General features: G+C 40.3%; 2 protein-coding genes and 3 pseudogenes across 2 annotated transcripts; 2 read left to right on the forward strand and 3 right to left on the reverse strand.

Moving 5' to 3' along the window:
- Positions 1 to 2,966: 2,966 nt before the first annotated feature.
- LOC124613549 lies at positions 2,967 to 79,333 on the reverse strand. The gene is made up of 9 exons (XM_047142260.1): positions 79,097 to 79,333; positions 20,767 to 20,970; positions 16,420 to 16,629; positions 12,662 to 12,954; positions 11,346 to 11,533; positions 9,260 to 9,624; positions 7,184 to 7,249; positions 6,786 to 7,063; positions 2,967 to 4,452 (listed from the first exon to the last, which is right to left on the reverse strand). The coding sequence occupies exons 1-9, from the start codon at positions 79,244 to 79,246 to the stop codon at positions 4,152 to 4,154; spliced, it is 2,055 nt and encodes a 684-aa protein (XP_046998216.1). The 5' UTR covers positions 79,247 to 79,333; the 3' UTR covers positions 2,967 to 4,151.
- A 3,659-nt stretch (positions 79,334 to 82,992) lies between these two features.
- LOC124614551 lies at positions 82,993 to 83,111 on the reverse strand (annotated as a pseudogene).
- A 19,787-nt stretch (positions 83,112 to 102,898) lies between these two features.
- On the forward strand, positions 102,899 to 436,756 carry LOC124613550 (E3 ubiquitin-protein ligase MYCBP2-like; the record flags this gene model as incomplete). The annotated part of the gene is made up of 38 exons (XM_047142262.1): positions 102,899 to 103,144; positions 104,707 to 104,892; positions 105,000 to 105,176; positions 112,832 to 113,038; positions 122,589 to 122,800; positions 124,311 to 124,458; positions 133,241 to 133,385; positions 140,939 to 141,166; positions 141,584 to 141,836; positions 157,652 to 157,848; positions 192,316 to 192,402; positions 219,474 to 219,718; positions 225,052 to 225,294; positions 232,257 to 233,126; positions 237,116 to 237,387; positions 252,671 to 252,879; positions 273,671 to 273,885; positions 282,174 to 282,345; positions 282,627 to 282,859; positions 291,822 to 291,971; positions 292,082 to 292,287; positions 296,703 to 296,808; positions 300,021 to 300,154; positions 315,279 to 315,369; positions 325,581 to 325,695; positions 329,259 to 329,449; positions 345,128 to 345,256; positions 356,829 to 357,221; positions 360,954 to 361,108; positions 362,092 to 362,314; positions 362,543 to 362,770; positions 376,825 to 376,953; positions 394,315 to 394,554; positions 414,361 to 414,546; positions 421,316 to 421,423; positions 433,242 to 433,451; positions 433,605 to 433,872; positions 434,979 to 436,756. Coding segments are annotated over 38 exons (7,923 nt in total), but the record flags the coding sequence as incomplete, so codon positions are not given.
- Positions 387,296 to 387,413, forward strand: LOC124614241 (annotated as a pseudogene).
- Positions 436,757 to 501,279: 64,523 nt separating the features above from the next.
- On the reverse strand, positions 501,280 to 501,452 carry LOC124614501 (annotated as a pseudogene).
- Between the last annotated feature and the right edge of the window lie 48,948 nt (positions 501,453 to 550,400).

Raw genomic sequence — 550,400 nt, forward strand, 5'->3', positions numbered from 1 at the left:
CTATGTTTAAATTTTGACATATAATAGTTTCGTAATCTTTGTATATGTAGTGCCATACGATAAACAAATCAAGTAAATAGTAAGCGCGAAAGCGGCGAGGAAACCTCCAGCCAAACGCAATGGCAGACGCTACTAGAAGCGTTGTACACCACACGGAAGTTTACTGTTAAAATTTATAGGAGAGCGAAGCAACCCTACAAACGTCTCGCGATTTAGTGCACCATTAGTGAATGGACGGTAAAGAACTGGCTTACGAAACACACGTATAGCTGTAACGGTAGAGTAAGGCAGCCATGAAAACAGTGGGTAGTGAACAGTGCAGCATTTTAGTAATCTGTTGGAGATAGTGTGTCATTGCTTTCCCCACCATCTGTGAACCAGGTCACCCAGCTTGTTATACGACCCCATAAATTTCAAATAATGAAGCTTATGACATGTTTTTGCAATCAACTTTGTCGCCTGTTCATGTTGAAGGCCTGCATGCTCTGCAAAACTTTGGTCTACAAGTACTTCAGTCAAAATTGTCCCTGCCGTAAGGTTTCAGCCATATTCGGCCGACACCTTTTCGCCAAAGAGAGGCATGGCTCGTGCGGCTCTTTTCTTCTGGACACAGCGCTCCTTCTAAGGAGCATCCTGGATAAGGTTGTAGTCACGGGGTTTCACAGCGTTCGCTGCCCGAAAAAGACACGGCAGCATTCGAGAACAAAGCACAGGCGGAAGCTGTCTTCTTTTTTTGTGTCCTAATCGGATTCAAAGACTTTTCACTGTATGTTATTCCCTGATGCAATTCCTTTTTATTTCGTGAATTTCACTCACTGCATTTACGAAAATTCTAATTATGCTTTTGTGTGGAGCCACAGCCTCTAAAAATTTTGTAAATGAAAACGTGGTCGATAGTAAGCCGCACAGTTAAAAAGAATGTTACAGCCAACTAGAGACCATGGTTTCCTTTACAAAACAAAAATTCTGTTTAGGGCTTGTTACTGATATTCTTCAGCTTCAGATGCTCCTCCATGACCCCCGGTGAAAACGGAAGATCCTATCAAAAGATACTATACCAAATTATTCAGTAGATTTACGCCAACGAGAAAGTCAGGTGTTATATTCACGCTTGGACAAGAGGGCCTAAGTATCAGGAGCGAGTTATTTTATGAACGACCGCGTGTCAAGACGCTAGTGTTCCTGGATAAGCTTCTATAGTTTAATCTTTCTGCTCCCTGCAAACCCATCTACAGTGCCAACTAGAGGGGGAGGCTGCAACTTCACTAAGAATCCGAATCAGAGAGCAGCTTGGAATTTTAAGCTTGTGCAAAGCATTGCTACAGGCGAAAATATCTTAGGATCGGGAGAAATCTACCAACAAATTGTTTGTGGTTGGGTAAATTGCCACTGATCGACTAATACACTACATTCCTTTAATATTGGCTAAATGAGTGTCATAGCGACCATTAATACTGATAACACTGTTAGAAAGCAGTTTTATGATTGCCTACTTATTCCATGTTGACTTCGTCATACTGTTAAGTATAGCATTGACTCATTGTCACTGTGGTGTCGTACAGTATCAGTGCCACACTAGACAGACCCCAATATGTGTTCATTTATGACGACTAGTCTGTTCAAGGGACTCTCTCGGACCTGATGAATCAAGTTAAGTAAACACCTAGTGTCAGTCAGATCACGTGTGCTTCTAACAATTTCAGCTTTCCGTCTAAGCACCCAACTATTCATCTCCACTCATCTCTGGCCAATCCAACAGTTACTGTTAGCACGCGATAGCCAGTGTCGCGCCATTACTTGTTTTAAACTTCTTCCTGCATGTAGTGAATATGATTGTGTACACTTGTGTCCAGCAACGCAAGGGCGCAGGCAATTAAGCGAGCAGAACAGAAAAAAGCATACATTGCGATAAACCTTAGCTCCCGGTAAGTTCAGATTAGCGATGTAGAGAAAGTACGAAATGGTTGACATCTAAAATGTTGCTTGTGTAGACATGTGTTTCAGCGTAAGAGGCCGTAACAATGAAGTTAAGTAATGGAGCGTGCGAATAGTAAACTGATTAGTTACACTGAGTCTGATTATCTAAAAATCTATTCGGTAGATCATAATGAGGCAAAGATTTATCGTTAAAGAGTTTTTCAAAAAAATTTGATTGTAACAATATACTATGAAATAAGTCTTTTCAAGTTAGAGATCTGTTTCGTGTGCACCTTTCAACTTGTTCAATGTTACACGACTGCTTGTAGCAAGCCACTGGTGGAAACTGAAGCAGGACACTCACAAAGTAGTTGAGTGTAAACATTTTAATAATATCGTAATTATTTCAGAATCGGAAACAATGAAATAAATAAACCGCATATGTCTGTAAAATAGTTTTCTTTTTAGATACACGGCAAAATATGGCGGAGAGTAAGGTATTTTCATATCACATTTATTTGGGGCAGATAATACGTGGATCAACACGGGAAGGAGAGTTAAGTTTTTAATGCCAAGAAGAGCAATTTAATTGGAGACAGGCCTGATTATATGTTTCGTCTTTGGTGAAAAGAAGTGTAGACTAGGCTGCTTCCGTTCCTTCCACCGCAAATGTCATTTTGTGGCGGCTAGGATGAGGCCACCAAATAGCACTCGCTCTTCTTGCAATTACGTTCTCCTTACGTAATTAAAGCTCGTTAAGGTCGCTAGTCGACCGAGTTAAGGAGTTGCTTCATTAAAGCAATAGGCGTCTCATCACCTCGTGCCTCACGACTCGTATAGCGGTGTGCCAAGTGCGTAGCCAGATGACTCGAGTGAAAGATGCAACGGGCAAGTCTTTCCTTCGGCTACAGGAGACACTGATATACCAAAGATACAGGAAGCAGAATAGCGTGTGCCGCTGTTATACTTGACAACGACGAAACAACCAGATGGAAAGGTGCTACCTGAATATAACCCAGTTTAGTGACGTTTCAGAGAAAGTGAACATGTAATTTTTACACATAAAAATGTTTTATTGCTGCAAGAATGGCATGTTATATTTATATATATATATATATATGAATTTATTTATATACAAACGGAAATGCAAGACATTATGCAATGCATTGTTCGTTGTTTGCTGCACATCAGTCAGAACCACACCTACGCATCAGAGGACAGGACGCTCGGTAATTTACTTTGATACACACGTGACACTGCGAACTGAAATAACCTCGTTATTCGTGAAAGACATTGATAACTCTGAATAAGAAAACTCTTACAACCTCCGACATACAACACACATTCCCCAACAGAAAATGGCTAGGTTGCGACGGACAACAAAATTTCGAAGTAAACACTTTCTGTGCTATAGTGAGAAAATAATTTACACCGATATTTCTTTTAAACATTTTAAACAAAACGAAGGAAATGTTGACGAGAATAACTTCACATAGAGCAACTTCTGTACCACTTCGGACGATTTCGTTCTCCGCCAGTTGTAGCCGCACGATTATCTTCTTTCGCTTTTAGAATCACAATGGAAAGAAACGATCGTACGTGCTCCTCGACATAGGAAGCACAGCTCTGAAAACACAGGCACTGCATTAGGCGGTACACGAGCGATAACAGATGTCCGCGAACACGGGTAGTGGTGACACTTAAAAACATATCACAGTCAGCTAAAGGACGGCGGCGCTTCGTGCGCCGCCTCACAGTCTTAATGCAAAGGACGTGCGGCGCAACAGGCTGCCACAAAAAGAAGTCTTCGTACACATAGGAACACTACGCGACACTCCCAGCGTCACTCCACTGGACGACGGACGATCACAGTAAACGGTGCACGCAGTCCCGCTGCCCTGCTGTGGAAGACGAGTGTCGGATAGAGGTACTGGAAAGACGGCAACAACAAGTGGTCGCTCCACTCTCGGACACTTCCGCAATCGCAGCGCCGTTCCGGGCGTCGACGAACGGCGCTGAGGGATGCGCCGAGTACGACGGTGACGTCACCGCCGAGGGCGCGGTTCTGGCTCCGCCCGTGTGTGAAATTATTGCCCCCAGTGAAGGATGTGGTCGCGCTCTACTGGAGCGACGATTGCGGACGCTATTGTAGTGTCCGGGCAGTCGCGGTGGTCGAGGACGACCGGACGACGAATTGTCTCGGCGAGGCGGAGTGGTTACAGCGCCGGACGGTGTCAGCGGGTGGAGGGCGTGGAGGGCAGCGGTCGGTCTGCCATGTTGGCGGGCAGCTCGCAGTAGACGTGGTGGGCGGCGTGGCGGTGGCTGTCGCGCGGCTCGGCGTACTCGCAGAGCGCGGCGGCGGCGGGCGCGCCCGCGGCGGGCGGCAGCTCGGCGTACAGGTGCTGGTCCGGGGAGCGGTCGCGCGGCTCCAGGTACTCGCCGCACACGCGCACCGCCGCGCCCACCGGCGGCGACGGCGCCCGCGTGCCCGTGCTGCGCGTCGCGCCGCGCGCCGACCGCCGGATCACCTCGCCCCTGCAACACCGCGCCGGCACAGCCTCACTCCACGCTTCCAAACACGAGACAACACCAACAACAGTTCCCCCCCCCCCCCCCTCTCCATAATTAACTACGTCACAAGGGTTGGGTTGTTTGGGGAAGAAGACCAGACAGCGAGGTCATCGGTCTCATCGGATTACGGAAGGATGGGGAAGGAAGTAGGCCGTGCCCTTTCAGAGGAACCATCCCGGCATTTGCCCGGAGTCATTTAGGGAAATCACGGAAAACCTAAATCAGGATGGCCGGACGCGGGATTGAACCGTCTTCCTCCCGAATGCGACGTCACGAGGAACCTAATGACACAATATAAAGGCAAACTCAAAAAACTCATGAAACTGCCAATACGCAAACGGAAGAAACTTGAAAGAAAAAAAAGCAAACCACGCAAACAGATGAAACTGAAAAACCATACAGTCGGAGAACGTGAAAAAACTGATAAAATCGCCAACTAAGCAAACGGAAGAAACATGAACGAAAAAACCGCAAACTACGCAAACGGATGATACTGAAAAGCATACAATCGGCGAACATGAAAAAACTGACAAAACTGCAGACTAGGCAAACGGATAAAATTGGAAAAAAAACGGAAACTAGGCAAAAGAGGAAAAAAACTGCGAAAACGCAGACGAGGCGAAAGAAAAAAACTAAAAAAAAAGGCAAGCTAAGCGAATGCAAGAAAATGAAAAACGCTAAGTACGCAACCGTAAATATCGGAAACTAGGCAAAGGGAAAAAAACTGAAAAAATTGCAACCTAGGCAAACGGGAAAAAACGCAAACGAGGGAAAACAAAAAAACTGAAAAGAAAAAATCGCAAAACTGTGGAGACAGAGTAAAGTGAAAGAACCGGCAAACTGAAAAAAAGACAGTGGGCAAACGCGAAAACCTGAAATCAAACCGCAAACAGACAAAAGAAATCGAAAAAAAACAGAAACTAGACAAACGGAAAAAACCTAGGGAATTGGAAGAAACGCAAACTAGGGAAAAAACCTAGGGAATTGGAAGAAACGCAAACTAGGCAAACTGGGGAAAACTAAAACTAGGCGAAGGCTCACTTAAAGTAAAGCAACGAAAACCGTATTAAAAAACATAATTAAGGCAGCAAAGGACTTGGGAGAGCAGTTGAACGGCATGGAAAGTGTCTTGAAAAGAGGATATAAGATGAACATCAACAAAAGCAAAACGAGGATAATGGAATGTAGTCGAATTAAATCAGCTGATGCTGTGGAAATTAGATTATGAAATGAGACACAGAAAGCAGTTGATGAGTTTTGCTATTTGGGGAGCAAAATAACTGATGATGGTCGAAGTAGAGAGGATATAAAATGTAGAGTGGCAATGGCAAGGAAAGCGTTTTTGAAGAAGAGACATTTGTTTACATCAAATACCGACTTAAGTGTTAAGGGATCAGTTGAATGGGCACATTCTGAAACATCAAGGGATCATATGGTTCAGATGGCTCTAAGCACTATGGGTCTTAACATCTGAGGTCATGAGTCCCCTAGACTTAGAACTACTTAAACCTAACTAACCTAAGGACACCACACGCATCTATGCCTGAGGCAAGACTCGAAACTGCGACCGTAGCAGCAGTGCGGTTCAGGACTGAAGCGCCTAGAACCGCTGCATCAACGAGCTTATCACTGAAGGGAAGTGAGTGTCTCTGGGGAAGGGGGGGGGGTGGGGGGCTAAAAATCGTAGAGGGAGACAGAGATGAATACAGTAAGCACATTCAGAAGGACATAAGTTGAAAGTAGTTACTTGGAGATGAAGAGACTTGAGAAGAAAGAGAAGCAGGGAGAGCTGCATCAAACCAGTCTTCGCAGTGAGATAACGACAACAACGAGAGCGACAATTGCACGGCTAAGAGTTGAAATGAATTAGAGCCGACCAGAGTGAAAAGCGACGAATAATTTTTGAGTTACGTCCTTTGTCTGTTATACCCAGCTTCACTAAAAATGTGCAATGTCTTCAAGTGCACAGTAGTAACCGAGAGGAGTTATTCATTGGCAGGCATGTGGTCTGTTCATAACCTATTTATAGTTCAATCTCATCTACAGAATACGTCACATAAGCTAATTTTATTACTGGTTAACTAGGTAAAATGCCATTTAAAAACAGTAACGTCGTTTTCTTTTCAGCGTATACTAACAAGGTCCTTATCGAAGCATACTGTTTGTTGTATTCCCTGACACTGTGCATAACGTGAACACGGACGTACACTAAAATCCAGTTAAGTGCGTGGGGGCGAAAATCGGGCAGATGGCGTAATACCGTAGTGGTAAGGAATGATAGTAGTGTGTGAACTCACGTCTCGCGCTCTTCGGCGCCGCTCTCCTCCACCTTGATGAGGTCGTAGAGGTGCTCGATCATGTCGCGCGCCTCGCTGTAGTTGTCGGGGTCGTCGAGCTTGTCGCGCAGCGTCTGCAGCAGCTCCTGCGTCAGCTCCTCGGGCAGCGTCTGCGTCCACTTGTCCTCGGCCGGCAGCAACGCGTCGTCGTCCGCCCCCGCCCCCGGCGGCCCCGGGCCCGTGCCGGCCGCCTGCGGCTGCAGCTCGGCGTACTCGTGGCCCGGCGAGCCGTCGCCAGCCTGGCGCGCGCCCGCCCCCGCCGCCCCCGCGCCGGAGTCGAGGCGGCGAGACAGCAGCGCGGCCAGGCAGGCGGGCAGCCGCCGCCGCTTGCGCCGCAGCCACGCGCCACCGCACACCGCCGCCGCCCCCGCCGCCGCCGCCCCCAGCACCAGCGCCAGCACCAGCGTGCTGCGCCGACCCGACTCCTGCGGGCACCCCACAACCACTCACTCACTCACTCACTGTCGGCAAAAGCTCAGCTGACATAACGACCAGAACTCCACAACAAAAACGTGCTGCTTACATGAACAGATTTATTAAGAGCCTTCTCTACAGTATCCTCGTGTATGGCTGGAAAATGTGGACTATTGTTCCATGAGACAAGAGTCGTCTAGATCCTCCAGGAGATCTCTTATTGTATTGCTAAACGGCTAATCAGTTTCATGATCCGAGACGTGAGTTACAGTTTACCAATCTACGGCTTCAACCGGCAACAAAAGATTGACTTTCAGTATTTCGTATAATTACTGATCGAATCTAAAAATTTAAAATCCTGTCATAATCTACTCGGTAACAGGTGTAACCCTATGTCAAAGATTTATCACAGTAACACAAGTATTAAAGTTACAAATTGTGTATATATCTTGAGGTAGCCTAAGTCATGGTGCCAAAATGCAGTATTTAAGAACGACAGCACTTGGCAACTTCCAAGAAACTTTGTACATAGTTACATGCTTAACGTCAAATATTCAGCACATTAACTCATTTAAAAAGAAATCAGAAGGTTGAAGCTCTTGTATACATGGGAGTTGGATTCTTTAAACAATCAGGGAGTTACTGATCCATTAGTAAACCACAAACCTGTAGAAACCGAAAATCATGTTTTCCACACCTTTTCTTCTTATACTCGTACGAAAAATGAACTCTCTGCCTGCGCTTGCACAACCTCTTCCAATATGCGAGGGTGACAAATCTCGCAACGCACCTAAATGAGGAAAATTTCGGGAGGTGCAGGGGAGAACGATACCTACACTCCAATTCGTTTCCAGAATTGTAAATTGATATAAGATATTGGAAGATGTAAAGTGAAAGGATTAGATCATGTACCAGTTCTGAATTTACAATCTTTTCCTTTCCATCCTTCCAGAATTATCGGCATTACCACGCCGCACAAAGATTCATCACAGTCATACACGTAGTACGTGTAAGCACTTGATAGTATTACACAGAAATGTGCTCACACTGCATTGTACCCCACAGAGCGGTAAAATGTTTGGATATGTTGAGCGTTCACATAAAATGGTTTTGAGTGCGCAAATAATGAAATTCCGTAAGCTCAAAATATTGAACCATATGATATCACGTGTCTGCATTGACCTTTGACGTCATCGAAAAACCGGACATAATACTTCCATTGAGATACAATGTCCATAAAATAAGCGCCACAACAGGAATTATAGCTGCCATAACGTGACATTCGTTGCTATCGCTAAAACATATCTCAGTTACCTTTGAACCTAACCTAATCCCTAGGCGACGCTACAGGTCAGTACCTCGCAACAATTAAGATTTTTTATTAACACTGGTTAGGTATTCGAAAAAATAACTTGAAGGCGAAATGAATATCGTCAGTGTTCTGCTTTATTTCTCTTTGAGAGCGTATGACGTCACACGCCACATTACGTCATCACGGACCGAACGTGGTGTCAGGTGTCACCAGTTCCCACCCACCTAGTTCCAGGGACAAGCGTGATTCTGATAACCGAGGAAGTGGTTAGATCACATAAAATAAATGTAAATGTCTTGTGACCAGGGCCTCCCGTCGGGCAGACCGTTCGCCGGGTGCAAATCTTTCGATTTGACGCCACTTCGGCTCCGCGACTTGCGCGTGGATGGGGAAGAAATGATTAAGATTAGGACAACACAACAGTCAGTCCCTGAGCGGAGAAAATATCCAACCCAGCCTGGAATGGAACCCGTGCCCTTAGGATTGACATTCTGTCGCGCTGACCACTCAGCTACCGGAGGAGGACGTAAGGTTAAATGACAAGTGGGCAGAAGCAAATCTCTTTAGTGAGATAATGAAAGAAAGAAATCTATAGGTGTTGATTATTCTTACGAATGTTTCGCGCACATAATGTAGGCAAAGTAGGTGATACCGGATAATTTCGACTGAGACCGTGCCTCGGCTTCGGAAATGAAAGGGCGGTACTGACCTCGCCGTCGGCGTTGGCGAGCACGGCGGGCGCGTCCTGGCAGACGAGCACGTCGCCGCCCCCGCAGACGGCGGCCGTGAAGTTGGCGAGCGAGAGCGCGGGCTGCGGCGCCGCCCCCGGCAGCGCACTGGGGCGCAGGCAGCGCGCCAGCAGCGGCGCCGCCGGCCGGCACAGCAGCGCGTCCGCCGCCCACGCCGCCGCCTCCTCGCCCAGCAGGTCGCAGCGGCACGGCGTGCCCTCCAGCACGTTGCCCGCCGCCGTCTTGGAGCCCACGCCGGCCGCCGCCGCCCCCAGCCACCGCAGGCCGCCCGCCGACACCACGCCCAGCCGGTTCTCCGAGAAACGCAGCTCCGACACTGGTGCACCTGCCGTACACACATAAAGCCACATGCACGGCACGCCCACAGTTTGCTATCGTGGCATCCCCCCACCTAAATCTACGAGTATAGTCTGCGAGCCACTGCATAGTTTGTACTGGATACTGCTTCGTATCAGCATTAGCGACTTTCTGTCCTATTCCGTGAGCACACTAACTAAGGTAAAGTAACGGTTTATATTCTCTCTCTTATTATACCTCGGTCTATTTACTGCAAAATCCTCTGTACCATGCATGGTAGAGGATACAGTGGCCCTATACACACAGTCGCCTCCTTTGCTCTGTCGCCTCATTCACTCTGTCGCCCTGTTCGCACTGCCACCCCATTCGCTCCGTTGCCCCATTCACTCTTTTGCTCCATTCACTCATCGTCCCAGTCGCCCTGTTCATTGTGTCGCCCAGTTCACTCCGTCGCCCCGTTCACTCCGTCGCCCCGTTCACTCCGCCGCCCCGTTCACTGTTTCACTCTGTCACTCTGCTCACTCCATCACCTCACTGTCGCCCCATCCACACTGTCGCCCTATTCACTGCGTCAACCCGTTCACTGCATCGCCCTCTTCACTCCGTAGCCCTGTTCGCTCCGTCGCCCCTTTCACTCCATTGCCCCGTTCACTATTTCACTGTTCACTTTGTCGTCCCATGCACGCCGTTGTATCGTCCACACTGTTCACTCTGTCGCCCTGTTCACAATGTTGCTCTGTTCACTGTGTTGCCCTGTTCACTCCATCACTCCGTTCACTCTGTCGCCCTGTTCACTCCATTCAGTCTGTCGCCCCATTGACTCTGAGTATGGAGTGTTTGTTTCTAAACCTCGATATGTGTCCCACCCCAAAGTTATTCTCATCATTCCTACATGTCATATATGATTGTGGCATCGGAACTGTTACAGAGTTTCCTTCGAATTTTCCAAACTTACTCAAACAAAATTCATCGAGCACACCTGGTGCACTTTCGTAAGGGCCCTACTAACCTGTTGCAATACCTAACATTGTGTCTCTGAGTTCCTATGCTGTCTATAGTCATACCTACATCAGGAAGACTCTAGAAAGCTGATCGGTACTGCAGAATTGATCTTACTAGCGTCTTTCGAGCGGTTTCCTTTACAGATGCATTGTAAACTCCCAGAAACCTCTAGCCCAGGACGTTCCTTTCACCTTCTCATATACTGAGTTTGATGACCATCCAATTTGCGACTCATCGCAGATCTTGTAATCGGTTACAGCCGAGATCTCTCCCTTTGTTATGGTTCTTGTCCTGCATTTATTTATATCAGAAGAGAGGTTCTATTCCATACATCGAGCGAAATACCATCTATGTAGTTTCGGATTTCCACATGACCAGCCAGTGGCAGTACTTTCCTGCAGACAACAACATCATAATTCACTACCTGGGAATGGTGATGTTGTTATGTGATAAATTTTTTATTCGTCCTCAGAACATTGGCTGTCGGGGGTGGTACAATCCACGTTACCGGTAGTTTAATTTCTGGAAATGGTAAACATTGTATAACTACTGTCGGTTGCTGTGCAGTACTGCTAAAGCTTGAAATCAATGGATATGCACCAAATGAATAACTTTAACGGCGTCTTCTCCAGTAAAAAACAAAAATAAATCCGGCTCGCTGTAACGCTGCCTACACACAATTTTCGCTGAAAGTGAAAGAAAACATGGCGCTTACGGGAGGGATAATGCGTAATGTTGGCTGCTTACCGGCGACTGTCTGGTAGGGAGCCCAGATGGAGTCTTCTTCGAGCTGCTCGAAGGTGTTATTGACGACCCTGAGGCGGTTCCACTTGCGCAGCACGAAGCCCTGCTGCCGCACCAGAGCTACGTGGTTGTGCTGCAGCGTCACCACAGCCACCGTGTTGTTCACCGCGCCGCTCTCCACTTCATCTATCCTGCGAGCAAACAGCACAGTACTCACTGACTCACAACATACACATAGTGTTTGGTCATATTAATTGAACTCTATAGGCATTGCTCATCAAAACTGTAATTGATCGCGAACATCAGCATGGATGAATAGGGATTAGTGTGATCGACCGAGATTCCCAAAAACAAAGCAAAAAGGAGATAACAGTCATTTAAGGTTTGGCATGTCACTATGAGAAGGCGCGTCAAAACGACCAATGGAACAAACTTTGACAGATGAAAGACCTCTCCCATGGAAACAGCAAGAAAGCATTTGCATAAGGGGAAAGCGAAAAATTAGCTCCCCCCCCCCCCCCCCAAGAAAAAGAAATTCAGTGAGATGTGATAACTAGTTTTTTTGTGGCATTCGGAGGGAGAGCATTCTGTGGCATCATGCTGTGCTCCTCTACCTGTGTAACAAATTCTTGAGAGGTGAAAATTATAAAGTAACAGAGGGGTTGAATAAAAAGTACAATGAATAAATAAGAGATTACGAAAGTGGTATCACTAAATTCAATTTTCTGACGAGGAAAGTGGATCTTGTCGTACTAGCTAATCTTTTGTGGTTAATTTAATGATTTAGTTGCGGAAATAGGATCACCCCCGTAGATCTTTTGAGTCTGTGCACTCGACAATATGATGTTCAACAGTCATAACTGATCTACAGTGACTCCTGTGCTGGTGTTCTCAGAAATTCATGTGTGAGCTTGACATGCCTCATGCGAAAGAAGGATAGGACAACAGTTTCTTTGGGAAGTGCGATGACATCATTTCCAGTATTTAGTAGTAATTTTTAATCACATACATGTAAAATACAGCGGCGTAGATATATACTTAAATCAGCGTAAGGGGTTGTGTCAACCATTGCATCTCGAGGGCTGGTCATATCCTAGAATACCAACCTGAGTCAGTATGCTTCTATTCAGTACAGAGTGATAACAGCCCTCGGGTGTAATGTAAGAGGGAAATATTTGGAAAGCACGCTGTTGCTGCTTGGAGACTGCTGAAGGAGCCACTGCGTGCAAGAACTTGCCACACAGAGTTATTTTGATAGGGATGAACGCTCGAAGTTGAGCTACAGGTTGCCGAGGGTCAGTGTGAGTGTCGGGTTGTACCTGGAGCGCTCGATGGTGAGGTTGGTGACGCCGGCGAGCAGGGCGCCGCGGCGCAGCCGGTGGATGCGGGAGCCGCTGAACAGCAGCTGGTCGATGAGCGTGCGGTCCGAGAAGGCGGAGGCGGCCACGTCGTGCAGCGACGAGTTCACCACCGAGAGCTTGCCCAGCGACAGCGCGCTGAACGCCTCCTCGCGCACCGACACCACCTCGCAGTCCTGCAGCCGCACCTCCACCGCCGGCGACGGGAACGTGTGCTTCGCCAGCTCCGGCATCAGCACGTGCGTCAGGTTCACCTGCAGGAGGGCGAGCACAGGGTACAGCAGGGGACACCGATTATCTGCCGAGTGGTAGAGTGGCCCTTAGCTGCGCCGTCGGCACGGCAGGGAAGGGCAGGGGACCACTGTAGTGGTCGGAGCGCAGATGTGCACTGCCACCGTGCCATAGGCGTGGTGCAGCTCGAAACAATACGCATATCTAGCATGGCTTGTAAGATGCAGCTAGAGAGTCTCCAGATGACTATATTAACGAGATGTCAGTGCCAGCATTAATTCGACAAATGTAGACGTTCGAAGTCGACAGTTTCTCACTAGAGCGCCGGAGAAGTTAGGCTCATAAAGGATCAATCGAAGCAAAACAGGTCTGACCAGAGCACACACTGGCAGAAGGAAATCTCATAAAAAAAGTGGGTAAAAATTTATCGTAGCAGAAGTATCACGATAATGATGATGTACAATATTGAACACGTGCCACGTGGAAACTGTCAGACACCCTGACAGCCTTTTTGGCAATATTATCTAAAAATAAATTTTCTTCCTCGTCTTTCCGAAATAGTGCTTATAGCACTCTTTGTTGAGTGATTAAAATAGCTAGCCGTTCCTGCAGCCTTCTCAAACACAATTTTAATGAGATTTTTGCTTACTTGTTTGCCTTTTTCGAAAAAAATTAATGTTACTGTGTACAATCCCCATATAATTACAATGCGTGATTATCAAGAACTTTCTGTGCGACTATGGTGCGCGAAATCTTCGAACCAAGGAGGCTCATTTTTGTCTGCGGAAGATGCAAGTAACCGGTTACAGACGGAGCACTAACTGGTGACACTATATTTTTCATTCCACAGGTCGGAATATTTTAGAGCCGCTTCACTGTGGTTGGCGTAATGTCCGCATTAACTTTGAAGTGAGGTTTCCGACTCTTATTAAGACTGTTTTACGAATGCAATACTGCCGTGAATTAATCTCGATTTCCCGATAAACGATTCTTTTCCAAATATCAGTCTAACACGGCTCGCGCGCCACGTGAATTCCGGCCCGCGGGGGCCGTGAGAAATGACGCAAAGAAACGTCACGGAGGACGACGGAACCGACGTTTCACTTTAATTCGGGAAGCTTAAGATGCATCTTCATAAATACAGCCAGTACTGCGTTGTGTATAATATGTCTCTAGAAGCAAAATTCTGCACTAATGAGAAGTGACCAGTGGCCGCCCTCCGCAACACTGGACAGCAGACCTGACGTTTCTGCCTGCTTCGCCCTTCCTTCGCCCTGCTCCCAGCCGCCCCACTGGCACTTGAGGCGTGAGCCGCGTGCACTGTGCTCCGCAGCCAGAACATTCCACCTAATCTGGGCTGAGTGGTGACGGACTTTTCTGAACAACAGAACCGCCTTTGTTCTCTCCCCTGCTTCCTCTCTCGCGTTTCTAGTCAGAAGTTCGAAAGAGAGAGTCAGGCAGACAGCGGCGGCATGAGCACGACCCACCCGTCCCCCTCATAAACCTCCCTTCCGAGACGTCTGACTAATCGCAGTTGGACAACCAACTACGACGCTAGCTGTATTACAAACACTTCGAAATGCTGCAAAAAGAGAAAGGCGTGCAGGTTCATATCTCCGCAGAGAAACATGATAAAGCAGTAATTGGAGATGTATGCCGAGAGTAGTATCAGGAAACCTTGGAGAACTGAAATCCAGGTTTTAAACGAGTTTTAGAAAATAGGCGACTATTACTCGAAGTATTATTGATAAGTATTAGGAAATCGACGACAGGTGAAGTGCAGCTCGAAGGCAACGTCGGGAATAACGGTAGTCAGCTGCGTCATTTAATGTGATGTTATTTTGACCGATTGAAACTTTATCAGACGATGACGGAGAGACGTTGTCTGCAGCGGAAAATGTTTATGTTAGTGAAATTGCCCAATAGCTCACCTTAATTCACATTGTCAATTTCTGAATTACAAGTTACACTTTAAATGTTATGTTATGGATCAGTAAACATCCACATCTATTACTGTCTCCGTTTAAGTTTCTACGGCTGACTAGTTTGAGTGACTCGGCGCCAGCAGAATGTTTAAGCTTATTGAAAGCAATAGCAGGAAATATAGAACATCATGTTCTGCCGTATTTACCATTCAATGTCGATGAAGGCTTTCATGGCCTATACAGTCACCATTTCCGCTAATGGTGTTTTAGAAATGAAGAGTGCACGCCCATGTATGAAAGAACTCGGTTAGAGAAACTGCTCCAGAACGATATGTAGTTTGAACAATGTCTCTTTGATTATTTATTCATTCCAGTATGCACTGACCCACCGTCTAGAGGCTACAAATGATCGTAAGTGGCAATTACAATTGAGAAGCAACGTAAGTGACAATTACAATGGAGAAGTAGCGTGATACAAAAATAGTACCGAAGTGCTCAAGAAGGTAAATATAATTACAAAATAAAATCTCTCTCTCTCCGTCCGGACAGGCATCAGAAGGCCCTACGGTACCGACCGATCGCCGTGTCATTCTCAGCCTATAGGTGTCACTGGATGAGGATATGGGGAGGAGGGGCATAATAATAATAATGTCGTGTGACGAGGGCCTCCCGTCGAGGAGACCGCTCGCCTGGCGCAAGTCTTTCGATTTGACGCCACTTCGGCGACTTGCGCGACGATGGGGATGAAATGATGATGATTAGGACAACACAACACCCAGTCCCTGAGCGGAGAGAATCTCCGACGCAGTCGGGAATCGAACCCGGGCCCTTAGGATTGACAGTCTGTCGCGCTGACCACGCAGCTATCGGGGGCGGACAGGAGGGGAGGGGGGGGGCATGTGATCAGCACACCATTCTTCCGCCCGTTGCCAGTCGGATCCGCTGCTTCTCAGTCGAGTAGGACTTCAGTTGCGTCACAAGTACTGAGTGCACCCCACTTGTCAACAGCGCTCCACAGACTCGGACGGTCGCCCTTCTAAGTGCTAGCCAAGCCCGACAGCGCTTAACTTCGTTGATCCGACGGGAGCCAGTGTCACCACTGCGGCAAGGCAGTTGGCACAAACTAAAAACCGTGTGCAATTATAACAATTATAATCCCCCCCCTCCAAAAAAAATTAATGTGTTACAAAATTAACTTATTACAAGAGTTGAGTGGGAACATTTCCACTGGTAAAGAGAGACGGTTGCAGGTAACCAGAGCAGCAGCCCACGCTCAAGTTACTGAGCACACTTGGCATAGCTACTTGCGTCTGTCACATTAGACGACACGTTAGTGATCAAGCAATTTTCTCAAAATTGGAACGTGCGACTGAATTCAAGTGACTGGCACGACGGCGGAACATTAGGTTCCATGACTTTCAGGTAACTGGAACCGTACAAACTTCATACCGCACAGTGATAGTCAACGAGACATGGACTTCAGTACCCATAAAATATCAGAGATGACGAAAATCAAAAAGTTAGTTCCTGGTTGTACGTAGACGTAGTGATGGTGCGACTTACCACGGTGGCCTGTCCGGCGCTGATGTCGAGCGCGAGCGCGTTGGACTGCATCTGCAGGTGCGGGACGTGCGCGACGGCGAGGGCGAGCAGGCGCGCGAACACACCGGCCTGCAGCAGCACGTGGCCGCAGCGCGCCACCAGCGCGATGAGCGCGCCGCGCAGGCCCTGGCACGCCTTCGACTCCACCACCAGCACCCCGCAGTCGCTCACCTGCGCACCCACACACACTGTCATTACAAACAACCAACATACGTCGAGCAGCGGCAGTCACCCAGTGGCCAGTTCAAAATGGTTCAAATGGCTCTGAGCACTATGGGACTCAACTGCTCAGGTCATTTAGTCCCCTAGAGCTTAGAACAAGTTAAACCTAACTAACCTAAGGACATCACAAACATCCATGCCCGAGGCAGGATTCGAACCTGCGACCGTAGCGGTCTCGCGGTTCCAGACTGCAGCGTCTTTAACCGCACGGCCACTTCGGCCGGCAGTGGCCAGTTCGTTCCGCTTTCTACTGGCTGATTCTTATTATCGTTTACAAACCCCCGAATCGACGCAGATGACGCCGAGGCACGTGATTTATTACGACACATGGGGTCGCAAATGTCGGAAAATATCCAAAAGGTGGATGACATGTCTGACGTCACTACATGACGTACCCCGTCGCACATGCAGCGGATGAGGCCTTCGCTCTGTCGCAGCTGATCATCCCACCCAACCCAGTATTCACGTCGGTGAGGCTCCGGGACTTTAGCGCGTGGGGCTCAGGGATCGAGTCTTGCCTCTCGCAAACAGTATTTTGTTTTTCATTGCGTGTACAATTATGTGATTACAGTGGCATAAGATTTATTATTTACCGGTCTCTCGGTCTCTGCTGGTTTATTGCACAGTACAGTACAACAAAAACCTACGTTATTGCGTCACAAGTAAATGAATGTGAGCTTCCGAATTGCGTCCCTACCGGTAAATGAACACTAAATCACGTCTGTACACAAAAAAAGGACAATAAGAAAGAAACACAAAATAAGAACAGGGTTGTCTTGGTTACAGTGAGGACAATAATTATGTAACTTCTACGAATACAGCAGATCAGATTTACGAAAGATGATCGAAATTTGCACAGTTTGCTCGAATGCAAGTATTATTGCATCGCTCAATCACGTCCCAGCCCATCCGCTGCCCGTGCGGCGACGTTCGTCACCTGGCGACGACACATCTTCAACATTTGTCATCTATTTTTGGGGTGTTTCCTGGCATTTGAGACCTGATGTGTCTTGTATCAAATTACTCGTCTGAGCATCATCTATGTTACTTCGAGAGTGTTTAAACGTTACTAAGAATTACCAGTTGCCAGAAGCATTGTCTGCAGGCAGGTGCTGCAGCTCTACCCGGCGATAGAAAATCAGTTTAATGTCTATCCCCCACACAAATCACGTAAAAAATAAATTCAAGTGTAGTCTAGATCTTTATGCTCCTCTTAATTTTAATTCAAGCCATTTTCTTTTTAAAAGGGTTAAATGTCCTCGGCCCGAAAACAGTTCATACTTATTACTTCATATCTCCAAAACTACTTAAGTCATTGAAATACTTTTTATTTTTCGTCGATTACCAAAGTATCTCGCTCGGTAACAGATGTTTTCAGACTGTTGTATCGTATTGTGATTGATATGTATAAGGTTCGGACAACGGTAGTTTTTGCATTTTTTTTCGTTATTTGACTCGTCATAAATGTGAAGTTCAAAAAGTCTCTACCTCTTACAAAAATCACATTCGGTACGATTTCTGTAGTGTGTCGCCAGTGCCACTCTTTCGACTACTTTCACTGCGCATCGTAAGGCACGTCAAACCAAACGATACACCAATCTCGTTCCTTCTGGAGCGCCTCTCGCGAAGCTTAGCGCAGCAGAAGCGTCGAGACAGTGGGAGCCACGACGGCCACGACGCTAGGCTGCCGTTTGTGTATTGGTGTTGGCAGCGGTCCAGCAAGCTAGCTGTAAAATGCCAGCTACTGTAAATCCGACTATAGCTACGTGGAATTACGGCAGCAGCTTTATTTACTGATACGACCACAACTTCCCTTCCCGTCATAATATGCAACAACGCTTTAAGATTCGTTTGCAGTGCGAAATCAACTATTAGTGGCACGAAGGCGTGGCGTGTCGATTATCAGCTGGCAACACAGACGCCGACCACTGCCAATTGTCAATCGCCGAGTTATTTATTATTCGAGATACAACGCCCCAGAAGGAGCAGAATCGGAACGTTATGTGGTGTTCCAGAAGTATAGTGGATTGATAAATGAGGTGGTCGTACACAGAATCCACGAGGAACGGAATATGTGAGAAACGTTATCTAGTAGACGAGACTGGATAATAGGCGATCTGTTAAGACATCAGTGTAATACTCGCACGGTACTAGAGGGAGCCGTGGAAGGCAAAATTGTAGGGCGAAAGAGAAAACGGAGTATAACCAATACTGGAGGGTAGTCCGAGTTTACAACATAAACTCGAAAACAAGGGTACAAAATTACGCAATTAATTTTTTGTTTCTTTAGCCGTCTGAATTGGCCTGGCACCGCTGCGCCACTTCCTCTGTTGCGGATTACTGCACGATACTCCACTGTATCAATCAGTTGTATTGGCATCTTTAGCGGTGTGTGGAGTTCAGCGTACACCACGACTGCATACATTTACCTGCAAATACAGATGTTATAAATGAAACTTCCGACTACCTCTGATAATTGGGAATTTTGGTCTGAAGTGCTTCTCTGAGGCTCTAGAGGTTGGCACAGCAGAGGAAATCGTGACGGAGCGCCTACATCTACATCTACATGATTACTCTGCAATTCACATTTAAGTGCTTGGCAGAGGGTTCATCGAACCACAATCATACTATCTACCATTCCACTCCCGAACAGCGAGCGGGAGAAACCAACACCTAAACCTTTCAGGTCGAGCTCTGATTTCTCTTATTTTATTTTGATGATCATTGCTACCTATGTGGGTTGGGCTCAACAAAATATTTTCGCATTCGGAAGAGAAAGTTGGTGACTGACATTTCGTAAATAGATCTCGCGGCGACGAAAAACGTCTTTCTTTTAATGACTTCCATTCCAACTCGCGTATCATATCTGCCACACTCTCTCCCCTATTACGTGATAATACAAAACGAGTTGCCCTTTTTTGCACCCTTTCGATGTCCTCCGTCAATCCACCTGGTAAGGATCCCACACCGTGCAGCAATATTCTAACAGAGGACGAACGAGTGTAGTGTAAGCTGTCTCTTTAGAGGACTTGTTGCATCTTCTAAGTGTCCTGCCAATGAAACGCAACCTTTGGCTCGCCTTACGCACAATATTATCTATGTGGTCTTTCCAACTGAAGCTGTTCGTAATTTTAACACCCAGGTACTTAGTTGAATTGACAGCCTTAAGAATTGTACTATTTATCGAGTAATCGAATTCCAACTGATCTCTTTTGGAACTCATGTGGCCCCACCTCACACTTTTCGTTATTTAGCGTCAACTGCCACCTGCCACACCGTATAGAAATCTTTTCTAAATCGCTTTGCAACTGATACTGGTCTTCGGATGACCTTACTAGATGGTTAATTACAGCATCATCTGCGAACAACCTAAGAGAACTGCTCAGATTGTCACCCAGGTCATTTATATAGATCATGAAACTTCATTTATGTTAACATTTCTTCCAACAGCAACACACTACACCACACAATAGCGTTATTGCGAGCTACACACGTCATCCAGTGAAACTTGCTGGCAGATTAAAATCGTGTGCCGGACCGAAAGTCGAACTCGGGATCGGTGGCTTTAACGGGCAAGCGCTCTTCCAAATCAGCTACCCAAACACGACTCACGACCCAGCTTTACTCCCGCGAGTGCCTCGTCTCGTACCTACCAAATTTCACAGAAGCTCTCCTATGAAACTTGCAAGACCAGCATTCATGGAAGAGGAATCTCGTCTAGCACTCCTGGAAGATGACTGTAGTCTTGAAAGTTTCGCAGGAGAGCTTCTGTGAGGATTGGTAGGTGGGAGATGAGGTACTGGCGGAAATAAAGCTCTGTGTCGTGCTCCGGTTCCTCAGTTGTAGAGCACTTGTCCGACAAAGGCAGAGGTCCGGAGGTCGAGTCTCGTCCAGCACACAGTTTTAATCTGCCAGGGAGTTTCCAATTCAGTGCACACTTCTTTACAGAGCGAAAATTTCATTTTGAAATCATCCAGTGTCTGCCAAGAAGATGGTAGGGGAGATGGTTTCGCGGATAAAGATAGTTAGTATTCTGAGCTACGTTGAGAATTTGGTAGGAGCAGTGTGAGGCTGGTGAGTGCTCACCTCGAGGATGGCGTGCGGCTCGGCGTACGCGTGCAGGGCGGCCTTGCGCAGCACGACCTTGCCGATGCTGCGCAGGCGCAGGCGCTGCAGCAGCCGCACGCCGGACAGCGCCCCCGCCAGCACGTGCAGCTCGCGCGGCCCCGACACCGACACCACCGACACCGAGGAGCCCGCCGGCAGCGCGCCCGCGCCCAGCTGCACCACCTGCCGCACCCACACACATTCACTTCTACTCACAGCCTGTGCACCAACAGTCAACTAGCGTCCAGGACAGTGCTTCTCAACCTGGCCCTAATTACCTCCCTAATGCAGGGATAACAACCGTCTTACCTACGGTACATTTTTGATCTCTTTTAGCAGTAAAATTTTGTAACCGTCCACCAGTTCCACTCTAATGCTGATTTGTGAAGTAGGGAAGTGAGTTTACCTCCTAAAATTTATAAAGCAGAATTACAGCATTTTAATGCATACATGTGTAATAATAATTACGTACCAAATACTGTACATCAGAATTTTATGAAGATGTAATGAAAATATCCTCGAGACCCCTGCCGCCTACGCCCTCCATGAAAGCTGGATCGCTCACTAGCAAGCCTCAACAACATCTTTCTCACATAATCCACCCACTACAGAGGGAGACCAAGAGATGAATACACTAAACAGATTCAGAAGGATGTAGGTTGCAGTAAGTACTGGGAGATGAAGAAGCTTGCACAGGATAGAGTAGCATGGAGAGCTGCAGCAAACCAGTCTCTGGACTGAATACCAAAACAACAACAACAACAACACACTTTCCACTTTGTATCACGCATCTGTGACAGTAAAACTGATACATGTACGCCACATATGCATAAATATCTCATGAAAATGCCTTCTCAGTGTTGTAGAAATTCTCACAATACACCAGAAATTGCTTCGTTATTCACATCGCAACAATAAACTAAATGGCAGCATTAGACAACAGTAACTATGTAATGGCTACTTCACTTCTGTAGGGCCAACACATTATTAGTGGCAGTGGTCGACACAACCATTCACAGCCTCATGTCTTGCAATTTCTGCTAATTCAGAAGCAACGACTCCACCAATAAAGTGATTTACCCACAGTAAGCCTCAAGTATAATACACACATTTCAATTTGGTTTATTTTATATGGGGATGCACGATACAATTGAAGCAAGTCATCTAGAGAGAGGAGTGGAGCACAGCAGGCACGTTTTGTAACTGGTGTCTACCTCAAGGTGGATGGCTAACTTTCTTCTCTGAGTAACACTCGACACGTTCTGTGAATTCCTTTATCATTGTATAAAAAGGTTGCTAGAAACAAGTCTCTCACTGACTCATTAAAACACCTACACAAACTAATATCATTTATCTTTCGTCATTTTAAAACTGAAACTGATCAAAAAAAATTTTTTCATTCTAAAGTTTAGTCAGGCGCTAACGTTCATGATGGTGGTGGGAAGAGGGACACTAGCTAATATTTGATTGTAGTCACGGGTAATGGTTTCGGAAAGGTTGGGAACCAATGGTAGAGGACATGAGTCGGGGACCTTTTAGCAGCCGCAGGCCGAATTACGAAAACTGAACATTTGTAGGCCACATGTGTTTACAACTTGGTATTTTTAAGCTTCTGCACTATGTCCTAGCAGCGTGTGACGTTCCATGCGGCGTCAGGCAAAGCAGGTCATCAGACAATTGAAAGTCGGCTGCGCCCATTTCATACGAACCACACGTTTAAGACGAACCAAGGACGACGCACGGTGATTTCAACTGCACGGTGATTTCAACTGCGGCCATCCCGAATACGAGTCAAGAGCACTAAGCATCCTCATCTAGCTCGGTGGACTGGACTGAGAAGACCGTCGTTCCATTAATTTCTGCGTAGTTCAAGTCTACAAAGTGCATCTGGCATAAAATAACTGTATTAGCGAAAACAACGAAAAAAATAGGCTGGGCTTACCGAAGAGCTACGGTAGTAAAGGCACTGTAGTAAAGGCACTGAATGGTGCCAAGTTGATTTATTTGCGAACGAAGGTAAATTCATTGTATTAAATCAAATGGTGTGGCGCGTCGGAGACGCAAGAACGACAATGACGAATTGCAGGAGGGAAACCTCTAGTATATCAGTGTAAAGCACGGACGTGGGCGGAGCTAGGTGTGGGATGGGGGCAGGGGGATAAAGGGGCAACCTTGGCTCCCATATCATTTTAAAAGTGAGTGTGCACAAAACGGTTGGAAAAAGCGTTTAAGATTTATGACAGCGACCAGCAAAATAAGGCGCACGAACTTTACCTGTCGGTGTTTTTTTAATTGCGTATATTTCCATACTCTCACAATCCTACTTACAACGTTACTGCGGATTTATGCCAAATCCTGAGCAGAAGCTAGGAACCAAAGAGGAGGCCTAAAGAAGAATGGGTTAGTGCCCAACTCGAAGTCGCCAAGATAATTACGAGTAACTCGAAAAACTGACTACAAGAAAAAAAAAAAGATATTAACAAGCATTTTTATTTCTACGAATCGAGATGTTGGTTTGTTCATTGCGAGATGGCCGAATATTAAAGTTGCGCCGATTTGTGGTATCTTATGTTTGTATTTGCACATATGTTTATTTTAAAATTATTATTTGTGATTGTCATGGGTAGAGCATACAGAAGTTGTTATAAAACCATGCAAGCTGTGTTTAATTCGTACACGTGCGAGAAATATAAAGATATCTCGATGTGTGGGTGACCGATTATCAAAATGAGACGCGGAGTTCAGCGTGTTAATTGTATATATTTTCAAACAACTAACATACGTTTTGCGTACTTCAGTAATATACATCTATGATATTTGTTTCAGTCTTATATAAAATAATCTTCAACAGCAGTGAGTTAATTATTGTTCTAAATATTCTGAAGATTGTCGCTGTGTAGTGCAGACACACGATCTTATTTTCACAGCTGTTGATCCTGTTCATGTCCAAAATATAACATTATTTTACTTCTTGTGTACTGTATCAAATAACAGTCAACAATGGTTGAACTTCTACTTCATTCGTTTGTGACAAAACTGTTTAAATTTTGTTAGACGTCCTGTTTCGTTATTGGTTGAGAGCGGTCGACCGCAGCACGTACGAGGAAGCCAGTGGCCCTATTGTTTCCGTTTCATCGCAGTGTACATGTTAACGTCGTAGGTAGCTAAAGAAAGTAATTGGGATAAATCGTGGTCTTTGCTGGAAACGATTGGTGGACATTTCTTCCGCGTCGCTGCTACGGGCAGCAAGAAGTAGTGCAACGTAGCGGTTCTACGACGACTGCTGCTGATGCCGCCGCCGCAGCAGCAACGAGGAACCTGCTGCAGTAACGGTTAGCGGCTGGCGCAGTTCTCAGAACTCCTACCTCGCTAGCTGTGGTGAAAGCTTTTGTAACTGACTCCCTTTCAATCAGATTAGATTGTTTTCGGCCGCTGCTAGTAATAAAATATGTTACACATCGAAAGTAGTTGGGGAGACTGGGTCATCCTGCGGTAGCCTCGACGTTCTTCGAGATCAGTGACACTCCTCATGCCCAAAAATCTTTGAAATAAAACCATACCTATATTACTAGCTATACTGGGAGTTAACTTAAATTCCACGGTAGACCAGTCACCGAGTATTGGAGACTTGTGCACTATGCTTCGAGTGCCACATGTCTCAAGATTACAGAGGACAACAAGAGATGATGTGAGCTACTGCTGCAATGGAAACACGCGTTTCATGGTGCAGTAACACTGATCAATGTAACAGTTCATTTCCTCAATGATTGGTTAGTCACAGTCCGAAATAAATTGCGAAAATTACGCTCGTAAGTGTAATTTACCTGTTACAGAGTACTGAGAGAGCTCAGCTACTGGTTAATAAAGCACAAATAAAACTAAATTCTGCGATACTGTGACGATTAACTATCCATCCACTACACGTTTCTATCGTCACCTCTTCAGAACCTGACTGAGTACTTTGTACTTTCCATCTTGGATTGTGTTAGCAGCACACACATGCGGTGTTTTACAGCATTCGCCTGCGTTCAATAAAGTTGTCTTGCGTGCCATTCAGTTCATAAGCATTATGCGATTTTTACGCAGGTCAGTGTGTAACAGAGTGAGTCTTCCACTATTGTCTTATTAGGTTATTTTCCCGGGAAATTTCGTTAGACCCTTTTGTTTACATAGTGCTTACAATACAGGGAGTAATATGAAAATTTATAATTCAACACGCTTCAGTTTTCTGAAGTGCTATCATTGGAAGTTGTGTTTCCGGAAAATAAATACGTTTATTTAATGGAAATCCCTGGAATAACCTAGTTTCTTCTCTTTAAAACTAATGGTAGCACTACATCTACATCTACATCTACATGGATACTCTGCAAACCACATTTAAGTGCCTGGCAGAGGGTTCATCGAACCACCTTCATAATTCTCTATTATTGCAATCGCGTATGGCGCGCGGAAAGAATGAACACCTATATCTTTCCGTACGAGCTCTGATTTCCTTTATTTTATCTTTGCGATCGTTCCTCCGTATGTAAGTCGGTGCCAACAAAATATTTTCGCATTCGGAGGAGGAAGTTGGTGATTGGAATTTCGTGAGAAGATTCCGTCGCAACGGAAAACGCCTTCCTCTTAATGATGTCCATCCCAAATCCTGTATCATTTCTGTGACACTCTCTCCCATATTTCGCGATAATACAAAACGTGCTGCCTTTCTTTGAACTTTTTCGATGCACTCAGTCAGTCCTATCTGGTAATGATCTCACACCGCGCAACAGTATTCTAAAAGAGGACGGACAAGCATAGTGTAGGCAGTCTCCTTAGTAGGCCTGTTGTATTTTCTAAGTGTCCTGCCAATGAAATGCAGTCTTTGGTTAGCCTTCCCCACAACATTTTCTATGTGTTCCTTCCAATTTAAATTGTTCGTAATTGTAATTCCTAGGTATTTAGTTGAATTTACGGACTTTAGATTAGACTGATTTATCGTGTAACCGAAGTTTAACGCGTTCTTTTTAGCACTCATGTGGATGACCTCACACTTTTCGTTATTTAAGATCATGGGTACGGTAAATGTTGGTGACCCGAGAAGTTTCGTGATTTTTTTAGAGTGGGAGTTTTCCAATTAGGATAATGTTACATCAGTAGCCCCAAAAAATTAAAACACTTTCTACTTTAAGTATGTTGTCGTACTGTACGACATATCTTACAATTATAGAGTCAGTACTCTAGTATTTCTTTTTTTTTTTAATTTTTCAATATTTGTGCTAATGGTTTGCTACGGTTGTAACTCAGAATTTTAAACATATTTTAAATGAACGGATATGGGAGAAACCATTATGTTTGCTCTGATTCGTACTTCGATACGATACGTAGCTTATAGCAATATTACCGATAAACTACTACAGTGTTAATATGTACCGTGTTTAGCAAGCAAGTGGGAAGCTGGTGGAGCTATGACTGCGATAGGTTTGCCTCCCACCCCGCTGTGGCCTGTGCCGTAGGAACACACAGAGGACTGGCTGGATGGAAGCTGCGAGAGGTTTCCACAGGAGCCGCAACCTGCGGCCTGCGACACAAAGGCCCGCACACCTGCGACCGGTTTCTGCCGCTGGGGTAGCCGGCGCCGTGGCTCCGACCGCCTCTCCACCCCAGCCACGTCATACGCGAGTAGTCAAGCGCAGCTGCAGACGCCAGCAGTGACCATAGATATAACGAACGCTTCCAAGTCATTCGGTGCACCGGGTGTGTCAAACCGAAATTATACAGACGGTGGCAGAGGTAATGAACTAATGGTCGATAATACATATTTAAATCAGCACGGTGTCTTGAATCAGCAGCAAGTGTGAGGCACGTGTCTGTGAGTGCCTTACGTTTCATAACAAATGCCTGCCACACTGACTCTGGTGATGGTATACACAATCGCCCCCGAAGTTTCTACGGTGGAGTTTAATACTGTTTACAGCTCAAGACGGTTTTTTGTAGATGGATACCAACCAGAGTACTCAAAAACATCGGTTCAATGTGTGATACAAGCAGCATGTTGACACGATCCTAAATTACAGAAATGGCCGTGTTGGAAACTTACAAGTTTGGACATATATTTGTAGGCACAGTAGAATTTGAGACAGATTTTACCGGATCGTGCAGGGAAACATTAATTAATGAACACCCGCAACTTGACTGTGAAAGGAACACTACAAAGTGAACATTAAATACAGCATTGGTGGGGCACCAAATTTAATAAACAATGTATTCAAGCACTGGGTACAAGTGAGTTTGAATTCAGACCTCAGTTCTGTCAATGGGGTGTATTGTAGCAGATCCTGTGTGAATGGCAGTCGTTACTTTTCACTTCTGTTAATGAGCTTCCGTTGTTGTTTATTCAGCGCTCGGCGTTTTGATACCTCGTGCTGCGATCTTCTTCAGGATTAAACTTGTGCCATGCCTGATGTTCAGCCATCCAGGGACACCAGTGGAATCCCGAAGAAGATCCTTGCAAAAGGATCGAAATGTCAAGCACTGAAGAAGCTTGAACAGAGATGTGACGTGGCCTAAGGATTCGGAAGATACTACCATTAATGACAATGGTTCAGATGGCTCTGAACACTATGAGACTTAACATCTCAGGTCATCAGTCCCCTAGAACTTAGAACTACTTAAACCTAACTGAAGGACATCACACACATCCATGCCCGAGGCAGGATTCGAACCTGCGACCATAGCGGTCGCGCGGTTCCAGACTGAAGCGCCTAGAACCGCTCGGTCACCGGCGGCCGGCAATGACAATGGTCACGAAAGCCTTCAGATTTACACGAAACTCATTTTAGCATCTTCTATCATGTGACATTTAAGCCTCCACAATTGGCTAAGTGGATAAGTGTCACATTACGGATCCTAAAGATCGGGGTTGAATCCCCATCCTGTACTAGAATTTTTTGTATATCTAGTACAGTTCCTCCCAAGTCTGGCAACCACTAACATGTGTAAAAAATGTCGAGTTGTTCCGTGACTCGAACTTAAACTGCAGGTCATGGCTAAATGCTTTCAAAAGAACACAAAACGGCATTCTAGTTACAATAAGATGGAATCTATGGTGTTCAACCGAGTCTGCGCACTAAGGCCAGTTTGCCGGCCGGAGTGTCTGTGCGGTTCTAGGCGCTACAGTCTGGAACCGAGCGACCGCTACGGTCGCAGGTTCGAATCCTGCCTCGGGCATGGATGTGTGTGATGTCCTTAGGTTAGTTAGGTTTATTTAGTTCTAAGTTCTAGGCGACTGATGACCTCAGAAGTGAAGTCGCATAGTGCTCAGAGGCATTTTGAACTAAGTCCAGTTTTATTTTTTCTATAGATAAATCGTCGTTACTACGAGTGTATACACCGTCTGCCTACTTACGAGCCCCATACAAAGCAGGATGCGCTGAAATATTTAGCTGAGCTGGCACTGCGAGTACTTGGATGGTCTGGTGTTTCACTGTAGCATGAATTATCCACCAGACATCACCGCGTTGGGCATTCACCTCAGAAGCGTGTGCAGTTGGCAATAACTGCGTCAATAGACCATTCGCCTTATGCAAGTAGCACACAAACGTCTTCAGTTTGTAGCCTCTGGCTCTCGTTTCTGTCCTGAATAGAGTCACTGATCCTGATTTAGGATAATTTTGAAATATGTTTTATATTAGTACCTGTTGCTGGTTCTATCCACGCACACACAAATCGCGTGAAAGTAACAGATTCGGTCAGCCTTTGAATGGGTGCCTTTACGTGGCTACAATGTTTTCTGCTACTGATCAGACTGGAAGCCCAATTATGTGGATTAGTCCAGAGGCAACTAACTGGTATTACAGATAGTAGTAATTTCTTTCCATTACGAGACCGTGAGTTTTCATGCTAATTTACCCTCCAAACGTTAGCTGAAAACAGTGTAATTGTACATGCAAAAATCTAAATGGTTTCACACACCCAAACACACATATTTCCCGTTGTATTCCTAATATGTTATCTCTTCGTGGTTTCGTAGCTAAATTTGTAGGGAGCAAGCGGAATAAATTTGGGTCAGTGGCAGCACGCAACAGGGAGAATGGAGTGAAACGCGAGACGGGCGGTGGGGCAGCGGCGGAAGCGCGCTGAGGTCACGGCAGGCACAGCGCGGCTCCCACGCGCACGCGACGGTCTTTTTACGCCGCCTCCAGGCCGCACGCCGCCCGCGCTGATTACAGCTGCCGCTCCGACAACCACCAAAATCTACACACGGCTGCTCCAGCTGGCCGGCCGATTGCACACTTCCCTGTTAATTCGTGGACGGCGACAACCCGTGGGCTTTAGCTAACGCACTTGGATTAGCGTTCACAGCGTGCTCACCAGTTATTCTTGTTTACACTGCGCTTATCAATAAAAATCGTCAATGAAATCATCGGTCGGTCATGTCAAGACGATATACCCTTCTGAAGACGCACATGATACGTGCATTGCATCAGTTATTTAGGTTTTTTTGTTTGTTTGTAACTTGACTTCGTCCCTAATGAACGATATTTTTCGAACGCCTACCAGCGTGTTAAAGGATCAAGTAATAAAGTACTGCGGCCAAGATTTGCATGTGTACCAGGACCCGTTTTAGCTATATATTCCCATCTTCAACAGATATGGAAGATTACGTTATTACTGGATGTAACGCCATCTTTATTGTTTTAAGGTTTTGTACCTCCATTGCACAGAAATTCATACTCACGCAATACAGCATTCATATTATTTACGTTAAATTATAACATTTCACGATGTAACGTGCATCTTGTACTAGTACAAAGATGTCCTATGTTATGATTTAACGTAAAAAGTGTGACTAGTGTTTGTGGCGTGTGTATGAGTTTCTGCGTAACAGAGGTACTAAACATTAAAACCACAAATATACGACTGCAGGGAAAGAAGGAGAACATCATACACAGCACTAATGTAAACTCGAAGAGCACATAAAAATGGAAGGACATACTTGACAATATACATGAAAAAACTTATTACTTAAATCGAATAATTATTTGTTTAGTCAGTGTGGGGGCACACCTGAGATGCTCAGCCGACTGCAGTGGCAGACATTTGAGAAGGCGTTGTCAATCACTGACAGGCCTGTAGTAATTCCCGGAGATACAACATTTTTATCTCATGCGATTGCCTCAACGGAAAATGAAAAATTCCAACGTATACGGATGATTGCAGTTTTTATTCCCAAGATTCAAATCCGAATGGAACATAAGTCCGAGGATAGGTCAAGAACTATACCGGTACTGGTGCACCCTTCCCCTATACACTTCACATTCACTTGCAGAATAGAAACCAATAACACCCCCACGCCCGATTCTTTAAATAAACGAATTCTCATGTGTAACACAGCTTCAAATGCCCGATTAAAATGAGTTAATGTCTTAAATGTTTGATGTCAAGCATGTGAAACCTTTACTGGTTGAAGTAGTAAAAGCCTAATTATGTTGGCCGGCCGCAGTGGCCAAGCGGCTGTAGGCGCTTCAGTCTGGAACCGCGCGACCACTACAGTCGCAGGTTCGAATCCTGCCTCGGGCAGGGATGTGTGTGATGTCCTTAGGTTAGTTAGGTTTAAGTAGTTCTAAGTTCTAGGGGACTGATGACCTCAGATGTTAAGTCCCATAGTGCTCAGAGCCATTTGAACCATTTTGAACCTAATTACGTTTCTTTTATAATGTCGGATTATTCACCCAGAGAGCAATGAAAAAGTTTCGAAAAGGTTTGAAATTATGTATAAAGTTTGTTGTAGGTCTAAAAGTGCTGTAATTCTCAGATACTGGATGAATGTAGCCTGTGTAATTTGCACGCTGTGCGTTAGGCCGCCTCAAGACATACACACGGTTTCTAACATTAATACTTGTCTTATTTTGTCAAACCGTTAACGTAAGATTATACCTCTGAATAAGGAGATTATGATAACATTTTCAATTTTTAAATTCGGTCAGTAACTAATGAAATACCTTAAAATCAAATTTTTATTGCCCGTAGAGACTGGTAGATAAGCAACATGGAACTGGGACCGAGCATCGGATTGGTCAGTTAGTAATACAGATAGTTGGAAGAACACAAAAAACGTGTAGGTTCATTGCATGCGGCTAGGAAACTAAGGTTGTTGGGTACAGTAATGCGTATGGGGAAGGTGAATCGCTCGGCTTCATTAATGACTTACGTCAGGTCGATGACAACGAATTGTTTTATGGGTTATTATACTGCGATTCCAAACAAAATCAGTATTTAGTTTTCTGCGGCAGTGAGAAGATCTTAGGTGTACTATGGAGGAAACTCTCTCATTGATACAGCTGTCCCTACTTCTGGAGGATTATTCTGGCTGCTTCATCATGCCTTTACAAATATTCGGTGAATATCAAAATTTTACGTCCAACAGGCGAGCGCGTTAATCCGCCGCTTCCAGGATTCAGGGTTTGGAGCCCATCCGTGATCAAGTCCGTCTCGCGGATTAACGACGTGGGCTGGTGAGCCGGCCATCCTGGATATGGTTTTTAGGCTGTTTTTCGCACCCATCTAGGTAAATACCGGGCTGGTACTCCCATTCCGCCACAGTTACATACTACGCAAACATTTAGAAAACTTTCTCTCGCTGTAACGTAGATTTTACTTTGGACACAGTCAGATGGAGTATTGTATGCGAATTCCGCCCCGGGGGAGAGTTGGCGTCAGGAAGGGCATCCGGTCACCAACTTTGCCATAGCCCAGTAACATGTCGAACCCGTAGAGAAACGATAGAAAAAAGAAATCTGGGTTTTACGTCCAGACGTAATGTGTTATATGGCCTCTTCCTAATACCCACGCTGGGTGCAGATGCCATCTGTTCCTCCCTCCTTTAGGACCTGCTTCTAGTGATTCCTCACCCCTATGATCTGATCTTGTATCGCTGTCAGAAGTACCTCAGTTCCTGCATGCCATTCTGCGTGCATCAACCAGTTGCTCACTGCTTGCAAATCAACATGATCCTGGCTGAGGTCATTCGTTTGTTTCGCGTGCACTCTTTTATATCGTCTTAACGATTATTGCTGTCTAGATCATGAGACTTATCTGGGTGTTTCTGGTAGAGTAAGTAATTAATGTCTGCAGCTACTATTGCTTTGTCGGGCGATGAGTTCCTGTTGCAAAATTACTGTTTCGGATTCCAAAGTCGCTTTTCGTGGAAACTGTTCGATATCCGTTGGGATTCCAAAGTCGCTTTTCGTGGAAACTGCTCGATATCCGTTCAGTCCCCTGCCTCCTTTCTCACGTTGGATAATAACTCTTTCAACATCTCATTTAGGATGATGGATGCCATACTTGGTGAAAATTACCCCTGTTTTCCGCTGTGTTTCTACTAGTCTCTTTTGTTCAGCTAATGAAGCCAAAAGTCTAAATTGGCACTGGAACTGCAGATATATTAATGGCGCTGAAGGTTTTTTTGGCATTTAGTTTATTTTCGAGAATTTAGGAAATTCTGGCAACTTATATAATAATAATAATTAATTACTATTATTACTTTTACGAGAAGGTGGTGCGCTGTCTGTGACGGTGAGTATTTGGGGGGTGGATTCAGTGTTGCCCAACGTTGCGGGAACGAGAGTGGGAAGAAGTGCTAGAGACGGGCGCAGTAGTCGGCGCGGTCCCCGGTAGTTAGGCCGTCTGTCACCTGTGTTTACGCCGCTTCAAACAAGTGGGCGCAGAGCAGCAGGGGGCGACGACAGGCCGGCGCAGTTTGCCCGCCTTCACTCGTCCCTCTCCTTAGCTTTCCCGTCTGGGAGCCCAGGCATGTGCCTCTGCGATCCGGGAATCAGAGAGCAACTAGCTTAATGGAACAGCCTCATCCGCAGCGCAAAATTAAGCTGTTGTCAGTGTACAGCCAAGTGGATTCTATAGTGACAGGTGTGTCCCTCGCATGTCATGCTATTTACAACCGCCGCGGATGTTTTATTTGCTCTATAGTCGCAATGAAATCGCGATAACTTTGAAAATAAGCAGACAAAGTAAAATAATGTCATAAATTTCACACTTCACTTACGTAAAACTGACACTCTGCAATTTCAAACATTACTTTTCCGCTGGTATTCCAACTGTTTACGCCCCAGAGTGCCCCGCCGACACTGTTTTGTGAGGGCAACACGAAGAAAAACTGTGAATATCTTGGCACATGATATACTAAGATTCTGAAGAGATCCAAGGAGTTGCATCAGCTGATTCATCTACAGTCGATAACGGATTATGTTGGATTGGGGCATATAAGGTGCAGCACCTGCTTCCCAGAGAATTACCCGTACCTTACAGTGAGTGACTTTCACACCGCACTCGCCAAAAAAGCAAAAACGGAGTGGACAACGTTAGTGGACTTAGGCCGTGACATCAAAGACACAGCGGGACCTGCAACAACCTCAAGAGAGAAAAGTGTGCTTATTTTGTCCTTAGAGCAGACGAAGAATGACACATTTTTTAAACACTGCTCTATAGCGTAATTTCTGCAGAACATGGAGCTAGGTCTTGCTTAGACTGTAATAACAGTCACTAAAGCAGAACTCATTTTGCTTGTAAAATATTCTTGAAGTTGCAATAATTTGTAGCTAGTGGATGACATAAATTATGACTTCTTTCCCAATAACATTTTGAGCAGTAAAATTGTCGTTATGGGACATAAAACAGCACATTTTGTATTTATTTTTAACATATAACTGAAATAATGTATGTAAGTAACTAGCGCTTAACCTATAAACTATAGTTTCCTTGCCGGCCTCGGTAGCCGAGCAGTTCTAGGCGCTTCATTCCGGAACCGCACGACTGCTACAGTCGCGGGTTCGAGTCCTGCCTCGGACATGGATGTGTGTGACGTCCTTAGGTTAGTTAGGTTTAAGTAGTTCTAAGTTCTAGGGAACTGGTGACAGATGTTAAGTCCAATAGTGCTCAGAGGCATTTGAACCATTTTTATAGTTTCCTTTGAATAATATTTGTAGTAATAAATTTTCCAAGGCTTAGTTGCTACGTAACGTTTGGCCCCCTTTAAGTGCTCTAGCGTTAAACACGCATAAATACAAGGTCGTGTAAGCGAAAGCTATCGCAATAGTGTTTTTGGTGAGTGAGCAGTTGAATGTACGCTGCGAGCATGCACAGAACGGAGACCGCAAAGCTCCAACAGTCGTATTGAAATGGAACGACCTTCCCATTACTATGTGCAGATCTTAGTGTCTAATTTTGTTTTTATGCAAATTATGTGCAGATCTTAATTACGCATTTTACTATGTGCAGATCTTAATGTCTACTTTAGTTGTTAATCAAATCTTATTATGCATTTTCCAGTGTGGCAGAATTATCGATATTAATTTTAGTGGTTAGATCATTAATCTCCCATTTCCAAAGATGGTAATGTTTTGTCAATTGTTTGTTCTTTGGAGGAAAATGGTTCAAATGGCTCTGAGCACTATGGGACTTAACTTCTGAGGTCATCAGTCCCCTAGAACTTAGAACTATTTAAACCTAATTAACCTAAGGACATCACACACATCCAGGCCCGAGGCAGAATTTGAACCTGCGACCGCAGCGGTCGCGCGGCACCCGACTATAGCGCCTAGAACCGCTCGGCCGCTTCGGCCGGCGTTCTTTGTAGGAGATTGGTTTTGGAGGGCAGTTAGAATGGCAGTTGAATGCACGTCGCTGGTGTTGTGGAACGATTGGACTTCGAAAATGTTTTGTATGTTTCGTGAATAAACGACGATGACTCAAAATTCTGCAGATTATTATTGCAACATTTACATATAGGAAGACCAGCTGCAGCAACGTACATTCAAAGAAATTTAGTTTAAGCATTCCTTAACCAGCAACAAAGAAACATGTGCTTAATTCTGTAAGTGCCGATGTTACTATTCGATGCAATCTTTAACATCGATAGTAACTGGAATGCTTCCCAAGGTAGCGGAAACATTTCAGTATTTCAAAACAGTATTTAATTTAAAAATGCGCCACGTAGTAGGAAGTAGCGCCGCCAAGCTAACAAGACAGCGACCTTAGAATACAGGGGCATACGTGGTTGCCCGGAACCCTTTCACCCGTCCACTGTGTGGTGGCGGCCGGCGCGCGACCTCGCTCGCTGCGCTGCCTCGCCGGTTATTGTCGGCGCCGGCGGCTGGCTGGGCTGTGTGTGGCACGTCTGCCGACCGCGCCGTCAGCAGCGTGCGTGCTCGGCTTTCTCAGGAGGCGTCGCCGGCCGACCGGAAAAGGCCGCGCGCACAAAAAGCAGCGGTCAGGCCGGCCCCGGTGCAGGCTCGCACCAGCCCGGCGCCTCAGCACTGTGCACCTCACTGCACGGCACGCCCGAGCCTCGCGACGCCCCGAGATTCAAGAGATGTCAGAAGGCTAACAGCGCGGGGACAGCACTTCTCAGTCGTTGCTGGTCTACTGCTTATTCTTCGGGTTTTACTCTCCCTGTTAATAAGTATCGCTAAAACGAACCAGAATGTGGGAATGAAATACAGTAGAAGAAGAATGGGTAGCTTTGAGAGATGAAATAGTGAAGGTAGCAGAGGATCAAGTAGGTTAAAAAAACGAGGGCTAATAGAAATCCTTGGACAACAGAAGAGATATTGAATTTAATTGATGAAATGAGAAAATATAAAAATGCAGTAAATGCAGCAGGCAAAAAGGAATACAAACGTCTCAAAAATGAGATCGACAGGAAGTGCAAAATGGCTAAGCAGGGATGGCTAGAGGACAAATGTAAGGATGTAGAGGCTTATCTCATGAGGGGTAAGATAGATACTGCCTACAGGAAAATTAAAGAGACCTTTGGAGAAAAGAGCCCCACTTGCATGAATATCAAGAGCTCAAATGGAAACCCAGTTCTAAGCAAAGAAGGGAAAGCAGAAAGGAGGAAGTAGTATATAGAACGTCTATACAAGGGCGATGTTCCTGACGACGATAACATAGAAATGGAAGAGAATGTAGATGAAGATGAAATAAGAGATGTGATACTGCGTGAAGAGTTTGACAGAGCACTAAAAGAGCTAAGTCGAAACAAAGCCCCGGGAGTACACAACATTCCATTAGAACTACTGACAGCCTTGGGAGAGCCAGTCCTGACAAAACTCTACCATCTGGTGAGCAAGATGTATGAGACAGGCGAAATACCCTCAGACTTCAAGAAGAATATAATAATTCCAATTCCAAAGAAAGCAGGTGTCGACAGATGTGAAACTTACCGAACTATCAGTTTAATAAGTCACTGCTGCAAAACACTAACGCCAATTCTTTACAGGCGAATGGAAAAACTGGTAGAAGCCGACCTGGCGGAAGATTAGCTTGGATTCCGTAGAAATATTGGAACACGTGAGGCAATACTGAACCTACGACTTGTCTTAGAAGAAAGATTAAGGAAAGGCAAACCTACGTTTCTCGCATTTGTAGACTTAGAGAAAGCTTTTGACAATGTTGACTGGAACACTCTCTTTCAAATTCTGAACGTGGCAGGGGTAAAATACAGGGAACGAAAGGCTATTTACAATTTGTACAGAAACCAGATGAGAGTTATAAGAGTCGAGGGACATCAAAGGGAAGCAGTGGTTGGGAAGGGAGTGAGACAGGGTTGTAGCCTGTCCCCGATGTTATTCAATCTGTATATTGAGCAAGTAGTGAAGGAAACAAAAGAAAAATTCGGAGTAGGTATTAAAATCCACGGAGAAGAAATAAAAGCTTTGAGGTTCGCCGATGACATTGTAATTCTGTCAGAGACAGCAAAGGACTTGCAAGAGCAGTTGAACGGAATGGACAGTGTCTTGAAAAGAGGATATAAGATGAGCATCAACAAAAGAAAAACGAGGATAATGGAATGTAGTCGAATTAAGTCGGGTGATGCTGAGGTAATTAGATTAGGAAATGAGACACTTAAAGCAGTAAATGAATTTTGCTATTTGGGGAGCAAAATAACTTATGATGGTCGAAGTAGAGAGCATATAAAATGTAGACTGGCAATGGCAAGGAAAGCGTTTTTGAAGAAGAGAAATTTGTTGACATCGAGTGTAGATTTAAGTGCCAGGAAGTCGTTTCTGAAAGTATTTGTATGGAGAGTGCAGCCATGTATGGAAGTGAAACATGGACAATAAATAGTTTAGACAAGAAGAGAATAGAAGCTTTCTAAATGTGGTGCTACAGAAGAATGCTGAAGATTAGATGGGTAGATCACTTAACTAATGAGGAGGTATTGAATAGAATTGGGGAGGAGTTTGTGGCACAACTTGACAACAAGAAGGGATCGGTTGGTAGGACATGATCTGAGGCATCAAGGGATAACCAATTTAGTATTGGAGGACAGCGTGGAGGGTAAAAATCGTAGAGGGAGACCAAGGGATGAATACACTAAGCAGATTCAGAAGGATGTAGGTTGCAGTAGGTACTGGGAGATGAGAAGCTTGCACAGTAAAGAGTAGCATGGAGAGTTTCATCAAACCAGTCTCTGGACTGAAGACCACTTCAACAACAACAAAAGGAACATCACACTAGACTAATATGGGGCCACTTTATCGAATCGGCACGTAAAATTCCACTTTAAAGATAACTGAGAAACAAACCAACACTTTACGATGCCACAGGGCGTCGCAAGAAAGACGTGATAAGCGGTGTTTTTTGAGCTGACTTCAGCTGCACATTGCTAAAACAAAATTGCAAATATTAGATTCGTGCATAAGTTTGTAGCGTTTTTGTTTGCCTGTTGGTACTCCTTTTGCTTTGGCGTTATTTGTTGATTCTCATTTTTCATTTGTAGTTCACTGTTGCTGTTTTGAGTTTACATATTGTCATTTGGAGATAACAAGTGGAGCTGTGGGTGCTAGAAAATGGAGTGCCAGGTGGATAAATCGGAACATTTCCGACATATTTTTCGGTTTAAGTTCAGTATAGGTATGACAACAGTGGAGGCTGCCAGAAATGTTTGCGCCGAGTGTTGGGATAAAGTCACTGGTGATAGCACGGCAAAAAAATGGTTTCCTCGTTTTAAGGAGCATCGTTTTCACTTCAGTGACCCTCCACGTTCAGGAAGACCTTTGGGATTTGATGAAGACCCCGTGAACAACACTGACCACTCCTATCTTGTATCTGTTGACGAGAAATCGTGTCTTTATGCTAACATAAGGAAAAGAACCTCCCCCCATGAATCATGGACCTTGGCGTTGGTGGGGAGGCTGGCGTGCCTCAGCGATACAGATAGCCGTACCGTAGGTGCAACCACAACGGAGGGGTATCTGTTGGGAGGCCAGACAAACGTGTGGTTCCTGAAGAGGGGCAGCAGCCTTTTCAGTAGTTGCAGGGGCAACAGTCTGGATGATTGACTGATCTGGCCTTGTAACACTAACCAAAACGGTCTTGCTGTTTGTGGTACTGCGAATGGCTGAAAGCAAGGGGAAACTACAGCCGTAATTTTTTCCCGAGGGCATGCAGCTTTACTGTATGGTTAAATGATGATGGCGTCCTCTTGGGTAAAATATTCCGGAGGTAAAATAGTCCCCCATTCGGATCTCCGGGCGGGGACTACTCAAGAGGACGTCGTTATCAGGAGAAAGAAAACTGGCATTCTACGGATCGGAGCGTGGAATGTCAGATCCCTTAATCGGGCAGGTAGGTTAGAAAATTTAAAAAGGGAAATGGATAGGTTAAAGTTAGATATAGTGGGAATTAGTGAAGTTCAGTGGCAGGAGGAACAAGACTTCTGGTCAGGTGAATACAGGGTTATAAATACAAAATCAAATAGGGGTAATGCAGGAGTAGGTTTAATAATGAATAAAAAAATAGGAGTGCGGGTAAGCTGCTACAAACAGCATAGTGAACGTATTATTGTGGCCAAGATTGACACGAAGCCAATGCCTACTACAGTAGTACAAGTTTATATGCCAACTAGCTCTGCAGATGACGAAGAAATTGAAGAAATGTATGATGAGATAAAAGAAATTATTTAGGTAGTGAAGGGAGACGAAAATTTAATAGTCATGGGTGACTGGAATTCGACAGTAGGAAAAGGGAGAGAAGGAAACATAGTAGGTGAATATGGATTGGGGCTAAGAAATGAAAGAGGAAGCCGTCTGTTAGAATTTTGCACAGAGCATAACTTAATCATAGCTAACACTTGGTTCAGGAATCATAAAAGAAGGTTGTATACATGGAAGAATCCTGGAGATACTAAAATGTATCAGATAGATTATATAATGGTAAGACAGAGATTTAAGAACCAGCTTTTAAATTGTAGGACATTTCTAGGCCCAGATGTGGACTCTGACCACAATCTATTGGTTATGAACTGTAGATTAAAACTGAAGAACTTGCTAAAAGGTGGGAATTTAGGGAGGTGGGACCTGGATAAACTGACTAAACTAGAGGTTGTACAGAGTTTCAGGGAGAGCATAAGGGAACAATTGACAGGAATGGGGGAGAGAAATACAATAGAAGAAGAGTGGGTAGCTCTGAGGGATGAAGTAGTGAAGGCAGCAGAGAATCAAGTAGGTAAAAAGACGAGGGCTAGTAGAAATCCTTGGGTAACAGTAGAAATATTGAATTTAATTGATGAAAGGAGAAAATATAAAAATGCAGTAAATGAAGCAGGCAAAAAGGAATACAAATGTCTCAAAAATGAGATCGACAGGAAGTGCAAAATGGCTAAGCAGGGATGGCTAGAGGATAAATGTAAGGATGTAGAGGCTTATCTCACTAGGGGTAAGATAGATACTGCCTACAGGAAAATTAAAGAGACCTTTGGAGATAAGAGAACCACGTGTATGAACATCAAGAGCTCAGATGGAAACCCAGTTCTAAGCGAAGAAGGGAAAGCAGAAAGGTGGAAGGAGTATATAGAGGGTCTATACAAGGGCGATGTACTTGAGGACAATATTATGGAAATGGAAGAGGATGTAGATGAAGATGAAATGGGAGATACGATACTGCGTGAAGAGTTTTATAGAGCACTGAAAGACTTGAGTCGAAACAAGGCCCTGGGGGTAGACAACATTCCATTGGAACTACTGATGGCCTTGGGAGAGCCAGTCCTCACAAAACTCTACCATCTGGTGAGCACGATGTACGAGACAGGCGAAATACCCTCAGACTTCAAGAAGAATATAATAATTCCAATCCCAAAGTAAGCAGGTGTTGACAGATGTGAAAATTACCGAACTATCAGTTTAATAAGTCACAGCTGCAAAATACTAACGCGAATTCCAGAATGAGATGTACACTCTGCAGCGGAGTGTGCGCTGATATGAAACTTCCTGGCAGATTAAAACTGTGTGCCCCACCGAGACTCGAACTCGGGACCTTTGCCTTTCGCGGGCAAGTGCTCTACCATCTGAGCTACCGAAGCACAACTCACGCCCGGTACTCACAGCACTTCTGCCAGTATCTCGTCTCCTACCTTCCAAACTTTACAGAAGTTTCATATCAGCGCACACTCCGCTGCAGAGTGAAAATCTCATTCTGGAAACATCCCCCAGGCTGTGGCTAAGCCATGTCTCCGCTATATCCTTTCTTTCAGGAGTGCTAGTTCTGCAAGGTTCGCAGGAGAGCTTCTGTAAAGTATGGAAGGTAGGAGACGAGATACTGGCAGAAGTAAAGCTGTGAGTACCGGGCGTGAGTCGTGCTTCGGTAGCTCAGATGGTAGAGCACTTGCCCGCGAAAGCCAAAGGTCCCGAGTTCGAGTCTCGGTCGGGCACACAGTTTTCATCTGCCAGGAAGTTTCACTAACGCGAATTATTTACAGACGAATGGAAAAACTGGTAGAAGCCGACCTCGGGGAAGATCAGTTTGGATTCCGTAGAAATGTTGGAACACGTGAGGCAATACTGACCTTACGACTTATCTTAGAAGAAAGATTAAGGAAAGGCAAATCTACGTTTGTAGCATTTGTAGACTTAGAGAAAGCTTTTGACAATGTTGACTGGAATACTCTCTTTCACATTCTGAAGGTGGCAGGGGTAAAATACAGGGAGCGAAAGGCTATTTATAATTTGTACAGAAACCAGATGGCAGTTATAAGAGTCGAGGGGCACGGAAGGGAAGCAGTGGTTGGGAAGGGAGTGAGACAGGGTTGTAGTCTCTCCCCGATGTTATTCAATCTGTATATTGAGCAAGCAGTAAAGGAAACAAAAGAAAAAATTGGAGCAGGTATTAACATCCAGGGAGAAGAAATAAAAACTTTTAGGTTCGCCCATGACATTGTAATTCTGTCAGAGACAGCAAAGGACTTGGAAGAGCAGTTGAACGGAATGGACAGTGTCTTGAAAGGAGGGCATAAGATGAACATCAACAAAAGCAAAACGAGGATAATGGAACGTAGTCGAATTAAGTCGGGTGATGCTGAGGGAATTAGATTAGGAAATGAGACACTTAAAGTAGTAAAGGAGTTTTGCTATTTGGGGAGCAAAATAACTGATGATGGCCGAAGTAGAGAGGATATAAAATGTAGACTGGCAATGGCAAGGAAAGCGTTTCTGAAGAAGAGATATTTGTTAACATCGAGTATAGATTTAAATGTCAGGAAGTCGTTCCTGAAAGTATTTGTATGGAGTGTAGCCATGTATGGAAGTGAAACATGGACAATAAATAGTTTGGCCAAGAATAGAATAGAAGCTTTTGAAATGTGGTGCTACAGAAGAATGTTGAAGATTAGGTGGGTAGATCACGTAACTAATGAGGAGGTATTGAATAGGATTGGGGAGAAGAGAAGTTTGTGGCACAACTTGACCAGAAGAAGGGATCGGTTGGTAGGACATGTCCTGAGGCATCAAGGGATCACAAATTTAGCATTGGAGGGTAGTGTGGAAGATAAAAATCGTAGAGGGAGACTAAGAGATGAATACACTAAGCAGATTCAGAAGGATGTAGGTTGCAGTAGGTACTGGGAGATGAAGGAGCTTGCACAGAATAGAGTAGCATGGAGAGCTGCGTCAAACCAGTCTCAGGGCTGAAGACCACAACAACAACAACAACAACAACAAGGAAAAGAAAGGAATGCAGCAGCTCCCCATACATGGACCTTCACAAAATATCTGGTTGAACAGCGACGGCCATCACTGCTGACATTTATTGTCAACAACTGATCCTGCGCCGTGAGATTTTCGCCTTCTGCGCTCTACATCGAACAACCTTCAAGGAGCATCCTTCCCATATGAAAATGCGCTGCGAACACGGCTCCACGAGTTCTTCGCCTCAAAACCACGTGATTTCTACAGTCGCAGAATCGAAAACCTACCCCAGCATTGGCATACTGTTCTAAATAATGAAGGAGAATATATTATTTATGACTAAAGTCAGTGTTACGTGTATCAAATTACGGAAAAACGCTACAAACTGATACACCAATACGTTATTTGTCGAAACACCCGAGAAAATGGGCTTGACGTGTCTTTTGCGAGCCAGCCTGTTACACAGAGTATCACACAGACGTTGCGTGGTCTGGCAACGCTTTCCCCACAGCTGTAGTCTGGTTCAAACGCCACACCACTCTCGTGTTTACAGCTGTACAGGGGAGAACGTCTGCCCAGAGTGCGTTACGTAAGGATCCACAGGCTCAGCAGCCTATACTGTGGCGCACGCCTCCGGTGTTAGTGGAAGCATCGATTCTGCCGACACGATCATGCCACGAAAGCATTATTTGCTGTTACTACTGACTATTACTTTCTTAGTCATCAGTCAATTTAACTAATATTCTCTTAAAGAGAATATAGTAGCACATATACTATAATTATGAACTCATCTCTCTGACACACATGTGATTAGTTTCTCAACAACGATGAGCAACCTTCTGTTTCACATTTTCCCTCGGTGTCACTGCAAATATTGTAGCAATTAGAACAGTTACAAATCACTGCAAATACAGTATGAAAGTTCGTTTATGCGGCGTTCAGTTTGAATAATGACAAACTACAAAGACAAATGACTAATTAGTAACATGATTTACATACACTCTTTCAGTTGGTTGAATTAATCTGCATTCATTTCCTAGGTGGGCTTTGTAGTAACAGTGTTGTGATCACATAAAGGACTGATTTCACTAGGATCTTACTATGATCATTATAACATGTGTCCAGCTCAGACTAGTCCTCGGTGAAACAGTCATGCGTTCTGTTCTTTTTGTGTGCTCTTTGCTCCACATATCAACTCTGTATTTATGTACATCTGCTTTATCGGTCCAATCATACAATCTTCTCATTCATAGGTCCCGATAATTCATTTGACAGTAAACGACGCGTGGATAATAAATCAACGGCTAAATCATGTTCTTGTATGCCAAGTAAAGTTTAGCAATTACTGTTTCTATCGGTGACGATGGAAGCAAGGCGAACGAAGTGATGTAAAATGCCAGCCATGTATTGCTTTAGACCATTCAGACTGTAAAAGGACACAGCAGAAGTGTGAAATTTCAGAACAGATGCTATTTCAAATATTCGCAATCCGTCCACTGTCTTCCGAGCTCTCCGAAGTACAGTAATCTCTCTTGTTGCACAAATACTTACAAATTGCACAGATGAGACAATGCACACTTAGGTAACATTGCAAATCGCAGAGGACGTGCAATGAAAAGGACCGAATGTGCCCCCTGAAAGGTGTTTGCTGTTAATGTAGAAAAACTGCAGATAAAAACATGTGAAACGTGCACAAAGAAACACCGCTGAGACGGACTCACGAACAAAAACCAAATTAAGTTCATGCTCACATTGCAATTTTTAATGCAATTCATAATTGTAAAAGTTTTCAATGAAAGATCACTGAATGCTCTGACATAAGAAAATGGAAATGCATCTTACGGAAATAAAAGAACAACCGAATATTGCTTGTGTGCGATTTCCATGATCGTATTACCACATAATTATAGTTTTAAGTCACAGGAAACAATTTTTCTAAAGTGGTCGAATTAATTTTGAAATGCGTTAGTCTACAACAGTTTAAAATGCGGACACTGATGGGATGCTTTAACAAAACATTACTCTCGAAAGAACTATTTTGTATTGATTGGAAGGAGCAAAGCAGTTTGTGAAAACAAGGACTACAGAAAGACGGACAAATTCTAAGCCTTATTTTGTGTGGCAAATATAGTTCCGTGTTGCGAAGATCTGCACGAAAGCGTAAGTTAACAGAAACGGCAACAGCAGCACAATATCGTGATAATATTACTACGAAGTTTGCAAATTTTAAATTGTAAATGAGATTATTTGCAGTTCACATTTACAACATTGCGCATGTAGTTTACAGGAAAGAAGCTAACAAATTAATACCATTTATCTATCGCTGTCTGTGTCAACGTTTTCAATTCAGCACCTTAGAAAAGAGAAAGTTACTTATATAGCTTGTAGTAAAGAGATTCGTGTTATTGATTTCTCCTTGGTAGCTCCGAGGTGAACCAATTTCTCGTCCTGGAAGGCTCGTGAGATGGAATTTCCTGCAGCCTTTTGTTAGGAACACGCGAGAAAAACAAGAATGCTGATGACTCTGCGGGGCGTTTGTTTTTTCTCTGGTCATCCGAAGTCCTTAGCGAACTTTTCGTGTCTCCAACGAAACTAAATCACAGTGTTTATGCAAATCAGTAAGAAACAGTTCTGTTTGTAAAGTATTTGGATGCGGAGCGACTCATGTCGAAAAACGTAGTGGACTGGCAAAAACTCAATTTATTCCTCGTGTTAGCAGAGCGGCAAAATAGCGAAAGAGATTAAAAAGCGGCGCTCCGCGCATGAAGTGTTACTTAGTACTCGACAAGTCGGCTCTGCCTGCCTTATGGCTCCCGTTTCTTCATTCCTGCTGCCTCTCCATCCTTGCCAACTTGCCTGGTATCCTCGGAGTTGTCTTCACCACTAGCAAGGGCAGAGTTTGGCGGGTCTGTCTGTCGTGACGAAGGGTCTGCGGAGGTTATCCAGAGGGACCTTGGGAACGGGTTATCAACGCATGGCCACTGACCGCACTTTAGTAACGTACAAGTTCACCTCTAGAACCCATAATTCTGTCCCAGTTCGTTCCTCTTGTTCACCGTGTTGGTAAAATTCTGCTGTTACCTGCATGTAAATTATTAAAATTTTTAGCGTTTCTTCCAAACATTCACGGAACAAAGCTCTCTATGTGTGTTTCCTCTTCTAAGCCTATGCAGTGAAGCGAAAAAGTCATTGTGTCGGTCCAAATACTTTAGTCTCTACAACAATTGTTACAGTATTGGTGCTAAACGTCGCCACTGCAACTTCATATGGCCAAGAATACTGCCACTGTTAGCGGCCAAGAATACTGCCACTGTTAGCAGCAATGCACTCTATTGCAGTGTACGTCCATTTGAGCGTATCTAAGAACTATCTACACGGAAAAACAGCATGCACTCGTCTCAACGGAATTATCGAGCTACGCGATGCGTTGGTTGAGACACTGGACTCAGGAGGGAAAAGGTTCTTCTATGCAACTGTTCTTTGACATTCAGTGGATTCCTTAAGTCACCGCATGCAAGTCGCTGAATCTTTACGCAAAAAGATCATGATTGGTACCGCTCTATCCAGGTGCAAGAGCGCCCCGTACCTTGTGACCAAGGAGTCAAAAAGATGTCCTTCCTTCGACGGAGACGAGATACACTATCTGATCAAAAGTTTCTAATGTAATGAGGAACTGACCACCATCTCTCGCGAGCGGCGGACCCGCCAGTGTAATAGGAGGTGCAGAGTATTGTGTTGTCTGTGGAGATGTAGTAACAACAAATGGATTGATCACGAGAGCTCAGTGATATCGACTACGTCCTATTATTAGTGTCCAGCTTGACACAATAAAGTTCTTTAAATATCTGGGCGTAACGTTGCAAAGCGATATGAAGTGGAACGAGCATGTGAAAACTGTGATAGGGAAGGCAAATGGTCGACTTAGGTTTATTGGGAGAATTTTAGGAAACAGTGATCCATCTGTAAAGGAGACAGCATATAGGACGTTGGTTCGATCTATTCCTGAGTACTGCTCGAATGTTTGGGATTCGTTCCCGGTCGGTTTGAAGAAGATCTCAGCAATTCAGAGGAGGGCTGCTAGATTTGTTACCGGGTAGATTCGAACAATACATAAGTGTTACGAAGAAGCTTCGGGAACTCGAATGGCAAAGCGTGGAGGGAAGTCGGCGTTCTTGTGGGGAAACACTAATGAGAAAATTTAGAGACCCGGCATTTGAAGCTGACTGTCGAACGATTCTGCTCCCGCCAACATACGTCGTGCGCAAGGACCACAATGATAAGATTCGAGAAATTCGCTCTATTTACGAGTAGTGGTACAGGGTACCAACCGCCACGCACCATCCGATAGCTTGCCGATTATATATGTAGATGTAAATGTTTATTAAGCTGCAGGATACTGCGCATCGGTTATACGAGTGATTGTCATTTATCACCTCGAAAACAAAGTTACGAAATTTTGTTTGTTTTGCAGGTTCACGTAGCCTGTTCTGGTACTCACTGAAATCACCGCGGCACATTACTGTAGCACACGTACGTGTACCTCCAAACAAAGAAAACAAGTAAATGCAACAATGGAAAATCTAGGATGGAATAATGACAATATTATGAAAACGATAGATTGGTGCTCGTCATGTAGCAAAGATGTTGAGTCGGAGATAGGCACAACAAAGAGACGGTTAAACAAGTAAGCTTTCGGCGAGAAAGACCTTCATCCGAATTAGACAACCCCCCCCCCCCCCACACACACACACATTCAAACGCAACTCACGCACACATAACCACACTCTCCGGCAGCCGCCTTTTCATTATATTTTCAAAACAAATAAATGATTATATTTTGCGGTATTAATTAAAACTCTGACTACCGCTAGTAATGGGAAACGATTTTGCATAGTTGGTGTGTTCTTCGCGAGTTCAGTGCTTTGGAAGGTGGGGAGTTTAGTTCGACGCCCTGCGCCCCCGCTGGGAGCCGGCTGGAATGTGACGCCGCTGAAACGCGAAACGGCTCGGGCCCGTTCCCGGCCGGTGTTCTCAGGTGGCGTCGGCGGCCGCCGGCTTTCGCGGCCATTACCCGCCGCTCCCAGCTTCAAGGTCTCCGCACGCCTGGACGGCGAACCTGCTCTGTTTACAGTATTCTGCCCTCTCTCATTCCGCGACCCTCTGAGCAGTGCCGACCTGATCCCATGTCTGTTGTACGTCTCAGCACAAGTCTCGTTGACGATATATATGTCAATAATAAAAAAGTTCATTTCAGCACCACAGTACCTGCAGCATCACTTACCAAGCCAGTTGGAGAGAAAGGAGGAGAGATGCGAACCTCGGCGCAACTTGGCACTTCACATACACAGAGGTGAAAGCGGTAGTAAGCATTGACTACCACTGGGACACAATTGCATTCAGCAGACTCGTACAAATATGTACTTGAATAGTTGGTGAATGACCCAGTCAGCCACAAATACTTTTTAAAAGGTTTTATTTTAGTGCCATAACCGGTTTCGGGGCTACCTTGGCCATCTTTAGATGGCTAATATTTTCGGTTACATAGATGTTTTGATCAACAGCATACCGTCTACTCCGACACTGCACAAGATTATTTGAACATATACTGCCACTTTATAACTCATTCCTTAATAAAAAGACGCTAAAAAGTTTGCATTTATTTAGCTATATTACACGAGTATATTGCGGTTGCAACTCAGCAACATATACATCGATCTGGAAAACTACGTGGTCTACAACAGAACGAACCGCCTTGTTCTGGAACTAAAGTGAGTGAATAGTACTATTTTACGTTATATGTAAATAAATCCAAGCACTGTAGCATGTTTTTATTAATGAAATAAATTGTAAAGTAGTTCTATATGATCAAATATTCTTGTTTAATGTAGGAGCAGATGACATGGTGTTGAGCAAAACATGTATGTAACTGAAAATATCAGCCATCTGAAGATTGGCATGGAAGCCCCGAAACCGCTTATGGCTCAAAAATAAAACATTTTAAAAGTGCATGTGGCTGGTTGAGTCATTCACCAACTATCATTAACAGCCGCGAAGTTCACGAGGTCCAACACGGATAAAATAACATTGAAATGCTAAATGTAATAATTTCTATGGATATGAAGTGGGATGATTACGTAGGCTCAGTCGCAGATAAAACAGCTGACAGACTTCAGTTAATTAGTAGGATACTGGGAAACGAGATTGCATAAAAACTACACATAACACTTATCCTACGAGTAGATTATTGCTGTAGTGTGTCGGACCCGTACCAAACAGGACTAACAGGAGGTGCTGAACGTACACAAAGAATGGCAGCGCGAATGGTCACAGCTTTCTTCGATCCAGAGGGGAGACGTTAATGAAAAAAAATCGTATGTTTTAGCCAAGATATTCAGTGGAATGTTTTACAAATGTGCTTCAGCGATAAATGGATGTTTCATTATCATGTCAAATTCAGTGCCTCAAGCAGAAGTGGATGAGATAGGCATCTGAACTGAAACCGTCGTAGAACGCAAACTGTACGTTTCTGGTCATGGATTCGTATTCAAAATATTATGTGGCCACTCCCTCTACAAGTGTTAGAAGTTTGTAACGGGAATTTCCGAACACCGTGTGTGTTATGGGACAACTCAGTGGACTTGCCTGTTTGTCAATATTTTTTCTATAATAACTACGGTATTTTCTGTTTCTAAAAAACAACAATGAAGGGAAAGTCTTAGCCAAAATAATATCGATATCTGTACTTCAGCCTTGCTAATGACTTGTCGCCACTTCGCAAAGAGTGGATACTAATATAAAAAAAAGTAGAATATTAGCAACAGATAGCGCATTGGAGCGACATTTCTCCAGATTTCTATTGCTCGCTGTGAAATGTTCATTTACGGCACCGACCGTACCGTCTAACAGCGTAACATATTTCGTTCACGTGTTGGCCGTCGCGGGCAGACCCTTCGTTCATATCTTACTGCAAAACACGAAAACAACGCCAGAACTGTCTAGTCTACGTAAATTTTAGGCCGTGTTTTATTTCTCACTCTGGCTTCGCCCTCACGACACTCACTGACAGATCTACCTCGCTGTGTCTAACAAAACAAGCTAGGCAATTGTGGTTGTGTTTATTTCAGAAGTGTTATAACTCAGTGCAGATGAAAGCATAGTTCGTGAGCATGAAGCACCAGCCCGGGCACAGGTAGCTGCTGCTTCCTCTGTAAATCTCTGCCGCGACTCCGGACGTGCTGAGCCAGTGAGCAGTTTCGCTATTTTGAGCTGAGGCCTCCGCGAAGAGAGATCGCGCGATTCCTTGTCTTTACGTCCCACCTGGGACGCACAGTCCCCCTCCACCCCCACCTTCCACCTCCACCCCACCTCCCTCTACTATTTTTAAGCGAATCGGTGAGTTTCCTACACAGTCGTTTCCCCTTCTTGTCTGCCACTTAAATACGCTGAAACGGTCCAACAGCAAAAAAAGAAAGTGTATCTTCCATGACCGGCTTGGTTGCCGTGTAATTAATGGCGTAGACTTTAGAGACTGTATGAACAAGAGAACTACATTTATATAGCTTCTAACAGCAGTGATCCCCTTTTAATTTACATAAAAAGGGAACTGTTTAAAAGCGACAGAAGAAGTGTCTTCACACAAGCATGTTATTTAAAATAGGCACTTACAGAGCCCAGTTGCAAGAACGTATCACGAAACACAAAACGAGTTTAGTTATGTGTTTGGAACAAATGCAGCCACCTCTCTTTTACCCTTTTACAATGTATGCTCAATTTTAATGAACACGTCTTAAAATACGTACAATAGTAATTGTACTTTAGAATATTTTAACCAGTGCACAATGTAGATTTGCGTATTGCCATTTCATATTTTTACTCACTATGTAGTTTAATCTGCTTTATTAGTTTCCAGTTTAGCTAACTGAAATTTAATAGCGGGCGACGTGTTCACCGACCACTGCGTCATCTAATACGTCATTGGAGTTCCTTATCAGTAGGTCGCTCTGCCCGCTATTGACGTTTGCTTGAACAGTCGCTACTCATCTAAGTAGCTGATTTAACCTCACGAAGAGGTGTGAGCCGCATTCTACTCCCCGTGCTAGTAAATTCTTTGGTGATACCAACGATGAAGCTAGGATTCGGTGTGTAATAGTCAAACTTTATTTTGAATATTGGAAACGAAAAAAGAAAAGTGGGACAGTTTTTGTTGTGTCAGAACTATTATGTCCACTTCGCGACACTTTCTGCAGCTGATATTATAAGCAGTAATTTTGTTTAGTAAGCATTATATGAACTGTAATACTAAAATTAGAGAGAAGATAATAGGCAAAAAATTTGAAAAAGGGCAGGAATTTTTCCTCTCCTTCGCGAGTTACTAAGGAAAAACGTATATATGCGACGAGTTACACCGTCCATCCAAAAAGTTCCGAGGCTGATTTTATCCCTGGCATGTAAAGCGTCTTCAGCACAGGAACTACGGTGACTGAATTAACGACTGTAAACAACAGAGGTGCATTCCACCAGTCAGTTGTGAGCAGGAAGGAGTGGATGTGCGGCCGTTGTGTGTCGAAGTTGTGTCAAAAATCGTGATGGAGCAACATCTCTAAACCAAGTGTTTAAGACATTCTCCAGAATATTTTGAATAAGAGAAAGGTATGTGCAAAGTTTGTCCCGCACACCTTGACTCCTGAACAAAAATAGCCGATGCGTGGCCTCCCGTCGCAACTTCATTTAAAACACGGGCAATTATTTTCTGGAAAAAGTCATCACGGGTAACGAGATTGGGTCTTCGATAATTTGCCAAGACCGAAGAAGTATTTGGCGCGCGAGTTGAACAACATCCCAGTGGAGGTCGTTTTAATGTTCAGTGCATTGAACTTTTTTAGAGTGATGAGATATGTCATGAAAAAGACGAAACTGATGGTATCATTTATGGGTGGAATGTAGAGGCTGTTGGAGACGCTAATGCAAGGCGACTGTTTTCGGCTGACCATGAATGTAAATAACATTCCTGCACTCCGAAACACTGGTACGCACAACGTTTCCAGCGCTCAGAACGAAGCGACGTATCGCAGTGTTGAGTATGGTGTGCTGAGATGCCACACAAGAAGAGTTTGCGACAGTCGGTAGCAGAAGTTCCGTGGATGCCCGTCCACAGATGGAACATCGCTGCGCGTAAACCAATCACGCTGTCCGCTAGAATCACGCCCCCTGGAGCAGCAGTACCACCAGGAAGAGAGACGAGCGCTTTAATACCACGCCCGAGAAACTGTCAGTTGCAAGTTGTAAGTCAGTCCGAGTCGTGCTAGGGCGTTCCTGCAGTCGATAGATGGACAGTGGTCAGTCTTCAGTAGAAACAGAACAGTGAATACAACAGAGACCGCCTGCCTAGAGATTAGTTTTCTTCTGTCTTTAGTTCAGAGAACATGATTTAGTTTGTCCTAATGGCACTTACTCAGTGCAGGACAGATGGGCTAAACTTGCATTCTACAACTGATGTAATCAGCGTTACCAAATTTGAGTAATATATTTTATTATTCCCTGTTGTGTATTACTTTCATTGTGTGTGTGTGTGTGTGTGTGTGTGTGTGTGTGTGTGTGTGTGTACACCTACACATACGTCCTACCAGGACACCTGTCTTTTTCAACGGCAGCGAGATTTTCGTCAAAGTTGACGCCCCCACTTCACAACAGTCAGACACTATACTCATCCCGGAGGAACGGAATACAGATAGCCAACACACCATCCAGATTTATGCTTTCAGTAGTTTCCCTAAATTGGTTAGGACAAATGCTGGGATGGTTTCTTTGGAAAGCCAAGGCCAATTTGGTCCGTTCACTTGTTCCAAGCCGAGCGTTTGCTCAGTCTCGAATGACTTCGCTATCGACGGCGCCTTTAAATACTAATATTCCTTGCAAATTAAGCTATTATGATGTTTCCTGGACGAAATTTTACTCTTATGAGGAGTATGTCCTGATTTGAAGCTTGCTGGCAGATTAAAACTGTATGGTGGACCGGGTCTGGAACGTGTGAGCTTTGTCTTTCGCGGGTAAGTGTAGCGCCCAGTGAGCTAACCAAGTGCTAATAACGACCCGACTTCACAGCTTTCATCCGCCAGTACCTCATGCTCTATGTTCCAGACTTCGATGTAGTCCTGCTGCCTACCTTTCGGGACTTTCTGGAAAGTAGAAGATGAGATAGTGACGGAGTAAAGCTGTGAAAGCTTGGATAGCGCAGTCGCCGGCACCGTAGATCAGAGTGTTTGGTCAGGGGACTGACCACCCACTGTGATTAAATTAAAAAAAAAACGATGAAATGCGAAAGATGTCATATGACACCAGCTCAGAACCATCGACGAAGAAACAGATCCAAAAGAAAGAAGAAAAACAAAAGTAGAAAGGCAATCCGGCACATAGCTTTAATCTAAGAAAGGATAGGAATACAGCCATCAGTCGCAGTCCCATTGGTTTTTTTATTGTTCTTGCCTATCCAGATGTAGACTATAAATAGTCATCTTCATTGCATTCGAATAATAAAGTCATATGATGACATGTACCGCTGCTAGTTTGTTGAATGGTAACTCACTCAAATGCACTTTAGTCACTCAAATACTCTGAAGATGATAATAAAAAACAGTGGGATTACGACTGATTGCTATGATCCTCTCCTCCCTTAAATTAATTTACGGTCGCTGTGCATAACGGTTCCCTATCGAACAAAAGTTGGTTATAGTTATAATCTGCCAAGAAGTTTCAAATGTGCTATTCTACTTATTTAACAACCCGTGACTGTGTATTACATTAAAAATCATATCAGAGGGCTGAACCAGTCACTTACGAAATATTTCTCTATTTCGATAAAATAATGACCTACAGTATTTCGCTAAATGGCTGCACGCAGCCGCCTTTAGCTACGTTGCATGCACTTATCTATCGCCCTTCCAACATAATGAAAAAATGTGTTTACCCAAGTATGTATCTTTTGGTCGACTATCGTCCTGTGTGAGTAAAATAAGCCTTGGGCAAAATACGCCACGTTTTGTGTTGCTGTTTGCGGCGGCGGCGGGCTGAGTAAGCCGCTTCGTCGCAGTATTAAGGCGGGCGCGCATACCCGCTTGCCTTACAAGGAAAGCTACGGCCGGGAACCTTGGACGGTAAAAAAAGGCGAAGCAGAGAAACACAGCGACAGCCCCCTCCAGCTACATGTGGCAGCGCCGAGCCCTGCCGTACTCAATATTATGGACTGCAGTGAGGAAGCAAGCACCCTGCACGCCTCAGGCACGGATGACATGAGGAGCAAGTCGTGACAGGGAAGACATTTCCCTTCTGAGAAGTGCTCTGCCGCTCACCTGCAGTCTCCCATAGCAGTTCCACCCGTAACATCAAGGCCCTACGTCGAATTCTATTTATTTTGTGACTTCTAATGTCTTGCAAGGAGTGTGTGGTGAAGACAGAACGTAACACAGAGAGAAATGCTAACCCCTTCACCACCTAAGATAGGAATTACCAGTTGACACCAAAATTAGAAGACAACTTTCGAAAGTAGACCGAAACAGAGAAATAACACACGCACTTCAGAATAAGTTATTCAACATCGACAAAATCTGCATGATGTAAATTATTTTTCTTTATTAGTTTGGAGCAATTTCTATTGAAATGTAACTGACTCGAGACAGCCGATAAAAAGAAAATTCAACAGACCAACAGAAAAATTCCACAGACTATTCTAAACTTAATGTTTAATGTCCTAACAAGGAACTCCCGAACACAAATGAATGGCGGTGCACTTTAAATATAAGTCAGATGTTAACATGCGCCTTTAAAAACATGTTAGCTAAAGAAACTATTATTTTTCAGGATAAGTGCAGCATCAAAATAGCAATCGGCATACAGAGTAATATTCAACTGTCTTACGAGGTTTGAAGCTGAGCGAAAGCCCGGAACACATCTTGCTGTCAAGTTAAAAATAGCTGGCTGGTTGCTGTACTTCATATTAATAATGTCATTCATAGCCACAGTGCTCTAATACCATTAAAATGGATTAATAATTTTGACGCCGTCTGTGATGAAATCAACATTATCACCAATCTGTTATTCGTTTACCAAAAACGTGATGTAGGCCTACAACAATAATAATGGGAATGACGAGGTAGTTCTTCTTGCTATTACCTGTTTTTAAAATGAATTTGTTTTGAATTTCGAGAGCGTCGTTAGATCCATTTGGAGGATACTGGCACAATGCAAATAAAACATTTTCTACGTCAGTCACTTGTTTATTTTCTCACTACGCGCTTCGGTGGTTCACGTCATCGTGTTCAGGTGGAGAATTGCTTATTTACATAACTGGTGTTGGCAAAGAGTTGTACAGACGTCACAGCAGCAGACGAAGGGCACTGTAGGTTATGTTGCGTCTTTTGCTGATGATAAAAATTGCTTATTTAGAAAAGGCATTTTTGAGATTAAGAAAATATGAATTTCTGGCAGTGAACGCTATTACGAGAAGGATACAGTATTCGCCTTTATAGATACTTGGATGAAAAGTGAGGATAGACATTCGTCTGAAGAGGAACTATGGCCTCGATTTCATCGTATCCATTCTGAGCGTCGTTGAGCACCACTGCTGTGGTATAAACATACGATTGTTGCATAACAAAGAGTCACTATTCATTCTTTTGAAATATTTATTTTCCCTTAAGTGAGCTTCCAAGCTACACTAAGCCTGCCCTTACATGGCGACATTTACACAGTTTTTTATTTCGTAATCACGTGTGCAGATTATAATAAGAATTCTCTGATAAACAGATAGTCTGACAACATTCATTACAACCCGGCGTGGCTAAACTGCGCTCGATACACACCTGATGTACTCATGCCGTTTACTCTGGAATTATCCTGCATTTACTATCGCCCTTATTATTGCTAAGAGGGCCGACGAAGAACGGTAGCAGTGGAAGTGTTTTACACATTATCCTTTTCTCCACAGAGACAAACCAGTACACCTTTTACGCGAAAGAAATACGCTGAACAGATGTGACAACTGCTTTCTTTGAGGGCTACGAAAAAAGAAAATATCGTCACCACAACGTGGTACCTCGACGAGACAGACCTACCTAGACAGATTCACTCCTCATGCAGTAAATGACACATGCTTCGATGAAGTCACAATACGGGTTATCGTTTCCAGAGTGGCAAAGACTAAGAGAATTTGAAACACTTCTCGAAGGAAAGCTATGTGAGCCGACGAGTAATGTCCCTGGGCCGTGTCACTGTTACGCAACAAGCAGTGTGGACTAAGAACGCGCGACCTGAAAACAAGCATCCGGTAACCTGATAGGCCGTCTAGTGTCGTCTCTACACGCGCCACTGCCGCTGCTCCAGAGGACGCTCCCCAGCCCGGAGGGCGCGCCGTCAACAGCAGCTTGCAGCACGCGCTCCACTCTGCTTCGTGTCCCACTCAAGCTGTCCTCGCTTAAGCCTCACACGGTATTCTTTCCGTGCCCTCGACCAAGGACAGGGCATCCATTTCCCAGAATCTGAGCGACCCGCTGCATCTTCACACCGCTACACAAAAACGAGTTACTACTACTGGATCTTGAATTGCTGTCTGCTCTGTATGTCATAAGATCAGTGACATCTACCCTCTACATTCTGCTCGTTTGCCCTACGCGCCCTTCCCTCTGTTTCGTTGTCCACAAACCGCTGTAATTAAATATTAACTATCACATTCTGCCTGGGTTACCGTCTCTCGTAACTTTTGATAAAACTTTCATCTCTAAACTCCACGTTCTTTTAATATAGTTTTTTCCTTGAACGGAGGTAAGAAATATCATGTTTACAACTTTCAATATACATTCGAATTCTGCAGTTGGCTCCACAATCACGATCCACTAACAATTCTCCAAGAAAACACTCCCGAAATTTTCAGTCATTACAAGTAGATTCACTTGCCGTTGAACATTTTCGTGTCTCGCAGTTATCCTATTATACTTATGTTGTGTTCTAACTGCTGGTCACAGAAGCAGTTTCAAACGCCAATACCCACCGAGTAACAAGATTGATAAATAGCTCTTTTTAAACTTCCTTTAAAAATAAAAACTAAATGTGTTACTACTTTCACAATGTATCTGTCCTGTCTATGATGTTCCGCCTGTTTTCAGACAACTTTCTCCACCTCCGAAAGTGGGCGATTTGCAGCAGGCTTGAAGTTTCCACCCATGTTAAATGCTTATAATCATATCCAGTCATAGATCTGCTACAAATTTTCTGGCCATGGTGGATTCGCAGATGATATCGCAGATGATTTATTTTAGCTGTAGAGAAACAGATTCGAGCTCGCATGAGAACCATTTGAAAAATTAACGAGGTCCTACAAAGAGTTTTCAATTTATTATCCGAATGAGAACTCAGGGCATGGCGAGCAGTTAAGTGGGTGCCTAACAGTAATACTTTGGTTACACCACAGTTGATGGAGGATAGTACGAAACGAAATTTTAAGAATTTCTGTGGTTCATTCTACTATCGAAGTTATTAGTACGAAGTTTGCAGTAGATCATAAAAGGTCGATGTAGGCTATATGATTGTGTAATACAAATGCTTGCCGACCGGAGTGGCCATGCGGTTCTAGGCGCTACAGTCTGGAACCGAGCGACCGCTACGGTCGCGGGTTCGAATCCTCCCTCGGACATGGATGTGTGTGATGTCCTTAGGTTAGTTAGGTTTAATTAGTTCTAAGTCTAGGGGACTGATGACCTCAGATGTTATGTCCCATAGTGCTTAGAGCCATTTGAACCATTTTTTTACAAATGCTTGGGGAATTTAAAAGGGACCATGGGAATGAAATGACGTAGTTCTCGCGAAACGCTGTTGGGTAAATTTAGAGAATCTGTATTCGAAGAAAACTGTGCTACCATTGTGCTACTGCCCTGTATCTCGCTTAGGGATTCCGAGAATAAGACAGATTAGGGCACGTATTGAGGCAAAGAGACTGTAATTTTCCTCCGCTAAATACGCTGAATCGATAATATTGGCACGATGCACCCTCCGCTGTGCACTGTGTAGCGGCTTGCAGAGTATACAGGGTGAACATTAATAAAACCGACCAACTACAGGGACGGATTCCTGATTGGAAATGGAGGGAATAATGTCCTATGAACATCATTTTTTACTCCAATTCCACTCAGGAATCCGTGCCTGCTGTCTTTCGGTTTTATTAATGTTCGCCCTGTGTACGTATCTAGATCCAAAGCGATAAAAACGAAGCAAAGCAGCAGGAGGAAGCTTAATATTTCCAATTTCTGGTTGAAAATTAGAATATTCCTTAGAAATCGGGCTAAAAAAATGTCAAGTCTTGTAGGAGAATTCTGTGTGAAATCAGTGTGAAAAAAATGCAACCTACTCCACAAGACAGATTCTCCATAACATGGTTAAATAATCTGAGTATGTCTAAACACGAACTTCAGGCGGCTGGATAAAGCTATACAGGCGTTTAAAAAGCTAAATTACGTCAGGATCATATAGCAATGCGGTACAACACCCTTCCAAAGAACAAAGAATTTCAGAAGAAGTGCTTTGTAATTCGTAAGCGATGAGTGTTCCCTCGGTGTTCAGGAAACTGATTTCTGTTTGTGCCAGTTTTGTCACGATTTCATTCGCTCAGGCTGGGACGATAAGTTGCCCTCCTGACACGGCGCATCCCGTTTCTCTGTTCACGGCGTCACTCGTCATCGGCGTGCCATAAAAGTAATTAGCGGTTAGGTTTAGGGGCGCGACACACTTGAGCGACCATGGCGGCGGTGTTTTGTGAGCACAGTAGTCCCGTTTCCTGTGGGAGCGGTCGTTACAGGTTGTCAGCCTAGACGGCGGCCGGCAGGCCGGCTGGCAACGCCGCGGGTCTCGCCGCCCCCTCGCCGCTGAATGACGCGAACACACACACACACACACACACACACACACACACACACACACAATATTGACCCTCCCCTGCTGTGGGATTGTCTCCTATCTCCTGCCTTCTTAACCAACTCATCGGCCCATCGCGAGGGGAGCCGCGGTGAGTGGCAGAGACCGCCGAAAGCACGACTTCGGTTGCTTATTCCCGCTTGTAGAGGATCCAGTGCAGTGTTCTTGTTCGAATATGCCGGCCTTCACGCCTTTAAGAGAATACTCATTCTGCCTGAATTACTCTGTCATACTCCTTTTTTCTATTGACCTCTGTAGCCGAAGGGAGGAAGATTAGGGTTTAAAGCCCCGTCAACGAGGTAAAATATATGAGTAAACTATGACGTTATTGCTAATACTTCGTTTTGGTGCTCGACTGCTGCTATAATCATTGCTGTAAAGACATAAGGGATGAATTCTGCGCAGAGAAACGTGTCCGTCAAACTGAGTCATAAAAAATGTGTGGGTGGGTCAGTGTGTGTCTGTATGTGTGTGTGTGTGTGTGTGTGTGTGTGTGTGTGTGCGCGTGTAAGAGAGGGAGAGAGAGACAGAGAGATAGAGAGAGAAGGGGGGGGGGGGCGCAATTCTGCGAAAAGAATGGTATCTCTTCTACTGTGCAACACCGAAAGCAATGCGAGGCATTCGGCCTGGTACGTTTAAGCACTCGACTATTTTAAATTCGTGGTGGCACGGCTTGGTCTGAGAAAGAAAGATCGCAGTACTTCGGCTACCGAAATCCTACTGAAACATTATTCCCGGAGAGTCCTACAACTAAACCGAATTCTGTGAGTTAGTAGATAGCTAGGTTAACCTCTGCACAGAGCGATTTAATTCTTGGAGCTACGCATAAACACACTCACCGCCATAGTCGAACCACTAATGCTAGTTGTTACGGAGATGTTGATACGGAGGTCACCATTCGACACCTTCACAGTCTTTTTAAATTTTTTCTTTAAATACACATTCGCCATCTGTTCCGTTCTTCACTGAACGTATTTAAATTCATCGAAATTCCAGAGCAACCAATCTTTTTTATGTACTCATAGACATGCACATTAGTGACTTACAGGGGCACATGAGACCGACCGGTTGCTCAACCACCACGATGGATCTCAGGTGGATCTCAGGATGTTCATTAACAAAAGAAACGGGTGGTCAGTGTAAGAAAGAATACTATGCTGCGTTAAAAAATAACGTTAACATTCAATTGTAGTAGGCTTTCTCCAATTGACAGTATGTGAAATTTTCCTGAAAAAGACATTTTGGGATGCAGATGCAGGAGCTGACGAACCACAGCCCGACAGCTTCGTGAGTCAGATTGCAAATTTCGCAGTGACTCGTGGAGTGGCACCTTTGGCGCAGTTGATTAAATTAAGTTGGCCGGGATGGTTGTGTTTAGCGACGCTGTCTTCGTGCTATTTTGGAAATACTGGTTATATGTTGGCGCCGCCTATTTGACCTCTACTTCATGTTTGCATTCCTCCATTACAGCAGAGCGCGACACAGCAACAACATTCTTCATATCTACACACAGGTTAGACATTTACACTCTACACTTCTTAATAGCTCCGAGGTCATAATGGCAAAACCCATCTACTAGTTACTACCACTATTTAGGCAAACACTGCGGTAGGTTTGCATCGATCGAGGGCTCGCCAGACTTTCCTTTATTTTTTCTAGCTTGCGCTACCTAACAGTTTGCTGCATCGCTTGTAGTGTGAACTACTGGCAAAATACAGATTACTGGGGAGTCAAAGGCTCGCCAATTTCGTTATTAACATGGATAATTTGTGCACTCCGTATGTTTTCTCGAGTAGAAATGTCGGAAGAGGAAAGAAAGATGGTTGGGTTTTAACATCTTGGCGACAACGATTCATCAGACACGGAGAAAAACTCAGACAAATAAAGAAATCGCCGCGTACTTTTGCATTTTGAGAGGAATCAAACAGGCATTCTCCTTAATCGATTTGTGGAAACTATGGAAAATCTGAACATGTAAAGATTGGTGGGGTTTTGAACCTCTCTCCTGCTCAACGCGAGTCCTGTGTCTTACCTAGCGCGTCGAAGGAGGGAAGAATGAAGCTGAATGGGTTTACGTTACACGGCTAACCAATCAGGCCACGTCTCATACCTAGCCTACCGCCGGAAATTCTCATTGAAGCAGTCGCCACCTTCACGTTCCTGTCCAGAGCGGTTTAAGGTGAGGGAGGACGGATGCCAGTCTGTCTTGTGGGAACAATCCTAAGGATGTCTGATTCATTTACGGAAGAGGTCTGTTACGAAACACTTTGGTGATAAGGTCGTGTGTCCTATTGTGCGCCGTCTGGTGCGACCCTTAAGAAACTGGACTAACGACAGAGACGGAGAGAAACTGCTTAGATGAGCTGAGCGATTCGTTTATGATCGTATAGTCTGTGCCAACAACCTTGTCGCAGTGGTAACACCGGTTCCCGCCAGATCACCGAAATTTAGCGCAGTCAGGCTTGAATGGGCGACTGTCAGGGTCTGCCGACCGCTGTTGGCAAGCGGCGCGCACTCAGCCCTTGTGAGGCCAATTGAGGAGCTACTTGACTGAGAAGTAGTGACCCTGTTCACGAAAACCAGCGAGCGGTGTGCTGACCACAAGCTCCTCCATATCCATATCCATTGACGCCTATCGGCTGAGAATGACACGGGCGGTCGGTCGGTACAGCTGGGCCTTTCGAGACCTGTTCGGACGGTGTATCGTCAACGTATGCATGTCTCAAATGTTCAGTGAAGTGGGGCACGTTAAAAGATTATGTGCATCGCAATTCCGAACGGGCACGCTCAAATACAGGCCTACAAACCAACTTCCTACAATTTACATCTCTCGTAATGACCGCGACACTATTACACTGGCGCACTACATACCTACTGCAGACATGCCAACTCTCCTGATTTAAGCAGGAGACTCCCGATTTTTCCTTCTTCCTCCCGATCTCCCGACCATGAAGACCGATCTCCCGATTTTCAGAGCTGTTTCAGAACTTTCCTTACTATATGAAAATCCTGCCCCTTCGATATATTGGTGGATGACAGTTTATGGCTGCTACTTGTCTATGTTAACTTGGAAGATTCGTGCGGTGGCTGTCGGGAGCGGCAGTAGGCGTAGTTCGCGCTTCGTATCTACAAGGAAGTAAGGAACTTATCGTTGGCAGCGTTCGGAGACAAATGAATATCTTTCAACCAGTGCCAATTTCCTCCACTTCTGGTAGCATCGTGCAATCGTAAATTTATTGTGGACAAGGAGTAGTCGATAGTCGTTCCAAGAAAAGGAAGTGTTGCCAAGTTGGGGGATTTCCTCCTAAATTTAGGGGAATTAAGCTGCCTGGGGGAAATCAGAAGGATAAATGTTTCAGGGGGGAAAAATATTTAGGGTTACTACCCTCTCCTCCCCACCTCTCCACTCGGCAATTTCATTGTTGACTCCCTTTTACCGCCACACCCCCCGCTCGCTTACCCGATAGTGTGACAAATTATTTAGGGGAATTTGAAGTGCAATAAAGGGTTGGCATCATTGCTACATGACCATTGTCTAGAACGTAGGACCATTGTGTTCTCGGTTCTGCTGCGTGATTTGTATACTCTGTAGTAGTTGTTGGCTGCGTATCATGGAGGTGTTGATTATTTTTTGTGCAGGATGGCGAAGAAATACGATGCAGTGTTCAGAAACGTATATAAGGAAGCGTTTCCATGTTTAAGTGAATCGAGGAAGGGACAAACTTACGCATTTTGTAGTGTATGTAGATCTACATCTACATACATCTAGATACATACTCCGCAAGCCACCTGACGGTGTGTGGCGGAGGGTACCTTGTGTACCTCTATCGGTTCTCCCTTCTATTCCAGTCTCGTATTGTTCGTGGAAAAAAGCATTGTCTGTATGCCTCTGTGTGGGCTCTAATCTCTCTGATTTTATCCTCATGGTCTCTTCGCGAGATATACGTAGGAGGGAGCAATATACTGCTTGACTTCTCAGTGAAGGTATGTTCTCGAAACTTCAACAAAAGCCAGTACCGAGCTACTGAGTGTCTCTCCTGCAGAGTCTTCCACTGGAGTTTATCTGTCATCTCCGTAACGCTTTCGCGATTACTAAATGATCCTCTAACGAAGAGCGCTGCTCTCCGTTGGATCTTCTCTATCTCTTCTATCAACCCTATCTGGTACGGATCGCACTCTGGTGAGCAGTATTCAAGCAGTGGGCGAACAAGCCTACTGTAACATACTTCCTTTGTTTTCGGATTGCATTTCCGTAGGATTCTTCCAATGAATCTCAGTCTGGCATCTGCTTTACCGACGACAACTTTATATGATCATGCCATTTTAAATCACTGCTAATGCCTACTCCCAAATAATTTATGGAATTAACTGCTTCCAGTTGCTGACCTGCTGTATTGTAGCTAAATGATAAGGGATCTTTCTTTCTATGTATTCGCAGCACATTACACTTGTCTACATTGAGATTTAATTGCCATTCCCAGCACCATGCGTCAATTCGCTGTAGATCCTCCTGCATTTCAGTACAATTTTCCGTTGTCACTTTTCAGTGGGTCATGGCGGGAAATGCGGCATTCTTAAACATGTGCAAACTAAAAAACACAAGGAGAGTGTCCATTGTGTAGAAAGGAACCAGAAACTTAACTTCTCGTGTAAACCCCAGAATGTAGATTCTGTGGCGAATGCCGAGGCTTTATTTACCTCATTTATTGTAGAGCATAACTTGACTATAAACTGTGCCGACCGCGCTGGGCCTTTGCTTCGCAAAATGTTTCCCGATTCTGAAATTGAGAAACAATACGGGTGTGCCAGGTACAGGTACTGAATTATTGCAACTTTGTCAGGGACGTGTTGTAATTCACAATAGTACAGCGCCAAAATTCTCCTGATTTTTCACTTTTGAAAGTTGGCCCGTCTGCTACTGCCACACACCATATTATAACTTGCGGAGCACAGGTCTACATTTAGATGAAATCTTCCCAGGTTAAGCACTCTACATCTACATACATACTCCGCAATCCACCATACGGTGCGTGGTGGAGGGTACCTCTTTCCACAACTAGCATCCTCTCTCCCTGTTCCACTCTCAAACAGAACGAGGGAAAAATGACTGTCTATATGCTTCTGTACGAGCCCTAATCTCTGTTATCTTATCTTTGTGATGTTTCCGCGAAATATAAGTTGGCGATTCACGAAAAGAACGCCTCCTTTCCTCCAGAGACTCCTACCCGAGTTCCTGAAGCATTTCCGTAACACTCGCGTGATGATCAAACCTACCAGTAACAAATCTAGCAGCTCGCCTCTGAATTGCTTCTATGCCTTCCCTCAATCCGACCTGATTAGGGATCCCAAACGTTTGAGCAGTACTCAAGAATAGGTCGTATTAGTGTTTTCTCCTTTACAGATGAACCACATCTTCCCAAAATTCTACCAATGAACCGAAGACGACTATCCGCTTTCCCCACAACTCGCATTACATGCTTGTCCCACTTCATATCGCTCTGCAATGTTACGCCCAAATATTTAATCGACGTGACTGTGTCAAGCGCTACACTATTAATGGAGCGTTCAAACATTACGGGATTCTTTTTCCTATTCATCTGTATTAATTTACATTTACCTATATTTAGAGTTAGCTGCCATTGGGGGCGGAGGAGGAGGGGCGGCGAACACTGCTGTTTAGCCTCGATAGGCAGTTAACACGTTTTATGCGAAGGCTTAGTAACTGGGAACTCGACGTACGTCGATCCTCATGCTGAGCAGCGACGGGCAGGATGGCGAGTGGAGGCGATACGTGGGAGACAGGTGCCGTCTGGAGTAGCGACGCGAAGGCAGGGCGAGGCGCCGCCTCTTGGCACGGCGCGCGGCTGGCGCCGGGGCCTGTGCCAGCAGACGAGAGCGGGCCGCGTCTGCCGGTCCGTCTGAGCGGCCGGCCACCAGCTGTGCGCGCCGCGCCGCGCCGCACCGACACGTCTGTCTGCGGCTTCCTGGCAGGACTGTCCTAGCAGCGGATACCGAGTTGTTTCTCATCTGCTGCCGAACCCTAGCCTTTTCACTACGGATGACGCTGATACTACAGAGCGTATGTTCACTGCTTCAGTCTAGAGTGCGTCAAACACAACTACGGAAAAGTAACGTATTCAGAGGGCGCCACCTTCTGCGCCAGAGGTAGCAGCTTCGCAACTCGGTTGTGATCTGTGGTGTCACCGCCAGACACCACACTTGCTGGGTGGTAGCCTTTAAATCGGCCGCGGTCCGTTAGTATACGTCGGACCCGCGTGTCACCACTATCAGTGATTGCAGACCGAGCACCGCCACACGGCAGTTCTAGTCTAGAGAGACTCCCTAGCACTCGCCCCAGTTGTACAGCCGACTTTGCTAACGATGGTTCACTGTCTACAGACGCTCTCATTTGCCGACACGACAGTTTAGCATAGCCTTCAGCTACGTCATTTGCTACGACCCATCAAGGCGCCATAATCAGTTACTATTTTGAACAGATAATATTGTGAAGCATGTACCGTCAAGAGCGACGTTCATCATTAATGGATTAAAGTTAAGTATCAAACTAATTACGTCCGCTTTCTGAATTCCAATTCCTTGTCATGTTCCAGATCTCACGTCAGTATACTTCTTCCCTCCTCACGCCAGCCTGCGTGAGCTAAAACGCGTGCATTTCGGCCTCCACTCGTAACACGGTGTTGGCTCTTTAACTAACACAACATGATCCGTCATACAGGGACGTTAAGCCATGCTGGCTTTCCTTAAAACTCCACGCTATGTGCTGACACCAACTTTCCCCATCCCTTTTTTAAATTCAAGCAAGATCCATAATAAATGAAACAAATACTGCGCTGTACAATGGTTCGCCAGTCATAATGACGGCAGAAATACGGCCTTTAACGCATTACGCAAAAGCGGAACCTTATCTTTATATCAGGGGCAGTCAAGTGAAAACGAGACGGGTGGAAAAAAAAACTAAACTTTTTATTATTTCACAGGTAATGGCCATATCTGTTAATACAGTTGCCCAGCGGTGGGACAAGACAGTCAAAACCTAAGTGGAAAAAAGTTTGCGGTTTCCTACGTATCCATGAGTGTACCCAGCCGTGCACATCTTCGTCCCAAGCACATCGACTGATGTCTTTCTTCAGGGCTCCAAAAAAGGGGAAATCGCCTGGGGAGAGGTCGGGACTGTATAGAGGATGTGGGCCCGCCAACATATTGCCTAGTTTATTTCAAGAAGGCGGTAAAAAAATGTTCAAATGTGTGTGAAATCTTATGGGACTCAACTGCCAAGGTCATCAGTCCCTAAGCTTACACACTACTTAACCTAAATTATCCTAAGGACAAACACACACACCCATGCACGAGGGAGGACTCGAACCTCCGCCGGGACCAGCCGCACAGTCCATGACTGCAGCGCAGAAGTCTGCAGAAGTTTCGCTCGGAAGCCCTTACACAACATCCATACAGTCCCAATCTCTTCCCAACCGAGTTCCACATTTTTGGAGCCCTGAAGAAAGACATTCATGGCTGTCGATTTGCTACGGATGAAGAGATGCATGATACCATAGGCAACCACAAACATTTTGCCATGAAGACATTGACAATCTCGTCTCACAATGGGATAAATGTATTTAAAATTATGGTGATTACTTTTGAAATAATTATCAATTTACCTACTCTTTTCCACCTGTCTCGTTTCCATTTGACTGCCCATTATATTTCAGGTAGTCCTACGAACACTCATGACTATTGGATACAAAGATCAGCTTTGTCTCCAGAACATTTTTCGGTTTTTCAATTTTCAATGTTGACGCTGTGGAACTAGAAAGCCGGAGGCGAATAAAAAAAGCTATGTTTTTCTCTCACTACTAGAGCACTAAATTCGAGAAGTACAAACAATGAGTCTACGGCATTTTTTCCTTTCACTTATTGGCTGAACAGTTACGGTGATCTGAGATCCGGTTCTCTGTAGAGAACAATTTTTATTCAGCTAAATCCCAGCGAGCTACGAGTGGGGCAGAAGTAATTCCAAATTTGAATACCTGGAAGGGGACGACTTTCTCGACATATGTAGCAAATGTGTCCGATGGCAGGGTTGTAACTGGCGGCTTCTGAACTGTTGGAACTCCGCCGGATGTCAGATCGGGAGGGAAGATCAGCTCTGACGTATCACGGCGCTGGTAAAGCTGAGCAGGCGATAGACAGTAGCAACAGTGCGACGGGCGCCGGCGAACCTCTTCCGGCGCGCGCTTAGATAATTTGTTGAACAAGTCAGCCCGTGAGTCACAGTTGTGAGAACGAGCCTGAGAAGGCGGCAGAGGTTGACGCAAGCTCCCTCGCCTGCTGGGAAGTAAGGCGAAACGGCAAAAAGCGGACTGCGGGCGCCCAGGCACAGCTGGGCAAACACAGGTGGTTGGTTTGTGGCTGCCCCGGTTGCGCAGTACCGATGCCACTATCCGTCACTTCCGACACAGCGCCTCGTGTTATATTCGGCAAGCACTATTGTGGTGGCGTACAGAGTTTGCGTTATGCTGGCGTAAAAGGTAAAGCTGTCGTCAATACGAAGCCTGGTCTGAACACCACACTGCTTCACCAAGCACGGTACTATTTGTGGTCGAATTCGTATGCCGTTGCCTTCGTACGACCATTGAACTGACTTATCCGTGCAGTTATAGAGGGACCAACAATTTATCGTGGACCTGTACCACGGTGTACCTCAGCATCGAGCAAATACTGCCAAGGATGAAAGAAGTGGCACATTAAAATCCTAGGATTATCTCGACGAGTGGGTATGAAATGTATTTGTTATCTGTTTCCACCAATACCTGAGATGAAGGACCACATAATCTGCGTTGCACGTAAAGCAAAAGACAGGGCTTCATTTATTGGTTGGATACAATCGAAACAGGAGATTGCATCCAAAACACTTTTACGTCACATACTTCAATACTGCTCAAGCGTATGTGAGCCATGGTAGGGTTAACATAGAACATCGAACGCATACAAATTAGCGGGCACGAATCATAAAGGGCTCTTCTGACTGATGGGAGAGCAACTTAGAGATCAGGGAACACCGAGAAAACTAGATCGAATCTAAACGTCCAGAATCACCATGTAGAAAGTTTGTGCAAGGTTACTTACACATTTAAAACGACGTTTCTGTTCAACCATCTGAAAGGCGAGTCATAATTTTGGTTGAAGGTCTATTACAGTCGATTGTAAGGCTAATTAGTTTCGTAGAAATTGTGTACATCCCTGCCACACTAAGTTCAACAATCACAGTTCTCATACACCATTTAAACGACACTTATGTTCAGGTGCACATGCGACTATTTTATTAAAGTAATTTAAAGGCAGTTTACTTTCATTAGTTTGATTTTATCGGCTGTGCCTCAACACGTGGTGTTTTGCCAGGAAATCGCAAGAGAGCGTGGCGCCCGGTTCGCTTTACCTCAATGTCGTCTTGCTGTGGGCGTGCGACCAGATTTGTCCGGCGCGAAATGAACTTGCGCTATGCGATACCAGACTGAAGCCACAAATAAAACCGAGAAAACCGTGACATTTGGCAACGTTCCGATGTTTAAGGTGAAAACAAACAATTACGCTTCCATCAAAGCTTGTTTATCTTAATATCGCAGCTGCAAGACCATAGATGACAACAAGTTATAAGAGACACACAGATGCTTGCTGCGGGAACCGTACTCGCTATTTTCAGTTACCGTTTTCTTCCCTTTTTGAGTGGCTCTGAGCACAATGGGACTTAACATCTGTGGTCATAAGCCCTCTAGAACTTAGAACTACTTAAACTTAACTACCCTAAGGACAACACACACATCCATGCCCGAGGCAGGATTCGAACCTGCGAATGTAGCGGTCACGCAGTTCCAGACTGAAGCGCCTAGAACCGCACGGCCACACCGGCCGGCTTGGCAGAGGGACAGGCACACAAAATAGTGTAATTGTACGACCAAGTGCCAGTTCAGTAGGCGTCGTTTGAGTCCGAAAGTGGTTCCTGTAATCATATTTTCACCCATTTGCGTCAGAGATCAGGGCAAGAGAATACACAGATAAAGAAACTTGAGGGGATAGTCCTCGTGAACTTTACAACCAAAATCGAAACCCCTCAAGCGATTTGGGACGTGTTATTTACTGTCTCTATTCCAAACTCATTTTAACGTGTCAGGAATGGTGATAGGGACCTAGGAACCTGAGGGCATGTCTGTGATTCTCCCTCTCATTTGTATAAAAAAGTGAAAAATTATATGTCAACATAATATTGCGGTCAGTTCTACGATTTTTACCTGTGACTTTTCACTTCTGTCACCTCTGGCATTGTTTGTTAAAAAATGCCGACTTGTACCGTGGCTCGTAGTCCACGCTAAACTCTCGCTCCCCATGTAACTCACTGAATAAGTCAGATCCAAGGTCGGAGCAATGTAACGGCATACCACCTCTAACCAGACTATGGCTACTAAAGCAGTGTGCTGTTCAGAACAATCTTGACGACAGTTTTTTTCTTTTCATTGAAACTTTCGCTGAATTTTCTAAAATAATAGACTACCCAACAAAGTTGTGTTAACGTACCATCAGGGTGGAACTCCTATTTGAAACCAACAGCAGACGGTGACGCTACGACGTATACCATTTCTTGTAGTAGCAGACTATAGGAAACAGCAAAGGAACGACATGTGTTATTCTGGACAATCAGTCTATCGCTATTCTGGAAGACAGCGCAATTGATTTCCGATGTAAATAACGAGTGTTATCAGTCTGAAGATTCATATGAACTTTGAACACCCACAGTGCTTTTCTCGGCTTCGCCCTAGTGTAAGTATGTGCGTTCTTTCCAGCTATAAATAGACTTAGGGGTATCTACAATTTAACGTGCAATCTGGAGCATCGTGCGGCTTATTATGGTTCTCGTAAATCAGTCATTGCCCGAGGCGAACAAAACAATTCTAGCGTACCTCTTTCCATGAAGACATACTGACCAAAGTGGAATCTGACCCAGGACTATTTGCTCACAAGTAGAGTATCCTAAGAAACAGAACAGAGTGAAGTAAGGGTCGGGCGGCGATCTTACATCTTGTACCGCCATCCAGTTCTTCGAACTAGGCGCTTCCTTCGAACTGACAACAACCAAATAAAGAACATAACCGCTGACGTTGCGCCGGAGAGGCGGGCGCAGAGGGGGAAAGGGGGCAAAAAGGGAAAGGAAAAAAGAATGGGGAGGTCTGCGGCGTCCTTGGAGCTTTCGTGCTTACATGAAGCAGAAGGCAGCGGCTGTCTGTGGCGATGAGGCACAGAAGCAGGAAGGATGCGAGCCGAGACGAGGAAGGCACGGCGTTACACATATTGGCACAGACAGAGAGAGGAAGGCTGCAAACTTTATCTTCTCGAGGTTATTACATACAAAGCGAGAACTCGACTAGACAAGGAAACAAGCATCCCAGCATTTACCTCACGCGATTTGGTAAAACCAGTATATATTTTAGCTTTCAGTCGTCGGTAGTGGCACATGATTTCAATGGCCAGTGAGGTTCAGTAAAGTTGTTGTTCATCTCGGTTACTGCGCAGGAAGCCTGTCTGAATAAAGATACTGGTAGACTGAGGTTTAGTACCGACATCGAGCAATACTCGTAAGACGCAGGGTCGTTTTAGAAGCCCCGTAGGTCACCGAGTTTTTAATTCTATGAAGCAGATGAATATCTGCTGCAGACCGCTCGCTCGCTACTGTGAAACTTCCTAACAGACAAACAGCACCGCGTGTCCGCTGTAGAGCGAAGGATGCAGTCTAGAAGAGACAGCGCAAACGAAAGATTCAGGCTAAGCCATTCTCCATGAATCCCGTTTTCCCCAGGGATGCTAGCACGTTGAAATATGGACGAGAAATTTCGAAGGGTTTGGTGAGTAGGGGAGAAGGTACTAGCAGTATAAAGTAATGACGTACAGAATAAAAATTTCGGGAATCGGATACTCTGTTCTCGAGAACTGATATATTTTATAAGTACAGCCTAGCAGGCCGCAGTGGCCGCCTTTCGCTTCGGCCACGCAGTCGACTCTAATCTTAACGTATCCGGTTCTCACTTGCTACAGTTATGTGTGGGAAAAGTAGGCGTACGTTTTCTGTTGCAACAGATGTTAAAGTATTTAATAGAATTTAACTCTAGAGTCAAACAACTTGATTATTTTCATCGGAACTAATTATCATAATACTTGTATTTTATCCTCATATTTCCATATTCATTTTTGGAAATTAATGGAACAACTTTTATCGAAATTATGTAGGATTATGTTAATGCAAGTACAAAGTACACATTTTCCATTATTTCTTAAATATATCTTTCAATGAAATGTTCCTTTTGTATGGCAAGTGAACGCCGTTGCCTAGAGGTGCGCTTCTACCAAAACTACGTTTCGGTAGTTTTGGTACACTACGTAAATTACGTAGTAAATTGAAAATATTGATCGGATTGGTAGTAAAAGTAACATAAATGTGCCCGTCAGAGGAACTGGTAACCGACGGTGTCTCTCTCTTTTTTGTTTGTTTTCCACATAATTAGAACCGCACGTCATTCAGGGCTAGTCTATCGTGTATTTTATATGCTTACAAAATATGAATTGTACATTATAAGCAATAAAAATTAGTTGACAGCGAAACTTCTGCGCTTTTATGTAACCAAAACAATTACTTTTGACGCAAGTGGAGTTTACATGTACAAACAAAAAATGGTTCAAATGGCTCTGAGCACTATGGGACTAACCTAAGGACAACACACACATCCATGCCCGAGGCAGGATTCGAACCTGCGCCCGTAGCGGTCCCGCGGCTCCAGACTGCAGCGCCTAGAAACGCACGGCCACTTCGGCCGGCCATGTACAAACATAAATGAGCTTGACGAAGTACTGAAGCCATGTTTGTAGGAAATTGAGTTTTATAGCAGTATATTATAAACCTGAATTTTTTAAATTTTTACTACAAAATTCCTGTCTTTCGTATTACAAACCAACAATAAACCTGAATTAAACACTGACAATTTCAATTTTACTGGAAATAGTTTTTTTTAAATAAGAGAGAGGAGGGTAACTATGCAGAACAAAAATGTTCCATAGGTTATGTGGGTCTTTATATATCCTTGCTCAGTTTCTAGACGGCTCATCGCTTCCGGTTTCTAGGGGTATCTAGTAAGACATTGATCACATACGCAAACAAAGGGATTGAAATGGAATAACGCCCGAAAGATATCCAACGCATGTAACGTAGAGATAATGCGGTTGCGATCTTAACTGACCAAGGCTGCTAGAAAAACTACCGGAATATACGCTTACTTATGATGCCGTACGGTAGTTTCCCGTAGGAAGAAGCGGCAGTAAACAAGCACATACACTTCAGAAGTTTTACGAGAGCAACGAACAACTGTTATTCTCTCTCTCGAGTGCTGCTGTCATGGGCCGACTCGCAGCGTGAAACGGGTAATGTTTTTCGATGTGGTATTCGAAAACTCCACCTCAGAAAGGTTAGAATCGATGGCATTTCAGTTCCTCTGGAGTATGGAGTACCTTGGATCAGTGATAACCTCCATGGGTAAAGATACTGAAAACCGTATAAAAACAGGCCTGTTGAAATAGAAGTCACTAAAGGAGTCTTCTGCGATGCGAAACTGCCTGTCGAAGTCAAAGGGAATACATGTAAACAAGCGATCAGGCCAGCTGTAATGTATGGATCAGAATGTTGGGCCATGCGCAAATCAGAGGAAATGAAACTCCAGATTACAGAGACAAGGAGCCCGCCACTGTGGCCGAGTGGTTCTAGGCGCCTCAGTCCGAAACCGCGCTGCTGCTACGGTCGCAGGCTCGAATCCTGCCTCGGGCATGGATGTGTGTGATGTCCTTAGGTTAGGTTTAAGTAGTTCTAAGTCTACGGGACTGATGACCTCAGATGTTAAGTTCCATAGTGCTTAGAGTCATTTGAACCATTTGAACAGACTGAAGGAGTGACCCTAAAAGTTAAAGTAAGAAACGACTACATACGAGATTCATTTAAGTTAGAAAACATATCGGAAAAGCTTCAGGAGAATCGTCTATGCTGGTACGGACAGGTCATGCGCCGTGAACCTAACCACATGAGAAAACCAGTACTCAACCTACAAATACCAAAGAGAGGCCCCGGATGCCCACAAAATACATGGATTAGGACCCTAAAGAACGGCCTGGAAACTATGAATGGCATAACAATACCAGGAGGGCCGATCTCAAGACATATGAGAAATAAGGCACGAAAGAAGAAGACTAGTGTGGAGTTATGAGCTGAGTAATGATTCATTCAGTCAAAAAGATGTGCAGGTTCGAGTCCCGATCTGATACTTTCAAATCTCACACAGACATTGCACACTCCGCTTCACAGCGAGAAATGCTTTCCAGTGCAAGTGAAGTAACAACGGACATTCAAGAAGGACTGGTTGATGTATCTGATTACCCTCAGGGATCGAGAGTGTGTAACTCTTAATTTTTATAATTTCAGACACTGGAAACAAGTGGAGTGCGATCGGGGAAAAGCGATGACTAATTACTTTGTGAGAAGCTGCCGTTGCTAATGCCGTGCGGAGCTCTGGGGAGCCCGCCTAAGCTCCTGGGACGTCGTTGTAAGTAGGGTTTCCTGCCGCAGTGGGCGCCAGTCGCTCTGCTGCGCCTGACGGCAGCTTCCCACGCGCCAGGGCTTCACAAAACGCGACGCCTCAGCTTGCCGCAGCTGCCAGTCACTGCGACGACACTCCCACTGGTCTACTAGGGGACGAGGTGGCGCAATCTCATCACCGGGTTTCCGCTTCTGACTGGACTTGTCCTCCACACCAGTTCAGCAAATAACTGGACACTCGTACGGAAGTAATTAAAGCTCATATACGTAGACTTATAGACGTTAACTATACCGAGCAAGCCTACTCACAAAGTTTCAAGAACCGGTCTTAAATTATGGCTCTAGGAATTTACTACAACTCCCTTACATGTCGCTCCCGTACGGGTTGTGGGACCAAGACTAGATTAATTACACAGGGGCATTTAAACAATCTTTCTTCCTATGCTCCAAACGTGAATGAAAAGCAAAAAAATGACTAATAACTGGTACATTGGGGCGTACACTCTGCCGTGCACGTCACAGTGGTTTGCCGCGTATAGATTTCGATGGATAGATCAGTACTTTATACGAGGTGTAGCATCGAGTGATCCTAGTAATGGTTTATCATATTTTTATTCTTTACCCAAAGTTTTGTCCGCATGACAGCTGTTGTTGATAATAATGCCAACATGGAAGCAAATGTAGCAAAGTTAGTAGCGAAAACCAAGCATTTGCCTTGTTTTGTGCACTCCGTAAATCTTATTGCTGAATGGGAAATCACAGTCGATGATTTTCATTTATTGGTCAACAAGATAAAAGAAAATGTTGAAATATTTCGAGTCTTGTGTCGTTCAATACGAGTTGCTGAGCCAAAAAAACTGAACATGTGCTCACCTTTGACTGTGTGCCACTGTTGCTGCACAATGGACTTAGCATAGCATAACATGTGTGACTTACTTTCCGAAGTCCCTACGTATTACGAATGCGAAATGATCGGAAAAAAACACAGGACGCAGGAAGGCCTTCTTTTTATATTAATTCTAGTTATAAACGAAAGCATCCTACACTTATTGTGGTCTGCAACTGGAATAAATGTAAAAAAAAAAAAAATCTTTCGTCCAATTACGCATGTGTGAATCGGTCTTTTCGGCGCTCGATTTGAAACCGTTTGATTCTTATGTTCCAGATATCCCGACTGTTTACTAGTTTTTAAAAATGAGTATTTGGTACGCATATAGTCGTTGAAGAAACAATATTGTGTCGATTTGCGGCGTAATTGCGAAAGAACGTGCAGCCATAGCATATTTAAATGGCTTGTTACGTTTCTCTCTGTGTTGGAAATAAGTACGAGAGTCACGTGGATGGAAATCAACAGCTTTTCACATGACCACCTCTTCATTGACAGAAAAATCGGTTTCCATTTTAAAGTAGGGCGGATGAAAGTGGAAATTTTTTTTTTTGTTTTTTTTTTTTTTTTTAGAATGATTTGACAGCTGTCAGCCACTGCACCAATTGAGAGTCCTCTTCAGTATCCTCTCCTCCATTTCGCACTGCCTTCTGGCACTGCAGTTGCGCGGAAATTAAACGTTTCTTTGCCTAGTTTGGCTCGCGCGGTATTCTATCACCTTCATTTTCATTGAGAGGATTTGAAAATTCGTCATTCCCGCGGTAAGAGCAGTTGCGCTGAGTCAGGTACGTCAAGTGGCCTAAATCCGGAAAAGTCACGTACGCGAAATTGGTTTTTCAACGACTATATCAGTGTTTTGATAGAGACATGGTACTGATGTACCTCTGTCTCCGGCATGAGAAAAGCTTCACCCAATCCGAGGCAGATAAGGTACAGTGAAACTTTAAATACGAGAAACAAGCGCGACTTTGTGCAATGATTGTCGCGTTATGTACCAGCATATCTTCCAGGAACACCTGCTAATCGCACCACAAGTCATAACTAGAACAACCTGCCTTGTCGGTGTATAATCACAAGCACATTCAGACGACGGCGGTAAGTACTGTCGGGAAGGGAACTTTATTCCGCAATGTCGGCCGTCTGTCCATCAGTATTAGTTAGATACCGCAGATATAACCCATTTATTGATTCTTTACGTCGTCCTAAAAGTTTTAAAGTCGGCGTGTGAGAACGTTTGAAAGGGGAGCGGACAGCTGCTTCTGTGATTACACTGAAGGTATCTTGTCCACTCGTAGACGGTATCTGGTGAACTGTATTCTCTGCCCATTTCATAAGGAGGGCGCACATTCCGATGCGAAGCCGATGAACTTTTATTTTTTAAGGATACTACGTCTCTTAACACCGTAACATTGTTCGCGACTAAAATAATTTTATAGTATTTTGCAATTCACTTGCTCCATGCTGATAATAATTGAAACATTACGTACTTTCGTCTGTTTGGCGGTCAGCATAAATCAGGAACTACCATATAACTTTATATACGTTGTACTATCCCGATATAACTAGGACGCCAACATCTTTATAAATCTAAATGCCCTGGGACAGCAATTGAATTTGTGGTAGACTCTATTGCGAATGTACAAGGCGATTTTTAACGTTATCGGAAAAGATTTATACCAAAAATATTCCATTTCATGTGCTGTCTCTCAAAACTGCATGAAAATTTTGTTTTCGTAAGTCAAACTTCCTAAGACCGCAACAGTTCGTATGTGTACAAAGGCTTCAAGGGTGAAGTACACTCTACAAACTTTCTGGAAAGTCTGGAATCCCAAGCTTTGTTTCTGTCGTACATTTTACGAGGGCTATTTGGAAAGTAATGTCCGGCTCGGGCACGAAATGGAAACCACAGTGAAAATCCAATAAAGCTTCGCACAAATGTGTTGGGGCAGTGTCTATAGTATGCCTGTCGCTCCCATTACGTCGCTCTTTTCAGTTCTGAGCGCACAATGAGCATATAAAGATACCTAGAAAATGGTGTCTCCCGCCACGTATGTCGGCCTGCTGAAAGATTTCGCCTGTGTCATGCAACCTACATAACTGCCATGCGTTTCCTTCTTCTTGACAATTCTCGGCCGCACTCTTCAGTGGCAATGAAGATACTCCCAGAGTGCTTGATCAGCCACGATACACCCCATAATTGACTCCCTCTGTGTTACATTTCCGTTTATATGAACCCCTGGCTATAAAAACAACACAGACAACGAGATGTAGACCGGCGTAGAGAATTAACGGAAAGCACAGGCTACTTTCTATGACGAGGGTATTGGAAAGTTGGTACAACGCTACGATATATGTCTGACCGGGACCGACGACTATGTAGAGAAGTAGCTGGAAAGTGTAGCTAAATGTTCAAAAAAAAAAAACTTTTTTTATTTTCACAGTGGTTTCCATTTCGCGACCGATCTGAACTTACTTTCCGAATAGCCCTCGAAACCACATAGTTTACTCATGCGGGGAAATAAGTCGGCTCTCTTGCGGACTCGTCCTTAGTCTGTGACTATTTAAAAATCTGGAACTATATAGATATTACCACATGTGATCATTGTGAAATACACTGTCATAATACAGAAATTGCATAACTGTAAAAAGATCTCAGGATGGACTCTGCATTCTATTCGTATTGTGTGTTAAAAAGATGCATGAAAAACGAAGTAGCTTTTCGTCGATAAATAAATTGTACCTAAAGACATTGAGTCATTATTTCGCAGGAAGTGTGTGTGTGTGTGTGTGTCTCAGTATGGACTCATAATTATAAAAAGATCTCAGCATTGACTGTGCATTCGATTTGTATTGTATATTAAAAAGATGCATGAAAATGAAGCGGCTTTTTGTCGGTAAATAAATTGTACCTGAAGACATTCGATTGTTATTTCACAGGAAGTGTGTGTGTTTGTCTGTGAGGGGGGGGGGGGGGGGGGCGGAGATGCTATCAAGCTGTTACGTCTTCCGATAACTGCTTACTAACAGCTTCCGCCCGCACAGAGGCGCTTTGCCGTGCGTTGACAGGCTGTCAGCTGATACCGGGTGTTCACTCGTGTTAAAAGGCCGGATGTTACAGCCGGCAGGGTGTAGGCAGGAGTAAAGGTGTTTCGCGGTGAACGAGTTTCAGGACTGGGTGAAGAGACTCATCTGTTGTACTAAAACTGTCTGAATTTCCACACTATGTGCGTACACACCACTACGTTGCTTTCACTTCTGCACTAACAAGAAAAGCAAAGAAATTTAATTAACAGATCAACATTTATTCGGACGACAGAATGGAATGTCAGTTGCTCGCTTGAAACATGATAAAGAAGAGTCCCCATTGATTCACTAAGCTTCGATAAACGCGGTCCTAAATTCTGTTAGAAAACACGGGAAATTTAATGGGGGTCGGTCGACATCATCTTTGTGAGCTTTCTGCCAAATGGCAGACAAGGAAGTGGAGAGCAATAGAAAAAAGATCTGGTTTCCTCTGTCTCACTACTTTTTGGTAACTTATCAAGGTGCGTGAGACAGCTGAAATACGTTACGAATGATGGCTTACACGTAGAGATACTAAATATAAAACATAGACCAACAATGGCATGCGCAGAGGCATACAAGAAGTTACTTTTTTCGCGCCCCATCTGTAAAAGGAATGGAAAGAATTACTACATGGCACAAAATAAGAAATACACTACGTACTGCCATGCACTTTACAGTGATTCGAGATCACAGATGTAGCTGGACCTGAAATTTTGAGCTAACGAGGAGGTGTTGCGACATTGGTTGACGGTTACGGTGTAGGTGACGGTTACAGTGTAAGAGACAAAGTCACGGTCTCCTATGATCACTAGCGTCAGAGCTGAAATTCGGATGGGGGAAGGGCAGGGAAGGAAATAGACAATATTCTTTACAAAAGTACCATACAGTATATTAGGGTAACCAAGGGAAACGAATCAGCATAGTAAGACGGACATTTGAACTCCATTACACTGGAATGCGAGCTCGGAAAGCTGACCACCGCACCACTTCGTTCGAGTCTGTCCGATGATCAGTTTTCTATATTTATGAATTAAAATGTTTAATACTTCTGTTTCAGATTGAAATAAAAATGCCCGAAATGAGTAATACACAACATCTTTTTTGGGAATTTCAGCGCGTGTAGAAATACTACAACATGCGGAGAAAAATAATTGCAGCATTCACCTGTAGCGATATGAGGAACCGTAAAGCATGATGGGTGGGCAGAAGTTTGAATACTGCTCTTTCGTGGAACGCCGTCTCGCACCGTAACCCCTGTGCAAGTTTAATCACCGAAATAGCACTGCGATCTTGCGACTGAGAGGACTTTGATGCGACAGGCGTCATTTGTGACAGGTTGTTGAAAGTGTCCTTTTTTCTCCAGCTGCGTTCATTCCTTTGAGATTGCAAGTAATGGCTTTTACCTGGGACTGAGGCCAGCATCCGTGCCCCTGCAGCTGTTTGTGAGTGAAGTGCACCTGCATCTCACAGAAATAAAGCTGGCGTCCGTCCCGGAGAGTTACCTCAGCGCACGTTAAAATGAGTGCATGATGTGTCTCGTGTGAAGCCATGCCCCTCTCTTCGGTAGCCGTGATTCTTATTCTAAACCTGAGCCGAGTTGGCTTTCGCAGCTGACAGCAAAATGTCAACCTTACTGAAGGAAGCGGACAGAAGCGTAGCCTCATGGAAAAAACATGGAAATTACCCCACTTTTTGTTCCTGAATGCCACGAAATGACGAATTTACACGGAGATGAAGTAACACCTTGGACAATGTCACTAGGAAGCCACGGGCAAATATGTTTACAAAAATTAAATCTGTAGAAACAGTGTTTCTCCCACTACTCTCAGAATATTATTAACGAGGTTCTCTCATGCTGGGTATAGAATCTTAAATCTCCGCCTAGACGTTCCCTTCTACCAAAATGGCTGAAGCTTTAGTCCATTGTTAAAGAATTAACCACCTACTGTGACGCTTGCATAAAAAACTTTCGTCCTGTTGACGCACTTGTTATCCGGCTTATCAAGTACAACAGCTGAGACTTTGAAACGATCATTCTCCTTCCTTTCGATGATCACATAAATCTCACCCACGTTGCAGATCAGCTGTTTAAGCTGACCAAGCATTTTATCGTCTCTTATACTTTGGCAATTTTCAGAATAATTTTAGACAGATGAGAATCTGAGGTTTTCCAAGTCCAGCAAGCACGAATATGCATGCGTTCATGAACGTTATATCTGACACCTGTTCCTCTTTTGTTTCAACCGTAACGCCTGAAAAGAAAAACACGTTCTTCAAGATACGCAGATTATAGATATGTTTCTTTTTATGTCTCGAGATTATATGCTTCGGAATTGACTCAATGTTTGTCACACTACATATTCTCACATTTGTAAAGGAATACTAGCATTCATAGGATAACGAATCTTGTAAAAACAGTTGTACCGAAGATATTGTTTAAAATATTGGTACTATAAATTCATGCTAGGGCTATTTTGAACGGTATGCGCTGATAAAAATATGGAAGGTGATCTATTCAGAGTCCTTAGGTATATTTTCCAAGCAATATTTGCTACCCACTAACAGGAGTTGAGGATAAATCGCTGACGTGGGAGGAAGAATTCTTCTAACCTGCTCCCATCGAAGCGACATTGTTACACAACCCACTTGTTGAAATGATATCTCCAAAACAACATTAGCGTCCTGGAGCATACACGTTCACTTCACTTAGCGTAATACTTTTGTATCGTCGCACAATCGTTGTTGCGATGGACCAGTAGTACGCACTTGCTAGGAGGATATTTGTCGGACTGCCTGCCGACTTGCCTGATCAGGAGCGAACTCGCAGCTCGCGGTGTTTTGGACGCAGTTGCAGCCCGGTCGCTGGCATAGCGGTGTTTCGGCGTCCTGCAGGCGCGCGCTGCCGATCATCAAAAACAGCAGGCACGCAAGGGCGGCAGCAGTGGTGGCTGCCATCGTGCCGCGGCTCCAACGTCACGCCGAGCATGACGCACTCCCGCCACTCGCTACGCCCATCTCTGGCCGAGGCGCAGCACGCACTGCCATCTGTTCCTACCAACACTGAGCGCCGCGCCGCGACGTCCGTCACAGTCCAAAGAATACCACTGCGCAGACGTTCCACTCATACGGACTAACGCGCCAAGTCGATCTGTGTAGACTGCAGCGTGCTTCAGGACCGCGCCTGAACTTGACACGAATGTGTAAACTGAATATCAGTGCACTATTACGTACTATATACTCCGCTGAAAAGATTCCATTTCATGGTCACGTTAAACTGCTGCTAAACGAACACCCCTCTTCCTTTCTGGAACCGCGCCTGAACAAGAACATAGAAGGTGGTTCAAAAAGAGCGCCGGTTTTGAAAGAAATTCATCAACTTTCCCATCAATTGGGTTAAGCTGTTCTTCAGTACGGAGAGTTCTCCGGTATGATCTCCATTACCATCCATATAAAATTCAGTTGACGCAGCAGCTGAAGAGATGACAGTCCAAGGTCATGTGACTTACTTCCTTGTGACTTTTTTCTTTGGGGTAATGTTAAGTGAACGGTGTATGCTAATTAACCGCGTAAAATGCATGACTTAGAGGAGGAGATTCGATAAGTTGTCAGCGAAATGGATGTGAAACTTATCGTGCAGTCATAGTGAATTTCATGGGTAGAGTTCTTGCAGGTCAGCGCAGTAGAGGAGGTCATATGCCTCACATTTTCATACATGAAATGGGAAGGTCAGATGAACATGTTTATATATTTTGATTGTGTATTTTGTAAAAATGAACTTCTTGCTTTTCTATATCAAAACAGACTCTCTTTTTTAGCCAACTTGTATACATATGTTCATGTCTACCGTTTTAGCCCTTTTGCATTTTAATGTTGCTCCAACTACTTCTTGTTTTTCTGTTAATGTACGTAACAATGCAGATTTCATTACACTTCGAGCTGGATGGCGTGGCTGAAATGACAGTCGAAGTACTGTGATTCGAGTACCGATTCTGCCATTCTGGTTTAAATACAGGGTGTATCTAAAAGAATCGTCCGATTTCAAAAAAATCGAAACTATTAGGTAATTTGAGATATATGCGTGAAAACGTGCTGTCGGAAAGAGCAAACTCTCGAATTTTACATGGATCTCGTTTGGTAGCAGCAGTGTACGCTCACTTCAGTTCTAGCAAAAATGGTGTCGGGACAACAGAAAATTTTTTGTGTTCTACGTTTCGCGCAGTGCGGGTCAGTAATGTAAGATGTGGAACCTCCCACAGTAGAGAGCATCAGACGATGGCAGGAGCAATTGCGAGAAACAGATTGTTTGTGTAAAGGCAAATCACCAGGCCGTCCCCGGGTGTCTGCCGCAGACGTTGAAAGCATCCGCCACAGTTTCACAAGGAGTCCGCAGAAATCCGTTCGCCGTGCAGCTCATCATGCCCCCGATGTCCGTCTGGCGTGTGTTGCGTCGACGTTTACGCATGAAACCATACAAAATTCAACTACTGCAAGCTCTTCGTGAAGGTGACAAACAATAACGAATGTAGTCTGTAATTTCGTTCTTGGCAGGCTGGAGGATGACAGTTTTCTTCCACACTTAGTGTTTACTGACGAGGCAACATTTCAGTTAAATGGAAAGGTGAACCGTATAATGTGAGAATATTGGATACGTAACAACCATATGAAGTTGTACAACGTGAGAGGGACTCTCCAAAATTTAATGTGTTTTGTGTATGGTCTATTTTTCTTTGCCGAGAGTATTGTTACAGGAAGCACATATCTCAATATGCTTGAGAACCTTCTTTTCCCACAGTGGGAGGCTGATTCGAACGACTTCATTTGGTTCAAATGGCTCTGAGCACTATGGGACTTAACATCTATGGTCATCAGTCCCCTAGGACTTAGAACTACTTAAACCTAACTAACCTAAGGACATCACACAACACCCAGTCATCACGAGGCAGGGAAAATCCGTGACCCCGCCGGGAATCGAACCCGGGAACCGGGCGCGGGAAGCGAGAACGCTACCGCACGACCACGAGCTGCGGACGAACGACTTTATTTACCAATAGCGTGGGACACCGCCACACTGTCATATGGAAGTGCGGAAATTTTTAAATCAAACGATTAGTGAACGATGGATCTGTCGCCCTGGACCAAGTGATTCAGCCTTACATTACTGGCCTCCATGGTCACGGGACCTGATTGTATGTGATTATTTCTTGTGGGGGTTTATAAAAGACTCTGTTTATGTGCCTCCGTTACCAACAACAATGAATGAACTGAGATATCGCATAACAGCAGCTGTGGAAGATGTAACTCAAGACATACTCGCTGCAGTGTGGGAACAATTTGAATACGGCAGTGACATAGGCCATCTCAAGGGAGGCATATTGAACACCTATGAAAATGTAGGAAAAATTTTTTTTGAATTTCCCGTTCATCAAAAAACAAAATTTATTTCTATATTTATTAGTTTCAGAAATATATACGTGCAAAATCTGATGACTGTTTTTGATACATCCCGAACAGTATTTTTATAGTGCCCGATAGCGCATTGGGTTAAAACCTGCGAAGTATCCGTTCCTCCACCCTGACCTTTCAGTAAGCGTTCGATATCTCGTTCTTAATTGTGGTTCACTGTCGAAACTGGCATGAGACATAAAATACAAAAGTTCGGAGTTCAATCCTCAGTCGGTTCAACGACATTTTTCTGCCACTGACCGCATCTTTCACTTATGGCAACGATATCTAAATGTATATAATTCAAGCTGCATTCGGTTCAGAATCGAGTAAACTGTATGTCGCTCTGTAGACGGGTAAATCAGTTCACCGGCCAGAGAGTGGTTCATCCCTAGTAAAGCACTGCGGTGTTCATATCAGCTTTCATGTTTAGAATGGTTCTACCTCAACTGGCGAAATTGACGAGACGCTCGGCAGCGAGCAGGAAGGTGTCTTCAGATAAGCGCGTATTACTTTTACTGAACGATACATCTTGACGGCTTTGTCCACTTATCAAGCAAGGCGATGCAAAGGTTAGCACACTGGATTCGCTTTCGAATTGTGGAGGGCGACGGTTCAAGTCCCCGTCCGGCAATAGAGGTTTATGTTTTCTGTGATTCCCCTAAAATCGCTTAAGACAAATGCCGAGATCGTTCGCGTGACAAGGGCACGGTCGATCTCCTCCGCCATCCTGTCATAATCAGAACTTGTCCTCCGCCTCTGATGACACCGCCGTCGATGATACGCAAAATTTCAGGCTTCCTTCCTTATTCCTTGTACACATCAAAATCAACTATTCTTATAGGAAAAGGAATTTTTTGTTTATGTATTTTCAGTTTAGGCAATATTTTTCATACACCCAGCAATAGTTATAACAGTACAGAGTTACCATGAAACCTTGAGCTAAAATAAAATAACAGACTAAGCTTAGCTTTGCGAATAAAACATATATTAAGAATATTACTTTAGGTTCAAATCTATTCCTTCAGTGTTTTCATATGGAGTATCTTATTCAGCATAGTTTGAGTCTGTATATACATATCTCCGGTCGAACTGGCGGCAGAAGGCCAAACGGTATAGTTCGACCGCCGTGTCATCCTTAGCCTATAGGCGTCACTGGGTGTGGATATGGAGGGGCATGTGGTCACCTTACCACTTTCCCAGTCGTTTCAGTCAAGTACGTCGTCAATTAACCTCACAATGACTGAGTGCACCCCTCTTGCCAACAGCGCTCGACTGACCTCGACGATCACCCATCCAAGTGCTAGCCAAGCCCTACAGCGCTTAGCTTTGGTGATCTGACGGGAACCGGTGTTATCACTGCGACAAGGCTGTTGGCACATATACATATACCAGTTAGTAATTTACATATTATAAAAAGGTATAGGAAAAGGATCTAAGGTGGAGGGTGAAGAATGAAGGATGAGATGTTTATTAGGACCAGTGGTACCACATCAAATATTTCAAATCGCCCCGTTTCAAACTACAGATCTACGGAGAACAAAATTAGTTGCACCACCGATTCGTACATCTCTGTGACTTGTTGGTCGGGCCAGCATTCTGCGATAAGAATGAAGAACTTACAGCAGCATTCTCAGGAATATTGTTTACCTTACTTATAAGGTAGTTCTCTTTGTTCCCTTTTAACAGCTTTCTGTATGCTGCTTGAACATTCTCTTTCACATTCGTGTCTCTGCCCTACACGTAATGTTTCCAGATAGTATTTCGAGTGCAGCACGTGTAGTTTAAACTGAAGCAGAGCAAGCCTGTTGTTTTCATCAGCTTTGTAAGGTCACCGGATAAAACAGGCTAATACCTTATAACACCGCCCCCAGTCTCAGATCGGCGAGGACACCCATTCATGGTTAGAATACCATAGAGCTACCAAAATGTACGGACGTTGATTGGTACATTTCACCGGCTGTCACAAATAGTGCCAGACATTTCGATTAAGAGCGAGCTATTTAGCGGGTATTTCGCTGTACCATAGTGTGGCTGTGTGTTCATCAGACCACGCGTGGGGGGTATCTAAAAAGAATGGTTCAAATGGCTCTGAGCACTATGGGACTTAACATCTATGGTCATCAGTCCCCTAAAACTTAGAACTACTTAAACCTAACTAACCTAAGGACAGCACACAACACCCAGTCATCACGAGGCAGAGAAAATCCCTGACCCCGCCGGGAATCGAACCCGGGAACCTGGGCGTGGGAAGCGAGAACGCTACAGCACGACCACGAGCTGCGGACAGGGGGGGGGGGGAGGTATCTACAGGATATCCGTCACAAAGATGAAGAAGAAAAGTAACTCTTTCTTACCGTCTAGGTTCAAATGGTTCAAATGGCTCTGAGCACGTTGGGACTTAACATCTGTGGTCATCAGTCCCCTAGAACTTAGAACTACTTAAACCTAACTAACCTAAGGACACCACATACATCCATGCCCGAGGCAGGATTCGAACCTGCGACCGTAGCGGTCACGCGGTTCCAGACTGACGCGCCTAGAACCGCTTGGCCACACGGGCCGGCACCGTCTAGGTCTTTAGGCTTTCCCGGCAAGCCGATGTCGTCTTGCAAAATCGGGTTTTATGGCAGTAATCCGCATCGTACTTGCACGATATTTCGATCGCTTAATCCCCCGATCTTCATCATGTGCTTCTTGAGTCTAAGGAAGCACATGATGAAGATTACGAGTTGTTGTTGTTGTTGTGGTCTTCAGTCCTGAGACTGGATTGATGCAGCTCTCCGTGCTACTTTATACTGTGCAAGATTCTTCATCTCCCAGTACCTACTGCAGCCTACATCCTTCTGAATCTGCTTGGTGTTTTCATCTCTTGGTCTCTCTCTACGATTTTTACCCTCCACGCTGCCCTCCAGTACCAAATTGGTGATCCCTTGATGCCTCAAAACATGTCCTACCAACCGATCCCTTCTTCTAGTCAAGTTGTGCCACAAACTCCTCTTCTCCCCAATTCTATTCAATACCTCCTCATTAGTTCCGTGATCTACCCATCTAATCTTCAGCATTCTTCTGTAGCACCACATTTAGAAAGCTTCTATTCTCTTCTTGTCCAAACTATTTATCGTCCATGTTTCACTTCCATACATGGCTACACTCCATACAAATACTTTCAGAAACGACTTCCTGACACTTAAATCAATACTCGATGTTAACAAATTTCTCTTCTTCAGAAACGCTTTCCTTGTCATTGCCAGTCTACATTTTATATCTTCTCTACTTCGACCATCATCAGTTATTTTGCTCCGCAAATAGCAAAACTCCTTTACTACTTTAAGTGTCTCATTTCCTAATCTAATTCCCTCAGCATCACCCGATTTAATTCGATTACATTCCATTATCCTCGTTTAGCTTTTGTTGATGTTCATCTTATACCCCCCTTTCAAGACACTGTCCATTCCGTTCAACTGCTCTTCCAAGTCCTTTGCTGTCTGTGACAGAATTACAATGTCATCGGCAAACCTCAAAGTTTTTATTTCTTCTCCGTGGATTTTAATACCTACTCCAAAGTTTTCTTTTGTTTCCTTTACTGCTTGCTCAATATACAGATTGAATAGCATCGGGGAGAGGCTGCAACCCTGTGTCACTCCCTTTCCAACCACTGCTTCCCTTTCATGTCCCTCGACTCTTATAACTGCCATCTGGTTTCTGTACAAATTGTAAATAGCCTTTCGCTCCCTGTATTTTACCCCTGCCACCTTCAGAATTTGAAAGAGAGTATTCCAGTCAACATTGTCAAAAGCTTTCACTAAGTATACAAATGCTAGAAACGTAGGTTTGCCTTTCCTTAATCTTTCTTCTAAGATAAGTCGTAGGGTCAGTATTGCCTCACGTGTTCCAACATTTCTACGGAATCCAAACTGATCTTCCCCGAGGTCAGCTCCTACCAGTTTTTCCATTCGTCTGTAAAGAATTCGCGTTAGTATTTTGCAGCAGTGACTTATTAAACTGATAGCTCGGTAATTTTCACATCTGTCAACACCTGCTTTCTCTGGGATTGGAATTCCCAAAGAAAGCAGGTGTTGACAGATGTGAAAATTACCGAACTATCAGTTTAATAAGTCCAAGCAGTCGAAATATCGTGCAAGTAGGAGCACCTAATAAAGACTGCGAGTTACACGATCGCAATATCGTGCAAGTACGACGCGGATTACAGATAGTAAACCCCATTTTCCTAGATGACGTTCTGGTTGATGTTCACGACAACTTGAATGAGTGGGCCCAACTCATGGTACGAAAAACACCCCAAAGCACCCTTGCTCTGAACTACTCCTTCCACACACTGCTGGCTAAACGCCTCACTGGACTGTGGGCCATTTAGTGCTTTGTATCATTTGAAAAGAGACAAAATCACGACTCGTTGGACTACACTACATGCCTCCAGCTTCTATATTGGCTCATTGAAGACGTGCAGCTTTGCGTGCCGCTGTGACCAATGGCCGTTTGCGAATTACCCGACTTCATATGAACATTGCGTGCAGCGCCCTTAGCCACGTTTGCTCGGAAACTGGTTGAAATACGCTGTTGCAGAGGCAACGGAAAAAGCATTCGAAGTTCAGAAGAACGTGAAATCCCGAAGATTGGCTAAAATTTACAGACGCGTGAAATTTGGCACGGACTTCAATGCGAGATGCCTTTAATAGGTTCCACAGCGAAACATTGTCTCGAAATTCGGTAGAAAATCCGAAGAAATTCTGGTCGTATGTAAAGTACACAAGCGGCAATACGCAGTCAATACCTTTACTGCGCAGTGCCGATGGTACTGTTACCGACGACTGTGCCGCTAAAGCGGAGTTATTGAACGCAGTTTTCCAAAATTCCTTCACCAGGGAAGACGAATGGGATATTCCAGAATTTGAAACACGAACAGCTGCTAGCATGAGTTTCTTAGAAGTAGATACCTTAGGGGTTGCGAAGCAACTGAAATCGCTTGATACGGGCAAGTCTTCAGGTCCAGATTGTATACTGATTAGATTCCTTTCATATTACGCTGATACAATAGCTCCCTACTTAGCAATCATATACAACCACTCGCTCACAGATAGATCTGTACCTACAGATTGGAAAATTGCGCAGGTCGCACCAGTGTTTAAGAAGGGTAGTAGGAGTAATTCATCGAACTACAGACCTATGTCATTGACGTCGGTTTGCAGTAGGGTTTTGGATCATATACTGTATTCAAACATTATGAATCACCTCGAATGGAATGATCTATTGATACGTAATCAGCATGGTTTCAGAGAACATCGTTCTTGTGCAACGCAGCTAGCTCTATTCGCATGAAGTAATTGCCGCTATCGACAGAGGATCATAAGTTCATTCCGTATTTCTAGATTTCTGGAAAGCTTTTGACACCGTTCCTCACAAGCGACTTCTAATCAAGCTGCGGGCCTATGGGGTATCGTCTCAGTTGTGCGACTGGATTCGTGATTTCCTGTCAGGAAGGTCGCAGTTCGTAGTAATAGACGGCAAATCATCGAGTAAAATTGAAGTGATATCAGGTGTTCCCAAGGGAAACGTCCTGGGACCTCTGCTGTTACTGATCTATATAAATGACCTGTGTGACAATCTGAGCAGTTCTCTTAGGTTGTTCGCAGATGATGCTGTAATTAACCATCTAGTAAGGTCATCCGAAGACCAGTATCAGTTGTAAAGCGATTTAGAAAAGATTGCTGTATGGTGTGGCAGGCGGCAGTTGACGCTAAATAACGAAAAGTGTGAGGTGATCCACATGAGTTCCAAAAGAAATCTGTTTCAATTCGATTACTCGGTAAGTAGTACAATTCTCAAGGCTGTCAATTCAACTAAGTACCTGGGTGTTAAAATTATGAACAACTTCAGTTGGAAAGACCACATAGATAATATTGTGGGGAAGACGAGCCAAAGGTTGCGTTTCATTGGCAGGACACTTAGAAGATGCAACAAGTCCACTAAAGAGACAGCTTACACTAAACTCATTTGTCCTCTGTTAGAATATTGCTGCGCGCTGTGGGATCCTTACCAGATGGGATTGACGGAGGACATCGAAAGGGTGCAAAAAAGAGCAGCTCGTTTAGTATTATCACATAATAGGGGAAAGAGTGTGGCAGATATGATACGCGAGTTGGGATGGAAGTCATTAAAGCAAAGACGTTTTTCATCGCGGCGAGATCTATTTACGAAATTTCAGTCACCAGCTTTCTCTTCCGAATGCGAAAATATTTTGTTGAGCCCAACCTACATAGGTGGGAATGATCATCAAAATAAAATAAGAGAAATCAGAGCTCGAACAGAAAGGTTTAGGTGTCCGTTTTTCCCGCGCGCTGTTCTGGAGTGGAATGGTAGAGAGATAGTATGATTGTGGTTCGATGAACCCTCTGCCAAGCACTTAAATGTGAATTGCAGAGTAATCATGTAGATGTAGATACTACACGCGCAAACAAAGTAGACACTCGGCGCGGTATCTGATGGGAGCGACCGTAAAGGCATTTCCTATTTACAGTCGCTCCCATCAGCCACCGCGCGGAGTGTCAACTTTGTTTGCGAGAACAACACTTGCATTCTTTGTCAACAACAAGTGCAGTCGGGTTTGAAACCGATTGTCGTCGACGATGTCCTGACACTCGTATCCGGTATGCCAGACGTTGTTCGAATCCGCACGTGTTCCACACGGCAGCTTCGAGCTGGTTTTCGGGTGATTTTCCATAATCTTGTAAAGAATGAATTCTAGACAGTTCACAGACATACGATGGATACATCTTTAATGCATTAGGGTTGCGCCAACGCAACAGCAAAAGATAAATAAATAACTGCGAAGTTTTGTTTAGCGACTTCCCCGTAGTCGGCGAACCCTGCCACTTACCAGATGAAGAGAAAAAAAAAAAAAAAAAACGTTGTACTCAAAGTGAGAAATTAAATTAAAACTATTCTGAACTTTATGAAAGTGTTCGCTTGTACAGTACAAATAATACTTCTTATGTAAGAGCATTATCATTTCTTATCGTGTTGTAAGTATTCATTTTAAATTACCTTGTCTTTGACGGGGCCCTAAACCTTAACCTTCCTTCTTTTTTTCACAGCAAATAAAACAAGGTAATGCATGTGCATTCTTGGAGAGTTGTGTTGTGATTTTTAGTGTGAAGACTGATTTGATACTGCTCTTCACTTTACTCTAAGCAGTGTGTAATTACTACAACCTACATCCATTTGAACCTGCTGCTGTAGTAGTTAAACCTTGGCCTTCCTTTTCAGTTTTGATACACACACACACACACACACACACACACACACACACAAACAAACACACACACACTCACTCACTTCCCTCTGTTACCAAACGGCCTATTTTTTATGCTTAAGGATGTTCCCATCAACCGATCATTTCGTTTATTCAAGTTGTGCCACAGATTTCTTTTCTTTTCGAATCTGTGCATCTTCATTCGTTATCCGATCTAGTCATCAAATCACCACCATTCTTCTGTAGCACCACATTCCAGAAGGTTTTATTATTTCCACTGTTTAAAGACTGCATTTTGCTTTAATATGAGACTACATGCCACAAAAAATGGTTCAAATGGCTCTGAGCACTATGGGACTTAACATCTGTGGTCATTAGCCCCCTAGAACTTAGAACTACTTAAACCTAATTAATCTAAGGACATCACACACGTCCATGCCGAGGCAGGATTCGAACCTGCGACCGTAGCAGTTGCGCGGTTCCGGACTGAGCGCCTAGAACCGCGAGACCACCGCGGCCGGCTCTACACGCCACACAAGCAGGTTCAGGACAGGCTAACTAACGCTTATATCTGTATTCGACCATTTTATGTCAATGTGTTTGTCATTTTCAGGAAAGATTTTATTGCTATTCCCACCCTTCGTTTTCTGCCTTCTGTCATCGTCTGTTATTTTGCTGCCCAAACAACAAAAATCGTTTACGACCTTTAATGTGTCATTTCCTAATCTAATTCCTACAGTATCACACGATGTAATTCAGCTACAGTTGGTACTCTAGTTTTGCTTTTGTTGATATTTATCTTATAATCTCTTTGCAAGACGCTAACCAGTTGCTTCAGTTGATCTTCCAAGTCTTTTGCCGTCTTTAACAGAACTGCAGTGTTAATGAACTTCGATTTCCTATCCAGATTTTCCATTGTTTCCTTTACTGCTCGTCGGATGTACAGACTCAGTAACACAAGGCATAGGCTGCAACCCTGTCTCACTCCCTTCACTTGTTCTGTGTATTTTATCCCTGTTGAGTTCAGAGTTTCGCAGAGTAGATTTCAGTTAACATTGTTGAGTTTTTTTGTCTACAAATGCTATAAATGTAATTTCATTCCTTTGTATAGTTGTTCTGTATATAACTTTCAGCTTGCCCTTCTTTGCTTAGTACTGGCTTGCCTTTGACCTCTTGATGTTCATAAATCTGCTTCTCTTTTCACCAAGTATTTTCTTGGCGTTTTTATATGCTGCATTTATATTCTCTTTAGTCATGTACGTTTCTATAGTTTTGCATTTCTTTTCTACCCATTCCTTCATTGTCATTCTGCAGCTCTCTCAATCTCATGTTGGGTTGACATCATTATTTCGTTTCGCATCCTTCATTTGCTGTACTTTTGTTTATCGGTTGTACTCGTATTTGATATCTCGTGTGTTAGCCAAGGACTTCCTCTGGGCTTTGCCTTTCGGGCAAGTCGTTCTTCTACCGCTTACACAAAGTTCCATTTTTAACGAACAAAAGTTCCCATTTAGTTTTGGTAAACAGCTCGTATTGGAGTTCCAGAAGTAGCTGTCCAGATGCTGGAAGCATTTTGTCAACATAACGCTACGAGACATCTCAGGGACAATCCTGAGATACCATGAAATCGTTAGATTAGACAGGTGTGTTTAGGCTAGAGTGACTAAATAACTAACAATAAGTTCAAAATGCAACTGTATTCTCTACAAGACGAACGAGTCGCTGATCATAGGAATTACGGCGTGTTCAGGAGACATGTCAGACGGAAGAACATTTGATAGCTGTAGAGCGGAGGAGACGTCTCGGACCTTTAGTACATGTGTACGAGCGTTGTCTTGTTGGAATGCTGCTCTTGGTGTGCGTCTGATAACTTGCCGCAGGCGTTGTTGAAGAGCATCCAGTTTTGGAACAGCTGGAATTGTTCATGATACCCTCATGTCATCTGTCCGGTATGACGCTGTTTAATGCACTCTGGCGTGTAAAAGGCAATTTGCTGGCTATTGGCGCACCACCGTCTGTGCTGAAGTTCATCGTCACAGTACTCTACTCAAAGGAATACACTGTGTGTCGGTGGCAAAGTGTGTGTGTGTGTGTGTGTGTGTGTGTGTGTTTGTGTGCTTGGGGGGGAAGGGCTGGCGTAAACAATGGCAAGTCAGCAGTGTTCGAAAAAAGCCGAATGGTTTCTTTCCGGGCACCACACCACTTTTACTGTGTTAATTTTAGACAGTGTACACGCAAGTAATATAGTGCGAACAGGTACAAGTTTGCCTGTTTTGATTTTTCATTTACTGTACTAACTGTTGTCCATAAAAAGACTTCAAAAAATTACTCCGTATCTCTAGTTCACGATCTGTGGAAACGTGACAACTTAAGACAACATTTATACGGCAACTTAGAAAAATTGCAACCATCAATGACAAAAGTTACCTCCAGAAACTGGACAACCTTTCCATCTGTGTTAATGCAAGCTAAAATCACAGAAAAGGAAGGAAAGATTATTGAAACCATAGAAACCCTTTACTGAAAAGATCCGCACATGTAAATATTCAAAACATTAGAATATCTTTTTGATTTCACACACTTCAGCCATCGAAGAAAATACTGAAATTTTTATCAGAAGAAGCCAATTTTCCGCACATTTCATTGTTAGGAGAGTCAATTGTATGTGTATCTTCCACACTAAGTATAGGTTCATCGTATTTATTCGAGGTGTAACAGCTTTTTTTTTCTACGTCTCCACAGAAGCAAAAGGAACTTCTTGAGACTCACTTCTTTATTATTATTGCTCAATGTAGTCTGACGCCCTAGTGTCATTTAATGGAAATACACCGTTTTCAATGTTTCTGAGCAGAATATAAAACCTCTCAGCTGGTTTCTCACTCCTCAGCAAAGACAGAAAGTTTAATACATTCAGCTTTCCATCTTGGTCCTATTGCGCCTTGGCATATAAAAAGTACGAGGTACGGAAAAAAATTGAGAAAATTACGATATTCTAATTTGGAAGAGCTGTCTCGTTTCTACCAAGCTTTCCGTACAAAACTACCAAGTGATAAAGTAATCTAAATCTATACAGGTAAAACTGGTTATGAAAGACAATTAGACACACTATTAAGCAAAAAGAGTGGTTTTTTGACAGATGTGAGCGATTGACCAGGACGGGACATTTTTGAACACTACCAAAAAATATTTCTTCACATTGAACATATAAACACCGATAAAGATCTGCAAAGATGTAACAATCTTCTACGCGCGCAAAATGGCAATTGTTGAACGACTCATGCACGTGATGCAAGCAGCGGGCCCTTTATTGGTTAGTTCAGGAACTAAGCGATGTGTCAGAAGTAATCGTCCTCAAAAATCTGCTAAGTTTTCCACGTTGCGAAGTTGTCGCGTTGAGGTATACTACAACAAGAAAGTTTGCTTAAGGTACATACTTGCACTTCGTTAATGTCGTATGGAATAATTTGATTGATTTATGTATTTTCCATCGAACCTTGATGCGAGTTTATCGCTGTAGAACATGTCAGATGATTACAGTAATAACCATATCTAAATTGTAATGATACTTACAAACGAAATCGTATGTAAACAGATACCACGAGGTTCAAGTATTTAAACGACACAGATTATGGTAGTAGTAATGATTACACAAACAAATTATAAGTTTTACATTCTAATAGATATAAAAAGCATTCTGTCATCAATTGATTTGCCAGTGCTACCTGTTCGTGTAGGAATGCTTAAAATTAAACACATGGCACTAATTGTTACACACTATCAAAAAATACCTCTAAAGAATAAAAAGAACGATTCATAAGATAGAAGTTTCAACTATTTTTTGAATTTAGTCTTCTCCCCAGTGATTGGTTTAACATGAAATGGAAATTTATTTTATACTTTTGTTCTTGAATAATGTACTTCTTTCTGTACCATGCTGAGATTTTTTATATCCTTGTGAAGATCATGTTAAGTCTTGTATCGTGATCATCATATTCACTGTTTGCTTTGTAAATTGTATGATTACTGTTCACAAAGCACGTATTAAAAAAAAAAAAGTACTGAGATGGCATGGTGAGGATTCCAAGCCGTTTGAATAAGTTTCTGCAAGAGCATCTGGGGTGTACTCTATCCATGTTGACTCTTTTCTGTGCAATAAAGACATTGTTTGCTCATGAGTGGTTACCCTAAAATACGATGCCATATGTCATAAGTGAATGGAAATATCATAGGTATGTAACTTTAATTATTTCCACGTCACAAACGGATGAAATTAAGTAAATGGAAAATGCTTCTGTATTCAGTTTTTTACATAGGTCATTGATGTGAACTGACGAGTTTAGGTTGTTATTTATATGTAATCCCAGGAATTTGGAAGACTCAACTCTCAATATTTTTTGTCACCACATTTTATTTCAATATTTTCAGTTGAGTCATGAATAACATTGAGTGACAGACTATTTGAAGTGAACCATTCTAGAGCTTCTTTGAAAACGGCAGTTGCAGTGTTCTCTAGACTGCAGTTGGGTGTTTTATCAGTCATAATGGTTGCATCATCAGCAAACAGGGTGAAATGTGCTTTTTGTGTCATACAGCATGACAGATCATTGATAAAGATGAGGAACAAGAAATGGACCAAGCACCAAGTCCTGTGGCATTCCACATCTTACCGTGTCGCAGTCAGAGCAGGCAGGTGCCACTGCAGAATTGTTCAATACTACTATCTGTTATCTAGATATGACTCGGGCCACATCCTTACTTTACTATTTAATTGATAGTACTCAGCCTTTGTAGGTAGAATTTTGTGAGCTACACAGTCAGATGCTTTAGGAAAATCACAGAAGATTCCAACTGGTGACATTTTATTGTTTATAGATTCAAGGAGTTGATTGAGAAATGAGAAAATGGTGTGTTCAGTTGAAGTACTCTTTTGGAATCCAAACTGATTTTTATTAGAGATTTTATTTTTATTAAGATGAGCCATGATCCTCTTGAACATTAGTTTCTCTAGGATTTTAGAGAGACTCGTTAAGAATGAAATTGGCCATCGGTTGGAAACATCAGCTTTATCACATTTTTTTGAACTGTGGTTTTACAATTGCATATTTGAGTCTATTAGGGACAGTACCCTGATTTATGGATACATTTGATATGTGACAGAAAACTTCTTGAGTAAATTTGCAGTAGTGCTTCAGTACTTTGATAGATATATTATCCGCAGCAGTGGAATTTTTATTTTTCATTTGCCTTATTACCTTCTCAATCTCTTTGGCTGTAATATAGGGTACATGCATGTGACTAATTTTGTTCTGCACTGCTTGTTGTAGAAGACTCATGGCTTCAACTCTAGACCCTTGACAACCAATTTGATCTGATACTGTCAAAAAATGGTTGTTGAAGGTATTGGCAATCATATCACCTTTATCTACCATGCTTCCATTATGACATACTTCGATACTGTCTGTATCTTCTGTAATTTTTCCTGTCTCCCTTTTGACCATTTCCAGATAGTTTTTATTTTATTATTTGATTTGTTAATTACAGATCTAATAAACATGCTCTAGGATTTCGTAATGACACTCTTCACAATGTTACAGTATACTTTGTAGTGCTCCCTATCCTGAGTTGTGTCAGAATTTCTGAGTGAGACATAAAGCCTTCTCTTTGTTTCACATTATGTTTTGATTCTCTTAGTCAGTCATGAGTGATGTTAGACACAAACTGCTCGTTGCACTGAAACATTGTGTAAGTATTCAGTTGCGTGCCCATAGGCATCCACAAGGTCATGGCAGGAAGGGGGGGGGGGGGGTGTCACTTTGGGCTGTCACATGGTCTCTCCCTGGGGTACAGACAGCCCTTTTATTCGTTACAGAATTCTAGGACTGACTGCTGTGGTTCTTCTAACTTGGAGGTGTAACATTGCATAGTTGGATGGAAAGTACTGTAATTTTAGCAATCACTGTGGTGTTTTTTCCCCACATTCTGTTTTGTTCTCTGTATCTGAGTTACACTTTAACCAATCAATCCAAGAAATGCTGCTTTTAAAACACATTTTGTTCAACTTTAGTTTTGGAAGCCAACATTAATAAAATGACAAACATTCACTTTAATTAAATGTGAATAAGAAAAGAGATGTCTGTACAAACTATTAAAATTCATAACCATTAACCTTTTGAGATAAGAAAGTTCCTTTCAATTTTATTGCATGGGGCAAGACACATTTCCTTAAACAATGAAAGTTTTAGAATCTTACTCTCTCTGGTAGTGCACATCCTTGTACATCATGTAGACTCCTGTTTGAAAAACCTACCACTACTATGTGCTTGAGATACATTTAACTACCATCACTTGAGTAAATAGAGTAAATATGCACAACTAATGCATATGCAATAGAATTGGCTAGTGAAGAATTATGAGATGGGAAGTCACTATTTAATTACATTACTGAAACTAGATTTTTCTAAAATATATCTTTATAAAATAGTCAGAATTCTTTTTTTACTTTTGGCTAAAATGATAACTATCTTCAGCAATACCAGAAAATTTCTGCCAGTGCCAGGACTCAAACCTTTGCACAAACAGTTGGCTTACCAGGAAACTGGCTAAACTTGCCTGCAAATCAAATCCAGATCTCAAATCAGACTCCTTTCTTACGCACAAATTATCAGGTGTCACTATTTATATCTATAAGATCAACAAAGTTAGTATATAAATAGTTCATTACAGTTTAAATAAAAAAATAATTTTTAGTATTGCAAAGCTGCACCAGTTTCTATAAGCTTTTTGATCAGACATGTCCTAATTCCTCCCCCCATGAACCATGGACGTTGCCGTTGGTGGGGAGGCTTGCGTGCCTCAGCGGTACAGATGGCCGTACCGTAGGTGCAACCACAACGGAGGGGTACCTGTTGAGAGGCCAGACAAACATGTGGTTCCTGAAGAGGGGCAGCAGCCTTTTCAGTAGTTGCAGGGGCAACAGTCTGGATAATTGACTGATCTGGCCTTGCAACATTAACCAAAATGGCCTTGCTGTGCTGGTACTGCGAACGGCTGAAACCAAGGGGAAACTACAGCCGTAATTTTTCCCGAGGACATGCAGCTTTACTGTATGATTAAATGATGATGGCGTCCTCTTCGGTAAAATATTCCGGAGGTAAAATAGTCCCCCATTCAGATCTCCGGGCGGGGACTACTCAAGAGGACGTCGTTATCAGGAGAAAGAAAATTGGCATTCTACGGATCGGAGCGTGGAATGTCAGATCCCTTAATCGGGCAGGTAGGTTAGAAAATTTAAAAAGGGAAATGGATAGGTTAAAGTTAGATATAGTGGGAATTAGTGAAGTTCGGTGGCAGGAGGAACAACACTTTTGGTCAGGTGATTACAGGGTTATAAATACAAAATCAAATAGGGGTAATGCAGGAGTAGGTTTAATAATGAATAAAAAAATAGGAGTGCGGGTTAGCTACTACAAACAGCATAGTGAACGCATTACTGTGGCCGAGATAGACACAAAGCCCATGCCTACTACAGTAGTACAAGTTTATATGCCAACTAGCTCGGCAGATGATGAAGAAATTGATGAAATGTATGACGAGATAAAAGAAATTATTCAGGTAGTGAAGGGATACGAAAATTTAATAGTCATGGGTGACTGGAATTCGTCAGTAGGAAAAGGGAGAGAAGGGAACATAGTAGGTGAATATGGATTGGGGGGAAGAAATGAAAGAGGAAGCCGCCTTGTAGAATTTGCACAGAGCATAACTTAATCATAGCTAACACTTGGTTCAAGAATCATGAAAGAAGGTTGTATACCTGGAAGAATCCTGGAGATACTAAAAGGTATCAGATAGATTACATAATGGTAAGACAGAGATTTAGGAACCAGGTTTTAAATTGTAAGACATTTCCAGGGGCAGATGTGGATTCTGACCACAATCTATTGGTTATGAACTGCAGATTGAAACTGCAAAAAGGCGGGAATTTAAGGAGATGGGACCTGGATAAACTGAAAGAACCAGAGGTTGTAGAGAGTTTCAGGGAGAGCATAAGGGAACAATTGACAGGAATGGGGGAAAGAAATACAGTAGAAGAAGAATGGGTAGCTTTGAGGGATGAAGTAGTGAAAGCAGCAGAGGATCAAGTAGGTAAAAAGACGAGGGCTAATAGAAATCCTTGGGTAACAGAAGAAATATTGAATTTAATTGACGAAAGGAGAAAATATAAAAATGCAGTAAATGAAGCAGGCAAAAAGGAATACAAACGTCTCAAAAATGAGATCGACAGGAAGTGCAAAATGGCTAAGCAGGGATGGCTAGAGGACAAATGTAAGGATGTAGAGGCTTATCTCACTAGGGGAAAGATAGATACTGCCTACAGGAAACTTAAAGAGACCTTTGGAGAGAAGAGAACCACTTGTATGAATATCGAGAGCTCAGATGGCAAACCAGTTCTAAGCAAAGAAGGGAAGGCAGAAAGGTGGAAGGAGTATATAGAGGGTTTATACAAGGGCGATGTACTTGAGGACAATATTATGGAAATGGAAGAGGATGTAGATGAAGATGAAATGGGAGATAAGATACTGCGTGAAGAGTTTGACAGAGCACTGAAAGACCTGAGTCGAAACAAGGCCCCGGGAGTAGACAACATTCCATTAGAACTACTGATGGCCTTGGGAGAGCCAGTCATGACAAAACTTTACCATCTGGTGAGCAAGATGTATGAGACAGGCGAAATACCCACAGACTTCAAGAAGTATATAATAATTCCAATCCCAAAGAAAGTAGGTGTTGACAGATGTGAACATTACCGAACTATCAGTTTAATACGTCACTGCTGCAAAGTACTAACGCGAATTCTTTACAGACGAATGGAAAAACTGGTAGAAGCGGACCTCGGGGAAGATCAGTTTGGATTCCGTAGAAATGTTGGAACACGTGAGGCAATACTAACCTTACGACTTATCTTAGAAGAAAGATTAAGAAAAGGCAAACCTACGTTTCTAGCATTTGTAGACTTAGAGAAAGCTTTTGACAACATTAACTGGAATACTCTCTTTCAAATTCTGAAGGTGACAGGGGTAAAATACAGGGAGCGAATGGCTATTTACAATTTGTACAGAAACCAGATGGCAGTTATAAGACTCAAGGGGCATGAAAGGGAAGCAGTGGTTGGGAAGGGAGTGAGACAGGGTTGTAGCCTCTCCTCGATGTTATTCAATCTGTATATTGAGCAAGCAGTAAAGGAAACAAAAGAAAAATTCGGAGTAGGTATTAAAATTCATGGAGAAGAAGTAAAAACTTTGAGGTTCGCCGATGACATTGTAATTCTGTCAGAGACAGCAAAGGACTTGGAAGAGCAGTTGAACGGAATGGACAGTGGCTTGAAAGGAGGATATAAGATGAACATCAACAAAAGCAAAACGAGAATAATGGAATGTAGTCAAATTAAATCTGGTGATGCTGAGTGGATTAGATTGGGAGATGAGACACTTAAAGTAGTAAAGGAGTTTTGCTATTTAGGGAGTAAAATAACTGATGATGGTCGAAGTAGAGAGGATATAAAATGTAGACTGGCAATGGCAAGGAAATCGTTTCTGAAGAAGAGAAATTTGTTAACATCGAGTATAGATTTAAGTGTCAGGAAGTCGTTTCTGAAAGTATTTGTATGGAGTGTAGCCATGTATGGAAGTGAAACATGGACGATAACCAGTTTGGGCAAGAATTGAATAGAAGCTTTTGAAATGTGGTGCTACAGAAGAATGCTGAAGATAAGGTGGGTAGATCACGTAACTAATGAGGAGGTATTGAATAGGATTGGGGAGAAGAGAAGTTTGTGGCACAACTTGACTAGAAGAAGGGATCGGTTGGTAGGATATGTTTTGAGGCATCAAGGGATCACAAATTTAGCATTGGAGGGCAGCGTGGAGGGTAAAAATCATAGAGGGAGACCAAGAGATCAATACACTAAGCAGATTCAGAAGGATGTAGGTTGCAGTAGGTACTGGGAGATGAAGAAGCTTGCACAGGATAGAGTGGCATGGAGAGCTGCATCAAACCAGTCTCAGGACTGAAGACCACAACAACAACATGTCCTAATTGTTGCTAAATTATATTTTCATTCATTTCAAAAAGCCTCAAAGTTAGGAAGATCTAATTTATCTTTCAAATTAATGAAGACAATATTGTGCATGAATAATTAAGAACATATGAACATAAAAGTCTCCACTGAAAGTATGCACAAAGATTGACAGACAGAGGTAATGTAAATTTATATATTTAACAACTAATAAGTGTTATAGTGCTGTCTTCTTGATGCCAGCGTGTTGCTTATGAATGTTGGCTCCATGAACACTTTAAGGGATGATCCTCTAATATATGTGCTATTTTGGAGCTACTTTTTCAGGTAGAGCCCCGGCGAAGAATTAAAAAATAAGTTTTAAGAGGTGGGGGAGATTAGAATGACTAGCTCACGCTCATCTACATCTACATACATAGTCTGCAAGCCACAGTACAGTGCGTCATTTTCCATTAGTCATTTTCCTTCCTGTTCCACTCAAAAAAAAGCAAGGGAAAGATGCCTCTGTACAAGCCCTAATTTCTCTTATCATTTCTCTGTGATCCTAACTCTAAAATATGTTGGTGGCAGTAGAATCGTTCTGCAACCAGGTTTGCATGCCGGGTCTCAAAAGTTTCTTAATAATGTTTCTTGAAAAACACCACCTTACCTCCAGGGATTCACATTTCAGTTCCTGAAGCATCTGCATAGTATGGGTAGCAAATCTAGCAACCTGCCTCTGATTTGCCTTTAATCCTAAACACTCAAGCAGTACTCAAGAATGGGTCACTCTAGGGTTCTTCACCTACACAGATGAACCATATTTTTATAGGATGCTCCCAATAAACTGAAGTCAACCAGTCACCTTCCCTACTACCATCCTTACATGCTCATTCCACTTCATATCCTTTTGCAGTGTTACACCTAGATATTTTTAATCGATGTGACTGTGTGAAGTGGCACACTGCTAATGTTGTATTCAAACATCATGGGATTGTTTTTCCTACTCATTTACAGTAACTTACATTTTTCTACATTTAGAGCTAGCTGCCATTCATTACACCAACTAGAAATTTTGTGTAATTCACCTTGTATCCTCCTACAGTCACTCAATGATGACCCATTCCCATAAACCACAGCATCATCAACAAACAGCTGTAGATTGCTGCTTACATTGTCTGCCAGATCTTTCATGTATTTAGAAAATAATAGCAGCCGTATCACACTTCTCTGTGGCACTCCTGTAGATACCCTTGGATCTGATGAATGCTTGCCATCAAGGACAATGTACTGAGTCCGTTACTAAAAGGTCTTCAAGCCACACACATATCTGTGAACCTGTTCCATACTCTGATATCTTCTTTAACAGTGTGCAGTGGGATACCATGTCAAAAGCTTTTTGGAAATCTAGGAATATGGAATCTGCCTGTTACCCTTCATTCATAGTTCATGGGGTATTATGTGAAAAAAGGACAAGCTGAGTTTCACATGAGCAATGCTTTCTAAAAGCATAATGATTTGCAGACTGAAGTTTTTCCTCTCAAGGAATTTATTACATTTGAACTGAGAAGGTGTTCATGAATTTTGGAGCAAACAGATGTTAAGGATATTATCATGTTAATAAGAGTAAAAAAAAAATTAACCATCTGAGAAAGAATATAAGCAAAAACTCGTACACCTAATGCTTGATATCATCCGTTTCATTCCATTTTGTTATGATGCATGTTATACACTGGTTCTTATACAGAAAATGTGTTTCACTTGGGTTCCAAAAAATTTATATGTTTTTTAATGGTAATGGATTTTTCTAACATTCATGTCAAAACATTTTTGGGGTGGTTTGGTTATAATCAATAAAACATACAAATTAATGTTTTTACCGAGAGAGACAATGGGACAGTCTAGTTTGTTGTCAGTAATGATTATTGTTTTAAATATTAATAGTGTATTTAAATATCAGTAATAATCTCAGAGTCTTCACAGATGATGCTGTTATCTATAGTGAAGTACTGTCTGGAAAAATCAGCGCAAATATTTAGTCAGATCTAGGTAGGATTTCAGAATGGTGCAAAATCTGTCAACTTGCTTTAAAAATTCAGAAAACTGCACACTTTGCAAAACGAAAAAATGTAGTGTGTATTGACTATAATATCAATGAGTCACAGTTGTAATTGTTCAGATTGTACAATTACCTGGCTGTAACACTGCATTCCTGGCTAAGAGAAGTCAACAGGTATCAAATATAAATCTTAATTTGAGGAAGAAATGTCTAAAAATGTACATTTGGACCACAGCATTGTATAGTAGTGGAACATGGGCTGTGGGAAAACTGGAAGACAAGAGAATCAAAGCATTTGAGATATGGTCCTACAGATGAATGTTGAAAATTAGGTGGACTGATAAGGTAAGGAATGAGGTTCTGCGCAGAATCGGAGAGGAAGGGAATACGTGGAAAGCACTGACAAGGAGAAGGGACATGATGATAGGACATCTGTTAAGACATCGGGGAATGACTTGCATGGTACTAGAGGGAGCTGTAGAGGACAAAAATTGTAGAGGAAGACAGAGATTGGAATTCAACCAGCAAATAATAAATAATTGAGGACATAGAATACAAGTGCTACTCTGATATGAAGAAGGTGGCACAGGAGAGGAATTCATGGCAGGCTGCATCAAACCAGTCAGAAGACTGATGCTCAGTCTGCTAAGGAGATTACTTACAGATCACTTGTACAGCCATCCTAGAATACTGCTCAAGTTTATAAGATCCATACCAAATAGGACTAACAGGAAATATTAATGTAGACACAGAAGTGCAGCACAAATGGTGACAGATTTCTTTGACCCATGGGAGTCTGTCTTAGAGATGCCGAAGAAATTGAACTGGGAGACTCTTAAAGATAGACGTAAACTATCCCAAGAAAGCCTACATATGAAGCTCTTAGAACTGGCTTTAAATGGCGACGTAGGAAATTACTAAATCCTCCTGGATATTACTACCATAGGAATTGTGAGGATAGGATTAGATTAATTACAGCATGTGAAGAGGCATTTAAATATTCATTCCTCCCACACTCCACATGTGAGTGAAATGGGAAACACCCTGATAACTCATAGAATGGGTTGTTCTGTCTACTATGCGCTTCACAGTGGTTTTCAGAGTGGAGCTGTAGATATAATGTAACAAATTTCGATGGCTGGTGGTTGTTAATTGTTACGATGATTGTGACTTCCAGTTCGAAAAAGAGTGAGAATGGCAACAAAGAGAGAAATTCTCAATCTCATTGCCATGAAAAAAAATAATATTACAATAATAATGTCACAGCATTAAAACTTTTTTTGATACATTGGTCTGTATTTAAGAAATGAATTTTCACTGTTAAAAATGCGAGAATTATCCAGAAAGAAAAGATATAAAGCACAGATAATATTTTGGAATGACTATATTATCCACATGATATTTACATGATCACTACTCATGTCTGTACATTTTGATACATGTGCACTGAAGCAACTAGACAGTACTCTGCATTGCAGTTGATTTGTCTGTTTAGGTGTTATTTGTGTTGTCTTGCTGATCAGAGATCTGCTGTGTTAGAGGCTACAATTTTAGGAACTGCTGTGCATGATAGTTCTATTTATCTAGCCAAGATGATGGAATAGTTGTATGTTTACAAGTGAAAAGAAAAAATAATAACAGACTGCTCATTGAATAGTTGAGATGTTTTTAAGTCTGTCAGTTTCCTGGCTTTTTCGCTTATTTAAAATAATTTCACCAGGTGATGGATTAATGTAATAATTTGCGATATAAAATTTCTGTCTTTTGTTGCTTTTTTAATTAAACCGTATTCTACCATGTTTCAGCTGCCACTCCAATGAACGACTCTTTCTGAAGGACTTAGTACAGTGCACCCCTGGTTCAAGTGGTGGTCGCCTGTCACGTTGGCTGCAGCCGGAATCATATGTAGATCCAGCACGGTGTGAGGTTCTGTATAGTCGGGATGACATGCGTTGTGGCTGGCCAGCAATTGTTACTGTACTGACCCGTGACCAATACGGGGATTTAGTACATGTTCCAAATCTTAGGGTATGTACATAATATTGTAACAGTTTCAGCAGAAATTTGTTGCAGTTCTTTAAATTGCTGAATTCTTACTTAGTGTCCAGAAACGACAGTGTTCATGTGTGTGTGTGTGTGTGTGTGTGTGTGTGTGTGTGTGTGTGTGTGTGTGCGTGTGTGTGTGTGTGTTTTTTTTCTACTTCTGAATGTGTGTGTGTGTGTGTGTGTGTGTGTGTGTGTGTGTGCGTGCGTGCGTGCGTGTGTGTGTGTGTTTTTTCTACTTCTGAAGAAGGGCTTAGCATTTGTCTGTGATTCAACACCTCCTCTTTGTAATGAGAAGCACCCTTTCCATATTGTTGTTATTCCATCGTAAATTTTCCATTTCTGTAATTCATATTTTTTGCAGTCACACATTTGACATGCCAGCTATAGCTATCCACTATCCATCAACCCATTTTAATTGTGTGTGTTTAGGATAATTTGACAATACTGTTTATTTCTTTCTACCTTGCTCCACATCTATAGCAGCCAATATCCTAAATATACTGTCAGACACATTAAGAAGTTTGTTTACTGTATTAACTACTTTTCCAAATCTCCCTTCTCTTGGTAAGAGTTTCCCAGCCATTTATTTCCACTCTGTTTTCCCTGTTTTATCTTTCCGCTTAATTTGTAACAGTCTTCCACTGCACCACATTCCAAGTGATCATCTTCCTTGTCTTCAACATTGCCCATGTAATCTTGTTCTGCAAACAGAAAATTCTTCCTCTGTGTTTTCATCCAGTCCTGTGTCTAGAATGCTGGTATTCTCTCTTCTGTTAATCCTCGTGGTTTCATCTTTATTTTGTTCTTCATCCTTAACTTGAATTGTGTTCTCAACTACCTATTCATTTCATTTAACATTTATTATAAGTCCTCTTTATTTTCCACCAGAAGGACTTACGTGCTAATGTTAGTATTAGTATGTGCATACTTTGCTCTTTTGATAGTCCCAGATTTTCTTCTTGTTCTTCTGTTGCTTCTTCTGCATACACAAAAACATTGATGATCAACTCCAATTTGCATTACACATTTTTAGTGTGAACTAGTCATACTGGTTCTTAATTTTTATTATTGCATTTGAATTTTATAGTTGCTGTGATTTACTACCTCTCATTGTACTTATCTCCAGTCTCTTAAGCCTTTCAAGCATTTTATTCAACTTTACTTTATTTGAGGCATTTTATAAGTGAAATGAATATGAAATTGAATATATTCTGGTTGAATATGAATGAATAAAGCATGTGCTGATGAAGTGCAGATGGGACAGTTTTTTCAGAATTAGTCAGAAATATTCTGCATAGCTTGAGTATCCTGTCACAGTCCACTTATATATCTGTCAACTTATATATCACCATATATATCTGTGTATATAGCTGCCGTGTATATAGCTGCCAGGTGAAATCATTTACCCTAGGAACTGTTCATAGAAAGAAATCTGTTGTTGAGCCATTGCATGTGCTCTGTGTGACAATATTTGCTGTGTTGTAAGAAACTTGTTAACATATTGGTATTGTTATTTACATTTATCTCAATACATTTCTCTGTAGGTTGAGGTGAAAGCAGTTCCTATTGACAAAAAAGAACTAGGAAGCAGTGACCAGGGACGCAAAATGCGTCGAATAAGTCAACCTGATGCACTAACGTTTGGTGGTCATGCACATCCAACCCTTGATGTACCCTATGAGGTGACAGTGAAAGATAAGATGTGCTACTATGCCATCAGTCTGATGAAGGTACTTTCAATGTCTTGTGTTTGGTGTGAGTGTAGTAGACACATTAACAAATGAAATACCTGTCTTTATGTATGTTTCATTCTACTTTGTGTATGCTCTCTGTACAGGCATATGAAAATTACTCATTTGAAGAACTGCGGTACACATCACCTGCAGTAAAACGTTCAAGTGAGAATATGCTGGTACGGCCAAATGGTGATGGTACATATAGTGCTACTTGGACTCCAGGAAGTGTTGGTTGGTACTCAGTCCTTGTAACCATTGATGGTTATGATATGGAGGAGGTAAGGAGCACATTATGTACAAACCCCTCCACTCATTAGTGTTTAGATACATGCTACTGAGTTTAAATGGTTCAAATATCCAACTTTCAGTTAAGTATTGTTATTTAATAATCATCATAGACTCACAAAGACAATTCAGACATTTGTCAGTTGCAGCTACCTAGACAGTAATGAAATAAATCTAAGATTTCTATTGTTTGATGACTATGTTTAAATTATTTCTGGTTCTTTATGACCTAGATATTAGTGTATTTTAGATCCATGCAGCAAAGATATATAGAGCATTTCTAAATTTTGTTTACAAAGGATTATGACACCTACAGTGTGCCAAGTAGATGATTTCAGTAGAAACCCATATATGGCCTGTAACGATTTTGTGCTACAGGGACAAACATTGAAAACAATATGTTTCACTCCTCTCTATCTGCTGGGAGAATATTTCTAAGTGGGTGGACAGTTGTGGAAGTATAATTCTTTTGTAAATATACACTGAGAAGCTCAGTAGAATGATACTGCACTTAGAAGTTCATAACTCTGTATTTAATATGATTCTTCTGTGATTATTTCCTCATACTCAATATATGAAGTTTAAAACAGTAATTTTGTATATAATACGTCATGAATCTTTCGTCCCAGGCCTCCGTTCTCTGGAGAAACATTTTCTGCAGTTTAAATGTAACTTAAAACCATCCATCTATTTTTCCAATTTTTTTACCTTTCCATTATTTCATATATTTTTGACTGCATTCATTGTGGGTGTGGTTCATACCCATACAGAGGATGGGTTCTCTCATGTTCCACTGTCTTTCTTTCCTCATTCACAGTTATTTCTCTTCAAACAGGTAGTGGTGCTATTCCTGTGAGGTGGTAAAACTATTCAACTGGAGTGGATTTCAAACAACCTGTTAGTTTCTGTATGTGTCATTGAGAGCTATGTCCACCTGTTAAGCATATGTTGAATCATACCAAACATGACGTGCATACACTGTGATAGAATAGCACAGTGTCGTCGCAGAAGTTTATATTGTTTCAGGTTGACTATACCCACTGTGGTGCAACCAGTTTCTGTAGGAGATTGTTGCTGGTGGAAACTTTTGACCTTCAGTTCATGCAGTGCTTCTAGAAGCAAGAGATCTAGCAAGTGTCATTCCAAGATATTTTGAAGTCTGACAGTGTTCTAATTTAACACCTGACCACACTATTTTTAATTTGCAACTAGGTTCCCAGTTTCTCAAATGAAAAGCACTCACTTGTGTCTTTGAGAGATTTGGTTTGAGATGGTTTGTGTTGTAGTATCTGGAAAGATGTTTGAAGGCATTTGTGAAAGGCATTTGTGAGGATGTCCTCTAGTGATTCAAAATCTTTGCTCTGTGTGGCTAGAGCAAGGTCATTGGCATACAATAAGCTCCTGCTGCTGGGTGCTATGCATTGGTCATTTATGTATATATTGAACAGAGCTGGAGCCAGCACACTTCCCTGTGGGAGGTTATTTTTCTGTAATCGCCAACAGCTTCGTTGTTCTTGGAAGTCAATGATGAACCTGCAATTCTGCAAAAGAGTGGAACAAGTCTAGTTAAACTGAAACCTGTGGTCATGTTGTAGACTCTGGCTGATAGCAGCTGGTGATTGACTGTCATAAGATGCTGATAAACTCAAAAATCTCTACATGTATAGCAGTTCTTTCTCTCCCGTCCAGTGCTTGCTGTCTGCCCCACCTGGACCCCTCCCAAACCATGCGGGCACATCTGCATCGCCTGGTAAGGCTTGTGCTAGTAGAACAGGCAGCACAGTAAGTGTGTGGAGCCCAAGAAACAGCTGTGATCAACTGAGACCCCACCCCTACCACTCAACTTCCTGAAATATCAGTCACAAAGTAATTTTAACCAGAGTATAGTCACACTAGAGTCCCACTGTGAATGCTGCTGTCAGGCACAGGATGAGTTAATTGCTGTTTGTAAGCAGCAAGAAATTGCCCTGTCAACTGTCAACCTAGTGAAAACTGCTGGAAATTGGTGTGTTGTGTGAGCAACTGAGAAACATGGGCCATAGATACTTCAAGTACTATCCTCTCCTGTTGATACTGTCTCTGCTACAGGACATAGAGGGTATATTACCATTCATCCACTTGAGTGTGAGTGACATGTCCTGTATCATAGAGGTAAGAACCAGTGAGAACTTGAGGTATTACTCCCATTACCCTAACCAACAAGTTTGAGGTACCACCTTCCACTGACTGATTCTTGGCAAGTGAAATATATGACAATTAAAGGGCCTTTTCTGGAAGTGGCAACAAGGGTCGGGAAGGATCACAGTGATCACTCAGCATGTAAGCCTGGAGGCCTTGTTAGAGAGGCTGTTCCGGGAACCATTGAAGGGGACAGGGTGCAGTTAACTGAGTATTGTGGCACACATTGGAACAAACAGCGCCTGTCTCCTGGGCTCTGATATTGTACTTGGATCATTCTAGCAATTGGCAGAGAAGGCTGAGAAGACCCAACTTACTCATGTAGTTTTAACATAGCTCACAATCTGCTGCATTGTCCACAGTACTATTTGTAGCCCTCTGGTTCTGAGTTGAGTAGAAGGCTTGAAACAAATACATGGAAGGTTCTGTGAAGTGCTAGGCTGTGATTCTGAGACTTGCATCATAGGGGTAAGGACTGGAAGTGCCCTCTAAATGGCTTGGGTGTGCGCTACACATCAGAGGATGCTACCTTGGCGGTGTTTGGGCCACAATCAAAGATTTTTTAGGCTGGGTGAGTCTTCATTCAATCCAGATAATTGTAGTTGTAGGAGATAAAATTTTTTGAAACATAATTCTTGAAAATAACAGCGGTTGCAAAAAGCAGCAGTTGTTCTTCATGCCATCCTACAGTGGTTCATGCTCAATGGCACCATCTCCAGCAGTCAGTGTGGAGTGACGGTCTGAGGATGATCAAACACAAATCAAAACCAGTCAACTTTATTAAAATGAAAATTGTTGTATGCAATCTGAACTGTTTTTATAATATAAAAATTTAATAATTGTAGGAGACACCAAAGTCTCCATGGAAGATTGCAAGAAATACGTTCCACAGTTGAGAGTATTAAGATCCTAGTGATCAACTACAGAAGCATTTTCAGTGAGCTGCCAGAGTTTGAAATGCCCCTAAAAAGTGCTGGACCTCACATAATGCTAGGCCAGAAAGCTGTCTAGAACCCAGTACTGATATCAGTGAGACTTTTGTGGGAAATTTAAGCATACAAGTATTTTGAAAGGGTAAGCTAATTGGAAGTGGAGGTGGTGGAAACTCAAATTCATCGAGATGGAATTGGAAGCTGCATGCGAGATTGTTTGGGCAATGAGCGGTAGGCATAAAATTATAATTGAATTGCACAATCAGACACCAGACTCATTCCTAGATGTACCTGCAAGGCTTAAAAGAAAACCTCAGTTCACTAGCATGTATACACCCAAATTCTACTGTCATCATCAGACTAAACTTAAATTGTACAACAATTACTGGGATACTCACACTTTTGTATGTGGTGGGTATGACGAAACACCCTTCGAAACAGTATTAATACCTTCTCAGAAAGCTACCTAGAACAGATAGTTCAGAAGACAACTCATGGTGGAAGTATATTGGATCAAATTGTAACAAATAGAAGTGACCCCTTTGTGGACGCCCATGTTGTAACTGGTATCTGTGGCCATGAGGCAGTTGTAGCAACAGTGACTACCACAGTACAAAGAGCAACTAAAACAAGTAGTAAGGTTTATAGTTTAGCAAACTAGATTTAACTCTAAACAGAAACAGGTTTATAAGAATAGTTGACCATACTCCGTATAGATATGTATGTAGTAGGAATATAATAGAGGGAAACATTCCACGTGGGAAAAATATATCTGAAAACACAGATGATGTGACTTACCGAACAAAAGTGCTGGCAGGTCGATAGACACACAAACAAACACAAACATACACATGAAATTCAAGCTTTCGCAACAAACTGTTGCCTCATCAGGAAAGAGGGAAGGAGAGAGAAAGACGAAAGGATGTGGGTTTTAAGGGAGAGGGTAAGGAGTCATTCCAATCCCAGGAGCGGAAAGACTTACCTTAGGGGGAAAAAAGGGGTATACACTCGCGCGCACACACACACACATATCTATATATCCATCCGTATGTGCGGATGGATATATGTGTGTGTGCGAGTGTATACCCCTTTTTTCTCCTCAAGGTAAGTCTTTCCGCTCTCGGGATTGGAATGACTCCTTACCCTCTCCCTTAAAACCCACATCCTTTCATCTTTCCCTCTCCTTCCCTCTTTCCTGATGAGGCAACAGTTTGTTGCGAAAGTTTGAATTTCATGTGTTTGTTTGTGTGTCTATCGACCTGCCAGCACTTTCGTTCGGTAAGTCACATCATCTTGTGTTTTTAGATATATGTATGTAGTAGAATAGTTAATAGTGGGAGGGATCCTCCATGATATAAAATGACTCTCAAGAAACTTCTAAAGAAAAAGAGACTACTGCGTAATAGGTGTAAAACAAAACATAGCGTTAAAGATAGATACACTGAATGGCACACATTTGGCTGTCAAGCAGAATGACTTTAATGACTACAGTAGTATAATATTATCAGAACAACTCTCACAAAACTGAAAGAAATTCTGGTCATATGTAAAGGCTATTAGTGACACCAAAGTTAGTGTCCTGGTGCTCACAGATGATACAGGAACTGAAATCAAAGTAACAAAAGAAAAAAGAGAAATGCTAAACTCTCATTTTCAGATGTTCCTTTACAAAAGAAAATCCATGAGTATGGTTGCAATATAATTCTAGCACCACTGCATAAGTCGAGTGATAGAGATATTAGTGTCAGTGCCATTGAGATGCAGTTGTCTTAATGAAGTTCTGCCTGACGAAAGCTGCAAATATATTCAGTTACATCTTGGCAACATTTCAAAGTATTGGAAGAATTGGTAACTTGCTTTAAATGCTCAGAAATGTAAAACTGTGCACTTCATAAAATGAAAAAAATCTAGTGCTCTATCAGTGAGTTATAAATGGACTCAGTTACCTCATAAAAATATCTGGATGTAGCAGTTTACAGGACTATGAAATAGAGCAGTGACATTGACTCATACACAAGTAAAACAGATGGCAGTCTTTGGTTCATTGGTAGAATATTAGGGAAATGCAATCAGACTACAAAGGAGATTGCTTATAAAACACTTGTGTGACCCATTTAGGATATTGCTCCAAGTGTGCGATAAACTTATTAAATAGAAGTAACAGGGGATACTGAACATATACAGAAAAGACAGCACAAATGGTCACAGGTTTATTTGACCCATGGGAGATCATCACGGAGGTGCTGAAGAAACTGTACTTGCAGATGCTTGAAGATACCGGTAGACACAAATTATCCCATGAAAATCTACTTACAAAGTTGCAAGAACTAACTTTAAGTGAGGGATGTAGGAATATACTACACCCTCTACATGTAGCTACTAGGGAGATCAAGAAGACAAGATTAGAATAATTACAGCTCACCCAGAGGCATTAAGCAATCATTTTTCCACATTTCACATGTGAATGGACTATGAACAACCCTAATAACTGATAAATGGGAAGTACCCTCTGCCTGCATTTCACAGTGGTTTACAGAATATACATGTAGCTGTAGATGCAAATGACTACCTGTGTGTATAAACATTATTATTTAATAACAGCACTTTCATGTGTTTCTGCTGGCCTGTCAAACATTGGAATTCAAAATTAATGTGGCACGCAGCAATTAATTTTTGTACATTTTGTAAGGGGACTGGTTGTACGCTTTGTGTTCCCACATTGATGACATATTTCCAGTGCCAGTTCACATGGGGCCCACAGCAAATTGAAAGTACATACAGAAAAAAAATGCACTCTCCTATGTAGTACCACACAGGAAGGTGCTCTCTAAGCTGCTGCTTGGAAACGGGCAGAGAGCGAGCAGTTTTAATATTGGGAGCTGCAACTTCTCCAGTTAGGGTCTCACAATTTGATTTGAAAAATATTACTTCTACAATTCATTCTTTGATGTAGTTCTGTTCAGAGTATATCTGAATAGCAACAGAATCAAAATGAAGTTAGCCTTGAAACTGTGATTGAATAATTCAAAAAGCTTTCATTTCCTGTTATAGAACTTGCGCAATTGGTCATGCTGTGTAGTTTATAAACAGTCACAAAATTTTAACACTGGATACCAGAAAACTTGATTTTACATTTCTTTATGAAAAAAAACTGCTCAGGCTCTTGAAGTTGAATATTTTTATTTTGGTATTGCTGACATTTATTGTTTCACAAACATTGGTACAATCTGTAGCTGGAACACATCCACAAGTCACAATCCTGTTGATATGAGCAGTCTGATCCCAGCTAACTAGATACTGAAGAGAATCTAGGCAGAAAATCAAAATCCAAACTCACTATGAGTAAATGAGTCAATAGTGCAGTAGAAACCTGTATCAGAAATAAAATATGTCATTCTTTGACCTCATGCATGCTGCAGATCAAAAATAAAAGAAAATGTTGTATAAGAATAGTCATTAGAAGATTTCAGACAGAGTATGTGCTGCGTTTAGGTTGACAACAAGTCAAGCAGGCCAGCAACTATCTGAAGTATTCTGCAGTTGTGAAGAGAGGGAACTGATGGCTGCTTGTGCTGGTGTTATATACTGATATTGGTGAGAGAAGCAGACCGCTCCATACATAGCTGGCTGAAGGAATGGTGGTCACATTGTGGTTGGTGCAGGCCTGACTTCTTGATGATACACATCTTCAGTTGTTATTGCAGCTCTCATTCAGTAGGGGCATCAATAGAATTGCCAGACATTTGAAAACTCTCTTTATGAGTTGAATTTATTGTTTTCTCTTTGTCTCTGTTTCTTCTCTAAGAATCAATGTTTTACTTAATGTTGATGGTTGTTGCAACTTCCCTTCACAAGAGATAGAAATTGTTTTGATGTTCAAGCACAACATGCATGTGCGAGCGTGTGTGCACGCGTGACACACACACACACACACACACACACACACACACACACATACACACACTTTTTGATCCACAATGAATATAGAGAGGGCCGGTTCAGGAACATTCCCCCCGCTGCTCTGACCCCCCATTCCCCTTCCCCGTATACTTTCACCTCTGTCAGAGTTCACTACTCATATGTACTGTTTACAAATTTTGCACTTGCATGCTCCTAGTGCCCCTCTCCACATGGTGTCCCAAGCAGCTGCTAGTAATTGTGATTCGTCTTGTATAAAAATCTTACAGTTGTGGTACCTCCTCTCAGTTTTGCACCCCAAGCAGCAGCTTTTGTCACTTGGGTCTTATTAAACTGGCCCTGGATATAGGGTATCTTGATTGTAATTTGTAGACACCATTAACACTGATATTCCAACTTATAAAAATTCTCCACTGGTTTTTAAATAAAAAAATGGTACAATGACATCAAATCAATTATAGAATTAAAGCAAAAGGTCCGTCCTCAGATCAGTGTGTAAAAATTTTAAATTTAAAAGATGTCAGGCTAAACTGAAAAAAAAAATAGATCTCTGATTTTATATAGGTAATGCTAATATCTCTGATAACTGTATTTACATTTACTTTTTTTTATTGCTGCAGGCATATAAAGTTGAAGTCAAGGAACCACCTCAGGGCATGACACCACCAACACAGAGTGTAGTGAAAAAGGCACCACATCAGCCCAGCCGACTCAGGAAATTTGTTGCTAAAAATAGTGCTGGGCTGCGAATCCGTGCTCATCCTTCTCTACAGAGTGAGCAAATTGGTGTGGTACACGTAAATGGAACTATTGCTTTTGTGGATGAGGTAATGGATTTCAAATTAGGGTGGCAAGCACCAAACTAGTATAAATTACTCTTGTCGTAACTCTTACTCCTTTAGTCTGGACTTCTTTAGTAAATTACTTCTGTAGTAATATACTCTTTTAGTAACTGTTGGAGAGCTCAATTTCTATTTACTTTTTTAGTTTAACTAAAGTAGTAACGCCTTTTTACTAAAGAAGTAAGTCATTTCTGCACACTGCTGGCACGTGCATTACGTTTCCTCTTGGAAAATATTGATTGTCGGCAGACATTATTGCATCACATTTTGCGTAATTTATTTTCATTGCTATAATTTTAGAAGCTAGAAAGGATTATTAAATTGAATTATTAAAATCGGAAAATCTACTTGCTGTTGTACTAATTAATGATAAGATCTGTGTATTATGAAAAAGAAACATCCTATTCATGGATGAATTCATTGTTAACCCTGCCATCTACAGCTACCAACATCCATTGTTGGTTGGCAACAGGTATTAATTTAAGCAACAATTTGAGATAGTAGCTAGTAACATCATGGAGGTAGCCAAGAAACATTCAAAAAACGTACCAGAAAATGAAAGAGAACGTTTTGTTGAAATAATGAAAAAGTACATAACTACTATTGAATCTGATAAGCACTGTGTCAACATGCTAAAAAGAAAAAGGATTCTTGGGAATACAATACAGAAACTTACACAAAATTCAAATGAGCAGCTTAAAGTAACTTAAAATGAAAGCTACATATAATCAAGAACAATTTCAAACTGGCAGTGGAGTAGTTGAGACGAAGATCTATGATATAAGCCAAATGGTTGTTGATATGGTCCAACAAGTTTTTGGGGTGTAGCTGGAGTTAACGACAATGACACATCTGAAGATAATGTGATACTTTCAAGCAACTTCGATGATGGTAAGTGCTCTGAAGGTAGCGATGAAACTGCTGAAGATGGAACTTTATCCTATAGTCATGCACCTCGGCCTGCATTCTCTGGTGGGAGCTTATCAGAAGATGCGCCCAGAAAAAGAAGGTGAGAACATGTGGTGTAGTGAAGAACTGAGAACTGTTGAAAAAAGCAGATGATCTCCAATCCTTAAAAATGCGTTTAATACAAGAGAAATACAATGCAAAAATGTTATTAATCAAAAGACAAAGAGAAGTCAGGGAATAAGAGCATGACCTTAAAATGGAAATTACGAATAAGTTCAAGAACATAAATGGAGCAAACTCCAGGTTCCAGCTCTTCAGCCAATGTGCTCGAGAAATTTGGGTTTTCTGAATGAATAAGAAAAAACAAATATATATAAAACATCTTTTATTTCTAGCTATTTTTTCAAATGATTAATATGTTCTTGTTTCTTGTATGGCATAATATTTGTGTTTATTATTTTAGCATTGGTACTAATTTTTGTTAATACCACATTGTAATGTTTATCTTAATTTGCAATATTATAAAAGAGGTCTTTTTTTATTTTAATTTGTTTTTTACAAGTAATTGAAACATTGTATGGCTGTGTGCACTTAATTATGAAATAAAATGAGAATGTTAATGCCCTAGCAAAAAAATAAGAAAGAAAGAAAGAAAAAAAGAACATAACTAATTACACATAAATAAAATGAGTCAGTTTTCACTGCAGTAGTAAAAAATAAATAAATAAATAAATAAAATCTGATTGCTTATTTATTCATTTAAGAAGAAAAAGTCTTTACACTAACTTCTAATTTTCTAGCAAATTAGGTATAATTTTAATTAAAGTAATTAAATATAATAGATCTTCTGACAGCCTGGTCTGCAGCATCTGCTTCTGGCTGAAATGCATATTGTTCAATGTCATTCACATCCATGGCATCAGGGTGAAACACATCTCTAATTTCTATTTCAGAGTTGTGTAGAACTGTAGCACTCACAGTAACATTCCCAAACTTGTTTGGTTTAATTCGCATTGTTTTAGTGAGAATTTGGAAATGTTTCTTCCAAACGCTGAACGCTCTCTCTATCACACATCTGGTAGCAATATGGGCTCAATTGTAGTGCCGCTTGGCTCCTGTGTGTGCTCGGAACACAGGCGTCATAAGGTGTTTGGAGAGAGCATATCCACTATCTCCAACAAGCAACCCATTATATTGTCCATTTTCAAATTCTGCAGCAACTCTACTATTGTCCCAAATAAATATACCATGCGTGGAACCTGGCCAATGGCTTACCATGTTCTAAATCTTCATATTGGCATCACAGATGATTTGTGTATTGATGGAAAAGAAATTCTTGTGATTTCTGTATAGTTCTGCTTGTGCTCCAGAAGGACAAAGTATGAGTATATGTACACAATCTGTGGCCCCTATGACATTTGGGAATCCACCAGTTTGATAGAATTCCCTTTTGTTCTTTGATATATTTTCTTGGCTCTGTGGCATGGACACATACAGTGGCTTTAGGGCAATTAAACTGTTTGACACACTGTTAAAAGCTCTTCCAGCAGTAGTAGTACGATCCTGTTATGATTTGATAAGTACCTGTGTGAAAGACGGTTCACAAAGAAGTTGCAGCCTAGGAGACAAAGCACAGTTCCTGTCAGAATTATGCTGCAGTAACAGCTCCAGCATACCAAGCAGCAACTCAAAAGATTCCTTACAAAACCCAAACCACTCTTTAAAATCACTGTCGCTATACATCACAAATGGGTCTCTTCCATCTGTTACAACCCTCATTCTTAGGATGTTCACCTCTTCCTCCGTCTCCATATTTTCTTCGTGGTCCAGGTAATCCATAGAATTTGACACAAAACACAGAACTCAAAGATCGCACCTTACTCTCTTACTTTACTCCTACTACTGTCTAGGAGTAAATTTTGGCCTTATTTCCTCCTTAAGTTACTAATGGAGTAGTGTACTCTTTCATGGTGCTCTCCTCCAGTAATGAAGTTAATAAATTTACTTTGGAAGTAAATGAAAAATTTACTCCTGGAGTAATTTACTCTTTTAGTTCAGTATTGTCAACTGGAAATTGCTGATTTCCGTCTCTCTCAGTAACTTACTACTTTAGTTTCACTTACTCCTGGTTGGTGCTTGACACCCTTAGAATTACTATTCAACGCTTTCATGAGGCCAATTATTATAGTCATTTCAATAGCAGTGTACACTGTGTCAATCCGCCGGCCAGAGTGGCCGAGCGGTTCTAGGTGCTACAGTCTGGAACCGTGCGACCGCTATGGTCGCAGGTTCGAATCCTGCCTTGGGCATTGATGTGTGTGATGTCCTTAAGTTAGTTAGGCTTAAGTAGTTCTAAGTTCTAGGGGACTAATGACCTCAGCAGTTAAGTCCCATAGTGCTCAGAGCCATTTGAACCATTTTTTGTGCCCTTCTAAATTTGTTTTTGTGTGTAGCAGCTGAAAATTATTGATAGTGATAGTTATGAAGTGAAAATGCTGCTCAAGAGCAGGTATTGCATCATGAATACCGACTGTTAAAACAGTAATGTACAAATGGAAAGTAAAATTTCAATATTCAATCTAAAGGATCAAAACAAGCAAGGTATGAGAAGAGATAAATAAGATTTAAGGGATATATAGTGCTATTTTGCCAACACACTTCCCATGGCTCTGTCTTAGATAACCCTGTAGGCAAGATTCTCAAAAAATGAAGTAATTTAGACTCACGGCCAATCGAATTAGACACACCTACCTATTGTTGTTAGCATCCTCTTTCACCCTGCTGACAGTGGTAACAGCGAATGTTGTGGTCTCCATGAGAAACCGAAAGCATTGAGAAACTTATCATGATCCATGATGGCTTAACCATTGCACACGACTCATGGATATTGGGAATATCCATGTGTGAGGCACATACATTGCCCGTAGGATGATAGTAGCAAACAAATGAGTGCACATAATTGAACAAGAGGGTCATGTATTACTTGTTGGCAAGGGATAATGCTAGATGACTTAACCTGTGTAAGTATCCCTTTTGTGCCTGAACAGTGCTCTGCTGCAAAGCAGGAATCATTGCCTCATAAGGTTTTTAATGCTTATAACCTGTCATCAGCATGTGCTGACATATACTGGAACTCATCAGTTGGGGTGATTTACTTCCAAGTTTCAAAAGTCCAACACTTGTTTTCCTGTGCCTTTGCTAATTTCTGTGCTCTGTAATGTGTGGTAAACAGAGGTACTGTATATGAGATGACTTCTGTACATCTGCCTTTAAACTAGCCTTCACCTCTCAATGATGTGAAGATTCACCTGGAACGATGTGATCTAGATTCCACGTTAAACTGTAGATCGCTTTTTCCAGTTAGGATTACTGGGCTGGGTTAGGGACATGCAAGTCACTGAAGTGAGAATGTGGTTCTGGATCGTATCTGCTGACTTGTTTTTGTTGTTCAGCACAGAATTTGCTGCTTTGTTCTCTGTTCTTTGTACAATCTTCAATCAATGAGGGCAACCCCTGTCATCAGTACACTGTTGCTGATGGTAGTTAACTGTGGTTGTGACACCTTTCCCTGTCTCAAGATACTCATGATACATTCTTGGTATAGTGGTCTATTGAAAGCCCAGTGGCTGCACTGCATCATGTATGGAATATTCCATGCATTTGGCACTTGCAGTCTGGCCACATTCAATTCTATCTTGTCCATCCTATTTTTGACTATTATTTTGTGGCCAGTAAAATACCTAACAACATTCCTGTCAGTCACAAAACCATTCCATATGCCATTGTAACAGGCATTGTAACAGGAGTGCTCCCTCTCTCTCTCTCTCTCTCTCTCTCTCTCTCTCTCTCTCACACACACACACACACACACACACACACACACACACACGCGCGCGCGAGTCTGAGTACAGTATTAAGTTGATCATGATGGTGAGGAATATGAACTAGGTTTTAGTATCGGATATCTACTTATAGAAGAAGACATATATTTTGTATTGTGAAGGTTGTGTACATAAATAATAGTATGGGTTAAAAAGGCAACAGTAAGGGCCATAAGTTTGTAAAATGAGAGCATTAAAGGCGTAGTATTAGTTACACAGTTCTGCAACATATGTCGCGGATGTATGTTACAAGGTGTACAACTTTGCTTCCACTGTTTTTTCCCCAACATTTGAGGCTTTAATGGAACAAATTGGTTACACATGTATCATTCAACGTATTTTCCATCGTTGGCCATTAATTTCTTCCATCTTTTGGTCAGTGTACGAATCCCGCATCGAAAAAATTGTTCATCTTTTGAAGCAATCCATGAATTGATCCAATTTGTGACTTCTTCATGAGATTGGAAGTGTTGGTCAGCCAGGCCATGTGCCATTGATCTAAACAGGTGATAGTCAGAGGGAGCAATGTTTAGAGAATACGTTGGGTGGGGTAGGACTTCCCATTTCAACGTTTCCAAGTATGTTTTGACCTTTTTTGAAATGTGGGGTCGAGCGTTGTCGTGCTGCAAAATCAATTTATCATGCCTCTCGCTGTAGTGTGGTCGTTTGTCTTTTAATGCTCTGCTCAAACGCATTAATTGTGTTCGATAATGAACATCTGTGATTGTTTCACTTGGTTTTAACACCTCATAGTACTTAACGCCGAGCTGGTCCCACCATATGCAGAGCATGCTCTTTAAGCTGTGAATATTTGGTTTGGTCGTCGACATAGAAGTGTGGCCGGAATATCCCCATGATTTTTTGCATTTAGGGTTATCGTAATGAACCCATTTTTTGCCCCCAGTCACAATGTGATGTGGAAATCCCTCCCGTTTTCACCTCTGAAGCAACTGTTCACAAACACACAAACGCCGTTCAATGTCTCTTGGTGTCAACTCACACGGGACCCAAGTACCTTCTTTCTGAATCATGCCCATAGCCTTGAGACATTTTGAAATGGCTTACTGTGTCACTCCCACTAATCATGCCAATTCTTCTTGAGTTTGACGCGAGTCTTCAATCAGCAATGTCTCCAATTCTGCATCTTTGAAAACATTCTCTCTTCCACTACTATGCCGGTCTATGATGTTAAAATCACCGTTTTTGAAGCTTTGAAACCACTCACGACATATACTTTCACTATTAGCACCTTACCATATGTACGTGAGAGCATTTGATGAAACTCAGCCGCTAGTTTCTTCATATTGAAACAAAACAATAGCATCTCCTGCAAATGAGGAGAATTAGGCTCGTAAACTGACATTTTCAATCAAGAACAATTTTATGATGCAGACACCAATTGACTAATGTTTGAATGAGGTTATGTTAACTGAGGTCCAAGCTAACTGCCTGACGTCTGCGATCTGTTTCTTTTGACAGCTACTTACCATTGCCGCCACCTATCAGCAAACAGCAGAAACAAAGTTATATACCTTGTAATAACATTGCATGCCTATTGTCTTTGGCCACAACAGCCGGAGGCAGTGGTCTTGTGTGCATGAGTTGTGCTTGTGTGAATGTATGTCTGTATTTTCTGTTTCGTAAGAAGATGTTTGGACTGAATAGCAGTCTTTTAGTTGAGCGTACCTGCGACCCCGATTTTCCTCTGTATGGTGGGTAGCAATCTGTCCTTTTCATAATGTTGTGTTCATTACATCCTGGACTTTCCATTATTAGATGCATGAAACAAGGTGGCAGATAGTAGTCCAATGTTATTATATCATGTCCACGTTAGTTTATTTAAGACATTAGCAGAATAAACAAATTGAATGGTGAGGTATATTTGTTTGGTAACTGCATAGAATTCGGAACTGTGAATGCTGATTTTGTGCCTCATACAGATCTATATTTTCTCTATCATTCATAGTGTAGATACTGTAACAGCCTAATGAGTATATGAAAGCAGGTTTCATTATTTGGATAGAAAAAGACTGTCACATACTCTCAGGACTTGTCTGCTACCCTTAGCTCTGTAGCTGTGAGACTGCTGTTGAGAAGAAATATGCTGTAAGACCCACTTCCTATCACTCAAGCACTGGATTTATGTTTGGAAAGAGAGATAATAAAATCTGTCATCAGCAAATTTACAGATTAAATTTCTATAATTTTTCTGAATTGCTTCCAGTAAATGGTGTGATGGTTCCTTGGAACAAACAGTAGCACCCTATTTTCTTTCTTATTCTTTTCTATCTGACCTAGTGCTCCACCTGTATTAAGGCCTTGCCGTGCATAAGCTCCCTCTTTTATTGTGCTCACTTATCCTCTTGACTCTAGACAGCAGAAGCAGAACTCTGTAGGTTGGTATCAAGAACTAAAATTTTAGCAATTTTATTCTGCTTTCTAGGCTCTTATTTAGGAGAGTTGTGTTTTGAATCACCTTTGTGCCAACCCATTACCTTTTTTCCATGTATCTACTAAATCATTTCTGACAGATGATGGGACATTTCCTTAAACAAGGCCAGATTCAGTTTCATTCCCTATCCTTCTCCAAGTCAGCTAGCACATCTTTTCCAATGACCTTGTGATGATGGGACTTTAAGGTTCAACCTCTGTTTTTGAGCCGTCATTCTTCTTTTACATGTATGTGGATCCTAACAGACCTTGAGTTAGGCTGTACAAACTGGTTTACTTGTCAATAAACATTTAACCTTCTGCAGAAACTGTGCCTCACCTCTGCCTCAGTGCCCAGAGTCTCCACCTGTTGGTGCCCTCATTTTACACACTTTTTTCCTATCATTTATCATTTCACTCATTCACTTTCATTCCATTTATTTTTCTTCTTGTCAGTTAGCTATTCTTTATCATATGTAATTTAAAAAAGCCTCTTATTTACCTCTCTTTCTGTTTCATCTCTCACACCACTACACCATGGAAGAGACAGTACATCTTGGATTGTCTCTATGTTTACTGAACATGTCGGTGCTTTTATACTTTTTTGTGTATTATTATAACAGTAATAATTTTGTGTGGCTGAAGTTCTTGGTGCAGCTCTTAGAAGTGTATGCCACTGCAGTGACTTGCATGTCCCTAACCCAGCCCAGTAATCCTACCTGGGAAAAGGGATCTACAGTTTAACATGGAATCTACATCACATGTCATTCCTGATGAATCTTCACCTTATTGAGAGGTGAAAGCTAGTTTAAAGGCTAGCACTAGACCATCATGCCCAACTGTGTATTATTAACAGCTGTGTTTAGTCTTGTTTATCAGTACTGCTCTGCCCTAGCAATGTTCAGTTCATCTATCGTTATTGTCATTAGAATCCTTCCTCTCTTTTGTAATTATTATGCTGTCTTAACTTAGCAGACTCAGTGATTATGGCTTCATGTGCTATCCATCTAAATTTTTGTACTTTTGCTTATTTCCTTTTATTCTATTAAAGAAAAAGCTTTGTAAGATCATGACCAATTGTCAACCCTCTTAGTTCACCCAAGGTAATGGTGAATGTCTAATGAGATCTGTCAGAAGATCATTAAACTTAAACTGTAATGAGTTAGGAACTACAAGGGAGTGCTGAAAAATAATGCCTCCAGATTTTTAATGTGAAAACTCTTACAGCTTTTTAAATAAAACAAGCTTTATGAACTTCCTGCTTCTTTCTTCTTTGTGTCTACATATTTATTTCTCAACATAGTCTCCTTGGCAAACATAGTCACCTTGGCAACAAATACATTTCTCCCAGTGAGAGACAAGTTTGTTGAGAGAGCCAGTGTAGAATATTTGACTTTGTTGATGGAGCCACAACCTCACCTCTACTTGCTCCACTTCATCACCATCAAATTCTTTAAGTTTTGCGAACAGATGATCATTGAATGGGGTCATTTCAGGACTGTATGGAGGATGACCGATGACAGTGAACTCAACGTGCTAGATTGTTGCAGATGTCACAGCACTCGTGTGTGGTCTGGCGGTCTTGTGCTGGAGAGGGTGCTCTATATGTGGACGATTAGAAACTTGATTACATCATGCTGCTTCTTACACACTGATATAGTTGCGTTATACCCCCCTCCGTAAGTTACGTGCTACAATTCAGAGCTGCCTAGTGAAAGTGGGTTCCCATTGGCATCAGCAAAATGGGAAAGTCGACCAAGTAATATGTACGACAGGTAATACCTGAACCGATATTGAGAACAGAATGAAAAATTTGGAGGCATTACTTTTACGCCCTTGTATTTTATTACGAAGACAACAGATTATTTACCAAAACCAGTCAAAATTTACTCTATTAATATCTTATATCATACATTATGTTCTGATAAATGGCCTGTATAACATCTGGATTGGTCTTTTGCTTTTTAGTGTTAGCATGATATTTTAATAATCTGCACTACAGTTGTAAAACCTGAACATTCCAACATTTCAATTGAAGTTAAATTCTTGTACTCTTGTCAGAACATTACAGAAACATTGCTCGTGCAAACACCTACATGGTTGCTATAGAATACATCCTGAAAATGAAACATTCTCATCCTTTCATTCATTTATTGTGTTCATTTCTAAATATTCTTATCAGTTGTTTAAGTAGATTCTTTCTACTGCATTAAAAGAAGGAAATGTGAATTATGGTGCCGATGTAGACTTTAATGATGACAATGTAATTTTTCACATGGAAAACTAATTAAATTATGTTGCACCTTTTTATTTAGATCCATAATGATGATGGTGTATGGCTTCGCCTAAGTCAAGATACAGTCCAGCAGTACTGTAGCCATGGGCATGGTGAGGCATGGTGCCTTCAGTACAACCAGCACCTAGGGAAGACATTACTTCTCCCTGTTGAGGAGCCTAAATCCATTCTTGACCAAGTTTTTAAAGAAACAATAATGAGGAAGTTGCCAGATGCTGCACCAAAGGAAATGTAAATGTTTTTATTTTCCTAGTTTTTCTTTGTGTGGTATCTATTATAAACTTTCCTAAAGTTTTATTTGTTCTTCTAGTATGTTTTAAATTTGCAACTATCTCAAGTTATAATAACTCTCCAGTTTGCTATTATTTTACTGTGCCTGATTATTTTACATTTGTGTGCATCTTTGCAGTGAAAGAAGCACTCTATTTGGAACAGTTAGATATGTGTTGAGCTCTTGTTTATGACTTTGTCACTGTCTGTAGTTTTCTGTGCAATATTCTTAACGCTGTGGCACATAGTGTCCACTACAGTGGACAGCTGTTAATGGTCGCTTCTTTGGCATTTTCAATCAGCCCTGAAGCTGCAAATGCACACAGTTCACTGCAGTCGGCACTTCCTACTGGTGTTGTCCTGCATGCATTTGCAGCCTCATGACTGATTGAAAATGCTATATAATTGACCATTATAAGTTGTCCACTGCAGTGAAATTCATGCACCACAGGGATAAGTCATACTGGGTGATGCAGACACTTTTCCTGACAATGTGTCGTAACCAATTTAGTTTTTAGTCTTATCATTGTAAATACTCATAGATACACACTTTTGTATGAAAACCACAATTAGTGATTGATGTGATTATTAAATGTTTGAAAATGTCCCCAAATTCGTTGGTATTCATATTCAAGAATATCTCAAATGACCTTCTGTATCACATTTCTAAATGCAGACTGTCATAAAGTCTGTAACTACCAAAAATCATATGCAGCAGTATTAGAATTCAAACTGCTACATATTATGCTTGTGAACAATTTTTGTTGAAATTCTCCTCAGAGTATAACAACTTAAGAAAAAAAAAAGAAAATTATAAAACCAATGAAAAATGGAAGCAGCAAGCAACAACACAAACTTTTTTTTAAAGAGCTAAAATATCCACACTTTCCTAACATTAAAAGAATACCTGGGGTGTTATCCTACTTGCTGCAAAACTGGTTCTACTCAATCTCACAATACCTCACACATGAAAATGTGTTACTCAATTGTGCATTTGTGTGAGCAAATTGTAAATGAATAGCAAGCATTGAACCATCTGCTACTACAAAAGATTTTAGGATATGTGTTGTAATTTGTTTTAAAAACATGAAGATTCATTTTATGTTGAACTTCTTCTTCGCAATATGTGTATCAATACAGGAATTAATTTAAACTAATAAGTAAAAAAATAACTTATGTTTAGTCCTTGTTTGTTTGTAACAGTAGCTGCATGACAGTCTTCTGAGATTCAGATTAATTACAGAATTTAAAGAAATTTAATAGGTGGGGATTTTTTATATGCTGCAATTTGTTATTGTCTAGAGTAATATCAAATTGGTTTTTGTTATTGAAAAGTATTTCAGAGACTAAAAATCATGATAGATGGAGAGAAACCTGTCATAACTAATATTATAGAGAAAAATCACCATTTCATTCTGCTTCAAAAGCAGTTCTGTCAAAGAAAATCTGTGACACACTTTTCAATTTTCAGAGCTGTCAAGTCATCATCTTGTGGCCCAGGAGAATACCAAGTGGTAAAATGTGGAGCTTCAGGTCATAATGTTCGAGCACGGCCAAGCTTGAAAGCACCTCCAGTAGGCATGCTTGTTCTTGGGAACCAAGTCACCGTTATCAATCATGTAAGTTGGTGGAAAATGTAGATTTTATATTTTTTATCCTTTGTGACTCTTATCATTTATTAAAATGTATGTGCATAGTATTGTGAGTTACAGTCATGAGTTTTGTGACACTACAGTCTCAACTTTCACCTGGTGTTTACTTTGGTGCCTGCAAGCTGAATTATTGCTCTGCTATCTTCAGTGTAGTTTAAATGTGAACATTTTAGGTTAGGCTTTTCAGTGGCTGTTATTGACATCGAATGAAACAACAAGTTTACTGTTACCAGCCACTGTTTTTTATCTCCATGATACGTTTCAAAGGTTTAAACTTCCTTCATCAAGTGGATTTATATTTGTTAGTATGACACATGTGTGTTGTGTTAGGATTTTTAGAGGAAGTTATGGCACTGTCTAGTGGAGAAACAAAACACTTTATCAGAACATGTTCTTTTGACAAAAAATTAAAGTTATATCTAACACTAAAAATAAAATAAGTAAAATAGAAAACCTCCAGTGGTCACAGTTTCCTTTCACTGTCAAAACCATCACATGTATAGGCCTATGTCGTATTTTGTAAACAGAGATAGCATGTGAAAATTATTAAGTCCAAGGATCACATAACAAAAGAGAAACATTATCACAAAGTACAAAGAATATACGCCATAACAACATTGTTACAGAATGAATTTTAAAGGATTTTGGAGATCTGTGTTTTGAGGTGTTGAATACATGTGTTCGAATAAATATTTCAGGTGGTTTATAAATCCGATTCTGTCAAGTTTATATAGCTTAAATTTCATACTCGTTTACATAATCAGATGACATGTTGCAAACTTTTAAGTACAGTAATTATGTTGGCTACAGTGGTAAAATTGTATGTAAGTAACAAATTTGGATGGCATTTGGAGATAGGGATGAAAGGCTGCAGGCAGTGGGAGAGGAAGAGAAAGAGAGAGAGAGAGGAAGGAAGGAGTGATTGGATGAGAGCAAAAATTTCATTCTCCTCCTGCTAAAAATAAAACAATTAGAGATGACTGTGCAAAACTTTTTGAATGCCCTTTGTAAATATTGCCCACTAATGTTAAAAAAAAAAAAAAATTAAAAAAACTTTGTTTACTGTTGTGCTTTTTATGTAAACTCATAAATATTGTCCATCAATGTGTGTCTTTTAAAATAATGATCATTTTTTGTCATCTATTTTTATGTATTTTAAAACATCTTTTCAATTTAAGTAACTTTTGATTGAAGAGCAGTTTCATCCTCTGCCAGTCCATCCTTTCATGGGCAACTGAAATGAGAATACTGAAAAAAAGACAAATGCTGACTTGAATCATATAGGCTCACATCCATTTTAATCATTTTGATAATGTTGGCGACAGCTGTTTTAGTACATGAATAATTTTTGTTAATTCTCAGTCCAGATTAGTCATGGACGTAATGTGAAGCAGATGTGCTTTTTGTCTGTAGGGTGTCTTACTTTAGTGCATGTATTGATTGCAGCTTACCATTAGATAATCTCCTAAGGTTGAAATCACAGTTATGGAAATTGTAATAAATAAATCAGTCAGTTTTGAACATGATGTCATTTAAAAAATTCAACAAGATTGTAATCCCAAAACAAATACAATTGTGATATAAAACAAACACAATTGTGATATTTCTGAATTCTTTAATGGAGAAATCTCAGCTTAATTAGTAAAATGTCTTGGGGTCTTTGCCAGAGTTGACATTCAACTTCATATGGAAAGTCTTTATATTGTTTATGTGCTCGAAAGTTGTCATTGAGTAGTAGATATCTAAACATAAAACAAAATATCTAGTGTCATGAACTTACATCAGGCAGAAGTATGATTTATATCTGTCTTGCCAAGCTGAAAGTTTTCTCTGGTTTCCTTTTTCTGTTCAAGTGGGTGCCATCTTTGTGTTTCACATAGGCATTAACTAGCAAATTCCTTCAGCTCCCAGGGTAACTGACGGTAATATTCAAACAAAAGACTAAACGGTGTATAGTTTTCAGAAACATAAGGTTCCCATTTCATGGCTAGAAAGCAAAAGAAGTGCTCTTCATTTAGAATCCTTGCTAAAAGAGACCCAAGAGGTGCTAGGAGGAAGGAAGCCAGTGAGGATGTAAATAGTATCTGTGAAATTGTGTAGTCAGAGACTATAGGTTAGAGAGTAATGCACGAGCAATAAATCAAAGATATTAGATGATGAAGGAAAATAGTAAAAGTAAATAAATCTGTAAGAGGAAGAAAAAAATGGGCTACCTTGAATTTCAAAGATACTAAGTGAGAGGACAGAAAAGGAAAAATGGAGTTGGTAATAGTGTAGAGATAAGAGGTTGAACTGACAGAAGATGCAATCATAGTAGGACAAGGAGGGATAGAGTTTGCCTAAAGGAGGAGGAGGATGACATTTGAGCTTAACAACAAGTATGTCTCCACACACATTCCCATGCAGTCCAACTCTGGGCCACTGCAACATACAAACGCCCACATATGTGCATATTGCATGATTTGACCAGCCGTCCAAGTTGAGACCCGCAGTGAGGCCCCTTTCTCACTCTGCCAGGACTTGATAACTCTGTCTCTCACGAATATGCTGTGTATCTGTTGTGACTCGCCGATTTTTCAAAGTGCCGCTGCGCAGTTACGCGCGTCCTCTACATCCGGCGCTGACTGCCAGCCATCCAGCAGCAGCGCCACCTAAGCGGCCAGCCAGCCAGCGGCCGCTAGACTCGGACTCAGTTATGATTTGACTGTTAAAGTGTACACATGTCTTACTCTGTTTACTTGATCAGTGACTTTCATGTATGGCGTCTTCCTTGAAATATATTTGTTCAACTTGAAGTTGCAACAGTTGGCGACGAGGTAGTGATATTTCTTTTCCATTGTTGACCCACATGTTTCCATGGCTACTTTAGAGCAACTGTTGCAAGAGCTCATAGAACAGCAAACGCTTCTCACAAATGTGATTTGTGATTTCGTCGCGGCATCAAATGCGGGGCGTCTCTCGGAGTTGTCTCTACCTCCTTTTCTTCCTTACGATGAGACAGCGGAAGACTGGTCTGATTACGAAAAATGTCTTCAACAGCACTTCTTGGCATTTCATGTCGCGGACGAACAAACACGTAAGTCTCTGTTCCTTTCATGGATTTCACCTCAAATGTATTGGTTGTTGTTGCAATTGACTCCTTTGACAGATCCTGCATTTTTGTCCTTTGCTCAAATATGCTCGCTTCTGTCCGTCTATTTTCAAAAGCAAACGCATGTGGTAGCCTCTCGTGTTGCCTTTTATCGTTGTCAAAAACAACCGAATCTATCCTATCGCGCTTGGGCTGCTGAACTTCACGGCCTCTGTAGAAAGTGTCAATTTTTTACTGAAGTTCACAAAGAATCCTACGCTGATTCCATGGTATGGGATGCTATTATCCGATCGGCGCCCGACAAAGAAGTTAGGCAACGTGCCGTTCAGTTGGCAAATCTGACTCTAGATGAAGTCCTATCCATCGCTCAGTCTTTTGAAATTTCTCGCGCTGCTGGAGGGCAAATAGAGGCATGGGGCGACGTCGGGAAATACAACCTCTGTGCGATGTTGACGAAGCGTGTGGCTTGTCCCCGCCGGCCGATGTGGCCGCAGTACGCTCTCAAGTGCAGCCTCGGCCTAACCGTAAACAAACCTCTAAGAAACTGCAGCAAAACCCACGGCAACTTCCTTCATGTCTGCGGTGTTTTACGAAACATTCACAAGAAGATTGTCCACAACGTTGGGCCGTGTGTCACAAATGCAAAAAAAAGGGTCATGTGTCATCCGTTTGCAAATCTGACTGCATACATGATGTTCATGAACATGACGCTGATTCTGATTCTGTGTTGTCTGTCAATTGTACTTGTTCCCTTTCAAGGAAGTTATTCCTCACTGTCCAAATACTTGGTCGAGATGTTCGCATGCAGGTGGATACTGGTTCTGCTGCCACTATCATCAATTCTTAGACGTATCTTCAGTTGGGTTCTCCAATCCTGTCACCTGTCACTAGGCAATTATGGACTTACATTAAACAGAAGATTTCTCTCTTGGGACAGTTTGATGCTGAGGTATCTTCCAAATCTGTCATTCGCACTGTTCCCATATTTGTGGTCGACCATAGTAACGCGGAGAATCTTTTTGGTTTCGATGCCTTTCGCGTTTTTGGGTTCTCCATAGATTACTCTGTCAATATCGTCTCTGATGCTATTCCTTATGCTCAATTGGATTCCTTGTCGATGACATTTTCGTCCCTTTTTTCTCGTTAGACTGTGCAAACGACTTTGAAGCTCATATCACGCTCAAACCCACTGCTCGGCCTAAGTTTTTTCGGGCTCGGCCCATTCCTGTGACCCTTCGTGATCAGGTTAAATGGGAGCTGGATCATCTCACTGCTGCAGGGGTCTTACTTCCTGTCACTTCCAGTGAGTGATCCTCTCCTGTCATTGTCATTGCTAAGCCAAATGGTGATATTCGTCTCTGTGGCGATTTCAAAGCCACTGTAAATGCTCAATGCCTTATCGACACTTACCCTATGCCTCGACCTGAAGAATTGTTCACTAAACTTGTTGGAGGTCAGTATTTTTCTTAATTTGACCTGTCAGAAGCTTATCATCAACTTCCTCTCGACACTACTTCCCGGCAGTTTCTGGTCCTTAATACACCTTTCGGCCTTAATCAATACCAACTATTGCCATTTGGGGTTGCCAGTGCCCCTGCTCTCTTTCAGCGATTCTTGGAACAATTATTGCTCACTGTCCCTGGGTGTATAAATTATCAGTATGACATTGTTGTCACTGGCTCCACCACTGACGAGCATCTTCAAAATCTCCGCACACATTTTCATGTGTTACAGACTGCCGGTCTTAAGTGTAATCTTCGGAAATCAAAATTTATTCAGGTATCCATCACGTATTTGGGGTTTCAACTCTCTCGGGATGGTATTCGATTCGTCCGCTTCAGCAAACTGTCGCTGCGATCGACGCCCTTCCTCATCCTACATCTCTTAAGGAACTGCAGGCCTTCTTGGGGAAAATAGCATACTATCACAAGTTTTTACCGTCTGCTGCTTCGGTGGCTCAGCCGTTGCATCGCCTGTTGCATAAAAACGTGCCTTTTCACTGGTCTGCGTCATACGATGCGCCTTTCCAGAAACTGAAGACTATGCTGAAACAGGCCCCGTGCCTGGCTACTTATCGACCTGGCCAACATCTTGTTCTTGCCACAGACGCCTCGCAATACAGGGTCAGTGCAGTCCTTGCGCACCGTTTTTCTGACGATTCTGAACAACCCATTGCTTATGCCTCCAAAATGCTGACGGATGCCCAACAAAAGTATTCTCAAATTGAAAAAGAAGCTTTGGCCATTGTTTATGCTCTTCATAAGTTTGGTGTTTTTCTCTAAGGATCCAAATTTCATCTTGTTACCGATCACAAACCACTTGTTTCCTTGTTTCATCCATCAACGTCACTTCCCGACTAGGCTGCACACTGCCTCCAGCGTTGGGCTCTTTACTTGTCTCGTTTCAATTATGAGATTCATTTCCGGCCAACGGCTCAACATGCGAATGCTGATGCACTGTCTCGCCTTCCCATGGGTCCTGATCTGGCAGTTGATAGGGACAAACTTTTGTGTTTCCACCTGGATGTCGCTGAGCAGTGGGTTGCGGACGGGTTCCCCATCACCGGGGACCGGCTGGCAGCTGCTACGGGTTCTGACCTTACCCTCTCCCGGGTTTAACGCTGTATTCAGAGGGGTTGACCAAATCGTCCGTCCGCTAAGACTTCTGATCCGTTGCGGAACTAATACGTTTTGCAGTACCGCGTCACGGCTAGGGATGGTGTTATCCTTGTTTCCACCAAAAATGCTTCACCGCGTGTTGTGGTACCTGCGTCTTTATGTGCTTCGGTCTTGTGCCTCCTTCACCAAGGGCACTGGGGTGTCTCTCGCACAAAATCTCTGGCGCGCCGTCATGTGTACTGGCCCGGCATCGACTCTGAAATCGCACACATGGTTGCTGCCTGCGGCCCTTGTGCGTCACAGGCCGCCGCCCCGAAGTCATCTTTGTCACCGTGGCCTTCGTCTGAGAAACCCTGGGAGTGTATTCATGCTGACTTCGCGGGACCTTTTTTAGGTACTTATTGGCTTCTCGTTATTGACGCCTACTCTAACTTTCCTTTCATTGTCCGTTGCACGTTGCCTACCACCGCGGCAACCACCAATGCTCTAGCTCGCATTTTCTCTTTGGAAGGCCTTCCCTCTACTCTTGTTACTAATAATGGTCCGCAATTTGCCTCTTCCAATTTTGCGGATTTTTGTGCCCGTCACGGCGTCACGCATGTCACGGCCCCTCCGTTTCACCCACAGTCAAACGGTGAGGCTGAACGACTGGTCCGCACATTTAAGGCTCAGATGAAGAAACTCCTGACTTCTTCTGCTGCTGATGATGCGCTTCTCCAATTTCTGGCTTCTTACCGTTTCACCCCCATGGACGACCACAGCCCGGCAGAGCTCTTACATGGCCGACAGCCCCGCACTCTACTTCAACTTCTGCGGCCTTCCACCTCACGGCCACGGGTGCCTTCGCTTGGCCAGTTCACCGCCGACGACCTTGTATGGGTACGGGGATATGGCAGGCAGCCAAAATGGAGTCCTAGCTGCATCTTACGTCACCATGGCCGACACCTGTATGAAATACAGACGGACACGGGTGTTGCAGTGCGTCATTTGGACCAGCTTCGGCCTCGTGTGCCGGCAATGCCTATTTCGGATGCCGCTACACCACCTTCGGCTCTACCTGATGCTCGGGATACTGGAATCTCTCATTACTCACAGCGCAGTCCTCTCACCATCATATCAGTGCCAGCACGAGAACTGACGCCACCAGGAGACGTACCCATGCAGGATCCAGATGACTATCATCTGTCGGAGCAACTCTACTCGCCTCCTTCTCCTACGGACGCGGACACATCGGCCATGTCTCCTGTTATAACAACTGGACTTGCCGCAACGGGCAGATTGGTGCACGGGGCCTCAGCAGATTCGACCCCCACGTCTCCTGTCATCTCGATCCGTTATCATCGGGGACACTTCCGTCTGTACGGGAAGCCTCCTCCTCAAGACTTTACGGCCAGTCAAACAACACCTATGGACGTTAGCAATCTACAGCCCACCTCCATCAAGACCTGTGGAAAAACTTCAAAGGGGGGAAAAGTGTTGTGATTCGCCGATCTTTCAAATTGCCGCCGCGCAGTTACACGTGTCCTCTACATGAGGCGCTGTCTGCCAGCCATGCAGCAGCAGCGCCACCTAAGCGGCCAGCCAGCCAGCGGCCGCTAGACTCGGACTCAGTTATGATTTGACTGTTAAAGTGTACACATGTCTTACTCTGTTTACTTGATCTGTGACTTTCATGTATTGCGTCTTCCTTGAATTATATTTGTTCAACTTGAAGTTACAACAGTATCCATGTCCTTCACTGTGATTGCTCACCATCAAACACGTTTACCATGCCTGGTAACAAAACTCACTGATGACCTGTACATGTACGAAGCTGACATCCTACCATGTCGTCTGGGTGTTTCACTTTGTATTACTGGGACTCACAGGTGCTGTCCTGATGCATGTAATGAGCAGCACAAGCAGCAAATGACCTACTCGGTGCAGTGAGCTTTGAAGCTCAGTATCCACTCATTAAGAGAGGCATGGTTTCCTCATAATCTTTCCGTGCCTAGTAAATCATTGACATTAAGGAAGAATTGTACGTGATGATTCACCCAGGACTGATCGAAACATGTTCAAAGAATGGCACGATTTTCACATTAGTGTCTGATGTCTTTTCAGCAGTAATTATGATGTCTTCCTTGACTAAGTAACTGTGGTGGTAATCTAAACTATTTTTAATGGCCCCTATTATTATTATATGACCCTGTTAAAGGTTTTTTACCAAGAAGCCTATATCACATGTAAAATCACTGAGTCCAGCTTTTGGTGTAAAAACAACAGTGGATTGATACTCCTTACCTAGGGAGCCTCATATCAGCTCTGACTTTCCCATACCGTGACTGCTGCGAGGAATCAGGACATTTTTTGTTGTCTTACTGATATCTTTGTTCTGCAATTAATTGATGGCTTTATCAGGTTGTGACAGATTTGCAAATATTTTTGATTATTCTGCACATTTTTATCAATATATTTTGCAGTACTGGAATGTTTGTTTGCTAGCTTTTTGTAGCTGAATATTACTTTTAGAGCAATTTGTTTCATTGCTATTACATGTTTTATTATTGCATACTTGTGTAGATCTGAATTTTGAATACTTATTTCAATACCTACATGTTGACAGTTTTTAATATTTGAATTTTTACCGTATTTGCGAGGCAGCATTCTTTGCACTTCCAAGTCATCACTATCTTGATATTTTCTTTGACTGAGGGATCGTTTTTTGTACAAGGAAATGGCACAGTGTGTTGCATTAAATTGTGCCTGTCCTGTCAGGTAAAGTAGCTTTACTGTGAGTACAATGATAGATACTATCCAAATGAACTGTCAACAATTGAAGATGGTTACATTGCTTCCTTATATACATTTATTGATTTCACACTAACGAATGAGCACTGCAATTGAAGTTCTGTGATGTGTAAAAATATCTATGTTTGTAGTGCCACACACATGAGCTGCACACTATTTCTTTTTGGTCAGATTTTGAGGAATAGGTCATTACGGTACAATTATTTTTTTTGTTGTATAAATTTATTGTGATTTACCCATTTATTTTCAGGTTGTAAATGCTGAGGGGACGTGGGTGCAGCTGGACAAGGAAACTATGAGAAAATTCTGTTTCAATACAGATGGTGAGGCTTGGTCTCTGGCACTCAGCAGAACTGATGTAATTTATCTGAAAAAGGAAGGTCAAGTAGAAAGTGGTAAGTGAAACATTTTGGGCAAAGTTAAAAACTAGTGTGAAACATAATTTACCCATTGCTTTGCAAAAGTAATCTCACGAAGGACTCCATTCCAAAGAATATACCATTGGTATATACTGGGTAACTGAAAATCTTCGGTTTCACGGACCACAAATATTTTAATATGATAAATTTCATTAATTGTATCCATCATGATTTTCTACTCTTATGTGTGGTTAAATGAAGATCAGATGACATAACAGGAATGTCACCTTTTTAAAAAATCAATGTTACCTTTTTAAAAAATTCAGTTTTGGTTATTATTATGGAAATATGTGCATGGAAGGGGTAAAGGTAAGCTTTTGCCATAGATCTGAAGCGTTGAGTAAATAGCAGGCAGATGAACAAGATTGAAATCAAGCTAAGCTTTCAGGCAATGTTCTTTCTTGAACCTAATGGGCTAACAAATGTGCACATGTGGCTACATTATCCCTGTGGTGCAGCCCCAGTGAGCAGATATTAGATGTAATGCAAAAGTATAAGATATTATGACTGTCACAGTGCATCCAGACATCCTATTAAGGAATATTAAAGAGTAAAAATTGGAATATTCCTTTCCTGTGCATTGCTATTGACCTAGTCCAGATAAAGTGCAATACACATGGTACTCTTACATGCTGTAATTACTTCATAGTTAGCAAAGGAAAAAAAATTATTAGTACATTTGTATCCTCCTCTTCATTTACTATGTACATTAAATCATTTTGAACTGCTGATTTGAGCCCCAATGCAGTCTGATTGTACAGTGCAAACCTCTGATCCAGTCCCTGGACTCAGTTATAGACCATTTGCTGTCTCCAGTTGATCAGTTAGTGAATTCATTCCCTTCCTTGAAACTCTGCAGGAACAATGCAGATTATTACTCAGTACTAATCAAGTTTATTCCTTTGACCAAAGCAGTTTCCAGTTACCACTAAGCTCTATGAGCTAACATGGTTGTTATCAAAAAGTGCCCCACAGCAAGGTTGAGACACAAACAAGTTTCTTCATTGGCTCCATTCACATTAATCACACATAAGAGAAATTGTAACTGCATCTTTATTTCCTCTGTACTCATTTATATCCGTACTTTGTAATTTATGTGGATTACAACAGTCATTTTAAGAAAATAAAATCTACCAACAAAACTGTGATCATCAGTTTACACCCCATACGATTCCAAACCCAAACAACTTCACTCCATGGAGTCCCACAAACCTTACTCAGTGTATTATTTTCTGAACCAAGTAAATCTGTAATCAGGCCCAGAGATCCACTTGTTGCCACCATTTCATTCTCTGCCAGTGATGTCATTCAGATGTGATATGGAGGGCCATGGGTCAGCAATCTGCTCTTCCTGCCAATATCAACTCTACAGAGCCTGGAGTGTCTGCTTCTCATTCAGACAACTCCTTAACTGGCCTTATGAGGTTGAGTGCATTCTGTTCCAGATCTCTGACCAAGAAAAAAATCCCTGGCAATGCTGAGACTGAACCTGGGTCTACTGCATATACTCAGACGTGCTGGTTTCATAGATACAGAAGCAGACTCAATTCTGGAACAGCTATTGGGAATTATGCAACATATATCCTTCCAGCCAGTGAACTGATTGACTTTTGCCTCAGTTCAAACTTTCTTATTGGTTTTGCACCATCCTCCTCTAATTGTACTTCCCTACTTAGTGCTGACTTTAGGTCTAACTGCAGTTATGCACATCATAACATGCAGGGAAGTTTTCACTGATGTCATGGCGAAACCCTTTGTTGCATAAGCTAGCTCAGAAACTTGTAATGAAACCTTCACTAGAAACCTATTGAAAGCCAACCACATTTCAGATTAGGAAAATTCACCCTCTGCTTATAATTATCGATAAAGGAAATATTATTGCCTGTGATAAATTGAGTACATGTTGCTTACAGGGTGACAATTATTGAACTATGTGAAAAAATGCAAATTAGTTACAAATTAGGGCAAGCACACTCTTTATTCAACGTGTAAACATCACTGCAGATATTCAGATAAGGTTATGACATGTTCAATATGCCTGCCAACATTGTCGATGATGTGGCGCAGACGAATAGCAAAATTCTGCATGAACAGTTGAAGTGTCAAAACATGGATGTTGTTGATGACCTCCTGAATGGCTGTTTTCAGCTCAGAAATGGTTTTGGGGTTATTGCTGTACACCTTGTCTTTAATATAACCCCACAAAATGGAGTTGCATGTGTTCAGGTCTGGAAAATATGGTGGCCAATCAAGCCCCATGCCAGTGACCTCTGGGTATTCCAGAGCCAGAATGCAGTCCCCAAAGTGCTGCTCCAGGACATCAAGCACTCTCCTGCTTCAATGGGGTTGATCTCCATCTTGCATCAACCACATTTTGTCAAAATCAGGGTCCTTTGGATAATGAGAATGAAATAATCTTTCAAAACCTTCATGTACCATTTGATAGTCACTGTGCCATCAAGGAATATCACACAAATCATTCTGTGACTGAACATAGCACACCACAGTGACCTGTTGAGTGCGAAGGGGCTTCTTGATCGTGAAAGGTGGATTCTCAGTCCCCCAAATGTGCCAGTTTTCCTTATTGATGAACCCATCCAAATCAAAGTGTGCTTCATTACTAAAAAAAAGCCTCATCTGTGCATACTAATTCCCATCATGCCCTGTGGCCAACCATGCAGTTTGAACGCCCTAATGCAAACTGTTCAGAAGTTAATGACAATTTTATTTCATATAGTTCAATAATTGTCACCTTGTATGTGTTACTTTCCATTGATATTAGGCAAAGGTGGAGGAAAATTTTAAATTTTAGAATGGATGTCAAGCACTATCTAACTGCAGAAGAAATGGAAGATTCCATGCTGTTCTTGACAATAGATAGAAGGATCCAATTATGGCACAATGCCAGAAAGTTGCAGCTTGGCTTATCAAATTCTCTGGTTCAGCCCTTCCACTTGAACCAAAGGGCCATTGTAAGTTCTGGGGACAATGCTGCAAACCGTGAGCTATCACAGTTTTATGAGATACATGGCAGCATAAAAATATTCTTGCTTTTGATGTGACACTGGAGCTGCATCATTTAGTTTCCAGAACATTAAACATCCTACAAAAATATTAAAAGATATGTACAGAACCGCAAGTTGTGGAACTTAAGGTCTTCACAGTTCACTGGCTCAGAACATTAAACATCCTACAAAAATATTAAAAGATATGTACAGAACCGCAAGTTGTGGAACTTAAGGTCTTCACAGTTCACTGGCTCAGTTCCACAACTTGCAGTTCTGTACATATCTTTTAATATTTTTGTAGGATGTTTAATGTTCTGGAAACTAAATGATGCAGCTCCATTGTCACATCAAAAGCAAGAATATTTTTATGCTGCCATGTATCTCATAAAACTGTGATAGCTCACGGTTTACAGCATTGTCCCCAGAACTGACAAATGGCCCTTCGGTTCAAGTGGAAGGACTGAACCAGAGAATTTGATAAGCTAAGCTGCAACTTTCTGGCATTGTACCATAATTGGATCCTTCTATCGCCCACCAGACTCATCTCCTGATGTAATCGAAAACTTAAGAGAAAACCTCAGTTCACTTATACATATGTTCCCCAATCGTATTGTAATCATCGGTGGAGAGTTTAGTCCTACAACAATCAATTGGGAAAATTACAATTTTGTTAGTGGTGGGCATGACAAGATATCCTGTGAAACATTACTAAATGCCCTCTCTTAAAACTACCTAGAACATATGCTTTAGAACCCCACTCATGGTGGAAATATATTGGATCTAGTGGCAGCAAGTAGACCTGATCTCTTTGAGGATGGCTGCATGTAAACTAGTATTAGTTGCTATGAGGTGGTTGTGGCAGCAATGATTACTGAATCACAAAGGACAACTGAAACAAGTAGAAAGATATATACGGTCAGTAAACTGTATAAAAAATCAGTAGTGTCATATCTCAGTGAGGAACTTCAAACTTTCAGCACAGGGCAGGAGCATGTAGAGGAACTATGGCTCAAGTGTAAAAGAGTAGTTGACCAAGTGCTTGAACCATGTACCTAGTAGAACATTTCATAATAGGAGGGACCCTCTGTGGTATACAGTCACTATAAAGAAATTTCTAAAGTAACAGAGATTACTGCATAACAGGTGTAAAGCAAATCATATGGCTATAGATAGAGAGATGCTGAATGAAATGAATTTAGCTGTCAAGAGAATAATGCATAAACCCATCAGTGGCTGCCATTTCAGAATATAGTCAAATGATCTTTCACAAAATCCAAAGAAATTCTGATTGTACGTAAAGGCTGTTTGTGGCACCAGATATAATGTCTAGTCCCTAGCGAATGAGACAGGAACTGAAATTGAGGGTAGCAAAGCAATAGTTGAAACGCTTAACTCCATTTTCAAATGCTTCTTTACAAAGGAAGACCCAGGAGAATTGCCCCAATTTAATCCTTGTACCACTGAAAAGATGAGTGAAATAAGTATTAGCATCAGTGGTGTTGAGAAACAACTGAAATTGTTAAAATTGAATAAATTTCCAGGGCCCAATGGAATCCCTTGTCAGATTCCATACTGAATTTGTGGCTGAGTTTGACCATTTTCTAATGAGATCACTTGAACAAAAAACCATGCCCAATCCTTGGAAAAAAGCACAGATCACAGCCATCTACAAGGAAGGTAATAGAAGTGATCCACAAAACTACCATCCAGTATCCTTGACATTGATTTGTTGTAGGAGCTTAGAACATTTTCTGAGCTCAAACATAATGAGGTATCTCGAACAGAATGACCTCCTCCATGCCAACCAGCATGGATTCCAAAACATCAGTCATGTTAAACCCAACTCGCACTTTTCTCACATGATGTTCTGAAAGTTTTGGATCGAGGTAGGCAGTTAGATGCAGTATTTCTTGATTTCTGAAAAGTATTTGGCTCAGTACCACACTTATGCTTATTGTCAAAATTATGATCATATGGTATGTCTAGTGAAATTCGAAACTGGCAGGATGCAACATGTTGTCTTGGATGTCAGATGTAGAAGTAACTTTGGATGTGTCCCAGGGAAGTATGTTGGGATATTTGCTGTTCATGTTGTATATTAATGACTTTGTAGACAATATTGATAGTAACCTCAGGCTTTTTGAGGATGATGCAGTTATCTGTAATGAAGTACTGTCTGAAAGAAGCTGCATAAATATTTGGTCAGATCTTGATAAGATGTCAGAGAGGTGCAAAGATTGTCAGCTTACTTTAAATGTACATAAATGTAAAATTGTGTACTTCAGAAAATGGAAAAATGTAGTATGCTGTAATATCAATGAGTCGCTGCTGGAATCGGCCAACTCATACAAATACCTGAGTGTAACACTTTGTTGGAATGATCACATAGGCTCAGTCATGGGTAAAGCAGGCGGTAGACTTCAGTTTATTAGTAGAATATTGGTGAGGTGCAATCAGTCTACAAAGGAGATCGCTTACAAATCACTCATGTGACCGGTTCTAGAATATTGCTCAAGTGTGTGGGTCCCATACCAAATAGGACTTTAGTGGATATTGAACATATAGAGAGAAGGGCAGTGCAAATAGTCACATATTTGTTTGATCCATGAGAGAGTGTCACAGAGATACTGAATAACTGAACTGGCAGACTCTCGAAGATAGACGTAAACTATCCCGAGAAAGTATACTAAGTTACAAGAAACTTCTTTCAATGATGACTCTAGAAATGTACTACAACCTGCTACTCATTGCATCCATAGGGATTGTTGGGATAAGATTAGAATAGTTAGAGCATTCACAGAGGCATTCAAACAATTATTCTTCCTGCATTGCATATGTGAATGGAATGGGAAAAAAACCCAAATAACAGTTGCAATGGGATGTATCCTCTGCTGTGCGTTTCATGGTGGTTTGCAGAGTGTAGCTGTAGATGTAGATGTAGATAGAGAATACTTGTTAAATGTCAGGTCCTTCTAAACACCAATGAGCCAGAACATTATCACCACCTACCTAATAGCTGGTACGTCCACCTCTGGCACAGATAACAGCAATGATGCATCATGGCATGGAAGCACTGAGGCCTCAGTAAGTCACTGCTGGTAGTTAACACTACATTTGCACATACAAGTCACCTAATTTCCATAAATTACAGGGAGGTGGCGATGAGCTCTGATGCCACATTCAATCATATCCCAGACGTGTTTGATCAGGTTCAGATCTGGCATGTTGGGAGGGTCAGCACATCAATTGGAACTCGTCACTGTGTTCCTTGAACCACTCCATCACACTCTTGGCCTTGTGACGTGATACATTATCTTGTTGAAAAATGCCACTGCCATCGGGAAACATGATTGTTGTGAAGGGGTGTATGTGGTCTGCAACCTTTATATGATACTCCTTGGCTATCATGTGCCTTACATGAGCTTCACTGAACCCATGGATACCATGAATGTTCTCCAGAACATAATGGAGCTGCTGCCAGCTTGTCTCTGCCCTGAAGTACGGTTGTCAAGGAGCTGTTCCTCTGGAAGACGACGAAATTATACTATTGGTGATATTTGTTTTATGGACATTAGGCCAGTCTCCAAAGCATAATTTTCTGCCTAACATCATCTTCCAATGCTGGAGATGTCATTGGAGGCTTCAATGATTGGTGAAGAAGGTATCAGGATGTATCGGACCATGTAACACTCTGCCACTGCACCAACATCCATTGCCAATGGTCACGTGCCCATTTAAGTCATAGTTGCCAATGTCGTGGTGTTGACATTGACGCATGCATGGGTTGTTGGCTACAGAGTCCCAACATTAAGAGTGTTCAGTGCACTTTGTGTTCAGACACACTTGTACTCTGCCCAGCATTAAAGTCAGATGTTAGTTCTGCCATAGTTCACCAACTGTCCTGTTTTATCAGTCTGCCCAGTCTACAACGTAAGGTATCTATAATGAGAGGTGGCCACCCAATCCCACAATGTCTGTACATGGTTTCACCATGTGACAGCACTCCTCAAACACCCGACAAGTTGGACAGTTTCCAAAATGCTCATGCCGAGCCTCTGGGCCATCATAATCTCCCCTTAGTCAAACTTCCCATTCTACACAAGGACAGCACACTCACTGATACTACATGCATTGTGCATGTGTCTGATTGGCAGTCATTTCTTGCCAGGTGACGCTGCTGTCACTTGGATGGATTTATATCAAACATAGGTCATTGTTCATAAGGTTCTGGCTGATCAGTGTATATGTAGGATATTTTACATCTGTTTAATATATGTATATAGACTGTCTAAATACAGTCATATAAACCCATTAGAGAAACTGCTAAGATCTCAAAATTAAGGACTGGCACTAATCCCTTGGCAATTAGCAGTTTGGGTACTTTTTAGTTGCACCACTAATGGCTCAAGTTATAACAGAAATCAGTAAATATTTTCATCTTTGTGTTAATAATTCTAAGGAAAGTGATGTAGACTGTGATCTTCAATGCTTATATAATACAGGAATTGATTTCTGTTACAGAACAAATGGAAATGCAGTCACATACCACAGAAAATATATTTTCTTCTCCGAAGCGAGGATTTGATTTTTCACAAAACACTAGTTCTTCACTCTTTAGTAGCTCAGAGGGAGCAGGATTCAACTTTGCCTCACCATTACCATCAAGCAAGGATTCATCTGCTCCTGGATCATCAGCAAGCAGCACAAATCCATTTGTCTTTGGCTCTACATCTTATTTAGATACCAAAGGTGATGATTCATTGAGCAAAAGTTGAATGTCCTTCTTTGTATTTATAACAATGAAAACAATCAATTATTGATAAAATTATTTAATTGGATAGATAAAAAAAATCACACACCAAGCGGTGGCAGAACACACAAACATAAAAGACTGTTGTGATTGGCAAGATTTCGAAGCCAGTGGCCATTGGCTCTGAAAGATTGCCAATCACAACAGTCTTTTATGTGTGTGTATTCTGCTGCCACTTGGTGAGTAGATTTTTTATCTTCTTTATATTTAGATATTTTATGCCAGGTAGCAAGTTAATGGTGTTTTGGAATAGGTGATGTTTTCATTTGCTATCTCTAGGCAGCCATCAACTTTGTAAATTTACAGTGAAATAAATTTGTTGGTAATGTACTTCGATGGTTTTCTGTCTTTGGCAGTGATGACTGTGGTCCAGCCAGTGAAACCTGCAGTGGTAGAAGGACAACTGGTAGTGCAAGATAGACTCGAAGCAAAGGCTACTAGTTCAGTCACAGCACTACAGTCTTCAAATGACCTCACTAGAGAGCATGAGAAAGAAAAGGAGAAGGAAAAAGAGAAGGACAAAGAGAGTAGTAAGTTTGCTGCTTTGCAGAAGTGGCTGAAGGGTGAGGAGGGTCGTCATACATCAGAGAAACGAGGCTCGCCAGGAAGGTTTGTTGAAAATAAAAATAACCTTTAAAATTTCAAATGCTGTTGACTGATAAGACTTTGCCACCACTTGAGAAGGTGTAATTTTTAGACATAGACTTACCTTGATATGTACAGTGTTTAAGGGAAAATTGTATTATTGGTGATATTTGTTTTACAGACATTAGGCCAGGCTCCAAAGCATAATTCTCTGCCTAACATCATCTTCCAGTGCTAGGGATGTCATTGGAGGCTTCAGTGATTCAGAAAGCAGTTACACAGTCCCAAAAAAACACAGCAAGCTTGAGAAGGTCTAATTGTTTGATGTAGACTTATCTTAAGATATGCGGTGTTTGGTGAGTTTGTTTGAGACTGTAACTGCTTTCTGAGTCATTGAAGCCTCTGATGGTGCATTCATAATTGGAAAAGGACTGTAAGGCAGGGAACTGTGCTATGGACCATGGCCTAATGCCCAGAAAACAAATACCAGCAATAATGGAAATGCTGGCCATGAAAGCCTGCATTCCATGAAGGAAAATTGCATTCATAAAATTGTAACAATTCACCAAGAGATAAAGGGCTAACCACACTTTGATTTCGGAGGTGCAGATACAAGAAAACACAATAGAAAGACATTAAAATAGATACGTGCAATCATAGTTCGAGACCCACGAGTTCTTTCTTTAGGGGAGAAAAGAAGAAATAATTGGCGGTAGGGGAGGGGTGTTTTTGGGGGGTGGGGGTGAATTATTAGAGTGGGCCAAGAATTATACAAAGGAGAAGAAAAAAGTAAAAAAGCTAGAGGCCTGTAGTGAAGAAGAGTGCAGAAGGGTGGCAGAATGAGAGGTAATGTTAGAAAACAAGTTCAAGGAAACTGTGCTATGTTAGAAAATCTAAATGGCTTTTGTGGTATAGTAAATTTCAGGTCTCTTGAGTCATTTGTAGAATATGCTTACCAGAGACACAGTTCATCTGTGTATGTTCATATGATCTTGCAGGTTTAGGTGGTCATCCCTATATAGAAAAGAAGACCCTGAATACAAATGAGATGATTCTCCCCCCCTCCCCCCTCACTCATTTTTTTTAAGAGGCTTCTGGAGAAAATTTTATTTTTTATCATACGAGTGTGGTTTGAAAACTTCTCAGAATGGAATATAAAAAAAGTACTTACATCACTGAAACTTTTTTTGTTTTTCGATGTAGTCTCCTTGTAGATTAATGCACTTGGTCCAACAATGTTCCAGTGCCTTGATCCCATCTTGAAAATGAGTTTCCTCCAGGACTGCAAAATAGTTGTCAAATTCGGCTATCAATTCTTTATTTGAAGTGAATCTTTGTCCGCCAAGAAAAATTTTCGGTTTTGGGAAGAGATGCATGGATCATCATCTAAGCTCTCCCAACCAAATTTAAATTTATTTGGCCGCTTGACAACAGTTGGATATGAAGGTGTAGAGTCCCCCAGTGCATTCTGGAAATTGGAATGAATGTTCTTTGCTTTCATACCTTTCTTTACAAAATATTTAATCACTGCTCGAATCTCGATTTTTTCCACCTTCGCAAATCACTAAGCGGGAATAACAGAGCCATGTCACTGCCGCAGCTCTATTCAAGAGCACTGACGTGGCATGTGTTTACAGGCAACCGTTCAATGAATATCATGTGAACTACTCGTTGTGCTAGTGCTGACCTCTTGTGGCGATTCTGAGAACTTTTGGAACCACCTTCGTATTCTGACTAATCAATGTTACAAACTTTTATGGATGTAAAGGATCTGTCTAAAATGTTAACATTACACCTACTCTAAATTTATGCTATTTATTGAATTTTTACATTTTGGTAATATAAGGAGATATAAAATAAATAAGAAGAAATTGTTTAAATTAATTTTTAAGTTCACTTACTTTTTTTGTTTACTGAGCCCGTCGTCTGTGTACGATCGTACCTATCAGTTACTGCTAGTGAACCACAACTTCCAAACAGCATTCCGTATGAGCAGACAAGTTGCATTTTTACCTCTGATTACTCATACTTTAGGTACTTGAGCTATGCACAGCTCTATTTAAAAGGAATAGTTCGACGTCATAGGGTCAAGCTATGCACATCTGCTTTCATGCCCCACAGTTAATTTGTGACAAATAGTAAACTGTAGCTGTGATCCTGCAATCAAATAGTCTATGCATTGGCTAGAACTGTGAATTAATAAAACACAGAATATAAAAGTTAAATACATAATTTAATAACAATGGTTTTATTCTAATGTCAGTAATTTATACAGACGACTGGGAATTATGGTGAAGTATGATTATTCAAGAAAGGACATCTCAAATAAATGGGAAGTGGTCCTACAGTATTCATTTAAAATACAGACAGAAGATACCCTTTTCAAATGCAGTAAAGTTATGTTGAGAGCATTGCAAGAATGGTTACAAAATCCCCAAACTAAGTTGTCATCAAAGATAGGTGAAATATTGGCCAGATCAAAACAGTTCAGTGTACAACATGATGATTTACAAATTAACACCCGTGATACTAAGAATAGTAACTCTTACTGTGTCTATTCACAGTTTCATAATATAAGTGAAAAGTTAGAGTCCTACTCTGGAGCACATTCAGACCTCTTGAATATTAAGTCCCTTCAGTAGTTAAAATTTGGTAGCCACTGTTCACCACCCAGATTCAATTACCTATATGACTGAATCATGCACTTCATCATAGGCAGGCCTGCCTTCATCAAGCCCTCGACATAAAGCATCCAGCATCACTCCCTTGAGCTCTTCGCTTAGAAAGCCTGAGTCTCTACTTGACTCCCATAGTGTTTCACCATTGTCTGCTTTTCAATTGGTTGAAAGCCATCTGCACCAAAATACATCATTCTTAAGCTCTGCAGACATGATTTGACTCACAATGGCCACTTCTCAGAGTAAACTAATATATTGCAACAATATTTAAATAATGAAATATTATAAACATTCAGTCACACTCAAATCATTTACATTAAACATAAATAAATAAGCCAGTGTTCTTGCACAAGTGTGCTCATGATAAATAACAATAGATTGTCGTTAATATTGTTTAAACAATCATTTAGGCCTGCTTTTATCAGATGTGTGTTTTGGCACTCTTCTTCAAAGGTGGTATCAGCTACCACATGCGATTGACCCCCTCCCCCTTAAATTATCATTATTTTGTATTAACAGTTGTAAAATAATATTTAAATAAAATTACGTAAAAATAGTAAACTGTTCATTAAATAAATACAGAAGTATGACAAAATATGAGATATTCATAGAATATTCATTTGACGCGTAATTGTTGAGGATACAATGATCTGACAAACATTTGCATAATGAAAAGATAAAAAAAGTACAATAAATCAAGAAATTAAGTAGATATATTTATGTAGCTTTCAATGATGATAGATATAGTGCAATACTGTCATCTGAGATATCGTATGTTGAAATCGCCTGAAGCATTTAAAAGTTGTTAATTCAGAGGTTTAATGTGAAAACATTTAGTCACTGTAAATTGTTAACTTTTGTTGTTTTATGCATATTTAAATTGTGTTTTGTTGGATGCGCCCCTTTTTTCTGGTATCACCAGAGTATCCAGATTTGCATTATTTTTGATTGTAAATTATCACAGAAATGGTTCCAGCAATGCTGCTTGTCTTTGTACCTGGCTAGCCTGTAGATGTTGTTGGATCTTGTCAAGCGGCAGTGTTTTGGCTGAGGCAGCCACACTGGGCTCTAAGCCGCAGGCCCTCGCAAGTGTATGCCTTACCTCCTACCAATTCTAGGTAGCTAAATTTCCCGCTTGCATATGCGTAACATTACACACCTCCACTTAATGTGGCACATTAGCTTCCTAACTTGGCACATTAAGTCGCACCAAATTTAACATACCGTATTTACTCGAATCTAAGCCGCACTTTTTTCCCGGTTTTTGTAATCCAAAAAACCGCCTGCGGCTTAGAATCGAGTGCAAAGCAAGCGGAAGTTCTGAAAAATGTTGAAATGCGCCGCCACAACTAACTTCTGCCATTGAATATACGTAGGTATGCTTTGTAGGCACAAAGATAAATACTGGCGCCAAAACCTCTGCGTCATTAAAGAAAAAGGGTGGAAGACGAGCTTTTCTTCTCCGCCTCGAGTTTTGACCACTGCATTTTCATACATTATCCAACAAAGTAAATTCAAATTCCGTATTGTTCATCTTCGAATGTAGCAGCATTTCAATGTACTACGAAAATCCGACTGGCAAGACTGTTTGGGATGTTTGTCAATATGGCCAACTCCACGTTCTGAATTTTTTCCTACCTGTGAGAAGAGATGGTTGCTAATAGGAACTTGATGAATTGTGAATCACATGCAGTATTCTCTTCACCATAAGAATAATACGAATATAAACATTTTGCCATGTATTCTTTCGTGTTTGCTGCTATCTAATTTAAATCCTGTCTGCCTAATAAACTACGAAACTAGAGTGAGACAACAGTAAACACGGAAGAGTATACGTATCGTGTCATGTTTATATTCGTATTATTCTTATGCCTAAAATGCCTAATAGTGATACAGTCAGAAATGAAGCACGGCAACTGACTAGATTTTTAAATCTAAGATGACTTTAATTTCTGTGCAGAATGTAATGTACTAAAGAGACGCCAGCCAAGATTTTCAAACGGAGAAAAATTTTCGCTACACTCTCGTTCAGAACATGTTCTATCATACGCAGTCTATTATTTGGTTCTTGCTTATCATTATCAAAGAAAGCAGTGGTGTAAGTAACAAAAAATAGCAGTCTCTTGCCATTGTTTCACTAATGAGACGATTCCTCTTTTTTTGTAAGCGGCGGTTGCGCGCACGAAACCAAGCCATGCCGCGAGCGGCAACAGGCCATAAACACGCACTATCAGAATGCGACAAACAAGCATGACACAGTTCAGTAATGCATTTTCAGCTTAGAGTGACGTAAACACCTATAACAAAGAAAACGACACTTATCAGATCAAAGCAAAATAAGCAAACGATTTAAACCAGACAAAGCACGTGCAAAAGGAAGGGTACCCATATAAATACGGATGGAGCGCCTGGCGCATAGCAATGGCTACCTGGTAAAGCTTAACTGCTAAGCTTACGACTCGAACCAAACTACTGTAGCTGTATCGTCATTCATTCGACCTAAATTGTGTCTTATATTACAATGGACCAACTTTGTTTCGATTTGGAGCTGCGGCTTGAAACTTTTCCCTCCCCTTGAATTTCGAGTCTCAAATTTCAGGTGCTGCTTAGATTCGGGAAATTTTTTTTTCCTTGATTTCGAGTCTCATTTTTCAGGTGCGGCTTAGATTCGAGTGCGGCTTAGATTCGAGTAAATACGGTACTTACATAACATAATAAATAAATATATATACCTTAATAAAAAGAATACCCTACTTGCTTGTCAGAACAATAGCTTAAGTACCTTTGAGGTGTATGAAATAGCACATGCCTCCTAGGATAACATGTTATAAGTATCCATTTAAGAAATCTAACACAAATTATAAAAATTACAGCAAATTAATTAAATGCCCCTGTATACATAAATCATATACAAGGGCGGATCAAATAAAAAAGGGATTTAATTTTTTTTAAATTTATTTATTGAAAAACTAAAGGCAATTATAATTTATTTTTCCACATAGTCTCCTGCTTTGGAAATGCATTTGTCCCAGTGTATGGACAGTGTTTTGATGCCCTCATCATAAAAAGAACTGGGTTGTGTCACCAGCCAGTTGTGCGCCAAGTCTTTCACACTCCCATCATCTTCAAATAGTTGGCCTCCTAGAGCTTCTGTAAGTGATCCGAATAAATGGAAATCACAGAGCAATAAGTCTGGGCTGTAAGGAGGATGATCAAGTGTAGTCCAGTGTATTTCCTGCAGCTTGTAGACAGTTAGAGCTGCAGTATGCGGTCGTGCATTGTCGTGGAGGAGGACGATCTGTCGAATCAATTGGTCTCATCTGTTGCGGCGATATGCAGCTCTTGCCTTGTTCAAGAGTTTGCAGTAGTAAGCAGCTTGATTGTGGATCACTTACGCAAAAAATCAATCAGCAAAATGCCTCGCTGCTAAAAAAAAATGGTTGAAAGAACCTTGCCAGCTGACAGTCTAGTCTTGGCTTTCACTGGTGCTGCCTCCCCTTTCCTCTGCCTCTCCTTACTGGCTTGTTTAGATTCTGGAGTGTAGTGGTGAACCCATCTTTTGTCGCTGGTGACAATCCGACTCTTCTTCCACAAACCTTGCTGTAAGGCTCTGACAGACCTCCAAATGTCTCAACTTCAGATTTTCGGTCAGAAGTTTATGGATGCATCTGGAACACACTTTACGGAACTTTAGGGTCATTTGTGATGATTGCTTGACAGCTCCCACAACTGATTCCGACTTCTTGTGCAATTTCTGATATTCTCGCCCATCAATCGTCATCAATGATGTCTTTAACCACATGAATGTTTTTGTTTGTAATGGTGGTCCGAGGACGACGATCGTGTTGCTGGTTTTCCACTTGTTCTTGTCCTTCCTTGAACTTTTCATGCCAGACAAACACACATGTCCTGATAATGTTTTATCACCGAATTGTGCAGTCAATCTTTGGCAAATTTCCTCCTCTGTAACTCCTTCACGAGTAATAAACTTGATAATTATGCATTGAGCAGTGGAGGGGTGCACCTGTTGCACAGACATCATGAGAGTTACTGATGAAACAGTGGGAAATATCTAACAGCACACTCTCCTCACTTCTAACAGTCCTGCCTAAGCATAGCAGAAGTGTGGGGCCAGTCCTACTAACTGTTCATGCTCAGGAACAAAAATCCCATTTACATTTGATCCCCCCTCATATGTTTAAGGAGGCTTTTGAGACAAATTGGTTTTTGCTCCTTCGAAATCACATTTTGCTTTGAGAATTTCTTCACTGTCACAGACACAGCACACAACTGGTGTTCTGCCATCAAAGGTTAGATTGTTCGCAGTCCAGCTGGCTCTGCAGAAATTCATGACAGCTTTGGTTATGTGCTGCACTAAAGCATGTTTCAGTCTGCAGTTGTGACGGATAATAGCTGTCAAAATATGAATTTGGTGTAGTTATCAGTAATCATATGACTTTCCAAATCCCCATGGATCAGGCACTGAAAGCCCTCTCCAGTGCAATCAGTATGCTCACAAACAGGATAGCAAGCAAAAACTGATTCATAACATAGGCGAAACACGTGATTTAGCTTGACATTTCAAGCTCTCTGTCCATGTTCCCACTAAAAAACATGCCTTTGACTCTATGAAATTTCTTCGACATCACAATTCAACTAACATTTTATCACTTCTCTACAATTTTTCCACATCTAATTAGAAACTTTAGAACTAATATTACCCTTTCCAGAAATTGCCAATTCTTCACTCGTATTTGCACTAAAATACAATTTATCCCCAGATTTTGTTCTCATAAATACATTACAACTCATCCCCATAATTCTACATACATAAATCTATTCAACACCCTTGCAAAATGACATAAATTATATAATTAACTTATGTAATATCCCCCATCCAAAATACTACAAGTAACACATTTAAACTGCCGTATTTACTCGAATCTAAGCCGCACTCGAATCTAAGCCGCACCTGAAAAATGAGACTCGAAATCTAGGAAAAAAAAATTTCCCGAATCTAAGCCGCACCTGAAATTTGAGACTCGAAATTCAAGGGGAGAGAAAAGTTTTAGGCCGCACCTCCAAATCCAAACAAAGTTGGTCCATTGTAATATAAGACACAATTTAGGTCGAATGAATGACGATACAGCTACAGTAGTTTCGTTCGAGTCGTGAGCTTAGCAGTTAAGCATTACCAGGTAGCCATTGCTATGCGTCAGGCGCTCCATCCATATTTATACGGGTACCCTTCCTTTTTCATGTGCTTCGTCTGGTTTGAATCGATTGCTTATTTTTCTTTGAACTGATATGTGCCGTTCTCTTTGTCATAGGTGTTTACGTCACTCTAAGCTAGAAATCATTACTGTACTGTGTCATGCACTGTTTGTCGCATTCTGATAATGAGTGTTTACGGCCTGTCACCGCTCGCGGCACGGCTTAAAAAAAAATCGTCTCATTAGCGAAACAATGGCAAGAGACTGCTATTTGTTGTTGTCCACACTGCTGCTTTCTTTGATAACGATCAAGAACCAAATGATAGACTGTGTATGATAGAAGATGTTCTGAACGAGAGTTTCGTGAAAATTTATCTCCGTTTGAAAATGTTTGCAGATGCCTCTTTAGTACATTAAATTTTACACAGAAATTAGAGTCATCTTAGATTTAAAACTCTAGTCAATTGCTGTGCTTCATTTCTGACTGTATCACTATTAGGCATAAGAATAATACGAATATAAACATGACACGATATGTATATTCCTCCGCGTTTGCTGTTGTCTCACTCTAGTTTCGTAGTTTATTAGGCAGACAGGATTTAAATGAGATAGCAGCAAACACAAAACAATACATGGCAAAATGTTTATTTTCATATTAATCTGATGGTGAAGAGAATACTGCATGTGATTCACAATTCATAAAAGTTCCTATTAGCAACCATCTCTTCTCACAGGCAGGAAAAAGTTCAGAATGTAGAGTTGGCCATATTGACAAACGTCCCAAACAGTCTTGCCAGTCGGATTTTCATAGTACATTGAAATGCTGCTACATTCGAAGATGAACAATACGGAATTTGTATTTACTTCGTTGGATAACGTATGAAAATAGTGGTCGAAAACCGGGGCATAGAAAAAAAGCTTGTCTTCCACCTTTTTTTAAAATGTATTTACTGACGCAGCATTTTGGTGCCAGTATTTATCTTTGTGCCTGCAAAGCTTGCCTGTGTAGCGCTACATATATTTGATGGCAGAAGTTAGTTGTGGTGGCACCTACCAACATTTTTCAGAACTTCCGCTTACTTTGCACTCAATTCTAAGCCGCAGGCGGTTTTTTGGATTACAAAAACCGGAAAAAATGTGCAGCTTAGATTTGAGTAAATACGGTATATTGGTACACACCACGGTCTTCATTCACAAGGTGCAACTCTGCCACTGTTACCTTGTCGAACATTTATCTTGGCAGTGAGAGTATCTTTTGAATCTCATTTTTTAAATTGCTTTTACACCTGCTCAAATTCGAGCCTCTTTCCTCATTCACCAACAGACTCTTACATTTAAACACTAAAGTTGTGACAACCACTGGAACACCGCTTTTGGTTTCAAGATATGCACACTTTCTTTCATCATTAATATTGATCAGTTCACTTATATACCGCACATTTTTAATTTCACCCTTCTCTAAACACTGTTCCTTCAAAATATAATTGTCAGTGTCTCTTCCTTTTTCTTCCATGTTTATGGTACATGTTATAATTTCGGAACAACCCTCAGTTTCGTTATCCATTCCTAGATTCTCCTGACCTACCTCCAACTCATCTATAGGATTTAAATCACCTTCAAAACCTGATTTCATAATCAAAAATGGTTCAAATGGCTCTGAGCAGTATGGGACTTAACATCTGAGGTCATCAGTCCCTTAGAACTTAGAACTACCTAAACCTAACTAACCTAAGGACATCACACACATCGATGCCCGAGGCAGGATTCAAACCTGTGACCGTAGTGGTCGTGCGGTTCCAGACTGAAGCCCCTAGAACCGCTCAGCCACACCGGCCGGCAATTTCACAATCCTTGTAAGCATCAAATGTACTGTTCATCTCCTCTGAAGTAATGATATCAGTAGCTACAACATTCTTCCAGTTAACCAAACAGTTTAAAATTTCGTCTCTCTTAAACAGATCCTTATTTATTTCTGTTGAATCACCGTCACAATTAACTCCATAAACATCTGCCAACTGCTATTGCATCACTCCACGTTAGAACTCAATGAAGTCTGCCAAACTCGGAACTAACTCTTTTCCTTCAGATTTTCTCCCCTATCATACACCTCTGCTACTTTATGCCTTAAAATATCGTCTAACACATTTTTACATTCATCCTTCAACATCCACTCAGTAGTGTTTTTATGAAGAGCCATAATTTCACTTCCATCAACAGAAAAAATTGCAAAAATTCCTTCCTCCAATACATCTAAATCAATAGCTTCAATCTTTGCAATTTCAACATTTAAAACATCATCTTTACCTCCCTTAAACAATAAATCACCCACATTCGCTGATACATAATAAAATTCATCACCAGCTGCTGAGACTATCGCTACACTGCCTTCACAAATACCTTCTGATACTTGATACTTCCATTGATACACCACAAACTTCATCTCTAGCTAACAAGACTACAGCTTCCCTGCCTTCACAGATAGCTTCATTTATTTTCTCTGATACAAAATCATCTGCATTACTTTCACCTTCATTACTATAATTTTTGCTACTGACTGGTGTCTCATTGGAATTCCCCATACATTCCATCTCCACCCACTACAAATCTACCTCTGCCTCTCTTCTAATCACAGAATTTTCCACCAAACATACATTCATTCCATCATTCAGTTCTCTTTCACAAAATAAATTTTCCAGCCCTATATCCCTTTATCGAATATCTCAACACATTATACCATATTTCTTGCCCCCTCTTTATGGTTGTGCTGCTTAAAATTATTTCCCATTTTATTTTTACTTCTTATAACCTCCATCTCCAGCATTTGTCACTTTTTGTTGAATTTTTGACACCCACAGAATTTTTAAAATAATGTGTCCTTTTCAGCACCAGTTTATTTTGCCACCTCTGGACCTGGGCTGCTGCGATCTCTAATTTTCTGACTCCATGTTCTAGTGTTGCATTTCGTGAGTTTCCTGCCCCTCAGATCTTTGCTCCCAGTTTTGATTTCCATTGTGAGAATTCCTGTTTCCACTTTTCTTTGAAAATTCGTATTACTGTGATAATTATTTCTGTTATGATCATTGTAATTATTGTGGTTATTACTATTGTTCCCATCATGGTACCCATTTCCCTTGTCTACTGTTCCAATTATGTGACTTGAATTTCAATGTCTGATCAAATTTCCCAATAAAATCTAAGAACTCATCAGTGGAATTTGTCGGGTTGTGGACAAGATCCCATCTTTGTTGTCTGGCTGTTTCTTCTGAATATGTTGAGATTCTGAGGTTGTGGTTACTGTGGGATCCAAGAACACAGTTGTTTCTTTCTGAACACTTAGCAGATTTTAGTTCTGTACTGACATGAGAATGTTACAATGTCTCTTGCTTCCAAACATATCATCTGCCCACCACTCTCATTGGCTGTGTAGACCAGCAGCTGACACACACTGAATCATTCCTGCCGTGCCTCACACTGAGCTTGACAAATTGCTGTATGAAACAAGTAAATACACCATTGGCCCCCATCTAGACTTTTAGTGTATTCTGCAGGAATGTATGCTGTTGTTGAGTAGTTGTCCAATTTTAAAATCAAATCAATTCCCAGTGCAAATGTATTCAGGCAAGATCATATGTAACAACAGCAGCTAACAGATAAATAAAAATATTGCAAACACTATTCAGTCTAATTCTCAAACTTTTGCTTGTCCCACGATCTAGAGACATCTGTTCTCCGCAACGGGTCTTTCTACTGAAATTTATTCTAGGACAACAATGATAATTAGTTTAATATGATTTACTTTGTTTGTTAGACATTTCAGGATACATTTTCCTTCTTGTTTCATCTGAATGTCATCGTCTTGTTCCAAAGCTGATTAAGAGCCGGTAGTGATTTTCTCTGGTATTTTGTTGCATGGACAGTGACTGAACTTCTCATTTGCAAGACACTTGTTAAATCAGTAGTTTCTCAATACAAAACAAAATACTGAATTGCATTCAGAATCAAGTAATGGTTTTGAAGGACAAGTTTTTCACCTTCAAATGTTACCTCATTTAAAAAGGAGCATAAATGTATGTATATGGTATCAATAAATCAGTGAGAACTTTTAGTGCAAACCTCTTCAAATACAACAAAATTTTGTAAGTTGATAGAATTTAATGTTGTTTCATCCTATACTTCACTAAATTGTCAATTTTCAAGTAGAGCATTAGACTGTTGTAGTGGGTAGTTCATAGTTTCTTATGTATCCCTTGCAATGTCATGTGATTGTCTGTGCAAGGTTGATAATGTATTGGCGCTTCATCATATCAGGAAATCTCAGACCTATTGAAATGCAAGTGTTTTAGATATGCCCTGTCCTTTGGAATTGTTCAAAATAAATTTGCATGAAACCTCAGTAGCCAAAGCTTCAACTGTAAATGTAACATGACCCTTGATTGAACAATATAAAAGTGTTGACCTCATAAGCAATAGTTTACTCTGTGAATATAAGATGACCCCTTATTTTTTGATTGATGAATACCCGTCCTTTTTTCCCCCTAAGTTAAGTCTTTCCGCTCCCGGGATTGGAATGACTCCTTACCCTCTCCCTTAAAACCCACATCCTTTCGTCTTTCCCTCTCCTTCCCTCTTTCCTGATGAGGCAACAGTTTGTTGCGAAAGCTTGAATTTTGTGTGTGTGTTTGTGTTTGTTTGTGTGTCTATCGACCTGCCAGCGCTTTCGTTCGGTAAGTCACATCATCTTTGTTTTTAGATATATTTTTCCCACGTGGAATGTTTCCCAGATGATGTGACTTACCAAATGAAAGTGCTGGCAGGTCGACAGACACACAAACGAACACAAACATACACACAAAATTCAAGCTTTAAATATGTCTGCTTGTGTCTGTATATGTGTGGATGGATATGTGTGGGTGTGCGAGTGTATACCCGTCCTTTTTTCATTTTTTCCCCCCTAAGGTAAGTCTTTCTACTCCCGGGATTGGAATGACTCCTTACCCTCTCCCTTAAAACCCACATCCTTTCGTCTTTCCCTCTCCTTCCCTCTTTCCTGATGAGGCAACAGTTTGTTGCGAAAGCTTGAATTTTGCGTGTATGTTTGTGTTTGTTTGTGTGTCTGTCGACCTGCCAGCACTTTCATTTGGTATATATATATATATACCAGCCTATATATATATATATAGGCTGTAGGGAAGGGAACAGTCAACATCAAAGGGGTGGCAGGTGTCAAAGGAGATATTGTTGCTTGTTAACTGGTTTGATGTTGACTCAAATTTAAAAGTGGGAGTCAGTGAGATAAAGGGTATCAATACGATGGTTTGTACTGGGCACCAAATTGGGGGGAATGAAGTATTTTTAATATTTTGGATGATGAATGGCAACTTGTAAGTATCCATAAAAAAGTTCCAGTTTCTACTCTGTTAAAAAGCTGCATAATACAGACTTTTAAATCATTTTCTTTTGATGGAAAAATGCCTGTCTGAACTGTTTTTCCTTTCACTGAGAGCTGGGGAGTGGGGGACACAGCCCTTCCCCTTGCTCCCAAGTATGGATGTCCTTGAATGAGATGGAGGTCAACATCCAGGAAGATGTATAGGGATTTGGAAGAGGTTCAGATTAATTTCAGTTGAGAAATAGCATTGAATTGTTCGAGGAAGTGAGGTACTTCTTCTTTATCTTGAGTACTGATCACAAAGCTGTAACAGTAAACTTTTTCAAAGCCAGGGGTCATGGTTTTGCAGTGTGAGGAATGCAACTTCCATGCAGTCCAGGAAAAATATTTGATTCACGACAAGACCACGTATGTTTCAGTGGTTATACCTCAAATTTGTTTGTAAGTCTGACTCTCAAAGGTGAAGATTTTTACATTGGAATAACTGGGAATGGATTGGAGATACACTAGGAAATAGTATGTTTTATCCAGGACAGAAGGCTCTGGATGGTAGATTTGGGGTTTTGGCCTACCAAAATGAAATGGCTAGGATTGTTATCTTTGCCAAACAATGGAAAAGCCAGGATGGAATGTAACAATGTAATGAAAAGGATGGTTGCTACTCATCATAAAGCGGAGATGCTGAGTCTCAAAAAGGCAGAACAAAATGAGTTAGCTTTTGGCCAACAAGGCCTTTGTCAAAAGTAGACAACATACACACATGCACGCAAACACAACTCGCGCACACATGACCACAGTCTGTGGCAGCTGGAGCCTGACTGTGAGTTGTGTTTGCATGAGTGTGCGTATGTGTATTTTGTCTACTTTTGACCAAGGCCTTGTTGGTCGAAAGCTAATTTTCCGACAGTCTTTTTGTTGTGCTTTTCTGTGACTGTGAAGATCAGATGGTGTCAGCAATTCTACTGAGGTAGTTACAAAATCTTGAGAGGCGCCTAGGATTTTTATAAATTTCTGCAGTTATCTGAAAGGGATGTGTGATGTCATGAGAAACAGTTTTGTACCTCAAAGTATCAAATAGTAGACGCAGCTCCTCTGCTGCACACTCCTCATGGTTAACTATCAGTGCAGTGAAGGAGGATGATGATAGAGTGGTCTGTCTTTAGATCATGGTTGGCAGTATATTAAGTTGGAGTAGATCTGATATGTGTATGTATTTTTTAGAAAAGTTTGGGGCATAATACTGGCAGTGACAAACTCCTAGAATGCCTGTAGATGATGTCTATTCATACTACTTGTGTCTTACTTCTCACCACTCTATCCCTCCTAAAACTTTGACCTCTTACACTTACTCACATGTTTGCTGATATGAATCCCTCTTAGGCTGGGTTCAATGTTCAGAATGCCTCTCCACCCCTCTCCTCTTCTCTCAAGTATATATGTGCTAATGTCCTGCAAATAAGAACTCATAAATGTTGATAAGACTACCCCTAGCTTTTGCAACCACATCTCTCCCTATGATTTACACAGTATTTGCTTAATTTATTCAGGGTAGAGAAGGAAATTTTTTGTGCGCTTTCAAAGGAACCAGCTTGCCATTCACCTTTAAGTCATTTAGAGAAATCATGGAAAACCTAAATCTGGATGGATGGATGCTTTGAACCATTTCTCTCCTGAACATGAGTCCATTGACTAAAACACTTACACCAGCTCACTCAGTCACATGCTCTGTGTGGAGAAAGCCACCATTAGTTTTCTCTTTGTTCTCTTTATTTACAAGGTGACACAAAAATAAAATAATTTATAAATGTTATTTATAATTATTATTATCTATAAATATTACAATTATTTACATTTATATTTAATTATTTATAAATCTTAATAAGTTATTATTTATTTATTTTTATTTGAACAGTATAAAACACAAAATGCTGTCTTAAGAAGCCTGTGTATCTTTCTTGTAGCATCCATGAAGACAAAATTAGGCTAATTACAGCTCACACAAAGGCAAATTAAGCAGTTACTTTTCCTCATTCTTCATGCGTGAATAGAATAGGAAGAAGTCTTAATACACAGTGCAAAGGGGAGTGAGTACACTGTGCCATACACTTGGAAATGGTTTGCAGAGTATGGATATAGATGTAGTAAATATCTGTCACAAGTGTTTATTTTTATGCAGATAAACTTATAGAGACATGATTCCCTCAAATTCTAAACATTTTTTATTGCAGTTATATTTGTGTACAGTGCATATGTATGATTTTTTTCAAAATTGGCCATTTATGCTTTATTAAACAAACCAGAAGGAATTCAGTTAAAGTAAGTAATGAATGCAAACCACTAGGTGATGTTCAGATACAAAAGAAACGTTCCTACATGTTTTAATTAATTTGATTGATGCTGCACATTTTGACATGTTTGTGAAGAAGTCTTATACATGAAGATGTTTTTCTAGTACATGTGGTGTGTGTGTGTGTGTGTGTGTGTGTGTGTGTGTGTGCGTGTGTGTGTGTGTTTTACAGATAGAATATCTATAAAGGAACAATATTTATGTATCAATAGAGACTTGCCACCTGAATTAGCTGGAGTATCAGTGAAAGACCTAGTGAAGGCAATTGGTGAGAGTCGTGCTAATGGAAATGGTGTTACACCCCCTGGCACTCCACGCAGAACCTCACGCAGTTCAAGTCCGAAGGCCAGTGCACCAGGAACTGTGTCACCACGCCTAAGCCGCAGCTCGAGCCCCGTTCCAATTCCAGGTAAAATATTTGGAGAAATGTGTAGTTGTGGTTCTACTTAGATGTTTACTATGTCCTGCGTCATAATGCTTGATAAGTTTTTCAAGAAATGTTGGTGTGCCATCATTCAGCTCTTTTCAGTTTTGTTGTGCTTTCTTATATGCAGCTGACTTCATACGCAAGGTAGTATCCAATTTTTCTAACAGTGCTGCGATATGAGCATCACTTTCAGTAGCGCAATGTAATATCCCGTGGTGCTTCCAGAGTAGCAGATATTCAAAATTATGAAAAATAAATGAACAAGAGTTGAAACCACACACGTGCTGTGAATCTTAGGAAGGAACAGCAATGATGGAGGTGCAACCAATGTCTTTGTTTCTTAGCAGCAGAATCGACAAAGAAAATAAAACTTCTTTTAAGAATACATACAGTAAGAATAATAGGACCCACCATATAGTTTCGTAGTTCACATTATATAGTTTCACAGTTCCCATTTGGTGATAATACCTATCTTGGAATTATCACTACTGTATTATCTGTAGACCAAGGGACTTCAATATTTTTGCTGAACTTCTTGACAGCTGAATAGAAGTAGTTTTTATATAACATCTGATGAAAACAAATAAATGAAAGTAGTAGCATTTTGACACCCACAAGAAGCTTTATTACACCACATTATATTATTGTTAATTTACTTTATTATAAGCAACAAGAGTATTCCCATGAATATATTGTAGCATGGGTGAGAGGTCAGAGGGACAAGCACATTATGTCATTTATTGGCAAACTAAAGAATGCAAATTCAGACTCAGTATATCAGTGCCAAACAGGAAAAACTGGAGTTGAAAGTGGTTTTGATAACTTTTTTGGTACTTTTCTTCCTGATTAATAAAAGTAAGCGAACTGGTACAAAGAGTTAACACAAATTAGAGAAAACATGCTTATTTTGTATTGAATATATAACAATGAGGATAATAAAGGGACTGAACAGAGAGATATGATTTACTATGCTTACCTTTGAAATAAAAAGTATTACAAAGCTAAGCTCATAAAAGCAAAAAAAGCAGCATATGAAAGGTACATAAAGGTGTTCCATATAATTGTAAGGCAGCATGGGAAGTTATAAGACAAGATAATTCTTGTAACCAGGTATATCAAACTCTGCTCAGTCTAGGATAATTGAGTGACTACTGTGTCACATTTAGAGAACTTGGAGACAGAATTGTAGCCACAGACACATCTGCAAGGGATCTACTTGGTTCCACTGTGTCTGTATGGCCTAGCTGAAATCATGCTCAGTGAGGTCTGTAAAATGTTTCTGAAAAAACAGCTCCTACAGAACTACTGCCCAGTTTCTGCTGTGCCAGTACTCTCAAAATATTTGAATCACCATGTACATTCAACTAACCAATTATTTTGAAAAGCATGACCTTTGCAACATTCAGCATTGATTTTGGCCAGGTCAAAATACCACTGCAGCTGTTCTGGAAATTTTTGGTCAGACTTTTTAACAGCTTTCAAAAAAAGAAGCTGGTGTCATTATGCAATGTAAGGAAAGAGTTTTGACTGCATTCCTTTTAACATATTACTAACAGTATTATGGTGTATACAAATCTACATTAGCAGTAATTTCCTCCTACTTAGCAACAGAAGACAGTTTGTCTCAATTAGAAATTGACATTCTTCCTTGTAAAAACTGGCACAGGTGTTCCGCAGGGTTCTGTCCTTGGCTCCTTGTTCTTCATTACTGCTTTCAGTGACCTGCCCAGTTGTGTGTCACAACTGTAATCTCTTATGCTGATGACACAACTTCACTTACTTCACATCACGAGATCCCAACTCTTGATAAGATTTTGCAAGACTCTCTTGACTTTGCATTAAATTGGTTTGCAGCCAATAAACTTGTTTGTAATTCAGACAGAAGCTCATATTAGGATTGTCTAAGAATATAGAAAGTAAATGTGGGGAAAAAATTGTTCGTGTAACATTCCTGACTGGTTCTACATAGCATGTCATCCTCTTTTTACCAGGTTTAGGATACTAACAGTAGTGAATCTGTGTGTGTGTGTGTGTGTGTGTGTGTGTGTGTGTGTCTATCTTCATCAGGAACAACGTTAAAGAAGGTGTTGACAGGGAAATAATTCACAAACATGACACTAGAAATAAGGAAAATATTGACTTTGAAAGGCACAGGCTAGCAATAACAGGAAACTCCCAGAAAATGAATATCTACAAAATCTTGAACTAGTTTCTTCTCCCCGCTTGATTCTTACCATTTAAAAATTTCAAAATAAAATGCTATTTCTAGCTAACAAAAAACCTTCATTACATTATAAAAGAATTCTCTGATATGGCCAATGTTGATTTTAATATTTACAACTATAGCTGCACTCTTACACTTTGTATGAACAGTGTTAATTTTAGTATTTAAGACTGTAGGTGCACCATGTAATTTGACTACACTACTGTTATTTATTTATGATGAAGTCTGTTTCATGTAAAATGATCAGTGGCAAATGAATAAAGATTAAAGGAAATCCATTGTTTTTGCCTATTGTCGTCAATACCAACAAAGAGTAGCGTACTTTCAGAAGAATACTCCTATCATCTCAAAACAATTAAACAGTGGAAGATGAATAAAGTAAAACTATCTTCTCTGCTCCTTTCATTATTCTGAATTTTTTTGATATGTGAATAAGTTTGTGTAGATATCACATCAAACTCTGATACTACTTGATTTTATTGTTATATGAGATCAATATAGTATCTGACACTTCTCTATCCTTATAAAACACTTTATTGAAAAATGAGTAACACCAATGTACTTGACTGCTTTGGCTTGCTTGTTTTTGCGTCTTACACCAACCATAGCTCAAATTGGAAGACTGTAGGGATTGGTAGCATTGGACAAGAATAACGGGTTTTCTGAGGTGGTGTGATGAAGTTTCTCACAAGTGTCAACAACTGAGATGATCTAAATATATTTTGGTACTGCTTCCAGGATGCATTTAAAGAAATGTGAGAGGTTTTTACACCTATGCTTACATATAAATGGGGTTGCTAAGAGTGTTGTTATTGTTGTTGTGGTCGTCAGTCCTGAGACTGGTTTGATGCAGCTCTCCATGCTACTCTGTCCTGTGTAAGCTTCTTCATCTCCCAGTACCTACTGCAACCTACATCCTTTTGAATCTGCTTAGTGTATTCATCTCTTGGTCTCCCTCTATGATTTTTACCCTCCACGCTGCCCTCCAATACTAATTTCGTGATCCCTTGATGCCTCAGGACATGTCCTACCAACCGATCCCATCTTCTAGTTAAGTTGTGCCACAAGCTCCTCTTCTCCCCAATTCTATTCAATACCTCCTCATTAGTTATGTGACCTACCCATCTAATCTTCAGCATTCTTCTGTAGCACCACATTTAGAAAGCTTCTATTCTCTTCTTGTCCAAACTAGTTATCGTCCATGTTTCACTTCCATACATGGCCACACTCCATACAAATACTTTCAGAAATGACTTCCTGACACTTAAATCTATATTCGATGTTAACAAATTTCTCTTCTTCAGAAACGCTTTCCTCTCTACTTCGACCATCGTCAGTTATTTTGCTCCCCAAATAGCAAAACTCTTTTACTGCTTTAAGTGTCTCATTTCCTAATCTAATTCCCTCAGCATCACCCGACTTAATTCGACTACATTCCATTATTCTCGTTTTGCTTCTGTTGATGTTCATCTTATATCCTCCTTTCAAGACACTATCCATTCCGTTCAACTGCTCTTCCAAGTCCTTTGCTGTCTCTGACAGAATTACAATGTCATCGGCAAACCTCAAAGTTTTTATTACTTCTCCATGGATTTTAATACCTACACCAAATTTTTCTTTAGTTTCTTTCACAGCTTGCTCAATATAAAGATTAAATAACATTGGGGATAGGCTACAACCCTGTCTCACTCCCTTCCAACCATTGCTTCCCTTTCATGCCGCTCGACTCTTATAACTGCCATCTGGTTTCTGTACAAATTGTAAATAGCCTTTCGCTCCCTGTATTTTACCCCTGCCACTTTCAGAATTTGAAAGAGAATATTCCAGTCAACATTGTCAAACGCTTTCTCTAAGTCTACAAATGCTAGAAATGTAGGTTTGCATTTCCTTAATCTAGCTTCTAAGATAAGTCGTAGGGTCAGTATTGCCTCACGTGTTCCAATATTTCTACGGGATCCAAACTGATCTTCCCCGAGGTCGGCTTCTACTAGTTTTTCCATTCGTCTATAAAGAATTTGTGTTAGTATTTTGCAGCTGTGGCTTATTAAACTGATTGTTCGGTAATTTTCACATCTGTCAACACCTACTTTCTTTGGGATTGGAATTATTATATTCTTCTTGAAGTCTGAAGGTATTTCGCCTGTCTCATACATCTTGCTCACCAGATGGTAGAGTTTCGTCAGGACTGGCTCTCCCAAGGCCGTCAGTAGTTCTAATGGAATGTTGTCTACTCCTGGGGCCTTGTTTCGACTCAGATCTTTCAGTGCTCTGTCAAACTCTTCACGCAGTATCATATCTACATCCTCTTCCATTTCCATAATATTGTCCTCAAGTACATCGCACTTGTATAGACCCTCTGTATACTCCTTCCACCTTTCTGCTTTCCCTTCTTTGCTTAGAACAGGGTTTCCATCTGAGCTTTTGATATTCATACAAGTGGTTCTCTTTTCTCCAAAGGTCTCTTTAATTTTCCTGTAGGCCGTATCTATCTTACCCCTAGTGAGATAAGCCTCTACATCCTTCCATTTGTCTTCTAGCCATCCCTGCTTAGCCATTTTGCACTTCCTGTCAATCTAATTTTTGAGACATTTGTATTCCTTTTTGCCTGCTTCATTTACTGCATTTTTATATTTCCTCCTTTCATCAGTTAAATTCAATATTTCTTCTGTTACCCAAGGATTTCTACTAGCTCTTGTCTTTTTACCTACTTGATCGTCTGCTGCCTTCACTACTTCATCCCTCAAAGCTACCCATTCTTCTTCTACTGTATTTCTACTGTCTTTCTAAGAGTGTAATCATGGCTAATTGATGAAAATTGTGTCTTTGATGAAAAGGCAATGGCTGCAAAGGCAGACTTGGAAATTTTGGATACTGCTTCATAGGCCTGTTCATTATGCAAAAAATTTTCTATAGAGGTGCTGTGAAGGCTTTTTGACATTATGTCACCAATAGCAGCTCACTGTGAACTGGTAGTTGATAAGTTCATTATTAGAATAACAGTCCAGCACAGATACATAACTAAAAGATGGGAGGTAAACTTAAAATAACCACAGGATACAGATAAAAGCAAATTAAAAAATATGTTTTGCTTAACTTTCAGAGAATGCCCGTCTTGAGAAAGTTGAGAATGTGTACTCTCTCTCTCTCTCTTTCTCTCTCTCTCTCTCTCTCTCTCTCTCTCTCCCCCCCCCCCCCCCCCCCACTCCCTCCCCCCCCCCCCCTCTCTCTCTCTCTCTCTCTCTCTCTCTCTCTCTCTCTCTCTCTCACACACACACACACACACACACACACACACACATGCACAAAAACACAGTCATTGTTGTTGTCTCCTAAAGACTCTTAAGTGAGAACTGGCTGACCAGTCAGTGAGCCTGAGCAGCAACTGGCAAACTGTCTACTCCAGTGATGCACAGAAGCTTGTTGATACATAAAAAGTTTACCATGACAGTGCAGATCTGTATACTAGTTGGAAGACATCTTGCTGTACACCATGGGCTGAAGGTAAAAATATTTAATTGCCAGATCATTTTTGGGGTGTTTGGCCTATTATTGGTGACATCTGATAGAGAGGACAAATGAATAAGTGCATACATAGCAATGTCTGTATGCATTACAATAGAAAAATAAAGTTACTTACTGTTGTGTGTGTGGGTGGATATCAAATAATGGGTGTGTCAGATATGAAATATTTATAATGTTAATTATGTGAAGCTAGAAGTCATAGAATATCCATGGATATTTGGTTTCTAATTATAATCATGTCTGTATGCTCACGGTAGGATCCACCACCTGTCTCTCTACACAGGTTGTCTTGTGTACATGTTATAACTGTCAAACACTAAACATCACAAATCTTAGTTATATTGGACACCACTGTCACAGAGAAAATACGGAACTGTTGGTCGGTGCAAAGAGCCTCATGTTAGAGATATCTTGCTATCTCTGATATTGTAAAAGATACACTTGTGACGTGAGTTCGCTATATGTATTGAATACCATACTTGGGACAAATAGTGCATAAGAGTACAGTATATAAAGTATGTGATTTGTTCTTCCCTTGTAGATATTTGTGTTGCTAAGCATAGGCTTGTCATTGATGTGTAAGTACAATCGGTGGTGCTATCTTGGTGTTAACTTTCTCCTGCTGCTAATTTCCCTTTTAGTTGGTGTTAACTGTCTCCTGCTGCTAATTTCCCTTTAAACTCAATGTAGAAACAGTTTCTTTAACATATTGGTTTCAAAACTATTTGCGAGTCAATTATTATTTTCTATTTCTACCTATACTGTGTTGAAGGATATTTCATGTACCACTGTCACTTTCTCCATTTACTGTTGTAGTCGTAAATGATGAACGTGGAGAATGACTTTTGGTTAGCCTCTGTATGAGCTCAGATTTCTATAATTTTACCTTGATGGTCTACTCAGAGGTATATGAGGGTTGCTCAAAACGTAAGATTGCACGGGCAACATATATTCGCTTATCGAACTTTTTTTTTTGTTATGTTGGTACACATGTCCTGAACATATGTTCACAATTTCAAGTGTACAGCATACTTTGTTCTTGACAGATAGAAAGGTTAGGTGTGTTTTAGTGCGCTTGGCGATTTTTGATTATTGTAAAAAATGGAGCAAAGAATTTGCATCAAATTTTGTGTGAAAAATGGAATCAAGTGCTCTAAAATACTTGAAATGTTGACAGTGGCATATGTTGAGTCTGCTGTTAGTAAAAACAAGTACAAGTACAAGTGGTACAAGCTCTTCCAAGATGTATGAGAAGATACGAATGACGTACCTCGCTCTGGATGCCCCAGCGCATCAACAACAGATGATAACGTCGAAGCTGTGAAGAAAATTTTTTGGAAAATCATCAAATTACCATAAGAGAAGTTGCTAAGGATGTTGACATATCGGTCGGCTCATGTCATGCAAGTTTTTTGGATGTTTTGAGCATGACACGTTATTATCACATAAACAACGCTTAGGAGCTCTTGGATGATGTCAGTGATGATCCAGATTTGCTCAAAAGGGTCATAACTGGTGACGAAACATGGATTTATGGTTATGATGTCGAAACCAAAGCCCAGTTGTCCCAATGGAAGCATCCTGAAGAGCCAAGACTGAAAAAAGGACAGCAAAGTCGACCAAATGTCAAACGACAATGCACCTGCTCATTCATCATTGCTTGTGAGGGATTTTTTGGCCCAAAAAAAAAAAAAAAAAAGACACTCATGCCTCAGCCACCATATTCACTGGATTTGGCCCCCAGCAACTTTTTCCTGTTCCCAAAACAAGAGATCTATGAAAAGATGAAGATTTTCAGCAACTGAGGAAATAATAATTGCATCACTGGAAGTACTCAAGGCCGTATCAAAAAGTGTTTATGAGAAGTGCTTCGAGGATTGAAAGAAGCATTGGCACAGGTGTATTGTATCTGAGGGGTATTACTTTGAGGACAGTGTGAATATTGATGAATAGATAAATATTTTTTCATAAAAATGTAGAGTCACCTTACTTTTTGAACACACCTCGTATGTAGCTGAAAGCAATATATTGGTAAACTTATCTAGAAATGCATACTCTCACTATTTTCACAGTTAATTATAACATTATGCACAGTGTCTCTCTTGTAGCATCTTCAACAGCAGTTGGATGAGCATTTCTGTGATACTTTCCCACTTACTAAACAAACCTGTGACAAAATATGCTGCTCTTCTCTGAATCTAGACTCAGGAACAATTCTGAAGTATCAGCTGAACAAGGGTTGTGCTAGCCATCTCCTTCAAGGGTAGACTCCACTTCTTGAGGATTATGCCAAGAAATTTTTGTCTAGCATCTGCCTTCCCTACTCCATATTTATGCTATCATTCCACTTTAAATGGCTGAGCGTGCATACTCACATATTTAATAGATGTGCCTCTTTCTAGGGACTATATCATAATTATTTTATCAACTGGCCTGTGCACCTATTTGTGAGCAAATTACATTTGTTAGTGTTGACTGTCAATTGCCAATCACAGCACCAGATGTCAATTGTCTGCAGGTTTTCTTGGCATTTCTCTAGAGTTGCTTTGTGCCGCAATTTCTCCGTATACATCTACCAACACCCCATGGAGCTTCTGATGTTATTCTGCAGGTCATTTATATGTATTGTGAACAATAATGGCCCTATAATACACTCTTGGGGTATGGCCTAAGTCAGAAGATTTCTATCCATTGAGAATGACGTGCTGTGTTTTATATGCTAGGAACTTTTATGCTAGGAACATTTCAGTCCAGTCATAAAGTTGATCTGATACTTTGTACCAGTAGCAGTTCATGGAATTTTTTCTAAGTGTTCAGTTGGAGTATGATTACAAATTTCCAAAAAGCTGACATAATGGCTAAAAATGAATAACATAATAAATGAAACTGGCAGAGGGCATGAGTTGTGCTTGGGTAGCTCAGAAGGTACAGCACTTGCCAAAGATCCCAAGTTTGAGTCTTGGTGCGGCACACAGTTTTAATCTGCCAGGAAGTTTCATATCAATGCACACACTGCTGCAGAGTGAAAATCTCATTCTGAAAACATAATAAATTCTATATAGAAATACACTTGCCTTACAATGGAAACTCCAGGTTGGAATATCAACAATTCAAGGAAAAGATATACTGCTACTAACCATAAGATGAGACATGGAGTTGTGGACAGGCACAACAAAAAGACACTTACATGTAAACTTGAGTTGCCAGAGATGTCGGTCATGTGTGCATGAGGAGTACTTGCTTGTGCGAATGAATATGTGTTTCCCTCCTTTTCTGAAGAAGGCTTTGGCTGAAAGCTAATGTGTAAGTGTCCTTTTGTTGTGCCTGTCTGCAACTCAATGTGTCATCTTTACGGTGAGTTGAAGTGTACCTTTTCCTTATGTTATTGCTATTCTTACCTGACAATGAATGTTTAAGAGCAGTGAACCTTTCAACAAGACATTACCTGAAGTCTGCCTTGCTGCTTATTAACAAGTAAAAGTCTTTCTCCGTGGAGAGTACTGCTAGTGTTCTTGGATTATATTATTTCACAGAAAAGTTTTTGTTCTCTTCATGGTAGAGAAACATTTCTTTGCAACAGCTAGTGTCATTGGTTTGTTGACATCACTTTCAGGAGTTCCGATTTTTCACTGGAAGACTCCTGCAAATTAGGTATTTGAGCAGGAATTGCAGAAATGGAACAGTACCTATGAGAGTTCTAAGTTCATTCCTCATGTTTGATATTTGAATCTCCATTTTCAGATTATTGCATTCAAAGAAGGGATATGTTTCACAAGACCTTTGCAGCAATCTGTATGAAAATTTACTCTCATATGAAACAAACGTTTCCTAGTCAAACAAATTTGCAATGATGAGAGATTTCCTGTGAAGTTAAAGCATCAGAGTGATAATACTTCTTTTGCAGCTACAGTTTTAGAACTTTGTTCCCTGTCCCTGTCTCTTCACAAGATGCAGTAGCTCTATGCACATGGAAATTTTATCAGTAATGCTGCCTCAGATATACTTTGTTGTACAGTTGGAAATTCAACTACTCATTTTTGCAATTGACTGTACACTGCCTCAGCATGTGGCATAATGTGATTAAAATTGACTGAAATTGAAGTGCTGGGTGCTCTAATTTCAGACAGAGCCCTCTTGCTTGAGTAATTGTAGCAGTTTGTCAAGACGTAGGCTCAATTTGCTCCAGGCATTCTACAAGTTACTCTCTGTTTTTGTTTGCTACTTGCATAGATTTTTATTTAAAATTTCATTTGTGTTGGGCGTGAGAGGGACTTTCCTGTTCATTGTGTCAGTTAGCAGCACTGTTCAATGTGAAGAACTAGGGTTTGCTCTAAGGTCAGTGGAAAAATTATAATGTGTGTTTCCTGACTCATTGCTTGGCCTACAATCAGTTTCAACTTACGGACAAGAAGAACGGTGATAGGAGAGATGTCAATAACTATCGATCCTTTTCCCTACTGACATCATTTCCCAAATTTATAATGTATATGCAATATAATATAAATTTGTGTGATTTTGTAGGTGAATGTATAAATGGCATTCCAAGGTGAGTAGCTCTTCTTGAATACAAACTGTAATTTCCTGAGGATATTAATGTTGCTTGGGTGGGCACTATTCTAGAATGCAACAAACATGGAAACAGTATAGTTTGTTTGTGATATTATGATGACATGTTCTTTTAAATGCTGGTCTGAAAATTTGTCCAATATCTTTATTTTTATATTTCATTTTCTTGACTAACTTGATTTCTTCTCTAGATCCTTGATACAGGGCTTATCTTCAAGGAAGAGACATTTGTTTCTGTAAACCTCTGCACTGAATTATCACACATATTGCCTTGACACACAGACACTGCACATCTGAGAACTCACATCTTCAAACTCACAACTGCATCCTCCCACGTGACAAACATAATAAGCTGGTGTCATTATTTGTAATTTAACTGCAACAAATAAGGGAAAACTCCTACCTGTTGTTGCTGACTAGAGTCTTGTTATTTCAGTTTCAGAAATATAATTGTCTGTAGGCAGTAAGAAAATAACAGATATTATAAGTTAGGGAATAGTGCAGGTATGAATTAGTTTTGAAATCTGATATTTATTTGTTGTGTTGGCAAAATGATTGTGGATGAAGAGGAAACCACACTCTGGCAAGAGTGGGGAAACAAATGCTATGGCAGATATATGCCAGAGTTTTGCTCCAGTGCTCAGAATAGAGAAAGTGCCTGCCCCAGTCCCTCCTCCACACCTCACTGTGAAACCAGCGGCTGGAATGTAATCATTGGGGGTGCAGAACTGAATTTTGTACACGAATTGAACTGAGCGTGTAAGAACTGACTTCCAGTGTCAAGGATGACTGTTGACATCGATGGGGCAGTTCATACATATAACTAAATAATTGTGTCACAGAGGCAGAAGAATGGGTGAATTTTAAGTTTTAAATCTTTATGCACTGTTAAATTTTCTCATACATTAATATTTCTCATTGATATTTCTATGGGTTTAAATAATAATTTATAACATCAAGACTGCTTACTAAGTATAATATTCACATTACCAATTTCGGTCTTCAGTTTGATTAGTCCACTAACAGCTTTGTCATGATATATAAAAATTCATGTTATGCTCTTTGAGCATCACAAAGTAGTATTAAATGGGGTTCATTGCTCTGTTGTGCCACAGGAGGAACCACCTCTGCTCTATATGCTTATGTTTTGTTCATTAGGCTGAAGCCAGGGAAAATGGCATCAATCTGAGTGCTGTATGGAAATTTACTCTCATATGAAACAAACTTTTCTTATTTAAACAAATTTAAAATGATGAGATGTCCTGTGAAGTTAAAGCATTCTGCAGCCTGAGCGATAATACTTCTTTTGCAGCTACAGCTTTAGAACTTTCTTTCCTGTCCCTGTCTCTTCACAGGATGCAGCAGCTCTCTGCACATGGAAATTTTATCAGTAGTGCTGCCTCGGATATCCTTCGTGGCTCTTTTGAAATGTTCTACTTCATATTGTACAGTTGACTCTAGAACAGCACCAAAACTAACACCACAACAAGAAAAATGTATGATTTCCTATGAACCACCTGACAGTCAAACCACGTAGTGTTTACTAAAGTCTATGTATTAGCTGTTGTACATGGGTATGTAGAACCAGAGTGCCTTCCGGTAAATATGGATGAACATAGTAAGCTGGGTTTTCACGCGATTGTTATTTGTGGAATCCATGTTCAAGTAGTTCTCGCAATATGTGGGTCTAAAACATGTTCCAAAATTTTACATCTGTTTGACTACCCCTATTGCAGAAATGATCTGTGTGTTTTTCCAGTCTCTTGGAACATTTCATTTCTCCAGTAGCATTTGACAATTTGACAAAATGCTGCTAGAAGAGGAGCAAGTTTTTTTTATCTACAGTGAAACCTCACTTTTACACTTTTCAAGGGACATCGAAAAAATGGTGTAAAACGCATTAACATGTAAAATGTGGGAAATAACATTTTAAGCCGTAAAAGTTACGTGTACATATGCCCTTGCGCTTTATGTATAATATATGCACGTAACAGGCATCAAAAGACTAGTCAGAGACTTTGTTTGTTATCTGATGAAGGTTTATTATCTAATAAAAATCACTGATGTACCTGGAATTGATAACAGTCTGGGAAGTAGGAACATTTGACTCAATTTCATATGTCTTAATCAATCCTTTTCAAAGTCTGCAGGTATCATTCATTATTTAAATCATGAAATACTGCACTAGTTACATATTTTTTCACACTTAGCACGACCCGTTTTGAGAATTTTTTCTCATTGTCAACTGCAAATATGTAAATAAGTATTTAGTATGGTGTTTGAATATGTGTTATTCTGTCACTTGCACTGTAGTTGTCCTTTTGAGGTTATCACTCATTAGTTATGTATAAAACCACACACACACACACCCAAACACATACACAAACTATCACTCACATTGTTTGTGTAACATCACAAAAAATACTTTCATAAATACTGCACTTGACAATGAGAATAAATTCTCAAAACAGGTTTTGCTTGGTATGGATAAAACACATAACCAGCACTAAAAAACATTTGAGCAACACAAAGTGAATGACTGTCAAATAGCGCTCCAAGTGGCCATATGCCGAAACATGCTAAATATAGTTCGACAATGGTGTCATGATGATCACAACAATTACAAAACTGTGTTTGTGCAGTGGAGACAGTTTGGAAATGATTTGATTGGTCATGATATCTTCATTCGAATGAACCTGGTTACTCACATCAGCCACCATGCCAAGTAGAGCTTGGCAGCGGCAGGAGATATGTCACGAATTGTTCCAACTTTTACATGTTAACCACTTCAAATCCGCTGATTAGAGTGCCCTGGTGTCAAAAAACTTAGCCACATAATATTTGTAAACACTACTGGATGGCCAACATCATGCCAGCATCATTTTTTTCCACAAACATTTTTACGTAATGCGTAAATCATGGGAAAATTATAAATATGTTGATGCAGAATCAGGTGCAAATTAACATTGTGGGCATAGGAAATTTGATGGGACTGATAAAAAAAGTCATAAACCGTGAGAAAACTTTAATTCCGGGAACGTAAAAGTGAGGTTATTCTGTACTTTTCTGTAAAGTCGTATAGGTATCTCATGAGGGGGTGAGATTGAAAAAGTTCCATTTGTGACACAACTGATCATCTGAGAACGTGCACTGCCCCAAGAAATAACTTTGACAGGAAGTACACAAAGCTTATGGTACCTTAAGCATGTAATAATTATCCAGTAAATATTTTTTGGAGGTAGACTCATCTTTTATATTATTTATATTATTCATACGAATATGGATGTAGGAAACCTTTTGAAAACAACTGTAAAATTGATTGGTAGTACCAGCTCTTAATGGCCTAGGACTCAATTGAAATAGTCTTCATCTCCCTGCACTGGCACATTACTGTACAGACATGGCAAATAGACTACAGAACTCATAACTCAATGGCTGTATGTCATGCCAGGTTGCACCCATACAGTTTTCAAAGAGGCCCAAACACCTTTCTGATCTTGATATTTCCTGTTTTTTGTCTCTTTGAATGCAGGAATTTGTGTTGTTTCTGTATTTGGGCCCAAAGTAGCTAATTAAGGGCTGTACAAGGAATTGGCAGAGAAAAGATTGGGTACTCTATTTTGGTAATGTTCTGTAAATATATACATCCCATCTTGACCCCAGAACAGCACCAAGACTAACACCACAACAAGAAAAATGTATGATTTCCTATGAACCACCTGACAGTCAAACCACATAGTGTTTACTAAAGACACTGTGTTAGCTGTTGCACCCAGGGATGTAGAACCAGAGACAGCCTGTGTACAAATACGCCAGAATTTTGAAATTCATGAATAGTCTATCACAGATTCTAGGAGGGGGCAGTGCCGCCTCTTGGCCCCTCTTTCACATGTGTATGTTCCAGTCACCTTTCCTCTGTTGCACAATTTTCTTTGAAATGTTCTGGCACTAGATCTAGGGGGGTCTATTAAAAACACAAGATTACCATATGCGATCCACATTTACCACTTCCCTTACCCTCTAACCTCATTGGATATTGTTGTATTATTTAAAGCTATAAGCACACCTCCACCACTGACATCATTCCTATGTTTGCAATATAAATTCATTTCTATTAAGCATCTTGGGCAAATGAAGATAACTTTCTTCACCTTTTGTAGACAGAAGAAAGCATATCTAGTGTGATTTCTTGTACTGATTTTTGAACTGTCAGTGTAGGTTTGAATATAACCTGCCCACTTTTCTCCAAGGTCTGAGAATTACTCGTACACTCTAGTTTTGGTAGGGCCATCAACATATTTTTTACTACTGGAATATTTTAACAGATTCAGTCATTAATCATAATGGAACATTGGAAATAACTCACTGTGATATATTCAATTTTTCAAATATCCCAACATTGTAATGTTTTTAGTCAAGAGGTTATCTTCTGGTTGTACCTCCAGAACTCCCAGTTTGTAAGAGCATTTCACCATTTTGCACCAATAGATGGTTAATATCTGTTGTTCTTTGGAGAATAAAATGGTTGCTTAGCATAGTTTTATGTAGGTGTAATGCAATTTTTTTTCAGAATAAGGATATTTTTTAAATGGAGTGTGGAAAGGGTGGTATAGCTACAAGGCGGATTTGAAGACTTTTGTATGGTAGTCAGACTAGTTGTGTGCAATACTTTTTAGAGACATGCATCCATGATAATATGAAGGCATCAGAACACAGTATAAAGTGGGAAGAATAATGTCGCGAACTTCCCACCAGAATTCCTTTTTTTTTTTTTTTTTTTTGTATGCACCAATAATTGTCTTAATATGAGGGCTTCAGTTCAGTCGTGAATCAAATATGGCCTCTAGAAAGTGGTTTCTGTAGTAATGATGCTATTCTTTTTCCATTTCAATTGCGTTATCTCCCAACTGTGTCTCCTCTGACAAGTGAACATATGTCTGCAATATTTTTCCTGTTTTTATTTTCAGTGGAGAAGTGTCTGCTAAATGACAGATATCTTGAATTGGAGATAGTTTCATTATGAGAAAATAGATATAATTGTGTCTTAGTGGTTAACACGATAAATTTAAAGGTGAGAGGAGCTAAGGTACTAACTGTTATTTCTCAAAAGAAATTGTCAGTGCTACATAGCAGACAGGTGAAAATAAAACAAAACTTTGAGGATAATTTTGGAGTGAATGAAAAATCTTGGCAGTACTGTCTTAGATGAGCAGTGAAGTCAAACAGAAACTAAGGGTTAAGCATTAGCATGAGTCCAGATCATCAACATGAAATGTATTTTAAATAAATGCTCTTAATACACAGTCCAGTCGTAGTAATGTTTGACATCAGTGTGCAATACCACCCACAAGTGGTAGGTGTCAGCTCTAGCAGTGGAGGGTATGTAGGGTCATCGGGGGACATTGAAAAGAGTGCAGCCATTGTCATAATGCAGGAACGGAGCAATTTATCTGATGTCCAAAAGGGCATGATTATTGGCTTTCGGACCAAGGGCAGAAGAATTTCCAAAATGGCTAAGTCTGTAGACTGTATGTGTGCCGCTTTGTCGAAAACCAGTGCCGAAGCAACTGTGGTGCACCATGAGGCACAGATGACAGGGGTGAACAATGACTGTGAAGATTTGTACAGGTGAATAGACATGCAACTGTTGAGTGACTGACGGCCCAGATGAACCAAGGTGCTACCAACAGTGTCTCCTCAATGATTGTTTAGTGAACATTTTGCAGCTGGTGCTTGGTTCACGTACTCATGCTGACTGCTGTTCATTAGTGATGAAGGCTGGAATTTGCATGCCAGTACTGCAGGTGGATACCCCTGAGTGGCAACAAGAGGCCTTTTCAGATAAATCAAGTTTGATGCTCTTTTGGACGAATGGCCATTGGCATATATGGCATGAAAGCAAACAGCCTGCAACAATAATTGGAAGGGTCCAGGCTGGAGGAGGGCCCATTATGTTCTGGGGAATGTTTTTGTGACATTCCCTGGGTGATCTCATCATTCTGCAAGGCACAACGAATCAATACAAGTATGCATCTATCCTTGGGGCCATGTCCACCCCTACATGCAGTTTGTTTTTCCTTGGCATGAAGGTAGCTACCAGCAGGAACACAACATGTCACACAGCTTGCAGTGTACATGCATGGCTCAAAGAGCACCAAGGTACATTTACCGTACTCCGATGGCCACCTAACTCCCCAGATTTTAACCCAATCGAGAATCCATGGGACTACCTTGATGGGGCTGTACATACCATGGATCCTCAACTGACAAACCTAGCGTAGCTGGCCATGTCATTGGAGTCAGCATGGCTCTACATCCCTGTCGTTGTTGTTGTTGTTGTTGTCTTCAGTCCTGAGACTGGTTTGATGCAGCTCTCCATGCTACTCTATCCTGTGCAAGCTTCTTCATCTCCCAGTACCTACTGCAACCTACATCCTTCTGAATCTGCTTAGTGTATTCATCTCTTGGTCTCCCTCTACGATTTTTACCCTCTACACTGCCATTCAATGCTAAATTTGTGATCCTTTGATGCCTCAGAACATGTCCTACCAACCGATCCCTTCTTCTTGTCAAGTTGAGCCACAAACTCCTCTTCTCCCCAATTCTATTCAATACCTCGTCATTAGTTACGTGATGTACCCATCTAATCTTCAGCATTCTTCTGTAGCAACACATTTCAAAAGCTTCTATTCTCTTCCTGTCCAAACTGTTTATCGTCCATGTTTCACTTCCATACATGGCTACACTCCATACAAATACTTTCAGAAACGACTTCCTGACACTTAAATCTATACTCGATGTTAACAAATTTCTCTTCTTCAGAAATGCTTTCCTTCCCACTGCCAGTCTACATTTTATATCCTCTGTACTTCGACCATCATCAGTTATTTTGCTCCCCAAATAGCAAAACTCCTTTACTACTTTAAGCGTCTCACCTCCTAATCTAATTCCCTCAGCATCACCCGACTTAATTTGACTACATTCCATTATCCTCGTTTTGCTTTTGTTGATGTTCATCTTATATCCCCCTTTCAAGACACTGTCCATTCCGTTGAACTGCTCTTCCAAGTCCTTTGCTGTCTCTGACAGAATTACAATGTCATCGGCGAACCTCAACATTTGTATTTCTTCTCCATGGATTTTAATACCTACTCCGAATTTTTCTTTTTTTTCCTTTACTGCTTGCTCAATATACAGATTGAATAACATCGGGGACAGGCTACAACCCTGTCTCACTCCCTTCCCAAAAGCTGCTTCCCTTTCATGCCCCTAGACTCTTACAACTGCCCCTCGACTCTTATAACTGCCATCTGGTTTCTGTACAAATTGTAAATAGCCTTTCGCTCCCTGTATTTTACCCCTGCCATCTTTAGAATTTGAAAGAGAGTATTCCAGTAAACATTGTCGAAAGCTTTCTCTAAGTCTACAAATGCTAGAAACGTAGGTTTGCCTTTCCTTAATCTATTTTCTAAGATAAGTCATAGGGCTAGTATTGCCTCACGTATTCCAACATTTCTGCGGAATCCAAACTGATCTTCCCCGAGGTCGGCTTCTACCAGTTTTTCCATTCGTCTGTAAAGAATTCACGTTAGTATTTTGCAGCAGTGACGTATTAAACTGATAGTTCAGTAATTTTCACATCTGTCAACACCTGCTTTCTTTGGGATTGGAATTATTATATTCTTCTTGAAGTCTGAGGGTATTTCACCTGTCTCATACATCTTGCTCACCAGATGGTAGAGTTTTGTCAGGACTGGCTCTCCCAAGGCCGTCAGTAGTTCTAATGGAATGTTGTCTACTCCCGGGGCCTTGTTTCGACTCAGGTCTTACAGTGCTCTGTCAGACTCTTCACGCAGTATCGCATCTCCCATTTCATCTTCATCTACATCCTCTTCAATTTCCATAATATTGCCCTCAAGTACATCACCCTTGTATAGATCCTCTATATACTCCTTCCACCTTTCTGCTTTCCCTTCTTTGCTTAGAACAGGGTTTCCATCAGAGCTCTTGATATTCATACATGTGGCTCTCTTTTCTCCAAAGGTCTCTTTAATTTTCCTGTAAGCAGTATCTATCTTACCCCTAGTGAGATAAGCCCCTACATCCTTACATTTGTCTTCTAGCCATCCCTGCTTAGCCATTTTGCACTTCCTGTCAGTCTCATTTTTGAGACATTTGTTTTCCTTTTTGCCTGCTTCATTTACTGCGTTTTTATATTTTCTCCTTTCATCAATTAAATTCAATATTTCTTCTGTTACCCAAGGATTTCTACTAGTCCTTGTCTTTTTACCTACTTGATCGTCTTCTGCTTTCACTATTTCATCCCTCAGAGTGACCCATTCTTCTTCTACTGTACTTCTTTCCCCCATTCCTGTCAATTGTTCCCTTATGCTCTTCCTGAAACTCTGTACAACCTCTGGTTTAGTCAGTTTATCCAGGTCCCATCTCATTAAATTCCCACCTTTTTGCAGTTTCTTCACTTTTAATCTACAGTTGATAACCAATAGATTGTGGTCAGAGTCCACATCTGCCACTGGAAATGTCTTACAGTTTAAAACCTGGTTCCTAAATCTCTGTCTTACCATTATATAATCTGTCTGATACCTTCTAGTGTCTCCAGGATTCTTCCATGTATACAACCTTCTTTTCATACGGCTTCCTCTTTCATTTCTCTCCCCCAATCCATATGCACCCACTGTGTTTCCTTCTCTCCCTTTTCCTACTCTCGAATTCCAGTCACCCATGACTATTAAATTTTCATCTCCCTTCACTACCTGAATAATTTCTTTTACCTCATCATACATTTCATCAATTTCTTCATCATCTGCACACCCAGTTGGCAAATAAACTTGTACTACTGTAGTAGGCATGGGCTTCGTGTCTATCTTGGCCACAATAATGCGTTCACTATGCTGTTTGTAGTAGCTTACCCGCACTCCTATTTTTTTATTCATTATTAAACCTACTCCTGCATTACCCCTGTTGTTACCTTCCACAAAAACATTGACACTCTTTGTCCAAAATGAGCAAGTCAGTAATGTGTTGATCCACCTTTGACCCTTATACAAGCAATTATTCAGCTAGGCATTGATTTACAGAGTTATTGGATGTCCTCCTGAGGGATAATGTGCCAAATTCTGTCTGATTGGCATGTTAGGTGATCAAAATCTTGAGCTGGTTGGAGGGCCCTGTTCATAATGCTCAGAATGTTCTCAATTGGGGAGAAATCCTGCAACCTTGCTGGCCATTGCAGGGCTTAATGACCATGAAAATAAGCAGTAGAAACTCTCACCATGCCTGGGCAGGCATTATCTTGCTGAAATGCAGGCCTCAGATGGGTTGCCATGAAGAGCAACAAAACAGGACGTAGAATATTGGCGATGTACCACTGTGCTGTAAGGGTGCAATGGATGACAACCGGAGGGGTCCTGCTATGAAAGGAAATGGTTCCCCAGACCATTACTCTGGGTTGTTGGGCAACATGGTGGACATTGGTATCCCACTGCTGTCAGGGATGTCTCCAGACATCTTTTCAGCCTGTAATTTCATTGACTGGAGTAGATTTCATTGACTGGAGTAGAATTGTATTCAGCAATGAGTCTGACTTCGAACTGAACTCTAATGACCAGCGAATATGTATCAGGAGATGCCTAGGACAGCAGTGGGAGACCAACCTTACTGTTGCCAACCATGCAGGGAGTCGCCCTCTGAGGTGCCATGTAATTGCATAGAAGGCCCCATATTTGTCCCCTGTACTGCACTCTTACAGCGCTGTGGTACATCGATGATATTCTGTGCCCCATTATGTTGCTCTGCATGGCGAGCCATCCTGGACAAGATGATACCTGCCTGCACATGGAGAGAATTTCTACTGCTTGTCTTCATGCCACCCTACCTTAGCCAGCAAGAGCACCAGATCCCTCCCCAGTTGAGAATTTCTGGAGCATCACGGGCAAGGCCCTCCACTCAGCTTGGGATTTTGAATATCTAACGTGCCAATTGGACAGAATTTGGCACGATATCCTCAGAAGGACATCCAACAACTGTATGTCAGTGTCTAGCTTAATAACGGCTTGCATAACGGTCACAGTTAGACCAATGTGTAACTGACTTGCTCAGTCTGTGAAGCTTCTTCTCTTGAATAAACCACCCAGTTTTTCTGAAATTGTAATCATTTGTTTGTACATGTACACCACATCTAACAATTTCTATCCCATTCAGATGTTTCCTTTGTGGTGTCATTTTTTTATCTTACAGTGTACATGTGCATCACATGTACCAATTTCTATCCCATTCAGGTAATTCCTTTGTGCTGTGTCCTTTTTTTTCTTTGGGTGTATTTGCAAAGATATGCAATTTGAACAGATATTGATTAGAAGACAACTGTGATGAACAGTGTTGAATGCCTTTCAGGAATTTAGGAAGACAAAATCTACCTGTTCATCGGCATCTGATCTTAGTTAGTTACATGTTCCATTGATCAATAGCACGGAAAAACCGTTAGGATGTGGAACATGTCAAATGCACAAGAAATGCGCACAGGAAACAAGTTTCTTTTTCTGTTTACATTATAGTGTTATACCTAAATATTTCTATTATCTATCCCATTCCCTTAAATGGCACAAAATGCATATATTATATCTCCAGATTTATTTACTCATATTCAAGAATTCATCTATGATATAGAAGGAGTTGTCAAGGAGGTATGATTTCAATTTGTTTTTGAAACTATTACTGCTGTCTGTCAGATACATTTTATTTCATGTGGTAATTTATCAAAAAGTTTTATAGCAACATATTTTACCCCTTTCTGTGCCAAAGATAGGTAAAGTAAAGGATAGTGTAGGTCTTTCTTTTTTCTGGTATTGTAATCATAAATGTCGCTGTTGATTTTAAACTGGTCCATGTTGTTGAGAAAAAAATTCATTACTGAGTAAATGTACTGTGAAGCAGTTGTAAGAATTCCTAACCTTTTAAACAGATGCCTATAACATGTGTGACCATGAACCCCACACATTATTCTAACTACTTTCTTTTGAGCAGTGAATACCTTTTGCCTAAGTGTTGAGTGGCCCCAGAATGCCATGCTGCTGAAATGAAGTTTCTCTTCACCTGCTGCAGTGAAGTTTCTCTTCACCCTTAGAAAATTCAGTGTTGTTGAGACATCTGCATCAGAAGTCTGTCTGTCCTTACAGTACTGACGGGAAAATTGCACATACGTTTATGTATAGTTTTCCCAGTCAATACTGACTAGTTTATGGTTACCACATACTACTACTGTATGCTCACTGTATTTTCCAGCTATCAAGTTTAGGCTACTTTTGAATGTGATTACTGTCGTCAAAAAAAAATGGTTCAAATGGCTCTGAGCACTATGGGACTTAACTTCTGAGGTCATCAGTCCCCTAGAACTTAGAACTACTTAAACCTAACTAACCTAAGGACATCACACACATCCATGCCCGAGGCAGGATTTGAACCTGCGACCGTAGCAGTCTCGCGGTTCCAGACCGTAGCGCCTAGAACCGCTCGGCCACAGCAGCCGTCGATTACTGTTGTCCATATTAGTTTTCAATCCTGTTCATTTTGGACTTTACTATATGTGCTTATGCTTGTTGCTATTGGTGTTCCTCTAGCTTGAGAATGTAATCAATCTTTCCAGTATACGGTCCATGTGTTGTCCAAAATTTCATTAGTCTCTACTTTGGGTTTCAAGCAACTTTCAGCTCCTAGAATAATGTGAAGGTGACTGATTTCTGCTAGAGAAGTGAGTTGCAAGATGGCACTGTGCATACTCAGGCATTTAACAACTAATATTTTGAGTATATATCCTTCTGAATTTGCTATCTATCTGTTGAAATAGTTGGTTTATGTGGTGCTAGTTTTTCTTTTGTGGTAATCTAATACATACTCTGACAACCATGTACCCATTTCCATTGTGTTGTGCAAACCTGACCTATCCAGGGCAACTTTATACGTCTCCACTGTGTAGCATACATTGACGAACTTACACTCAAACTCACTATAGAACCTGTGACATAACGATTCCACTTGGCTCCAGACCAGAGGATCTCAATCAGTTCTCAGAATGATGTTGTCAATCAACAACTGTGCATTAGCAAGGCTAACTGTATTCACCAGATCCGTCACTGTCCAGACAGAACTGAGAATGTCTCAGAACCCAGGCATCGTGTGTCAGTGATTCCGATGTGAGTGATGATCTGCAGCTGACTGCAACCTACACTCTCTGTTACCCACAGTATAGCCTCTTCCAACCAGCAGACAGTTTCTCTCAAGATACACACTGAGTGTGCATTTGGTTGATACTGTTTTCCTAAGAGAGGCCATTATACACTTAATCCTGGAACTGCCTCCCTCTAACAGCTTCTTTCCTCTTTATGGCTGGTGCATCAGCAGGAGAGGCAAAACCTTCTAGCTCTGTCTCATTATCAGTAGGAGGGAGATCTTCAGATTTCTTCATTAGAGGTATGGGTCTAGGCTTTCAGCCATTAGTGACATAAAACTTTTATTGCGAACAGCTACGGATCTGGGCACACCCTGTCAGCCAACATCAAATGACTGCTCAGTTTCAGACCAGCATTCTGCAGAGCACGTCTACAAAAAGAGTGGCTGGTAAGTTCTGTGGTAGCTTCGCAGTGGGAGCCCATCCTGCTTTCCATCACCTGCACAATTCACAGCAGCCATATGAAGCTGGTTAACAGTGGCCAAGGCAGCTTCCAGCTGTTTGTGTGAATTGTATCCTGTTCCTTCATGATGATCTTGCAATGGAGGCAGTCTATAACCGTATGGAAATGTGAACTTCATTCTTTCAGTGGTATGGATTAGTACGGGAATTAAACACAAGACTGGATTATGCTTACTTAATTCTTCACTGGGAGCCAACCGATGCTAGTAGCAAAGGGTTAGTCAGGACTTAAAGGAGAGTCCCTGCCTTTCATTGCAGTGCTTTTTCAATTGTGCATTGTTTGTAAACATAACTATATGCTTCAGTGCTGTGCAGCAGCACGTAGTTTTAACTTAGCTAGAATGTTCGGCACAGTGTATACTCATTTATGAAAAGCATATTTCAGCCACAAAGTGAGGAACTTTTATTGACCCCTGACAAGAAACTTGTTTAACAATATTCACCCATGTTGACAGCGTCAAAAACATAATGTTACTCTTACCTTGAATACTCTGTGTTGACTACTGAAGACAGCATTATGACGACACCAAACAACAGCAATGTGCCTAGCAATAGCATATAGTGTATATTGTTTTTCTAAGGATATGTATGAAAATGAACCAGATAACATTTTATATGAGTAGATAAGCATTCCTCTACAATATAGAATTACAACATGTGTATGGAAATATATGAACTGTTTTCAAACTTTTGCACCTGTAGGATTGATATCTTGATATCTCTTGTCCCATTACCAGTAAACTAAAGAGTATCACTTGCCAAATAAATCAATGAAATCAGTTTACATCAGTAATGATATGTGTTTCACTGCTGCAATTGAAATGTAGTGATTATGTTGAAAATATGTGCCACATTAATATTTGACTTCATATCTTCAAGTTATTGTGAGCAGTCACCCTACAAATTAAGCTGTCTGAGCACATTTGGGGGTCCATCTCAAACATTCATTGCCACAACACAGTGTTCAGAAAATAGGAAGAAATACATTTAATAATGTTGGGATTACTCCTTCAGACAGACTCAGTTAGCCTGAGTGATAAGGCAAGAGCTTTTGATAAGGAAAGGCTTAGGATTTAACTGTCTTGACTGAACAGAAAATAAAATTATAACAGTTTGCTAAGTTCTGTGTGATAATGTCAGTGAACTTCTTCATCTAACACAAAATCATGACCTTTAATCATCTTTTTGTCAATGCCCCACAACGGATATTGTAGAGTGTCTGTGAGGTTGCTCATCTGGTATTCTGTATTTGATAACTGCTCTGGCACTCATGTGTAGAAGGTCTTGCTGTCACGAAAGTATCTTACGAACACATGGCAAGTAATCTGTGGTGGTTCGTGCAGAATTTACTAAAGGTGTACAAAAATAAACAGATTGTATTTCATAATGTGATCATGATAGGTGCACCTTAATATTGTTGCAACATTAGCTTTACATAATGCACGAAGATTACATAGTTTCTTTATATGTTTATGATTTTGTTTATGTTTTTTTTATTAATGCATTAATATGTCCTAGATCTTTCACTTCTTCTGTACCCCACGTATCACTGTTCCCGAATAACAAACATGGAAAGCAAAATAGGACACTTCCATACTAAATTTCATTGGATACTCACTTTTTTTTACCACCGTCTGTAGCCTTTAGATTTAAAATGGTAGTAATCGTCACTAAATTAAATGTGCAGGGTGGGGCCACTAAATTAAATGTGCAGGGTGGGGGAGTTAAAACTGTTTGTGGAAATACAACCCAGATGAAAAATGGTTGTAATCAAAGTTGATCATCTTGAAAGGGTACATCCATGACACTAAACTCGATCCCCTTACCCACCCATGACACTAAACTCGATCCCCTTACCCCAACCCCAAGGGATCAACTTTGAAGTCGTCAATAGGACCCCAAATTTTTCTTTCGGATATGTATTCTCCAGAAAAAAATCTAACTTTTGTATGGAACCATTTTATTGTTGCTTGATGGGTGATGCTGTAATTGACACAGATCAAAATAGGTTACAGACCATTGAAAAGTGATAGGGGAATGTTCGATATGGTAACCATTGTCTGCAATACATTGCAGTCTCCATGCTCAGACTCTCACTGTAGGGGCAACAACACCTCTAGGTTCAATGATGTATTTCTGTTGTGCCTTACGTGACTGTGGTGTACTGCAAGTGATGGACAAGGAAATGATAGTGGGAAGCAGTCACGGTTCACTTTACTGCAGACATTTGAACCACAAACATCTCATCGTATGTGTGTAACGATGTTGTCGATTATAGAGAAGGTAGATATCATTACTTTGTACTTTGCGTCAACCACAGACATCTCATCCTATGTGTGCAACAATGTTGTTGTTTGCGGAGCGGGTAGATATAATTGCTTTGTACTTTTCTATCAAATAGGCACATAGGAGAATGTCATCGATGGCATGTGAACCTGATCCCTGAGAGGAATGTTCCTTCTCCAACAATGTTTCGCAGTGTTATCCTACTCTTGAGTGCAATTGAAAGTGTTCAACCCATGCAATGAATCTTAACCGATCCTGTGTATCCTCACATTAGTTCACATCAAATCACACAAGGTGCAGGAATTTTGCAACAAAGTGTTCCACGCATGCTGGATAAACACAAATACCATCCATATCACCTGTCATTGCATCAAACACTACATGGGGGGTGACTTTCAAGGCACATGAACTTTTGCGATTGCAAACAACAACAACTAGCAGCCAATGATGATTTTTATTCACAGGTGCTTTTCTCTGATGAAGCAACATTTGTGAATCATGATCACATGAATTGGCATAATGTGCATTACTGGGCAGTGGAGAATCACCATTGGTTAAGGCAAGTAAAGCTTCAATGCCCCTGGAGGTTCAATGTTTCTTGTGGTGTGTCAGGTACCTACATAACTGGTGTCTACTTCATAGATGATAATATGAGTGGCTGAATGTATGGTGACTTTTTAGATAATATTTTGCCAATCCTACTAAAAGATGCCCAGCTTCAAACAAGAATGAATATGTGGTTTCAAAACGATGGCTGTCAGATGCAGTATTTATGGATATCTCATGAAGTTCAGAATCGGCACTGTGCTGGTCAGTGGATTGGATGAAGAAGTGCTCACAAGTGGCATGCGCATTCACCCGATTTTATGCCTCCCAATTTTTTCTGTTTGAAACTTCAAAAGAGAAATGTTACATGGACATATCAACAACATGTGCAAATATGTAGCAGTGACCTATTGTTGAATGTGCAAACATTACTGAAGAGATACTTGAGAGACATAGGATTGTCTTTCAGAAGTAGGGTTGCAGTGTGTATTGCAGCAAATGGGCACTTCTTAGAATATGTGCTTCAGTAAAGCACGGATAGTTGTGAGAAACAAAGGTATGTACCTAAGATGAGCATCCTGAAGGGGAGAGGCAAAAGGGCTCACCTCAGAAGCACCTCAGTGGTAGGAAGTAAGGGTACTCACCTAATACAAGCACCCTGATGGTGAGATGCAATAGGACTCACCCAAAACAAGTACTCAGCCCAAAGGGAATAAAATACTAGTATGTCCATGTCATTGTTCCTGGGTAACACTAAATGTAGTTTATACTGCATTGATAAACAAACCAATCACCTGTTCCAACTACTTTCCACTTTGACACGACCTGTGAAGATAGTTACACTAATAAAAATGACACCTTAATGTCTTGTAGTCTTTGGTTTGCTATAAAACAATGGTATCACATTACAGAATGTAAGAATACCACCCTTCTACACTCCTGTGATCCCAATCTGTTGGGTATTTTCCTGAGATACTATCAAGTTTCAGTGGATTGTGACCCATTTTGATTTCCGTCAATTGCAGTGCCTTCTATCACACAGTGATAAAATTGTTCCATACAAAAATTACGTATTTTTTCCCACGGAATCTGAATCTGCAATAAAAATTGTCGGGGGGGGGGGGGGGGGGGGTCTTGTTGAAGATTTCAAAGTGTATCCTCCTCCCACCCTGTGGGGGTGGAGCAGGAGGGTCGAGTGTAGTGTCATTGGATGTCACCCTTCAAGGCGAACAACTGTTATTACAATATTTAAATTTTGTAATTAATAGTTAAACATTGCAGCAGAGACGGGAGGCGGGGGTCGGTAGCAGCGAGAATTGAACCCGAACAGACAAATTGCCAGTTGATGCGTTTGACCACTGTGCCACACCATTGATACATCAAGTGTTGCTCAAAATCCCTCATACTCTATTCATATATATCTATAGTGAGCACTTTATCTTTTCCAGGTGAAATGTTCTAGGGACTTGAAAGAGGAATTTACGTGCTTGTACTCGCATAGTTTGACCAGACTAGTGAGTCTCATCCCACATCTTCCCCTTATTAGATTTAAATTTGGAGCTGGTCTACCTGACTCTTTAACTCTCACTTTCTCCTCTAAAGATCTACTGGGAAAGGGCCTATTTACAGATTATCTACTGAATTAACCATGTTGCTTGCACAATACTGTACATGCACTTTCACAGGCCAATACTGACTTGGTGCTGTGAGTAATGTAACACTTGTAGTGCCAGCATGGACGACATCACATAAGAGCATGTACAGTTGAAAACAGACAGCTGTGACCCTTGTCTGAGTTTATTGTAGTGTGTCTGAGCATCATTTCAGTACTTGTCACTGGTTTCTAGTTGTCACAGAGAGAGCACTAAAAACATGTTTTCATCCATTTTATTTGCATTCTAACACACAACCAAAGAGAAACAATGTAATTATAGTGTGATTTCTGGCTCACATTCCAGCTGTAATTTTTGTGTGGTATTCATGGTGTGATGTAGCACAATAGCACATGAAAGTAATGCATACCATACTGCAATAATTAATTTTCAATTTCTTCTTGTTTATTTATAACCAAAGTCATTGTTTGATGATTGACTTAATCACAATTGATGGTGCCAACAAGTAAAACAAATTGACTTAATCACAATTGATGGTGCCAACATGTAAAACAAGTAGGCAGTTAACATTAGTAGACATAGTCTACTAGTGGCAACTTAATACATAGATTCACACTTTTTAGATAAGACAATATTTAATGTTTTGGTGGTTGGTGATGAATCAGTTAACTATTAGTGACATATAAATGACTGATTACATTATGTTATTAAACTGACTGATTGCACAAAGTAACTGTACAGTTTGACTGATGGCGGCAGAGAGACGGAATTTAGATTTTACATGACATTAACAATGTAGCTATTGGTTGCTGATGATTAAAGTTGGCAAAATTGGTAGTCTGTTTAACTATGAGCTGCATAACCAGGAATATATTACTGTTTTATGGTTTTTATGGAAATGATTTCTACTTCCACAAGGATTCCCAAAGCCCACCAAAAGTTGCTAAAATTTTTCCAAATTGAATAGTTAACAAACTATTTCTGGCACCAGAAAAATCTAGCCTACAAAATTGTCTTACTGGATTTTGGAAATAATGTTTAAGATTCAAACTTTTTGGAACATTAATAACTTTAAATAGAAAATTTTTGGAAAAGTAAAATGTTTCTTTAAAAGCAGACAATGAGGGGTTTAACATCTATTTGTTCACTAAAAATTTCAATTCTTGGTTTTTTAAAATTAAATTATGGATATTTCTTTAGAAAAAAATAGTCCATAAAATACAGCATTAAAAAGAAATTAGCAGTTTTGTGTAATTATTCTATATGTGCTCCAGAATGAGATTTTCACTCTGCAGCGGTGTGTGCGCTGATATGAAACTTCCTGGCAGATTAAAACTGTGTGCCCTACCGAGACTCGAACTCGGGACCTTTGCCTTTCGCGGACGAGTGCTCTACCATCTGAGCTACCGAAGCACGACTCACGGCCGGTACTCACAGCTTTACTTCTGCCAGTATCTTGTCTCCTACCTTCCAAACTTTACAGAAGCTCTCCTGCAAGTTTCGCAGGAGAGCGGCAACACGCCGTAAACACGCACTATCAGAATGCGACAAACAATGCATGACGCAGTACAGTAATGCATTTTCAGCTTAGAGTGACGTAAACACCTATAACAAAGAAAATGGCACTTATCAGATCAAAGCAAAATAAGCCTTCGATTCAAACCAGACAAAGCACGTGAAAAAGGAAGGGTATCCGTATAAATACGGATGGAGCGCCTGACGCATAGCAATGGCTTCCTGGTAAAGCTTAACTGCTAAGATTATGACTCGAACCAAACTACTGTAGCTGTATCGTCTTTCATTCGACCTAAATTGTGTCTCATATTACAATGGACCAACTTTGTTTCGATTTGGAGGTGCGGCCTAAAACTTTTCTCTCCCCTTGAATTTCGAGTCTCAAATTTCAGGTGCAGCTTAGATTCGGGAAAATTTTTTTTCCTTTATTTCGAGTCTCATTTTTCAGGTGCGGCTTAGATTCGAGTGTGGCTTAGATTCGAGTGCGGCTTAGATTCGAGTAAATACGGTAAACCCCTCTTTAAGAAAGGTGATAAAAGAGACATGTCTCACTGATGATATGATTCTCCAAAATTTTTGAAAAGATGATGTATTCTAGAATAGTATCTCATCTTATCGGTGGTAGTGTATCCTTAGCAAATCACAGTCGGGTTTCAGGATGGTTGCTGTACTGCTACTTAAACATTCACTCACCAGATTATACAAGTGTTAAATAACAAAATAGCACTGGTTTGTATTTTCTGCTACCTCTCTAAGGCATTTGATTGTGTGAATCACAGTATTCTCCTAGATATATGGACATTTGATGGGATTGGTGGTGTAGCCAACCAATGGATAATGTCATACCTAACCAAAGGAATGCAGAAAGCTGCACTTAGTAATTCAAGCAATGTAGTCCGGGAACATAATTTTGTCTGGAGAGAAATCACTTATGGGGCTCCGCAAGATTAAATCGTTGGTCCACTGCTGTTCCTCATGTATGTAAATGATATTCTGCCTGGTATACAATGAACGGAATTAGTTCCTTCTGCAGTCAACACTTATATCATAGTCAATCCAAGCTTGCGTGCAGAAACAGAAGAAATGGTAAAAAAGGTTCTTAAAAGTATCATTGACTGATTTTCTGCAAATGGTCTCATACTCAATTTGAAAAAGACACAGCATACTCAGTGCTGCGCATCTAGAGGTACTACGCCAATGATAAGGGATCAGTGATAAGTGTAACATGGTGAAGAAATAACAAATAGGGTGGAAACGTCAAAATTCTTAGGGGGTTCATATTGATGAGAATTTAAACTGGAAAAAACACATTTTGGAACTCCTAAAACAACTTAGTTCAGCTACATTTGCATTTAGAATCATTGCAAATCTTGGAGGGAGAAAAATCAGTAAGTTGACATATTTCGCATATTTTCGTTCAGTAATGTCGTGGAGTAATCAGCTAATCAGAAAGAACACTAAAGAGCCATGTAAAAAACCATTGTTGTAAATAATCCACTACAGCTCAAAAGAAAGAATGAGGTACATAATTACTATAACAGAAGGAAAAATAGTATACATTATTCCACATTAAGGTTGTCTCTAGCACAAAACGGGGTGCACAATGCTGCAACAAAAATCTTTATTAACTTATGCAGTTATAAAAAAATCCTGACAGACAGCAAAGTAAAATTTGGTAACAAAATGAGAAAGTTTCTCCTTGACTACTCCTTCTATTCTGCAGAAGAATTTCTATTACTGTAATGTAAAAAAAGGTGATGGGTAGAAATTACTAACTCAGATTTGTAATTTTTTTCTTTTTGTATACTAAATAACAGCACTTGTAAAGACAATATGTATGGGGAGAAAGAACACAAATGATAATGGCCTCTCCGGCCTACAGTGGATTGTCATATGTAGATGCTTTTTCACAGTCTTATTTATTTGTAATTAGTCACTGTTAGTATTTTCCTGTCATCACCTCCATCACTGTTTTTGTATCAGTTTCACGTTCTGTTTCACTCCCTTAACTAGTACTGCTTGTCTTTGCTTACAGCCAACATTTGCTCTCTGATGAGTTCTTATGTGATGGCTGCTACTTGTTTTGCTATGTAAAATTGAGTTCCTGGGTTCTGCATCTTATTTGTTGATTTAAATTTTGCATTATTTTAGACTCTCAGATGTTTGTCTCTTGATTTACTTTTATTTCCATTGCAACTTGACACTTTTCTATTCTTTTCTGAGGAAGTGTGTCATCCACATCATCAGCCTTACCCATAAAGTACCAGATTTTTCTTTTCCATATTTTAGTTAGCCCATCATAAGCAAAGTACACATGTTGCAGTTGAAGGCAAGGTTGTCCTATTGACCAAACATTATGTCATTTTTCTGGATAAATAACCCAATGGAGATTAGGGTCACGCATGTGTATCCCATTGTCATTTTTTGACAAGACTTTTGAAACATCACTGTCTTTTGCATCCAGTCTTCTTAGCAAATAGATCTCTAACAGGCCTACTGGCATTTACTTAAGTTTGTGCCTTGGAAGTAAATTCAGCTCTACTGGGCTACTAGATTGCTCTTTATTTACATATCTCTCCCATCCACCAATGCATTCTACCTAACTTCTGGGTTTTCAACTTAATTTTTTCTTCCAGTAGGCTGTTTTTCCCTCCAGTGGCCAGTCCAATTGTATACCTCTAACTTCATCAAACAGTTACAGTTTTTTTAAATGTTACCTTCTAGTTACTGCTGTAGTTACATGTTTCCATCCTACTTCCTATTATCAGTGGGCATGAGCACTCCCCTGCCTGAACTTGTAAACTCTTACCTGTTCATATGAGACCTTTGGATAGTGGAACGGTTTAAAATTAGGCTTCGCCTTTTCATATGTTGTTGGCAACTAAAACTTGGCCCTAATTTTTACCAAATGTAGCCATTCTGTTCATCTATTTGAAATTTTAGAAAGTAATTTTGTTGTGAAATTTATTTTAATAGGGTACTGCAGTGATTATTTGCATGTGAATTTATCTGATAGCATGCCAAAGCTCTTATTCCAGCTCTTAGCTCTTATTCCAAATGGGTAAGGAATGTACTGCGGACAGATACTGTGATTATCATTGTCATAAGTCAGAATATAAGCAGCAAGAGCCTACAGATTGTCTATTAAGAGATGAGATAATTTGTTGAGTAGAGTTTATGAACAGTGTATTTCATTAACTGGTTATTGTTCATCATATCCAAACACCATATACTGTATAAAATTGTGTGACTGCCACAAAGACAGAATATAAGCATAAGAAAGGCTGTTGGAGGCAAACTGTTAGCGAGGAAAGAAGGAAAACATATACATGCACACATGCACACACACAATAATATGATATTCCATTTACAGCCACACTATCATAACTATGTAATTGTCAGTGAACCAGTCCCCTTTATCTCTTTTATTTTTCCCTTTCTTCTTCTTCTTCTTCTTCTTCTTCTTCTTCTTCTTCTTCTTCTTCTTCTTCTTCTTTTTTTTTTTTTTTTTTTTTTTTTTTTTTTTTTTTTTTTTTTTTTTTTTTTTTTTTTTTTTTATGGAACTGTGGCACAAAAGGTGTGATTTCCCTGTGTGTTTTTCTTGTAACTCTTTGCTGTGTTTCTTGACTGATATGAAATATTATATAAATTTTTCCCCATCTTTAATATGGACATTTCAAGGGACAATTTGCCAGTTAGGCCTCTTTGCCAAATTGTAAATGACTTAAAATAACATCTTGTCACTCGCAGTTTATCCAGACTTACTTTATTTAGAATACTTTTCAACAAAAAGTGATGTCAGTAGGAATAACACATACACAAATACTGAATTATAATCTTCTTTAATGACAGTGCAATGAGAGAGAGAAAATAAAAGGACCTGAATGAAAAAAGACCCAAAATTATTTGTAATTAAAAAAACTCTTCTTTGTCATCATACAGAGACTTTATTTGTTTCCATAATTTTAAAAAGAATCATACAGCATCTTATGGCTTTGATAAGGCACCATTAATGTTTTATGTTCCATACTAGTAGGCTGTATAAATGCCATTTTCATACATGGAATACCTTTATTTCATTTTTTTTTTTTTTTTTTTTTTTTTTTTTTTTTGTATTGCTAATAAAGTAAATGAATTAGACAAATAGTACTCTTTATCAGCTTGTAGTAAATAGTTAACTTATTGGCAGTTATCCAGATACTACAAGCATTATTCTAAAGAATAACCTTCCTTGTTACCACTTGCCCACGTAGCGTTGCTGAGCAGACAATCTTGCGTCGGCACTCGCTCTGTTACCGTGCCATCTGGCAGTGGTACAGTCTTAGCAGGTATTGTGCCATTCATATGTTTCATCTGCACAGTCTGTCTCTTTAGCTAAACTTTGTTTCTATGGCAACTTTCTTGCTTGTGCTGAGAGTAATAGCAGTATGTCTGCCACATTGTTTCGAGTAATGTTATCAGTAAATTAAGAATGCTTGCTTAATTTTGTGTGTTGATTTCACCTATTAGCATCATTATTTAAATTTGGCAATAGAAATATTTAATTTTGAAGTTGATTTCATTTCATTCCACTGTACAGAATATTTTTTGAGTTTATCAGTGCTAACTGTGATACTTAGCTTCAGATTCAGAAACCTTATAAGTACATGAAATAGTACACAAAATGCAGCTCTAGTTTCACTTGAATTTAATGTAGCCCCCTGTCTATGCTCTTTGATATTTGTATTATTACAAATCTGTGCTTTTTCCCCAGTAATTGTTTCTTGTCAGATATATCACTTTTCTGCAACAAAAATAATGACTGTAATGAAACATGCACAAAAATTACAAATATATGCTTTACTTAATTACTTTTAAAATAATGCATTTTGTAGACGTAACATTCTGTCTTAGGCTACACACTTCAAGAGATCATTGAATATGTTCCTATTTCTGAATATGGTTCATGGCTTCTTCTTTTTGTTTACTTGTGCACTACCCTGTTTTCCATTTAAAAAACTGTGTAAGTTGTGCAGTTTAGTATTATAAAATTAATTTCTCACTTACATCTACTTATAAAAATGCATAACTAAGTTTTATGCCTTCTTTCTTATGGAAGTCTTTAGCCACAAGAAATGCACTTCACATGCTGTTACCACAACATGCCACCATTATATCACATACAGATTAGTATTTTTTTCAAATTTATCTCAGAATCAGAGGCTTCAGTGCTCTGTGAATTGTGTTGCTTGCATGAAAAATAAATATGAAAATGTTGTTTTCCTTCCAAAAGATCTATATACTCAAACTGAAACATATAATTACCAAAGCTGTGTGCTTTCTCATTCATGAAATCATGAACAGTTTTGTGTAGTGTGTATGGGTAACTAAGATACATTTTGAACTAGCTGTTACTTGGGGGTTAGTGGATTGAATGAGAAGACAATGAATCAGTTAGATGGGGCAAGTATTATTGCTGTTCACTTGTCCAGCAGGTGGAAGACTGTTACCACACGAAAGTTCAAGCAGCAGTCCCCAGCCATGTGGCTCTCCTCGTAGCATGGGCATCTCTTCACTGGGTAAGCTGGGTCTCTTTTTACCGCTTGCAGTATCAAAATAATTGCATACATGCACATGTACTTCATGTTCTGTTGGTTGAAAGGGTTGTGGTCTCACTGAGTGATGATATAAATAAGTTTTCAATGGAGTTTTACCATTGGGTACTGTATCCAAGAAAATTAGCTGCTTCTGCCACAACTACAAAATGATCTATAATCTTTAATTTGAGGCTCAGTTATGTTCAGTGGCAACAAAATGTATCAGAATAATTAGATATAATAAGAACTTTGTGCAAATCCATAAATTTTCTGTAACTAAACTGTATTAAATCACTGTATCTGAAATAATGCCACTGGAGCTAAGTGTTTCTGTGGTAATTATGACAGCATCAAGAAAACTTTTATAGTATTTCTGCATGCCACATTAATTAGAACCCTTACTGCACTCTTAACATGATAAATGCACTGGTGGGGAGAGTACACCTGAAAAGACGGCATTGATTTTGGTCCGATAATGGCATATATTACATGGGGATAGTAAATGTCCTGATAATGGTTTCAACATTGTCCGCCAACAGATAGCATAGTGGCATAGTTACCAGAGTGCCACCTGTGTGTACCCTTCAATAGGGAATGCTTGCAGCCAGAAAGGTTAGTGTGAGCAGATGTGTGAAGCAAGCAAGCAACCATGCCACAGAGATGCACTTGTCCTTCCGACAGCCAATTGAGTGTGTTTGAAAGGAGTCAAATTGTGGCCTTCCAAGTGCTGGGATGGTCCTTACAGAGAATTGTCATACGAGTTGTATGTCCTGTGGCAGTTATGCAACATTGCTGGTATTAGTAGTCACGTGAACACTCTCACATCTGTAGACAAGGTTATGAACATCCATGCAGCACAGACATCCGCAAGCAAAATCATATTGTAGGGGTAGCAGTGGCAGATCATGCAGTTTCCATAGCATGGATAAGAGGCGTGTGAACCCATATGTGTCATCACAAACTGTTCTGAACTGATTAGCAGTGGATGTATGAGCATGCACACCCCTAGGCCATCTTCTACTCATGCCATAGCATCATCATGCACAGCTCAATTGGTGTCATCAGAGGATCACTTGGAAAATGGATCATCAGCAATGAAAGTAGATTCTGCCTGCATGCAAGTGCATCTACGACAGAGACCTGGTGAATGCTGTCTTGTAGAGTTCATTCATCCAAGATACTCTGGCCCCACTCTAGGCCTTGTGGTCTGGGTGCGATAAGCCACAACTTTCACTCACCTTTGGTGTTTCTCAAGGGAACAATAACCAGTGCTAGGTTTGTGCAGAATGTTGTTAGACCCATTCTTTTGCTCTTCTTACAACAGGAAGGTGATGTATCATTCCAACGGGGTACTGATCTCCCATACGCTGCCCATAAAACTCAGTGTGCTCTACAAAACGTGCAGCAGCTTCCCTGGCCAGGACAATCTTCAGGCATGTCTCCAATCAAGCATGTGTGTGATGTGATGGGACAAGAAGTGACTTGTGTGACTCATCAACCAACAACTCTTACACAACTATGCGAACATGTCGGACAGACATGGCATAACATATCCCATGACAGTATTCACTATTTGTATGATCGACTTGATGCCAGAGTCAGAGCGTGCATTTCCACCTGTGCTGGGTATTTCATCATGGGTACCTGATACCTCGGATCCACTTTTGCTGTTGATTTGTAAATATACTCATTTCATGTACTCCATATACACTGTTACAATAATAAATCTTGAGTGAACAGGAAACCTCTGAAAAGGTGTACTTTTTTGTGGCAGTTTATATGTAATATATGTTTGCATTGCAGTTTCCCCTCAGGACTGACTGATTGGTTTAATGCCAGGATCTCAACAGAATAGTAGCCATTATCTGTCAACAATATTTTAGTGGCAGCACATGTGCTCGTGTTTGTTATAAGGCTTGGAGGGAATGATGTAGTTTGGCTCATAATGTCCTTTATAGACATCTAAATTAATAGCTCCTGTACCATGGGATAGGCCATCCTATTCCTAATTATGTACATTTAGAACTGTACACAGTGTGTTCCAGTTCTGTTAGGCCTACGGCTGTGAAAAATAAAGGTCATATATTAGTTCACAAAATCACTGTCTTTGTTCAAAATAGTTTCCCCCTGAATCAGTACGCAGATGAAATCATTTCAAAAATGTCTTGAAACAGTCAGTGTGGTCCTTTTCTGGAATCACATGTACGAGGGGCGTTTGAAAAGTCCATGCAAAGTCCGAGAGATGGTACCACCGGTGCGTATCGAGGTCATGTTTAGTAAGTAGCATCTTTGGAAAGAACACACACAATGTTTCAGTCATATTGGTGTCTGGCATTCGAGTGAATCAAGAAAGTGAAGTGATTGTCAAAAAATGGACAAAGAAGAATTTCGTGTGGTGATTAAACATTACTTTATGAAAGGCAAAATGACACAGAAGACTAAAGAGAAGACTGATAAACATTATGGTGACTCTGCATCTTCGATTAGAACAGGTTAAAAGTGGTTTCAAATTTGTTGGAGTGGCCATATGGGCACAAGTGATGCTGAACGTTCTGGACGCCCTGTGAAGGTTACGTCTCCAGAAATCATCGATAAAATCCACCATATGGTGATGGATGACAGACGAGTTAAGGTGTGTGAAATTGCTAGTGCTGTGGGCATCTCGAATGAATGGGTACATAATATGATGCATAAAGATTTGGACATGAGAAAGCTATCCACAAGATGGGTTCTGCGATTGCTCACACTTGACCAAAAACGGAATCGTGTGAAGTGTTGCAAGGATGGTTTGCAGCTGTTCAGGAAGAATCTGCAGGACTTTAAGCATTGTTTTGTCACTGTGGATGAAACAAGGATACATTACTATACTACTAAGACCAAACAACAATCTAAAGAATGGGTTACCAAGGGAGAAGCTGTACCTAAAAAGGCGAAGACCATTCCTTCGACCAGAAAGGTTATGGCAACTGTCTTTTTGGATTCACAAGGGGCAATCCTCATCAACTATCTGGAAAAGGGTAAAACTATTAGAGGTGCATATTATTCATTGTTACTGGACTGTTTGAAAACCAAGTGGCAAGAAAAATGCCGGTGACTGGACCGCAAAAAAGTCCTTTACGATCACGACAGTGCACCAGCACACACCTCAGCAGTTGTGGTCGCAAAATTAATGGAAATAGGATTCCAACTCGTTTCACCCCCCACCCCCCACCCCCCACCCCCACCCCACCCCCCATTCTCCAGACTTGGCTCCCTCAGACTACTATTTGTTCCCCAATTTGAAGAAATGGCTGGTGGGACAAAGATTGTAGTCAAACGAGGAGGTGATTGCAGCAACTAATTGCTATTTTGCAGACTTGGAAAAATTCCTATTATTCAGAAGGGATCAACAAATTAGAACAGCATTGGAAGAAGTGTATTAGTCTAAAAGGAGACTTATCTCGAAAAATAAAAAAGGTTTACCCCAAACATGCAAGTAGTTTTTATTTTTGCGCTGACTTTACAAGTGCCCCTCGTAGTACTGAAGTACAATTTCCTTGGGCGTTCTTAGTTGCATCAAACAGCGTGCTTTCATTACCAACTTCAATTGAGGGAACAACCAGAAGTTGGCTGGAACTAAATACAGCGAATACAGTGGGTGATCCAGGGCTGTGATCTGTTTGCTTGCCAAAAACTATTGCACAGTCTTCACTTTGTGGGCTGGGGAGTTGTTGTGGAGGAGTGACCAGGAACCTGTCTCTCAGTATTCAGGGCGAATTTGACAAATTGTTGCTCACACACACAAAAGTTAACACAAAACCTGATGTTGACTGGGTGCTCCACCACCATTTTTCAATGAGAGTCAGACATGTACTGTTACATTCACGGCCAGGGCAAGTGCTGCAGTGATGATAGTCCTTTAATCTTCTACACGGCTGTTGTTCAAACGTCAAGGATCGTAACCCTACAACTTGCCACAAGATAGCATTGCAATTTGGAATTTCACACAAGCAGTCCAATGGAACTGGAACATGCTGTGTAATGTGGGTAGAGAGTGTGAATTCTGTAATTCTTCATTGTACCAGAGTCCTGATATTGCATATCCCAGTCAATATTTAGTAACCATTGTCATGACTGATGAAATTCAGTAGCTTATTCTGTAGCTGAAAATGTACAGTTGTTTCCCAATATCAGGGAATTGTGACAGTTGTTGAAGTCTGAATATATATTCTGTGTTGAGCAGTGTTGCACCTGATGAGATGCAAAAACTGATTTTCCAGCAGGTGTTAAGGTATTTGATGAACTAACAGTCTTCCATGTTCTCATCTAAAACCTGAAAACCATTGGAAACAGTGTGGTAGAGGGTATTTTTTATTGCATCATATATTGATCTTTCTCCACACTCCGTTTAGAAAAGAAATACAACAGAATGTGGTTCATGTTAAGTAATAGTTTCCACTAAAATTTGCTGTGTCATCTGGTACATCTGGTACAGATGTTAGAAGAAACAAAGAGCACAATATTCCCTCTAGATTTCTGTGAAGTAAAACACTGTTTTACGACACTTGCTCTGTGCATCTGTACTGAGTTATGCTTTACAAATCACCAACCAATGAATGGCACAAGATTGCAAGCAACAGTGCCCTTCACAGAATCTTCGAGTGTTTTAAATTAGTGAGCTTTTCTTCGCGAGCCACAGAGAGATAGCTATACCAGTCTCCAAAAAATGAGTGGCAGAATGTTCCAAGCACCACGTAAGCCGCTGTGCTATTGCATTCTTATACAGAACTTGAAATGTGACATGTCTGTTTGTATCTATTCATATTCCTATTTCTCTAAGATATTCACAAGAGGAATGAGAAATATTTCCTAATATTATCATCATTTCCACACCATTGCTGAATCAGGAACAAATGAACCTACCTAAAAATATAACAACTTGACAATATGGTTGAGTCTCTGGTTTTAAGACTATTCTCCATCATCACTGGAGAGAGGCAGAGTACAACAAATAAAGATTAGGAAAAAGTGCAGGTGATAATAAAAAATAATGCTCACAGCTTTTTCTTTCAGCATTACTATTATCAATCCCATAATCTGCCCCTGCCAGCACCTACATTTTCAGCTCAGCATGATCTCTCACAACTTTGTCCAGATCCATTTCCCCCGTACCCTGTTTTACACCATTTCTGTCTCCCCATCACCCACCATAACCAAGATTGCTGCTTGTCCCAGTTAGCTGGCTGTGACATGAGACATATATAAAATAGAGGGACACATTCCACATGGGAAAAATATATCTAAAAACAAAGGTGCTGTAACTTACTAAACGAAAGCGTTGGTATGTTGATAGAGACACTAACAAACACAAACACACACACAAATTTCAAGTTTTCACAACCCATGGTTGCTTCATCAGGAAAGAGGGAAGGAGAGGGAAAGACAAAAGGATGTGGGTTTTAAGGGAGAGGAAAAGGAGTCATTCCAATCCCGGGGGCAGAAAGACTTACCTTAGGGGGAAAAAGGGACAGGTATACACTCGCGCGCACACACACACACACACACACACACACACACACACACACACATATCCATCCCCACATATACAGACACAAGAAGACATATGTAAAGGCAAAGAGTTTGGGCAGAGATGTCAGTCGAGGGCGGAAGTACAGAGGCAAAGATGATGTTGAATGACAGGTGAGGTATGAGCGGCGGCAACTTGAAATTAGCGGAGGTTGAGGCCTAGTGGGTAACGGGAAGAGAGGATATATTGAAGGGCAAGTTCCCATCTCTGGAGTTCTGATAGGTTGGTGTCAGTGGGAAGTATGCAGATAACCCGGACGGTGTAACACTGTGCCAAGATGTGCTGGCCATGCACCAAGGTATGTTTAGCCACAGGGTGATCCTCATTACCAGCAAACACTGTCTGCCTGTGTCCTTTCATGCGAATGGACAGTTTGTTGCTGGTCATTCCCACATAGAAGGCTTCACAGTGGAGGCAGGTCAGTTGGTAAATCACGTGGGTGCTTTCACACGTGGCTCTGCCTTTGATCGTGTACACCTTCCGGGTTACAGGACTGGAGTAGGTGGTGGTGGGAGGGTGCATGGGACAGGTTTTAACCTGGGGGCGGTTACAAGGATAGGAGCCAGAGGGTAGAGAAGGTGGTTTGAGGATTTCATAGGGATGAACCAAGAGGTTACGAAGGTTAGGTGGACGGCGGAAAGACACTCTTGGTAGAGTGGGGAGGATTTCGTGGAGGATGGATCTCATTTCAGGGCAGGATTTGAGTAAGTCGTATCCCTGCTGTAGAGCCACATTCAGAGTCTGATCCAGTCCCAGAAAGTATCCTGTCAAAAGTGAGGCACTTTTGGGGTTCTTCTGTGGGAGGTTCTGGGTTTGAGGGGATGAGGAAGTGGCTCTGATAATGTGCTTCTGTACCAGGTCGGGAGGGTAGTTGCGGGATGCGAAAGCTGTTTTCAGGTTGTTGGTGTAATGGTTCAGGGATTCAGGACTGTAGCAGATTCGTTTGCCACGAATACCTAGGCTGTAGGGAAGGGACCGTTTGATATGGAATGGGTGGCAGCTGTCATAATGGAGGTACTGTTGCTTGTTGGTGGGTTTGATGTGGACGGATGTGTGAACCTGGCCATTGGACAGATGGAGGTCAACATCAAGGAAAGTGGCATGGGATTTGGAGTACGACCAGGTGAATCTGATGGAACCAAAGGAGTTGAGGTTGGAGAGGAAATTCTGGAGTTCTTCTTCACTGTGAGTCCAGATCATGAAGATGTCATCAATAAATCTGTGCCAAACTTTGGGTTGGCAGGCCTGGGTAACCAAGAAGGCTTCCTCTAAGCGACCCATAAATAGGTTGGCGTACGAGGGGGACATCCTGGTACCCATGGCTGTTCCCTTTAATTGTTGGTATGTCTGGCCTTCGAAAGTGAAGAAGTTGTGAGTCAGGATGAAGCTGGCTAAGGTAATGAGGAAAGAGGTTTTAGGTAGGGTGGCAGGTGATCGGCGTGAAACGAAGTGCTCCATCGCAGCGCGGCCCTGGACGTGCGGAATATTTGTGTGTAAGGAAGTGGCATCAATGGTTACAAGGATGGTTTCCGGGGATAACAGATTGGATAAGGATTCCAGGCGTTCGAGAAAGTGGTTGGTGTCTTTGATGAAGGATGGGAGACTGCATGTAATGGGTTGAAGGTGTTGATCTATGTAGTCAGAGATACGTTCTGTGGGGGCTTGGTAACCAGCTACAATGGGGCGGCTGGGATGATTGGGTTTGTGAATTGTAGGAAGTAGGTAGAAGGTAGGGGTGCGGGGTGTCGGTGGGGTCAGGAGGTTGATGGAGTCAGGTGAAAGGTTTTGTAGGGGGCCTAAGGTTCTGAGGATTCCTTAAAGCTCCGCTTGGACATCAGGAATGGGATTACCTTGGCAAACTTTGTATGTAGTGTTGTCTGAAAGCTGACGCAGTCCCTCTGCCACATACTCCCGACGATCAAGTACCACGGTCATGGAACCCTTGTCCGCCGGAAGAATGACGATGGATCGGTCAGCCTTCAGATCACGGATAACCTGGGCTTCAGCAGCGGTGATGTTGGTTGTAGGATTAAGGTTTTTCAAGAAGGATTGAGAGGCAAGGCTGGAAGTGAGAAATTCCTGGAAGGTTTGGAGAGGGTGATTTTGAGGAAGAGGATGTGGGTCCCGCTGTGACGGAAGACGGAACTGTTCCATGCAGGGTTCAATTTGGATAGTGTCTTGGGGAGTTGGATCATTAGGAGTAAGATTAGGATTATTTTTCTTCATGGCAAAGTGATATTTCCAGCAGAGAGTATGAGTGTAGGACAGTTGTTCACAATTATCAAATGAAAGATGGATTATGACTGTGTTATTAATTGTTGGTTCACAGGCGCTTTTCTGCCGCTTACCGTAACTATTTTTTGAATGTTAGAGGTGAAAGAAAAGAAACATAGATTTTCGCCATATGGAATATTCGAATTCACCTTAATTCTACATGTTTCAAGCAACGAAAGAATATGCATCAGAAAAGCTGACAACAAGAAGCTAGGTCATGGCCTTTCTTCTCGTGGGTGTGCCAGTGACAGTGATTCCAACAATATTGTATAGCAAAGATACATTGCCAAATCAACCACTGGAGAAGCTCCAAAATTGTGAATTGCGTGTGGTGAATATGCTTTCAAGGTTTCGGTCCGACTGATACAGTAAAACACAAATAACTGTCACAGTTGTTTATGTATGACATTTCATTTGCACTCAGTGCATTGATGTATTACAGGTAATTACACTCTAGCCCCTAAAATTAGTTACACAAATGTGAGTAAGACTCACTGACATATAATGAGGATATTCTGGCCCTTGGCATTCACAACTTTGACACAAAGCTATAGCCACTTCTGAGGTCACTCACAGAACACATCAGCTGGTATCCTTCCTGGTAGTATAACTGAAACTTGGCAACAACGCAGAATATGTTTGGCCATTTTGTGACCAACGAGTTACTTTCCTGATGGCACAGAACTATCCTGCTAAATTCGCTTGATATTATCATGTCATTTAAATTGAATAATATGAGTGATTTTCTCTTGAGATGTGATATAAGGTTATCAGTTAATGCCTTTGAGTCCACAAAAGTCATTCCACATGAGAAATGCAACTGCTCTTGTCTGTTATGTTATGATTTATCTGTCATAGCAGCTACTGGGCCAATAAGTAAGACACCCAAGCTGCACCTCTTCGCTGGCTGTGAGGTATTATGCTTGCCTACCAGGAGCAACCTGCTTTCATTCGCCTTTCGAGGCTCGCTGAAAGCCAGATTTTTAATTCTTTTGTAGCAGAGCTACAAGCAGGCAGATAGATATGGAATAAGGGAATCATAAGACAGTGCTCGAGCAAGATTCGTCTTGCTACTTTCGGTACCCATTAGTATTAGGGTGAGCACCTTATGGTACTCCAAAATTTGTAATACCACTTTTCTTTTTGTTGTGAATACATAACTCTATCTATGAACTGTGACATTTTCGTAATACTTGAGTATGATACAGAACATGAAGTAAATACAGACCTTTTTCGAAGTCAAAAGTCGGTAATATCCTACTAATTTGTGTTAAAATACACCCAGTCATCTTACAGATATTTAATGCTTTATTAAGACAGACTGCCATCATGATTTTCTGTAGTGAGTTGAATTTAATTTGCTTTCGTACAGTGAATATTTTAATTGCATTTTCAGTTAGTTTATTGGACACAACAGTAATCATCAAAGAGAAATTAATTAGCAACAGTGTATTTTTTCACAATATCTAAAACTATCTGACAATGCTAAGGTGTTTACAAATTCTACACCTGTAGAAACCTACTAGTTCTAACAATGTCATTAAACCAGTGTAATTTGAAGGGCATTTTCATCTAGAAATGAATTACCTTGATGGTTGATGGATCAAGAGTGGGAAAGGTAAAATTTTAAGAGTATACGATCAGAGGGACAAGTGCCTGAGACATGACTTCTCTTTCAATACAAGTGCATGAGAGATGACTTCCCTATCAATCTCCTGGATAATTTTGTTTCTCAAATCAATAGAGTGCGTTATCATGTAGTAGCACACGTGATGTAGTTTTTTTTGGTCGATTTTCTGACACTGCACCGAAAGGTGTCTCAATTGTTGGTAACAAATCTCAGCTGTGATGGAACACATTTTTGGAGCCATCAGATGGAAAATATTGTGTTCACACTACTCTTTGCTCTAGTTTACATCTTTTGGTAGGGCTCAGCATTTAATTTATTTTTAGGAAGTTAACAATAAAGGCATCATAACTTGTCAGCAGGAACAGTATTGCATAGGAATGCTCAATGAGCGACTTGATGACGTTGAAGCAAAACAGCAATAATACTCACTCTGTTGATTTTTGTTGTTTGGAATTAGAGCATGCAGTACTCCTACACCAGACTTCTGAACCTCGCCTGTTGAATGCAAATGTCGCATGATGGTTAAATGGTAATCCATAACATATATCAGTAGTCAAGACTTCCTTAATGTGGAAAACCATTCATGCCAGAACGATTTCTGTCAAAACAGGAATATCTTTTTCTGGCGTATTTCCCCCAAAAGCACTCGCTCCACACACAGTTCAAATCTTTCGAGCTGCCTCCTCTGCATTCACCTCTCTGTTATACCAAAAGTAAACATTGTGTTCCAGATGTTACACCTTTTTCCACTTGCGACCCATTTTACAATGCTTAACCGTTGTTCATGATTTTCAAGTATGCAAAATCCAATGCTTAACTGCAAGATAATGGCTCCTGATTTCAGGTGACAAGTGATCTCTGGCTGGTGCCCAGTAGCCACTGCAGCACAAGGAAAAGCTTGAGCACAAGCTGCTCTGATTGCGACACAGCCACGAGCTGTCCTGCAGAATTGTTTCTTGAAGTATTTGTTATTACTGGTGGGTGGAGTATGAAGTAAATTATCTTCGATGTTCTATCAGACCCATAACTTTAGACGAGGGCTGGTATTAAAAAAAAAAAAAAAATAAGGACAAGACGTGGTTGACCAGGAACACACAACTATAAGCTTAGAATGCACAACGATTACCGCTAGACCATGGGCTCACACAACACAACAACATCCCGGAAGTAGATAATACTTCCTCCTGACACTTCTGCATCTTACAGTGTTGCTAGATTCTGGAGATGGCCAGAGTTAGCGTTGTCAAGGGCGGTCAGTTTTATTGGCCACCTTAAGTGAACGACTTGGACTTAATCTCTGTGGCGGCCAGCCGGCAGTCAGTTTGTATGTCTAAGACTGTACATTATTTTAGTATTATTACAGCTCTTTTTCAGATAGAAATACAAAATTACTCTGTTAATTTTTTCCACTCATTGTTTAAGTTTTCTGAACTTGTGACAAACAGTACAACGCCAACAGCAAAACAGAAAGTGAAAGTGGATCATATATGCTCCATTAACATGCATCCCATCTTTGTTTTCTCAATTTAAGGCTGGGAATGTTCTCTAGGACTGCTGAGAATAGTTCTGTGATTACTGTATGCATACCACCTGTGCTTGAGTTGCATATTTATTAGGGAAGTCAATATACGTTGTTTTTCCATGCTGGTCCTTCTCTACTACTTATCTCCTGTTTCCTCTCACACTTCAAACTAAGCATTTATGCAACTTGACACAGACTACTGTCAACTGTGTATACACAGGTAACGTCTGGATTTCTTTAATGTGAACATTAGAGTTATGTGGAATTTACATCCTTGAAAGCAAATATTGTAATAAATTGTACAGCAGTAATGAGATATTCTTTTACTTTGTTTTTGGATATGTGGGAATTTACAATTTCACACCTGATGTCTGTTGGTAATGTGACATAGACTTTTGCAATAGAATGTTAAACTCATCATTGAACTTGAGATAGGAATGTGCAGTAAACATGAAATTATTTTTACATTTAGTGTTGTGCTTGTGAATTGCACAGTTCATCCTAATTCGCTCTTATACTTAACCACAAATATGAGTTGGGGATAAGATGAGTGTAAAAGTTCCGATGTCCCTGAAGGAGCTTCTCCAAGATGTTCAGCTATTAAACTTTTAATAAATAATATTCTTACTGGGAGCTTCTGTAGACAAAATATTCTTGACCTCCTATGTATTATCCCAGGAGATTATACCATAGGACAGCATTTAGCAAAAATAGAACACATGGCTGTAAAACCTGGGTTTTCCGTGAGTTTTTCTAAAGAAAACTACAAACAGCTCAGAGAGTTATGGGAAGGTCACTTCTGGGTCTCACTAAGAAAGATCAGAAAAGAAGGGAAGGCATAAAAGCAACAAGAGGAGGTCAAGATCTTGTGGAAAGAGTAAAGGTTCTAAAATGGAAATGGGGAGGACATATCACTTGAAGAAATGACAGAAGATAGACACAGGTAGTACTAGACTGGAGTCCCAGAGAAAGATGAAGATCACAAGGCTGACCACCTGACTATCATAAGAAAGAATTGAAGAAAGTTTCTGTTATATTTTGTCTTATGCACGTGTGGGATCTTAAATGGTGTACGGGAGCATTGACCTGCACTGTTAATAGAAACACAAACAAGCATCTTTTATTCTAAGTATTGACAACATTAAGAACAGAATGAATATACCTTTCTGGTAGCAGTTGACTGTACAAGCTTCTTGTTAAGACAGATACACACGTTCTGAATTATCCATACAGGCTTCACATTATAGATGATAATTATAAAGTCCATTAAACCTTGGGCCAACGGTTGCATGAGAACACAGAATACCAAGTACAAGTCACAAGGAACTGTGAGAGAAGCTATTTTCATAACTTAAATACATTCACCACTGGACCTCGGAGTGGGGGTTTCCTCACATATTATTGGCAGTGGCTGTTGTGGGAAGCCCAGCAGTGACTAGTGCTTCATGTATTTTAAAATGAAGTCAACAGACGGTGGCCAGTATCGCACTTTAATTGGCAGAGTACAGCAGGGGACAGAAAAGCATGGAAGAAGCTACTGTAATAGCGTTCTTTACCTTAAGATTAGAGAGACTACACCTTGTAAAGGTTGAATTAGCTGAACAGTAAATAAATAAATAAACACAGAGTATGCCAACAATCCCGTCATCAGTTCAACAGAATTTGGGAGCTTTCTAAGTGAAAAGAAGCCAGAATTCAGCTTTTATCCACTTACTGATGTCATCTTATTTGTTCTACCCTCGTCTTCACTACAGGTTGGCCCCTATCATCCTGGGATCTGGCTGGCCTGCTTTTCTTTTTTAATGTCCCCCAACCTCTCCAACTGTTCTCCATAGTGAATTAACTATTAGTACCCAAAGGTAGGTAGTGTGTCCATTTTACTTTTATAGTTGTGTCTTGTCAACAGTACTACACATTTTGTCTTTTGAAGTTAAGTAATGGCCTGCAGTTCTGCGTTGTAATTTATTAAGCACCTCATTTATTATCTATTTAGATGGCTAGGAACTTCACTCACGGAGGCACGTCCAGTGTGTGCCCATTCATCTTTACTTTTGGCACCAGTAAGTCATTTTGATTTATTTGAGGTTGTAGTTAGTTACATGTTTCACATATCATTATATTGGTGTTAACAATAATGAATGAACTATATTTTAGTCCCACTCATGAAATTATGCTTAAAAACAAAGAGAAATGATTTTAGGTTAGATCTAAAACTTGCTTTGCTACCTGTCAGACATTTTATTTTTCTGAGCCTCTGACAGTTTTGATAATGGGTAATAAAGGTCATTTTTCACCCATTGTTGTAGGTACAGACATCACTATTCTTATCAAACTGTGACAAATTATTTATGATGAATATCATTAGCAAATGTATGTATTCTGATGGTACAGTTAAAATACCTAACTCCTTCATGAGGTGCTCATATGATGATGGCAGGTGAACACCATGTATTATTCTTACTGTTGGCTTCCGTGAAATCAATACTTTCTTTATAAGTGATGATTTACCCCTGAAAAGTATTCTATAAAACATTATTGAGTGGAAATATGCAAAATATGTCACGAGGTTGATTCATTTGTTTTCAAAACTAGCACTCATACAAAGAGTAAAAGTAACTGAACGTAACTGATTCAGAATGAATCCTTTGTATCAAAGGAAAATTCAATTGAGAAATCTAAGAAATTAATTATGAGACAGAATTGCTGGTCAATACTTGCCTTCAGGAGATGAAATGGTTAGTACTGCCGATGGACACATCTAAATTTTAAATCGATAATGCTGTCCTAGCTTTCAGAACTATTAATTCCTTTCTTAGAGAAGAGGGGGAATAGTTTTGAGAAGGCTGGAAAGGAAGCAGAGGCCATAGTAAAAGAAATAAAGAGAAAGCAGGGATTATGGACACGGTTGAAGGAAAAAGATGGATAATCCTAATCCTAACCATGCTAATGACAGTGCACTAAAGAGTGCTTTAAAGTGCAGCTAAAATATCTTGAAGTATGTCCTGATCATTGCGATTGATTGACGTACTTCCTATCAGTGTTCTTGTATGAGCTATCAGACTGTGCAAATCATGGCACAGGATTGCCTGGCCTGGATGGCTGTGATTCTGTGACATATTCATTATGTTTGTCATCACTTTTTCCAATTTTTTTGTGTTCTGAGTGGTTGTCATGTTAGTGTGCTAACAATGTAAACAATATAAACTCTTACTTGATTTTGCAAGTAGCTTGCTGTGTCCAGTTATTTTATTAGAGACACTGATGTTGTGAATTAACTTCTATCTATGCAGCAGTGATTACGTATCACCAGAATTCATAAAAATCACAGGCTGCAGAGAGAGAAATTAATTGCTCATTACAATTATATTATTTGCAAGATAGATATTAAATCTAAAACAAAGAATACTAGCTTTGTATATGTAGAAGTGGACATCATGCAAACAAATCACTTTACTAACACTGAACAAATTAATTTCTCATATTTAGTAATTGAAGCAAATATCCATTTAATCATTCACTTTTTACTACTAATACTAGTTTACTTCAGGCCAAACTACATTTTGACTGCAAAAAGTGCTTGGCTTGCATGTGCTCTGATTGTTGCAATGATTTCTTTCAGTTATATCATACTTACCAGCATGTAGCATTATAACATTTCCTTTTTTTTTTTTTTTTTTTTTTTTTTTTTTTTTTTTTTTTTTTTTAAGAAAAAAGAAGAAACCTTGTTTGCACATGCATGTGGCATGAAGTTAATGTCTAAAACATGTATATTATTCAAAGAATACTACCTAACTGTACTCCATTATGCTGCATGAGAATCCACTTTAAGAGACTTTATGAAATTATAAATAAAGAATGAATAATTATATGCAGTGTTTGTTTGGCATTTTTGTAACTGCAACATTTCCTTCATCTGTAATCATTAATTTACTATTAATGACCACTTGAATCAGATGGAGCTGCTTTTAACAAATGTCTGATAGAAAAAGGAACGTAGAGTACTGTAATTAGCATTGAAGAACATGTTTTGTCTGGGACAATTCTTTTTAATCAACAACTGACAGATTTGGCATTAAATAAAGGCAATTTGTATTCCTTATATTGTTATCTCTTAAAGTAATTATTGAATTGGTGAAAAATATCTTTGCATTACTGGCAATTAATATTCAAACAAATTTGATACAGGTTTTCAAAATTTATTTTTTTATTGATTTATATATTCTCCAGATAAATACAAGATTTATTTTAGATGTGGGCTCATTTTATAACTCATGTCATAACTTTCTGGGATCAATTATAAATATATCTCCCTTGCTTGTACATAATATGGTGTAAATTAAGAGACTGTGGGCTCATTTTTCAAGTCATAACTTTCTGAGATCAATTACAAACATACCTCCATTGCTTGTATATAATATGGTTCAAATGAAGACAGTTTATTTCTCTACCGTACTACTATAGAAATATGTAGTGAGTTGCCCCTTCAAAACAGCTACCCTTTAAACTTAATATACATTTCATAAATTTGTTACAAATAATGTGATCCCTGTGTGAAACGGGCTGTTGTCTTTGTGTTATGCCTTGCCAGGTGATAATCACAATCTCTCCTGTTATAAATTCATTTGAAATGTTGTACTGCTTGTATCTCAAGATTAATGATGGCAGTTGGAAGAATTTCTTACTCTTGAACATTCCTTTACATGAGTCATTTTAAGTGACATAGCATAGAATCATAACTGCATTTTTTGAAGGATGACTACTTTATTTATATGCTTGGATGCAGCACACCCCATTCCATATGTAAGATACTGATGCACTAAGGCTAAATACACCATTCGGTCATAATTCAGAACTTGTGACATTATCTTCAGTGCTTAAACTGTGATGTCCGCAAGGCAGATGCCTGCCGAATATTACACAAAATAATGCAGTTATATCATCCAATTTTATCTGAATATGGTCATTTGACACAACATTCCGTTGCACTCTTGTCAGGTTGGTGGTGTAATTGAAAGGACATTACACTTGTTTTACTGAGTTTTAAGCTTGAATGATTAGTTTTGAATACAGTAATTCCTCATATCACTTCAGATACTAGAAAAATTCAGTGCCAAATTATTCTCATTGGGTTCCCAGGTAACAACACTTACTTACAAACTAATTGCTTCTCTGACCAAGAAACTAACAACAATTTTTTTATCATCTGTATAGTGAATAATTTGCTATTCTGCAAAAATATGAACAATAAGAATCCCAGAACTGACCCTTGCGGCACATCACACTTTACTGTAGAACTAGAGTTGTACTTTTTCCATTAAGGCCTCTGTAGGACCATGAGATATACTTATTAAGTATTCAAACCTCTCTGTGTTCAATAATTGTGACCTGTTGTCTGACTTGTAAGTATGATTGTAAGAGACTTAACTATTCTTCTGATACCACAAGTTTTCAGTTTATTAAGTAGCAGTTCAAGAGAAATTGCATCAGATGCTTGTGATGGACCTAGGAACAAACATGCTACCATTTCCAGCGTGAAGTTTCACTCTGCAGCACAATGTGCACTGATTTGAAACTTCACTTCACATTAAAACTGTGTTCCAGACCGGGACTTGAACCTGGGTACTGTTGCCTTTCATAGGTAAATGCACCGGTGACGGAGCTATCCAAATGTGACTTCTCATCTACCCTCACAGCTTTACTTCTGCTGCCAGTACTTCATCTCCTACCTTCCAAACTTCACAGAAGTTCTCCTCTGAAACTTCCAGGACTAGCACTCCCAGAAGAAAGGATTTTGTGGAAAAATGGCTTACCCACAGGCTCGGGGAATTGCTTTCCGAATGAGTCTTCACTCGGCAGCAATTTGTGCACTGATTTGAAACTTCCTGTGGATTAATATTTTTGTAATGATTGGTTTTGATCTTAGACCATCACCAAGTGAATATTAAATGTACATCAAAACAGTTTTGAAGGTAAAAAACCATAACAAACTATATTTCAGTTATACCTCTCACGATGAAACCATTTGACTTTATATTCTGTGTACTACATGTGACTTTTTTGTTCATTTGGTTCATTTTCCAGATACACAGTGCTATTTATGTTGTTATGGTTTTGTAGCTTAAAAATAGTTTTATGTATATACGATGTGTGACTCATATTCACTATGGTGATGACTGTAACTGATCATAGTGAAGTATACAATCACACAGCCATGTCTCAAGAATTTTTCAAGTATTTAACATCTGTAATTTATTAATTAAGGTGTCCATCAGAGTTGCATATAATATTTTTATTATTGGCTAGTTCAGAGTTGTATAGTTTAAAATAATTACACTTTCTGTAACATGCTGAAGCAAAATTCAAGCATTGGGCTTTGCAGCACGACTCCCCACATGCCAGTGATAAAAAAATGTCCGTCATAAAATTTCATCTGGCGAGTACATCCAGCAGAAAAGGATGTTAAAGAGTGGCAATCTGGCAACACTGTAACCACATGTATGGTAACTACCTCTGTCAGCACATATTAGTCAGGTTGTACAGTTGGTGCTGTGGCTAGAGCAGTGTGCAGGAGGTCGATGGTTCGATCTTGGGTTGAGGCATATGTTTTTTATTTGGTAAAAGTAGTCCAGGTGGTGAGGCATCTGTCATCTTAATCATCAACAGTGATTGCACTTACATACTACAGTCGTAGAAATGGGAGATCGGTCAGCTTTGAAAGAAGCCCTTTTCACATCGTAGGCGTGAATTTATTCACTCCGCTTCATCTACTAGATGCAAAGCCTGTTTTCCTTGCTCGCTACTCCAATGGTCCCATAGATTAGTACCAACTATTATTCTTGCCTCGTTCAGGTCCATTACATTTCATCAGGGCCATACGTTACCAGTAGACTAGCAATGTGCTTCGTCCAAGCTTAGGTACTACTTGTATGTGTTATCACCAAGGTCCAACTAATTATGTCTTTCTACATTGAGTCTGGTAACCGCATGCTGTTTAATACATATCTCAAGGCATTATTATTATTATTATTATTATTATTATTATTCTGTCAATGAGATTGTGGAAACACCACATCTATTACTGTTAGGGAAAAAGTGTGATTCAAAACTAAACATTTCACAATTAGTGGTGTTGGGATGAATCATGCAGTACAATATCTGTCAGAGGGATAATATGAATTAGGTGGAACAGTGTGACGTGTTTATACCATAAGCACTGTCCATCAGACATGGACTAGTTGTGATCAGAGTACATCTACACCTACATCTACATTTATACTCCGCAAGCCACCTAACGGTGTGTGGCGGAGGGCACTTTACATGCCACTGTCATTACCTCCCTTTCCTGTTCCAGTCGCATATGGTTCGCGGGAAGAATGACTGCCGGAAAGCCTCCGTGCGTGCTCGAATCTATCTAATTTTACATTTGTGATCTCCTCGGGAGGTATAAGTAAGGGGAAGCAATATATTCGATACCTCATCCAGATACGCACCCTCTCGAAACCTGGACAGCAAGCTACACCATGATGCAGAGCGCCTCTCTTGCACTTGCAGAGTCTGCCACTTGAGTTTGCTAAACATCTCCGTAATGCTATCACGCTTACTAAATTACCCTGTGACGAAACGCGCCTCTCTTCTTTGGATCTTCTCTATCTCCTCCGTCAACCCGATCTGGTACGGATCCCACACTGATGAGCAATACTCAAGTATAAGTTGAACGAGTGTTTCGTAAGCCACTTCCTTTGTTGATGGACTACATTTTCTAAGGACTCCCCCAATGAATCTCAACCTGGTGCCTGCCTTACCAACAAGTAATTTTATATGATCATTCCACTTCAAATCGTTCCATACTCATACTGCCAGATGTTTTACAGAAGTAACTGCTACCAGTGTTTGTTCCGCTATCATATAATCACACAATAAAGGATCCTTCTTTCTATGTATTCGCAATACATTACATTTGTCTATGTTAAGGGTCAGTTGCCACTCCCTGCACCAAGTGCCTATCCACTGCAGATCTTCCTGCATTTCGCTGCAATTTTCTAACGCTGCAACTTCTCTGTATACTCCAGCATCATCTGCAAAAAGCCGCATGGAACTTCCAACACTATCTACTAGGTCATTTATATATATTGTGAAAAGCAATGGCCCCATAACACTCCCCTGTGGCATGCCAGAGGTTACTCTAACGTCTGTAGACGTCTCTTCATTGAGGACAACATGCTGTGTTCTGTTTGCTTAAAACTCTTCAATCCAGCCACATAGCTGGTCTGATACTCCATAGGCGCTTACTTTGTTTATCAGGCTACAGTGTGCCCGTGACAGACTCCAATGGACATGTGTGCACATTTAGAATTTTCTCATTGTAAACCACTAAACCAGTGTGGCAGACATACAGGATACGCTGGGCTGGTGTTGCCACTCATGAATATGCAGCTAGATACCCTCATTGATGCCATCCGCATAAAAATGTGTTACGTCATCTGGAGCTGCGCCTTTGGGTATCAGGTTCTCTTCTTCCAGCATCATGTGACAGAGGTCGTCCACGCACTTGCCATACTCCAGCTACTGAGGAAGTTATTCTGGAGGTCATACACCAAGAACCTCAGTGAAGTACACATAGCGTGGCGAGGCAGTTGTGTGTCTCGCAGCACACGGTTGTTAATGTGCTGCACGAACATGAACTACATCCTGCACATTGCCATCAGCGGATGCAATTCTGTGAATGGTTCCAACAACAACAGGAAGCCAATGATGATTTCGTGAACACCGTAATATGGTCAGATGAAGCAGCATTCACCTGTGAGGGTGTCTTCAATATGCACAATGCCCACTATTGGTGTGACATTAACTCGCACGTCTTACGCGACCGTGGACATCAAGTTCGCTTTGGTATCAGCGTCTGGGCCTGAATATTGGGCGACATGTTGGGCCTCTACATATTGCCTGATTGCTTGACTGCATGAAGGTATCATGTGTTCCTCTCAAACTATCTGCCTGATGTCCGCCCGTGGTAGCTGAGTGGTCAGCACAATGGAATGTCATGCCTAACGGCCCGGGTTCAATTCCCGGCTGGGTCGGAGATTTTCTCCGCTCAGGGACTGGGTGTTGTGTTGTCCTTATCATCATCATTTCATCCCCATCGACATGCAAGTTGCCAAAGTGGCGTCAACTCGAAAGACTTGCACCAGTCGAACGGTCTCCCCAACGGGGAGCCCTAGACATGCGATATTTCCATCTGCCTGATACACTGGAAGATGTTCCACTACATGTTCGGCTGAGGATGTGGTTCCAACATGAATGTGCACCTCCATACTCTGGAATTAATGTGCGACAGTATTTGGACAGAACATTTCTAGGGAAATGGCTCAGACGTGGAGGTCCAGTTGTATGGACACCTGAAGGAGCACGTGTACTCTACTCTGCCGAAGAATGTGGAATAATTGGTAGCACATGTTCATGCTGTTCTTGTTAGTGTGGAAGCAGCTTTGCTGCGAAGGGTCCAGAGCTGTATGATCCAGCGGGTTGCTCAGTATTTGAACATGCAGGGAGGTCATTTTAAGTATCTGTTAATCTGAGGACAACATATTCTGTTGTGAAGGTCATGCAGTCATTAATATGGATGTTATTATTTTCACTGGTTGCTAATGTGCAACATGTGAGTGCTCATATTACATGTAGTGTAAATGACAAGTAGATGTTGTGTTACTGTAGTACGCTGTCATGTTTAGCATCTCGAAATTGATATTGTTTTTATAGTTATTCTGTCCTATGATGGGTCATTTGTTTCGACTGTCTATTTCTTATTTGTCTAACCATGTATTTGTTATGTTCAGCATTACAGAATGTTGTAAATAGGGGACATATGGCACCTAAGAAGCAGTGTATATTACAGTATGAAATGTCAGAACGAAATTAGCAAATAAAAAAAATGCACGGCAACCCCCACCTCCTGCATGGTAACTCAAAACTCTATCCACTGCACCAAATGTACAGCACAACTAATATGTGCTGACAGAGGTAGTTACCATACATGTGGCTTCAGTGTTGCAAGATTGCCACTATTTAACATCCTTTTTCTGCCAGATGTACTCGCCAGTTGAAATTTTGTGAGAGAGATTTTTTTTATCACTGGCTTATGAGGAGTCACACTGCAAAGCCCGAGTGCGTGAATTTTGCTTCACCTTCTATGTGAGTGCTTGTTGACAACCCATGTTGTCCTCCAAACAGTATCATTGCTACTTGCTCCTGATCATTATTTGTAACATCAATAATTTAGAAGAGAGACACTTCTGTTCTACTTTCAGGTAAGTACAGTTAAGCATTTGAAATTGACCTGCTGGCCGATAACTGTAAAGTATTCACAGTTAAGCATTTTAAATTGACCAGCTGGTCAATAACTGTAACGTATTCAATATGTTTGCAAGCATTTGCACATAGAGATAATTCACAGTTCCCTGTTACAGAGCATTGCTCTCTAACACGTTTGGTTGCTGCCATCCATAGTTATAACTTACTTCACTCCATTTTACTGATATCGTGCTTTGCTTATCTCTTTTATTCTGTTTTGTTTTACTCCATAATCTGTTGTGCTGTTTAGTAATTCCCCTGCTGTCACTGTAGTGTTCCCATAGCTTTCTGTTTATTTTCTGTCAAACTGTATCAGAGCCCTATTTTTCCAAATTTGCTTGTTTGCTTATCTACATTTTGTGTGATACAAATAAATGTGATATTATTTGGCAGTTACAAGGATTCCCTTACACTTCCACACAACATTTACATCAATTGCACAAGTTGTTGAAAGAATGATGGAAGCTCTTTGTGTACCTCCTTCTGTCTGTTGGCCACAGCACTCTGTATGTTCTCAGTGTTCATGAAATGTTTCCCTTTTAAAGCACATTTAATTTTTGGATATAGAAAAATGTCTTCGGGTGTCACATCAGGTGAACAGGTTTAGTGTTCCTGCATACAGGTCTATTTTGATGCTAAAAACTGTTTCATGGGTAACCAGTGAATTGTCATGCAGGAGAATCCAATTCTTTTCTGTGGAACAGATGCATCCTGTCCTGTCATTATCCAGTCACTGTCGTACCATAAGGGAGAAATTCACAATGGATGACTCTAGAAGCATAAAAACAAAACACTTACCATTGTCTTGATGTGTAATTTCTGCAAACTTAGTTTCCTCTGCCTTTGTGACGGTGACTGTTACATGCCATTCCATACTCTGACGTTTTCTCTCTTGGTGAAACTGGAAACACCAAGTTTCATCTCCATTTACAGTTCATTTGAAAAGATTAGGATCATCATTGTCTACGGCTTTGGAGTTGGTGCTCTTCTGTCAACAAATCTGGCACAAATCAGGAGCAAATCTTTGTCCTGTGCAATCTTTTCTAAAATCGAACTTGCTGTTTCCTTACCATCACCAAGTTTCACAGGAAGCATTCTGGTGGTAATTCACCTATAATCGGCAGGAATTTCTTGGCTTTTTCAACTTTTTCATCTACTCAAGCAGATGCAGGATGTCTGATATATGGTCTGTCTTCAAAGGATTTTGTTCCATTCCTAATTTACAATAAAATTTTATCTCAGCTTTTTAATCCATGTTGATATGTTTGACTTCTACCACTTGAACAGTGTTACTTTCATGGCAGCTGTTCACGCACTGGCTGAGTCATTGACACAATTGAAGCATCTGTATGTTCAGCACAATCTAGTGGGTTAAATGGTAACTACATTTGGTGCATTTCTTGAAAGTGTTTCTGGAAGAACATTAGTTTTATTTCTTACTTACCACATTGTGTAGTTGATGTGATTCATATTTTGTAACAGACAGACTCACAATATTGTCTGTAGCTTTTGTTTTCAAATTTTATATAGAGTTTATGTAATTTTAAAACACTTACAAAATCAGATTAAAAAATATAATATAAACCGATCAGGTTTCTAATTAATGCAGTACCTTGAGATAATTTGGGAATGGGGTGGAGGGGGGATGGGGGGGGGGGGGGGGAGGGGGCAGGGAGTGCAAACTGAAATAGGAAAGATATAGCTTTTGATACTAGTCATCAGATGATTGGAGAGTCATAAGAATATTAACAATAGTCAGTAGAGAAGTACAGTGTCCAGAGAACCTGCACACGTGTGTTAAAGAGGAACTGAAAGCAAGGAAATAAGATAGGAAAGTTACAGAATTTGGAGGGGGAACGATAAATTAATTGAAGCAAAGCAGAACTGTTAGCAGTTATGTTATTAAAAATTTAATAGGCCATATTTGGAAACTTTAATAATTAGATGCAGCAGTTTAAAGAAAGAAACAACTAGTGAAGAATAAGCGAAGTGAATGTTAACAGATGAAGGATAAGAATAGTAACTCTCCCTGTACAGCGAACTGATGCATCACCACATAAACAAAATGACATTAGGTAATGATGGGAAAGATGAAAACAGAAAGCGAGTTTTATACAAGCACATCCAGAGTGTAAACCAATATATTTTTCTGAATAGTGAAGTCACATTCCAACTTAATATTTTATTTCTTAATGGTGTTTCCTAGAAAATATGTGATGTAAGGTTATTCAAAGAAATGAAAGAGAGAGAATAGTGTGTTCTCTAGGTAAAAGTCGGAATACAGTATGGAGAAGCCTATATTTGCCCTCTGTACTTTAATGGAGTCTCCACTTACAACTAAACTTAAGTGAAACTGACAAGCAGAAACATGTACTTGTATAGTGTGTGAGTGTTGTTTGTGTAATCTTGGCATAATAAAAATTAGAGAAAAGCTAAGATGATGGTTTTAATGCATCAGGTGCTCTATAGAGTAACCTCCTATTTCAGTACAACACAGAGATTGCTCATACATCCATGTAAAACTGTCAGAAAGTCCTTCTTAGGGATGTCATTTAACTCATGCATTGTGTTGGCTTGATGTCGGTTATATTGTCAAAGCATTGATTTAGAGATATTTCTCCATTGTGATTTGTGACATATCAACGACCACCTGTCCATACTTAATGCTGCCTACTCACAACTTATTGGTTGAATGCACATCTGTTGTTTACAGTTGTTAGTTCAAGCTGCTACTGTAGTTACTGCACTGAGGTCACTTATATGTCAGGAATAAAGTCAGTCTCGATCCTTCTTGAATGGATGGTGTGTTTTCCCTTTCACAGTGGTTTTGTATCACTAAGTTAGTGAATGACACTGAGCTACAGAATATGAAATGAGATTTTGATAATTCCCTGCATGTGGTTTCCCAAAAGAAGTAGTCAGAATTTTTCATGTCAGATTCTCATTTACTTAAGCATCATAATGTAAGGTGAAATCAGAGCCTAACAGGTTGATAGATTAGGTATGATAGATTACTGTTAACACTTGCAAGAGAGAGAGAGAGAGAGAGGGAGAGAGACTGGAGGGGGGGGGGGGAGGAGACCAGTAGACAGTATTAGGGAAGGGTGGAATGGGTGGTAGTTGAGAAAAGTGAGAATTAATGAATATCCTCCTGAAAGGACATTACAAACTCAATAAGATAAATTAAATTTAGAAAACAGTCAGTCATTTTACTTTATGTGCGCAAATCTTCTGGCGTCAGCATGCATGCGCATAAATACCTAAATCAGAAATTTTAGGATGAAAGCAGTAAAGTAAAATGATTAAAGGCAGCTCCCCACCTGTAGTTGATGGTGCACAGTCACACCATAGAAATAATATCTCTTTTTACAAGTCAATGCCGTCACGTGAACAACCAACAAAAACCCATACCCATCCATGGCAGCTAAAAATTACTGCATTAAGAGCAAGGCATTTTCAATGCTTGCATTTAGGTTGCTAAATGGAACTACTTTATGTATTTTATAAAAAAAAAATATTATTATTTCTCAAAGATGTTTGTAAAAGGCCATGAAACCATCATTCTCAGTCTTTTCTGGTTCTTATATAACCATCTTCTAATGAAATATTTGAATCAGTCCGAGAATTCATCCATTTTTCATTTTTAACTGCTGAAAGAAGAACCCATACATTGTTCTACTATTTGTTTGTACTTTTGTTCACTTATTGTTCTGTTGAATTTTTTGCAGGATATTTTTAATTTTTGAATTGTAACTAAAAATAATTATTGCTTTGAAATTATGAGATTACATCATCACTGATACATATCTTAAGTTATTCTGTTTTATTATGGGCAAAATTCCCATTTTTTTCCATGCATAGCAATCAGTATGCTAAATAATATATAGGACAGCTATTACACATATGTACCTATGTACATGAGAATAGATCACTACTCACCACTTATAGAAGGGACTGAGTATTTAACAGGCATCTAGAAAAGATGGAAAATTACCATTGTCATGAGTGTTTTGTTAGCTGTGACAGATTTTTGAGTTCTAGCACTCTCTTCCAGTACATTTACTCCTTAATGGTTTTTGTTGCTGACAAAGAAAATCAGTTTAAGCTGTACTGTGACCCCACATACAAAAATAATTTTTATGGTGACTTGCCTCCTTGTTTTGTATACACTCTCAGAGTGTTAAAAATATTCCATGTTTTAAGGGTTAGTAGCATTGATCAAAACAAGATACAAATGTCCAGTAATTATATACCTACATCAAGAGCTATGATCACTTGTTCATCTTCGCTACTCGGAAGATACATCTCTTCTACTGCAAGCTCTTTGCTATCACAAGTGACCTACAGAATGCAGTAAGTAAATGATGACAGATTCCACTACTATTGTCCGTGATACAGCCTATAATAAACATCTGTTACTGTTCTTATTGTAAACCATATTCATAGTTCTGGGTAAGCGCAGTGCAGAAATTAGTTATAATGGAACCAGTGAAATGCTTTTACACTGCAGTTTAGCAACGAACTTCAGTGGAAGAGGCATGTTTTCACAGTAGTGAAGATGAACTAGTGATCTTAGAGCCCATTCGAATGGATACTTCTGTGTTATTTTGGTCCATACTACCACCTCTCAAAATATGGAGCACTTTTTTTAACACTGTTTATACACTGCCGTGAAGGTATTCAACGAACTGTATCTAACATGAAATAAGAGGTTGGAAGTCCTAACCAATTCAAATATTGAAAAGTTATGTGAACTTTGCAGCAAGTAACTGTCCTCATTGTAAAGCTGCATGACAAGTAGTAATGTGTTGTACACAGGATTATGTATTTACAGATGTTGGTAATTATTTTCTTTGAAAAACACTAATGTTATTGAGTAAATATTAAGGTGAAACAGCAGCTACTTAACACAACTGAGGTAGCAACTGCTTTATTCACGCTAATTACTTGGTTAAATGTGTATGGTATAAGTGCGAATAATATTAAGCTGTGTGGTGATAGGTTATTATTAATACAGTGTACAGATTAAGTTTGTGTGGTATGCTTGTCTATTATTAATGCATCAGTCTACCTTGACTTGTTCTACAGTCTTAAAGGTTCTCCTTCTTACTGGTGTCTATGAAACCCAGTGAATGAATGAAAGAATGTATGAATAAAGAAGGTCTACAGAGTTAGCAGTAATATATCCTCATATACAAATTTTGTTCCAGTCTGAAATTTCCTTTAATGCAGGTTATATTAGTATTTCATGTGCAAAGGTTACAGATAAACCATAGTCACTGACCAATATTTTTTTGCAGTTTGAACTGAACAGGTGCAGGCTAGGAAGTACAGGATGTTCATACAGAGTGAATGTCTTCAGAATCTTTGATATATTACTTCTTCCTGTATGGTGCATTTCACATGAAACTTTGAAAATAGAACTGTATAGTTGTTTTCCAGACAACTCATAATATTAAAAAGTTATATGGTATTCATTATAATGACTTGAGTGTTTTAGGTTGTGTCTTAACTCATTGACTGTGTTTTTGGTTGTAGCTTAACTCATTGACTGTGTTTTAGGTTTTAGCTTAACTCACTGACTTGCCTTCAACGTTATTCATTATTATGTACCTGCGGTGAAACATATGTAAATATAAATGATCAGAGGCTGATATAAATTCTTGACAGATACCTACAGTACTTATTAATTATTATATGTTGTATTGGTACAGCATCAGGGATCACAGCAGAGTCCCAATCACATCGTCGAGGCTCAACACAGAGTGACACAAGTGCTCTGGTTAGCAGTCTCACAAGAGACCTGTCACAATCACCAAGTGGAGCTACAACAACTGCAGGCACTGGAACAGGCACAGGAACCCGTGATCTCTCACCGAGTCCATCAGGCAGCTCTTTACACACACGCTCTGAAGGCAGCCCAAACAGCACACCTGGTACACCAAGAAGAAATGAGCAGGTCAGTAGTATACTTATCCTCTGTTTGCCAATATAATAAATTGTACTCTATTTTTACCATTGTCATTCCTTTGGTAAAACTTGCTGAATGAATCATCTTGAGCAGCTGTAGTTTTAGTACTCACAGTTTTCTTTGTATTGCATAAAATATTATATTGAATGATAGGGCAGATTTTTCCAAACGACAGATTATTTAAGCTCATCTGGATATTTTTTCAGGAATAATAATAGATACAGAATACAGTACCATGTTTTTATTACTGTTTCTAACTCTTAATGGACTTGGGTTAGAATAAATAATTTTCGGGGGGAAGTTGGATGAATAAATAGATATTTCTTGTAAGAGTCTTGTGATAATATTGTGTGTGACTCTATGTAGAAACATTTTATATTTATTGCAAATGAAAAAGAAAGGAAGAAAACACCACAACACAGTGAAAAAGGAATTAAAGAGAGGTGTAAGTTTCAGATAAGTGTGGTTCAAGACTGAGATGCAAGCTGTGAACAGAGTATAATAAATTATGTTCGAGAATAACAAATAATGTTCAAGTTGTATGTAATTCAGACACCACAAAGCTAATAACTGTTGTAAAAATGCATGTCAAAGAAACAAAGGCAAATGACTGACCTGAGAACTGCATCTAAAATTAGAAGAAGATTATAACAGACCAGAGATTAATAATTTTGAGACAGTGATGTTTTGTTCTTGTTATTGTATTCTTCAGTCTGAAGATTGGTTTCATGTCACACTGTACACTGTTCTATCCTCTGCCAGCCTCTTTAACTCTGCATAACTATTGAAACATCCAATGAAAAATCCAGTTTGGAATTTAATAATATAATGAAAAGGACAGTTGCTACCATATGGCAGATGCTGATCGCAGATTAGCACAACAGTATTATAAATAAGCAGGTCAGTAGTATACTTATCCTCAGTGACTCAGTACCACTCAGGACTGGAGCAATTGAATTACATTCTCTGCCAGGATTTTGGCTACCTCTTGTTGTGCGAAATGTCCTACCCACTATCCTTCCAACCCTTCCCACAGTGATATTCCACCACTTACCAAACCTACGCAATATCCTCGTCTATCCCTGCACTATCCCTGCTCCCAACCCTTTGCCTCATAACTCATATCCCTGTAATATACCTAGAGGCAAGACCTGTCCCATACATCCTCCCAGCACCACCTACTCCAGTCTGGTCACAAACATTGCCTATCCCATCAAAAGCAGGGCTACCTGTGAAACAACTCAAGTGACCTACAAGCTGAGCCGCAACCACTGTGCTGCATTCTATGTAGGCATGACAACCAACCAGCTGTCTGTCAGTATGAATGGGCAGTGGCAAACTGTGGGCAAGAAACAACTGGACCACTGTGTTGCTGAGCACACCATCCAACAAGACATCCTTCATTTAAATGACTGCTTCGCGCCCCGTGCCATCTGGATCCTTCCCACCAACACCAGGATTTCTGAACTGTACATTTGGGGACTCTCCCTGAAACATACCCTACGTTCACCCAACCGTCCTAGCCTCAATCTTCGTTAGCCATTGTCCTTACCCATCTAGCCCCTTCTCTGTTCCCATTTCAGCACTACACAACCCTCTATCCCACCAACACACCCAGTCTTTGTACTTCTCTTCTTTTCTGCTACCTTCCCTCTCTCCCCCACCCTCCGTCTAACCTACTGATTGCATCTAGCTGCCCTACTCTCCATCTCATCCCTGCATGTTCCCACAGCAGTTTCTAACAAAGGCCTTGTCGGCCGAAAGCTCACTTTCAGACAATTTTTTTTAAATTCTTTTTAATATATTTTTTAATTTTTTTGTTTATTTATTTATTTTTTTAATCTGCGACTCAGCATCTCCGCTGTATGGTAAGTAGCAACTATCCTTTTTATAATACTGAAACCTACATCCATGTAAACCTGCCCACTACAGTCAAGTCTTGGTCTCCCTCTGTAGCTTTTACCCCCCACATCCATCTATTACCAAGTTGATGATTCCTTGATGCCTCAGATGTGTCCTGTCAACTGGTCACTCCCTTAGTTAAGTTGTGTCCTAAATTTGTTTCTCCCCTACCCCAGTTCGATTCAGCACCTCTTTTCTAGTTATCCCCTCTACCCATCTAATCTACAGCATTGAGCTCTAAATTTCAGAACTTGTTTTGTAGTTAGACAGAAGAGTACAAAGAATTGTTCAGAAATTTCATAGTAAGTAAGGGAAAGACAACCAGTCATCTATAGTGAACTGATGTGTGCAGCATAGAAATATGTAACAGAAAACAGGATTCACACTAGCTTTCGAGCTTTTGCTCTTTTTCTACTAATAGTACAAGCATTCAGACACACAATCGCAGACACCTAAATGCACAGTTCCGTGACCATGGGCCACTTTATTTAGCAGCAATGTTAGTCCCTCCTCTGTTATTGTGTTCACATGACAGTTCATTAATTGGAATGATATGTGAAGTGTATTACACTGAAAATTATTGAAAATGCATTTTTAAATGGTGAGTGATAATTGTAATAAATAGTAGATCTTATTCCTTTTTTGCTGTCATTAGGCTTTAGCTCATTAAAAATCACAAGAATAAGTCATTTTCATTAAAAGTTCTTTCTTCATTGCCCTGCTGATTCATCACTTCAGAATAGGTACAGTTGTAGTGCCACAGTGGAAAAACTGCCCTTAAGGCCCCACAGTGAACATGAGAGAATAAACTTTGGCTTTTGGCTAGCAGTAGTTCTGCTGCTACCAGTCAGCAGGAGCCGAGTGCACAACTTGTTAAATGGCTTGTCTGCTCAGAGGTTTTGTTGCAAACCATTGCATTATGTCCTTGCATAAGGGAATAATGATTATTAAGGTGGCCCAAGAGGTCAGTCAGTAAAATACTGATATCAAAGACATTAGTTAGTAATGAAATAGGGAATTAAAGCTATGATCTGTCATGGTATTAATGTATGTGCTGCACTCACTCAATTATAGTGTGCTTCATTCATAAAAGATTACTTTGCTATGATTGATGATTCTACAAAGTCTACACACAATGGTATATCGGTAGATGGAGTCTGAAGTAGTTCTACCAGTGCAGTTGCAGGCAAAGAAACAGTTTATTGTATCACAGTCATTTTAAGTTGCTCTGTTATAACATTCCGACAACTTAAAAAGTGTGAGTGTGGATCTGGGTTCTATCGGCTTATTCCCCCAAACCACCTACCACTTCTTCACAAGATGACTTACTTGGAATTTGCAGTCACTCTTCTTTACTGAATAGCCGGCTTCTGGAAACCCTCCATCGAATAATGCTAGGTACAGGTATATTTAGACTCTTTCTACTTGTGAAATAAGTAGACATACAAACTTCACTTTTTGTCAGCTAATGATGTATTTGACCTCCATACACAATAAACATTTCACTTTCCACGTGAATATGTAACTTCCTGCAAGTCTCTCATATAGCTGGACGTTAGAAACAAATTGAGTTACAGTTAAAAGAAAGTTGGCTTGGATACTGTGACCTTTCTTAACATGAATCATAAAATGAATCTTGCCTCTACCAAGGTTGCATCAAGAGTCTACAGGAGTACTTTTTCAACTGTTCTTGTTTTAGTAACAATAGTGAATGACACAATAAGCACAGAGCTGCATATAAATTCCATGGTTCTTTCGTACACACTCACTAAAATATCTGTGAATTGCCCGACAAGTACTTGTCGGTGTTGTCCAACCGCCGTGTCTACTTTCTTCCTGTAACTGATGTTAAACCTGCACACACAAACATGTGATGTGCAGTAGGTAGGATTCTACCATCCCACACTTATATCCAGAATATCGTGTGTTCGAGACAGTAGAAGGCTGAGTGGTTCTAGAATTAACACAGAAATTCTCGAATCACTGCACTGTGTTCACAGTTTAAGTTCTCAGCTCTCAAAATGATACACTGAAAACTAACTTCTGAATAACTTTCCTATCTCAGAATTCAAATACATGTGGTCTCCAGGCCGTTTATCCCACCTTATTAGCATTGCTATCACCAGCAAAAGGCCACAATCTCTGCCTTGCATGCTCTACTCTTTGAGTTTTTTCACGTGATACACTACTCTAGTCAAATTAGTATCCCTATATACCTGACCATAATTCGCTTACAAATATTTTTTTTTGTATTGTTCAAATACTGTAGCCAAATGCAATACACAGTTCTTTACACAACTATTATTATCACATATTATTATATTTTCTTGTCACAATTATTTTTCCTAACACTGCACAAACCAGAACAGTAGTTGCTTGTCAAAACAACTACTTTATTCCTTCTTGCCCATTTCGCGTTAAACTTTTTCGAATTCGCCTACAGTTATTAATACATGAATTTTAAGCACGCAGTTTCTCTCTTGTCCCTCCTTGCTTTACCCACCTGAGCTCCGCAGCAGACTACATCGCCAGTGCCATCAAGGCTTACAAACAGATTTTACCCTCATTGGTGAACGATGAACTGTGTAAGCTAAAAAAATATAATATTCCTATTACTTTTTAGAGTAACTTTGGTAGTAAATAATTCTCTGTTTTAACATGCATTGTTTTTATCATCTCTGGCCTTTCATTCTCACTTTCCTTTTTAAACATACTGTAGAGTGTTAAGTAACTCTGTCAATATGAATCTTCTACTGTGTGATTCTGTTTGCTGAATTACAGTGTTTGAAAAATATGATATTCTCAAAAGCCTAGTTCCTTGTATATTTGAAAATGGTGTTCGATTAAAGGGATATAACCTTGAAGCAATTCTACAGTAATAGCAATATTATCACTGAAGTAACACTCAAACTGCATGCACCAATAATGCTGCCATTTATTTTATCATCATCATCATCATATGTCCTTCTGATACCTTATCTGAGTTTAGGCATATAAGTGAGTTCTTTAATATTGGTAAGACAGTATCAATGAACACAAAATTTAGACCCTAAAGTAATCTCAGATTAAAGTAGTAATTGTACTGCTGTAAAGCACACAAAAATATTTACTTTCCTCAAGAATTTTTTATTCTGTGGTTATTAAAATGTAATAACCATTTGATAAAGCATCAGACTTTAAGGACCTATGGCTGAATAGTGGTGCTTCAGTTGACCTCTCATTAGGACTTAGTTTAAACATTGTACTAATGCCTATACTGAGATGAATGAATAGAGAAGTTTTACTTTTAATATATATTGAATTAAATATATTGTATTAACCACTATCAATTAGTGTTAGCCCAAAATTGGTGAAAAAAACTATAATAACCTTATTTTCAAATCTGTACTTATTAAAGCTAAAAAATGTTATTGTTTCAGGATTCTCTGTGTTCCACACCAAACCCTAGGGCCATGACCCAGACAGGCACTCAAACAAGTCCAGATAGTGGCAGTGGAAGTGGCAGTGCACCTAGTAGCATCAAAAGCCACTTTACCATTGGTGCCAGTGGTCGTTCTTCAAAGGAGGAACGCCTTTCTCCCAAACTTTCACGCAAAGACCGCAATTCTGTTAGCAGCAAGAGCCGGAGTAGTAAACGTGCAATGTCACCCGCTCCATCACAGGTAGAATTTACTAAAATGTTGTGGCTTGAGATCTGATACAAATGAAATAAAAGTGAGGCAACTATAAATCATACACACAAGGGATAAAATTAAAGTATGAAATATCATGTAAATTCTATGAATGTTTAATATCAGGCAATTAAAAACTAAGAAATGAAACCTACTAACAATAGAGCAAATGTGAGACCTTACTAACTATAGAGCAATACTTGAGACCTGGGAATGTAAATGTTCTGCACTACTTATATGTTATGTCAGTATATATTATTTTGAAATGCAAATGTTTTTGAAAAAGAGGTCAACATAACATCAGTTTCTATCATAGTAATTGGAAAATTAATCAACATATTTTGAATAAGTTTCCCTTTTTAAATTTTTGTATTTAATCTTCACTCCCCTTTCCACTCCCTGCCCCCTTTTCCTTACCTCATACTATTATGATGATTGAATTTGAACCAACTTCAACATGGTTTGTGTTTTAATGTGTAAGATTTACACTGGAAATCACACAGACTAAATGGTCTAATTCTGTTCCATGCAGTTTAGCTGGGATAAACAGGCAAAGCAATAAAATAATAGACCAAGAGTGAGCAGGAGGAGCTAGTGTCAAAGTGTGTGTGTGTGTGTGTGTGTGTGTGTGTGTGTGTGTGTGTGTGTGTGTCTAATGTTGACGAAGGCCTTAATGGCTGAAAGCTTTAATGTGAGAATCTTTTTGTTGTGCTTATCTGCAACTCAGAATCTCCACTATATGGTGAGTGGTTACTTTTGTTACATTCCATCCTCGAGTTTCCATTGTAATTACAGATGTTTACTTTTATTCGTTCTGCCTTTCCTGGCATTTTAACTCATTAATTGGACCTGCCTACAAGTTGCAAATCATTATAAAATCATGAGATAATTGCTTATGCAGCTGTGCATGAGATAATTTTAGTGTAATTTAACCACATGGCCTGTACTGGTTTGTTATGGAGGGTGTTGAAAAACATGAATAACTTCTGTAGTGGAAACCACATCTTGACATTTTATAAGTCAGCTTTTTGATGAGATACTAGCTAATTATCTGACATTGGATGATTAGTTACTTATTGCAATCTTATTAGATAGGAAGATGAATGAAATCTGCTGATAGCCTAAAAATAATGTAATTTTATTCACACATTTTTAAAACAAATACAAATTACAAAATGAAATCTTTCATGAATGTCGTATAATATTAATCTAACACAAAACTTGCTGATAAAGCACCTCCCCATCATTTGCCTCTCCTCCCACTTGTATAAAAATGCTGAAATTTAAATATTGTTTTAAATTTTTAAAATTAAAAAAGTTTAACAATCAGGTCATAGTACTTAGCCAAGGAATATTGTACCTATAAAACCTTGATCTCCACCTACTGCACCGCCACCTGACGTTGAAATTACTTACAAGCTAATCCAGCCCCAGTATTAAAAAAAAATTTGGGATATTAATTTTGTTTTAGGATTTAAACAGAAACATACATAGAAGCTGCATTTATTGTCACACATTTATTACTAAAACTTATAATTAGTTATTCAATTTTTAATAAAAAATATTTACGAATATTTACTTCAAAGCTTTAATATTTACAAAATCTTTAACACATTAATTTCAATTCATCGTAAAAGAAGGACCCAATTAAAAAAGAAGTCCCAAGTGTTCAGAAGTCTGTCGCACACTCATATAAAGGATCTGTTGCCCTTTTTATGTATTGAAATAAAATTAGTACTACAGTAGCTTGGGGAACAAATTACTAATTAGTTTAGTGATGTATCATGCTGTCAATTTTCTGCATCCAGTGGAGGTGACATATCAAATGAGTCCAGTGTTTTCAACACAAAATCAAATAGAAGTAATGTACGAGTAGGACTAATAACAAATAAGAAACTAGATGTGCAGATGAACTACCATGAACAGTATAGTGAAAGCATTACTGTAACCAAGGTAGACATAAAGCCACGAACCTACATAATATACTAGCTTCATATGTTATGGGGAAATTGAAAAATAATAAAAAGTATGCTGAGACAAAAGAAATTATTCAATACGTTAAGAAGAACAAAAATGTAACAATGGTGGGGGATTGGAATTTGGAAGTAAGAAGAGGAAGAGTAGTAAAAATAATAGGAGAAGAGGGACTGTACCAAAGGCATGGAAGGGACAGCCAACTGGTAGAATTACAATTTAATCATGGCTAACACTTGGTTTAAGAATAGTGAAAGAAGGTTGTGCACATGGAAGAGACCTGGAGACTCCAGAAGATTTATATTGATTATATAATGGCAAGACAGAGCTTTATAAACCAGATTTTAAACTGCAAAACATTTCCAGAAGCAGATGTGGTCTGTGACCATAATGTGTTCATTATGAACTGCAGATTAAACCAGAAGACGTTGCAGAAAGGTAGGAAATTAAGGAGAAGGGGCCTGAACAGATTGAGAGAACCAGTGGTTGCTGGCGGTTGCTGAGGGTTTCAAATGGAGCTTTTGGCAACATTTGACTGAAACAGAGGAAAGTAATGCAGCAGAAGATGACTTTGAAAGAAGAAACAGTATTGGCAGCAGAGGAACAACTTGGCCTAAACACAAGGACCAGTATGAGTCGTGGGTAACACAACAGGTATTGAACTTAATTTCCAAAAGGAGAAAATAGAAAGATGTAGCAAATGAGGCAGGCAAAATGGACTATAAAAAAATTAGAATGACAGGTAGTTCAAAATAGCACAGGAGGCATGGCTAGAGGAGAAATGCAAAGCTACAGAAGCTTGCATAACTGTGAAAATATAGATCCCACCTATAGGAAAATTAAAGGAATCTTTGGAGGAGGGGAAAGCTATTGTTTGAAGATCAATAGCTTTGGTGGCAAGCCAGAATGAAGCAATTGAGGAGAAGACTGACAAGTGGAATATGTGAAAGGGCTATGTTAAGGAAAGAAACTTGAGGACAATGTTAGGGAAAGGTAAGAATAATTAGATGAAGAGGAGCTGGAAGATGTGATACTGTAAGAAGAATTTGATAGAGTAGTGAAAGTCTTAAGTCAAAAGAAGAGACCTGGAGTAGAAAATGTTCCCTCACAATTATTGAAATCTTTTGAGAGAACTAGCCATGACAAAGCTATTATCCCTGGTATGCAATATATAAGAGATTGGCAAAATACCCTCAGACTTCTATAAGAATGTAATAATCCAAATTCCAAAGAAGAGTACGCAAAAGAACTTGCCCCCCTTCTAACAGCCGTGTACGCAAGTCTCTAGAGGAACGGAGGGTTCCAAATGATTGGAAAAGAGCACAGATAGTCCCAGTCTTCAAGAAGGGTCGTCGAGCAGATGCGCAAAACTATAGACCTATATCTCTTACGTCGATCTCTTGTAGAATTTTAGAACATGTTTTTTGCTCGCGTATTATGTCATTTCTGGAAACCCAGAATCTACTATGTAGGAATCAACATGGATTCCGGAAACAGCGATCGTGTGAGACCCAACTTGCCTTATTTGTTCATGAGACCCAGAAAATATTAGATACAGGCTCCCAGGTAGATGCTATTTTTCTTGACTTCCGGAAGGCGTTCGATACAGTTCCGCACTGTCGCCTGATAAACAAAGTAAGAGCCTACGGAATATCAGACCAGCTGTGTGGCTGGATTGAAGAGTTTTTAGCAAACAGAACACAGCATGTTGTTATCAATGGAGAGACGTCTACAGACGTTAAAGTAACCTCTGGCGTGCCACAGGGGAGTGTTATGGGACCATTGCTTTTCACAATATATATAAATGACTTAGTAGATAGTGTTGGAAGTTCCATGCGGATTTTCGCGGATGATGCTGTAGTATACAGAGAAGTTCCAGCATTAGAAAATTGTAGCGAAATGCAGGAAGATCTGCAGCGGATAGGCACTTGGTGCAGGGTGTGGCAAATGACCCTTAACATAGACAAATGTAATGTATTGCGAATACATAGAAAGAAGGATCCTTTATTGTATGATTATATGATAGCGGAACAAACACTGGTAGCAGTTACTTCTGTAAAATATCTGGGAGTATGCGTGCGGAGCAATTTGAAGTGGAATGATCATATAAAATTAATTGTTGGTAAGGCGGGTACCAGGTTGAGATTCATTGGGAGAGTGCTTTGAAAATGTAGTCCATCAACAAAGGAGGTGGCTTACAAAACACTCGTTCAACCTATACTTGAGTATTGCTCATCAGTGTGGGATCCGTACCAGATCGGTCTGACGGAGGAGATAGAGAAGATCCAAAGAAGAGCGGCGCGTTTCGTCACAGGGTTATTTGGTAACCGTGATAGCGTTACGGAGATGTTTAATAAACTCAAGTGGCAGAATCTGCAAGAGAGGCACTCTGCATCGCGGTGTAGCTTGCTGTCCAGGTTTCGAGAGGGTGCGTTTCTGGATGAGGTATCGAATATATTGCTTCCCCCTACTTATACCTCCCGAGGAGATCACGAATGTAAAATTAGAGAGATTAGAGCGCGCACGGAGGCTTTCAGACAGTCGTTCTTCCCGCGAACCATACGCGACTGGAACAGGAAAGGGAGGTAATGACAGTGGCACATAAAGTGCCCTCCGCCACACACCGTTGGGTGGCTTGCGGAGTATCAATGTAGATGTAGATGTAGCTGACCTCTGGGAAGACCTATTTAGATTTCATGCTGCCTTTTGTATACATTTGAAACATAAATTTCACTTTTTTGTAGAAGATATTATGATTCACATGGATCTCCACTACTCCAACCTAAGAAAAAATATATATAGGGGGGGGATCTTTAAAAATGACGGAAACCCAGTGAGGATAGTAAGTAATTATCCCCTTAAGTTTTGGAGCAAAACAGAGAAGGGCTCTTCCGTTTTAGTGACATGTCTAACTGGAGTTCATTGAAACTGCGAAGCTACCTAGTAGTTGAGCTGTGTGTCTTAGTTTGTGCAATAATAGTGCAAAAAATCTTCTGATATTTGTGTGAGAATAGGTCAGTATTGACCAAAGAGGAGCAGAACTGGGTAATAGACATACACATTGAAAGGTCAGTGGCAGCTTTTTAAAAGTCATTTTTCAAAGCAAACACAAATGCCCCCCCCCCCCCCCCCCCCCATACATACACACACACAAAATCGACTCACACTCAATGCAGTGTGTGCACATATGCCTCTGTGTGTGTGCGTGTGTGTGTGTGTGTGTGTGTGTGTGTGTGTGTGTGTGTGTTTTAGCTTTGAAGAAGGACTTTGTACAAAAGCTTAGTAATTTGTTGTTCCTCCTACATGTCTGTTTCTTGTTCAGAGCTTCTTCTATCTGATGAGTAGTGACATGTCCTCATGTAAATATTATAGTCTGTCTTGGATGTTTTGTTGGTGCAGACAGTGCAGATATTATGTTTCTTCAAAGATGTTTGTGTAGGTAGTTGGCAATTGTTATTGATCCTTTTAGCATTATTTTTTTAGCTACACTCTTGAAATAAATTAATAAGTCACTGAATTTTACCTGTTTATCTGTTTTCTGACTTGTCATCTAATGTTCATGAAAACAAACACCAAAGGTATTTAGTTGCTGCTGAATGTTCTGGGTTGTGTGGGCATGACACATAAAACTTCTTGCTTATAGCATTTCATCCAGTTTTGTGATAGACATCTTCAGAAGTACTCCTGGTTCTGCTTAGTCTTGCTAGTGGAACCAGTAGCACATATGAAGATGTTCAACTCAGCTCTGAATGATACATCACAAACAGAAAAGTTTTATGGGCCATGACCATGGAAGATTTACCAGCAGTTAAGACAACCGCTTATGAAAGCTTTCATTGTAAGAGCAAATACAGTCTCCTCACTCCACTCAGAGAGAAACAATGGCTTACTCAAAGAATAAACATTAACCCTTTAACATAAAACCCTGAGTAGAGAGCACCTTGCACTACATTTACAGCCTGGCTGTCATGTTTTGCTTGAGGTGGTCACTACCAGATTTCTTCTTTACTATGTGCAGCTTTGGATTCTCGATAACAAAATACATGCTTTCAGACTCTCTCATCTATTGTTGTTTAAGAAGTGCTTTCAGAATAGAATTATTATAGTGATCCTGAGTCTGATGTTGAATTTAGCAGCTCATAAAATGAAGAATTTGATGTCGCTTCATTAGAGACTGAAAGTGTTGCACTTTGTCAGTTGAGTGAAAAGTGCTCACCAGAGGTAGGAGATAAATACATCCCCTGTGCTCCAGCCAGCTCCTCCAAGGTTTATGTTCACAGGGAACCATTGTGAAATATGTGGCTGGACTTCATAGTTACACAGAAACTAAAAGATGTTTTCTGGCTTCAGGATATTTTAGTCGAAGTCCTGTGTACAAGTATACTTGGATTTTATTATTGGTGATCTTCAGAATTTGTAACCCATTACTTTGAACTTTAAAAGCAGTCTAGATTTATGTCCACAGGAAAGCTTTGTGAAGTAAATGGTTAGACTACAAAGCTACACAGAAACTAAAAAATGACATCAAGTTTCAAGATATTTTAGTCAAAGTTGAGTGTATGAGTATTGTTGGTGATTTTCAAAATTTTGTAACTCACTTTAAGGGCTGTCTTTATATGTCTGTATGTAATGTCATTCATTATAGGGTATTTTTCATTAATAAAAAAATATTTTTTGTAACATAATTTGGAAAAAAATTTCTTAGATGGTTAATGAAATCAGTCAGTTAGAGAGGCAGTAATAAGTAAAATAGAAGATACTGTAGGTATGCTGGAATGCAATAAATTCAGTACAACATACTATTTGGTATTCTCTTTATTCTAACAGAACTGCTTTTCAGTTCTAATGACACAGATAAGTCTCATGGTGCAAATTATTTGCAGATTAAAAAGATGATTATTGTTTTAAGTACAGGCACCTAAACTCATGAAGTTAATTATTATAAATACAAGACAAATAACTACTTTTCTGCTCCTCAGGTTCCTCTGGGTGCTGTTAATCGTGATCATCATCGAGCAAGCTTGACACTGACCAGCAAAGAGCCAGTGAAGGAAGCTGTGAGCCCATCAGTGGCTGAGGCAATGCGTGCAATTTTTGCAGCTTTCCTGTGGCATGAAGGCATTGTACATGATGCTATGGCTTGCGCTTCTTTCCTGAAATTTCATCCAAGTCTGCCTAAGCAAGGTGCCTTAGTAGTAACACGGCAGCCTGTTGGAAATGGTGGAGGAGGAGGTGCTGGTGGGCCAGGATCAGATGGCAGACCTAAGTCAGAGCTCACGAAAGAGCAACGAGCACGCCAAAGGCACTCTGTTGAAGTTAGCACAGCAGGGACATATTTACAAATACAACCATCCACTCTTGAAACTCTAACACGTTCTGCTGCCAATGCTAATGCAAATAGGAACAGAGCCAAAAAGCAACTTCAGCTGCAGCAGCAGCAGCAGCAGCAGCAACAACAACAGCCGTCGGAACCACTGCTACAAGGAGAAAACGCTATAAAGGAGGAGACCAGTACTGTACCAACCTCGGCTACTGGAGGTGAAGGTTCAAAACTTTCAGCTCTGCCAGAAACCACTTTTCACACAGTTGCTGTCTTACCTCCAGCTCTTAAATCACTGGTATTTCTGTGGGAAGAATTGAGTGCCAGTTGCCTACCTGCATTCCAACAGCAGCTTATGCTCCCTAGTCCATCAATTCCTATACGACCAGTGAAACGACAGATCTGTACATCAGGTTCTGCACTGTCAAACAGGCCTACTCATAGCAGTAGGGAAGGTCGATCTGATACTGAAAGGAAAGCAGGACGCAAGAAGAATGCATTATCTTCAAGACTGAATATTCTTGGGGATGTAAGTACCCTGAACATTTGTGTATAATTAGTATTTGATTATGTATGTCTTTGGATTATGAGGTCCTTAATGCAGTGTACTTTTATATGCAGGGCATTTAAAAACTTCTGGGTCAAATTGAAACAGATGATAGTCCACAACCGATTATTTTGAGATAGGGGACCAGTGGTCAGAAATGCATATTTATTGTGTTTTCGACCAATGATCAGAAATGCATATTTATTGTGTTATGACAATACACAGCATACACTGCACAACAGCAACATAGCTCGTAGTTAATTGTTCAAAGCAACAACTGCCAGTCTCATTGCACGTATTACAATGGTGCATGCAGTTCTGCCACACTCTCGCAAATATCCTCTGTGTCTTTGTACACTGAAACAGGTAATGGATGATAAACAGCAAACATCCCTGGCTACCAAACAGACAGACTGTACCCACAACTTGCTCATTGCATGTGTGTCATGTGATGACCACATGCATCACACTGGTGTGTTAACCTGTGCTACACACGGACTGCTATTCCTGGTGTCAGTTGTCCATTGTGTCTGACAGCTTATGATGTGTCCATGGTGAGGTGTGTTATTGTGAACAGTGCATGAAGCATAACCATAAATGGAACGTTACTCATCACAAGAGTTGGCAGACATGCCTTTAATTTACAATGTGGCAGTGCCTGTAAAGCAGCACAGATTTACAGAGAATGGTTTCCCAACAGGCATAATCCTAGTTGGGAGAAGTTTATTTCTATGTAAAGACAGTGTATGAAAACCCTTCTAGGATCCAAGCTGCCTGTTGCTTAGTGCAACAGATACCAGAGATCTTTGAGAGAATGCATAAGAACTTCATGTGTTGCCATGCATGCATTAAGACTGGCAGTCATCACATTGAACATTTACTCTGAGCTATGTTGTTGTTATACGGTGTATACTGTCTCCATAATGTAATAAATATGCATTTTTGACCATTGGTTCCCTATCTCAGGTATCGGTTGTGGAACCACTATCCCCTGTTTCAATTTGACCCAAAAGGTTTGAGACGAAATGGATGGTGATAATTTACAAATATTATGTTCAGTAATCATCTGAAGTGTCATAAGAGGAAATGACGTTAGATACTAAATGAGTAGGTCCTTTTAGTCATAACAATAAGGAGAAGTTAGCAGTTATTCTAAAATTAAAATTGATATTTAGATTAGAAGCTAACTGTAGCAAATTACTACTAAAAAGCTAAATGCTGATCAGTAAACTCAATAATATTACATACATGCTTGCTATTATTCTGTATATCCATGTAATCTCATGTACAGTAAATGATTGTCAGCTCCAAAAATCTGATAAAGAAAGTAGTGTTAATCATATATGGATTATACATCGCTGGAAGAACGTAAAGTACCTAGCGACTGGAAGAAAGCGCAGGTCGTTCCCATTTTCAAGAAGGGTCATAAATCAGATGCGAATAATTATAGGCCTATTTCGCTTACGTCAATCTGTTGTAGAATAATGGAACATGTTTTGTGTTCTCGTATTATGACGTTCTTAGATAATACAAATCTCCTTCATCATAACCAACATGGATTCCGCAAACAGAGATCATGTGAAACTCAGCTCGCCCTATTTGCCCAAGAAATTCACAGTGCCGTAGACACTGGCGAGCAGATTGATGCCGTATTCCTGGACTTCAGGAAGGCATTTGATACGGTTCCGCACTTACGTTTAGTGAAAAAAATACGAGCTTACGGAATATCGGACCAGGTTTGTGATTGGATTCAGGATTTCCTAGAAGAAAGAACACAACATGTCATTCTTAACGGTTCAAAATCTGCAGATGTAGAGGTAATTTCGGGAGTACCGCAGGGAAGCGTGATAGGACCTTTATTGTTTACAATATACATAAATGACTTAGTTGACAACATCGGTAGCTCCGTGAGGCTATTTGCAGATGACACGGTTGTCTACAAGAAAGTAGCAACATCAGAAGACTCGTACGTACTCCAGGAGGACCTGCAGAGGATTAATGCATGGTGCGACAGCTGGCAGCTTTCCCTAAACGTAGATAAATGTAATATAATGCGCATACATAGGGGCAGAAATCCATTCCAGTACGATTATGCCATAGGTGGTAAATCATTGAAAGCGGTAACGACCGTAAAATACTTAGGAGTTACTATCCGGAGCGATCTGAAGTGGAATGATCACATAAAACAAATAGTGGGAAAAGCAGGCGCCAGGTTGAGATTCATAGGAAGAATTCTAAGAAAATGTGACTCATCGACGAAAGAAGTAGCTTACAAAACGCTTGTTCGTCCGATTCTTGAGTATTGCTCATCAGTATGGGACCCTTACCAGGTTGGATTAATAGAAGAGATAGACATGATCCAGCGAAAAGCAGCGCGATTCGTCATGGGGACATTTAGTCAGCGCGAGAGCGTTACGGAGATGCTGAACAAGCTCCAGTGGCGGACACTTCAAGAAAGGCGTTACGCAATACAGAGAGGTTTATTATCGAAATTACGAGAGAGCACATTCCGGGAAGAGATGGGCAACATATTACTACCGCCCACATATATCTCGCGTAATGATCACAACGAAAAGATCCGAGAAATTAGAGCAAATACGGAGACTTACAAGCAGTCGTTCTTCCCACGCACAATTCGTGAATGGAACAGGGAAGGGGGGATCAGATAGTGGTACAATAAGTACCCTCCGCCACACACCGTAAGGTGGCTCGCGGAGTATAGATGTAGATGTAGATGTAGATGTATGACATGTTATTTATAGTGTATAAAATTACAGAATTCTGTTCATGCTCTCATTGTACTTGTGTTCGTACAGCAGCTTTATTGTACGGGTTCCACACCATTGTCTTCTAAATACTTTGCCCTGTTTTCTGTTTGAAATGTCATTAATTATCACACATTACTAATGTCATAGGTATTAATAAATGAAAAATACTAATTTTTTCCTCATTTGATAATGGTGAAAATGCTATTTTTATAACAAAAATTACTAAGTGTCATAAAACTTCCACACAATATATGAACTATACATAATTATCCCTAATGTTTAAGTTTTGAAAGAGAAAGCAAGATCATGTGCATTTGATAAGCATAGTTCCTGAATGCTACCAGTTGAATCATTGTTTCTAAGCACTGTCCAATGGCATGGCATTTGTTTATGTATGGGTAGCAGAAGCCTGATCCTGATCCATAGATCTAAGGCATCAGATTTGCATTTGGGAGGAGAGGAGTTCAAATACACTTCCAGATTTAGGGTTTTCATAGTTACTAAATTCATCAAGGTGAATACCACGATAGTCCCTCAAAATGGCCACAGTCTAGTCCTGCCTTATGCTCTGTTTCTAATTCTCTTCTCATTGACAGGACAGCCTTCCTCTTCGAACAAATGACTTCTAGGTGTAGTAATGTGGTTAGCATAAATTACAGCCTCAGTATAGAACAACGAAAGTCTCCATACTTTAAAGGAAGGTCTGCTCAACTGTGGTTAAATCACTCCTGTCTGCATATGACTGTCTGTTTGTGATCATTCATCATGATTAACAATTTGATGTTGGTCATGTTGATATAAAATCAGAAGAATTTGTAATGACATTGAATTCAAAATCCATCTAGACCTGAAAGCAATCTGTTTCAAACAATATTGTTTACTTTTGCCTGTTTACTTACTTTTACATTAACAGTTTTCATTTTACCATGGTTCCCATCCTGTCAGCCACACATTTATCACATAATTAAATACATGGAAATTGTAGAATTTGTTTCATAGTGATATACTTACTGTCCAGTTGCCAACATAGGTAACATTCTTAATCATGATAAACACCTATAAGTCATAATTTGGCTGGTCTTCATTCTCCTATTTCATGGCAATGATAATTCCCTCCGTAGCAAGCCTGCTCTTGCAAGTGAAGCAGTTCCTCTTATTTTATCCAGTAATGACTGTATTAACTAATTAGCTTTTGTTCTTTAGGCTGCAGTTGGTGCTGGGCCATCAGTGGAACGTGAAACTATTTGTGAGTTGTGTGGAAACACATACCCACACCCAGTCACATACCACATGCGCCAGGCTCACCCAGGCTGTGGTGGTCCTGCTGGAGGAATGGGCTACAACAGTGGTGGCAACTTCTGCATGGGATGGGCTGGAAACTGTGGTGATGGTGGAGTTGGTGGTAGCTCATGGTATCTTGTGTGTGATACTTGTCGTGACAAATATCTTCGGTCTAGAAAACAAAGTAAGGATAGGTGAGTACAACAGATTTGCCATGTATTAAGAATGATTATTCTATTTGTCCATAACAGCAACAATTTCCTCTGAAAAATATTTATATATGCATATATTATTACAATATTCGGTTGAATGGCAGAAGTAAAGCTGTGAGGATGGGGCGTGAGTTGTGCTTGGGTAGCTCAGATGGTAGAGCACTTGTCCATGAAAGGCAAAGGTCCCGAGTTCAATTCTCGGTCTGGCACACAATTTTAATCTGCCAGGAAGTTTCATATCAGTGCACACCCTGCTGCAGACTGAAATTCTCATTCTTCAGTATTCAGTGCAGATTGAATTGTCTATTGAGAAAACATTATATTTTGTTTGCTACTGATAGTGAGGCAAAGTATCATTTATATGATTTAGTATGTTCTCTGAATTCTTTTGTAATAATCTTGATGAGCCTACTGAACAGACCAAGTGATCAGAAATACCTAGAATATCAGTTTGATTTGCTGTGGACACCCTCCACAAAACTGAGCCTAATATAGTGTTGATCCATCATAGCCATTTATGAGTTTTCTCTTCAGAAATAAATTTGCAGCCAGGTTGTGAATTATGTTGTAGAAAATAGTGCTCACTGAAGGCTACACTTCTTGTGTTGAGGGATACCTGAATTGATCTTTGAAAGATATCATTTGATAATGATTTGACATTAAAGTCTTCTTCATTTTATTAGTGCTTCAAGGATTACTTATAGCTTTCTCTTACTTCAAATTTGGATCCATCTCCAGATTCCCTCATCAGCAACATCCTCATATATTCAGCAGCAAGATAGTAAAATATACCAAACTGAAATAGCTTTTTCAGTGGATAATTATATTGATTAAAACCCCAAAGTGCAAGTGTTATACAACCTTTCTTTAGATAAAACATCATACTATATAATAGCAGGACAGTAACTACAATATCTCCAAATGTGAGTCCTATGACAGGCAATTAGAAACTGAACTCTTACATTCTATTTTCTTCATAGTGGGCACCACAACAATGGATTTATTAAAAGAAGGTGGCAGTTTCCACTTTTACTGCAATAATTTTATTAGTTCACAACTACTTTCAGTCTTCTAAGCCATTCTCATGTGATTTTGTGAATCTGTACAAATAGAAAATATTACATTACCTCCACAAATAAAAATGTAATGATATGAGTATAAACTTAACAGAAATATATTTACTTGCAATGGAAAATTAAGACACATGTATTGAAATGACTGTGTATTTAAATATGTGTCTTCTATTCATGTTGTTTCATGTGTGCTGTTTAGTTCGTTTGACAGCTTGACATTTACAAAGATATTACATTGACCAAAGAGACTATGAATGTACATCTATGTGTGCATTTGAAGGCATGACATCCATTAGCATACGTCCCTCACCATCTGATGCCGAGGAGCACCTCAGTTAGAACAGAAATATCCAAAACACAACAAGCATCAAAATGCAATAATTATCATACACATAATAAAATAAAGAAACATGTAATTCCAGAAAAATTGAAACTGTTTGCCAGACTGAGCTCGAACCTGGCCTTTGCCTTTTATGGCCAAGTGCTCTATGAAGTGAACTACCTGAGCACCTATCCAACTGCCTGAGCATCTATCCTCACACTTGTCCTTCTGCCAGTACCTCATTTCCCACCTTCCAAACTTCACAGAAGTATTCATGCCTAACTTACTTGACAAGCACTCCTGCAAGAAAGGATATTGGAGAGACATGGCTTAGTCAAAGCCTGCAATTGTGTTTACAGAATGAAATTTTCATCCTGCAATGAAGTATGCACTAATATTAAACTTCATGGCAGATTAAAACTGTGTGCCAGACTGGGACTCAAACCCGGGACCTTTGCTGTTCACAAACAAGTGCTTTACCAGATGAGCTATCCATGCATCTGCAGCACATCATTTTAATCTGCCAGGAAGTTCCTTGTAAGTGCAAACTAGACTGAAGAGTGAAAATTTCATTCTGGAAATAATTCCCCAGACTTTAGCTATGCCAAGTTTCCATAATATCCTTCCTTCTAGGAGTGCTAGTCATGCATAAGCATAAATTTGAAAGGTGAAAATGATGTACTGGTAGAAGTAAAGCTGTGAGGATATGTTGTGAGTCATGCCCAGGTAGGTCTATTGGCTAAGCACTTGTTCATGAAAGGCAATGATCGAGGTTCGAGTTCCAGTCTGGCACACAGTTTTAATCTCCCGCGAAGCTTCATATCAGCACAAACTCTGCTGCAGAGTGAATATTTCATTCTGGAAAATGGAAACATGTTTACTCTTAATCTTTTTTACGTGTATTTGTTCCTGAACTCATGATTGTACGTTTATATAAATGTGTAAAGGCTACTGCACATGGACCTTATGATGATGATGATGATGATGATGATGATCATCATCATCATAAGGTCCATGTGCAGTAGCCTTTACACATTTAATACTCATAGACATAATTCCAAAGTTTAGCTGTGGCATAATTCTGTGCCCATTCACACGCTGCCCCCATATAAATGAGTAAACATGAGTTTGTCTTAACATAACATCTTCAATTACACACATAACTTTCCTTTTATGCTGATAAGCCAGAACATTATGATCACCTGCTTAATAGCTTGTTTATCCCTCTTTGGAATGAAATACATCACTGATTCTGCATATCAGGGATCTGACAGTTTGTTCGTAGGTTTGTGAAGGTATGTGGTATTAGATCTCTATGCACAGGTCATGTAATTTGTGTAAATAACGGACTGCTGATATGAGTAAACGGTGATGGCTCCCAAGATAAGTTTCATAGGATTTACAGTAGACAAATTTTGTTGGCTAGACACCAAAGTGAGTTCTCTACAATGCTTCTCATACCATTGTAGCATAGTTCTGACTCCAAGACATGGACATTTTGGATAGCTATCCTGCTGTAAGATGATAATGTCATCAGAGAAGACATCAAGCATTAAGGAATGCAGGTTGTTCGCAGTTGTCAGTGTGTCTTCAATTACTAGTACAGGTCCCATGCCAGTCAGGAGAATGTCCCCCCTAGCATAATACTGTTCCCACCAACCTGCAATTGTAGCGCGCTGCACACTTCAAGCCATCATTCACCTCGATGATGGCATTTGTGGAGACAACCATCTACTTAGTGTAGGAAAGATGTGATTTGCTTGAAGAGCCAATATGCTTCCATTGATAAACCGTCAAATCTCAATGGTCCCATGCCACTGCAGTCGTAATTGATGACGTCATTGAGTTAACATATGAACACGTAGGGATGGTGTCCTGCAGAGCTCCATGTTCAACAATGTGCTCTGAAACACTTGTGCATGCACCATCATTGTGCTCTTTCAGCAGAGATGCCACAGATCACTATCTGTCATACTTTACAGAGCAGACAAGCCTCTGAACCACCATCTCTGAAGAGCCGTGGGAGTCCAACCTTTTAGCGCATAGTGGTAGTATCTATGTCCTTGTACCTCTTTCTGTAGATGCTCACGATGGTAGCGTGTGAACATTCGACCAGCTTCTCTGTTTTTGACATATTAGTTCACAGGCATAATCATAATCTGCCCTTTGCCAAAGTCGCTTATCTCAATAGATTTCCCCATTTGCAGCCCATATCTTCGCTAGGGTGATCCCCTGTGTATGTCTGCTCCTTTTAATACTTTTGTTAACTCATCACATGTTCGCAACACCACAAGGTACATCGAACATCAAGGTGGGCAGTGGTCATAAGGTTAGGCTTATCTATGTATGTAACACTGTCCATTTAAATTATAATTAGTTTTTATAATAGTGTCAAACCCATTAGTAGCTACTATCAGTACGTTTTGATGCATACTTCTTTTTGTAATAATGTGTTGCTTTTTGTTAAGTTGAAATTCATCCAATACAAGGAAATTTTTTGTGTTTTAGTGTTCAAAGGACTTTTCTGTAAAGCCATCTTTGGTCAGCTATCATAGCTATCTTGAAATCACTGCGACAGATATTACTATTATCATTACAGTGCCATTTCCTTCCCTTCCTTGTAGCATGAGCTTTTGTATTGTGGGATTCTAGTTTCTGTTTCAATATTACTTTAAGACCTCAGAGAGGCTATGCTCTTCTAATCATTCATACCATCTGTAGACTGATACAAGTAGAGTCATTGACTGGTCATTATCAATGACAGGTAAGTAACCCAAGAGGTATATTGTAGTAACACACACAAATCAGTATGAGTGGAGTAACCAAATCACTTTAATGATTGCACCGATCATAAGGCTCATACAAAGTCTGAGAACATAGCTAGGCAGAGTCGAAACAAGTAACAAGCATACCGAGAGCAGAGTCAAGTGAGCACACTAGCACAATGAGGAAGAGCACCCTGCACTCCGGGATTATAATAAGAATGTTGCTAGTCTGGTTGCGAAGTGGCTGTGCCCATGGGCAGTGCGTGCTGACCTCACTGTGATGCTACCATCACTGTTTGATAATGCCACTGCCTGGCGGATGGACCTCTGCCACCAGGCAGTAGCACAGGAAAGTAGAACTGCAATAAGATAAACCAGCACCCTACATCTTTTTATGATCCTGGCCATCACGGCACCAGTGTGGTAGATATGGTAACATAGGGTTACCGTAGTCCTGTTCCCTTAACGGGGAGTTAGTGAAGATTGTGAACCTCTGGTATCTGTCCCTGCCGGTGTGAGGCAGCATGCAACAGCCTGGAAAGTGACATTCATGATTTCTGCAGCACCATCGGGTGCATCTATGGAGAAGCCAGAAGCCCCCTGTTGGATGGCACTGGATAGTAGGGCTGGAAATTGCCCTGACAGTGATGGTTCCATCATAGGGTGATGCCCGGAGGTGAGATGTCAGGGGGCACAGGTGGCAAAATGGGACCGATGGAGGCATCCAGGGTCTCATAGGATGGGTTCAGGATTTGATGCCACCAGGTGCTGCTGTAGCTTGACTTCACCCTGCCCCTGATGCTCACTCGGTGGACTAGAACAGACATCGGAGGAAGGTAAAATTGACAAGATTGGACTTGGTGTACGAGGGGGAGGCAAAAACAGAGAAAAGGGCTCAAATGGAGGCGGAGAATGAGAGTACCTGGATTTTGGGAGGAGGAGGACTTGGAAGTTGTGTGTGGGGGCTGTGGAGGCTTTTGGAAGTTGTGTGTGGGGGCTGTGGAGGCTATTTTGCCCCACATGGGTGGAGTTCATTTTGGTGGTGAGCCTTCAGCCTGTTCGGCATCTGCAGTCTGAAGATTCACTGACCCCGCTGGCCGTGGACAACCACCAGGAACCAGTGCCTGTGGCAACAAAAGTGTGAGCCCAGATAGGGGCCCCAGCATGTATCACAGAGACGGAGATGCTTGAGGAGAATGCAGGGCAGGCTGTAGGAGGTTGAGGACAGTGCAGATCGGGTGCCTGTGGAGCAATTCAGCTGGGCTCTTCTCACCAAATGGTGTAGACTTGTAACTGAGAAAATGGGTGGGTGCATCTTCAGGCAAGGCCTCCCCTATGTACTTTTTCATTTGCGTCCCAAAAGACTGGATGAGGTGCTCTACCTCCCCATTCGACTGAGGGTGGGCCACGTGGGATTAGCCAAGCGGTCTAAGGCGCTGCAGTCATGGACTGTATGGCTGGTCCCGGCGGAGGTTCGAGTCCTCCCTCGGGCATGGGTGTGTGTATTTGTCCTTAGGATAATTTAGGCTAAGTAGTGTGTAAGCTTAGGGACTGATGGCTTTAGCAGTTAAGTCCCATAAGATTTCATGCACATTTGAACATTTGACTGAGGGTGGACCCCAGGGTGGTGGGGGGCTGAACCTTGTGGATACCATGTTGCACACAAAAATCTTGAAAAGTCTGTGAGATAAACTGTGGGCCATTGTCTGTCTGTCTGTCACTAGGGTGTGGGGAAGGCCTTCAATGGAGAAGATCCAGGTGGGGCCCCATACCATCAATTCCACCATCATATGTGGCAGTTTTTTTTTATATTTGGAAACTGAGAGTAGTCATCTATGATCACCAACCAGTCAGCGTACAGAAAGTGTCCCACAAAATTGAGGTAGATTTGCTCCCATGGCTGTGAAAGTTCCAGTCTGGGAGAGTAACACTGCCTCAGGGTGACCTTATGAACAGCACACTTAGAATATGCAGCAGTTAAATGTTCAATCTCACAATCAATCCCTGGACAATAGACATCTCAGCAGGCCAGCATCTTTGTTTGTGATTCACCAGTGACCATGGTACAGGAGGCAAAGAGTGTCCCAGACAATATAATAACACCATAGTCAGTAGGCTATCTGTGGCAAAGCACACAATAATCATGAATGGGATCTGATCATGAGCCAGTGACCAATCTGGTCACCCATGCTGAATATACTGCCATGTGTGACAAAAGGACAGGATCTGTGCAGATCATGTGGGCGATGTGAGAGCTGGTAATAGGGAAACCATTCACTGTCTATTGAGATTCATCATTAGGACCCGTAGGAAGGTGGGAGAGGACAGTGGCATTCACATGCTGAGCTGCTGGGTGAAGGTTGATCTTGTAGATGATAACGACTGAGGAACACAGCCCATCATTGGAGGCTGTTTACTATCTTGTCCAGTAGAGGGGGGCTAGAGGTTTATGGTCTGTAACCAGGTGAAACTTGACATCATAGAGAAACGCATAAGCTTCTTGTTTTCAAAAATAATTATGGGGGCCTCGTTATCGATTTGTGAGTAATTTTTCTGTGCTGAGTTGAGTCTCTTCGAGGTAATAGGAATGGATTGTTCTAAACAATCCGTATTATGATGAGACAGCGTAGCTCCCACACTGTACTGTGATCCATCAATAGGCACAACAAGCTTGTGACCCAGCTGGCCTGTGGCCAGTCATGGGTTGGAACACAGATCAACTTTCAATTTTCAGAATGTTTGTTTGCATGCAGGCATCGAGACACACATTCCACCATTTTTGAGCATTGATTGAGAGGGTATGCTACTATAGCTGCCTGCAGCAAGAAGTTGGGGTAAAGAGGGCTTTGCCTAAAAATTCCTGGAGATCATTTATATTAGTATGACAAATGAGGGCTTCAATATCTGCAAAATGGTTGTTGGCTGAATCCCCCTCAAGAGATGACATACCCGGGCATCCGATGGAGGGTGGGAAGACATAAGACTTATTCAAGTTTAACTTCAGATCCGTGACCTGCAAGGTCTGAAACAGAAGACGAGGATTGTGAAGATGGTCCTCAGTCGGTGGAGCTGTGATGACTGTCATCTAAGTGGTTGATACAATAAGGGATTCATTGTGTGAGTTGCTCCAAATAATGCCGAAAAAGAGCCAGAACGCTAGCAACTCGAAAAACAGCGCGGCTATTATGGTAGAGGCCATAGGGCGTATTGGTGACAAGAAGCTGACGTGACTCTTCGTCAGATGGCAGCTGTCACTGCGCTTCTGACAAATTCAGATTCGAAAAATACTGTCCCCATGCCAGTTTTATCATGAGTTCTTCTGGGCAGACAATGGGATACATATTGACCACCTTCAAATCACAACAAAGGTGGAGCTTGCCCATCAGTTTCTTAACAATCACTACTGGCATATCCCTGTGGCTGGGCAGTATGAGTTCCACGACACCCAGTCCTGTCAGCCTATCTAGCTCTTCTTTTACTTGCCGCACTTGCCGGGCATGAAAAAGAACGAGATCATGCAGTGGGTTTGGGTGATATGCACCACATAATCTGTGGCCTTGCCTAGCCCACATGAAAAAAGGACAGAATATTCTTTGCACAGGTCATCCAGTTCTTGATACGGCATGAGGTCAGTCTCTAAATGTACCGAATTTTTGACCGTGTGAATCCGAACGCTGTGAAAGCATCCAAGCCAAACAAATTTTCTGTAAAGGCACTGTCCACCACAAGGAATGTCAGTGAGCCTGCCACCCCCTTGTATTTGTCTCTGTCATAAACTGTCCAAGAATAGCAATTTGTTGCCAGATATAACTGACAAGACAGCACAAAGTGGATTAGAGCAGAGGGAATTTGAGGCACGGGTAAGTGTTGAAGTTTGTAAGCGATACCACTGTACCTCTATCCACATACAGTCAAAGGAGCCCACTGATACCCACATTGATGAACAGTTTCCTAGAAACAGTTGCAAAATTGCCACACATTTGGCTAACAATGTGAATGTTCATAGCTTGAGCGTTTCAAGTCACAGCTGTAGCTGACTGAGAGTTGCATATCATTCCCATGCGTCCTTTCGTTTTTGATAGTGATGCCAAGAAGCCCAACACTGAGGGCAGGCTGGCCAGTCATGTTGAATAAAAGAAGTGAGACAGGAAGGACTCGTGGAAGTTTGTCCACCATGGCCATCCATGTGTGTGTGTGTGTGTGTGTGTGTGTGTGTGTGTGTGTGTGTGTGTGTGTGTGTCGTGTGGTGGTTGGACATGCTGTGTTACCGTGAGTTCTTCCTCTGAAGGTATACTGCAATGTGTGTGCCTACTATCATATAAGTTGACAGCAGCCACATCAGCCCAGAAATCTAATTGATGGCCTGTGGCACAGACAACTTCAATTGTTTGTGCTATCTTAACTACTTCTTCTAACTGCAGTGCCCATTGGCAGACCTCTTTATCAGGAGGAGACCAAATAATAGTGCCCCGAACCATTAGCTGGCCATATGTGAGCGGATGTTGGTGACAGGCTATGGATATTTCCAGCGGATTCGTGAAGACTTGCAGTGCCAATCTGTATGTTAGTGGAGGTACAACCTGTAGACCATTACCTGCAGTTCTAGGAAGTGCTGATGGTCTCTCAACAGGTACAAATATGGGCAGATTTCTTTGATGGGCGTCATTCAGCGGAGTCCATGAGTTTTCAGTAAGCTGGTGGTGACACGCTGCTCCAACAGAAAGGTGTGCTCATGTTGGCTACCTGTCAGTAGTTCACACAACATTTTAGAGAAACTAATTGTTAAAAAAAATTAGGTTTTACAACAGTTGTAGCTATATATGCCAGTTTCATGATGAAGTGCCTATCATTTCGCTAATGGTCATAGTATGTTATCTTCCACATACACTCCTGGAAATTGAAATAAGAACACCGTGAATTCATTGTCCCAGGAAGGGGAAACTTTATTGACACATTCCTGGGGTCAGATACATCACATGATCACACTGACAGAACCACAGGCACATATACATAGGCAACAGAGCATGCACAATGTCGGCACTAGTACAGTGTATATCCACCTTTCGCAGCAATGCAGGCTGCTATTCTCCCATGGAGACGATCGTAGAGATGCTGGATGTAGTCCTGTGGAACGGCTTGCCATGCCATTTCCACCTGGCGCCTCAGTTGGACCAGCGTTCGTGCTGGACGTGCAGACCGCGTGAGACGACGCTTCATCCAGTCCCAAACATGCTCAATGGGGGACAGATCCGGAGATCTTGCTGGCCAGGGTAGTTGACTTACACCTTCTAGAGCACGTTGGGTGGCACGGGATACATGCGGACGTGCATTGTCCTGTTGGAACAGCAAGTTCCCTTGCCGGTCTAGGAATGGTAGAACGATGGGTTCGATGACGGTTTGGATGTACCGTGCACTATTCAGTGTCCCCTCGACTATCACCAGTGGTGTACGGCCAGTGTAGGAGATCGCTCCCCACACCATGATGCCGGGTGTTGGTCCTGTGTGCCTCGGTCGTATGCAGTCCTGATTGTGGCGCTCACCTGCACGGCGCCAAACATGCATACGACCATCATTGGCACCAAGGCAGAGGCGACTCTCATCGCTGAAGACGACACGTCTCCATTCGTCCCTCCATTCACGCCTGTCGCGACACCACTGGAGGCGGGCTGCACGATGTTGGGGCGTGAGCGGAAGACGGCCTAACGGTGTGCGGGACCGTAGCCCAGCTTCATGGAGACGGTTGCGAATGGTCCTCGCCGATACCCCAGGAGCAACAGTGTCCCTAATTTGCTGGGAAGTGGCGGTGCGGTCCCCTACGGCACTGCGTAGGATCCTACGGTCTTGGCGTGCATCCGTGCGTCGCTGCGGTCCGGTCCCAGGTCGACGGGCACATGCACCTTCCGCCGACCACTGGCGACAACATCGATGTACTGTGGAGACCTCACGCCCCACGTGTTGAGCAATTCGGCGGTACGTCCACCCGGCCTCCCGCATGCCCACTATACGCCCTCGCTCAAAGTCCGTCAACTGCACATACGGTTCACGTCCACGCTGTCGTGGCATGCTACCAGTGTTAAAGACTGCGATGGAGCTCCGTATGCCACAGCAAACTGGCTGACACTGACGGCGGCGGTGCACAAATGCTGCGCAGCTAGCGCCATTCGACGGCCAACACCGCGGTTCCTGGTGTGTCCGCTGTGCCGTGCGTGTGATCATTGCTTGTACAGCCCTCTCGCAGTGTCCGGAGCAAGTATGGTGGGTCTGACACACCGGTGTCAATGTGTTCTTTTTTCCATTTCCAGGAGTGTATATGCAACACACTGCCTGAAATTAAAATGTTTTCAATGAAAAATAGATGTCAGTATTATGAAATTTGGCAAACATATTGAATTTTTCTTTAGCCTTGTGGGGAGATCTCTGTCTATTACCAACCTAGAGAAAATTGACATTATGTTGTGCGCTCATTTGCAATCTTGTGTGCTAGGGATAAAGCTAAAATGAAATACTCATAACACTCATCATATCTCACAAATGGTTTGAGATATCAAAACGAGATTTTGGCAAATGAAAACATGCAAAGAGAGTCCAAATTTGCCGTTGATGAATGAGTGGTTTTAGGTGCCAAAGTTTTCGTTGCTACAAGTATGACTAAAGGGTGGACCAATGATCACAGTGAAAATATTATAAAACTGTACTGTAAAATACATTGTTTGTGAAAACTCACAGATGAACATTACACAAACAAGAATGCAAAAAACTAGGCCATACAAAGAGATAATTGAAACATTTATAGACCACATTCCAACTATGGACTAAAGCGTTATGAACATTAACAACAGTGCCAAACATGGGAATACTTCAAAAACATTCAAGTGGGCAGTGTTTCCTGATATGAGCGAAAGTCAGGCATAATATAGTGCAAGTAACACCAACATTGTTTGTAACAAATGGTTTTTAGATGCAGAAAATAAGCTAGATTCTAAATATGTGCATTACAGACCACTGACGATGCTTCATTTTAATAATATGAAACATATTTTATGACAAAATTACACATTTTGTCATAGTTGTGAAAACAGATTTAAAATAACTTCAATAATTTCAGAAATAATCTCACAAAGATGTAGGTCTCTTGAAACCAGTGTAAAAGTGAGAAGGGGGGGGGGGATGAATTGTATGTATAGTGAGAGCCAATAAACTGTTGCTTGTACTGTGATTACCCATAACTGTGTTTGTCCATTATTTTGCAGGTGTAAATGAATTTTTGTGCTTTGCAAAGACCCAAACAGCCAGTGACTGTCTCAATTTTCTTCCTAGCATCATCCATACTTTCTCTCAAAGATATGGACTACTTTCAAAGTGAAATTTCCTTTACAGGAAACTATTATTACTTTATACAAAATTCGTTAAGTATCCTTCAAAATGGGAGAGTGGGGGTAGAAGAACTATGGACCAAAGAAAATGACAGGGAAGTAGAAATAATAATTTCAGAGGATGAAAGGAACCAACTTTATGTAAAGGAGGTGACATCACAATAGATGAGATACAGGAAGTCCTGAAATGGGTGAAAAACAAGTGAGACCAGTGAATGAGGAACCCAGTGCCAAGCAGACAAGAGGAAGGCAGTGAAGAGAGTCTTAATCTCAGGAGGAAGCAATAAAAATTTCAAGATTATGCCCAAGAGCACTTGGAATAAGAAGAAAAATCAGAGAAACAGGAACCATAACAGTCAGCAGCAATTCTGTCACACAGATCATGGCCCACAGCAACTGAGAAGCAGCGGCAGATGATGCAGAGGAAACAGGAGTGAATTGCTGGAAAAAAGGTGATGAGATGCCACCCATTTCCCAAACAGACATGATCAGAAGACCAACATACCTCTGACCTCGTTATCCGTGACATCAGAAATGCGCAGTGGAGTGCAATGAAGGAAGAGACTGGCCAGAATTCCAGATACGGGTGCAAGGGTCGCACCAGCATTTGTGGGAGAATGCTGATGATCTCTTTCCTAGATAGAGATGACGGAAAGACAGCCAAGAAAATTGTAGCCACTCATGTTGTCAGCTAGAAACCATGGGCCAAACCAAAATGGAGAGGGATGAAGAAAGCTGTCATCAAAGGGTGGACAGCACAGCCATCATCACTGAATCAGGAAAACTGGGCTTCTAAGGCGACAAATGTGCAGGACTCCACTCTTGACGTGATTGCAAACAGGGAAAGATGGTGCTGCCACAGTGCTTGAACTACAACAGCAAGCGTATAGCCAGCTGGAAGGGGTGCAAATCATTCATGGAGATCTACTAGGACCAGCTGACAACTAGCATTAAGAAGATGGCCATCAGTAAGCAGCAAAAACATTGTGAGGGAAACGGCAGCACAGCAACAGCTGACCATAAGGACCACAGCATGCAGCAGAAGCAGATGCCAGCTGATAGCAATGGTGGGGGTGCGCTGCTGCTGAGTGAGTGTGAGGCTTAGTGCTCCTCCTGCCGCAGACTGCCACTCGTGCCATTGTGGCCTCAGGAGGAGAAACAGGGCTGCAGCACATGATGGCAGCACAGTGTGAAAATAACTGCAACCATCTGAGAGGAAACTGCAGACATGTGCTAAGAAATGAGAATTCCACGCTTCAGTCGGGCACCGGAGCGGATTGTGCAAGGCATCTTACATACACTAGCAGACAAACTCGGTGAGCTGGTGTACACAATGGTGGACTGTCACAAATGGGTCTAAATCTTTAGTGAAAAAATACTCAATGAGAGCCAGGAACATCCCCCCGGGCACCAGAGCGGGTTGTGCTAGGCATCTTACATACACTAGCAGACATACTCGGTGAGCTGGTGTATGCAATGGTGGACTGTCACAAATGGGCCTTAATCTTTAGTGAAGAAATACTCAATGAGAGGCAGGAACATCAGAAACGTTAGGCCAGTGTATAAACCACAAGATAGGAAATGCAGGAACAGTATCAAATGACAGCAAGGGTTGTCCACAAAGGTTAGAACAGGGGAATGTATAACAGGAAAGCTACCATGTCTGATGGTATCAATATAGAGCTGCTTAAACATGCAGCATTAAAGTTAACAGCTAAGGCTCTTACATCTCTTAAATAAATGCTTGGTGATACGTGAATCACAGAAGTCAGGAGAGGTGATGCCGGTCTACAAAAAAGGAGAATGAAATGTCTATGAGAACTATAGAGGAATAAGCCTACTAAATTTGTCTTACAAGGAAAAATTGCAATACAGCACTTAAATATGTAAGAACTATCATCTACAAATTTCGGTAAATAAAGTAACAACTTTCAAAGAGAAATTTCCAGTATGTTTCAAAATAGCACTAGATGAACAATCGATAGAACATATATCACATTTTCAGCTGTTAGTCTGTGATATTAACCATGAATATGAAAATGACATCATTAATAAATTAAACAAGTTTGAAATGATATGAGGCACAATACACAGATCACTGGTGACAAGATGAGGTTGAATGCAAATTTTACAGATTAATGTCTATCCTTATGCTGATATATAGAAGCAAATCCTGGACATTAACTGTGAAAGAGAAATGAAGAGTACATATAAAGAAGCAAATCCTGGACATTAATTGAGAAAGAGAAATGAAGAATACAGTTGGGTGAAAGGAAATTTTTAAGTTAAGTTAAAGGGCGTACCCTCAGATATCAAATACAAAAAAAAACAAAAAAAAATAATAATAATAATAACAGGAGAACTGTATAAATGAAAGAACATCTACAGAATTGGGGAAGACAGTTTAGTTAAACAAGTAATTAACTATAAACCTATAGGAAAGAGAGATCTTTGTCAGCTGAGGAACAGAGGGTTTCCGTGAAGTTGGAACTGGCCATAAACTTACTCCATGATGTGAAGAAGAAGAAGCAGAAGAAGTCTTAATGGAAAGTAATAACAGGTTCAGAAAGTGGAACATATGAAGGTGGACAAATAGGGTGGTACCCCTCAGGGGAAATATGAAAGGAAAAAGACCACTCAAAAGGCCTCCTTCTGTGGGAGGGTGTATCACCACAGTGTCAGAGTGTAATGGTTATTGTCAGTCACCCAAACAGTAAACTGATAACCTATCCCTCCTCATTTCCGTGTGGAATGGCCACCTGATGTAGCGATAAAGCTACAACATCAGTGACTATTACTGTAGTCTGGTCCATCTGCTTAATTTGTAGTTCAGCTAGCTATCCATAGAAAAACTTCACTAGCATTCACTAATCATAAACTAATATGAGTTATTGTATATAGAAACTTTAGTAAAAGATTTCTACTGCCCGCTAACAATCATCCAACTGTCATTCGTCTAACAAAGTATATAAACCCCAATATAAAATTTAAATAATAATTAACATAAGATTAAATTTGTTATCTTGGCAAGGAATTATTGATTTTGGAAATCTGATGAATGTTTTTTGTAGCGGTAGTACCTTAGAGGATGTTTGCCTCCTGCATTTGCAAAACTAGCACTCTCTTAACTCTCTTATACATCTACACAAAGGTCACCATTTGAATTACGAAAACCTAACAGCAGGTGTAGAATACTGTGACACCTATTTCAACTGTTCCCAAGCTTTCACATTTCTTCACTCCATGCAATTGGCACACCTCCTGACAAGGGCACATAACGTGTGCGCACCACAAGGACATAACACTCTTAAGTCCTAAGAGAACACTGCCAACAACCTGCACAGAAGGTGAATATTTATTGCAGAAACCTATGCCTCTCTTTACAACTAGAGCTGCTTTTATTTTTGAATAGGAACTTAACTGTGAGAGAAGTCAGTTGTTGGATACTTTATTGTCAGAACCTTGTTTTAGTATATTAGTTTGTAATCTTTGTTTTCCTATCATGTTTCCGGCTTTTATGTTTTAGATATATATAATATTTCCAGTGTACCATATACTCATATAACCTGTATGTTTGTAGACTAGTCATATCCTTTTAATTTTTTTATAATCCATTCTTTACTCAATGTGATAAAAAAAATTTTGATTGACAAATGCTGTATAGTTCTGGTATATCTGAAGTACATTATGAAGTCAAATTAAACTTACTTCTTACTTCATACTTCATTAAAGATCAAGCAGCAAGAAGGGCTGTTTGGGCCGAAGGAAGCCTGTACCATCAACATCAGCTCCCTCAAGACTGACATCTCCTGCAGGCAGTAGTGGTGGTTCAATGCAGGAGACTCATGTTATAATGAAAAATAATGCAATGTTTCTGCTGGAGCTAGCCAGCGCAGGAGGTACAGGCCTGCAGCAGCGTCGACCATCAATTGTGGGTGCAGGTAGGCAGTAGATGTAGCCCAGTACTACAGTTCAGCAGTTTATATGAAACATTAGTCGAGTACTGACTTCTGAAACAAAGTTTTAACATAAGGTTTTTCAAAGGATTCTTGACAGATAAATGCTGAATTGTGGTTGGATCTAATTAAAAAGAAGAAAGATAGTGACTGTTGGATGTGGTCAACTGACTGGAGGCTGCTGGCTTGGACTTTAGAGGCAGTTAACTTGAACGTCACCTGAGATACCTCATGTGTCACTTGTTTTGCCCATGGGCTCTGGTGTTGGGGAAACTTCCTGTGTAACTAATGTTGGGTGACTGCACTAACCTCAGGGCGAATGACAGTTTGTGAACTGTTGATGGCATAATCTGTATCACTTTAGGGAGGGAGTTACCTTCATAATCTCGGATGTTATTGAATTTAGTTAGCATATGTTAAACTTCACGAGTAAGTAAGAAAACTGTCAAAGTTCTTTTACTGTCACCTTTTGAATTTTTTTAAAAATTTCCTGATTTTTTTTTTTTTCCAAAAAATGCCAATATAGAAAAGTTAGATTTTTTCTGTTGATTAGTACCATGTAGTACTAAATTCTCTGTAAAGGAGAGTTTTTTTAAGTTGGGCAGGTTTTATTTTAAAAATCATTTTTTTAACTTTCAAGGGTAATGTATGTCTCACTGAAGTTGTTTCTCACTAATTTCTTTGTTACAATGTTTATTTCTGTTGTCTTTTCACTTTCATTGTTACAGATATTTCTTACACATTATTGTAGTTTCTTGTCAGTTTCTTTGTCATGGTTGTTCGTTGCAGGTTTCTGCATTTTAATTGTCCAGTGCTAATTTGTTTACTGAGACTTCTAAGAAATCTGAGACCATCCAGTGAGTTCTGTGTTTTCGTGAGAAATTTTCTAGTTGACACAGCTGCAGTGTGTTTTGTGAAAAGAACTGTTTGAAATGTCTTCTAACTGGGGCCACAGAAGAGTGAAGTGTGCTGACTATTTATATATAAAAAAACCAGGCTGTTCAAGTTGGGAATAAGTGTTCTCATTTGAGGACTCTGTTTCAAAGTGAAGATGTGTCCAGTGACGACTTTTTGTGTTTTAAGTGTTTCGACAGAATAATGACAATGATAGTACCTGAACAAGGTGAAGCCTCCCATGGTGCAAAGGTTTGTTAGAAATAAAACAATGCAGATTTTGCATCAATAGAGGAAGAATTAAATACCCTGAATCAATCAACTTCAGAGGTAGATGTTAGCCCTGTTAAGAAACAGTGGTCAGTGAAGTTGAGTCATAAGCTCTATGCTTCAAGAAAGTGCAGAGAAATACACTACAGAAAAACTGACCACACTCTTCAAAGTAGAAATTCCATCTTCAGAAGAAAATTAACCAAAGCACTCTTGTACCTCTTGCCACAAATTTTTCACAAATACCAATTCAGGTATTGAATATTATGCATCCTATAGTGAAAAGATGCAAGTTTTAACTATTATTCTAGAGACATTTTCAAAGAAAACGATTTTGAACCACATTCCATCATTATCAAAGTACGTGGTACAAATCAAGAAATGCGGAGTTTGTAAAAGGAGTCTTTGGAAGACCAGATCCCTATTATAGTCATCCTGTAGAGGTTCAAATAGTGCAGTCATTTTGTCTGGAAGATAAATGGGACTGTTTTCGTCAGAGTGCCAACAAAAAAGACACTATAACTGTAACAGTTGAAGGTCAAAAAGTAGTGAAAGTGAAGAGGTACATGACTCGCAGTATTAAAGAAACTTTTGCAATTTATAAGAGCAACTATACAACTTAACATATTGGAAGATCAAAGTTTTTATGCTATATGACCTAAGAGGGTGGTTTGACACCCACCTAGAGAATCTGTTTATGCGAATTTTGACCTTTGTGTGGTAAATTTGAAGAACTTACTGGAGCACATGACATATGACACCTTGGTTGGGCATGTGAAGTCATTAGTAGTCTGTAACGTAAAGCGAGATACTTGTTTATTTCAAGAAAGTGGTGTCTGTCCTGGAAAGGGAGGACTGTCTTTACAGACACATGGCCTGGAAGACGTAGCAGATAACTCTGCAGAATTACATATGGGAAAGTTTCATTGACGAACTTGGTAAATGGTCAGTGACAGCAACAACAATACATTGCAGAAGTGAAAGGGCCTGGAAGACGTAGCAGATAACTCTGCAGGAATTACATATGGGAAAGTTTCATTGACGAACTTGGTAAATGGTCAGTGACAGCAGTAACCCACCAGCATCTGAAGAAATTGCAACAACAATACATTGCAGAAGTGAAAGGGTGTGTACAGGCTGAGGAACTATGTTTAGTGCTTCACTGTGATTTCGCTGAGAACTGGTCTGTAATTCTCCCACAAGAAGTTCAAAGGTATCATTGGAGTAATGACCAGGTTTCAATTTTCACAGGAGTGTCATATTTTCTAAACAAGACTACAAGTGTTGCAGTTATAAGTGATGCACATGATTTGCTAGCAATGCACAAAATTCTTCAACTGAAGACGGGCAGGAAAGATCACGATTATTTCTGATGGTGTTCCTAGTCATTTTAAAAATCGTTACCTGGTTATGGGAAGGTGCTTGTGATGGTTTAGGAAGCCTAATGAAGCACCTTGCTACAAAACATAAGCTTTCCAGGCCAAATACAGCTGTGATTCAGAATGCTGAGGATTTTACGAGAGTCGTGAAATCTTACACATCCACAGCCCTCATTCTTTTGTCCAAAGAGGAAATCGAAGAATTCCATGAGCAGAAAAAAGAAGAATGGTCCAAAAAAATTACTCCTGTGAAAGGACTTCACAAAATACATTTTTGGACTCAAAGTGATGGGCGAACTCATATTGCTCATACTTTCAGAGCAAGAAAGAAGAAATTTTGTTCTTCAGCCAACACCTCAGAAACAGCAGGATAATATTCAGATTCACAACCTGAGAAGGAGGATGTTGTGGCATGTGTGTATGACTGTGACTGGAGGATTGTAGAGATTATAGACACCAGTTATGAGTGAAATTAAATTGTAGTGAACTTTATGCTGACATATGGACCAGCTGCTGGATATAGATTTCCAGTTGAAGGACAGCAACAATGCCATCAGTGCTCACTTCTTGTTCACAATGTTTTGAAGTGCTCCAGTTCCTATTGGTTCAACAGGAAGGCATCACTCTATATCAAAGGAAGATACTGAAGCAGTGGAACACATTTTTAGTTCATTGACTGGCTAATTTCAGTACAAAACAGAGTTCACAGAAGTTGTGTAAATTGAAACATTTAAGTCTATGGCCTTCCACATACATTTGGAACCATTTAAAATGCTTGAAAAAGTGAGTCTCTTACTCATCTTTCAAAACTAAAATTATGTTAAATAAGGCTAGGTTTTGATTTTTATGAGCCTGTTATGTGATAATGTGGTAATAAAACAGGTTTTATGTATGACAAAAATTTCAGTTGTTTGTAAAACCTGTTCATCGTAAAAGTGGAAGCTCTCCTTTCAGGGAATGTAGAACTATATGGTACTAATCAACAGAAAAAATCAAAATTTTATGGATTGACATTTTTGAAAAAAAATTTTTTCCGTAAATTATAAAATAAGTTCAGAATGCTATAGAAAAAGAACTTTGACAGATAAGTCCAAATGGAGGATTTCTTTGTCATCATAAAGCAGTTATCTTTCAAATAAAAAAACTCCAACAAAATATCTAGAACTGTTCCAGAGATAGAGCATTTTAAATTTTTTTCCAAAATTCGCATCTTCAAAATGGTATGCGCAGTGTCATCTTTGAAGCGCTGTATCTCAGAAATTTTTTTGGACAAAACACAAAAAAATACGTGTTCCTTACTTGGTCCTTAATTTTAACATACGAGACTATGAAGGTAAGGTTTCTTTCCCAGCCTCCCTGAACTGGTATGGACTATGCCCCATGTTGCTCAAGTTGGAGAATGAATGTGGTGACCGGCCATGTGCCCTCACTCATTCACCCTGTTAGTAGATAAGAGGTCACTCTTTCAGCAGGGTCTGACCAAGCGCACAGTAGGGAAGGGGTGGTTTGTTTGCTATTGGGAGTTCCAATGTTAAGTACATTGTAGATCCCATTAGGCAAACAGTATCCAGGACTTGAATGAAGTCTGCTGATGGGGCCTCATCCAAAATATGGAGGAGACTCCATCTGTGGTGGCTATCAAGGATGCATTGTCTGCATGTTGTGGCTCATACTGGAATAAATGATGCCTGTCACTTAGGTTCTGATGAATTCCTTAATTCATACAGATAGCTGGTGGAATTGCTGAAGACTGCTGACTTAGCTTGCAGGATCCAAGGAAGGCATGTAATTTGCAATATAATACCCACCAGCAGACTTGTGGTCCTATGTTATAGGGAGGAGTATTGTAGGATTCTCCTTGGTATGTTGGGGTGCACTACATAAGAAAGTAGCTACTTGGATAACAGAGTACTAGTGGAGTGCATAAATTGTTGTTATTATTATTATTATTATTATTATTTTAAATAGGCTAGGTTATAGTTTGAGGTCCTCTAATGATAGAACACAAGTCATGCAGAGAGTGAAATCATATCACATACAAAGTAAGGCACTTCGAATGTGAAAACTTAAACAGTAAATTGCCAAAGCATTTGTTTCAAAATCTGCAAATTTACTGCACTCCAGGGAAGCTATCACTCACAGATTATATTCGGAACAAAGAGCTGGATGAAACCTGAAGTAGAAAGCTCCAAAATGTTTAATGAAGTGTGGAATGTAACTCAAAAAGACAGGTTGGACACAACAGGAGGTGGGATGCACATTGCAAATAACAAAAATATTATGTCTACTGAGGTCAAAATTGAGTCTTGACTGCAAAATTTGATGCAAATAACTGGTGCATTTGAACTCAAGTTAATTATTAGATGTTTCTAGCAGTCACCCAATTCTGCCATAACAGTTCTGGGATCATTCAAAGAAACCTTATGCTCAATATGCAGCACTAAGGAAGTACCCTGATAATGCAATATTAATTGGAGGTGACTTTAGCTTACTGAGTATAAATTTGAATTTTCTCATGGTGAGAAATTAGAGGAACAATCTGCTTTACTTGGTATAAAGCTTTCTATAGCCAAGGTCACATATATATGTCTTTATTTTCGACAACGGGTATCAACAGACTTTGCTGTCATTTTCTTGCCTTCAGAAATTATTATTACAAAATGTGTTCATTGTGAGTTGGAACCACGTGCCAAGTTGTCATATTAGTGGATAAAATGTAGCACATTATGCAAAGGTTTACAATCATATAGCCGGCCGTGTGGCCGAGCGGTTCTAGGCATTTCAGTCTGGAACCGCTTGACCGCTACGGTCACAGGTTCGAATCCTGCCTCGGGCATGGATGTGTGTGATGTCCTTAGGTTAGTTAGGTTTAAGTAGCTCTAAATTCTAGGGGACTGATGACCTCAGATGTTAAGTCCCATAGTGCTCAGAGCCATTTGAACCATTTGAACAATCATATACAATGGTGAGCCAAAACATTATGCTTAATAGAATGTAGATCTACTTTTCAAGCAGACCACAATAGCAGTTTTGCTTGACATGGATACAACAAGTCCTTGGTTGGTTTCCAGAGGCATGCGACACCATATGTCAGTGTTCAGATCAGGCAGTTACTGTAAATTATGGGCCGGTGGTTTGTATGTACACAGCTGATGCCCGATATGTCTTCCAATAGGTACAGATCAGGGGCACTTGCTGGCAAAGACATCAGTGTGAGTTCACTACCGTGCTCATCAAACTGCTGCAGCATGATTCTGACTTGTGACATGGACATTATCCTGTTGGAAGATGTCATTGTCATAGGGGAACACATCAAGCATAAACTGATGCAGTTGGTCCTCAATAATGTTCATGTAGTCCACAGCTGTCATGATGCCTTCAGTTACTACCATTACTACCACAGGTTCCATGGAAGCCCAACTCAACATACCCCATTGCATAATTCTGCTTTCAACACCATGCATCTGTGGCGCAGTGCATGTTTCAGGCAGCAATCTGCCCCGGTAACAGCGTGTAAGAACAAAACCATCAAACTGGTGTAACAAGAAATGTGATTTGTTTGACCAGGCAACCCATGTATACTGATCCACAGTGAAAGCCCCATGCACTGCAGTCATAATTGATGATGATGTTGGGTCAACACCGGAATGAGTATCGGTCGTGTGCTGTGGAGCTCCATGTTCGACAGTGGCCTTCGAACGCTGCGCTCTGAGAGACATTTGCCTGCACCAGCATTGTATTCTGTCATCGGATATGCCACATATCGCTGCCTATCCTACTTTACACAATGGCAATCCTCCAGTCTCCACACTTCGTGATGAGACATGGAGGTCCAATACCATATGGACTATTTGTTATTTCATCATCCTTCAGTCAGCTTCTTCAGATGCTTAAGACAGTAGTATGTGAACAGCTGACCACTTTCACCATTTCAGAGGTTCTGGTTCCCAGGCTTAGGACCATAACAATCTGACTTTTGTCAAAATCACTTACAAAAGCGTATTTCTGAATTTTCAGTCAGTATCTTCACTATAATGACTACTCACATATCTCTGTTCCGCTTGTGTTCTTTCCTTACCGTATCACACAACTGCCACAGTATGAGAAGGATTTCAGTCTCATGGCAAGGGCAGATTAATGAAGTTTTGTGGATGGGGGCGGTTGCCTGGAGGTGAAAGATGATCTACAGGTCCACTCTTCAAAAGTTAAGGGAAAAAAATCCTTCAAAACACACAGTTTTAAGCTCTTTTGATTCTTTAAAATATCAAGTAATTGCAAAAATGTGTTGTATTTTAGACATAAAAAGTTTTAAATTTCTTGAAATGTGCAGCATTCACAACCTTTTTCTGAGTAGCTTCTTTTATATAATTGTTAACACACAGCAACAAGCTCATAAGCCATTCATTAACACAGAGTTGATAAGCAAATTAAAAGCAAATAAACTGAATTTAGAATCCCTCCTTCTTAACGCCCCCCCTCCCCCCTCCTTTTAATCCACCCTTGTCTCACGATGGGCAATAGTCAAAACGTTTTGGCCCATCATTGTATGTAGTGTTCGCAGATGATTGTTAAGTCTTAACAGTCACAGTTTACAGTAAAATGTACAGTAGCACATCCGTTTACATTAGCTTGACATGTTCCATTCATTGGTGATCCACCTTAGATGGTGTATATGGTATATACACTATCTAAGGTGGATCATCAATGAATGGAACACGTCAAGATAAAGTAAACAGATGTTCTATTGTACATTTTACTGTATATTGTGTTTTTAAGATTTAACACAATCATCTGTAAATGCTACATATATAGAAATGGCCATATGTTTTATTTCTAACAAACCTTTGCATAATGTGCTATATGTTATCCATTAATATGCCAACTTGCCATGTGATTGCAGCTCACAATGGACACAGTTTGTAACAGTAAATTTTGAAGTCTTGAAGATGACAGCAAAGTCTGTTGATACCAGTTGTCGAAAATAAGGAAGCATTTATGCAATCTTGGCTATAGAAAGATTTTACTTAGTATAGAGTGGGACAGCTGTGGAGTCATTGTAGGTGGTATAGATAAACGGTCTTGAGCAACTAGTTCAACAACACACACACACAGTGGAAATATTGAAGACCTCATAGCTACAAACAGGCCTGACCTCTTCAGAATGTCTGTGTAGAGATGGGAATTAGCGATCATTATGTCATTATAATAATCATGGTTCCTAAATTTTGTAAATCCATCAAGATGACTAGAAGAGTTTTTTATTCCGGAAAGAGCAGTTAAGCTCTTGTTAGCATCCTGAGTGGACGTTTTTAGTTTCAGTATGCTGGACATAGAGGAATTATGGGGAAAGTTTAAAGTTTAATGTTGTGGGGAAAGTTGTAAATGATGCTCTTGAAAAGTTTGTGATGATTAAAAATGAAAAAGACTCGCTGCAGTTGAACAACAAAAATTGAAAAAGTTGAGGAAACAGATATTGTTGTACTTTGGTTCAAAAAGAATGCAGAAATGTTGATAGGCAAAAGTTTGTAGACGCCTATATGCCTGTAAAAAAATCGACGCCTGTGTGCCTGTAAAAAAATCGATGCATGAAGCATATAACAAATTTTTCTGCCGTAAGTTAGTGAAAGATCTTGTTGAGAACCCAAGAAAAATCTGATCCTACATAGAATCACTAAGTGGATCAAAGGCTTCTCTTCAGTCATTTATTTGACTAGTCTGATGTCAAAAGCCGTGGCATTGAGAAGCAATGGGAAAAGTTGAAAAACACCAGTCATTAGCTTGCATGGAATCCCAGTTTGGTTTTATAGAGATTACTCTTCAGCACTGGCACCTTACTTTGATTGCAAAATCTCTCACCTGGTTCCAAGTCTCAAGTGACTGGAAAAAAGTGTGGGTGTCTCCTTTATGTAAGAAGGGTGAAGGAATGGGCTTACAAACTGCATACCGGTGTCCTGAAAGTCAGTTTGCTACAGAATTCTCAAGCATATTCTGAATTCTGAGACTGTAAAACTTCTGTCCACAAATCAGTATGGATTTGGAAAGCGTCGCTCATGCAAAACTCAGTTTGTCCTTTTCTCACACAATATCTTGTAAACCTTGAATAAAGGGCAACAGGGAGATTTCGTATTCTTAAATTTCCAGAATGCATATGATACAGTGCCCATTGTGACTGCTAACAAATATCCGAGCATATGGAATAGGCTCTTAGATAGGTGGCTGGCTTGAAGACTTCAACAGTAGAATGGGACTGCTCTTCTCCTCTCTGTACTTGAAAACTCTGACTACTATCAGAAGCAGTCTGTGGATGCTGATGATGCTAGTGTACTGGAAAGTGTTGTCGTTGAGTGATCGTAGGAGGATACAGGATGACTTAGACAGGATTTTTATTTGGTGTAGGGAATGGCAGCTTGCTTTAAACATAAAAAATTTAAGTTAATTCAGGTGAATAGGAAAAACAATCCTGTAGAGTTCAAATGCAGTGTTAGTGATGTGCTGATTGACTCAGCCATGGTACTTGAATATCTAGGCATAACATTGCAAAACAATATGAAATGGAATGCCCGTGTAAGGAACGTAGCAGGGAAAGTGAATGGTCTACTTCTGTTATTGAGAAAATTCTAGAAAAGTGTAGTGGAAAATCCAGGATGGAATATAACAATATTACTCAGCCTCTCCGCTATATGCTGAGTAGCAATTTTCCTTTTAATAATATTGCTAGAAAAGTATAGCTCATCTATGAAAGAGGCAGCATGTTGAACACTTGTGTGCCCAATTCTTGAATACTGCTTTAGTTTTTAGGATCCCCACCAATCGAATTAAACGATAGCTCCAAAGCAATTCAGGGGTTTGCTGCTAGATTTGTTATTGGTAGATTCGATCAATGTTTCAGTGTTACAGAAATGCTCTGGCAACTCAAATGGAAATCCCTATAGTGAAGACGACATTGTTTTCACAGAACACTATTGAACTAGCAATTGCATGCTCTGGCAACTCAAATGGAAATCCCTATAGTGAAGACAACATTGTTTTCACAAAAAATTATTGAACTAGCATTTGCAGCAGCTGGCTGCAGAGAAATTCTACTGCCACCAGTGTACATATTGCATAATGACTGCTAAGGCAGCATAAGAGAATTTAGGGCTTGCGTAGAGGTATATAGATATTCGTTTTTCCCTAGCTCCATTTGTGAGTGGGAGAGGAAAGGGAATGAGTATTAGTGGTGCAAGATACTCTTTGCTATTCGTTATACTGTGGCTTGTGGAGTTTGTATGTAGATGTAAATGTACTTTTAAAACCTGTACTATGAAGTTGTGGTTAGAGTGTGGTAATGTCTCCCCTTGAAATCTTGGTTGAAATGACTGCCAGATTGTAGTTTACTTGGAATTTGGTTGCAAAATTTTAAAGCCAACAAATCTGAATGTGAAATAATGTGTGTGTGTCAGTTATGAAAAATGTGTTGGGATGGGGGAAGCATTATGAACTGTTCCCTAAATTACCTTAATATTGCAGCAGACATAGAAATCTATAATTAAGCAAAATGTTGAGTTATATGATAAAATAGGACAGAAATTTAAAACATTTAAGTGCTGTCAAAATTGATTTAAATGTCAAATTGTTGGGTTTTTATTTGTTAAAAAATGTTCACGTGTTCTGATTTTTAGCTGCTTGCCAATCTTATATATTTACTTGTTATTTTAGTTTTCTGTTAATGATTATACTGCATCAGTGTTATTTGTCTGCTCATATGTAATTTTGCACTTCATTTGGTGTGACTTTAAATGAACTTGATTTGTACTTTATGGGTATCTTTTCATTTTTTCATTTTCAGTAATTCTTTTTCCATTCCAAGGACATTTATTTCTTGGTACAAGGATAAGGACAACAGTATCAATACAGATGAACACCCAGTAGCCCAAAACAAGACCAGTGAAGTGATGGGCAATTCTTAAGATATTTTTGTAATCTATAAATGGATAAGGACATATTTTCTCACAGACTCAGATATATTGTAATACCACTTCCTATAAACCTGGATGTGAGCAAATTACCTCTAACTACACACCCATTACACTTCTTCCAGTTATTTGAAAACTTTTTGAGAAAGTGTCCTGTATTTGAATACTGACTTATTTATCTGAGCAGAGCTTGTTAAATGCTTCTCAGTTTGCTTTTGATAAATAATTCCATGCTGTAAAGGAAATAAAAGCTCTCATAAAGGAAGTTCTGGCAGAACTGTGAAGGAAAATTATCCTACTGGTATATTTTGTGATCCTGCCAAAGCCTTGGATTGTATGGATCACAAAATTCTACTTGGAGAAAGTATAGGGTGTATCAAAAACAATCATCCAATTTGGCACATCTAAATTTCTGAAACTAATAAATGTATGCAATGAATTTTGTTTTTCGATGAACGGGAAACTCAAAAAGTTTCTTTTTAATACCTCTTCATAGATGTTAAATATATACCCCTTGAAAAGCACTGCATATGTGAATGCGGTATTCAAATTGTTTCCACACTGCAGTGACCATGTTTTGAGTTACAGCTTCCACAGCTACTGTTATGCGAAGTCTCAGTTCACTCATTGTTGTTGGTAGCAGAGACACATAAACAGAGTCTTTTATAAACCCCCACAAGAAATAATCACACAAGTCAGGTCTGGTGACCTTGGAGGCCTGTAATGTAAGGCTGTATCACTTGGTCCAGTGTGGCCAATCTGTTGTTCAGTAATCCTTTGATTTAAAAGTTCCCGCACTTCCAGATGTCAGTGTGGGTGTGCCCCATCCTGTTGGTAAATGAAGCCATTTGAATCACTGTCCAACTGTGAGGAAAAAAGTTATCAATCATAAACACTAAGCGTGGCAGAAAACTGTTATCCTCCATCTTGCCAAGAACGAAATTACAGAACTCTACACATTAGTGTTTGTCACCTTCACAAAGAGCTTGCAGTAGCTGAATTTAGCATAGTTTCATGTGTAAACGTCAATGCAACACACTCAAGACAGACATCGAGGGCATGTTGAGCTGTCAAGCTGCACGGCAAACAGATTTCTGTGGTCTTCTTATGAAACTGTGGTGGATGCATTGGATGTCGGTGTCCGACACTTGGGGACGGTGCGACAATTTACGTTTACACAAACAGCCTGTTTCTCAGAATTGTTCATGCCATCATCTAACGCTCTGCGTGTAGGAGGATCCATACCAGACCAAATATGAAAGTCATTCGGAGCAGTTATTAATTACCCACACTGCACAAAATGTAGAACACGAAACATTTTCTGTTGTCCCGACACCATTTTCACTAGAACTGAAGTGAGCCCACACTGCTGCTACCTAGTGGTAACCATGGAAACTCAAGAGATTCCTCTTTCCGACAGTACATTGCTCATTCATAAATCTCAGATAGCAAAATAGTTATGATTTTTTAAAAAATTGGAGGATTCTTTTTGATACTCTCCTGTATTGTGTTATGGCATTAATGGTATTCACTTGCATGGATTAAGTTTTACCTTATTTAGCATGTCTGATCATTCACATTACAATGTCTCGGATCATATTTGACTTGACTTGGATCAAATTTTTACACAAAAAATATCGTATTTATTAACATTGTAGGACAAGACAGATTGCTACTTCCCATAAAGATGACATGTTAAGTTGCAGCCAGGCACAATTTCTAGACACTTACACATAAGCTTTCAGCCACAGCCTTCATGAGAAATAGAACAAGAAACACACACCATTCATTCACACAAGCAAGTGCACCTCATACAAACAGCACTACCGGCTCCAGCAGCTCGGACCAGAATCCTGGACTAAGCTGCCAGAGTTGGTGGTCATGTGCACGTGTGAGGTGTGTTTATTTGTATGAATGAATGGTGTGTTTTTTCTTGAAGGCTGTGGCCGAAATCTTATGTGTAACTTTCTTTTAATTGTACCTGTCTGCAACTTAAAGTATCATCTTTACAGTAAGTAACAATCTATCTTCTCCCACATTGTTGATATTCCAATCTGTAGTTTCCATTGTTTGAAATTACTTATTTTGAAATTTCATGTATTCACTTATCGAGCAGAAGCAGTGATAATATAGGCATTCTCTAACAGATCTTCCAAACAGATTTATACCTAAGATCCATTTTAATTTGTGTAGCAACATGGTTTTATTCCCATATAACATTTTCCTTTCTGACTCCAACTTCTATTGCCTGGGATTACGTGTAAGTTTATTTTTAACCTTGTATTGTGATTGTATGTGTCACAATTTTGTCTCATTCTACTATCAGTGCCAACTACACTTTTTAATATACTTTACTGTATCCATAATATATATGCATAGTAGTGGTAGCACTTTTAGTATTTTAGGAAAGAGTTTACATGACTGTCTAGCACTGGAATAACTCAGATGGGTTCGTGAATATGAGGCCATTTTCACCTTCATAAGGACACATTTACAGACTGAGTCACAGACAATAAACTAACCTCAGGATGGGGGAACAGAACATGTGGGGCCCTACAGGGATCAATACTGGATTGACTCTTATTCTTATCCTACATAAAATAATACTAAAGTACGATTTGAAAACTTTAATGGTTGTTGATGGCGCAAGCATACTAATCAAGGATATGAACTCAGCCTTACCAGACACAGCTTAACAGACCTACAACTGGTTCACAGCAAACTGTTCAAGTCTGAATTTCATCCAAATTCCACAGTTTCAGAGAAGCAAAACTGACCTGCTAGCACCAGCAGTAGACTATGTGAAACACTGTGGAGATCTAACTGAATAGAACGTTGAAATTGTGTCACCTAATAGGTAAACTAATCAAGAAGTTGATTTCAGGATGTTTTGCTCTTAGAAATAGCTCTCGTTGTGTTAACTCATTGAGTATTGCCTTATTTTACACATTTTTGCCATCCAGTGCAGCCAAAGTACATAAAGTATTTATTCAGGGGAAACAAGCAGAAAGGGTAGGTAAACGCACATTATGCAAAGACCTTTTTAAAAGTGCTGCAGTTCTTGCACTCACTTCGCAGATAATAACAATTTCTTTGTAGACTTTGCCTCTTTGGGTTGAGTAACTCCTGGTGTTTCTTTAATCAGAAGTTATTTATTGCACTGTTCTTCACAAGACACAAAACCAGCCCATGCTGTGGGGTTATGACCATATAAACATGATAGAAAACCACCCTAAATATCCACCAAGAAAGTCTGTAGTCTTACCAGTGTCCAGTCAGTAGATAAGTAGACCGTTCAATAAATAACCAAAGAGAGCACAATATCATAGCCAGGCATAGTAGAGCATCATGTTAGTTGTCACTGGAATTTAGAATCTTTGAAAGTGATGGTGCTCCACTGGATTGTGAGTTAGATTTGTTGTGTAACTATCCATGTGTTCACTTTTTTGTTGTGTCTTGCAGTGGTAGGTGCAACCTGTGGCAGCCATGATCTCAGGATATCCATTTAGCTTTTCGAAGACAGATGTATATAGGACCTAAAATTCTAGATAGATAAGCTGTTCAACAAGATATTATGTATCCTATTAACAAAACTGTGAAACTGTCAAGTCTGTATGTTTAAATATGCTAATTTCCAAAACCACTAGGCAAATTTTAATGGAGTTTTCACATGTAACTTGAGCATAGCTTGGGGTAGCATATAGGCTTTATTTCATCAAAATCTGATCATGGGGAAAAAAAGGTATTGTAATTTAAAGTTTTATCTAAAACTGCCATATCTATCTGTTTCAACATGCTGATCTCCATACCTACTAGATGAATTTTTGTAGGGTTTTCATAGGTAACTTGAGCATATGTTGGGGCAACATACAGGTTTTATTTAATCAGAATTGGAACATGTAAGAAAAGATATCATAAATGAAATTTTTATCTAAAATCATCTACCCAGCATAGTATTTCAGATGTTTACCACAACAACATGATCCTCAGGGTATAATATGCAAGTGAACTGATAGATGATGCTGTTAGTTTCAAAGTACACCAAAGAACCATTAGACGACATTAATGTTTTCAATTCACTGACAGGTGTATTTTCAGAAGTTTACACCAGTGGCAGAATTTAGTGCACTTAGCTTTCTATCACACAAAATCAGTTTGAAAAATGGTTTCCTGATTATTCTGTTGCGAAATTTAAGCCTATTGAAATTGCATAATGAAGTGAGACTTGAAATTCCCTCTCTCCAACATAACATTATGGAAACAGAGAATTTTGACACTGATTTTTGCAGTGGTTGTTCCCAAGGGGAAATACAGTGATATGATTGTTTCTTGGTATCAACTTTGGAGGAATATATTTGCATTACTTTTCCTATAACAAAGGACTGTTTATTTAAATTTTATCATATACTGTTGTATGATGAGTTTCATCTGGGTTGTTAGGATGCATATTGACTGCAGTTTATACTAAGACAGACTTTATGCAGTAAAAGTAGATAGCTTTTATAAATGTATAGTAACTCTCTATTTTAGTATTTGTGAAGAAAACACTCAGTACCAGTGACCCAAAATAGGATAGTGGCACCATTATCATACTAATAGTACTTTATATATATATATATATAATAGAGGGAAACATTCCACATAGGAAAAATATATCTAAAAACAAAGATGATGTGACTTACCAAATGAAAGTGCTGGCAGGTCGACAGACACACAAACGAACACAAACATACACACAAAATTCAAGCTTTCGCAACAAACTGTTGCCTCATCAGGAAAGAGGAAAGGAGGGGAAAGACGAAAGGAAGTGGATTTTAAGGGATAGGGTAAGGAGTCATTCCAATCCCGGGAGCGGAAAGACTTACCTTAGGGGGAAAAAAGGACGGGTATACACTCGCGCACACACACACATATACAGACACAAGCAGACATATTTAAAGACAAAGAGTTTGGGCAGAGATGTCAGTCATGGCAGAAGTGCAGCGGCAAAGATGATGTTGAATGACAGGTGAGGTATGAGGGACGGTAACTTCAAATTAGCGGAGGTTGAGGCCTGGTGGGTAAGGGGAAGAGAGAATATACTGAAGGTCAAGTTCCCATCTCTGGAGTTCTGACAGGTTGGTGTTAGTGGGAAGTATCCAGATAACCCGGACGGTGTAACACTGTGCCAAGATGTGCTGGCCGTGCACCAAGGCATGTTTAGCCACAGGGTGATCCTCATTACCAACAAACACTGTCTGCCTGTGTCCATTCATGCGAATGGACAGTTTGTTGCTGGTCATTCCCACATAGAATGCATCACAGTGTAGGCAGGTCAGTTGGAAAATTACGTGGGCGCTTTCACATGTGGCTCTGCCTTTGATCGCTTCCGGGTTACAGGACTGGAGTAGGTGGTGGTGGGAGGGTGCAGTCCAACATAGCCCAGCTGTAACCAACACCTTTTCGCCTTTTTTCACACCAGATCTCCAGTTACTTTCCAGTCCACCTTTACCCTCCCCATATATTTTTATTTTCATTTTCATTTCAGCCTCATGTTACACTTTCCACCTTCTAATACCATGTCACCCTCACAACACCCCCACAACGACCCCATTAAGTTTTATTTACATTCCCTCCCCAAACATGCCTTCGCCCTAGCCACATTACGCTCCCATATTCTACACTCCTGGAAATGGAAAAAAGAACACATTGACACCGGTGTGTCAGACCCACCATACTTGCTCCGGACACTGCGAGAGGGCTGTACAAGCAATGATCACACGCACGGCACAGCGGACACACCAGGAACCCCGGTGTTGGCCGTCGAATGGCGCTAGCTGCGCAGCATTTGTGCACCGCCGCCGTCAGTGTCAGGCAGTTTGCCGTGGCATACGGAGCTCCATCGCAGTCTTTAACACTGGTAGCATGCCGCGACAGCGTAGACGTGAACCGTATGTGCAGTTGACAGACTTTGAGCGAGGGCGTATAGTGGGCATGTGGGAGGCCGGGTGGACGTACCGCCGAATTGCTCAACACGTGGGGCGTGAGGTCTCCACAGTACATCGATGTTGTCGCCAGTGGTCGCCGGAAGGTGCACGTGCCCGTCGACCTGGGACCGGACCGCAGCGACGCACGGATGCACGCCAAGACCGTAGGATCCTACGCAGTGCCGTAGGGGACCGCACCGCCACTTCCCAGCAAATTAGGGACACTGTTGCTCCTGGGGTATCGGCGAGGACCATTCGCAACCGTCTCCATGAAGCTGGGCTACGGTCCCGCACACCGTTAGGCCGTCTTCCGCCCACGCCCCAACATCGTGCAGCCCGCCTCCAGTGGTGTCGCGACAGGCGTGAATGGAGGGACGAATGGAGACGTGTCGTCTTCAGCGATGAGAGTCGCTTCTGCCTTGGTGCCAATGATGGTCGTATGCGTGTTTGGCGCCGTGCAGGTGAGCGCCACAATCAGGACTGCATACGACCGAGGCACACAGGGCCAACACCCGGCATCATGGTGTGGGGAGCGATCTCCTACACTGGCCGTACACCACTGGTGATCGTCGAGGGGACACTGAATAGTGCACGGTACATCCAAACCGTCATCGAACCCATCATTCTACCATTCCTAGACCGGCAAGGGAACTTGCTGTTCCAACAGGACAATGCACGTCCGCATGTATCCCGTGCCACCCAACGTGCTCTAGAAGGTGTAAGTCAACTACCCTGGCCAGCAAGATCTCCGGATCTGTCCCCCATTGAGCATGTTTGGGACTGGATGAAGCGTCGTCTCACGCGGTCTGCACGTCCAGCACGAACGCTGGTCCAACTGAGGCGCCAGGTGGAAATGGCATGGCAAGCCGTTCCACAGGACTACATCCAGCATCTCTACGATCGCCTCCATGGGAGAATAGCAGCCTGCATTGCTGCGAAAGGTGGATATACACTGTACTAGTGCCGACATTGTGCATGCTCTGTTGCCTGTGTCTATGTGCCTGTGGTTCTGTCAGTGTGATCATGTGATGTATCTGACCCCAGGAATGTGTCAATAAAGTTTCCCCTTCCTGGGACAATGAATTCACGGTGTTCTTATTTCAATTTCCAGGAGTGTATTTTCTCAGGCTTGTCTGACATTTGGCATTACCCCCAAAGACCTCACACTTAAAGTTCCCATCTCTGGCTGCAACCCTTCTTTCCATCAGTCCCTATACTAGTTCCAAACTGAACAATCCATTGCCCTCACCCACCTAATCCTTCACCTACACATCAACTCAGCCAGTGAACACACCCGTCAACTCCTATCCTTAATAAAAGTCCTTAATCTTTCCTCTCTCACATCCACACCGGCTGTTCAGAGCATCCTCCTACAGGCCAACCGTAAATTAGAACAGCATGACACCCTCCACCTCAAAAAACTATCCAATCTCCTGGTTTCCCACCTCCGGAAAGGCAACTCACTCACCCTTCACAACCTTTCCAGCAAACCTCAACCTCCTCTCAATGCACACAAACCCAGTCTCTCCCATCTACTCAATCTCCCACTTCCAGCTCCACTCCCTCCAAAACCTCAAAATTCCAATCAACACAATCTGGAACCACAACACCCTCATTCAGTAGTTAACCTTTCCTCCAAACCTCTCTCCCAATCCGAAACCTCTGTGCTATCCAAAGGCCTCACCTTCAGCCCCACTCCCAGATTCAACCAAACAGCCCTCGTCAAAGATTTACTGTCCTACACTCTTACTCTCTGCTGGAAATATCGCTTTGCCACGAAGAAAAATGATCCTAATCCTACTCCTAATGATCCAACTCCCCAAGACACCATCCAAATTGAACCCTGCCTGGAACAGTTCCGTCCTCCGTCGCAGTGGGACCCACCTCCTCTTCCTCAAAATCACCCCCTCCAAATCTTCCAGGAATTTCTGACTTCCAGCCTTGCATCTCAATCCTTCTTAGAAAACCTTAATCCTACTCCCAACATCACCACTGCTGAAGCCCAGGCTATCCGTGATCTGAAGGCTGACTGATCCATCGTCATTCTTCCGGCAGACAAGGGTTCCACGACCATGGTACTTGATCGTCGGGAGTATGTGGCTGAGGGACTGCGTCAGCTTTCAGACAACACCACATACAAAGTTTGCCAAGGTAACCCCATTCCCAATGTCCAGGCGGAGCATCAAGGAATCCTCAGAACCTTAGGCCCCCTGCAAAACCTTTCACCTGACTCCATCAACCTCCTGACCCCACCGACACCCCGCACCCCTACCCTCTACCTTCTTCCTAAAATCCACAAACCCAACCATCCCGGCCGCCCCATTGTAGCTGGTTACCAAGCCCTCACAGAACGTATCTATGCCTGCGTATATCAACACCTTCAACCCATTACATGCAGTCTCCCATCCTTCATCAAAGACACCAACCACTTTCTCGAACGCCTGGAATCCTTACCCAATGTGTTACCCCCGGAAACCATCCTTGTAACCATTGATGCCACTTCCTTATACACAAATATTCCGCACGTCCAGGGCCTCGCTGCGATGGAGCATTTCCTTTCACGCCGATCACCTGCCACCCTACCTAAAACCTCTTTCCTCATCACCTTAGCCAGCTTCATCCTGACCCACAACTTCTTCACTTTCGAAGGCCAGACATACGAACAATTAAAGGGAACAGCCATGGGTACCAGGATGGCCCCCTCGTACGCCAACCTATTCATGGGTCGCTTAGAGGAAGCCTTCTTGGTTACCCAGGCCTGCCAACCCAAAGTTTGGTACAGATTTATTGATGACATCTTCATGATCTGGACTCACCTGGTCCTACTCCAAATCCCATGCCACTTTCCTTGATGTTGACCTCCACCTGTCCAATGGCCAGTTTCACACGTCCGTCCACATCAAACCCACCAACAAGCAACAGTACCTCCATTATGACAGCTGCCACCCATTCCACATCAAACGGTCCCTTCCCTACAGCCTAGGTCTTCATGGCAAATGAATCTGCTCCAGTCCGGAATGCCTGAACCATTACACCAACAACCTGAAAACAGCTTTCGCATACCACAACTACCCTCCCGACCCGGTACAGACGCAAATAACCAGAGCCACTTCCTCATCCCCTCAAACCCAGAATCCCCCACAGGAGAACCACAAAAGTGCCCCACTTGTGACAGGATACTTTCCGGGACTGGACCAGACTCTGAATGTTGCTCTCCAGCAGGGATACGACTTCCTCAAATCCTGCCCTGAAATGTGATCCATCCTTCATGAAATCCTCCCCACTCCACCAAGAGTGTCTTTCCGCCATCCACCTAACCTTCGTAACCTGTTAGTTCATCCCTATGAAATCCCCAAACCACCTTCCCTACCCTGTGGCTCCTATCCTTGTAACCGCCCCCGGTGTAAAACCTGTCCCAGCACCCTCCCACCACCACCTACTCCAGTCCTGTAACCCGGAAGGTGTACACGATCAAAGGCAGAGCCACATGTGAAAGCACCCACGTGATTTACCAACTGACCAGCCTACACTGTGATGCATTCTATGTGGGAATGACCAGCAACAAACTGTCCATTCGCATGAATGGACACAGGCAGACAGTGTTTGTTGGTAATGAGGATCACCCTGTGGCTAAACATGCCTTGGTGCACGGCCAGCACATCTTGGCACAGTGTTACACCGTCCGGGTTATCTGGATACTTCCCACTAACACCAACCTGTCAGAACTCCAGAGATGGGAACTTGACCTTCAGTATATTCTCTCTTCCCCTTACCCACCAGGCCTCAACCTCCGCTAATTTGAAGTTACCGTCCCTCATACCTCACCTGTCATTCAACATCATCTTTGCCGCTGCACTTCTGCCATGACTGACATCTCTGCCCAAACTCTTTGTCTTTAAATATGTCTGCTTGTGTCTGTATATGTGCGGATGGATATGTGTGTGTGTGCGCGAGTGTATACCCGTCCTTTTTTCCCCCTAAGGTAAGTCTTTCCGCTCCCGGGATTGGAATGACTCCTTACCCTATCCCTTAAAATCCACTTCCTTTCGTCTTTCCCTCTCCTTCCCTCTTTCCCGATGAGGCAACAGTTTGTTGCGAAAGCTTGAATTTTGTGTGTATGTATGTGTCTGTTTGTGTTTCTATCGACCTGCCAGCGCTTTTGTATGGTAAGTCACATCATCTTTGTTTTTAAATATATTTTTCCCGCGTGGAATGTTTCCCTATATATATATATATATATATATATATATATATATATATATATATATATATATATTGTTCCTGTGAATGATTCACCACTTTATTATTACAGGAATGCCCTCAGTTGCTGAGAACTACAGTCCTCCTGAGTCATCAGGGCCCTTTCCTCCAGCAGGGCCATTCCAGTGTTTACAGGCTCTGGGCATTCACCCATCTCATCAGCCACAAGATGACACACCTGTGTCTTTTCTCGAAGAATCTCTTAGAAGACAAAATGGGGCAGTGACGGGTTTCAGTGGTGCCACAAATGGCTTCCTTTCTGGCAGGGTATGTGCAAGTGTTCTGTATCTTTCTTGAAACTTTCCTGTTTTTTGAAAATTTTGAAGTTCAGGAATCAACTGTGTTTGTAACTCCTTGAGGTCCAGCCACGTAGGAAAATTTTGGGCCCAGAAAACCAGTTATTTATGCCATTCTTTAAATTATTACTGGCACATCTGTGCTTGATGTGTCTTAAAGGGCAATACATATTAAAAAAGACCAAGCTTCAAGGTTTACTTGTGACCTCTATTGCAGTTCTCTGATACATTACAAGCTGTGCAATGATGGTACAGAAAGTATCACTTTCACTCAAAAAAGAAAAGTGCAACCGGTGGGTTTCAGCACATTCACACATAACTGTATTTTGTGAAACAAATACTAACAAAGAGATAGAGGGGCTGGCCAGTACTTACCCCAGCTCAGTACAGCCAATAGATACACAAAACAGAACTGAAAATTTACGTATCCTAGTTTCAGAACTTTGTTCCTTCGTCAGGGAGGAGAGAGGGGGAAAAAAGGGAAAGAAGGGAAAGTGGATTCAGTTACTCACAACCCAGGTTATGAAACAACAGGGGAAAGGTAAACAAGGAGGGTAGCAAAGATGGAGGCATGGGTGTCAGAGGGAAGCCAAAGATATTCTACTGTAAGTACTGTGCCAGCTTCAAACCAAAGAGGATGCATACAGAAGTAAAGAGGTATATAGTATAAAGACAAACACAACTATGTAGGATGAAAAGATGTGTGAATGGCTAAAGAGGAAAGGGGAAGAGGAGAAGACTGAAGAGTAAATGGGAGTGAGGTTGGTTAACATAGGTTCAGTCCAGGGGGATGGTGGGATGAAAGGCTGTGTTGGAGTGCAAGTTCCCATCTCCGCAGTTACGAGGGACTGGTGTTGGGTGGGAGAAGCCAAATGGCATGCACGATGTAGCAGGTTCCTAGGTCCCTAGAATTATGCTGGAGGGCATGCTCCGCTACTGGGTATTGGACATCTCCTAGACGGTCAGTTTGTCTGTGCCCTTTCATGCGCTCATCCAGTTTAGTTGTCGTCATACCAATGTAAAAGGCTGTGCAGTGCAGGCATGTCAGCTGATAAATGACGTGTTGTTTCACATTTGGCCTTGCCTTGAATTGCGTATGTTTTACCAGTAGTGAGTCTGGAGTAGGTGGATGTGGGGGGATGCATGGGGCAGATTTTGCAGCGGGGTCGGTTACAGGGGTAGGAACCGCTGGGTAGAGAAGGTGGCCTGGGAATATTGTAGGGTTTGACAAGGATGTTACGGAGGTTGGGGGGGGGGGGGGGGGCGACGAAAGGCAACTCTGGGTGGTGTGGGGAGAATATTGTCAAGGGATGATCTCATTTCAGGGCTCGACTTGAGAAAGTCATATCCTTGCCGGAGTAATTTGTTGATGTATTCGAGGCCAGGAAAATATTCGGTGACGGGGGGGATGCTTCTGTGTGATCTGGGGGTAGGAACATTGTTGTTGGATGGGGAGGAATGCATTGCTTGGGAGATCTGTTTGTGGACAAGGTCTGCAGGATAGTTGCGGGAGAGGAAAGCACTGGTAAGGTTATTGGTGTAATTGTTGAGGGATTCGTCACTGGAGCAGATATGTTTGCCACAAATACCTAGGCTGTAGGGAAGGTAGCGTTTGATGTGGAATGGATGGCAGCTATCAAAGTGAAGGTACTGTTGTTTGTTTGTGGGTTTGATGTGGATATGAGCTTCAACAAGATGAAGGTCAACATCCAGGTAGGTGGCTTGGGTTTTGGAGAAGGACCAGGTGAAATTCAAATTCGAAAAGTAGTTGAGGTTATGGAGGAAATTAAGGAGTCTTTCTTCACCATGAGTCTAGACCACGAAGATGTCGTCTATAAACCTATACCAGGGCAGGGGAAGCAGCTGTTGGGTCTTCAGGAAAGCCTCTTCCATGCTGCCCATGAAGAGGTTGGCATAGGACGGAGCCATCCTGGTTCCCATGGCCGTTCCCCTGATTTGTTTGTAGGTCTGGCCTTCAAAAGTGAAGTAATTATGGGTGAGGACGAAGGTGGTAAGTGTGATAAGGAACAAGGTTTTTGGAAGATCTTCGGGTGGGCGTTTGGAGAGGTACTGTTCAAGGGCAGAGAGACCATGGGTATGTGGGATGTTTGTGTAAAGGGATGTGGCATCTATGGTGACAAGAAAGGTTTCAGGTGGGAGGGGAGTGGAAAAGGATTTGAGGCGTTCTAGGAAGTGGTTTGTGTCTTTGATGTAGGATGGGAGTCTGTGGGTGATAGGTTGGAGGCGTTGGTCTGCCAGAGCTGAGATACGTTCTGTTGGGGCTTTGAAGCCTGCTACAATGGGATGGTCAGGATGGTTCTCTGTGTGGATTTTGAGTAATAGATAGAAGGTAGTGGTATGTGGCTCAGGTGGAGTGAGTAGGTCTATGGAAGCCATTGTGAGGCCTTGTGAGGGACCTTTCTGCAGCTCAGTCTGGATGGAAGGAATGGGATCGTGGATAACAGCTTTGTAGGTTGAGGTATCGGAGAGTTGACGCAGTCCTTCTGCCACATACTCCACAGAGTCAAGTACCACAGTTGTGGAGCCTTTATCTGCTGGGAGGACGACAATAGAGCGGTCTGTTTTCAGCTCCTTAATGGCCTGGGATTCAGCTGGGGTGATGTTGGGGGTTATCGGGATGTTCTTCAAGAAGGACTGGGAGGCAACTCCGGATGTGAGGAATTCCTGAAATGTCTGCAAGGGATGGTTTTGGGGGAGGGGAGGAGGATCCCTTTGAGAAGGCAGTTGGAACTGTTCTAGACAGGGTTCAACACTGTGTCTAGTATTTGGGGGCTGCGTTTGGGTGGTGAAGTGATATTTCCAGTTGAGGTTCTGGGTGAATGAGAGGAGATCTTTAACCAGGGCAGTGTGGTTGAATTTAGGCGTGGGGCTAAAGGTTAAGCCTTTTGATAGAACAGATGTCTCTGGAGGAGAGTGGGATCTGGATGAGAGGTTTAGAACTGATGTGGACTGATGATATTTGGCATTTGACTGTGGTTATAGTTGAGATTTGGTCTGTGTGGGGTATGTGCTGGGATTTGGAGATTGAGTAGGGTGGCTAGGCCAGGTTTGTTGGCTATGAGGGGGGGTTTGTTGAAGGTGCTGTTGTGGTTGGTGTTTGTGAGGGATAGGGAGAGGGACCCCACTTGTTAGGTGTTACACTAGCACTGTGGATGGTTTTTTCAGGTGGTATGTGGCATGGAACTCAAGTTTACAGCTGGCTTCTAGGATGATGTTCCTGAGTGTGTTCTCCAAGCAGGGGTTTGAGAGGTGGAGGACTTTGAAGAGAGATATGAGCTGTTTGGGAGTGGTGGTTACATGAAGTATTGTAGAGATTCAGGACAAGTTGGGTAAGGGCTAAGGATTGAAGGTTCTGGAAGTCCAGGAGAGACTGGTGGAAGGAGGGATTGCACCCAGAGATGGGAATTTTTAAGGTAAGTCCTTTAGGGGTAATTCCAAAGTTTAAGCAGGACCGGAGGAAAGGTATGTGGGATTGCAGTTCAGCTACGGTGAATGCATGTTTCTGGAATCAGTGTAGATAATGTGGTATAGGGTTAGGGTGCATAGTGGGTAACTGGTGGTTAGGGAAATTAAATAAATAAAGTTAAAATAGTGGCGCAAAAATGTCCCAAAAAATTTGCTTGTGGCAGAGAAAGAAACTGTGCTAGTTTCATTTCCCTCCCTCCAATTATTATCTTCTTCCATTTATAGCCCACTTCTCTTTATTTATTGATTGATTTATTTATTTAACATTCCATAGTCTTAATTATTTTCCAGCCAACAATCACTGCCAACAATCCTTGTCTAACAAACTTCCACACCCACCAGTACCATCCATTTCCGTCGATTTCGTGTTGCTGGCGATCTTTTTGTGCCATTGGCTACCTTTCTCTGTGGTAACGTCTGAAGCATTCTGGCATGCAGAGAGGTGTGTTACAATCAGAGAAATACCATCTTGTTTCCTTCCTGCTCTGCCAGTAGATTGTTTTAGCACAAACCTTGCACACCCTTGTTGGTTGTTGCTTCTTCTCGGTTGCAGGAATTTTCTCAGGGAAGTGTCATTCTACAAGCCTATTGCTGATGGTTCCACTGGGATAGTTTCTTGAGCCACAGTTGAGCCTTTCTGGAAGAGTCCTTCACCAATGTGGCACACAAAGGTGGAAAAATTACAGTTTTTCTTCTCGTTATGGTTTCTAGTCTTAGGATTCAGAACAAAAGGGTTTGTTGCAGCCATTATGAACATGTGAAAAAATAGTTTTTTCCACTGCTTCATTTGTTTCGTTTTGAAAGGATAGTAGGAGATCACCTGATCACTTCTGTCAACCCCTGTTTTGCTCAGTTTATAATCAAAAATAGCATCCAGTCTGGACTTGATCTTGACACCATCCCTCATACAAACAGGAATGTTAGAGGTTTTCATTTTTTGTTTAGAGGAAAGGCATAATATATCCCTCATGTCCTTCCACTTCAAACAAAGCAGGAGGTTTCTCCACATTGACACTGACTGATTTCTTCTGAGTTTCTTCAAAACAACATTTTCTTTTGGCAGTTCCTTTTGATTAGCCATACATGTGCCTACAGCTTTCGTTTTATCCTGCCATAAAAAAATCAAAAACTCCTGGCGAACTGCAAAATCTGTCCATATTAACAGTGTGACCTTTACTCAAACAATCAGCAAGCAACCTCAGAAAGAGTGATGTTATGGATTTGTCTTTTGATCTTTTACCGGTGTGTACTTCAAATCCCAGAATGTAACCAGTCTTTGAATCACAAGCAATAAACATTTTTATTCCATACTTGTCTGGTTTATTTTTTCCACATGTCTTCATCAATGGTGAGGTTTTTGTAGAGATAAAATGATTTCATACATGATTGAGAAAAGGTCTGATTTTATGCATGGCATCATGCTGTGGTTGACCTCTGGCAATGTAGGTACAAGGTGCTATCCAAAATTTTTGGTACTGGTGCTGCTAACTGTTGAAAACCTTACCTTTGGCCTAATGGTCAGCACAATCTCGATGTAGTTCTTATCCACACGTACACACCGGTCCCAGCGCTTCTGCCACTAGTCAAACGTTTTCTGGAAGTCCTGTTCTTTGAGGGTGTTGATCACCGCCAGCAATGCTTCTTGAATCCTCTCTAGGGTGTCGAACCAACGGCCTTTCAACTTGAGTTTCAGTTTTGGGAATAGCGCGAAGTTGCAAGGTGCCAGATCTGGCGAGTATGGTGGGTGCGGTACAACTCCTTGTGGTTTTTTGCCAAAAAGGTCCTGGTGAGTAAGTATGTGTGACAGGGTGTGTTCTCGTGATGCAGCAGCCAGTTCCCTTGACACCAAAGTTTGGGCCCTCGTCGCCGCACATTTTCATGGAGCCATTGCAAAACATCACAGTAGTATGCGGAATTCACTGTTTGGTTGGGTGGGATGAATTCTTTGTGCACAATTCCCTTGGTATCAAAGAAAACGATGATCATGCTCTTCACCTGTCTCGCTTTTTTGGGTCTTGGAAAGCCCGGGCACTTCCACTGGGATGATTGTTGCTTCGTCTCTGGGTCATAACCGTAAATCCAGCTCTCGCTGCCTTTGATAACCCGTGACAAGAAGGTTGGATCATCAGACGCGATCTGACGAAGGTCCGTGCACACTTCAACATGCTGTGCCTTCTGATCGGCAGTCAAGATCCTGGGCAAAACTTTTGCAGTGACACGATGCATGCCAAATTCATCAGTCAGCATTCGTTGATATGTCCCATAACCAATACCCACTTCATCCCCAAAGTCTTGAATGGTTCGACGTCAATCTGCACGAACCAATTGTTGAAGTTTGGCAACAATGTCTGGTGTTGTGCAGCTAACGGGCTTTCCAGTGTCAGCATCACCTTTGATGTCTTCATGGCTGACCCTGAACTGAGCATGCCACTCAAACACACGCTTACAGCTCATTCTCTGTCCCCAAACACTTGGTGAATCATTGCAAGGGTCTCCGTAGCACTTTTCCCAAGACTCGCACAGAATTTGATACATACGCGGTGTTCTGTTCATGGATTCATAGTAAAATTGCCACACACAAAACACCGAGTATTATGGAAATCACTCTGGACATGCAAAACGTCCTCCCAGCTGAATGCTACTGCACACACTGACTCATCAGATATGCAGCTCTTGCCACCTAGCGGTGCAAAGATCTACCACTCCTACTTTCCAGATGGCAGCAGCAGTCCTGAAAATGTTGGATTCCACCTCGTAGAGTTTTCATTCAAATGTAAATTTGAAAGTATGGCCTTGAACCCATTTCTGCTCATTATAGATCCTGGGAAAGGGCTTTAAATGAAACTATATACAGACCAGTAGTCTGCCAATTTTGATTTCTTCACAAGGCACATATGAATAATTATGGCAAAAAACAAATACATTTCATGGAGCTTCACTCCAACCCATGAATGCCAAACACTGTGTGGCTTTAGTTTGGAGCCTGCCTTCAGTTTATCATAAACACAATTTGCATACCTGTTCGTTTCTGATTTTATATGTTTCATCATAGAATTTGGAAAGAAAATAGAAAACACATCAAGTGGAGTGGATCTTTCATCAGCTGCAGCTCTTACTCCAGTTATGTCAGAGAACTGTGGCAAAGGATGCTGTAGGTCCTTGAATCTACAACCTAAACCAGTATCTGTTGACTTTGTTTGTGAAGACCTTTTCTGTGGTGGTGCAGAAGGCAGTGTTACAGCAGAAGAACATTGTCACTTGGAAGTTATTTGAACAGCAGCATATTCGTCATCAGATTCACCTGCAAAAAAAAAAAAAGATGAAATGAAGACAAATAAAATGTAACTCATTCATAATTGCAGTGCCAGTAACTGAAGCAACAGTACTAGAGATGACAAATTATATCACTCTGTAGCTTACCTCAATTTGAATCTTCTTCGGACTGTTCCCACTCACATATTTCTCCAGAATCAATCAATTCGTCTTCCAGTGCCTCTAAAATTTCTTGATTACTCAGAGAACATAACATGTTTGTAGTGGGATCACAGATAGCGATAAAACCGAATGAAACCACATGCGAATAAGATGACAATGTAAGCACCCAAGGGCTCAGTCAGGTGCGATGGCAGCACTAAAGTTGGCTACTGCTTCTTTCCAAGTAATTCTAGAACCTGACAACAGAGAGCAGGGACAGCCAGCCAGATGTTCTCACATGAAATGAGTCATTTTCGACCAACAGGAGGCTTGCACGACATGAAACATTGTGGCCTGAGGTACACTCAGGCATGGGTCATTGAGCTCGGCACTGTGGCCCGAGCCACACTCAGGCTTTGTTTGTCAGCCTTACTCCATTTGCTTCTGTTTCAGAAGGTGTTTATTAATAACCATCTAAAATATCAACCCACTGCTAAATAATTAGCAACATGTAGAGAATTATTATGTATAATATACCTACATCTACAGCATCCCTGAATCTATGTCTGGATTTTGGAATTATTAGTTCCTTCTGCAAGTAGAAAAGATAGATAGGTTGAGGAAGGCTGGAAAAGAGTGGTTGGTTTCTCAGACCCCAGGGTGAGATGAATGTATCTGTCATCAATTTCATGGGAGACAAAGATCTGTATCAGTTGTTGCTAACTTCTTAGTTTATCAAACATTCAGAATAGAAATGACAAAATGTTTGCGGTGTTAAACAAAAGAGGACCCTCGCTAGACAACTTGTTCACTGGCAAGTAAGGAAAAGAGGGGGAGGGAAAGCTCTGAAATATAATACATAGAGTTGGTTGTATATTTCATACGTGTAAGTAAGGACTATTAGCGCAATATTACAATGAAATGATTCTCTTCTTTGTGGCTGTTTTCTTTAGTGTTTTCACAAATGTGGATTTACCCAGTATTCCAGATATAGCTGAACAAACGTGGGAAAGCAAAAGCAAAGGCTTCCAAACAGCATTGACGCGTTACTGATCATCAAAGTACTTGCATCAGGTTCGGGGATCAAAAGCCCATCTGTGGGCTTGATAATATAGATGTAAAATATAGAAGTATTGAAATAGAGTGAAGGAAATTATGTCTTGCACATGAATTTGATTTGAGAATGGTTAAAATTGTTGTTTCCATGCTTCTGATCAATATTATAAGAATAAACATCCCTTTATGGGTTCCTATAATTTTTTCAGCTATCTTTACTCATGATTGTAGCTTTAATACAACCTCTCTTATTTATTTTTTTGAATTGATTATCTGTCATAATAATTCCTGTATGAATGACAGCCTGTTTCAGAAGGTCCTCTTAGTGACAATGAGAGTGAAAGTAGCAGAAATCGAACATTCCATCGCTCTATATCTATGGGTACAAATGGAGCACCGTGGAGTAGACGAGAAGGAGATGGTCGCATAATTATGATGCGGAAACGTAACAACAGTAGTGGTGAAATGATTAGTGGTGAGTTTTCAATGTTTCAGAACATATTTATATCACCTCTTACATTTTTAATTATGAATACTATTCCTGACATGCTTTCTCAGAGCCTCATGGAAAAAAAACCTCACCAAGTATTTTTGTATGAAAATAAAATTAAGTGTTAACATTTCATTACTCATCTGAAAAATAAAGTGGCAAGTTATTTCAGTTATCTAATGCTAATTTTTAATCTTGATTAATGAATATCATACATTTACTTTGCATAATGTTTATACTCACATATTTGTGGTTGTTGCTTTCAGATGGTGGTTCCTCATTATTATGTTATCCCTCGGCAGCACTACAAAAGTTAGTTCCTAGTATAGATCAGTCAGCAATTGTGTCACTGACCAAAACAGAACAAGCAAAAGGTAGCCTTGATCTTCTGAACCGTCCAATCATGATGTTCCTGTTTCAGCAGCATAATCTCGATTATATGCAGCTTGCAATGAGGCAAGCTTTACGTAAAGCTACTTGCAGAGTCTATGCAATGCAGGCAAGTAAAGCTAGAAAGACCATATCCAGTGAAATTATATTTATTTTTTCCATAAATGTGCCTTTTCTCAACAGTTGGGTTCAAAGGTGTAATATTTAATACAACACGACACAAACTGCCTTTGACATTTGGTTTTAACATCACAGTGTTTCAGTAGGCATGATCCTATGACAGATGGTATCCCCCTCGCCTTCCTCTGACCTTTGAACTGCTTTATCGAGCCAGTTAAACGGGACATACATTCTAATTTGGGCTCCAAACCACACTGCAGCCTGGCAGTTTTTATGTTATCAAATCATTTTCAGAGATGAAAGAAGTGACTGAAAATATCCTAGCTATTTAGCAGTAGCAGCAGAACACACACATATCAAAATTAAGAAAATTTGCAAGCTTTTGGAGCCAATGGCTCCGTCTTCTGGCAGAAGGGTTAAAGGGGAAGGAAGAGGGATGAAGAAAATGGACTAGCAATGTTGAGGAAATGGGGAGAGTTTGGAACAGCTGCCCAGAACCTGGGTCAGGGGAGACATAGACAGGATGAGAACAAAAGACTGATTGCTGGGGAATGCACCACATGAGATGTGAAAATTTGAGAGCTAAGAGGTTAGAGATACAGTAATAAGCATGACAGAGATTGCTAACAAAACATCGGTCAGTAGTAAATAAGAGGAGAAAGTTAAGTGCATAGTATGTCAGGTGTAGGGGGGGAAGTGTTGGCAGGGAAAAATAGACAGGTCAGAAAATAAATATATATAGAAAACTAAAAGAGAGTGAAGAAGGCTGCTGAGAAGAAATACAGAGACTGAAGAAATTAGTGTAAACTAAGGCCAGGTGGGTAGTGAGAATGAAGGACATGTTGTAATGCCAGTTCCCCCCTGCAGAGTTCTTAGAAGGTCATGTCTGGGCGAAAAAATCCAGATGTCACCTATGGTGAAATAGGCACAAAGGTCATGTTGTAGAACATGCTCTGCAACAGGATATTGTCTGTTGCCAATGTACACCTTCTGCCTGTGTCAGTTCATCCTGGCTAATAACCTGATGGCAGTCATACCAGTGTAAAAGACCAAAAAGTGTTTGCTTAACAGGTGGTACATTACATGTCATTTCAAAGGTGGCTCTCCCTTCAATAATGCGTGTTTTGCCAGTTACAGACCTGATATAGGTGGGGGCAGGAGGAAGCATAGGGCAAGTCTTAAAGTGGGTAAATCACTGGAGTAGGAGCCATAGGTTAGGGAAATGGGTGCAGAAGGAGCATAAGGCCTAACCAGGATATTGCAGAGAATTGGTGAGGGGGGAGTGACGAAAAGCTATTCTAGACGCTGTGGACGAAATGTCGGATGTTGGGTAGAATGAACCTCATTCAGGGGATGATTAAGTTATAGCCTTGTCAAAGTAGCTGATTAATTAATTCAAGACAAGGATAATACTGTGTGCAAGAGGTGTATTCCTAAGTTGGTTTTGGGGGCATCAGTCATTCCAAGAGTAGGTGTAATGACCTGGACAATCTACTTTTGAACTAGGCTGGTGGGATAGTTGTGTCCAGTGAAGGCTGATGTGAGAATGGTAGTGTATTCTGTAAGTAGTCTGCATGTGAACAAATTTGTTTATCTCAGGTCAAGGCTGTATGGGAAGGAACATTTGACATGGGAAGGATTGCAACTGTCAAAATGTTAGTGCTGCTGTTTGTTGGTAGGTTTAATGTGAACAGGAGTGTGTAGCTGACCCTCAATGAGGATGAGATCAACATAAAGGAAAATACATGTGATTCAGATTAGGAACATGTGAAATTTAATGGCGGTAATATATTTAGAGGTTCCAAAATTGTTAATAGGTCAGCCTCATCTGAGTCCGTAAAGCAAAGGTTTCATCAGTGTATTTAAACCAAACCTAGAGCTGAAGGATTAGATATTCTAACAAAGCCCCCTCCAACTGACCCATGAAAAAGTCTGCATAGGAAGGAGCCATCCTGGTTCCCACAGCCATGCTGATGATTCGTTTATACGTCAAAGTTGAAGTAGTTGTTCATAAGTATAAAGTTGATTAAGGTGAGCAGGAAGGACATCATAGGCTTGGAATCAGGTGGGCACTGGTTGTTATAGACAGAGGTGCCATCGGTGGTGACTATAGTTCAATTCTTTTATCTTGGCGGTTCACGCATGTCCGCCCAGACGCGGGAGATTGCTCCGTTGCCAGTTGTACGCGCCAAGAGAAGCAGCGCCATAGTATATAGTTAGCAAACTTACGTTTAGGGGGGAGTGCGCAGTTTATGAAATAAAGCCACCAGGGCCGCATTAACCCTTTCGCTGCTACAGAGACGTGCTCCTCGCATTCCGCCATGTGCGCGATTTTGTCATCATTGCACTGCTCGCCTGTGCAGACACATGGTGTTTCGACTGCTTTGACACACTTTATCATTCGATTTCACAAAACTATTTGACAAAAAATTTTATTTTTACACATCTTCTTGACTGATACCTTCCCCCCATAAATGACTTAATTTTGTTTCGAAGTTCAACGCAGTTATTGTGCAGCATTAGATGTAGTAAACCAGTGCACGAAATTTTGAAGAGTTTGCAGAAGTAAAAGCCCATAGGTATACTTTCCGCATGGTCGATTTTAGTTGCCACTAGAAATTTCAAAAAATTACATTCAAACGAATAAAGCTCATGAAGTAATACACTTTGATATTGTTTTTAAATAAAGAAGATATTAAGCACCATAGAAGGTTTGAACTCAAAACCTTCTGCTTAGCAGTCATACACTTTACCCATTACGCTATCGCAGCTCGTCGATCAATATATCTCCCAGAGGACTTTAAAATATGACGCAAAATACCGACAAACACTGTTGGTATGACTATGAATTACTCACGTTTCGTCGAAGTACAATAGGAAATAAACAATTACCGCTGTTCTTTATTGCGAAAAAGTGGTTAGTGAGAATAATACAAATACCTTTCCGCTATCGCCTGAATTAGGAGGCTTATTGCTTGTTTGGTTTAATTAATTAATAGAATATGAAGCAATTGGTATAAAGAATGCTTTTTCCAAACTTTCTATAAAAGAAAGTCTGCTATCAAGACACTGCTTTCGTTCAATTACTTTGTTTATGACTGAACGTTTCTAAAACTGAAGACACTCTTCCGTGCTCTATACTGCAGTCGAGCTCTGGCAACGTCGTTCTCTGTTCATTGGCTGACTGTGTTTTGTGACGTCAGATGCGCAGAACGAACCTAAACTCGGCCGCCTTACTTTAGTAAGGTTTGTAATGGGAGTAGGACAGGCACAGATTGGTATCTTTAATATAGGAGGGAAGTCTTTGTTCTACAGATTACCGGTATTGATCAACTAAGGCAGATATACATTCAGTGGGTGCTTCGAAGCCAACAACTATGGCCTATTTGGTTGGGATTGTGGATCTTAGGAAGAAGGTAACAGGTTGGGGTGCATGGTTTGAGTGGAGTAAAAAGTTCTGCAGATTGAGGTGTTTGTCATTGGGAGGGGCCAAGGCTTTTAAGGAGGGACTGTAGGTCAGTTTGTATCAGAGAGATGGGATCTTAATGGCAGATGTTGTACATAGAGGTGTCAGACAGCTGGTAAAATTGTTAGAATCTCTAAATTCACCCTCCCAATCAAAGTTTACATGGGCCTATACCAAATCCCATGCCACTTTCATTTTCGCTGACCTCATCCACACTGAATGTCATCTACATACTTCTGTTCACATTAAACGTACTAACGAACAACACACTTACATTTTTAACTTTCCCTCCCTTACTGTCTTGGCATTGAGGCAGATGTATTTGTTCACATGCAGACTCATTACAGAAATGCACCACCATTCTCACATCAGCCTTTACTGGATATAATTACCCCACTAGCCTAGCTCAAAAGCAGTTTTCCTGGGATGATCTCATCCAATCCTGGTACAGCTGATCCTTCCAAAAACCAACTTGGGAACACACATCTTGTTACTTGGTATTACCCTGTTCTTGAACGTACACTACTGGCCATTAAAATTGCTACACCACGAAGATGACGTGCTACAGACGTGAAATTTAACCAACAGGAAGAAGATGCTGTGATATGCAAATGATTAGCTTTGCAGAGCATTCACACAAGGCTCGCGCCGGTGGCGACACCTACAACGTGCTGACGTGAGGAAAGTTTCCAACTGATTTCTCATACACAAGGCTCGCGCCGGTGGCGACACCTACAACATGCTGACGTGAGGAAAGTTTCCAACTGATTTCTCATACACAAACAGCAGTTGACCGGCGTTGCCTGGTGAAACGTTGTTGTGATGTCTCGTGTAAGGAGGTGAAATGCGTACCATCACGTTTCCGACTTTGATAAAGGTCGGATTGTAGCCTATCGCGATTGCAGTTTATCGTTTCGCGACATTGCTGCTCACGATGGTCAAGATCCAATTACTGTTAGCAGAATATGGAATCGGTGGGTTCAGGAGGGTAATACAGAACGCCGTGCTGGATCCCAGCGGCCTCGTATCACTAGCAGTCGAGATGACAGGCATCTTATCCGCATGGCTGTAACGGATCGTGCAGCCACGTCTCGACCCCTGAGTCAACAGATGGGGACGTTTGCAAGACAACAACCATCTGCATGAACAGTTCGATGACGTTTGCAGCAGCATGGACTTTCAGCTTGGAGACCACAGCTGCGGTTACCCTTGATGCTGCATCACAGACTGGAGCGGCTGCGATGGTGTACTCAACGAAGAACCTGGGTGCACTAATGGCAAAACGTCATTTTTTTGGATGGATCCAGGTTCTGTTTACAACATCATGATGCTCGCATCCGTGTTTGGCGACATCGCGGTGAACGCACATTGGAAGCGTGTATTCGTCATCGCCATACTGGCGTATAACCCGGCGTGATGGTTACGACCTGTGGCTCTACCCTTCATTCTATCCCTGCAAAACCCTACGTTTCAGCAGGATAATGCGTGACCCCATGTTGCAGGTCCTGTACGGGCCTTTCTGGATACAGAAAATGTTCGACTGCTGCCCTGGCCAGCACATTCTCCAGATCTCTCACCAATTGAAAACGTCTGGTCAATGGTGGCTGAGCAACTGGCTCATCACAATACGCCAGTCACTACTCTTGATGAACTGTGGTATCATGCTGAAGCTGCATGGGCAGCTGTACCTGTACACGCCATCCAAGCTCTGTTTGACTCAGTGCCCAGGTGTATCAAGGCCATTATTACGTCCAGCAGAGATGGTTGTTCTGGGTACTGATTTCTCAGGATCTATGCACCCAAATTGCGTGAAAATGTAATCACCATTCAGTTCTAGTATAATATATTTGTCCAATGAATATCCGTTTATCAACTGCATTTCTTCTTGGTGTAGCAATTTTAATGGCCAGTAGCGTATTAATTAACTACTTCGACAATGCTATGGATTTCTAAAATCATTTCCTGAAATGAGGTTCATTTTGATTCTCTCCACCTCCACCCCCTCTCCAATGTAAGACTTACCCTATGCATCTTCCCAACACTACCTCTACCAGCCCAGTGACTGGCAAAACATACATACATTATCAGAGGGAGAGCCACCTGTGAAATGACACTTGTCATATACCAGCTGTTATGTGGAGACTGTTCTGCCCTCAACATTGATGTGACTACCACTAAGTTATCAGTCATGATGAACGGACACAGACAGGGGGTGTTCTCTGGCAACATACAACATCCTGTTGCAGAGCGTGCTCTACAACATGACAGTCCTGACCTCAGTGTCTGTTTCACTGCATGTGCCATTCGGATTTTCATCCAACACCGGTCTCTTAGAATTATGCAGGTGGAAACTGGTGTTCTCACCAACCACTTGATCTTAACTGATGTTAATTTTTCAGTCTCAGCATTTCTTCTCAGTAATTATTTGTTTCTTCACGCCCTTTTACTCTTCTATATATTCTATTTTCTGACCTGTCTATTTTTCTCTTCCTCTCCACTTCTACCACGTACTGTGTACTTAGCTTTCCACTTTTATTAACTATTGCACAATGCCTTGTTAGTAATCTGTGTTTTGCTCATTATCCTATCTTCCACCTTGAAGTGCTCAGTTTTTCAAATCTCATGCAATGCAGACCTCGGCAATCAGTCTTTCTTTCTCATGCTGTCCGGTAAATCTCCCATGATCTGGGGTTCTGGATGACTTTACCAAACTCTCCCAGTTTCCTAACCATTGCCAGTCCATTTTCTTCATCCCTCTAACTTGTTTTTCAAACCTTGTGCCAGAAGAAGGAGCCACAGATACCGAAAGCTTGCAAGTTTCCTTAACCTTCATATATGTGTGTTCTCCTGCCACCAGTTGGTGAGTAGATTTTTTATCTATCCATTGACGTTATATTTTCAAAAATTGAAAATCGATTATTTTCATAGAAAATATTCTGGGACTGGGATTGAACCGCAGGCTTTTGATACTGGCTGAGCTACCAAGCCACATGCAGTATATGCATTATTTGATATACCTGCCAATTACAGCTTGAATTTGATCTTCTTGTCTTCTTACTTGAAAAGTAATTTGCAACTTACATTACAGTCAGTAGGTGTAAAAATCTAAATGACCATATCTGTTTATCAGTGATTAAAATAAGAAAAAGAAAGAATTTAAATGGAGAAAAAGGCATTATAGGACTGTGTTTTTAGAAACAGTTGTAACGTTTGGGTAAGCAGAGATATGAGAGAAGTCACTTGCACAAGGGGTGTTCAATAAGTAATGAAATACATTTTTTTTTCCAGCCAATTTCAGTTGAGAAAGTGCGGAATTTGTTGTTTGATGTCACAGAATATTTCCATTTCAGTCCCTACAGTTTCATGAAGTTCCGGTAGGTAGCAGTGCTATACATAGCCTTCAAAATGGGATCTGTAATAGTAGTGCATTCCAGGCAGAGAGCTGTCATTGAGTTTCTTTTGGCAGAGATCCAGAGCATTACAGATATTCAAATGTGGTTGTAAAATGTCTATGGAGACCTGACAGTGAACAAAGCACGGTGAATCGTTGGGCAACGCACCTGTCATCATCGCAACAAGGTTATACGAACCTGTCCAATCTCCTGTGTGTCAGCTGGCTACACACAATTGTGACTCATGCAATGTTGGAAAGTGCTGATGATTGGCAGATCCCAATCAAACACTTTGCTACTCAACTGGATGTCTCCATTGACAGTGCTGACACACTCATCCACCAGTTGGGGCACTCAAAGGTAATTGCTCACTGGGTTCCTCACCACCTAACGTAAGACCACAAATAGCAACAAAGGACCATCTGTGCAGAGCTGCGTGTGCATTACAAGGCTGATGGAAACAATTTTTGTGGAACATCGTCACAGACGATGAAACATGGGTCCATTACTTTGAACTGAAAGCAAAATGGTAATCTTCTGAGGAAAAAGTTCAAAGTCCCAGCCTCAACTGGTAAAGTCGATGGTGATGGTTTTCTAGGACCCTGAAGAGATTATTCTTTTCGATTTCCTCCCATGTGGTGCAACGATCAACTCTGAAGTGTGTTGTGCTACTCTCGGGAATTGAAGAAACAACTTCAGTTTGTTTGTCACCACAAAACTGAAAATGAACTCATTCTCCATGATAATGCAAGGTCTGTGCACCTGAGAGAAGCTCACAAAACTTCATTGGACTTTTCTTCATCATCCACTGTACAGCCCGGATCTTGTACCTTCCGACATCCGTCCATTTGGCCCAGTGAAGGATGAAGGATGCAATCTACAGGAAGCAGTACACCGGTCATGGGGAGCTTATTGATGCAGAAAGACATTGGCTCTGCTCTCGACCAGTAGTATGGTACCATGAGGGCATACAGGCCCTCCCAGTAGGATGGCATAAAGCTGTCGCATTGCACCGAGATTACGATGGAAAATAGGGTTTTGTAGCCAAAAAAGTGGAGAATACTGTGGTGTATTTGAATCCTGAATAAAGCCAAACTGGTTAAAAATATGTTGCATTACTTATTGAATACCACTTGTAATTTCTATGATTAAATGTACCGTGTGTTTTTAAAAATCTCACTTTTTTGTATATGAGTACTCCCCAGCAACCTACGTACTTTAGGTTTTCATTAAGGTTATTTTGTTGTCCCTCTAATGAATATTGTTGTTGTTCTGTGAAAAATTGAAGCCAACTTGAAAAATAATCATTCTGTCAATAAATGGGAGTAATCTGTTGAAATAAAAAGGAATGACAATGACACTGGACAGACAATTTCTGACCCTTGGTAGTGTTCTGAAAAGGAGAAGGAGGTAGTACAAATGTGTCTCTGACAGACAATTAGAGAATGTATGTATAGCATTCATCCAAAGCCCATGAAAGTCCAGGTGTTGAACTTCTCAGATAGTACTACAGAGGCCACAATGTTTGTAAAGTATCGTGAAAGAATTCATGTTTACATATTCAAAAGTAAATGATGCCAGAGAATTGAACATGCTACCCCAGTTTATACGTGACATTCCGCACCAAACTGACAAAGACACAACTTCTAATTTATGTTCTCAGCTGAACCCACATTTCACATATATGTTAGTAAATAGGCACATTTAATAATCTAAACAGTTTCACACTGCCTGTGGAACATACACAAGATGATACTTTATCAGAAAATCTGCTCTGTATGAAGACTGCTTAAAGATGGCGAGTTTTTGACCCCATCTGATGCAATGTCTGAGAAGCAGCAACAACTTTTGATGTAACTTTATGTGCAAGCTTACTATTGTATGACACAGAAAAGACTGTCATGGATCATCAGACATGGCCATACTTTGGCTCTGTGCTGTTTTGCATCTCATATGTATCTGAAGAAGAGTAGTCTGATATCACATCCCTTCCTGTAAATATACCACTTACCCTGTGTATATGAAATAATCCACTATAAGCAATGTGTTGATTACATTGTATATTACATTGTGTGCAATTGCCTTTGTTACAGGCACTCAACTGGTTACTACGGACTGTAACTCAACCCACAAGTTTGCACGATCTGCTCTGGTGGTTTGTAGCAGCCCTGACACCAGTTCCAACAGACATGGAGATTGATATGGAGGATGAGGCCATTCGTCTTGATAAGAGAGATGAAACGGTATTGCTTTGATCAACTTAGTTCCTGCTCCTTTGATTCAGAAAATAATAAAATCAGACATTATAAATGCAGATAGTTGCAGAATTAATGTGTTTTTGCCCTTTGTACAGGACCTCCGGGGAGTGTGCGAGCATCCTTTGAGTGACATCAGCATTGCAGGTGAAGCTGTCCATCCTTTGCCATCTACTTTTCATACACTCCTGCAAACAATCGCAGATCTCATGCTGCTGTTGCCGATGGGTTCAGCATTACAACAGATGGCTGTGCGATGCTGGGGACTGCGCTTTACTCCAGCGGACCACATGTTTTTGCACAGGTATTTCAACATTTACTTTCCTTTCTGACACTATCAATGATAATAAAACTTTAAATTAAAAAATATACACACAGTTGATATAAAAGCAACATCTGAGTCTAAATTTACACACCATAATAAAAAATAGGGTAGGAGATAGATAATAGTTACATCCTGTTATAGTTTGAAAACCATATAATGATACTCTCCAACTAGGTATTTGATAGTGGAAAAAAGATATTAATTACTTCAGGATTGAATAAGACCACTCACTGGAAAGCAGAAGCATAGAGTTGTCAATAGGCACACACAAAAGAAATAAAACTTGCTAACTTTCACAGTTATCCTTTTATGAGCTAGTGTCAAATACACGAACACACACACACACACACACACACACACACACACACACACACACACACGCATACACACGCCCGTGCCCTTACATGGTGCTGAATAAAGTAACAGTGCCACAAATGTTCAGCGGCATGTGAACTGGTCATGGTGGGGGTAGTGCCAGGTGCGGTGGATAAAGGGAGAGGGAAGCGGGAGGCAGGGAGAGAGACTTGTGGTGGGTGGTTAGCAGCTTGGAGGGAACTGGCCAGTTTGGCAGATAAGAATGAGATGCAGGGTTGGTACGACTGTAGCAGCCGTTGGGAAGTGTCACATGCTGAAGGCAATGTGGGAATGTGAATAGTGTGAGGATAACAGGAAGGAGGCAGGGGAAGCAGTTGGGTGAAGGATGCGGGGACAGTGGGTTACTTGGGATTCACCCACTGTCGCCACACTCTCCACTCAGCAGTTTCCCCTTCCTTTCTCCATCCTGTCATCTACCCAATTCACATCCACACATTGCCTTCAGTGTGAGCTGCTTCCTAAAGCTGCTACAGTATTGCCAACCCATATACATGTCACCCTCCCTCCCACATTCCTAGCTGTAAACTGGCCGCCTTTTTTCTAACTGCTAGCCACTCAACCCTTGTCCATCTCCCTGCCTCTCTCTACCCACCACACCCAACACTACACCCTCCACAAGCAGTTCTTACTTACTTATTTACTTACTTACTTACTCCTCAGCTCTAAAGCCCTTGAAGGGCTTTGGCCTGCATCACAATATCCTGCCATTCTATCTGGTCCATGGTTTTCCATCTCCATCCTCTGACACCCAGCTTTTTCATGTCTTCTTCAATTCCATCCATCCATCTCTTTCTGGGACATACTTTCTATTGTCTATCTCCAGCATTGTCAGCAAAAATATGTTCTGTCTTCCTCCATTCTGACCCTGTGTCCTGTCTACCACAGCCTTTTGATGGTGGTGACAATCTTAATTTCTTCAGCAAGTTGTTCTGATTCTGCATTCGTACGGATGTGCCAACCTTTTTGATCATATATTGGGCCATATGTCTTATGCAGAACCTTTCTCTCGCAAGTGCTAAAGATCCTTTTCATCATTTGCAGTCATGGTTCACATCTTGGTTCCATACACAACAACTGGTCTTATAATTGTTTTGTAAATGAGGATTTTAGATTTCTGTGATAGAAGCAAGCTCCTAAGCATGGTTACTGTGGCAAAGTAGCATTTGTTGCCTGCTGCTATTCTAGCTTTCACCTTGCTGCTGATGTCATTTGTCTCTGTAAAGTCGATCCAAAGTATTTAAAGTCTCTCTCCCTTTCAAACTCATTGTCAGCTATTCTGAGATTTGGTAGGTTTCATAGGTCAGTCATAGCAGTATATTTGGTCTTTTCAACATTGACTATCAGGCCAAGTTTCCTTGTACCTCTTCTTAGTTGTTGATAGGCATTGGCCGACACAGCAGTGTTTCGTGTGAATAATGCCACATCGTCTTTGAAGGCTAGATACTGCAGTTATTGATTACAAGATGGTTCCTCCTATGTTTAACTCTGTCTGACTTATGACTTTTTCTAGGCAGAAGCTGAATAGCAGTGAGGAAGTGTCGTTACCATGTCTCAGTCCCTTCTGCACTTCCACTTCTCTGGAGATTTCACCCTATAGTTTTACTTTATAGCAGGTTTCACCGAGGGTTATCATAGTAACCTTAATGAGCTTCTTAGATACTCCAGTCTTTTCCATTACATTCTGCAATGCCACTCTTGAGATACTAGCATAGGCTTGCTTAAAATTGATATAAAGCTGTTGTATGTGTATTTGAAGTTCATAACATTTTTCAAGTAGTTTGTGCATTGTGAATATTTGTTCTTCTAAAGCCACTGTGATAGTCATCAGTTTTCTCTTCCACAGAGGGAGTAAGCCTCCTAGTTAGAATATTGGAGAACATTCTACATGTAGTATGTAGCAGGGGGATTCCTCGATAGTTGAGTCAATGTAATTTATCTCCTTTTTTGTGTATGGGACATTGTATAGCCATTTTCCACTCCATTGGCATGCTCACCTCCTGCCAGATTCCCATTATTACTTTATGAATTCCTTTCACAAGTGTTTCCCCACTATATTTGAGGAGTTCCACTTAGATCTAATCTTCTCCAGGTGTCTTATTGTTTTTTAAGATCTTAATGGCTTGTATCACTTCCTCCTGTGTGGGTTCTGGTGTTAAGACCTCTGGTCCATAGTAAGTTATTTCCACTAGTTCTTCTCGTACCTCTGCTTCTGGGTTCAGTAGGTCTTGGAAGTATTCTGTCCATCTGTCATCCCATTCTTCACTACTGCACATATTTGTTTTTGCTTGAAACCCAGCCTACTTTTCTTTAATATTTTTGTGCATTTCCAGTATTTACTTCTCCTAGCTGTTCAATTTCTTCCAATTTTTTTCTTATCTAGTGCTCTTTTCTTCTGTCTGCAAACCCTCTTCTCATTATATTCATTCAGATTTGCTCTAGTTCTTTTCTGAAATAGTTCTTTTCTGAAATAATTTCAGATTCTCTGCCTATAAATTCCCACTAGATGATGGTCTGAATTGCATTCAGCTCCACATTGGCTACTAACAGTGATTATGTCCATTGTGTGCCTCCAATCAATCAATATATAGTCTATCTGATTTCTAGTTTGTCCATCTGCCAACATGCATGTTCCTTTGAGTATCTTTTTGTGTGGGAAACATGACTACTGACAGCCATGTTTTTGCTTGTAGCAAAATCTACAACCCTAAGTCCATTGTCATTTGATATTTTGTGAAGGCTATGCCTCTCTATATTTTTCTGATAGGCCTTTTCTTTTCCTATTTTTTTTTTTTTTTTTTTTTTTTTTTTCATTCAAGTCTCCTATTAATATCTTAACATCATGTTTGGGAGCCTGATCCTACAACTGCTCTACCTTGCAATAAAATCATCCTTTTGTTGTTCATCTGCCTCCTCTGTGGGTGCATGTACATTATCATTGTTGTGGTGAAAAATTTCTCCCTTAATCTTAACATGGACATCCATTCATTGATTGATTCTAAGCACCACATGTTTCAGTTCTTTAGCAACCACAAAACCTGTTCCGAAGGTATACATCCTCCCACCAATACAAAAGATAGTGAAATTTCCCAAGTCGATTATGTCACTTCCCTTCCACCTAATTTTATGGAGAGCTTATATTTTTATACCATAGTTGTTTACCTGTTTTAGCAGCTGATTGAGGGTTCCAGCTTGGCATAGGCTCTGCACGTTCCAAGTTTCTATATACATATCTCTTATCCTTTTTTTGTTTGCTGGGTTGTCATCAGAATGTCTCTCTGGCTTATTCATTATTAGCATTCGCAACAATTGCTTTTTACAGGGGAATATTGTTAATCTCCCATACAACCATTTTGGGGTGGGGGTTGCCCCTTACAGCTCACTGGGTAGCTGACTCCAACTATTATTAGGGTTGCTGCTGTTAAGGTGGCCAGATTAAATGGTGTAGAATCAAGTACCTGGGCCTGGACTTATTACAGTAGTGTTACATTTTTGTAGCTGGACCAAGGTGATTGATATTTTCTGCTAATGTATTGGATCACTCTTGACAGAGTAATGGGATAGCTCTCAATCTAGGAAATGATTAGTTTCTTTCTTCATTACTGTCATAACAATAATTATTGTTGTGTTAATATTGTGGAAAGAAATCACTAATAAGGAAGTGCATGAATATGTTTAATGTTTACTTTAAGACTGAAATTTGAATCACTGCCTTTCTTTGTCATTTGTTGCCATGTTATTATCTATCAGATTTGTGGAACGAATGATTATAGTATTTGACATCTGTGTAAAGCAGATTTTAGGTACTTTGAAACTTAAGATTGAAATCTTGTGCTCTAATTTGATTTTTCCAATATTTGTCTTACCTTTCCATGAATTGCTGCATTGTTTACATCAGGATAAATTTAAAAAGAACAATTTTGCGTTATACATTATTTATAAACACTATGCCCAGTGTTCAACTGATTCTTGTGCCTGCCCAACTGTTTCACTGTAGAAATATTTACCTCTGTTTATTACAGGAGCCATGTGTTCAGCAATATCAGCAAAATTCTTTCCCGTTCAGAAGAAGAACAAGATGAACTGAGTATGAGCATGCATGAGAGTCACCAGTCAACATATTCACAGGTATCAGTTGTTAGGAACTGTACAGAGACAAATGAATGAAGCAAACTTCTGTCATATATGCACATACATAACTTAAGGTATTTTCAAAATACATGAAACAACACAACGTGAAGCAATGTGTACACTAAAAGGTGCCTTGGCAGTGTTATGATGTGTGGCTTCATGACAGGATTTGGCGATGGGTCGCTTCTGTCATGTGTGATTTACTCCTGCGATGTGATACACAATGTGATTACCTCTTATACCAATAAGGTATGTACAGATGTTCTGTACTCTGTGGATCAGGCCACCTAACATGGCTTACAGTAATGCCTCCCATTGCTGAACAGATGTCGTTTAGAAGTCAGCAATTGTTGTGGTTTTTGTATTTAGTAACAATCTCATCACTGGGCCATAGTATATGGTGATCTTGCTCACACTGCCATCAAATGTTTCCTCACACTGAAATTTTCTTCACAGCTGTGAAATGACACCGTAGACAACATCCAGCCACCAACCACGTACATTGACTGTGGCCAACCTTTAAAAAATAAGTAGATAAATAACAGATATCCAGTTGTTGCTTGTGCTTAGCAACTAGGCCAACCATATATGGTCAGTCATTGTCATCCATCAGGTGGAAACCATGCACCCCAAAAATATGTACACGCCACGGCAAATTGCCATTCATGTAGACAGTAACCATTCCAGTGCCCCTAGAAAACTCAGTAGCTGATGTGATCATAACATGAAGCCGTCCCAGATAAGAACACCGGCACTGGCACACCTAAAAGCAATAAGAGGAAGGATAATTAGAGTCTAATGTCTCACTGACAATGAGGTCATTAGAGATTGGGGGACAATCTCAGATTAGGGAAAATGTGAAGGGAATTAGTCATGCCCTTTCAATACAACCATCCTAGAATCTGCCTCAAGTAGTTTAGGGAATTCACAGAAAACCATTGTTCTTGTGAATGCAAGTAGTATGCTAACCAAGTGCCACCTTGGTCAGTACTGCCATATCAGTCGTTTTCCATAATATGGTAAGTTTGCAAATCTCCCAGTGTCAAACCAGAGTAACAGAGAAACTTACCTGAGAACAGGACTGTGTCCCACTGTTTATGGGCCCACTTGCAGTTACAAAGCAACATAGTGCCTTTGTGTGAAGGAAATGTGTACGGTAAAGGCTCTTAAAGTTGACAGTATGCAGTCTGACAGCATATAATGGACCTTGCCCGTACAGCAATATAATGTCTTCTCTCCACTTGAAATTATCTTCACAGCTGTGAAATAACATTACAGGTAACATTTAACACCCTACCTCTTTTTTACTGACTGTTGACAATATCTAATCTGCAAATGATCTGGCCATCTGTAATGTCATCTCTGTTTGTTTGTCTTGCCATTCTGCTTCCCTAGAACTGGGATAAGATGTGCTACACACTCAAAACATGTAGGACATAGTACTGTATTCATGATCACAGGATGTTGCAGGAACACTAATGGTCTTGTACTGATGTACTGCGTGCATCACACGTATCTGTACTGTCCTATTACAGTTTAGTCTCTACAGTGTTACCATGATGTACCAGATTTTCATGAATCTCAAAGTTTCCTTAACTTATGGGTGTGGTTGCATTATGATCAGCTCTTTCAGATGGTACTCTCATTCCTTTTCCTCACTGACTGTAGATCATAAGTTGAAAATAATTTAGAGTAAGGTAACAATTCACTAGACAGGAGAGGTGCTGAGTCGTTGAAAGGCACATAAACAAAACTGAAAGCTTTGCTAGCTTTGAGAATAATTTGTTTTGAGATAGAGTAAACATACATGAAAAAAAATATTCATACACACATACCTGTATGGCTACAGTGTACCAGCTGAATACAATGTCTTGGAACTGCAGTTCTGCAGCTCAACTCGGGAGTATGTCAGATGGAGTGGATAAGGGGAGAAAGAAGGTGGGAGCGGGAAGGAGGGTTGGAGGAGGGTGACTGGCGGCTAAGAGATAGTAGCAGGAGCACAGGACATGCATGTGGGAGAGAGAGGCAGCAGGTGCTCAGGATAGGAGTGCAACAAGGGCACCAGCTGTAGTAGTTTAGACATGCAGCTTTGTGAAGCAGTCATTGAAATCAAGCATCTCACACCCAGTTGTGTGTTCCACATTTGTGTGGTCAACTGTGCTCTTGGCCAAAATTTGTTGGTGGTCATTCCTTCGCGGGTACAGCTGATTGATGGTCATGCCCACATAGTTTTACCAGACATAACTGCTTTCCCAGGTTGTCCTCCCTATGTTCCTATGATGGGATAGGACAAGCCTGTGGCTGACGGCAGCAGTATGCACTGGGTGGCTGTATCGAGTAGGTCTCGCACCTGAGTCTTACAGGAGGATGACTCTCCCACATGTCACAGTCATTGTTCGTTGTGTGAACACACTGGTGCCAGTGTCCATGTCACATTGCTATCCCGTTCATGTGCTGCCTTCCTCCCAGGCATTAGTCACCCTTCCTCCAGTATCTCCCTCTCCCCAGCTCCTTCTTCCCATCACCCACTCCACCTGACTCAACACCTCACCCCAGACAAGCTGCAGGACTGCAGTCACAGCGGAGTGTATTCAGCCACTACAGTGTAACTGTACAGGTTTGTGCACACATATTCTAATTCGAAAAAGGGTTTGCCAGAAAGCTCGCAAAGTTTTCAGTCTCGTTTACGTGCCTTTTGATGACTCAGTGCCTCTACTGTTCAGTGAGGTGTTACCTTGACTCCTACAGTATTTAAATTCAACCAGAACTTTCCAGAATCATATTTACATCATAAGTTATCACAATTTGTATCTGTTTATTTTATCATGAGTGCTGTTGATTCCAATAGCAGTGGAGTTGGTGGGATATGGAAGGAGTGAGTGTAAGTTGTACAAATAAAACTATATATCCACATGCACATTTATGTTAAGAAGATCTCTAATTGATTAAAACTATTTTTACAATAGATATTCTTTACATTTTCTCTTGAATTTGTGTGTCAACATCTAGATTTTTTTGTGTATTTTGGTAGAGCATTGAAAACTTTCATACTTGACTAATTTATACATTTCTGTGAATGGCGGAAGTCTGTTTAGTTTCTGTGCAAATCCTGTTTTGATTTCATATTGTGGCCATGACATTCATCTCCGTTTTTCAGAGGAGAGCAGTATTGCCTCTTTTCTGCTCACAATCTTCTATCATGATTTCAGATTACCAGCTGTGTTGAAACATTGAAGGACTTGACTCCTAATATAGAAATCAAAGCATCAAGTCGACAAGCAATGGTTGGAAGCTTGACAGATAGTTCAACTGAAACATTTTGGGAATCAGGTGATGAAGACAGGTGAGTCACAAAAGATATCCCAGGTATCTTCTTTAATAACAGCAACAGAGAACAAACAGCAAAACTTTTCTTTTATTGCTTTTTTGTAAACAAGCAAACAAATGTAGAATAGCATACTGTAATATAGCTTGTAGGAGGTATTACTGTATTGAAGAGGTATTCAAAACTAGATTTTGTTAAAAAATAATCATTTTTAAAATGAAACATCAGTCAAATAAGTTATAGAAAACTTATATTTACCAGGTCAGTCACCTTTCTTTTGCCCCCCCCTTTTCCTCTACGCCTGTTACTCTGCCCTCAAAACATTTATCTCTTTTTTCCACTCACCGCTCTATGATTTTCTAGCTTTCTTTCTCTGAAGTTTTGCATTGGCCATCCAGCTGCAGTTCCTCATTTCTTCTTCTCATAAATTAGTCTTATTTGCCTCTTTTTTGGGTTGGTGGGTGGTTGGAGGAAGGGAAGCTTTAGTTAGAGACCTTAGTACACATTGTCCACTCTGTTTATGCAAACATACCTTTTACGTTACCAGGTGGAATTTTCACATATAATTCTTCCAGCTTCTTTCAGTCATCTTTCTTCCCGTATTACTCTTCCCTAAATCTTGCTTAATTCTAAACACAATAGTCTTTGAATAGTGTGGGGTTTACCAAACAAGATGTGTGGATGAATGAATGAATCAATGAGTTTTATGTTGCAACCGAGCGAGGGGGCACAGTGGTTAGCACACTGGACTCACATTCGGGTGGATGACGGTTCAAACCCGCATCTGGCCATCCTGATTTAGGTTTTCCTTGATTTCACTAAATCGGTTCAGGCAAATGCCAGAATGGTTCCTTTGAAAGGGCACAGCTGACTTCCTTCTGCATCCTTCGATAATCCAATGGGACTGATGACCTTGCTGTTTGGTTCCCTCCCCCAAACAAACAAACAAACCAACCGACCAACACCAAAAATCTATTTATTTATTAAGCAAAGGATTATGCTTTGATTGATATCTAGGCTTGCAATAATATTATGAAAAGAATAGATTGCTGCTCACCATGAAGATGACATGTTGAGCTGCAGACAGGTGCAACAAAAGGACAGTTACACATTTGTTTTTAGGCCAAAGCCCTCTGTAGAAAAGAAAACACATACACATTCACACAAGCAAGCACACCTCACGCATACATGACTGCTGTGAATGTTGACCAAAAGCAGCAATCCACATCGGGGTGGGGAAGTGTTTAGGCACTAGATTATGGTAGGAAAAGGCTGCCAGGTGCAGTGTTGAAATGCTGTTGGTGTGGGTGGTGGTGGGGGGGGGGGGGAGAGGGGGAGGTGAAATGGGGAGTGGAAAAGAAAACAGACAGAGAAGGGAAAAAGGACTGGTGAGTGTTGGCACAATGAGGGTGAGGGGACATGAAGTGGGAAGAGGTGTAGGGCAGGGGCAGGTGGAGGGGAGGGGGCAGAAACTGTTAGGTGGAGGGATTGGGTTGATGCTGGGGTAATTCCATAACATCTGATTCCTCTTCTCCGTGACCAGCTTTTATAAGCTATGCAGATGGGTGTTATCCTTACAATACTTTCTCCATTCCTGTAATTGTCCTGCCCTCAAACTATGGTAACCTACTCTCCCCACTCCCTCCACCTGACAGTTTCTGCACCCTGTGGCCCACACCGGCCCACACCTCCTCCCAATTCATGTCTCTTCACCCTCATTGTATGCCACTCTCTACCAATGCACCCACCGGTCTTTTTCCCCTTCTTTGCCCAGCTCCTTTTCTGCTCCTCATCCCCTCCCCCTTCTGTCTTCCGTAGCCTATTGTTGTTGCCCCTGGCAGCCTTGTCCTGACACAGTCTAGTCTCTATGCACTCCACCTGAGAGCACTCCCCCCCCCCCTCCCCCCCTCCCCCTCCCCCCAATACTCTCCTATCCCTCCCCCTGCTCCATCCCACCATTTGATCGCTTGAAGCGCATGTTCAAATAAAATGGTTATAACAAAGTAGAATTTGCTAGAACTTTCAAGTGCCACTGATGACATACACCTCTTGAATTGGTGGAAAAGGCCAAGCCACCTACATTCCTTCTATACTGTGGAGTAACTACTAGTGAGTTAGGACATGTGCTGAAGAGCCATGGATTGAGACCGGTGTTCCAGCCCGCCTCCGAGTCAAGAGATGTGTTACGTCCTGTTAAAAACAACATAAGTCTTCGAGTTCCTGGTATGTGTGACGTCCCCTGTGAATGTGGTAGTATTTATGTGCGTCAGACCATTCGATTTATTGCTGGGCGTTATGTAGAGCACTCACATCATACCAAACAAAGGGAACTTGAGAAGTTGACCAGACAATGGACATAATACAATTTGAAGAAATAAGAGTTTTGGCTCAGACAGCATCATACATGTTGTCAAAGAAGCAACCAAAACTAGAATAAACACCAATAATTTTTAGAGAGGCCAGGGGTACACACTTAGTAGGGCATGGCGGTGGGCTTTGGACTTGGACAGTGAGTGAAACCAAAAGCATAGGCTTGATGCTTGTAGGGATACAGGAGTGGTAGTTTCAAACGTGATGACTGCAGTTCGCACCATGTGATGTCACTGGTGTTGTGGTGGGACAGAACCGCTAGGAGCTGCCAAACTTGTCTTCCATGCATATGCCACTCTGGCCTTCTCTGGAAGGTTCCGAAGAGCTGCCATTACATCTGTATAAGCAGTACACCTTACTAACCCTGGCAGTCGGTGATTCCAACCCCTAATGATGATGGTGTAGATGACTATTGAAAGCTCAAGTGTTTTATTTGAAATGATGTGGCTTGTAAACCAAGAAGATTTTATTGAATATCCTAGAAATCTTTTTAGATATGAGAGACAGTTATGTGCATCATTTGTTGCCTCATCATTTGCACCTTCTATACACACCATATCCTCAATATAGTCATTTTTGCTTAATTAATATTTATAATATTTCTTGTGTTTGAACTTGGTTTTAAAATGCATATTGCATGACAATTTCATAGTCGTCAAAAATTCTTGCAAAGGTTTTACTATGTTTGCCCATTAAAAACAGAATATTGTATTTGTTTATTTCTGTTTGTGTGTTTGTATTAACAGTATTTTTTACATTTGATCCATTATAACACGTACTGATTGGTTTGCACAGTTTTTTTACCAATATTTTGCATTTATTGCTGCTTATTATAGACCTTATTTCATTTTTCTGTAGACATGATTGATTTAAAGGTTTGCTTTTGTTTTCCAGTTCATTTACTTCAATTGTGAAGAAAACTTTAAATTGATTTTTGGACCCAAATTGATTGTTGTTCACACACTGTGGCACTATTCTTGCATTTGAAGATCTATTTTTGTATAATACTTCATGGCAGTCACTAGTGAGAGTTGGTTTATTTTGAGAAGAAGAATTTAAGACTCTTGTTTACTTATTTCTTTTCCAAGTTTTTCCATATTACTACACAACACACTGATAACTAAATGAAGGGACCGATGACCGTAGCTGTCTGGTCCCTTTAATCCCACAAACCAACCAACCAACCAACTAATTGAAGGTTAGAAATGCATTAATTAAACTTCATTATTTTGTCCACATTATTTGCACAAAGTTTACTTTCCCCCCCCCCCCCCCCCCCCCCCCCCCCCCCCCGTTATTCATGATTTCTGAACACTTTGAACCTACTTCAGACACCAGATTTGATCTGTTGGTGGCAGCATGTTCACCATGTAGTTCATTGTATGTTCTGTAGCTTGAAAATGACACTAATTTTTTAGATTAGATTAGATTAGATTAATACTAGTTCCATGGATCATGAATACGATATTTCGTAATGATGTGGAACGAGTCAAATTTTCCAATACATGACATAATTAAGTTAATTTAACAACATACTTAAGTTAATATAACAACTTATTTATTTTTTGTGTTTTTTTATTTAATTTTTTAAATTCTTTAATTTTTTATTTTTTAAATATTTTTTTTTCTTTTTTTTTCTTAATTTATATCTAAAAATTCCTCTATGGAGTAGAAGGAGTTGTCATTCAGAAATTCTTTTAATTTCTTCTTAAATACTCGGTGGTTATCTGTCAGACTTTTGATACTACTTGGAAAGTGACCAAAGACTTTAGTGCCAGTATAATTCACCCCTTTCTGTGCCAAAGTTAGATTTAATCTTGAATAGTGAAGATCATCCTTTCTCCTAGTATTGTAGTTATGCACACTGCTATTACTTTTGAATTGGGTTTGGTTGTTAATAACAAATTTCATAAGAGAGTAAATATACTGAGAAGCTACTGTGAATATCCCTAGATCCTTAAATAAATGTCTGCAGGATGATCTTGGGTGGACTCCAGCTATTATTCTGATTACATGCTTTTGTGCAATAAATACTTTATTCCTCAGTGATGAATTACCCCAAAATATGATGCCATATGAAAGCAATGAGTGAAAATAGGCGTAGTAAACTAATTTACTAAGATGTTTATCACCAAAATTTGCAATGACCCTTATTGCATAAGTAGCTGAACTCAAACGTTTCAGCAGATCATCAATGTGTTTCTTCCAATTTAATCTCTCATCAATGGACACACCTAAAAATTTGGAATATTCTACATTAGCAATATGCTTCTGATTAAGGTCTATATTTATTAATGGCGTCATACCATTCACCGTACAGAACTGTATGTACTGTGTCTTATCAAAATTCAGTGAGAGTCCGTTTACAAGGAACCACTTAGTAATTTTCTGAAAGACAGTATTGACAATTTCATCAGTTAATTCTTGTTTGTCAGGTGTGATTACTATACTTGTATCATCAGCAAAGAGAACTAACTTTGCCTCTTCATGAATATAGAATGGCATGTCATTAATATATATTAAGAACAACAAAGGACCCAGGACTGACCCTTGTGGAACCCCATTCTTGATAGTTCCCCGGTTTGAGGAATGTGCTGATCTTTGCATATTATGAGAACTGCTTATTTCAACTTTTTACACTCTTCCAGTTAGGTATGAATTAAACCATTTGTGCACTGTCCCACTCATGCCACAATACTTGAGCTTGTCTAGCAGAATTTCATGATTTACACAATCAAAAGCCTTTGAGAGATCACAAAAAATCCCAATGGGTGGTGTTCAGTTATTCAGATCATTCAAAATTTGATTGGTGAAAGCATATATGGCATTTTCTGTTGAAAAACCTTTCTGGAAACCAAACTGACATTTTGTTAGTACTTCATTTTTACAGATATATGAAGCTACTTTTGAATACATTACTTTCTCAAAAATTTTGGATAAAGCTGTTAGAAGGGAGGTTGGACGGTAATTGTTGACATCAGATCTATCCCCCTTTTTATGCAAAGGTATAACAATAGCATATTTCAGTCTATCAGGGAAAATGCCCTGTTCCAGAGAGCTATTACACAGGTGGATGAGAATCTTACTTATCTGTTGAGAACAAGCTTTTAGTATTTTGCTGGAAATGCCATCAATTCCATGTGAGTTTTTGCTTTTAAGCAAGTTTATTATTTTCCTAATTTCAGAGGGAGAAGTGGGTGAGATTTCAATTGTATCAAATTGCATAGGTATGGCCTCTTCCATTAACAGCCTAGCATCTTCTAATGAACACCTGGATCCTACTATATCCACAACATTTAGAAAATGATTATTAAAAACATTTTCGACTTCTGACTTTTTGTTCGTAAAGTTTTCATTCATTTTGATGGTAATACTGTCTTACTGTGCTCTTGGTTGACCTGTTTCTCTTTTAATAATATTCCAAATTGTTTTAATTTTATTATCAGAGTTGCTGATTTCAGACATGATACACATACTTCTGGATTTTTATAATGTTTGATAGTTTCTAGGTCACTACTCTTTCTTGCTGCCAGATACATTGCCCTTTTCCGTTTACAAGATATTTTTATACCCTTAGTAAGCCATGGTTTGTTACAAGGTTTCTTACGAGTACATTTAACTATTTTCTTGGGGAAGCAGTTTTCAAATGCATTTACAAAAATGTCATGAAATAAATTATATTTTAAATTGGCATCAGGTTCACGGTACACCTCATCCCAGTCTAACTGCTGTAGGCTTTCCCTGAAATTTGCAATTGTTAAATCGTTGACTGAACGTACTACTTTGGAGGACTGTTTAGTATTGCTGAATGGAGCTATGTCATATATTGTAACTAGCTGTGCACCATGATCAGAAAGACCATTCTCAACAGGCTGAGCATTTATGTGGTTAAACTTATCTTGGTCTATAAAGAAGTTATCTATCAGTGAGCTGCTATCCTTTACCACCCGAGTAGGAAAATCAATAACGGGTGTCAAATTGAAAGAACCGAGTAATACTTCAAGGTCATTTTTCCTATTACCCTCTTTCAGAGAATCTACATTGAAGTCCCCACAAATAATAATTTGCTTCCCTCTGTCTGACAGATAGCACAACAAGGAGTCCAAATTTTTCAGAAATAGATGAAAATTTCCTGATGGGGACCTATATACAGTTACAATTATAAATGTGCCTTTATTTAATCTAAGCTCACAGGCACATGCTTCTATATGTTTCTCTACACAAAACTTTTTTGTTTCTATGCTTTTTGCACAATGATAACTTTTGACATATATGGCAACTCCTCCTTTCTCCATATTTTCTCTCATTACATGTGCAGAGAGCTTATATCCACTTACATTTACCTTATCCATATCAGTAACAATGTGATGCTCAGACAGGCATAGTATATCTATTTCATCCTCAGCTTCTAAATCTTCTTAACTCCCAATATTTTGATGAAATATACTTACATTATTTTTAGTTATACTTTTATGAGAACGTTTCCTTATTCTAACATTTGCAGTACTCTCCTGTCTGAGTTTCTCATTGTGCTTAGGCCTAGTTCCTATACCATGTATGTCCTCTAATAAATCAGCAATAATCCGGTCTTTACAGTCCTTCCCAGTAAGTTTTTTAACATCATCTTTGCTACAGTTTGTGCAGAACCATATCTTAAATTTTGGATCCTCATTTACACAATTATATGATTCATAGTTTTACATTTAATTCACATTATACCTTTGTATGTTATCTTCTTGCAGTGGCAGAGATCTGAGTGCAACATATTATTTGATTCATCACAAGATGATGAAGTTGATGTACATTTGAAAATGATATCATGGTTACTGTGTCCATTATTTTCAGTTGCATGTGAGTGGTTATAAGTATTGTGAGGGTCATTTTTCTTGAAGTAAGACAGTGAAACTCTGTGACAAATTTTGAATACAGTGTGGACAGTTTGTTGTCAGATGGTTATTATATCTTGGTAATTAAAAGTTAATTGTATTCCTAAAAATATTTGCACAGCAGGAGCAGTAAATAAATATGAAGTTTCATTTTTATACAATAATACCATTTATCGTGTGTCATATAACATGGAAAGACAATGCAGTCATGATGCTGGGAGATACTGAAAGCATCCATTTAACCACCAGACAATTTTCTTTATTTATTCATCCATGGTACAATGTACATTACGTGGATGTCATCAGAAGTTGATGCAATGGTTCTTATTGCTGCAACACACACAATTTTTTTACAGCATAAAGTTCTTGTAATTAATCCTAATTATTGTTACATATTAAATCTTCATGGATGTTACATGTTCAAGGATATTAAATGGCAATCTACAGATATTTTAAATATTCATTTACAGTGTTATAACTGTTATTTAATAAATACTTTTAAGCCTTTGGCTGAAGCTGCTAGGATCATTTCGGTCTTTAATTTGCTCTGGCAGACTGTTGTACAGTTTTAGCCAATGATGTAACACATTATATTGTGTTTAAGACTTTTTCCTGTTTTGATGTACATAGTGACTTGATCTGATTCCACACTCATGTATGACCGGTTTGTGGCATTACATTTGCAAAGAACAATATGAAAAGGATAGATTGCCACTTACCACTTAGAGGAGGCATTGGTGGGCAGACAGGCACATAGTATAATTTTCAATGTGCCCATCTATCAATCAATGTCTTCTCTATGTGGTGAGTGGTAATCAGTCCTTTTTATAATTTTGATATTCTGAAAAATATACTCACATGAGACAGTTAGAATTTTTAGCATTTTATATTCAACAAAATGAGCCTTACTGTTGCTACATGTTATTATTTGTACAGCCCTTTACTGTACCTTGAGGACAACCTGGATATTCCCAGCACTTATTCCCCAAAACATTATCCCATAACTGAGGACTGAATGTATGTAGGCTATACAAAATAGGTCACTTTGAGGTATGAAATGATGCTACGATTCAAATGGTGCAGCATGCTGGGAATATTTTCTTTGTCGAAACTTCTCATGTTCTGTCCATTCCAACTGGCAGTCTACATCCATCTCCAAGTATACAGTCTCATTCTGATACAGAAATGTTGGCTTTTAATCTAGAACTGTTGTCTTTTTTCTTCAATCAGAAACTCATATAGCTTGTCTTCCTTACATTTAGTGTTACTTCACTGTCTAATGACAACTTGTGGACATTTTTGAGAGTGTTGTTGGCTGTTTTTTGTCGTCTCTATAGGAATTCATTAATATAGATTCAGAAAGAGATTTGACCTAATACATTCCCCTTAAAGATGCCTTTATTAATATATTTGAGGTCTGGTAAATGTTTCACAAGTAATTGTCTTGACGTATGTGAAATTTCAACTTGTTACACCGTATTTTCCAGGTCAGACTCAATCTACTTATTTACCACAGCTCTTATTCCTAGTACCTCTGATTTATGTAATAAAATTCTGTGCTCAACAATGCCAAAAGCCTTTGACAGAACCAATAAAATGTCAGTTATGTGATCATCTTTATGTAGTGCTGCAAGAACATTTGTAAACTATGTTACTGCAGGCTATGTACCTCTTCCAGGCTTGGAACTGAATTGTTCATAGTAAAGATTATATTTATTTAGGTAATTTATTAGTCTGTTTTTCACTATTATTCCTATTATATCAGAAACAGAAGACAGTATGAAAACTTGTCTGTAGCTTTCTACATTTTCTGCAACCCACAGTAAATATTTTTCTTTACTAAAAAGATGTGCCAACATTAATCAGACAGTTGTTGGCACCTCTGATTATTCATTTGTCCCCAGGCTTTAAAAATTATGTGCTGAAAGGAGAAGCAAATTTTTTTCACCCAAAACTAAAATCCTTTGCCATTTATTATGTTTTGAGACTAGTATCATTTCCAGGTAATGAAAAAACAAAATTTTATTACTTAGAACTGGATAGTCTGTAATAAAATAAATAAATAAGTATATATATATATATATATATATATATATATATCAAGTCACAACTCCTCTTGTCTGTCTGTATGTGCAGGCTAATCTAAGGAATTACTGTAAGGATTTTGATGTAGTTTTCACTAACGGATACACTGATTTGTGAGGAAGGATTTTGTATTGAATTTATAAAGATGTCATACAAATTGTCTGAATTGTGATGAATTAAAGTTAAGATGTGAAAATGATGCCACTGCCACCTAGGGAACAGCAATGATAACTTGAGAGAGCAGCAGTGGCTCAAGACAGCAGAAAGCATCACCAAATTTGCATATGGTGTGATGGTCTAGTGGTAGAGCATTCAGCAAGAAACCAATAGGTTCATGGATGGAATGCTGCCTGGATCACTTTTTTTCACTCTGCCTTTTAACCTAGTATTCACCTCTCAATGATGTGGAGATTCGCCAGAAACGAAATGTTGCTCATATTCCATGAACCATGGACCTTGCCGATGGTGGGGAGGCTTGCGTGCCTCAGCGATACAGATAGCCGTACCGTAGGTGCAACCACAACGGAGGGGTATCTGTTGAGAGGCCAGACAAACGTGTGGTTCCTGAAGAGGGGCAGCAGCCTTTTCAGTAGTTGCAAGGGCAACAGTCTGGATGATTGACTGATCTGGCCTTGTAACAATAACCAAAACGGCCTTGCTGTGCTGGTACTGCGAACGGCTGAAAGCAAGGGGAAACTACAGCCGTAATTTTTCCCGAGGGCATGCAGCTTTACTGTATGATTACATGATGATGGCGTCCTCTTGGGTAAAATATTCCGGAGGTAAAATAGTCCCCCATTTGGATCTCCGGGCGGGGACTACTCAAGAGGATGTCGTTATCAGGAGAAAGAAAACTGGCGTTCTGCGGATCGGAGCGTGGAATGTCAGATCCCTTAATCGGGCAGGTAGGTTAGAAAATTTAAAAAGGGAAATGGATAGGTTGAAGTTAGATATAGTGGGAATTAGTGAAGTTCGGTGGCAGGAGGAACAAGACTTCTGGTCAGGTGACTACAGGGTTATAAACACAAAATCAAATAGGGGTAATGCAGGAGTAGGTTTAATAATGAATAGGAAAATAGGAATGCGGGTAAGCTACTACAAACAGCATAGTGAACGCATTATTGTGGCCAAGATAGATACGAAGCCCACACCTACTACAGTAGTACAAGTTTATATGCCAACTAGCTCTGCAGATGACGAAGAAATTGAAGAAATGTATGATGAAATAAAAGAAATTATTCAGATTGTGAAGGGAGACGAAAATTTAATAGTCATGGGTGACTGGAATTCGAGTGTAGGAAAAGGGAGAGAAGGAAACATAGTAGGTGAATATGGATTGGGGGACAGAAATGAAAGAGGAAGCCGCCTGGTAGAATTTTGCACAGAGCACAACATAATCATAACTAACACTTGGTTTAAGAATCATGAAAGAAGATTGTATACATGGAAGAACCCTGGAGATACTAAAAGGTATCAGATAGATTATATAATGGTAAGACAGAAATTTAGGAACCAGGTTTTAAATTGTAAGACATTTCCAGGGGCAGATGTGGACTCTGACCACAATCTATTGGTTATGACCTGTAGATTAAAACTGAAGAAACTGCAAAAAGGTGGGAATTTAAGGAGATGGGACCTGGATAAACTGAAAGAACCAGAGGTTGTACAGAGATTCAGGGAGAGCATAAGGGAGCAATTGACAGGAATAGGGGAAATAAATACAGTAGAAGAAGAATGGGTAGCTTTGAGGGATGAAGTAGTGAAGGCAGCAGAGGATCAAGTAGGTAAAAAGACGAGGGCTAGTAGAAATCCTTGGGTAACAGAAGAAATATTGAATTTAATTGATGAAAGGAGAAAATATAAAAATGCGGTAAGTGAAACAGGCAAAAAGGAATACAAACGTCTCAAAAACGAGATCGACAGGAAGTGCAAAATGGCTAAACAGGGATGGCTAGAGGACAAATGTAAGGATGTAGAGGCCTATCTCACTAGGGGTAAGATAGATACCGCCTACAGGAAAATTAAAGAGACCTTTGGAGATAAGAGAACGACTTGTATGAATATCAAGAGCTCAGATGGAAACCCAGTTCTAAGCAAAGAAGGGAAAGCAGAAAGGTGGAAGGAGTATATAGAGGGTCTATACAAGGGCGATGTACTTGAGGACAATATTATGGAAATGGAAGAGGATGTAGATGAAGATGAAATGGGAGATACGATACTGCGTGAAGAGTTTGACAGAGCACTGAAAGACCTGAGTCGAAACAAGGCCCCCGGAGTAGACAATATTCCATTGGAACTACTGACGGCCGTGGGAGAGCCAGTCCTGACAAAACTCTACCATCTGGTGAGCAAGATGTATGAAACAGGCGAAATACCCTCAGACTTCAAGAAGAATATAATAATTCCAATCCCAAAGAAAGCAGGTGTTGACAGATGTGAAAATTACCGAACAATCAGTTTAATAAGCCACAGCTGCAAAATACTAACACAAATTCTTTACAGACGAATGGAAAAACTAGTAGAAGCCAACCTCGGGGAAGATCAGTTTGGATTCCGTAGAAACACTGGAACACGTGAGGCAATACTGACCTTACGACTTATCTTAGAAGAAAGATTAAGGAAAGGCAAACCTACGTTTCTAGCATTTGTAGACTTAGAGAAAGCTTTTGACAATGTTGACTGGAATACTCTCTTTCAAATTCTGAAGGTGGCAGGGGTAAAATACAGGGAGCGAAAGGCTATTTACAATTTGTACAGAAACCAGATGGCAGTTATAAGAGTCGAGGGACATGAAAGGGAAGCAGTGGTTGGGAAGGGAGTAAGACAGGGTTGTAGCCTCTCCCCGATGTTGTTCAATCTGTATATTGAGCAAGCAGTAAAGGAAACAAAAGAAAAATTCGGGGTAGGTATTAAAATTCATGGAGAAGAAATAAAAACTTTGAGGTTCGCCGATGACATTGTAATTCTGTCAGAGACAGCAAAGGACTTGGAAGAGCAGTTGAATGGAATGGACAGTGTCTTGAAAGGAGGATATAAGATGAACATCAACAAAAGCAAAACAAGGATAATGGAATGTAGTCTAATTAAGTCGGGTGATGCTGAGGGAATTAGATTAGGAAATGAGGCACTTAAAGTAGTAAAGGAGTTTTGCTATTTGGGGAGCAAAATAACTGATGATGGTCGAAGTAGAGAGGATATAAAATGTAGGCTGGCAATGGCAAGGAAAGCGTTTCTGAAGAAGAGAAATTTGTTAACATCCAGTATTGATTTAAGTGTCAGGAAGTCATTTCTGAAAGTATTTGTATGGAGTGTAGCCATGTATGGAAGTGAAACATGGACGATAAATAGTTTGGACAAGAAGAGAATAGAAGCTTTCGAAATGTGGTGCTACAGAAGAATGCTGAAGATTAGATGGGTAGATCACATAACTAATGAGGAAGTATTGAATAGGATTGGGGAGAAGAGAAGTTTGTGGCACAACTTGACCAGAAGAAGGGATCGGTTGGTAGGACATGTTCTGAGGCATCAAGGGATCACCAATTTAGTATTGGAGGGCAGCGTGGAGGGTAAAAATCGTAGAGGGAGACCAAGAGATGAATACACTAAGCAGATTCAGAAGGATGTAGGTTGCAATAGGTACTGGGAGATGAAAAAGCTTGCACAGGATAGAGTAGCATGGAGAGCTGCATCAAACCAGTCTCAGGACTGAAGACCACAACAACAATTCCATGCTATGCTGTAGCTCTCCTTTCCCTTGTTGGGTAACTAATTAGGGACATGCAAGTTGCCCATGTGACATCCAGTTGATTGCAGTCATTTCGTAACAACTGCATTGGAGGGAAAGGGGGGGGGGGGGGGGGGAGGGGGGGACATGAGTCCAAAACCTGTCGTTTTGAATTACGTATGCATACAGTAAAATATGTCATTTAAGTAAGTTTTGCAGCAGCACAGCAAATTGCTCAACTTTCAGCTTTCTGCTTTCTTGGAGTCAAAGAGAGATATGAACACAATTTTCTGCATGATGGGTTGGAAGATGTTATTTGTTTGGTCACTTTCAAATTATACAGAAGACTGGTAAACAAATTTCTGCTGGGGAAAAGAGATTTAGGTCTTTCAAAGATCATAAAGACATGAGCATAATCGTCTTGAATGGGAGTTGGAAGTTTATTGTGGATGAATACATGAAATTCTGAAATATTTCTACATGACAGCAGCTTCAGGTTGCCAAGTTCTGCTTTCCTCAGATTACCAGTTGCAGTTCACATTCTTAATTCACTACAAATTCTTCAAACAATGGACAGTGAATTACTAATCTTTGAAAGGTTGTAATAAATATTACCAATAACAAAACAGATATCCACCTCATCAGATGACGGGAGAGTTACAATTTGAAATAATCAAGTATTCGTAACCAATAGTTCCCTGTCAACAATTTGAGAACAGTTGCACATCAAAAGAACATGTGAATCCAAAGAATGTGATGTTTTATTTTTTATGCTTCAAGTAAAGCATTTTCCATAAAGTATTTCAGGAACTTTGCCTCATTTACATAAAGTGCGGCACGGTAGAGGCCTGAACAGTAGAGGCCTGAACTTCCAGCTTTCCACTTTCCTTGAATCAAACCTAGATGAGTACATGATTCTCTGCATGGCACAGTGAAAAAGTCTGTGATAAAGAGGCCACAACGAAGAATTGTGACAATGTGTTTCAGCAATGCATCAGAATGTGTACTAAGCTCCACACGGTGAATCCTGTAATTCGTGCATGTTTTTCCTCTTTGTGTGTGTGTGTGTGTGTGTGTGTGTGTGTGTGTGTGTGTGTGTGTCACACACACACACACACACAGACACACACACACACACACCCATGGCTGGCATACAGTATTAACATTGGTTGTACACATATTACAATGTGCTCCCCTCATTGCCATGAGATGCCACTTCAAACACTGATTCTATACTGGTAACATAGCATTCCTGCCTCAGAAAGCATTGTGTAAGTTATACGAAAGTGATGATATTCATCTACTTAACGTTGGCAGGTGGTTTCAGTTGCCTGGGACTGAGTCGTGTGTGCTAGTTGCATTTGTATGAGTGTGTGTGTGTGTGTGTGTGTGTGTGTGTGTGTGTGTGTGTGTGTGTGTCTATTGTTGACAAAGGCCTTACTGGCCAAAAGCTATAATTGTGAGAATCTTTTTATTGTGCCTATCTGCAACTCAGCATCTCCACTATATGGTGAGTAGCAACTCCTTCTCTAATGCTGTAACATTGTTCTCTGAATTTTGTTCATGGCCCTGAAACAAAGTATGCTACACCAGTCAAGTTGTCTGCCCAAAGATACTTAATGTTATTAAGTGTGAAGCCAGGTCAGGTCACTAATTAGTACGTAATTAAGCATAGAATAGCTAAAGTAGCAAGAAATACTACTAATAATGGCCCCAAGTAGAAATAGGTAACAATCCTATACAGGTGCTTTCATTATTTTATTAATCGCTCCCCTTCCCCGAAACTGGAAGACAACTATATTTAGTGTTATTGGCACATCAGACCCAAACTAAGGGGCAGAAATACAACACTTTCCTTAACATGAGAGATTTTAAAAGTTCAGTAAACAAGAAACTCGTTATAATTACTTGTCCCAATGAGCAGTTCTTTGAAGTAATTACTTAAAGTATGTGGATGTTTTTGAGTTCCCTTTCCAAAAGATGTATAACAGGAACATATATGTATGTATTTTTATAAAGGAGATCTGAAATGTAAATAAAATCTTACCATTTATTCATTGCCATGTTTTCTTTTCAGGAACAAAACAAAGACTATAACAGTTATCTGTGCACAGCATACATATCCCAGAATGATATATATTCACATAGATAACTGCCGTGATTTAGCTGTAAGTATAACTGCTGAAAGCATGAAACCATTTAAAAGAAGAAATTGTTACTAATCTTTTATCTTATTGAGCATGTTATTGATAGTTATTTCTGGATTCAGCTTTCTGAAACAACAAAAACTGGAATGATTGAGGAATATCTAGAAAATAACAAATTCAGAATAAAAAAGATAAATAAAACTGCTCAGCTTTCTGATACAGTGTATGTGTTTTAATTTAATTTAAAAGTATTATGCTGCTTTTAGCTAAGGAGCAGATGTATTTTGCAAATGCTATACATACATACATACATACATGCATTTATGTATACTTTAAATCTGAAGACAGATTCTTCTGAAAGCTAGTAAAGTTCTCCATCTTTTTTATGTGCCTGTCGACAAGTCAACACTTCTACTGTTCAGTGAGTTGTCATCTTGACTCAGTAAATTATTTATATTCTTCCAAAGATTTTTCATTACAATATTCAGATCAATATACTGTAATATATTTTTCATCCTTTCATAAATCATTAAATATATTAAATTATAGAGATTTTCACTGTTTTATTAAAAGTTTTCATTCTTGCTTAAGATTCCTGATATACATTTTCAGCTTCAGTCTGTGATGTTGCTGGACAGTTCTTGTCAGCATACAGCTTTGGAATATGTTTTTTTTCTGATGGTTTGGTTTTCCATATCCACTCCAGATACTATGTTTACTCCTGATTTTTGCAAAACATAATTTTGTCTTCTTGTAGTCTTTTCATTGTCAGTAACAATATATTGTCCTCTTTATCTGCTTTATTTCCTTTCTTTCTTCCCTGTTTTGTGTACTTCGTTATTATTATTATTATTATTAATATTATTATTTATTTTATTTGCTCTGTTGATTGGATGTTATACAATGAGTGTACTAGTAATACAGTGCAAGTCAAGTCAAAGATTACAGTCAGTATTACTTGTGAAGTTTGAGTGTAATATAGAGCTTCTAAGTACAATTGGCTGCACATAGTATTACATCCCACAGTCTGCTGTCATAAATTTATGTGGTTTCTTAAAAACAAAAATAAAATAAGACTACACATTTTTATCTTCCTTTTGTATAACTAAGATTCTAGCCAAAGCTGCAGTTTGCGTAGGATGCCATAGTGTTGAAGCTTTTTAAATGATGTGTTGTGCTTTGCACACTGAAATGCTTTTGCAGACTCACAGAATATCCCTACTGGATATCTTATAAAATTTAGTTCAAATAGTGTTTCCCTCTGTGGAAATCCCCTCATGAAAGACAAAATGTGAAAGTGTCAGTAAGCTATTTCGTGTTATATTGCTGTAGATCCTCTCATACACTATTCTTTCAGACATCTTTGAGAATACTTGGAGCAGAATGATGGTTCAATAGTTGAATATTACATACCTCTCACCACTTTTATGGATTGATATCACTACCACATGTTTAATCTATGGGGAAGTTTTCATTGATTGTTTACACAGATAGCACAAAATGTGATGGTTTAACCCTGCACATGGTTTACAAATCTTATTTGAAACACCATCATATCCAGAGGATTGAATACCTTTGTGTAAATTTATGTTTTTTTTCATTTGATTTAGGTGTTGTGCTTTTGAAATGAAGTGCTTTGTTTTGTGTAGTTTGCATGTGATGAAGCAGTACTATGGCTTCTGTGATGGACTCTTTGTAGTGGCTCCATGGTTTTTCAACAACAATGGGGAAATATTCATTGAATTCAAAAGAGGTAGTTTTTTGATTGTTTTAGTCTGTTCCATTGATTGATTGATTGATTGATTTTAACAGGAGAGCTAAAACAGCTTAGGTCTGACCCGCCACTGCCTGCACCGAAACTAGGTTTATTGTGCGGTATCGCTCCCTGTATATCTAGTAAAGCCAACCAGTGCCCTGAAATAGTGCAAGGAGTCCCTCTACCAGTTTTTTGTTAGACACAATTTCTTCAGGTCTAGTTGTCCCAAATATTCTGTATCTTTTACTCTCCAATGCCATGCATTCAAAGATTAGGTGTGGTGCAGTTTCTTCACCCTCATCACAGATCTTACATTTAGGGTCCTCTTCCATTATACCCATTGTGTGTAGGTGTTTTTTGAAGTTCCCATGACCGGTCATCAGTCCAGTCATGAGTTTGATCTCTTTCCTGTTCAATCCCAGGATTACAGAGCTTCTTTTAAACTTGATTTGGGCATCATTACCATACCATGTTTTTGTTTATGGGCCTTGGTCCAATATCCTACATGTTGTTTCCTAAGCCAGTTCCGTAGTTCTAATTTGATCATAGCCTTGGTGATTGCCAAGACAGGTTCCGGTCCAATAAATGGAGTTGTTGCCCCCATCCTAGCCAATCTGTCGGCTTGTTCATTGCCACAGATCCCTGAGTGGCCAGGGACCCACAGTAGGTACACCCTATTGCTTCTCCCTAGCTCCACCAGAGCCCTGTGGCAATCTGCAACAATTTTAGATCTTGTTGCAGGAGCTACCAATGATTTCAGGGCTGCCTGGTTGTCTGAATAGATGTAGAAGCTGCGGTCATTGTAGTACCTACTCATATTCTCCTCCACACATGCCCTTATTTGCAGTAATTTCGGCTTGGAATACAGAGGCCAGTTTCCTTAGAGAGATGCTGCTCTCCAGTCTTGGCTGAACCCTGTACAACCCTGCCCCTATGCCTTGATCTATTTTCGACCCATCAGTGAACCAAACAATGTCCCCCACACGGTGTCGAACTGTTTTTGCCCACTGCTTCCTACTTCCAATTATTATGTTGTAAGGCTTGTCGAAGCAGTTGGAAGTTATTATATAGTCGGCGGGCATTTCCCCAGCCATACCTATATTTACTCACTATGTTAGTGTGTGATTCTGGATATCCAAATGAGACCCAGTTTTGGCCAGTTTTAAGTCTGTATGCCCCATCTGCTGCCTCCATCTTAACCTAAAGGTGAAGTGGAGGCACATCCAACACGGCTTCCATTCCAGCTGTTGGTGTGCTGCTAATTCCGCCCGTTACGGCTAAGCAGGCCAATCTCTGCACCTTAAGCAAGCTCTTTAGCAGCAACCCGCTGTTCTACCTTCTTCCACCACACTACGGCCCCATAGGAAATGCTAGGTCTAACCACTGTGGTGTAAATACAGTGCATACCCCTGGGGCTTAGGCCCCAGTTTTTGCCACAAGCCCTCCTAGTACTTACTAAAGTGCTTTTTGCCTTGGAGCAGATACTCTTAATATGAGGGGTCCAAGTTAGCTTCTCATCCAAGGTTACCTCTAGATATTTCACTGTCCCCTTCACTGGTAGAGTTTTATCAAAGAGCTTTAGATTCCAACTTGCATGCTGAAAATGTCTCTTTGTAAATGGCACCACAACAGTCTTCTTAGGATTAACTCTCAGATTCTATTTAATGCACCATTTTTGCACAATGTCGAACCCTCCTTGTGCCATATTCCTGACTGTGTCAGTGAATTTGCCAAGTATTACTATGACAAGATCATCTGTGTATCCTTGGCAGAAGCATTGTCTGGAATTTAGTTCCTCAATGAGTTTGTTCACCACTAGATTCCACAATATAGGAGACAAAACTCCTCCTTGTGGGCAGCCTCTAGTGGTCTTAATTACCATATTTTCGTTCATCATGGTAGCCTCTACCTTCCTTCCACTAAGCTTGGCTCGGGTCCACATACATATAGTGGTCCCCTGGTCATGCACCTCTAATGCCCTTAGCATGGAATCAAAGGTCGTGTTACTAAAGGCCCCCTCGATATCCAGGAAGATGCAGAGTGCTATTTCTTGGAATTGAAGTGCTTCTTCCACCTTCCCGATGAGTTGGTGGAGAGCTGTCTCACATGATTTACCTGGTTGGTGCGCATGTTGGTTCAGGTGTAGAGGTACCCTACTTAGCCTCCTCTCCCTGATGTATACATTAACGAGTTTTTCCAATGTTTTGAGAATGAAGGAGAACAGACTGATTGGTCTCATATCCTTGGCCGTGGTATGATCAATTCTCCCTGGCTTTGGCATGAAGACTACCTTCACTGCCCTCAACAAAAAAAAAAAGATTCCTACTGCTAAGCTAACCCTGAATAGCCTGCATAGGACTCTTATAAGCTTTCCTCCTGCCTGTTGCAGGAGAGCTGGAAAAATTCCATCTGGGCCAGGTGACTTGAATGGTTGGAATGTTCCCACTGCCCATTGGTTCACACACTCCATGGCCGATTCCCAGTCCTCCCTTCAAGTACCTAAGAACTGTTGTCTCTCTTGGGTCACATACTGGTCTGTGTTATCTGGCAGAGCATACTTAGGAAAGTGAGTTTTGAGAAGAAATTCCAGTGTCCCATGTGCTGTCTTTGTATATTCCCCATCCTCCTTCCTCAACGTACCTCCTGGATTAGTTGGTACGCTAGTGAGAATCTTGTGAAGTCTGGCTTGTGCAGCTGTGCCTTCCACTTCCTCGCAGAATGCCTTCCAGGATGCCTCCTTTGCTTGTCTTATTGCAAGATTGTAACTGACAAGGGCCTCACGATATTTAGCTCATTGTCCTTTACGTCTTGCACTATTAAACAGTCTCCCTACCTGTTTTCTTTGCATTTCCAATATGTTATTCCACCATGGGACACTCCTATTTGTGCACTTCCTGGTGATTGTGCAGTTGTCCTGATATGAGGTCAGTCTGGCAGAGGTAAACAGCCTCTGCTACTTCCTCAAATTCTACTGGCTTCCTTATCATGGTTTTAATTTCCGATAAGCCTAAGTCAAGGTCCCTCCTGTATATCTCCCAGTCTGTTTTCCTGGAATTTCTATAAGTCATGGTCTGTCTGATTCCCATTTCAACCTTGAATACATGTGGTCCGATGAGGATGGCTCCAACACCATATGCCATTGTTTGATATAGCTACCCATCGTCATGGATCCAAATGTTATGTGAATTACTTCTTCCCTTCTGCTATTCCTGAATGTAGGTTCATTGCCCCTATTCAGGACCTCTAAGTTGTTAGCTAAGAGGAATTCAAGAAGGTACTCACCTCTACTGTTGGTGTCCTTGCTGCGCCACACTAGGTTGTGGGCATTGGCATCACACCCCACCAGCAGTTGGTCACCTTGCCGATGACAAGTCTCTACCAGTCTCCTCACCTCCAAGGGATGGGGAGAACTGTCTTCGTAAGGAAGGTATGCTGAGGACAAAATAATTTCCCTTGTGATACCTTCCTCACGTTGCTGCATTTTGATGGTCACTAAGTCCCTAGAGCAGAAATCCATCATTGGTATGAAAGAAATGCCATTTCTAACATAGATGCATGTTCTGGAGTTTCTTAGATTCCTAGCATAGATCAGCTTAGCTCCAGTGCCTCCAAGGCCCGATACACCCCCTTTGTATAAATAAGGTTCTTGTATCAGGGCCATGTCCACTTCTTGTCTCCTCAGGCAGCAGAGGCCCCTTTACTGTGCTGCAGATTAATCTGCAGCACCTCCAGGCTCAGTCTTGCTGCCATCTTTGAGGTCTTTGAGAACCCTGACGGTGACCTGCGAGAACCCTAAAAACAGTTTCAGGTCCTGCTCCCGCATCGCTTTCAGGGACTTTTCACCAACCTCCACCACCAGGGTTTATCCTTCCGGAGCAACCTTCTGGTTAATCACTCTCCAGTCTTCTGTCAGGACTTTTGGGTTCTGGGCCCCTTTTATCCTGAACAGAGTCTTGGGAGAGACTTCCTTAAGGATGTGGGGTACCCATAATGGTATCTTTGAAGTCTTAAGAAGCTCCTCTGCCGTCTTGACCAGCACCTTCGTCTCTTCCCACATGGATATCATGGGCACCTTGTCCTTGAGCCATTCTACTGTGCGCTTCCCCTCACAAACAAAAATGAGTGCACCACAGTCCTGGATAACTGCCATCCTAAAAACCGAGACTGCAGTACTATAGGTCTGTTTCCCTATTTCTTGCCTCGGTTTTTTCTGGACTTGCTTATCCAGGGAGGAGGGAGTCTTTGATTCCTCCCTTATCTGCTTACTACCTGTCTTTGACATTGTGGGGGTCTGCGTGTCCTCTTCAACCTTATACAGTTTTTCCTGGGGGTCTTGGGTTCTAGTCCCTTTATTTCCCTCCACTTGTGTTTAGGAAGCCATTCTTTCCCTTCCTTTTCCCTCTGTTCCCTGATTAGCTTCCTCCTTTGGGCCCCAGACAAGCCTTTGATCTTAATCTGGTCTAGCTTCTCGGTTACAGTTCCCACTTCTGGCTCAGGTCTAGACCCTGATTCAGTAGTGGAAATACCTTCCATCGGTTCAGTCCCCGATGTTTGGGTATCTGAGGTCTCAAGTTGCCTGTCAGTTTCTTTTTCTGTAGTCGTGTCCATGTTGGTCCCATGAGATTTGGGGATCTAGAAGGTCCACATGAAATATGCTCACTATTTTTATATACTTGAATGTAGCATATTTCGTGATAGTACTCACTTTTCCGTGAAATGTTTATAAGATGATATTTGACTTTTTTGTGTTGGCTTCAGTCGTCTAGTGAAAGTATGATTCCACAATGCTGTTTCGTCGGCTGCAGAAATGACCTGGTTCAATGCGTTTGAATCATTTCTGGTGCTTCAAATACCATTTCTTCGAATGTGGTTCCTTCTTTATGTTTATATAAAAAAGTAGTAACGTAATTGATTTTTCCTGTTCACTTGCAGATTATTATAACAGCGCCCTGCACATTGTTCCAGCGTCACACACACCGAGAGTTCACTGCTGACCGACTACGGTCAAAGACGACACCAGCGTCAAAGACTTTTCACACAACACACAAGCTTCCACTTGTAACCAGTCTCTTTGATATTCTTTGTCACATCTACTAATATTAGTCAATATGCTGTCACTCTCAAACATATAAGCAAATTAGCATAAAATAAGGCAAATTACAATTCACAAAAGAAAAATATTCTGACAAAAATATAAGAAAACATTTACAACCTTCCTCATTAGATTTGGTATCGACAAATCCGATAGAAAATAACACATCTCCCAGATCCATGACACACACCACGAATACCCCGCGCGGTGTAAGGCTAATTACTCATGGAGGTTGCCCAGTATCCCTGAGGCCATGTTTGCAACACATCTTCCCATGTGCCACGCACCCCTCAGCACAGATCGCATCACACCTTGGGTTGGGTCAGGGAATAGAGAACAGGATAGGACTAGGAGTGGACAGGGAAGATGGGACGTTGTGGGGCACTCTTAGTCTGATCCATCGGCCTTAGTCTGATCCATCGGCTGAGGCCTTTTCAGCATTGGGTCCTCTACCTTTGGCGTAGCCCTCAGCTTCCCGTAGGTACGCAAGCCCCTCCATCCACACGGACAGTGCTTCGTCAAGGTGGTGTCCCCCAGAGAGGGGTCTGTTCCATTACCAAGAGAACTGTGACATCCTTGTTGGTTCTGATTTTAGTTCCTTTTTGTATCACTTTTTATGGTATTCCATATGGGTTTTATTTTATTGTTTGATCTGCTAATTTTCTTACACACTGCATGCGTTTGGTCTTCCTGATCACGCATTTAGATTTTAGAGTTTTCTTGTAACATAATGTCACTGATTGGTTTGTACTAGCCCTTGTTCTGTATACAGATCACTCTGTTTGACACATGTTGACTTAAGTCCAGTTAACAACTCTTTCCTTTCCATTTACTTTTGTAGAAGCACACTTCAAGGTGTGCGAGAAATATGCTTAAGAACAAATAAAATGGCTCATTCACTGTGTCTGTCTAGTAAACTTCTTCCCATTGTTCCTGTTGTAAACTATTTCTCTACAAACCAATTGATTCAACATATATTGCTCTGGTTTTTTTAAATGAGTGTGAAAATTTGCTATTTTTCTGTGGATATGTTTTAAGGTTGTCATTTCACCATCAGATAGATCAGTTATTACAGCTATTGATTTCATTTGTATGCAATCTCAGCCATCAGCTTTTCTAAATTTTTGTGTTCAATTTTTCACTAAATTAACTATTTGTTTATCTTGTTTTGGGCTTCTGCTTTCTTATTAGACTCAGAATTTCTTCTCAGCTCCAAATATTTCTGCTCTTATACTGGTTTGTCAACAGTGATTGTCCTACAAAGCGATCTCTTCGTCTAGTCAAGTTGTGCCACAAATTTTTCTTCTCCCCAATTTTATTCAATACCTCCTCATTAGTTATGTGATCTACCCATCTAATCTTCAGCATTCTTCTGTAGCACCACATTTCGAAAGCTTGTATTCTCTTCTTGTCTAAACTATTTATCGCCCACGTTTCATTTTCATACATGCCTACACTCCATACAAATAATTACATAAACGACCTCCTGACACTTAAATCTATACTCGATGTTAACAAATTTCTCTTCTTCAGAAATGCTTTCCTTGCCATTGCCAGTCTACATTTTATATCTTCTCTACTTTGACCATCATCAGTTATTCTGCTACCCAAATAGCAAAACTCCTTTACTAATTTAAGTGTCTCATTTCCTAATCTAATTCCCTCAGCATCACCCGACTTAATTCGACTACATTCCATTATCCTCGTTTTACTTTTGTTGATGTTCGTCTTATATCCTCCTTTCAATACACTATCCATTCCATTCAGTTGCTCCCCATCCAGGTCCTTTTCTGTCTCTGACATAATTACAATGTCATCTACGAACCTCAAAGTTTTTATTTCTTCTCCATGGATTTTAATTCCTACTCCAAATTTTTCTTTTGTTTCCTTTACTGCTTGCTCAATGTACAGACTGAATAACATCGCAGAGAGGCTACAACCCTGTCTCACTCCCTTCCCAACCACTACTTCCCTTTCATGTCCCTCGACTCTTATAACTGCCGTCTGGTTTCTGTACAAATTGTAAGTAGCTTTTCACTCCCTGTGTTTTACCCCTGCCACCTTCAGAATTTGAAAGAGAGTATTCCAGTCAACAGTTTCAAAAGCTTTTCTCTAAGTCTACAAATGCTAGAAACGTAGGTTTGCCTTTCCTTAATTTATCTTCTAAGATAAGTCGTAGTGTCAGTATTGCCTCACATGTTCCAACATTTCTACGGAATCCAAGATGAAATGGGAGATATGATACTGCGTGAAGAGTTTGACAGAGCACTGAAAGACCTAGGTCGAAACAAGGCCCTGATCTTCCCCGAGGTCAGCTTGTACCAGTTTTTCCATTCATCTGTTAAGAATTCGGTAATTTTCACATCTGTCAACACCTGCTTTCTTTGGGATTGGAATTATTATATTCTTCTTGAAGTCTGAGGGTATTTCGCTTGGTCTCACACATCTTGCTCACAAGATGATAGAGTTTTTGCCAGGGCTATCAGCAGTCCTAATGGAATGTTGTCTACTCGTGGGGCCTTGTTTCGACTTAGGTCTTTCAGTGCTCTGTCAAACTCTTTACGCAGTATCATATCTCCCATTTCATCTTCATCTACATCCTCTTCCATTTCCTTAATATTGTCCTGAAGACCCTCTAAATACTCGTTACACCTTTCTGTGGATAGGCACAACAAAAAGACTGTCACAAGTAAAGCTTTTGGCCTGTAAGGCCTTCGTCAAAAACAGATGAGACACACTCCCACCTCCCCCCCCCCCCCCCCCCCCCCCCCCCACACACACACACACCACACACACAACACAAATTCAACTCACACACACGACTGCAGTCTCAGGCAATTGTAGCCACACAGCGGTGTGTGTGTGTGTGTGTGTGTGTGTTGTGTGTGTGGTGTGAGGGAACTACTTTGTCCACCGAGCATTTTCAATTTCTCTATTGATGGATGGTTTTTACATGATATGGTAAGCTTTCTGCAATAGGATAGACTCCATTGCATATTTTGTATTTATGAAGCAGTGAGTGAGCATAGCAACACATTTTCCACTGGCTTATCATATGTCTTATCAGAGAGGTAGTGTATTTATTCCTAATTTATCAGCTGTCAGTCTGATTTTAGTTAAGTCCTCATTATCATTACATTACTCACTGGTAGAGTCTTCTATAGGATATAGTGGTGAAGTTAGCATGAAACCATAAGACATAATGTTTCATTTTGTGGTAAAGCTATTGATGATGAAGCTGGAGGATAAGTAAGAAGCAGTATTGGTTATGACATAAAAAATTACTGAATATTCTGGCAAGAGTGCTTACCAAATTCAGATATAGATTCCAGTCTTTACATAGATTTACTCTGTAGTATATATATATTTTTTTTTCATTTACAGAATAAAGTGTCATGCGTCACATTCCAATCAGGACCTAATATGGATGAACTCTATAAATTACGCCAAGTGGAAGTTGAAAATCGTTCAACAGGATGGGTTAGTTGTCCTGTACTTGGTAAGTATAGGTTACTTTTCATAGCATAATACTGAACTGAAACATTTCAAATTTAGAGCATAGTTGCAGAGCATTACTAAATTTGGGGACACTTTAAATTTCAGTGCAAACAGCAGAAATATTTATATTTCTGTCAGGCACCAATGCATATTCAGTAGCTTAAAATAAGTGGCCAAGAAAATATGTGAAAAGATAGTTATACAAAATTTATGATTTGCTGAATCATTTTCAGTTGTATTATTCCATTAGAAAAATTGCTGCAGTTATTGTCCTTACATGTGTTTAATTTTTCAATGGTGTTCAAGCAACATCTTTAATATTTACTCCATCACAGATAAGAGAATGAATATTCATTTGAAATGTAGTCTGTGTATTATGGCAGGTATTAGAAATATACATTAATAGTGATATGCCAAAGAAAATATTACATGCAAAATTTTATTGTCATGTTAATAACTAACAACCCATTGCGAGTGATGGAAGGGCTCAGTTCAGTATACTTTGTGCTTCTTGTAAGACTGTTCAATTAAAATCAATACAGTACTTATATAAATAAATGTCCTGCAGAGGTGTCAGCAATGATCTTGGAATTCTTAAACTCATTTCATGATTTGTTTATTCTGTAATGGTTTTTATGACTGATCACTAAAATAAAAATTGGTTTATTTGCAATACATCTAAATTTATATTCATGCTCTGCAAACCTCTGTTTATGCAGGCAGCTAACTATTGTACCATATATTTGTGTTTCTTCCTGTTCTGTTTGTGTGAGGAGTGTAGAAGAATGACTGCTTAAATGCCTCTTTGCATGCTGTAATTGTTCTAATCTTATCTTCACAACCCAAGAGTGATGTGTATTGGGGTGCAGTATAGCCCAGCTGCCTCACATTATACTGCTTCTTAAAACTTCGATTGGGACCATACTAGATCAAAATATGCGTTCTTGTCAGGGTTTGAAGTATTGTTGTATTTTCTGATGTCCCATTTTCTGAAATGTTATCTGCAGAAATGCTGCAAGGTATTATAAATACCTGCTGATTCAGAAATATGCATTTTTATAAATTATGTAAATGTCTCAATTTGGTAACTGCAGAGCCCCTGTTAGCAATAAATGTGGCTACATTCAAATTGTTTATTGGTAACTGATACCTTTTGACAGTTATAGAAGTTCTAATTCATCTTACTCATAGAACTGTTTATGAACAGCAAGTTATTTCTGTAGAAAAGCCTCTGTGCTAAATGTATAAGAGATTCATTTATGTCCTTTTTGCAAACAAGCAGAGCAAATCAGATTAACATTAATGATGGTTAATTGTTAATATATCTTTTAGATGCAATTTTTGATAACTACTTATCTCTGTTGATGTATATACCCTGGATATTCAACACCAATGAAAGTTTTGCATAATAAGATCTTTGCAACAGGTAGTGTGAATGAATGACAGTATAAAAATAAAAGCAGAATCTAATTTTTTGATATCTACTGGTGGTCTGCAATCCGTAATGAAGAAGGTCATGGAATGAAAATGGAATCTGCACAAATTACTACTAGGTTGAATCCTTATTTGAATTTAGTCTGCCATTCACTTTCAGTGTACTCATAAACTCATTTGCATTCATAGAAATTTTTCGATTTTGTACATTTTGAAATTAACTATCTATTACTTATTATATTATCCATAATTGGTTAACATTAAATGATTATCTCACTAAGAAGAGCAGGAGCCAGGTAATGTATTACACAAATTAACATCAAGATATGCGTCAGTGAATTAAGCTGTTGAATCAACAGTCCTGTTTAACCACCATATTTCATAAAAATAGCTCTTTTTCCTAGAACCTATTCATTTTTAACTGCCTGTTGTATTAAATGAATGATTATTTGTTTGTTGCAATCGGTTTGAGGTGCAATGTATAGATGGTTTATTATGATATTTTCATGTCAGAGCTGTACTTATATGATGAATAAAGCCGAGTGATTTGAGTTTTAATTTAATATCAGTTTTCCCATTACAGACATGGCGACTAGTAATGGTGGGGAAAATAAAAGTGGCCTGGAGAACAGAGTTCCAGGGTACAAAGAAACATGACAGAGGAAAGAAAATACAGTACTAACATGACTATAGCAGATGTGGAAAGTTACCACCATTCATCTCTTGGCACTTTTGTCCCTGGTCAGCAAGTTGCTGAAGGCAGATCAAAGCTGGACTGCTGGAATTGCTGCAGTCTCATCCAAAATGTTCCGCTGCAGTTCTTGAAGACTGTGAGGGTTGTTACGATACACCTGAGACCTGAGGGCTCACCCACTGACAGGTCAGATGACCTGGATGGCCAGCTAGGGCCACGTCCAGACTGAGCTCGCTAATAAATTTGCAAGGCATGAAGATTGTGTAGATGTGATTCAAGATTCGGCCAGCTGTATAGGCAATTGTTCCATCCTATAGGAAGTAACTATAGGTATTTTCCTCCTCCATTAATGCTGCCACAAATGGTTTCAAACTGTTGGCAATATAATACACCAAAGTCAGTATCTGATGAAAGAAGATGGGGCAAATAATGTGAGTTGCAGATGCTGCACACCAAACCCCATCTTTCTGACCATGCAACGGTGCTTTGGGTAAGTTATGCGGATTCTCCGCTGCCCAGAACCTTTGATTCTGTTAGTCGACATAACAACACTGGTGAAATCAGGCTCCATCAGGCGTAAAGAACAGATCCATATCCAAGCCATTCATCATTATTTCAGTGAACAACCACTCACAAAACTGGAGGCACTGAATAGCATCTGCTAGTTTTAATGCCTGAATAACAGACACTTAGTAGGGATGTATGTGTAGATCCAGGCAGAGTATTTGTCTGCATGATCGATGCACTATGCCATTCCCTAGCGGCAGGTGTTGAGGTGATTTGGTAGGACTCTGAAGCATGTTCTGGTGAACTGCAGCCACGTTTCCTGGTATGCAGGCACAGGAAAGTTTCTTGGCTTGTTCAAAATAGATCCTGTCTGATGCCATTTTCGGACTAAGCATTGCATGGCACTCTTTGCTGGCACTTTGACACCATTAAACTTCTCAGGAAACAACTGACCAGGTAGTTTCCATGACTTGTTGTCCCATAATTTCCCAAACAAACACCCATTATTCCACTGTGAGTACCATTGTCCCCTTTGCAATGCTCCACTCACACTGACACCCGCCAGCACTACACTCTGAATCGGTGTCAATCATGTGGTGGCTGTACACATGGTGTGCATGTCACAGGGTGTTGTTATAAGCATACATTCATGTCCAATCGTATCCACTTGTCCAGGTGTCTTTTTATTTGCTCCACCCTGTATACTACAATCTCCATATATCAACTTTAATTAAAAAAAAAAAAAAAAAAAAAAAAAAAAAAAAAAAAAAAAAAAAAAAAAAAAAACCTTAGAATTTACCAGGAAACCAATATTGTTTGTGGGACAAATATATCAGTATGCTGTTACAATGTTTTCTTGAATACCTTATTTTAAACATATTTTCAGTGATTGAATTTTCATCTAAGTGATGTCTCTGTTTTTTTTTAAGATGGTTGCCACTCAGTAATAAGGCTTGAAATGAAAGGGCCTGATAATTCATTAAGACTAAGGCAAATAAGAGTCTTAGGTGAGGTGGATGGAGAGTCTCTCAAAATTAGTCGACAGCATAGTGCCTCAACAATCCAGCAAAGAAACTGTGAAGCTGAGACCTTACGAGTATTTAGATTAATTACATCTCAGGTGAGTGATGAAAGATAATACTTAAATTGGGTTTGATTGTTAGCACATAAATCAATAGAATTATTTTTCTTGTTTTCTCATCCATCAAAATCAGATCAAAGTAGAGATCAGCACTGCTGCATTCAGTGGAAAATTATGATTTTGCGCTGTGATGTTGGTGTCATACTTGTGGAATGCTTCTCATGGGGGTCTTGAGTCACGTTTCTTTCTTGCCAGTTATGTTATGTGGCAGTTTCAGTGTTTCAGAAATATTAATCATTGTCATGTTTTGGTAATGTCAGTCACTGCTATTTCCATTTTGAGATAAAACATTGTTGATTCCATGCCTTACTCCACTGTTTACCCTAATTACAGTATATTCCACTGCATTTTGTTTATTGGTTTTTTATCTTGCAAAGTGGCCTTACATTTAGTAAAGTGACATTGTGCTTGGTGCACTGATTGTGTCAAGAAACATAGACATCTGATACATATTTTTGTGGAGTGCACTGAAAGAGAAAAATTTAAGTTCATGGAAAATTCATATATAAAACAAATAAGAGTTACAAATGACATAACTGTAACAACTGATACAAGAGAGGCTTTTAATTACAGTGAAATTGCCAGTTTTCTTATTAATATTAAGTAATGCACCCATGCACTTCAACATAGTCTCTCTTGTATTGTTTACATACTCCTGGAAGACACTAGTGTGTTGACTTATGTGAAATAGTTGAATGTATATGGATTGTTGGTATTTAACTGGCATTGATTTATTTCTCATGGTTGGGGTTCTCAGTTATCTAACAACTTTGTAAATGAAATCTTACTATTTGGTAATGGCGATATGGCCAAAACTGCAATAGTGCAAATAAGTAACTTTTATTTCTTTAATCATGTGACTGTATTGTATTGTAGAATGTCGAATTTTTTCAATGAAATTAGAAATGATATTAAGGTACTCTCTGATAACAAATGTTTACTCTGGAATGTATGATCTCTAATGAGGGAGGGGGGGGAGTACTTGTGAATGTGTTTTCTCGCATTCTACCTCAGTCCTATGTACACACTGTACATGAGTAGGAATTTGGTTGGACTCATTTTAAAGATGTTAATGACAGAAACAGTAGATATAATTTATGCCATTTTCACAATGTACATGGTGTTGCTCTCATTTAACACAGACACATTCTTGTAGTTAAAAGACCCAGCACACAGATACAGTGATGACATGTACACATATCGGAAGATTTTTAGTTTTTTACATTTGCTAAAGCACAGTGTAAGTAAGGTTATTTTTGGCAATTTTTCATAATATAACTGCTGTATACATGGCAAGATATTGGTGCTGTTTATATAGATGGTTTGCATTATTAGTTTTGCAGTATACCACTTGATAATGACCACATTGCCGAAGTTGCAATAGTGCAAATAAGTAACTTTTACTGTAAAATTCAAATATGATGTCCCTTAACAAAAGCAACTGGCACTGGCAGCTTTCTCTCACTGCCAAACTAGCCTGACTTTATCAGCAGACAACATGAAAGCAGACCTGACACATAAAGTTAATGACATGTGAAACAGAACTCAGCACAGTGAAGACAAAGTAGAAAAGCCATACGATACTAATGTGAATGACACTGTATACATGCCTACAATTGTTAGCAGCATGAAACAAGTAAATATCAGTCCAAAGTTGTACACATCTTTGTGCCTTTTGTCATCATATTACTTCCATCAGACACTATACCTAGTGTCTCCATGGAGTGTGATTACTACTTTTTCTAGCACACTGCCATGTTTTTATGATCAACATAATCCTCAAATTAACAACAGCAACAAAAATAAAAGTAATGAACAATATTTGATGCCTCAACAATTAGTGTAGAATTTCTCAATTTGCAAAAACTGCCTCTTTGTTCACCAAATGTATCAATAAATCCATGGTCTGTCAATGGTAGCAAATACAAGGGTGGTTTGAAAAGTTCTCAGAATCATCACAAGAGGTCAGTGCTAGCGCAGCAAGTTGTTCATGTGGTATTCATTGGACTGTTGCCTGTAAACACATGCCACATCAGTGCTCTTGGAAGAGAGCTGTGGCAGTGATGTGGCTCTGTTGTTGTTCCTGCATAGTGATTTGCGAAGATGGAAAAAATCGAAATTTGAGCAGTGATTAAGTACTTTATAAAGAAAGGTATGAAAGCAAAGGACATTCATGCCAATTTCCGGAATACCCTGGGGAACTCTGCTCCTTCATATTCAACTGTTGACAAGTGGACAAATGAATTTAAATTTGTTCGGGAAAGCTTAGATGATGATCTGCGTAGTGGTCGGTCAAGATGTGTCATCTCTGCAGAAATCATTGCAAAAGTGCACAACATGGTCATGGAGGATCACTGATTGAAAGTGCGTGAAATTGCTCACGCTTACCAGATGTCATCTGAAAGGATACATCACATTTTAACTGAAGAATCCGAAATGAAAAAATTATCTGCAAAATTGGTGCCACGGCTCTTGACGCTAGCTCAAAAATGCGTGAGAATGGACATATCGGAACAATGTTTGGCCCATTTTAGGAGAAATGAACAAGATTTTTTGCACCATTTTGTGACCAAAGATGAAACTTGGGTGCACTATTACACCCCAGAGACAAAACAACAGTCAAAGCAGTGGAAATATTTCGATTCTCCACCACCAAAGAAAGCAAAGACAATTCTTTCGGTGGGAAAGGTCATGGCATCAGTGTTCTGGGATGCAAAGGGGATTCTGTTTGTAGATTATCTCCCCTCTGGGCAAACAATTACTGGAGAATACTATCCTAATCTCCTGAACAAATTGCAACAAAAGGTATGCAAAGGAAGGCCAGGTTTAGAAAGGAAGAAACTCATCTTCCATCAAGACGGTGTGCATCCGCGCACATGTGCCATCGCCATGGCAAAATTACACCAGCTAAGGTATGAATTGTTGCCACACCCACCTTATTTACCTGGTATAGCTCCATCAGACTTCCACCTCTTCCCAAAACTGAAAATTTTTCTTTGTGGATGAAGATTCATTTCAAACAAAGAATTGATAGATGGAGTTGGCAACTATTTTGTAGGCCTGCAGGAAACTCATTTTTGAGATGAGATCAGGGCACTGGAACATCGTTGGACCAAGTGCATTAATTTACAAGGAGACTACATTAAAAATTAAAAATGTTTCAGTGCTGTAAGTACTCTTTTAGTAGTCCGTTCTGAGAACTTTTCAAATCACCCTCGTATATTGCAAGTATTTGCTCATTTTGACATTTTCATTGAGTTCATCTACATATGAAATATTGGTCTTTTTAAAGCCACATAAGAATAATACATAAAAAGAGAAGATCATACTGCAAGAATAACAGACTGGAACTTCTATGAGTGTTATAAAAGTCTACATATAGTACTCCTGAGTTCCAGTTTTATAAATCTCCTTTTGAGAAAACACAAAATATTTCTGTCCCTTTTGGTAAAGAAGATATATTTCCCCAAATTTGTGACAGCTTTTGACTGTCTGTTTATTTCTTATTTTTTATTTCAGATAACCCTTTTGCAGGGTATGATAAATCATCATTGTTTCTGCTTCTTTGTTTTTATCTGTAGTTTCCTTTGGGCCTACACTTCTTTCATTCTTCTAGAATCTCATTCCTTCTCTTCTTCTGTCCACTTTCCTTCTGTTCTTGATTTTTTTCTGTCCTGAAAGCCTCCCTTTTCTGTTGGCTCTTTAATAAATGTTCTGTTTCTTACTGTGTCCAAGTTGACTTCTACATTTTCGATATCTGTTCTTACTTCTGTCATCCACGTGAGTTTGGGTTTGTAATTGTCTATTAAGACAAAGATTTGTTTAGTTGTTCTGGCATTATTTACGCTGCATATGTGTCCATAGAATTTTAATCTCCTTATTTTATTACATCTATTAGTTTTTCAACTTTCAGACTTAGTTCTGTGTTAAATCTTAATTTGTATTCTGATTCAATGCTGCTTATTGCCTGAATATTTTTTAGGCTTTTTCTTTCAATTTTTCTAATTTTTCAAGCTCTCCCTTCATCGTCAGTTTAAGACTTATTGCTGCATAGAGTATTTCTGGTCTTGCCACTGTTTCATTTGTTATTTTGTTATTATTTATTTATTTATTTACTTGAGACAGAAGCATACACATAGTATTCTACAAAAATATAGAGTTCCAGAAAATAAAATAGAATGAGTTTATACATATAAAAACATGAAAAATTGAAACCAAATAGTCTTTGCCCAAAAACGAGCAATCTCTACATTTTTCTTGTGGTTTGATCAACTCCTCGTTGCAAGAAGTAGGACAAAGTAAAGACTGACACAGTTGTCTGTACTTCTTTGCATTCACACAGTGTTGGCCATTGTAAATATGTCCATTTCATTAAGTTCTCCCTAGATTTGCCAGCATCCGTTCGTAACCTGTTCAGTGATTTCCATATGGCCCAGTCTTAAGTTGTATCCAGCTGGTGAGTATTCTGCTGGCTTTACCTCTGCTTGGAGGTGACTTACTATCATGGCCCATAGTTTTTCTGCCTATCATGGCTCATAGTTTTTCTTCGGCTTTCTTGGCTGATGTATGTAGTGCAGATGGTGACTGTAAAAAGCTCTTCCTAGACTTTAGTGTTGATGGAATATGTCCATGCCGTGGGTGCAGTGCCTTGGTGTCTACTTCCCTGCATATGTCAGGAGGAGCAATGCCTGCTAAGCAGTACGGTTTATCAACAGAGTTGGTTTCAACCATCCAGTAACTGGCCTTGCAGTTTCTTTAAGGACAGATCTACTTCTTCCATATGTATGGATTTGTGCCACACTGGGCACATGTATTACTCACCAGCTGAGAAACAGAGTGGCTTTGCAAAAGTACAGATCACTTAAGGTTGGACACCACAATTACTACCAACAAGTTTCCAGATGATGGTGTTTTGGGCTGACGCCTCATGTTTGGTGTTAAGGCAGTGCTATTGGCAAGTGAGTGATCTGCGTAAGATAACATTGGTTCTAAAACAATGTTTCAGTTCAGTGCCTTCCCAGATCACTTTCAGTTTTCTTCCTGCCAGTTTATTTCATAGATGGGAAAAGCAGAGTGCAGTATTTTATGGGTTCAGCTTCTGCTGGTTCTTGTTATAGTTGTCAGGCATGTTCCCAGAGTTCTTGTCAGCACCTGTGTTGCTTTTTCAAAGTTCTTGATGCTGTGGATCATGGAACATTGAATTTCCTAACTATTTCCAAAATGAAATGTCCCATGTGCCTAGCTGCAACTACCATTTTGCATTCAAGGTCTGTTGATCCCCATTGTGGGCCATAATTATGTAGTAAGGTGTTTCACATGAATCACCTGAGTGCAAATACATGTCTCTACCATTAAAGCAATGCCATTGGCATATGAAACTTGTGCATGGATTAGTTCTTGGCTAATCATTTCTGTAAATGTTGAAGAGCACCAGTGATAATTCACTCCCTTGCAGTAGGCTATTTCTCTGGTTCCTTCAACAATTGTGCAGTAAGGTGGCAATTATTGTAGTGAAACCATAGTTCTGGATCAGTGTGCAGACCTTATGAAGCATTATGTGGTGTCGAACTGTATTGTAAGCTGATGTGAGGTAGATAAATGCAATTCCAGTGATCTTCCTGTTTTCAGATCCATCTTCTATGTGCTCCATTAGTCGAGTTACTTATGCTGTGTAGTTTCTATGTGGTCTGAAACCAGTCTGTTAAGGTATAAGGAATCTATCAATCTTTGGTGACAGACAGTTCAGAAACATCCTTTCAGATATCTTATAAAGGTAGCTTCCGCTTCCGTAGCACAGCGGTAGCATTACCGTCAACTGCGCATGGGGGCCTGGGTTGGATTCCTGGCAGGGGACTGGGTGTTGTGTGTCTTTCATCATCATTTTCATCCTCATTGACACGCAAGTCACCGTAGTGGTATCAACTAAAAAGACTTGCAATGCGGTGGCCAAACTCTAAAGGGGATATCCCTGCCCATAAATGCCATACAATCATTTCATTTTATAAAGATGGCAGAATAGTGAAATAGGCCAATAGGTCCAAGGCTCAGAAAGCTCTTTTCCCAGTCTCAAGATAACAGCTATCTCGGTTTTCCTCTATATTTTTCAATGGTGTTCAATTATAAGCAGTTGTTGTGGAATGCGATAAGTCAATTCATTGTTGCTTGTCAGAATTTCTTTATCTGCTCTATTCGTATTTCATTCAAGCCAGCTGCCTTGTTGTTCTTACATTGTTACATTGATTTTGCAGCTCCTTTTCACTAAATGGAGTTGAGAGTTCATTCATTTTTAAGTGTTCTTGCCTTCAAATCTTAGATTCTTTGCGCCATTTGTCTGTTTTATCATTTTTAAGAAACTGTCGAGCTATTTAATTTGGAGAAATGTTTGAATGAGTCTTCTTTTGTGCTGGATCATTACTCGAGAAATGTAGAAGACTCTGTGCTATTCAGCTATTTACATTATTATTGTTTCTTTCCTTTCTCAGATGTTATGTCTGGGTAAAAATAGAAAGTGACGTGGACCTTGATCAAGTGTAACTTCCTTTTAACTGAACGGTATATGTTACATTGCATTTAGGAACTTTCGGGTAATTGAACATGTATCAATAATTACAGATTTCTGTAGTTGTATATATAAGTTTGGATGTAGCTGTATTGCGTTGATGTACTGGTGGATATTGTGTGGTATGACTCCTGTAGTTGATAGTATAATTGGTATAATGTCAACTTTATCCTGATGCCACATGTCCTTGACTTCCTCAGCCAGTTGGATGTATTTTCAATTTTTTCTCCTGTTTTCTTCTGTATATTTGTTGTATTGGGTATGGATATTTCGATTAGTTGTGTTAATTTCTTCTTTTTATTGGTGAGTACGATGTCAGGTTTGTTATGTGGTGGTGTTTTATCTGTTATAATGGTTCTGTTCCAGTATAATTTGTATTCATCATTCTCCAGTACATTTTGTGGTGCATACTTGTATGTGAGAACGTGTTGTTTTATAAGTTTATGCTGTAAGGCAAGCTGTTGATATATTATTTTTGCTACATTGTCATGTCTTCTGGGGTATTCTGTATTTGCTAGTATTGTACATCCGCTTGTGATGTGGTCTACTGTTTCTATTTGTTGTTTGCAAAGTCTGCATTTATCTGTTGTGGTATTGGGATCTTTAATAATATGCTTGCTGTAATATCTGGTGTTTATTGTTTGATCCTGTATTGCAATCATGAATCTTTCCATCTCACTGTATATATTGCCTTTTCTTAGCCATGTGTTGGATGCGTCTTGATCGACGTGTGGCTGTGTTAGATGATATGGGTGCTTGCCATGCAGTGTTTTCTTTTTCCAATTTACTTTCTTTGTATCTGTTGATGTTATGTGATCTAAAGGGTTGTAGAAGTGGTTATGAAATTGCAGTGGTGTAGCCGATGTATTTATATGAGTGATTGCTTTGTGTATTTTGCTAGTTTCTGCTCGTTCTATAAAGAATTTTCTTAAATTGTCTACCTGTCCATAATGTAGGCTTTTTATGTCGATAAATCCCCTTCCTCCTTCCTTTCTGCTTAATGTGAATCTTTCTGTTGCTGAATGTATGTGATGTATTCTATATTTGTGGCATTGTGATCTTGTAAGTGTATTGAGTGCTTCTAGGTCTGTGTTACTCCATTTCACTACTCCAAATGAGTAGGTCAATATTGATATGGCGTAAGTATTTATAGCTTTTGTCTTGTTTCTTGCTGTCAATTCTGTTTTCAGTATTTTTGTTAGTCTTTGTCTATATTTTTCTTTTAGTTCTTCTTTAATATTTGTATTATCTATTCCTATTTTTTGTCTGTATCCTAGATATTTATAGGCATCTGTTTTTTCCATCGCTTCTATGCAGTCGCTGTGGTTATCCAATATGTAATCTTCTTGTTTAGTGTGTTTTCCCTTGACTATGCTATTTTTCTTACATTTGTATGTTCCGAAAGCCATATTTATATCATTGCTGAATACTTCTGTTATCTTTAGTAATTGGTTGAGTTGCTAATTTGTTGCTGCCTGTAGTTTTAGATCATCCATGTATAGCAAATGTGTGATTTTGTGTTGGTATCTTCCAGTAATATTGTATCCATAAATTTCTAAAAACAAAGATGATTTGACTTACCAAATGAAAGTGCTGGCAGGTCGACAGACACACAAACAACCACAAACATACACACAAAATTCAAGCTTTCGCAACAAACTGTTGCCTCATCAGGAAAGAGGGAAGGAGAGGGAAAGACGAAAGGAAGTGGGTTTTAAGGGAGAGGGTAAGGAGTCATTCCAATCCCGGGAGCGGAAAGACTTACCTTAGGAGGTAAAAAGGACGGGTATACACTCGCACACACACACATATCCATCCACACATATACAGACACAAGCAGACATATTTAAAGACAAAGAGTTTGGGCAGAGATGTCAGTTGAGGCAGAAGTGCAGAGGCAAAGATGTTGTTGAATGACAGGTGAGGTATGAGTGGCGGCAACTTGAAATTAGCGGAGATTGAGGCCTGGTGGATAACGGGAAGAGAGGATATATTGAAGAGCAAGTTCCCATCTCCGGAGTTCGGATAGGTTGGTGTTGCTGGGAAGTATCCAGATAACCCGGACGGTGTAACACTGTGCCAAGATGTGCTGGCCGTGCACCAAGGCATGTTTAGCCACAGGGTGATCCTCATTACCAACAAACACTGTCTGCCTGTGCCCATTCATGCGAATGGACAGTTTGTTGCTGGTCATTCCCACATAGAATGCGTCACAGTGTAGGCAGGTCAGTTGGTAGATCACGTGGGTGCTTTCACACGTAGCTCTGCCCTTGATCGTGTACACCTTCCGGGTTACAGGACTGGAGTAGGTGGTGGTGGGAGGGTGCATGGGACAGGTTTTACACCGGGGGCGGTTACAAGGGTAGGAGCCAGAGGGTAGGGAAGGTGGTTTGGGGATTTCATAGGGATGAACTAAGAGGTTACGAAGGTTAGGTGGACGGCGGAAAGACACTCTTGGTGGCGTGGGGAGGATTTCATGAAGGATGGATCTCATTTCAGGGCAGGATTTGAGGAAGTCGTATCCCTGCTGGAGAGCCACATTCAGAATCTGATCCAGTCCCGGAAAGTATCCTGTCACAAGTGGGGCACTTTTGTGGTTCTTCTGTGGGAGGTTCTGGGTTTGAGAGGATGAGGAAGTGGCTCTGGTTATTTGCTTCTGTACCAGGTCGGGAGGGTAGTTGCGGGATGCGAAGCTGTTGTCAGGTTGTTGGTGTAATGCTTCAGGGATTCCGGACTGGAGCAGATTCGTTTGCCACGAAGACCTAGGCTGTAGGGAAGGGACCGTTTGATGTGGAATGGGTGGCAGCTGTCGTAATGGAGGTACTGTTGCTTGTTGGTGGGTTTGATGTGGACGGACGTGTGAAGCTGGACATTGGACAGGTGGAGGTCAAATCAAGGAAAGTGGCATGGGATTTGGAGTACGACCAGGTGAATCTGATGGAACCAAAGGAGTTGAGGTTGGAGAGGAAATTCTGGAGTTCTTCTTCACTGTGAGTCCAGATCATGAATATGTCATCAATAAATCTGTACCAAACTTTGGGTTGGCAGGCCTGGGTAACCAAGAAGGCTTCTGCTAAGCGACCCATGAATAGGTTGGCGTACGAAGGGGCCATCCTCCAGAATTTCCTCTCCAACCTCAACTCCTTTGGTTCCATCAGATTCACCTGGTCGTACTCCAAATCCCATGCCACTTTCCTTGATGTTGACCTCCACCTGTCCAATGTCCAGCTTCACACGTCCCTCCACATCAAACCCACCAACAAGCAACAGTACCTCCATTACGACAGCTGCCACCCATTCCACATCAAACGGTCCCTTCCCTACAGCCTAGGTCTTCGTGGCAAACGAATCTGCTCCAGTCCGGAATCCATGAAGCATTACACCAACAACCTGACAACAGCTTTCGCATCCCGCAACTACCCTCCCGACCTGGTACAGAAGCAAATAACCAGAGCCACTTCCTCATCCTCTCAAACCCAGAACCTCCCACAGAAGAACCACAAAAGTGCCCCACTTGTGACAGGATACTTTCCGGGACTGGATCAGATTCTGAATGTGGCTCTCCAGCAGGGATACGACTTCCTAAAATCCTGCCCAGAAATGAGATCCATCCTTCATGAAATCCTCCCCACTCCACCAAGAGTGTCTTTCCGCCGTCCACCTAACCTTCGTAACCTCTTAGTTCATCCCTATGAAATCCCCAAACCACCTTCCCTACCCTCTGGCTCCTACCCTTGTAACCGCCCCCGGTGTAAAACCTGTCCCATGCACCCTCCCACCACCACCTACTCCAGTCCTGTAACCCGGAAGGTGTACACGATCAAGGGCAGAGCTACGTGTGAAAGCACCCACGTGATCTACCAACTGACCTGCCTACACTGTGACGCATTCTATGTGGGAATGACCAGCAACAAACTGTCCATTCGCATGAATGGACACAGGCAGACAGTGTTTGTTGGTAATGAGGATCACCCTGTGGCTAAACATGCCTTGGTGCACGGCCAGCACATCTTGGCACAGTGTTACACCGTCCGGGTTATCTGGATACTTCCCACCAACACCAACCTATCCGAACTCCGGAGATGGGAACTTGCTCTTCAATATATCCTCTCTTCCCGTTATCCACCAAGCCTCAATCTCCGCTAATTTCAAGTTGCCGCCACTCATACCTCAACTGACATCTCTGCCCAAACTCTTTGTCTTTAAATATGTCTGCTTGTGTCTGTATATGTGTGGATGGATATGTGTGTGTGTGTGTGTGTGTGCGAGTGTATACCCGTCCTTTTTACCCCCTAAGGTAAGTCTTTCCGCTCCCGGGATTGGAATGACTCCTTACCCTCTCCCTTAAAACCCACTTCCTTTCGTCTTTCCCTCTCCTTCCCTCTTTCCTGATGAGGCAACAGTTTGTTGCGAAAGCTTGAATTTTGTGTGTATGTTTGTGGTTGTTTGTGTGTCTGTCGACCTGCCAGCACTTTCATTTGGTAAGTCAAATCATCTTTGTTTTTAGATATTTATTTCCTACGTGGAATGTTTCCCTCTATTATAACTATATCCATAATTTGTATTATTTAGCATGTTGGATAATGGGTTCAGAGCAAGGCAGAACCAGAAAGGACTTAATGAGTCTCCTTGGTATATTCCACACTTAATCTGTATTGGCTGTGATGTGATATTATTTGAATTTGCTTGGATATTAAGTGTGGTTTTCCAATTTTTCATTACTATGTTTAGGAATTGTATCAGCTTAGGATCTACTTTGTATATTTCCAATATATGTAGTAACCATGAGTGGGGTACACTATCAAAAGCTTTTTGGTAATCAATGTATGCATAATGTAGCGACCTTTGTTTAGTTTTAGCTTGATATGTCACCTCTGCATCTATTATCAGTTGCTCTTTACATCCTCGTACTCCTTTGCAGCAGCCTTTTTGGTCTTCATTTATAATTTTGTTCTGTGTTGTATGTGTCATGAATTTCTGTGTAATGACTGAAGTCAATATTTTGTATGTTGTTGGTAGGCATGTTATGGGGTGATATTTTGCTGGGTTTGCTGTGTCTGCTTGATCTTTAGGTTTCAGATAAGTTATTCCATGTGTAAGTGTATCAGGGAATGTGTATGGGTCTGCAATGCAACTGTTAAATAATTTAATATAATGGAAGGAAACATTCCACGTGGGAAAAATTATATATAAAAACAAAGATGAGGTGACTTACCGAACAAAAGCGCTGGCAGGTCGATAGACACTTTAATAATTTAGTTAGATGTGAATGTGTTGAGGTGAACTTCTTTAGCCAGAAATTTGCTATTTTATCTTTTCCAGGGGCTTTCCAATTGTGAGTAGAATTAATTGCTTGGGTGACTTCATGTTGCAAAATTATCACTTCAGGCATTTGTGGTATCATCTTGCATGTGTCTGTTTCTGCTTGTATCCACCGTGCATGCCTGTTATGTTGTACCGGGTTTGACCATATGTTGCTCCAGAAGTGTTCCATGTCAGTTATGTTTGGTGGATTGTCTATTTTAATGTGTGTGTTATCTATTGTCTGGTAAAATTTCTTTTGGTTTGTGTTGAATGTTTGGTTTTGTTTCCTTCTATTTTCACTTTTTTTGTATCTTCTAATTCGTTTGGCCAATGCTTGTAATTTCTGCTTCTTTTCATCTGATTGCTCTATCGCTCCTTGTTGTGAGATTTTATCTAACCTTTTTGGGTTTTTGTCTGATATTTCATTTCTTATAAATTGTGTTTGCTGTCTGATGTCTTTTCTCAGTTTTTCTATTCTGATCTGTAGCTTGTGTTGCCATGCTGGTTTTGTGGGTTTCTTCTGTATGGTGGTTGGTTCTGATCTCTGCCTAGTGTGTATATTTAGTGTAGTGAGTGCTCCTATATAAATCAGTAGTTGTAACTCTTCCATAGTTGTATTTTCATTTATTTTGTTGTGTATGATTGTGTTGATAGTTGTTATTGTTGTTTCGGCTTGTGGGTTATTTGGTGGTCTATGCAAGAATGGTCTAATGTCTGTATTTGTGTCTTTGTATTCTATATATTTCAGCTGAACTGAGTGTCACTTTGTGTTCTATTTGTGCTTGTTCTGGTGGCTGTCCTAAGATTTCGTTTTCCTCCGATTGTTTAATTGATGCGTGTTGTTCTTTGTTTGTTTGCTCTGGGATGTTTGAGTCCATTACTGTATTTTCTTCTTCTTCTGATTGCACATTATTTTGTTCTAGTATTTGTTGTACTTGTTGTTTGATGTTTTCTAATTCTGACTGGGGTATCCTGTTATTTTTGATTGTTACACGGATCTGATCAGTTAGTTGTTGTTCTGTTAAAAATTTTAATTCTGGGTATCTGGTAATAAATGTCGTGTATACTTATGATCTGTATCCAGTTATGTTGGTTCCTAAGTTTGTTGCTTGGTAATAACAGAACATGATGTGTCCGTTAACTTCATCTGACCATCTCATCATCTGTCTTTGTTTTCCGTCTAAAGTGGTTGCAGGAAGCATATCCTGCAAAACACCTCTATTTGGATTTGAATCATTTTCCGTGTGGCTAGCAGTGTCGTTACCATTGTGGACGGGCATAGGGTTCAAGCGTCGTCCCCGACCATGACAGCACTTGTCCGAGGCTTCATTAGTTCTGTCCTGAACCAACTAATCACACTAAAAGGGGGGTTAGCTCTATTAGTGGTTTGTTCTTTTCGTCGCGTTTTACGACTGGCAGAACATACCGGAGGCCTATTCTTTTCCCGGGTCTCCACGGGTTATTATTGTTATTATTATTATTATACTTATATTTAAGCCTCAGTTTGCATAAGTTTCAAGTTATTACTAAGTCATCATCAAATGAGTTGAATTTGTCACTGAGTAAATTGTCTGTGATGAATGTCTAATGAGGACTTGGTAATAAGTTGAAGCTGATAGTGATACCATTTGTGTGACCTCAAGCTGATATATACAATTTAAAAACTCACCAGAGGATCACTGTGTTTGCCAGGGCAGTATGTCTACCTTAGTCTATGTAAATATTTCTTCTTTTCTATGCCATGATTTTCATGAAATTATTAAGTGTTGGCCCATCCATCTCCCCCTCCCCCAACATCTCAAAATATTTTTGTGTGTTACCTATACTGTGATTTCACCAAAAAGGCCTTAGGCTCTTATATGATTTTCAAATTGTGTAATGGAAGAATCATTCTTTTCTTGGTGCGTGGTAGCAGATGAAAAACTTTCAGTATAAAGGGGGGGGGGGGGGGGGGGAGAGAGAGATCATGTGGCATTGTTGGCCAGGAGGCCCCATCTCGGGAACTTCAGCCACCAAGTGCAAGTCTCATTTCAGTGAATGCCACATTGGGCAACTTGTGCACTGAAGATGAAATGATGACAACACAACACCAACGAGCACATTGGGCAACTTGTGCACCGATGATGAAGATGAAATGATGATAAGGACAACACAACACCAACGAGCAGAGAAAATCTTCATCCTGGCCAGGAATCGAGCCCAGGCCTGCTAAATGGTAGGCAAGCACAATCAGCTAAGCAGGCGGACTGCAGTATCAAGAAATATGGCACAACAGATCAGTACATGAGTTAGGCGTAAAGTGTAATGCTTGTCAGTTTTGGGAAAAGTGCTTCATCTTCAGTAATTCTCCTCCTATGAGAGCTCTAAACCATAAACAAACACAAAAAGAACATAGATTCACCCTCCATTGCACCAGCAATTCAGTATGAATCTTTGACAATGCCAGCCACGTGTGTTGACAAAAGTCAGAAACATCAGTAATTAAACATCTGCCTAAGGTTCTGAGACAGAAGTCTGTAAGAAATTCCTCGACAAGTGTCCATGAAAATCTCAAGAATTCCGAACCAAAAGAACATGTTGACTAGTGTTGTTTGTGCTGAAGCAATATACTGTAAAAGAATTGAGATACAGATAGCCACTGTCTAGTATATGTAATTTATTGTGAGTTCAGGTATAAATAATTCTATACACAATAAAATAATTAAATGTGGTGATAATTGCAACATGTTAAGCTGCAATTATGTTCATTGTTAATTAAATAAGTTATCTTAAGTGCAAAAAAATATTAATATCTTCAAATCACTTCTATTTAATGGAAAATCTGGGTTGTAATAACAATATAGAAAGGATAGATTGCCAAGCAACACATAGAGGAAGTGTTGAGTGCCGGATGGGCACATTGGTGAAAAGACTACTAGGTATTGTTAGCTACCAGACTAGTATTGGATTAGTCTGAAAGCTGGTGATATCTAGCAGTCTCCCCCCTCACCCAATGTACCTGTCAGCCACACAACTCCTCTATGTAGTGAATAGCAGTCTATCCTGTTTATATTGTTGTCACTTGTATTTAATGCTTACAAAATAATAGCTTAGTTTTTAACAATGGAAACTCTGGTAATAAAATCAACAATCTAGGAAAATATAGATTTCTACTTACCATAAAGATGGCCTGTCAAGTTGCAGACAGGTGCAGTCAAGAGACACTTGCACAAATCTTTCGACCACAGCCTTCATTAGAAAGGCTGACCTCAGCTGCCAGAACTAGCGGTCATGTGTGCATGAGGTGTGCTTGCTTGTGTGAACGAATGGCATGTGTTTATCTTTTTCTGATGAAGGTTGAGGCCAAAAGCTTCGTGTGAGTGTCTTTTAATTGTGCCTATTTGCAACTTGATGTGTCATCTGTACAGTAAGTAGTAATCTATCTTTTCCTACATTGTTAATTTCTTATTTTATTCGAGGTGGCTTGAGAATACTACAATGTTTAGAATTATGATGATAGTGATATAGAGAAAAAAATCACAACATTTTGACTGGCTGCTGTGATTTACATTCATCGCTATAATAATTCCTCCTTCAAAATTAATTTACTGAAGTAATTACTTGGTCTTTTCATTTATTATTTAGATCAATTTTTATATATAACTAAAACAATAATATTTATGTTAACCTTTTCTTGTAATTTATTAATGAATTTATTTATGAATCTTTTGTTATTCAGGATTATCCTTGAATATTGAATGCAAGTGCTGGATCTGATCCATATTGATGTATATATTATTTTGTCTTTTTGTTAGGTGTTTGGAAAACTCATACTAGGTGAAGAAGTTGCAGTGAGAAAGGAGGGGGAGGAAAACAATGACTTAAAGGAACATATGGTTGGAATACTATTTAGCCGCAGTAAACTGACCCATCTGCAGAGACAGGTCAGTAATATGTATGTTTACAATGTTAGTATAAAATGAGATACAAACTTGTACAGATGGTCTTGCATCTGAGTTTTCCATATGGATGTGACCCCTGTGGGAAGGTGTTGGGAATGGATAATGTGTAGACTGGGTAGCAGCAGAATACCACTTCACGTAGGACGTTCCTCTATTCCAGGTGTCCCCAAGTGCAAGACTTGTCTGATTCACCAATCCAGGACATCCTGCTCCAATCTCGTCACATGCTTATCCTATTGCATCAGAGTCAAGGCCACCTGTGAAAGCAAGCTTGTCACATTGCAGTCTGGTGCAATTTGTGCACAGAGTTGTATGTGGGGATCACCACACGAATGGATGTCTGTCTCCAAACTGTGGGCAAGAAAAGACTTGAGCACCCAGTGGTGGCACACACTACTGGCCGCAGATGCTCAATTTCAATTGCTAATTCACAATCCATGCCATCTGTATCCTTCTCCCAACATTAGCTTTACTAAACTATGTAGATGTGGGTTGTCCCTTCAACATGTTATTCTCATGGCATCAACTCTGCTAACCCACTCAGCACATCCTGCGTCCTGCACCCCACTCTCTTCCATACAGTCTCTCCTTCCTCTGTCCTGTCACTCCATCTGTAATGGATCTGGGAGATGTTATTTTTTTTACCGTATTTGTCGATACCGAATTGTAAATGTTTTCTTATATTTTTTGTCAGAATTTATTATAATTTGCCTTATTATATGTTAATTTACTTCTGTTTTTGAGAGTGAAAGCATATTGATTACTATTAGTAAATGTATCGAAGAATAGCAAAGAGACTGATTACAAGTGGAAGCTTGTGTGTTGTGTAAAATATCTTTGATGTTAGAGTCGTCTTTGGCTATAGTCAGTCGGCAGTTAACCCTTGGTGTGTGTTGACAGAAGAAGAATGTGAAGGTCGCCGTCATAAATAATTTTGAATTATGTTACTATTTTTTTTGTATTAACTATATAAGATAAATTACATTTGAAGAAATGGTATTTGAAACACCAAAATGAGGCAAACATGTTGAACCACGTCTTTTCTGCAGCCAACAAAGATGCATTGTGGAATCATACTTAGAGAACTGAAACCAAGACTAATATCGCCTTGCAAACGTCTAACGGAAAAGGTACTGTCACGAAATATGGCAAATTTAAGTAAATAAAAAATAGTGACCATATTTTCAACTTGTGTCTTAGCCGGGATGCCATATTTCACATCCCAGTACAACCCCATCTGCCATTGTCATTGTTTATTGTGTGCTGCATGACCTTAACTGGTGCTACTGCCTATGTCACATCCCTATCCCATACACCTGCTCCAGCTATCTCCTGCACTCCTCTCCCATGCATTTGCTGCCTTCCTCCAAGCCATAAGCCACTGTTCCCCAACCTTCCCCCTCACACTTTGTCTCCATTCCCCTCTCTCACTTCATCTGACACAACTCTTCACACTAATCATGCTGCAAATTGCAGTCCCAGCATTGTGTATTCAGCAAGGATACTTCGGCTGTAGAGATGTGCATGTGCATCCACATGTGTGTGTGTGTACTCTAGCCTGAAAAAGGATTTCCTTGAAAGGTAGCAAGTTTTCAGTTTTCCTTATTTGGTTCTCAGTGACTCCATGCCTCCACTATTCAGTAAGGTTTTTCTTTTGCTGCTAAATTATATACGTTCTACTAGGACTTTACATTATCACATCTGTGAAATAAACATTCCAAAGATTACTATGTTTGGAACACTTACATGTTTATTGTTAACAGTTATTTCTATATTATTTATTTTATTTCTAGACAGTCTGTCTCAATCCATTGCTTGTAGGCCAGCAGAATACCATTACACAATCTGCCCTTTTTTAAATCTAATGTTACACATTTAGTGTAAGACATTGTATAACTTATGGAAATTCCTGGATGGGGCAATGTATACAATAAGAGAAAGGCATCCACTCATCTATAGCAGGCCGTTGCATGGAGCACAGAAACACACAACAGGAAAAAGTATTCACACCAGCTTCTGAGCTTTTGCTCTTTTTCTAACAAAAATACTTTTCCTCATATAGGAGCAGGAGCTCGAAAGCTACAGTGAACGCTGTTTGCTGTTTCATATTTCTGTGCTCCGTGCATCAGTCTGCTACAGGAGAGTGACTGCCTTTCCCTTATTTTACATCTTTATTCATATAATACACTGCTTATTTTAGTGTGATTTGCTTACCTTAAAGGAATTGTGCTAGCTAAGTGCCCTATTGAAATAATTATGAAAATTTCCCACTTACTATTTACTTCTTTAGCCTGATACACTGCTAACCATGCATTATGTTTAAGTAAATCAGTTTTAGTATCAGACAGTATTCTCTTGTACCCATCGTTTTCACTTTTTGATTTCCAACATTGCAGTCTATTACTAAAATTCAGCCTCCATGGTCTGAGGGATGACCATTTATAGCATCTGCTGAGGCAGTATTTTCTCTTTTAGTTATTATGTGATCTACAGCTTTTGCACTCGTATGGGCCGTTCTCGTCAGGATAAGTGCAAGCAACTCATTAAACATTTAAGGCCTCAACAGATTCTTGAGACACACGACAGCTTACAATAGTTTTAATGGTAGTGTACTTCATAACAATGTTAGCCTTCATATGTCGTCTGATATCTGTCTGGCAGGTATGGTTATAAGAAACTTTTAGCTATTCCCCTGATTTATTTCCATTTAATTAAGTGGCAATTCATGAGAAATTGTATCACATCCACGAAAGATTTGCCATGCTTCCTTTGTTTTCACTAATTGTATACGTACTAGACTACATACAGCAGATGATGCTGAGTAACATTTTCTGAAATTGCGTACTCTTCTTCCACAATGCTTTTTTCCTGTTTTTATCTCAGGGCAACATTTATTTCATATACTTTCCCTAAGACTGGAACTAGACTATTGGTCAGTAGTTTTCTTGCCAATAGTTTTCTTTTTTTGTCAACACTATCATTTTCTGCAGTTGCTTAAAAATGGTGAATTTTAATCCACACTTTCATTAAAATTTTCATTGAACAGGTGAATTAGAAGAGGAATGAGTGGGTGCAAGAACGTATCCAATCTGACCTAGGAGGAGCAACTTTTGTTAGTTTCACACCGGGTGTGGAAATAATTTTGATGTTCTATGAAAAATGACTGGGAGCACTTTCTGCCAGCCATTATCCATTATATCTTCTTGTTTTATTGAATCTGATACTGAATTGATATTTCTGTCTGTTGGGCAGAACAAGAAGTTAGTTTAGTTTTGTGCAGTTTCTTTCTTCCTATTTTTTTGGGGGGCGGGGGGTCAGCTTCTGCTTTCTTCCTATCACTTGTTACACACATGGGCAAGTGCCTGCATTGTATCTGTGGTAATGGAGGGTCGTGGTGGAATGTAGATCATTTAAAGAGTAAGGGTAACAACTCACCAAATAGTAGAGATAAAGTAGAGGTGCTGAGCCATCAAAATGAACGTAAACAAGACTGAGAACTTTCCTAACCTTTGGATGAAACCTTTTGCAGGACTGTAAAGTACACACACACACACACACACACACACCCATACAAACACACACGTGTAACTACATTACCTGCTTGACCACATTGTGCTGGCGTTGCAACCCAAGCTCTACTATTCAGTGAGTTGTCGTCTTTACTCAGCTGTAAGCTGTACCTTTTTCATGCATATACACTTTTTTTTTTTTTTAACTTGGTATGGTGTTCTAGAATTTCACAATCAGAAGTTATGCGAAATAATAAAATGATTATTAAAAGTGGTATTAACTGTGTAAATATCTAAAACATTCACACTTCCAATCTTCAGTTGTTTGCTAGTAATTCTGGGCTCTGGTTTTCAGCTAAATCTCTCATTTACTCAGTTCTACACTGGTCTGTTAGTGTTCTTTGATCTTACTGTTTTGCCGGCTGGTGTGCCCTAGCGGTTCTAGACACTTCAGTCTGGAACTGCGCAACCGCTACGGTCACAGGTTCGAATCCTGCCTTGGGCATGGATGTGTGTGATGTCCTTAGGTTAGTTAGGTTTAAGTAGTTCTAAGTTCTAGGGGACTGATGACCTCAGATGTTAGGTCCCAAAGTGCTCAGAGCCATTTGAACCATTTTTGATCTTACTGTTTTTGTTGTGCAGTTTCTTTGAGGTGTATATTCAAGGCTTCCTTATATGCTTTTGAACAAGTTTCGTAGTTGACTAATGTGCCAGAGAACCCTCTTAACTCTATTTTTCCAAATTATAAACATATTTTCCTTCAGTTGTTTTAATAGTTAATAGTTTTGAACTGGATGTATTACTCTGAAGTATGCAAAGGTTTTTGTATATATATATATATATATATATATATATATATATATATATATATATAATGGAAGGAAACATTCCACGTGGGAAAAATTATATATAAAAACAAAGATGAGGTGACTTACCGAACAAAAGCGCTGGCAGGTCGATAGACACACAAACAAACACACAAAATTCAAGCTTTCGCAACAAACTGTTGCCTCATCAGGAAAGAGGGAAGGAGAGAGGAAGACGAAAGGAAGTGGGTTTTAAGGGAGAGGGTAAGGAGTCATTCCAATCCCGGGAGCGGAAAGACTTACCTTAGGGGGAAAAAAGGACAGGTATACACTCGCACACACGCACATATCCATCCACACATACAGACACAGACAAATATGTCTGCTTGTGTCTGTATGTGTGGATGGATATGTGCGTGTGTGCGAGTGTGTACCTGTCCTTTTTTCCCCCTAAGGTAAGTCTTTCCGCTCCCGGGATTGGAATGACTCCTTACCCTCTCCCTTAAAACCCACTTCCTTTCGTCTTCCTCTCTCCTTCCCTCTTTCCTGATGAGGCAACAGTTTGTTGCGAAAGCTTGAATTTTGTGTGTTTGTTTGTGTTTGTTTGTGTGTCTATCGACCTGCCAGCGCTTTTGTCCGGTAAATTTTTTTCTTCGCGGTGTATATTTTTTCAAGTGTCAGAATGTAGTGAGGATCCCAAACGGAGATATGGTGGAATGAGGGCTGTGTAGTGCTGGAATGGGAACAGGGAATGGTCTAGATGGGAGAGGACAATGACTAACAAAGGTTGAGGCCAGGAGAGTTACAGGAACATAGGATATATTGCAAGGAAATTCCCACCAGTGGATTTCAGAAAAGCTGGTGTTGGGGGGAAGGATCCATATGGCACAGGCTGTGAAGCAGTCATTGAAATGAAGGATGTCATGTTTGGCAGGATGCTCAGCAACAGGGTGATCCACTTGTTTCTCTGCCACAGTTTGCCAGTGGCCACTCATGCGGACGTTGGTTGTCATGCCCACATAGAATGCAGTGCAGTGGTTGCAGCTCAGCTTGTAGATCACATGACTGGTTTCACAGGTAGCCCTGTCTTTGATGGGATAGGTGATGTTTGTGACCCATACGTCCTCCTACCACCACCTACTCACAAACATCACCTATCCCATAAAAGGCAAGCTTACCTTTGAAACCAGTCACATTATCTACAAACTCAGCTGCAACCACTGTGCTGCATTCCATGTGGGCATGACAACCAACAAGCTGTCCTAGCTGTCTGCACTAGTCACTGCTACCTCACAATTTTTCTCTCAGAATATACTGGACAGATTTCTGCCATGACTGCTGGTTAGTAAAAGAGCACTCCTCTTTTTTTCCTTGGTGATCCGTGTTTGTTATTAACAACAGCTGCAAAAACTCCATTCACTTTCAGCACACTGATTTTTACAATCTCATGATCATTTGGAGAGTGGTTATCACAGTCACTTGTTTGCAAAACATAACTTTTGTTCTCTCTCTCTCTCTCTCTCTCTCTCTCTCTCTCTCTCTCTCTCTCTCTCTCTTACAAACTATCTTTTTGTGACACTTTTATCCACTCTGGCAATTTATTGCTTTTGACTTGCATAACTTCACTTGGTGCTGGTTGTAGTCGCAGATTCTGATTTTCTTTCTTGAGTGAGTGAATATCACTTCTTAAAGCATTGACTATGAATCGTAAGCTTGAAATTAGCTCGTTTAGCATTGTTATTTCAGTGTTACAGTTCTTACAAACCCTTTTTTTAACCGCACAACTGTAACTTTTTTTCAAGTTAGAATCACACACTTTTACACTCACGACCACCTTGTGTAAGGTACGTAAACATAATAGAGAACCTTGCTAGCTTTCAGATGAATTCTTTTTCAGAGCTATGGCGTACCCCCACTCCACCCCATCCCCTGCACCCCGCTCCACACACACAAACCTGTATGGGTACATTGCCCCAGCTGACTACATTGTGCTGGCACTGCAGTTAATTTGATGTTATTTATTGGCAACACCAATAAAGAACATGTAAACACAGACTGAAATTAATTACAAAATCTCTCCAAGCACAGATGGGGGACTTAAGTAGATGTGGTGGTTGTTTGAAATTGTGTGTTTCAATAGATTTGTGGCGTAGTTGAAAGAGCTGTAGATCTAAAATAAAAGGTATACAGAAGTTGCATGTTTCACTGCAGACTGAAACACTTTGCCTGGATAATTTGCAACCATTAGCATCATGACCATGATAATCAGCAATATGGCTTCCACTACTGGTAATTGACCTCCTCCCGACTTCTTCATTTATTAGTCAGCAGATATGCGCTTCTGTTTTGTTTGTACACATTTCCTAATGTCATCCGCACACCTTTCATTACGTCAGTTTTTTCTTATCTTTTGGAATCCACGAGATTACTTTCTCGGTTAGTCAACTATCCATTCACCTGGCTGTTTGCTCTGCCCACCTCCATTTCAACTGCATTATATTTTCCATTCCAGTTTCTAGTCTGATCCATCTCTCTGTGTTCTATCTTTCCCAATAACTCCTGACATGCATCTCTCCAATGCTCTCTGAGCATCTGTCTGTTTCAGAATTTTCTGCCATTAAAAGTCCATGCCTCACTTCTGTAAAGCAAAAGTGATAATATATACTGATGGGAACTTTCTACTGACAGGCTTAGTTTTAATTCTCTGTTTAATTTATACCAAAAATCTGAAAATGCTTCAGGTCATATTTACTCCCCTTATTCCTTTTCCTGTACACCCAGACATTGTCTTCAAGTGCTCTATCTATTGGTTCTATGACTTTGTTATTAATTTGATGCATATTCTTTTCAATGCAGGTATTATAAATTATTTTGTTCTCTATCAAATTTTGCCATGTGTCATTGAAGTTTATCTGCACTAGAGCCAGTCATTACATTATCATTTACCAAATGTAGGTGATTTGCATATATTCTATTAACACATCATCCTCCTCCTTTTTTCACAGTTTAGTGAACTGGCAATTTCTTCTAGTGGCACTGATAAATATTTTGATGTATAATCTGCTTGCTTGACTCCTGTTACAATTTGGTACAGTTCTGATGATGTCTAACAGAAACTGTAGCATTCTTGTACATGTGGTCATACTGCTAGATTTGTCATTGACTGAATCATTGCCTTGCCTGCGAGCGCATGAAATGACGTACCACTGCCCATTTTGGTGGATATGTTATCCAATGGGGTTGCTTCAGCCACCATGTAAAACGATTAGTCATGGTAGGGATATATCGTTGTTTGTTGGAAGAAGGCAGTGGATCCACAACATTGACAAGGACATGTGCAAATTACATGTTGGTAATTGGAAAGTTCCCATCCAGTGCATGTATGTGATGGTTGATCTTGCTGCGTTGGCATTGGACATACGTGCGAGTTCATTCACAGCAGTCTTTTTGCATTCTTAGCCACACAAAGCAAAGGAAGACCAGGTGAACAGCTGATCTGATGCCAGAACAACTTAAGTTGTGCAGGTTGTCAAAGGCAGGCATGCATGGTGCTGCCAGCAAGAATGGACTTGGCTTTGAGGCCACAGTATATTTTGATGATGTTGGTACTAGGCACATCGATTGACCTCAACTCAGAACTGTCGACATCTCATTGAGGTAGTTTTGAAGGTGTCAGTCAGATCTCTGTGCCTCGATGAGTCGGGCAAAAGCCTTAGTGCTAGACTCAAGACAGGCAATTGGCCAATATATTGTCAGTCCCCTGTATGTGTCTGACATCTTGTGATTAATTGTACTGTGAAAATTAATTGGCTGTGCTGGCAAGGTGAGCTGTAATTTGTTGTTCTGCCAGAATGCATATATAATGGATTGTGGTCTGTAAAAATCATGAACTCCATTGCTTCCAGTTGTGGGCAGAAACATTTTATTGTAAGTGCTCCACTTCTGCTGAGATGAGGACAGTTTATGGGAGTAAAAAGCCAAAAGTTGCCACACATCCTCATGGAACTGTTGTAGAGTGGCACCATTTGCTGTTTGACTCAACATTGACCACCAGTGTGAGAGGTGCTTCCAATTCTGGATGAGTGAGGAGTAGTGCATCCACTAAGCTACACTTCAGCACTTCATAGGGCTGAACTCGCGGTGTCAGTCCACTGGGTTGGTGAAATCCTTTTGATTTTTGGGCCAGCGACTGCTGTGGCTAGAGGTTCTTGTAATGCCACTGAGTATGCCAGACATCAGTGGTAGAAGTTTAGTATGCTGAGAAAACATTGTAACGTCCAAATGGCGTGTGAGAGCATGATCTGCAAAATGCCTTGTACCTTTTCAGGCTGAGGAAGTGAGCCCTTGGACAAAATTCGTTGCCCTAAAAATATCAGTCTGTGGCTATCCAAAAACATGCTTGGTTGTGTGCAGTACCATGCCATTTTTATTTAGCCATTGCAAGACTTGTATCAAGTGTTGCTCATGCTGGTTCACAGTTGACAAGAAGATGAGGATGTCATCTAAGTAAGTGAAACTGAAGGGGAGTCCCTATAGCACCACATCAATAAACTGCTGCCATGTTTTTGTGGCATTTTGCAAATCAAATGTCATATACAGACTCTCAAACAATCCAAATGGGATGATGATGGCAGTTTTTGGAATTTTTTCTTCCACTGCAGGTACCTGTGTACATACCTTAACACATCGTCATGCCACATAATGCATAGCTCTAATCCTACAGTAGAGGAACGGTATACCGATCTGGCACCATCTATGCATTGAAGGCACAGTAATACTCGCACAGATGTCACGCTTCATTTTACTTTGGCACCAGATGTAAGGGAGAGGACCATGGACCAGTGGGTGGCTGTGTAATCCCCTCTCTCTACATGGCATTAAATTCTGCCTTTGCGATCGCTAAGCAATCTGGGACCAGATGTCATGGTCAACACGAAAGTGGTGCGCTGTCTGTAGTCTTGATGTACAGTGTCATGACATGCCTCTTTTGGTGCTCCAGGGGGTTGTTCCAAGGTCAGCAACCATTGTAGTAGGCATGTGTACTCCCCAGCATCCATCTGCACGACTTTGGCTATGTGCACCACTGCACAGTGACAAAAAACTGAAGTTGCCAATCTGGGTAAGCCATCCAACAATTGTGCATTCACTATGTCCAGTAGGGGGTGGTAGTATGCCAACAGATCAGCCCTGGTGATGGGCTCAGTGTCATCCGTGATCATAAAATTCCATATGAACACTCAGCACAGCCCCAGGTCCAATTCCATACATTGAAGAGTTGTTTGGAGAGGGCAAGTGGAATAAGTTTGCTGGTCTACAACAACATAGCAGTCTCTGGAGGAGGATACACAAGTTTGACCTGGTATTCCCTAAATATTTGCAGCCTGACTTCCAGTCACTGATGAAAAGGTGCTGAGATGACACTTGGCAACCAGAGGCAGCACCTACATCTGACTGCTGCTGGCATTTGGGTATGTGCATGGTGATGTGCAATTGTGTGTCTGGCCCTCAGATCTACATCTACATCTACATATATACTCCACTAGCCACCAGGCAGTGTGTGGCGGAGAGCACAATTTGCGCCAAAGTCATCCCCCCCCTCTCTCTGTTCCACTCGCGGATTGTGTGAGGGGAAAACGACTGTCTTAATGCAGACTTAGTGCTGGTATTGTTTGCTTGTTTGGATGTTGATGAGGTGGTGGAGAAACGACTTCTAGACCTTCTGCAGTACTGGTTTGTGTCGCCGTAGCTGCAGTACCGGGATACCAACTCATCTATTTGCTTGATGAGGGCCTCGACCTTAGCTGCCAGATTATCATAATGCACCCATGTGATTGTTGTTGAACTAGGCGGAGCCACGTCACAGCCAGTGCATCAGTTGGGCCAAGAACATGACGCTGTCAGCTCTTCATTACACATAGTGACCAATGCATCAGTTAGAATAGGAACTATAGCATCTGCTATCCTGTCAGTCAAGTCAACCACTGAGTCCAAAGGCAGCTCCATCTGTGACGGTCTTATGGCTTTCATCTGTGGCAGCAAGTGGTTGCTTCACAAAGTGCCCAGCACTGTTCCAGTGCCCAACTTGCTGTGCAAATGCCTTAAATAATGGCAAGGGTTTAGCTCCTCTATATCCTCTTGGGTTAACACTTGTTGGAGGCATTCCTATTGTGATGTGGAAACCCGATGTGACAATTCTGATGTTAGCTTTTCGTACATGTTGACTCAGAGTGGTGCAATGATCAAATCTTCCACTTCAGCAGCATAATGTTGCTCCAGCTGACTATTGACTAAAGCAAATTTAGGGGAGTCTGCCACAGTACACACTTAGAGGAAACTGGCTTCCATTTGCACAAACCGTAGTGCTGGGTTGTGTGGCCAGAATGGGGGCAGTCACGAAATTGACAAGATAATTGCCACCGATTAATTCATCATACCAGCTCGGGGGTAGTCAAACCTCCTGTTGTTTCAAGTTGGGGTCACCATGATGCTCGTACTGCTAGATTCCTTGTTGTCCAATTTGTCGTCTAGCCTGTAGGTGCATGAAATGGCTTATCATTATGTAAGCAAACCGTCTCTCTGTTGCTTTTGTCTAAAGAGTTAAACTCTTTACAAAGAAACAGCAAGTACAGAAGCTTGACGACACATAATCATAGTACAGATAAACTATATTTGAACTAAAACTTCCTTGTTGCTAAGGAATGAACAATACTAGAACACACATAAAAATCACAAAAATTCTCTGATGCCTTAGAATAATTCATTGCGATATCATCGCTATAGTAGCTGACATGGACAGCAGATTGCTATCTGCACTGTAACAATGCTTATACGTATACTTCACATAGCCACCCACACAACACAGCTCAACACTGCACTGCACTATACGGCAAAAGAACTGGAGCTCAGTCACTACGTATATATTATTCAGCAGCGATATATATGGTGAATCAGTGCCTTATGTGTCCGATTTCGCTAGTACCAATTTTGTTGAAACTGAGGGTGAAAAGCTTTCACATGAATTCATACACACTGGCTGTAATTTCAGGCAAAGCTTGAAGATAATCCATTGTACTAATCCATTCCTAAAGCCAACTTGTTTCTCTGCTTGATCAAACATCAATCTTTTCTTCTGTGCAGTTGGTTTTATGATTGCTGTGAGAAATGTTAACTCATAATTGCAATGAAAAGTCATCAATCTCCAGTAAAATATGTATAATTGCCTCATTTTATGGTTTACAGGTATGCGTGCATATAGTTCAAGCTATTCGTAAAGAAGCAGTGCGAGTTCGTGAAGACTGGGAGACACTACTTTGCTCAGGCCAGCAGCAGCATGCAAGTTCTGCAACAACTGGAGCAGCAGCTGCAATGACAACATCAACAACAGCAGCAACAACAATAACAACAACAGTGACAAGTGCTGGTACTTCCAGCAATGCCAGTAAAGAAGGTGCAAGTACCAACACAGAGGGAAGCACAAAACCAGCTGCTGATACCTATTGTTTTGAAATGTTGTCAATGGTACTGGCTCTGAGTGGTAGCAGTGTTGGCCGCAGCTACCTGGCACATCAGTACGGTCTTCTAAGAGACTTATTGAGTCTGCTTCATACAGGTTCTGCACGTGTTCAGCGCCAAGTGAGTCAGTGCATAAATATTTCATTTTTCACTTTCATCTCTCTGTTTGAAGGCTATAAATAATAAGTTGAGAAAAAAACAAGCATTTATCAATTAAAATTTATTAAAAATAATGTCTGCAAAAGCTGAATAATGAGACTAAAGCAAACTAACTCTGGAAATATTACAAAAAATGCTTCTCTGAATAATGGGTATCGCATTATAAATGGAAAGTGTCAAAAGAGAAGCTGATTACCCAGTATCACATTCAGTAGATGATGTAAAAGAGATACTAGCTTACCAGAAGTTTTCTGAAATATTTCTTCCTGAAAATACATAAACCATAGATTGACAGAGAGGAGCCAATGTTTAACACTGTGGTGTATGGAGAGGCTCACAGTGATTAAAGTATTAACGTTCCACTATTTTTGTAACAAATAAAATCTGAAAGATGAACTATGAATGAGAGTGGGTTCCTGGCAATGATTTACTTAACCTCATTCTTGTTTCTTTGTTTCCTGTTTTCTTTTTATACATTTTTTTAAAAGAGAAATGTTTGATACAATAACTTGTTTGTTACTTTTTCAGTGGCCTCTCAGAATTTTATGTCACTCATTGATAGGAGGTGTTTGGATTTCTAAATCTACAGCTGTACACATACTGTGTTTTGAAGTCCCCAATTGGGATCACAAAGGGCAATTATTAACAATTTGTTGAATGCACTGAAACACTAACAAAATGCTGCATAGTTCATAAGAGTTACTTTATGTAAATTAATTTTTGCAGCTCTACAATCAGAACAATTGAAGTTAACACCACTGGAATCACAGTGCTGGAAACCCCTCATAGGCGATGCTGAAATCAATCACTTGGCTTAATGGTATCACTGTCCACCAAAATAGAACTTTATAGCAACAGTTGAAACATCATGATACTCAGATCCCAAGCAGGCCCAATCATTACATGATGGTATCATGAACAATTGATTTATTGCAGAGTTTTCATCAGTTCTTCATTCGACCATGAAGAGGAATACATTACATACTGGACAGAAGTCACTTTCTGGAGGTGCTATCTGCTCACCACTTACTGTGACCTTGCCTGTTGTAGGTGTAATAATGTGTATTGCTAGTATGATGTCATCCAATGATACATTCGGCAGGACTACAAAATCCCTCACTCGCTAAATCAGCACCCAGGGCCAGAAGCAGATGCCTTGGCATGGGTGAAGAGGTGAAGAAGCAAGAGCTTCGAAGGAAAGCTGTTGTACTTCATTGGGTCTTGCTATGATCATCATAGACATTTAAAAATTAGTGAAAAGTGGTTACTTAGTGACTTGGGAAATTTAAAAGGTACGAGCTATGCCACTGAGGGATCTGACTTTCCTAGAGCATGTGTGTGTAAATATCTGTCAAAACTAAGATGAATTGCGAAGTATGTAATTAAACTTTCATCTTACAGCAGGCCTCAAGAATATAAATTTTCTATTCAAGCCTTAAAGATTTGTGAACCATGAAGTGTACCTTTCTAAGTCTGATTTCCTGTGTCGGTAAAATTCTAACTGGGCTGCAATCATATGCATTTAAATCGAAAAATGTTCTGCCAACAAAGCATAAATGTCTGAAAGAGGTCATTTTGAGCCTTCTGACACTGGGACCAATTTCTGCATGAAAGAATATAACTGGAGTTAGGTGGATAGTAAAAATGTCTGCTGCCACTGTGTGTACCAAATGTCAGTTTCCTGAGAATGTTGTGGTAACCACTTCTGGTGAATGTCCCAGTCCTCTTGTGTGTCATTAAATCAGTGGAAAGCCAGAGTAGCTGGCAGGGATTGCAGTTGGTGATGAGCTGAGCTGTCAATGGAGAGGAACACATTTGCCTTCAAATAGAAGTGAAAATGATCCTGCAGCCACTTGACCTTAAATCAGTTAGCTGACAGGCACACATGACCTATTGGCAGGAGATGCTTTCTCTTCCACTCGCAGTAATCCTGCTGGACGTAAATGTAGTGAGAGGTATCGGTAGGAGGGCATTATCCATCGATCATCTAGTGGGGATTACAAGACTCTGCAAACCATTGAGAAATACGTAGCACTTACAAGGTATATGGAGGATGTGAAAAATGACTGTTTAAGTGTCTTGGTGCTTGCTATAACTAGACTAAACTTTTATTCATAGGACTGAGACACAGTGGGCTGTAGTATATCCCTAGACTGTTCACTTAATAACGTTTCTTGAAACTTTGTAAATTTTGGTCTGTGGAATAAGTAGCATGTATTTCAAAGAGTGTGCCCTTTCACGTTTTTCAGTATTTCTACGACGTTCTCCTATGAGTCAAACAACCAAGTGAAAATTTTGCTGCCTGTCTTTGTATATGTATAACATATCCTGTTGGTCCTATTTGGTCTAAGTCCCACATCCTGTCTACAACTCAATTGTAGGATGCATGAGTGGGTTGTTAGCAATCTTACAAATTGTCGACTAAGCTATATCCAACCTTGTTCCTTCCCTTATTAAAAACAGTGTGTTTCTATGCACTTATATTTATCTGAACAGCTGTCAACTGCTCTGTTTTCTTGCAGAAGTCATTAAGTTTCTGTAATTTGAATGGTTTGCGTTTGCTCCTGTTGACTAAACTTTGTTTACTTCCCAGACTCACCTTTCTCACTCCTTCACATCTTTGTCTGGGTAAAGAACTGAGCAGTTCATCCATTCCATTATTTTGAAAAGAATAGATTGATGCTCACCATATAAAGAAGATGTTGACTAGCAGACAGGCACAACGAAGAAACTGTTGTAGATTTAACTTTCGACAAAAAGGTCTTCTTCTGAGGTAGAAAGGACACACACACACACACACACACACACACACACACACACATAACCACTGTCTCTGGCCACTGAGTTTATTCATTTCTGTTGCTTTCTTCACAGGTCATCTGTGTGTGTGAGAGAGAGTTGTGCTTGTGGGTGTTTTTTCTACTTCAGATGGAGGACTTTTGGCCAAAATCTAAAATGTGTAGCTGTCTTTTCATTGTGCCTGTCTGCAACTCTATGTCACTGCTACACAGTGAGTAGCAGTCTGTCCTTTTCTTAATATTATTATTATTTCAGCCTGGACTTTTCATTGTTTGATTTATCCTTTCCAGTGTCTTCCTATACGTATTTCTTTGCTCTTTGGTACATTTAGCGTTGGCGAAGTCATGAATTATTTTGAAAGCTCAAATTACACCACTAGCTTATTGCTAATAGTCCAAAAATTTGTTTACTTGGTCATCTTATTTGTCTGCATCATGTCTTTATAACTTAAAGATTCAACTTTCCAAATGCATTCATTTTGTGTCCCATAGTGGCAATGGTTTGTGATCCATTAAGAGCAGCTACTCTGCGTCAGTCATTTAAAAGGCAGAGAGAGCAGTACGGTAAGAAGACCAATACATGTTTCTTGGCTTTGTATCTGAATCAGAAGTTATACAATAAGTTTACCACATATCCAGTTTTCTTTCATTGCAGAGTTTGTTTAAGATATAATCCATCTCATTTTAATTTTAATATCTTTGTAGTTTGTTTACATGTAATTCTGCAATTTGTTTTTCACTTCTTATCCTACAACTGACCACAGGAATTCCCTATCTGTTGATAAGGGCAGTTTGTTTGTTATTTGGTATACTTTTCTAATTCCTGATGATGTATAAAGAAACATTTTTTGTTACATTATTTCTTGTTTACTCACTTCTGTTGCTTTCACCATAGGTCACTTCACTACTGAGGCGTATGCTACCTGAAGTGTCGCCAGATGTGTTGGGCAACATCATGGGAGTAAGGAAGCTGCCTCCAGCTGACTTCAGTATTGTTTCTGTTGCAAGCAAAAGTCCTGGAGACAACGAACCACCATTTGACATTCACAGGTATGTAAGAGCTTCAATTATCCATGCTTTCTCCGCATCATTGTTGTCATCATAAACATCATTAATAGTTTCTTTTATCATTGGGATTTTATGTGCAATTTATTTTGAGACCAGTTCATTTTGTGAAGTAGGAACAGAGAAGTGACTGTGATCTTTTTAGACAAATTGTGTACATAATTCCTTGACCTTGCAAAATTTAAGTCAATACATCAATACCAGACATATCTTAGCATAGACATAGCAAAGAATATGCTAGAAAAGCTACTAGAAGGTAGTCATAGGTGACATTTGAGCATGGAAAGGGCCAAATCAAAGACAATGACAATTACTGAACCTCTTTCATGTCATGTGCCATAGAAATCATACTGCTTAGATGTACATCAGTAGCTGTTTATTTTAATATCTGGTACATCACTGGACACTGAAGTTTTGAATTACCTTAAGTACGTTCAAAAACTGTTTCAACATGGAATCCAGGACATGGTATGGCTGTTTAATACATGATGAAGTAGCCATAACAAAACTGATCACTTTGACAAGGCATTCCCCGATCTCACTGGTCCAAATCAATAGCACTCCGTCTTCAGGCCTTGAGTGACCTACTGGGACCATCTGACCGCCGTGTCATCCTCAGTGGAGGATGTGGATAGGAGGGGCGTGGGGTCAGCACACTGCTCTCCCGGTTGTTATGATGGTATTCTTGACTGAAGCCACTGCTATTCGGTCGAGTAGCTCCTCAATTGACATCACAAGGCTGAGTGCACCCCGGTCCAAATCAACAGTATCAAAAATTTCATCCAGGAAGCTCTTAATCTCAAATGTAGGCAGAAGTTATCTTTGTGAGTTTCTTATAATAATTTAAGTCAATTCAAAGCGACAGTGACTTTGGATAACTTTTAATGTTGTAAAACATAAATGCAATAATTTTATTTGCACATATTAATCTTTATACTGTAAGTAAAGTGAGAATAAACATGTTACAGGATTGGTATACTGGATGTGTTCCTGAGCTGTATAGCAAAAGCACTGACTGTTCAAGTTAAGGTAAAAGGAAAAGATTCTCTTGGAGGAAAAGGTTTGACTACTGTAACACTTGCAACATCAATACATCCCCGAGACTTTGTTGGTGATCGCTGGTGGCTGAGAGGTTGTATTTCGAGAAAACTGGCTGAAGTCATCATTCAACTAATGAAGGACATGGCTGCTGTATGTATTCTATTAGATTCCTATCTAAAAAGTAATTGCAGTTTTACACAGTGTGCATATTGTTAAAGAAGTTCCATTCTGACAGTTGTAACTGATGAACACAATTTAGGACACAATTTAACAGATGCAGTCTTATAAAAAAATTTGTTATTTTTAAGTAAATTTAGATGTTAATAAATTAAAAAATTTCAAATAAAGTTAAATAAATCTCTTTGGTTCACCTTTAAGGGCAAGTTGTCAGAAGTGTGGGCTGATGTGACAAAAGGTGCAGTGGCAGAGAATATTCTGAATTTGACAAAGCTGGACGAGAATCAGCGTGGCCCAACTGAATGCCTACATACTCCTACACTGTGGTTGGCACTTGCTTCTTTGTGTGTGCTTGATAGTGATCATGTTGAACGCCTTTCATCTGGACAATGGAGTGGTACAGCTGATGGGCAGCCTCCACCACCAAGAGTAAGATGACAAGTTCTGTTCAATTTACTTTATTTGTTACTGTGTTCATATTAATAATCTTTATATAGGAACAAAGAATATCTACAATATGGAAAGGATAGATAGCTACTGACCACATAGAGGAGCTGTTGAGTCACAGACAGGCACAGTGAAACAGAATGGTAGAAATGTTCAACTTTTGGACTGTGTCCTTCATCAGAATTAGAAAAGAGACACACATTCTAACAATCACAACTCACACACATATAGCCACTGTCATCTGCAGGCACCAAAGACTGACGGCAACAGCATCTGAGGTGAGCATCAATCTAGATGGTGTAGATAGTGGGGGTATGGATGAGATGCGAGGCAGAGAGCGGGAGGAATAACGGGTAGGGGTGGGGGATGGTACTAGTGCTGCTTGTGGGAGCATGCAGGGATGTGGTGAGAACAGGATAGGGTATAGGCTGCTGTGTGGGAAGGCTGTGCTTGGGAGCAGGGGGGGGGGGGGGGGGGGGGGGGGCGACAGTCATCAGAGAAGGGAAAAGGACTAAGTATGTGTGTTGACGGGTTAGAAGGTGACTCAGTGCCTCCTCTGAGTGGTGATTAGCAATAAATCCTTTCCGTATTGTGGTTATTGCTTCCTGGACTTTCCATTGTTTAACAGTGAATATCTATTTCTTAACTGAACTGAATGAGGAAATGCTATATAAATGTGAGTGTTATTTGATGCATTGCTGTGTTACTCCCCCTAATCTACTCTCACTTTGACCAGTAACTACAGGATGCAGTTATGTTGTCACATATTATAAGTTTACTAACTTGGTTGTAGGTTGAAGTTCCTCAGTGGCACACGCAGAGTTGAAGTTCCATAATATGGAACTGCTTTTGTTCATAGTCATGCAGTTTACTGATGAATACAGTTAAACTTTTTATGATTCCATATTTATTCAGATTAGATGTTTACATTGGCATGGTGACCAGTCTCTATCAGTTGATAGTTCTTTATGTATTATTCCAATGGTAAATTGAGTACAAATTTCCCTGTTCATTTTCATCCAAAACAATGTTACTGAGCAACCAAGTAAGGTATCCTTAATTCTCGATGCCATAAACAACTATAACACTCAGTGTTAGCTCATCTGCACAGTCTATCAGTCTGTCCTTATTGTCTATACTCAGTTCACTTGTATAGAACATTACTTGACACTCAACTGAATTCACTCTCAATACAGTAACAGTAATAGACCAGTGACAGAAGTTCAGTATGTAGTGAGAGTGAGGCTAATTGTCTCTCAAATCACAGTTCATCAAAATAAAACCACACTTAAATATCTTCTGCCACCTTTGTCTCATTATTCATAATAGAAGAGTTGATAAGATACAAGTCACATGCAGGCTGTAATAAACATTACTGTATAAAGTGTGTCACTGACCTTTATTGATGCAAATAACATGAAATTGTTATCATGATTATAAGTGTGGATGCACTTCTGTCGGAGTGTTAGTTTGATGGTAGCAGGATGTGGATTCTCACTGGATGTTAACTGATTGTGAAACTGATATGGACATGTTATGCATAGACCTTACTGTGTTGGGTGCTAACAGCAGACTTGTTATGTGTAGGTCTTACTTATGTGATTGCTGGGGGCATATTGAAGACTTTTGAGTGAGGAAGAGTACTTATAGATTGGCATAATGACATTTTGTGATTTTGATGATTCCATTATAGTTTGTTGGTTGATTGATTTGGGGGAGGGGACCAAATAGCAAGGTCATCGACCCCATCGGATCAGGGAGGGATGGGGAAGGAAGTCAGCCATGCTCTCTCAAAGAAACCATCCCAGCATTTGCCTGAAGAAATTTAGGGAAATCACGGAAAACCTAAACCAGGATGGCCGGACACGACTTGAACCGTCATCCTCCTGAATGCAAGTCCGGTGTGCTAACCACTGTGCCACCTTGCTCGGTCATTACAGTCTGTAAAACTGTTTACTAGAGCAGATGCACTCTATAGATTTCAGTAACTTGCTTTAACTAACATATTGTTCATTAACAAAATGAAAAAAGATAACCATTCTGTTTTGTATACTCCACTGTGAATTACATATTTACAAGTAAAGTTTGAAATTATGTTAATTTAGTCAAATCTTTAATTAAAGGCTTTACTGAATAATGAAGGATAATATCTGGTTCAAAAAAATTATGCAACAATATTATAAAGCCAAATCCTAGAATCTAAGAGGCTTACTGGCTCAAATGACAAAAGTAATTTTTAGTATGTCTGAACTTTAATTACAATTATCTTTCATGGTAATTAGTTTTTGGAAAACTGAAACAGATTATTGTAAAAAGAGGAATGAGGATTTTCTAATAAGTGATGTCAATACTCTCAAATCTGCTGATAAACTCTAACTATTTTCACTGTTACACACTGAAGTTATAATTTAAATTATCAGTTACTCTTCATTGACATGGTTTCCAGTGAAACCAAATGCACTGATGTAATCATGGATTCAAAGCTTCAACCTAATTAATGAATTAATGATAAATGTTGTATATACAGCATTATGGCAAATTCAAGTGTTTGTTTAGTTAGAACCAGTTAAAAGACAGACAAAAAATAATAATAATGCCGGTGCCTCCAGGGGTACAACATCTTAGCTAACCCATATCTGCTATAAAGTGCCTCAAATGTAGATTAGCATTGATTTGGGGATAATTTGTAAAATATTTTCCTTCACTTTGCTTTGGCAATCAGTTTCAGTGTGAAGTGAAGCACTGTACACAATGTACTGTGCATTACTTTTTGTTTGAATGCACACTTCTTTGGTACTGCATAAACAATTCAGCAATTTATTTCATTCACTGATGGAGTAGCAAACAGATCAGTGGCAACAAATGACAACATTCTGAAAAGAAAGTTGCTACTCACCATATAGCGGAGATGCTGAGTCACAGATAGGCACAGCAAAAAGACTCGCACAATTAAAGCTTTCGGCCACTAAGGCCTTCGTCAACAATAGAGCACACACACGCACGCGCACACACACACCCGCGTGCGCACACACACACACACACACACACACACACACACACACACACGTGCGCGCGCACACACACACACGCACACACACACACACACACACACACACACACACACACACACACACACACACAAAGACACGCAAATGCAACTCACACACACGACTGCAGTCTCAGGCAACAGAAACCACACTGCAAGCAGCAGCACCAGTGCTTGATGGGAGTGGCGACTGGGTGGAGGCAAGAAGGTGGCTGGGGTGGGGAGGGGTAGGGATAGTGTGGTGGGAGTGGCGGACAGTGAAGTGCTGCAGGTTAGTTGAAGGTCAGGGGAGAGGTGAGGGGAGGGGGGGGGGGGGGGGGAGGAGTAGCAGAAAAGGAGAGAAAAAAAAAGGATCCATATGGCACAGTCTGTGAAGCAGTCATTGAAACGAAGGATATCATTGTCATAAGCCAAAGAATATACTTACATCATCAGCAACCTCTCTGAAGGTGATTCAGCAATTTCCCAGAACCGTTTTCCTTACTTCTTCCACATTGTCACTAGTAATTCATGTGGTAGGGTGTTCCGTGCAATTGTTATCTTCAACGCCCTCTTGGCCCTCTTTAAAATGTTCGTACCAGTCATAAACCCTTTCCTTACTCATAGTAGACTTACCAAAGGCCACAGTCAACATTTTGAATGCGGAGTTGCACTTCATTCCTTTTTGCAAGTAAAATTTAATGCAAATTCTTTGATCCATCTTTTTCAAAAGTAAAAATTCACCAAGCACTTGAAAACGCTAGACCCTTCTCGACTGTCAACCAAAAAATAAATGAAACTTCCTGGCAGAGTAAATATGTGTGCTGGACCGAGACTCGAACTTGGGACCTTTGCCTTTCATGGGCAAGTGCTCTACCAACTGAGCTACCCAAGCATGACTCACAACACACCCCTCACAGCTTTACTTCTGCCACTACCTCATCTCCTACCTTCCAAACTTGACAGAAGCTCTTCTGCAAACATTACGGAACTAGCAGTCCTGGAAGAAAGAATATTGCGAAGACATGGCATAGCCACACCTTAGGAGATGTTTCCAGAACAATGTTTCCAGAACAAAATTTTCACTCTGCAGTGGAGTGTGCGCTGATATGAAACTTCCTGGCAGAGTAAAACTGTGTGCAGGACCGAGACTTGAACTCGGTACCTTTGCCTTTTGTGGGCAAATGCTCTACCAATTGAGCTACCCTATCGGCACACACTGCACTGCAGAGTGAGAATTTCATTCTGGAATAAAGTAAATATTCAGAACAGCTGAAAATGCAAATATGCATCAGGAACATGTGTACCAACAAGATAAAGTAAATAAATAAATAAAAATAAAAAATAGAAAATAGGATTATAAAGCCCGCAAAATTGAAGAAGTCCCATTATTCTTTGATCACACCTTGTATGTCCATTTATATGTCAATCGCAAAGCAGCTGGATAATTTAATTGAAAACTGTGACTAAAGTTCGTGATCTGGAACTGATATAAAGTGCTGATGGCATACCTTTGGCAGCAAAGCTGTAGATGTAATCACTTTGGGCACTCTGTCTGAGAGGGGTTACATACTTCCAGTTCTGCTGTTCGTGATGATAATGTAAGGTTAGAGACTAGGGAAGTAATAAACCATAGCATCACTATTTTAGACAATAATCTTGTAGAAGATTTCACTTGTTGTTGATGTACTTTGTACTACAATGCTATTGTTAATAAACTTTATGCCTTTCTGTTGTCCAGTGTGCAGTGTTAAGACAATTTTGCTGGAAAAAAGATTATAGAACTAACAATTCCTTCAATTTTTTTGTATGTTCTGATAGTTTTGCTGCCAGATGTCTGTCATTCCCATAACAGCTAGCTCAACGACAATTTGATACTAATCTGCTATACACCTCAAAATAATTTGTTAACGATCATTTTAGAAAAATATGAAGCCATTTACAAATTCTCATTGAAATATTAATAAGGTTTAGTAGCCCTAATCATGGCACAATTAAAAATAAGAGAGTGAACCTTCCACAAGAGGTAACTGAAATTTCCCATAGAGAATGTTTGTGTCCAGTTCTACATTTGCAGCCTCCTACTTTGCTTTTCAAGTCTGGCACACAGGGGCTCTTAAAGTGGGAGGAACAGAGGAAGAAGGAAGAGAAGACTGTCGAAGGTCAGATCACATGACACCCAGACTCCTGGTTCACTGAGACAGACAGCCCAATCGAGCAAGTATGGAATGAACATTTCCAGACCCTGCCATACAATTTGTTTCAGGGGTTCTAAAACATCAGCTGCACCTCGCACTTGTTGTGGTCAGCACATTCTTTAAATAGTTTACTCAAAAACATGAGAACTTGTTAAACCTTGAAATTAATTGACTCAACAGTAAAAAATGTAAAACCATGATTCACATAATCTGAATAAAAAGAGGATGAACAACCACTCTGATACACATCAACAAATCCTTCCCATTAATTTAGATAGGAATTCACACAGTACATAAAAATGAATGGTGATACACATTCTTTAGCTGAGGACATTAGCATTCTGATATTAGGCCAAAATTCACTGAAAACAACTGCTATTAAGATAGAGCCTGACTAGGTTTATAATTGGTTTAAAGCAAATATTTTAGTTGCAGTAGTTCTAAAGCCTACATTATATGATTTGAAAGAGACAAACGGAACTTGACTGTAAAACTTCTGTGTTCAGCTGGATATCAGACTTAAAAGATAACTGAAATACTGTTAAATTTGCCATAAATAATTATCTCATGCTGCTTCGAGATTCTTGGGTGTACTGCTGGATACACTTGTCGAAAGTCCACAATATTTCTGCAGACAGCTGTTCTGCCGTGATCAGATGGTACTGATTGAATGAACTGTCTGCTATGGGCTCACAGTTTTTATACCTGCTGGTCCAGAGTTCTGGTGTCTATGGCGCTCTGCTGTGCCTGGTGGCGGGGATGCGTGTGGCTGTGATGGTGGCGGGAAGAGTCTCAATTGCTTTCCATCTGTCATCCCTACCACATCTTGCACCTGGGAGTCTCGTTTTGCATTGCTGGAGCTTAGTATTAGTTCCCGTGCCTTGCTTACTTGGAAGCCAGTATTTCTGTTGATTAGGTTATCATTCACATGCATTTCAATTGGCTCTCTTAAAATGCAATCCAAAAATTTATTAGTGGTAACCAGGAGTCTTATTTGCTGCTAATTTATCTTAATCCATTTTCAGTGCAGTATTCTGCTATTGCAGACTTGTTGGGCTGCAGTAAGTGGATATGGCACTCAAGTTTGTCAATATAAGGGTTGAAATTCACATGGAACAAAGTACACTCCCTGCCTTTTTGAGACCCAGATCATCTTTCACTGTTTCTTATAAAGCTTGTGTATTGGCTGGTGAGTGGAAAACTGGTGTTATCTGGTGTTTTCACAGTAGTCTGCCAGTTTTTGGCAATGCATTGCCTGCAAACAGTCTGAAAGTGGTGGTCTTATCTTTTTCTTCTGTACTTTCATCTTCCAAGTCGTTCTTGGGGATTCAGCAGTGCCCTTGAGTACCATGGAAGCAATATATCAAATGTAAAAGTATGAAATACAAATTTCAGGCAATATATGTGGCACTAATGCAGTTTGTACTATAAAGATTTGACACTGCACCGTTTTGTTCTGTCATCAACAAGTGACAGACATGTATGAGTGATAAATTGGGAAAATGTGGTGTTGTTATGTTCAATACGTCGAAATTTATGCCAAACAATGGACATTTGTAGACAGCATTAATTTTTTGTTTGCATTTGAAGAAAACTGCTGCTGAGTTATACCAGTTACTTTGGGAAGCTTATGGTGAGCATGCTGAACATGCTTTATCACAAGATACATGTGAATAACGACTTCAGCATTTCGAAAATTATGACTTTGATGTTGCAAACAAGAAATGTGGAAAACTGCCAAAAAATACAAAGCTGTGGAGTTGGAAGCGTTGTTGAAGAAAGATGATTCACAAACACAAAAAAAGTTTGCTGAGCAATTGGACATTAGTCAACAAGCTGTTGCCAATCAGCTACGAGAGATGGAAAAGATTCCGAAGACTGGTAGATGGGTACCACATGAGTTAAAAAATGGGCAAATGGAAATGTACAAAAAAAATGTGAGGTTTTGCTTGCTCAGTACAAAAGGAAGTTATTTTTGCTTTGTGTAATTACAGGGGATGAAAAGTAGATTTATTTTGAGAATCCCAAATGCAAAAAATCATGGATGGATCTAGGCACACCATCCACATTGACCGCAAGACCGAATCACTTTCGCAGATAGACGATGCTCTGTGTTTGGTGGGATCAAAGGGGCATGGTATACTATGAGCTGCTAAAACCTGGAGAAATGGTTAATACCAAATGTTACCAGCAACTATTGACCAATTTGAACCATCCGGTACTTGTCATTTTTCTGCGGGACAATGCTCCTTCACGTATGGCAAAACCGGTTCGCGACACATTGGAAGCACTTGACTGGGAAGTTCTACCCCATGCAGCTTACTCACCAGACTTGGCTACCTCTGATTACCACTTGTTTGCATTGATGGATCACGCAATTGCTGAGCAATGCTTTGGTTTGTATGAATATGTGAAAAAAATGGCTCAATGAATGGTTCGCATCAAAAGGGGAAAATTTTTACTGGTGTGGTATTCACAAATTGCCCAAAAGATTGGAAAAATGTATAACAAATGATGGAGCATACTTTGAATAAAGCACTAATTACATTCTTCTGAATTTAACATGTTTTTTTTTACACAAATAGTCTGCATTTCATACTTGTGCACTTGGTTAATGTGAAAGTCTCAAATCACTTGCTAACCATCTCAGTGGGCAGTATGAAAAAGCTTGATAAGCTTGGCAACTAGAAAAGACTGCTGCCAAGCTGCCTCACCATTTTGCTAAGGTGTCAGGATGAAGGTGCCACACATACATTCACCAAAGTGGCACATCTCATCAGCACCCCTGCAGCTAACCACTTCTAACAAAGAGTTAGCCTGGCCATGGTCAGGGCTGGGATCCCCTTCACTCGACAACAGCATGATGTTAATGCCAGAGATCTCTTAACGCTTCATATGCAGATATCCTCTGTACTCTCTGCAGATTCATGGGAGTGGGTTGACAAAGTGACCTAGATCCAGTTGTATTTGCATACAAGAAATCGAGAGTCATATCGCCAAGTTTTCTCGATTTTTTTTGTGAAGCAGTCAGTAGATGATGCAGCCAACAAACACACAGTGACCACTCTCATAGGAAAACCACTGGATGACACAGTGATGTCGGTATTGGAGAAACGAAAGAGCTTCGTGGCAACATCTACATATCTCCCAGTTGCTGAGATTGTGTGTACTGTGAAGCAGGCAACTCGACGAGTACCAAGCAATACCACAGAGGAAAATCATCAGAAAACCTTCTGAAATCTCACCAATTTGGTTCTGCCATGGAACATTTCCAAAACAAAAAGGACAGCATGTTCACACTCTGAGAAAACAAACAAATTCTTGTCCTCCCAGGCAATCAGAGCAGTGCCACAGTTCCCTTCCAATGCAAGGACTATGAGCGAAAAGTGCTAGAGGTATAATCCAGCATACCAGAAAATAGCAGCAGATTGAACTAAGAAAGTGCAGCAAAGCACCTCTGCCCTGTTAAAAAATAGGGCACTCACCAGTGATGTCACCAAATCACTTCGCCAGTGCATTGCTGTACCATCCAAATTGTATGGCATGCCGGGGACCCACAAGGAAGGCACATGACCAATAGTGAGCAACACTGGAACACCAACATATCCCAACAAAGCATCTGGCTATCTGTTGGGCGAGCACATCGGTAAGGGTACTTGTCACATATGAACTTCAGAAGATTTCATTCGTTGGCTGAAGAGGTAAGGCTGCAGGAGTCCGGCATTATGTTCAGCTTTGATGTTCTCCTGCTTTTCACTCAAGACCCTCTTGGAGACTCCATAAAACTAATCAGTGAGATGTTTGGCCCTGAGCTGTCAGAACTTTTTAGACATGTTCTGACACTGTTTATTTTGTTATAATGGACAACACTACGAGCATAGCCACAGCCAGCCCATTCTTGCCAGCTGTAACAAATCTGTCCATAGAGTACTTCAAGGATGAGCACTGGAAACTGCTGAACTAAAACATGTTTGTTTCTTTCAGTACACTGATGACACTTTTGCCATATGGCACATGGACACAGGATTTCTTAGAACTTCAGAATTTCATCCATGAAAACATTCAATTTTCTGTGGAAATAGAAGAAGATGGTGAACTTCCTTTTCTTGATGTCCTAGTTCAGCATAGGCCCAATAGCCCTTTCGTACACTATATAAATTGTAAGCCAAGCATGTACTGATCTATATCCCCATGCCTCCAGCTGCCACCATCCTATGCAGAAGAACAGAGTGCTCAACACTGATACACTGGACATACTCCATCTGAGATGAAGAAGTTCTGATGGCAGAGCTGTTTCACCAGGAATCTGTCTTCCATGAGAATGGATACAGCAACTAATTTGTTACTCAAGAGCCCTAAGAGTGACATGGAAGATGAAAACACAGAAGAAGAAGAAGAAGAAGATAAGAACACAACTTTCATGCGCTTTGCAGGCAAGGTATCCTTAAAAACTGGCATACTTGTGCGAAAACACCACATAATAATTGTTTTCCTTCCACCAGATGAAACACAATCTTTATTAGGAGCAGTGAAATACAACCTGAATCTCAAAAAAGTGGATGTGTGCCAAGTTCTGTGTGAATGCAGAAAAGCTTATATTGGACAAACAATCTGTACAATTGAAGATTGATGTATAGAACATGAGCATTATACTTGTTGACTGGAGCCCAACAAGTCTGCAATAATCAAACACTGCACTGAAAATCGAGATAAAATGAATTACCAGCAATCAAAAATCCTGGCTGCCACCAGTAAATTTTGGGAAAACATTATAAAAGAAGCAATTGAAACTTGTATGACCGATAATTTAATCAACGGGGATACTGGATTCCAACTGAGCAAGGCATGAGGTGAGATGTGACAGGGGCAGAGGTCGGAAGGCAACTGAGGCACCTCCCTTCACTGTCACACCAACACTCACCCCAACCCCCAAACATGGCATAGTGCAGGTGAACTCTGGACTGGCAGGTACAAATACCACGAATCTGCAGCAGACACTTCGTTCCATCAGCACCACCTGATAATATTGGAACAGTTGTTCACCAAAATATTGTGGATCTGACAGTACACCCAAGAATCACAGAAGGAGAATGTATGCCAGGAAAGTGTGAAATTACACAGTATGTATGTTACAATAAAAACAGTCAATTATTGATAAAGTTATTTAATTGGATAGATAAAAAATGATGAGTACAATATATATGTTGTGCTTATTTTCACTTCTTATCTACCTCATTGGAATATTTTCTTGGTCAGTGTGAAACAACTCTACCAGGGACTTATTCTGAAATTTATTCATTCAGCCAACATCTTCCATAGATCCCATTGATATGGAGGACCTTCAGGGATGTGCATCAAATCAAAGTATATATTAACAAAAGAGAAGTGCCTCTTAGAAACTTAATCTGTACATTGTATTACCAACGAGCTGTTATTATCCTGCTTAAAACTATTTGTGCATGTGAAAATGAAATGTTACCTAGTAAATTAACTAGCGGACAGCTGCTTCTTTGAAGAAAGCTGCCACTTCTGCTGTTACATTAATTATCAGCTGTTTATCTCATATTGTTATTGTTGTTGTAGACTTCCAAAGATCGTTTTGAAGCCTGTACAAATTGGTTATTTCTATCTCATACTGGTGTTTTCCAATGCCTGTAAGAAGACAGGGCTGTTTACAGTGCACTGATATTTGCATGCAGCTTTACAATGAACACTGCTGCTTGCCAAGCACCTATGAAATAGAAATTTTCCGTCTTTGAACCAAAATAATTAAGTAATTTGTAGAAGGAGTGATTGAAATGTTGTCTTTAATTTTCTTTGCATTAGCAGGAATTCCCAGTTTCTTGCTTTATTTCATACGGGAATTTATTGAAGGCTTTTGCATCAGAGGACACACTAAATCCTTGTCATGGAGACGAAGTCTGCATAAAATTTGTTATGTGCCATGCATTATGGTTGTGTAAATTACAGTTCAGCTGAAATCAAACAATGAAAAATTCAGGATGGAATGTAACAATATTATGAGAAGGAAAGTTGCCATTCACAATATAGCATAGATGCTGAGTCGCAAATAGGCACAACAAAAAGACTTTCACACTTAAAGCTTTCGGCCAGTGGCCTTTGTCAACAATAGACACACAAACACATGCACGCACGCACACACACACACACACACACACACACACACACACACACACACACACACACACAAAATTGCAACTCACACACACACGACTGCAGTCTCAGGCAACTGAAACCACACGGTTGCCTGCGACTGCGGTCGTGTGTGTGAGTTGTGTTCGCGTGCATGTGTGCGTGTGTGTGTGTGTGTGTGTGTGGGTGGGTGGGTGCGCGCGTATGTGTGTCTATTGTTGACGAAGACCATTGGCCAAAAGTTTTTGGTGTGAAAGTCTTTTTTGTTGTACCTGCCTGCAGTTCAGCTGAAGCTGATTTATGTTCTTAGCCACAAAAACTGTTAAGGAGTAAATGTTCGGAGATGTTAGTATAAGAGTTTTAAGATCCGTAAAGAGTCTTCCGAAAGACTGCAGTTATCTTCTTTTCATGATATTCTTACTTCACACTTGTGTTTTTCATGTTAGGAGCATTCCTTAAGTCAAAACTGAGAGAAAATGTACAACATACGCCAATACCCTTGTCTTTAGGTCTTTAGCCCAATACAATTAAAGATACAAACATGGTGAAATGATCTCCTTGATTAGTTTTATTTATTAGTTGACTTCATTTAACATGTTATATAGCTGGGCCTCAAATAATTTTACACACAATGTTTTATTTAGTAATTGACCATTATTGACTAATTCTGGGTCTAGCAGGTCATCTTGACTCGTGTGGAATTGCGTATCGTTCTTTTATAGAGTTGTTTGCTGTGACTCAGTTGCAGGCCTCTTCACCTGTCATTTGAGCTGTGTCTACTAAGGTTGATTTTGGATCTGATTAGTATGCTTGTGTCATTAGCAAACAGTACAATTTCTTAACCATTCTATAAAGTCAATGGAAGATCATTTCTGCTGTTTAAGAACAAGATTCGACTCAGTGGCTGATACTTTTGTCAAGTCCCAAATTTTTGTTTCAGTTTTATTTCTGCAATATAGTTTATCAATGCGACCATCTCCCTTCTGTTGCAAACATAAGAAAAATAAATACATGTTATTGCTTAACACTAATAACCAGTTTGAGGTCCATATCTTGCTAAATGTTCATTCTTTTAATCAATAAACCACCTTCCCCCAATTCTTTAAAGAAACAAACTCCCTTGTCTAATATAATTGGTAGAAAAAAATCTACTCATGAAGTGGGGGCAGGAGAAAGTGTACAAAAAGGTCAAGGAAATGTGCAAACTTTCAGAACCAGTGGCTCCTTCTTCTCAGAGAAGGATTGAAGGGGAAGGAAGAGGGATGAAGGAAACAGACTGACAAGATTTATAAACTTTACCAGTCCTTTCACATTTCCTTAACCTTTATGTATGTTTTCTCTTGTCACAGCTTGGTGAGTATATCTTTATTATTTTTTATTGATATATAATCTCTTTGCCTCATTACTTTACAAGCGTTAATCAGTTAAATATTTGACATCATGCATGTAAGTCAGAAAAAGTTTAGAAAGATTTGAAATTACCTTGAAGCTTGTTGGAAGTCACTAAGTGCTTTCATTATCAGACACTGGATGAGTATACTCTCGATAATTTACAGTCAGTTTTAAGCAAAAGTTAATTTTTCTCACATCTCAATGTTAGTGATATCTCCTGGACTATGGGCTGCACAATAATATAATTTTACAGGCACATTCAGTGGTGTATATGGTTACTGTTGTTGCAAATAGAGTTACTAGTAAAGAAATCATAAATTAAACTGTCATACTTGATGATGAAGTACTTCTGCAAGAACAGCAAAAATGAAGTAAGCAATGAACTTTTTTTCATTTCATCATTTTGTGGGATTTATCAGTGAGAAAAAGTTTCATAAAGGTTTGAAATTATGTGAAAAATTTGTTGTAAGTCACTAAGCGTTCTCATTCTCAAATAATGGATGATTGTAGTCTGGGTAATTTGTGCACCATGAGTTACCTCAAAACATACGGAAATTTTGTAACTGTAATACTTGTCTTAGAGTGTTGAAACTTTAACATAAGGTTATGTCTCTTAATGAGCTGGTTGTGACAGCATTTTAAATTTTTAAATTTGGTCAGTAATTATATGAAATACTGGAATACATATTTTTGTGCCCTGTAAGCTGTTGAAGACAACCTCCACCTGAGAATGTGTAAAATGAACCATTAACTGGGTTAGACATTTAGTAATGTAGATAATAACTATAGAAAATAATAAATTCCATTTTGAATTACCAGGTAAATTTGTAAGTGTAACACTCTATCTAAATGATTACCACATATGACTTGAGCTACATAGAAACAGTAATTTATAAGGTAATTGTACCTAATTATAAATATATTCTTTATAAAATTTTGTGCATAGTGGTTGCTGTAATATACCTAAAGCAAAAAATTCCATTTGATATAAGCCAACTTTTCATTGAAAAAAAAAAAAAAAAAAAAAAAAAAAAAAAAAAAAATAGCCTTCAGTAACAATGAAATGTGAACACTTATTACTGCTTAGCAGCCCTTTGATATATCACATGAGAGCAGTTTGCAATAACTACTTTATTTGATAGTTGTATATTTTGACTGTTCTCTATAATATGATTCACACAAAATAATTAAATAATTTAACAGATAAAAGTGTTTCGTCACATGAATGTATTTGTAAATGAAATAAAAGATAATTTCTGTCATTGCAGCCTACATGCAGCAATCATGATGATGGGGAAACTGGGGCAATAATACAGTGCAACGTTTGTGGAAATCTGTGTGCTGATTGTGACCGATTCCTGCATTTGCATCGACGTACTCGTTTGCACCAGAGACAGGTAAGCAAATATCTAGCTGAATAGATGTATTTTACGGGGATTTTTGAAAACATTCTTACTACAGGTTAGTCTATCATTAAAATTATGATTTTACTCCTAGGGCAGAATAGTAAACATAATTTTAAATTTTATGTGAATTTCTGGATTGAAAATTAAGTTTCCCCTAATTGGTTTCATTTGCTACATTTTGTTTACAAATGTGTAACAGTACAAAATGAACAGCATGGTGCTCAATTTTTAAGTTCTTTTGAGTTTAGTGAAGATTGCTACAATTCATGTAAAGGATATGAAGGTTCTTGATTATTAATGCTTTCTGAATGTGCTGAGATATTGGTAGAAAACATTCCTTAATTGTTTGTAATGCATCTTATGAGAACAGTAAGAGAATATTTGATACAATTGATTATGTTAAAGAGATTTTGTCATGGCTATTAACATTCCAAAACAAGCTTTCCAGGACTGTACATTGAAGTGGGAATATTACTTGAATAATTAAATGAAGAGAGTAGGTGAGTATTTTGAAGGAGACAGGGATTAAACATATGTAAGTAGAATAAAAATGTGGGTAACAAAAGCTCAGTTCCTTTGTTAATAGACCTTATATATGTTTACTGCTGGCTTTTCGTCATGCGTGATGCGTGGTATATTACCTTTATATCTGTGGATTTCCCACATGCCATTTCAGAATTAAATCGTCATGGAGTTTCTATGTGCCAAAATCTTGCAGTGTAATCATATCCTGTACTTTTATTTTAAAAGCAATCGACAGCAGTTTATTTTAAAAGCAATCAACAGCCGAAAATTGATAGTAAAATACCAGCAGACTAGAACTGAAGCACCACTTGCCTTCTTGAACAAGGGAAACTAAGCATCAAAATTGTACAAGAGTTTATAATGCAAATTAGTCTATCCAAAATTAAGAAGATGTATGTGAGAAATGTGAATCTTGCACAGATACTAACTATAAACCATGTATCATTCTTCTAAAGACATTGCATTCCAGTCACATGATTTAATATGTTAGTGCATTTAAAACGCTCAGGAATACTGTCCCAGGCAACCAACATTTACGCTGTGACAAAATATATTTAAGACAAATTGCCACATAAAATACTGTTGCTATATATTTAGCTGGTTCCAGATTTCAGTAAAAGAAAAAAGAAAGAAAGGAAACTTTAGTTTTTCATTCTTCCTTATTCACACAGAATCTGTATGTGAGAAATTGATAATTGCAACCTAAGAATAAAAAGCAGGATCTTTTAAATCAGGATTTTGCATAAACGGTGTGTTTTATACTGATTTGAAGTTTTTTTAAACAAAAATATCATAGCATAAGGATGGGTAAATCAGAAGTCTGTGGTTGAATGTAAATAATAGAATGAGTAATGGTAACACTGTATCATATAGTTAAAATGTCAACAGACACATAAACAATACTGAGAACATTACTAGTTTTTGGATGAATTCTTCTTCAGAGGTAATAAGATACACATACACCTGCATGTATGTGAGGTCTGTTCAAAAAATTTTGGAACTTTGTCCACAAAATTTTTCTACAGTTACCTTTTACTTATTGTGCATGGTCTCCTTTGAAATACTCCCCTCCACTATTTTTACACTGCTCCCAATACCATTTCCACTTCCAGAAGCAGCCTTGTTATGCCCCTTGCTGGATCGCGTGAAGCACTGTCTGCAATTTTTCTTTTATCTTTTCTATTGTTGCCAATCTTCACCCTTTGAGTGGGGTTTCCAACTTTGAAAATAAAAAAAAGTCTGCAGGTGCCAGGTCTGGAGAGTATGGAGGATGAATCAGCCCAGTGATTTTGTTTTTTGTGCAATAGCCATGCACCAACAGGGATGAAAGTGGGGATGCGTTATTGTGATGCAATAGCCATGAATTGTCTTGCCACCTTTCAGGCCATTTCCTTCTCACATTTTCTCACAGGCATTGCAACATGTCCTGATAGTACCGTTGATTGAATTCGAGATGGACTAATCCTTCAAAGTCAACGAAAACTATCAGCATTGCTTTGAAATTTGAGTTGACGTAATGAGCTTTTTTGGTCTTGGAGAACCTTTCCTGACACACTGTGAAGATTGAACCGTGGTCTCAACATTATAACCACAGACCCACATCTCGTCACCTGTTACAGTTCTCTTAAGGAACATCTCATCCTCATTTGCGTGATCTAAAAGCTCTGCACAGGTTGTAAGGCAAACGTCTTTCTGGTCTTCTGGGATGAACTTGGTGGTAACACAATGCATTCCAAGATGCTGTGTCAGGATTTCATGACATGATCCAACTGAAATGTTTCATTCTTTTGCAACCTTGTGGACAGTCAGTCTTCAATTGGCATGCACAATTTCATTGACAGTTCTAACATGAGCATCGTTGTTAGACGTTGAAGGGCACCCTGAATGAGGGTCATTTTTAACTTCCGTCTGGCCATTTTTAAACCGTGCAAACCATTTGTAACACTGAGTACAGTTTAAGCACTCATTACTGTAGGTTTCCTGCATCGTTTGGTGTGTCTCTGTAAAGATCTTGAGTTTCATAAAAAAAATTTAATGCAGATGTATTCCTTTTCTAACTCTTGCCATCTCAAAATTCGCAAAATATGCGACACAACGTTCTACTCAATACAACACTGAACAATAACTAACAAACATACAACAATGAAACTTCCAGCAGTTACACATTAAACACAGGTGTGTGCAGGGATGCCAGCCGTATTTTGCTCCAACACGCTATTGGCGCAAAACTATGAATGTTCTGGAATTTTTTGAACAGGCCTCATACATTCTCTGGGCTAGATACATTGTGCCGGCACTGCAGCTCAATGGTGTCCGTGGTTGTGTCGGGTGGAGTGGACAAAAGAACAGGGTGTATATGGCCTGGGACAACCAGGAAATCTGGGAAAAACCTGAGAATTTTTTCATAAGGGAAAAATCCAGGAAAACCTGGGATTTTTTTTAGAATTCCAGTAATTTTTCAATGCTTTAGTTTCCAGTTAAATTTTTGTAATTTTGACTGGTAAGAACAGATACTCTAACAAAGAATTTTCCTTCCTCCCACTACTACAGAATAATATTGCAGCAAGAAAACATAAACGAAACAATAATATCAAAATAAAATTTTAGTTTCAAAGAAAATGCTCCATTTACAGCAAAACAAACTGCACACACAAGCGTCTGCCAACAGCAAAATGAGTCAAAGGCTGTAGGATGAAGACTGTGCAATACTTGTAACAACAAACTACTTTTGATGAACGTGACATCACAACTGATTACATTTATGACAGGTCTCGGAAAAGTATTGCAATCCGTTGTTTGAGATCATTACTTTCAAAATGCATTTCCTTTTGCACAAGATGAATTATGTTACATGTGACCATGTGCGATTCATTTCTTAAATCATGGAGCATTTTACTCTCATTTCAAAACTTTACGCTTTAGGACCAGCTACTTAGAAAAATTTCAGGCCCAGAAGGCCAGCCATTTATGTATTGTATTTTATTGTATTGTATTTATTGGTCCAGTAAATCTTACATGTACAGTACAGCACATCAGATATTGGACAGGTCAAAGTATCTCTTACAATTAAAACACGTTAGAAACTAGAAAATTATGTTCACAAAATTTTACAGCACTTCATATACTGGGCAAGTCAATGTGTAAGTTATAATTAAACCACATTAGAAACTTGAAGTTTACAACTGAATGCATGTATAAGCCAATATTAACGATTAAAGTATTTGCATGATCCTCACTTAAGCTCTAAGGATTTTTGAGGAACTCTTCTACACTATGAACTGACATGTACACTAGAGAATTACATTCACAGAATTTTACTTCATATACTGGGCAAGTCGCTGTACAACTTATACTTGAACCCCATTATAAACTTGAGAATTACATCTGAATGTATTTATAGGCCAATATTAATGGTTACAGTATTTGCATAATCATCACTTAGACTCTCGAGGATTTTGGAGGAACTCTTCCACACTATAAAAGCAATGTGTCAACAGATATTCTTTTAATGCTGCTTTAAAATTTTTTACATCTGTCATTACTTTAATTTCTCTTGGCAATTTATTGTAGATAATTTTTCCATGGTGTAATGTTCCTTTTTGGCACAAACTGGTTTTTGTATGGAGTACATGAAAGTCAGTTTTCTGTCTTGTATTATGATGATGAACATTTTCATTTTTGGGGAGGATACTAGGATTTGTTATTGTATATTTCTTTATAAACATTGCACTTTCAAATAGGAAAATACATGGAAGGGGAAGAATCCCCATCCTTTTAAATAATGGTCTACATGGTTTGTTCCTTTTTATTCCAGCCATGATTCTCACTATTCTTTTTTGCATCCTGAAGAGTTTTAGGCAGGATGGCGAGTTACCCCAAAAAGTGATCCCATATTTTAGGACAGAATGTATATTAGAATAGTAAACTGTCATTAGACAGTCCTTATGACAGCAGTTTTCTAGCACTCTCATTAAATAACACATGGTACTTAGCTTCTTTAATATGTTGTCAATGTGAGTTTCCCATCTAAGATTATCCTGTAGCCAGACCCCCAGAAATTTTGTATTAGGCACACTTGCAATATCCGTATCTGACATCTGAATTCTTATATCCTCTTCAATGTTTCTCTTGATATTATGAAAATTTAATGCTACTTTTTTGCTTTTATTTATTATTAGTTTGTTTTGGTTGAACCAGTTTACAACATTTGTTAATGCCTCAGACAGTCTTGTCTGTAGTGTCTCTGCAGTCTTCCCGCTGACTAATATGCTTGTGTCATCTGCAAACTCGATAGTGCTATGGTACTGGTTGGCTGATGTTAGGTCATTTATATATATCAAAAATAGGATGGGGCCCAGTACCGAGCCCTGCGGTACTCCATATTTTACTGCTTTATAATCAGAATAGTGTCTTGTTGATTTATTTTCTTTGTGAAAATGTATTTCTACTACTTGCTTGCGGTCAGTAAGATACGATCTAAGCCAGCTGTTAGGCACACCTCTGATACCAATTCTTTCAAGCTTCTGCAGCAATAGAGTGTGGCCTATGATGTCAAAAGCCTTAGACAGATCAAGGCATATGCCAGTTACTTTTTGTCCACTATCAATTTTTTCGAGTACTTCACCCAGAAATTCATATATTGCTGTTTCTGTTGATCGGCCTTTCCGGAAGCCATGTTGGGTTGTGGATAATATTTTGCACTTTTCTAGAAAATCTAGCAACCTCTTATGAAAAATTTTTTCTAGTATTTTACAAAATGTAGATAGCAAGGCAATAGGTCTATAATTGGCTATGTCTTCTTTCTTACCCTTTTTGAACAGTGGTTTTAGTTTCACTGTCTTTACGCAGGAACGAAAGACTCCATTTGTTAATGAACTGTTGAAAATGTGGGCTAATGGTATTGCAATGAGGTCCCCCACATTTTTAATGACATAATCTGGAATCTCATCCACACCTGTTGAAAATTTTGTTTTTAACTCTCTTATTGATAGTATAATTTCCTTAGGGTTGGTTGGAGTAAGAAATAGGGAGTTGCAGTTTCTATTTTGATTGGATGGTGTTGTAGCAGGATTTTTATTTGAAGATTTTATGTCAGATAGTAATTTTTCACTAATATTTGCAAAGTATGTATTAAAAGCATTGGCTACTTCTTCTGGATTTGTAATTTTTTTGCCATCTTGGATTACCTGGAGATTTACATTTTGGGAGGTCTCGTTTCCTACTTGTTCTCTGACTATCTTCCACATGGCTTTCATTTTGTTCCTGGCCATTTTTATATGGTGATAATTTGTTGTTTTTTTTAGATTTTTTTATGACTTTGTGAAGCACTCTCTTATAATTCTTGAAATGCACCAGAAATTCTTCTGTAACATTTTGTGTTTTTGAGATTTCATAAAGTCTCCTCTTTTCAGAACATGATATTTTAGTGCCTTTCGTCAGCCATGTAACTTTTCTTTTTTTAGTTTTTAATGTTTGGTTTTTAACTGGAAAAGAAATATTGAAATAATGGGAGAATATTTCCTTGAACATGTCAAACTTTTTACATGTGTCCTCATAGTTGTCTATATCATTCCATGTTTCTTTTTTCAGTAAGTGCCTGAAGTGTTCTAGGTTGTGCTTGCTAAAATTTCTACCTTTTTTTGTCATTTGTTGTTCAGTATTTCCTGCAGTGTCTACTGGGAATTCAATAAACTGTGCATAATGATCACTGAAACCTGTATTCATATTTCCAGATTTGTATAAATATTTATCTGTATTTATTAGTATCTGATCTATAGCACTGCTTGACGATTTGGTGACTCTGGTGGGGGATTTGATAGTTGTATGTATGTTGTAGGTTTTTAATAAGGCCTCAAGGTTTAATCTGTCTTTTGAATTCTTGTTGAAATCTATATTAAAATCACCACATATGATGGTTGTTTTACTAACTATTTTTATACTGTTAAGTGCCTTCTCAAGATTTTCAATGAAAGTAGTTACGTTTCCATCTGGGCTTCTATATATGCAAATAACAATTATATTTAAATTTGTCAGTTCTGTAGCAGAAATTTCGAAGTTTTGCTCTTCCCCTAGCTGGTTAGTGAACTTTAAATTTTTGTGTTTGACGTCCTCTCTAACATATATGCATGTTCCTCCATGCATGGAGGTTTTCCTACAAAAAAAAAAGATGAAAGGGTAAAGCTCTCTATCCCTGTGTGATGTAACATATTTTCGGATAACCAGTGCTCACTAACACATATAACAGACACTTCTTTTAGTTCATCTGATAACAATATTTCTATCTCACTAACTTTATTTGATAAGGATTGTACATTTTGGTGCAGGAGCATAAATTTCGACGATGACTTATTTACTAGGTTGTTTTGGCCTACCTTATGTTTGACAGCTGCACATGACATATCATTTTTAACACTTTTACAATTGAAGTTTTCTTTCCAGCTGCTGCTGCAATTGGAGGCTGCTCTAAGCCTGGCTGATTTCGGTTTAATTGTTCCATGATTGCATCGCACAGTGCTACTTTCCCTTTCGTGTTTCTGTGCAATCCATGGGTAGTGAAATCTTCTCTTTTTTGACTGTCTGCATTAATATATGTCACATTGCTGAAGAGCTTACATATTTTCTCAAACTTTCGGTTAGTTGCTTCGATTTCTGCATTCACACACGATGTTTTGATGAGATCATGTCTCATAGGGATGCTTATTACGAAAACTTCCATGTCCATAACTTTTGCCAATGTTTCCCTTAAAGATCGCAAAGTGAATTTTGCTTCGTTCTTGTAGACATCGTTTGCGCCAGCTAAAATAATGCAAGAGTTACAACTTCCATGGTTACTGTGTGTGTCAATATGCTGAGTAACTTCTCGCAGTGGAGCACCTGGCTTCACAAATCCAATAACACTTTCATTTATTAGTTTTTCGTTCATGATCTTTGCCAGTCCTTTTCCATGACTATCAGAAAATAAATAAATAATGCGAGCATCTTGTTTTTTATGTTGACTGTTTTCGTTTGTTGTTTACGGTTCCGAAACTTTCGTTTGTATATCTGCTTCACTTTGTCTGTTCGTTTTTTCTGATAGCACACTGAATCTGTTTTTGCACACGATATTAGAATCAGTCAATAACTTCCTTTGAGAATTTGACAGTTTACTTTTCACTACCGGTATGTTTGGAAGTTCGCGATTTCGAGGAAAGTTTGATCTGTTTTCATGCTTTTCCGCTACCATGCTATAGTTGTTTGTTTGCACACGTTTTTGTTTACTTTCAGTTCCTTGCAACAGTTTTTCTTCAGATGGCTGTATTCCATGATGTACTACACTCGATTTTTGCACACTGTTTTTTTGTATTAAAGTTACACTGCTTCTTTGAGATTTATCTTCCTGGATAGAGTTTTCTTCGGTCACTGATTCCCATTTTCCTGTGGAGGCCGTGTCTTCTTGCTTCCCGTATTTTCCCGATTGAAGTTCTTTTATATCCTGTTTTAGAGTACCGATTATGAATTGTAGACTTTTTATATGTTCATTTAGCTTTGATATCTCGTCCTTACAACTCATACACGATTTCTTTTTTCCATCGAATTTTACTTTTTTTTGCGGAGATACACGATTTACTTTAACACTAGCCGCCATCTTGACAATCACACTTGCCATGTTTAAATCTTACCGACATATTTGTGTCTGATATATTTTAAGGGTAATACAGTAAAATAGACCAAGCTTCAATATTAGTTTTTCATATTTATTTTAATTCTTTCATAGATTGCAATTTATGCAATAACAATGGCAAAAAGTATTATTATTCTTCAAAAAAACTGTGAAGTGAATTCTTGAGCAATTTCGCACATAACTGAGTTTTCTGTGGTAAAGTCAAAGTGCTCAGCAGGACACTTATTCAGCCAAGTAGTCCATAAAATGAATGAGATTTTCACTCTGCAGTGGAGTTTCAGTCCATAAAATGTTCAGTACGCAGTAGTGGAAATTATAATTGTGCTTGTCAGCTACTGCAGTTTAAGCTGTGCTCCTGCGATCCTGCCCACCAACCACACACTCGAAAAGGGGGGGGGGGGGGGGTGGAATCGACCACCACTATAGGTAAAATCTGGGGGAGGGGACTGATCACTGCTGTAGATGAAAGCCCAGCTTACCATGTAGCTATCCTGAATGTAATTTAATTTAAACCATTAACTTTTCCTGTTTGTGTGTTCGCATTATGTAACAATGCTGTTGCTATTGGCTGACAATATCACAGGTCATATGCTCTGAATATCTGCTGTCATTGGCTGGTGAATCACATAATGTGACCCATGATTGTCCAACAAAATAGTGTCGCAATTTCAATTACAATGCTTCGAAAGTTAGCATGCTGGAATTTGTATTTATACTTTCGCGATCTGAAAGTATACTGTGTATAAGTTGCCACACATCAAATATCTTTCCAAAATGTGTAGTTTTTTGCCTTAAGCACTAGGATGTTCTGTGCCGGTATATAATACCTTTATCATTCAGAGGATTTGTAATTTTTACAGCTCCAAGAGAAAGTATATTGTCACTTAACACGGAAAAAGTGTATTTTCTCCTAGGAAAAAGATGTATTTTCACATTGGAAAAAATATATTTCTAACCAGGATATATATATTTTCCCCCCCACATATACACTCTGAAGAAGGGAAGAGCTGCGGAGTGAGAAGGAGGAGTTGGGAAGGGTGGCTGATGGCTGGGAGAGGCAGCAGGAAGGGCACCAGTGATAAGAATTTGGCATTGGCGAGCTTATACTGAGTGCATCCAGGGAAAGTCCTGTGTAGTGTACAATGAAGTGGAGGAGTGGGTTAGGAGAGGGATACAGAGCAAAGGAAGAGGGGTACTTCAGAAGGCATGGTGTGAGTACAGGGAGAGTGATGTTAGGATCATGGTATAGGATTAGAGATGGGTGTGGGCCTGGGGCTAGCAGAGATTGAGGCCATGAGGATTACAGAATTGAAGAAGATGTTGCAGGGGCAATTCCCTTCTACATGACTCAGAGAAGCTGGTGTTGTTAGTAAGATCCAGACTTCATAGATTGTGAATTAGTCGTTGAAATAAAGCATTTTTTGTTTTCATAGGTAGACCTGCCTCCGTTAGGATAGGATGAGTCTCTGACAGGACTGGACTGGGATGTGTTGGGTGGGTGCATTGGACAGGTCTCACGTATAGGTCTACCACAGGTGTACGACCATTATGGCAAGGGATTGTGACCCTTATCAAAGTCATATCATATCTTGTCAGAGGTAGGACTCCCATTGAAAGCAATCTGATTGTGTACCAGCTATGCAGTAACTTTTGCACAGCATTTTATATGGATGTGACGCCCAACCAGCTGTCCACCCAAATGAATGCCCCCTGCCAGACTGTGGCCAGTACCATTGTTGATCACACAGTGGCAGAATATACCACTGAGCACAGCTTGCTCAGTTTGAATCATTGCTTCATAATCTTTGTCTTCTGGATACTTCCCTCCCAATAGTGGCTTTTCTGAATTATGTAGGGGGAATTGTCCTTGGTACACAGCTTTCGACCCTGTTATCCTCCTCTGTATGTCCACCTTTTCAGAAATGTTTGCAGGACTCGGCTGTTTGATACAGGATGTCAAGTCAAACACCTTTCAGCCATCTAGTTTCCAAACTTATTTTATTTGGCTACTAGTTTCTGTGATTTACTACACCATCTTCAGGCCCCTGACCAACGTGTAGGAAGATCCCATCTCAGTTCTGGTTAAAACAGGGGCCAGCGTTCAAATACTGGTATCTGTAGATTTCTGCTTGCTATAGCAATCACTTAGCCAACAGCCTTGCCACAGTGGTCACACTGGTTCCCGTCAGATCACCGAAGTTTAGCACTGTCGGGCTGGGTTAGCACTTGGGTGGGTGACCATCTGGTCTGCCGAGCGCTGTTGGCAAGCGGGGTGCACTCAGCCCTTGTGAGACAATCTGAGGAGCTACTTAATTGAGAAGTAACGGCTCCGGTCTCAGAAACTGACATACAGCTGGGAGAGTGGTGTGCTGACCACATGCCCTCCATATCCACATCCAGTGATGCCTATGGGCTGAGGATGACACTGTGGCTGTTCGGTACTGTTGGACCTTCATGGCCTGTTTGGTAGGAGTTTAGTTTTAGTTTTTATAGCAATCACTTCAACCATCATCTGCCAAACAGTTGCCAGATGATAATAGAAGTGATCATTATAGCAAGCAGGAAACTATATATACCACTTTCCGAATGCTAGCCCTTGTTTTGACCAGAACAAAGGTGGAATGGGCCCGAAGGGGCATAGTAAATCACCAAAAGTGGTAGCCAAATAAAATAAGTTTGGAAACTGGACAGCTGAAAGGTGTTTGATTTGACATCCATTATCCTCGTGGCCTAAATCTCTGCTATACCCTAACTTCACTCATCCTCCACTCACACCTTTCAACTAAATTTTCTTGGTTTTGCCTGTGTGACTGTTCTGTGGGTATTGTTTGCATCAGAGCTTGTATCTGGGGCAAGGAGCTTTTCTTCATCGTAGAGGTGCTTGTTACACTCTTCCTCCCATCCTCCTGAATGGACTGTGACCAGAGCCTATGTGATTGGTTTAAAGGCCTGTGACTTTGCATGAAGACTAGTGTTTCATACATCTATTGGAAAGAAAGTTTTGAAAGTCCTTGCAGGAAGCATTGCCTTACAGGAGAAGCTATTAGTTTGCAGGTAATGGGCAGTTGAAGAGCTACAGTTTCCCATGAGGGTTGATTGGCCTGAATTTTAAGTTAATTTTGGGGAGTGTTTTGGAGAGTCACAAAATTAAGAGTCAGCTGAATGCTGTCCCATGCTGCAGGTGGCAAGCCATGGGACCTATGAGGTGAAATTGGTGTTTTAAACTGTTTAACTCAAGTCAGAAGCTAGGGATTCTTCATGGCCATTAAAGTTGCTTTTTAAATGTGGAAAGATAGTGTAATAACTTCAAGTTGAACAAACATATTTCAAGGAAGACGCAATACATGAAAGTCACAGATCAAGTAAACAGAGTAAGACATGTGTACACTTTAACAGTCAAATCATAACTGAGTCCAAGTCTAGCGGCCGCTGGCTGGCTGGCCGCTTAGGTGGCATTGCTGCTGCATGGCTGGCAGACAGTGCCGCATGTAGAGGACCCGCATAACTGCGTGGCGGCACTTTGAAAGATCGGCAAGTCACAACACTTTACCCCCCTTTGAATTTTTTGCACAGGTCTTGATGGAGGTGGCCTGTAGATTGCTAACGTCCATAGGTGTTGTTTGACTGGCCGTAGTGTCTCGAAGAGGAGGCTTCCCGTATGGACGGGAGTGTCCCCGATGATAACGGGTCGAGACGACAGGAGATGTGGGAGTCGAATCTGCTGGGGTCCCGTGCATTAATGTGCCGGTTACGGCAAGTCCGGTTGTTATAACAGGAGACATGGGTGATGTGTCCGTGTCCGCAGGAGAAGGAGGCGAGTAGAATTGCTCCGACAGATGATGGTCATCTGGTTCCTGCATGGGCACGTCTCCTGGTGGTGTCAGTTCTCGTGCTGGCACCGATATGATGATGAGAGGACTGTGTTGTGAGTAATGAGAGATTCCAGTATCCCGAGTGTCAGGTAGAGCTGAAGGTGGTGTAGTGGCATCCGGAACAGGCGTTGCCGGCACACGAGGCTAAAGGTGGTCCGAATGACGCACTGCAACACCTGTGTCTGTCTGGATTTCATACAGACGTTGGCCACGGTGTCGTAAGATGCGGCCAGGACTCCATTTTGGCCACCTGCCATATCCCTGTACCCATACAAGGTCGTCGGTGGTGAACCGGCCAAGTGAAGGCACCCGCGGCCATGAGGTGGAAGGCCGCAGAAGATGAAGTAAGTGCGGGGCTGTCGGCCATGTAAGAACTCAGCCGGGCTGTGGTCGCCCATGGGGGTGAAACGGTAAGAAGCCAGAAATTAGAGAAACGCATCATCAGCAGAAGAAGTCAGGAGTTTCCTCATCTGAGCCTTAAATGTGCGGACCTGTCGTTCAGCCTCACTGTTTGACTGTAGATGGAATGGAGGGGCCGTGACATGCATGACGCCATGACGGGCACAAAAATCCGCAAAATCGGAAGAGGCAAATTGCGGACCATCATCAGTAACAAGAATAGAGGGAAGGCCTTCCAAAGAGAAAATGCGAACGAGAGCATTGGTGGTTGCCACGATGGTAGGCGACATGCAACAGACAATGAAAGGAAATTTAGAGTAGGCGTCAATAATGAGAAGCCAATAAGTACCTAAAAAAGGACCCGCGAAGGGCTTCTCAAGCGAAGGCCACGGTGACAAAGATGACTTCGGGGCAGCGGCCTGTGACGCACAAGGGCCACAGGCAGTGATCATGTGTGCGATTTCAGAGTCGATGCTGGGCCAGTACACATGACAGTGTGCCAGAGATTTTGTGCGAGAGACACCCCAGTGCCCTTGGTGAAGGAGGCGCAAGACCGAAGCACGCAAAGATGCAGGTACCACAACACGTAGCGAAGCATTGTCAGTGGAAAGGAGGATAACACCATCCCTAGCCATGAGGCGGTAACGCAAAGCATACTAGTTCCGCAACGGATCAGAAGTCTTAGCGGATGGACAATCTGGCCAACCCTTCTGAATGCAGCTTAAAACCCGGGAGAGGGTAGGGTCAGAACCCGTAGCAGTCGCCAGCCGGTCCCCAGTGATGGGGAACCCGTCCACAACTGCGGTGTGCAGCCTTGTTGGGAAGTGAATTGATGGATGAAACAAGGAAACAAGTGGTTTGTGATCAGTAACAAGATGAAATTTGGATCCATAGAGAAAAACACCAAACTTATGAAGAGCATAAATAATGGCCAAAGCTTCTTTTTCAATTTGAGAATACTTTTGTTGGGCATCCATGAGCGTTTTGGAGGCATAAGTAATGGGTTGTTCAGAACTGTCAGAAAAATGGTGCACAAGGACTGCACCGACCCCTTTATTGAGAGGCGTCCATGGCAAGAACAAGATGTTGGCCAGGTCGATAAGTAGCCAGGCACAGGGCCTGTTTCAGCACAGTCTTCAATTTCTGGAAAGCCGCATTGCATGACGCGGACCAGTGAAAAGGCACGTTTTTATGCAACAGGCGATGCAATGGCTGAGCCACCGAAGCAGCAGATGGCAAAAACTTGTAATAGTATGCTATTTTCCCCAAGAAGGCCTGCAGTTCCTTAACAGATGTAGGGCGAGGAAGAGCATCGATCGCAGCAACAGTTTGCCGAAGAGGACGAATACCATCCTGAGAGAGTTGAAACCCCAAGTGATGATAGATGCCTGAAAAATTTTGATTTCTGAAGATTACACTTAAGACCGGCAGTCTGTAATACATGAAAAAGTGTGCGGAGATTTTGAAGATGTTCTTCAGTGGTGGAGCCAGTGACAACAATGTCGTCCTGGTAATTTATACACCCAGGGACAGTGAGCAATAATTGTTCCAAGAATCGCTGAAAGAGAACAGGGGCGCTGGCAACCCCAAATGGTAAATGTTGGTATTGATAGAGGCCGAAAGGCGTGTTAAAGACCATAAACTGTGGGAAGCAGCATCAAGAGGAAGTTGATGATAAGCTTCTGACAGGTCAAGTTTAGAAAAATACTGGCCTCCAGCAAGTTTAGTGAACAATTCTTCAGGTCAAGACAATGACAGGAGAGGACCACTCACTGGAAGTGACAGGAAGCAAGACCCCTGAAGCAGTGAGGCGATCCAGCTCCCGTTTGACCTGATCACGAAGGGCCACAGGAATGGGCTGAGCCCGAAAAAACTTAGACCGAGCAATGGGTTTGAGCGTGATATGAGCTTCAAAGTCGTTTGCATGGCCTAACCCAGGAGAAAAAAGGGACGAAAATGTCATCGATAAGGAATCCAATTGAGCATAAGGGATAGCATCAGAGACAATATTGACACAGTCATCTATGGAGAACCCAAAAACGTGAAAGGCATCGAAACCAAAAAGATTCTCCACGTTACTGTGGTCGACCACAAATATGGGAACAGTGCGAATGACAGATTTGTCAGATACCTCAGCATCAAATTGTCCCAAGAGAGAAATCTTCTGTTTATTGTAAGTCCTTAATTGCCTAGTGACAGGTGACAGGATTGGAGAACCCAACTGAAGATACATCTGAGAATTGATGATAGTGGCAGCAGAACCAGTATCCACCTGCATGCAAACATCTCGACCAAGTATTTGGACAGTGAGGAATAACTTCCCTGAAAGGGAAGAAGTACAATTGACAGACAACACAGAAACAGAATCAGCGTCATCATATATGCGGTCGGATTTGCAAACAGATGACACATGACCTTTTTTTTCCATTTGTGATACACGGCCCAACGTTGTGGACAATCTCCTCGTGAATGTTTCGTAAAATACCGCAGACATTAAGGAAGTTGCCATGGCTTTTGCTGCAGTTTCTTAGAGGTTTGTTTACGGTTAGGCTGAGGCTGCGCTTGGGAGCATACTGTGGCCACGATGGCTGGCGGGGACACCCCACACGTTTCATCAACATCGCACAGAGGTTGTATTTCCCCGACATCGCCCCATGCGTCTATTTGCGCTCCAGCGGCGCGAGAAATTTCAAAAGACTAAGCGATGGATAGGACTTCATCTAGAGTCGGATTTGCCAACTGAAGGGCACGTTGCCTAACTTCTTTGTCGGGCGCCGATCGGATAATAGCATCCCATACCATGGAATCAGCGTAGGATTCTTTGTGAACTTCAGTAACAAATTGACACTTTCTACTGAGGCCGTGAAGTTCAGCAGCCCAAGCATGATATGATTCATTCGGTTGTTTTTGACAACAATAAAAGGCAACACGAGAGGCTACCACATGCGTTTGCTTTTGAAAATAGACGGACAGAAGTGAGCACATTTCAGCAAAGGACAAAGACGCAGAATCTTTCAAAGGAGCCAATTGCGACAACAACCAATACATTTGAGGTGAAATCCATGAAAGGAACAGAGACTTACATGTTTGTTTGTCCGCGACATGAAATGCCAAGAAGTGCTGTCGAAGACGTTTTTCATAATCAGACCAGTCTTCCACCGTATCGTCGTAAGGTGGAAAAGTAGGTAGAGACAACGACAAGAGATGCCCCGCAGTTGATACCATGACAAAATCACGAATCGCATTTGTGAGAAGCGTTTGCTGTTCTATGAGACCTTGCAATAGTTGCTCTAAAGTAGCCATGGAAACATGTGGGTCAACGTTTGAAAAGAAAAATCCCATCCTCGTCGCCAATTGTTATAACTTCAAGTTGAACAAATATATTTCAAGGAAGATGCAATACATGAAAGTCACAGATCAAGTAAACAGAGTAAGACGTGTGTGTACACTTTTAACAGTCAAATCATAACTGAGTCCGAGTCTAGCGGCCGCTAGCCGCTTAGGTGGTGCTGCTGCTGCACGGCTGGCAGACAGCGCCGCATGTAGAGGACACGCGTAACTGCGCGGCGGCACTTTGAAAGATCGGCGAGTCACAACACTTTTTCTCCCTTTGAATTTTTTGCACAGGTCTTGATGGAGGTGGCTAACGTCCATAGGTGTTGTTTGACTGGCCGTAAAGTCTCGAAGAGGAAGCTTCCCGTATGGACAGAGGTGTCCCTGATGAATTCTGTTTAATTCTTTTCCACTTTTTTAGGTGACACTTGCCTTTCAGAGAGCATGCAAGTGCTCAATAGAACAAGGCATCTCATATCAGAATGTGGAGCCATCAGCTAGCTGAAGTTAGTGTTCATTGTAGAAAGTGGTCTTGGCGACGTGTAATTGAAACAAATAAGTTCTATTTGTTTCCTTAAAAATTTGGATGTTCCATGTCTTTTAACCGATTGACAGTAAACTGTATTTCTGTTTGGTTGTGTGGAGACTTTTGACAGAAGTTGTTAATGAGACAGTTGGAGGTGGTGTATGAACTCTTAGCCGTATACATATTCCATTCCAGTGGCTGGATCTTGGAATCTTTCTGAAAGTAGTTGTATTGTTATAGGACATTAATAATTAAACGTTGGAGTACTGTGAAGTTTAACCCTTTGTCATCAGTCAAAGCAAGGTTGCTGAACCTTATTTAGAGTTATTGGATAGTGTTGCACTGGAGAAAGTTAATATGGGTCCACCGATAAACATTTTGATTAAATCTGTCAAACAGCACTTCATTTATCTTGTATTGTGTGCCTCTTGGTGCTGAGAGTGTGTGTATTCTGGCCACAGCAGCGAGTTTTATTCAGCACGATGCCACAGAAGCTCTGAGGACAGATGAGAGGATTATTTCACTCTTTCTCTCTGCAGTCATCTCTTCCTCTGCTCCATCTCCTCCTCCTGGTAAACTCCTCCACGTCACTACACTACGCACCACCCACCCACCTGTGGCCAGAATGAGCTCACATGTGGCACAGTCCTGTCCTGTGCATCATCCGCATGTCCCTCCCAGCTGCCAACTACCCTTCCCCATCCCCCCTCCCTGCTCCCCACTTTCATTTTCCACTCACCAACTCCATGCAACACTGCCCATGATGCCAGTCAGACTGCAGTGCTGTCACAATTTAGTCATCCGAGATAATGTAACTGTGCAGGTGTATGTGTATTCTGTCAGTTCTGAAGCGAGTTACACCTGAAAGATAGTGATATTTTCAGTATTATTTATGTGCCTATCAAGATGTCAACTATGTGGTAAGTTGTTGCTTTTACTTCTTCCAGTATTTATGTAACATATTGATGAAAAATGCAGTGTAACATTTTACCTCTCTCCTACAATTCTGTTAGCGAATGTAAAAATATGTTCAATAGGTATGCAAGGAAGAAGAAGAAGCAATAAAGGTGGACCTCCATGAAGGATGTGGACGCACTAAACTGTTCTGGGTTATGGCATTGGCTGACTCCTGCACACTAAAGGCTATGGTAGAATTCCGTGAAGGAACACGTACGAAGCCAGCAGGTGTAACATCTGGTGTATGTCGTTTCTGTGGGGCTACTGGAAGTTCAGGCCTACTAGCAATTGGAAATATCTGTGCAGATCAAGATTGTCAGGTGAGATCCTTGCTTTCAGTTTCTCTATTAAAAATTAAATAAAAGCCTTGGGAATTTGCAAGCTAAGTCACCTTTTTTTCCTCAGAGACCTTACTAATGGCAAGAGTTACTTGTAATTACCTAAAGAATCTCAGAATACATATATGTGAGAACAACAAAGAGAGCCCACAAAAGAAATACATTAGTTGATAGACAATCTCACAGACTTTAAAATGTACTTTATTATGTGATTCAAGAAATGGCAGTTGAGAGGTCTAATTCTTGCTATACTCACTCCGATGTGTCACGGTCAGTATCAGCAACTGTATTTACAACTCTTTCCTGCAACTGCTCCAAATGGAAGACACAAAACATGATCATTTATGTAATCCCATAAGAAATAATTACATGGAGTTAATTAAGATTACTATTCCATGACAGAAAGCACATCCAAACTAAGTTGTCGAAGTCCTGCTTTAAGATGACCAGGAACATTTGAATGAAACTTCACATAAAGCACAATCATGCTTCAAAATGAAGTCTTCCCCACTATGCCATCATTGTTAAGACATTTTAGCAAATGTGTAAATACAAGATTGCAATAACAATTCTCTCTGCAAAGAGAAGTAAGCAATATACTGGATGGTTGTAAAGAAACAGGCGGAGGTCTGAGTGCTACAGTGGGGGATGTATACATCACAGGGCATTAATTGGTGCACTCATGAAGTATGCTGAAAAAAGTAATTGTTCCCCTTTCTTCCTGGGTTCAGGAAAAGGGGAGGAATGATCAGACACATGACAATGGTGGATCTGGCATGTTTATTAGGATATGGTCACAAGTTACAACATGTGTTCTGTATGGTCTCCTGATTTGGCAACATGCTGCATCTGTAATGTGGCATGGTCGGCAGTCACTCACAGCATATCCAGTGTAATCAGAGCAATAAGTCGTCGTATGCTATCCTTCAGATCAGGAAGAGTCCAGATATATCCCTGATGGACACAATCTTTCAGACATCCCCACAACCATAAATTAAATGGAAGGTCAGGGTCCTGGAAGGCCACACATCATGAAATTGCATAGAAATCATGTGGTCATTGCTGAACGTTTCTCGAAGCAAATCTTTCACCTGGCAAGTGACATGTGTTGTTGCCCCATCTTGCATGAAAAAAGTGATGTGGACACAGCTGCATTCATGCAAAGCTGGAATCACATGTGGAGGTCCACATAACGTGCACACAACTGCATTCATGCAAAGCTGGAATCACATGTGGAGGTCCACATAATGTGCACATCTCACTGTACACCTAACAGGCCAGCGAGGTGTCATCTCCTAGAAGAAAAACGGACTGAGAATGAAGGAGCTTGAGAAACCACACCACAAAGTCACATAATCGAGTGCAGTGGATGTTCCTGCACAACATATAGTGGAGTAGAACCCCATATGTGACAGTTCTGTGCAATCTTGGCACCATGCAGAGTAAAATGTGCTTAATCCATCTAAAGACTGTCCCCTGTCCATCCAAACACTGTTCCCTGGCCTCATGTCATCCATTTTCATGTGTGCCAAAAATGAACACGAAAGTCACAGCTCCATTTGGTGCATGGCTCCATTTGGTGCCCATTCTGAACCATGTAGTGATACCAATATAAAATGCATTGCAAAATCTCTTGAACTATTGACGTGGGGAAAGACAATTCCCATGACACAGTTGGAGCACTAGCTGCAGAATTTGAGGCGTGTGCTGCACGGTCGGCTATAGCTACAGCAATTTCATCAACTGCCATGGGAATGAGCCACATCTCTCTCCCTGCTGCACCATGTAAGTCACCTGTTTCTTCAGATTTCTTGATCATGGTCTGTAGCCCATTTATTGACATGTGTTCTCTTCACAGCTATTTCTGTTGGCGATATTCCTGTACTGCAGCACTGCTGTTGCTGCTGTTCTGATAGAACAACTTTACCAGTAGTTCATGGGTCTTTCTTCTCGATTGTCATTGCGTTTCATATGGGAAACTTCAATCTTCTTAACCCTTTATGCTAACAGTCACTTCACAAAAGAAATCAACACGTCACCAAGTGACAAATAGCCTATTGACATCAAAACAGGAAACATTTCACATTCTGGCTGCTTACCGTGTATTTTCAGCTGGTGGCAGAAAGTGTAACAATTATTTTTTCCAACATTCTCCCTGAATGCACTTATTAGTGAACATAATGTGTGAACTTGTTCTGCGATGTATACGGTCCACATTGCAGCACTTGGAACTCAGTTATAACCACCCGGTATTTTAGGAGAATCACAGGTTTATTTCATATTCACTTGAACATTTTCTGTGCCTGGAGTGTTGTTGTGGTGTGGTGATCTGTCAGAGACTGGTCTGGTGCAGCTCTACATGCTGGTCTATTCTGTGCAAGTGTCTTTGTTTCTGTAGAAATAATACAACCTGCGTCCATTTGAACTCACTTGCTGTAATCAAGCCCTCATCTACATCTACATGATTACTCTGCAATTCACAATTTAGCACCTGTCAGAGGGTTCATCAAACCACCTTCAAGCTATTTCTCCACCATTCTACTCTAGAACAATGTGCGGGGAAAATGGACACACAAATTTTTCCATCCGAGCTCTGATTTGTCTCATTTTACTATGATGATCATTCCTCCCGCTGTAGATGGGCACCAACGAGATATTTACACACTCTGAGGACAAAGTTGGTGATTACAATTTCATGAAAAGATCCTGCCACAACAAAAATTGCCTTGACTTTAATGATTGCCACCCCAATTTGTGTAACATAATCATGCCACTCTATCCCCTTTTTTGCAATTATTCAAAATGAGCTTCCCTTCTTTGAACTTTTTTCATGTCCTCCATTAATCCTATCTGATGTGGATCCCCCACCGCATAGCAGTACTCCAGAAGGGGGTGGACAAGCATAGTGTGAGCAGCCTCTTTTGCAGACCTGTTGGATATTCTAAGCATTCTGCCAATAAATCACATTCTTTGGTTTGCTTTCTCCACAACATTATCTATGTGATCTTTCCAGTGTAAGTTATTTGTAATTGTAATCCCTAAGTATTTAGTTGGATTTATAGCCTGTAGATTTGTGTGTTTTATCCTGTAACTGAAATTTAACAGATTCCTTTTAGTATTCAAGTGGATGATCTCACACTTTTCATTATTTAGACTCAATTGCCACTTTTTGCACCATACAGATATCTTGTCTAAATATTTTGCAATTTGTTTTGATCACCTGATGGCTTTATAAAACCATCATATGCAAACAATCTTAAGAGGGCTGCTCAGATGGTCTCCTAAATCATATATGTAGATCAGGAAAAGCAGAGGGCCTATGACACTTCCTTGGGGAATACCAGATATTACTTCTACTTTACTTGATGACTTTCTGTCAATTACAGTGAACTGTGCTTTTCTGACAGGAAATTATGAATCCTGTTGTGCAGCTGAGATGATGCTCCATAGGCAAGTGATTTTATTAGAAGTCCCTTATGAGGAACAATGTCAAAAGCCTTCTGGAAATCTAAAAGCGTGGAATCAATTTGATATCCTCTGCCGATAGCACTCATTACTTCATGAGAATAAAGAGCTACTTGAGTTTCTCAAGAATGCTTTTTTCTGAGTCTGTTGTAGCTGTTTGTCAGTAAATTGTTTTCTTCCAGATAACCCATAATATTCAAACACAGTATATGATCCAGAATCCTACTGCAAATCATTAGCAATATGGGTCTGTAATTCAGTGGATTACTCCTGTTTCTTTCTTGGATATTGGTGTGATGTGTGCAACTTTACAGTCCTTAGGGATGGATCTTTCAACTAGCCTTTGGTTGTATATGATTGTTTAGTATGGAGCTATTTCAACATACTCTAAAAGAAACCTGGCTAGTATACAGTCTGCATCGGAGGCCTTGCCTTTATTAAGTGATTTATGCTGCTTCACTACATCAAATATATCTGTTTGTGAGTTACTCATGTTGGCAGTTGTTCTTGATTCGAATTCAGGAATATTTACTTTGTCTTCTTTTTTAAAGTAATTTTGGAAAACTTGTAACTCAGCTTTAGTGGCACTGCTATCCATAACATCATCATTGTCATCATGCAGTGAGGGTATTGGTTGTGTCTTTCCACTGGCATACTTCAGATATGACCAGAATCTCTTTGGATTTTCTATCAGATTTTGGGAAGAATTTCATTCTGGAAACTGTTGAAAGCATCTCGCATTGAAGTTTGTACCACATTTTGAGCTTCTATAAAACTTTACCTGTCTTGGGGCTTTTGCATTGTTTGAAATTAGGCATGCTTTTTTCATAAGCTTTTGCAACAGTGTTCCAACCTTCTTTGTGTACCATGATGGATCAGCACCCTCTCTTATTAGTTTATTTGGTATATATCTCTCAATTGCTGTCAATACTATTTCTTTGAATTTAAACCATATCTGGTCTACACTTACATAATCAAATTGGAAGGAGTGGATATTGTCTCTTAGGAAGACCTCGTATGAATTTTTATCTGTTTTTAAAAATAGATGTATATTGCATTTATTTTTTGTGGGTTTTAATGTTGTGGTATTTAGTCTCGCTACAACAACCTTGTAATCACTAAACCCTGTATCCATCATGATGCTCCCTATTTGCTCAGGATTATTTGTTGCAAAGAGATCAAATATGTTTTTGCAACCATTTACACTTTGATTGTACTCCTGAATTAATTGTTCAAAATAATTTTCTGAGAAGGCATTCAGGATGATTTCAGATATGTTTTGTGCCTACCACTGACTATAAACATGCATTTTTGCCAACACATTGAGGGTAGATTGAAGTTACCACCAACTGTAATTGTATGAGTGGGATACCTATTTGAAATGAGACTCGAGTTTTCTTTGAACTGTTCAGCAACTGTATATTACGAGTTGCAGGTTGGTAAAAGGAACTAATTATTAATTTATTCCTGTTGTCAAGTCTAACCTATGCCCTACTAACTCGCATGAAGGATCTGCTTCAATTTCACTACAAGGTAAATTATTTCTGATTGCAATAAACACTCCACCGTCAACTGTATTTAATCTGTTTTTCTGAACGCAGTTAAGTCTTTAGTAAAAATTTCAGATGAGCTTGTTTCTGACTTTAGCGAGCTTTCCATACCTGTAACGATTTGAGCTTCAGTGTGTTTTATTAGTGTTTGGAGCTCAGTTTCTTTTGCAGCACAGCTACAACGATTTATGACTACAATACCAACTGTTTCTAGGTCTACCTTTGTGTGTTTGTCCTGCATCCTTTTAGACTGACATCCATTCTTTTGTTTCCATAGACCGTCTAACACAAAAAAACCAGCCCCCACTACCCACTTAGCTGCTTTCTGTGCATAGTGGACTCCTGATCTATTAAGTGGAACCTGGAAACCCACTGCCCTATGGCACAAGTTGAGGAATCTGCTGCCTATATGGTCAGAGAACCGTGTGAGCCTCTGATTCAGACCCTCCACTAAGCTCTGTATCAAAGGATTACATTCAGTTCTGTCAATGATGCTACAGATGGAGAGCTCCGCCTTCCTCTCACGAGGAAGACTGGCAGGGCAGGCTTTACCATTTCAGCTAGGCACCTGAAACCAGAGAGCATCTTTTCCTATCCAAAGTGACACATACCATTAGTATCAACATGAGCCACCACCTGTAGTTGGCTGCCCCCTGTGCTCTTCATGGCACCCAGAAGCAGGGTTTCCACACCTGGATTGACTCCTCCCAGTATGCACAAAGAGTTCACACTGGGTTCCTCCCCCTCTTTGGTTGCCATATCCCTAAGTGGCCCCATTGTTTACCTAATGTTGAAGCTCCCAACTACCAGTAATCCCACCCATTGTGAATGCACAGGCCTTGTTAGCTGTGAGGCTTCAGGGAAAGTGAATGCATCTGTCTCAGGGACTTCATTAGCCACAGATGACGCCCAACACCTGTTCGTCAGATGAACTGGGAAGGCCCTCCGAAGTCTTTTACTGCCCACCACATCTTGCAGTGACCTCCACTCGACCACAGATGAAGGGTCAACTTCAGTATGGGCAATTCCTGGGGCAGTCAAAGTAGTGGACCAGTCAGGGACACGTGGGATGTGCTGGATGCCCCATGGATCCCAACACCCAGCCCTCCATAGTGATGCCATTTGGCAACAGCCTCAAGCTGTGTGGTGTTCCTCTGTAGTTGTTATTTCTCACACTTCCATCCATTACCAAATTAAATATTCTTAATGCCTCAGGAAGTGTCCTGTCAATGTACCCCTTTTTTTTGTCAAGTTGTGCAACAAAGCTCTTCTCTCCCCTGTTCAGTGCTGTACCTCTTCATCAATCCCTTGATTTATAGTTGAGTAGGTGCAAGTTGATCCCTGACAGTTGCAGTGGACTGGGCATGGCAGCTTCATGCTGCTGTGTCAACCAATAACGTAATGCAATTCTGTAAATGTCTCTATGGCAACACGTTGTTGTTGTCACAGCTCTGTAGACAGCTAATGTTATCACCTGCAGTTGAAAGCTGGCAAGTGCTGCGAGCTGTCAGGAATCTTCTTACACTGTCTCGACTATAGTCATTGTAATCTTCAGCATTCATCTGTAACACCATATTTAAAAAGCTTCTTTTCTTCTGCTCTTGCCTGTATTACTAATCGTGCACATTTTGCTTCCTTATAAACCTACATTCCAGTTTATCGGATATGATGTTTCACCATGTCTGACTCATGAAAGATGAGTCTGTCAACAAAAATCAACTTCATGCAAAGATATATTCATATATATGTATATGGAGGTCTGTAGAAAATCAAAGATTAATTGTTCATCCTTGGGGCTCAGCACTTGTGTATCACCCTTGAGGCTCAGCACTTGCAACAGCTGCACTTAGTATGTTTTCAGAACATGATATTTCCAAAGAATGAACCATACCATTGGCAGTCTTACATGCAATATATAGCTGGTGTATACTGCCAATTTGTTACGGCTCCTGCAGAAAGTTTCTCTTACAGACTGTGTCTTTTCTGCTGGTAGTCCTGGATTCCCTGCATTGTTCATAATGCAGTAGGGGCCAGTCATGCTGAATTTGTTGTCGCTCGTACATTGTTTTGTCTATTCCAACTTCTGCCTACTATCTGACATGAAATACAAGGGCTCCCCCTCCCTTGAGGTCCAATCAGTTGTGAAATTACAACCACAATGGTATGAAATATGAAGTCCAGGTGGTCATGAAATTAAAATCCCAGTGAAGCTTTGCGTACATGTGTTGCACATTATCTGTACTATGCTTGTCGACTGTGGCTCATTGCATTTGTCAGTTCTGAATGCACGTTGAGCAGCCTAGAACAATAGAGCCTCCTGCCAAGTATGAAATGTGTACTGTCTTTCAATTTCTTTATGCTGAGGGGTGCAATGTACCAAAATTCATTGAGGAATGAGTAATGTAAATGGCAAAATTTTCGTGAGTGACAGCAAAGTGTGGCAGTGGTGCAGGAACTGTGAAGCAGGACATACAACATGAACATGATGCAGGCAGTTAGGGAAGGAAGCAAGTGTCAACTGATGATCTTGTTCAGCAGGTTATTTGAGAAAATCATTAGTTCAGTGTTGGTATTGAGTAATTTGTTTCTATAAATCCCAATGCAGCTCTCTGGTGTCATCATGAGTGAGAGGCTTCGGTACCATAGATTGTGCGTGAGATGGGTTCTGAAGTGTAACATTTCTGCATTGCTACCATGATGAAGAATATTTTTTGAACAGAATTGTCTTGGGGAACAATGCATTAGTCCATTTTGAAAATGAAGAAACAGTAGAGCATTGCAGACAGATGGGTGCATTCTCATTCCCCAAATAAAGCAAAGAAGTACAAGTGAACATTCTCCATCATAAAGTGTATGGCTGCAGTGTTCTGGAACCAAAAAGGAGTTTCCTTGGTGGAATTCAAGGAACATGGTGCGATGACCACTGCAGCCTCATATAGTGTGACTCTTCAGTGTCTATGAAGAGCAATTCAGAGCAAGCAAAGCAAAATGTTGTCATCAGGCATCGTCCTTCTTCGTGATGATGCTTGGCCACACTTTGCAGCTTCAACAGAGACACTCCTGGACCATTTTTGATGAGAAGTGTTTGATACCTGTAACAACGCCAACACTTGACTCCCTCTGATTTCCATCTCTTTGTTCATGTGAAATGCTGCTAGGACAGCATTTGGCACAGACTATGAACTGCAGACCAGTGTAGAAAATTGGCTGATAGCACAGGCAGGTGCTTTCTATGATGGGAATGCTGAAAAGTTGGTATCATGCTAGCACAGATGCCTAAGTCAGAGAGGTGACTATGTTGAGAAGTAGTTGGAAGGTGTAGCTAAATGTCGCAAATGAAACATTTTTAATTTTCAATGGTGATTCCATTTTGCAACTGATCAGCCCTTGAAAAAAATGTAGCCTTCGTATCCACTGGACCATAACGACTGACACACATGGTGAATTACAGTACGTAAACTGCATATATGCCTACTATGTAGGCCATATTTTGGAACAACTGATCTTAGTGATGCACTATCTAATTGTACACTAGTGGAAATTAAAAATCAAAATATCCTTCAACTGATGTACTAAGGTTTGCAATGTCTCTTGCATTTGCAAACAGTTATACTTATTTCAAAATAAATTCATTGAATGTGAATAACTTGGCTTCAGCTGTGCTGGTGACATATAGAAATTTGTGCCAGACTGGGAATTGAACCCAGACTTCCCGCTTATTGCGAGTGGATGCCTTAACCATTAGGCTATCTGTGAATGCCTCCTTGATGACCCAAAGTTCCAGATGTCACATTGTCTACATCCCTGTGCCATAGTCTTCTATATTGATCACTGATAGGTAGTACATCTATACCTAACACAGGTGAATCCAAGTTATTCACATTCAGCAAATTTATTTTGAAATAATTTTGGTTGGCCATCTTTTGTCAGTAATGTTTGTTCATCCAGACATACAAGTAAATTTTGCATGCCAAGGCAGGCAGAAGATGATAACATCATAATTCTTGATTCCTCATAGTCTCATTCTCACTGGTGCAGGAATACTGAGTATAGCTGCAAGCACTTAGTGATGAATGTTGGAGCCTATTGTATAGTGATGTAGACAGTGTGACATATTGAAGTTTAGGTCGTTGTGGGAAGCACTAATTGACAGCCTAATTATTGAGATGACTGCTTGCGATAAGCAAGAAATTCGGCTTTGACTCTCAGTCCAGCACAAATTTCACAAATGTTGCCAATAGGTAGCATGTCAGTACTTAACACAGCTGAAGCCAAGTTATTCACATTCAGTGAATTTATTTCAAATTAATTATGGATGGCTGTCTTTCATCAAAAACATCTGTTCATCCACACATGCAAGTAAAAAAGTTATAATATATTTGGAAACTGTTGAGGTCCATATGAAGAGCTCTGTGTTTTATGAAATAAATGATGTTTCTATTAATTTTCTTGGAAAGTGAGCGATTAATTGTGCTTTGCTTTTGAGGGCACCATTATATATACAAAGAATAACAGGTTACATAATCAAATTGTTCAATGAAATATATTTAATGTTATTTTTCTGCAAAACTGTCCATTTATCAAAACTAAGTATTACAAGTTTAAAGTAGTCACTGATTATTTTGAGAGAGAAGGTGGTGGGGGGGGACTAACTGAGTGTTCTTCACAGGAGAGTTTGTGTTGGTCATCTGTTCTAGTTTTCACATGCTACATAGTCCATTTTCTGTAATTATTGTTTTGTCATCTATTAGTCACTTCTTTATCTACTTCATAAAACTTATACCACTATCTCTCTTAAGCAGATCGCTGGAACCTGTAACAGTTATCGCTATTGAAGAAGTCTGCAATCAGTTGATGTTTCCCATTTTGTAGACACATTGTAGAGTTTGGAACATGGGTTAAGGAATCCAAAGCTGCTGCATGTGGGAATGGAAATTTAAAAAAAGTTTAAGTTGTCTGTTGAGCTAGATTGCCACTATGTCCTGAATTCTTGTCATCTGAGGGAACCAAAATTTCATGCTTGCTGGATGAAACAAACAATGTGGTTGCATGTTGTCAGACATTGCAGATTCTATGCAGATCCATTCAGTACAAGTGAAGAAGCACGTTTTCATCAAGTGTCATTCTGCCACACAATATTGCGCAACCACATGCTGCTATTACAACCCAACCCAACAATTTACTCAGTAACTGAAATAGGAGGTGACAGATAAGCCACCCTATAGACTGGTTGTGGCCCCAATGACTTCCACTTTTCTCAAGAGATGAAGTAATTGTTGGATAGATGACCATTCACATCAAATAAGGATGTGCAGAGATTCACAGTGATATAGCTTGCCAGATAGACTTTTTGCAGAGAGGATACGGAAGCTCATACAGTATTTTGTTACTAGTATCTCGATTGCCATACAACAATGTGCAACCGCATGCTGCTGTAGCAGTCCATCAACTTATGCAATTACTGAAATGGGAGGTGGAAAAATAGTCATCAGCATCTGTACCTAAGGTCTTCCTGATAGCCATATTTGTTTTAATACTTGGTACGGCTGAAGATGGGCGGTTGGAGGTGGGAGGGAGGGGGGACAATACAATTACGTTTGGCCCTGCTGATGATGCGAGGATATGGGGGGAGGGCAATACAGTTACTGCCAGGATCAGTCAACTATTTTTTGATGTATCATCATGAATAAAGTGCTGTGTTACTATGAATAATGTCTGCAAGTATTTTTTGTTATCTGTATTCATTTAGCTCAACTATTCCATGCACCTGTGCTGAATTTTCAAAGAATAAGATATAAACCATAATTCCTAACTGAGTGAGAGTTGAACTACTCAGATTTGAAGCGCTCTTACAGAAAAAGTAATAAATAGTGATGGTAATTGCTATTCATCAGATATTAGAGAAAGTGGGTGACTGGCAAGCAAAAACAATTATTGCAATGATAAATGCTGTAAAGCAGTTAGTTGGAAAGTAGCGAGTGGTTATTCACTAATAAGTCAAGAGGGAAAACAGATGCTGGAATGAAATGATAAAAAACATAAAATTTATTGGTCAGTAGATTATTGTATATTAACAGCTCATTGAATTCTTATATAGTTCAACATCACAGTGGACTGGATATGATTCAGGATCATTAGCAATATTCATGTGATGTATATGTTTTTTGCATCTCGGAACATTATTAACATAAGTTTCTTTCCTTTCATCTTATATTTATTTCAGTGATTTTCTGTTGTATATTTCCTCGGCCTTTCAATGTTGAAACATACATCTGGCCAATCTTAACAAGAAATGCTTGGAAATTATTTGCAACATTCCTGCTGTTGCCATTTTGTTTCTTCTTGGACTTTCTGTTCTGTTTGTATCTGTATATTCCATGGACTTTTAACAGTCAAGTTTGTGGATGAAGCTACAGCTGGTGGCCTTGTATCATTTATCTTAGATCTCCATTTAAATCAATTTACTCATTCAGGCAGCTTCAATTACGAAGTTTAGTCCCTGTTGCCTTGATTCTGTGTGGGCAGTGTTATCATCTTCAACTTTTATTTCTATTTAAATGAAGCTGCTTCATAACATACATATTTACATTAAAATAAAAAGTTCTTGGCCTGTAACACTTAGGAATTTGGTGTTTGTAATCATCATTACAAGTCATTGTGCTCATTGGTGAGAGTCGTGACCCCATGAACCAAATGTTTGCATCGCTCCCTTAGAACCTGCTGAAGAGGTAGACCCAAGATCTTCTTGATCTGATCACTCCACTTGTTTGCTGCTCTTTCTTTTGGTCTCTTGCCCTTGATCTTCCATTCTGTGATTATTTTCTCCAGGTTTGCTCCATCTCTTCTCACAAAGAGACCAAAGATAATTTTTTTGGTTGACACAAGAAGAAAGGTATGTGGAGATATTGAATTGCTCAGTTAATGGATACATTTATTCTTCTTTCAATCTATTTTATACACAGCAACCTTTGCCAGCACCAAAGCTGAAATGCATTGATGCATCTTTGCTGCTGGCTAAAAGCATGGTGTCATCAGCAAATTGGAGGTTGTTAATAGTTCTGCCAAACATGCCTTTAGTCCACCCATCAAGAGCATTCCTAACGACATGATCTGTATAAATGTTGTTCAGTCGGGAAGTAGAACACAATCCTGTCTGACACCTTTTGATACACTGAAGAAATCAGACATACAGGCACTTGTCATCACAGCTTCAAGGTGATTACTATATAGACTTCTGATCAGTGCTGTCAAATGTTGTGGGACCCCAAACTCTGCAAGCAACTTTTCCCAGACAACACAGTCAAAGGTTTCTCTATAGTCAAGGATGGAAATGAAGACAGGAACACAGAACTTTCACAATTTCTCTATTATTTGTTGTATAATTTAAAATGCGATAGTGTCTGCAGCTGCGATGAATTTTTTGAATGATTTCTTGAAACCTTCAGCTGCCATTCTCTTTATTTAGTGTACAATTGTACAATTTCTACCTTTGGCCATTTTCAGGTATCTAAAACGGATGTTTCATACATTGTATACATTAGTGACACTTGTGATTTTGATGTAGGAAAAGTAATATCTATCGATATAATAGGCACATTACAACTTACTTTATGGGTGATTTTTTAGTAACAGATTATGTCATATATGTCGTTGCTCATATGACATCATGTTATGCTCATAAATTAGTTTGAGGTGTTTACACTATTTTAGGAGCACTCTACTTTCGAGCAGTTGTTGCAATGTTCTTATATATAATGTACACTCCTGGAAATGGAAAAAAGAACACATTGACACCGGTGTGTCAGACCCACCATACTTGCTCCGGACACTGCGAGAGGGCTGTACAAGCAATGATCACACGCACGGCACAGCGGACACACCAGGAACCGCGGTGTTGGCCGTCGAATGGCGCTAGCTGCGCAGCATTTGTGCACCGCCGCTGCCCGCATCTCGTGGTCGTGCGGTAGCGTTCTCGCTTCCCACGCCCGGGTTCCCGGGTTCGATTCCCGGCGGGGTCAGGGATTTTCTCTGCCTCGTGATGGCTGGGTGTTGTGTGCTGTCCTTAGGTTAGTTAGGTTTAAGTAGTTCTAAGTTCTAGGGGACTTATGACCACAGCAGTTGAGTCCCATAGTGCTCAGAGCCATTTGAACCATTTTTGCACCGCCGCCGTCAGTGTCAGCCAGTTTGCCGTGGCATACGGAGCTCCATCGCAGTCTTTAACACTGGTAGCATGCCGCGACAGCTTGGACGTGAACCGTATGTGCAGTTGACGGACTTTGAGCGAGGGCGTATAGTGGGCATGCGGGAGGCCGGGTGGACGTACAGCCGAATTGCTCAACACGTGGGGCGTGAGGTCTCCACAGTACATCGATGTTGTCGCCAGTGGTCGGCGGAAGGTGCACGTGCCCGTCGACGTGGGACCGGACCGCAGCGACGCACGGATGCACGCCAAGACCGTAGGATCCTACGCAGTACCGTAGGGGACCGCACCGCCACTTCCCAGCAAATTAGGGACACTGTTGCTCCTGGGGTATCGGCGAGGACCATTCGCAACCGTCTCCATGAAGCTGGGCTACGGTCCCGCACACCGTTAGGTCGTCTTCCGCTCACGCCCCAACATTGTGCAGCCCGCCTCCAGTGGTGTCGCGACAGGCGTGAATGGAGGGACGAATGGAGACGTGTCATCTTCAGCGATGAGAGTCGCTTCTGCCTTGGTGCCAATGATGGTCGTATGCGTGTTTGGCGCCGTGTAGGTGAGCGCCACCATAAGGACTGCATACGACCGAGGCACACAGGGCCAACACCCGGCATCATGGTGTGGGGAGCGATCTCCTACACTGGCCGTACACCACTGGTGATCGTCGAGGGGACACTGAATAGTGCACGGTACATCCAAACCGTCATCGAACCCATCGTTCTACCATTCCTAGACCGGCAAGGAAACTTGCTGTTCCAACAGGACAATGCACGTCCGCATGTATCCCGTGCCACCCAACGTGCTCTAGAAGGTGTAAGTCAACTACCCTGGCCAGCAAGATCTCCGGATCTGTCCCCCATTGAGCATGTTTGGGACTGGATGAAACGTCGTCTCACGCGGTCTGCACGTCCAGCACGAACGCTGGTCCAACTGAGGCGCCAGGTGGAAATGGCATGGCAAGCCATTCCACAGGACTACATCCAGCATCTCTACGATCGTCTCCATGGGAGAATAGCAGCCTGCATTGCTGCGAAAGGTGGATATACACTGTACTAGTGCCGACATTGTGCATGCTCTGTTGCCTGTGTCTATGTGCCTGTGGTTCTGTCAGTGTGATCATGTGATGTATCTGACCCCAGGAATGTGTCAATAAAGTTTCCCCTTCCTGGGACAATGAATTCACGGTATTCTTATTTCAATTTCCAGGAGTGTACTTAGCACCAGCAAGATTATAATTGTTTTACAGAAATTTGCTACTTAACTTACATATGCTTTTGTTCTGTTATATTTAATTATCGTTCATCATTGGTGTAAATATGACTGTATGTAATTTCTTTAAAATAACTTGTAAATATTTGTTCTCTTATTGTAGGAGCATGTCATTTTTGAATAGTGGTACAAAGCTTCGATATATCACATTTATCACAGTATTCTAATGAAATAGTACTGAGAACCATGAGAGTCTAGTAAAAACTGCTTTATGGTTGTGTGATGTTTCACATTACAGTCATATTTATTAATGAGTGTAGTGATAATTTTACATTCCATGCTTCTGTAACGCTTTTCTGTGGAACTGGTAGAAAGTTGTCTAGGAATTTCCCATTTCACAGGTCTTCTTGCTCATTTAAAATTCTGTCTGGCTGATCTTTTAGATGTGTGTAGATTTCAATTTCTTCCATTACATCCATGACTTTTCCTTTCTGTAAATTACGTAATATTTGAAATGATCCATCTGTATTAGGTATTTTGTGTTGGTGTCTTTTAAGTGTGCAGCAAATGTGGATGGGTTGTTGTCGCTTATTGTCATGTGTTCTATAAAATAATTATAATCTTCCTGGTGTTAAGTATGTTAAATATAAGAGCCTTTCAACAACTTCTCTCAAAAGTAGCATGCTCCTAAAATAGTGTGAACACCTCAAACTAATGTATGAGCATAACATGATGCCATAGGAGCAATGACGTATAGGACATAACCTGTTACTAAAAAAAATCACCTAGTATATTGATAGATATGACTTGTTCCTACATTGAAATCACAAGTGTCACTAATGTATCCAATGTGAGAAACTGCCATTCTACATACTTGAAAATGACCTAAGTCCGAAATTGTGCAATCATATAGTAAATAAAGAGAATGGCAGCTGAAGGCTTCAAGAAATCATTCAAAAAATATTTGTTGTATGTTGAGTATCAAAACCTGCTTGTTCCGTGGGTATGTAACACCGAATGTATGGCTTCAAATGCTCTTTCAGGATGTAGTGCAAAATTTTGCTTGCATGGGTTATGAGAGCAATGGTTTGGTAGTCAGAGTAATTCCTGATTGACCCTTTCTTGTGTAGTGGGATGGAGATGGACTTCGACCAGTCTTCTGACCATTCCCCAGTTTCTCTTATTCTTGTACACATTGAATGCAGTACATAACACCTTCCTGCTGCATTTCTTTGAGCATTTCACAATATATATTCTCTAAACCAAGAGATTTATAATTCTTCAGGTGTTTTATCGCATTCTCTATTTTGCTGCTTAAGATTGTAGGTTCCAGTATAAGTTGGTCAAATGCTTCGCTTTCCCTACTGTTGTTAGTCCCAGAACACAGCTTTTCACAGTACTGTTTGCACCTCGCAACAGTTTCTTCCTTGTCTCCAATAGGGTTGCCATTCTCATCATATGCCACCCACTTATGAGAATTTAATTCATCTACTTGACTGTGATTGTGATGTTGTTGTATCTCATCACAGATCCCATGATGAAGTGTGATCTATTCTTTCTGCAATTCCGTTGTATCTCTCTGCACAGATTCTGATATCTGTCTCAATCCTGGGTCTTCTTCAGACTGCTTCTCTCTTCAATTAATTGTCATGTGGACTGTGATTCCCGAGGGTGTTTTGTATTTCTGGTGTCAGAAGTGATAAGGAAATGACCTCCTTCAGTTGGTTCCATGTTTGTGATGCAGGTGCATCATCCTTTTCAAGACTAATGTTATAGAATTTTGATCTTACAAGCTCACCAAATTCTCTAAAAGCTTCCTTGTTTGTGAGTTTAGTTGTCTTTCTCCACTCTTTTTGGCAGATTTGAGCTTAATCCGCATTTTTATGGACAGCAGATTATGATCATTTGCACAGTCGCCTTCAGGAAATGTCTTACAGTCCATACCAGAAGCTTCCCAATGTCTTCACCCTAGGATGAAGTCAGTCTGCCTTCTAAATCAATCACCATGTGATATGCAAGAAGTGTATAGTCATCTTAGGTGATGTTGGAACATAGTGTTACAGATAGTCGTTATACAGAAATCTGGTAAGTACCTCTCACCGAGACCATAATGTCCAACCACAGATTTTAAGTGTGCGTCTTAGGTAGTAGCTCCAGTTTTAGCATAAAAATCTCCTTGAATTATTGCCTGTCCTTTGTTAGGGATCACGTTATGGAGTTGTTCCAGTTGTTCATAGACCTCCACTGTTCCTCATCTGACGTTGCAGCAGTAGGAGCATAGATCTGGATGATGTTGAGTGTACACGGGGAAGCATTTGATTTTATGGAGATGCCCCTCTCGTTAATGGGTTCATAACTGAGATCACAGTTGTTCAGATTTCTAGGAACAACTATTGCAACACTGGTCACTACTCCCTGAAAAATACACGGTGCTGCTTCCTTGGGTCATGAAATGGCAACTTTCTCTCCAGTGATTCTCACGAAGCCCAAGAATATTCAGGTCATTTGAACTCATTTCTTTTCTCCTATAGCCAGTTTTCCTGTCTTAAGCAGCCCCTCCACATGCCATGCTGCAATCTTTCTTAGCATACACAGGAATAATTTGCACTGTGGTATTGGTCTAATCACTTCTTTCAATCCTGCCCCTCTCCCTCTCTGGTGGGGGGACTTGGAGTGCCAGATGATTTAGAATTGAGCAAAACCATGGGGCTCTCATGGGAAAATTTCATTGGTGGTTTCCTGTTGCCTTCCACTGACTGACCTCTATATCCTGTGTGCTCATCAACTCAGTTTCCCGCTGGGGTTGGTTACCCAACCTTCCACTGAGTTGCTTGGCTTAACAGGGGCACCACATGTAAGTAGGAAGTTGGAGAATTGAGGTGATACAGACTGAGAGAACTCTCTTGCTGAGTTCTTGTAATCATGTATCACCCCCATTTTTTCTTGCCAGTCCACACACACACACACACACACACACACACACACACACACACACACACACACAAAATGCACTACCTTTTCCACTCTAGGACACAGTACATAATGTCACCGTCACACCATTTGAAGGTCCATTTAGGCTTCAGATAATAATTTAATAATTTCTTTGAGGAATCAAACTTGAGAATGCCAAGTAATAGACAAACTGTATGTAACTACAGACATATTCATGCTATATGCAACAGAATTTTATAGTAGCATAACTTGGACTGGCATGGTCATCATTTACACCTGTTTGCATACATCAGGCAATATCATGATGATACAGTGTTTGGTAACCAATATGTTTAAGAAAATATCACACTTGTTTCATCCCTGTGTGTATCTGGTCAGTGATGCATTCTTATTTGGTATAGTATCTATTTTGTAATATTTGATGCATGTTATTTCCATCTTTCTAATCTTCCATGGAAACTGGCATACTAATGCAATGTTCACCCTTGATTTGTATCATAAATAGTAAAAAATTATTGCCTAAAAACTCAACATTACTTAAGTCATTGTGATTTTTGCTTTAATGAAGAGTATCTTCACATAAAGTCTTAAAACTAATTATTTTATTTATAATTCATTCATTGTGATATTATTTTATTTCATAACTTCACATACTTCTATTGTCTTGCACTGATCATTATTCTGGTAATGGACTTGAGCTTCCATAACTTCACAGACAGCAATATACAGGTGTTTCAGAGTAATAAATTCTCAATTTTTGCTGCCAAATATCGGCATCTTCAACAAAAATGTCCATGATTGTTAAAGATAATTTTATTTCCCAGGACCTCAGAAGGATATACACTCCTGGAAATTGAAATAAGAACACCGTGAATTCATTGTCCCAGGAAGGGAAAACTTTATTGACACATTCCTGGGGTCAGATACATCACATGATCACACTGACAGAACCACAGGCACATAGACACAGGCAACAGAGCATGCACAATGTCGGCACTAGTACAGTGTATATCCACCTTTCGCAGCAATGCAGGCTGCTATTCTCCCATGGAGACGATCGTAGAGATGCTGGATGTAGTCCTGTGGAATGGCTTGCCATGCCATTTCCACCTGGCGCCTCAGTTGGACCAGCGTTCGTGCTGGACGTGCAGACCGCGTGAGACGACGCTTCATCCAGTCCCAAACATGTTCAATGGGGGACAGATCCGGAGATCTTGCTGGCCAGGGTAGTTGACTTACACCTTCTAGAGCACGTTGGGTGGCACGGGATACATGCGGACGTGCATTGTCCTGTTGGAACAGCAAGTTCCCTTGCCGGTCTAGGAATGGTAGAACGATGGGTTCGATGACGGTTTGGATGCACCGTGCACTATTCAGTGTCCCCTCGACGATCACCAGTGGTGTACGGCCAGTGTAGGAGATCGCTCCCCACACCATGATGCCGGGTGTTGGCCCTGTGTGCCTCGGTCGTATGCAGTCCTGACTGTGGCGCTCACCTGCACGGCGCCAAACACGCATACGACCATCATTGGCACCAAGGCAGAAGCGACTCTCATCTCTGAAGACGACACGTCTCCATTCGTCCCTCCATTCACGCCTGTCGCGACACCACTGGAGGCGGGCTGCACAATGTTGGGGCGTGAGCGGAAGACGGCCTAACGGTGTGGGGACCGTAGCCCAGCTTCATGGAGACGGTTGCGAATGGTCCTCGCCGATACCCCAGGAGCAACAGTGTCCCTAATTTGCTGGGAAGTGGCGGTGCGGTCCCCTACGGCACTGCGTAGGATCCTACGGTCTTGGCGTGCATCCGTGCGTCGCTGCGGTCTGGTCCCAGGTCAACGGGCACGTACACCTTCCGCCGACCACTGGCGACAACATCGATGTACTGTGGAGACCTCATGCCCCACGTGTTGAGCAATTCGGCGGTATGTCCACCCGGCCTCCCGCATGCCCACTATACGCCCTCGCTCAAAGTCCGTCAACTGCACATACGGTTCACGTCCACGCTGTCACGGCATGCTACCAGTGTTAAAGACTGCGATGGAGCTCCGTTTTTGCCACGGCAAACTGGCTGACACTGACGGCGGCGGTGCACAAATGCTGCGCAGCTAGCGCCATTCGACGGCCAACACCGCGGTTCCTGGTGTGTCCGCTGTGCCGTGCGTGTGATCATTGCTTGTACAGCCCTCTCGCAGTGTCCGGAGCAAGTATGGTGGGTCTGACACACTGGTGTCAATGTGTTCTTTTTTCCATTTCCAGGAGTGTAAGTGCAGATATACCATAGAAGACGTTTTGTCCAATAAATTCTACATGGATGCTTTACATATGCAATTAATTGAATGTACATACTATTAGCATGTAAAGAAGTAAACTTATTGTTTACATATATGAGTTTTTTGTCTTTTCCCTAAAAAGGAACATGCCAGGAATGCTTGCAACAAGATACATGCCTGTGGTCATATGTGTGGTGGCATTAAAGGAGAAACTAAATGCCTTCCTTGCCTGCATGGTTGTTCATCTGATCCCACACTGAAGCAAGATGCTGATGACATGTGTATGATATGCTTTACAGAAGCCCTTTCTTGTGCTCCAGCAATACAGGTTTGCTCTTTTAGTACTTATATTTAATCTTATTATTCACTGTGTTGCATTAAAAAAAGATAAATGTTTGGATAAATAAAACATCTCACTGCCACTGTGCATGTATTGTTTTTAAGGAAATGGAGTGCATCATTCCTTGTCCTTGCCATTATACTTTCATAGTTATGACTTTCAGTATAATTTCAAACAGTCATAATATAACATTAGTTTATATATTACCTTTGTATTTGTGTATAATGTTGATATTAATAGTGTATTATGGTAATGGAAAGTACTGGCAGAATATTAGAAAAAAAAGAAAAGAATAGCGTAGGGTAACAACTCGCTTAATAGAAGGGCTGCTGAGTCATCATCAGGTGCACAAACAAAACAAAAACATCAGCGCACACACACACACACACACACACACACACACACACACACACACACACACCTCTGTGCAGCAACTTTCAATATACTATGCTGGTACTGCAGTTCTCCAGCGGTACAGGTGTGTGTGTACATTTATGTCTGTATATGTAGGAGTATACTTTAGTTGGATATTATGTTGATATTAACAGATACATATAGATTAGGGCTCTGGTCTATCTTCTAGAATAAATTTGAATCACTGGTTATCAGTTTTATAGGGTAAAGGTAAAAGTGTCATCAATCCAAAATATGATTTGAATACCGCAGTGATTTATAAAGCATTGTCCTATTCACGAAGGTAACCCCTTGCCTTCGTCTGACATTAAGGCTGACTTACATAACCTGGGACCTATAGTTTAATGCTGATTGTAGACCATGGTGCAACTTGGCATTTTTTCATATATCTAGCAACATTTCTCTTCTTTTATGCAAATTTATCAATCAAAACCATGTCTGTACCTCATGCAGTACCATCACATTATGCAGCCCATACAATGTATCATAAATATAGTTTTTCTGTTTTGAAGAAGAAATAATGAAGTCAAACTTTTGTCAAACTTAAGCCAAGTACATATGATATGTAAACATCTGTACCTACTTTCCAACAGCAGGCAGACATACAAAATCAGCAGCTGTGCCCATGTCCCAACAGATTACAACAATAGTTGGAAAATTCACTTGCTTTTTGAATCATTGTTCCTTTGTATTTTACAATATGGAGACAGTAGTGTTACCAGTCTCATCAAGCTACCTCTGCCACACATGCATTATCATCACATTATGTAGCTCACTTCTGCCTTCACTGGATGTAATTACCCTGCCAGCCTAGCTCAAAAGAAGATTTCCCAGGTTGTCACATTCAATACTGATACTGCTGATCCCTCAAAGAAACTACTTGTGAGTACATCTCATATCACTCAGTACTAAGATGGTGTTGAATGTATTAATCAGCTACTTCGACAACGCTATGACTTCCTAAAATCATGCTCTGAAATGAGGTCCATTCTATCTGATATTTTGCCCACCACATCTAGGATAGCTTTTCATTGACACTCCCTTTCCCCAATGCCTGCAATATATTGGTCAGACCCTACACTCTTTCTGCTCCCATTTCACTACCACATGACTCCTACCCCTGCAACTGTCACTGCTATGAGATTTGCCCTATGCACCCTCCTACCAACCCCTACATCAGTCCTGTAAGTAGAAAAAGATATGCTACAAAGGGACAGCCATGTGTGAAATGACACATTGTGTACCACCTGTTGTGTAAACACTGTTTGGCCTTTTACATTCGTGTGAGTTACCGCCAAGTTGTCAGTTAGGATGATTGGGCACTACCCTGTGGCTCCTACCCCTGTGACTGTCCCTGCTATGAGATTTGCCCTATGCTCCCTCCTACCATCAGTTACACTGGTCCTGTAAGTAGAAAAAGATATCCTATCAAAGGGAGAGCCATCTGTGAAATGACACATTGTGTACCAACTGTTTTGTAAACGCTGTTTACCTATTACATTTGTATGACTTACTACCAAGTTGTCAGTTATGATGAATGGGCATAGTCAGAGGGTAGGTACTGGTAACAACACAGAGCATGCTCTGCAAAATGACAGTCATGACGTCTGGTGCCTCTTTCTCCACACTTGCCCTTTGGATACTGCCCCTGACATCAGTTTCTCAGAACTCTGCAGGTGGGAACTGGTGTTACAACATGTCTTTGGTTCTCGCCATCCACCTGGTCTTATTTTTCGTTAATTTCTTCTGTCTCAGCATTTCTTTTCATAACTATTCCTTTCTTCACTTCTTTTTAGTTTTCTATTATTTTATTTTCTGACCGGTCTTATTTTTCTTCGCCCCCCCCCCCCCCCAAATCTCCACCTGTGTACCACAGCTTAGCTTTACTTTCTTATTAACTCTTGCATGATATTTTTTCAGTAATCTCTGACTTGCTTATTACCCCATACTCCACCTCTAAGCTCTCAAGTTTTTAAATAATGTCTGGTGCAGTCCGCAACAATCAGTCTTTTCTTCTCATCATGCCTAGTAAGTCTCTCTTGGCCCGGGGTTCAGGGCAATTTTATGGTAACTCTCCCCATTTTCCTAAACCTCGCCAGTCCCTCTCCTTCATCCCTCTTTCTTATCCTTCACCCCTCTGACAAAAGACTGAGCGACTGGCTCTGAGAGCTTGCACATTCCTTTAACTCTCACATGTGTTTTCTCTTGCCACTGCTTGGGGATTAGATTTTTTGTCCATCCAAATGTAGTACTATGTCTTTTACTTTGCTTAATACTGATTCTTATGGCCGTGATCACATTTGATTTGGCTGCCACATGTGTAACCTTGTTGCCACCTTGAATAAACAAAGTATCGTCCAGGATGCACCATCTTGGAGAATGTCTACACTTCGCACACTGTGTACCCAGCTAAAACCTGGAGAACGAGGCTCAGTAAACAATTGCCAATTTTCCCCAGGAAGGATGATCTAAGAGAAGAATGGTAAAATCAAAAGTCATCCTTCCGTCATAATGAGAAGATAGGTAAAATAGATGCAACCATATAATACTTGGAAGTGAATGAACCAAGAAAAATATGTAGCTACCTCGACCAAATCAGTACTGGCGATGCCATGACAAACGCAACACCGCATAAATGGTGAATGACCAATGAAGTCCAGTGTGCCTGGAACTTTGGAACGAAGACTGGACTACATTTTGTATGATTACCCGAAAAGGAAATTCATAGGTACCTGGAAAGACTTTGCACATACAACACCTTCCAGCAATTAATTGGCTGGAGTATTTGTACATCCAGTTATGATTTTTTTTAGCAAGAGCAAACATTGCCTACAGGGGGAGTGACTGGTAAAACCAAGTTTTTGAAAAACAGTCACAAGTTGCACAGTGGTGTCCTTATTTAATTTTAATTTTTTATTAAAAAAGAGAGAATAGAATATTTTGTTCACCTCTCAGAATTTTTTCATACAATGGGCTTTATAACTAGCTTATTTAAGAACTAAAATACCTTCTTTATCACTTACAAAAAATATATTTTGAATAGAATTCACTGTATTTTAGGCAAGATTATAACATGGTCTTATACTTATTTAGTGTTACTGCATGAACAGAGTGTGGTAACTGATTTAAAAATTTTATGCTCAGGTATTTATAGCTATTATGGACTGTAGCCAGTCTTGAGGAAGGCAAATCCAACAACTGATATTTTTCTGGTAGTGTGTACATATACATCACGTCTCCTGCTGAATTTTTGCAGATTTTCTGTAGCATATATTAAACAGTTATGTAAGTACAGGTTAGGTACTGTCATTATGCCAAGACATTTAAAGCAGCTTCTGCAGGGCTCTCTGGGTGCTAATCCTAATTAACATTTGATTGTCTTCTTCTGCCATCTGAAAATATATTTAGCTCCTGGGGAATTACCCAAAAGCCATATCCCATATTGCAGATAGGAATAGAACAAAGAAGAATATGGTTAAATTAACAGCTTTTTGCTCATACTGTTACTTAATTTATACAGTAAAACATGTACATGAGCTAGTTTGCTACACAGACAATTGGTGTGCTCTTCCGATGAGAATCATTGCTCTATGAACATATCAAGTAATATTACAGTTTTATTTTTGGTTTTAGTTTCCTTGAGATTGAAAATTATTTCTTCTGTTTTTTTGTCTGGTTTATGCTAGGCACAAGTGACTAACCATTTGCATAATTTCTCTGTTGTTAACTAGTACACTTTGTAAATTTTCACCTGTGTTTTTAGTGTCACATCATCAGCATATAGTATGTTGTTACTTGTTATGTAATTACAAAGTTCATTACTGTAGATAATAAACAGGAAAGGCCTAAGAACAGAGCCTTTATTGGTAGTATTTCTGATCTTTGATGATATGCACACATAAGCTTCTTGCTTAAATAAGATATGAATAAACGTAGTGTTTTATCTCCACTGCCCTAATATTCTAACGTTTTGATGATTTTGCCATGTGAAACTGAGCCAAATACTTCGCTTCGCTTAAGTCAATAAGTGTTCCAGCCTTATTTCATACCATTCATAAACATTATTCATCAAAGCTTCAGTTGCTTCTACAGTTGACAGGTGACCTTAATCTGACCTGTTGTTAATTTAAAATTTTGTTGCCCTTAAAATAGTTTGTATCTGTTTATGCATAAATTTGATATTACCTTGGATATGTTGGGTGCTATTGAAATGGATCTGTAGTTATTTCTATTGATTTTTTTTATACACAGGCAAGGTAACTGTGAGCTTAATTCTGGGAAAATTCCTTACTCTAGCACTGTCTTTGGCAGTGAGAGAAGTGACATTTTGGTTTCTTTTGTTGTGCACTTTGTGAAGAGATTACTGAGTGCAAAATAGTCTTGTTTTGGAATTGCTTATTTTGTTTATCGATTTGTGAATCTTGTTTAAAGCGGTTAGGACCCAAATGATTTATCACTTGCTGATTTGTATGAGTGAGCAGGGCTTGTGTATCTAAGGTAGGATAATTTATTGAAGTGGTGGTGCTGATTTGCATAATATGCATTGAGCTTATAGTAGTCTATAGGAATACTGTTTTGTTTGTAGATATTATTAATTTCTGTTTTAATGACATTCCAAGCTGCTTCACATTTATTTTTAAAATTTAAAATATACTCATCATTTGCATTGCACTTAGTATTTTTTGCTTTTCTCACGTTTATGTAAGTTTCCTTGTCCCTATCATTTTTGTGAAATATATCTTTGAGAATGATTAGTAGTATCCTGAGTTTGTTATGTTGGGAAGTGTACCTCTTGGTATGATGCTGCTTGTATTAATGCGATATCTTGTTGGTACAGTAGGGCATACGTTTTCTATTATGCACTTAATATCTGGCTGGAAAAAGTAAAAGCATTTAGCAGTTGTATATCCATTAATGAGATCAGTCCATTTTCTGTAACTGCTTTATCATATTTTTACATTGGATTCTTTTAGAAATCTAATTGTCACTTGTCTTTCTGTAGTACTGAGAGGCATATAGCCCTCCATGACATGATACTTCCAGTTCTATAACATTATAGTCAAGAGAGTTTCTGTGTACATTATTAATTGTGTTATTAGCGCATCCAATCAGTCTAGCTGGCTTTTCATTGAGACAGCAGTAGTCCGACGATTTCAGAGAATTAAACCATATGAATAACATTTTTCTCCATACTCTTGTACAGTGCCTGTGTTATCAGCTACAGTTACAATTGTATATTGTTTATATTTGGACAACTGCAATATTAACATATTATTTTTTCTATAAATATTATCTCATATGAGCTTGGAGTTTGATAAACTGAAACAATTACAATTTTTTGTGTGCACATTATTATGCTACCTACTTCCAATATGCCTTCAAGGCATTTTCTGCTAAGGTATTTGGCGGGGTAATGTAAATCAAGGTTGCTTTTAATGAAGATTGAGATCCCATCATGTGAAATGCTTCTTCTACAGTAACTAGCAAGTATCCAGGGGGAACACTCAAGTCTATTTCAGGGTCTTTCAGCCTCTGTTCACTGATACACAAAACACTGTAGTTAATTTTATCAAACCAGTATTGTAATTCATTGACTTTCCCTCTAAGAGATTGTACATTTATATGAAACATGAGAGTATTGTTATTGGTATACAAAGGTATTTTGATTTCACTGGGTTCTGCATGATCAATATTTTCACTGTGTGATTTAAAACAGTAGAGTTACCTCAGTGAATTAGTCTGCTGCAGTTTCCTCTTAATGTGGCTTTTACCCTTCCAGCCCCTGTAATGGTATTTGATCTAAAACGGTAGATGCATAATTGTGCACAGACAGCCTATCTTTTAAAAGAAGACCATTGGGTTCATGCATTTCATTTATAATTTTGTTTATCTCCTGATAGAAATTTCTTGCCATGGCGATGTAGGCACTCACATGCTCACTGTGCACATTTTTCTGTAGTCTATTAATAACTACTATATTGTATTGTATTTTATGTAAATGGAGCTTAGTTGTTTTATTTTAATTTTGGGTTTATGGATCTCTTTGTTAACATGTGCAATAAAAATCAGGTCATGTCTACGAGTTATCTTCACAACAACAGTGTTTTTCAACTTACACCTAAAAAATCCTTCAAACCTGTGTCGCATTTTTGGCTTCATTATTTATTGTATGTAGCATTTGGCTTACAGACTTTTACGCTTTCGTATTATCTTATCATATCTTGCACGAATTTAATGTATGTACTTGTAAACTATATTCTGTAAGTCATATACTAAATAAAATAAATAGCATTATGTGACATGACGGTGTGACAAAGAATAAATCACAAAATGATTTTTTCAGCTGAAATGTGGACATGTGTTTCACCTTCACTGCTGCCGCTGTGTATTAATGAAGAGATGGTCTGGTCCTAGAATAACATTTGCGTTCTCACAGTGTCCAATATGTAAGGTATGTTGTATTCATAATTATTTTTTAACAGATAGTGGAAATGAATGCAGTGAATTAAGCAATAACTGGTTGAGGAACTGCAGTAGTCACTCCTGCGCTTAGAATCAGTTTTATTTTTCCCCATAACATGAGAAAAATGTTGCATGAAGAAAAAGGAAATGGCGATTGAAAGTCAGCAGTAAACTGAAGACAAAACTTTGCAGAAACGTGCTGAAAGCTTTTGCATCACTTCTCTCTCTCTCTCTCTCTCTCTCTCTCTCTCTCTCTCTCTCTCTCTCTCACACACACACACACACACACACACACACACACACACACACACACACACACACACCACCCCCCCTACCCCCCATCCACCCATTCTCATTATTAAAGATACGCAACTTCGCTTCCAGAAGCTATAATTTTATGCCCTACTGGATAGACTAGAGTGTAGTTCATAGCAGAAGTCATCACTGGATGTAACAAAACTATGAATAAGTATGGAAATTGGACACCTGATAAAAGAAGCAGGACACTTCATCATTCTGATTGTGAGCTAAAACAAAGCCTGAGTTATGGTTTGAGTTGTCATGTGCTTATTACAACCAGTACACAATGAAACCAAAGCAAATCCAAAGAACAGAGAAGGATTGTAGTCAGTAAACTAATATAGCACATGACAAACAGCTTCGTACAACTAAGTGAACTGATAAATTCTTGTTGGGTTTCTATCTGGATCATAATTTCATAATACACTCTCGGAAAAAAAAAGAAATGACACACCATGAAGAAATTATCTAAATGGGATGGAAATCAGTAATTGTGATGGACATGCACAGACGAACAAATCATTACAATTTCAGAAAAATTGGATGATTTATTCAAGAGAAGAGGTTCATGAATTGAGCAAGTCAATAACTTGTTGGTCCACATCTGGCCCTTATGCAAGCACTTATCCAGTGTAGCATTGACTGAAAGAGTTGTTAGATGTCCTCCTGGAGGATATCATGCCAAATTCTGTCCAATTGGTGCATTAGATCATCAAAATCCAGAGAAGGCTGGAGGGCCCTGCCTATAACATTCCAAACATTCTCAGCTGGGAAGAAATCCGGTGACCTTGCTGGTCAAGGTAGGAGTTGGAAAGCATGAAGACAGCCAGTAGAAACTCTTGCCCTGTGCAAGTGGGTATTATCTTGCTGAAATGAAAGCCATGAAGGGCAACAAAAAGGGGCATAGAACATCATCAATGTACTGCTTTGCTATAAGGATACTGTGAACAACACCCAAAGGGGTCCTGCTATGAAAAGAAATGGCACCCTAGACCATCACTCCTGCTTGTCAGACCGTATGGCAGTTGACAAACACACCCACTGTCTGGGGCATCCCCAGACACGTCTTTATTCTGGAATCTCATTGACTGGAGTGAAAGTGTCCTCAGTGATGATTCCCACTTCAAATTAAGCCCCAGATACCAGCAGAGATGTATCGGGAGGCACCCCAGACAGCGGTGGGATACCAGTTTTGTCACTGAGTGATACTTGTTTGCTATATGTAACCAATTGCCTCTGTAGTGCCTGGAGCAGCAATTGTGTTAATTTGTTGCATGGTCATTATCTTGCTGTGAGTTTCATTGATTGCTGTGGATGCATGGAGGGTGCTATGAAGTGGCTCATCATACACTGAAATTGCTCCTTGGCTGCCCAGACAAAGACAGTCCATGTGTCCTTTCATGTTATGTTTCAATTCAGGTAATGCAAGTCACCTTGCCAGCTGTAACATTGTAGACATGTTTTTGTGCAATGTATTACTGCTTTGTTTATTATGAAGGTGGTATATTGGCAATGTTACATTGTATGTAACTGTTGCCACATCTGCTGAGCCAGAAAAATGGTGTGTTACATGCTTCAGGTACCTACTGATATTTAGAGAGGATTTCTACTAACCACATTCCTACTAGCCGCCTTTCCATGCGTTTTTGCCTAATTTTGCCACAGTGTGTGTTTGTACCAAAAAATGAACTACTGTCATCTGTTGATTGGTGAGTACAAACACTGTTTCAAAATTTGAACAATTTATTTGTTCGCATTGATTGGTTTATATGCTGACAACACTACTTTATAAGACTGAATTATTTTTACATATGGGTGAGGCAACGGTTGGAAGCTCCCAGAACCTTAGCCTGTACTTTGTGGTCTGGGCCTAAAGAAACTACCACATCTTTATTGAGGGAGTCTGCATAGAACACCTTAAAGTCTTTGCAAGAAAAGTCCATTGTCCAGGCCACAAAGGATTGATATGTTGTCTTGTGAGTTTTATGCTTCAAGTGTTTGGTTAGTAAGTCACAAATATCATCAAATGATATGCTACTATGGCCATAGAGTTGTATTAGTTTTTAGACTATCGCATATAAATAGTTAGTTGAGGACAACATTAGAGCTCCTTCACAAGGAGGGTCGATAATCACATGTACTTCACAGCAGAGAGAAAGTGCCATAAATAAGTGTCCCACCTCTATTTAAAATTATTATTTTGCTGGATCAGTTGTCACATTAATGCAATTTTTTTATATTTTTGTTTCTGACACTTGTGATGCTGTTGGAGTGTTCAGCTGCTGATGCCACAAATAGAGAAACCGTTAATCAGTATTAAAGCACACAAAGTACAGTCCTTGTTGCCACTTTACTATCTTGTTGAATAAACAAGACTACCATTTCTAAAGTAAGTCACTGTTGGAAGAGCAGCAAAGTTGTGACTGGTGTTTTGTGTCCAGCAAAGCCACTCACTCTGCTGAGACAAAAGTGAAGGCTTTCCTAGTTTTTGTTAATAATAAACTACATTATTATACTTCCCAATAGATTACTGTGTGTCAGACTGTAACTTGAATCTTATCAAATGAGCTATCCAAGCATGACTCATAATCTGCTCTCTCAGCTTCAATTCTGTTAGCATCTGTCTCCTACTTTTCAAACTTCACAGTAGCTCTCTTGCATATCTTGCTAAACTAGCATTCCTGGAAGAAACGATATTGTGGAGAAATGACTTGGCCACGGACTTAGGCTTATTTCAAGAACGAAGCTTTCGCTCCGCAGCACAGAGAGTGCTGTTGTGGAACTGGTGACAGAGTAAGAGTCTTTGCCATGCCAGGAAGTTTTGAAACCATACACACAGTGTTTGAGAGTTAAAGGCTAACTTCAGAGCAAAGGTCAGACACCTAAATATCATTTTAGAAGATGTCCATGCAAGTTTCGTTTGCATTTACGTGTTTGATGGGTTTTGAAGATACTTAACGTGTTTAAGTTTTAAAAAACTTCATATTTAAATGGGATTGGAAATATTAATTGATACAATTGATACTAGAAATTGTGGAATGAATGAAGGGGGCAAAATGTCAATATTTCTTACCAATATTTTCACTATAACAATAATTTCTGCTGTCAGGATGAATCAGTTCAGGCAAGTTGACATATTACTAAGACAGCACATAATTTCACTAAAACAGAAATGTAAAAATATGTATAGTGTTTGCAGCTGACAAGATATATCCTGAGAAGTGTGAAGATTATTATAGTTTGTCTTGTCTTTTACTTATAGAACACAGACTTCAAGAAGTTGCAAGTAACATTACAATGAAAATCATCTTCCTGGAAGTTTCTAATTTGTGTGACACTTCTTGCTAGGAAATTTATATTCATGGAGTTGAAAGCAGCATTGTCATTTCAGAAGAGTTACATATTCGATGGCAGATGTTCTTCTGTTTGTACAAGAATATGCTGACAATATGGGGGTGTGGTTCAAGGTTCTCCCATCTGTAACATAGATGGTGCAGTGGCTATGATTTGGTCAAACATCAGTTTTCCAGGAATCTTAGAATCCTCACAGACCATTAAGTGCCCCACACTGGAAAAACAGCAGAATTTTGAAAAGTATCAAGACATATAAAATAATGTTCTCTGCACAGTTGAGGTTTACTTTGTGATCTTCTAGAAGTAAGAAGAAATGTTTAACGTGCTTTCAAATCCCTTACATGTTGATTGTGTGCAATACAGAAACTGAATTACAGCTGGAACTAATCTATATTTTCTATAATGAAGGTCAATAGCAGGACTTCAGTTTGAAACACATGTTCTCATATTGTATTCAGAAAGTGGTAGCATACTTTGATTCATGGATAGTCAGTAACAGTTGTTGTTCTTGTTTAGCATGCAGAGCATGGAGCACTGTGTCATGCCATCAGCAGTCCATAACATTAGATTGAATGACAGCCAGCCAACAAGCAAAGTTCATTGTGTGTTGCTTCACTTTCCATACAGTCACCTGTTCACCATAGCCAGCTGCTAGCGTATGATTGTGACATGAGTTCTAGTCAGTCACATGAGCAGATGAGAGATCACTCCTGGTTTACATTAACACCGCAGATAGTGGCAAAACATTCAGCACCACAGACAACACCTAATGAGTCATAGTGTGCAAAGAGCCTAGTAGCTGGCCATATTCACATCGCCCCTGTGTCTGCTGAGAACTTTTATAATGGCCCTCTTCCTGACTCTAGTCACAAAACAGCTTCCTTGCCAAATGTGTCACTTGATTTAATGTAACCTATGTTGTGCTTATAAGTTAAAAAATATGTATGGTTGTGGGACTCACTTTGTAAAATGTGCATGCCTTAGGGTTCGTGGTAAATGTTTTGAGGATGTAATGCAAGTTCTTACTTTTCCAAAATCTTCACCTCTCATTTTCTCTGCTTCAAGTTGTGTATGCCAAAGCATGGTCTGAAACAATTTAATGCAGACTTCCACCACTGCTCCTTTTTAAGAAATTGCTCAGAAGGAATTCATCCCTTTGAGAACTCTAACAATGCCCAGGGATGTTTTCCTCATTTGAAAAAAGAAAGACAGCATGTGAGTCAAATTTGGGCTCTGAAACATTAATGCCTGGAGCTGGGATTCCTTAGAAAATGCTTATCCAATTCACGTTCACTTGGATTCCTTCACAAAGCTGTGGAAGACACATTACACTATGTCAGTTTGTAGTTTCTGTCCTACCTTCATCAAGTATAAAAAAAAAAGGTAAATTTCATGTGACTAGGGCCTCCCGTTGGGTAGACCGTTCACCAGGTGCAAGTCTTTCGATTTGACGCCACTTCGGTGACTTGTGCATCGATGGTGATGAAATGGTGATGATTACAACAACACCCAGTCCCTGAGCAGGGAAAATCTCTGACCCAGCCAGCAATTGAACCCAGGCCCTTAGGACTGACACTCTGTCACACTGACCACTCAGCTACCAGGTGCGGACATCAAGTATGACTGTGGCAAAATATCCAACGGAGTAGCAAAGAAAAGACACATGATCATTTTCTCACATTCATAGTTATCTTCATTTTTATTGAACACTCACCATCAGAGAAGATCCAGACACCAGAATGTGGCTATGTCTCTGGGTCACATTCATTAGCAATATTCCATCTCCATGTAAGTTATCGAATATTGATTTTGACCCATCAGAATTAAACCTATAAATCATGCATTGACAGACTTCCACATATGCCAAGCCATTTATTCCCAAGTGAGAGATGAATAATCAACTGACTGCATACTTCACTGGAATGAAGAATTGTACTCAAAATCTCAAAGTCAGTAACCAATGCAATCCCAAGACTATGCAGAATGTGGGTGCCCCTTTCAATCGCTCTCTTTGACTTTTGCTGCAAAATGACACCTGTATTACGTGTTCAAGGCTGTTGTTAGGCACCAGGCTGATTTTCTTTCCTTTATAGTTGTTTAGTGTGCTCCATAAATAAAAATCACACAATGTTAAGTCTGGGGCCTTCGAGGCAAGAGGCCCACAAGTCTGTCTCAAAGTACATGTTATTGATGTGGTTCATACTTTGGTTGGATATGTAAGCAATTGCTACATCTCGTTAGAATACTGCACACAGCTTCTCTACATCTGTTAATTGTGCATATAAAGAGTCTAAGTGTAATTGAAAAATATGGGGCAAATAATTCACATGCTGGACAACACAGCAAACTCCTATCTCTATGAGTGGAGCGGTTCTTCATTCAGAATATGTGAGTTCTCCTGCGACCAGTATCTGCAATTCTGGGAGTTTATATAACCTGACAAATGAAACCAAAACTCATCTGACATGAAGTAAAGTAAGGGCTCCAAGTAATCATTAGCAATTGATGTTAACAAGCAGTTACAATATTGAACTCTTTTTTCCCCATGACTCTCTCTAATAACAACTCTTATACCACACTCACATGACAGGCTTTTAATTTCATATCTTTTAGTACACAATGACATGGTGTGTGAGATACACTTGCCTGCTGTGATAGGCTCCTTACTGACTTTCAGAGTCTTCTCATAATGTGCATGCGAATTCTGCCTACAGTTTCAGGGGTCCTCACTGTCGATTGCCTATTCTTCTGCACATTCTGAATGGATCAGGCAATCCTCCATTTCTTATACAGATCTTGAATAATTCTGGTCATGGGGTTTCCTACCACTTTGCCTCACATGAAACTTTTTTTTTACCCTTCTTGATGGAGCCTGTCTTTATGTAACACTCCACATGATCAGTTTGCTGTTCTACTGCAAACTCCCCATTTCAATACCAACTCAACAATATGAGGTAGTCACAACAACTGACACACTAACAAACAGCTGCACTCAATGTTCCAATAAAATGAAGTGTAGCCAACTTTCGGGAGAGTATTGCCACTTCACAAGCAACCAGTACATGAGGTGTACCAGTTTTATGTGAGACACCCTGTATTAAACCACCAAAAGACCATGGCCATGGCCAACTCTATGGCTGATAGAAATGAAATTTCTGTTTGTTACATGACAAGTTGCAATGTATAAAGGTGCATTACAAGTAGTAATGTATTGTAAACAGGTCCCTATTGACACATTAGTAGGTAACTATTTTCTTCAAAAAAATTATAATCTATTAACATACATATTAAACTACCAGTAGGAGATAAACAGCACTTATGTAAAACAGCTGAGGAAGCAGCACCTTTTTCAAATTAACTAGCTTTTCAAAGTACTTGTTTTTAAAGTAGCTAGTTTAGAAAGTTAAATTTAGCTGGCAAATAGTGATAAGCAACATACTGAGAGTTTATTGTCAGTACATTGTGCATATTGAGTTTTTTATAATTGCTGATCTCTTGTTAATGTATATCATGACTTGTTCCATAGTCCTGAAGATTCTCCTTCTTGGTAGGACTACAGGACATAATGAATGAGTGAATATATGGATCATGACAGTGCAGGCTCTCTTATCACTTACTGTTTAGAGTTACTATTCAAACTTTCACTAGTTCGGTATACTGGAAGATATGTTCAAAACAGTTTTTTTGACAAATATGATGAAGAAGGAAAATTATGTAGTGTCGTTCCATTATATCATACAGTATTGCATCCAGAAGTGAATAAAATGAAACACTGGTAGCCTGAATTCAAGAATGACCTGCAGAGCCTGTTCAAAGAACTGGCTATACGCAATACTGCTCCACACTGAATTTGTTGCTTGATAAAATGTGATGTAGTTAGTGACCCTAAAATGTAGCATCTTTTTTTGCCAAAATTAGCATCTATCTTTTGCAAAATTTGTGTATATTTTTGACGAAATTTGCATATATCTTTTTGTTTGTAAGTAATTAGACACACAAATTTAAAAGGTTGCAGACTACATGAGAGAAGACGAACAAAGCCATAGTTCTTTGAAACTGTTTAAAAAAGTGCTCATTGGTAACTTTTTTGACTGAAATGTTTGCGTTTGAAAAAACTTCAGCACCTTTTTCTCTGAAAATGGCATTCATTTTCTTCATTAGGCTGCATTTAAGCTTTCAAAAATGACTGTCTTCTTAAAAAGCAGCAGGATTTTCCCACCAGTGAACTGAATGCGTCTCCAGTTTAAGATGTTTCTGGACATTATTTGTCTTTTCCCACCCAGTTCAGTGATTTCAAAATCTGCAGATTATTTATTTCGACCATTCATGGGCATTCATAATAGTGCAACCCTTGCTTGACAACGCTACAGGCAGAGCGGACGAGGCACTTAGCATAGACGTAGAACCAAATGCACTCTGACTCTATTTTAATGTTAGGGGGAGAATTTTGGTGCAGTCAAAAATGTTCCAGATACTGTTTGCCAATTGCTATAGTGCAGAGTGAAGGCAGTATAGGCTATAGTGGCAGATGGCTGTGTGCATTCAACAGATTTGAATTTTGACTGTCTGAGGGAAATGAGCAGTGTGGGGAAACAAGCCTTGCCTCCCTTCCGCAGGGCAGCAGCCTATAGCAGGTAGCTGGACTGACGCATTGTCACAGGGACCACCAGTCTCTTATGGTGTTGGAAGAGTCATAATTGAAATCCATGATGGACCACAATTAGTTGCTTCAGTTATTTCAAAATAAGACAAGAAAACAATAAGCAATGTCCAACACAAAACATTTGGGGACAGCTACCACGCAGCTGCTCATTGACGTTAGCAGGGTATAAGAGTATTGTTAAAGGTATATTCAAAGCCCATCCTTTTTGGTATTCGATGCAACCACAGTTCAAAGTGACCACCACCTAATTTGCCATGTTAAAGGTGTACATATTATTCCATCTTTTGAGCTTTCGCTAACAAACAAACGTTCACATTTTTTTGGTATAAAATGCTTTAAGTCGCATGGCTGAGTACTATGTTGCATTATAGTGTGTATCTTAAATGGACTTTTCAACCATCCACAGTTAGCATGGCGCCAAATCATTGAGAGCTTTGATAGTTTATTGTGTTCGTACAATTTTTACTTGGCAATTACTTCAAAATAAGAAAAGAAAACAATGAGCAATGTCCAACACAAAACATTTGGGGACAGCTACACCTGCTCGTTGAGGTTAGCAGGGTATAAGAGTATTAAGGTATATTCAAAGCCCATCCTCTTGTGGTATTCGATGCAACCACAGCTCAAAGCTACCACCACCTAATTTGCCATGTTAAAGGTGTACATGTTATTCCACCTTTTGAGCTTTTGCTAACAAACAAATGTACACATTTTTTTGTTATAAAATGCTTTAAGTTGCATGGCTGAGTGCTATGTTGTATTACAGTGTGTGTGTCTTAAATAGACTGTTCAACCATCCACAGTTGGCATGACGCCAAATCATTGAGAGCTTTGATATTTTATTGTGTTCGTACACTTTTTACTTGGCGAACAGATCCTTATGCACATTACCTTTCCAAATTTGGTATCGCCAGATGATATACAATACCAGTAACTGAAAATTGGTTACATTTTTAATATTTGTATGTTATTTCAAACTATTACAGATAAAGTAATTCATCTGGATACAATTCCCTATGAAGTAGCGTGTATTAAGTAATTTTGCATTTCGAGACAGAATTTGGATCTATTTCGCATTTATCACAAAATGCGAATTTTTCCACTCCCTAGCTGTAGTATATCTCTCTTTCAAACATACATGTCTATAAATGGAATCAGTATTTGGAATAAGAACAATCAGTGTAGTCTAATGTCACTTAGTAGTCTAATGTCACTTAGTTTAGTAGGGGATCACGTCCACTACTGAGGAACATATATTCTACATAAATGGTCAGCTATAATTATGGTAATCTTTTCAAGTACTTAAAATTTTATGTAGTTTATCCAAAACACATTAGGAAAACCACAAGGCTTTCTCTTTGAAAATTGCACTTCTGATTTCTTCTTACATCTCAGTCAGTATTTTCCAGTAATCTCTCTGTTAAAGGAATATTGTAACTCATAGCTAGAATGAGAGAAAGACAGATGAACAAAACCTGCATTTTGGATTGAATGTATAGCAGTTTGTTTTCTGTTCCTTTTCTTGTTTCTATCAGTTGCATTGCTAAAATTGATGAAGAAAGACATAAAGACAGAATTTAATGGCCCACTCACAAGCTCACTACAGATGAAGTACAAGGTTGTATCTGCCTGGTATGGGCTATAGCTTTGTTCTGGAAACCCTTTAGACATCAGCCTTATGTAAGGAAACTGAAAAATTAATCAGGATGACCAGATAGGGGCCGGCCGAAGTGGCCGTGCGGTTAAAGGCGTTGCAGTCTGGAACCGCAAGACCGCTACGGTCGCAGGTTCGAATCCTGCCTTGGGCATGGATGTTTGTGATGGTCTTAGGTTAGTTAGGTTTAACTAGTTCTCAGTTCTAGGGGACTAATGACCTCACCAGTTGAGTCCCATAGTGCTCAGAGCCATTTGAACCATTTGAACCAGATAGGGATCTGGACCTTTTTCCTTCCAATTATCAATTCTGCTTCAGTTGCTTTGGCACCTTCCTTAGGTTGTTGAAAGCTGAGTGGCTTCAGCTGGTTATGTTTGTTCAGTGCAGAACAGCAGTGAAGGATTACAGTTGTATGTCCTCAAAAATCAGGGGTCATTTTCTTTTAATGTCAGATCTTTATTTTCTTTCTCACATATGAAGAGTTATTCTTGCATATGTTTAATGCATTTCTTCTCAGCTTTGTTTACAACAAATCTCTTTCGCATAATTCTGTGAACATAAATTTTAATTTTGACATAGATGAGGCAATCAACCCACAAAGCTTTTAGTTTACCACACATCACCTAAAGTTAGTAAGTCCAGAAACTGCAGTATATAGCTCAGAGATTCCATAATAAATTAAAAGGCAAGGATGTACAGAATTCAGGGTTGGTCAAACAATGTACTTAACTCGTTCAATAAAATTTTTCTGGGTTTGTGACCGCATTGTCAGTATATATGAAACTACCGACGTTTCGGTCCCTGTTGCAAGCAACCTTCTACTGAGTGTTTTGTTTACTGCTCAATGAGAAAGATTTGTTTCTTATATACCTGCAGACCAACAGCCTATCAGAATTAGATAACAGCTATATCTGCAGGTATCTAAGAAACAAAATTTTCTCATTCAACATTAACAAAAACACCCTGAAGAAGGTCACTTGCAACAGGGACAGAAACATCAGTAGTTTTGTATATATTGACAATGCGGTCACAAACCCAGAAACATTTTATTGAATGTTACAATGGCCGCAGAAGCCTACGTTTATAATGTACTTAACTATTTGATTCTACTCTTATTTGTTACAGTTAACCTACTGGATGAGTAATGATATGTCTTTTATTTGTTTATTTAAAACTGATTTTCCTCTGCTTGTGTCTGTGTATGTGCGGATGGATATGTGTGTGTATGCGAGTGTATACCTGTCCTTTTTTCCCCCTAAGTTAAGCCTTTCCGCTCCCGGGATTGGAATGACTCCTTACCCTCCCCCTTAAAACCCACATCCTTTCATCTTTCCCTCTCCTTCCCTCTTTCCTGATGAAGCAACCATTGGTTGCGAAAGCTTGAATTTTGTGTGTATGTTTGTGTTTGTTTGTGTGTCTATCAAGCTGCCAGCACTTTCGTTTGGTAAGTCACATCATCTTTGTTTTTAGATGTATTTTTCCCACATGGAATGTTTCCCTCTATTATATTCATATCATTGATTTTCATATTACTTAGAGGAGATATTGAGCAGCAAACAAGCACATTTGAAAGTCAAATGATTGGCATGCACAAGTGCATTCTTTCACATTCACGTGCGCACAACTTACTCACATGACCACTGTTGTCTCCAGGCACTGAGGCAGAGTTCTGATGAAGGACTTAGTCCAATAACTCAGTAATAACCTACAGTCTACTTTTAAATGTGCCTTTCTGCTACTCAACGCCTCCTCTGTGTGGTAATTAGCAATCTATCCGATTCATATTATTGTTATTCCATCCTGGATTTTCCATTGTTTGTTTTGCTTGTTATTTAGGCCAGCATAGAACATTCAGTCCTGGCTGATTTGTTGGCGCCTGTGAAGGACCTGTATGAAGATGTTCGCAGAAAAGCTCTTATGAGATTAGAGTATGAGGGACTCCATAAGGCAGAAGCAATAACCAGTCCAGGAGCTCGATTTCATAATGATCCTGCTAGCTATGCAATGGATAGATATGCATATTATGTTTGCTACAAATGCAATAAGGTTTGTCATATCCATTAATATGATATGTGTCTGGAAAAATATCAACATTTCATAACCATTGGCTTTTTAGAAAAGAAGTTTTTGATGCCTTTTCAAAATTTGACAGTTGTATCAGATCCATATTAAAGCTTATCTTATGCTCTTCTGTCATAGGCATATTATGGAGGAGAAGCACGATGCGATGCAGAAGTGGGAGAGGAGTATGACCCTACAGAGTTGGTCTGTGGGGCCTGCAGTGATGTATCTCGTGCCCAGATGTGCCCAAAACATGGGACAGATTTTCTTGAGTACAAGTGCAGATACTGTTGTTCAGTAGCTGTCTTCTTCTGCTTTGGAACTACTCATTTCTGTAATGCTTGCCATGACGACTTTCAGCGTGTCACCAACATTCCCCGTCTGGAACTCCCATCATGTCCTGCAGGTTGTAACTGATGTTTTTTTTTTTTAATATTTAACAGTAATCTCTAGCGTGTCAGTGCATGTCAATGGTACAGAACAGTTCTCTTTATATCAAATTTTGACATCTTAAGTTATCCTGAAATTATGTGGTTATCTTGTTTGATAAGGAACAAAGGTAAAATGCATATAGAAATAATTAGGTCAGTCTGAAAACACAGTAAATTGTGGCACTGGAACGAGGAATGAGGAAAAATACTTTTGAGAGTAATTTCTCTGATGACCATATTTTGTGTTGTACAAATAACTGCACAGCCTCTAAAGGATTTTTCCATCTCTACCTCCCTCAGTATAAGTGTAGTACAATCACATGTGGTATTAAAAATAAAAGAAACTGATTGTTCAAAATATGTACAAACACTTGCAACCTTTTCTAAACTATAATGCAATTTTTTGTGATAAATGCTACCACCAGTGGACTGGTATGAAAAAGAAAGTGTGCCATCTGTTCATTTTTCTAAGTACCAAAAGCTGGAATATCATTGATATTGCATAACACTCCAGATGCCCAGATTTCCTGATGTATTCTTGTTTTTACAAGACAATTAGTTATTTGTACAGAACTGAAATCATTTACTTCTTCTCCAGCCAAATGTTCCACAAATAATTAAAAAAAAATTCTGTAAAGGAGAATCTCATAATTCCAAAAAAAATTATACAAAGACACCAGTGCATGTTCTGACAGTTGGAATATTTTAAGATTATTTTTTAGCGTATTACATTAACCAAATTAATCTGAAATAAGGCCTACATTTTGTGAGTATTGTTATACATTTTTTGAGTATTGTTATGATACAGTGAAAGCATTCTTTAACATGAGTCTGGTCTGCATATGAAACAAATTCAACTTAATGCTTTTTATTAATTCATAACACACACCATTTCTTGCACTCAGTCAATTTTGGTGAGTCTTCCATGTTTTCTTGCAGTATTAAGCCGCCTTGATCAATCATTTGTTTACAATCCGCATGTGTTCTTTTGTATGATAATTACAACTATGTGTGGAGTTTGTGTGATGAACAATAATCATTTGTTTGTTGGTTGCAGTAATCTTATTTTATATTGTTGCAGGTCCCAAGGCAAAACAGCTTGAGGGAGACGAGTGTCCACTCCACGTGAAACATCCACCAACTGGTGAAGAATTTGCTTTGGGATGTGGGGTGTGTCGAAATGCTCACACTTTCTAACATAATGTCTCATTATAAATCAAGAATCATTTATCTAATGCATTCTTGACTTAAAAAAAGAAACTGCTATAATATTAAATATGCCAACACATATATTATCTTTGTAAAGTGTGTAATTGAGAAAGCAGTATCTTTTATTTTCATAAGTAATCACATTGGGTCTCCATAAACTGTTAATGTTTTTGATAAGTACTGAATAGTGCAATACTTGCCTTGCTCACAGGTCAAAACTCATACCACGATGTAAGCACTGAGAATATGTTGATTTTACTCACAGTGTAAATAAATGAACCATGCATTAGGAGAGGTTTACAGACACTGCAGATAGCTGTTTGAAAAATTTGAAGGATATGCAAAATGCAACAAAGCTGTGAATACTTTGACAAAAAGTAAGAAATTTAATGTGATATCCTAGATTATTTTGGAAGAAATACTAATATATCCTGAGTGAGGAACTGTATGCATGTTGGCAAGAACATTACAGTAATATACTCCGTATCATTTTAATAGCTTTATGTAACAAGAAACCTGATGTCTGGGTTTTCATTTGTGATACAGTTTTAGTGTACTAGTTGTGAATTTCATGAAATGTGTACATAATGACAGATTGTAAAGTGTGCATGAACAAGTTACCATGTTTTACAGAGTAGTTTATGAACTATTGTTCCTTTTTATTTTTTTAGCATATATAAAATGTATTTTTTTTATCTCTGTAACTGGATTAAGGTCTACATTGTAAAAAAAAAATGTGCCATACTTTCCAATAAATTCTTTTAAGTTATTGATAGAATTTATGAGAATTTATCACTGGTAAACAGCATAACGTTGTATGCTGTCATGTATGTGGAGACAGTAACAACACATGCAGAAATGTGTTTTTGTGTACAGATACTTATTTTTTATAACCAAATGGGTGTGCTCTTTTGGTGTACTTTCATGCCTAGTCCATTACCCGTAACTGTTATCAGCCTTTTCTTGTAACGTTTTATTGTGCTTTGTACTCATCTTAATATTTTACTGTTACGATATCACTTGCCAAAATTTTACACTCTTGTCTTCCCTCCCTTCCTCTTTCACAATACTGTGTATACCAAAATCTTTAAGTAACTTTCTTTCTTAAAAAAAATTACCTATAAATCTAATGCTAATAGGATGTAACAACAGCAAGCATTTGCTATGGTACTCATAAAGAACAATGTAAGAATAAATAAATAATAATTTTGGATAGCATATGATCTTGTAGTAATGAAAATATTTTATGAAAATATATTTCCAGCTACTCCAAAAACTGTATTTGCACATTTTCATTTTACTGGAGACTGTCATGATACATATGATTTTGGGTGCTGTAATCATCGTCTATTTCTCTGTACATCAAGCTAGATTTGAGGGATTGTGATTCAAATCCTCTTCTGGCCCTCTAGACTTATGTTATACTTAACATGATTAAGGTGGAAGGCGGGATGTACTGATTTCCTTCCCCATTCTTGTCCAGTCCCAACCAGTGCTCTGTCTGTAATAATGTCGAAGGGCATTGAGCATGAGGCTTCTTTCATTTTTCTTCCATTGCATTTCAAACCCACCAAAATATTGTATACTATGTATTTGTTAAGTTTTTATGCCATCTTGGAAAAGACAATAAAAGTGATCAAATAATGTTTACATTTTTGTATACAGTGATACATTTTGATATTACTTTCAATAGATTCTATGCTAAAGAAGATTACCCACAAATGAAATCCTTTAGTCCTCAGTGAAGCTTCTGCTGAAGTGAACCATCTGTAATTGTAATGTGATATGGACTGGGACTCAAACCTATGTCTTCCTTGCATGGACAGTATTCTACAAATTAGGCTATTCAAGAATGCCTCATAGACTATGTAAGCTCCCTACTAAGAAACTGTTATCACAGTTTAATTAATTTCAGCAATTAGACTGTTTAATTATTAGTAGAGCTCACATCCGTAGATCGTATTCATTTTTTAGTAAATGAACTGTGACGTAACCAATATGACGAAAGTTGGAGTCGTTATTATTATTAGCATGTAAAATTACTCACTGGGAAAATACTGAATAACAGTTCACATCCGTTTTCACAACACTTTTGGAATTTATTTTCAAATTTCTGTTACTGTGATTCCTAGGCACAATGTTAAATTATAGTTCTGCCTTTCATACATGTAAGTCCATTACCAGTGATCAGTCATCCAGTTATGTAAAAAATTCAAATTTTAGATATATTCTGCATAAATCACTTATGATATCATCTAATCTCTCCTCAGATAACTAACTTCATTATATGTGCTTTAATGCTCCTATGTGCCTCACATCCATACTACTGCTCCCTGGCTTGGCACACTCAACCATGCTCTCTAAAAAAATGCCTACTGCCCACTTTAGTGATGAGCAAAATCATTCTTTCAGAGATTGGATCAGAATCACTTGAGAACTTTGCCTTTTTAATTCAAGGTCACTGTGGCTGTATTTTCACTTTACTGTAACCTAATTCGAAAGAACAGAGGAGGACCATTAATAATTTTCTGTTATGTTCCTTCTAGTTTTAAAATTTCTGGAAAGGTCTACTTTTTGTCTTGAGTAAAACTTAAAAATATTGCAGTGGAATTCTGAATACTTTTACCAAGTTCAGAAATTATAAAAATAAAATTCATTCTTCTTACTTTATCATAATTTTATTAAAAACAAAATAAATACTACAACATAACTGAAATCAATTTTCTACCTCTTGAAATTATTTACTGTTGATGTTTACAATCAATGTGATAATTGATGTGCCTAAGAGGAAGGAACTAATCAATGTTAAGCTTTATAAACAAAAATTTGACCAACATTACTCAAAGTGAGTTGGTTACATTTCTCAGTGCAAGCCTGTCCTCCTTTCAAAAAGCTGCTCTCACGGGCTACCAGTGTAGCTGGAATACGTAATTTTTTTGTAACCGATTGATGAACTGTTAGGTACAGAAGTTATCCAGATTCCCACAAGCTTAAGGGTTGACTACTTGTAGGCAAATATGCCTCAAATAAATATTTGTCTAGCTTGCTAATAGCAACAGGTTCTGGAGTGTGGCTTCCTTTGAAGTGACTGATAGTATCATTGAACTCCTCCCTAAATTGAAGAATTTGCACCCATTATGTTAGTAATAGGTTGGTGATTATTCTTTGTTTAATTTTTTTGTATTACCACAGTTTTCTTAAAACAAATCTGCACTTTTTCGAAGAATATAAATGCTCTTTTGACATCATCAACAGTTTTCTGCACTGACTTCTGTATTGTGTGTTGCACAGTGAGATTTAAAGAATGCGCAAAGTTTGGAACTTGTGACAGATTCAAAAGTGTGGCATTTGATTTCATGTTTGAAGAGTAGGCCATTATTATGGCAGTGATTTTAAACTCTATATTTATTAAGATTTTATTGAACTCGGTTTGTGCAATGTATTGATCAGTTAACTAAAGTTACTATTTGCATAGTGAGATAATGACAAAATTCTTTCTTTACACTTAATGATGCAGTTTGTGTTGCAAGGTGCTCCACATGCAGTGCACTGGCAACTGTCGATGGGGTTGTGGTATCCTGTACTTGAGCATGTTTGGGCATGTTTGGAAATGTATTCCATGGGCAATAGGTGCAGCTGGAAATTGGCTTCCTCAAATTTGTTGTTTGTCATTGTTGGGATGTTGTGGAGTCCATGCTCCACATTTCTTAGTTTTTGCTGTCTGTCTTCCAGGAGTCTAGTGTATTGTGGGGTCGATATAAGGTTATGAGCTGCCATGAGGTCTTCAGTGAAGCAGGTCGTGTCTGCCAAAATATGGGTTATTCGGTTTTGAGTGTATTTTACAATGCATAGCATTCTTTTCAGGTGTGATAGCTTGACTCCCTCATATCCTTTGAGATTTGAATATGTGACATGTCTCCATATAAGTTGAATGTTGTATGATGCAGTTGGCACTACCTTTAGTTGAATAATCCCAGAGCTGTTCTTACAGATTTTACACTCAGTTTCTTTATCTCAGTAGTTGCCTTCATCACTCTAACTAATCTCTCTGCAGTTGGTGATAACAACATTTACCCAATTTGAAATATTTTCTGCAGTGTGTCTTTCTTTAGATTGGAAGCACTCAAGAAGATATGACTTTGAGTCCTCTCATGTATAAAATGTGTTGTGTATGCATAGAAAATAATATTATTTATAGTTGTTTGCCTGTAATTTTTATTAAGTAACTGGGCATTAGAAAATTTGATAATGCTTTTCAAACGTGTAAATTATAAATTTGGCAATGGGTATTTATGATTTGTTAAAATGTTGTGTTTATAATGCCATAATTTTATTTATTATGATCTGCTTTATAACACTGGCAAATTTACCTACGGATTGTTGCAAATGAAATTCAGTTGGAAGAAGGGCATAAAAAAAAGTAAATCAGCATTTGCAGGAACCCAGTGACAGTGGTGGGCTGGATATAGATGGAGACTAACTTTGACTTCCTGGGAGGAGAACTTCATCTGAAGTGGAAGTAGGCATTGGTGAGGACTATTCGCGAGAATGATTTCTCAGATGTCATCAGTTGATTGGTATTTTTATTGGCTTCCTGACACACACCATTCCAGAGGTACTTTTGAATGCTTGGACTTCAGATGTCTTTTCAGATATGATGAGGAGCCAGAAGAACAAGAAACTATCTGCTGGGAGTAGTGGCAATTCCACTTATTTATTCAGTTCAGTACAACAATTCCATACATCACTTGAAAATCTAGGTGAAGACAGTGTGGTTGACTTACATCCCAAAGAAAAAAAAAAAAAAAATCTTACATGGAAAAATTTAAATACTTGCTATCAAGATTCACTTTTTAAGTAGTAAAATTTAACAATACATACCATTGTTATTATAACAAAACATTGTCAGAAAGCAGTCAGGTCAAACAGTGAAGGAACCAAGAGCTCAGCAAGCTGAATTAGTTACAGAGCCAAGACTGCAAAGAGCGGGGTGGCTCCTGAGTCACCCGGCAATCCATTCCATTTGGAGTTGGGAGTGGTAGTGGAATGGTGGGAAACCGGCGAGTGGTGAACAGTGAGGGGCTGGCGAGTTGTGAACAGTGAGTGTCTGGCAAGCAGTGAATGGTGAGCAGCTGACAGACAGTCAATGGTGAATGGCTGACGAACAATGAATGGTAAGTGGTGGATGGGTGGCAGGAGCTAGTTCACCTGCAAATCACTCCATGCTCCATCAGGAGCAGTAGCTGAGCAGAGAGCATGGAAGCAGGTCTTGTGAATAAGTTCCTTCTTGCTCACTAATGGCTGAGCTGCAGCACATTCATTACAAGCTGTCTTTTCAAATCAAGAGTGGAAATAAAAGATGAGAAATTGTTTTCTGCATTAATGCAGTATTCTGGAAACTGACGTTTCTTGCTCTCTATTCTTTCTGTGGTAGACAAAAGCTGCTCACAACAGTAAGGTACATAAACACAAACAAACACATTGTCTACAGTGTATTTTTCTGCAACTTGGGACTGGTTCTTATTATAATCCCCTGTGCCGTAGTGATTAATGCAGCATGTTGTGTGGAATGCTGTTGTACCAACCTGCCCTAGAATCTTCATTCCATTCACTTTCATCTCTGGAGAGACAATTTGGTCCTGAAGAGCGACCACCCTTTTTCCAAATCACCAGTTGTTCATTACATAGAAGATTTTAGCTCTTTGAAACAGTTCGGGAGCAGATCACCCAGCTCTAGTGTGCACTACCTGTGCTGCAGTTCAAAAAGAACCAAAGGAAAAGAAAGGGTACATGGTTCTGACTAAGGTGAGCAGTACACTTACACCCTCCACACTAACTTGTTTTTGAAATTATCATGAGATCCTCAATATACATAAAAAAAATAACCTCTCAGAACCAAAAATGACATCCAACAGCTAAAACTTCTGATAATAGATAATCTGATGCACACAATTAAGTGACAAGTAAAATAATGTTGCACTTTATTCCACATTGCTCTTTCCCTGATCTTAAGTTCACAAACATTTGCATACAACAAACCAAGATCTCTGTTTCCTTACAAATATGTTAACATTTTTAACAAAAAAGATAGCAAGGAACTGTAAAATAAGGAATGTAGACCATTTGACCATCTTATGAAAACATAGTCTCACTGACAAGAATAGAATAAAAAAGGCAGTTACCTGTAAAACACACAAAAGAAACAAATTTTCTTTGTATATATGCACACCAAGAAAAGTATCACTTATATCTCAATCTACGTTAAGACAAAAAAATGAAAAAATCAAAGTTATGGTGACTCACATGAACAAATTACTCAGGTGGAAAATCGTTTAGTTGTAACACGGTAAATTTTCATATCAACGTTGAAGATATGATGAAAGGAATTCAGTATAAACTAACCTGGAAATAATATAGGTATTTAGTTATGAGTTAAAATAGTATACTTCAGTGTGGTGTTACACAGCTAAATGAAAACAGTAAAGGAGTCTTCTGTAAAAGAAACGAAATATGTGGAAGAAACATGATACAATGAAGAAAATCATGAACATCGAGTGATAAAATAAAAACTCATGTTTTTCCATGCTCTGCTTAGCACAAAATTTTTCTTTCCACACTTGCCTCTTATCATCTTCACTGGTGAATCACTATGTTGTGCACACATCACATATTACAATGGCACCATCATGTAAATTTGTGTGTTCCTGGTACGGCTGGTCCTATAAAACAAGCTCGCATTGCTGCGGATGTAGGTTGAGCTCATAGCAACTGGCCTGTTGTTTGCAGGACCTAGTATGCAGCACGTAGTTTGGTACTGATGTATCTTTTTCTGTGGCCAGAATGGGTAAAAATCACAGCCTAAGATTTTGCCTTGATTCCCACTGTTGATACCCCGTAGGGACTTTGATGCTGCGATGTATGGCTGTTCCTTTTCTTTCTGTGTTGTCTGTACCACTCTGTTTACATTGTAGCCAGCACATGATTAATATGGCAGCCATGTGCCCAGACCTCCATTCACCATTTACACAATCATGCCATGTACAAAACAACAACATCCTACTTCTATTTGTTTATCTTTGTCCTCCTCACAGTACTCTTCCATCACATTAGTCTTGGACCTGAGGATTTATGTATTATTTCAGTGATAGATCACAAGAAGTCCCATCCTGTTTCTTTTTTCGACCTAGAGTTCCTGCATATCTAAGTTGTCAAGATTTGTAACTCAGCATTCCAAGTCATTGTCTTCATATTTGTGTCACACATAAAATTTTATGCTGTAAGCAGCACCCCATCATGGTCACGGAACTGTTAATCAGTATTCCTGTTTCTTCTTCCTTCCATTTCTTTTCAGTCTTGTAAACACACTATGTCTTTCCTTCTTCTGTACAACAAACTTAATGTTCTTCTGATGGTTGCAAATCTTTTCCTTTTCTTTTATCATCATGCATTCCTTGTGCATAATTTGAAATTTTGTTTGTGTAGTTGTCATTCATATTTGTATTGCTATATTGTTCCAAACTGAGAGTATTCAGAAATAGTGTATTTTGCAGCATCACCCATCTTCCTGTCTCCTTGCAGTTCTCAGTCGATTTTTAGATATGATCACCTTCACTTTTCAACCATGCTACTTCTACCTCAGCAGCTTACAATTCCCTTTATTTGGTAGAATTGCTGAATGTTAACTATTTGCTTTCATAATATAATTCCCCCTTTTTTTTCTTTTCAATTCCATATTTCCATTTCATGGCATATAGATTAAATTTCAAAGTATGGCAGTTATTCTTTAAATGTGATACATATCCTTGATTTGATTTTGGAAGCTGAAGATTCATCTTGTGTTTCTCTATCTTTGTGTAATGTCTCAGATGATGTGACAATTTCTGCTTTGATCTTGTTCACATCTGGTGTCTCTTCTTTAATTACAACTCTTGTACTGTCGTCACACTATGTGATAGAGTAATCCACTATACCGTTAAAATGAACTTTATGTCTGTTGATGTTTGGATCACTAATTTCTTTGCTAATATAACTCTCAGATATTACAGCATCCATGGAGATTCTTTCATCTTGTTCCGTTCAGTGAACTTATCTGTGTGTTTGGTCCATCTGCTATTGATGTTGTCCCTGTTCCTTTTTCTTGGCATATATCTTCTGTTCCTAATTCCATTACTGCCACCTGTATTTCGTCTCCTTTATGTGGACGATTAATTCAGCCTGCTCCTCCCTATGTTATTATTTGTATTTCTGTTAGTGAATATCCTCACTCTTGAGCGATTTGCTTTACTCTATCATTACTATCCACAGTCTTCTTTATGGCAGTATCCACATTAACTATTAATTTTTGAAATTTACTTCTCTGACTGTATTTCATTTTTTTGTCAGGTTTTCCTGTCTTTATAATTGTGACTGACACAGTTTCCCCCTTGATAATAGCTTCAGGGCGGGTCTGAGCTGAAACTAATCAATGTTTACCTGCTTTCCATTTCTCCCTGTATTGCTTTCACACCATAGTGTACATGTTTTGTCTTCTCCTCTTGGCATACAAAATCATCCTGTCCAAAACTTCTGCACTGTAGTCCCCAGCTGTTTTATTAGGCCGCTGTCACGTCTCCCTTGCCCACAGTTCCAGCTGTCTTTATATCTAAAGCGATGATGAGCTTCTCTATATTCTTACCACTCTCCATGCCAACTGCTCTCATGGTTATTCCTTCTTCCTCCATTTGTGCTGATATTCTGCTTGCTTATTCCAGTTCTATAATCATACCTATCAATCTGCCTCAAACATAGTATGGTAGGTGATGTACAACCTAATTTATGACCAAGCTTTCCTCGAATGGATTTTCTAAATACTGTCTCCATTCTAGTTCCTTCCAGGAATGTTGCAAAATTCCCATTATCCCTTCTGTTATGCAATTGTTGAATAATTGTTTTCAATATCCCTTCTTGTCTGGTTTGTGACCAGTACTTTGCAAGGAGGCTATCTCGAATTCTTTATGACATTCTGTTTTATTGTAGTCGCTCCCTTCACCTGACTACTTCTAATAATTTGACAACTAAACATCTTTTGCACTTCCAGCAATGCATCTGGCATGATACGTTTGAAATTTCATATGAATAAGACTGGGTGTAAACGATCCTCTGGGATAAATTTGTTGAATGGAATACTCTTTATAAATTCCATCTGTGAACTGCATGCCAGTACTAGACTCACATTAGTCTGTTTATGTCCTTCCTCTTGTACATTTTACATATCTCAATTACAACATCCTCCTTGTCTTGCTTTCTTTTAACCTTGTTCTTATTGTAGCCATCCTGGTGATGTTTACTCGATGTGTTTCCGGCAATTTTTATTGGATTACTTTTACTAATTTTTGTATATAATTTATGTGTGCTTTTAATTTAATCTCCTCCATAGTCTTGGTTGTAAATTGCACTTCTACCTGTAAATTCTCTCTACTGTAATATGCTCAACCATAACTATACATTTATCAGCTTGTGTTATCAGTGGATGTCACACCATACTGATCTCTTAATGCTTGTTTTAATTCCTTACTAATTTTTTCTGTTATCTCTGTTTGTTTCCTTGAAGCCTCTGACAATATTTCTGTGCTCCATTTGCCTCCCTTTTGTGGCATCATATGGTAATTCCCCTGTCTAAAGCATTTTCTTCTTTGCTTCTGTTGTTTCTTTCTGTAACTGTGGATCTGGCACTATAAAATCCTCCAAAAAAAGGTGCTGCCCAGTGTCTCACCCCTCGATTTACTGTTATTCAAAACTAGAATTTTTGATTTATCATTAAAGTCTTTCTTTAACTGACAAAACTGATTGCATTTGTTACTATCAACTTCACTTTCTTGCTCCATATTGTCAATCGTTACAAGTTTCAGCACTAACAAAACCAAGTTTCTTCACACACAAAATATTGCACTAACACATCCACAGTCCTGATAGTATAAATGACAACTGCTTGTAATACTGCTTCCGCATTCCAAAAGTTCTGCACATACTGCAGCAATGATAAATGCAACTATGCCAAAGTGTTTTGATTAGAGCGAGAGACTTACTTTTTCTGAAATTTGAGAATGTAACTCAGTGTGATGTTTTGTCTGCCATGGCTAGTTGTTAGCTATGAAAATTCATATTGCTCCCCTTTGACTCTGCACTAGTTTCTGTTCCCTAATTAGATGAATGTTGCATGTATTCTGTTGTATGGCTGCTCACTTTGTTTGAATGGCCACATTTTTGTCTAGTACAGTTTGATCTGTTAAAGCTTTGTTGTAAAACATGGCACAAATTTTATTTACCAGAATTTTAGTTTATGTCTCCTGCTTTCTATTGTTTATTTAATATTTCTTCCTCAAAGGACAAATTCCTGTTATGATAAGCCGCATGGTAGCTCTTTACTAGTAAACTACATCACAATTTAATAATCTTCGGGCAGTCAGACTATTCAATAGCAGTACAGCTCACATCCATACACTGTATTCCTTTCTTAATAATCATGACTGTGTGCCCGTACATAATGTCATTATTCTTAATATATTGGGGAAAGTGGGGTAAAGTAGCCACTCTAAGTGAAATTGAATTTTCATGAAACCATGGCTATTAACAGAAGCTTGTGGCATAAACATTTGGAATCTACAACTATAAGGCATCACTTCAAATATTTATAGCTAAGGTAAAAGTATCTATAATGGGATCTGTAAATGTTTTTCTGAATCCTTACATAGTGGCCACTTTTCCCTGCCTAATGAGGTGAAGTGGCAAGTTATTTGGCATTCTTCCCAAATACACTGTTTAATTTAAAAAACAGGTAGGTTCATAGTTTGTATTTCACTATTGATTATTATTAGGAGAACAATAATGGAAATGAAGGAGAAACTTGTTGCAATACATTGTTGGCCCAAAATGGTCAACAAATGAGAAGTATTAATTATACCTAATGATATAATAGAGAAATCAATGGCAAACTATAGGTTACTATTTCAGTCTAAGTCATACACAATTTATCCATTCAGAAACAATGTTAAGTCATGTATAAAATTCTCACATGAAGTTGTCATCACATCCAGTGCACAGCTGATGTGTCCAGCGTTTACAGTTCTGACATCTTATCCAGTCTTCATTTTCTTTAGACCTAGAAAACACTTTCTTTTAGCTACAGCCAACACATTTTTATAAGGGCTTGAAGTGATCATGACAGTCCTTCCTTTTTTGCTCCTATTTTGTTTTTGATTCACATTTTGTGTCTTGGGCAAAGGTTTTACATCCTTTGAGCTTTGTGGAACCCACCAGTTGGATACTTCAGTGGTTGGACGCTGAGAGGAACCTTCTCGTGACGAAGGCTTATTGAAGAAGACAGCAGTTTGGCATCCAGAGGGACCAGCACAGTTTGGCATCCAGAGAGACCAGCACTTGCAGAAGACTCAGCAGTTTCGCAATGAGAAGATCCAGTATTTGAACAAGGCACAATATTAATGCCCCTGTCCAAGGGAATATCAGTAACCTCAGCTGCAGTGTAGCTCCCATCGGTAAACATGTTAGGGTCCGGAGGAAAAATTCTACCCTTTCTAAAGCTATTGATTGCTGTCATTAGAATGGCCGTACGAAGAAAAGCTTCACCCAAGATTGCACTTATTTGAAACTGTGTAATAGTTCTTCCTGGATTACTGTGATGAAATTTTTCACAAGCTTGTGTGCAGAAGGTTTTCAAAGGGGACATGAATGCCACACCCAAAGGCTGGATCTTGTGGGTACAATGAGGGGTCAACGACACAAGGGTTGTATCATTTTCTATGACATTATCCATGAAACCTATGTTCTTAGTATGCATAGTGTGACCATCTAAGATTAGTAGAACTGGATCTTGAACAGATGGTTTTGTTCATTTCAAAAAATTTTCAAACCATTTCAAAAAAGTTTCCACTCTGCATCCACCTGCTAGAGTGGCATGCAAATTTGGTTTCTGGCAGAGCCTCATTTTTAAGTTCAACCTTCACTCTTCGCCATGGTAAGATTACAAAAGGGGAAATGAATTTTCCTCCTGCAGACATGCACACTACAAAAGTTGACAGCAAACCTCTATCAGCTGAAGTAGTGGCTCCGATTTGTCGTTTTCCTTTACTGTTGTCTTGGACTGAACTATCAGTTTCATCTACATTATAAATACGATGAGCAATATGAAATCACTTATCTTGCCATGTTCTAAGGATATTACAAAACTTGTGTATGTTCACCTTCTTAAATGCTTGTGCTCTAGCCACAGAGGTTGATTCTAGATTCCTAAGACTAATATTAGGATGCTGTCGTCTAAAGCATGTCATCCAGTCTTTGCCTGCCATTTCAGACTCTCTGCTGAAACAATGTGGTATTTTGTTATGCTCTGCCAACTGGAATGCCAGTCACTGTAGGCCATTCACTGTAATTCCATAATACTTGTTTTGCATTTCAAAAATTCCATTTGAAAAATGTAATCAAGGGTTCTTGCTCTTGTTCTTCACTGAAAACTGTCCTTAAGCTGCCCATGATCTCTTTACTGCCAACTGCATTTCTATTTTTCCCTAGAACTCTTCTGTTTAGCACATTATGTGGAATACTGAATTGTTTTGCTGCTGCTGAAAAAGGCACATTATCCTTTTTTAGTGGTTCAATTGCCTTTTGCATCACAACAGGGTCCCACGTTCGTCGCTCTGTTTTCTGGATGTTTTGTCGTAGCATCTTGAAGCTCTAGCAAATACTTGCTGAAGAGCAGAATAATGGATATTAGTTTTGTGTGTAAAACGATTTGTAATGTTTTAATTTCAGTTGTTATACTAAGCATAAAATATGGATGTGTAATGTGGCCAATTTTCCCGATCAGACGGCATATCTGTATCAGTGGTTTACACATGAAACAATACAACTGATGGAAATAATGGTGACATATTTGTAAACCAAAAGGCACTGAACGAACTGTGAGATCACAAAAACCTATTAATCTATAAAAATGAGTCAGCTGAAGTAATATGGATGACTTACCCTATATCAAACGATCAAAAAACCTAAATATGTTCACAGAAAGGTATTGGAGCAGTCTTCCTTTGTCATCACTGACAAAACTAATGGTATTGATTACATCTAGTTTGGCAACTTCTCAATACAAAGAAACACTGTTGGAGGTGAAATATTGAATAATGACAGCTTAAGTCAAGTTTAATGTAACTTTTGGAATTTATTTTCAAAAATCAATCACTATGATTTGCACACACTTTGTTGAAATTATAATTCTACCTTTCATACAAGCAAGCCCATTACCAGCCATCATTCTTCCAATTATATGAAAAATTCAACTTAAAGTACATCTGCATAAATACAATATTGTCCTCTCTCTTCCCTTTAATACCTTTACATGTGACCACGTGCCTCACATCCATACTATGGTCCCTGGCTTGATGGACTCCACATTGTCCTCTCAAATAATGCTTATCACCTCCACTAGCCATGCTGTTGGTCAAGGAGAACCAATCACAAAAGGACATGTACATCGTCCTGACTAAGGGGATAACCACACTTGCGACCAGTTCACAACTTCACTTCTCTGCCACTTCTATCCTACATTGTCTAAAATCCACGAACACCTCTGCAGTGCTTCTATAGTCTGCATCATGAAGGATGGCAGCCCAATTTTCTGCTGTTCTGCACATGCCCCTCCATTAACAGCTAGCAGCCAATAATATTCATTCTCTTTCCGTGCGGCTACCTACAAGCTACAACTAGACAGTGAGAATATTTCTCCTGCAAGCTGAACTGTTGCCACTTCGCAACAATGCAGTTTCATTCACAGAGCAACAGGATTATTTATTCAGATGTTGATGTTATTTTTCTTGTAGAAGTATAGATGTGTATCCACAAATGTGTTAGAGAAATTTCCAAATAAATGTGTCAGGTGGCAACAGTAAACATGAAGTGCTTCCCAATCAGATGATGTGGTTTTCTTATTGTATTTATGAGATTTTCAAATGAAAACTGCACAGACAATAGTAACTGAAAGTAGCAGAGCTGTAGAAATGCCAGGAAAAGTTGGTTTAATGTCGGAAGATACGTATAACACCAAAGGATGGCTTTGACGAGGTTGTTTGAGGGCACTCTATGTTTGAAATGTGTTATAGATGACAAATATCCAGTATCACAAAAAACATGGCACAAAAAAATTATGTTCAAAGCAAGCGCTCTGTCAATGCAAAGTAATTTAAAAAGCATTGGTTTCAAATATGTTAAAAGTAATGAGGGAAGAAAGAGTTTAATTGAAAGAAGTGACATGGCTGCAGCATGAGTCACATTCCTGAGAAAGATGCAGGAAATAAGAGAAGAAGGTAGAACAGCACAGACAATTGTAAATGAAAGTATCAGAGCTGTAGAAATGCCAGGAGAAGTTGGTTTTGTATCAGGACAAATGTATAACACCAATGGATGCCTTCGACAAGAATGTTTGCAGCTGCTCCATGTTTGAAATGTATACAAATGGCAAATCAGAATCATTACAGGAAAACCAGTTGGAAAATGAGTGATGGTACTGGAGGTTTTAATGTTGCCATTGGAAAAAGTTTCAGATAATAATCATGCATACTGGCTCTTTGTCTGGTTTTGTTCTTCAGAGAAAAGTTTTATTTAGTTACAAGAAAAATAGCAGCAACTACGATTCAGAAAAAAAAAGTTTCAAGAAATGGTTCATTGAACAGTTATTGCCATACCTTGCTCCAAAGATGATCATTGTAGTGGACATTGCCAGTTAAAATTCAGCTGTTAAAGAGACAACTCCAAGTACAAACAAAGCGGATATTGTACTCTGGATTAAAATAAAAATATTTTGTATAAACCAGGCTCGTGACAAACTCCTGCAGCTCTTTGACTTAAACAAGTCACATGACAGTATGTATGAATCTAACTTTCTTGCACATGAATGTAGTCACATAATTTTGTGTTTCCTCTTGTACCACTGTCAATACATTCCAAATGAATTAATTTAGACACAGGTTAAAAGGTTATGTGGCAGAAAAGAACAAAACCTACACGCTAACAGGTGCTTAAGTGTAAAGCAATAGAAAACGTATCCCCCTCAGTTTGGGCAGCCTGTGTGAGGCACACTGAAAAGCTTCAGGAAGGGAGGTGAAGATGGTTATAAGTGGCCTAATTTGCAGTCATATAAGTAGTTCTGACACAGACTCAGATAGCAATGATTCCGGTATTATGATATAGACTTTACAACAAAGTAAGGTAATACTAGTTGTTGGTTTTAAAGACTCGTGGTTGAAAAAAAAAATTGTTTATCAACATACCAGTTGCATAGTTGACCACAATATAATTGCACGTGGGAGCGATGGTGCTTTAGCTGGCTCATGTATTAACCTGTGCACTTGATGCCCATCAGAGTGTGCTGTGCTGTTCCACCAAACAGGCAAATTGCTCATGAAACTGTTGTGTTGGCTACTGTGGGAGTCAGCACTAACACAAACAAGGAAAAAGAGAAGTTGCGATGGCTAGTGGCAGGAATCGAAAATGATCTGTACATACATTTTCAAATTAATAGAAAGGTTTATTTGCAAAAAAGGAAAGAATATAACTTAACTTCTCATTATAAAGTGGCTTGATTTGCTTCCTGTGCCTCCTCCATGCAATTACATTTACTCTTTATTAAAAATGCAGAACACAGGCTAAGTAGCATCTTTCTGTTACTCAGCACTGATGCTCTCGAAGTCTGCAACCGAACTGGAGGCCAACCAGTGATGGAAGACTCGTTGAATCAGCATTGACACAGGGCCCTGAACTCTGTCTTCCTGGAGGTGTGGCACTACCTGCTCTATCCATTGGCATGTGGGTCATCACCTCCTTGATGCCATCTCATGGTGTTGCACTGATCAGTGTGCAGTCAAAGCTTTAGGACTACACACACACACACACACACACACACACACACACACACGCCCCCCCTCCCCACCCCCAGAATGCCACACCATTGTCATGTAGGGATACTTCTTACAATATTGGGGCGGGGGGGGGGGGGGGGGGGGGGGGGGAATGCAGGATGCTGGGTGGTGGAGTGAGGAGACGGTAGCCGCAACTGGGATACGTCAAGTCTCTGGCCACGCCACAACATCCATCCTGCACTCTGAGGGGAACGTTGGTTGGATACCCACCCTCTTCCCGAGCAGGTCCAATGAAAAACAGAGAGGGCAGTGGTGGTGATGATGATGAGGATGATGAAGACAGTGCCAGGTCCATGGTGGGCACCAGGACAAGCGTTGAGTGCTTATTCTTAAAGTGTTACAAAAAGATGTGTTGTGATTGCTCCACCAAGGACATTGCACTTGAAAAGCATGAATCCGGGTCTGATGACAGCACAGCAACCCACAAGGACCTTGAATTAAATACATGCAAGTGCCCAAATTTCAAAGATCATTGGGGGCAAAGCGATACTTGCAGAGCATGGGAGGTGCCATATGCTATGGTGGATGCAGCAACTGGAGCAGCGTGCAGTGGCGCCGGCAATGTAGAAACTCTGCTTGTGGTGGGCCATTGCGGGGCTGGGAAGGTAAGTTGGAAGGAAGAGCAGAAGCACTTTTTCCCATGTGTGGGAGGTGCATAGTTTGTTCATCTTTTGCATGAATGTTTGTTTAGTTTTTCCGCTCGACTGAGGATGAAACTGAGCACTGGTAAGGTGAGTGATACCATTGGTTGTACAAAACTGTTCAAAGTCCTGAGCCATAAACAGGTCTGTTGTTTGTAACCAATGCTTCAGGCAAACTATGAAAGCAAAAAAGTGGATGAGAAACCCTTAATGGTATTACATGACATATTCGAGTTCATGGGCACTGCAAACAGATATTTACTAAAATAGTTCAAAACAATAAGTTAGATCACATTTCCAATGACAGCATTAGGAAACAGTTTGGTGTTGCACTGATCCAAGACAAGATGCGTGAGAGTCATCTTCGACGGTTTGGGCATGTTTTACGGGCCAGCGATGACTCTATTGCCAAGGCAGGTTACACACTTGAAGTTGTCGGCAGAAGACCCAAAAGATGACCTAAGCAACGCTGGGCTGATATGATTCATAAACCCCTTAAATGCATGAACGTCCGCCCAGATACAGCCTGTGATAGAGCAAAATGGAGACAATGGGCCCATGTAGCCAACGCCGCAGGACAAACGCTGAAGGAAAAGAAGAAGAAGAATCCACAACAATAAGCCAACGAGTGTTCCATAATGGACCAGCAAAGTCAATATGCATTGTGCATACAATTCCCCAGTGTCCTTGGTGGAGCAGTCACAACATATCTTTTTGCGACCCTTTAGGAATAAGCACACACAATTGTCCAAAGTCATTTTGCAATAAAGACACATCACACTGGACAGAGAGACTATGCCAATGAGCAAAATATTGGTGCACAAAAGAATGCTGAATGTTTTTCACTGAACGAGGCCAAGCAGCATGGCTGTAGTGCAACAAAAGGTTCAGGCAGCGCCTGCATCTGTGCCCTGTGCAATTTTCCTATAACACAGTGGAAGAGTCCATCAAAGTTCAGTATCCTGCACACCAATCTGACAACAAGATGTGGCAGTAGCACCATAGAATCAGGACCAACAGGAAGATGAGAAAAGGCATCAGTATCTGCATGCTTCGATGTGGGTCAGTACAATATTTCATACTGATACTGTGACAATACAAAGCCTAACGTAGCAGTTTCTGAGCTGCTTATGGCAGAACATGTTTAGACGGATGAAACAAAGACTGAAGTGGCCCATGATCTTTCACTAGTAAAACTTCCAACCAAACAAATAATAGTGAAACTTTGTCATGCCATAGATAATAGCAGGAAAGTGTTATTGATATAAACTGTTTGGACATGTGTTTCATTTTGCCAGAGTGTTTGGTAAGTGACAGTGACAATGCAAAATGCAGGACATACCTCTTTTGTCAACTGACATATTGCACTGTTCCAGAAGCACACAGCATACAAATGCCAACAATTTGCTCATGTTCGAATTCACTTAGCTCCAACATAATGCACTCACAACTACACAAAACACTGTTCTGACCACAAGTGACACTTGCAAAATATTGAAGACGTTGGAGAGGTGATATTAATGGTCAAATAGAACAGCAGAACCTCCAGTGTTGGCTAACATCTGCTTTTATGTTCGAGCTTGCTTTCTCGTAGTGTTTCTATATTTTTGTCCAATCCCTGTATGTGCAATGTACTTATGCACTATCATTTTGAAAGATGAGTGTATCATCATCTTGTTGCTGTGGAGCTGGAGAATATATTGGAAGATACGTTCCTATTGTACAGCCCTCTAATTAACCTCATCCATGATGAAACGTCTCTGACATCTGTGAATAATACTAGCCCAAAATAGGAGGAACCCACATCCCTGGTGAACCCATGAGATTGCATACCTCAGAACGGTTGCTACCTGGCCGCCATCATGCTCTTTGTCAATTATCATGCATTTGTAGGTGGAGAGAACACAATGCCATTGATCCAGTTTCCATTCTGGGTGTTTCCCTGTGCACTTTCTTCACATCACATCATGCTGTGGAGTTTGTACTGTTCTTCATAATGGATACCTAGAGGCAAAATTGATCGTGTGAAGGTGGTCGTGAACTGTCTGGATTGACATAGTCCTCCCAGTTGCCTCCAAGAAGACAGTGCACAGTTCTGATGCATCTCCTGATGATACCTATGAGTCATAATTTGTATGTAACAGTCATCAGCTGGTAATGTAGACCACAGGTGACCTATACAAATAGCTCTCAGCACTATGGGACTTAACTTCTGAGGTTATCAGTCCCCTAGAACTTAGAACTACTTAAACCTAACTAACCTAAGGAAATCACACACATCTATGCCCGAGGCAGGATTCGAACCTGCGACCGTAGTGGTCGCGCAGTTCCAGACTGTAGCGCCTAGAACTGCTTGTGACCTATACAAAGCAGACTCTTACTGTTGTATGAATTGTGATAGTGGTTGAATGTTCAAATGATACCACCGTGACATGCACTAATTTTTCAAGCAACTTCCTGTGGTGACAGCCCTTCCTGCCATACAGTGACCATGTGTGCACTGTCAGAGCCTGAAACAACGGTGTATGGGATGTTGATGGTTGGAACAGAGTGCACAAACCACATAATCCCATCCATGACTGGAGAATGCAGGTTCACTACTGTCTCCATTACACAGGTGACTAAATAGCCATTTCCTGCTGTTAAAAGAGTTTTGATAAAGAGGTTTCTAATTTAAAAAAAAAACACAAACTCTTGAATACATGATATAAATATGTAGGAAAGCTCTGGTACTCTATCTTGACAAAGGATTTATTCTGAAAGCTAGCAAGTTATCTTCCTTGTGTGCCTGTCAATGACTCGATGCATGTGCTATTTGGTGAGTGGTCTAAAACACATGATACAGCTGTAGGTGAGGGTGGTTCAAATTTTTTATTCAGATTATCTGCAAACTTTATTGCCTGCTCTGAATTTTTCTTAATCTGAATGTGACTGGCTTTAATATCCCCAGCCCATCTTTTCTCACAAAACTAACAGAACCTTCCAGAAGCTGGGCACAAGCTTCTGCACCATGTAGAATTCTCTGATTGTCTGCCTCAGATCTTACTTGCCAAAGTCAGCTATCTTGATATCTCACATCTATCCATTTCCTTTCTGAACATTAAGTACTACTGTGTCATATACATATTTAGCAATTCATTATAGTGTGAATAAATATCTGTTTTCTGAGAGTTGTGGACATTATCACCTACAAGGTGTTATTATTATTATTACTTTTACTTCAGCTTAGCATTCAAAGATTTTATTGAACCGACCTTAGTCTTCCAAGAATGATTACAGGCAAACCATTGACCTATCGCAAACTTTTTGACATTAAGAATGTACTGAAACAATTGCCAAAGAGTGAATAGACTGGAGAGATTATCACATTGGTTGGCATCTTCATTTTTTATTTTATACTTTCAAGTTTGTGCCTCCAGTCTCTACCCTTCTTTGTCTAGAAGCAGAGGTGGAGAGAGGCCTGGGCATCTGCAAGAGGGGTCACTGCCCCCTCCCCCCCTCCTCCCCCCCACCCCCTCCTGCACAACCATCTGAGTGCACAACCATCAATTCTCTGGGATATAAGTTTTTCATGGCTTCTATAGAATTTAGCTCTGATGGCATGGCATGTCTCGATACTGACCATAATCATCCATGTTACAAAGTGACTATTGTGGAACTCGATACTAGCTGCAGGTTGCCTATCTAACAGTTTCCAGAGGCAACAAAAAATACGTTTTCCTTATTTTGTGTAGTTATTGACTGAATTTAAAATGCTGTCATAATCTACTCATTAAGGGGTATAATCTTAGGAGACATTAAACACAATAAGACAAGTATTGCAGTCAGAAGCTGTATGTTGGTCTTGAGTCAATATAACTGACAGTGTGCAAATACTGGGACTTTATTCGTCCAGTATTTGAGAATGAGAGCACTCAGCAACTTACAACAAACTTCCTACATAATTTCAAACCTTTACAAAACTTTTCCTCCCCCCATGAACCATGGACCTTGCCGTGGTGGGGAGGCTTGCGTGCCTCAGCGATACAGATAGCCGTACCGTAGGTGCAACCACAACGGAGGGGTATCTGTTGAGAGGCCAGACAAACGTGTGGTTCCTGAAGAGGGGCAGCAGCCTTTTCAGTAGTTGCAAGGGCAACAATCTGGATGATTGACTGATCTGGCCTTGTAACAATAACCAAAACGGCCTTGCTGTGCTGGTACTGCGAACGGCTGAAAGCAAGGGGAAACTATGGCCGTAATTTTTCCCGAGGGCATACAGCTTTACTGTATGATTAAATGATGATGGCGTCCTCTGGAGTAAAATATTCCGGAGCTAAAATAGTCTGGCGTTCTACGGATCGGAGCGTGGAATGTCAGATCACTTAATCGGGCAGGTAGGTTAGAAAATGTAAAAGGGGAAATCGATAGGTTAAAGTTAGATATAGTGGGAATCGGTGAAGTTTGGTGCCAGGAGGAACAAGACTTCTGGTCAGGTGAATACAGGGTTATAAACACAAAATCAAATAGGGGTAATGCAGGAGTAGGTTTAATAATGTATAGGACAATAGGAATGGGGGTAAGCTACTACAAACAGCATAGGGAACGCATTATTGTGGCCAAGATAGATACGAAGCCCACACCTACTACAGTAGTACAAGTTTATATGCCAACTAGCTCTGCAGATGACGAAGAAATTGAAGACATGTATGATGAGATAAAAGAAATTATTCAGATAGTGAAGGGTGATGAAAATTTAATAGTCATGGGTGACTGGAATTCGAGAGTAGGAAAAGGGAGAGAAGGAAACGTAGTGGGTGAATATGGATTGGGGGAGAGAAATGAAAGAGGAAGCCGTCTGTTAGAATTTTGCACAGAGCATAACTTAATCATAGCTAACACTTGGTTTAAGAATCATGGAAGAAGATTGTATACATGGAAGAACCCTGGAGATACTAAAAGGTATCAGATAGATTATATAATTGTAAGACAGAGACTTAGGAACCAGGTTTTAAATTGTAAGACATTTCCAGGGGCAGATGTGGATTCTGACCACAATCTATTGGTTATGACCTGTAGATTAAAACTGAAGAAACTGCAAAAAGGTGGGAAGTTAAGGAGATGGGACCTGGATAAACTGAAAGAACCAGAGGTTGTACAGAGTTTCAGGGAGAGCATAAGGGAACAATTGACAGGAATGGGGGAAAGAAATGCAGTAGAAGAAGAATGGGTAGCTTTGAGGGATGAAGTAGTGAAGGCAGCAGAGGATCAAGTAGGTAAAAAGACGAGGGCTAGTAGAAATCCTTGGGTAACAGAAGAAATATTGAATTTAATTGATGAAAGGAGAAAATATTAAATTGCAGTAAATGAAGCAGGCAAAAAGGAATACAAATGTCTCAAAAATGAGATCGACAGGAAGTGCAAAATGGCTAAGCAGGGATGGCTAGAGGATAAATGTAAGGATGTAGAGGCTTATCTCACTAGGGGTAAGATAGATACTGCCTACAGGAAAATTAAAGAGACCTTTGGAGATAAGAGAACCACGTGTATGAACATCAAGAGCTCAGATGGAAACCCAGTTCTAAGCAAAGAAGGGAAAGCAGAAAGGTGGAAGGAGTATATAGAGGGTCTATACAAGGGCGATGTACTTGAGGACAATATTATGGAAATGGAAGAGGATGCAGATGAAGATGAAATGGGGGATACGATACTGCGTGAAGAGTCTGACAGAGCACTGAAAGACCTGAGTCGAAACAAGGCCCCCGGAGTAGACAACATTCCATAGGAACTACTGACGGCCTTGGGAGAGCCAGTCCTGACAAAACTCTACCATCTGGTGAGCAAGATTTATGAAACAGGCGAAATACCCTCAGACTTCAACAAGAATATAATAATTCCAATCCCAAAGAAAGCAGGTGTTGACAGATGTGAAAATTACCGAACAGTCAGTTTAATAAGCCACAGCTGCAAAATACTAACACAAATTCTTTACAAACGAATGGAAAAACTAGTAGAAGCCGACCTCGGGGAAGATCAGTTTGGATTCCGTAGAAATACTTGAACACGTGAGGCAATACTGACCTTACGACGTATCTTAGAAGAAAGATTAAGGAAAGGCAAACCTACGTTTCTAGCATTTGTAGATTTAGAGAAAGCTTTTGACAATGTTATCTGGAATACTCTCTTTCAAATTCTGAAGGTGGCAGTGGTAAAATACAGGGAGCGAAAGGCTATTTACAATTTGTACAGAAACCAGATGGCAGTTATAAGAGTCGAGGGGCATGAAAGGGAAGCAGTGGTTGGGAAGGGAGTGAGACAGGGTTGTAGCCTCTCCCCGATGTTATCCAATCTGTATATTGAGCAAGCAGTGAAGGAAACAAAAGAAAAATTCGGAGTAGGTATTAAAATCCATGGAGAAAAGAAATAAAAACTTTGAGGTTCGCCGATGACATTGTAATTCTGTCAGAGACAGCAAAGGACTTGGAAGAGCAGTTGAACGGAATGGACAGTGTCTTGAAAGGAGGATATAAGATGAACATCAACAAAAGCAAAACGAGGATAATGGAATGTAGTCGAATTAAGTCGGGTGATGCTGACGGAATCAGATTAGGAAATGAGACGCTTACAGTAGGAAAAGAGTTTTGCTATTTGGGGAGCAAAATTACTAATGATGGTCGAAGTAGAGAGGATATAAAATGTAGACTGGCAATGGCAAGGAAAGCGTTTCTGAAGAAGAGAAATTTGTTAACATAGAGTATAGATTTAAGTGTCAGGAAGTCTTTTCTGCAAGTATTTGTATGGAGTGTAGCCATGTATGGAAGTGAAACATGGACGATAAATAGTTTGGACAAGAAGAGAATAGAAGCTTTCGAAATGTGGTGCTACAGAAGAATGCTGAAGATTAGATGGGTAGATCACATAACTAATGAGGAAGTATTGAATAGGATTGGGGAGAAGAGAAGTTTGTGGCACAACTTGACCAGAAGAAGGGATCGGTTGGTAGAACATGTTCTGAGGCATCAAGGGATCACGAATTTAGCATTGGAGGGCAGCGTGGAGGGTAAAAATCATAGAGGGAGACCAAGAGATGAATACACTAAGCAGATTCAGAAGGATGTAGGTTGCAGTAGGTACTGGGAGATGAAGAAGCTTGCACAGGATAGAGTAGCATGGAGAGCTGCATCAAACCAGTCTCAGGACTGAAGACCACAACAACAACAACAACAACAACAACAAAACTTTTCCTCACTGAGATGCCCCACCAAATGATGCAAGGAAAACAGTGTATACAGTAACTTACTATGTGCACAAACTACATTGATACTTGGCTGTGAGGCTAATGGGAATAACTGTAAATGAGAAATGCCTTTAAGGTCATTCCCAAAAGTCACAGAGCCGAGTGTCAGCCAACTAGCTAGCACTTATAGTACTACATTTTTGCCATTTGTGCTCAAAAACTTCAGCATCAGACATGACATTTTTATTTATTTATTTATCCTTTGACAAAGTACATTGTATGGATCAAGACATATTTTCATTTCATGCATCGACCGGTACATGGTATTTGCTGTCTACTTCTTAACAAAAATATAATTTATCACAATTTTATTCTAGGGCTATTTCATATTAAATTTGCTTTATTGCTTCTTTACTACTAACTCTTTCTACAACACATTTTGTGGGAAGTGGACCTATACACATATACAACTCAAGATACTTGCAAAATTGTATTACTGTATGACACATACTTCAGGAGACATGATGTGATAGACATTTAGATATGGAAACACTTGCCTTTGCTTAAAATGGAGCACAAATTACCCAGACCATAATCATTTGGTGTTTTACAATGAGAGCACTTCAAGTCACCCATTAAACTTTAAGCATAATTTTAAACCTTTTCTTTTCACTTACATGCTTGAGGTCAAATATTTAATATAACTCATCTGTAAAGTAATAAGACTTTTGAAACTGTTTTATACGTGGAAGTAGGTTCTTTAAAGAATTGGGGGTTTATATCGAAATGACAATTTTGGACTCCTGGCCTCCTTCTCCCCAGGAAAATTTCTGCCCTCAACCATCAGGTAGGCAAGAAATAGCATAACTGTTATAGAGCCACAATTTTTGTAATTATAAGTTATCATTATCTGGCTGTAATGTCAGTCACTATCAAAACTGGATGTCATTTGTTTTAACAGCTTTCATGCAGCCATTGACATCACTTGTTATTTTTGACTATTCTCAAGAACAAAGCCTAATCCTCAGTTCATACTTCACACAGGTAAGTGTGAAAGTGATGTTATTATGAAGTACACATGCTGCATTAAAGCAATACCATGTTGATCAAAGAGGGCAGAAGCCATCTGTCGACTTTCATGATTGTCTGATGCGGATTTCTCAAATGTGAAATATTCAGTCCTTCTGTGTTTTCATAGAGTTTGTTTATTTCGTCTGTTCGATCTCTGACAATCATGTCACATCATGGCACAGGGTAGGTTTGGGATAGGATCAGGATAGAGCTCGTAGGTGGATCACCATGCATTATGTCAGGGATAGGGGTTGAGAGTGGATCCACCATATGTTATGGTTGGGATAGGGTTCAAAGGTGAATCCACCATGCGTTATGGCTGGCGATAGGGTTCGCAGATGGGCCCACCATGCATTACAGCCAGGATAGAGTACAAAAATGGATCCAGCATGTGTTGTGAATGGGATAAGGTTTGGAGGTGGATCCAACATGCATTACATCAGGGATAGGGGTCGAGGGGAGATCCACCATGTTATGGTCCGGATCGGGTTTGAAGATGAATCCACCCGCTATATGTCCAGAGCAGTGTCTCAATGCAGTTTCACTGGTGGTAGGTTCAGAATATGGTTTTCCTCCTCCCTCCACCCCTCCCCCTCCCATGTGAACCCGATACAGGCACACACATACAGAAAAATAGTACAGTTGACAACTGTATTATTTTCACAGGCAGTTTTAGAATATGTGGTGAGGAATGATGTTATGATAACATGAGCAGAAGTGATATAATATCGGTAAAATTATTAAAATTGATGGAAAATACTTATAAATTGAGGGAAAATATACCAAAAGGTGGATAAATTGATGGAGAATGTGGAGTACTTACATGTCTGCTTGGTGCAGGGAAATTTTTCTACATGTGAATGAGTATGTGACAGCAAGAGGAAAACGAGAAAAAATTGTCATGGAAGAACTGGGAACCGGGGAAACTGTCGTTTTTCATGGACACCAATAAGACAGTTGGAATAGATTGTTTAAAGTGGATGACCACCAAATGTAGAGTAATAAATTTATGCATGTCACATTACAAGCCCAGGTGTTACCCCAAAGTTATTTGTAACCACCTTATAGATTTTTATATAGTGTCCTTAGCCTAAGAGCATAGTATTACCAGCATAGAGGCTGTAATATATGGCTACAAAATGAATCACATATTTGATCCTGTGCGAGACTGTCTATGTGTTTTAAATTCTAGCAAACAGTATTTACAATGTACTTCTCTGTACTCTCTACCAATCACTGTCATGTGGTGTCAGCTAACAAGTACCTTACAGAACAATTTCTGCATGGGTTTTAACAGCTTTTTACTTTATGTCTATTGAGGTAATAGGGATACATACAAGTTGACTGCTGTCTTTGATGCTTTCCTAGAAAATTGACATGGATCTGCATTGAAGGATGACAGAAAGTAGACAGAGTAATTGGCTGAGAGGGGCTGTAATGAGGTATGATTTAATAGTAGACTGAGGGTGCTTTCTATAGAGATGGAGATGGGAGATGTTGTGGTAGATCATTTATCACACATTTAACCTTTTTTTTTTCGTTGTTCCCTCGGGCCCACAATCAGCAGAGGGATTCCAATGTATGTGTGATGAATCACGTTCACCAAACCAATGGAAAAGCTATTTTGGCATCCTCCTCTAGATGAACGGAGGTGTATCCAGAGTACTCCATTCCCCTACCACATCTTGGACGTAGACAGAGTCTCCAGTGTCATAACTGCAGTGATTCTAACTTAGTGATGGGTTTGTGAGGTGCTACAATCCCTGTGTATACATTTGCTTGACAGATGTTGTGTGTGGAAGACACTGTGCTGATGGAACTGGAGCAGCATGGCATGTAATTTCAAGTGTCAAACACTGCTGCTATGTGTTTGACTATTTCCTCTTAAGATGGCATTCCTTCACACATTTTCTGTTGCTGGTGATCATTTTATAGGACTGATATGAGAATAGCTTAATTTCCAAGCTGTAATCGGATGTGATCTATGGGTGCTATATACCTCCAGAAAACTATGTAGTACCGTATTTACTCGAATCCAAGCCGCACTTTTTTTCCGGTTTTTGTAATCCAAAAAACCGCCTGCGGCTTAGAATCGAGTGCAAAGCAAGCGGAAGTTCTGAAAAATGTTGGTAGGTGCCGCCACAACTAACTTCTGCCGTCGAATATATGTAGCGCTACACAGGCATGCTTTGTAGGCACAGAGATAAATACTGGCGCCAAAACCTCTGCGTCAGGTAATAAATTAAAAAAAAAAAAAAAAGGTGGAAGACGAGCCTTTTTTTTCGCCGCCCCAAGTTTCGACCACTGCATTTTCATACATTATCCAACGAAGTAAATACAAAATCCGTACTGTTCATCTTCGAAAGTAGCAGCATTTCAATGTACTACGAAAATCCGACTGGCAAGACTGTTGCTAATGAACCTGATGAAATGTGAATCACGTGCAGTTTCCTCTTCACCATAAGAATAATACGAATATAAACATTTTGCCATGTATTCTTTCGTGTTTGCTGCTATCTCATTTAAATCCTGTCTGCCTAATAAACTACGAAACTAGAGTGAGACAACAGCAAACGCGGAAGAATATACGTATCGTGTCATGTTTATATTCGTATTATTCTTATGCCTAATAGTGATACAGTCATAAATGAAGCACGGCAACTGACTAGATATTTAAATCTAAAATGACTAATTTCTGTGCAGAATTTGATATACAAAAGAAGCGGCCGCAAAAATTTTCAAACGGAGAAAAATTTTCGCCTAACTCTCGCTCAGAACATGTTCTATCAAACGCAGTCTATTATTTGGTTCTTGTTGATCATTATCAAAGAAAGCAGCAGTGTAAGTAACAACAAGTAGCAGTCACTTGCCATTGTTTCGCTAATGAGACAATTCCTCTCCTTTTTAATTGTAAGCGGCGGTAGCGCGCACTAAAGCAAGCCATGCCGCGGGTGGCGACAGGCCGTAAACACGCACTAACAGAATGCGACAAACAATGCATGACGCAGTACAGTAATGCATTTACAGCTTAGAGTGACGTAAACGCCTATAACAAAAAAAACGGCACTTATCAGATCAAAGCAAAATAAGAAATCGATTCAAACCACACGAAGCACGTGAAAAAGGAAGGGTACGCGTATAAATACGGACGGAGCGCCTGACGCATTGCAATGGCTACCTGGTAAAGCTTAACTGCTAAGCTTCCGACTTGAACCAAACTATTGTAGCTGTATCGTCTTTCATTCGACCTAAATTGTGTCTCATATTACAATGGACCAACTTTGTTTCGATTTGAAGGTGCGGCCTAAAACTTTTCTCTCCCCTTGAATTTCGAGTCTCGAATTTCAGATGCGGCTTAGATTCGGGAATTTTTTTTTCCCTTGATTTCGAGTCTCATTTTTCAGGTGCGGCTTAGATTCGAGTAAATACGGTACACGGATCACAAAGAATCTATGGTTTTTTTCCCCTTTGGTACAGAAGGTAGCATCATCTTAAAGTTTCTCACTATAGTGAGTGGGATAGAAACCTTGCAGGGTGAATGTATGTCTTGTGTTGGAAATATATTTCCTGGATTGGAGTATTAACAGCTTTTTCAGTCCACACAATTGATATATTGGGAATCAAACTGCTTTAACATTAAAGAAGGCTTAAGTGCAAAACCATGAGGCCTCAGAGTGCGTGTTTATGTTCTACGATCATTTCTCTCTTCCCAGACAGCACAAGTGATTTACGTAACATGTTTCAAACTCCTTCCATCTGGAGCTCCATTATTCACAAATCATATGTTTCGTCTTCTTCTTAATTGTCTGTTATATCACCATAGTACTCTCAAATGTATCAGACTCATATCTATTATACATCAATAAAGAGAGCTAAACTCCTCAGTATGTTAGCATCCAGAGAGATCATGTGTAACAGGATGGGTGATGTGAGTGAGACTGGTACGGAACAGTATTCACAGAACGGCAGTTACAGTAATGGAGTGAGGATACCAGTCTATATCACTAGCGCCAGCCAGTGCATTTTTTGAACACAAGTTGTACTCTTTGCATAAGCAAAATTTCGAAGCGTATTGATTATGTGGAACTCATCTTGTTCTGTTCCTTCACAGGACTATGGGTATGATTCGTTTGTTGGGGTGGTAATCATCAAAGATGTTGGTGAGATCTTCGAAGCTTCGGCTTTATCCTACGAATGTGAGAATACTTTGTGACTCCCATCCACATAGAAATAGATGGTAAATCATAATAAAATCTTATAGAATTTATAAAGTGTTTAAGCTAAGGAACATAGTTTTCACACCTCCTCTCTCCTGATGGTTATTTCTTGCACTAAAAAACAGCAATGTGGGCAGTGTAAAATGGTTCATAGTATGTCCAAATGTACATGATCCTCGCAAAGTAATGGAGGGTGTGGTTTAGCAATGGTACAGAAATTGAGAACCGTGCAGCAAGCTTATTAGCTGATAGCATCATGAGATTGACACAATGAGGCATTTTGTGACGTGACAACTCATCAAGAGTGGTGGTTTGGACCTCAGGTAATTGAGTAAAATGCGTTAAAGTTATGGAGAACCTAGTACAATTACAAAATTTCATGCAAAATAAGCAAAATGGATGAAAATACGACAGAAAATGTGGAGGGATGTGGGTACTTACACGCTCGCCTGGGTGAATAAAATCATTCCATTCCTCTACGGTGGGGCTGACAGCTGTTGGTGCATACTAAGTGTTTAAATCCTGCAGAATATCCCTTTGTTCCATACACGATTATGCACTGTAAGTCATAAAAATGAACAACGCAGTGTCCAAAGATGTGAGGGTCAGGATGACTACTGCCTAGGATACTGAAACAGCGCAGTATGCACTACCAGTATGAGGTATGAGGAATCAGTGCTCTGTGTCTCTTCAAAAACAGAAATCTGCTACCTTGTCACTGAGGAAGATGAGATTATGTGTAGAGGTCATCACCTTTGGATAGCTGTTTGGAAACGCTCCACAATGCCTCAAACTCTTCCAGTGTCCCTATATTGAGATATCTTCCACATTTTTGTCAATCAGAAACACTGCCTCTGTCTTTTATATCAGCCATTCTGTGTGTTGTGGGAGCAGCTTACTTTGCAGAATGCAATGTTCAGCTTTCTGTGTGAGCCAATGGATCAAAATGTATTAATGTAGGCTTAGTACCTGACACAGACCGCAAAGTCATGGTAGAAACACAAAAATTATGGGTGTGTACACAGCTGTAGTCATACACTGCCTCGGTTTGACAACAACAAAAAAGGAAAGAAAAGAAAAGAAAGTATCACCTGCTTATGAAACAACAATGCAAGAACCCTCCATTGTGACTGATAGTCTATGGGATATGGTCTTCCTCCAGTACAGGGGACAAAACTTTACACAGTTCCATGGAAGCAACTTTGATCATTGGCCACCTCCTTCAGTGGACCAATACATGTACATTTAACGAGATTAGCATGTATGGTATGTGCCAACAATGAGACAGTGTTTGTTTTCGATACATGCAGTTGAGCTCACCTTCTTGCCCTCTGGGAGGGTAAACAGCGAACTAATGCTCAGGATATGGTGGGCAGCCTTCGCAATCCATGTGTTGTGAGTATTCTCCGATTTTTATTTGGATATTTGAGAAGATTCACTATTGATCATTGACAAGTATTGGTACAGGACGTATTGATAAGATTCGAAGTCCTGCCAGTCCAGTAATCCTGGACACCGTGCACACTTTGACAGTCCTCTCCGGCAGGCTGAGCCTGGCTGCAGACCTGGCACAATCGATGAGATGTGCGCCGACTGTGGCAACTAACGCTAAGCCACCTCTGGCCTGGTGCACTGCGTGTGGACATTGTGACGCGAGCACACAGGATGTACAAGTGTTCCAGTGATCTCTGACTTCTAAATGTGACAACTACTGCTATGGAATGGAACATAGTTTAAAGTATGTGGTGTTTACTGCTTCTCAGTATATTCCAGTGAACTCTGTTTTGCAGCGGAGATGTGGCAGTATTATGTTATAGTATAATGACTTTTCCGGAGACTAGAAATCTACTCTGTAGGAATCAGCATGGGTTTCGAAAAAGATGATTGTGTGAAACCCAGCTCGCGCTATTCGTCCACAAGACTCAGAGGGCCATAGACACGGGTTCCCAGGTAGATGCCGTGTTTCTTGACTTCCGCAAGGCGTTCGATACAGTTCCCCACAGTCGTTTAATGAACAAAGTAAGAGCATATGGACTATCAGACCAATTGTGTGATTGGATTGAAGAGTTCATAGATAACAGAACGCAGCATGTTATTTTCAATGGACAGAAGTCTTCCGAAGTAAAAGTGATTTCATGTGTGTCGCAGGGGAGTGTCGTAGGACTGTTGCTATTCGCAATATACATAAATGACCTTGTGGATAACATCAGAAGTTCACTGAGGCTTTTTGCGGATGATGCTGTGGTATATCGAGAGGTTTTAACCATGGAAAATTGTACTGAAATGCAGGAGGATCTGCAGCGAATTGATGCATGGTGCAGGAAATGGCAATTGAATCTCAATGTAGAAAAGTGTAATGTGATGCGAATACATAGTAAGAAAGATCCCTTATCATTTAGCTACAATATAGCAGGTCAGCAACTGGAAGCAGTTAATTCCATAAATTATCTGGGGGTACACATTAGGAGTGATTTAAAATGGAATGATCATATAAAGTTGATCGTTGGTAAAGCAGATACCACACTGAGATTCATTGGAAGAATCCTAAGGAAATGCAATCCGAAAACAAAGGAAGTAGGCTGCAGTGCACTTGCTTGCCCACTACTTGAATACTGCTCAGCAGTGTGGGATCCATACCAGATAGGGTTGGTGGAAGAGTTAGAGAAGATCCAACGGAGAGCAGCGCGCTTCATTACAGGATCATTTAGTAATCGCGAAAGCGTTACGTAGATGATAGATAAACTCCAGTGGAAGACTCTGCAGGAGAGATGCTCAGTAGCTCGGTACGGGCTTTTGTTGAAGTTTCGAGATCATACCTTCACCGAGGAGTCAAGCAGTATATTGCTCCCTCCTACGTATATCTCGCGAAGAGACGATGAGGATAAAATCAGAGAGATTAGAGCCCACACAGAGGGATACCGACAATCCTTCTTTCCACGAACAATACGAGACTGGAATAGACGGTAGAACCAATAGAGGTGCTCTAGGTACCCTCCGCCACACACCGTCAGGTGGCTTGTGTAGTATGGATGTGGATGGATGGATGGATATTTGTTGTTTTATTGTTATCCTATCACATGATAGACCCTTCTTCCTCCTCCTCCTTCTTCATCTTGGTGTAGTTGAGGGAACTAACTTAGGGATTATATAATGATTTAAAAACCAACAACAATATCAAATTCCTGATTGATAAATTTATTGTTTCTGATGTGGTATTGCAAGCACGCCCCAGCCAAATCCCAGCCACCGTCTCCTGCAAATTGTTTAAGGACATAACACAACTGAGCTGAAATTTTAAATTCTCAGTAACCTCCAATGCTATGGACTTCCTGCTAAACGACTTACCTGCGGCAATATTCACTAACAGGGTGCAAGGAAAACAAATCTGTAAGGGAGTAGAGTAAAGTTTGGAAACTGGACAGTTACAGGATCGAATCCCGAAATTCCCCACCGCATTTACCAGTCTTCGTATTCAACAATAGTATGCAAGGAAAAACTTTAACATACAGACCAATCAATCAATTTGATAGACCTATTTCCAAGTAATTCCCAGCCTCTCATTATTGGAAGGGCAGGGAGTTTCCCAGGCATCGCCACCTTGTTCAGAACAAGAGAGGGGTTAGTCATGGAGGTAAAAAAAAAGGGATATTCTACTTCGGAGTTGTGCTATATGTTGTCTTGAAGCTAGAGTGGGCAGTGCCTGTCACCATTTTAAGTAGCCCAAAACATTACCAGACTACCGTTTACGATTGCTTCTTGATCATTATTTCTCTTGTGTGCCAGCAACAACTGTTTTTAAATATTAAAATTTACACTGCTTACATGAATAACATAGCATGAGGAAGGCAATTTGGACCGTTTTTCTGTTCTTAAATGCATATTTGCTCTAGTAATATGACACATTTGGTCCCGTTAATTAATTTGTTTTTTGCTGCTGGATTTCGGATAACCAAAAAGATAAGGAAGTGATGTGAAAAGTATGCTTTCATAATCCATTTAATGCCACTTTTACTGTACTTGAGAAGCGCAGTTGCAAAAGCGGCTATGTGACCAAAAATCGTAAATTGAGTTAGAGGCACTTTTTTGTACAGATTTTCCGGTCTATGTAATAATGTATCGATCAGGCTTCAAAAACGGATCTTATGTTTTAAGGCCCGCCCACACGCAACGATCTGTCTGCGCACATCACATCTGCGCAGACAGATCGTTGCGTGTGGACAGAAGATTTGCACCAATCTGAGGTGTGTGCAAACCTAGAAGTTGGAGCTGGAGGTTTGAACGAAACCTCTCAAATCTGTGGGTTCAAACCACATCTGCGCAGACAAGTTGGAGCGTGTGGACAGGAGATCGCCGCAAATCTGGCGCGAAACAGCTGTTTGCTCAGTCTAGTGTTTGTATTTGTGTGCACAGGGCATTAAAATGGCTGATACTCGTCAGTGTTCTCGAGAGTTTGTAAGTGAATTCATTGAAATATATAGAAACCACCCATGTTCGTGGAAGATTAAAAGTACAGAATATAGTGACCGAGACAAAAAGACAGCAGCATACAATGCTGTAATTGAAAAATTGCGGGCAGTTGACGCCTCGGCAAACAGAGAAACGGTAATAAAAAATAAAAAAATTCGTTGCGAACTGGGGAAATTACACTCCTGGAAATGGAAAAAACAACACATTGACACCGGTGTGTCAGACCCACCATACTTGCTCCAGACACTGCGAGAGGGCTGTACAAGCAATGATCACACGCACGGCACAGCGGACACACCAGGAACCGCGGTGTTGGCCGTCGAATGGCGCTAGCTGCGCAGCATTTGTGCACCGCCGCCGTCAGTTTCAGCCAGTTTGCCATGGCATACGGAGCTCCATCGCAGTCTTTAACACTGGTAGCATGCCGCGACAGCGTGGACGTGAACCGTATGTGCAGTTGACAGACTTTGAGCGAGGGCGTATAGTGGGCATGCGGGAGGCCGGGTGGACGTACCGCCGAATTGCTCAACACGTGGGGCGTGAGGTCTCCACAGTACATTGATGTTGTCGCCAGTGGTCGGCGGAAGGTGCACGTGCCCGTCGACCTGGGACCGGACCGCAGCGATGCACGGATGCACACCAAGACCGTAGGATCCTACACAGTGCCGTAGGGGACCGCACTGCCACTTCCCAGCAAATTAGGGACACTGTTGCTCCTGGGGTATCGGCGAGGACCATTCGCAACCGTCTCCATGAAGCTGGGCTATGGTCCTGCACACCGTTAGGCCGTCTTCCGCTCACGCCCCAACATTGTGCAGCCCGCCTCCAGTGGTGTCGCGACAGGCGTGAATGGAGGGACGAATGGAGACGTGTCGTCTTCAGAGATGAGAGTCGCTTCTGCCTTGGTGCCAATGATGGTTGTATGCGTGTTTGGCGCCGTGCAGGTGAGCGCCACAGTCAGGACTGCATACGACCGAGGCACACAGGGCCAACACCCGGCATCATGGTGTGGGAAGCGATCTCCTACACTGGCCGTACACCACTGGTGATCGTCGAGGGGACACTGAATAGTGCACGGTGCATCCAAACCGTCATCGAACCCATCGTTCTACCATTCCTAGACCGGCAAGGGAACTTGCTGTTCCAACAGGACAATGCACGTCCGCATGTATCCCGTGCCACCCAACGTGCTCTAGAAGGTGTAAGTCAACTACCCTGGCCAGCAAGATCTCCGGATCTGTCCCCCATTGAACATGTTTGGGACTGGATGAAGCGTCGTCTCACGCGGTCTGCACGTCCAGCATGAACGCTGGTCCAACTGAGGCGCCAGGTGGAAATGGCATGGCAAGCCATTCCACAGGACTACATCCAGCATCTCTACGATCGTCTCCATGGGAGAATAGCAGCCTGCATTGCTGCGAAAGGTGGATATACACTGTACTAGTGCCGACATTGTGCATGCTCTGTTGCCTGTGTCTATGTGCCTGTGGTTTTGTCAGTGTGATCATGTGATGTATCTGACCCCAGGAATGTGTCAATAAAGTTTCCCCTTCCTGGGACGATGAATTCACGGTGTTCTTATTTCAATTTCCAGGAGTGTATTTGCGGATGGATGTCGAAACTTATAATTATCTCTTAAAGCTTGTAACCCCTCATATTATGAGAAAAAAATACTTGTATGAGAAGGGCTATTTCTCCTCATGAACGGACCTAACACATGTGACGGTATTTATGCTGTCCTGAAGGATGAGTTCATGAAGGCAAGTCAAGTAAATTAAGTCTGTCAGTGAACTGTTTACCGAAAAGAGTTATCTAAAGTTCAGAAATCTAGAAGATCTGGTGTAAGAGTAGCTCAAGTGTACCAGCCAACGTTATCGTATTTTGATCTGTTTGGCTTTCTTAGTGATCAAGAAACTCCAAGACCAAGCAGGAGTACAATTAAAGATGAAATTGGAGTTTCAATGTGCCAGGAAATGGAACACGAGATAATGTAAAACAAAACGGGTTCGCCCTGGGAGGATGCTAAGTTCTCCCAACCTGGATGTGATGTGACGTCATTATGACGTATATACGCTTTAGTCGATTAACACACCTATCGACTTTTACGAACGTTCGAGATTCTAAACTGTCGTCAGCTAGTGGTTTGTTTTGACACGTGCGATTCTGATAACAGCTCAGTGTGGCAGCGTATATGTATTTCGCCAAAATAAAAGTAAAAGAGCTGGACATTAATAGAGATATTCCTGACCATGCCCTTGAAAACACCACAGACAACACGTTTCGTAAAAAAGTGAAGTCTTCTTATGTCCCAACCCGATTAGATTGTGTGATTGTTGTATTGAACGCTTACGCCGAAAATAATATTTATTTATTATCAATATTTTAGTATGGTTTCATACCATTGGTCTTGTCAGTACATATTAGAGTGTAGCAGCATACTCTTGCTGACTTTTTTTCCTTAATTTATATAGCTGAAAGAGAACGCGTGCAAGTTTGTTAGCTAAGTAATTTATATGTCCATTCCAAGATAGTCTTTTATCAACCATAATTCCAAGTAATTTTACACTGGGACCGCAGAGACAGGTACCTTAGTGTCCAGTAATGACTGGTGTGTAGAATGATTGAATTTCGAACTTAAAAAGAAAAATATGAGGCATTGTTGAAGAAAAATCGTCGACCGGAGATGAAATACGAGGGGAAGTGGATTTCTCAGTGTAATCTTAACCAAAGGTTAGTGTCTTGACGCATCTAAAGATTTTGGCTGCTGAGTGCTTCTTCTCACCGAGTACGAATAACCGACGCACTTCAGCTGGGTCAGAAGTACATCAATTTTTGCTTGAGATTCACAATAACCACGCAATTGCCCGTCGTCATCGATGTTGAACTCTTTCAGCTTTTCTCTTATTAGTCTCTCGAATGCTGAACACATAATTAGAGACGAGCAAACGAAAAACAACACACAGGACACAAACACAGTACAATACACGATTTAAACGCAAGGAACGTAAAACACATTTAAACGAATGGCGCAGAGCACAGTGCTACCCTGTCACAACCTCTCGAAAGTTCACAAAAGTCGAATAGTCGATATACGGTTTGTATCGTTTTCGATGTAGCGTGTATACGTCATAATGACGTCACATCGTATCCAAGTCCGGTGAACTTAGCATCCTCCGTTCGCCCTGCAACTCTCGCAGTAAATGTACGTGAGAAAGCTGCTTTCGCTTTAGCAGGCACTGTCGACACCATTTTGACCGCTTTCTCTGTTTCCTGTGGTTGGTCTGAATGTTTTTTGCAACACAAGTTGCGTACACAGACCACAACAGAACTTCCTCCATTTCTATATTTCAAAATAACTAAATTAAATTTTTGATGTTTACGGGGAGCGTAGTCGCTTGCCACTGATATTTCTTTTCTACACCGACAGATGGCGGGCGAGTAGTAGATTGGGGTTTGTGTTGTGTGAACACACCATTGAGTAAATGTCTGTGGAGTGAGCATTGGGTTATGCGCATGTTGTCAACATTAAACCAGGATTGTCACGTGTTTTCGGGACTTCGCTGTGCGTGTGTGCCTTCCGCAGAGTATGAAGTTTATATCAAGAGGTTTTGTTGTGATTTCACCGTTTGTTGATAGTGTAATAGCGATGGTGAATTACTGTTGTTGCTACGGATGCAAAGAAAAATATGTGAAAGGAGGGATAGTAACTTTTCATGGGTAGGCCCTACTATGTTTGAAAATTTCGAGACGCATTATAATTAAGTCTTGATTCTGTAGACCTTTTTTTCTACGATTTTATGACTATATAATAGATATTACGACTCGTACAAAAGCTTACAAACAACCGCTTCCTCTCATAAATTTGTTAGTGGAACAGGAAAGGGAATGGTTAGTTGTTTCAGCAAATACAATCCTCCATACATTTATCTGTGACTTGCCGATTATGTATACGGATTTGAAAGACGGGAGAAAGATAAATTCAATAGAGTGGGAGTCTGTTATTGTCTTCGTATAATATGTGTGTCCAAACCTTTTTGTTTACTATAAAGTTACAGTAGGAGGCCATGTTAAATGTGTCTAGGACATGGAGAATGATTATGTGTGATTTATATTTTGGTTTCCCGAAGGATGAACAACGAGTAAAGATGTGGCTCCAGAAAATAAGGAGTAGTAATATTGTCCCCACAAAATATTCCAAAGTATGTTCAAAACACTTTGAAGAGGAATGTTTAGACAGAGAAAAATTTGGACGTATGTGGCTGAAGATAGATGCTATGCCAACTATTTTTAATTTTCCATAGCACCTACTACCAATTTCTGCATTCAGCTTAAATACATTTTCTGCACAAATCAAATAAAAAACACAATAGTGTAGCTAATCAAAGTACACATTCATCTTCTTTGGTGTATTTTGCCTTCAATTTATTTTCTTCGCCATTTGATTAAGAAGCGTAAAATATTAGTAAACATGTTCCCAAACTCTTTCATTTGTGTCACTTTCCACTTCCCTTATTGGTGTTATATGGGTTGACTGTTACATGACCAACTGTATTTGCTTTACAGTACATTTATTCTCCGAACGTCTTTTCTCCCCCTTCTTACTCAGTCTACTATTTATTTAATAAACTGGGAGCAAGTACGTAAATGCGTTAAATAAACACTTCAAAGTGTCACCAGTAAGAAAAATTGTGTTTTAGGTCGAACAAACGAGAAAATAAGTACGCAGAAATAGCAGAAAAAAGGACGAATTAGCATGGATATAATCCCAAATGTGCGGCAAATTCGGTGTTTTTCGGACACTAGCAAAAGTACTAGCGTACTGTCAAGCCGTTATGCAAGACTATCACTGCAAAAATGAACGTCAGGCTCTGTAATACTATAAAGTGCTGTATCATACCGAAAACTACCAAAAATCGAGTGCATCTCAACTGTGACACCTACCGCAAAGAAGCAGAATGCAATATCATTTGCCCTTAAAAGTTACGTAGGTCGTTTATTCCCGGTATCAAATGGATTCTGTTAAAATGTCTGGGCAACATATATAAATAATCGACGACACGTACGAAAAGAATCCGTCCGTACTAGGGATGTAGTGACATCCTAAATACACAGGGCGCTATATGGACAAACACACGACGTCCCGAAACACGTGACCAGACCAGCAATGTATGTTGACATCACAAAATCTGTTCTGCGCATGTGAATGATCACTCCAGAGATATTTACTCTATGGAACACACCACATTTGCAACAATTTTTTGCATGTGCAGACATCTGCGCAGACAGATCGTTGCGTGTGGACCGGGCTTTAGGTTGCAAAAGTGGCCAAATCCTATTCGCTTGCAAAAGAGGCAGAGTATTAACGGGATAGTGGCTGCCAATAAAGGGTACTGTTGCAGAACCGAACATATCGTCTTGTCAAACGTAACACTTTTTAAAGGTTCCGATTTTTAGCCACATGTGACAAAAATATTTGGGTTGGCAGTATTGGGTAGGTTCTCATATGATTTTCCTTCTGCTGTTACATTGTAGGAAGGAACGTGCGAGAAATGCATTGCTATCTGATAAAAAGACCTATTTATTTATTTATTTATTCATCCGTGGAACAATATTTATTGTATGGATGTTGTCAGTTTATAATACATGAGCACACATTTACATTTACAATGAAACAGATTTCTCATATTTTGTGTAGTTTTTATAACTAGTCACACACACATTTATAATTACATCATATTTTGGTGATAATGTCATATGTTGCTAATAATCTATATCTATGGTAAATATTCTTTTACAGTATAACAACTTTTACTTACTAAGAAGATTTTAAGCTTTTGTCTGAAAGGGAGGGGCTAATTTATTTCTTTAATTTCCTGTGGTAATTTGTTACACAGTTTTATCCAATTATAAAATATACTTCTTTGTGTCTTTGCCTTGTTCTTTCTATCTAGATGGAGGTGGTGACAAGATCTTGGTTCTTGGTCATGTATTAGGCTATTTGTGTTATACATACCAGCACACTCTTTGCGCTGTGTATTTTAATCCTGCAGTAGGCGCGTGCTGTATCATTACAGGGTTAAGGCGTGTGGGGGACTCCTGTCCCCCATTTGTTTTTCTTAATTACTCATTGCAATGATTATCAAATGTTCTTTAGTTGCTTTTTCTATGTTTGTATGTTTATAGCGATTGAAATAAAACACAAATATCCAAAAAAGCATTTCAATAATTTATTTCAGAGACAGTTAACGCATACGCTTTGCAAATGAGGCGAACACGTCCACCTTTTACAATTATGACATCATTTTCTAGTTGACTTGTCTTTCTGCCTTCCACATTTGTAGCAACGTCCTTTGGAACCTTCTCTGGAATTGTGGTGTAACCGTTGAATTTATGCTCAGTAGAACACGTGCACCTCGCCGTAATACAGTGTTTTTTCAAGAACTTCTTAGCGTTCCTATCAGGTAGAGTATACCGAAAAGTGCTCTTATTTCAGTCTCATCAGTGAGTCTACTAGCATCTCTATGTCTCTGAAATTTGTTTTTCAAATTTCTTACATAAATATTTGTGCAGTTAACTATAATTTTGTAAACGCTACTGTCTAAGAAAAGATCTAATAACTTTCTGAAAGTACTGCTGATGCTTGCATCTTGGGGCCAGGTAGACGAGTTATTATATTCTCTGACCTTGTTCTCACGTTTCTTTTAGGAAAAGACTTAGACCATTTTGTTTTACTGTTCTTCCCAAGATAATAGGAAATACTAGACTCACAGTTCTTATTATCGTATTCATCTGCAGATTGTCCAGTATCATGATCGCTTTCCATTCGTCGATCCATCTTCATTTGAATCAGATTCTTCAAAATCAAATAGGTCTACATCATTTATATCACTCTCTGCATCTTCTTCGAGCCACCTCATCCACCCTTCAGGGTCGGACGACACATCCACTCTTCTTCTCTTTGAATCTGACATCACTAAAATAAAAACATACTTATGAGTATCAGTTTCTGTAAATTTAGTACATGTTGAAGACTGCGTAAGTAATCACTTTAGTTAACATAGTTATTTTATTCAGATTAATAAAAATTTTAAATGTTGTACTTACAACGAAATTAGTATGAAAAATGTTTAAAAAAAGGAAAACACCTACCTTAAGAAATTGTTACGTAGATAGGTGCGTGGTGGACAATTGTACCTCAAATCACTTCAGCGTCCTGCTGCTCTGTGTTTAGTTTTTCAACTAACGTTAACTGTAAACGGATCTTCAACAATGCACCGATTTGAAAGGTGCTGAGCGTGGGAACTTTAAACGTAACGGAAATAATCCAATGTAAAACCGCTGGGGGACAGGTGTACCCCACGCTCCCACCCCAGGGTTAAAACGACTTTGTAGGCAGTTTTATTGTAGCACAGTTGAAATCGACAAGGATAATGAAGAGGAAATTTCTACTAGTGAAGTACATTTCGACAAATCCGACGACAATAGAGCTGAGATTAGCGTTAATGATGAGAGTGAAGATGCCACGAGAAACTCTGTTTCTAGGAAGAGAAGATGGAATGTACAGCAATGGAAACGGAATGTCGAGTAAAGGAAGAGGTAAGGGAGACCACTGCTTATAGTAATATTCAGCTATTACAGGTATAATGTTTTTGGAATTAATGACCTAGCAACATTACCTAACCTTTTCTGGAACACATTCTTGTAAATTCAACGTATTTGGAAACAGAAATGCGGAACTTCTGATTGAATTGACATAAAACTACTATCAGCTGGTTTAAAATTTTTTTTTTCATTTATGTGTAGGTACTAACCGAAAGGGTTTCCACAGATGCCAAACTGTTAACATTGCAGGACGTAAAGCGGATCCATCAAAAATTTTAAGAACAAAATAACCGATAATGGCAGAGCAACTACATTCGACAGCATGTTACCGCTGAAAGAAGAGTAGGTGACAGAAGAACGAAGTTGTAAGAATATAGGGAAAATGCAGTTGTCAGACTCACTGAACAATTCAAGCCGATCAAAAGTCACCATTCTAGAGGAAAACTGCTACATTGTCAATTGGAAAATTGGCCAATGTAAAAGAAAAAAAATTGGAACATCAGCTTACCTCACAAAGTTTGGAGTGCTATTTTTTTATGAAAGACTGAAGGAAGACATCGAAGGTCAACTAATTTTAAGTTATGACTGCCAGAAAAATTTAGTCCTTCCTAAAGTCCCAGATCAGGCGGCTTATTATTACAGACAGATGTACTTAAATAATTTCACGGTTTGCCGAGATTCCTCTACGAGCAGTCAGACGAATGACAATGTGACCTCGTAGGTTTGGCTGGAGAACGAATTTGCAAAGGGGTCGAATCAGATTACTTCACCTCTTCATCATCAACGGCTTAACACCAATTTGCATGGTGTCACCAAACTATGCCTCTTTTTGGGTGGATGCTGTGGACAAAACAAGAATACAACAATGACTGGTATGTTGATGCACTAGTTCCTGTACGCTGCTCCAGTACACGTAGAGAGCATTGAAGTGTGGTTCCCGATCGTCAGTCATTCTTTTATACCCCTGATAGAGTTTTTGGAAACATAGAGACAAAATTTTCAAAATTGAGCGTAATCGAAAACCCTGCAGTGTACGTCGGCATAATGGAAAAATTCGCAACAGTGGTGCATTTGGGGTTGGACAACTGCAAAGTGAGAGACTGGAAGTAGATCGTCACTGACGTCATCAAAGCTCCTGGATCCTGGCACTTCCAGTTTCAAAAATCGAAGAGAATTATACCAAAGACAGCAAGGAGAAGCATTCTTCAATTTTGAAAGTGGAGACCCGAAACCTATTATTTAAAGAGGCAAACATATCATGAAAGAAACTCTTCGTCAGGGGATTCCAAAAGGCGTCCCACCGAAAAAAGCAAAAACTATGGACGTTACCAGCTCTTAGAACTACACTGGGGAGAGACATGGCCCCAGGAGGAAAAGTTAAAATTCTAAACTGATGTTTTTGAGCAGCAGAAGATCATGAAAACAGACAAATGTCAAAAAAGTGAGGATGAAGGACTTGATTTTGAGCTCTTAGATGACGACGATTCCCCGAACATAGCTTAAAAGTTCTGTTTCGATTTACCCTGTGATTGTTTCTTTGCAATATTTCATTTTCCCAATATTTGTTTCCAAAGATTTCTCACTTTTATAACAGGTGTTAAGACTGCATTCAGTGATGAAATCTAAGTAATATTAATATTGTACCTTGTAGTAGTTCATGTTTAGTTTTTTATGTAAAGGTTTCAGTCTTTTTAAATATTGAAAATAAAATAGTATTTCATCTACATCTACATCTACATGATTACTCTGCAATTCACATTTAAGTGCTTGGCAGAGGGTTCATCGAACCACAATCATACTATGTCTCCACCATTCCACTCCCGAACAGCTCGTGGGAAAAACGAACACCTAAACCTTTCTGTTCGAGCTCTGATTTCTCTAATTTTATTTTGATGATCATTCCTACCTATGCAGGTTGGGCTCAACAAAATATTTTCGCATTCAGAAGAGAAAGTTGGTGACTGAAATTTCGTAAATAGATCCCGCCGCAACGAAAAACGTATTTGCTTTAATGACTTCCATCCCAACTCGCATATCATATCTGCCACACTCTCTCCCCTATTACGTGATAATACAAAACGAGCTGCCCTTTTTTGCACCCTTTCGGTGTCCTCTGTCAATCCCACCTGGTAAGGATCCCACACCGCGCATCAATATTCTAACAAAGGACGAACGAGTGTAGTGGAAGCTGTCTCTTTAGTGGACTTGTTGCATCTTCTAAGTGTCCTGCCGACGAAACGCAACCTTTGGCTCGCCTTCCCCACAATATTATCTATGTGGTCTTCCCAACTGAAGTTGTTTGTAATTTTAACACCCAGGTACTTAGTTGAATTGACAGCCTTGAGAATTGTACTATTTATCGAGTAATCCAATTCCAACGAATTTCTTTTGGAACTCATGTGGATCACCTCACACTTTTCGTTATTTAGCGTTAACTGCCACCTGCCACACCATACAGCAATCTTTTCTAAATCACTTTGCAACTGATACTGGTCTTCGGATGACCTTACTAGACGGGGAATTACAGCATCATCTGCGAACAACCTAAGAGAACTGCTCAGATTGTCATACAGGTCATTTATATAGATCAGGAACAGCAGAGGTCCCAGGACGCTTCCCTGGGGAACACCTGATATCACTTAAGTTTTACTCGATGATTTGCCGTCTATTACTACGAACTGCGACCTTCCAGACAGGAAATCACGAATCCAGTTGCACAACTGAGACGATACCCCATAGGCCCGCAGCTTGATTAGAAGTCGCTTGTGAGGAACGGTGTCAAAAGCTTTCCGGAAATCTAGAAATACGGAATCAACTTGAGATCCCCTGTCCATAACGGCTATTACTTCGTTCGAATAAAGAGCTAGCTGCGTTGCACAAGAACGATGTTTTCTGAAACCATGCTGATTACGTATCAATAGGTCGTTCCCTTCGAGGTGATTCATAATGTTTGAATACAGTATATACTCCAAAACCCTACTGCAAACCGACGTAATGATACAGGTCTGTAGTTCGATGGATTACTCCTGCTACCCTTCTTAAACACTGGTGCGACCTGCACAATTTTCCAATCTGTAGGTACAGATCTATCGATGAGCGAGCGGTTGTATATGATTGCTAAGTAGGGAGCTATTGTATCAGCGTAATCTGAAAGGAATCTAATCGGTATACAATCTGGACCTGAAGACTTGCCCGTATCAAGCGATTTGAGTTGCTTCGCAACCCCTAAGGTATCTACTTCTAAGAAACTCATGTTAGCAGCTGCTCGTGTTTCAAATTCTGGAATATTCCATTCGTCTTCCCTGGTGAAGGAATTTCGGAAAACTGAGTTCAATAACTCCGCTTTAGCGGCACAGTCCTCGGTAACAGCACCATTGGCACTGCGCAGCGAGGGTATTGACTGCGTCTTGCCGCTTGTGTACTTTACATACGACCAGAATTTCTTCGGATTTTCTACCAAATTTCGAGACAAATTTCAGCATTGTGATCGTTTAATTTTCTTCCTTTCGCATTATTTTAACATACTACTGTAGTCTGCCATTCTTACCGACATTGAAACACCGGAATTAATTTTTTGGGCGGTTTTGCAACCGACTGCATTCTATCATGGCCGCTGAAGCGGTTGCCGAAGCGGCTAACTGGCCCATTAGGTTGCTGAACGGGCTAAGTACAAATTTTTACATAAAAATACTAATAAGGGGTTAATGTAGGAGGATTATAGATACACTTATGATTTGATCATTTTTTTTTTTTTTTTTTTTTTTTTTTTTTTTTTTTTTTTTTTTGAGTCGTCAACCACCGCTGTAATATTGCTATGACCGCAAGGCTACGTTTTTTGGCTTTTCTCAACAATCTTCTAAAACTGACTTTGCTGCTTTTGCAACTGGGCTACTCATTTGTAACAATAGCAAATGAAGGTGGAACTCCGAAAAAGATGCCTGTTTGCTTACTCGTACTGCTTCTTTTTCGTTACATTTTCAGCTTTATTTGTTCGTCTAAACATCTTTTAACATCGTGGCACACACACACACACACACACACACACACACACACACACACACTGACAGAAAATCAAACATAGGTTGTTGTTCTTGTAGTTCTAGAAGCTGTGAAAGTGCACCTGCCGACCATTTTTCTCACTTTCTTCGGTAATAAAATGAAAACATCCTGAAATCGAATGGAGTACAGCAGCATTTACTCCACGATAACTGTCACAGAATTCCCGTGTTTCATAATAAAGACACAAGGGAGCAGTTGTGGAAAGAAAGTGGCACAACAAAGTACAGCCAAGTTGAACTTTTTGTGCCATGACAAAAGTTGTGTCCCTTCAGTTGCACCACTATAAACTGTGAGTTCACACATGCAACTGCCTTGGAACTACTGTATGCTGCGAGCTGTGGCAGCACATTTGTTACGTGCATGAACCCAGCTGCACTCCAAAATCGTACTGTACCAGAAGAAAGAAATTACCTATAACACCATGTAACAAAGAAAATACTATCATATATTGATCTATTCATCCAAAATCATCTTTGGAACATATGTTACAAAAATAAAGTACAAATAATTTATATCATTACTTATCGTTTTAAGAAGTCCATAATAATCATAGTAATTACGTAAAGTGCTTATATATGTTGATGTTCATACATTTTCATATAACTATATGGTAGTGGATTTCTGGGTTTCGTCTCCTCAATTTGGGAATCGGTCATTGCATATGATCCAAGATCGGTTAGTACATTTATCTCATCATAAACAGTTTTATTATAATAGGGAGAGAGGGCAGAAGGAGAGGAATCGGGAGATATGGGGAGAAGGAAGAGGAGCAGGAGCAGGAAGATAGCGAGAGGGAGCAGTAGGAAATGGATAGGGATAAAGGGAAGGAGGAAATGGAGAGATAGATGGAGGCAGGTGGAGTTGGACAAAGAGACAGGAGGGAGGCGGAGATTAATAGGAGAGGAGGAGATATGAAGAGAATGGGTGTGGAGAAAGTATAGGGAGAGATCAAGGAGATGTGGATGGACAGAGAGGGTGGGAAAAGATCGATAAAAAGAAAGGTGGAGGGAAAGATGGACAGAGAAGGAAGGAGAAGTAGGTGTATGCTGAGGGACGAGGAGAAGATTTGGGCAGATGGGGGAGGAGGAAATCGACGGATGGCTGAGTAGAGGAGATGGACAAAGAGGGGCGGGGAGGAGATGAGCAGAGAAAGGTGAGGTGGAGGAGGCCAGAGGGGTGGTATAATATAATAAAAAAACATAATAATAATAACAAATGTTCAGATATATGGAAATAATGAGATTAATTTTTCAGCTCTCAGACAAGTACTATAAGCTGGGCTATGCCTGTAAATAGGTTCATATTAGTTCTGCATGGGCGATATAGTCTTTCTAATGTTGTAGATTTATGTTTACCAATTAATAATACTACGTCCGATCGCCGTATCCACCTATAAACTCTTGACCGTGTCCATCATTCCTTTTGTAATTGGATCTTCGTATTAGCTCCGAAGTACACAGGTGGGCTTCTTGAATTCTTCTATATTACAGTACTACTTGGAATAATAACTCAATTTTTCACTGGTGAAATATGAATGTATTACTTCTTCTACACACCTCAAAAATACAGACTTTTTTACTTATTCTCTCAACCTAAAATGGCTACTACTGATTACGCTCTAAATTAGCGTGTGCCTACCTTCGTTCATTAGCAGAAAGCGAGTCCCTCCTCTTACCGAGGAACAGGAAAAACATATTTTTTTAAAACACTTGAAAATCAAAAATACATGACGGTAGGCGCAGGCTCTACACTCGGCTACCGCTTCACCTTTTCTCTTTGCCTTTGAAGAAATCGAAGACATAAGAACGAGAAATACAAAAGGTACATCACAAATGCCCCCTACTGTATACTGTCAGAAATAAGTCTCTTTATTTAGGGAGACAGTATGTAGTAGCCTTATTTACATTGGGGCTCATAGTTTCCTCAGTGAGTGCACGTCAATGGTGTTTTAACTGCCTTATACTACTAGGCTACAAGTTTATCTACAAAGCTTAATTTCTTTGTCCATTTCAAATTCATAGACGTAAATACATTCACATATGTTTATATTACTTAATTGCACGTCCATGTTGTGCTACCGTCTTAGTTTGTTATTTATCCTTACATTTGTTAAGCTGTATGGTGTGAACAGGGAAAGAAATTCGAATTTCTTAAACTGTCCTTTCACCATGTTTTAAAAATTGTTTTACTCATTTGCCATGGGTTCGTTGGCAATTCTGAGAAGATGCTCTTTCGGCACACGCTATCTCATTGTTCGCTGTACTTATTGCCAGCAACAGCTCGTTGTTTAACGCGCCCGTCGCAGCGACTCAAGCGCCACGTGAGCACCAGTACTGCCCACGCATCCATTGTAATGTCGCTCTAGGCTTATGAAGTCGTTGCTGTGTATGCCCTCCAGTCCGGAGACAGTATACGACGGATTCAGCTCCAACGCTCAACCGAAGAACACGAATACGCCATCTCGCACCTGGTCGAAGTTTTCGGCCAGTGAAATTGAAGGTAAGGGCGCACTGCAGGACTCGGCATTATCTTCCGTTGTGCATTGTAGTTCGGCGGTCCACACACATCAGTTAGTGATTATACGGATTTCCTCTGCTTTCTCTGTCGCATCACTGTATGCACTTTGCTAGACTATAGCGTTTACTCTTACCATGACTCAGCCGTTATTTTCACTATTATCAAGCCTTACTATTTTCGTATCACTACACACATGCGAGTATTTTACTCGTTCATCGCATTGCACTTCACAGACATACACAAATGGTTCTCCTTCAAGAATAAAATTGTACATAAAACTGACAATAGTACATACACTTTACATAGGCATTGACAATAATAAAGTTGACAAATAAATGTACAAGTCACATTCAAATTTCATATATATGGACTCTGTGTCATGCACCATCTTATACACTAACATGTAAATCAGAAGTAATCTTGGATTTATTCTGAATATTTGCATTTTCTTTTCTTGTCTTGTAGGACCGACCTGCTGCACATTTTTATCTTCACAACAACACATAAAAAATAGTACATTCATTTTACATAGACACAGATACTGACAATAATAAAGTTAACAAGTAAATACACAATTCACATTTAAATTTTATATATGGACTTCATGACAGGCACCATCTTACATACTAATATGTAAATTAGAAGGAATCTTTTATTTATTCTGAATATTTGCGTTTCCTTTTCTTGTCTTGCAGGACCATCCTACTGCGCATACGTTTCAAAATAATTCCTTAGCCCCCCGACTTCTGGATGATATGATAATGGGTTAAATACCTTAATCTCTCCTGTATAGGTATTGACAAGTATTTATCTAAAAATGCATTCTCAAATTGATCATATGTCTCACAGAGTTCCGACATCTCTGTAGCCCACAAAAGGGTGTCGCCTTCTGTGTGTCCTACCACATATTTGTTCTTTCTTGTCCCCCATCCCTTCCTTTGCCACTTCCACATAAGTACGCTGTTCGCGTACGCATTTTTCTGCATACGTTGTGTTTTCATCTTTTGTATTATCCTTTACTGTTTCGTAAAGTTGCACAATGAGTTGATTCTTTTATGTTCTAACTTAAGTAATCATATCTCCACTGTGATTTTTTCTTTATTTTATGGTAAGTCGTCACAGAACGAATGCAGCTTCGCTACTTCTGATTGTACATTATCTGTGTTAACCTGCGCATTCTTCTTCATTACCTGTAAATTATCCAGAGTTTCCCTGATTCCGGGTAGCTCCTGTCCATACGTGCGTGTGTGTGTTCCAAATTTTTCTTCCACTGTGCCTTTTACTTTCTCACTCATAGCGTGAACTGAAGACTGTACTTGTTCGTTAATTTTCCTGTCCACTTCCGTGGAGATTTGCGAAATCTGCTGTGTGAACTTCGTATCCAGATTATTGAGTTCTGTGTGCAAAGTTTTTACTTCGCCTGATATGTGTGTCATGTTTGTATTTACCGCCCCTTGACGCTCTAGAACTTCCTCGGCTTCCTCACGAAATACGGTGGGTCCCGGCTTCAGTTCCGCCATATGGAGTTTCGGGTTCGACCCTCCGACCCCGCAACAGTGGAGTCAGAAGTGGTGCCGGTTACAACGCTGGATTTCCACTCCCACATCGCATGTCGAGCAAGTAGCGTTGAGGTGTGTCTGTGTAGTGGGGTAGTTGAGGTGTTAGGTTGCGTTCGTGACGGCTGGTCGTGCACTTCTTGCAACGTCTTGTCGTTCAGGAGGTATTCGTCCATACCAGTATAGGGAGGAAAGCAGGACTGTTCACCTGCACACGAGCACGATGTGGAGGGGTGAGTGACGTTTGATTGATGGTTTATGTGTCATTATTTTGTTAATTAGGATGGACTTTTTAAGGGTGTCTTTTGTAAGGCCGGAGGGGCCTGCAGATTTATCTGGATTCAGGGGAAATGGGAGACATGTTAACATAGCGCCTAAGCGATGTAATTTTTGTAACCTGTCAGGCCACGGATTACCGTTTACAAAGTGGGTGCCAAAGAAATGTTTTATTTGTAAGAGATTTGGTCATTTGGCGCGCAGTTGTTTAGAATGTAGATGGGCGACGATTCGCCGCAAGAACTAAGTTTAAGGAGTAGCAGAGTGAAATTAATGGCAACAGTGGAGCTATAAGCAAGAATGGTGGAAACACGGCAAGCAGCGGAGGCTGCGGCAGGGACTACAGCGAAAGCTTTAGCCACTCTATCAGAGCAAATTCGGGTATTGTCAGAGGCGACGATAAGTGACAAAGAAAAATATGAAGAATCAGCAGGGAGATTTGAGGCATTGTGAGTAGGGGAAGGGACGTCGGGTGAAAATAAATTACAGGTCGTGGAGTGTCATAGACCGTTTGACCCAGCAGTCGTGGCATTGATTAACCCCTCTTCAGGTAAAGCAACGGAGGATGTGTCGGTATTCCTTAATAACATTATCACTACGGCTGAGATCGGATGTTGTAATGTTGAGGGTGGCGAAGTTACGCTTGATAGAGGATGCCGAGCCGTACATATTGTACCATGAAACGTTGAACAATGTGGGGAAGTTTTCAGAACTTGAGGCTGGGTATGCCAGAGGTACCAAAAACAGAATAGTACCAGGTTTTTTCGTGAAAAATTAAGTGCGTTAGTTATGAGGGAAAATGAGACTGTGGAAGTTTTCTCAGACAGGATTCGAAAGCTGAATGCACAAACGTTCGAACTGTCGCAGAATGGGGAGACGAATAGAGTGCTGCTACAAGAAACTGAGAACAGGGCGTTAGATGTGTTTTGCGGGGAGTACCGCCGGAGATGTCAAGTCAGGTGAGAATGGAAAATCCAATTATCTCGTGGCGGCTCTAAGGATTACCGCATACTTAAAAGAGGTAGATTATGCGGCGAAGGAAAGGGTGAAGGATAAAGTTCTGGCAACGGAAATTAAGTGTTTAGGTTGTGGGCAGGTAGGGCATATTAGGAGGCAGTGTCAGCGTCATTTGCGGTGTTACTCATGTGGGAAAATGGGTCGCCGGGCAGTGAACTGTAGGCGTAAAAGTAGGGGGGGGGGGGGGGGGGGGGGGAACCTCGGCGACAGCAGCCGTTAAACGAGAACGGGGCTGCTTCAACTGCCGGAGGGTGGTCGCAGTGAAATTAGGTAATGCGCTTGTAGGTGCACAGACGGACTGCTGCTTATTAGGCTTGGTGAACGGAAGGGAACAGAGGTTTCTGGTTGACACGGGGGCACACGTGTCTGTCATTAGTCTAGACCTGGTTAGCAGGAGAAGGCTTGAGCCGCCACGTTATAGTTTACGTTGGGTGGGGGATAATAAAGTGGAGTCATTGGGTACGACAGTACTTCAATTTATTGATCGCAGGAACTAAGCTTAGTGAGCAGGTAGAGGTGCTACCATGTGTTGGTGAGGGGTGTTCGGTGATTCTCGGACTGGACTCCCTTGACAAACATCGTGCGAAGATAGATCTTTGGCAACAAACAGTGGAACAATGTTTTGCGTGGGGGAAACGTTTGCAAATGGACGAATGTCGCAAGGCGCACTTAACGCGAAGGTGATGCCAGCTAAACTGCGAACGGATTCATTGAAGGTCGACAGCAGGATAACATACCGGCAGGTACAGGGAAGGTAGTCTGGGTTTCGATTAATACGGACTTACCAAAGGAGACGTTGTACATGGTGGAGCCACTCTCGAGTAATAGGGTGTTGGATAATGCGCACTGTTTTGTGCGGAGGAGTTTAGCTCACGCAAGTTATGTGGAAGGAGATTGTAAGGTTCCTGTAAGTATAGATAACTTCAGCACAGCCGATTTTAGCTTGTCGAAAGGGTTGTTATTGACCACGTTGGTTTTTTTTGATGAAGATGACCTCGATAGGGAGGAGCTACAGGCGAGCCATAAGCAAGAGGTCGATGCAGCGCAATTGAGGGCAAAAATTACAACATTTGCAGTGAGAGGACAGGGTCACGTTGGAGGAATTGTTATTGACATTTAGCGATTTATTTGGAACGGAGGGTGGTTACCGGTAACACTGATTACGAAGCATCACATACCAACGGAAGATAATACACCAGTATTTAGGAAACCATACAGGGTAGCACGTCATATGCAACCGCTACTAGAGATGTTCATAGAACAAAAGCTACTGGATGGAATCATAGAGCATAGCGATAGTCCGTATTCAAGCAATGTAGTTCTTGTACCTAAGAAGCCGGTGGATGGTACAAGGAAATTTAGGTTTTGTCGTGATTATAGGTTTCTGGATGCGAAAACCATTTCGGCCACATATCCGATTCCGAATATCACGGACACATTGGATAATCTGGGACAATGTAAGTATTTTACGACGATGGATTTACGGAGTGGATATCAACAGTTGGAAGTAGCGCCAGAGGATAGGGCAAAGACAGCTTTTACTGTTCCTGGGGGACACTATCAGTACATACGTATGCCGTTCGGGTTGAAGAATGCACCAGCAACTTTTCAGCGATTATTAGATGGGATTTTAAGGGGATTGAAACCAAAATCATGGCCGGCCAGAGTGGCCGTGCGGTTCTGGGCGCTACAGTCTGGAACCGAGCGTCCGCTACGGTCGCAGGTTCGAATCCTGCCTCGGGCATGGATGTGTGTGGTGTCCTTCGGTTAGTTAGGTTTAATTAGTTCTAAGTTCTAGGCGACTGATGACCTCAGAAGTTAAGTCGCATAGTGCTCAGAGCCATTTGAACCATTTTTGAACCAAAAACATGTATGGTTTACCTAGATGACATTATAGTATGTTCGAAGGATATACCAGAACATGTATCGCGTTTAAAAGGAGTCCTTAGAAGACTGCGGTCGGCAAGGTTAACATTAAGTTTAGAAACATGTAATTTTGTGCAGACGCAGGTCAAATATTTAGGTCATGTAATCAGTGAACAAGGGGTTCAAACTGATCCTCGGTTAACAGAGGCAGTTCAAAATTTTCCTTTACCACGTACAACGAACCAATTAAAATCGTATATTGGGTTATGTTGATATTATTGTAAATTTGTAAAGGATTTAGCTAAAATAGCCGATCCATTAACAAAGCTTTTAAAGAAGGGGGTTGAATTTCAATGGACGAGGAATGTCAGGAAGCTTTCGATAAATTAAAAATGAGATTAGTTTCTGGTCCGGTGTTGGTTCAAAAAATGACTCTGACCACTATGGGACTTAACTTCTGAGGTCATCAGTCCCCTAGAACTTAGAACTACTTAAACCTAACTAACCTAAGGACACCACACACATCCATGCCCGAGGCAGGATTCGAACCTGCGACCGTAGCAGTCGCGCGGTTCCAGACTGTAGCGCCTAGAACCGCTCGGCCACTCCGGCCGGCCCGGTGTTGGTGTTTCCGAATTTTGAAGAAGCCTTCATCTTATCATGTGAAGCTTCAAATGGCGCAGTAGGGTGCGTCCTGGGGCAAATGGTAAAGGTTAGGAACATCCCGAGGCATATGCTTCCAGACAGTCAAATAGGGCAGAGTGAAATTATTCCACAATGGAAAAGGAGATGTTGGCTGTTATATATGGAGTAGCCTAACGTATTTTCGTTGTTACCTTTATGGTAGGAAGTTTAAGGTAGTGACAGATGATGCAGCGTTGAGATGGTTACTGGGACTCAAGAATCCTTCTAGTCGGTTCACACAGTGGGCTCTAAAATTAAGTGAGTTTGACTTTGAAGTAATTCATAAGCCAGGGAAGAAACACGGGAATTCAGATGCATTAAGTTGCAAGTTAGACGTATTAGAAGTAATGGGTGAGAGTTTCGCAGAATGGCAAAGGGCACAAGCACAGGATGAGGAGTGCCAGGGTTTTAGAGTTCAATCATCATTTCATTGTGGAGGGAAATTTGTTGTGTAGAGTTACCAGGTGCGGACCACGGGTAGTGGTACCAAAGAGTTTAAGAGAGGAAGTCAAAGCTGGCCCATTCTCATGCGCTTTCAGGGCATGGGGGTCATCGAGCAATGGGAAGACAAGTAGCAGAGCGATTTTGGTGGCACGCTCGAAGAAGGGATGTTGAACAATATGTAGCAAATTGTGTACCGTGTGCGCAGCGAGCGGATGTGACGCGAGGAAAAATTCCATTGCAATGGTTACCAGAGGCTTCGAAACCTTTCGAGTTTATCGGGCTAGATGTCTGCGGCCATATAACAAAACACCGGTAGGGTATCATTACGCTTTAACTATAATTGACCACTTTTCACGGTTTCTAGCCATGTTCGCAATACCAGACGAACAGGCAAGTACTGTAGCACAAGCTTTAGTCAGTAACTGGTTATTGAAGTTTGGGGTGCCTGATACCATAATTACGGATAAGGGAACAAACTTCATGTCCGAATTAGTGTCACAGTTGTATCAGTTATTGAGAATTAAAACATTACGCAGCAGTCCATTTCATCTGCAGGCGAATGAGAGAATGGAGCAAGTACATAAGACAATTTCAAAAATGCTAAGTTATTATGTGAATGGAAACCATGATAACTGGAACGTTTACCTTCCGTATGTGGTATCGAGTTATAACACCAAAATACATTCGGGGGTCGGAATGTCACTGTTCGAGGTGGTCTATGGAAGAAAGATGGCATCATCGTTTGACGTTCTATGTCTGAAACCGGGAGCTAAAGGGGGCGCAGTGAGGAAATTTGCATGGACAATACAGGAAGTCTCGAAGAGGGTACAGAAGGCCAATACGAAAGCGTTGAAAAGGCAGGAAGAACAGAACAAGCGGTTGGGACATTTACCACAGTATAGGGTAGGTCAATGGGCACTGATCACGAATCCATATACACCTAAGGGAAAGACGAAAAAATTCTTGGCGAAGTACCACAGACCATACCAGGTCGTGGAGATGACTTCGCCAGTAAATGTTAAAGTGCAGCTGCCAACAGAAACATCCGTTATCCACGTAAGTAGAGTAAAGCCTTTTAAAGGAATGGTGGATGGATTACCTCAATTGCAAGGAAGTGACCCAATTGCAGAGGCTAGGCAAAGCAAACGGAAGGAGAAGGTCGTGGCGGAGGGACAACAGTGGAGACATAACGTTCTGTATGTGTCACGGTCACGGAGGGAGTAAATTATTATATGTGTAATATTGGATGGCATGTTTCATTTTGTGTCTTTCTATCAAGGGATAATTTGCGTATTTTTTTGTGTTTTGGTGGGTCAGGCAATAGTTGCGTTTTTCTAGTTTGTTGTTTTAGTTTTGTCATTGTATGGGGGAGACTAATTCAGAGACTTCGATAGGGGCAGATTGCACTATTGGGAATTTTTGAGGATGTCGTACAATGTTGTACTGACTTGTAGTGGGAGAGGGTTCTAGAGATATTATCAATGCAGAATCTGACATATTTAAGCTCCACGTTAAATCCAGAGTTTTTGGAAACGTTGCAACCCTTAATTCATGCACAGGAAGGATCTATCAGTGTTAATAAAGTATTGGAACACCTTCGAACGTTACAACAGCATCGCACAGACCGAATACTGACAGTGAGCATTTCAGCCATAGGGTGTGCCGTTTTTCTATTGTTCTTGATTATAGCTTAGTGGAGAGTGTGGAAATATGCACCAGTAGAGGAGGTGCCAACACATCAGTTGCCTACGCATGGGTAACCAGTGCAAACAGTGCTTAGGTCTAGAGTTAATGTTTTGATGTTCTCGTTAGTTTAATTGTGTAAAATGTAAGTTTTGAAAACAAGGTATGTTTACACAGCCACAAGCCACGTCTGCAATATTTCGAATCAGGACGAATCTTGTTGAAAGGAGAGAGGTGTACTGTGCTAGTATTAGTCTTAGTCGTAGGAAAGGGGAATTTTTTTAAAATTCGATGAAGGCATAGTTGGGCGATGAAGTCTGGGGCCTCTGGCAGTGTGTGGTAATAGTCGGCAGCCAGTAGGCCAGGCAGAGTAAACAGAGCACGGAGCTGCGACAGCGTTATTGCATGCACGAAGTGTTTGGAATGAAGCAACAGCGAGGCAGGGAACTGCAGCATTGTTTTAAGTTATTGCGATGTATACGGCGAGGCACTAGGCCAGAGCCAGGAGGGCAATGTGTAAATGGCTGACGTATGGGAATTTACCCCTTCTATAGTTACTGTCTCTCTCTGACACTACATCAGAAGCGAGAGAAAAAGCAATATAAATAGTCAGGCACTTTTAGCTTGAAGTGTGTGCCAGGTCAGTCGAGAGTTGAGTCGGACCTGTGCTGGTCTACGCTCATAGGGGTAGATCTGGCAGTAATGTTGTAAATATTCTACACTCCTGGAAATGGAAAAAAGAACACATTGACACCGGTGTGTCAGACCCACCATACTTGCTCCGGACACTGCGAGAGGGCTGTACAAGCAATGATCACACGCACGGCACAGCGGACACACCAGGAGCCGCGGTGTTGGCCGTCGAATGGCGCTAGCTGCGCAGCATTTGTGCACCGCCGCCGTCAGTGTCAGCCAGTTTGCCGTGGCATACGGAGCTCCATCGCAGTCTTTAACACTGGTAGCATGCCGCGACAGCGTGGACGTGAACCGTATGTGCAGTTGACGGACTTTGAGCGAGGGCATATAGTGGGCATGCGGGAGGCCGGGTGGACGTACCGCCGAATTGCTCAACACGTGGGGCGTGAGGTCTCCACAGTACATCGATGTTGTCGCCAGTGGCCGGCGGAAGGTGCACGTGCCCGTCGACCTGGGACCGGACCGCAGCGACGCACGGATGCACGCCAAGACCGTAGGATCCTACGCAGTGCCGTAGGGGACCGCACCACCACTTCCCAGCAAATTAGGGACACTGTTGCTCCTGGGGTATCGGCGAGGACCATTCGCAACCGTCTCCATGAAGCTGGGCTACGGTCCCGCACACCGTTAGGCCGTCTTCCGCTCACGCCCCAACATCGTGCAGCCCGCCTCCAGTGGTGTCGCGACAGGCGTGAATGGAGGGACGAATGGAGACGTGTCGTCTTCTGCGATGAGAGTCGCTTCTGCCTTGGTGCCAATGATGGTCATATGCGTGTTTGGCGCCGTGCAGGTGAGCGCCACAATCAGGACTGCATACGACCGAGGCACACAGGGCCAACACCCGGCATCATGGTGTGGGGAGCGATCTCCTACACTGGCCGTACACCACTGGTGATCGTCGAGGGGACACTGAATAGTGCACGGTACATCCAAACCGTCATCGAACCCATCGTTCTACCATTCCTAGACCGGCAAGGGAACTTGCTGTTCCAACAGGACAATGCACGTCCGCATGTATCCCGTGCCACCCAAAGTGCTCTAGAAGGTGTAAGTCAACTACCCTGGCCTGCAAGATCTCCGGATCTGTCCCCCATTGAGCATGTTTGGGACTGGATGAAGCGTCGTCTCACGCGGTCTGCACGTCCAGCACGAACGCAGGTCCAACTGAGGCGCCAGGTGGAAATGGCATGGCAAGCCGTTCCACAGGACTACATCCAGCATCTCTACGATCGTCTCCATGGGAGAATAGCAGCCTGCATTGCTGCGAAAGGTGGATATACACTGTACTAGTGCCGACATTGTGCATGCTCTGTTGCCTGTGTCTATGTGCCTGTGGTTCTGTCAGTGTGATCATGTGATGTATCTGACCCCAGGAATGTGTCAATAAAGTTTCCCCTTCCTGGGACAATGAATTCACGGTGTTCTTATTTCAATTTCCAGGAGTGTATGGAAACCTGTACTTTATTTCTATGTAATTGTTCGGGCTGTATTCCGCCTCTGGGGATGCAACACCGGGGTGGGACGGAATGGCAGCCTGGTACATGGAGATTGCACGGTCTGCCTGAAGGAGGGCGGTGACAGTGGTCTGCAGCAGGTCCAGGACAGGCCAAGTTTGCTTCCCCCCTGGCATACCGGGGTCCAGGCGAGGCATACGCTGTGGGAGGCGCGGCAGCGCTGCGGCAATGCCAGGGACGGCAGCGAGTGTTGCCATCCGGCAAGTACCACCAGCGGCAATTTGCGGCACATCGCCCAGGAGGGCACCGGCTCGAGTCCAGTCCTGTCCTGGGAGCAGTGGCGGCCCGAGGGCAACGGGTGACCAGTACAACCACCTTCATCCCGTGGTGAGACAGAGCGGGCCAAACGGGGCAGAGGGTGGCGAGGACCAGGGACTGTAGCAGTCTCTGGAATTGCAGGCAGCTATGTGGCGCAAGACACGATGCAACGATGAGCAGCATCCGGGCAGAGGGCAGCCGCCTTCCAGCTGAGCGGCTTTGATGACGGAGCAGCAGTGTCAGCATACCAGGAGTTGCTGAGCCAGCTGGACTTGTGGGACAGCCCTGCGGGTGGCACGCTGACACTTTGCTGCACCCAGCATAGTACTGTAAATTATGTGGATAAAGCAATGCAACCGAATACCACTGTATCACTCTGCACTGCCCATTGACGCTATTGAACTTGCTCGGCCTCCTGACGAAAAGCCTTCGTGCTATAAGATGAAACAAACAATATGGAGTACTACTTACAAGTTCAACGTGGTTTGCGTGAAGCAATAAAAAAAAAGGCTGGATCTGTGGCAGAGGAATTCATGGTTGCACTAGACTGATGCACCTGCATTCATTTCGTTCCCTGCTCGAGAATTTTCGCCCCAAAAAAGTATTGTAGTAATGTCCTAGTCCCCATATTTGCTCCATGAGGCGTTTTTTGTTCCCAAAAATAAAGAATTCTAAAAGTTTTATTTTATAAGCGCAGATGAGACTATAAACGCGTCGCCGAAAGCGCTGAAAGCAGTGCCAAAGATAAGATTTACAGCAGTATTTCGGGGTTCGAAAAACCACTGGCGTAAGTGAGCGGCTAACAGCCCACTGCAAACACTTGCAACATTAAATCTTCTCACACAACAAAGACATCCGCTTCTGCCACTTCTCAATCAGCATACTGGCCATTTAGAGGTCGCTGCCACCAGGAAGTCTTTGCGGCTGGAAATGTCCTTTGTATCCGCCAGTCACATGAGACTAAGCCACGGCTGGCTCGTCAGCCAAGACCTCGTGACCACCCCTGTCAGTGACTGCCGCACATGGCGGAACAAGCAGGTGCAGCTCGGACGTATAGTTCTAACTGCAATTCCACTCCTGACAAAGACTCTCCTCAGTTTAAAAAAATACAGTTTACCCATTCTGAAACGGGGATATTATACCCACTCCTCGAATTTCTCATGTGAAATGTAGATGCCTCCCTTTTATGTAAGTTATTTTCGAGGACAGAAGACATCAGGGCATACACACTTTTTGATATCGCTAAACTATCCTGTACAACAGTAGGTAATGGGCTATATTTCCTCTAAGTGTTCTCTCATCGGGTAAAAAGAATCTGCTCTTATAAGCTTAATATCTGTTATATCTTGCATCACAGGTCTGAAATACTGAACTGATTTTTGGCTCATGGTGGACTGCTAAGAGTATGCTCTACCTGTCACAGGATGCTTCCTCACTTTCGAACTCTCTTAAAGTAGCCAAATGCCTTGTCACCTATGAAGTCTCTTAAGGTAGCGGCGCAGGAGATTTGTAAGTATCAGGTTAATACTATGTATCACTTTATATATTCGGTAATATTTCTGATTTTATTACGATGGCCATCCCTCCCTGTGTAGGTGGGAGATTGAAATTTCATTAAATATCTAGACGCAACGAAAAAATGCCTGATTGCCACTCGAACTCACGAATCACATCTGTGGTACTCTCACCCTGGCTTCCACCTGCCTGGTGCCACATCATTGACATAAAATTGATTTACTAATTAATTAAATTGCTCATAGTGGTCCCTTTGCATGGTGAGCGATTTTTTTCTTCTGTGATGTGTCTGGAGGCTTCCCACAAGCTAAACAGTCGATTCCTCCGATACCAATATGGCTGGTAACTGTCATCAAATAAATGATGACATCCAACACTAATTACGTTCTGTTTGTTGTTTGATTGCCATGCTCATGGAAGTAAGTCACTTAGAATTCTGGTATACTGCTCCCAAACTAATCCTGCTGTTGCCAGTCGGTCTATAGAAGCAGTAGGATGTTTCACTCTCTAGTCCACCCTACGGTACCTCCGCCCCTGTTTCTACTGCCGCCACTGGCCAGCGTACAAACTGGGTTTTCCTCAGAATACAGCTGTGTAAAAACATTGCTATTGGCTCCCAACAAATTAGTGACTTGATGCTTTGAGAACTCAAATGGGAATCCCTGGAGGGAAGGCAATGTTCTATTCAAGGAACACTATTGAGAACCGACATTTGAAGCAGATTGCAGGGGATTATACTGTCGCCAATTCATGTCAAGTAAGGACCATGAAGTTAAAATATGACAGTTTCCCAGAAAGTAATGCACCGCTTTTTTTTCTCAACCGAAAGCAATGTTATGAATGCGAAATGTTACGTGTGTATTATTTGAAGTCTCCTGAATGAGCATACGCCATGTTCTGTCACTTCTGGCAGACAGCATAGCTGCACGACAGTTTCAAAATGGGGTCTGTAGGTGATGTACGTTACAAGCAACGTGCCGTCATTGAATTTCTCACTGCAGAGAAAGGCACTGTGGGGTATATTCACAAACGGTTGTGCAAAGTCTATGGAGCATCTGCTGTCGACAGAGGTACAGTTAGTCGCTGGGCATGGAGGATGGGGTCATCAAAAGGCAGTTTGACAGAGCTCCAGCATTTGCAGTGGTCGGGAAGACCATCCATGTCTGTCACACCTGACACATCTGACCTAGCCTCCTCGGACTTCCACTTGTTTGTGCCATTTTAGGATGCCATTCGTGGAAGACATTTTGAGGACGTTGAGGAGGTGATTCACACAGTGAAGCACTGGCTGCGCCGCCAGTACGAGGATTCGTACCGACAGGGCATACACGCTCTTGTTTCACGCTGGAGGAAGGCCGTAGAATGGGATGGAGATTGCACGGGAAAGTGGGGTGCATAGACACACCATCCTTTCGTTTATATTATTCTCATTACGTTCAATAAAGAATTGTCGAAGAAAATAAATGTGATGTATTACTTTCTGGGCAACCCTCGTACAAGAAATTCACGCCCATACAGAGGCATATAGACAGTCCTTTTCCCTCCCTCCACTTGCGAGTAGTGCAGGAAAGGAAATAACTAGTAGTGGTACAGGATATCCTCCATCACACAGCATACAATGACTTGGGAGATATGCACATAGATGTAGATGTAAATTTAGTTTACGTATTAAGTTGTACACCATACATTTACAGGCACACAAAATTCATTGAGGGACGATGTCTCTTATTTATCAAGAAAACAAAAGCTGGAACTCCTGTTGATAATTGTCTCTCGCTAAAAATCTTCGTATTAGACCCTAATTTTCTCGTAGTAGTCATTTAGCGAAATGTATGTAAGAGGTTCTAATGTGTTTAAGCATAATATTTAGAAGAAGCGGTGTATAACTCACCTCTCAACTCCCCTTTCATCGCATTATTACTTACCTGCCACAGTCTCACGAATCTTCCAGTATACGATATTCAGTATTTGAATCCACTTGATTTCGACGAGTATGAGAAGTCCCCACCAAGCCACAGACCCCAGTCAATTTTCTCGAAATCCTATCACGTTCTGACAGTGCTATTCCATTATTTAGAAGACTGACTAGTGCTCCACCCCTCACTGATTAGGTAGGGAGCTTTCACAATGAGAAAAGTAGCACACTAATGTACAAGAGGAAAGTCGCACCATGCAGAGTGTACGCAGACTCCATAAAGAGATTCAGAAGCATAGCACCTACAATTCATTAATATGAAATGACTGTTTATGAATATCCCCGTGTAAATGTCCAAATCTCCTTTATTGTATTCCTATGATTATTATACTAGAAATGCGACAGTGTAATAGTGTCAGAATCTTCATTGACAGCACAATATTTCTCTCTCTCTCTCTCTCTCCCTCCTCAGTATTTTTATAACATCCAATGGAGTATAACTACGAAATATAAAAACTTTGCTAACCTCACCTGGTACAGAACTTGATAAGATTTTACCGCATTTCTCTCTTCCCATATATCGAAAACAAATACCATCTGAGTGTTGACATCGGGAATATATGGTGATCCCATTAAATATACATGAATTGCTCCATTGAAGCAGACGGCCAGTAATCGAAGTCGTTTCCACAGATATGTGTTAAGTTTTGTAGCCTGTACTGGAGGAAGACCATATACCACGGACTATCAACCACAATAGAGCATTCTTCTGTTGTTGCTTCATAAGCAGTTTGATGCAGGTTTTTTTGCTGTAACACACAAAGCAGTGTATGACTACAGCTTTGTACACATCCATAAATTTTATTTTTTCATCATGACTGTGAGGTCTATGCCAGGTGCTAAACCGACATTAACACATTTCGATCTATTGGCTCTCACAGAAAGCTGGACATTGCATAGTGTAGGGTAAGCTGCTCCCACAACACACAGGATGGTTGAAATAGAAAACAGATGTGGTGTTTCTTGTTGACAAATATCTGAAAGACATCGCAACATTTCCAAACTTGAAGAGATTGCACCACTGTGGAGCACTTCCAAACAGCTGTCCGAAGGTGATGACCCCTACATTTAATCTCGTCTTCCACAATGATGGATAGCAGATGTCTTGGTGTTCTGTTTTCAAAGAGACCAAGAGCATTGATTCCTCATGTTGGTGGTACATGTTGCACCAAGGTATGGGATCATTGTTTCTGTGTCCTAGGTGGTGGTCATCCTGACCTCCAAATCTTTGGATGCAGGGTCTTTCATTTTTATGACTTACAGTGCATTACGGCATGTGGAACAAGTGGATATTCTGCAGGACTTAAACCCATAGAGCACAGATAGCAATCCTACCGATGGAGGGATGTAACGATTTTCACACACCCAAGTGTGCATGTAAGTACCCTAGTTCTTCGACATTTTGGTCATATTTGATCAATTTTACGGTTTCTCAATCAATTTTCGTAACTTTACAAGGTTTTCCATAATTTCAACGCATTTTACAGAATTACTCGAGTTCCAAACCACCACTCTCGACGACTTGTCACGTAAACAAAACGACTCATCACTTTGATCTCATGATGCTATTAGCTAATGACATTGCAGCATGGTTCTCAATTTCTATATCATTGCTAAACCACCGCCACCATTACTAAGTGAGTGCTATATCCATGTGAAAATACCGCAAACACTGTCACACTGCCTACATCACACAACACAAATACTATTTCTCAGTGTAGAAAATAGCCATCAGCATAGAGGAGGTGCAAAACGACGTACCTCAGTTCAAATACTTTACAAATTCGGTAAGTTTCTATTACGATTTGTGATCTCAGTGTGTGTGGCTTGGAGTCACACAGTATTCTCACATTTGTAGGAGAAAGTCGGAGAATGAAACATCTCACAAACAAACAAATGAATCATATCCATAGCAGCAGTCTGTCCTCTATTTCGGAACGATCTGCCCCTTTGTAAAACCAGTTGGCTAAGGACTCTGAGCAAAACCTCAGCAGGATTACTTTGGGAGCAGTATACCAGAATTATAAGTGACTTACTTCCATGAGCATGACAAGGCAACCAACAAACAGAACGGAACTAGTGTTGGATGTCATCAGCTATCTGCCGACAGTTACCAGCCATGTTGGTATCGGAGGAATCGACTTCTTAGCCTCTGGGGAGCCTCCAGACGCATCACAGAAGCGTCTGTAAAGGTTACCTTGTTGAATGTAATCCGAATGTATGAAAAAAAAATCATTCACCATGCAGAGGGACCACTATGGCCGATTTAATTAATTAATCATTGGGGGTAAGAAATGAAAGAAGAAGCCGCCTAGTAGAATTTTGCACAGAGCACAACTTAATCATAGTTAACACTTGGTTCAAGAATCATAAAAGAATGTTGTATACATGGAAGAAGCCTGGAGATACTGACAGGTTTCAGATAGATTATATAATGGTAAGACAGAGATTTAGGAACCAGGTTTTACATTTCCAGGGGCAGATGTACACTCTGACCACAATCTATTGGTTATGAACTGTAGATTAAAACTGAAGAAACTGAAAAAAGATGGGAATTTAAAGAGATGGGACCTGGATAAACTGAAAGAACCAGAGGTTGTAGAGAGCTCCAGGGAGAGCATTAGGTAACGATTGACAGGAATGGGGGAAAGAAATACAGTAGGAGAAGAATGGGTAGCTTTGAGGGGTGAAGTAGTGAAGCCAGCAGAGGATCAAGTAGGTACAAAGACGAGGGCTAGCAGAAATCCTTGGGTAACAGAAGAAATATTGAATTTAATTGATGAAAGGAGAAAATATAAAAATGCAGTAAATGAAGCAGGTAAAAAGGAATACAAACGTCTCAAAACTGAGATCGACAGGAAGTGCAAAATGGCTAAGCAGGCATGGCTAGAGGACAAGTGTAAGGATGTAGAGGCTTACATCACTAGGAGTAAGATAGATACTGTCTACAGGAAAATTAAAGAGACCTTTGGAGAAAGGAAAGACACATGTATGAATATTAAGAGCTCAGATGGAAACCCAGTTCCACGCAAAGAAGGGAAAACAGAAAGGTGGAAGGAGTATACAGAGGGTCTATACAAGGGCGATGTACTTGAGGACAATTTTATGGGATGTAGATGAAGATGAAATGGGAGTTACGATACTGCATGAGTTTGACAGAGCACTGAAAGACCTGAGTCGAAACAAGGCCCCGGGAGTAGACAACATTCCATTAGAACTACTGGCAGCCTTGGGAGAGCCAGTCATGACAAAACTCTACTGTCTGGTGAGCAAGATGTATAAGACAGCCGAAATACCCTCAGACTTCAAGAAGAACATAATAATTCAAATCCCAAAGAAAGCAGGTGTTGGCAGATGTGAAAATCACCGAACTATCAGTTTAATAAGTCACAGCTGTAAAATACTAACTCGAATTCTTTACAGACAAATGGAAAAACTGGTAGAAGCCGACCTCGGGGATGATCAGTTTGGATTCCGTAGAAATGTTGGAACACTTGAGGCAATACTGACTTTACGACTTATCTTAGAAGAAAAATTAAGGAAAGGCAAACCTACGTTTCTAGCATTTGTAGATTTAGAGAAAGCTTTTGACAATGTTATCTGGAATACTCTCTTTCAAATTCTGAAGGTGGCAGTGGTAAAATACAGGGAGCGAAAGGCTATTTACAATTTGTACAGAAACCAGATGGCAGTTATAAGAGTCGAGGGGCATGAAAGGGAAGCAGTGGTTGGGAAGGGAGTGAGACAGGGTTGTAGCCTCTCCCCGATGTTATCCAATCTGTATATTGAGCAAGCAGTGAAGGAAACAAAAGAAAAATTCGGAGTAGGTATTAAAATCCATGGAGAAAAGAAATAAAAACTTTGAGGTTCGCCGATGACATTGTAATTCTGTCAGAGACAGCAAAGGACTTGGAAGAGCAGTTGAACGGAATGGACAGTGTCTTGAAAGGAGGATATAAGATGAACATCAACAAAAGCAAAACGAGGATAATGGAATGTAGTCGAATTAAGTCGGGTGATGCTGACGGAATCAGATTAGGAAATGAGACGCTTACAGTAGGAAAAGAGTTTTGCTATTTGGGGAGCAAAATAACTAATGGTGGTCGAAATAGAGAGGATATAAAATGTAGACTGGCAATGGCAAGGAAAGCGTTTCTGAAGAAGAGAAATTTGTTAACATCGAGAGTAGATTTAAGTGCGAGGAAGTCGTTTCTGAAAGTATTTGTGTGGAGTGTAGCCATGTATAGAAGTGAAACATGGACAACAAATAGTTTGGACAAGAAGAGAATAGAAGCTTTCGAAATGTGGTGCTACAGAAGAATGCTGAAGATTAGATGGGTAGATCACATAACTAATGAGGAAGTATTGAATAGGATTGGGGAGAAGAGGAGTTTGTGGCACAACTTGACTAGGAGAAGGGATCGGTTGGTAGGACATGTTCTGAGGCATCAAGGGATCTCCAATTTAGTATTGGAGGGCAGCGTGGAGGGTAAAAATCGTAGAGGGAGACCAAGAGATGAATACACTAAGCAGATTGAGAAGGATGTAGGTTGCAGTAGGTACTGGGAGATGAAGCAGCTTGCACAGGATAGAGTAGCATGGAGAGCTGCATCAAACCAGTCTCAGGGCTGAAGACCACAACAACAAGAATCAATCAATTTGATGTCAATGATGTGGCACCAAGCAGGTGGAAGCCAGGGCGAGAATACCGCAGATGTGATTCGTGAGTTGGAGTGGCAATCAGGCATTTTTTTCGTTGCGTCCAGATCTTTTAACGAAATTTCAATGTCCTACACTGGGAGGGATGGCCATCGTAATAAAATGAGAAGTATTACCGAATATATAAAGTGATGCAAAATATTAACTTGATACTTACAAATCTTCTACGTCGCTGCCTTAAGAGACTTCGTAGGTGACAAGGCATTTGGCTACTTTAAGAGAGTTCGAAAGTGAGGAAGCATTCTGTGACAGAGGTAGAGCATACTCTTAGCACTCCGTCATGAGCCAAAAATCAGTACAGTATTTCAGTCCTGTGATGCAAGATATAACAGATATTAAGCTTATAAGAGCAGATTCTTTTTACCGATGAAAGAACACTTAGAGGAAATATAGCCCATTCACTATTGTTGTGCAGGATAGTTTAGCGATATGAGAACGTGTGTATTCCGTAATTTCTTCTGTCCTCAAAAAAAACTTCACATGAGAAGTTCGAGAAGTATGTATAATATCCCTGTTTCAAATTGGATAAAGTGGATTTTTTAGCCTGGGGAGAGTCCATGTCAGGGGTGGAATTGCAGTTAGAACTATACGTCCAAGCCACACCTCCTTGTCTTGCAGTCAGCAGCATGTGCGTTCGTGGGATCTTGGGCAACCGGAAGCTGCGGCTTAGTTTCATGTGATCGGTGGGTGCAAAGAACGTTCCGACCTGTTGGCTCTCGTGGGCAGCTACGGGGACAAGTCACAGCAGTAGAGCCTTCTGGATGGCTGAATAGCGAACTAATCAGTATGCTGGTAGAGTGGCGACAGAAGCTGATGCGTGTATCGTTTGAGAAGATTCAATATGGCAGTTGTTCGCACTGGGCAATTATTACCCCCAATGTAAATCGATTAGCTGACTGCATGGCAGTCATGCGAACGGTCTCTCTCTCCCCTGACCATCTGGAGTGGCTGGAGACGTGCTTGCAGCCAGCACGGTTGTGGCTCATAGGCAGTCCGTGGGGGGCACATACTTTGTGATAATGAGTGTGTGTGATCGGAGGGCTTTTTCGCCAGATATGTTTAGTGTACGGTGGAACCGTTGTGGTGTACGGTGGAAATGTTGTGGTGGAGGAAGGTGCTTGTGTCCTCAAACATTGGTGAATACAAGACCTCAGATATATTTAGTGCTACAATCTATTGATGACAGAAATTTAATTACTTGATTTTCAAATATTTACCTTTGATTCTCAAACGTTGAAAATATTTCTTATTACAAAATAGAATCGTCATGAAGTGGTGTTGAGTGTTTTAAGCGATCTATTTCACTTCTGTAAATTGTTAAACAATTAATTTGAAAGGGTAGTGCAAATGGACTGTTTCCTGCCATTTTTGAAATCACAATTTCGCCAGCTCTCCCTTTGTCTCCAGCATTAGAAAATAGGACAACAATATTCTGAGGATGGATGAAAACCTTTGCCTGCATGTTTGGATATGTTGGTTCATGCATGTGTCCACACAAATAGGAAGTAACCACTAGAGAGAGAGACAGAAACAGAAAACGAGTCTGGAATTTCCTGATAGAAGGAATGCCACCACCTGATGCTTTGTTTGGGGGACCATGAGAACAAAAGGAGTTCCCTCGGGCAGGTAGACACGTCACGTTGATCTACGTGTTTGCGGTGCAAGTGTTGCAACAACAGGAACTAGCCACTTGATAGTGAGCTAAAGTAGCTCTCCAGGTAGTGAATATCAAATTACGAAGACTTACATTCCACAGTCGGTGGTATTTAGTATCTTGACCTATAATTAGCACCTCTGTGGCGGCGTCCAGATGACATACACACGCACATCCGTCTCCAAATGGTGGTTGACATACCACACTTCATTCCATACCTCAGTGCTTACAGTTATTATAGCAAGGAAAGTTGGGGAGGAACCCTGTCTGCTACAAACTGATTACATAAAGAATGTGGAAACAGAATTGAACAATATATCATTAACATTGATTTGAGTATCGTGTCATGAGATCCTTCCTCTCTAGTATAGACTGCGTCTTTTTCCAGACAATTCCCAGATGGAGTAGGGGAGTGCGGGATTGGGGGATGTCAGAGGAAGGCTAGGGGATTTCGCAGGACGGGGAAAAGAGGCTCAAAATTAGTTGTGGTGACAAGAAACCCTCTCTTTTTCCCAGATTAATGGGGGAGTAGAAGTAGGAAGCTGATTATGCCCAGGAGGTCATACATAAACCCCAGGGGATCATAAATCAATTAGCATAACACCAGGTTAAGGTGAGGGGGATAATTTGCCCCTGAATGTATTCTGTGTAGGCACATGGTGAAAGACCCCTCCTCCCGATACGGTAAAGTTAAAATTTATTTAAAAAATGAATGAAACAGTGATAATGACAGAAGCAAAAACCAACCGTAAGCGACGGCAAAGACATTAATTATGAATGCGTGGTAAGGTGCAGACAAATGAACAAAAAAACATCATTCACTTTTCTTTGTACTTGGTTCTGTTTCACTCTATCATATGTAGAAGGATGGTTAAGATGTACTGCTTGAAGTATGATGTACTGTGAGTGTTTTGTATTACATGTGATTCTAAATAAGAGAAGACTTAATAACAGTATTAAGTATTTTTACTGAAGTGAAGTGGAGCCAAGTTGGGAGGCTTTCCTTCATTTTGAGAGGCACTGGTGTCATTGGAATCGGCTCCTGCATCTACAATTGAAATGAAGGAGAGGAAGTACATGGTCCTATTTTGTACGATTATCAGAACAGCCTTCAGAAGACGACAAATATAATTAAAAAATATACAGTGATGAACACACACAAAAAAAAGTCACGACACAAGGTAAAGTTCACACAGAACATTTACTAATAATGCAATTGTGCTTTCCTTTAATTTTTTCGATTTGAATTACATATCATCATTTTTTATTTATTATTATAATACAACTGGCAACCGTGACAGAACTTCAGGGCACCAGTTGTAAATAGGGTTTGTTAACTATTATTATAGTAAGAAATTTATATGACATTGTTATTAGTCATAAAAACTAATTGTCTGTCTTTTCTGTCTACATGAATCACAACGGGGAGCAAGTAAAACAAAAAGGAAAAGACTGAGAAGAAAATTTTGGAAAGAAATAAGAATTGGACCCATGTTATGTAAAATTTTCCATATTATGCTCTTTTATTCAGCACAGCAAAGGTAGGATGGCTATGCAAGTTGCTTGCATGGCTACACTTCGTAGTGCCACTTTTGATGTAGACAGAAGCCTTTTCCTCGTTATTCCCCTCCTTGAATTTTATTGTGGAAAATTTACAGGAATTTTTCAGTGTGATACGCATTGTCACTAAAATATAAAGAATTGCGACACAATAGTTTGCATATCATAATAGATGTAAAACAAGCTTTGACATCCTGTAAATGACAATTATTATGTGTAATAATTAGCATATGAAACTTTACCACTTTTGTGAAATTTTATATTTGCATATTCATACAACATGGCAGAAAAATATATGTCCATTGTTTATAGCAATAGCGAAAACCCAATCAGCCAAGATGGCGTACAATTGCGCAGTCGAACAGTTGAAGTTCAGGTGCCATGCCTGCCTACCGCAGAAAGTTTAATTAGGTCAGAGATGAGTTTCGAAGGTGTGACAAATGATAGCAATGCTCCACAACAGAATAGCCTTGACGACATAATATTTACAGTTGATGAGACAATGTCACACATCTCCCAGAGTGGTACACTGCTCATGAATGAAGCAGTGGTGAGCAATACAGTTATGAATCTTGACAACACATTACAGATACCACTTATTCACAACACAAACATCAACTTGGAAAATACAGTTGACAGCAATCACAGTAGCACAACTGACTCACTGCTATGCAGTTATTATCTAACATAAACACCAAATTAGATAACATGAACACCAATTTCACTGATATGAAACAAGATATAAATACCAAAATTGATAGTTTGGCACCAGATATGAACACAGTAAAACAGCAACAAAACACTGTTACACAACATCTAAATACAATGAAACAAGAACAAAAACAAGTATTCAAGAATTTGCAAGACACAGTCTCACAGTTGTTCAATAACTTAGCCAAAAAGTATCACACTGCATCGACGAAAAACTGAATAATATGAAAAAACAAGTAAAGCATGAAGTACTTTCTGAAGTTAACAGTAATGTTACAGAGCTAAAACAGAAGGTAGATTCTTTTAACGACCATCATGATCTAGTAGGGCAACAGATAAAGACAATCACAGATGCGAACACAAATATTGAAGCCACACAAAACCAGTTGTGTTCGACAGAAAAAAGATAACCAGTGTCATTAACAAACTAAACGAAGACTGTGAAGGTGTACCTCTAGCTGTAGAAGAGCTTATTTTAATGTTAGTAACATTAGAAGTTGACTTAGCACGTGGTAAGAAGGACAGAGAGAAGATCAATGAAGATCTAAATGATATCATTAGTCAAGCTGAAGCAGGTATGTTGGATAAGAGTAATACGATTGCAGAGCAGTTAGTAACCGATTGTAAGTTATACACAGATGAAGTAGAAAAAGCTATTCAGAAGAAGGAAGTGACATAGTGAACAAAGTAAAAATTAACCTACAAGCTGCGGAAGGTAGGATCCGCAATCTTTTAGAAGAAGATATTACCAGATCTCGAAATATGGATGTAGATAATACACAGGCTACAGTGAACAAAGTGCAACCCTTTGGTATGTATACACAGTCTGTTACAAGTCCTACAGCAGGTACCAGTGACAGTTGTAGAGTGCAAAATGTAAACTTATTCACAACTCCAACACCTGAGTAATTACCAACCGGAATTACAGGTAACTACAATAACAACATAAATACGACCGAAAATGACACGTGTCTATTAATTATTTTTGCAGACGATTGTTTGCTGAGACATTGACAGTGGCTTCGTTCACTACCGAAGGTAAAACAATGAACACAGTAATATTTATCAGTGCTTTTCGCCACGTATTTCCAAGCAACTGGACGGAAGTACAGAAAATCAGATTTGTCGTGGGATATAAACAAGGTGACTTTCTTTTATGGGGAACTGAAGTGGCCGAACGTTGCAGCACTTACGAGGGTTGGAACTTAAATAGTGGCAACTATTTATCCACAACTGATACAAAAGAGTTACATGTTTGCACTTGTTACTGTCCTTCAAAGTAGTCACCAGCGTTGTGTAGAACCCGTTGCCAGCGATGTGGAGGGCATAGTATACCGTTAGCAGAGCCTGTTCTGTTGATGGTGCGAATGGAGGTGTCTACTGCCTGTTGAATCTCTGGAACAGTTCTGAAGCGAATGGTACGAAACGGTTCCTTCATATTCACTATCAAATGAAAGTCACAAGAACTTAAGTCCAGGGAGTATGGGGGATGGTACAGTACTTCCCAGTCCCATCGACTGAACAGAGCAGCCACTGCTTGCGCTTTATGTGCCCTCACATTGTCGTGTAAAATGATGGGTGGGTTGTGCAGAAAGTGTCGCCGTCGCAGGTGATGCGCCAAAAACGAACAGTAATATTGTGCATTGACGGTCTGCCGTGGAGGAACCGTAATGCGTTAGGATAACACCATCGCAGTCGTACACGAGAACCACCGCTCCATTCGCATCATCAACAGAACAGGTTCTGCTAAAGGTATACTACGCCTTTCACATCGCTGGCGACGTGTTCTACACAACGCTGGTGACGACTTTGAAGGACAGTAATAGGTGCAAACATGTAACACTTTTGTATCGATTGTGAATAATTATTTAAGTTCCAACCCTCCTATATACAATTTGAATGAGCTTTCTTCGACAAATACTGGTCTGAGGCAGTACAAGAAAGACTCAGACGCGAGGTTTTCAAACCTGCACCATTCAATGGCAAATACGGTAGTCTATGAGGATACTTTTAGAAATATCTGAACAAGACCCTCTACAAGACGAACCCAATATCACAGGCAGACGAATTAAAATTTTTTACCATCGCACATTAGAGAAAAATTAGCCACAATGCCAGAACACGAATCTAAATACACATATCAAAAAAAGCTTCGCATCAACTCGGTTCCGAGTGTTCCGGAACCTGTACAGAAAATTGGAATAGAGATCAATATAAACATCATTTCCACCCTTTTTATTGTTCATGAAAACCACACATTGCATATTGTACCATCATAAAGCGAGACCTTCAGGGGTATTGGTCCAGATTGCTGTACACACCGGTACCTATATTGCCCAGTAGCACGTCCTCTTGCATTGATGCACGCCGCTATTCGTCGTGACATACTATCCACAAGTTCATCAAGGCACTGTTGGTCCAGATTGTACCACTCCTCAACGGCGATTCGGCGTAGATCCCTCAGAGTGGCTTGTGGGTTACGTCGTCCATAAACAGCCCTTTTAAATGTATCCCAGGCATGTTCAATAGGATTCATATCTGGAGAACATGCTAGCCACTCTAGTCGTGCGATGTCGTTATCCTGAAGAAAGTCATTCACAAGATGTGCACGATGGGTGCGCGAATTGTCATCCATAAAGACGAATGCCTCGCTAATATGCTGCCAATATGGTTGCACTATTGGTTGGTGGATGGCATTCACATATCGAACAGCCGTTATGGCACCTTGCAAGACCACCAGCGGCATACGTCTTCCTCACACAATGCCACCCCAAAACAGCATGGAACCTCCATCTTGCAGCACTCGCTGGTGAGTGTGTCTAAGGAGTTCAGCCTGACCGGATTGCCTCCAAACACGTCCCTGGCGATTGTTCTGGTTGAAGAGAATGTGATGTCAGTCCTGAGCAGTCCAATTGGCATGTGGTTGGGCCTATCTGTACTGTGCTGCATGGTGTCGTGGTTGCAAAGATGGACCTCTATTCTATAGAGTTTATAGAGTGCAAAGATGGACGTCGGTATTGAAGTTGCGCATTATGCAGCCTATTGCGCACAGTTTGACTCATAATACGACGTCCTGCGGCTGCACGAAAAGCATTATTCAACATGGTGCCGTTGCTGTCAGGATTCCTCCGAGCCATAATCAATAGGTAGCGTCGTGCACTGCAGTAGTAGCCCTTAGGTGGCCTGAGGAGGCATGTTATCGATAGTTCCTGCCTCTCTGAACCTCCTCCACGTCCGAACAACATTGCTTTGGGTCACTCCGAGATGCCTGGACATTTCCCTTGTTGAGAGCCCTTCCTGGCACAAAGTAATAATGCAGATGTGATGGAACCGCGGTATTGACCGTCCAGGCATGGGTGAACTACAGACAACACAAGCCGTGTTCCTCCTTCCTGGTGGAATGACTGGAACTGATCGGATGTCGCACCCCCTCCGTCTAATAGGCGCTACTCATGCATGGTAGTTTACATCTTTGGGCGAGTTCAATGACGTCTCTGAACAGTCAGAGGGACTGGTCTGTGATACAATATCCATAGTCAACGACTATCTTCAGGAGTTCTTGGAACCAGGGTGATGCAAAACTTTTTTTGATGTGTGTATTTTCTGTCAATGCTATATACTATCGACTTAAACGGGTATTACACGACGATCCGCCGTGAACGGTACTGGTCTACCGCGACAGCCATCTAGTGGTAGAATGGGTGAAACTACAAAAATTAGCAGACACATTATCCGCGCGCCAGAATAGAGAGCAGTTCTAAACTGCCATCAATCCGCGCATGCGCACTAGGCAGTGATAAGGCGCGCTTGCGCAGAAGGGCCTACCGCAATGTTTTCTGCTTGTTATTTGCTTACTGCTTAGTGGCTAGTAGCTCATTTCAGATTGTGTTGGGCATTTTCCGCGTTCTTTTCAGTAAGGAGGATTTCATAAGTGCATGGAAAAAACATTTTTTTTTTGCAGTAGACTTTCTTTTGTGCCGCTGTTTGTGAAAACATTATTTCTATTGATTACTTCGTATTCTAGAAATGAAATAGATTGAAGAGGCGTTAAGCGTCTTAATTCAGGCATACTGCGAGGAAAGGTTTGTGTGTGACTCGCTGTATTATAATGCGATACGTCGGCAATCGTTTCTTTCTGAGTAATATGCATATAAAGCCACACAGTGATTTTCGATTTGTATCGTAATGCCTTAGGTTACAGAAGTTCATGTTTGTTTTGATTGCGTCTCTTGTTTATTTCAGCATTCCAGAAAAGAGAAACAGGCAGTGATAGGCGACGAATTTCGTGCAGTTTCTCCCAGTGAGATAGACGAGGACTGAAAAACTCTGAGTAGCACTTATATACCGTATATTCATAACTTCGACGAATAACACAAGTACACCTTTAAGTACTGGTCCTTTCAGGTGCTGCAAATTGCAGTGCATACATCCACAACAACTTTTGAAATGGTGAGTTGTGCTATTCATGAATTTTAAATGATAAGTATGTCTTGTAGAGTTAATAGTAAGGGTGGTGGTACATGTATATATGTTAGGACAGGTCTTGATGCAAAATAAATTAAATACAGTAATGTAAAATGTATAGAAAAAGACTTTGAATACTGTGTATGTGAGTTAAAAAACTGAAAATATTTATTGTGTGCATATATACGATCACCATCAGGGAATTTTACTTCTTTTCTCCATAACCTTGAAATGCTGCTAAATCTGCTCAAACAACAATTACCAAATACAATTGTTCTTGAAGATTTTAATGTTAATTTTAAAACTAACTGCAGTAAACAACAACAACTGACAAATCTGTTCATATCTTATAATATGACAGCAACAGTAACAGAAAACACTAGATGTTTAAATGTGTCTGAAACAATAATTGATCAAGTATTTGTCAATAAGAATAAGTGTGAGCATATCACTGAAGTAATAGATATGGGGTTCTTGGACCATAAGGCAGTCATGTTAAAATTATATCATATGTCCATTAAGGATCCAATGGTATATGAAAAATCCAGAGAGAAAAGATTTGTAAGTGAAGACGGCATAAGGGTTTTTAATCACATGTTAAAAAATATAACTTGGGACATAGAATCAACCTGTGATGTAGATAAAAAAATCGAGTCATTCCTAGCAAGTTATTCCCATTCTTATGATATCACATGTCCTATTAAATGAGTCAAAATTAAAACCAAAACAAAGACCTGGGTAACACAAGGAATAAAAAAATCTGCAGACACTCTGTGAAAGTTGAACAAATCAGCAAAAAATACTGTTGCGTTAAAACCATAAAACTTACAGGAAAGCATATAAAAAAGTTATAATAGTGGGTAAGAAATTAAATAATGACTCATATATCAGGAAAGGTACTAACAAAAAATCAACCTGCGAGGTAATAAATAGGAGCATAGGTAAACAAAAAAGTAAAAACAGCATTCTTGTAATTAAAAGTGAATGAAAAACAGTTGAGGATCCACTACAGATATCAACATTTTCAACACATATTACACAAATATCGCAACAAAACTAATTCAAAAAAGATGTGATTTCTGCTCCAGATTGCAACAACCAGTGAATGATAAAACCATGTTTCTATACGCTATTCCTGCATTGGATGGACAAAATGTGTGAAATCAGTTAAAAAATAAATTGGCATATGGCTGTGATGGGACTCCAGATAAAGTCATAAAGGACAGTGCTAGATACATAGATTCCCCACTTGCTGAGCCGGCCACGGTGGTCTCGCGGTTCTAGGCGCGCAGTCAGGAACCGCGCGACTGCTACGGTCGCAGGTTCGAATCCTGCCTCGGGCATGGATTTGTGTGATGTCCTTAGGTTAGTTAGGTTTAAGTAGTTCTAAGTTCTAGGGGACTGATGACCACAGCTGTTAAGTCCCATAGTGCTCAGAGCCATTTGAACCATTTGAACCCACTTCCTGACATAATTAATGTGTCATTTAGCACAGGAGTCATCCCAAACAAATCGATTGTCAAGACTATTTACAAGAAGGGTGACCAGTCTGATGTTACCAATTACCGGCCTATATCATTGTTACCTGGAATTTCAAAAGTAAGAGTAATGCATGGAAGACTGTCTCATTTTCTTACAAAAATCAAATTCTAGTTAATGGGCAAAACGATTGTAGGAAAAATTGGTCAACAGACACAGCAATTTATAACTTTTTAAAATGGGTCATAAATTCTGTAGATAAAAATGAATTAAACTGTGGCATGTTTTTGGATCTGTCTAAGGCATTCGATGTTATTGACCCTAATTTACTTCTCAGGAAACCATATTACTACAGGGTTCATGGACTAGCACTTTATGGGTTCAAATCCTATCTTTCTATTAGGTATCAGAAGGTAGAGATACAGCATGTGGGTAAAGTTTACTCATCAGCATACCAAAGAGTCAGATATAGCGTGCTGCAGGGCTCTGTACTGGGGCCATTGCTGTTCTTAATATTTATAAATAATATGCTAAGCCATATATCAACATCAGATACAGTATTGTTTGCCAATGACACCAGTCTCTTTGACAAAGCTACTATGAAACTGACTTACAGAAGAGAGTCACAGTAGCCACAAAAGAAGCAAACATGTTGTTTACAAACAGCAAATTAATTGTGAATAACAAAAAAAACCAGTTTGGATGGACTTCAGACATGTAACAAACAAAGTAAAATCTGACCTAACTGTTGAACTTGGGCAGTATAAGATAATGCAAACTCCCCATACTAAATTTTTAGGTTTATGGCTAGATGAATATTTAATGTGGGAGAAACGCACAGAAATGTTAAACAAAAAATTAACTCAAAATTGTTATGTTCTTAGAATACTAAAAAATTCCTGTAGTGTTGATGCAGTGTTATGTTCATACTTTGCACTCATATATAGCACACTAAGATATGGTATCATATTTTGGGGGAATACCAGTTTGGCCAAACACTCTTTTGTGCTCCAGAAGATGGCAATAAGGATAATCAGAGGTATGACACATAGAGAATCATGTAAAAAAGTTTTCAAGGAACTACAAATCATGAATCTACCATGTATCTATATTTATGAAAGTATATGTTTTATGAAGGCACACCAGAAACAGTCAAGTTCATAACTACAAAACGACTTTCACAGAGAAAGTCACACAAAAGCTATGTATCAAAAAAGTGTTCTTTATCAACCAAAAAGTTTATTTAGTGCACTACCAAAGGAAATTAAAAGTATACCAAAATTCCACATATTCAAAATAGAACTTAAGAAAATGTTAATTAGCAAGAGTTTTTATAGTGTCTAGGAATACTTAAATCACAAGCATTCATTATACAGTAGCTTATTTCCTTCGTCATAATGACCCAAAATGCTAATTGAAAACTAAATTGTATTCATTTATTATTCTGATTTTGCATATTATGAACGTTGTTATGTGTATGGTTTCATGTTATATGTAATAATATTTTATTTATGGACATGTAATTGTAAATCTTTTCATTTCCTATTTTCTATGTAAGGCAATGTATGACAAATCCTATATCATTTTTATAACCACAATTACAAGCATGCTAAGTAAATAAATAAGTAAATATTCTGTGGCTTAAAGTCAGAATCTTAAAAGATTTCCCATTCGCCAGGAAATGTAAAGTTGCAACCAGCCTGCAACATAACAGGGTGTTAACTGGTATTTTATCCGTGATCTAGGCTGGTATGATCACAAAATGTATAAACATATGATTTATTTCTTACTTTCGAAAATGTGAGATAGCCTCCCTCATGACTGTGTCACACTTACTAAATCCATCTTGTATCATAAAGATCTGGTTCTCGAAACAGGCCATGTTCATCCTAATGAACTTCCGAAATTCTTGCGGATCTTAGGACCTCAGTTCTTTCATTAACAGTGAATATATTCGCTTGCCTTCGTCCCTTCTTTTCAGCTAGGGTCGAATCCAACAACGTCTGACTTTCCGTTTTCGTCGCAGTTCTGCCCTAATCCGAAGAGTTACTGTCACTGCCAGAGCAATAGCTCCAAAAACAAGTGGATCTTTCATGTGCAATATCCTTTATAAATGTAAATTTCGATACACATATACCTGTCAGTGTCGTAATATAGTCTGTAATTCAGATCTGTACTAACCTACAGAAGAGAAAAACAATTACCTAATAAATAACAGTAAAAAACAATTTCTTGTTAAATAGGAACCTTGAGCTCACAGAACTTATTTGAACGTGTGACGCTTGAGTTGCGCACGGTAGAACGAACGACTTTACAAGACAGATAGTTCAATTTTTTTTTCGTGCGTATCGTCTGCTGCTCGCGCGTATCGTCTGCTGCTGCGCGTGCCCGCTAGATATATCCCACGCGGATGGTGTAATAGGTCGGAAGAGAACCAGTCTGTAGTTACAGGTATGCACGTTAGTAGTACTGGTACACAGGTCTACGATTTGGCGCATAGTGTAATACAGGCTTTAATGTATGATGAAAGACCTGCGCCGAATAAAGCAACAGAAAATCAGGCACAACAGCAACATAGTTATGTAAATCAGTCACTGAAACGCGATCTAAACACACAGCAGTGATGGTACACACAACATCAAAGTTACATACCCAGAGGTAACAAGTACGGTAACGGGAACGGAAACAACAAACGATTTAAAAGAAATTTTCAAAACAACAGGAGTAATTTCAACGCATGATCGAATTAAATCCACCATCACAATGCCATATCCCGAATATAAACAGAAACAGTCAGCCGTAACAGTGACGACACGTGGCAACAACGCCACGCTGTACAGCAGCCAACCTTTGGGCAGCAAAGTAACGGCACACCAGTTTTTACTAATAACAACATGATGTCGCGAGAAGCCAACAACACAAATTCGCGAAGAACCCACACTGTACAAGTAACTGAAATTACTCCAGGTAATGAGTTAAGTCACACTACGCCGTCAGAAAACCCCAACCGGTCGTAGTAAAGCCCCAGGCTATTGACCTCCTGGGAGTGGAGGCAAAGCAAAACTACATACACTCCTGGAAATGGAAAAAAGAACACATTGACACCGGTGTGTCAGACCCACCATACTTGCTCCGGACACTGCGAGAGGGCTGTACAAGCAATGATCACATGCACGGCACAGCGGACACGCCAGGAACCGCGGTGTTGGCCGTCGAATGGCGCTAGCTGCGCAGCATTTGTGCACCGCCGCCGTCAGTGTCAGCCTGTTTGCCGTGGCATACGGAGCTCCATCGCAGTCTTTAACACTGGTAGCATGCCGCGACAGCGTGGACGTGAACCGTATGTGCAGTTGACGGACTTTGAGCGAGGGCGTATAGTGGGCATGCGGGAGGCCGGGTGGACGTACCGCCGAATTGCTCAACACGTGGGGCGTGAGGTCTCCACAGTACATCGATGTTGTCGCCAGTGGTCGGCGGAAGGTGCACGTGCCCGTCGACCTGGGACCGGACCGCAGCGACGCACGAATGCACGCCAAGACCGTAGGATCCTACACAGTGCCGTAGGGGACCGCACCGCCACTTCCCAGCAAATTAGGGACACTGTTGCTCCTGGGGTATCGGCGAGGACCATTCGCAACCGTCTCCATGAAGCTGGGCTACGGTCCCGCACACCGTTAGGCCGTCTTCCGCTCACGCCCCAACATCGTGCAGCCCGCCTCCAGTGGTGTCGCGACAGGCGTGAATGGAGGGACGAATGGAGACGTGTCGTCTTCAGCGATGAGAGTCGCTTCTGCCTTGGTGCCAATGATGGTCGTATGCGTGTTTGGCGCCGTGCAGGTGAGCGCCACAATCAGGACTGCATACGACCGAGGCACACAGGGCCAACACCCGGCATCATGGTGTGGGGAGCGATCTCCTACACTGGCCGTACACCACTGGTGATCGTCGAGGGGACACTGAATAGTGCACGGTACATCCAAACCGTCATCGAACCCATCGTTCTACCATTCCTAGACCGGCAAGGGAACTTGCTGTTCCAACAGGACAATGCACGTCCGCATGTATCCCGTGCCACCCAACGTGCTCTAGAAGGTGTAAGTCAACTACCCTGGCCAGCAAGATCTCCGGATCTGTCCCCCATTGAGCATGTTTGGGACTGGATGAAGCGTCGTCTCACGCGGTCTGCACGCCCAGCACGAACGCTGGTCCAACTGAGGCGCCTGGTGGAAATGGCATGGCAAGCCGTTCCACAGGACTACATCCAGCATCTCTACGATCGTCTCCATGGGAGAATAGCAGCCTGCATTGCTGCGAAAGGTGGATATACACTGTACTAGTGCCGACATTGTGCATGCTCTGTTGCCTGTGTCTATGTGCCTGTGGTTCTGTCAGTGTGATCATGTGATGTATCTGACCCCAGGAATGTGTCAATAAAGTTTCCCCTTCCTGGGACAATGAATTCACGGTGTTCTTATTTCAATTTCCAGGAGTGTACATGTTTCTTAAGATTTGACAAACAAGGTGACATCAAGAATGATCTGTATCAGCATGACTTAGATACAACAAATAATATCCAGGAGGAACAAGTACAAGCAATCATTAAGGTGAAAATATTTAATATTGACACACAGTTAATATCAGATACAGGTTTAGCTACCAACCTAATGTCAAACACATTTTGCTGTGAATTGAAGAAGAGAGGAAAATTTCCTACATTTCCTGTCCAAAATTGCAGGGTGCAAACTGCTACAGGCAGTAAGACTAAGTTGGTGAAGTGTCAGGCACTTATTCCATTACAAACTGAACATTTTACAGTGAAGTGCAATTTTCTTACAATTGACAAACTTAGAGGTAATTGTCTTATTGACATGGAGACGTTTCGAACATAAAAAACACAGATTGACATATGTAATGGTAAATGCCACTTTTATATAACGGTTCAGATTTTTTTCTATTGCTTTAGTCAAAACATCTGATAAAAGTAACAAAAACAAACCAGAGTCAAATGTAACAGTACAATATTCCTTTCCAACTATATATTTCACAAACAGATTTGATCCTGAACAAGAAGCAAACACTGATATTAGTTACGAAATAGCAGATCAGAAATTAAGTGAATCACATATATTAAATTATATGCAATGACAAAAACTTTCTAACTTGTTATTTAAGTATGCAAATGTTTTCAGTAAGGAGCCTGGAGTAATCAAAGACTATGAATATAAATTTGAAGTTTTTCCACATGAAACATTTTGTGCAATGTCATATCCTATTCCACAGGCGAAACGAGAGGCAGTAAGTGAAGAGATCAATCATTTGATTAAATGGGGAATTATACAATCTTCATTTTCACCCTTTTGTAGCCCTATGTTACCAGTAAGTAAACCTGACGGATCTGTAAGATTAGTTCTCGACGCTAGAAGTATCAATAAGACTTTAGGACCTGTACACATAAGACCAGACGACTTGGACGAACAGCTTTTAAAGTTTTACAACACCAAACACTTCAGTATCCTCGATCTAAAGGCGTCCTACTGCCAAATAAAGCTCCATGAAGAAAGTCGAAAATATACAGCATTTGTTTCTGGTAGCAGAAGTTATAAATTCCGTGTACTACCTTTTGGACTGAACATCAGTGCAGGCGTGTTTATATCTGCAATGGATATGATCTTAGACCAGAACTGCTTAGCAAAATCACGGTTTATGTAAACGACATGCTAAGAGCCATACCCACTTGGTTAGAATGTATCAGGCTGATTGAACAGGTACTTCAACAATTTGCAGATTACGGAGTCACAGCCGATTTAAAAAAGTCTAGTTTTGGTAAGGAGCAAGTCAGATTTTTAGGACACATTGTGTCAGACAAGGTATATTACCTGATACGAAAAAACGTGATGCCATATGCGATTGCCCAGCTCCAAGGAATAAAAATCAACTAAAAGCTTACTTAGGACTAGCATCCCTTTTTCGGAAATCTGTATGTAATGACACATTCTGACGCAGAGACATACAATACCTTAAGGGCTGCGCCAAAGCAAACCTGATGGGTCAGTCAGATTAGTACTTTATGCGCAGGAAATTAATAAGATCATAATACCAATACGCACTAGGCCAGAAAACGTAGATGAGCAATTGCTTAAATTTCATGGAGTGAAGTATTTAACATTTGTGATATGAAGCTTTGGCATTGACAAATAGCCCTACTTAGTGATTGCAGAAAATATACTGCGTTCATTCATGCTGGCAGAAGTTATCAGTTCCAAGTACTGCCATTTGGACTCAACGTGAGTGCTGGGGTGTTTATAGAGGCTTTAGACAGAGTATTGGGTCCAGAACTATTTAGCAAAGTGATGTTGTATGCAGACGATCTCTTAATAGCCACGGAGACGTGGCAAGAGCATGTAGAATTGGTACACAAGGTGTTCCAAAAGTTCCGAGAATATGACGTCACAGAAAATTTTAAGAAGTCCGAATTCGGAAGAGGCATAGGCAGTCATTTTTCCCTCGTTCTGTTTGGGAATGGAACAGGGAGAGAAGATGCTAGTTTTCGTATGAGGTACCCTCCGCCACCCACCGTATGGTGGATTGCGGAGTATGTATGTAGATGTAGGATCGAATAAAAATTTTAGGCCACATTATTCCACCAGGCGGAATTTTACCAGATCCAAAACAGCTTGAGGCCATAAAATATTTCCCCTCACCACAAAGCTTTTCTGGGGGTCACGTCATTTTTTCGGAAATTCGTGCCCAAACAGTTACTGAATGGTGATTCCCTACTCAACCTTTTAAGGAAGAACCACACATGGTTGTGGACAGAAAAATGTGAGGAAGATTTCGTAAAAATCAAACAGGCACTCATAAACGCACCCATTTTGAAGCATCCTAACATGAACTACAACTTTTATTTGAGCATGGACGCCTCATGTCAGGGATTAGGCTCTTGTCTGTTCCAATTAGTAAATGATAATGGAGTACAGAAAGTAAACATAATTAGTTTTGCCAGTAGAACGTTAACGGAATGTGAAAGAACGAATTCGGCAACTGAACTTGAAGCGTTAGCTGTAGTGTGGGCTTTCTGCAAGTTCCAATACTATCTCTGCGGAAGGCATACACGAGTGTTTTGTGACCATCAAGCATTATCGTTTTTACTCACGTGTAAATTGTTGCACAAACGGATTGCACGTTGGTGTTTATTCCTCCAGGAATTTGATTTCGAGATAGTTTATATCAAGGGTGAACAGAATGTAATTGCCGACTCATTATCGCGCTTGGCACAAGGCTTGAGCGAGTTCAATGAATTGATCGAACAGACTTCCGATTTTAGAGTTTTTCTGATGCATGATGGCACATTTCAACCATATTACAGAGAGACGTGTAAACGTATGAGCAAACTACAAAAGGAAGACAATAGTACATTGAACAATATTACACACTGTCAAACGATGTTCTTTTCTACAGGCGCAATCCACAATCCAACACCTGGTGTGTGTGCATCCTGGAAGAACACACAGACAATTTGATAAGACACACACATAGAGTATGGGGACACTATGGGGTATCAAAATGTACAGCAAAAATATCAACGTATTGTTGCTTCCCGAATCTCATACGCAGGATTGAACAAATAATAAAAAAGTGTACAATATGCCAGAAGGTTAAACATCTTAATAGATCTTGTTTGGACGTATTATACCCTATCATTCCAACTAGACCAAGAGAACTAGTTTCCGTGGACACAGCAGGACCATATCCATGAGCTAGGGAGGGGGGGGGAGTTAGATATTTGATCACATTTTATTATGTCTTCACAAAGTACTTAAAATTGTATGCTATAAAAGCAGTACTGTCAGGATCAATAATGAAATGCATGATGGAAGACTACATACCACTAGTGGGAAAACCGAAAATTATATTAACTGATAACGCAACAAACTTCACTAGTAATAAATGGAAAACATTTCTCGAATCTCAAAACATAAAACATATATTGGTATTCAAATTTCACCCAGAATCGAGCCCGATTAAGAGGAATTTTAAAGAATTTAATGGGTTTATAAGAACTTATATACCAAATAAACATACAAAATGGGTAGAATACATAGTTCCATTTCAACATATTGTAAATAACTTAATTCATACTTCAACAGGCTTTACACTTACAGAGTTAATGTTTCAAGGCACAGAACTTGACGAATGGGCTAAACCTTTACCTGAATTAGCCACAAAGGAAATAACACTAGACGAAAAGGTACGTCAAGCATTACTACAGATGGAAGAACAAGCAGAAAAAAGGAGAAAACAGTTAAAAAAAAGGTAAGAAAGGTTACAGAATAACATTGGACAGGAAATAATATTACATACCCACCCAAAACACTCTAAATTTAAGGCATTAAACAAAAAGTGGCAGTTGTTGTATGATGGCCCTTTCATTATAATAGACAAACCTCACCCAGGATGTTACCTGTTAGGTAACATACGAACAGGTAAGGTGAAAGGGTTATACCCCCACAAGGATATCAAGAATTTTTTTCATTAGAGGTTATATGTTATTTTAGCAAAATTGAAATTATACAACCTTCGATCACATAGTAAAATTGTTGTCATTAACCTAAGAAACTTGCGAACACGAAAAAAAAAATGCTCTAACTCCGGTGTTTGTAGTTTAAGAAGTACATTGAAAAAGACAGTCAGTTAGTGAAAAACATTCATTAAGCTAGAAAACATAACTGAAGTTTCAATTGGACATAGAAACTAGCAACCAACTGGGGGCATATGCCAGCTTAAAAACGCATAGTTAAGCACACCTAATGAAACATGTGTTACTGTGAGTCTTAACATTATAAAATAAACCATACGGTACTTTTGTAGTCTAACTCGGTTATTTAAGAGAGAGGAACAAAGACAAATTAGCGCAAAGGTCAGAGTTTGTTCGCTTGAGACGAGCAACAAACCACGCGTCGAAGTTGCAATCCAATGCTCAGCTGATGAGCACACGATAGCTGCATGGCAAGACGAGGGCATTGGCCGCGCTTTAGGCAGCGAGCCGGGGAGAGATCTACCCCCTTCCCTGACCGATCAGCAGTGTATACAAAGCGCGAAGGCGCATGCGCGGTCGAGTCCAGACGACACGTGACTTATATTACACGATGGCGGCTATCACGAATAATGTTCACCACAATGCAGTTTTCCCCGTGCCTACAGTCCAGTCGCGGTACATAGGCGCACATGCACGGAACGTTTAAAAGTTTTGAGACCACGCTTACTAGAAGACACAGTGACGAAAGTCATTCAAAAACAAGAAAGGAAAGGGTACTCAAGTCTTGTAAATAGTAGCTTAGAAAATTTAATTATAAGCTGGTACTACGTAATAAAAGTGAACATACAAGTATATACTGGCCATGGACGGTATTGTAATATTATATTACATTGAGTAAAATCATAGCTTGTACGGAAGGAGAAAGAAACTAGCACAATAGAAAAAAATAAATAATGCAGATATATAGCCGGAAGAAAGGCTATGTACACGAGAACAACACACAATTAAATATACGGAAAAGCTAGCAGCAAAGAGGAAAGCAAAGAGATAACGCCTGCATTTACATTACACAGTAGCGAGCGATTTTCAGAATGGACAACAAGATATACGCGTGAATTTTTGTGACTAAGGAAGAGAATGACACAAGCTTTAAAATAGGAAAATAATAAACAGATCTATGCAACGTGAGTAATGAACTGAATCGCCCTAAAAACAAATACCTAGGCTTTATAGAGAGAGACTCACATCAACGTTAGGAAACACCTAAAGCACTCAGCAAACAACTTTGTAGAATATATAAGCTATACACGAGGGTGCATGTACCAGGCTAAAGTGTAAAGGAGGAAAATATGGAATGATTGCGCATTAATGGACCGTAAGACAGTTATGTATGTAAGAAGAAATATTTAGTTTTAAGTATTATTAGTATGAGGGGACGATGCTCAGCACACCCTGAATTATTTTGGAATATTGAGGGAATGGTGCAGGGTACCGAAAAAGGGCCCCATCAGCAAAGTGTATATTATAGTGGTAGATATTTTTTGTGTGTATAAACTTATGTATGAATATGTGAAAGGCGAAAGAAGCTCTGTACATGTACGGAACCCAAACAACATAGAAGTGTGTAAGGAAAATTAAACTTTTAAGACAACCTCGTATAAGCATGCATACCTAACGTCAAGAGGCAACTTAATTAAAACCGCAAGACTCTACGAGTTTACGAAAAAATACGAAAAACCTGATACACAGTGCAACATTAGTGATGCTTCACTCATGTATGCAGAAGAAAGGTATGAATTACTTTACACGCTTGAAACATGAAATGATAAATCATGTCAAAATTATATCTTTCATACATATCACGATTTACTGGCACAAAGAATGAAAATATCGCCGCTATACGAGAAACAGGTAAGTAGTGTGATCGACGACCTGTAAGCAAAGGAATCGTCTATAAACTGAATTATGAACCAAAAAAATTATACAGAACTTTATGCTGCACAGAAGCTATGAAAGTCGGATTATTCGTGCACATAGATTTTCATGAGAACCGTTGCATTAAAATGTTCGTATTTTTTTCTCATGATAACACAAGATGCCTATAAGCGCAATTTAATTGAAGATGATACACGCACTCAAGGGCGTGCCACTATTATGAAACACTGTACATAGTAATAGTAGATACACCCTGAACTTCAAGATTTTCTGTTTATATGTCCATGTTAATGTAGGAAGTTTTATTAGGGGTAATGATTTACAAGCACACCAGAACGTGCTTAAGCACAAAACACTGTACATATTAGGGTTATACTGCATATAAACGATTAGTTCGTGCATTTTCAGATTTTTAAACGTAAAAAACCGTAGCATACACGTAGTCGTGCCATTACCCTAAGTAGAAGGTAGAAAATTCCCTTCCCAAACTTCAATGGAGCGGCTACAGGTGTATTCTCTGCATGCTGATGCATGCCGTTCCGTATGAAGAATACGTAACATAAGGTAAACCTTAAGTTACAGGATAAAGTGGTGTGTGTAGAAATTAAAATCGTGCAAAGTAATGCTACGTTGCCAGTGTCAGCGAGCCTAAACAAGTGACATCGAAAATCGAAGCTCGTATCGTCAAGCGACCCATGGCGTCACAATAAGAAAAGAAAATGGCAAACATGGTTGACATGGTACGCTTATTACCTGGAGCTGCATCGACGGGATCGTCCTCCGCCTGGCACATATTGTGGTGTGGTCTTCGGGGCACATATTCCAATGTACCTCGTCGTATCCAGTCTAAGTACTGGAAGGAACTACAAAAAGCACACGCATAGTGAGGTTCGGAAGTTTAGGCGGTACCCGCACGTCGGTGTATATTCACTGCACTGGCGCGCGCATTCAACCAACGTCACCCGCTAACGGACGACCAAACAATCAGACGCGCGTATCGCCCGCCCATATTCAACACTGGGGCTAGTGAACAAAGCTCGTCGCCCCAGAATAAATACAGAAAGCAATACAAGGACTTAATTTTCACCTCTGATGAGGAAGGAAACATTTGTAAATAACGTTGTATTCATTGTATATTTTATTGTACAAACTTAACTACGTGATGTCGTTTTCTCAGTATAAATCAAAAGTTTGTGTATTAGGATTAAGGTTTGTAAATATTAGCATAAGTATGCCAAAAACCTGACACACTCAGTAATACCAAAGAATACACAGTGTGATGAAAACGAGGCAGTAAAAATGAAGTTTGTAAATAAAAGTCCCCCCAAATCTATCAATTGCAAGGTCGACTACTGTATCCTGTCAACCAAATAAAATTTTCTAGTGACAGTATATAGCAGGGGGCAGCTGTAATGACACATTCTGACGCAGAGACATACAATACCTTAAAGGCTGCGCCAAAGATTAAATTGAGAGGGCTATAGAATATATTCTCTGTAATGTTCATATTGGATTCTCTTTTGTTTCATACTCCAAGAAGGAGCTAAGAGACACTTTCGATTGTTACGTTGTAGGGGATGGATGTAATTTTTAGTGTGTGCGGAAAGGAAGCCATCATGTTAGTATTTATTGTTTGTGCGACAAGCAGAGCAAATCTTATTGTCTTGTGAATAAAAAATAGTGAGAAGTATCTAAGTTTTACAAGAATTATTTAAACCAACGTAACATTGTATTCCTTGGTTCCCACCATCTCTGTGAAGTGAACCGATCCCAGCTCAGGAAGATACACACGGTCTACAAAGAGAAGAACATCGATGGCGACTAATGAATTAATATTGTGGTAGGACGAATTCTACGTCTAAGGTGAGAACTCTGAATAAATCAACAATGATGTAGAATTCAAAAATGTAATTAATCGGAATGGTAAATTATATTACAGGCAAAAATTTACACATCGCTGAATTTGTCCGCATTCAAGCAGGTCAATACAGTCCATAAAAAAGCCTTTCAAAAATTCTAAAATTACAGTTCCACATCCATTATTTTTTCTCTTTTCAAAAAATCAATAAATTTAATTTTTTAAATTTATTTCGCCATACGTACCACAGCAACTGATGAACAGTGATGCATTACTCAACTTGTTACGAAAAAATAGGGCTTGGTTATGGTTTGATAAGTGTCAGGAGGATTTTAATAACATTAAGTAGGCATTGGTCAATGCAAACACTCTTCACCACCCTAACGTGTCCAAGGATTTTTGTCTATGCAAAGATGCCTCATCTCAGGGCTGGGGGCATGCTTGTTCCAGATGCGAGAAGAAGAAGGTAAAGAAGTAACCTAGGTCATCAGTTTTGCTAGTCGAAATTTATCGGGAGCAGGAGGATCTTACTCTGTGTTAGAATTGGAGAGTTTAGCTGAAATATGGGCGTTTAAAAAGTTTGAATATTTTTTGTGCAGTGAGAATACCAAAGCTTACTCTGACCATCATTCACTGTCATTTCTTTTAACATGTGAACTATTTCACCGCAGATTGGCTAGGTGGTGTCTATATTTACAAGAATTTAATTTTGAGGTCATTTGTATTAAAGGAAGTCAGAATGTTATTGTAGATCCCTTGTCTAGGCTACCACAAGGTTTAGAGGAATTTAGTGAATTAACAGAGCAAGATGCATAAACCAAAACGTTACTAAAGGTATAACACAACAGTCTGACTACCATAAGTTTTATAAGCAAAATGAAAATTATAAAACAATAAGTTGGCAGATGGAGTAAAGTCACGCAAAATCTTAAGCGCGATGAAGGTGGAAAGGTAAGTAAATGGTATCAGGAGTACAAGGGCGTTTTGTTTCATAGGAAAATCTGATCAATAGTGTGTGTGTGTATTACTGAAACTTATATTGAAGAATATTTAAGACACACACATGAAGTATAGGGACATTATGGAGTAGGCAAATGTACTGCAAAAATTGCAGCAGTTTGTTATTTTGCAAATTTGAGAAGGCGAATCCTACATAAATTAAGAAAGTGTGCAATATGTCAAAAATCAAAACAGTGCAATGTGTCAAAATATGCTGAGCTACACCCAGTACTCACAAAAAAACCTCTAGATATAGTATCCCTGGACATAGTTGGTCCATATCCAAGAAGTAAAGGAGGAGTAAGATATGTAGTAGCACTGTACTATATTGTCTCAAAACATATCAAAATATATGTCATTAAAAATGCAATGGGCACAAATATCAGAAAATGAATTGAGGAAGACTGTTTGAGAAGAATAGGTAAAGCAAAGTTACTACTAACTGATAATGCTTCATATTTCGTTGGACAAAAGTGGAAACAACTTATGACCTCGCAGGGCATAAAACTTGTATTAGGAAGCTTTTTTCACCCAGAAGCAAGCCCAGTAGAACGAGTTTTTAAAGAATTTAACTGGTTTATTGCGATATACACACCTCACATACACACCCGATGGGTAGAATACATAACTCTTTTCATGTAAATTGTCAATAACCTTCCAGATTCTTCAACAAGTTTCACACCTAACGAATTGATGTTCTGTACAAAACAAACGAATGCGTGGGAGTCACCCATACCAGAAGTACCCACTACAGAAATGACACTACGAGACAAAATCAAACTAGCCATGATTACAAACGAAAACGGGGCTTATTATAGAAAGAAAATTTATAATAAGATACTGAAACGTGATACATAATTTTTTGAAGGGCAACGAGTCCTCTTATGGACGCACCCTAAAGTGACAAAAAGTGGCAAATTTCCAAAATACCTTATCCTGGAACATACAGATTGGTATATGAGAAAACAGGGAGAGACAAGGGTCTCCACCCTCACAAAGATATAAAAGCTTTTATATAAAGATGAAGCAAGGTTGCATTTTCCTTCTATCACAAGATAATTGAACATAATGTATATAACTCTAAGTGTAATTTTTTTCTTCTGGAGTGTATTTTAGGTTTAAGTAATGTGTATAGGTATAAGTAATTCTTTTCATTTTTACATGCAATGACGAAAACAACAGGAATGAGAAGTAATGCACCACTTCACATGAAGCAAAAGTATAAACAAAATTAGCTTGTGGCTCAGCTGTGCGTGCTCAACAATACACACTGACATCAGTAGTAGGAGAGGAGGCACTGACTAGTGCGCATGGGTGACAGACCAAATAGGAAGGCGATATGTACAAGTACCTAACTTAAATACAAAGTAAATGGCGCTACTAGGCAATTACATCTACTGCCTAAGAACTAAGGAACCTATTGATATATGAACACAGAGATTTAATTAAACACTAAGCTATATATAGCATATTCATAAGCAAATGGAAGCATTATGAAGAAATATGGGAGACATGTAAGCTAATAATGATAAAATACCATAGGAAAAGCCAAATAATCCTCTTTGCAGGGTAAATGATCATAAAGGGTAAAAGAATAAAGGAATGTCTATTAATTTAAACAAAGTATGGAGATATCCTCAGACAGATGTATTGACCAAATGTATTAGTGGCCACTGAGCGATGTAATGCAATTAATTTTAAGTTATTTTTTCTTTCAGCGACCAGTGCATCGTCACGGCGCAGAAGAAGACAATAACATTGAGCGTAGCAAGTACCAAATGAAGAAGGGGGCTGCATTTCGAGTAAACAATTTAGTTATAAGGATATTTATACTAAGGTCATAAGGCAATGAAAAATAAAAATATGCATCGTCACAGTATAGCTCTGTGACATTTACCAATACCTTTTTGCTGCAGAGTACACATAAACATTTAAGCATGTGATGTTACAAAAACCAATTAATTTTAATCATATCACATGAAAGCATAAATAATGACATTTCCAGGTATTCTAGAAAGATAAGTCTATGATGGTTGAAACTCCTTCAAATTAACACTAAACTGCACATGAATTGAAGCAAGCACCACTAGCACAGAAACAACATGATAGTACATGAATGATTAGTCAGTATATATCATTTCCATAAAATAAGAGTTCCCTTGCAACTAGTCCGTGGTTGTATGAGTAACATTTCCTCATAAATCCTTGAACCAGTAGATCAGTATTACCTTTCTTCCTTCCCAAACACAGGAGGCCTCGCCAAGCATAGTTAGGCCAGCAATGCATAATGTTTTTGTCATATTCCGAATGTTTTTCTCCCTCCTCTACCTAAGGAAGAAATGAGCACCCATAAGTGATAAAAGCATATCTATAAAATGAAGTACAACTGTATCATATGCTTGTACCATAATAATGCGTTATGTAATTAATTTGTGCATGTGATGTGAATGAAGGTACGTTAAAATTAACAAACAGAACAAAGTTAATGAAATATTTATGATGTTTTAAAACTTAAGAAATTTATGTTGCTAGTATAAGTGATGGATGGAATGTCAGCCATAGATATAAGCTATCATGTTATATATTGGTGTAACTCAATACTTCTATGAATTTTCATTGAAAACCAAACTCTGTTTAAAAAGTGAACTTTAAAGACAAGCAATTTATGCAATGTTTTGGACAGCTATATGTGTCTTTCAACAAAGCGGACAGTGATGTGTGGTGACATTAACATATGTGTGCAATGAAGTAATCTCTGAGTATTGTGTCTCTCAATGCCTGGCATGTTAATATGTGAACTATAGTTGTTCAAGCCAGTACTTTCCTTACTTTCCTCATCGATGGATGCTGTTGGCCAGGGTCCTCTCCACTGAAAATTCGAGTGTGATGCATAATAATGATACCAGGGAGATCTTCTACCACAGTGTCAGATTTTGAACAATAAGCACACACATACTTCACCCAGAATGAAGACAAACGCCATGGCAATTCTTTAATATGTAATACTCTAGTGAAAGTATGACACTCAATATGAAATTAACACTAAGAAAACGAGTGCATACAAGTGCGACAGTAGCATCATTGACCATTAGCGGCTCATGCTTAGGTGCAAAACCCTGCAGTGAGGTCGAAGCAAACTGAACATTATAGTCAGTGTGCTAAATTCAAATATATAATGAACTATCATATTATGTATATAATCTTTCAGTTTCTTGCAGAACTTTAAGATACGTAGGATAAGCTGACATATTCATTCCGTTAAATAAAAGAGAAGCCGACAAATAAAAGGCATCGACCCCTATCAGCAAATGTAAATATATATATGTACAAGCAAAAACACTGTATGGCTCCATATCACGTCAACGTACGGTGTGGGGGCAACTGTGTAAGTGCGTGGTGAAAGACCCACGGATATGGTAAAGTTAAAATTTATTTAAAAGATGAATGAAACAGTGATAATAACGCAAGCAAAAACCAACCATAAGTGTCGGCAAAGACATTAATTATGAATGCGTGGTAAGGTGCAGACAAATGAAGAAAAAAACATCATCCACTTTTCTTTGTAGATGACTCTGTTTCACTCTCTCTCATATGTAGAAGGATGCTTAATATGTGATTCTGAATAAGAGAAGACTTAATAACAGTATTAAGTATTTTTGTTGAAGTGAAGTGGAGCAAATTTGGGAGGAATTCCTTCATCTTGAGAAGCACTGGTGTCCTTGGAGTTGGCTGCCTGCATCTACAATTGAAATGTAGGAGAGGAAGTCCATGCACCTATTTCATAAGATTAACAGAAGCATAAGATCCTTCAGAAGACGACTAATATAATTAAAAGATATATGGTGATGAATACAAACAAAAAAAGAAGCAAAGCAAGGTAAAGTGAATTAAGAATAGCACAATTTCGTACATGGAGAAATTTACTAATAATGCAATTGTACTATCCTTTAATTTTTCATTTTAATTATGTATCATCTTTTTTATTTATTATTATAATACAATGCTTGCCCCTGAATGTATGCAACCTCCAGAAACGAAATGACCCAGAACTCTTTTTGCCCAATATTCTCTTAGTTGCCTTACTTGTATCACGTGTTTGTATCACCAGTCAATTACATCAATTTCAGGATATTTCTTTTACTTACTGTTCCCTTCCAGATAAATCCCATTTCACACAGTGTCTTCTCCAAAACGACTTTCTGCCAAGTAAAATGGATTTATTGTTTTATTGGAATAAACAATTTGCATAACATCGGTAGAATTTTGTTCACTGATTAAAGATCCAAGAACCTTCAACATCGCAGCGTGTCAGCAATTGTTGGTTAATATATTAAAAACTAAAAACCCGCCTCGATAACGAAAAAATCACCTAATGTTAAGTGTTAACCCAGGGTTCGGCGTAGATAACTACACCATCTCCAGAACAACAATAAAACCCACAAATGCCTAAGAAGACCTTTAGACAGAGTATTGGGTCCAGGACTGATTAGCAAAGTGGCGTTGTGTGTAGACGATCTCTTGATAGCCACGGAGACCTGGCAAGAGCATGTAGAATTGATACACAAGGTGTTCCAAAAGTTCCGAGAATATGGCATCACAGCAAATTTTAAGAAGTCCGAATTCGGAAGAGGCATATAGGCAGTTATTTTTCCCTCGTTCTGTTTGGGAGTGGAACAGGGAGAGAAGATGCTAGTTTTCGTATGAGGTACCCTCCGCCACCCACCGTATGGTGGATTGCGGAGTATGTATGTAGATGTAGGATCGAATAAAATTTTTAGGCCACATTATTTCACCAGGCGGAATTTAACCAGATCCAAAACAGCTTGATGCCATAAAATATTTCCCCTCACCACAAACACATAAACAATTGAATGCTTTTCTGGGGGTCACGTCATTTTTTCGTAAATTCGTGCCCAAACAGTTACTGAATAGTGATTCCCTACTCAACCTTTTAAGGAAAAACCACACATGGTTGTGGACAGAAAAATGTGAGGAAGATTTCGTAAAAATCAAACAGGCACTCATAAACGCACCCATTTTGAAGTATCTTAACATGAACTACAACTTATGTTTGAGCATGGACGCCTCATGTCAGGGATTAGGTTCTTGTCTGTTCCAATTATAGTACAATTCTTTTATCTTGGCGGCTCGCGCATGCCCGCCCAGACGCGGGAGATTGCTGCGTTGCCAGTTGCACTCGACGCACGCGCCGAGAAACAGCGCCATAGTACAGCATAGTTCGCAAGCTTACGTTTAGGGGCGGGGGGGTGGGGGGGGTGGGGAGCGCGCAGTTCATGAAGTAAAGTAAAGCCACCACAGCCGCGTTAACCCCTTCGCTGCTACAGAGACGTGCTTCCCGCATTCCACGCTGTGCGCGATTTTGTCACTGCACTGCTTGCCTGTGCTGACACATGGTTCTCCGACTGCTTTGACACACTTATCATTCGATTTAACAAAAGCTATTTGGCCCAAAAATTAGATTTCTACACACCTTCTTGACTGGTACCTTCCCCCCATAAATGACTTAATTTTGTTTCGATGTTCAACGCAGTTATTATGCAGCATTTTATATAGTAAACCATAACAAAATTATATTTGACATAGCTCAGAGCACTTCACTGATGGACGGTATATTCAAGTCCTAATGTTTTTGTTAGTCCACAGTTTTGTTTAATGTATTTTGTCTACTTCCTTTTGATTGATTGAAGTGCTTTAAAATAAAGCCAAACGCGCCCGGTGTAAATTAAACTTTTATTACAGTCGCGAAAGACGGAATATTTCTCAATAGTACATACGACACCCATGTGGTACTTAAATTAAATGAGATATTGTTACACAGTAAATTTTATATGAAATTTAGGTATCTTGTCCACATTTCATTCTCAACATTGTGGCAACTAAAATCTACCATACGGAAAGTATACGCTATGAACTTTTACCTCTGCAAACTCTTCAAAATTTCGTGCAATGGTTTACTACATTTAATGCTGCACAATAACTGCGTTGAACATCGAAACAAAATTAAGTCATTTATGGGGGGAAGGTATCAGTCCAAAAGATGTGTAAAAATCAAATTTTTGGGCCAAATCGTTTTTGTTAAATCGAATGATAAGTGTGTCAAAGCAGTCGGAACACCATGTGTCTGCACAGGCGAGCAGTGCAGCGCGGAATGCGGGGAGCACGTGTCTGCAGCAGCGAAAGCGTTAATGAAGAGACAAAGCACTAGAAATTTCAAAAAATTGAATTCAAACGAATAAAATTCGTGAAGTAAGACCCTTCCATATTGTTTTCCAATAAAGAAAATAATTAGCACCGCATAAGGTTTGAACTCTTCACCTTTCGCTTAATAACCCAATATCTTAACCATTACACTACCGCAGCTCGTCAAATGGTGTGTCTCCATGAGAGTCTAACAAGTGATGCAGAATACTGACAAACACTGTTGGTATGACTATGAATTACTCACATTTCATCGAAGGACAATAGGAAATAAACAATTACCGCTGTTCTTTATTTCGAAAAAACGGTTAGCGAGATTGATACAAACACCTTTCCTTGCTATCGCCTGAATTAGGAGTCTTATTGCTTGTTTGGTTTAATTAATTAATGGAATATGAAGCAATTGGTATAAAGAATGCTTTTTCCAAACTTTCTATAAAAGAATGTCTGCTATCAAGACACTGCTTTTGCTCTATTACTTTATTTATGACTGAACGTTTCTAAAACTGAAGACACTCGTCCGTGCTCTGCTCTGCAGTCGAGATCTGGCAACCTCGTTCTCTGATCATTGGCTGACTGTGTTTTGTGACGTCAGATGCGCAGAACGAACCTAAACTCGGCCGCCAACATAAATGACGCGCACTTTAGTAAATGATAATGAAGAACAGAAAGTAAACATAATTAGTTTTGCCAGTAGAACGTTAACGGAATGTGAAAGAACCAATTCGGCAACTGAACTTGAAGCATTAGCTGTAGTGTGGGCTTTCCTCAAGTTCCAATACTATCTCTGGGGAAGGCATACACGACTGTTTTGTGACCATCAAGCATTATCGTTTTTATTCACATGTACATTGTTGCACAAACGGATTGCACGTTGGTGTTTATTCCTCCAGGAATTTGATTTCGAGATAGTTTATATCAAGGGTGAACAGAATGTAATTGCCGACTCATTATCGCGCTTGGCACAAGGCTTGAGCGAGTTCATTGAATTGATCGAACAGACTTCCGATTTTAGAGTTTTTCTGATGCATGATAGCATATTCCAACCATATTACAGAAAGATGTGTAAAGACATGAGCAAACTACAAAAGGAAGACAACAGATGAAGACAAGTTATACAAAAACTGCAGGCAGATGACAATAGTACATTGAAACAATATTAACACTGTCAAACCATGTTCTTTTCTACAGGCGCAATCCACAATCCAACACCTGGTGTGTATGCATCCCGGAAGAATACATAGACAATTTGATAAGCACACACATAGAGTATGGGGACACTATGGGGTATCAAAATGTACAGTTTCTGTATTAGTAACATTCACCAAGTAACACCTCCTGATACACAGTTCTCTCAGGACTTCTCACTGCAGGAAGTAGAAACAGCTCTCCAGGATATAAAGAAAGGCAAGACACCTGCTTTTGATGGGATACACAATTACTTTCTAGCTCACTGTGGAAAGAGGACTAGGGTAGCGCTGATCAAATTTTTTACATAGATCCTAAAAATCAGGAATCTACCAGGAGCTTCCAGAATTACTTAAGTTATCGTTTTCCTGAAACTGAAGAAGTCTTAGGATGAAGTAGAAAGTTATCGCCCAACAGCACTTCTTCTCAGTTGTTGCTACAAACTTTTGAAGAGAATTCTATTAAACAGGATAGTTACAAGAATTCTGGAAAACATCCTTGTAGAACAAACAGATTTCAAGGCAAATAGTAGCTGCATGGATCAGCTTCTCAGCCTGATTACACACATCAAAGCTGTAGTTCAGAAACAACTGAACACATCTGTGGTCTTTGTTGAGTTGACTGCCACTTACAGTGTAGCATGCAAAGAAGTCTCTTATGTAAGTTAATCAGAGTTATCCTCTGCCAAACCAAACTGCGACTATTCAATAACATGCTATCAGATAGGCACTTATGAGTTGTCCAGGATGATCTCATAAGCAAAGAAAAGAAACTAAATAATGGTCCACCTTGGGGGTCAGTACTGTCACCTGTGCTTTTCAACTTTTAAAGTTCTGACATACCTGAAACCAGCGCAATAAAGTTTAGATTTGCTGTTGATCTAGCAGCTGTGGTTCAGCACAAACATTTCAGAAGTGCTGGAAACACTTTAACTAATGATCTCAAGAAACTAAACAAATATTTTACCATGTGGACAGTTATATCCAACCAACCTAAAACCGAAATTAACAGGCTATAAAATGGAAGTCCACATTAACAATACATTGTTTCCTATTAGAATCAAACAAATTATCTTGGAATGATTCTTGAGAGGACGCTATCTTACAGGAAGCATCTCGAAAACAACTTCTTAGAAATTAAAAGTGCAAACCAACGATATCTAGAAACTCTGCATTACTAATTGGGGACTATCAGCAGATATGCTTCAAACTTATGCACTCAGTATTGTGTTTTCTATGGCTAAATATTGTGCTCTGGCGTGGCTGAGCAACCCTCACCTAAACAATATAGGTACTCTGCTCAGCACAAAATGAGGATCATTTCTGGTTGCTGAAAGACTACGCCATTATAATGCTTTGCAACACTCATACACATAGCCCCTCCTCTGTTAAGGAGACAAGAAGCCCTATCGAAAAAGTATTAAAAAATAATGAATAACCTTCTATTTCTCGTTTATGAACATATTCCTGTGCTGACAACAAACAGACTTTCTTTCAGAAATCGACCCATAAAACTGGACCAACAGGTTGCTGATTGTAATTTCACTACTGACAACAAATGGCGTGGAAGGTCCGTTATTATGCTCCATCGAAAGCGTGATACCTTAATGGCGCTTTATAGAGACTCAAGGGCTTTGAACTCCCATGGCGTGAGTGGAAGAATGTGAATTACATCAGAACAGGACACAGAATGTGTGTGTAGACAAATGGGATAAGCAGTACAGCCCAAGCTGTACTTGTGTAGCACTGAATCAGACCATCTGACACATTGTTGTAGAGTGTAACTTCAGAAACTGTTTGGGTGATCCAAACGACTTTTTCGTGTCTACACCATCAAACCTTGAGTGGATTAGGAGACTGGACATCAGCATGGATAAGGAGAATCGAGATTAGCATATGACAACTGTTCATTACTTTAATGTATCATTTTTAACTATAGCTTGTTTTTTTTCTTTTTGTTGTATTTTGGGTTGCTGAAGTGGCAGAGCGGTTCTAGGCACTTCAGTCTGAAACCGCGCAACCGCTACGGTCGCAGGTTCGAATCCTGGCTCAGGCTTGGATGTGTGTGATGTCCTTAGGTTAGTTAGGTTTAAGTAGTTCTAAGTTCTAGGGGACTGATGACCTCAGATGTTAAGTCCCATAGTGCTCAGAGCCATTTGAACCATTTTTTGTTGTATTTTGCATGTCATGTTATACACTTTTACTTTTCATGTTCTTATGACACGTTCACCTGACTTATTTTATTTTCTTCCTACTTTAGAAACTACAAATTCAGTTGTTTCTGTTGTAATTTTGCTTTACAACTCAATAGGACAGTGTTTTCCAGTATATAATTTCAGACACTAATTTCTGATGATATTATGTCTGAGAAATATTAAAAATTATTATAGTCCTTTGCATTTGCAGATAAAATTCCACCAATTAAATTTTTTGAAACTAAGTTTTCCCTTTGGGTTTCACTCATTTTTCATTTATAACTACAAATAACACATGCAGCTTCACCTTCTGTGCATTTATATCTTCTGTTTTGTTGGGCTTGGCCTGAAGATAAGTTTCACTTACTATATGTAAATGATGTTCTGCAAATTTGATCTTGCATGTAATTTGTTGCATGCTGCTGTAGAAGTACTGAGTATCGGCTGCTTTACTTAGCGCTGCTACTATCAGACATGCTGATTTCGCGTTATTCTTTTGTCACTCTACATATGCATCCTTTTGCCACAGTCTAATATATACAGTCGCGACACTCACTGCTGTGGAAGTTGTTACCATTTGACAGTTCAGGTGACACTAGCGCCCCTAGCGGCCAGAAAGCTCGCCTTCCTCTAATGGCAGATGCCACATAAAAATAATGTTTGTGTTTAATTCGTTTTGTACTCAATTTACAAAATAGTTAGTATATTTTTGCGTCACAAGTGTGAGGAGAACAGTGAGAGACATAAATGATCATGAAATATAAGTAAACAGAGCACGAGCTATTGAATGAAGTGACATAAGCTGCAACATATTCTTGAAGAAATAATTAAGAAGTAGCATACAGTCGCACTTATTCCACTGAAAGTAAGAGAATACACACTGTATATCCCACATATGAAGAATATAGATGCTCTTCCTTGTGTAAAAATGAAGCGACACATCACTTTTTGTTGGAATTGTGTGAACAATATATTTCGTGTGTGATGGCGCAAAGTGCACTGTGTAAAATAGACCTCTTTGGCATTGTCTAACACTCTTTGTGTGCGCTAATTATTCTGTTGTGTTCGCTGTAAATTTTTTTGTTATTAAATGTGCAAATATTGTTATTAGTAAAATGTCCTTTTTTCTCCTTAATACTTATTCAGCTGCGCAAATTCCAATAGGTTATGGGCCCAGGCTGCATTTAGAATAAGTATATCAATATAATAGTAGGGAGAAAGTATTGGAAAAGTTCCAACTTACGTGAAGTGCGAGTTATCCTTACAAGACGATCGCAATTTTTTTCCGCATTATCTTTCGGTGTTCTTTGCGGCAATAAAAAGCAAGTTACCGTTAAGAATGAGTGCGTCACAAATTCCACGGATTGAAAGACTTATAGGTCGCGAAAACTATGCAACCTGGAAGTTCGCAGTAGAAGCGTATTTACGTTTAGACGACCTATGGGACGTGGTAGATGGGACAATGGAATCCATAGATCAGAATTATTCAAATAAGGATAGGAAAGCAAAATCAAAATTGATATTACTGATTGATTCGGTGAATTATGTTCACGTTGAAAAAACTGCTACAGCGAAGGAAGTCTGAGACAATTTCCGAAGTGCATTCGAGGATGGTGGTCTTACAAGAAAAGTAGGATTATTACGCGAGTTAATTACCACTCGTCTGGACAAATGTAAGAGTGTAGACGAATACGATAACAAAATAATAACCACGTCGAACCGACTGAGAAACATAAGATTCGAGATCGCTGACGAATGGATAGGAACATTGCTGTTGGCAGGACTGCCCGAAAGGTGTGCACCTATTATTATGGGACTTGAAAGCTCGGGTATACCAATCACAGACGACAGTGTTAAGGTGAAAATCCTGCAGGACGTAAAGAGTGCTCCAAGCTGTTGTACATTGGAGATGGAAGGTGCGTCTGCTCTCTACTCAAAAAACAAAAAGGGGAAACCGGTGAGGTGCTATAAATGTCAGAAGATGGGACATATTGGGTCTCAGTGCAAAGAAAAAGTAAGCCCAAGATCAGACACTCAGCAAAAGAGGTATGTTACTGATAGCCCACAGAGAAGGACCAATAACAAAGGTAAGGCACTCTCATGTTTTTATTCTTTTGGTGGGATGAGTAATCGTGATATGGAATGGATTTTAGACTCAGGTGCATCCGTGCATATTGTTAAAGATAAATCACTTATTTATGACATCAAGGATAAGACTCATATGGGAATATCTACTGTTGATGGCAACAAGCTCACCCGGCTGGGAAACTAGCTCTACATATAAGTGTAAATGGTGAATCAGATATGGTTACAGCACACAATGTTCATTATGCGAAAAATGTGGCAACTAACCTGCTGTCTGTAGGGGAAATTGTCAAGAAAGGAAATACAGTCGCTTTTGACATGCAGGGTGCAAGAGTAATCAGTGAAAGTTGTGAAGTTATAGCTACAGCAAGTAACGAAAGGGGCATTTTTAATTTGGATACCATTGACAGTAAACATAAAAAGGTTAGTGATTCAGTACATTCAGCAGAAGGTTTTTTATGGCACCGGAGGCTTGGACATCTAAATAGAAAGAGTATGTCTATAATAAAGGATATGGTAAAGGGAATACAGAATTTTAGTGTGTCCAAGGATCCTTGTGAGACATGTATAAAGGGAAAACAAGCAAAGTTACCCTTCAAGACTAGTAAGAGTAAATCCACAGAAATCTTACAGTTAATCCACACAGATGTATGTGGCCCGATGGAGTGTGAATGCATAGGTGGCAGTAATTACATTCTTACATTTATTGATGACTACTCACGATATACTCATGTTTATTTTCTTAGTTCTAAAGACCAAGTGAGAGATATCTTTGAGGAATATTACAATATGGTTGGAAGGTGGACGGGAAAGAAGATCAAGATCATCAGGTCTGATAATGGGAGAGAATATATTAACCAGAAATTGAAGAAACTTCTGGCAGAAAAGGGAATCAGGTGTCAAACTACCATAAGGTACAGCCCATCTCAAAATGGGGTTGCTGAGCTGGCTGATAGGACCATTGTTGAGAAAGCAAGGAGCATGATGACTGACGCTGAATTATCCAAAGATTTTTGGGCAGAGGCAGTGTCAACAGCTGTATATTTGAACAATAGATCACCTAAAAAGCATTAAAGAACAGAACCCCTTATGAGATATGGATAGGAAAGAAACCTGATCTAAGCAATATAAGGGTTCTTGGGTGTGATGCAATGGCACATATTCCAAAACAGCTAAGAGGAAAATGGAATCCGAAAGCTAAAAAGTATATTTTTGTAGGCTATTGTGAAAATTCAAAGGGCTACCGATTAATGGATCCATTGACTAAAAAGATTGTCACAAGTAGAGATGTAATATTCTTTGAAAATAGAAAGGACTCAAAAGAGAGCAAACCCACTAAGTCAACTGCATCTAGTTCAGAAGGTGAAACCTTGTGTGAGCAAATAGAAAGTGAAGAAGAGGAAGACGACAGCCAAGGACAAATGGATACAATTTATGATGACAATTGAAACACGTATGTAACGCAGCAGCGATGGCGAGGCATTGTAGCATCTGTGACCAGAGAGTATGCGCTTGACCGCGCGAGTGTTGCGAGCGGTTCTCAGTCAGTAGTAGTCTTTGCGAGTTAGTTGTCGCTATGCAGAGTAGCAGTCAGTCAGTCGTTGCGAGTCTGTAGCTCTGTCTAGTTGAGAGCAGTACTCAGTCTGTAGTCGTCATGCAGAGCGGTCGGTCAGTAGTAGCAGCCCAGTGCGGTTGTGTGATGTAGGCGGTCGGCAACAATGGTCAAGATGAGGAATAAGGTATACTGTTAATTAATATAATCATTAGATAATGAAAAATTTTATTTATTGTAATTATTCTCCAACAAGTCTCCCAATAATAATTTTTTATTTCAAAAGCATTTTCTCAAAAGTTTAATTTTTTTGAACTAAAGATCTCGTTGCACTTCCCATTTCATTCCACTTCTTTTTGAAGAAAAATTTCACTAGAATTACAAAAAAAAGGAGAATATTATTATTTGCAATGTAGTTCCTCCAAGTGGTGCGCAACAACAAGAGCAGATATGTGACATCCATTTATTCTGAGGTAAGACTTTAATTCTGATTGTTTTTACACAGGGCCAAAAAGACCGATATTTCGGTTTAATTGAATTTTCTTGTCACTGAATGGACTTTAATTTTTTGAAGGATTTATAATTGAGTCAGATTGCGAATTTCACATTTGTTGCCATTGTCAGTACATTTGATTGTGGGCAGGTTACGCATAGAGCCATGTCCATCAGCATTTCTAATTAGTATCGTTATTTTCTTTTAAAATTTTTGTGGGGAGGTTACACTTGGCCCACATTTCTATTAAGTATTGTCAATTTTCTTTCTTTAAAAATTGCGGTGGGGAGGTTACACTTGGCGACACCCAGTCCAGGATCGTATTTCGTTGAGAGTCTTTTGAGCGACAGTCAGATATCTGCTCTTATTTGCTTAGATAATTAGGATTTAGCGCAACGCTTTTAATAATATTGTGACTTTCTTTCTACAGGTCAACGGCAATTTGCTGCTTTGTTGTATTTGTGTGTTGCTTTTGCATTGTGCTTATTTGCTTTGTGAAAAATTTTGACTATTGTAAAAATGCCGCGAAAGACTGTGAATAGTGTATCGCGAAGTATTGTGAATGAAATTACCGACTTAAACAACGTGACCGATAGTAATTGTGATACGCAACGTAATGATGACAATCCTGCGTTCACTAACAATCAGTGCATTCCAACCACTAATGATGACTTTCACCTTAATGATGAACAAACGAACTCAATTGTCTCGTCTGTTAACTTGACGACAATTGATGACGCAGAATGCTCTATGGTAATGAGCGCTGCAGAGCTTAACACACCCGATTCGGAAAACTCAAGTAATGTACAGACAAATCTGTCTAATGAAAATGAACAGATCACACAAAGTAGGACAGATGTATTTAATTCCGAAACAATGACTGATAATATACATTTGACTGACAAACCTTTTTGTAAATTTCAAAATGACCAAATGGTTACAGAAAGTGAAACAATTCCAGATCCACTATTGAACAGTACAGATAATAGAAATGGTAATTTTGGCTCGGATCCAATTATGGCAATACTGCTACAACTTAGGGAAGAGAGTAAACAACGGAATGAAAATTTCAAACAACTTAGGGAACAGTACAAACAGCGGAGGGAAATGATGAATAATTTCTTCAAACAACTTAATGGAGGTTTTGACAACCATTGCAGGCAGGTAGATGAGGGTGTCGACAGCCATTACAAACAACTTAGCGAAACAATTGATAAAAGTGTCGATCTCACAAACGAAAAACAAGACGACCGTAAAGAACAGAACAAACAAGTTAGCGAACAGATTACAGCTGTTACCATACAATGTCAGGACACTGAAGTACAATTACGTGTGAATACTAAGACTTGTGCTAATAACAGTAATGAAAAAGTTGGCACTGTTGCACAAGAATTAAATAGTACACATGTAAGCACAACAGAATTACATAAAGATGAAGTTAATGCAGTCACTGAACAATGTTCAGCAAACGCAACACAGATACACGAAATTAATGCAGTCACCGAACAATGCCCTAAAAACGAAGTACAGATTCGCGACGAAGTTAATTTAGAGTCAGTGGAAGTTTCATACACTCCGAATACGGAAGTTGACGAGAAAAGTGAACGACACAATAACCAGATTGACGAAAGTATTAAAGTAACAGAATTAACAATTATTTCAGTCACCAATACGTCACAGAATCCGCCACGTTGCGAGCATTTATCAGAGTCACGCAGCGTGTATAATGTGAATAATTTACAGAGACTACGCGACTTAAAATCCGAAAAGCCACGCGACTTAAAATCTGAAAAGCTACGCAACTTGAAATCCGAAATGACACAGACGAACAGATTCACACACAAACCTGAACGTGTTATCAAACTGAGTGACGAGAACGTAGATTTCGAGCAATTTGCATTTGTAAGCAAATGTAAAGAATTTAATAATGACAGAACACAGATACACGATTTGCACTGTATACGACAATTTATCTTTGTACATTCACCGCTATTATCGGTAATGGAGAAACTAGCTTTGAACCAGATGCGACAATTTATTTTTGTATTTACAACAGCATTGCCTGTAATGAAGAAATTTGAATTAGCACGAATACAACAATTTGCCTTTGAAATTTTACCGCTATTGCCTGTAACACAAAAGCTAAAATTTATTTGCAGTGCGTAAATGACCTCAGGGGATTCATTACGCTTTAATGAATATGTGCCGTAGCGAGCATAGGGCCCCGAGCTGTAGTAGTGCTGTTTCATCTTTAGTTTTCTGCACTGCTGCCTTTTCTTCTACTATCCTTTATATCTATCCAAACTGCTCTTTAACTATTGCTCTTTGTAGTATTAAGAAACATGTAATGAATATCCGATGTGACAAACTTTTACCGAATGTGACAATTTTCAGTAGGCACTCCCGTAATGACAACTACCGCCGTAATTTTAATTACAGATAAAATCGTAATCATCAGTATGTGTAAAAGTAAAATTAACAGCAAACGCATTTTTTGGTAACAATAGATGTTTTTCACCACAATAGCATGAAAGTCAACCGCTTAGCATACGTAACCAACAATGCAGTCTACAAGGTCAACCAAACTTTAATGTTTCGCCGCGTGCATGTATAGTCTCAGCTCCGACAAATAGTAACGCATGGCAGCAAAGAAATAACTACGTACAGACAACACTCTATTTCAATTCCTATCGCAATACACCGTATAGGAATGATTATTAGGACAGACGTAAAAAGAATGATGAGCACAATTTTCAGCGTACATTTAATAACAGTCGATCTTATGAGCAGCAACAACATCAGCAACAACAAATAATCATGAATGGAACAGACAATAGGTGTCATCCATAGCGTAACACGTCAGTAAGAAATAACAGAACAGTTCATATAGTGGATATGCCACAGCATCCTCCCGTAAATAACAGGACGAACGATAGAATTTAACCAGATACAGCACAGATTGCATACTACAGTAACGCAAACATTACTTTTGACAAGCAGAATTTTGCTCACGAGAATGTTATTTGAAGCATGCTTTATTGAATGCTCTACTTTTATCGCACCCAGATCTCACCAGAAATTTTTCCATTGCCACTGACAGCTCTAACACCGCTTTAGGCGTACACATTTTCCAGGAAATAGAAGAAGATGGTTCTACAGTAATTAAAAACATCGCATTTGCAAGTCGCATTTTGTCACCTGCTGAACGAAATTATTCCGTCACAGAACTGGAAACATTATGTGTTGTATGGGCTTTTACGAGATTTCGGCACTTTCTTTATGGCAGACATACCACCGTTTACACAGACCATAGAGCTATACAATTTTTGCTTTCAGCTAAATTTACTCACGACAGATTAAGTAGATGGAAACTATATTTACAAGAATTTAATTTTACGATTGTTCATATTCCCGGCACACAAAATGTTATAGCAGACGCACTATCGCGTTCTCTCGGCAACAATCAGCAAGACGTAGCAACCAACTTCTGCAAAGCAAATTTCAGTGTCATGTACATTCAGCAGTTTGCATTTGAAAATTTTATTTCATCGTCATTACAGGACATAGCACAAGAACAAAATAAGGACAATGTGTGGAAAGAAATTAAACACCTTTGGCAAGATAGGAAAAATGTTACGATTAGGAACCACTACACTGTACGCAATGACATTCTGTTTCGCCGCTCTCATCCTGACAGCAACATTTGGTTATTATGCATTCCTGACGAACTGGTTAACAAACTAATTTGGTACACTCATTTAAGTTACGCACATTACGGAGCACGAAAATGTTTTCTTATACTGAGACAGAACTGTTATTTTACCAACATGGAAAAACGTATACGACGAGTTTTAGCGTCTTGTAAAATTTGCCAGAAAGCTAAATCAGACACCACTTCACATATTCCTCCTTTATATCCCATTATACCTGTGAAATTAAGACACATGGCCGCAGTAGATATTTTTGGTCCGATTCCGAGAACTAACAGAGGTTTTTGCTACATTTTTGTCGCTGTTGAGCTCACTTCAAAATTTGTTACTTTCACTCCGTTACGCAAAGCTACTGCTAAAATTGTTTCGAAAGCATTTGTAAAACATTTTCTATTTCATGTAGGGCATGTAATGAAAGTAATTTCTGATAATGGATCTCAATTTCGTAGTAGTGTATGGACACGCATGTTACGAGCTAGAAACATTTCTCCGATCTATATATCCAAGTACCACGCTTCTTCGAACCCTTGTGAAAGATTAATGAAGGAAATTGGTAAGCTGTGCAGAATATACTGCCACAAAAGACATATTGATTGGGATACACACATACTCTCATTCCAAGATGTAATTAATTCCATTCCAAATGAATCCACTATGCTATCTCCGACTGTTATACTGAAAAACGTTGAACCACCGAACTAATTAAAGAATTAATAGAATTCCCCAAAAATCGTCGCCTACGACACCACGAAATAATTGACATTGCGCTGAACAACATCAAACGTGCCGCAGAGCGCCGGAGAAGACAGCAAGAACAGGTTTGTACACGCCGCGACTTTCACGTTGGACAGAAGATATTAGTACGTACACACTATTTATCCAGCAAATTAAAAGGTAAGTGCAGTAAATTTGAACTTCTATACGCAGGTCCGTATCGGATTCGCAGCATCCCTCACCCCAATGTTGTACACGTCGAAACTTTGAGAACCAGAAAATCGAAAGGCAATCACCATATCTCAAACATTAAACCGTTTATTGAGTGAAACCACTGTATGATTCAACACACTATGATGCCATTTACTAATGCAATTAATTCACCTGACTAATTACTGATGATTATCGTATTTTTTCTTGGCAAGTGCCCGGCAAGGTAAGGTTAGCAGGTCGCTTTTCTTGTCGTCACACATCAGACCATGCATATTTTTCCAGATGAATTTACACATTTACGACTATTTCTGCAATTATATTTATGTGACTACTTATTGATGATTATCGTATTTTTTTTCTTGGCAAGTGCCCGGCAAGGTAAGGTTAGCAGGTCGCTTTTCTTGTCGTTACACATCAGACCGTGCACATTTTCCATTTTTGTGTATATGACTGTACTCCAGTTTTGTTTGTATGCACTATGAAATAGTTAAGATATAACACACACCAGTCGACTTTGACATTTTTTTTTTTTTTTTTGCCTTATGACATCTCAACATCGTGACTGTTTCACATTTTTTTTGCTACTGCATTGTATTATTCTGTGTACATTTTTTCGCATCCGAACACTGTCAATGTCTTGGACATATTACGTTTTCTGTCATGTTATGCTGTATGGTTAATTGTGTCACCATAAACCAGTCATTATTTAGTGGGTATAGGATTTAAATGCAAGACATTAATCCTTGTTCATCAATTTCAGAAAGGAATGATGATTCTAAGAAATAAATTTAACATAAATGGGAATTTCACCTACGGAATAAACGAAAGGAGATGCAATAACTTTATGAGGAAGAGTAAAGGGATCAGGATTAACAAGCATTAACAAGACTATACTATACTCATCACAGAATAGCAGTCTTAACTAATTTTTTCTTTCAGAATACAAGGTGATTGATGCAGGCTGTCAGAGAGAACTACACATCTTATTTTTAGTGATGAAATATGCTAGAGATAAGGAATAGTTATGTAATGAGTAATGAAGTGATTTTTTGCAGATGATAATGAATACTGATGAATAATGATGAAGGATATGGTATTATGAATAATGAGGTTTTTCTTTACAGGTGATGATAATGGTGAAGTTATGATGATATGGATAATGAAGTTTTTTTCTTTACAGATGAGGATAATGTTGAAGTTATGTATTTATGTTATGTAGTTATTTAAGTATTTGTTGCAGTTTGCTTTGACAGCAGGTGTTACATTGCATAGTAGGATGATGGAAAGTTTTGGAAAGGACAGCTATGGAACACATTTTATACACATTTCACTACTTGTTAATTCGAAGTTCACTACTTTTCAGCATAGTGTGCGTTTCTTCTTTCAGGTCAATAATCCGTTTTTGTATTTTTTCCAGGAGAAGTTTTTCATGACACTTACTAAACCTGTTACTTATTATACCTGTTCTAGTACTTGCATTTTTATATTTTTTACCCATTTGTGTTTATCATTTATAAATGTGATCACATGTACTGCCTTGTTACATAATCTTGCTACAGCTGACTCATGACGAATGACGTTACCTATCCTCATTTGCAGCAATAGGTCAAAAGCAAAAAGTATTATGCCTCAGCAATTAATTATCGATCCCAACGCAATGCATTGCTACCAAAAAAATGTATTACCAGTCCCACATAATGTCACTAGTTTATGATAATTCTGAATAATACTGATCAACTCTGAATAGCATGTCACTCGAGTAATGACCTCTTAATGAGACTATATTCAAAATAATGCTTTGTCACTAGCTAATAACTGCCACTGTTTATTGTAATGCCTGTGATTACTAATGATTTGACTGTAATTAACTGATTTTTAATAATGACTTGGTAATGATCTGAATAATACTGAATGATGAACTATGTTTTATTCTATTCAATACTTGATGGCCACTGAATGCCAATAATTAATGTCAATCAACGAAATTGTTATTAATTATGCCATTAATTAACTCTTGTTTTCAATGTTCATACTTTGTAATTGGAAATAAATGTGATTGTTTAATAATGCTTTGTAATTAGAAGAAGGCTAATGATTCTTAATAGATTGGAATGACAAATGATTAATTAACTGTAATTAGGAGAAGGTTAATGATTCTTAATTATACTCTGTAACTGAAAAGAATGCGATTATTTCATAATATTTTGTAACCAGGAAAAGAAGGCTACTGATTCTATGTAAAACAATTAATGAACATTTTTCTGTAATACTACATACTTGGTACAGAAATGTTCAATAACTGGGCTATGAATGCCACGAACTATCAATGAAGACTGTAATTGTCAATATTATGTGACTTGATGTCCTTCACCTCATAAGCTGACTACCCTGAATTACTGCAATGTCCATTTGTCCTGTTTATCCCAGTGATCATGGAGCACTATATTTGGTTTTGCACTAATTCTACGTTGGTGTGCCTTGTAAGAGTGTGGTGTTGACACGACATGCTGTCCACCACCATCAGCGATGAAGACATTATTATGGTCCCACTGTTTGGTGTACCTAATGTACTGCCAAAATGAAAACATGGAACATTACTACGACAGTTCAGTGTCTTGGCTACACTGATAAATTCTGATGGGAAAAGAACTTCAAGTTGTGTCACTTGGTGTTGTACTACTGTGGAAAGATATGGACTTTCAGAGCAGCTGTGTGCAATCTAAAGTGCTACAACCATGATGCAATCCTTCCCTTTCCTATCCTGATTCTTGTCACATAAAGAAAAAATTTTTTTTTGGTAACATCATTTATGTTCATAGGTTATACATTTTTCGATTCGCTAAACTCCAGTGTGAGTACACTTATGTCACTGGTCGACATGATGTTTGCCATTATGTTTATTTGTTGTGAAAATACTAAAGACATTTTTCAGTGCATGTACACTTGTCAACATAATATTTTTTGCCAGTCTGTTTATTTGTTCTGAATATGCTAAAGAATTTTTTCAGTGCCTGTGCACTTTGTTATCTGCCAAATAATTTGTATATACTTTTCTGATTTGCTACTATGTTTTGTCTTTGTCTGATATATTTTGTACTTAGTGCGTGTGCACAACATTTACTTTATGTACTACATCTAATTATTCTTGCCAGTCTGTTTATTTGTTCTGCGTATGCTAAAGAATTTTTTCAGTGCCTGTGCACTTTATCTGTCAAAAAGTTTGTATATACTTTTTTCTGATTTGCTACTATGTTTAGTATTCACATTTTGTCCTTGTCTGATATATTTTGTACTTAGTGCGTGTGCACAACATTTAAATATTCTGTAAGTTGTAGGATTTTGTTAATTAAAGAAAAATTTTGCCGCGCTTGGCAAGTCCAAATGACTCACCATCGCTGCCAAATTTTTGCCCCCCGAGTGGAGGGTTATGAAACACGTATGTAACGCAGCAGCGATGGCGAGGCATTGTAGCATCTGTGACCAGAGAGTATGCGCTTGACCGCGCGAGTGTTGCGAGCGGTTCTCAGTCAGTAGTAGTCTTTGCGAGTTAGTTGTCGCTATGCAGAGTAGCAGTCAGTCAGTCGTTGCGAGTCTGTAGCTCTGTCTAGTTGAGAGCAGTACTCAGTCTGTAGTCGTCATGCAGAGCGGTCGGTCAGTAGTAGCAGCCCAGTGCGGTTGTGTGATGTAGGCGGTCGGCAACAATGGTCAAGATGAGGAATAAGGTATACTGTTAATTAATATAATCATTAGATAATGAAAAATTTTATTTATTGTAATTATTCTCCAACAAGTCTCCCAATAATAATTTTTTATTTCAAAAGCATTTTCTCAAAAGTTTAATTTTTTTGAACTAAAGATCTCGTTGCACTTCCCATTTCATTCCACTTCTTTTTGAAGAAAAATTTCACTAGAATTACAAAAAAAAGGAGAATATTATTATTTGCAATGTAGTTCCTCCAAGTGGTGCGCAACAACAAGAGCAGATATGTGACATCCATTTATTCTGAGGTAAGACTTTAATTCTGATTGTTTTTACACAGGGCCAAAAAGACCGATATTTCGGTTTAATTGAATTTTCTTGTCACTGAATGGACTTTAATTTTTTGAAGGATTTATAATTGAGTCAGATTGCGAATTTCACATTTGTTGCCATTGTCAGTACATTTGATTGTGGGCAGGTTACGCATAGAGCCATGTCCATCAGCATTTCTAATTAGTATCGTTATTTTCTTTTAAAATTTTTGTGGGGAGGTTACACTTGGCCCACATTTCTATTAAGTATTGTCAATTTTCTTTCTTTTAAAATTACGGTAGGGAGGTTACACAATGAGTTAGAGGATGGAAAAAATGAAGAAAACAATGTGAGGCGTTCTTCTCGTGCACCAAAACCGAAGGAATATCTGGATTTTGAGATGTATACAGCACAGTCTTTTAATGATGAGCCAAGAACAACAGAAGAAGCAATGAGTGGCCCAGACTCTCAAGAATGGAAAGAAGCGATGAAGAGAGAATTAGAATCTTTATATCAGAACGAAACCTTTGAATGGGTAGATATGCCAGGAGATAAGAAACCACTGCAGGCAAGATGGGTATTCAACTCGAAGAACCCTGAAAGCTCATCACCAAAATACAAAGCAAGACTTGTGGTAAAAGGATATTCACAAAAACAAGGGGTAGATTACGAAGAAACTTTTTCACCTGTAGTCAAGTATGCATCATTGAGATATCTTTTAGCCTTGGCAGTAAAACGAAATTTAATAATTCATCATATGGATGTTAAAACGGCATATTTAAATGGGAAATTGGAGGAGGAGATATATGCCATTCCACAAAGGGAAGCCATAAAAACCAGATCAGAAAGTAAAAAGATTTGGCGTTTGAGAAAAAGTATTTATGAACTTAAACAAAGTGGACGTTGCTGTAATTGATGTCTACATGAAACTCTAATAAATATGAATACGAAGCAATCCAAGGCAGATCCCAGCATTTACTATAAAGGGAGAAAAGAAGAAATAATAATAATGGCGATATGGGTGGACGATTTCTTTATCCTGACTGAAAGTGAAGGCCAAATGAGAATTTTCAAGAAACAGCTGCAAACCAAGTTTAAGGTGCAGGATTTGGGAGAAGTCAAACGTTATTTAGGTATGCAGATTACTAAGGATGAAGAAAGACAAGAATTGAGCATAAGTCAAACATCATACACGGAAAAAATATTAAAGAAATTTGGCATGAGTGATTGCAAACCCATAAATACTCTAATGGAAGTAGGAGTGAAGTTAAGTGTAAATGAGACTGATGTGGAATGTCACAAGAATGTTCCTTATTTAGAAGCAGTAGGGAGTCTGTTATATTTGTCTCAAACGTCTCGACCCGACATTGCTTTTGCCACCAATGCAGTGAGCAGATATTGCAGAGACCCAAAGGAAAAGCACTGGAAAGCAGTAAAGAGGATATTTCGATACCTAAGAGGAACCTCAAACTATGAGTTAAAATACCATAGAGATGGTAACGCAAAACTAGAAGGATATAGCGATGCGGACTGGGGGAGTGAATTGGGGGGCAGATACTCCACCACTGGCTGCTGTTTTAAATTAATGGGGGGCCTCACATCAATGGTCCTGTCAAAAGCAAAAAACTGTAGCATTGAGCACCGTAGAGGCCGAGTATATGGCACAATCTTACACCACACAGGAAGCATTATGGCTATGAACATTAATAAGTGAAATAGAACCCAATTTAATTGAGGAACCTACAACCATCTTCTGTGACAATAAGGGAGCGATAAACCTAGCTAAAATGATGTTACTAGTGCTAGGACAAAGCATATTGATATACGGCACCATTTCATTCGGGACCACATAGAGCGACAGAACATTGCCGTGGACTATCTGCGCACAGAAGACATGTTAGATGACCTTCTGACCAAACCCTTGGAAAGGGAGAAGTTTGAGAAGATTGTGGGACTATTTGGTCTATCTTGTGGAAGCAACACACAAAATATAAGTTCAAGGAGGGGTGTTGGAATTGTGTGAACAGTATATTTCGTGTGTGACGGCCCAAAGTGCACTGTGTAAAATAGACCTCTTTGGCATTGTCTAACACTCTTTGTGTGAGCTAATTATTCTGTTGTGTTCACTGTAAATTTCTTTGTTCTTGAGTGTTCAAATATAGTTATCAGTAAAATGTTCTTTTTTTCTCCTTAATACTTATTCAGCTGCGCAAATTCCAATACTTTTCATTACGTTATGCTTTGCAGGAAGCCTGCTTCCAAAAATACAATTTTCTTATTCTTTGTGGTATCAGGTTATCTCAATAAAAGGCATGGGTGGCTCGTGCTGGTCCTTTGGAGGAATAATATACTAATGCCTGTTTAAAATTTGAGAAGATGCCCTTAATCATTATAACTAATGCAGTATTGGCAACCTCAGATGTACCTATGAAACCCATGTCTTCAAATCCAATAACATAATCCCTAGAGCTATCATATATCAAATTTTCCATTACTGACATCTCATCCATAGACAAATTAACAATTATATCAGTTTCTGGTAACTGCTGCACTTTCTGCTTTAAAAGATGAAATATGTTATATTTATCCCACAATTTAATTGTATATCTTCCACATACCTTTGTAAGGTATGTACTGATGGAAGGCTAAAACAGTGTGATAAAAAACTGTATGCCTGAGTACTGTAATACAACAAATTAAGTGCAAATAATTTAGTTTCATCTTTCCATCTCGCACCACGTTTTCCATTCAGTGGTGTATGATTTGACTTATCAATAAATCAAGAGCATCTTTTATCAAGTACTTGGAACCAATACTTTTTAAATTGAGCTTGTTCTTTTGTACTTGTGTCCTGAAGAATGACAAATGTGGTGTCTTCTTCCTATTATTACTGCAATTGATTGCACTGCGTGCACTGCCTTTCATAAAAACCATGTTAAAAATGAATATAAACGATACTCTTTACATCTACTGAATACCGTATTCAGCAGCGTAGCTTCTCCACCGCTTGGGGCGCTGTTGTCGGGGTGTATAACAAAAATCAGCGAGAGTGTCGCGACTGTATATATTAGACTGTGCTTTTGTTCATATGGAGGTTTTTGTGGCAAGACCACACGCCAGCGCGTACTTTTAATAATGAACTCGAGTTCCTATGAACGAATCACCATAATGAATTGCTGTTTCCATTTGACGCAAATCGCGGAATCCACTAAATTTATCAATATCCACTTTGAAACTTCCAATGGCACCCGTGTTTTTATTGGATGTTTCCGTTACCGGCGGTTTCAATAAAAACAAGTTCCTCAGCGAAACACACAGGATTTCTTTAATTGCTTAAAAAGTAGGTTTTGCACCCAGAATGTATTTTCTGTCCACAGCCGTGTGAGCGCCAATATGAAATTTCCCAGCAGAGCTTTGCTGTGTGCTGGACTGATATTCGAACCTGGGACCTTTGACATAGGTAGAGCATTTCCCTAGGAAGTGCAAAGACCTCGAGTTCCAACTCCGATTCGTCGCACACTTTTGATAGTTTTTCTGTAAATTATTATAAATCATTTAATTTGCCCAATTTCCTTATACATGTGTGATGTATTCATAGGACAGGAATTGTTAAGTTTCAAAACGGATAACAAAGAGCTTTTATAAATGTTCGTGTTTCAAGACTTCATAAAACAACCTAGGACTTACGGTGATCCTTGAATTATTTTTCCTATTGTATTACAACGAATAGATTTTCCGAAATTTCTCCCAAAGTAGGAAGCAA

This window comes from Schistocerca americana, chromosome 4 (genome assembly GCF_021461395.2).
Source record: "Schistocerca americana isolate TAMUIC-IGC-003095 chromosome 4, iqSchAmer2.1, whole genome shotgun sequence".
Taxonomy (NCBI): domain Eukaryota; kingdom Metazoa; phylum Arthropoda; class Insecta; order Orthoptera; family Acrididae; genus Schistocerca; species Schistocerca americana.

Coding starts and splice junctions, on each gene's coding strand:
- LOC124613549 (XM_047142260.1), bottom strand. CDS start 79,246: ATGGCAGCCACCACTGCTGCCGCCCTTGCGTGCCTGCTGTTTTTGATG. Junction 20,971..79,096: donor GCGAGTTCGCTCCTGATCAG/GCAAGTCGGCAG, acceptor TGGGTGCGGCAG/GTGGTGCAGCTGGGCGCGGG. Junction 16,630..20,766: donor AGCCGCACGCCATCCTCGAG/GTGAGCACTCAC, acceptor GTGGGTGCGCAG/GTGAGCGACTGCGGGGTGCT.